This window comes from Harmonia axyridis, chromosome 2 (genome assembly GCF_914767665.1).
Source record: "Harmonia axyridis chromosome 2, icHarAxyr1.1, whole genome shotgun sequence".
In the NCBI taxonomy this organism is placed as follows: domain Eukaryota; kingdom Metazoa; phylum Arthropoda; class Insecta; order Coleoptera; family Coccinellidae; genus Harmonia; species Harmonia axyridis.
Window position 1 is genome coordinate 7,507,190 of NC_059502.1, and position 416,355 is coordinate 7,923,544.

The following is a 416,355-nucleotide window of genomic DNA, read 5'->3' on the forward strand; positions in this document are numbered from 1 at the left end:
ACGTGAAACAACCGATGACACTAGGAGAGCAAAAGTTGCCAAACCTTGGATTAAAGCAGGTAGATACAGAAAATAATAAATATTCTGCTCATTATAAATTCGACAATTAGGAAAAAAATAGGATTCCAAATATTCAAATTTGCATATTTAATCGGGAATCACTCAAATAAATATATTTCATTCAATATAATATACATTCATAACGATATAGTAAAATTGTGAATTTGAAAATGTATCACAATCCGACAACGTAATCTAACCATGTTAGGGACATATAAAAATTGCGTACATTCCTTCTATCTATGTTTATTACTCTATGGAATCATAGAATTTGAAATGATTGTAATGGTAACACTGTGCAGTATTTTTTGACATTTCTTATGTCTTGGTTTTAGTAGGTTATGACATTTAATCATGGAAAGATACTCGCTTTAAAAACGTCTCATTTGTGAATACTGACTGAAAATTTAAGAAAAATTCATGGACGATATTATTCAGTTAATTGACTCACTGCAAAGAAAATTCACCTTCAAATTTGTCTACAATACGACGAATAGTGAATCGATTAACTGAATATTTTCCTCTAAAATTTCTGTCAGTATTCACAAATGCTAGTGACTGATTTTGATAAAACCATTCAACAACTTCTAAACATTGTTGAAGCGTGTATATTTCCATGATTAAATGGCATAATCTACCGAATACAAATGACTTAAGAAATGTCAGAAAGAATACAGAGTGCTGCCACTTTGATTATTTCAAATTTTATAATTCCGTTTCAACTCTAGGGTTTTCCAATCAGAAGTTTCATTTTGAATAGTCCGCTATCTGGGTAGCTGTCACTTTTCAAGCTATCATCTTTTGACATTTGATAAGTAAAACTACGCCATTACTAAAAATGTGCAAAAATTTCGCTTTCGCAAAACTAATGCACCTTCTAGGCCGACTATAGTAAAACTGGTAGAAAATTTTGTGCTGTTGGGACAAGTGAGTAATGTTAAGACTCGAAACCGTGTGCGTTGCTTAGGAAAACCTGCAAGCCATAATTAAAACTAGACAAGACCAAGGTGTAACAAAGGTTAAGATACGTACAACCTGATGCAACGTGTATTCAATATCGGAAAAAGTTATCCATAACAGAACCTAGGTTTTGCACGCTGTCAACCAAAGATTATTAGGACATTCATTTCAAATTCTGCCATACCTGTTATAAAACTACAGCGCCCTCCATTCCGAAACAAAATTGATTTTGCATCTGTAATTTCGAAAAACCCTGTATATTGTAATTTCAGATTTGTTACACAATATCTTTATAAAGATGATAAACGATGCGCTATCTTAGACTAAACGTTAGTGTTGAAGATAAGGCTCAAGATGAAGCGCGGTAAAACCGTTTTATTCATACTATTATCCACAGTTCTCTCTTCAATATGGTGTACTTCCAACGAAATCAAGGAGTCTTGGTACCGGAACAGCCAATCGGTCGAGAATTTCAAATGCAAAGTTCCTCAAGCAAGAAGTTTCGAACTATCGGAATTGTTCGAACAGGATGACCCTTTGATTTTACATACGGAGGTAAGTTATCGATTCAATTGTATCAATTTACGAACTTAATCCGCAGAATCATAAGATCATATTGTTTTTCTTAGATCCTGCTCCCAGTGATATCATCATTGTATTTTCTAAGGAATTCAAGTTTAATACTTTTGCATTTGCTGATAATTTTGATATTGAATTCTAGGATTCTCAAAAACTGCATTAATCGGAATCCACTATCTAAGTTTGTTATTTCAATTGGAAGTAAACATGAACATATCTGTTGAAAATGCAAGACGTCATGTAGTACATTACTTGTAGAATTGAATCTGCACATATATTTGTTACCTATTTTCACTAGAAGAAGCGGAAAAAAACAATCTAATAAGTGAAAAAGGCCACAAAAATTCAATTCAAAGTGTCTCTTAAGAAAATTTATATGTAAAAAAGAGATTAAAATAAAATAATCTAATTGTCAAAAAAAAAGGTTTATATCTAACACTTAAATTCCTGCAAGTATGCTGCGTGATAGCTCCCAATGATGCTTGCGTTTCGGATTTGTTGCACACTGTTGGTAAACGTTTGTAAACGCTCGCCGCTCAGTACTTAACATGGTTTACGAATTCTTACCTCTGCATCAATTTTAAAGAGATGCAGCTTCAGATCTTTTGCAAAATACGATGTAGCGATGATCTTTCCACATTGAAAGCTGTTTCACGCTTCCGAATGGAGAGGTCGGGATAATCACGAACAGACATCGTTTATGTTCTCTTCCATTTTCAATAACCTTTGGCGCCAGGGTTCAGTTTATCTTTAGTTTAACTTTTTTCACCCATTTTCGAATGAGAAGAATGCTTGGCGCATTATTCGAGTGACGAAAACCTCGTATATTGTAGAAATGTTTGCCTACCAAACAAATATAAACTTTTTTTGAAGCACCTTTTATATGAAATATGGTCAATTATAAATAATTAATGTTTCTTGTTTTTTTCAGAATGTATATCCATCGATGACGGTTCTTCACAGATGTGAAAACTCCGGATGTTGCTCGTCAATGATGAAACATTGTGCTCCAACGCAAACAGAAATAGTCAGGTTGACATTCGGAATTGTAGAGCCTGGAGTCTCAAAGATACAATACGTTCATAAAAATGTAGTGAATCATACATCTTGTGCTTGTCTGATGAAGAACGGTTCTTAATAATTTATCATTATTATCTGAAACGTATCTTGGAATTTTAATTTCAAGAAATGGGAGAAAAATTGTGAAAAGTGTTTAATATTTTTACCTTACCCCATTTTTATTAACCTGTAAATGCGTTCTTAATAATATGAAAAACATTTTTTTCTGACAAAATCGAGTTAAACACTAAGGTGCCAAAAAAACCCAACAAGTTGATGTTTGGTAAAAGTCTCATAGTTTTCTTTTTTTTTAGCAAAATTTTCAAAGTTATTTCAGTAAACTGTGGATGAAATTATTAATTTTAACTTTATTTCGTTAAATGCTGGCTTATTAGTCACTATACAGGGTTAATCAGAAGTTTTTTGTTCAATCCTTATTTTGAAACATCCTGTTGAATAATTTCGTTGTTAATTTTTTTCAAATTGCCAATTTTCAACAAGAACCATTCCTTTGCAACCAGTGGCGACGCCAGCTTTCAAAATCAGGGGTGGCGAAGAGGGGACCGGATTTTTTTTTTGGGGGGGCCAAAGTAAAGCGAAATTAAAGTTCTGCTAATCTTTTAGCCTTAGTATGTCAAATTTTAGGGGGGGGCCCGGGGGGGAAAACCATCTTGACGAAAACTTCATTCCTTACAGTAAACAGTTGATGACAAGTTCATTTGTCTCTTTGAAATAAACTAGTTTACTTAAAAAAAATTTCGTAATTTCGCTCTTTCCCTCGAAAAAACTATAATTTATACTGGCTAAAATTAACATGAGAAAATGCATTAAAAAGATAGTGTAATTGAAATATTCTGAGGCCTTTATTTAAATCTATCTAAATCAGTCGGTAAAACATATATGTATATCAAATAAAAACTATCACACTTAATTACAAACACTGACATTTGCATTACTGGAGGTATCTTAATTAACATGAAAAAATATATGGGTACTAAACAATTTTTTTTCAATAAAAATGATTGCTTCATGCATCAATTTGTTAAAACATCGAAAAATTAACAGCTAACGGATATTTTGCTAATTTGCTTGTTCAAATTTTTCTTATCACAGATCGTTGCATCCATTCAGCTGACCATAAAAATCATTTCCAAGGGGATAAACCAGTCCTATAGATTGAAATTCGACAGTGTCTTGATGAAAGGTGTGAATCTTTCTCTGTCCATTTGATCCTGAAAGAAGTATTCAAGTTAAATGAATTTTTCGATAGTTTTCAGCCAATTTTATCATTAGACCGAGTTTTTATACTAGATTTTCTTATTGGAAAACCCTGAATTATATGCTGAAAGGTCTTAAGTTTTTCTAAGATCTTTTGAAACGAAAAAAAAGGGAAACAATGAAGTCAGAAGCTTTCACATGTATATTTTTGCTTCCATATACTCAATTCAAGAAAATAACATCACGGCTTGCAGACAATTGAGGTATTACATACTAAAGGGTGTTTTTTTAGAGCTATAGAACTTTAAATTGCAATAAAACAACATGAATTTTATTTATCCGCAAAATAATCTTGTGGAATTACATTTTAAATACGATTTCTGGTATATGACCGCCACGGCTGACACGGATGTAGTCCAATCTGGACGTCCAATTTTCGATGACTTTTTCCAACATTTGTGGCCGTATATCGGCAATAACACGGCGAACGTTGTCTTCCAAATGGTCAAGGGTTTGTGGCTTATCCGCATAGACCAATGACTTCACATAGCCCCACAGAAAGTAGACTAGCGGTGTTAAATCGCAAGATCTTGGAGGCCAATTCACAGGTCCAAAACGTGAAATTAGGCGGTCACCAAACGTGTCTTTCAATAAATCGATTGTGGCACGAGCTGTGTATCATGTTGCGCCGTCTTGTTGGAACCACAGCTCCTGGACATCATGGTTGTTCAATTCAGGAATGAAAAAGTTAGTGATCATGGCTCTATACCGATCACCATTGACTGTTACGTTCTGGCCATAATCGTTTTTGAAGAAGTACGGACCATTGATTCCACCAGCCCATAAAGCGCACCAAACAGTCAGTTTTTCTGGATGTAACGGTGTTTCGACATACACTTGAGGATTTGCTTCACTCCAAATGCGGCTGTTTTGTTTGTTGACGTAGCCATTCAACCAGAAGTGCGCTTGATCGCTAAACAAAATAAAATGGACGTAGTGCGCGATACGTTTTCCGCACAGAACCATTATTTTCGAAATAAAATTTCACTATTTGCAAGCGTTGTTCAGGCGTGAGTCTATTCATGATGAATTGCCAAACCAAAGTGAGAATAAATCACTTGACAGCTGTTAAATCGGTTGCCATCTTGAACAGTAATGCCAATTTGAAGTTATATACCTCGAAAAAAAACACCCGTTACTAACATTCGATTCTGGGGAAAGGGTTCTTCGTATGCGATTGGAATTGCAGCTTCCTGGGTAGCTCGATTGGTTAGAGCATCGGACTAGTGATACGGAGGTTGCGGGTTCGAGTCCCCATCGAGAAGGTACTTTTTTCATAGTTGAAAAATTATCTACAAGCCGTGATGTTATTTTCATATGTTAACAAACAGACGTTAGATCATTATTTTCATACTCAATTGAGTATTTTAAACACAAATCTGAACTGCAAAACTTCCTTGGCTGGAAAGTGTGAGAAGAAACAAAATGTCGTTTGTCACTTTTTTGGAACGATCTTTTTTGGACACAAATGAGCATACAAAAAAATTGGTGAATTTTTTCAACGAAAATTTCTTCCTTTCTATCTTTATGCTTCTTTGAATTATTTCAACCCTTCCAACAAAAAAGCAGAAAAACTAACTGGAAAAATCAGAATTCAGCTGTAAACAAACTGACACAAAACAAATAATGTTCTTAAAACGGTAACAAGTTGTTACCACGTCAAAAATCACGTGATTTGTAATAACTGATATACTACAAAATCTTACTTTCTCATTTTCAATGTCATCAATTTTTCTTCTATCCAACACCATATCCTTCATTTCTAACTGCGTCATATTTTCAGATGAGTCACTTCGGTAGATCCAATTCGTTTTTTTTTCCAATTTCTGAATTATTATTTCGGTTTGTCCCTCTTGTTTTGGCAAGAACACCGCGTATGATTTAGGGCTATAATTTGCTGGTATTCGGGCTTCGTTGTCGGAGAAATAACAGCGAAAACCAACTCAACCTCATCCATACTGTTAGGCAGACAACGTTTGATTCCCTTGCAACATCCAGCATGTTCACACCTGTATAGGACTGTCTTCTGGGGGTATATCGTCTGAAAAGATTCGATTTATATTAATATCAAATAAACTTTATCTGATTTCCACATTAAAATATGATGTTATTTCATTGAAAAAGCATATGTAATACTTTGTAACAATAAGCTCCGAGCCAACCAGAAAAAACACGTTTTTCCTTGAAAAAACAGTGTCTTATCAATGCACGAAACTCGCTATCCATTTTTCAAACAACAACAAATGTAGCGCCACTTAACCTTGAATATGTCATCCAAGCATAACTCTATGATCCGAAATTTTGACACGCATCTATACATCTATTAGTGATGACGTCACACACCGCCATTTTAGTTCTTCTGTCAGTGTTCGGAATCCAAACAAACAAATTTTCATTCAAATTAGTACGTTGTCGCTGAAGAAATTGGCTTATTTTGATAAATAAGATTATTTAAGGAACGATTTTACTATTAATTGATAGACAGAAGGCACGAGATTAATGCCATATACTGGCATTAATCGATTCGAAGTTCGAACTTGAAGTCAAACTAATAAACACGGCTTTTTACAAAATCTGGGGAATGATACAGGATTCAAACTTACTGATATTAACCTCGTTCCTTCTGTCTATCAATTAATACCGAAATCGTTCCTCAAATACTCTTATTTATGAAAATAAGCCAATTTCTTCAACGACACCGTACTAATTTGAATGACAATTTATTTGTTTGGATTCCCAATAGTGAAAGGAGAACCAAAAATGGCGGTGTGTGACGTCACACTAATAGAGCGTATTGAAGCTTGGTTCATAAGAACCAAGTGCTATGGCACTGTCGTCTGTGCGCCAGGCCTAAGACTTATTGAGTGACGTGGTAATTATTGGAATTAAATTTCTGACCACATTTTTTTTAAGTTAATATCTGCTGAATTCACTGGTATCAAATGAATTTATTTCGATTCAATTTTAGATTTACTTGATATGAATGGGTACATCTTTGATTTCGAAGCCCCTTCCTCACTGAAAAAAAAATCAAGAGGTGTCAGGTCAGGAGTTCTCAGTGGCCAATGTACTCGAAGTGTAGTGAGGAAATACTATTGAATTTTGGTCCCGTAGTAAAGCTGATTTCAACACCTTTTACTGATTAAACAGTTCTAAACATCAGTTTATGCATTCTTTCAAAAACTGTAGAGGTTATTATTGTTTTTGGACGAAATCAAAACGCATTTTATGTTATCAATTCATTGAGAATTTTCACCAAATCATTCATAACACTATCCTCATTCGAAAGATTTCTCATTGAACCTGAAATTATATAATGATTTTAATCTCGGCAGAGATTCAAAAATGAAGTTGACCTCAAATTAATCCTATTTTATCAGGAAAAAATATCAATACATTTAATTATCGAACATTTATCTCCTATTCAGTTCGATCTTCAACTTTCAAACGTTCGCTCTAATCAATGTTCATTAAGAAAGACAAGATGAAGAAACTCTTTTCCAGTTTCATATCATCATCTTCATTATTCAAGTGACTTGAGATCCTGTATAATAATATATAATCTGTCAGAATAAGTAATTCCGGGATCAACCATAATATTTAAAACTATTTCGATAACAAAACTCGAAAAAAAATAAAGAAAATAAAATAATACAAACTAAAACTTGAGAAAAAGAGTACATGTGTATGAATTATTTCCCTATTCCTACCCATAGAAAGGTATAAACAATCATTTTCGTATAATTCACACTTTTCCGTCAATGCTCAACCTTGAAAAATTAAGATAAACATTACCATATGGTGAAATACTTCTCAAAATGCTGAAAAATGTTACTGTTTGCTCATTATCAGATCCTGTTGTAGCAGCCATTGATGCCACAGGGTATAACCTGCCAACGTAAGCGCTGAACATATTACAAAATGGCGAATGCGCGAACGCACTACTTATGCCCCATAGTAAATAAAAGTTTCATATTAACTCAAAGTTTATTGGGGTAAATACCTAAAAATATCAGAAAACATTCAAACCACGTGAAACAACCGATGAGAGAAGGATCGGAATATTAACCCTTAGATGCCAAAGCTTGGATTTCAGCAGGTAGATACAGAGTTTCTTATTACTAAAGGGTGTTTTTTTTAGAGCTATAGAACTTTAAATTACAATAAAACAACGATGGATTATTCGATTGACATGAATTTTATTTATCCGCAAGATAATCTTGTGGCATTATATTTAAAATATGATTTCTGGCATATGACCGCCACGGCTGGCTCGGATGTAGTCCAATCTGGACGTCCAATTTTCGATGACTTTTTCCAACATTTGTGGCCGTATATCGGCAATAACACGGCGAATGTTGTCTTCCAAATGGTCAAGGGTTTGTGGCTTATCCGCATAGACCAATCACTTTACATAGCCCCACAGAAAGTAGTCTAGCGGTGTTAAATCACAAGATCTTGGAGGCCAATTCACAGGTCCAAAACGTGAAATTAGGCGGTCACCAAACGTGTCTTTCAATAAATCGATTGTGGCATGAGCTTCGTGACATGTTGCGCCGTCTTGTTGGAACCACAGCTCCTGGACATCATGGTTGTTCAATTCAGGAATGAAAAAGTTCGTAATCATGGCTCTATACCGATCACCATTGACTGTAACGTTCTGGCCATCATCATTTTTGAAGAAGTACGGACCAATGATTCCACCAGCCCATAAAGCGCACCAAACAGTCAGTTTTTCTGGATGTAACGGTGTTGAGACATACACTTGAGGATTAGTTTCACTCCAAATGCGGCAGTTTTGTTTGTTGACGTAGTCATTCAACCAGAAGTGCGCTTCATCGCTGAACAAAATTCGCTTATGAAAATCGGGAACAACGGCAATCTCATTTTGGGCCCATTCGACGAATCTACGCCTTACTTGATCATCGTTTGGCTTCAATTCTTGCACGAGTTGGATTTTGTAAGCACGCAAACCAAGATCCTTCCGCAAAATCTTCCATAAAGTGGATGGACACAGATCCAATTCCTGTGCTCGATGGCGGATAGACTCATTCGGGTCTTCCTCAATGCTACGCTCTACAGCAGCAATAGCTTCTTCTGTACGCACCGGACGGCGTCTCTGGGGATGCGAGTTATCAATAAGAGTAAACGTGGTGCGAAAACGTTTCATGGTTAATCGAATTAACTGCTCTGATGGACGATTTTGTCGACGATAAAATGGACGTAGTGCGCGATACGTATTCCGCATAGAACCATTATTTTCGAAATGAAATTGCACTATTTGCAAGCGTTGTTCAGGCGTCAGTCTATTCATGATAAATTGCCAAACCAAACTGAGAATAAATCACTTGACAGCTGTTAAATCGGTCGCCATCTTGAATAGTAATGCCAAATTAAAGTTATATACCTCGAGAAAAACACCCTTTATATCATTCATAATAATATAGAAAAATTGTGAATTTGAAATTATATCACAAATTGACAACGTCGTCTGAACATAAATTTCGTATACTCCCTCTATCTATGTTCATTACTCTATGGTTGAGACCATTATAGTACAAAATTCGAAAATTACAGACAATGTGACCAAATGTTAATAGAGCGATCTGTTTAGATAAAAATATACCTACCCCAGCAACTGTCCTTAATGTACTATTCCTTGGTAGAATTTCGTTGAGATCGAAGCTACGTGGTTGCGGGGTGCTGCAGGTGAATCTGTCCACTCTTGCGTTGTGTTCGATCCAGGGTTCCACGTTCCGTTTTGTACATATGATGGGCATGATCACTATCGAAATCAAACAGCATCCAATAGCAGAGAATCTTATCATATCGGAAATTAATACTAACTATCACAGAGACTTTGGGGTATGAACTTTGATCTGGGCCAATTTTCGACCTGAAATCAGAATAAGATCATGGCCTATTAGAAATTGTGAGATAACCAGAACAGAAAGAAAAATCCGGTACAAATGGTTTTTTATTTGTTGTTATTGAGTGCAGATTTATTATTTCATGTGCATATTCCTTATATTCCAGGATGAATAGATGAAAAAAAGGAATATATGGAAATCTCTTCAATCTAACAAGTTTAAACTGAAAAATTGTTTTTCAAAGAATATTAGATATCATATTTTACAAAACTTACAATTTTGTCTTGTACCACACATAAACTTTTCATTATAAAGGGTTTTCCATTAGGAATGATACAATTTGCAGGTTATAATGGCAACACTGTATGTTATTGTTGTTTTTGACTTTTCTTAAGTCATTTGCATTCAGCAGGTTATGTAATATATTCATGAAAAGGTACACGTTTCAACAAGGTTCAGAAATTTTTATATCAAAACTAGTGCTTATTTGTGAATACTGAGATAAATTCAAGAAGAATCCATGGATGACAGGTTTGATATAGGTACTTACTATTCGTGGTAGACAAATAATCTTTGTCAGTGAAGAAGTGGTATTTCAGGCAAATAGATAAATATTTATTTATCGATAGATGTATCAACGTGAAGGGTATGTAGACCCTTATCAAGAAAGACTCACTTGAACTTTATATATAAAAGACCATACATTTCTTAATTCATTGTTATACATTGTTTAGTTTTCCAGAAAAGCCCTTATCTTTATTTGGACTTATCTGATAGGTAATATGCTCAAAAGAGAATATCGTTTACACAAAGATTTAAAAAAAATAAATCCCCTTTAAAACCGAGTATTCAAGACACGTGCTGATGTTGAATACTATAGATAAGAGAAAAGAAACTATACAGGCAATGAGAGCAAGAGCCCAAATTCCAAAAATTATGTCACGGTATTTTTATATGAATTGATATCGTAGAGTGATTCAGAAACTTAATTTTTTTTATCAATGATCGAATTCGTGAGAAAGGTCATGGCCTCGCGATAACAGTTCTCAATAAAAATTCTCCCTACCGATTGATAAACAAAAAGTTAAAATGCTGACGCTATTCAACATTCCCCGAAAGTGAAAGTTTTGAGCGATAAGAATCATTTTGGATCTTTAAATTAATAGTGATAGAAAATGGGGTAGCTATATCACATAAATTGATCAAATAAATATCTCCATCAAAAAATCAACAAATACATTTGATATTCATCAAAATAAAAATGAAATTCAAAAATTGTTGGTCGTACTTAAATAAATACTCTAGAAACAATTTAGCCCAAAGCATAAAATGGTTCCATATAAATGGCTTTTCAATGAGAGGTTAATTTTGAGTAGCCCGCTATCTAGACAACTATCTCTTTTGAAATTTTTGAAAATAATATCAAGAAGTATCAAGCAATTTGTTTTAACCATTTTCATTGAAATAAACATATATTTATTTTATTTATTATTATTGATGTCGTCCAGTGGTTGTAAATATATCATCTAACCTCATAAATGAGCCGAAATATAAGTCGAGCAAAATTTATATTTGAGTTGGCAATAATAATTTATAAATTCTGCAAATTCTTTCACACAAATCAAAATATCAGAGTATTCTCTCGAATTTCTGGCATAATATTCACACTATGAGTTTCTTATGTGCAGAGTGTAGACTAAATGAAAATTCACCTTTCAAGAAGTGGTTTTTGAGTGATTTCAAAATAAACATCCATGAGCAATTAGTATTCAAAATACAGCTTATCAAGTTTTAAAGAAAAAGTGGAAAGTAATTAATATTTAGATAAGGTTGTTAGATCAAAGGCGTCGGTAAGCTGGATTTTACCGACGTGGCCATAATAATACAAACACATATTACACATTCTTCGGATCATTTCAAGAAAAAAAAGTCCTATAAACATGGTCCCGCAAAGGCTTTGTTTTCGAGATACAAAGTATTAAAGTTTGATTTTTTTACAATTTTTTTTCTCATAGCATCTTCCTTTCACAAGATATTCAACTTAAATTTTCCATAGATATTCCAATTTAAAGATTTCATCATGTGATACGCTAATTTTAAATGAAAATCTACAGGGTATTAATTCTTCTGGAAAAAATCTTAGAAAAATGTAAAAAAGAACTTTGGTCCAATTCTACTCTTTTTGGTTTCTTGTAGTTATGTCGTATCTGCTAACGATTTCGAGAAAAAAATTCGAAATAATTCTCTAGTTATCCTCAGGAAAATCCAAATTATTAAAAAGATCCAGTTAGTACCCTATTATGAACAAATTATTTATAAGTTTTGGTTCTTAATTACCTAACCTGTAGTGGAGATAAATTGATATAATCATCACAAAAAAGTGGGACTACATTTAACACCCTGTATCCGAAAAAAACAAAGCCTTTGCGAGCTCACGATTGAAGGACTTCTTTTTCTTTTATACAGGGTGTTTCACGTAAGCGGGTCACTGGATTTTGTGGCAAAATTAAAAAATGGCCCATCAATATGATAGTATTTTTCAAGGGCTATCCAAATATGGTATTGGAAAAACTATTGAACAGAGTCCGAATATGTAGATAAAGTAGTAGTTTTATATTTATTTCAACCTATTCCATTCAAAATCAACCTGAGGAAATTCAGATTCCATATTCATAAAATATATCTATGTTGTCTATGGTTGTATAAATATTTGATTGCCAAATTTTTGAGCTTTCATTCTCGGTCAAATCAAATTTTCTTCGGAAAAACGATTTTTCCTCAATAAATTTTCATGCTTGGGATCGATAGTTTTTCCGATAACATATTTAGATAGCCCGTGAAAAATACTATCATTTTCATGGCTCACTTTTCAATATCGCTCAAAGGATAAGCCACAAAATCCAGTGACCCGCTTACGTGAAACACCCTGTACCTCAAATTTATAAACTTTTCGTCTAGAAATCACCCAAATAATCACCCCTCCAAGTTCGCATACTCACTGAATCAATACCACGCGTACGATAAAAAAAATCTTCACAAAACCACCAACCTTACGGTCAAAGTCAGCCTGCCTCTTTAATATCGACCGGGCAAGGGGTCAAGCGTGGAAAAACGATATAACCCTCTTCTGGTCCTGGCACGGAAGCACCAAACACGAAAAAAAACCTTTCCGCTCACAAAGGAATCACTATTGTAGGCGCACAGCCTTCCCGGCAACATTATTCAAGAGATATCTTCAACGCGCTGCTTCAAAGTAAACACCCAGCCACCATTTCTTCTAGATAAAGGCGACTCTTAGAGGTTTAGGAGTCAACTGATAGGGTCTGTCGGCGTATCGCGCTCGGATTCTAGGGAAACGTTGATCCTTCGATTTCGGATCGACATTGGCGCGGCTTTTCGAAATTCGGGGTTTATTAATAGAAATACGGGGCCAGCCGAAAGATGTTGCAGGTGGTTGGAGTTTATTTCTGCTTACGACGCTACCGCTCGACAATCGGTGTGATTGGTAATTGGATTTCTCTGTTAATTTGACCAAAAAAAATAAGGAAACCGGTGACATGAAGTTTGGAACTTTTTGGATAACACCTCAGAGTAATAAACATAGATAAAGAAAGTATATGTCATTTTCAGTAAGCAAATTTTGTCCCCAACATGAACTATCAAATTTGACGTGAAGCGCGAGGAAATGAAAACATATCAGTGATACGATATTTCACTCAATTCGCGAGTTTCTCCACAAAGAACGCACTTCTTATGTCCCATAGTGAATCAACGTTTTATATCAACTCAAAATATATTGAGATGAATACTTAACTATATCAGAAATTTAGAAAACAAACTTCAAGCGCACCTAACGACGTGAAACAACCGCCGACACTAGGAGATCAAAAGTTGCCAAACCTTGGATTTCAGCAGGTAACGGGTGTTTTTTTCGAGGTATATAACTTCAAGTTGGCATTACCGACTCAACCGATTCAACAGCTGTCAAGTGATTTATTCTCAGTTTGGTTTGGCAATTCATCGTGAATAGACTCACGCCTGGACAACAATTGCAAATAGTGCAATTTTATTTCAAAATAATGGTTCTGTGCGGAATACGTATCGCGCACTACGTCCATTTTATTTTGTTTAGCGATGAAGCGCACTTCTGGTTGAATGGCTACGTCAACAAACAAAACTGCCGCATTTGGAGTGAAGCTAATCCTCAAGTGTATGTCGAAACACCGTTACATCCAGAAAAACTGACTGTTTGGTGCGCTTTATGGGCTGGTGGAATCATTGGTCCGTACTTCTTCAAAAACGATGATGGCCAGAACGTTACAGTCAATGGTGATCGGTATAGAGCCATAATTACTAACTTCTTTATTCCTGAATTGAACAACCATGATGTCCAGGAGCTGTGATTCCAACAAGACGGCGCAACATGTCACACAGCTCGTGCCACAATCGATTTATTGAAAGACCGCCTAATTTCACGTTTTGGACCTGTGAATTGGCCTCCAAGATTTTGTGATTTAACACCGCTAGACTACTTTCCGTGGGTCTATGTAAAGTCATTGGTCTATGCGGATAAGCCACAAACCCTTGACCATTTGGATGACAACATTCGCCGTGTTATTGCCGATATACGGTCACAAATGTTGGAAAAAGTCATGGAAAATTGGACGTCCAGATTGGGCTACATCCGAGCCAGTCGAGGCGGTCATATGCCAGAAATCATATTTAAAATGTAATGCCACAAGATTATCTTGCGGATAAATAAAATTCATGTCAATCGAAAAATCCATCGTTGTTTTATTGCAATTTAAAGTTCTATAGCTCTAAAAAAACACCCTTCACAATAAATTACCCACGTCAAGTAATTCCTTCCTTTGGATGGGATAAACTTTGACTGATCAGTATTTAAAGCAAATGAAGAGGCCAGAAAAGAAGCAAAAAATCATTTCATTGTCCTCGAAACCTTTATTCTTTGGTAGAAGGAAAGGTACCTACAAGAAAGAGTTTCAGGAGAAGGAAAACGCCAAAAGAGAAACCCTCTGGCGAGATCTTCCTGGCTTGAATCATTCCAAAAAGTTTATTCGAAACTTTGACACTGCGAGATCCAAGAAGTATTTGGATCTTAGCAAGATTATACTAAACCTCCTCACTGGATCCCTCACAGGGCATTGTCGCCTTAGGAAGCACCTCATGAGAATGGGTCTAGCAGAAAACGAAGAGGACAGATTCTGTGGGGAGGAGGAAGGAACTCCAGATCACCTGATGAAGGGATACCTCGCCAGCACTAGCAAAAGCGAAATTTGCTTTGGACAAGAAACTTGTAGAAGTGAAAAAGTAGCCTCATTGAAGCCAACCCAGATACTGGAGTTCATTAGAACTCTGGAACTGGAAAGCGAGATCTAGATCACGTAGACCAATGGATCCTCTTTAAATTAAATCTTAAACTGAGAGATTATACTACCAAATACTGAGCCATACTTGGTTCCACTCTCAAATTTGTTCAGAATACGACGAATAGTTGTCTATATATTCTTCTGAAATTATCAATTATCAAAAATGACTCACTTGAATTTCATGAAAGAACACATTTTTAAATTCCTTTTTACGCATTGCTTAGTTTCCCAGATATGATATACATATTTTTCGTTGCACTTATCTATATTTGACCTTATCCGAAAAAGAATGCGATCGAATAAGAATATCGTTTATGCAAATATTTAAAAATATATCAACGTCACTTATGAATCAGGAGAAAAACGTATAGATACACGCTAAATCTGTAATCACGGAATCGAATCTGTGATCACGGAAAGAATGAGTGATTATTTTCCTTTATTATTCTTGAATTTTCTATGGTTCTAATACATTGATCAGCTTTCGCTTTGTTATTTCATATAAACACTCACAATTTTCTATGCTTCCTTATCGTTTGACATAATTCCCCCTTCAAATGATAGAGCTCGAAAATAAGTAAAAAAATTCTATCTTGCGAAGAAAGCTCTCCTAATTTCTAATGGAAAACCGACGCCTGCTAAGTTACGATGTCTAGACGCTAACATTGAAGCGATGAAATATAAGTAGCAGCACACATTTTTCCCATCGATGAAATCATAGATCTGAAAATAAGTTTCAAATAAGCGGGAATCACCTAGTGTTGAAATACAGGTAACATCTGTTCTTTTCTCTCTCTCTCGGGTTTTGTGTAAACTGCGACACTCTCGGTGGCTATTTTTGAACCACATTTCACATCATCTAATCTTGGCGTTACATTGATAACGCCAACGGGGTTTTCATATGATAATTGCTAATTTATTAATGACTAATTGGATTAGATGAGAGCTGAGTTCGATCATACACGTAATTAGCATTGTTAGAATTGTTGTTCCATTAGTTTTTCTGACCATATCGGTTTATCATTTCTATTAATAAACATTTGGAGTCAAGAAAAATCAGGAAAGCATCGACGTGAATTCAGGTTCATTGGAACGCTCGATCATTTATGCGCCAATTGTGCCCTTAGAGACCACAAAGCTTTATTTAGTTAATAAGTAATAGGTAAATAGATAATAAGTTGTCTATGAGGACAATATTTGCAAATAAATGAACGAGCAATCAAAAGCTTCTGAATCTATGTTAGTGCTTAAATCATCTTTTTTCTTGAATTTCTGCCAGCTTGGAATTATTATTTTCCGCATGAAGGGTTTTCCAATAAGAGATTTCCTTTTGAAAAGCCCGCTATCTGGGCAGCTGTAACTGTCAAAGCTGTCATCTTTTGACATTTGACAAGTACAAACTAGGCCATTATTAAAGATGGAACGATACGTGCTTCAACAACCCTTTGAAATTGTTCAAATTCACAACAGAAATGGTGAAAATTTTGCAGTCACAGTTCGCAAAATTAAAGCACTCTTGGATGTCTTGAAGCACCTTCGCGGCCGGCAATAGTGAAATTGGTGGAAAATTTTGAGCTGTTGGGACAAGTTTTGTAACGATTCAACGGACCGTATATAATTTCGCCCAGCTCATGTTTGAGAAACGCCACTGATCCCCGATGTAATTTATCGAACACTATCGATTCTCATATTTGATACAGAGAGTGCGCGGAGATTGTCGTTCAATGTGGAAATTTTTCAGATTTCAGCTGAAAGAGAATTAATTAATGATTGACGACTGATTGAAAACAGGTGGAGAGTGAGTGTGATATTTTTTGGTGGCTTTACGTATGGTTGAGTACCTTAATATTAGATATTGAATATTACCTAATTATTTCTTTGAATAACAGTAATTCTATCTAACGATTTGATATCTGATAGTTTAATTTGATATTCCATTGTCTCTTTTCTTTTTTTCTCTTAACACACAGTAGTGTGTAAGGATTTTTTTTCCTTCTTTCTTTTGAGAGCCGCCAGGAAGTACATATTCCCTTTCTTGCTGTAATTAACTATAAATTTCATTCAAATTAAATAAATTTCCTTCTTATAATAACTCTCGGATCATATGTACATTTTTTTATTCTTTGTATTTAATTGTTTCTTATAACATAAGTTTTTTTCACTTTCCGGAAAGTATTCAATAATTAACTCATTTTTATATAATAGTTTATAATTTCTGTCAATTCCAAATTTCATACAATACTTTTGATACTATTTTTCCAAATTCAACCAGAACATTTTTATCTTCGATAATTGTACAAATCTAATTTCCTGAATTTTTCTCTCCACGCATGCTCAAGCAACCATTTTGATACGAAGAAGATTCCACAATTCCTGTACAAGTTTTAACCAGGCTGTACTGAATCTTCATCCTGATCAAGGTTACACAGAAACCTTCATCTAATATTTGGACGAAATACTGCAAGTGCCGTTGAGTTTCACTTCAGGCGAGCATCCACCAAATTGGAACCCGAGATTTGAATTGTTTTTCGCCACTTCGATCCAGGAGCAATATTCTGATATTAAGCAACTATCAAAATTGAGAAACAAGATCTACCAAGTGAGATATCAAAATTCATCTTTCGATAACCTATCAACTTATTCCAAATTCTGTCTGGAGACCTAATATTCGAATTGAAAGATCAGTGAAATTTTCATCATTTGTAAATGTTCTGAGTATATTTTTTTTCTCAGCCTTCAGCAATATTTTTTTTGTAAATTCTGAATTTATTTTTTTTCAGCCTTCAGCAATATATATTTTTTTAAATAGTTTTAATATATTTGTAAAATTTAATTCGTTTTATTTCTTACCACTAAGCAAGATCTCTCTTATCTATCTCCCGTTTCTCTTACTTAACTTCATTTTTATTTTATCATCTCTATTAATATATTTTTTTTTTGAGGAATTTCATTTTTATGAAATTTGGTTTACTTTAGTAAGCCTGGCGCCCAACAATTAATTAGTCAAGTTAACAAGTTCATTTGGTGCCCACACCCTCACCGTATCAACTGAGCAGCCGACAGGCATACGTGTGATTTCACATTACACAATTGGCGCCCATCGCGTGGCCCTCAAGGGGTGCGTTAGCTTGACATAATTTTTTTTCTTTTCTAAATCTTGCTGAGTGGAATTTTTTTGTTATACATTTGATCCGACAGAATTTGGTACATTGTTATTCAGTATTAATATTTTTTCGTATTCACATTTCTATACCATATTGAACGACCATCTTTCTCTTTAAATTCACTTTTCTTATTTTATATTTTCGTTTTTTTACACTAATTTCGTTACTGATTTCTATAATTTGATAAAGTATGAATCCCAATCATTTGAAGGCCTATGAATTGGTCTATGAAATTAAAATTCGCGGCGTTGAACCAACTGCCGATGTTGAAAGTAAGAGGAAAGTTTTGAGAGGGCTTTTGAGCCAAGAAAAGGCAAATCGTAGTTTTTATATCGTAACAAATCCCTATACTCATGACCAGGATGTAACTGAAATGAAAGAAACTATTAAAGATCTCAAAGATATTATTTCTAAATTCGGTGGAACTAAAGATGATCCTATCTTTCATAGAGTATCGAGTCGTTTAGCTCATTTGTCGAATCGTTTATCCATGCTTGTTGCTGAGGAGGATGCCGAAATCTTGGCAAAGAAGGAAATTCAGTATGAGGTATTAGAGTTAGAGGCAGATCTCGATTTAAAAATTTCTCCAGCTAGAACTTCTACTCCAACTGAGAAGAATGCTCCTGTCAACTATGCTAGTCCTTCAAATAGTAGGTTCGTTCCTCCCTATAAATGGAATATTTATTTCACAGGTTCTGTTAAGGATGAGTCAGTTACTTCATTCTTGGAAAAGGTGGAACTATTGAGGCAAGCTCGAGGTGTGTCCGAACAGGAGTTATTTCAGTCTGCTTGCGATCTGTTCAGAGGTTCTGCGTGGACGTGGTTTGTGAATAATAGATGCAAGTTTCAAAATTGGGGTGAATTGGTCAAGGAGTTGAAAAAAGATTTCCTTCCATACTTTTATGAAGAAGATTTGGAGCAAGAAATCAATTCCAGAACTCAAGGTTGTAATGAGCGAGTTTCTTTGTATATTTCTTCAATGGAGGGTCTTTTTAACAGGTTAACTGTCAAGCCAGATGAGGAGATCAGGGTTAGGAAAATTCGCCGAAATTTGTTGCCTTTTTATATTTCAGGTTTAGCGTTGTATAGTCCCAAGACTGTGAGTGAGTTGTCTGAACTTTGCAAGAAGTTGGAAGAGTCTCGAATATGGGCTGATCGCTATAGAGCCCCTTCGAATCATGATGCTGGCCTATTGGAACCAGATCTCAGCAGACCCTTGCCTGAATCAAACTTTTCATCCCCAAGTCACCGACAAAATTTCCAAAAAAATAATATCTCCACTAATATATCTATATTATCTAATTCTCGATGTTGGAACTGTGGTTTAACTGGTCATAATTATCCTCAATGTCGAAAACCTAGAACTGTTTTTTGTTATGGTTGTGGTCTAAAAAATACCGTTAAATCTAGGTGTAATAATTGCATTTCAAAAAACGTAAATCATGGTGGCGAAAAACTGAACGTCGTCACCAGTCGAGAAACCAAAAGTTCAGTAAATCGGCCATCAGCCAGTCACACTTCAACCCAATCGAAGGGGAGAAAAAACAGTCAAAACCAGTAGAACTTTCATCATCTCGCCCATCCTCTGTTAATATGAATCCTCTTTTCGTCATGAAACCTAACGATAACCGCCCTTATCTCAATGTCGAGGTCTTTGATCAGAAAATTCTCGCTCTCGCCGATACTGGCAGCACATCTTCTATTTTAGGTTCCGCAGGGTTTGCTCTTCTTCAAAGATATAATATTCCGATACAGTATGAGTCCCCAATTAATGTTACAACTGCTGATGGTAAACCTCAAGATTTCCTAGGGTATATTTTGGTTCCTATTTCACTTGAAGGTGTCGTGAGGCAGTTAAAAATTTTAATAATTCCATCTGTTACACATAATCTCATTTTAGGAATGGATTTCTTCAAATTGTTCGGTATTGAAGTTAGGTTTTCTGATCTTTCCTATTCTCTCGATTCCTCCGTGTGTACAATCAATGCCATTCAACCATTTTCTAAATTAACATCCTCTCAAAAAAATCATCTTCAGAATATAATAAAATGTTTCGAATATATCGCTCCTAAAGATAGGATAGGTCGTACTCCCTTAATAACTCATCATATCGACACCGGAAATGCTAAACCTATTGTCCAACGACAATATCCCTTATCTCCTGCTATGCAGACTCATTTAAATAAAGAAATCGACGAAATGTTAAAACTTAAGGTAATTCAACCTTCTCAATCTCCTTGGTGTAGCCCTTTATGGTTAGTTCCAAAACGTTCGGGGGAATATCGTGTATGTTTTGACGGTAGAAAGTTAAATGAAGTAACGGTGGATGATACGTATCCTATGCCTCTAATAGATGGTATACTTAATAAACTAAGGGATGCTAAATATCTCTCATCAATTGACTTAACGAAAGCTTTTTTCCAAATTCCGTTAGATAGATCTTCCTGTGCGAAAACCGCTTTTGCAGTGCATGGACGTGGTTTGTTTGAATTTGTCGTTTGTCCGTTTGGATTAAAGAATAGTCCAAAAGCAATGTCTCGTTTAATGGATAAGGTAATAGGACCTGATTTAGCGCCGTATTGTTTCGTTTATCTCGACGATATAATTATAGCTACTCCTACATTTGAACTCCACATCAAAGTTTTGGAGGAAGTATATCAGCGACTCAAGAATGCTAATCTTACTGTAAACTTAGATAAATGTGAATTTTGTCGTCCATCTCTTGTCTATCTCGGTTTTGTAGTTGATGAACATGGTTTACGAACTGATCCAGAAAAGGTTTCCGCGATAGTAAATTATCCAACTCCTAAAAATACCACTGAAATTAAACGTTTAATAGGTCTTGTCAGTTGGTACCGTCGTTTCATTAGGGATTTTTCATCTATTTGTTCCCCAATTTCAGATCTCTTACATGGTAGGAAGAAAGGACAACCGATAGTCTGGACTCCGGAAGCCGAAGTAGCTTTCACCGAAATAAAGTCTCGCCTAGTTTCTGCACCAGTGTTAGCCAGCCCTGATTTTTCAAAACCTTTTGTCATTCAGTGTGATGCTTCTGATACCGGCGTAGGTGCAATTTTATACCAAGAATGTGATGGCGTAGAACATCCAGTAGCTTACGCAAGTAAGACACTTACAGCTTGTCAACGTAAATATACCGTCACAGAAAAAGAACTCCTAGCAGTCATTTTTGGTATCGAAAAATTTCGAAGTTATGTAGAGGGTACGAAATTCACGATAGAAACGGATCATGCTTCTCTTGTATATCTTCATAACCTTTCAAACCCATCAGGACGTTTGACTAGATGGGCAGTAAAACTTTCTCAATTCGATTTCACTATTAAACATCGAAAAGGTTCTCTAAACGTAGTGGCCGATGCATTATCTCGTTCGGTAGCTGATATATCTGTTATTGATGTTTCTCATTTTCAACCAGATAAGTGGTATAAATCGATGGTTAAGAAAGTTCAAAAGAATCCCGAACTTTATCCTTCATTTCGTGTCGAGAATGGAATACTTTATAAGCATATTGTATCACGAAATACTATTGTCAGTAATTTGACCGATTGGAAAATTGTTGTGCCTTCAGCCAATCGACATGAAATTCTTCAATTCTATCACGATAAAGAAACTTCAGGTCATTTAGGGATATCTAAAACGCTAGCTCGAATATCTGAATTATATTACTGGCCAAAAATTAGGAAAGATGTGTATAAATATGTAAGAAAATGTCCTGTTTGTGCTGCGTGTAAAAGTTCAAACTTACCCCAAGCTGGTCACATGGGTTCTTACAAGAATATTAATTTTCCATTTCAATGTATCTCTGCTGATTTGTTGGGTCCATACCCAAGATCTAAAAATGGTAATCAATATGTCTTAGTAGTTGTCGATTGGTTCACCAAATTCGTGTTAGTACACCCCATGTCAAAGGCTACCTCTAAAAGTATTCTCAAGTTCATAGAAAATAATGTATTTCTGATTTACGGTGTACCGCAGATTTTTATTGTCGATAATGGAAGTCAATTTGTCAGTAAAGAGTTCAAGAAGTTGATGGAAACTTATCGTGTTCAGAAAATTTGGTATAATGCTAAATATCATCCCCAAGTTAATTTCACGGAAAGAGTCAACAAAGTTATTGTAACCTCGATTCGGTGTTATATTCATGAAAATCATAAAACCTGGGATTCTTCTATATTTAAAGTGGCTCAGGCCATCAGGTTGGCAAAACATGATGTCACGGGTTATTCTCCGGCTTTCCTTAATTTCGCTAGAAATATTCCCGTTACTGGAGATTTCTATGGAAAAATTTCTGATAATCCGAATAATACAATTTCTATATCTGAGAAGTCTCAACGCATTGATGATGTGCAGAAACTGCCCGAATTATTTGTAGATATTCGCAAGAAATTACATCAGGCCTATCTTAGAAATGCTCATCAATACAATTTAAGAAAACGAAAAGTAAGATTTTATGTCGGCGATAAAGTCTGGAAAAGAAATGTAACTTTGTCTTCAGCGGCTAATAATTACTCTGCGAAATTAGCTCCTAAATATTTGCCTTGCATTATTACTAGGGTTGTTTCAGATTTGGTATACGAGCTTAAGGACGTGGATGGTAACGATTTGGGTCGTTGGCACATTAAAGATCTTAAATCATCTTATGATGATGATTCGGATTCGGCTGAGGAGGAGTATTTTAGCGCAGATTCGGATAACTCATAAATATTTTCTCTATTTTTCTCTATTGCAAGTATTATGCGTGAATACATAATGAATTACTGTTGGATGGTGAAATGTTATGAAAGAATCTATCTTTGGTAGCTCCTTTATGGAAAATTTGTGCTTTCATGATGTGAACTATTCAGCAGGGATGTGTTGTGTTGATTCTGAATTACTTCGGTATTTATGATATTTGGGAATCAATGCATTTTTCATATCATTTTGATTTATGTTACATGCCTTATTTATCTTACCTATCTGTATCTCTCAAAGTTTTCCTTGCATCGTATCTTTTCATGTACTATGAATATTGAGTCTGATTTCAGTATGCTGCAACCTAAGTCAATTCCTTTGCTGTATAGCGAATTAAAAAATAGAAAAAAAAAAATATTGTAAACTTCTAAAGTTTCCAAATTTTTTTCGCCCAGTTGGGGTGGTGTGTAACGATTCAACGGACCGTATATAATTTCGCCCAGCTCATGTTTGAGAAACGCCACTGATCCCCGATGTAATTTATCGAACACTATCGATTCTCATATTTGATACAGAGAGTGCGCGGAGATTGTCGTTCAATGTGGAAATTTTTCAGATTTCAGCTGAAAGAGAATTAATTAATGATTGACGACTGATTGAAAACAGGTGGAGAGTGAGTGTGATATTTTTTGGTGGCTTTACGTATGGTTGAGTACCTTAATATTAGATATTGAATATTACCTAATTATTTCTTTGAATAACAGTAATTCTATCTAACGATTTGATATCTGATAGTTTAATTTGATATTCCATTGTCTCTTTTCTTTTTTTCTCTTAACACACAGTAGTGTGTAAGGATTTTTTTTCCTTCTTTCTTTTGAGAGCCGCCAGGAAGTACATATTCCCTTTCTTGCTGTAATTAACTATAAATTTCATTCAAATTAAATAAATTTCCTTCTTATAATAACTCTCGGATCATATGTACATTTTTTTATTCTTTGTATTTAATTGTTTCTTATAACATAAGTTTTTTTCACTTTCCGGAAAGTATTCAATAATTAACTCATTTTTATATAATAGTTTATAATTTCTGTCAATTCCAAATTTCATACAATACTTTTGATACTATTTTTCCAAATTCAACCAGAACATTTTTATCTTCGATAATTGTACAAATCTAATTTCCTGAATTTTTCTCTCCACGCATGCTCAAGCAACCATTTTGATACGAAGAAGATTCCACAATTCCTGTACAAGTTTTAACCAGGCTGTACTGAATCTTCATCCTGATCAAGGTTACACAGAAACCTTCATCTAATATTTGGACGAAATACTGCAAGTGCCGTTGAGTTTCACTTCAGGCGAGCATCCACCAAATTGGAACCCGAGATTTGAATTGTTTTTCGCCACTTCGATCCAGGAGCAATATTCTGATATTAAGCAACTATCAAAATTGAGAAACAAGATCTACCAAGTGAGATATCAAAATTCATCTTTCGATAACCTATCAACTTATTCCAAATTCTGTCTGGAGACCTAATATTCGAATTGAAAGATCAGTGAAATTTTCATCATTTGTAAATGTTCTGAGTATATTTTTTTTCTCAGCCTTCAGCAATATTTTTTTTGTAAATTCTGAATTTATTTTTTTTCAGCCTTCAGCAATATATATTTTTTTAAATAGTTTTAATATATTTGTAAAATTTAATTCGTTTTATTTCTTACCACTAAGCAAGATCTCTCTTATCTATCTCCCGTTTCTCTTACTTAACTTCATTTTTATTTTATCATCTCTATTAATATATTTTTTTTTTGAGGAATTTCATTTTTATGAAATTTGGTTTACTTTAGTAAGCCTGGCGCCCAACAATTAATTAGTCAAGTTAACAAGTTCATTTGGTGCCCACACCCTCACCGTATCAACTGAGCAGCCGACAGGCATACGTGTGATTTCACTTTACAGTTTATGATGTGAATAATCGAAAGCGTGTGCGTCCTCAAGAAGAATTGAGAATATTGCTGCTGCAGCTCTTAGTGTTTGTCTTTTCATCGTTGATGTTGGGATCTAGGAATTCCACAAACGACATTACATTGCATAAAGACTTGGATCTTAAAGCTTTAATGGCCATAATTGAAATTCATTGATATATTTTAAACAAGACGGCGCTACGTGCCACACAAGCAACGAAACAATTTTGCAAGAAACGTTTCCTAGCAGTGTTTTTTCTCGAAGAGGTGATCAAAATTGGCCACCAGGATCCTGTGATTTAACACCTTTCGACTTTTTTTAGGGTCACGTGGAAGATAAAGTCTATGCCAATGATCCATAATCGATTCAAGGCCTTAAAGATAGAATTCGTATAAGTAGTATATGAAAAATTTCATCTTTCTCAGATCTGGAAATATTTACCATTTTTTTTCCGATATTCTTCTTGGATTTCCTGTGATTCTCATAACCCTAAATATGAAATTTCGTATGATACATAAAATTGTTATTTTTCAGCTAAATGCCAAATTTCCTCTAGATCGAATGGGAAATTTTGACATTATTAAGAACACGAAGTTTCGAACACCTCTTAGACCTCAATTGTTATAGTAATATTACTCATTTTAACTCAAAAAACGCTTACAACCACCTTCTATCCAAATCATAGTATGTATATCGTGTTTATCGGTCAACAATCTAATTTCATCACCAAATGAGGATGTTGCAGAATTATCTATCATACGTTGACCGCCTTTGATGATTCGCTAAAAATAAAACGTCATCCAAGTTTTTTTTTTCACAATACCTGTCGGCAGAATGACGGTCTCTCCTTCCAATTGCTCAATGAGTGACTCAAGTGGTGTTTTTCTAGCTGGGATTTTTTTGTACAATTCGAGACGATTTCGTTTTGAAATATCGTCTACAATATCAGATGTCAATGACCTCAGTTCGTCAAGAATGACGTCAAAAAAGCTGGAAAATTATAGGGAAATATTATATCAGCATTCAATACGCAGCGTTTAGTTTTTCCTTTGGACGTATATTAGAAATTCCAGGAAAGTACTGACGTTGAGCAAGTTTTTGCGCGCTCTTTTTTTTCGCGTGCCCACCCTGTACATGATGGGCAAATTTCGATGTTTTAGCACTACAACTTTTAAACCAGAGGAGATAGAAAAAATCTGGAACCCCATTCTCGTTCTCGTTTCTGAGAAACTAACAAGAGTAGTATTCATTTTTGGCCACCTTTTTTTGTTTTTGAGTTATAAGGGACAATTACTGAAAAAATATCGAAAACAATTTATATCTCCGTTGATTTTGATAATAGAGCTCTGAAATTAAAACATTGTACTGGCACTTTTTTACGTAGAATCCAGTGGCGTGCTCGTCTTTTAAGCAGGATTATTAATTACTAATCTGTGAATAAAAATTATTTTTGTTTGAATAAGAACACTAGATTTCTGTGTCATTTTTTGGAAGCTTAATTTTTCCTGATTTCAAAAATATATAACATCGTATGATTTGTAACAATATAAATAAAGGAATGTGGTCAAAAACCTTCTTTTCATCTAAGAGTCTCAATATTTCTGCGGTTTCAACTGTTGATGAGCACAGCAAAATAGAGTTTCCTATAACAAGAGCAGTGTCCTTCCGTCAATCCCATTATTTCTATGCTTTTTACTAATTTCTACAAAATTCGAATCTAAATATATTTTATGAATTTTTTATTTCAAAATGAATTCGGAAATAACGAAAAGATCCACTTGATCGACAGTTTCAATTGAGAGAGTTGTAATGAGATATGTAGATGCATCAGAAGATTATTTTCATAAATATCCAGAATTTTTCTGTATTTTTCTGTGCTCATCAACAGTTGAAACCATAGAAATATTGAGACGCAGATAAAAAAAGGGTTTTTGGCCATTTTCTATTAATTATATTGATACAAACCATACGATGTTATATATTTTTGAAATCAGGAAAAATTAAGCTTTCAAAAAATGACACAGGAATCTAGAATTCACATTTGAACAAACATAACTTTGGTTCATAGCTTCGTAATTAAAAACCTTGTTAAAAAGACGATTCGCCATTTTTCCAATTTTCGCTTATAACTCGAAAACAGAGGGAGGTGGCCAAAAATCGAATTTTGTAGAAATTAGTAAAAAGCATAGAAATAATCAGATTGACGGAAGTACACTGCTCTTGTTATAGAAAGCTCAATTTTGCTGTACTCATCAGCAGTTGAAACCATAGAAATATTGAGACTCTTAGGTAAAAAAAGTTTTTCGACCATTTTCTGTTATTTATTTTGATACAAACCATAAGATGTTATATATTTTTGAAATCAGGAAAAATTAAGCTTTCAAAAAATGGTACAGAAATCAAGTGTTTCCATTTGAAAAAACATAACTTTGGGTCATAGCTTCGTAATTAAAAACCCTTTTGAAAATACTAGCACGCCACTGGATTCTACTTAAAAAAGTGCCTGTACAATGTTTTAATTTCAGAGCTCTATCATCAGGATTAACGAAGATATAAATGTTTTTCGATATCGCCATTTTTCCAATTTTCGCTTATAACTCGAAAACAAAAGAAGGTAGCCAAAAATGAATACTACGTTTGTTTTTTTTCTCAGAAAAAGAGACCGAGAACGGGGTATCAGATTTCGTCTATCTCCTCTGGTTCAAAAGTTGTAGTGCTAAAACATCGAAATTTGCCCACCCTGTACATGGTGGGCAAATTTCGATGTTTTAGCACTATAACTTTTGAATCAAAGGAGATAGACAAAATCTGAAACCCCATTCTTGTTCTCGTTTCTGAGAAACTAACAAGAGTAGTATTCATTTTTGGCCACCATCTTTTGTTTTTGAGTTATAAGGGACAATTATTGAAAAAATATCAAAAAAAAAATTATATCTCCGTTGATTCTGATAATAGATCTCTGAAATTAAAACATTGTACTGGCACTTTTTTACGTAGAATCCAGTGGCGTGCTCATCTTTTCAGCAGGATTTTTAATTACTAATCTGTGAATAAAAATTATTTTTGTTCAAATAAGAACATTAGATTTCTGTGTCATTTTTCGGAAGCTTAATATATATAATATAACAATATAAAACATCGTATGATTTGTAACAATATAAATAAAGGAAAATGGTCAAAAACCTTTTTTCATCTATAAGAGTCTCAATATTTCTACGGTTTCAACTGTTGATGAGCACAGCAAAATAGAGTTTCCTATAATAAGAGCAGTGTCCCTCCGTAAATCTCATTATTTCTATGCTTTTTACTGATATCTACAAAATTCGAATCTAGATACCTATATTTTATAATTTTTTTTTTTTAAAATGAATTCGGAAATTACGAAAAGATCCACTTGATCGACAGTTTCAATCGAGAGAGTTGTAATGAGATAGATGCATCAGAAGATTATTTTCATAGATATCCAAAATTTTTCTGTGCTCATCAACAGTTGAAACCATAGAAACATTGAACACTTGAATAAAAAATTTTTTTTAACCATTTTCTATTATTTCTATACGATGTTATATATTTTTGAAATCAGGAAAAATCAAGCTTTCAAAAAATAGCACATAAAACTTCTGGTATTCTCATTTGAAAAAACATAACTTTGGTTCATAGCTTCGTAATTAAAAGCCCTGTTAAAAAGACGAGCACGCCACTAAAGTCTACGTGAAAAAGTACCTGTATAATGTAATAATTTCAATACTCTATCATCAGTATTAACGGAGATATAAACTTTTTTCGATATCGCCATTTTTCCAATTTTTGCTCATAACTCTAAAACAAAAGAGTGTAGCCAAAAATGAGTAACACTCTTTTCAGTTCCTCAGAAAAAGAGAACGAAAATGAGGATCAGATTTTGTCTATCTCCTCTGGTGCAAAAGTTCTAGTGCTTAAACATCGAAATTTGCCAACCCTGTACACCCTTAACATAGAATAACAATTTTAAACTTTGTGCAAAATTTCAAGCTGATTCAAGCATCAGAATTATAGAAAATTGAAAAAAAAGTGTTATTAAAAAAAAAACTAAATATTTAAATAATCGATCCCTTTGCAACACCCGCTACTGGCTTTCACCAAAATATCAGCGAAATTCACTTCACCGTGTTCAGATCGAGAACAACATTTCCAAGAACGATCTCGCGTTGACACGGTCCATGATATATTTCGAAGATGCGTTTCCTCAGCATCCGAACAAACCGAAGAACACATCGGTGTCCCTTTATCAAGATACACCTAGCGGAAAGATAAAAACCGGCTACAACAAATGTATAAATACTTGGCAAGATGCTATCGCACGAAACGTATAAACGACAGAATGACTTCGTAATGAAAGCTTGACGCGCGGTTCGAAGATAATCCACAAGTGTCTACTAAAAATAAAGAGAAAAAAAATTTCGTTGGCGTCTCAACCAAAACGTTATGCTGTTGCCGGTATTGGCCTGTGACGAAACTTCGAATATGTTTAGCCGACTTACAGTGTTCTTATATGCGTCCGTCTCGCTTGTTATCTGCTATGCCGTGACCAGTGCCGTTTGCAGTGTTGAGCTTTATCAAAGGTCCTGTGCGCTGTCCTGCAAAGTGCCACAACCAAGGTCTCTGATGGTGGCTGATCTGGTTAACACAACCCTGAAGATCAGGCCGTATATGACTGTGTTGTACAGGTGAGTTGGTTCGCTTTCTTGAGTTCACTTGAACGTTGCTTTTTTCGTCGGTTTATCTACTGCGGTTTCATTAGCGTACCGAACGTGTTTTACATGTGTGTGTATGTGTTTTTTTGTTGTCGGTGGGAATCGACGATGTGATAACTTTGAAAAAACGTTTGTTAGTGTTTATGATTTTGTTTATATTGTGGTTTCGTTGAAATAAGTTACAAGCCGGTGCAGAGCGCTTTGCGAATACGATAATCTGCTGAATATCAACGGTTCTCAGAAATTATTCTACCTAATAAACAAAATTCTAATAATTTACCCGGATCTGATCAATTAACACATATTTTCTTCAAAATTCAGCTTTATTCCTCAATACAGTCACCTTCAAGAGTTATACAAGTATACAGGGTGTCCCAAGTTCGATATTCACTGAAAGCATCTCGAGAACAATAAGACTATATATTCAACGTTTAAGAATTCTCGAGAACAAAGCAACATACCTTTATCCTTTTGGAAAAAAGTCATTGGTGGTCCTTGAAGAATTTTCTTATAGTCTTATAGATATGCTCTCAGTAAGTATTTGGAAAACCTTCTATTCCAATGCTTCTCTAACTTTTTAAAACGTTTTTTTTTTGGAAACATTCGTGTCAGCTTTCGAAATAGGTTTCAACCTTGGCATTATTCACTTCTTCATTAGAGCTAAATTTCTTCGCCTGAAGCACCTCTTAATCATTGCTTTTCTTGTACAGAAACATAGATTTATTAAGGTACGAAACTCGTTTTCATCCATTTCTCCAACAACAACAAATGAACCTTCGAAATCTCGATCAAGACTTGACTCTTTGGCGAGTCTTTCTCGAGCCAATTTCGAAGATGCGCCCTTTCTCTGAGGATTGCTGTGTTTCGACTTATTAAGACACGAAACTCGTTTTCATCAATTTTTCCAACAACAACAAATGTAGCGTCACTTAACCTTCAACACCTCGATCAGACTTTACTCTTTGGCAAGTCTTTCTTGGACCTATTTCGGAGATGTCTCATCTCCCTGAGGTTTCATCCTGAGATGAAACACCTTATCGGAGCATGGTTATACTTCATTAATCTATGGAGCATAGTTCTGTTCTATGGTTATCGATGAATCTCGCGATGAATGAATCTGCTGACATCATTATAAAAACGCAAATATCTCGGAAACGGTTCAATTTTTTGTATTTGGATAAGAGTCCCTTTTTCATGTAATTTTCTTTGCTCCATCGAATGCTTCCATTTTTCCACCAAAAGGAATACAGTGAAAGAAGTTGTCCTAAAAAAATCAACTAAACTACGAGTAACTAAAAACTTCCTTTATAATAATAACAGATTTGTAGAAGTGTAATGAAGAAATGTATTCTAACAACATACATTTATGCACGAAATTTCAATTTGGTGGTATTCACCGTTTAGAAGTTATTAGGAGAATTTTTTTTAATTTTATCAGTTTTGAAAGGATATATCTCCTTTAATATGCATTTTGGGCCATAAGTTTATTCATCAAAGTATACCAATTTTTCAATTCCCACCAGAAAGCTCGGTACACATTTTCGACTCACCCTGTATAAGAGCTGGCCTCATATGTTTTGCTTCGAATCCTTGATGGATGCACCAGAGTTCAATATTCGATTTAAAAGTCAAACTAAAATTGGACAGATGTAAGGTCTTCATGGAAATTCATATTTTTTTAGCTATAAAAGAAATTTCGAAACCAAGAAAAATCACAGAATCGGTCAATGAATAGGCTGTAGAGAGGCTGTTCCTCATAAAACATAAGAATCGTTAGAGTAGGTATGCAGGTGCTAGGTCTAGGTCCATTTTAAAACCACAAAACCGGATCTCTTTTTACTTTTTTTTTATTCATACAAACTTTTCGAATATTCATGAAACTTCATCAGATAGCAAATATTCTCTGGTTACAAGGGAATTATTAAGGTAGGCAGTGCTTCCAATCCAACTGTATATTATAATAAATTTTATGATCTATTCAACGGTAATTTTATTGCTATAACTGTGCTGTTAGATACCTAGTGATGGTATATTGCCACATATTCATTCCAGGTTTTGCATTGAGCCAAAAAATAAAATAATTTTCAATGAGATTCATCAAATAAGTAGTTTTCTGAATATTGTTGTATTTCCATATCCATTGGAAGAGACGACTATGTATATATTTTCAGAATTCACGAATCCAGCGTGCCTCAGATAACATTTGTACTTGTGTATATTATTAATCATTATATCATAGTGAAATAAACAAGACATTTATTTAATCAGAAAGAGGTCAAACTGAAGTTTGAAGGCATTTTTGATGGTACATCTGCTAGAAAACTCGCATATTGCCGATATTTTCAAAAGAGCAGAAGAGAATAATAACGAAATTTACTTCTCATAATTAAACTGACCTGAAGTCGAGAAGTTCATGCGCCAATCGCACCATTGGACACCACATATACCTACCTATATACAGTTTACGCACGAATGAAGAGCGCTCGAAAGCTCCTGACTCCACGTCAGTGCTTTCCTCGTTTTTTTTTAGATATTCTTCTTAATTTTCTATGAATTAAATGGTCATTCTAACGAGCATTCATTTAAATTCGTGGTCAAGAGTGCTGTGGAGAAATTAGAGTTTATTTTCTGTGACTAGGAGTAGCGCTTAGCTTGTACCATATACCTTACTTTTGTTTACATAATTACTTCGAATCTGGGAAGAATATGGTACAAGCTAAGCGCTACTTGTAATCACAGAAAATCGACTCTAATTTCTCCACAGCACTCTTGACCACGAATTTTAATGAACGCTTGTTATATCCAAATGCAAATTTTCGTCTCGATCGTATCTGCAGCTTTGCAATCAACAAAAAAATTAAATTTAAAACTGCGCGCCATGTTTGCGGAACCCCTAATCAGATTTTGTTCGAACAGAATCGAATTTAAAGACGGATTCGTCATCAGTGTTGAATCTTATTGATTCGGAGAACAAGCGATCAAAAATAATATAATTTCACAAATCTAATTCCAAATACATGAAGGTCAATATGGTGACCGTTTTTTTAATCAATGTAATTCATCTATCTCATACACTACCTCTTATAGATAATTTAAGGAATGAAGAATATTTTAAATCACAGGCGGATTCTTTATTCTATTTTCAGATTCTTCACAAATTTTAATTTCAAATGGTCAAAAGGTTAATTATTGAAAATAATAAAGCGAACAGTGAAGAATATTCAAAATTAAAAAACCATTATCGAATTACAGAGCTTGAATAAACTATGTATTATATCTTTATTTAATAACACAAATATTATCCATTTCGAAAGTAAACAAAACAAGAAATATTTTCAAAAAACGAAAATTAATCAACATAATTCTATTTAAATTTGTAATTGTTTATTCATATTTTCTCGACAAATTGCTTCTATGTCTATGAATAGAAAGTTAATTCCTTTATCGTTTATAATTTTTCCATTAAATATCTAGAGGGAATTTTTAATGACTTGATATTTAGTTTCTATTTTTCAACACTTTTTTGACATAAGAGCATCTCCCAATCATGGCAACCCCAAAAATATCGATCGAATATTGTATGAAATTTTGAAACGTCTTTTTCTCATTCCAGATGTGACGAAGGGAGTGGTTGTTGTGAAAAAGGAAGGACCTGCCAAGTGAAGGATTTTGATGACCTTAAAGTTCGATTTCCAACCTTCATCAACGAAGAATATGTTCTGCGTAACTACATAATCAGAAATCATACAGAATGTTCATGCCAAAGCAGCAAAAACAACATAAAACGATAACAATGGTAGAAGAACAAGAAGAACAAAGAAATATTACTGATCAGTATTCGAAATGAGCATTTACTGGAGAGATGAAACTCAAAGCAGTGTGTCCTGTTTAGACCGTTATTTAATTGAAGTGTGATCAATCAAATAAAAATATAGAAATTGTATGATAGTATTCAGGTGGAGTAAGAACGAGAAAATTTACTTGAACTCAAATATTTATCTGATATGACAACTTTGTTTTTATAAAGGTATATTTGTGCTATTTGAAGTGGTTTGTGAAATGGAGATATATATGTTTTTTAATAAAATGCTAAAAACTGTTTTTTATTATTTATGATCGTTAATTATTTCTCAAAGCAAAATGCTCCTCAATATTTCACAACTCGCAACTTTTACAATTGGAAATCTTGTGAAATTTTCCCATTAAGTAGGTACTCCATTTTATACTTTCTATTTCTGTTTTTCAACGACTTTCAATAGTTCTCGATGAATTTAAGAAAAGATGAAACAAAGGGAAAATATGTTCTCAATTCATATTTGAATTTTCAACTTTGAAATTTTTAAGTTTATCCAAAAGCTTTTTTTGAACACCTTCTTACATACTACCTATTTTTTTCTAAAAATTTTTATTCCAATTTGGTATATTTGTTTCAACATTACTAACGATTAGATGAAGCAACAACCAACAAAGAAAAACACAAAATTATCGTCAGAAATTTATATTATATAAACAAAACTACACATACATTTATACCCTTTAATTTGAGATTCAATGTCAAAAATCAAAGGTAATCCTAACGCAACGTCAGTATGAACGTGATGACAAGTACATACTCAAATTTTTCTACTATTCACAATTATGGGGATAAATAATTAACTGAAATGAAAATGTATAACTCATTGCGTGTACGGAAAGGAATACAGACATCATAATATTTGGAATGGTCACTAGCTACAATAAATATCATCCTCTTCAAAACCTTCGGAATTGTGGTCTTCCGCCAGATCTCCTCGCCATACGGTTGAAATTTGGTGGTGGATGACCTGAAATCATAACATTAGAGAAAATTACAATTCTGAAGATAAAGCTTCCTTAGTTAATAAGATTATCGATACAATGAAAGATAGCACAATTTTCCACATGTTCAAAATCGAAATTTAAACTGTCAATCATGACAGTTGACAGATGACAAGATGATTTTACGTCTTAGTCGTGCCAGTAAAATCCTCTACACAATGCCTTTTGTTAATTATTGATAATTATTTACCCTGTAACCTGCCTGACTGATTAGGACTTCCTTGTCTAGGTCCACCCCATACAATAGGTGTTGGACCGCTCCTCTGATAGCCTCTGTTGCCCATATTTCTATTCTGTCTTCTAGCCACCGCCATGCCACGAGTATTTCTTGAGCGACCGTTTGTACTTGGCGACGCTTCAGCCTCCCTGCCTTCCTCTTCTCCTTCTTCATTGGTTGGTGGTTTTTCACCTTCTGAACTAATCTACAATTCGTAACGGATTATGAATCAGTGTCTTATAATTTAAGGGGTAAGTGGCTGGTACTCTTCTCCTCATCAAAAAGAGAGAAAAGCCTGATTAACAGCAACTGAACCAACTAACCTAACCAGTAAAACATCTATCAAGCTATTATTGCCAATCATATCGAAAAAACTTACCTCATCATCAGCTTCCATCATTTCTTCAGGTTGTTCCTCAGACGGCATACCCTCAGAAGAAGTACCGGCAACTGCCGGCGGTCCCATATCACCTGCACCTCCATCGGTTACCTGTTCAGTATCTTCAGCCTCACTGATCGTAATCGTTGGCAAATCTAGAAAAAAAACATACAGCGTATTAAACGAAAATAACCTGTGGCAAACGCTATCCAACAGGCCAGAAGAATTCTACAAATGCGGCGCCGCCGCTTCTACACCAGAGGGTCAATGTGTTTAAGTCAATGTTTGTTCGATTTTTTCGTTTAGCTTGGTTGTTCTTTTAGTACATGAATCATACTTGTGCAGTACCCGGTTCTTATAGCATTTACGAATCCTGTATAAATCTTTTAGAATATTTTGTAAGTACTATTATCATTAACCTAACCCAACTTACCGTCTGGCTGGCTACTCGGCCCAGCAGGCTGTTCGTCGACAGCAGGAATAGCCTCCTGGGGCGAAGACTGCAACGGTGTGCTGGGTACGCTGCGTCCAGTGCCTGCAACAAAAACAACATAAATATAAACAACCGAGATCCTGATTGTCGTTTCCTACTATTCTCGTCCGATCCGATCACTTCAAGGGTCTGTTCGGGGACCGCTCCAATCGAACCGGAGGTGGAGGGGGGTGCGGAGTCGCTGAAAATAAATCGGCCGCTTGGCACGTGTGGCGAGCTGACCGCCTCCCCAAAGGCGTCCGAGCGTCTTGGCACAAAGAGAGTTGGAGTGGAGGGGACTATGCTATCGTCGCCCGCCTCTTCCAGGTGCGGGAGTAGGAGGTGCGACTGTTGTGGGCGTGCCAGAGATGGTATTGGCCGGCTGCTCCTCGAGAACATGGACATTGTGGCGGAGGGGACTGACGGGGAAGCCTGGGAGATTGTGACTCCACTAGACGTAGACGTACCTTCGGAAGTGGAGAATATTATAAAATTTGGAGGGGGAGTGACGACCCTTAAGAGCATGCGTTAACCTGGATGAAGCTTTAGCGACATTTCAACAGTTAGCAAGGATTTCTTGGATGCTAGACCTAGTACGATCTTGGAGATTGATCGAGTAGGAAGATTGGTTGCAAAATTTGATATCTAGAATTATTTCTTCAATTTCAATATCCGAAGCATTCAAGATAACCTTACTACCTGTTGTAGCAATCTGATCAAGATGATATTTGAATGACAGCTATTCTAATTTTTTTCCTGGAAAATTTTTGTAGTATATTCATATTCTACAATAAATTCAAATTAATTCCTAACATTCTTTATAAATTTGGTTGAAAACCACATGAATCATATAGTTCGATATATATAGAAAATTTGGTGAATAAAATTGAAAAGAATAATATCTCCATCTCCTTGAATGGATGCTATAATTGAAAATAATTTCCAAAAAAAGTCAAAATATGTAATTTCTGGTATAGTCTTCATCGAAATTATTTCTCCTTTTTGCAACTCTGACTAAATACAGAAAATAATGAAATATAATACTTTCCTTCAATAATATCACACTCTGGCTTGAAAAAAAGCACTTTTCACATAACACTCACTCACAAAGGCACCACACTATCAAATATCAACTTTCTAAATTATTTGTTGAGCACTTGAAATACACTCATCAGAAAATTATGAACTGTTAGCTATATCACAAAAATTTTGGTCTGATCTAATTTTCCTTATGTATGCTTTGTGATGAAGAAAAAATGAAGATTTTTTCAAAACAGAGTGATATTAATTTTTATTTTCCTAACAATTTCGATATTATTTTCATTTTCCTTTCAACAAAATCAAACTTCATAGCATCTAATAATTTTATATAGTGTCTAAACGTAGAATACTTATAAAGATTATGTTGTCTGTTTTTTCATAACTAGTTCAGTGCTTGTAAATAAAATTAGTGCTTGTCTTTTTCAATCACTTGAATATATATTTTACACTATGCCATAATAACATTTATTTAATTGAGAAACACTGAACAATCATTTGAATTATGTAATGAATTTGAAAATTAGTCATAAAAATCCATTCCGAATTTGTTGAATTGAAGATTTCAATCCATTTGTATCTACTTGGGGGGCCACTATAGTCAAGGAAAAATTGCTTTGAAACCAAAAAGACAACCTCCAATTATGTAGTTTATTTGACATCACCATACAAAATTCAACTTTAAAAATTATAAATAAAGTTGCTTGATACAAGAAAATAGGAAGCTGCCTTGACTAAAGGAAGAAATTGCCTTAGACTTATCGAGAACTCATCATAAGAAATTAATTCAATATAAATATTTAAAAATGTTGAGTTTGGAATCAAGTTTGTAAATAAATTTCAATTTTATAGCCTATTTAGGCTAATATTCCATAGACACCGAACAGCACATTTACGTTGAAGTTGAGTAGATAATTTATAATAATCACGACAACATGAACATGTAGGAATATAATGTTCAGCGAATAAATAAAAAAACTTCAACAACGAAATTAAATAAGCGAATATCTACAAAACAGAAGGCTGTCTTACATAGACTTCATTATTTGAATGAAATCATCTTCAATTAAAAAAAAAAAAAATTAGAATAATTCGTTTTAACACTTTCAAATCACTAAAGGAAAATATTATATTTTCTGTATAACCAATCTTGGAAGCAAGAAGAAGCAATTTCTTTATAATGAGCCAACACCAGCGGAATAATAAATATTGGGCAGAAACTTAAAATAACATATAAAAATAAAAAATTTCAAGTTCAATCTTAAAATCTAGGAAATTTACTCCATAGATTCTAATATAATTTCCTAATGTTAAATTATCACTTCTGCGTCAAGCAATTGAAATCTTAGGACGTACCATCTGTTCCACTGCTGATTGCTTCCGATTGAGGTTGCTCAGCGTTCTCTTCCTGTGACTGACCCCCCTCGACCGCAGAGCTCTCGCTTTGGTTTGGCACCTCGCTGGAATCGTCGATTACCTCAACCTCATTTCCAGCTTCCTCTTCCTCCTCCTCGGGACAATCCGCCTCTTCATAATTATCCTGTTCCTGAAAATTATTTCAAAGAATCACACGACTGCATAAAGATTCATATTAGACATTTCTAAATGAAAATTTAATTTGTGAAAGACAAACATCGTTAGTCGTTCATTTAATCAATAGATTTATTATTATTATTATTACCGGTTAAGTTGAGGTTAGGCAATAATTATCAGTAATAATCTATGTTCAATATAATAATAAATCTATTGGTATGAACAAAATGCATGGAAACCCTACTGTGTGCAATTATTCAATTTTCTTTCAGACTTTTTCATATAGTCCACCTATACGCTCTATTAGTGTGACGTCACACACCGCCATTTTTGGTTCTCCTGTCAGTGTTCGGAATCCTAACAAATAAATTGTCATTCAAATTAGTACGGTGTCGTTAAAGGAATTGGATTATTTTCATAATTAAGAGTATTTGAGGAACGATTTCCGTATTAATTGATAGACAGAAGGAACGAGGTTAATACCAGTAAGTTTGAATCCTGTATCATTCCCCAGATTTTGTAAAAAGCCGTGTTTATTAGTTGAACTTCAAGTTCGAACTTACTGGCATTAATCTCGTGCCTTCTGTCTATCAATTAATAGTAAAATCATCCCTTAAATAATCTTATTTATCAAAATAAGCCAATTTCTTCAACGACAACGTTCTAATTTGATTGACAATTTGTTTGTTTGGATTCTGAACACTGACAGGAGAACTAAAATGGCGGTGTGTGACGTCATCACTAATAGAGCGTATTGCTTTGGTGAAAACTTGCCAGAGTTCTGTAAGGTGGCGCTCTTCAGAATTGTTCGAAATCCTGCTATATGTCTGGCGCCGTTTAAGAGTGAAATAATGATTTAAGACACTGCAAACTTTCAAAAATTAATTACAATTCCGTTTCATATCGAATTTTTAACGAAATGAATGGAATATAATGACAGTTATTGGTCTATTCGGAGTATAGAAGATTATCACGACCATATATTATTCTATAGTCAAAAGTCACGAGAGTCGAGAATGGCGAGAAATGTCAAATATAAACGCTGTATGCGCCATCTGAAATGAAACAGTCATGATCTCTCAAAATCAAGTAGGTATAAATCTGAAAAATCTCTCGTTTTGTCTGAAAGTTTTTCAGGTATAAGTTAACACACCATGATTCCTATGCATCTTAGATGGGAACTTTGTTGATCATAGAGTAAGAGATTTATTAGAAGTACTCACCATTGCTTCGATATCATAACCTTCTGTATCAGGGTCATCAGGCTCATCATCAGCGCCCTCACCTTCATCGGGACCGCCGTCTTCATCACTCTCTAGCACTATCACATTGTCGTCCTCATGGTCTCTTTGGCTACTGGTCGGTACTTGATATTCTACTTCCAAGACACTGTCACTCACTGTACCGGTTTGCTGTGAAAAAACATGTTTATCATTCTTTGCGTATTCTTGGACATTTCAGAAACCTGACTTAGGAGCAGTGAGGTCTCTGATGACTAATAACCTCCTTACTAGATATATATCAGATCTATTAGGATTATCGGCCAACAAATACCAGAAAAGCAGACACACTTATTCAATGTTAGTTAAATGAACTAACCAGAACAAAGCCGCTACAGAGAACACAAGATGTCTCACAGAAATCTAGAAGGATCAAGATAGAAAACACTGCACATAATCAAAATGAATCTGCACTGAAGAATCTAGTGGAAAAGGTAGCAGGCACCTTTAAGGAGTGAAGCGTTACTGATTCTCGACCACCTACCTGCAACCTCGACCTCTTGCACTGTTGCATGGTCTTTCCCTGATCATCTGCCTGGCACGACTCTGTGTCAGCGTCTCGTTGCCTCTTGTGACCGACCTGCGACGTGGTAACAGTGTTGCTGCTACTGCTCGTACCCTGTTCCTGGGTCGGACCTGTGCTGCTACTGCTGCTACTACTGCTGCTACCGGAAGGCGGCTCAATCCTGGGCAAGACCAGTGCAACAGCTTGCTGTTGTGGCGCGGTGTGCACCTGTGCCCCTCCCTCCTCGTCCTCAGCGTCCTGTGAGGATTGCGAGGGCGGGACTGCCACCTGTCTGGGACCTAGCATAGCCGAGCTGGCCGAACTGGTGGCTGGGACATAGTCTGTGTGCGAACTGGTAGGGCTGCTCGACAACGCCTCTATGCTATTGGAGGATCCGGTCGTGTGCACCTGCAACGTAGGGAGGAAGTATAGAGGATATCAACACAGTGGAATTAATACTAGCAATGATGTCTTTAATCTAAGACTGCTTCATTTTGAAGCTATTTGATGGCTAAATTTGGTCCATTTGCGTTACATAACGAAAAACTTATTACACAACTCAAAGGACTTGTGTAATAAGTTTTTCATTTTGTAACGCAAGTTTCTGGGTACTTTTGTTCGAAAGTTATCGTGAATATCAGACAGAATAGCATTTGAGGTCGTTGGAGACCATTCCCGACCTAAAGATCGAAAATTACAGATGTTGTGACGAAATTATAAAAAAAAAAAGAAGGGGCGTGTTACTCACCTGTTGCTGGGGCGGGACCATCACAGCGCTCGGACTCTGACTGGTCGGCAGTACCGCCACCGTCCGCAGCTGCGCGGACATGGGCCTAATGCTGGCCAGTGGAGTCTCACCTGCGTTTCTCCACGGTTGTATAGGCACAGACTGCGTCTGTGTGTTAGTAGAATGACCGGCCATTGGTTTGATGTTGGCGGTGGGCGGTTCCGTCGTCGACTTCTCGGTCGTTCCCGAACTTGTGCTCGGCTTCGAGCCTTGCTGCAGTCCCAGCTGTCTCTGTAGCTGGGTGAGCTTCTGCGTCAGCACGTCGATCTCCGCGTTCATCTTTTCCTTCTCCTGCAGGTGTTCGGCGATCATCTCGTCCTTCTCCTTCAGCAGGGCCTCTATCTTAGCCAACATTTCTCCGTTGCTGCTGTCACCGGATTTACCGGGACGATCTTGGCTCTTCAGTTCCTCCTTTAGCTCTTTGTTATGCTCGGTAAGAGTGACAATCCTGTCTTTGGCGTTCTTAAACAATTGCTTGAAACGCTCCTCCTTCTCCAGACTAGACTTGTTCACTCTCTCGATCTCGCGCTTCTGGTTCTCATTCTCCTCGGTTATCTCTTGTACCTGGATGAGTACAATGTTGATCAATAGGGATTAAAGTAAAAGAAGAAAAATATAATTCCATTCATCAAATAAACACCTACCTTCTGATTGAGCTGTTCGATCACCTCCTTATTCACCTGTTCCATTTGATTCAAACGTTCTTCCAACGCGACTTGGTGTTCATTCTTAATTTGTTCCTCCCGCTGACTAGTTTCCTGCTGCAGGCTTTCCTTCTGTTCAGCTTGCTGCTGTTTCAACGTCTCCATTTCTTTAGTCTGATCTTCGCACTGTATCTTATATTTCTTGGCTATCTTTCGTACTTGAGTAAGGTTGTTCTTCAACTCGTTGATTGTAGCATCTTTGCTTTCACCCTCTTCCTGCATCGATTTAATATCGTCAGCCTGTTTCTTGCTCTGCTCTTGGACCTGCTCCAACGTAGTATTGGTGTTGCTGATTTGGGTTCGGAGAGCGGCAACTTCCTCTTTAATCTTGTTGAGTTCCTCCGCTTGGTTGTAACTCTGAGATCTAACGTTCTTGAGCTGCTCCTCTAATTTAGCCTTGTCCTGCCTCAAAGTGTTGATATCGTCGTTCAACTTGACGATATTGGATCTTTCGATGGTCAACTGCTTAGTGAGATTATCCCTTTCGTTCTGAAGCTTCTTCCAGTCTTCGGGACTGGTCCTGTTAGATTTTTCTATCAAAATGTTTGCCCTCTGCCTCCACCTGTTGTATTCGGCTCTAAGAGACACGTTTTCAGTTTGCAAAGACTCAGACTTGACGGACAACTCGATGTTCCTCTCTTGCAATGGAGCCAACTCAGCTTCCAGCTTTTCTGTTCTTGTTCGTAGATTAGTGACTTCGGTATGTAAATTATCTCTTTCAATTCTGAGAGCTCTGTTGCTATCTGTTATGGCATTAAGAGTCTCAACTTTGCGGAGGACTTCAGCGTGTTTCGCAGCAGTGACCACAGATATTTCAGACTTTTGTCTTTCATTTTCCACAACCTATGAGAAAAATTGATAGTTTAGATTGTTTAGATATTACAGTGCCAATATAAGGTTAGGTATGCATCATGAAATCTTGACAGGTTTTCGGAGTTAGGTTAGATTTAAAAATCTTTATAATTTGAAAAAAACGAAACTTCCAACAATCTAAAGTATCATTGAGTATTTTTTTGAACCCATAATATACTAGGCCTTTTTCGTATTTGAATTGACATCTATTACTGTGGGAGGATTAACCTAATTAAAAAAAAAAAGAAAATATTCAATAAATAAGAGGTATTACAGAAAAAAGGGGAGTGGACAACCGCTAATAGGTTAAGTCTCTTCTTTAGTGTAATACTTCTTATTTATGATTTTTTTCTTTTTCTACTAAATTTCATTACTAGCTTTTAGTACTTAAAGTTTATTGCCAAATTGCCTATAAAATTGACATTTACATACCTGTTTCAATTCTTCCAGCTGCTTAGTTACCAACTCCAACTGAGATTTCAGCCTGGAATGTTCAGCCTCCAGAATTTCACTCTTGCTAACTGCAACATCCTTCTCTTGTCTCAAATACTTGATAACCTTCAGCAGTTGTTCAGACGATTTGATTTCGTCCTCTGCTAAAGATTTGTTGAACGAAGATGTTGAGTCATTCATCGACTGATTAGTAACATTGTCAGAACTGACCTGCGTTTGGAGAATGGTGAGCTGGGAATTGAGATTCTCCAATTGTGAAAGTAGGAGATTGTTTTGGGCATCCAAATCCTTGAGCCTGTTTTCAAGATCCGACTTGTCTTTGAGCAGATATTCTTCTTGCTTCAGCCAACTTTCTTTCCTTGATTCCAACTCGCTCAAAGCATTGTCGCGAGCCATCTTAACATCGTTCATTTCGTTTTGAACCTTGTTCAGGCTTTCCTTCAGTTCTGTCAGGGATTGTAGATCCGCTGAATGGAGCATAACCTCTCTGGCGTACTTGTTCTCGACGGCTTTCAAGTTTTCAATCAACGATTTACATTCAATCCTGCAATTCTCCAGTTGCTCCCTGCTGGTCTGCAGATCCAAGGATTTCACATTCAATTCTTCTTCTAACTGATTATGTTTAGCCTTGATTCCAACATTTGCCATATCCTGATCATCCATGTGGATTGACAGCTCACCTTGGAGTTCCGAACACTTCTCCTCTAATTCTTTGATGGTGTTCTTGTGCTTTTCGATTTCGGTCTTGAACTCTTCCTGTTTATCCAAAGCCACCTTCATCTGTTTCTCTGCGTCTTCTGCTATGTTGAAGTATTGATCAGAGGCATCTTTAGCACTCTTCAACTTGGCCTTCAGGGTTTCGATTTCCGATTTGCTATTCTCCAACTGTTCTTCCAGATTTCTGATTTTCTTGCCTTCACCATGGCTTTCCGGAATGGCCATGATTGACGTTTTGACCTTCTTCGAGAGATCTTCAATTTGATTGTTTTTACTAGCCAGTTCTTCCCTGAGTTCACCCAATTCTTTCCTAAGTTTATCAGCTTCAGTCTTCTCTTCTTCGCATCTCTTCACTGCGTTTTGAGTCTGAGTTTGTAAGTGATCAGCCAACTGTCTAAATCTGTCTTGTTCCTCTTGAAGGCGTCTTCTAAGCGCAGAGCATTCTCTGTGCGCCTCATCCAATCGGGCTTCTAATCTTAGTTTACCTTCCGAATCTGTTCTTTCTAAGGTAGCCTTTATCAGTTCAATATTCGACTGAATGAGATGCTGTGAGTTGAACTGTTGTTTCGTTGATTCATATTCCTTGCGAGCCCTGGATTCGGCATCTCTGAGGAGACTGTTCTCCTTTTCAAGATTTCCTATGAGAATATTTATTCGTCAAAAAATTTGAAAATTCATAAAATGTTATTGGATTTAGGTTAATATGTCTTCTCTGAAAAGTTTTGATAATTGGATGGAAACACCTAATTAATATTTTCTCAAATGAAAAATCTCATAAAAAATCAAATTCTCTAATTTTGAGAGTGATTCTTGTAGTTGGCTCCTACTTATTACATTTTGAATAATTAAACTAATGAATCACGAAAATTTATTAATATGGAATGACTATTTAAAGAGTCGACAAAGATATATCAATTTCAAGAAGTAACCTGTTATCTCATAAGTGGATAATCAAGAAAATTATTATGCCATAACATAATGCCAAAGCACCATTGTTCTGAAAAGACTAGACTTACTTTACGCTTTAACATTCATAAATCAATAATATCTTATTACTGTGAATTCAATACAATAGGTATTTTTGTTCAAATGAATCAGAGGAGTTTTATTTGTTTAATCACCTTCAAACATTCCACAAGTTTTCTAATCAGTTCGCAAATTTTCTGCATTTCAATAGGGGCTTTTTCAAAAAGACTTCTTTTTATTTCAGGCGATACAATGAATTTGAATAAATGATCCATAGTTTGTTTTGCAAATTATGAAATGGTTCTGTTGAATATACAGGGTGTTTCCTAAACATGCGGCAAAAATTCAGGGGGTTGTTCCTTGGACTATTCTAAGAATATTTTGTCCTTTGATGATTTTTGAAAAACCTATTTGTTTCGAAGATATAGGGGAAACAAAATTTCAGATAATAACATTTTATTATGAAAAATTACATGAAAAATCAACTCAACCTACAAAAACTGTTGAAAATGACCACCTCTAGCCAGCATACAAGCATCCAACAAAAAAAAATAAATAAATAAAAAATGTTAATTGCTAATACATCACAAAACGAATTCAAATGAAAACCGTGTTTAATCTGTATTTCTTTACCATCTGCACTTATCAATTTTTAGTCAAAAAACTGGCCGTTTTTAGTAATTGGAATGTTGTTAAACAAATTTAAAAATAAATTGTACCTACATAGTAAACACAGTGCGGTACGCATTTTTATTTAAACTATTATTAATTTTAAAAATATGAAAAATGTTTTTCGCCCTGTATCTTCGAAACAAAGAGGTTTTTCAAAAATCATCCAAGGACAGAACATGCTTAAAATAGTCCAAGGAACAACCCCCTGAATTTTTGCCGCATGTTTAGGAAACACCCTGTATAATTATGGAATTCCTCAAATATGGATTGGCTTGTTTAAATTCCAAATAAAAAAAAAGGTTTTCAATGAAATAAAATTATCCTGATTTTATCACGTTTTCCAATAACTAGTTGGACATTGATTGAAATTGTAGAATTCCTATCTGAATAAACTAATTGATATCCAACAGATGCAGAATACAATTTTATAAAAATATAAGAATGTAACTCATTCATTCAGACGATTATTCAAAATAATTTTTTCTACCTAAATGTTTAATAAAACTTACCCAGCATAACTTCAGCCTTTGATAATCTAGAATGTGCTTCCAGTGAATCGTCTCTCAAATAACTGACGGTTTGTTCATGTTTCAAGACGGTCTCACTGAAGATCCTATTCTGTTTCTCCAAAGCAGAAATCTGCTTCTTCAACACCTCTATATTGTTCTTCATAACCTTGAACTTCTCATCATTAACCTCAGATTGAGCAACCAGTTTACAGTTCAAGGTTGTTAGGTCTTTGTTCTCTTTCCTCAAAGTGGTTAAATGCTCCTCCAGAATCTTTTCATTAGCTAACTTCTCCTCTTTGTAACTTTCCTTCTCGGTCTTCAACTGTTCCATCTGCTTTTTAAGGTTCTCAATTTGTCCCTCCAGTTCCTTCACCGCTTTGTCATCGGAATGGTGACTGTCGCCCGAGGAATCTTTGTGTATTTTGCTGGTGTCCATACTGTCGTTAAGGTTAAGCATAATGTCTTCTCCGTTGGCTTTAACTGCTTGGGTGTACAAGTTCTTGTACATGTCTCTCTGATTCTTCAAAGTGTCCAACATCTTACACTGTTTATCTTTCTCTTCAAGCAGCTCTTGCTGTTGTTCTCTCATGTCATCTAGTCTAGATTTAAGATGGGCAAAATGTGCCGGATCAAAAGCTTCTGCTTCCTCTTGTTTTTCCGATAACTCTCTAACGAGAGTCAGCAATTTCTTGTTTTTCTGTTGAAGTTCTTGGATATCATTGAACGTCACCAATTTCTTAGTGATGATATCAGCGGAATTAAAACTATCAATGAAGTCCATGTCAGGAGAAGTTAATGATGAACCCATCCGGCACTGTTCAACCTCTTGGAGCAAATGACAAACCTGTCGACTAAGATCTGAGACGTCCTTTTGTAATCTTTCGTTCTCTCTACCAATCGAACTTTCTAACCTTCTACATTCAGCATTACTTTCTCTCAGCTGTTGTACCTCCATCAACAGCGAGTCATTGTTTAGTTTCAACTCATCATGGGCATCCATGAGTTTTGCGTAGTCATCCTTGATCTTCTTTATGAATGGACCTTTTTCTTCTATTTCTTTAACAATGCTGCTGATGTAGTGGTTCAAACGAGCATTTTCTTCTTGCAAAGTGAGTACCTTGTCTGATACCGTTACGTATTTAGAATATAATTCAGTGAATGTCATTCCTGACTTCAGGATAGAAGAGGTCGTAGCAGCAGTAGGAGATAATTCTGAAAAATGTTCGATTCTTTAGATATACTCATGAATGAAAATTGCCAATTTACCTTCCATGTCTTTTTGTAATTTGAATTGATTAGAATCATCCAAAAGTCCATTGGCCTTCTGTAATTCAGCTTTGAGGATGTTAATATATTCATTCTTCTTGTTAATGATTTCTTCATGTGCCAATTCATTTTCTTTGTGTTTTGTTTCTAATTCTCCGTATTTATTAGTTGCATTAGTCAACAAATCTTGAGTCTAAAAGTTTTATGAATTAGAAAAAAATGTTACTGAAAATAACTTCACCGATTTGTTTCACACGAAGATACACTGTGTTCCTTAATTCAAAGAAAAAATTGAAAAGAAGATTATCTAAACCTAGTGAAATTAAAAGAATTTAATCACTTTAGGACTCCAGTAATAAAAAATTGGTATCCATGTAGCAATACAATGTTCTTTATTGTACAAAATATTTTAAATAGAACATAAAAGCATTTCAAAGTAATATATACCAGTTTAAAACTACTTTTAAGCTTGATGAATATAAAGAATTATGCTTCTATGAATTAAGAAGTCGCAGATAACAATATGAACATATTTGGTTATTACTCAAAACACAAAAATATATCAAAGAAGTTCCTACCTCATCCAGCGCTTCTTTCAACCCTTCAGCATATTTCTTATTTTCTTCATACATCTGTTGATATGCATTAGCAAGTTTCGTTTTAGCTTCAACTTCTTGTAGGTAGGATTCACCAATTTTGCCTTCAGTGTCACGTTGATTAGATAGTTGTTTAACCAGTTCTTCTATTCTCTCACTTAAGTTATTGTTTAATTCAGTGAGGGATCTCACTTGTTCCACAGAAACCTCCAGTTCCTGTGTTTTTTCAGAAAGTTTAGTTTCTAATTGAATGCATCTTGATGTGTTATCACGTCTCATATTCAAAAGTTCCTCAGTTTTCGAATGTAATTCTTCCGTCAAGCTCTCCACCTGGCTTTTCAGCAAAGATCTTTCTTGTTCAATACGTTTTTCTTTATATTCAAGGGTCAATTTCATTGATTCAACTGCATCAGCTTTGGATAGTGCTTCACACTTAGTGTTAACTGCAGTCTCAAGCTGTTCCATCATTGTTTTAATTTCAGCTTGCATCCTTTCAATTTCTGCATTTCTACGTTGCAGCATTTTTAATTGTTCATCCCTTTCATCCACAGCCAAATTTCGTTGATGACGAAATTCGGCTGCTTCTTCTTCTAGCCTTCTGCATGTTGATTGAGATTTGGAAAATTCAGCATTCAAAGTTGAAATTTGTTCTTCCAAAGTTGTAATTGTGCTAGTAGCAATATCAAATCTAGTTTTAAGACTTTCATTTTCTTCAATTACTTTTTCTAATTGTTCACGAACTTCTGACAAGCTTTGTTCTGAATTAAATAAGTAACAATAAGTTTAGAGAAGCATAAACGATAATTTCAGCATAACATTAACTTACCAGCATTCAAACGATTGGTTTCCAATAAAGCTTTCGAGGTTATGAATTCTTGAACTTTCTCAGAGAAAAAGTCCTCAATTTTTTTTGCAATTTCTGTAGGAATAACAGCCCATTCTTCCCCAGTTACTAGCGGGGAAAAAACACAAACTCCTTCTGAACCCACCATGACTGTAATTTTTTATAACAATATGAAAAGTTAGAATAACACACACATTTCAGTTCACAATTAGCACTTTTTAAACAACTTAAGAACTAAATGATAACGCTTAGCTTCCACTGATCTAAGAAAAACATGCCGGGTTGTGAACTTCCACCATTGAAAACCATCAATTCGAATCAACGATTCCTCTTTTCGCTGAATAAAACAACAGAACCATAGAACTTTAAATTTTATATGTAATGGCAGATTTTTAATTTTAAAAACAGAATTTTATTCGATTGACCACAAAGATTGATAAAGAACTAATAATACAAATTAATCTTATTTACTGTACATGTTATATAAGTATATTGTTGAATAAATGATAATATAAAATTTTGCCGGTCAATTAAAAAATGATGTGTTGTGCTTAAATGAATAGAACCTAGATTATAAACAATCTCCATCAAAATGAAAACTTACAAGTAACTATATTTTCAATCATTTTTTCTCAACATAGAGATGAGGGAAAAATATTGACGGAAGCATTGTTGACATCTATTTCTGCTGTCAACTGTCATCAAATCCCATTTCTGTGCTTTTTGTTTGGAACCTTGATCTTTTTAATTTTAATTGAAAGAATTGTTTCTTATCCTTAATTCACCAATTATTTTATTTGAATGCGAATTTTAGTCAGTTATGAATTGACATTGAAAATTAAAACTAACTAAAATGGCAACTTTAGAAGATAAAATTTTAGGTGATAAATTACACAATTATTGTAGTAGCAGTGAGGATGAAGATGAATGCGAAAATTCTGATACGGAATCAGGAAAACATGTGAAAAAAACTGAAGAAACACCTTCGAATCCGCCGGAAATTGATGCCTGGGAAGGAACCTCAACCAACACAGGGCCAAAAGGTGTAATTAAAGACTGGCAAAGATATAAACAACTTGAAAATGAAAAAAGAGCTGAAGATGAAAAAGAAAAATTAGAACTGCTGAAAAAACTAACTTTGACTGTTCAATCAGCTCTGGATGAAGAAAAGGAAAAAGCAGCAGCTGAAGATCCTGAGTTAGCTGAGCTCTTAGATGATGGATTCCTTTTAGACTATCAGAAGCAAAGAATGCAAGAAATGTTTGAACAAGTGAATCATAATATAAAATTTGGTATGTTAGACATCAAATTGAAGAAAATAAAATGAACTATATGTTTGATATTTACAGGTCAAGTTACTTCTCTCTCTACAGGACAAGAATTCCTCGATGCCATTGATAAAGAACATAAGTCAGTAAAAGTTATCGTACATATTTATGAGAATGATGTTGATTCTTGTAGAGTTATGAATAACTGTCTGATAAAACTATGCAAATTGTACCCATATGTTAAATTCTGTTCCATAGTCAGTTCTAAGGCAGGAATGACGAATAAATTTAAATCTAGTGGTGTTCCAGCTCTTCTTGTTTATAAGGCAGGCAATCTTATAGGAAATTTTGTTAAACTTGCTGATGAACTTGGTAATGAATTCTTGCCAGAAGATGTACAAGATTTTCTTGTTGAGCATGGAATGCTAGAAGATAAATCTTGTAAACCTACAATTATCAGATCTCAATATGATTCAGATAGTGATTGAATTATTTATATTTATTAGAGGTATGTTAGATTTTAAAAAGTTCTATATTAATTTTCTAAGAGAAGTTCTAAATTAACAACTTATTTCTGTTGAATATCACACAAACTTATGTTGGTTTTGAAACTGTGAGTCAAATTTTTGTTTTTTTATCAAAATTTGCATTCTAGAATGCATCAATATATGTGGTAATAATTTGTTATTTCGAAATTTTTGTTGAGATGATGGAAACAAATAAAATGTTTACCAACTGTGGCTTTTTATCATTCTTTTTTCATTCAAGAAATGAGAAAAATTGAATTTAGAAAAGAATGATCACAATTTACCTTTCCTAATATTAGTGTTTTATATTGAGAGTTATTTTCTTAAGAGTTTTACTGTAATTTTTTATCTTTGGTAAAACTATCTATTGATAAAAATAGTTTAGTTATAAAAATATGCATTCTTAATTGTAAATTATAAGATACCAGTGGAGTATTAATCTTGTTAAATTAGATTTTGTTTTTATAACAATAGTATAGCAGTGTGTTTTTCAAATATGTATGTGTGTACTAATTCATAAAAATGTATGAACCTATGAGGTTTGGTATGTGAATAATACTGAATGTCACTTTAACTTAAGAAAGACTGCTCTATCAACTGCCACAACTTTTTTCTACTTCTATATGTTTAGTGTATTGAATGTAGAAATTATAATATTTTAAAAAAATGGTTTTGCCTATAGTTCTATTGGTGTAATTGAGTTTTTAGTGTTATTATATAGCAAAAACCTATGTTTCATAACAATTAGGCCATATGTTAGTTGATATGCATGATCCAAAATTTAAATGAATGTGATAAGATTATGTTGTATATTACATATAAATTCAAAAAAAATTATCATTTACTCCCTCGTGTTCGTAGCACTAGGTGTAGAAATAGTTGATGAAACTTGAAAAAAAAATTCAAATACGAAGAACAGTTTATTATTGTATTTTGATGGAACTCTTTCTTCATTCAAGTAGTAGCTAATAATGAATGGAAGTTATTTATCTCTTTATCTGTTCCATTTCGTAACCCAAAAGAAGTTGTCCGTCCGCTAAATCGTATCATAAAATAATTTTTATTCAAAGTTCAATAACTGACATTTCATCCAGGTTGGCAACAATGATTACCTTGGATCATTCAATTCTTTAGTGTTGTTTACTAGGAAAACAAAACTAGTGGGGGACTTGTATTCAATTCACCTGTCAGTTGAAATTTCCCTTTAGGTCAGTGTTGTTCTATGTTAGTGAAACTTGTTTGCAAACGCGAACAAGTATTATGTTTTAGTTGTTCCTATCGTCTATGAATTAAGTTATTAAATGTTACCAGTTTGTCCAAATAATCCAATCGAATCAACATATCGAAAAGAGCCTGACTGTAATAAATAATTTGGATCATATATTAGGTATTTAAAAAAGTCCAAAGTATTATCCAAAGAGAAGGAAGGTTTTATCGCGATAATATCGAAAATTGTACAGTACAAATATGAATGATTTATTCTCAATCTACACTATTGAATTTTGAGGAGTAAAAGCTTCCTGCAAAGAGTCAATTACATATAATGGATGTTCTATTCTGAATTGTTCTGGTAGTTTGAACATGACAACTATAGAAGGAATTAAAATCGAGACACCAAATCAAAATAAGATACTATTAGAAGAAACCTTTTATGTCCTTACCAAAAAGAATTGTGTGTTTCGTGTAAGGTTATTGAAAAAAGGTTTATCCTTGGTAAAAGAAAATGAAAGCCATTTGAAGGAGCAACTAATCCCAATAAATGATATAATTGGATGCAGATGTTTGAGGAGCAAGAAACCAGAACGTAGCTGTTCATGTCAATCATTACCGAGGTCTACCAGCCTCAAAGTTGTTGAAGAAAACTCTGTAGAATTAGATGATTCTGATGCAAGCGCCTATTTGTATATTTATGCTTATTTGTTACAAAAAGCTAAAGGAACCCCTAACAGAAGAGAGCGTACTATTATAACCCTTAGATTCAGGTCCTTTGACAAATTTGAAGACAATCACAGGGAAGCGCAAAGATGGAGGACTGCAATAAAAAAGTTGATCAATGGAGATCATGTTTCTTATTCCCAAATAATAGATTTTTCTCTCAGCCATAAATTCAAGGAGAACAAGAGACTTCTGGTATTATGCAACCCTAAAAGTGGGGCTGGCAGGGGTAAATCTATATTCCAACAGAAGATTGCGCCAATTCTACAAGAAGCAGAAATTCCGTATGATTTGCATATTACCAAATATGCAAATTTTGCTAGAGAATTTGTGAGGACATCAAATTTGTATCAGTGGTCTGGAATCATAGTGGTGAGTTTCTATTGTATTTGTTGATTTTCTTATTTTCACTCCTAATTATCAAAGACTATCTTTTAATTCACATAAAGGAAGAGCAGTATATACAAAACTGTTTAAGATACAAAGCTCTTCCTTTTTCATGTAGTATGAAATTTTTTTGAGAAAATTATCTTATTATGATATCTTACAAATTTGAAGATTTCATGAAGTAAAATACTGCTTTCAAATTTATGCAACTTGTTTAGATAATAATAGTTTCCTCTTCTATTATGCAATATTATTTGCAGCTATAATAATATTTGTGAGAAGTGAGAACATATTTACTATGTTGGGTCTATACAATTATAGATAAGAATGCAATTATATGTGAGAAAGAAATTAATAAATCATTAATACTATTCATAGCTTCCCATAGCTTGACTAATCTTTTATTCATATGTTTTTCTTTATAAAAAAAATCTACCACCTTTTTTGGCAACTAGGTTGTGCTTTCAAGAGATTAACATTAACATTGATAAATTTCTGCCTGCTTTTAGATATTTTATAGAATATTCATTGTTATTAATCTTTCAATAATTTCTCTTCCATGAATAATTAGATAATCGTATTTTTCTGCTGAAATAATTTGAATTTTATAGCACTCTTCTCGCAAATTGTGAGAGCTGAAGATATCTATAATTCTGTAAAAAAATATCTTCTCTTAGAAATTTCCCATGATAAGGAAATAACATTTTCTTATGTAAAGTTTGTAAATATTTTTGGACTAACATAGCCTTGATATTCCTCTGGTTTAGTTTTAAATCGTAGTAGTTTTCTCTATGTTCTAAGTTCCCGGTATTGCTATTTTTTACAATTGTCACGATAAACAATTAAATTTGGTCCTTGAGAGTTTTATTGGAAATAAAAGTCATAACATCTATTAATCAGCTAATGATGATGTATTTATTTAGGACCTAGTGCACATAAAGCCTAGAAAAGACGTTGAACTTATCAATTGTGCACGAAATGTTTATTGGTTGATATAAAATTGAGAAATACACTGTGTGTCACCATTAAGAGAATATGAAATTTATCCTCAAGAGAATCATATCATTTTAAAATAATTTTGAATTTATTTTGGACTACTCATCTAATTTGTGGATTGGTCGAAAATATATTATGAAATGTTCCTCTCAATTTTCAGACCTTAGGACTTTTGAGACTCTTTGTGGGTCAATAAGTCGTGAAGAATTATTCCTGTCTTAAATTTTTTCTAACTTGAAGATTTGTATCATAGTAAAAAGAATATTTATCAGAAACATTACATCATCTAGACTTCAATACCTAATGCAAGGAATATAATAATACCAGAATTATAAGTGAAAAACTGATTTTCCTTCAAACTTCAACACCTTGTATCTCGAAAACGAAGCTTGTTATGATATATGTTCATATGAACTTTTTTTCATGAAAAGAGTTGTTCTATCCGACGCAAAAGTTATTGAACTAAAATCTGGACCACCCTGTATTCGGTCAGAGGATAGTTGCGAGGATATTTGGTTATTGAAAAAAACTACATGGTAACTTTTGATTATTCTCGATTTTTCATTATTTCCGTAAATAATTTCCATGCAAGTTCAATTGTTTACGCGTATGCATCACAAAAATAATTCTCTGATAAAAAAAATGATGTCGATATAAAAGTCTCTACAAATGATATTAAGAAAACAATGCAAATAACTATAATTTTATTATTCCACGTTCCTATCGACATAATTCTTCGAACCTATTGTGTTACATTATCGGAATCGATAGCTAAAAAATAAACTAGAATTATTTCATAACGAGATACACCGATAAAACAGCTCGATATCAATCAACCAATTATTTTAATGATTATTATCAATATTCCTGATAATGTACGTACTCGCTCAAATTATATTTCGATAATACCTCTGAGTAATAAACATAGATAGAGGGAACATATGTCATTTTCAGTAAGCAAATTTTGTCCCCTACATGAACTACCAAATTTGACATGAAGCGCGCGGAAATGAAAACATATCAGTGATACGATATTTCACTCAATTCGCGAGTTTTTCCACAAAGAACGCACTTTTTATGTCCCATTATGAATCAACGTTTCATATTAACACAAAATATATTGAAATAAATACCTTAATATATCAGAAATTCAGAAAACAAACTTCAAACGCGCCAAACGACGTTAAACAACCGATGACACTAGGAGAGCAAAAGTTGGCAAACCTTGGATTTCAGCAGGTAGATACAGAAAATAATAAATATTCTGGTTATTATAAATTCGACAATTGGGAAAAATATCAGATTCCATATATTCAAATTTGCATATATCGGGAATCACTCGAATAAATAGATTTCATTGAATATAATATACATTCATAACGATATGGTAAAATTATGGATTTGAAAATATATCACAATCCGACAACGTAATCTAACCATATTGGGAACATACAAAAATTGCGTATACTCCCTCTATCTATGTTTATTACTCTATAGATAATATCCAACATTTTTGGATGGTTAGGATATAATTAAAAGGAAAGCAATGATTTCATGTTTACGACCATTATGGGCAAATGCAAATTTAAACTAAATTATTATGGGTCACTTTTCCAAATTACCTGCAGAATTTATCTAAATTCCTTTTCCAAAAATGGTTTAGTCGCTTCGTTACGTCTGCACAAAGTGACAACAGCGCCTTGTACGATAGCTTGTACAACCAATCCAATGCAAAATATGATTTGTTGATCTTTGTTTACAACGTAACATGTCCTTTTTTTAATTTTAATTATTTTTACTTTGTAGGTAATTTTGAAACTTTTAGAAATAAAAGGTTGAAATGGTAAAGCGATTACATAACAAATTCTTATTACCTAGATCCATTACTTATTCTATTGTAATTCTTTATGTGTATTTGCACACACTGCGGTTATAAACAAATCAAAGTTTTCTAGCGTTCGGTTGGAAATTCACAGATCGAATCTATTCTTGTAAATTTAACGATCGTGATCAAGATCCCATGAGATGGACTGATGATATTTACGCCCAATTAAGTGATTAAATGTCCTGTAATCTTTTTTTGCGATACTCAACGAAGCTTAACTGACGCAGAGACAGAGATCAGTATGATCTTTTACAGCATGACATAGATTCAGAACTAATTGTTGGAGAGAAATCAGGTTTAGTCGATTTGGTTGTAATTTTCATACCCCAACGACTATAAAGGGAACAGTTTGAAAATGTTTTAGTGAGAGTATACGCTCAGGGAATCATCCCTAATTTGGGTTATTGTAGCAGATGCGAATTTGAACTTAAAGCGTATAAGGGTTATTTACAGTTTGCTGCAAGGGCTAATCTAAATGAACTTCTGGAATTTGTGGTTTTAAAATTTAAATTTCTCGGCTCATATAAAAAGTTAAAAGCGTTTGATGTTTTCACAATGGGCTAATGATGCACATCTGTAGAAGAAGAACTAAATCCTTGAGAACATAGAAGCTCTATGAATTATATTAGTAATTTGATCCATGAAAAGTAATTGAATTTTTTCGTTTGCATCAAAGTAAAATAGTGATGAATACATTTATTTTCATTGTGGAAACGTAGGAGAAACTATTCAAAAATAAAAATTACGTTTTTGATAAATGCATGAAATTATGACAAAGAATGAATATTTTTAATACAAATGCAGAAGGCATTTATATTCTTCCACTAGTTCAAAATGCAAGAACGATTATGAATGAAGGAGGGATTGATCGAGCCTTCTTCACGAGAATTACACATTTCTTTCTCTAATTCATTGAATTTTTTTGAAATTAACATAAATATCATTTAATGATTTTTACATTGAAAAACGTTGGTTGGCAAAACTGCTTTCTTTATCAGAAATTTGATAGATAACAGATGAAGCCGTGACAGGAGAGTTCCGAGTACCAACATATAATAATGAAATATGGAGATATGACAGAATGAACGAATTTGCCACAGAATTAGAGAGAAATGATTTCTTAAAAATCGATGCAATGAAATGTTGACAAAAATGCATACGAAACGAGGTTTTATCGTATATCAAGTGACAAAGGTTAACATTTTGTTATCCAATTCCAATTTAGAATGATTGATTCTGAAGTAGTCGGCGGAAAAATCTTATTTTGCATGTCGCTAGTAAGGAAGTAAATTATTATTGACTTTGATTATATAAAAAAAGCGCGGCAATATTGCCTTAGCTGTGTTCAGATATTTTCTAGCTCAGGAATGGAATTAAGGTGTTATTTGTTCGATGACTTTTTTTATCAATCTACCTTGGTGGGTTTTGTGAGAAATCTTATTTTCTGAAATTATCGACTGTTCTAAAAGTGACTTTGAATTGTCTAATTGTTTTCTTTATGCTAATTTCGTATTGTTTTATGTATCAGCGAGGCTTGAAACTTGGAAACAATTAGAAATAGAAAAAAATTATAATTAAATATTATGTTTCTCAGTTACAGAAAAATCTTCACAATAAAATTCATTTCATTATGAATGATCATGTCAAAGCCTACATTGGAAAAACAATTTTTTTAACTTAAATTGCTTGAATCTTTTCACCTGATCCGAATCTGTTGAAGTGATAAATGAAGTGTTTCACTCGATGGGAGAAATCTACTATTACAGTAGGACTTATTTCAATAGTATCTATTTTTTTCTTTCTTTTGCAAGCTTTTTCCAGGAGGACAGCAAGCAAAATTTTTGCCTAAATGTCTGTAACTGAAAATGCGCTTCTGATCGAACTAAAACTCAGAAATCAGTTTCAAAATACCAGAATGAATGTTTGTATCTTTTAAAGATAAAAAAATATCGTAAAATTCCCATATCTCATCGCAAGATAAATTTGTTAAGGTTCTACCATCCATGAACATGTAGTGGGCGAAAGACACTTTATCTATATAATTCCTGAAATTATTCTAATTTTACCGCAGTACATTAAGTTGAAATAATTAAAAATAATTCTTCCGTTCAAAGATAGCAGAATTGCACTTAATGTGAAACGAATAGTTTCTTCCAGAAATAGGTAGATGTATGATTAGCTTTTATCAGCTCAATTATAAAGACCCACATTTGTATCAATAAGAATATCAACATCTCTTCTATACGACCCTGCTAACCACTTATACCAACTGATAAGAGTGAAAATAACGAAATACGGAAATATGCACTGATTAAGAATAATTTTGCAATAAACGTAAAAAAAAATGAATGCAATGCCAGGAACGCTTTGAATTTTACACATAAATTGGTTTGTTTTCTTTTCTCTTTTTTCAAATTCTTTTATTTAAAGTGAAGTTCACTACAACTTCGTTAAAGCCAAATTTCTTTCGTTGGGGCATTCTTTTGAGGTCACTAGAGGTCAGACCCTATTCTCAAGTGGCTTCAAAGAAAAATGTCTAAAGGTGTTAAATCACAAGATTCCGGTGGCCAACTGCGACACATTTTCGGCTGCATTTCCTCGGTAACTTCAAGAATTCCATCTGTAAGATCTTGAATCGATTGTGGAGCATTAATTTAGATTTTATTTTTCACATGACCCAAAAAAAGGGGAAAGTTGTTGAAATACAAAATCTTGATAACCTATTCGAAAAATAATACGGCTAGGCAGCTTTTATCGCAGAATTGCGATTCTTTCGTAGTTAGTGTGGCACGTAGCGCCGACTTGTTGAATATAAACGTTGTCTACATCGATATCTTCCAATTTCGCTTGATTTTCAAGTCAAAGAGTTGGTTAAAATATCGAGCTACTTGGCTTGATGGAGGGCTATTCAAACTGAAACCTATTATTGGAAAACACTATATTATTCTCTAAGGCCATTAGTTCTTGAATTTTTCTAACCTTCCAGACTATTGTAAAGGGTGTTTTTTTAGAGCTATAGAACTTTAAATTGCAATAAAACAACGATGGATTATTCGATTGACATGAATTTTATTTATCCGAAAGATAATCTTGTGGCATTACATTTTAAATATGATTTCTGGTATATGACCGCCACGGCTGGCTCGGATGTAGTCCAATCTGGACGTACAAATGGCCAAGGGTTTGTGGCTTATCCGCATAGACCAATGACTACATAGCCCCACAGAAAGTAGTCTAGCGGTGTTACACAAGATCTTGGAGACCAATTCACATGTCCAAAAGGTGAAATTAGGCGGTCACCAAACGTGTCTTTCAATAAATCGATTGTGGCACGAGCTGTGTGACATGTTACGCCGTCTTGTTGGAACCACAGCTCCTGGACATCATGGTTGTTCAATTCAGGAATGAAAAAGTTAGTAATCATGGCTCTATACCGATCACCATTGACTGTAACGTTCTGGCCATCATCGTTTTTGAAGAAGTACGGACCAATGATTCCACCAGCCCATAAAGCGCACCAAACAGTCAGTTTTTCTGGATGTAACGGTGTTTCGACATACACTTGAGGATTAGCTTCACTCCAAATGCGGCAGTTTTGTTTGTTGACGTAGCCATTCAACCAGAAGTGCACTTCATCGCTGAACAAAATAAAATGGATGTAGTGCGCGAAACGTATTCCGCACAGAAGCATTATTTTCGAAATAAAATTGCACTATTTACAAGCGTTTTTCAGGCGTGAGTCTATTCATGATGAATTGCCAAACCAAACTGTGAATAAATCACTTGACAGCTGTTTAATCGGTCGCCATCTTGAACAGTAATGCCAACTTAAAGTTATATACCTCGAAAAAAAACACCCTATAGAAGTTGAGGTCGTTACAATGATTTTTGGATACATATTACTGACGGACAGACACAAAACGAGCTGTAATTTTTAAATTGGCACCAAAATTTATGAACGAAACTTTCTCCATCTCCGATAGACTCGGAAGCGATTTCTTTACGTTCGGTTCAATAATAATTGATCATTCAGGTGAAATGCAAGTACGTCAAGATTCCCAGTTGGTGGTGGCATAAAAATTCGCAACGTATCGAGAATATCGAGGTCGAGACGGAAAGATGTGAGAGGAACCACGAATTTATCGATTTTTAAACGTTCAACAGGTCTGACGTTCTTACATTAGAATGCCGCAAATCTTGTAGGTGGCATCCAGAAGATGTCTGCAACGTACAGAAATGACGTCAAGAGGATTGGACCAATTTTTTTGTTCTGACGTAATGTTTGCAGGATGTTTACAAGAGGAAATGGGGTATAAATATGAGAATTATTCGTTGTTGTTGGAAAATTTCACAGATTGATCATAGGAAACAAAAAAGCATTTTAAAAATAACATAAATCAATAATAGTTATTTATAAGTGCAAGTGCAGAAGGCATTCATATTCTTCCACGAGTTCAAAATGAACGAGTGGTAGAATGAGCCTTCTGTACGAGTATTATACATTATTTTCTCTAATTCATTGCATTTTTATTGAAATCAATGAAATATTTGCATAAATATCATTTTGTGATTTTTGCATTGAAAAATGTTGGTTGGCAGAACTGATTTCTTTAAGGCAAATTGATGAATTGACAGATAAAGCCGTGGCGGAAAGTTCGGAGTACCAACATAGAATAATAAAATATAACCATGAAAACTGTGCGTTTCTGATATATTCTCGCACGATTTTGTTCTACAAGATGTGGAAGAATGAACGGAATAACCACAGAATTAGAGAAAAGTATATTCTAAAACAAGTTGTATAAAGGGCTCCCATTCCAACACGAATGCATGAGTGTTGGAAATGCCTTCTGCAACGAGTATAAGACGATATTTTCTCAATTTCAGTCAAGTTTTATGAAATATTGTCGAAATTCAATGAAAAATTCAGATTATACATCCTAGTGACTTTTGTATTGTATCTAGGCAGTTGGTGTGACTGTTACGAAAATTGACACATTTAGGAATTTGATTCGTTTGTTTTTAATTTTGAAATAATTTATAGTAACGCATTAAATTCGTGAATTATGTCTGACGAAATCGGTTTAACACCACCAGAATTAAAAGAAATTGCGAATAATGTTGCAAATCATTTCACTATATCTGAATTATATTGACAATTGAAGTGTGTTGAAATTTGCTAGGATCGGAAGACAGTGTAGACAACCACAAAACGAAAAATATAACTGAAAAAATAATGCTGTAATGAGTTCATTACAGTTCAATTTACCTGTGCAAACGAAAATTTGATCAGCAAAACATTTCTCCAATTGTATTTTGAGAAATCGAATACATTGTAATATTCGACGTGAATTATATTTAGTGTTTTTATCTGCTGAAAACTTGTACCTCTTATGTTCCTCGATAAAAATATTTTCAGAGGAATCGTCGTTGAGTTTTTCCCATTAAATGCGTAAACATAAAATTATCAAATTCTATATGTGGAAACGTAATTGGATTCAATTCTATTACCTGCATGGGAGGCCTTTGTTTAAAATAGATATCAAATTATAACTGATCTGTTGTAACTTATCCGCAAGGTCTTCTACTTCTATATAATTGTTATTGCCCTTATTAGCTTTCTAATATTCATTTCCTGAATTAGTTACATGTATTAATTACATACAAACGTTAATAAGCATAAAGGAAAGCTTTCATTATTCCAAAATCATAAATATGTTTCGTATTATTCATCAGTTTTCTATGAAAAAAAAAAAACATATATAAAAATCTGTTTTTCCATGAAAAAGGTTTACCGTTTCCATGGAAAAGTGAAGAAATCAAGTTTTCCTCGATATTTTATCAGAGGTTTTGATTATATGTTTTGTTTGGGAATTTCCTAAAAGCAACAAACTTGAATATAACAATCGGGAAATTTTACCTGCTTGAAATTTATCTCGAGTGGTATTCGACTTTTACACGAGAAAATATTATTTTTTCATCTCAAATATTATTATTTTAGAAAACAACAAATTTTGTTGTTTTAAATTTGTACATGTTGATTTTTCAATTAATCATTAGAAAAATCATTTTAGCGAGTCCCGAGTTTCGTCCCGAGATCGCTGGTGGACTCTTCAGTTAGGCAATCCAGCTATCTCTGCCTAATTCACACCCTCACACACCATCGTGGAGAGGTGACTCTGTTGCAACGCTATGACCCCTATAAATCTGCCGGGACCAAAGTATGTTTGGCCCGAAAACCCATAGCGCCATCTGGGGCAGACAGAGTCACTACAAAATTACAATTGCTATGATTTATGACCGTTTGAACAATACGCTCTATTAGTGTGACGTCATTCACCGCCATTTTTGGTTCTCCTGTCAGTGTTCGGAATCCAAACAAATAATTTGTCATTTAAATTAGTACGGTGTCGTTGAAGAAATTGGCTTATTTTCATAAATAAGAGTATTTGAGGAACGATTTCAGTATTAATTGATATACAGAAGGAACGAGGTTAAAACCAGTAAGTTTAAATCCTGTATCATTCCCCAGATTTTGTATAAAGCCGTGTTTATTAGTTGAACTTCAAGTTCGAATTTACTGGCATTAATCTCGTGCCTTCTTTCAATTAATAGTAAAATCGTTCATTAAATAATCTTATTTATCAAAATAAGCCAATTTCTTCAACGACAACGTACTAATTTGAATGACAATTTGTTTGTTTGGATTCCGAACACTGACAGGAGAACTAAAATGGCGGTGTGTGACTTCATCACTAATAGAGCGTATAGCATATGCCTATGCGCAAACCATGCGATTTATTCTGTTTATATTGCTCCGATTTATTACAATCTACGGTTTCCTCCTTCCAGGTTGGCGGAGACGGCGTCGTCTTCGAGGTGATAAACGGCCTCTTCGAGAGATGGGACTGGTCGGAGAACGTGAAGGCCATTCCGGTGGGCGTCGTCCCCGGAGGTTCTGGCAACGGGCTGGCCCGCAGCATCGCCTACCAGAGCGGCGAGCCCTACATACCCTCCACCCTGCCTTCTGCGCTGGCCGCCATCAAGTGCAAGGTGGTCCCCATGGACCTGGTGAGGGTGGAGACCACCTCCCAGATCCTGTTCTCCTTTCTGTCGGTAGGATGGGGTTTCATCTCAGACGTGGACATAGAGAGCGAGAGGCTGAGGATACTGGGCGGACAGAGGTTCAACATTTGGTCTGTGGCAAGGTGGGTATAGTATAGTTAGATCAGCAATGGAGTGAGGTCACGGATAGCGAATTCGAGATGCAAACTGTATCCACAGAAGATTTCCTTAACATTACTTAGAACAGCTAATCCCTAGAAGTTCTTCGCCAAAATACCGTTTTTTTTTTCGATAATCGGACAATGCAATCAGCAGATTCACCCATACGTCTGACATTTCCACACAACATACATAACATGCATAACTCTTACTGCTGTCGGTCATCCTTCCTGTCTCTGGATCGACATCAGCAATGCTCAATTGGATGGAGGCATGATCATTAGCGAAAATAATGCTGTTGCTTGCCGAGCATTTCCTTGGGCAGTACAAATCAACTTTTTACCCAGCGTCATGTTGCATATTGATTGTGTAATATAAACTGAAAACCAGAATATAGCAACACGAGGTGATTATCAAACGTAACCTCCAAGAGGCAACACTGATTCAATACCAGTTTTTGGTGCAAATCCATGTAAATCCTTATGGGGAAATCTAAGGTCGATTTTACCGAAGATGGTACATTTTGGATTTTGACTCCCCCTTCAAGGTAGCTTCTACAGCTATAACAACAGTTGCAGCAGCAGAAATTAAAACAAGAGCAGCAACAACAATAACAGCAATTACATCAACAGCTGCTACTTTTGTTACTGATGTAGCAGCTGCTGCAGCAACCCAGAGAACCTTGGACGGAACTTGGAAAACTTCAAAATGTACCAAATTCAGTAAAATCGACCCTAGGGCCTAGTCGACCTAGTGGCAGGTCGTATCCCAGTTCACTTAACAAATTAGTTTTCTAGTTCGTCGGTTCTTCAAGCTCATTTGTTTATTTTAGAAGAAAGGGAAATGAAAAGACAAAAAAGCTTTGCACGAACCAGTTCTTCTCTCAGTTATCTTTCTACTAAATACGATAACGACAATTAGGGGTAGAGTTGATAAAGCTTCCAAAAGTAAACTATCTTCTTCAATCTTCGACTCTACAACATATAGATACGAACGAACTCACAGGCTAACGAAAATAGTTAGTTTGCAAAGAAGCTGAGATCTGAATTCTATAAGTAACTATGTATCTCTACCGAATATAATTAACTAGAACATGACCTAACGAACAATAAAACATAACTAGTTCGCAAAGAATATAGAATCTGAATTCATCGCTGTTATTTGTAGACTATCTTGCACAACTCTACCGGATATATTCAGCTAGAATATAACCTGACTATTTCAATTACCTATTGTTCGAAACTAACTATCAAATTCTAAGAAAGAACTAGTTCGCCAAGAAGCTACGATCTGAATTCATCACTGCTAATGGTAGAGTATATTGCTCAACTCTACCGAATATAATCAGCTAAAACATAATCAACGTACTATAAAAAATAACTAGTTCGCCAAGATGATACGATCTGAATTCATCACTGCTAATGGTAGAGTATATTGCTCAACTCTACCGGATATAACCAGCTAAAACATGACAACGTTCTTAGTTAATCAGTTCCTGAACTGAGAGGCAATAAAAAAAGAATTCGTTCTCCAAGAAGCTATGTAGGATCTGAATTCGTCACTACTAATGATAGAGTTCCTAGATCAACTCTACCGGTTATAATTAGCTAAAACATGACCTAACGATTTTAGTACTCAGTTAAAGAACTCAATAACGAACTATAAAAAAGAACTTGTTCGCCAAGAAGCTAGTTACTGAATTCATCACTACTAATGGTAGAGTTTTGCTCAACCCTGTCGGATATAATAAGCTAAAACCTAACCTAACGGGCTATAAAAAAGAACTTGTTTGCCAGGAAGCTATGATCTGAAATAATCACGGTGAATTATACAGTATCTTGCTAAACTCTATCGGATATAAAAAGGTAACGATTTCAGTTACCTTTATCGCGAATAACCTAGGAACTAAATTGATCATTTTAGGGAATTATCTCTTCTCCTTACCCATCTCTGGAGAAGAGTGAAGTTTGTTCAAAATCTCATACAAATATAGAAAACCCAACAAAAACGAACCTGAAATATTCTGAATGCTCAGAGACCATCAAATCTATTTCTCCTATTCTAAAATATCCTCATACAGTGAGAAGGTATAATAGACAATTTTCGTGCTACACTCCATCACATCTAAGCAAATTACCTACAATTAGATCATAGAAATGTTAAATAGTGGCTGCAAGCACGTTTTGTTTCAATTTCAACCAAATAAACAAACAATTGAGACTAAAATGTTGGGTCCATATCCGTGTTTTCATAGTGTGTCATTAGCGTTTAGGAAACGAGAGTACAGGAAGCAGGAACGATGACTGGGATTTTAAGATTGAAGGTCACCACAATCGGGTCAAGGTCGGTAATCTTAGTTGTCGTTATGTATGCCCTACACTATACTAATCCGTTGCACATCTATTATTTTCGAATCTTGTAAAATCGTTTCTCGAATGCACCAACGGATTATTATTGTTGAAATTAATCTCTAACAATTTTCAGACCACGTCGCATAATATATGGTCATTGGAAGTTGTTAGAATATAAAAATTCTGAAGGTCATATCAATTACTAATTAGTTTTGAAAATTGACACGATAATGTTCTGGAGATAAATTTAATGATTTTTAATAATTGGTTTATAGCCGCAATACAACTTCTCAACAACTCAATTCAGCGTATATCTCACTTTTCTTGTTTGTCGATTAAAAAACAAACAACTTATTCTTTATGTATAGATTATTTCACTTTCACAGTGGACTCTGCAACACTACTCAATAAGTTCTGGGCCTAGCCAGTAAAAATACATTTTTTCTTAAAAATCCAACTTTAGCATCACTTCAGAAAACTAGCCCTACGTGACTGTTTTGCTACTAAGCTAAAATTGTCTAAGTTGTGATGTAGGGTGTGAACTAAAATATTACATTGAATAGAAAAATAACCGCAAATTTTTATACAAGAGGTTATATAATTACACTCTATTAGTGATGACGTCACACACCGCCATTTTTGGTTCTCCTGTCAGTGTTCGGAATCCAAACAAACAAATTGTCATTCAAATTAGTACGGTATCGTTGAAGAAATTGGCTTATTTTGATGAAAAAGATTATTTAAGGAACGATTTTACTACTAATTGATAGACAGAAGGAACGAGATGAATGCGAGTAAGTTCGAACTTGAAGTTCAACTAATAAACACGACTTTTTACAAAATCTGGGGAATGATACAGGATTCAAACTTACTGCTATTAACTTCGTTCCTTCTGTCTATCAATTAATACTGAAATCGTTCCCCTCAAATACTCTTATTTATGAAAACAAGCCAATTCCTTCAACGACACCGTACTAATTTGAATGACAATTTATTTGTTTGGATTCCGAACACTGACAGGAGAACCAAAAATGGCGGTGTGTGACATCACACTAATAGAGCGTATTTTCTCTTCTAAAACACTACTACCAATACCTCCTGGAGTTTGACATAGTCTAAAGAAACCACAGAACATATCCAAAAAAATTGAATAAAAAAGTTAATATGTATAGGAATTTCACAATTCTACACATTCAATAAAATTCAGTAGATTATACTTCCATCTTTCAACGCTGTTCATTTCCATTAACATCTTAGATTTTCGAAAAAAAAAGATCATTCTAGATTACGTTATCACAATGACAAAAAGAGGATTTCTCTGAAAGATATGGTGAGAAAACTTTCTCGGACCATTGACATTATTCAAGTGGTTTATTCGAGGAATATTCATAAGATTGTTTTGAGCCCAAATCAATTAAGAGGCAGCGACTGAGACTGCCTTATCGAATATTTAAATTCAATCAGCCTTGAGATACAATTAACATATTTAGTTGGGAAGATGGTGACGATGAGGTGAACAATTTTAGAAGAAGGTGTAAATTGGGATAGGCTGGTACATCATTAAAATTTAGAACTCTACTTCTTATTTATTTTCTTCATTCATTATTTTTCTAATCACTATTTCAAATATTTGTTCGTTACTTGACAATCAATGTGTCGAACTTTTTTTTTTTTTACAAAAGATCCTCTAATTTTTTAAACTGGAACTAAAAACATGAAATTATGAAGTGTAGTACCACAAGGTCCTACCCTAATGGTTTTAGGGTTATTTAGTCTCGAATATTGAAAACAATAAAAATTTTACAACGATTGCTACTAACAATAAAAAGTTGAAATTGTCATTGAGATTCAACGATTGTTTCAGACTGATCGGCCTGAGGAGTTACAGGGGAAAAATATGGTACCTACCCGCAAATACTCCAATGAACATTCCTAAAGACGTAGAACTCTCTCCTATAAACATAGGCAGTAGTCCTGACATATCTACATCCACAGATCATCATGCTACAAGGCAAAGGTTGGATTCTTGGTACAGCGCCAACTCCAGACGTACTGCCTATTTTTCGGCAAATGGTAAATAAACAATGAAGAAACTCAATACAAATATCAACAACGAAAATATGTTGTGAACCACCAATTTATTATTTTTATAATAATTGATTTCTCGAAAACTCCGTAAATTGTAAAAACACTTTTTTTCTAAAAAATTAACTTGGGTTTTTTCCAGAAAGCACCTTCCAATCGACTGCTGATCATGAAACTGGCGATTCAACTTCCAAAGAAAAACCTAGGATGTATGGTCCAGCTTCGCAGCTTCCATGCCTAACTGTGGCCCTGGAATCCCCATGGGTCTGCGTTGAAGGAAAATATTTGATGGTTCACGCCTCCTATCAGAGCCACTTGAGCGAAGACTGTCTCTTTGTACCTGATGCAAAACTAAATGACGGTAAATCTAAGTGTCATCTATGTGTGAGGCGTTACTATAAGAAAGTCAGATAAAAAGTAGAAAAGTACTGTGATGAAGCTTTTGAGCGCGATATACCTATATACAGTTATGTGCTCCCAATAGCGCATGACTAATCGGGCACTCAAAAGCTCCTGACTGAAAATTTTGCTCTGTGACATGCCATGAAAATAACGTGATACTTTATACACGATTTCATTTCATTTATCACTGTTGCTAAATTTTTCGATTAACTTTTTATACATACGAAATGTTAATGAAGACAGAGTGATAGAATCCGAGATATCGAAAATTCATAAATTTTCTGTTTCTAATAGTTGATTTGAGTTTTAGGACTAAGGGCAAAAGCAAGTAAAAACTGAAACTAAATTTTGCGGTACCTGAAGAGAATGTTAATTTTCCATAAACTACTTCACTATTTATCAATACCTCAGAGTAATAAACATAGATAGAGGGAGCATATTATGTCATTTTCAGTAAGCAAATTTTGTCCCCAACATGAACTATCAAATTTGACATGAAGCGCGCAGAAATGAAAACATATCAGTTATACGATATTTCACTCAATTCGCGAGTTTCTCCACAAAGAACGCACTTTTTTGTCCCATAATGAATCAACGATTCACTTTAATTCAAAATACATTGAAATAAATACCTCAATATATCAGAAATTCAGAAAACAAACTTCAAGCGCGCCAAACACGTGAAACATTCGATGACATTAGGAGAGCAAAAGTTGCCAAACCTTGGATTTCAGCAGGTAGATACAGAAAATAATAAATATTCTGCTTATTATAAATTCGACAATCAGGAAAAATATCGGATTCCAAATATTCAAATTCGCATATTTAATTGAGAATCACTCAAATAAATATATTTCATTCAATATAATATACATTCATAACGATACAGTAAAATTGTGGATTTGAAAATATATCACAATCCGACGACGTAATCTAACCATGTTGGGGACACGTAAAAATTGCGTATATTTCCTCTATCTATGTTTATTACTCTACGATCAATACTCATGAAATGTAAATGTTGTTCTTGAACGCCATTCACAATATAACCTCAATTAACAGAAATAACAGCGTTATGTGTTGCAGGCTTAATTTGGTTGCTCATAATCCACGCTGGAACCAAAAGGTCTCAACTGCTACAGTTCCTCCTCGGACTGAGCACAGGCGCCCATCTGAACTTCATCTCGAAGCACAGCAAGATCCAACTGCTTCCCGTCAAGGCTTTCAGGCTAGAACCGGATCCCAGCGAACAAGGATACATAACAGTCGATGGGGAACTGGTAGAGTACGGTCCGATACAGGCAGAAATATTCCCCGAACTGGGAAGGGTGATGGTTCCTTGACTGAAACATACTAAAATTCGAGGTCGATGGAAAGACACAGGTTGTGATATAATTTCGTTCAGAATTGTTCGTTGCAGCAGCATTTGAGATCTTACGAGGTAATATCGAGGTTTCAGATCGGTCGAACTTTCTGATTGCGAAGCTTTCAAAGCGTATATTGTTACAAATAAAAAGGGGAAGATGAATACAACATATCGCACAAGTAAGAATGTCTTCCTCTTCAGGTTAACCTGCGTCAGTAGTTGCACCTTCTCGGTTGGTTGGGCTTAGTTTCAATTAATTGTATTTTGCTTTCGTTTACAGCTGCAAACGACTGTTCTTAAATGCAGGTCGGAGTTTAATTGGTTCCTGATCGTTCTATTTTCAGTTAGCTTACATTCCATTCATCACTGTTACCATTTATTTTTCTACTCTTTTTTCGTTATTTAGGAGATACGTAGAAGTGCAATATTAGAACCAAATAAACGACAACATTCCAGTGATCATCACGTAAGATGCTTAGATAGTGAGAGAGTAATTTAGAATTAATTTTTAGGAAATATACACAAAGGAAGGGGTGTAAGTTGATTATACGTAAATTCATTTGCATTGTGATCATTTTATTATAGTTTTTTTTTATACAGTCGTGTCAAATATATTATTATAACATTTTTTTATGGACTATGTCTGGAAAATGTAGACTAAATAACATCACTGGTAGTAGCATGTCATCGATTTCCTCAGATGATTTTCTCAAATGGAATTGCGTACATTCGACAACAAAGTTGTCATCATCAAAAACTACAGTTTCGTAGCTAAATTACAAAAAGTGCTACTCTTACCAATAATTTCAATCTACCCCTGCTGTTCGCTACAACTTTTATACTTATTGCTCAAACATTTCGTAATAAAAATATTTCCGGTCACACAGGGTGTTTTTCCTGTGTGAGTAAGAACTTTTCAATGGTTAACCTATGTTTTTTTTTTACTTTTTTGGTATTTAAATGAAAAATAAAAGAAACTTCGTACTAACCCTCACTTCAAAAATAAATACCTTGTATTTATAATATCGATTCATAAGATGCTCAAACGAAGCTCTAGAAATTTACCCTGAACAAGTTTTTACGAAAAATACCTACTTGAGGATAACTACACAAATTTTACTGACCTTATCAGAAAAAGATATATTTTCTCCAAACTCACAAGTCGAAAATTCAATTTCAAAACTGGTTTGTTGAAATTGTAGGGAAGAAATATGAACATTTACCATTTTTCGAGAGAAGAGCTGTTATAAGAAAAATCGGTGGATTTCACTATATGAAATTTGTAGAAACTTTGTTTGGGCATATGAATTGACAATTTACAGAGTGTTCAATTTGAAATAGGAAAGTATCTACAAATTTTCAAGTACAAAATTTAGCTAGCTGGATATACTGTTCGAGAGAGTAACACATTCATAATTTTTGACAAAAAATGACAGCTCAACCTCATGTCGTTATTGAAAAAACTTGAAATTGATGCTATGCTACTCCACTCCGTGAATCCAATGATTATTGGATGGATAGTTTGTTTATTACCTTACTAATACTCTGAACAGGCTTGTGGTAAAGAGATGTAACTTTAAAATAGTTTTTAACTGCATATTTGCAAAGTTCCTTGGAATTTTTCATCCAATTAAAAATTATATTTCATCATGACATTTAACAGAGATTAAAAGAGCTATTCTAACTCTTGTTTTTTGTTTGTTTCTGAAGATTCTTTGATAATATGCTTTCTACTTCCATATAGGGCCTTCCTAATTTCAATTTTTAGTTTCCTCTTCAGTTCCTATTTGTTGTTATTCCTATATTACCTTGCCAAATTAGCCTCTTCGCTCATTTTAATAATTTGTTTCAAACATTTCTTTTATATTTTTCGGGTAGAAAAATTTTTGATTGGCTCTCTGGATAAAATTGGAACTTTCAGTTGCTCAATTTAAGTATTAAAAGAAAAGTAAACATGTCAGTACTCGTATATGAAAGAAATGGGAACATTAAAATTGTAATGTAATGGAAATTTTGAATTTACATAGCAGTATTGATAAGATTGATGTGGTTTCTTCAAATGAATTGCTTCCTTTTTATCAAACAGTTTAGTAAGTTTTTTATATAGATATTGTATTTTTTGCAATTGTTAATTCTGCCTTCTACCAGGTAGAAAGTTATTAAATCAATTTTGCTTATTGCAAATAAATATCACAATAAACTGTTAAACAAACATTGTTGAAATTTTAAATATATATCATGTAGATCCAAAACTTGGAAAAAAATCTATTTATTTATTTTCGTTGAACTGTTATAGAAATTGTGAACTGTTGATATTTTCAAAATTAAATTTTTTTTGTTTTGTAACTTTCGAAGTTGTAGATGTTACTTCAAATTTTGAAGTTTGAGACGTTATTAAATATTTCTGACTAGTAAAAATTGAAATAATTCCAAGGTTATTTCATCTTATGGATGAAAAAACTGATTGAAATCATTTGAATCCTCAATTAATTTGCATGTTGTGGACTACATTGCTCAACAAAAAATGGAAGTTCTTCCTGAAACATATGTAGCTTATTCTCAGAATATACTTGCATCAAGCTAGGCACCAAGTTACTTGTGATAAAACTGAAATTTAATTTGTATCATGCCTTGTACTGATTATAGCAAGTTAGAATGTTAATCGACATGCTCTTGTATTTTTTCGATAAAGCTTATGTAATAATTTCAATTCTTTTTGAATTGCCAGAGACGAATGTAAGATTTCATTATAAGTGCGAGGATGTGATGAATGCACCTTTCAATCATTAAAAATTTAAAATTTTATTTTGTTACTTTACTAAATCCCTTGCTCATTAGAAATAGCTTTGTACTTGAAGCTGCCTCAAAAAGTTAATTGTTCAAACTTCGTGTCTCATCGTAAGTTACTTCAAAGAATTGGATAATAATGGTTTATAATTATAATAATATAATAATCCTTACTTCGGAAATATACACAAACTTTTATATAATTTGAGTAACTACTCAGAAAAAAAATCATAGCAACAACTGATATTCTGCTGGCCTCCCCTAAAATTTGACATACTAAGGCTAAAATAATTACAAGATTAGCAGAACTATAAATTCGCTTTACTTTGGCCCTCCAAAAAGAATCCTGGCCACCCTTGTTTTTGAACGCTGGATAGCAAAGACTGCACCAGTTCATAAACAGCCTGTATATTCAATAAGAAATTAAATCTGATGGAATTTTTACGAACTAAATAGTTCAATTTCTGTTATATTAATGAAGTATTCTTCTCAGAGTATACAGCGCCATCTAATGCATTTTATGTTAACTTATTTGTACAGCTCTTCCTCAACAGGTGGCTCTAGAGCAATTACAGCTTCCTCATCTCTACTACTGGTACAGTCTACTTCCTATGGATGCCGCTAAACTCAAAATGCAGTTAACTGTATTTTTTCTGATCAAATAGGTTCAATTCTATTCTTATAGATGGCACTAACAGACACAATAGCTCCACTAGTTAGTTTTTTTTTTAATAATTAAATCTGTATATTGATTCACTACAGGTTTCAAAAGTTGGAGACCACTTTGTGCTATGTACATCCTTCGAGTACATAAATAACTATCATATTACTTCTAAAAAAATATGTAGTATCAATAACTTCAATATTATAGGAAAAAAAACTATTTTTATTTTTGTTTTCTTCTCTCTACTGTAAAATATTATTGTTGTGTAACGGTTTACCTTTAAAGGTGCATTTTGCAAGGAGATCAAATTGTAATTTTTTTTAATTTCATACACCATCTTATATAATTCAACTAATCTGAAAATTCTGGAGGCTAATCAATAAATGATCAAATTGGTAATCAATTTCACTTTCATCATTTAAAGTTAATTTCATATTTTCCAAGTTATTTATTCTTTGTTTTGCTTCCTCAGTAGGGCTTGCAGGAGCAAAATCACTACTTCCCCATTTCTTGGCAGTTTGTACTGATATCATCAAATCTATTACCTGAAAAATCCATTGGTATCAGTTAAAATCATAAACGCTTATGAAGCAATGAAATTCACAGCAAATAATTCAAAGACGAAATTGATAATAGCTATTAGTCATCTAGAATTAGAATCTTCAAAAATCTACATAATCTTCAAGTAGATTCCAATCCTATATATTATTCTATAAGTGTTTTGAAGGATTTAACATTACTGGGTAATTAATTCATCGAGGAAAAACACATCTTAGCATTAATGGATGGTGGAAGCAATTTTTTGTTTATCCAGAAACAAAATATATTGTATATTATTTGAAATAAATAAATATTTCTTACATCTTTAACTTCTGTTTTCAATTTTGTCATTTCTATATGACCCTGCAGCCAAAATCTTTGAAGGATCTGTAACTTGCTTCTAGCTAGTTGTAATGGATGTCTGCCATGCATATCTTGTGAATCTACATCTGCCCCGGCAGTTATTAGAAGTGTGATTATTGCTAAATTATGAGAACAAGCTGCTAAATGAAGAGGCGTGTTTTGTATACTATCTCGCTTGTTGGGGTCTGCTCCTGAAATAATTAAAAAATACATCAGCTGCTTCTTTAATCACAACCCCATAACTAACCGTGTTTGAGCAAAAGTTCTACTACTTCCCTGTAGCCTCTAGAAACGGCTATGTGTAATGCACTTCTCTTCAATGAATCAGTGGAATTAGCACTAACTCCAGATTCTAATAAGTTTTTAGTTTCTTCAACATTATTATTATTCACACATCTTATTAACTTCAACTCTGCCAAAATAGGTTTCAGGTGTTGCTTCAACTCTCTAGTCTTGAGAATTGGATTAGAATCAATCCTACACCTAAATTTGGCTTTAGTAATTGATCCCAATTTTCTTCTCCTTTCCTTCTCTTCATCACGCACTTCACTATCACTATGTGACATTTTCCAAATAATTTGTGCAATTTATGAATTTGAAAAGTTTCTAACTGATATTATCTTCACAATCAAACACTAAATTACACAAATAATGTATATTTGTAGAACAATATATCTTTATAGTAAGTTATTCACTTAATGTTTACTTTAGAGTAGAAAGTAAACACTTGTTACAATCAATGACAGTGGATAGACGAGTAATAATGATAACAAAGTTGACAGTTTGATATGTTGGAACTAATAAACCTAAAAAATCACATTAGATCTACCACCAGAGGGTAATCCTGCCGAATGGATACTTGACCTTGGGACCCTCGAAAGACGTGCGATTTTGTACGTCAAATGGGCAGCTACGTTGCCAGATGAAGAATTAATGAGGTATTTGAAGTATATCATAGAAAATAGAAATATTTTACGATTTCCCGCCATCGGTCGTAACCTATATATTTTGAATTCGAGTGTAACTGTCGTAACTGATACAATCAGAAATTGCAGTTTATTGTAGTGAAGTAATTTACTTGTGGAAGTGATTAGTGCGTGAAGTAACTAAGTTTCCGAGGAAAATGGGTTCTGCTGTCGAAAATACATTCAATTTGAATGAAATTGTGGACCCTTCTACAATTATGACTGCAGATGAAATTCGTAGGGAGAAAATAGAAAATTGTACTAAAACAAATTTTTTTGGGGTGTGCTAGTGTCATGCAAGCACTTAAGTGGTGTGCCAGGAGAAAATTGATCAAAAACTCATGTGACTGTGAAAGGTGCAACATTCGGATGAGTTGCACCAAAAGATCAAAACTAATAGTGGATGGCTATGTGTGGTCCTGCAAACAGTGAACGAAATTAGTGACTGTGCGAAAGAACTCATTCTTCGAAAAGAGCAAACTAAGCTTTGAGAAGATATTGGTGATGATACACGGATGGGCAGAAGAATTACCGCAAGATTATATTGCGCGACAAGGAGATATAACGGGAGATCACACCATAATTAACTGGTATAACTTCTGTCGGGAAGTGTGCGAAACCTATTTAACGAACAACTTTGTCACAATAGGTGGATTAAATGATTTTGTATGGAGAAATCAGTTCCAGAAGGATCAAATTTTCCCAGAGTTCCTAATCACTGTTGCTGCTCAATATCCAGTATAAGAGTGATGGTGACTTCTTTGAATCGACCTCATATTTAGGACTTTGTTTGGACGAACTACTTCTCGATGGTCCGAGTGCTTCCGCGAGTGTTGTGTTACCCCCCTCCTCCCTTTTAAGACTCAACTTTTTTTTTGTCGTCCCTCAAGATAGGACTTGATTTTTTAAAATAATATTGGACAGTTTTTTTCTGAGGTTCTTAGTTTCTTAGTGTAGGTTTATGAAAAATAGATTTTGCATTCTAGTGAAGTCAGATTTTTACTAAAATAATGTATGATATCACATTTGAGTAGTAGGCTACTCTCTTACGAATTCATCACTAAAATGTTTTTTTTTTTCACAGGTCCCATTGTATATCATCTCCTAGAGAAGACAGGCGGACGTTCATCCTAGATGCCAAGATGTTTATGGAAATGCACTGACAGAACTCTTCAAATAGAATACTTAAAAAATTACATTGTTGTATCAACCCAGCAAACACAAATACGTATCATAGACATAACATATATATTACAACGATCTATGTTACATAACAATGTAACATACATGCGCCTTTCTAGTACCGCTCAACGACCGCTCTATGTCCGCCTTCCGTTACATAACATGTAACAAAATTGCCATGTATCATGTACAGATCATGTAACATACATGATACATCGCTGGTATATTACATCTGTAATATTTATGGTACATCCTTTATGTATCATATACGTAGCTGTTACATTTCATGTAACATACATGATACATCGCTGGTATATTACATCTGTAATATTTATGGTACATCCTTTATGCATCATATACGTAGCTGTTACATTTCTGTATAGATGATGTACCTTACATGATACATTGAAAGATATTGCTGGTACATTACATCTGTAATATCCTTTATGTATCATTTACGTAGCTGATATATTGCTGTTATATAATAATTTACATAGATAATACGTACCTTTCATATAACATTCAGATATCTGTTATGTTACTTTTATATATCATGTTTGTAGCTGATATATATATCTCTAATATATCTCACACAGAACTGAGATATTGTTTTATATTGCATGGAGAATTTTTTACTGCGATTTTATGTAATATAAATATATACAGGCTGGCTCAGTTTTTTGTAGAATAACAGTTGTGAGAGTTTTCAGTTTTTAAGATGAAAACATAATATGAATATGGGTCGTAATTTCATCATAAGGAAGTTATATCGAGGTTGTTCAAGTTACCAAATTTATCAATAAAATCTTTAATTTTGAACAACCTGATGTCAATAACCTCCTTATGTTTTTGTGAATTTATTGACCTATAAAGTGACTATGACGCTTTCATCCTAAAAGTGAATACACCAAGTTACTCTACAAGAACTGGGCCAACCTGTATATGGTTATGTTATATTACATAATATATGTATACTCAGTAAAAAGTTCACCATGCAATATAAAAAAAATTATCCGTTCTATGTGATATAACCAAAAGAAATATATCTGCTACAAACAAGAGACATAAGAAAAATGTAATAGTTATCTGAATGTTTATATTACATATAGGTACTCAGAAGTAAATTCTCTATGCAATTCAAAAACAATACATACCTGTACAATTCTTTCTGGAGGAAAAACTAATCAAACTACAAATAAAAAATCTAAATATGCTGACACCACACAAATTATGTTTTAGTGAATTTGTTGGAATTTTTTTCAATACCTTCCAAACAAAAATATAACAAATGATACACAATACCAATTGAAACTAAAACTGCTGGTATCTAGCCAACATCAATTAATAAGAGATATATCACTTATAAATTACATGAAAAGAGATACTTATGAATGAAGGTGCATTCTAAAAATATATATTTAAACTCCATCTTTCATTTTTTGCTAGAAAAATATTTTTTAGTCAACAATATTATTATTTTGAACCTAGAAAATTCAACAAAAACCAGATTCCTACGTTTGGTATGCACCACATTTGAAATATTACAAATAATTTATGAATAGTAAAACAGGATTCAATAATTTAACAATTGGGTGTTTGTTAAATGAAAGATCATAGAATTATTGAAAATTTTTAATGTAATCAAAGTACCTACATCAACCAAAACTTATTTTTGTCTCTTGATCCTCAATGTCGCCAGCCTTATTCACTCGGCTGATATCTATCTTCTCAAAGTCTGCACATTGGATAAAAGATTGAGATGCAAAACCTAAACATATTAGAATGTTATTAAAAAATGGTATTTACAATTAAAATTCTCAGTAACGAGGTTTCCTGATTGGATAAATAACAAATTTCTTACATAATATAAAGTTATGAAAGTTTTTAATACATGAGTAAACTTCAGGAGGTGATTCCTCACTCTGAAACAGCAAAATTATTTATATCATACTAAAACATTTGATTAAACTTATCAGAATCTATTTCTCAAAAAGCATCCTTATGTGATCTGACATTGGTCATTAATAATGATGGAAGAAAAGTGTATTGTGCATATATGAAATCTAGATGTTTTAATTTCACGAATAGCAGAGAATAACATAGGTATATACATCACAAACATAAATAAAATATAGCAGAAAAATAGTCTAAGTAGTAAAAACTAGCGCACTATTCAGATAGGTACTTCTTATTTAGATGATAAAACAATTGTGGTATTACTTCAGAACTATATACACCCAAATGCAAATTACCATAAAAAGGAAAAATATCAAAATGCATATAATTTGAATGAAGAAGACAGAAACCATGCACACATTCCATTAACGATCCACAAAAACATGCAGCAAATATACCTATGCTATTAACAGGCATGCAAGTACAAGAGCAAAATGAAAGGCACATACAACAGCATTTATATATCTAAATGTAGTTACGTTGTCGAAGTATACTTATATTCACTTACCTCACATATTTTCACTATGAAACTAATCTGGAATTGGTGAAAAATCATCGAATGTTGAATATTATTATTACAGTTTTTCACTTCTTATCTCACATATTTCTACGATGAAAGTAATCCGGAATTGATGAAAAATCAAAGAATATTGAATATTATTATTATTATAGTTCATCACTTCTAACTAACAATCAAAAGTTAGAAAATGCATATCACTTTTCACTGCACTAGTCCTGGCAAAAATCTCTAAACAGTTCAACTTTAATAAAGGTTATGTATTATAAAATTACTTGTATAGATCTGAGTAATATATCATGAATATGCTATATTTACATAGCTTTTACATAATATTAGCAATGTAAAATATATATTGCGAATGTTACATATATGATATGTAACTATATTACACACTAGTAGATATCAGAGTAATATTGTTTTTAGGGATGCTGGAAGATGTATCATATACGTAACTTCAGTAATATAACAATGTTACATATATGATATATGAATAAGTCAAATAATTTCATGGATATATGAAATGTTATGTATCAGATACATTAGTTTTGAGATGTATCAGGTATATACCTCATTTCTTAGGGATGTTATGTAACGGGAAGGCGCATATAACAACATGGTTTGCTGGGAACATACTAATTGTTTTTATATACATAAAGATATGTATATATTTAGATATTGTATACATTTCCTCTGCTAATACTGAGATTTATCTACACATGCTCCATAGTTTGAAGTTAATAAATTTTTGTAATGCTCTATCTCAAAAAATGTAATTATGGATTAAGTATTTAGTGAATTGTATGGAGCGCTTGTTAGTACAAGTGAAGGTTTTCTTTGCTTAGTTCTTTCCTTCGTAAGCTCTGCGAACTAAGTAAGCAAAATATTCAAATAAATACTATGAAATAAATGTTTTTTTTTCATTTTAACAAGTTTAAAAACTCGTAGTTCTAAATTGACCTGTAGTAGTATATAATATCGAAAAACTATTCAATATCATCAACAATTTGTAACTGGTGTATATTATTATTCCTATAAAATTAAAAGAGGATCTCTTGAAGAATTTCCATAAGCTACCAAGAATAATTTTGGCCAAAATAATATTGCCATTATGCCTCCTTTGAGGTTGTAATAAAAGTACACATGACTACTTCTAAATGTCCAAAAGACAGATTGTGTAATTTTCCATACTGCACATTCTAGAATAAATTATCCTCAATGTGTACCTACTGATGATGATGACATTAAAGTTAGGGATAATGTAAAATTTCTAGGTCTTGGACTTGATAAGCACTTGAAATGGAGTGAACATATCGATCACTTAAAAAGTAGATTAAAATGTGCCTGTTATACTCTCTTCATGTTAAGGACTCAAGTTAGTCTAAATATTCTTAAGTTACAGTTGTTGTAGATTATTTAGCGAATTTCCATTCAGTTTTGTCTTTTGTTATTGTATTCTGGGGGAGTTCTTCATGTGAAGAATCTGTTTTTGTAATTCAGAAGAAAGCACTTAGAACTATGCTTAGAATGGGATAGAGGGTTTCATGTAGAGGTATTTTCAAAAAAAACAATATGCTCACTATTCATGGCTTATACAGGGTGGCCATTTGAAAACGAAACAGACGAGATTACAGACGAAATAAAGTTTTTCGATAGAAATGCTCGGACAGGTCGATTTCTGTTTCGAGGGGGACAACTTAAGATGTAGGTTACGGACGCATAGCGCTTCAACCCTTGCTGCTACAACCCCCACCCCCAATTTTTGAATAGGGAAGATGGGGTGAGTGATACCTCAATTTAAAGGTATTTTTATACTGATTTCAGCACAGTAATTGTTTTTTCATTTTATGCATTAGTTCTCGAAATATTCATGCGTTAGTTAGTTCCATGTTTCGTTTTTTATTAGCCACGGACCCGGTTTCTTGAAACTTTGACACTAATTCCAAAACATACTTCCTATTAACATGTTTATCTAAATGATACTTAGTTAAGAATATTTCGAGAACTAATGCATAAAATGAAAAAACAATTACTGTGCTGAAATCAGTATAAAAATACCTTTCAAATGAGGTATCACTCACCCCATCTTCCCTATTCAAAATTTGGGGGTGAGGATTGTAGTAGCAAGGGTTGAAGCGCTATGCGTCCGTAACCTACATCTTAAGTTGTCCCCTCGAAACAGAAATCGACCTGTCCGAGTATTTCTATCGAAAAACTTTATTTCGTCTGTAATCTCGTCTGTTTCGTTTTCAAATGGCCACCATAGTCTTAATATATTTTTGTTGAACATCACCACTATTTTGTATCATACAAAAATTTAGATAATACAAGGAGAATCTTTCCGTTTAATGTACCAGCACATACAACAAGTTTGACAGAAAAAAGTGTTCAGTATATGGCCACAAACTTGTTTAATGCATTACCACCTAAGTTGAGAGATTTTTCTAGCTTAAAGCAGTTCAAGAAGAGGTTGTATGATCTGATATTGAATTGTGAACCGTATAGTATACAGGAATTCAGGAACTTTTGTGAAAACGATTCTACTCGTATATAAGTTTTTGACTTGTTCCATATTTTATGCTATGTGTAATTCTTTGGAATCAATAAATACTACACTCCACTACAACTACAGACAACGCAAAAATCTAATAGCGTATTCGACTGGCTGCACCAGTTCGAATTAATTCGAGTTGATTATGTCATTTAGCACTGAAAAATTTCGAATTAATTCGCACTGGTGCAGCCTGTCGAATACGCTATAATAGTTGTATCCACATTCAGTTCTTTCGTACATCATGATATTTATTGTAAGTAGTAAGTACTGCCTTGCTAAGTTTCAAGAATCGCCACCGTATCGCATCGGTCTTAGTAGGAATCCCCAATTAAACTTTATTTCTATGATACTAAACGCTTTTTACAATCAGGCAACATAGCTGGCATTTTGACATATCAGATTCGAGTGTCCCAAGGTCAAGTACCCATTCGGCAGGATTACTATAGTAAATATTTGAAATTTCACAGAGAATTCCTGACTACTCTGTTATCTGTGATTCCTGATCAGATGGATTGTTTTTGCATTTAGAATACCAGATTTTTGTGTTGGAAGGATAAGCTATACAACACATATTTCAATAAGCGCTCAAAAGAATATTTTGAATTGAAATGATGATTTATTGATATGGTAGCTTCAATATCCTGATATTCCTTGAGTAGTACCTATAATACTTTTACTTAGATAATTAATGAAGATATATTCGAAATGAAAAAAAAATCACAATTTTCCAATTACATAATTAACTTTGAAGCCTTTCCAGGATAAGATTTTTCAAGGAGTCATGTCCTCGTTCATTAGCATCATAATATTTCCAGTTCTCAGCTCTTTTCAGCCAGCTTGACAATTTTGGATAAGTATTCCTATCAATAGGTACAATAATATCAGCTGTTTTAATTGATGGTATCAAACTGAAGTCTGCAATAGTAACTGAATCACATGCAATCCACTCAGATCTCTCAAGGATTTTCTCCAAAAAGTTGTAGTGAGTTTTTATTGTAGCCACTAGATTTTCTGGGATACTCGTTTTATTGTCATGGAATAGAGGATTCTGTAATGATAAATGAGCCAGAATTCAATTGTAAATTTGCTTATTTATATCAATCATTTGATAAGAACTTACTATAGCTTCACTTCTTGTCACACTAGAAATAGTATCAAAATGCATTCGCTGATGAATGACAGCTCGTTTTTTAATATCTGTTGGATAGAATGTATCATACTTTGAGTATTTTTCAACTATATAGGGCATGATAGCATGACTATCCCATAAAACAAAACCATCATCTTCCTGTAATGTTGGAACAGTGTGTTGAGGATTCATCTACAAATACACATCAATTGTGAAGGAATCCTGATCATTTTTACTTTTGATATTAAATCTGCTTTTAAGCTACTCTACCTCTAAAAATTCTGGTGTCATTTGCTCTTTTTTTCCAAGGTCAATATCTTGAATATTCAAATCCAGTCCTATAGCTTTTGCAGTCAGTAATACTGATCTGACAGGAGGACTCAGCTCGCAAGAATAAAGAATTGGAGCCATTACACCAGCCAAATATGAATCTTAAGAAAAATAAAATTAAAATGAGAAAAAAAGTTGAAATTAGATTTTAAAATAATAGCCTAGACTACACATTGTTGAAACAGATATAAAAAGTACAAAACCATGCAGAATTTTTGTTTAGTGAAATATTTATGTCTAATTGTTTTGTTTAAAGTAGCATCCTTCCAACACATAATTTGTCATATCAACAGAAGCTTATATAGAAATTATATAAAAGTCTAAAAATCTTGTACACCCGTAACTTGAATAATGAAATATATCTCAAGTATGAGTTAGTATTTAGCTTAGCACTTATTGAGAATTTCTTTATTCTCATTACCTGATATTTAAGCTCTTCAAATCGGTATTATGTAAATTTATTTTTGATCTTTCAGAAAAATGATTCAAATTGGTTAAAATATTGTGATCGATATACCTAATCATTTAATTATCTTCAATTTGTTATCTTTATTTTTCAATTTGAAGACATGTGTTTCTTTATCAAATATATTTTTTCTTTTTACATATCAAAGAATATCGATTGAAAAAGCTACCACATTACGTTTAGTCGTATTAATTTTTCCTCAAAAGGTTTGGTGAAGGCATTTTACTTTTTTGTTTGGTGGTACCTTAGAACATTAATAATCTATTCTATATTCTAAGGGTGGTATAGTATATCCAAAGTCACTTGGAGGAAGCCTTAATATTTCAATTATACAAGGGTTTTCCAAGTTTCCAGAAATTCCTTTGGAATTTATGAAAATATTGCTATCAATACTCTCAAATAAACCCCGGTATTTAGCAAATCGTCTTGGAAACAAGAATCACAGACTAATCTGTGCAAGAATCACAGATTAGTCTGTGCAAGAATGTCCCGATTAGATTGATCTTATTGGCTGAATATTTCCCCTCGTATTCCCCTTTCCACTTTGAGAGCGTTTTTGTTTACACTCATTGGCTGCATCTATCACTTCTTAATTACTTTCTAATAATTCGCATAGACCAGTGTGGTCCATAGGGGTATCATTGAAATGCATTTTTACGTAGTTTTAGTTCGTTGTGTGACTGATGCTTTTAATGATTTCGACTATGATGTTTGGCACAATTCTACGGCTTATGTAAAAAAAAGATGAATATCAAATCAATTCCTCCATTTACTTTCAAAGTCAGAATTGATATATGACGGGTTCTGAAGAAAATGATTTCGAATCCTAAATATCTTCATTCCACTGAAGGAAGAATTGATTAAAATGAGATTAACCAACAAAATTTCCATTACATTTTTCTGATTATAGCAATGTTATGACTGGTTTGAAAAATCATGTAGAATAGGCATATGATGTTGAGGCTCTTAGTACGTCAAATTAGCAGCTACGTAGCCAGATCGAAAAATTAATCAAGTATTTTATAGAAAATAGAAATATTTCACCATATCTTGGCATCAGTCGGGACAGTTTTAATAATAGGTTACTCATATCTTTGAATATTTATTCTGATTCTGAATACGACAAATTTAGGAGTTATCGAGGAAAAACTTGAACTGAGGAAATACTACCACAGACTAATCTGTAATACTACAATTTCTAACTGAGTGGAGTAGTCTATGACTTCCGGAAAACATAGAAACTAAAATCGAAATTTGGATAACTAAATTGGACATTTCAGGAAATGTCATTAATTATTCGTAATTAAAATTTTTATTGGTTTATGGATTTTCAACCATCTTAAACAATAATTTATTACAATTCAAGAAATTTCGACTTTTTAGTTTTGTTTTCTGGAAGTCATAGACTACTCCATTCAATGCGAAATTGCAGTTTTCCTTAGTTAAAGTTTTTCCTCGATAACTCTTCAAGTATAGGATTTGCTTGAGACCCCTCTCTTTTTATATATACGTAAAATTGACTGAATGAATAAAAAATATAGATTTTTCCAAAAAACTTTTCATAAGATATCTATAGGAATCTCTTCAACTTATGAACCGTTGAGCTCAAGTATTGCCATATTGCTGAAATTATCATCAACCAAGCTATCTGATAATGCAATAATATACTGGGTGTGCCGTTTGAAATAAGAAAGTAGTAATCTGTTTCCTATATAAAAGGAAATTGTTTAAATTTTCAGCACAAAATTATTATTAGTTTTCCATAAACAATAGGCCATCGCGGTGAATCGACCTGTACATTATCATTTAGCCTTCTGCTTCCACTGAGGGACATAAATTTCGCCTCACAATAACGAATAAATAAAATTCAATTCGGCAACGTAGCTGCTAATTTGACGTAGAAAATTGGATGTCATTCAAGTATCTCAAGGTCATACACCCATTCTACCCTAGTTTATCTTATCTTCAGACAGTACATTTCCGAATTCATCTCAAACATTTTCGTGCTCTTATAATTCTATGCAACGATCAGTTCATCATCGTTGATAACGTTCCTTGATAGTATATTACAGGTCGAGAATAAAGAATAATCAAATTATAACACCGTAGAATGACATATACTATCATTTTTGATGTGACAGCAAAAGCTACTCACGTCACAAATTTTCTGAAATAATCAACATCCAGAGTCCCATACATACTCAAAAATATCTATTATTTTCAATTCAAGGGTTTGAAAAGTGTACGCCTATGGTTTATGACTGTTTTGCAATTATCTCTGGCCAAGCGTTTTTATAGACTAGTTCAAGTGACTTTGGATATACTATACCCATTATACTATAATAATCATCTTTTCTACTTTTCAAAGCAATTGTTCAATCTTACCAGCCACACTGATAGTAGAAAATGTTGGAAATATTGAATAATTATGGTTAATTTATAGCATAGACATATTATATCTAATTTATAATAGCACGAGTTATAGTTATAACAAAAATAATTTAAGGTTAAATTTAACACGATCGGCCAGTTGACGTGGAAGTTAACTTTTAGCATTACACATTAGTGTCAATATTTTTATAGACTCTCCCTAGGTCCTAATTGCATAATGCATTGAAAAATGCTTCCCTCTCTCCATGGGTAAAAGTCAGTTCTTTTTGCAGTATTTTTAGACTCTTCTTTCCACAAGGCAAGAAAAGAATTTCACTAAATATTAAACTTGGGCGTACTAAACTATTTGTTTTGTTGAAAAGAACTCCATTGTATATATTAAAAAAAAAATGATGATTCGATAAAGAATTCCCTCAACTCACTTGAATGTGAACTACTTGTCCATAAATGCTCAAGTAACAGTCTATGAAACTCACTAGGTTTAGAATTATTCATTTTAAATGCGTATCGTTATATCCAATTCATTAATCGCAATATAATAAAAAAATAACCCCAGTCCCAAACAAATTTTCATATTTAATTATAGTCGACTAGGAGAAAATAAAGAAGAAACCATTCTGATTCACGATATTTAATTTTACTCAGTCTACAAATATAGAAAATATAAAACTTTACAATATAATAAAAAGCTTGTTGATCACCTTGTGTCCATGTTCTAGATATTTGGTATGTCAGAGACCCAATAATCACATAAATGGTACAGAGAAATCAACAGTGCCACTTATGTGATTATTCAGTCTCCAAGATAATGAAATTGCAGGTTGCTATTAATTTCAGATTCTATACAATCACATAAATGGCACTGATCTTAAACCTACAGTGTCATTTATGTGATTATACAGAATACAAAATTGTAGTTGATCCTAAGAAAATGTCCTGTGAAATACTTAACAATCCTAAGGTATGCAAGTACAAAGAATTACAGTCAAATCTAATAAAATAATTTAGTTATAAAAATAACTAAAAAGCTACGAATTTGAAATAACTATATAAAAAATAATTTATAAAATCAGATTTCTTTGTGAAATCAATCTAAATCTGAGTAGTAGCTTGAATAATTTGAGACTGTTTCAAATAAAACTAAGGTTTCAAAAACTACTATAAATATTCAAATATAGGCTTCCTAAAATTTGATTTTAAAAATTTAAGTGACTTGATATAAATACCGGACTAGAATGTTTAAAAAAAACTCTAGAAAAAGCATTACTTTTATTAACAAATAATAAATAGAATAAAATAGACTATTGAATAAACTAAAACCAGTACAATAACTAAAACTCATCCCATAATGATATTACATTTGGGAAGACCAAGTTTCAATGTTTTAAATACATTTTCCTTATCTTTAACATAAGGTGAAATATGCATTTCCAAATGTTCCAAATTCAAATCTTTCAAGTATAATAACCCACCATCTGTTATATCAGGACAGTTAGTAATTTTCAAATGACGTAGAGAGTCATTAAGAACCAAAAGTCCCTTCATTGCTTCATTGTCTAGAAGGTAGCATCGATCAAAGACTATTTTCCATATAAGCTGACATCCTTTGAAATTACCGAATCCATATTGGCTGATGCTAGAATCAATAGCTTCAACTTCAGCAATTTTGAACGGAAAATCTTCATCAGGCAATTTGTTGTAGTCCTTAAGGAATTCTGATGAACCCTTGAATTTTACTGATGCTCCATTTCTTAATAACCATTCGGCACATGTACGATCAGGTCCTAATTTCTCTCTTCGATCTTCATCCACAGCGTTGAATACTTTGTTTAATACGTTTTGAAAAAGATTTCGAACACATGGTACATTGTTCATATATAACTTTTTAGCAGGATTCACTACTTGTAGCAACATTTTCAATCATAAGAGGTGCGTCGTAATATCAAAAATAATTATCACGTCAAAGTTTCCCCTTTAGTAACACATGCTTCCAAATAATCAATTTTTCTTTCGAGAGTGGTCAGCTTCTCGTTCAATAAGGCCAACTTGGAACGGCAAGATAAATCGAAGGAATTCAAAAAATCAGTTATCTTCTTAATACTGACTGTGATTATTTCAATATATTCCCGATTAGCCCAATCTTGTTGAATTTGTAACTGAATAGCTTCCCGAGATCGTTGCGAACCAGCCATTTTTTTACGAACAAGGACGTTGTGACGCTGAATAACTAACTTACCGACACACCCTTACCTCACAGAAACGCCACCATAAAGAACGCTTGAATTTATTGAAGATAACGAAGTGAACTTAAATAACCAGCCCCATAGAAGATTGCTATTCTTTACATTTATGCATTGAGGACCATAGAATAATAGCAATTATTTGACTTAAAATACAATATTATTGGAATAAATATAATTATAACTTTTATCGAATAAATAAATCATTCCAATTGAAAAATATCAGATTTGATTTATTATTAGTAATTCATTGATTTTTCAAATCCAATTTTATAACTATTGCATAATAACTTTATTTCAACAATTATTGTTTAATTATTATTCAATATTTGATTGTTTTATTTTTGAAATAGTTTTTCATAAATGTTCAAAATTAATGACTTCTCTAACTTCCTTTAAATCCAAAAATCAGAAAAAGAAGAACAGAGAAAAAAATGGAGTGTTGTTAAAATTGAACGTTTACAGTTGATTAGTTGATTACTTTTTATTCGAAAACTTCGTTCGAGGTTTTAGAGATATTATGGGAGCAATAAATTTCTAGTGAATTATTTTTTAGGAAATAGTGTTTATCATTACAAGTGCATGAACATGACTGGTTGCAATAACATCGAGCAGGAATATTCTGAATTGAATAGGAAAAATGAGTGGACAGTAGTTTACAAGGTAGTTTTTGCTTTCACCAATAGGAAAAAAACCTAGCAATACTCTTTTGAATTTATATTAAAAATTATAACAAAGAGTTATGATTTTCATGAGTCATCTTTTGACAAACGGAATTTCTAGGAAATTTCATATATTTCTTCATCAAAACTAATGAAACAATGACTTATTGTGCATATTTCATATGTTGGTGTACCATTAAAGATAACAGTTAATTTTCTTTGGTTCTGAAGAAATAATTTGAAATTGCATTAATGTAATGTTGCCTCTACAGGATCACTAATAAAAATTCCCATTCTTTGACACAATTTCACATCAAAGAAAACTATAGTTTTCCAATTAATTTTTTAATGATAATATATTTAGTCATCAGTGTTTTTATTGAATATTCTTTGAAACTACTGTCCTCTGATCTACACTTTTTCAATAATTTGAAGAACTCATGGGGAATTGGAACGATATTTTACTGCATTTAATTTAATTGATGACTACTAAAACTTCCTTTGGAAAATTATCAATTTCATAATCACACTGATTTCTCAATAATGTTTATTGTCCCTTATAATTCAATATTATCATCATACTCGGAAAAATGTTAATTTATCATTTCTAGAGAAGAAAGTTGCCTGTACCTTCAGATAAAAAAATTTCAATAGCTTGAATGATGGGTTAACATTCTCTAAATTAGAACATGTTCAAATTCCTGATAAGTAATCTCAGGTGCTTACTATCTATTTGAAGTGAGTGTGAAACATCTTTTGAAGTACTGTTTGTTTGGAATTGTTCATTATTTCATACAATATCTAAAATTCATTGAAAGCAAAATTTTTAGCGCCAAATTGCATATGCACTTTATGAATTGAGGTATGAATATGAAAATTTAATTGTATATTATCTAATATAAGCCTTGCAGATTTCACTTATTTATTGTCAGAATAAAGAGGTCAGTTTTTCATGAGAAAACTATTATGGATGAAAAATCACCAATGATTATTCTATTGATGGATTTATTGAAATAATTATCTCAGTTTGATCTAATAAAGTCAAGAACAATAACCTAAATTTCTGAATTAACTATTTCAGATAATTTTATATCATACCATGTACACTCTGAAAACTTCTAGGAACTACCATCCTTTTTTACAAGGTTCATATTAGATCTAATATACAATATTTTGCTGTTGCGTACAAAATTAACAGTGCTGTACCTGAAGTGGCGATGGGATACAGTAACAAAGCCCATACAAAACACAACTGGTTCTCGTAACTCATGCCAGATCTAAGCTTCAAAGAGGTCTCACACAGGCTTAGAAGAGTCAGGATAGAAAACATTAACATATTCTAATTAGAAATGTGAACTCCATAAAGAAACTCGATTGACATAATTCAAAAATCAAAGTGAAATAAATAGTTGATTAAAAATATGTATTTGTTTGTTTTTTATTTTAGAAAATCCGGGAACAGAGCTTGAACAACAGCAGTAGTGCTTTAGAGGCTGTGAAGGGAAAAAACAAACCTCTAAATAGATATAGAGATGTCAGTCCTTATGATCATAGCAGGATAGTTCTAAAAAGAGGAAATACAGACTATATAAATGCCAACTTGATCAAAATAGATAAGGCAAATAGGAAATACATACTTACACAAGGTCCCTTACCTAGCACAGTAAGTCATTTTTGGCTTATGGTTTGGGAGCAAGAAAGCAGAGCTATCTTAATGTTGAACAAACTCATAGAAAATAAACAGGAAAAATGCTACCAGTATTGGCCAATGGATATCGGCCCGGATAATGCGCTTAATATGCCAGATGTCAATTTAAGTGTTGAATACATCGAACAACATGACTATTCTTATTATTTAACCAGACTTCTCAGGTTGACTGATCTCGTGACAGAAACTTCTAGGGATATCTTGCAGTTCCACTACACAACATGGCCCGATTTCGGAGTGCCTAGTTCACCAACTGCCTTTCTGCAGTTTTTACACAAGGTTCGGAATGAGGGAGTATTGGAATCTGATGTGGGACCAGCCATTGTTCATTGTTCGGCTGGGATCGGAAGATCTGGTACTTTTTGTTTGGTTGATAGTTGTTTAGTTCTTGTAAGTATATCATGTTTTTCGTATCCTACTCTCTGTTAACTCCAAAATTCAAAGTTTTCAAAGAACTATAACAATAATTGACATAACTTATTTATTGGCTTAGCTAAATTATTTCTATTATTTTTTTGATATTTTGACAAATAAACTAATTATAAATTATCAATATCACTGTTCAATTGATGAATTTGGCGTGATTTATTGATTCCAGATCGAAAAACATGGCTTAGAATCTGTGAATGTAAAAGAAATCCTGTTGGACATGAGGCAGTATCGAATGGGATTGATACAAACTCCTGAACAACTACGCTTCTCGTATCAAGCAATCATCGAAGGTGCTAAAAAATTAGATCCTAATGCATCTCCTACGGTAAGTTCTCCATTAAAAAAGGAAAATAAAGATGAAGTAAACTCTTGAAATGACCAATTTTTTGAAAGAATCACGAATTCAGAACAGTCTGGCTGTCCCAAATTTGAAAAGTATTTTCACCATAATGCACGATGTAAATACAGGGTGTAAATGAAATATACATTCGGAATGAACCATTATGATCTTATGGTGAATGATTTGAGATGATTTGTAGTAGTTTAAGTTGAAGGAATAATAAAGTGTTGAATATGAAAAGCTTGTTATTATATCTAAGTTGACGAAAAACATGCAAAAAAATTTCTTTTGAAAAAAGTTTTTACATTATGAGTTTTTGGTAGATATACAATCATTTGAAAGATAATTGTTTTTTGTACAATCACCACCATCATAAATAAATATTATCATTAATGAATGCTATGAACATCTTCAAAAAAATGCATGCTTATTTATGAACAGTTATTAACACACAAAGAAAGTAAAGAAGTAAATACAATAAAACTAAAACTGGTTTTATATAAAAACCTCACAGTAGCTATCACAAAAGTGAACATTTAAGTCTTGTAATAAGAAACAGAGTCTACCAACCTGATGTAAACTAAGAAGCATCGTTACGTCAGTCCTGATTTGGAAAGAAAAATGTTTGAATGTTTTTTTTGTGGCTGCGTTTCATTTACCCCTTGTATTGATGTTTTCTGTTCAGTTTTACAAAATTTAATTTAACAATCCTTTGTGTTAAAATAGTATTTTCTAAGAAGTTAGAGAATTCTCGAAAGAAGCTGACAACTGCCAAATTCGAAGTGATATTCCCCAAATACCTTTTCCACACTCCTTCAGTCACCATTCCTGTTGTACTCACTGTTTCCAATGAATCCCAGGTAATGATCAAAATTTTGATTTCACCCGTTAATCGCAATTTGTCTCTTCCAGCAACTCTCAAATCACATCGTCTCAGACAATAGTTACACCGAAAACAATATTTCCTCCTCGAGTTCTGAGGAAGACAACGATGAGCCTCCCCCTCTACCTCCTCCAAGAAGTGAGAGTTTGAACAGACCTAACAGCACTTCGCCCGTCAACCGCCCTCTTCCCAAAATACCCAACAGCGTCTCCTTGAGTGATATTAGCTATGAACAAGACAATGACAAGGATGATTCACTGCAGGAGGTACAATTTTGTTTCATGCTTAAAATAAATTGACTAACAGGCCAATTGATGAAAAGTCTCCGGTCTACTATAGTAAAACACATTTTTTTTGGCAAAATTCGATTTTATTATTCAACATGGTTGCCTTCGAGGGCGATACAGCGATTATAGCGATCTTCCAACTTTTCGATACCATTTTTGTAGTACGATTTGTCTTTCTCTTCAAAATAGGCCTCAGTTTCGTAGATTACTTCTTCATTGGCGCTCAATTTCTTTCCACCGAGCATTCTTTTGAGGTCTGAGAACAGGAAAAAGTCGCTGGGGGCCAGATCTGGCGAATACGGTGGATGCAGAAGCAATTCGTAGCAATTCATGCAATTTTGCCATTGTTTTCATTGATTTGTGACACGGCGCATTGTCTTGATCAAACAGCACTTTCTTTTTCTTCAAATGGGTCCGTTTTTTAACGATTTCATACCTTAAACGATACAATAACGCTTTATAATAATAGCTGTTGATGGTCTGGCCCTTTTGGAAGTAATCAATGAATATTATACCTTGCGCATCCCAGAATACTGATGCCATAACCTTGCGAGCTGACTGTTGTGGTTTTCCTCGCTTTGAATTCGGTTCATTGTGTGCAGTCCACTCGGCTGACTGAAATGATGGAGCCATGTTTCATCCATTGTCACATATCGACGCAAAAATTCAGGTTTCTTGCACTTAAACAGCTTCAAAAACTGCTCAGAATCATTAACATGTTGTTGCTTTTGATCGATTGTGAGCTCGCCCGGCACCCATTTTGCACAAAGCTTTCTCATGTACAAATATTCGTGAGTGATATGATTTACACGTTCAGATGATATCTTCATAATGTCTGCTATCTCGATCAACTTCACTTTACGGTCATTCAAAATTATTTTGTAAACTTTTTTGATTTATGTTGATGAGTTTTTGAACCTGTTGTTTTGTTCACCTTAAACAGAAAAAACACTTTTTTCAATATAAATTGACACTAATCCTACATTTCAAAAATAGTCATCAATATTGCATTAATTCTCTCAGCTTAAAAATCTGATTAATGAAAAAAGGTATAATGAAATTGAAAAAAAATCTTAACATCATAAAAACATGACATTTGGTGGTAAATTCATACTAAAAATGCAGGATGTTTTCATTGTTATCTATTGTTATGTGATTAATAACTTATTATAATGAATCTTTTTAGTCGTACAATCCTAGTGGACCTCTTCCTACAGTTCCTGGTGGTGATGGCAGCAGTGAAGATGAACTTATTGAAGAAGCAAAATCTGATTCCGATAATACGGAAAAATCTAGTTCCATTGATGAAAAGTAAGTTTATTGATACTGTATGGCTGACATTTAGTTAGTTTAGTTTCAATATGAATCAATGTTGGTAGTCTTGTTGTTGAAATTTTTAACTGTGTTGGTTTTATTTATTTTTATTTCATTATTCTTAATTTTTTTTCAGTCCAACATCCCTCGCCAGAGCGCGCCAACGCTTCAGGCAAGAAAAGAAGGACAAAATGGAGGCCAAAGTGCGAGAAATGAAGAGACGCCAGCAGGTCAACGAGCACTGGACTCAACTCAAGAGGTCACTGTATAAACCTTTACTCTTAGCGGGGACTTTAGCTATGGGAGGGGGCATATTGGCCTATTTCTATTTGCGTAACTAGTAAATTTCCTCTTTCTATCAATTGTTACCTTCAGTTGGTTCATCTTGTCGTTTTAGTAATTTTTTCGCATTTATATTTCTTCGTTGTTGAAATTCGAAATTCATTCCAATTGGATGCACTTGTTCTTACCGCTGATTATTGAATATTTTTCTATTAAGTGTTATTTAGACAAAAAAAAATGTTTATGGTTAGTAAGTTAGTGAGTCTGAAATTGCAGGGTTACAAAATAACCGAGGTCTGACGTCTTAGGACTATTATTCGAAATGAAGGATTGAAAGTTATCTATTGTTATGTGATTAATATTTTACATTTATTTGAAATATTAAAAAACTCTTTATAATAGGAAATTATCAAGTGAGCAAGTTCAAGAAGACTGTGAACGTATAAATTGAACTTTCTTTATTTGAAGTTTTTTCCGAGTTGCAGCAAGTTTCGGTGGCAATTTTTTTTTCAATCAGTTGATTCTGGTGTAAATATTGCCTGAATCAAGAGTTGCATACTAATAATTTCCAAGAAATGACGTTTCTCATTTCAGTATCTAGTGATATTAGAAAATGAGGTTACGGTTTTTACAGTGTTACCTCAAAAACTATCAAATTACAGGTGCTTTCTTTTAGTTTTTTCTTTCGAATGCACAAATCATGAGAACAATAAAATGTTTGAAAAACCAATGCAATCACCGAAATATGAATGGATTTTCCCTGAGAAAATTAATTTTAATATTTCATCCTGACATGTATTATAAACATGATATTAAGAATATATACATGCTAAGAAATATAAAAATAAATTCAATACAATAATGCGTACTGATGTGATCCTCATGTTCTGATTTTATTTTCTAGGAAATTTTGTGGTACACAAAATTAATTTTGAAAAGTGCATTGTTCAAATGGTATCATATTTTATTGGTATACGTGATCCGAATTTGTTGAAAAAAAAAAAATTTAGTACGTAATAGTCTAACATAAATATTAATGAAAATTATCTTTTGATAACATGAGTATAAGCTCTGAAGAAATTTACACCCAATTTTGATACAAATGAGGTTTTCTGGTATTCATATCATTGTGTATTCACAAATTCAGATTTTCGAACGCACAGTCTGATATGCTGAGGTACCATAATATTTCTTTACTTGTAGGTTAATTAAAGTATTACATGTTCATTTCTAGTAATTTTCATAGCATTTTTGTGCAGAACGCTGATGTAAGATCTTGATACTGGTGGAAAGGGTTTAAAATTAGTGGATGATTTTTTTTTACTACAATTATTGTTTTTAAATTTTTGGATTATTTCTATCCTATTGAGTAATATATCTCTTGCTGTTTCCCTTATAATGGGTAGGATCTTACGTGATAAGTCATCCCCAAAAGGTTGTCCCTAGTCAATAGTGAATGTCTTAGTTCTGGAAATATTTGTTTATTTAATATTAATTCGTAACAGATATAAATAATAATTTCCACAATTAGTAGATAGGCATGGTTAAAATTTCAAATCTTAAAAAAAACAAGTTTTTTATTTAAAAGTTTGAATTCTGCTTTATATCTTTAAACTACACGTTATTTCTTTTTCTATTCGTTTTTTGACAAAAATTCGAAAAGCTGCTTTCCACTACATTATAGGGATCTACCTAATCAGCCTTTTGCACCTTTTCTAAATGTAATTTTCTCAACTTCATCAAATCGAATCTTGAAACTGATCCCGATTAATATTTTGTAAATTATTTTGTACATTCTCTGTTTCAAAAAAAAATGATGTAGAAAAATGTATGTGCTTATAAATATTTATTTTTCAGTAATAAAATCCGATAAAAAGCAAGTAAAATTTTTTTCTGAACACGTTAACTGCGTTACATATACTTACAGACAAGAAAAGAATCAAAATAATTTTTTTTTTAACTTGTTTTTGGGAATATGTAATGTCGAGCTTATATATTATATGGGCGCAGAACCTGAGCATTCAAGTAAGTTCTACACTGTTGGAGAAATGGTTAAGATGCCATATCAGTAAGTAATACATTTTTAGAATATTGCAAGATATTGTGGGAATTTTTCTTACTAACGCAGTTAACGTGTAATGAAACAAATTGAATAATTTTCAAAATTTTTATCAATTATCAAATGAAGGCACTACATTAACATGTTCGAGAAAATTGGTTAGGTTTTATTGAATCAAGACATCGAAATAAATATTTTTCATTCAGAAATTATCCAGAATATTCACAGTATCTTGCAATCAACATGCGTATTTGTGTAGCTTTATCTGTTGAACGTAATTTTTTTTTTTCAATATTCATGTGATGCACACGAGTTTGATGTAGCTATTTTTTTGTTTGGAATTGTATTGTCTTATCATATAGAGTATGCAATTCCACAAAAGATATTATTACTGTTATCTTAGGATGGCATATTCACTTCTAAAACCAACATTTTCATTCTTCAAAACAAAAAGTTATTCTAATGTTTATAATTTTTTGCTCAGGATGAATTTTCTAATGTTAAAATATTATTTTATTACAGGCAGAAAACTTCACTTCAAGACTGACATTTAAACTTTTTTTGGAGAAGATTGGACTATGAGAGTTTTAAATTAGTTGAGGACAAATTCTGCGGACTCACTTTTTGAACAGATAACTCAAACATAAATCACTTAAAAAAGGTTACTCAAATGTATATATACATTGTATTATATATTAATCTGCAACTAAATCATCAAAACCTTTTTATACTGTATTCCACATGGTGGAAAGTTCAGTAGATTATTTACTGTCCATAAAACAATGTTAACAGCCATTTAAATGGCAAATAAATAATAAATATTTTATACTGTTACTACAATTCAGAAAGTGATCAACTATTTCTTGCTCCTTATAATTGAATATTTGCTGTTTTTAGATTCTATATAGAATATTTTTATGGATTTATTTCATGTCTATGGAGAGAGAAAATTTTATAGTTATTCTTAACTATTTTATTCCAAAACAGATTCAGGGAATCAAAACTGTTATAATCAAACTAACTAGAACATGTAAAACTTTTAAACAATTGTGGAAAATAAAATACAAATAATTTCATTACTGACTTTTCATTGAGGCATATTCTTTGGTATGATCAAGTGCTTTTTTATCAAACAACTGGCGATACAGCTTATACTCATGAGCAATCTCTGGCATTAATGGGTCATCTGGATTAGGACTTTCCATAAGCATTCTAATAGCAATTAATAATCCTTCTAAACTAGTTGTTGGTTTCCAGTTACCAGAAGGCGGCATTTGCATTAGATCTAAGCATATTCTTCCCCCATCGTCAATGTTTGGATGGTAAATTTTAGTGATAAACTTAATTGAAGGTGGAGCAAAAGGATACTGGTGCGGTATATAAATTTTCAGATGAAAAACTCCGTTATGATATGGAGTATTTTCTGGTCCTATTATCTGAGCATTCAAAATAATATGATCATCTCCTTCTTTCAAATCCTTATCGATAAAAATACCGTTAGCATCTGAACCTTTAGATAATTTCGATAATTCTTTGGAAATTCGTTGTTTATACATTTTGTGTTTTGATGAAAAACGTTTTTGAAATTTCTATGTTTGAAATACATCTACAATGTTTTAACCTTATAAAATAAAAAATTCAGAACTAGTCATTGTTGCCAGTCTAATAAAAAAATTTCAATAATTTGAGTTCAATTTATTCCAGTCAGGATTGGAACAACTCACCTAGTTGAAATAAATTCAATACAATTGTTTTCATAATAATTAGATCTTTTGCTATAGCATTATCAGTTTAACTATTGTCAGCTGTGGTAAATACAATATAACCTCAATTTCAGCGTATAAGGCATTCCAATGACCTGTCAAATATGGCGGCTGTAGGCCAATGTTTATAAACATTGTTTTGTTGTCATTGAGTTTTCATATTGTTCTGTTATAAGTTGATCTTAAAGTTGTGAGATTTTTGTTTTCGTGACTGCATCAAATGATTTTTATATTGTTTAGAGCTTATTAGTGGTATTCTCACGAAAAAATGCCTTTGACATGCCTTGTAGTTGATTGTAGAAGTCGTTTCAACAGGGATGATGTAAAATTCTTTTCAGTGCCTGCGGTTTTAAGCCACAGGTTTCTTACGGATAAAAACGAATTGTCTGAAAGGCGTAGGGCACTATGGATAGCAGCAATTAAGAGGGACGATCTTACTGAATCGAAACTAAAGAATCAGAGAGTCTGCAGTAAACATTTTTAACTTGTAAGTGATATAGTTGAAATCAACCTAAGTGGCCAAGTGTTATAATGATATTTACATTAAAAGTATTTTACACCAGTCTGAATTGCCTCTAGGAAAACCTGCTGCTTTGGAAGATGAAAATCATCCGGATTGGGTTCCATCACAGAAAATGGGGCACAAATCTCATAGGAAACAGGCTGATGTTGAGAGGAAAGGAAGATTTGATAAACAGAGGAAATTGAGCGTAAGTAATACAATCAACACGTTTATATCATTCTTTCCAAAGGAAATAAACACTTTTTTTTTTGCAGATTGAACACGCAGATATTGATGTCGAACTTAATTCAGAGGCCCCAGACCATGGTAGTAACTTCGATACTGGGGTTGCATCTCAGACGGACATTACTATGGAAGAATTAACTTTAAAATTCGACCAATTGAGTTTTGCCTCAAAAACGATAGAAAGACTTGAAAAAAAAATTGACACATCGCCATTTGGTCTCAGAGACGATCCTAGTAATGATATCAAATGGATTTACTATACAGGTTTTTCGTATACTTTTGTAGAAGGTATATTATATAAGATTATAGAAGATTATATTCCCACAACAACTATTACTGCTCTCAGTTCTTTCAATCTGTTAATATTAACTCTAATTAAGTTAAGATTAAATTTACATTTTCGAGACTTAGCCTTTCATTTTAAAATTTCCCGATCAACTGCTTCAACATATTTTGAAAAGGTCATAGATATTCTCCATAAAACATTACAGCAGTTAATAATATGGCCTGAGCCTTCAGTGGCCTCCAAAAATATACCATCTTGTTTCCAAGAAGCATTTCAAGATAAAACAACCATCATTTTAGATTGTTTTGAAGTTTTTATTGAAAAACCCGCGTCTTTAAAAACACAGATGCAATGCTGGTCACATTATAAACACCACAACACTGTAAAATTTTTAATAGGAATTACACCACAAGGTACAGTAAGCTATATTAGTAAGGCATGGGGTGGGCGTACCTCAGACAAACAAATTGTTGAGAACAGTGGTTTTTTAAATCATATCCCTGGGGATATTGTTTTAGCTGATAGGGGTTTCTTGATAAAAGAAACTTTAGGAGTTTTACAAAGTAAATTGGTTATCCCTGCCTTCCCGAAGGGTAAAAAGCAGTTACATCCTCTGGATATTGAGACTACAAGACATATAGCTCATGTAAGAATACATGTGGAAAGAACAATTGGCATGTTAAAAAATAAATTCAATATTTTTAAAGATACCATACCAATATCTATGATAAAAAAGGAAAATGACCCTGATGATTTGAATATTGGCGCCAACAGACAAACATGGCGTAGTAGGCAAACGCCATATTGGGTCACGTGATTTGGAATGCCCTATTGCAAACCTATTTCGCGGATACATTTTCGTTGAATAATGAATGTTTAATTCTCATTAATTTAAATCACTGCAATCATGAACTTTTTGAGATCTACAAGAAAACTTTTAAATCATAAGACTTTTTTGAAGGGAAGTAGATTATTTTCACTTGCCCCACAGACAGAGGCAGTTGGTAGGAAACAACCAAATATTATGAATTTTTAACTCTAATTGATAATTTTCAGAGTCTATCAATGAGAATGAGATGACAAAATTAGATGAGAATGTATTGAAACATCCCGATTACTTTCATGTTCATAATTTATTCACGGTAAAAGATTTGTTTGAAGCAAGGGTGCATTATGGACATAAAGAAGGCTCCTTGGATAATCGAATGTTACCTTATATATATGGCAGCAGATTAGGTCATATTATATTTGATTTGAACTTAACTGCAGATTATTTAAGAAGAGCTTTGAACATTGCTGCTCATATAGCATATAGGGATGGAATAATACTATTCTTTTTGAAAGGGGCCCAAAATTCCCACCTAGTTGAAAAAACCGCTTTGGAATGTGGAGAATTTGCCCATACAAGGTAAAATTGAGGAAACAAAATATTTTCTCCAATTAACTGTTGATATTATAGATTCTGGAGAGGAGGAATATTTACCAATGCAACTAAGCAATTTGGTGCAGTTACAAGATTGCCTGATTTATGTATATTTTTCAATACAATGAATGATGTTTTGGTACAACATACAGCAGTCAGAGACTCAGCTAAAATGGGAATTGCAACCATCGGAATAGTTGATTCAAATTGTAATCCAAATTTAATAACATATCCGGTACCTGGAAATGACGATACACCGAAGGCCATTCAATTATACTGTAATTTATTTAAGAAAGCCATTCAAAGAGGAAAAGATAAAAGGAAAGAACATTTGAAAATACTGGAAAATTCAAATAAAGAAAAGTAATTAAATATGTTTCCATATTTTTGAATTTTATCTCTCCAATAATTTCCAGAAATTCAGAATATCTAATTAATAGTTAACAAAAAAATTTACTAAAAAACACGAAAAGAATATCAGGTTTTGACCATTTGATGAGAGGTTTCACACTTCCATCAACAATTATAACAACAGTGGGTATTATATTAATACAAGACTTGTAAAACTCCATAATAATTTATTTCAATAAAACTTCATAGATTACATAAATATAATACATTTCTAACAATAACAATATATATTTCCCATTCATAAAGTTTTTAACCTAATATTTTTAATATAAAGATCAGTCAACGTTGTCTGTCTTGTTTCTTCGAGTAAGTCACCATATTAGTCACTGTTTGTCTTTTGTCAAATGTTTGGTAGTCATGTGTCTAAAAATTTGAGAAAATAGGTATATTACGAAAAAATAATTTTCAAATTGACCTAAAAACACATAATTCTGAAATAATAGTTATCAGTAAACAAAATATAAATATTACTTGCTCTTAGCTGCTTATTATTTTCGTATATTTGAAGGAAAAATTCTTGTAATAAGAATAATTAACAATATAACTTTTGAGAATGAATTGAATATCATTTTGCTAAAAATATTACAGCAAATAAGAGTCTAGCCAAAGATTAAAAATGATGTTAATAAAAAGTAAGAGAGAATTTGGTGAATTTTAACTCGATACCTATTTAGATGTTTTGAATAATCTTATGGCACCTCAACCAAAATTTTCCAAAAACATTTGGAAGACTCAAGATAGATACAAGAAAGTTAGTTAAAGATGAAATGTTAAAACTTAAGTACCCTTCACCCCTACTCCTTTCGTGATTTACTATAGCCCTGAAAAGAAACTTGATCAGAATGAAAGAAAACTATAGATTAACGCAATTAAGCATGCAAAGCAAACTAATGGATATGGAAGAAATGTCACCATATTAAAGCTAACAATACTTATCAAAAATTCATACATTATCGGTATACTAAAGCAGACTGGCGAATATAGAAAGATTAATTTATGAACTTTTTGTATGGAAAAAAATTCAATTCATAAATATAAAAAATCTCTGAACACAATTTTATAAATCATGAAAAATAATACCAATTTTCAACCTGAGAAATTATAATAATGTGTACTGCATTTGGTTGAAACTACCGATCTAGTTGAATTGTCTCTCATTAATAATATGAAAAACTCATTCACATTTACCGATATTAATTATATTTGGCTACGATATCACAATTCAACTAAAAAAAATCATGTTAAGTGATGTTCTGCTCCAGAAATTATTTTTGGCTTCATGATAAATTTCAGGATTGAAAGTTTTAAATAGCAAATAATTAAGCTGTTCTATAAAAAATAAAACTTAGTAAAGCAACCCAGCAGTACATTTGCATTTGAAATTTAAATGACTTGTACCTCTTGTAAGGTAAATTCTTGGGTATCCCTCAATTTGAATAATCTTTCAGGTCCCAAAGTTTTCAGAAGGCTGTAAAAAAAGTAGTATTTTGAGAAGTTAACATAAATTAAATATTTAGAATAACTCATAACTTACAAATTATATGAAACTGGAAAATAAACTGCGAAATATGTAAACAATACTATAGGAGGTAGGGCAACCCAAGATTCTCGTATTTTGTTAGCTAAAGCAACTGCGCACAGATGCCCACATCTTTCAGCAGTCATTCTTCTATCTGTTGATTGCACATTTTTGCCATATTTCTGAAAAATCACATTTGAAAACAAAAGAATGAATGAAACAAGTATAGGAAATAACTAAAAAGACAATTTTTTTCCCACCTGACCAACAGTGTTAGTGAAACTTTCAGACAAAAAGTTTGTGAATATAGGTCCTGGGCAAATTATTGAAACAGAAAGGCCTCTTCCAGTTTTTTCAGCTCTCAAAGCATTCATATAACCCTACAAAATATTCAAATATACATAATTTATTATATAAATATTTATTGATAACATACGTGAATTGCATGTTTTGTTCCATTGTAGGTAGCCGAATAAGGAACACCTACAATACCAGCGATACTTGTAACTACAGCAATATGTCCTCCTCCGACAGTATTGAAATAATTTACAGCTATCCTGGTCAAGTTAACAATTGAAAAAGTATTCAGTTCAAACATTTGACGATCCACACCCATATCAATTGTTTCAAATACAGCTCTTTGAGATCTTCCAGCATTATTCAAAAGAATATCAACTTTACCAAAATGCCTAACTGCATAGTCCCAGTTTTTTTTGTGTAAGGATAAATCAGTAACATCCATTGGTATGACAAGAATATCATTTTGGGTCAGTTGATTTTTTGAAGCTTCTATAAATTATATTAGGAGATATTAGAGTTAAAACAAAAAAATTAATAGTCGTTTCAATATTGCCTATGTTTGAAGAGCTTAAACTCACCTATACAAGCCCTTTTCACCCTTTCTAGTTCTTCTCTTCGTCTAGCTACCAGAACTAGCTTAACACTATTTTTGGCTAGTGCTATAGCTGTATGTTCTCCAATTCCACTTGAGGCTCCAGTAATAAATACAACTTTCCCTCTAAGATGTCCTGAAATTTTTCAATTTGAAAGAAATTAACAATTTTTTGTCGAAACCGATTACCTATTGGCTTTCCAAATCTATCATAAAATCCGGTTTCTAGGTCACAATCCAATAAGAGAAACACTATAATATAAACCAATATATAAATAATAATTAAATAAATAATAAAGTCAAACATTTTAATAGTGTTACTGAGAATGGAGAACGATAAATCTAAGAAGCAATATTAGAGCTCAAAGATCAATTTTAATTACACTATGTAAAGAAGGTACGTGGATATTATTCTTTCAATAATAAATCAACTTTCTGATTTGTTTACTTTACAATACATAGCTGGTTAAAGGTTGCCATATATTTCAGATTTACCTATCAAAAAATGAACCTTATCATCATTGGTGCCAACAGTTCGAAAAAAATAATATCCATGTACTTTATTCATTAATTTTCTATTTATTTAATGTGTGAAATATATAAATTTTAATACATAAAGTATATAAAGATCACATAAAGTTAATTATTTTTTTTTTCAATATATTTCGAACGAATAATATCATATTTGAGGTTGAACTTTAAAAACTGAAATGTCAAAAAATATCATCTACAAATTAGTTGGAGCTCTGTCTTATTTTTAATTTTGTTTTATTTGGATTCGAATTTGAATTATTTGAAAGGTCTCGATTTCAGAAAAAATTTGAATATACATTTCAAGGCTATTATCGATTATTCCTGTTCAGAGTTCACTTATAGATTGATAAAATACTTTCCCTTTCTTCCAATTTGATTCCAATTTCCAATTCCCCTGTGCCTGTGCATAACAAGTCTCTTAGTTTATCAATAAATTAACCAAATAATCAGAAATGGAACCCACAATAGATGATATAAATTCTCTTAGAAAATCAGTTCTTGAAAAAATCAACTCTGCTGGGGAAGATGGTATTTCAAAATACATTTTTTTCTATTTATTATTAATTAATTTTTTTTAGCTGTTCACCCTAAAGATTTACATCGATTAAAAACTGATGATAATTGGGTTCGTAGATTTCTGAAGCATAATGAAATGAATCAAAATGAAAGTATTCAAATGCTTTGGAATGTATTGGAATGGAGAAAAGAAAATTCTGTCAGTGGTAATTATTTTGAATTAAATTTCTCAAATTAGAGGTATAAGAAACCCATATAAATTGTGGTTCATAAAAGATATTGAATTGTACTTGAGTTTAAAAAGACATAAAGAATTATAATTTTTCAGATATTAGTGAAAAAAATATCAAAATGGATATTTTGATACTTGGAGGATTTTTTCCAAGGGGTACAGATATTGATGGTGCTACACTTCTGATATTTAGATGTAAAAAGTATGTGAAAAATCAGTTTGATGGTAATGATATCAGAAGATGTGTACTCTACTGGATGGAAAGATTAGAGAGGTACACACTCATACTAAATGATCTACAATTTTCTTAAATATCTGTAATTTTAGGCAAACAAATGGAAAACAAATAACTCTATTTTTTGATATGGAAAAATGTGGTCTATCAAATATGGACTTAGATTTTACCAAATATTTGATAGGTCTTTTCAAGGATTATTATCCTTATTTTTTAAATTATGTAATAGTTTTTGAAATGCCTTGGATATTAAGTGGTAAGTAATTCTGAATTCTATTCAGATAAGTAATCTGTTAAACTTCATCAGAAACTGTTATCCATAACCTGTTTATCAGTTTCTAGAGATAAGTAATTAATTGGCTATATTATTTTAGCGAAATTTGTTATCATCGTTCAGATTTTTTGTTTTATCAATGAATGATATCTTCATGAAATAAATTTGGTGAAATTTCAATTTGGAAAATCAATTCTGAAGAATTCCTTGCAATATTCATTTCAATAGTAATTATGAATGTTATTTCAAAATTCAAGTCCATGAATAATAAACTTATAAAGCATTTATTGAATTTGAGTTTAAGAGTCTAATGAATTTTTATCGATTCTTTAGAGAAGCATTGCACAGAGTCACTACAATACTTATTGTTCATGTAATTTCATTGCTTTCATTGAATTTCAGGATGAAGAACAAATTAAGATATCTCAAATCTATTATGTAGCTCCTAAACTGTAATGTTCTGCATTTCTCATCAAATCTGTCGTTTACTTTTTTGTAAATTTAATCCAGTAATTATCCTATTCCCAAAGTTAAGCATTAATATACTAAATGAATAAAAACTTGAATAAATTACTCCTTAACATTTTTATTTTTCTGTATTTAATACTATATTCTTGCAAGAAGTTCTACTTTTTGCACGCTGCCTGTATATTCAGAAATGCTGAAAATTACAACACATTCTGAAAATCCTAACCAATTTTCAACACCGGATTAGTATGAAAAAATTGAATTTTACATGGAACTATTTACAGTATGAAAAATTTTTTTCACCCCAGTGATACTTATGATCACTAAGGTTCTTCTACCATCGATAAAGTCAGAAACAAATTTTGTTAATTACTATTATTTGAGTTTATTAGAACAATAATGCTTTTTCCCCAATTACTACAATATATTCGTTCCGGACTTTTTTAACAACTGATATGGATACTTTTTGTTTAGCTGCCTTTAAAGTGATAAAAAGTTGGTTGCCTGAAAAAGCTGTGAAGAAAATTAAATTTGTATCTAGATCGGATTTGAAGGACTGGGTTCCTTTGGATCAAGCATTGGTTTGTTGGGGTGGTGAAGACAACTACTCCTTCAGTTTTGTATCAGAAAGTCCAGCTAAGGAAGAAGTAGTTAATTACAACAATAACAGGAAGGTAAGAAGAAAATATTAAAATTGAATTCATCAATCGAAATACATTTCAACAAAGATTCAGATCGATACGTTTTAAGGGGTAGAAAACTTCAGGGCTGGAACATCTATTTTAATTATTTCCAACCTTTCGTTCAAAAAAAAAATTTTGTAACACCTCCTTGAATATTTCCAAGTGCATGTTTTGAAATGGTTAGAATGCAATAATTGAATTGAAAAATTGTGTCAACTGTCTAAAGCTTTAGCTAAAATAAAAAATCGATTGCATTTATATTATTTCATTCTGATAAGCTGATTCATGAATTTCAAAGGCTAAAATCAAATTAAAATATGCAAGATTTCATCTCTATCGAATTTGTAGTTTTGAAATTATTGAAATTATTTGAAATTCGAACGTTCGTATTTACGGAACCCATAGTCGGATTTTCTCGATTAACAAGCTTAACTGCGGCATTTGATATCCGAACCTACCCTGAAATTACAAGTTTTTAGGATGTTTTCATTCGAGAGCGTTTACAGCCGGACAGACATAATTGAATTTGATCACGGATCCATAATCAGTGTACGATTTCTGTTTTATGTTTGTATATCGTCTAGTAACAAAAAAAAAAGTTTTTCTAATTTGATTCGTTGAATTTTTTGTCTTCAAAATCAATGAATCATCTTTATAATTAGATCAACGCCTCGTCAAATTTATAGTTGCCGAGAAAAGCTCTGAAGTCGGAGGAACAAATTTCTCAGTATAATATTTCCTGAGGTAATTCAGGGATAGTGAATTTTGCCCCCTGGAAATTTTTACCATGTGTAAAATCCAAAAACAGAAAAAACCTTTCAGTTTGCAACACAAAAATTTTGAACAACAATTGGTTATTAACTTATTATATAGTATTTATTATCCTAGCTCCAGAATACGATCAATGAATTTCGAAGGCAAAATATCGAGAAACCAAATTAATTTTCCAGGAATGTAATAACATATAATCATGAAATGGAAAACAACATATTAGGCCAATTGAAAAGTCCCCGGTCTGATGCACGGATGGCGGTGCTAGCATTAAATCCATATGATTTTTAGTTAGTACCAACCTTCAAACGATACGTGTCAAAATTTGACAGCAGTCCGACCATTATTTTGTGAGATATTGCGTTGTGATTGTAGCTACTTTTGTTATTTGAAAAAAGATTGAAAATAAAGAATTTCGTGTGCTGATAAATATTGCTTTTTGTATAAAATATACAGTTGAAGCAAAATCTTGGCTTGATAAATGGTTTCCGGGGTCTGCATCAGGAAAATCAACCATCACTGATTGGTATGTTAAGTTTAAAGGTGTTGAAATGAGCACCGAAGACGGCGAACGCTGTGGACGCCCAAAAGAGGCTGTCACCGACGAAAAAATCAAAAAAGTTCACAAAATAATTGTGAATTACCGTAAAGTGAAGTTGATCGAGACATTGTGAAGATATCATCTGAACGTGTACATCATATCACTCACGAATATTTGTACATGAGGAAGCTGTGTGCAAAATGGGTGCCTCGCGAGCTCTAAAATGGCCAGACCATCAGCAGCGATTATTGTATAGCGTTTTGGATCGTTTAAAGGATGAAATCGTTAAAAAACGGCCCCATTTGAAGAAAAAAATGTGCTATTTCATCAAGACAATGCGCCGTGTCACAAAATAATGACAAAATTGCATGAATTGGGCTTCGAATTGCTTCTGCATCCACCGTATTCGCCAGATCTGGCCTCCAGCGACTTTTTCCTGTTCTCAGACCTCAAAAGAATGAAAATTAGCGCCCATGAAGAAGAAGTCTCCGAAACTGAGGCCTATTTTGATGCGAAGGACAAAACGTACTACAAAAATGATATCGAAAAATTGGAAGATCGATATAATCGCTGTATCGCCCTCGAAGGCAACTATGTTGAATAATAAAATCAAATTTTGCCAAAAAAATGTGTTTTACTATGGTAGACAGGGGACTTTTCAATTGGCCTGTTATATTGCTTCAGTGATACCCAATATAATATTCTTTATTGCAAGTTATAGCGTCTATAGTTTTTGATTTATCAATTGTTGACTGTTTTCTTAAGATTACCGGCCAAACAATCCCGGGTTCGAATCTCACCGCTTCAATTTTAATCAACAGTTTTTATCGATATTTATTATTTCATTTTTTCCATACGAAAACCGTGACGTGCTCGTGAGTTCAGAATCGTCAAATTTTCGTTGGAACACCCTGTATACCGTACAGCAAATTGAGGCTGCGTCTTGGGCACTGCCATCTAGTAATCAATAATTTTGTCTCAGGTCCGTTTCGACGATGGCACACAAATGTCAGACGTAGGGAGTGCTATTACCGTTTCTGGAGAAGGTAAGTTTCACGAAACATTTATCATAACTAACGTTAAAACACGTATGTACCGTTGGCGGTATCACCTTGGACCCTCGCGTGATTTTTTTGCGCTATATCCACTCTCTCTCTCTCTTATGGTTCAGAGCTTTACAATCGAACAGTTTCCAATCGAATTTTTTTTATTAATATTCATAATACATATTACGAAAATAATTCGTACTAAATACAGAAAAAAATATGGATAGTCAACTTATTATTCATACAACACAAAGAACGGATTGTTTCTGTTAATTGCATTGCAGAGTTATTTTTCTAGGAATTGAAAACAAGATTGGAAGATAGAGATTAGAAATCTAAGGCAATAATTAATTGCAAAAAATAATCGATTGAGTGTACATTTATCTTTTCAATAATATCCAACATCTTTGTTGTTGATATTGATTTCCAGAAATACAAGATGATCACGGAACATATACAGGGTGGCCCGAAAAAAATCATACTGATTCGTATTATTCAGTAACTCCCAGTTTACAATGTTATTGTGTTGTCCCCTCAGAATCATTTTGATTAAACTACAGCTTTGATCGAGTTGAAAGTTGGCATTTAGATGTAGAATGACAATTTCAAGCTAAGTGCGAAGTTTCATGTCGATCACTTAGTGTTGTGATCTCCAAGGATACAAATGACGAGCGCTTAAAAGCTCCTGACTTCACATCATTTCTTGATTTGGAATCGGTCGAAGAAAAAAACATTTTTCCCCCAGAAATTTGTACAGTTCACGTTTTGGAATGTGTAGAATTCAAAAATCAAAATTAAAAAAATTAACATATCCGTTCCTCTAACACAACCCAATAATGTCTTTGAAAACATGCATTGCTAGGATGTTTCCAAATTTAATCTTCTTTACCAGAAAGTCCTTGGTGTTATAGTTTCAGAGTTATGAATTTTCTACAATTTTTCGGGTTCGAATCTCGCCATTGGATATTCTTTAAAATTATTTTTCGTCGATACTTTCGTTTTTTTTTCAGGAGTCAAAATATTTCGCATTGAATAAAAAAATAATAAACCATAGTGTAAATAACACAGCATATTTAATTCGTAGTGGTTTTCTTACTGTTTTCAAGCAAATCTACTTTTTTATAGAATAAGCAACTGAATGAAGTCAATCGATGAACTCAAATCCAAAATGTATAGGATTTTTTTCAAATGTCATTAATCAACAATATTTTTTCAAAAAAAAAAAAACATGGAAATTGCTGAATCTTTGATCCTTGAAAATTTTCAGATGGAGCTCTTCTCAGAGTTGTCAGTCCAGAAGGATTACTCAAGTTCAACAAAGATCTGGACAATGAATACATTTGCAACTTGGTACTGCAAAACATTTCTACCTCTGATGTATCCTATAAGGTGAGAAAAAGGAAAGAGAAGATTTTCTTCTCATTGATCCAAACTAATATTTTGAAAGTATCATGAAAGTTCCCTTCTCGTGAATGAATTTTTTTTTGTATTAAGTCCTTTATTGTGAATTTCTATGACGTTATGTAGTTTGTTCTGTATTGTATGTATTGATTTTTTCAGGTAAAAACCACTGCCCCTGAAAAATTTAGGGTGAGACCAGGTATTGGAATTTTAACACCTGGTTCAAAAGTTGCAGTTAATATTTGTCTTCTGGCAGGCTATAGGACCAGCAGCATTTCTAAAGACAAATTTCTCATTCTTAGCTCCATTGTAGACAGTGCAGAATTGACTAGCGAAGAAATCAGCAATATTTGGAAGGTAATATTTTTGACAATATTAGAAATTAGGTTGGGTTATGTTAGGTTAGGAAATTAGAAAACATAAATTTCTATCTCCTCAATCATTTCAAAATCATAACCCAACTGATTCATCTGATCTTTTTCAGACAACTTCTGCCAAGAAAGAGAACCAAATTCACCTGAGATGTGCACCGGTGGCAGAAGCAATCAAAAATGGATCTGCACCGCACATATCTTCCGAAGTCGAACCAAATTTAGGAAAAGTTACTGCCACTTTACAAGATATAAGACGAAATCAATTAGAACTCCATCAGAGCATCAAATCCATGATGTACATACAAATTTCTCTACTAATTATCGTTATAGCTGCTGTTCTGTATCTCATAACCTCAAACAATAATCAACAGCTTTCGCCTGATAGGGGAAGTGGTGCGCTATAGCTATAGCAGTTAGATTTGGCGCCAGATAAAATTGAATACAGGGTTGAACCTATAGTAGTGGTTGTGAGGAATATTATTTATGCTTTGTTATACTTATTTTGTCAGTTTGTAGACTAGTGGAACTGAATGGCGCCAGACTGACATATTGTAAATATTTCTATACTTCAAATGAGATGTTGAAGGGGATTCAAATTATAGTGTAGATAACAAAACGGTGGTAGATCAATCGTACATGTAACATTCCAGTCCTAAACATTCCTCAGACATGTGATTGAAAATTTGTAGGTGATAAAGATTATTTACTCCTTCGGTTCAATTTTATTTTCAATTTTGCCTAAACCATGTTATACATTTTTTACTATGCATTTTTTGAATATATATTTATATTGACTTTGGTTGTTGAATATTAAAATATTTTGATGTCATTGTTGAATTAATTATTTAATTATCAAAAACACTTCAAATTGACTCACAAAACATACAATTGGAAATAATTTTTATATTTAGCAGCGGAGGTCATTCCTTTCAAAATCCAAAAAAATGAGAATTTCAAAAATTCATAACTCCAAGACCATGAGGACTATAATGTCAAGGTAGAAAATTTTGTATTCACTGCTATTATAAGAATTTATATCTCAATTTCGGGCTTAGGTATAGTAAGTTTCTAAAAAATGTATGAATGTACTGAAAATATCAGGCGAATAAATTATTTTATATCGAAAGATTCCGAGGATTTATCAGTGGAAACAATACTAAAATGAAAATAAACAATTCCACATTTTAAGGTATTTGTTTAAAGACATCACGAAATTTTAATTGTTCCAATTGATATCATTTGGCAAAGAAACACCTAAAAAAATACTCATTTTGATTGCTTCATTTATCTTAAAGACAATGTTTTATTCTTCAATTATTTATTGTTGAAGAGTTTCTCAACGCTTAACACATATTCATCGTAAATATCCAGAATCTATTAAATTCTCATTAAACTTGAATTACCCTGCACCATTGAGTTCAATAATCTGGATAATTGAATCCGTGAATTGAAAGAGTAAGAGAGAAAACTCTATGGCTTAACTTACATCTAGTATGATGAATTGATTCAGTTTTCGTGTTATAAGGTTAAAAGAAGTGATCCATAAGTTAAATTTACTGATACAATCAATTCTTCGCTGGTGGAAATTCGTACAGGTTTGATGCCATTAATTAACTGCGCGGCAAAATTCAAAACAAGAACATCGCTCAATACACAACCGAACAGGATTCTGCGCAATTGGTTGGCGTCAGACTTGGCCGCCATCTCTGATTTCATTTTATAGTTGGTGATTTTAGTGATACTACGCCCTCACAGGACAATCTTGGAGTTAAGGTAAGAAACAAAATGTGACGCTCGAAATTCATATTTTACAGAATGTTCATCTATCTTTTCACTTATTTTTCGAATTTTTGACAGTTTCTTATACACTCAAAGTAATTTATATCAACGAAAAAAGGTAATATGACAATAAATTACTTGAAATATAGGAGCATTCAAAGCAGTTGAACTCGTTGATGACAGCGCCTTCAGTGATAATTCGTTGAATTTTTGTTGAAATGCCCCCTACGAACAAGTTCCTAAGTTATTTGTCAAACGTCTTGTAATTAATTTCATTAAATCCTCACATAATTATCGAAATTTATCCATTCAGTGTGCAAATTACTGCCGAAGCCGTTATAAACTGAAAAATGGCGTCTATCTCTCATTGTATAAAATTCACAAGGCTTACGTCAATGTTTATTGGCTTACTTATTCTGTTTTTCTTCAGTATTGACTTTTGCTTATGTTCTCCTTGATGGATTTTTGATAGTGTTTGTGATTTTAGCAAAATAGTGCAGGATGGCTGCACACTTTCAACCCAATGAAGTGAAATTGGAGGAACAGTCTGAGAATGTTACTGAAATTCAATCATATCTGGCTGGATTTCAAAAAGAAATTGGCTCTGATGTAACTATTCAACAAGTGTCCGGTAAGCTATTCGTGAACCGTAAATATCACAACAAATATTATAATATTCTTCATTTTCATCTAATATTTTATAAATAAGAGGTTAGGTTCTATAAATCCTTTGCTTTAGTGCTAAAAATTTATTTCATTTTCTGTTTATAACAGATGATGTGGAAGATGAAGAAGAAGGCACATATTTTGTTGACCAAGCTGGTCATTACTATTTCCAAGCTAAAGGAGACGCACAACCGGTTATGACAGTGGTTTCCACCCCTGGATTGTCTTCTAGCAATGACGATAGGGAAGAATATATTATAAATGCTGAAAATGATAAATCTGATGGAGATACAGAACATGTGAGTCTTATTTGGTGTTTGTTTTTCTTTAGATATTGATTTAATTTTTTTTTAGAAAACATCTGGTAATATATTAATTAATACTGGAGACACTTATCAAAGGGTCTCTTTAGTACCTTCTGATGATGCATCTGCAGAAATGAGTTATGTTTTAATTGTACAAGACCCATCTGATATAAAAGATGGAGAAGGGGATGGTGATCAGGATATGGCTGGTTGGTATTAGTCTCTTGTTTTTTGTTGTCCTTTAATTTGTACCAACTTGTAAATATGAGACTTCATTTCTATTTCTATATTTGTTTTTAGTGTATGACTTTGATGAAGCTGAAGAAAGTGGTGAAGTTGTTGATTCTGATATCGAAGACGACAAATCAAAAATCGTAAAAATAGTTCCACGAAAATCTCAAGTAGTTGCTCAGGCTCATATGTGCAACTATTGTAATTACACTAGTTCTAAGAGGTATCTATTATCCAGACATATGAAATCCCATTCTGAAGAAAGACCACATAAGTGTAGTGTTTGCGAAAGAGGATTTAAAACTTTAGCTTCTCTACAAAATCATGTGAATACGCACACAGGAACGAAACCACATAGTTGCAAATTCTGCTCAGCTGCTTTTACAACTTCAGGTATATTATTGTTGTGGAAATTGAGAATATCTATTTGATTAACAAGTTTCCCTTCTAGGTGAATTGGTTAGGCATGTTAGGTACCGCCACACCCACGAAAAGCCACATAAGTGTGATGAATGTGATTATGCAAGTGTTGAACTATCGAAGCTGAAAAGACATATAAGATGTCACACCGGAGAGAGACCTTATCAGGTGAGAATTTTTGATCTACCTAACTAGGTTTGTTGGCAATAGTGTTGTCTAGAACCTTTTAGAGATGTGCAGATGACTGAACAAGGTTGAAACGTTGACAATATTTTGATTAATCGTACTTTTCAGTGCCCTCATTGCACCTATGCTAGCCCAGATACATTTAAATTGAAAAGACATCTCAGAATACACACTGGAGAGAAGCCGTATGAATGTGATAGGTGTCCGGCTAAATTCACACAGTCCAACAGTTTGAAAGCGCACAAGTTGATCCATAATGGTGAGTTGTGATACTTGCATTTTGAATATACAGGGTGGCCATTTGAAAACGAAACAGACGAGATTACAGACGAAATAAAGTTTTTCGATAGAAATGCTCGGACAGGTCTATTTCTGTTTCGAGGGGGACAACTTGAGATGTAGGTTACGGACGCATAGCGCTTCAACCCTTGCTACTACAACCCTCACCCCCAAATTTTGAATAGGGAAGATGGGGAGAGTGATACCTCATTTGAAAGGTATTTTTATACTGATTTCAGCACAGTAATTGTTTTTTCATTTTATGCATTAGTTCTCGAAATATTCTTAACTAAGTATTTGAAAATGAAGTAGTGTTTTCATGGCACTTGTAGTGTTTTGTGAAAAATCGACATTTTGAGCTTCAAAAGAACCATGACTGTGGCTAACTAACGCATGAATATTTCGAGAACTAATGCATAAAATGAAAAAACAATTACTGTGCTGAAATCAGTATAAAAATACCTTTAAATTGAGGTATCACTCACCCCCTCTTCCCTATTCAAAAATTGGGGGTGAGGGTTGTAGCAGCAAGGGTTGAAGCGCTATGCGTCCGTAACCTACATCTTAAGTTGTCCCCCTCGAAACAGAAATCGACCTGTCCGAGCATTTCTATCGAAAAACTTTATTTCGTCTGTAATCTCGTCTGTTTCGTTTTCAAATGGCCACCCTGTATAATTTTATCATCTAGTTCAGTGGAGAGAACCGTAATTTTGAAAGTGTTATTTTGTGTTCAGCAAAAATGAACTTGAACAAGTGCGACTTTTCGTTAGTTCTTTTCTCATTTTTCCTCTTTTCAGTAGGAGAAAAGCCGGTATTCCAGTGTGAACTTTGTCCAGCCACATGTGGTAGGAAAACCGATCTTCGAATCCACGTTCAGAAACTACATACTTCGGATGCACCGTTGAAGTGTAAGAGATGTGGCAATTCATTCCCCGATAGGTACAGTTACAAGGTATGTGAATTTTCATTGTTTGTAGCGTTCGTATTCGTAAACGTCTTGTTCTAAAACGAACGTTTAATCATCATTCCTTTGTTTCAGTTGCATACCAAAACTCACGATGGTGAGAAATGCTACAAGTGTGACATTTGTACTTACGCTACCATTTCTGCCCGACATCTAGAATCGCATATGCTGATTCATACTGATCAAAAGCCTTTCCAGTGTGCGCATTGCGATCAGTCTTTCAGGCAGAGGCAGCTCCTCAAACGTCATGAAAACTTGTACCACAACCCAGACTATGTACCTCCAGTACCAAAGGAAAAAACACACGAATGTCCGGAGTGTTCCCGGGCTTTCCGTCATAAAGGTTAGTTATTCAGTAATATCAGTAATAGATTTTATCAGTTGGAATCGGCTAGATCACAGTATTTGAGAATCTTGAAATTAATGGTCTTAATTTTCGAAGGATTCTAAAAAATTACTCTATTTCACTTGAAACATCAAGATTTTCAATGAAACAAAAGTATGAAATAAAGCAATCTGCCATGTTTTCTGAACACCATAGACATACATGGGGTATGGTCCATATATCACCTTGGTTACTATGGTTAGTGAGTTGGTGGTCCGTATATGTCAAATTCCTCAAAAACCGATGACAGCTTCCTCAAACTTCTTTTATCTGTCACCAGAGCAACCGTACTTTTATTCTGGTTAGGTTCGGTAACCACGCCCACTCAGCGTGGTAGTTGTCATTTTAATTTTCAGATTATTGTTTATGAACATTTTCTATGACATTTAACACTCAAAAACTTTTTTATTTGAATTATGAACTAAATACGCTTCAGAGCCATTAAGAACTATTAGTTATTTACAAATTAAAAGAGATCAACCACTTATAACCTCCAAAATTCTGTCAAAAAAAAATTTGGTTGACCAATGACAAGTGTCAAGCGGTCCGTAAATACGAGGCAGGTTACCTGAAACATTGAAAACCACTAGTAATCGCTCTGAAATTCTCGGCGATATACGGACAATACCCATGGTTAAACTCTAGTCAATGTCTGACATAACCTTACTTTGTGTCGTTTTGAAATTTTATTACTACTGCTAGCGAATAGATTGATTTTTGCATTATTTGGCTGTTCTCTGTTTACTCGTAGTTTAGTGATAGTGAACCATCACCCAATATATTTTGTTGACACTCTTCGTTCAGGATAGATATAAAATCCACAATAAAAGGTTATGGCAAGGTTTATTTAATCCTTACATCAAAAACGGAAATTACGTCACCTTTCAAAATCTGTCATCTACTCTATTATCACAGTAGCATCATGAATGAACAAGCACTCAAAAACTCTTCTCGAGTTTTTTCCTAAGATGTCGATTAATTTCAGGAAACCTGATCAGGCACATGGCTGCCCACGATCCCGATCCCAGCATCCAAAAGAAACAGCTGGAGCTCAAGTTGGGTCGCCAAAAGAAGATCCAGATGATTGACGGACAACAGGTAGAGGTGATGCCTGGCATGAGTTCTGAGAACGAAGAAGAAGAGATCGATATGATGGCGGTGGAAGGCTCAGATGGACAACAATACGTTGTGTTGGAAGTGATACAACTCGGGGATGGCGATGAACAAGCCATGGTTGTGGGAGAAGGATCGGGAGAGATAGTCGGTGATAGTATTTTGCCCGATCATGGTGAGTAGTACTTTGTTATAATGACCATGAATCGATGACTTATAAAGCAATATTGTAACTTGACATCTATTGAGTAGAATAGTTGAATTGAATGTACAAATTTAAGACTCGCCCTGTATAACATAACTGGATTCGGGCCGGCCATGTTGGTGATGAATTTCAGCATTTTGTAGTTCTATTTCCAAAATTTTTTATTGCATTTTGCTTTATTGGAATCATTTGTGGATCAATTCGATCTTTAAGAAAAGCTTATTTTTTTATTGATTAATTCGATAAATTTGGACTCATTCAGGCAACTAATATGTATAAAACTGTTTTTTTTTTCAGATCTGAATGGAGAGGATGTGATAAAAGCTTTACAAACGGCCAGAAGAATTTCTAAAGGTGAAAGCGATGAGGAAGCAGAGACTGACAAGAAATTCAATCCTTCAACACAAACGGACATGATGAACTGTTTTGGTTTTGACGTAAGTGTTTGACTTTTAGCTATATTTTTTGTAACTTTCTTTGGTAACAATATTGAAACATTGATTTAATATTTTTAATTTTTTCAGGATGAAGAAGATGATGAGGAATCAGATTCCAAAGAGAGAACAATCACGTTGCTGGGTGGTGTTAACTAATTGTCGAATGTTGTTGGGAGGAAAAGTTGTAGAAGTGTTCTTGCTCTAGGTGTACATTTTGTACATATATGATAAACTTTTCCCTTTGAAAATTTATATTGTTGATTTTATTATCTTATAGTCTGAAATTGTACATATTCAAGTCAAGCATTTTACTCGATTACAGTTTTAGTGATTTTTCATATTGAAATATATTTTGATGAACGTCCATTCAAAGAGAAATAATAATTTACATCTGGATTTTTTGTGATGTAATGGGGTATTTTTGGAAAACTTAATTTTTATGATACTTCCCCCTTAATTTATTTGTTATTTATGAACCAAATTAGTTTGATGGCTATGGAAATGTTTTCAGTGCAGTTGTTTCATTTGTAATTTATATACTACAAAGATTGATTGTTTTTTCCAGTATTTATTTCAAGATTTTTCGAGGATATCCTTTTTTTTTTTTTTTTGAATATTGGTTGGTCAAATAAATCTTATTACACAGTTCACATGTTTTTTTATTTTATCCTTATATGGCAATATGAAGTGTTGTTTGGGAAATCTTTTTTTTTTAATTGGAATTCCAAAAAAAAAATTTCATAAGATTTGAAAAACGTTACTATATCTTGTTGAAGATGCATAACAAATTTAACAATGTTAGTAGCTTTGCAATCTTCAAATACTGCGATCCAATGCAAAACAATATTAATAAAGAGTAAAGGTTATTTTTTGGCTAGGAATTTTTTTAGGTGAAAGTTATTGATAGTTGATGAGATGCATAGAAAACCTGGTGTCTACTTATACCTGTAAAACTTTCAGACAAAACGGGAGATTTTTCAGATTTATACCTACTTGATTTCCAAGGATCGCGTTTTTTTCAGATGGCGCATACATCGTTTACATTTGACATTTCTCTCAATTCTCGACTCTTGTGAACCAAGGGCGTAGATCTTTTTTTTCTTAGGGGGGATAATCGAAAAAAAATTTCTGACGACAACTTTTACTCATATCTGTAATTTCAAAAAAAGAAGTTTGATAACGAAGTTTGAACCAAATTGTTCGAAATAATTTTTTTTATTACTAATTCCGTTGTTCTTACCTTATACTAGGTGTTCTCAAATTAGAGTTACGAAGGAAAATGAGAAATTACTTGGATAATTTTGAGAAAAAAAAGTTTCACGAATATGAGCCCACAAACGCTTTGCTTTCAATATACAGGTTGTTTCTAGTGTGTCGTACTTTTTGTGATGCTTATATCAGTTTATCAAATATTTATTAATACTCGCTACAGATTGGGTAAATCAATACCAAAACTTATAATTAATTCATTCATTAGAGCTTACTAGCTGGATCTTTATAATAATTTGGATTTTCCTGAGGATTACTAGAGAGATTTCTTCTCGAAATCGATAGCAGATACGACAAAACTATAACAAACCAAAAAGTGTAATACTGGACCAGAGTTTTTTCTACATTTTTCTAAACTAACAGCCATTCACCAAAATAGTTTTGGAGGAAGGAAGCAGGCATCCTTCCAAAAAAAAAGTATCACCCTGTAGTTTGCATTCAAAATTAGCATATCACATGGTGAAAACTTTAAACTGGAATATCTATGGCCAATTCAAATTTAATATCTTGTGAAGGGAAGGTTATACGAGAAAAAAACATAAACTTTAACACATGTATCTCAAAACAAAATGTTTGGGGACTCATATTATAGGACTTTTTTTCTTAAAATGATCCGGCAATCTGTCATTTTCATTTGTATCTCCAATTTAGGAATAACCGTATAATTACCCCCAGTATCCCCCTATTTCTACGCTCTTGTCGTGAACTTTGAGTATAGAACAATAATATTTTATATTGTATGGTCTGTCATTATATTCCATTCATTTGAGTAAAAATTCGATATGAACTGAATTGTAATTTATTGTGAATGTGTCTAAAATCAGTATTTCCTTTTTAAACGACGCCTAGCAGATAGCAGGAATTCGAAAATTTTTGAAGAACGCCCCTAACAGAACTCTGGTGAAGCAGAACACCAAAGTAACAGGTGGGTCTCTCAACAAGTCTGAAACAAAATCGAATCAGTAAACACACCAGGTATTCTATGCATCTTAATAGTTGACAATATTGGCGTTATTTAATAAAATTTATTTGTTTCTCATTTGTAAACGTCAGTTTCCAAAAACACAATATTAATCAAGAAAGTTTATTTTATCAAGTCACTAACTTGTAAAACTGACAGTTAACTTGCAAAATTTTTACAAGTTAGTAGTATTATTTACATTAGAAAATTTTGTTTTATCGTCATATAACGTATTTTTCCATATCTTCTACATCATTCATGTTTAAGGAGAGAATTTCGTCACATCGACAACATACCTTGGCCTTTTTTGCCGTATAACGCTCATTTTTTCGTTTCAGAAACGCTATTATCTTTTGAAATCTGCAAATGACAACTAAACGTCATATTTTTCAATGAATTTTTTAAGGAAAACAAACCTGCGAACAGGGGCATTTTCTTTCATTTCCAAGCAGCTTTTCAGCTTAGACCATTTTGCCCATAAAGTATTAGGGCTGAATCTAGCTGATAGTTGATTCAAGTAGACCAACAAAACATCTTCAGTTACCCCAATCACACTATTTTTGTTTTGCCACTTTTTGAAGTCGTCGTATTCTCGCTCGTACCTTGAAGCTGATTTTGCAGGTAATGAACTTGAAGCTACACTACTGGCTGCCTCAATAATTTCTTTTGATACATTCATTCTCGCTTTCGCCAAAACAAATGTAAAGAAAAATAAACAGACATGTTCATGACAACGCTTCCATAGCTTACATAGACTTATATAAATATATGTCTATGATAGCTTACGACATTTGAGACAAATTATTGAGATTTTTTTGGAATTTATCTAACCTTTTTACAAATGAGAAACAAATAAAATATAAAACAATACACGCAAGGTAACGGGTTTTACTGGCTCAAGGAGGTAACTGACTCGCCTGCGGCTCGTCAATTATATCCTCCGTTCGCCAGTAAAAACCCTCTTACCTTGCTAGTAATGTTATATACTATACCATATTTCCATTGAAACGATAGCGACACTTCATTTCCTTTCCTTAGAAGGGATGAAATGTTCACATTTCCAAGGAAACAACAACGCAATTTGATGCGAGCGCCATCGGAAACAATGCGGAAATCAAGTGAAGTACCGGCGATCTTCTTAAAATCCAAGAAGGCCGGTCACTTCAAAACTCGCCACTTTTTCAGGAGTGAGTGAAGTGAATTATGAAATGACAGGATAGCCTCCGACAAGACGTTTACTTTTAGTTTTTTTTTTCGACTTTACTTTCCTATGTAATTTGTTCAGAATGCCTTTCCGCGTACCGGTTAATCGAACGAAATTCCTGAAGACCGACTTCAAGGAGCCAGATGACTTGGAGAACCACAAGAGGGAGCTGCTAGCCACTAAAAAAGCTACAATATACCAGATACTGAACGAAATGGACGTATACTATGGGATGTCCGATGGTTTTAATTACAATTCTTACGGTAGATACGCAACGTCTAGAAACAAGCACATTAGGAAGCCCGTAGGACCTTTGGAACTTTATAGAACCCCACCTGCTGAGAGTATGAAATTCGGTTTTTGGATGAAAGATCCAAGTTTGAAACCGGACCAGTGGTTTCAACCGAGACAGTTCTACAAGAGATGGACTACAGATGTCGTTGAATATGTGGATACAGCGTTGAGGGTCGATAAGAGGTTCAAGCTTTGATTATCGAAATTATAATCGTGTTTTTATTCAAATTTGTGAATTGTGTTTGCTCTATTACGAATAGCAGATTAAATAATCAACTCGATCGGATTTGTAATCATAGAAATGTTGTGTATTCTTTTTCAATGCTCTTATTGAATTTCTATGGTTCTGAGCATGCGATCAGCTTGAAATTTTGCACGGAGATTGAAATTATTATTTCAGATCAACACCCAAAATCTTAACTCCATCATCAGTCTTGTTTTTCGATATTATTGGGGAATTTTTTTATATTCATCTTGAATTTTCGATGATTACCGGTTCAAAATTAAAAATTTACATTGTTTAATGGATTCGGTTCCAGGCTTTATTGTAAAAAACCGGTTATACATTAATGATTCAAATTATTGTCCACCGCTAGCAACAACTTTCTCCCATTTTCGGGCAGCGTACGAATGCCACGTTGAAAAAACTGGTCATCTTTTGGAGTGATCAACGAATCAATTCAATTTTTTTACTTCTTTATAAGACCAGAAGTGCTGGTCAGCCAGGCTGTGTGCCATTGATCGAAACAAGTGATAGTCCGAGGGAGCAACGTCTGGAGAATACGGCGGGTGGGGTAGGACTTTCCATTTCAACATTTCCAAGTATGTCTTGACCACTTTCGCAACATGGGATCGAGCATTGTCATGCTGAAAATCACTTTTTCATGTCTCTCCTTGTATTGCGGTCATTTGTCATTCAATACCCGGCTCAAACGCATTAATTGCATTCGATAACGATCGCCTGTGATTGTTTCAGTTGATTTTTAAAAACTCATAATACACTACGCCGAGCTGGTCCCACAAAATACTGAAAGCGTAAATATTCGATTTGACCATCGACGCGGAAACATGGCCGGGATATCCCCATGAATTTCCGCACTTGGAATTATCGTAACGAACCCATTTTTCGACTCCAGTCCCAATGCGATGCAGAAATCCATTCCGCCTGTGCCTTCCAAGAAGCTGTTTAAAAGCAAATAAACGCCGTTCAACATCTCTCGGCTTCAACTCGCACGGCACACAATTTCCTTGTTTCTGAATCATTACCATGACTTTCAGGCGTTTTGAAATGGCTTGTTGCGTCACTCCCAATGATCCTGCCAATTCTTGTTGCGTTTGACACGAGTCTTGATCAAGTAATGCCTCCAATTCTGCATCTTCGAAAATACCTTCTCTAATCTTCCGCCATGCTGGTCTTCGACGTCAAAATCACCGTTCTTGAAGCGTTGAAACCACTCTCGGCACGTTCTTTCACTAACAGCTGCCTCACCATAGGTATTTGAGAACATTCGATGAGCCTCAGCCGCAGATTTCTTCATATTAAAGCAGAAAATTGAAACCTCCCGCATATGACGATAATTTGGCTCGTAAGCTGACATGTTTAATCGAGAATAACTTTATGATGCAGACACAAATCGACTAATCTTTCGATGGCGTTATGTTCACAAATACTTAAGCTTATTGTATGACATCTACGATCTATTTATTTCGACTACCACTTTATTCGAGAAAAAATGTGTTTTACTGGTGAGACTCGGGATTGAATAAATGGTTAGCTGTTCTATTATTTTATTTCTCCTAATCTTGTGTGAATACTTACTAGGCGCATGAAAGAACGAACGCTTGAAAGCTCCTGAAGTTGAGTCAGTGATTCACTCGAGTTTTTTATACTAAATACAAATAGCCCTGTCTCGAAAAAATGAGTTCAAAAATATTGTGACTGTGAGACTATGCTGTCTAAAACTTCTTCCAGTTTGTATGTACCTCATTAGCCCAAACTACACAGGTTCATAAGGATTGGAATTCTTGCAACAAATGCACCAATGCAACTCTTTTCCAAAACTTGGCGCAACTCTGGCTCTTGCACTGGATTTTGACCAGCGTCTTCCACAAGCGTCCCAAGTGTTAAATAAAGACGCTGAACAGGTGTCAGACCAAGTTCACGTAGCACGATACCGTCGTTTCCGTGTAAACGACGTTGCTTCTCGCTAGGCGTCGGGATGCCACAGCGACAGTGCCGGTCCGCCAGTGACGTAGATGTCGTCGAAGTTGTAGATACGCCACCAAAACGCCAGTGAAGACGGTTCGAGAGAAAAAAAAGTGCGGTGCTGGATACGAAAACCCTCTAGTTCCATGGGACTATCTACATAGCCTGAGATCGTGCAAGGGTACACAACATGAAACTGCTCACAGGTCAGTGTCGCCAGAATTTTCCACGTTTTTAACACAGTTTTAACGAGTATAAAATACCAAGCGTAGCAGGTCAGCTCAACTGATTTTTCTGTAAAAGGCTTTGGCCGTCAGTTCAAAAGGTTATCGGTGTTATTTTTCCAGTTAATGGTGCAGGTAGAATTTAGGGGAAACGTCTAAAAATAGCCGGTTGGAATATTACGCGTCGCCAGAACAACTGAGAGAGAAATAACATTGTGCAACCTAGTTTTTTTAGACATTTCTGATCATCCTCGCCAAAACATTCGGTAAATAACATGTTAGCTTGAGATGCCGTGGAGCTCGTCGATAAAGATCCGATAGATCAGGTGCGAATTGATAGGTAACAAGGATCTAGAATTGGACCGCTGTCAATTGGTGGGCTACTGAACGTTTATAGAAGAATTCTTGCCAGGGGATTTTCTACGCTGTTCAGTCATACTTGAAATCCTCCCTAAAATTTAGTCAAACTATTCGTTAAGAAAGAAATCATAGCAATCACCCATCCAGGTAATGACCTCGCTCAACGTTAGCTTTTCAGAAGATGAAGACCACAGAATTAAAGGTCTTGTAGATATGTCTTGGAAGAAATATATGGAAGATTCGATGCTTCACATTTAAGTTTGTCTTCTATGCATAAGATTGTTTCAATATTCGTAGTAACTGGGGCCTGCAGATGTGATGATGAACTGGTAAAAATGAAAACTACAGTTGTAGAGTACTGGGGAAATGTTATTTTGACAAAATTCCTGATAGAAACAGCAATCCTTCACAATAATTGGATGATTCACAGTTCCTTTGTTCGTCATGGAAAGTTGTCTGTGAAATCTTGATTGGAAATGTTTTCAGAGTTTGTACCTATCCTAACATTATTAGGATTATTACCGACAATTACAGACATGTTATTGACTGGTCTGGAGAAATTCGTCTGTTGCTTGTATAGTAATAAGGAATACACAAATATAAATGACTTGTTTTCACGAAATGCTCCCACAGCTGCAATTTCATACTGGTGGCCCATGGTCTAACTAACTCTAAATTAAATATAAAAGCAAAACAGTGTTGGACGGGGTCAGTATCTGGATGGGAGGCCTCACTGTTTTACGTATTTGATTTTCTTGGAGAACAGTTGATTTGAATGTTCAATGCAATTTTAAGAGTATGTAAAATCATATAAATAAGGCCGCAAAAACTTCCTGCCACTTTTTCTAATTATTTTCAGTTTCTAAGCTGTGTTTTTTGAATTTTTTCTCAGTATTCCAAAATCATTTTCCCAAGATAAAATAATAGTTAGTTAGAAAAAAACGACTTTGGTACATTATTTCCAATAATATCAATATATTTCGATGATGAACCTGTAGAAAGACAAAACTTTTCCAGATTTTTGCTGAATCCAATGATTCCTGTGATCCTAATTAATAATCTCAGCTGGAGGTTTGATTTTGTTAGCGCAAGTTATAAGTGGGCCGGACTATTCTAAATTTAGATACGACACAAATAATTTCCATGGATTAAAAGCATCTTTACTCTTGGATAAATTGAAGCTGTAAACAAGATTAGTAATTAGAAGGAATTCAGATGATTTCTGTAGGTAATATCATCTTGCTTTCCGTGAGCATAATTACAGGCTTTTGGAAAAATGCCGAAAATTTTGGGATATGCAACTCCGGGGATTTTTCTATTTCACATTTTTTTGGTGAACGAATTCGTGAAATTCAAAACTTTTCTGATGCGTCCATAGAAAAAATCAAGCAGTTTTCGGGGAGTTAAATTATTGAATATTCCGTGAGTATAGTTGTATGTTAACAATTTTAAATATACTGTGCAGGTATGAAGTATGCAACCCAAGAAACAACCTAAATTTACGTATTTATGAGTTGATTCGAAACCAAGCCGTTGAATTCTTAGCGCAGACTGGCCTTATTGTCACAAAGTAGGAACAAGCATGAAAAATATGTTGCCATTATGAAATGGCAACGTTATGACATAATATATTGTGGGCTAGTTTCAACAAGATACCTACATTGTGGTATATTTATTTTATAACTGTAATCCCTTCTGTAAGAATCTTATATTTTGAAGATAATATACCTACATTGCCGAGCAATTCCTTTAGAACTACATCTATGTTGAAAGAAGATGTGCTAACTGTCTCATAAGAATCCAAAAAAAGGGTTAGGGGAGCACTCACTGATTGTTTGCCTTTATCACTATTGCTTCTCTCATGTTCAGTGCAATAATATACTTCATTTCAAGAAACAACCACTAATTCTTCACAATTATCTCATATTAATTTGACATGTCAGCTGTTACGCATTTTCAGATAATACGTTAAGAGAGGGTTCACAGAATATCTAGATATCGCTGACATTCGAGAACATAAAACTAGAAGTCCTTGCCAATTTGCTCTCAAAGCGAAAAGAATAAAATAGTGATTTCATTTGGCAGTGAATGTTCTATGAGAAGTTGTAATCTGGATATCTCTTTTCCATTCTATGATCACTTTATCACCAAGAGTGATTATAGAATTTCTTCTACCTTTTTTAGTTTTGAAAGCAATAACATTGTTTCATTAGTATAGGATCAATTTATTGGAGTTTATTAGTAGATAGGTACGTCTAGTAATCTCCAGCTATTGTTTCAGAATGCTACCGGTAGACGGATTTTAGTGAAAATTATCCCTATCCCCATTTTATCGCTGTTACATTTAGCATTACTATTTTTTTCTAGGAATATCTGCCTACGAATTACCTCCACGATTTCGAGATGAAGGATCACAGTACACATCGGTCAAGGAGACATCTACTGTCACACTTGAGGCCGAGCTTTACCATGTTTCAAAAGACACTGATATTGAATGGTACGTACATACTTTTTTATTAGTTTATTGGCTGAATAGATTTGGGGCTAATATAGATAGTACATGAAACTTTAATCCAGTGTACGGAGGGGCCACGGAAAATTTCAATGCCTTCTTCATTGAAAAGGGAAAGATTCTTGAGGTGTTTACATAAAAATGCGGTAGGGTTCTTCAGATTTTTTAGATGGTAGATTGCAAAGTAATTTATGTGAACAAATGATATTCAAAATCTCATTGATAAAAAATACGAACAAGTGTGGTATCTTATCTAAACACAAACCGTACGAACAGAAATCCAACTACTGTTATAAGATGTTGTCAAGCCAGGTTTGATAATGTCCAAAATCGAAGAAGAATAGGCACCGGACGTCGAAGAGGCACAAATGAAGCTCGAGATGTACTTTCAAGACTTATGGCTATTAGAGACCGATTTGCGAAAACTCGATCTTTGGCTGCTGAGTGGTTAGGAGAACAAGGCCATCCTGTAACTGCTCGAACTGCGCTACTTTCAAGAAATAGTGGAGCCATATATTCTACCTTACCTTAACCGGCTCGAGAATCCAATATTTCAGCAAGATAATGCCCGACCTCATGTTGCCAGAGTTAGTTTAAACTTTTTCGAAGCGATCCATATGAATCTTTTGCCATGGCCGCCCAGGTCCCCCGATCTTTCGCCCATAGAGCATGTTTGGGACGTAATGGGTAGAAGGCTTGGAAATTTATCCTAGCACCCACGGACTTTGGCGGCTCTGAGACATGAAGTACAGGTAGCTTAGGATAGTATCCCTCAAAAAGAAATAGACCATCTTATTGCATCAATGCCGAGACGTGTTGGGGAGTGTATAGATAATCGCGGTGGACAAACACATTATTAAAAAATTTGTTGAAAAAATCGTAAACCCTTCGTTTTTTTTTCTTCAAATTTTAATCAGTTAATCCTCGCTATACTATCTATGTTTTACCAAGAAAATTTTTAAAATTTAAACAGTTCCTTCTGGGTGATGCAGTTTTTTTATCAGTTAGTATATTTAGTTATCGTTATATAGTTTCTAGAGATGATTGAATAGTTGTTGAAATGGCGTTAAAGGTTACACAAAACTGTGGTTACTTCAACCTCAACTGTAACCTTCGTTTTGATGCTCTGCCTCAACACCAAAGACCAAAAACACTACTTTCTGTCTACTAAACTCAAGAAACTTTGAGGCCGACCCATAAATCTGATCTAGAATACAACAAACTCCTCCCAAAAAAAATTGGCCGAGATGCTATTGACATTGGGCCGCGGTGACAGTAAAAATTCGGTTCTCTCCGGGCCGTACGCCGTTAAAAATACCCAGGGACGCCTCCGACGGGGGTCTAGAGCGTCTCGACGTCACGATAACAAACCTCCGACGGCGATCGAGGTCCAGTCGTTGAGATGTCGAAAGAACGCGCGTTTAAAATTCGAGTTTGTGGAAATTCGAAAGTTCGACGCGTGATGCCCTGATTTCGCTGTTAGGGATTGAGGTTTCGGTAATGTCTATAGTTATTGGTTTGTTTGCACACCCTGTAAAGGGGTATGGTGGACGGGGAAGGATGAGAGAGAGCGTTAGTTTGGGGGTTACGTAAATATGTTTTTTGAAGGAAGTGGAGCAGTTGTTATTGCTTACAGTTTTTCACTTAGTGGAATAAGAACAGCAGGAAGGAAACTAAGCTCAATCTTTCAGTTTAGAAGTTTATTTTTAGACCATTAAGGCTTTAAAAGTGAAATATTGTATTTAGCTATTTCGTTGAGACAATTTTCTCTTCAAAAATCCATTCTTTTGATATCTATCTACATTTTTCAACACCAAACACATCAGCTTATAATGAGAGCCTTAAAGGAAGAACAAGAAGCAATATCATATTCCACGATCTATGATCGTATTGTTATTAATGTTTTTTTTATCTTATCCCTCGCTTTTAGTTTTCGTGTATTTGATTCTGCTAGCAATAAATTTCATTCAAATAGTAGATAAACCTTTTGAATTATTTGGGGAAACAAATAAAGCTCAATTGATATTTTTACAGATTCCTTTTCCGATAGATATGTCATGGTTCTGTGAGCTTTAACCTTTAAAGCTCATTTTGTAGATGCGGTAAAGCAATCGATTTCACTACTGAATTTCATGCATCTATTTTCGGTTCATATGTGAATAGGAGTGGCAAGTGGCAAGATTTTGGCTATTGAAAATGACTAAAACTGCATTCATAATATTTGAAAATGATTCCACTTCCTCGGCCATAAAATACGTTTTTACGATACTCTGCTTGATTTTTCTATGTTTCTGATGGCGCTATCATTATAAAAGATTGCCTACGGTCGGAGACAATGAAATTTGAGGACGATATTCGTCATGACCCTTGGACTGAGTTTACCTCTTGTAGAACCTAATTGGCTTGTTGAGACTTCAAACCAATCCTGAAAATTGTGAGTCCCTAATTTTTTCACAGTCAGACGAACAGAAATGAAGTAGACCAAAGGTAAACTCAACAAAATCTTTTGATACCATTTCCAGCTAAAATTCCACAAATCAGAGGCATTTGAGCAGGATGTTGGCGCCCTGTTACCTAAAACAAGCGCGCACAAAGAAAAATAAACCCAATTGAAAACATCGATGACATAGTGACTCACGAATGCAGTAACACGAATAAATTTAGTTTGCCATTAGCACAGTCCGAAAAATTTGGCTTAAACATAGAACCCAATATAAACAGACGCTCTCTCATATAGGTCATCTTTATGTTTTCTATTTCCGTTCACTTTGTATTCGTCCATAACCCGTTTTTGTCCTATTCCATAGCAGTTCAATCGCGCTATAATGAAAAGATCGAGATTGAGGACTTTTTGTGATAACAGTGACGTTCAAAACCAGTGATGGGTCAGAAAGTTTCGAAGTGTTGCAAGTGCTGTAGCTCCAAACACGTGAATGGTGCGAATTGCAAGGAACCAGGAAGTGATGCGTAAGTTGAAGAATCCTTATTTATAGAGGATGTTTGTTATTTCTGGTGACCGCAGACAATATCTGGTCCAGTTGTTCTGACTTTTGAAGAAGGCAGCTGTGGGGAATGTTAATGTCTTGTCTTGTGATGATTAGATGTTTCCGACATATTTATGAGTAGTATTTTTAGATCGAGGAGAGATATAGAGGCAGTTAGGTTGAATATTGCATTAGGCTAGGTTTGATTATGGACCAAAGTTTGTTCTTAATGGGACCTTTGTTCGTCAACATTTATCTTTTCTGCCAGGTTTTTTCTTGAATATATATCTCGATACCTTGGATGCAGTTATATCTATTCGATGAAATGAGTATACTGTTCTTTGTGGGCATCCCAAATCTGTTTCAGGCTTTTCATTTCTAAATTGCTAACGCTCACCCTACACTTTTTATTGTATTGAATGAAGAGCAGGTTTTATGCTATGGAAAACTGTAAGTGGACTAGTACTTACAGTTCTCCAAAAATGTAGATTCAGAAGAATATATAATAGAGAAAGTGTAGTTCATTAAGTCAATAAGCAGAGCAATGATTTATAAGTGTTTAAAAGATTCTGTTCCATCGACAACAACAGTTGAAAGCTGGTGAGCTGTCAAAAGAAAAAAATTCCCACAAAGGCTTAGCCTGTCCGTAGAATCAACTTCTCTGATATTAGAGAAGAATGATCTCAGAATCATGACGGTTAATGGAGTAATTTCAAAATTGTTGGAGATTGTGGAAATCAAGTATAAAAATGAGATAACAATGAATATTTACGTTTTAACATTCATAAGAATGACCCCAAATTCATTTTGTATTTTGGATGTATTGTCTGACGCCGTTGTTTTCTGCAAGATGATCAGGATAAAAAACAACTTGTTGATGTTCACTTTCAGGATATCTCTTCATGCACCATTGAGAAAAGACAGAACGAACACTATTTTTTAATGAATATAGTCGTCTTAGTTTCTCCAAAATCTACAATTTTCTTTTGCGTTTGTTCTAGGACAAAAGACGATGCACCATTGGTGCCCGAGAAACGAAGAAGGCTGCGGATCACAGGAAATTTGGTCCAGCTGACCTTGGACAACGTCCAGAAAGATGACGCCGGAATCTACAGGGTCCAAGCCAAGTCTCCAGCAGGAGTGGCGAGCAGGGACCTGGAGCTCAGAGTGTCGAATGCGACATCTGCTGAAGATGACGAACCACCAGCTTTCATACGTAGACTGACAGATCTTTTCGTGAAAGTTGGAACGAGGACTAGGTTTCTGGTGGAGATTCGAAGTAGTTCTGAGCTTGTGGTGAGTTTTCTTTTCTGTTAAGGTTCCGATGAATGTGAAGCGACTCTTTGCTTGCTTTTCGATTTTTGTCGAACTATAGTTCAAGACAACCTTATCAGTTTCAATCATTGATATATTCACATTAACCTGAGCTGATTGTTTTTCTTGGAATTATTTTCTTAATTCTATAGTTTTATATCGTTCACGGAAAAATTCCATGTTTCATATGAAGATTGCGTTTTCTTGCCAACTGAAAGTTACACTTACTTCAATTGAAGAACGCTCAAACAAGTTTCACACATTTCTGTTCGATAAATATTCCAAAAACCAAATTTAAAAAGAGAAAATTGTGAAATGAAAGCAGAATCCCTAACTCAGAAACTAATTGAGCTAAATCAGTATGCTACAAATATTTTATTTAGTACTAAAGGGTGTTTTTTTAGAGCTATAGAACTTTAAATTGCAATAAAACAACGATGGATTATTCGATTGACATAAATTTTATTTATCCGCAAGATAATCTTGTGGCATTACATTTTTAATATGATTTCTGGCATATGCCTGGCTCGGATGCAGTCCAATCTGGACGTCCAATTTTCGATGACTTTTTCCAACTTTTGTGCCCGTATATCGGCACTAACACGGCGAATGTTGTCTTCCAAATGGTCAAGGGTTTGTGGCTTATCCGCATAGACCAATGACTTTACATAGCCTCACAGAAAGTAGTCTAGTGGTGTTGAATCACAAGATCTTGGAGGCCAATTAATCGATTGTGGCAGGAGCTGTGTGACATGTTGCGCCGTCTTGTTGGAACCACAGCTCCTGGAAATCATGGTTGTTCAATTCAGGAATGAAAAAGTTAGTAATCATGGCTCTATACCGATCACCATTGACTGTAACGTTCTGGCAATCATCGTTTTTGAAGAAGTACGGACCAATGATTCCACCAGCCCATAAAGCGCACCAAACAGTCAGTTTTTTTGGATGTAACGGTGTTTTGACATACACTCGAGGATTAGCTTCACTTCAAATAAGGCAGTTTTTTTTGTTGACGTAGCCATTGAACCAGAAGTGCGCTTCATCGCTAAACAAAATAAAATGGACGTATTCCGCACAGAACCATTATTTTCGAAATAAAATTGCACTATTTGCAAGCGTTGTTCAGGCGTGAGTCTATTCATGATAAATTGACAAACCAAACTGAGAATAAATCACTTAACAGCTGTAAAATCGGTTGCCATCTTGAATAGTGATGCCAACTTAAAGTTATATACCTCGAAAAAAAACACCCGTTAAAATAGCATTACAAGCTTGAAATTTCATGATTGTGCGTAGTCAATTTCTATAAATACAAATTCTTCAAAATTTGAATCTTCGATTTTTGCCTTTAAAATTCATGGATCAACCTTGGAGGATCAATGCGGTACGCAAAACTGATTTTTTTTACTAAATTTCATGCGAAACTTTCATAGTTTGACGGTTGACCAACTTAATCTATAGGTACATACCAAAACAAATAAGGAAAAGGGTCCATACCGATCATAGGCAACTAGGTTGAACCTAGTTGAAATCGAAGTATCAATATCTGGCCTCTTTTCTATTCGAAAACGCTCTACCGATCTACCGTGAATGAGAGTTTGGCACGTCAACAGTACGTGGACGTAAGCCATTAACAACTGACAATGGGTTGGAACAAGATCACCTCAGCTGGCAGATATTCAAGAATTGAATCGTTAAAATATTGTAATATGTTTTGCACTAGTATTCATTGAATGATGAATAATATGTTTTCGGCTTCATGTTTTGATATAAATGACAAATGGTTTTCAGTCATTTAGATCAAGAAGTATTTTATTTGTATGCATTAGAATCTGTGAACGATGCCATATGGTAAAATGTAGGATATTCTATAGTGGAAATAGCGCAGAACATTAAGAGAATTGAAAATTTCCATGAAAACAATGGGTGGTATCGACGATGCAAAAAATTCCAAATAAAATGAGGTCTGCCTCTTCTAATTGACCTCTTCTAATGAAGCCTTCTGTTAATATTTGTTTTTTATCATTTGGGTATGAAATATTCTTACATATGGACTCAGTAGTACCTACAACAGAATGTATTCGGCTTAAAGCATATTGAGCTTTAATAGTATATGCCTGTCAGCAGTCCCACAATGATCCAAAGCTCAGCTTGTAGCAGCTGGAGAATCTTCTGGTATAAGTATAATTGACATACAAATTTTTTCAAGGTTGATTGGTACCACAACGAAGAACCCATAGAGGAGGGAGAAAGGCTAAGGAAAGTAAGCGAAGGAGGTTTTTATTGTTTGGACGTAGCTCCAGTGACTGCTCAAGATGCCGGTAGGTGGGTCTGCACCGCTAGAAACGCTTCTGGACAAGCTTCCAGCTCGAGTCATCTCAACGTACTTGGTGAGTTTCCTAACTTTCAATCTCTACTCATCTTACTACCAACCAGTCAAGAATTAAAACAGTTAGCAGTTCGCTACTTGACGTTCTATCAAAAATTATAGAGTTGCTGGAAACTATATGGTTGAATCTTCAGGTGGTTTACTTAACCTCAAATGGTGATGATCTAAGGTTGATTGTTTTCTTATTCCATGAGGTGGTACCCAACTATTGGGATCTTATCCATATTTTCCTTATATCCGATCTTCTTAGACAAAACTGCTTCTTCTTCCAGTACCAAAGACGTACAAACCACCCGAGTTCCATGAAGAACTACGTGCTCTTCTCACAGAACAGGGAACCGTTTCTCTGGAGTGCAAGGTGGTCGGAGTGCCAACCCCACTCCTCCGATGGTTCAAGGATGGACAAGAAATAAGGGCTGGTGACGTTTTTGCCCTGACTGCCAACCCGGAGGATCCCACGTCCCTTGGGACCTACATGTGCGAGGCTGTCAACTGCATGGGCAGGGCCGTTTCCAGTTCCAAGCTGCATGTGATCGGTAAGGGCGAGGAGGGGTACAAGACATCGACAGAAAGGTGAGTGTACTATTCCATGTTTTTTTAAATTATTTATTCATGGTGACCTAACTGCAGATAGGGTGTGATGTATTCAGTGATCGAATGACAGGTAGTTTTAACAAGTTGCTAGTCACTGACACCTTTTTTCAGATCAGATGCTTGTTGGGCTGTCTAGGAGCTCATTGTATTCGAATTTCGTAGTGAAGGGTGTTTTTTTTAGAGCTATAGAACTTTAAATTGCAATAAAACAATGATGGATTATTCGATTGACATTAATTTTATTTATCCGCAAGATAATCTTGTGGCATTACATTTTAAATATGATTTCTGGCATATGACCGCCATGGCTGGCTCGGATGTAGTCCAATCTGGACGTCCAATTTTCGATGACTTTTTCCAACATTTGTGGCAGTATATCGGCAATAACACGGCGAATGTTGTCTTCCAAATGGTCAAGGGTTTGTGGCTTATCCGCATAGACCAATGACTTTACATAGCCCCACAGAAAGTAGTCTAGCGGTGTTAAATCACAAGATGTTGGAGGCCAATTCGCAGGTCCAAAACGGGAAATTGGGCGGTCACCAAACGTGTCTTTCAATAAATCAATTATGGCACGAGCTGTGTGACATGTTGCGCCGTTTTATTGGAACCACAGCTCCTGGACATCATGGTTAGTCAATTCAGGAATGAAAAAGTTAGTAATCATGGCTTTACACCGATCACCATTGACTGTAACGTTCTGGCCATCATCGTTTTTGAAGAAGTACGGACCAATGATTCCACCAGCCCATAAAGCGCACCAAACAGTCAGTTTTTCTGGATGTAACGGTGTTTCGACATACACTTGAGGATTAGCTTGACTCCAAATGCGGCAGTTTTGTTTGTTGACGTAGCCATTCAACTAGAAGTGCGCTTCATCGCTAAACAAAATAAAATGGACGTAGTGCGCGATACGTATTCCGCACAGAACCATTATTTTCGAAATAAAATTGCACTATTTGCAAGCGTTGTTCAGGCGTGAGTCTATTCACGATGAATTGCCAAACCAAACTGAGAATAAATCACCTGACAGCTGTTAAATTGGTCGTTATCTTGAACAGTAATGCCAACTTAAAGATATATACCTCGAAAAAAACAGCCTATATTAACTTGAAAATTATTCATTTTTTGTTATTTTAGTGCAATTCCATCTGGACCACCCCCGATATTTACACGAGATTTAAAAGACGAATCGATCAAAATCGGCGATCCCTTATCACTATCTTCTCAAGGTGAGTACATTATTTGGGGATCCCCCAGAATTCTATTATTGCCCCTTTTCAATTTATATTCGTAGTGATGGTGCCACCGTGGCCGAAGAGTATCACGTGGTACAATTCGGAGGGTAAGATAGAGGATAAGCCTGGAGGAAGATATCATCAAAGGGCTGATGGTTTAGGAGGGTACATGATAGATGTCAAACCGACCGAAGCTGCTGATCAAGGCGAATGGAAATGCGTGGCAACAAGCGCAGACGGATCTATGTCCATATCGAGATGCGAAGTCAAAATGACGAGTGAGTGTTTAACTTAGAATTGGAAATATTTTAGGTCTCCTATTTTCTTTTTGAATCCCTCATCAAAAGAGTATGAGATAAAAGTTACTTTTTGTCGAACTAAGATACAACCACATGGATACATCAAACTAACTTAGTTTCTATAACGTAACTAAGATATTTTTTCTGATAGCCTTGTTATTGAATAGACTTGAATTCGAGCTGATTGAAAGCTGAAAATTTTGGAATATGTGAACAATTTTTTCTGTAACTCTACTATTCACAGAGTCAATATTTATCTGATGAATTATTTACTGTGCTGTGTTGGTGTTTTTATCTGATGCATAGCTAAGAAAAGAAAGATATTGATCAGAATAATAAGAGAATCTTCTCAAGTTTCAGCATAGAACGATCATTAGCATGATGCAGCTGAAAGACCTTACAACCATTTCAAATAAAGCTACCATGAAGTTTTAAGAATGTAACGTCCTTATTGGCAAAAACTGAACCTAAAATTTGTATTTTTTGGTCTGCTCCAGTTCCGAAATATTTCAAGAAGCCCCGTTTCATGGACAGCCTCAAGGCCGTCTTGACGGACGAAGGGCTGGTCTCCTTCGAATGCAAGGTTGTCGGATCTCCAACGCCTTTACTCAGGTGGTTCAAGGATGGCCAGGAATTGAAGCCTGGCGATGTATATCTCTTGACCGGTACGAACTCCCTCGGTTCCTACTGCTGCATTGCTAGAAACTGCATGGGAGAGGCTAGGAGTTCCGCAGAGCTGACGATCGAGGACATCCAGAGCCATCTGAACGACGAAGAACGAACGCAGCTGATCCTGAAGAGCCAGGCCCCAAGGATTCTTCACGGATTGAAGAGCTGCGAAGCGAAGATAAACGAACCTTTTAGATTTAGTGTGCAAGGTGAGTATTTGAAAGTGAATCTTAAATCATAGGGATCATATCTTAATATCATAGGGATATTTCAAGAACTAGCTCACAATATACAATGAGTTTCATACTTCCATTCTAATGTTTTAGTCAGTGTAACAACCCCCTTGGCGGAAGTAGCATGGTTCCGCGACGACAACACCATAGAAAACGAACCCGACAGGTACATCCCCATCAGAGAGAACCTGGGGGTGTACCACTTGGACATCGCCAGAGTGGAGTGCATCGATCAGGCGGAGTGGAAGTTTGTAGTGACCAACGAGTTTGGTCATTCAGTCACCACCTCTTTCCTTAAGGTGTTGATTCCGAAACACTTCAAGAAGCCGAGGTTCCTGGAGAACCTCCGTGCTGTCTTGTCCGAGGAGGGAGCAGTCAATTTGGAGTGTAAGGTTATTGGAGTGCCTCAGCCAGTGTTGAAGTGGTACAAGGATGGAGTGGAGCTGAAGCCTGGGGATATTCATAGGATAACTTCAGGAGAGGTGTGTCCGCTTATTTTACAGTTTTTAGTCGAAATTGATCTGGAAATTTGGTTTGTGTTAAAAACGGGCATCGAAAAATGCTATTTGAAAAATCTCGATTAGCTATCAGCCTCTCTATCTAAATTCTGTTTTGTACAGGGTGGTACTTGCTGCCTGGGAACCTACACCTGCGAAGCAAGAAACTGCATGGGTACTGTTGCATCCTCCGCTTCTTTGTTAGGCTTCGAGGAACAGCAAACCAGAGCTCAACAGCAACGTATAGAACTGGCCAGAATTCCATCATTGTCTACTATACACGAAGAGAGGACATCGCAACTCTACGACACCGCTCACGGGGACCAATCTTTGACCATCGATGACAGGGGAGAGATTTCCTTCTCCTTTGATGGCAAGGACGTATCAGTTTCCTTATACGAAACCCCTGATTTGACCGAAGAAGAGGCCATCCAGATTGTAGAGATGTACGCAGACCAGCTATCAGAGCATGTATCAGGTAGGATTTGTTTGTTTATTCGCCTTCTAGGTTCTAGGAAATCAATAAACTCCTCTACATTCTGTAATTTGTATTCCGCAACATTTATCTTCTAGAGCACAACATCGTAGAACTACCATCTTTAAGATTCGTGAAAGAAACGTCCACCTCCGGTAACCTGGTGATGGAGGCGGTGGTTGTAGACGTCTCGGATGACTACTTCACAGCAGCCGCCGAAGATGATCTCCGCACAGAGGCGGATGTCGACGAAATGATGTCGATGACGGATGAGTCCGGCAATTTGATATCATCTGTTAGATCAGAGCAACTAAAAATAGACCTCTCTTCTTACGAAGACGTTCCAAAAAGACCTCCTAGAAGATCTGATTCGCAGAAGACCAATTCGTTCCACAGTCTATCCAAGAATCTCTCGGTGCAATCTGATGGAGCTGAAGAAAGTTTGGCAGCAGCTATGGAGCTGGAAAGCGAGTCTCTTGGTGAATATGAGAGTGCAATAAGTTCTGAGAAGATCAAAGATGATAGAGCCTTCCAAGTCGCAGCCATAACCCAAGCTTCGAGTCAACCAGATAACCTAGATTCTAGAAGACCTCTCACACCACACACTACCCATGAAATAGGTTCTGATTTGAGGGTCAACAGAAGCGAAAGTGGTGAGCTCCGTTCGTCTAGAAGAAGATCTTCTCAGAGCTCAAACGATACCCACTGTGGCCAACGAAGCCTCGATTTGATTGATGATTCATTCCCAAGAGACCTACAAGGTGAAGAAGGTGATGGTTTGGTTATAGACAGGGAACTGAATGCTGCTAAATTGCAAGAATTTAAAGAAGAAGAGAAAAATTTGATAGAAGAACTAAATTTCACTCTATTAGATCTAAAACATAGTTTGAAATCGGTGGAAGAAGAAATCTACGTACAGTCGTCTCAAAAACAATCTTCGACTTCTTCCACTCAAAGTCTTGAACTTCTCAACAGCATTCTGCAACCTATAAGTGATATTCACTTAGTTTTCGAAGAGACAAGAAGACCAGATAATATGTCTACGGTGGAACTACTGGCTCCTCCTATATTTGAGCTTCAAAAAGGTTTATCTATAATGGAAAAGTGCATTGAACTGCAAGGCAAAGATCATACATTAGTCCATAAAACCTGTGCTAACATAATAGATTCAATAGGTCCACAAATACACAACACCTTAGCCTTGGTTGAAAATATAACTATGCTAGAAAAAGAATTGAATTCGACAAAAGGAAATGGTAGAATGACCCCTTCGAAAATTATTCAAGAAGTTTGCATCACTATTAAAGAAATGGTCTCTAGTTTAGACAGGGCTGAAAATATCCTACAGGGTAAAAAGGAGGCTTGGTTCCATGAGAGAATCAAGAGTGATTCAATTTCTGAGCATTCATCTAGGGATAGCGATTTGTTGGATCGTTTCTATGTTCCAGCTATTTTGATAAAGAATGCTCTGGAAGATTTGGAAAAACAAGTAGTTAATGCAGATCCTCAACGTATGTTCTCCACTATCAGACAACCAATCATCGATAAACTAACAGTTCCTCTCCAAAACCTCAAGGAAGAACTCGAACTTCTCGGAAAACAGTCTGTCAAACACAGAAACGACAAATCATTGGTGCAGGAGTTGAGATTGATAGTTTTGGAACAGTTAACATCACCAATTAGTGATCTCAAAAATGAATTTAAAAATGTTTGCGACATGGATTCAACCAAGAAAAACTCCGATGTAGATAATATATCACTTCTGGATTCTTTCGTTGCCCCCACCATGGAAATATTAACAAGTCTCGAAAAACTCAAGAGGTCTGTTGATACGTCCGAAATAACAGCAACTTCAAGAAGTCCAATTCCTGAAACATCAACATCCGAAGTAGTCAAGGATGTTTTTCATCAAGTCAGCCAAATTGTGTTCACAAACATTTCCCAATTGGTGGAAGAATTTCTGTTTAATATTGAAGCCGCCCAAAGGAATACTGACGATACTTCTCTGTTAGAAGCTCTGCGACAATTGTCTTCTCTTCAGAAGGACTTCGCCTCTTGTACTTTCAAGGTTTCTCAGGTAGAAAACGAATCATCAGTCAAGGCTTTAGAAAGTTTATTCCAACCTCTTCAAATATTGAACACTCAAATCATGGAAGTTACCTCCTCAAACGCGAGCGTCATCTTGGATGATATTATTGCTTCTTTGAGCATATTGGAGGAAAGCATCGTTGTCGAACAAGAAGATGAAGAAGTATATAAGACAATCTATTTGCTCAGGAAAAGAACCAATGAAGTCAAGGAGAACATTTGTGGATTGACTGAAAGAGGATCAATGATTGAATCATTAGCTGAAGATTGTAGTAGCGTAGTGGTAATATTAGAAGAAGGAACTGATACTGTGATAGCAGAAAATATGGTGGAGGATACACGTGAGGTTATCAATATATTAGAGAAATGTTCAGCAACTCAGCTCATCTTAGAACCTGTTATGCCTTCAATTGAAGCTTTAGATGAGATAATGCACGACGACAACTTACTAAAGAACAAGTCTGATTTAACACTTCAAGAACGGTTCGCCTTACAACGGTACGTCCAACCCTTGGAATACATAGAAGATCAGATAATCGAATCTGTGGATACAATCACGGCACAAACAAATGTAGAGCAACTAACAGAAATCAAAGTACTTCTAGAGCATTTGCAATATAATGTTGCTGTCATGCATCAGCAAATAGTTGATGAAACACACTTTTTGGAGGCAACTCCCAAACCAAGTTTCGATCACTTGAAGAAGTGCATAACAGCAGTTCAGAGTCTACCTATTATAGCAGAAACTCCAGAGACCGAAGCTATAGTTTCCCCTGCAACAAGCAGAGCAATTTTGGAGAGTGTTTACGAGTTAGAAAAATGCTTGGCAGGCTTTAGAGAGGAAACAACAGCTGATTCCGATGAGGTGATAGCTCCACAAATTATACAACAGGCTGCAGAAATTGCAGAACGTGTTCAAGAACTCAAACAGGTGTCTTTGTTTGAAGGCAGCTCTTCAGTTTTGACTCCTGAAGACATAGAGAAAATCAAAATGTTGTCGGAGCCTCTAAGAAGGTTCAGTCACAGTATCGCCACTGTCCAAGGGGTGGCAGATAGTCAAGAACAGAGGTTGCAGGTGTTTGAATTCTTATTGGAGCCCTTGGAAGATATAGACAAACTGATTAAAAACATATCGAATGAAACCATCAAGAACTATTTGATCAAGTTGGAGGATCCTCTGAGCCAAGCCTTGGAAATAATTTTTTTGGAGAAAGGTAACATGGATATAACATCGGCAGAGATAGAACCCATTGCGAAAATTGGCGAAATAGCTAACAATATGAGAGATGAGGTTATTTCGATTATAACGAGTGAAGGCTTGCCTTCAACTGAAAATATGAGGGAATTCCTACAGGATCTGGATAAGGTCACATCACAAATTCCAGATGATAGTAGTTTAAAGTATGTAAGGAATTGTATGAGACATTTTGGCAATTCTATAAGTTCTGTCCTTGATGAACTTTCCACAGTTGAACAAGAAGAAATATCAGAGTCGACCCTTTCGCTTGCACAGGAGGTGCCAGAAGAGGAGAAAATAAAAGCCGATATGGTGCAGTTTATTTCAGAAATTATTGATCTGATGAAAAGTAAAACTCCTTCATGCTCAAGAAAATGTTTACTACCAGAAACACTGCAATGTACTCTTGGTAATCGAAATTTGAATGAATTATTTAAAGATATTCCTTTGGAAATATGTTCACCCATATTGCAAAAAATGAAAAGCCTTCTGATAACCATCAATGAATATCTGGATTATGAAATTCCTTCAACTGAGAGAGTAAGATCTGAAACTCAAAGGTTCATCGATACCTTGCCTTTAGAAGGTGTAGAAGAGAAGCCTTTGATTGAACTGTCACAAATGTTCTTCTCCATAAGAAGTGTTTTGGATGAAATATTGTTACAAGAGAAGAAATTCAAAGAGATCAAACAACAATGTATAGAAAATCTATCTGCAACGATAGAAATGTTTGGAACGTTAGTTTCCACCCAGAAAATCACAGAGGGTGGAACATTCAGTTCTACGGATTTCCACAAAACGTTGTGTTCCTTAAAACCACTTGTATTTGATATGGCGGAGTTGGATCTCGCTGAAGAAAATTTGGAGTACATACAAACAATTCAAGAAGCTTTCTTGGAAATGAATCAGTTATTGGATAGTTCCTCGTCTAGAACATATATTGGTGAGAGAAAAAAAACACTGAAAATTTTCAGTATCCAAGATAATGGATCAGAAAAATTAAAGAATTTCGAGAAAACATTACAAGGTCTCATAAAATTCATTCCAAGCATTGTTGAAAATATAGACGAAATGAAGAGAGTGACATTGAGAAATGAGAAATTGCAAATAGTACACGAAAAACTGAGTCAGCTCTGTCAATCAGTTTTTCTCGATTCGTCTAGGGAAGAACTATTAGTTCAGAGTATTCAGGATACAATATCTGAAATAAAAAGTCTTCTTCACTCTCAGGATATTTTTAATCCAGACGAAGGGAAAACCTTCGAACAAATATGCAGTTATTTGAGTGGACTTTCCACTAGTAAATCACCAGAGGACATTCGGACAGTTGTTGAAAACTTCCAATCAGAAGAGCTAATTGAAAGCGATGAATACACCAAAAACATTCAAGTTCTTTTGTTGAATATGGCTGAACATTGTCATAAAAAAATCTTGGAAAGCTTTTCTGTGCAAAAAGTACACTCCGAAATTACTGAGGAAGTACCTAAAGATCAGATGTCTATCCAAGAAATTCAAAATGAACATGTTGTCGAAAGTTCTCCAGATATCATGGAAAACATGAACCAAGAATGTTTAGCTAGTGAGAAAAGAGAAGATAATATAAGTTCATTGTTCTCTGAAATAGTCCTATCAGCGAACTCTATAACAAATAGTCCATTTGTGGAACCAATATTGAAAAATGACATAAATAACATAGTTACATTCCTATCAGAAATCATTCCAAAATTAGATGATAAAAAACTAACCGAAAAAGAACTGAACTTCTTTCAGAAATCAAAAGATTTTATGAATCTCTACAGCGATTTGATAAATGAAGCGAGACAGACACAGGATATCAAAATTCTTTTCGAAACTCTCCAAGAATCAATAGTATCATCTAGTCATGAAGTTATGATACTATACGAACTCCAAGAGAAACTCTACCACGACCACGTCTCCTGTCTCAAGAAACATGAATGTTCAGAAGCCGTCAAGCTATCTTTAGAGGAATTCCGCAGAATGATAAAGAACTTCGAGCCATGCAAATTTTCTGTTCGTTCAGATTTAATCGAATTGAAAAAATCTATCACAGAGATAGAGATGAACGTATCTTTGCTGAAAACAGAAAATCCAACTTCAGAAGAAAATAAAGCGATAGATCAGTCCTTGAAGACCACTTCTGCACTGCAAGCCTACATCGAACATATAGCATCTACTGGTCAGTTAGAATCTCCAGAGAGTGTGAAAAGTTCCATCGAAGAACTAAAGGTGTCTATACTCGGTCTTGGTGAAAGCGTCGACTTGAAAACAACCCTAGAAATTTTCGAAGAAACCATTAGAAATACAGTGAATTTATTAGAAACTATCCCCGAAGAGAATTACATCAAGGTGAAGAACTGCACGATGCAAATATTGAAAGAAGCCGAGAACACGATAAATTCTTTCGATGCCTCTAAACTAACAAGGAGAAGGCGATGCATTTTAACCGAAGCTCTGAAACATCTGAATCAAGTATATAACATTCTCGGTGGATTAGTCTTTGGGGGTGAGAGTGAATGCATTTACTTTGGAAATCTTCAAGATCTAGTTAAGACCATCGTTGAACTGATAGAAAATGAAGATTTTCCACCAACTGAAAGCAGATTTGAAGTATTGGACTCCAAGGTGAAAAAATTGAAGCCTTGTCCACAGGAAGAGGATTTCTCCTCGACTTTCAACAATATGAATAGTCACATGACAGTAGTTGTGGATAGCATAAAAACCTTTATCTCATCTCTTGAAGATACGTCAGACGATATGGAGATAGCGCTTTCAGATTTGCAGGTGAAACTTAACCAATTGAGGATCTCCAACCCTTCAAGCAATAACAAACTCATGGAGGAGTTATTAAGAGAAATCCACATGAGTTTGAGCGCTCTACAATTCGTCGCTTCAAGCCTTCTAGACGATGAGAAGAAGGTTCTGAGAGTGGATGAAGTACAAATTGTTTTACAGATAACGAGAGTCATCGAAAATATGAATGAGATCATTATTTCTGCTGATTCCGAGTTGAGTTCAGATCAGATAGTTGTTTTGGAAAGTTGCGTTCTATCGCTAAAGAAGGCATCTGAAAGCATCAATAAAGAATCCTCTGGAAAGGATTTCATTGAGCCTTTACATGAAATAACTTCCAAACTAAACAAGGCATATGACAAGATCAAACGTCACCAAGAGGATATTTATCTCCAAAGGAAATATATAATAGAACAATGTTTCGTCAATATAAATGATCTACAAACAAAAGTGATGGATCTTGGTCTACAAAAAGCCCAATTGAAAGCTATTCCGAAAGATATAAGTCCAATAATCCAAAGGAGCGATATAATAGAATTGTCTTCAGAGGAATTCGAGGGTCTCAAAAAAATCACTGAAGATGTTCCAATGGTTAGCAGAATTTTGGATGAAGAGGTGAATTCAGAGAAACGTCACAAAACACTTAAGAACTTCTATACTGAATCCTTGGAAGTATTTCAGAAAATTTCATCAACTCAGTTGTCATTGAATGTGATGAATTTGTTGAAAGATATTGAGACAGAGATGGTATTGGTATTAGAAGAACTGAACGAGATGAGTTTTGACAAATCTGAAGAAGATGTTTGTGCTGTACAGTCTCCAGAACCACCAATTGGAATGAAAGAACCCGTTCTCAATCTGTTCAATGCTTTATCGGAGTTACAAAGGAGAGTCTTGAGTATTTCAAAGGTGGAGGAAGGAGATTTGGATTTATTCTCTTCATTGTATCCTCCTATTACTCAGTTGCAACTAGATCTAAGAAAAGAAGGTTCATTATTCGATGACGAAACCTCTCTTATAGTTGCTCTAAATGGAGCAGTTGCAGAGTTTATTGATCTGTCCGAAAAAAATGCATTACACTTCCAGTCATTTTCAGACTGCCTTTATAAAATGGAAAATACATTGATCAGTGCTTGTATGAAAGCAGCATTAGTCAAAGAAACTGCTTCTGGATCTCATGTAGAGGAAAATGTCATCAGAAATATCCTGCCTGCATTAGATTCTCTGGTCAAAATCGTTATCAGTCTACAGACAGAATTTAACTGTAGGATTCAACTGCGTGGAAGTTTGAATCGACTTGATGAGGATTCGTTGTTGCTGCAACAAATATTGGAAGACAATATCGAATTAAAGAAACTATCTGAGCCTCTCCAAAATATCTGCTCATTCGTAAGAGCTGAGAATACAACATTCAAATCGCAGAAATATGAATCATTTATTCCTAAAATAAAAATGTTATTATCTATTACGAATGATTTATTGATGCAAGAAAATGTCAAAAATAATCCAAACATTTTGAGTAATTTTGATCGAATGGCGTCAACCTGTAGAATACTATGTGAAAAAGCTGATTCATCGAAAATTCCAGTGAATATTTTTGAATTGAGCGCTATACTCAAAAATATATATGAAATATTAAGAGTACCCGAACAACCGGATGTCAAATCTTTAGAGAAAATAGTTGAAGAATCCCAAGAGACAGAAGTGACTTGCGTAGAAGAAGAAAAACCAACACAATCTTATGAGAAACAATTACTAACAGCTGAAATAAAGGAATCTGAAAATGAGATGAAAGTTATTGCTGACATCAAAATGATAACAGAAAATATTTCTAAACTGAATATTGAGCCTCAAACGGAAGCGCAACAAGGTGTCATGAGTCTTATCAATATTGTCAAACCACTTACTGAATTGAAAGAGGGTATTGAAATCTTCGAAAAAAGTGAAGAAACAGTAGCAGATAGTATGAAAGAAGATGTAAAGAAAAAGTTGGAAACCATGAGTGAGCCTTTGGAAAAACTGTCTTCCGTTTTGGTCATCTTGACTGATAGTGCAAGCAAACCAGAAATTAAGAATGTGGAAAAAGAAATCAAAAACGCACTGCTCAGCCTTGAAGAAACTCTGAATGTAATGAGTGTAGAACTACCTAACAAAGAAAGTATTCAACTACTTACTCAACCCATTAAGAAATTACAATGTGAAGTAAGTAATATCGAGAAAAAATTATTGACAGCGGAAATGAAGGAATCTGAAAGTAAGAAGAAAGTTGTTGCAGATATCAAACTGATAACAGATAATATTTCCAAACTGAATATTGAACCACAAGCAGAAGCGCAACAAGGTGTCATGAGTCTCATCAATATTGTCAAACCACTAACAGAATTGAAAGAGGGTATTGAAATTTTCGAAAAAAGCGAAGAAACCGTAGCAGATAGTTTGAAAGAAGATGTAAAGAAAAAGTTGGAAACCATGAGTGAGCCTTTGGAAAAACTGTCTTCCGTTTTGGTCATCTTGACTGATAGTGCAAGCAAACCAGAAATTAAGAATGTGGAAAAAGAAATTAAAAATGCACTGATAAGCCTTGAAGAAACTCTGAACGTAATGAGTGTAGAACTACCTAAGAAAGAAAGTATTCAACTACTTACTCAACCCATTAAGAAATTACAATGTGAAGTAAGTAATATCGAGAAAAAATTATTGACAGCGGAAATGAAGGAATCTGAAAGTAAGATGAAAGTTGTTGCAGATATCAAACTGATAACAGATAATATTTCCAAACTGAATATTGAACCACAAGCAGAAGCGCAACAAGGTGTCATGAGTCTCATCAATATTGTCAAACCACTAACAGAATTGAAAGAGGGTATTGAAATTTTCGAAAAAAGCGAAGAAACCGTAGCAGATAGTTTGAAAGAAGATGTAAAGAAAAAGTTGGAAACCATGAGTGAGCCTTTGGAAAAACTGTCTTCCGTGTTGGTCATCTTGACTGATAGTGCAAGCAAACCAGAAATTAAGACTGTTGAAAAAGAAATCAAAAATGCACTGCTCAGCCTTGAAGAAACTCTGAACGTAATGAGTGTAGAACTACCTAAGAAAGAAAGTATTCAACTACTTACTCAACCCATTAAGAAATTACAATGTGAAGTAAGTAATATCGAGAAAAAATTATTGACAGCGGAAATGAAGGAATCTGAAAGTAAGATGAAAGTTGTTGCAGATATCAAACTGATAACAGATAATATTTCTAAACTGAATATTGAGCCTCAAACGGAAGCGCAACAAGGTGTCATGAGTCTCATCAATATTGTCAAACCACTAACAGAATTGAAAGAGGGTATTGAAATCTTTGAAAAAAGCGAAGAAACAGTAGCAGATAGTTTGAAAGAAGATGTAAAGAAAAAGTTGGAAACCATGAGTGAGCCTTTGGAAAAACTGTCTTCCGTTTTGGTCATCTTGACTGATAGTGCAAGCAAACCAGAAATTAAGAATGTGGAAAAAGAAATTAAAAATGCACTGATAAGCCTTGAAGAAACTCTGAACGTAATGAGTGTAGAACTACCTAAGAAAGAAAGTATTCAACTACTTACTCAACCCATTAAGAAATTACAATGTGAAGTAAGTAATATCGAGAAAAAATTATTGACAGCGGAAATGAAGGAATCTGAAAGTAAGATGAAAGTTGTTGCAGATATCAAACTGATAACAGATAATATTTCTAAACTGAATATTGAGCCTCAAACGGAAGCGCAACAAGGTGTCATGAGTCTTATCAATATTGTCAAACCACTTACTGAATTGAAAGAGGGTATTGAAATTTTCGAAAAAAGTGAAGAAACCGTAGCAGATAGTTTGAAAGAAGATGTAAAGAAAAAGTTGGAAACCATGAGTGAGCCTTTGGAAAAACTGTCTTCCGTTTTGGTCATCTTGACTGATAGTGCAAGCAAACCAGAAATTAAGAATGTGGAAGAAGAAATCAAAAACGCACTGCTCAGCCTTGAAGAAACTCTGAATGTAATGAGTGTAGAACTACCTAACAAAGAAAGTATTCAACTACTTACTCAACCCATTAAGAAATTACAATGTGAAGTAAGTAATATCGAGAAAAAATTATTGACAGCGGAAATGAAGGAATCTGAAAGTAAGATGAAAGTTGTTGCAGATATCAAACTGATAACAGATAATATTTCCAAACTGAATATTGAACCACAAGCAGAAGCGCAACAAGGTGTCATGAGTCTCATCAATATTGTCAAACCACTAACAGAATTGAAAGAGGGTATTGAAATTTTCGAAAAAAGTGAAGAAACCGTAGCAGATAGTTTGAAAGAAGATGTAAAGAAAAAGTTGGAAACCATGAGTGAGCCTTTGGAAAAACTGTCTTCCGTTTTGGTCATCTTGACTGATAGTGCAAGCAAACCAGAAATTAAGAATGTTGAAAAAGAAATCAAAAATGCACTGCTCAGCCTTGAAGAAACTTTGAACGTAATGAGTGTAGCACTACCTAAGAAAGAAAGTATTCAACTACTTACTCAACCCATTAAGAAATTACAATGTGAAGTAAGTAATATCGAGAAAAAATTATTGACAGCGGAAATGAAGGAATCTGAAAGTAAGATGAAAGTTGTTGCAGATATCAAACTGATAACAGATAATATTTCCAAACTGAATATTGAACCACAAGCAGAAGCGCAACGAGGTGTCATGAGTCTCATCAATATTGTCAAACCACTAACAGAATTGAAAGAAGGTATTGAAATTTTCGAAAAAAGTGAAGAAACCGTAGCAGATAGTTTGAAAGAAGATGTAAAGAAAAAGTTGGAAACCATGAGTGAGCCTTTGGAAAAACTGTCTTCCGTTTTGGTCATCTTGACTGATAGTGCAAGCAAACCAGAAATTAAGAATGTTGAAAAAGAAATCAAAAATGCACTGCTCAGCCTTGAAGAAACTTTGAACGTAATGAGTGTAGCACTACCTAAGAAAGAAAGTATTCAACTACTTACTCAACCCATTAAGAAATTACAATGTGAAGTAAGTAATATCGAGAAAAAATTATTGACAGCGGAAATGAAGGAATCTGAAAGTAAGATGAAAGTTGTTGCAGATATCAAACTGATAACAGATAATATTTCCAAACTGAATATTGAACCACAAGCAGAAGCGCAACGAGGTGTCATGAGTCTCATCAATATTGTCAAACCACTAACAGAATTGAAAGAAGGTATTGAAATTTTCGAAAAAAGTGAAGAAACCGTAGCAGATAGTTTGAAAGAAGATGTAAAGAAAAAGTTGGAAACCATGAGTGAGCCTTTGGAAAAACTGTCTTCCGTTTTGGTCATCTTGACTGATAGTGCAAGCAAACCAGAAATTAAGAATGTTGAAAAAGAAATCAAAAATGCACTGCTCAGCCTTGAAGAAACTTTGAACGTAATGAGTGTAGCACTACCTAAGAAAGAAAGTATTCAACTACTTACTCAATCCATTAAGAAATTACAATGTGAAGTAAGTAATATCGAGAAAAAATTATTGACAGCGGAAATGGAGGAATCTGAAAGTAAGATGAAAGTTGTTGCAGATATCAAACTGATAACAGATAATATTTCTAAACTGAATATTGAACCGCAAGCAGAAGCTCAACAAGGTGTCATGAGTCTCATCAATATTGTCAAACCATTAACAGAATTGAAAGAGGTTATTGAAGTCTTCGAAAAAAGCGAAGAAACAGTAGCAGATAGTTTGAAAGAAGATGTAAAGAAAAAGTTGGAAACCATGAGTGAGCCTTTGGAAAAACTGTCTTCCGTTTTGGTCATGTTGACTGATAGTGCAAGCAAACCAGAAATTAAGAATGTTGAAAAAGAAATCAAAAATGCACTGCTCAGCCTTGAAGAAACTTTGAACGTAATGAGTGTAGCACTACCTAAGAAAGAAAGTATTCAACTACTTACTCAATCCATTAAGAAATTACAATGTGAAGTAAGTAATATCGAGAAAAAATTATTGACAGCGGAAATGAAGGAATCTGAAAGTAAGATGAAAGTTGTTGCAGATATCAAACTGATAACAGATAATATTTCTAAACTGAATATTGAACCGCAAGCAGAAGCTCAACAAGGTGTCATGAGTCTCATCAATATTGTCAAACCACTTACTGAATTGAAAGAGGGTATTGAAATTTTCGAAAAAAGTGAAGAAACCGTAGCAGATAGTTTGAAAGAAGATGTAAAGAAAAAGTTGGAAACCATGAGTGAGCCTTTGGAAAAACTGTCTTCCGTTTTGGTCATCTTGACTGATAGTGCAAGCAAACCAGAAATTAAGAATGTGGAAGAAGAAATCAAAAACGCACTGCTCAGCCTTGAAGAAACTCTGAATGTAATGAGTGTAGAACTACCTAACAAAGAAAGTATTCAACTACTTACTCAACCCATTAAGAAATTACAATGTGAAGTAAGTAATATCGAGAAAAAATTATTGACAGCGGAAATGAAGGAATCTGAAAGTAAGATGAAAGTTGTTGCAGATATCAAACTGATAACAGATAATATTTCCAAACTGAATATTGAACCACAAGCAGAAGCGCAACGAGGTGTCATGAGTCTCATCAATATTGTCAAACCACTAACAGAATTGAAAGAAGGTATTGAAATTTTCGAAAAAAGTGAAGAAACCGTAGCAGATAGTTTGAAAGAAGATGTAAAGAAAAAGTTGGAAACCATGAGTGAGCCTTTGGAAAAACTGTCTTCCGTTTTGGTCATCTTGACTGATAGTGCAAGCAAACCAGAAATTAAGAATGTTGAAAAAGAAATCAAAAATGCACTGCTCAGCCTTGAAGAAACTTTGAACGTAATGAGTGTAGCACTACCTAAGAAAGAAAGTATTCAACTACTTACTCAATCCATTAAGAAATTACAATGTGAAGTAAGTAATATCGAGAAAAAATTATTGACAGCGGAAATGGAGGAATCTGAAAGTAAGATGAAAGTTGTTGCAGATATCAAACTGATAACAGATAATATTTCTAAACTGAATATTGAACCGCAAGCAGAAGCTCAACAAGGTGTCATGAGTCTCATCAATATTGTCAAACCATTAACAGAATTGAAAGAGGTTATTGAAGTCTTCGAAAAAAGCGAAGAAACAGTAGCAGATAGTTTGAAAGAAGATGTAAAGAAAAAGTTGGAAACCATGAGTGAGCCTTTGGAAAAACTGTCTTCCGTTTTGGTCATGTTGACTGATAGTGCAAGCAAACCAGAAATTAAGAATGTTGAAAAAGAAATCAAAAATGCACTGCTCAGCCTTGAAGAAACTTTGAACGTAATGAGTGTAGCACTACCTAAGAAAGAAAGTATTCAACTACTTACTCAATCCATTAAGAAATTACAATGTGAAGTAAGTAATATCGAGAAAAAATTATTGACAGCGGAAATGAAGGAATCTGAAAGTAAGATGAAAGTTGTTGCAGATATCAAACTGATAACAGATAATATTTCTAAACTGAATATTGAACCGCAAGCAGAAGCTCAACAAGGTGTCATGAGTCTCATCAATATTGTCAAACCATTAACAGAATTGAAAGAGGTTATTGAAGTCTTCGAAAAAAGCGAAGAAACAGTAGCAGATAGTTTGAAAGAAGATGTAAAGAAAAAGTTGGAAACCATGAGTGAGCCTTTGGAAAAACTGTCTTCCGTTTTGGTCATCTTGACTGATAGTGCAAGCAAACCAGAAATTAAGAATGTTGAAAAAGAAATCAAAAATGCACTGATTAGCCTTGAAGAAACTCTGAACGTAATGAGTGTAGAACTACCCAAGAAAGAAAGTATTCAACTACTTACTCAACCCATTAAGAAATTACAATGTGAAGTAAGTAATATCGAGAAAAAATTATTGACAGCGGAAATGGAGGAATCTGAAAGTAAGATGAAAGTTGTTGCAGATATCAAACTGATAACATATAATATTTCTAAACTGAATATTGAACCGCAAACAGAAGCTCAACAAGGTGTCATGAGTCTCATCAATATTGTCAAACCACTAACAGAATTGAAGGAGGGTATTGAAATCTTCGAAAAAAGTGAAGAAACTGTAGCAGATAGTTTGAAAGAAGATGTAAAGAAAAAGTTGGAAACCATGTGTGAGCCTTTGGAAAAACTGTCTTCCGTTTTAGTCATCTTGACTGATAGTACAAGCAAACCAGAAATTAAGAATGTGAAAAAAGAAATAAAAAATGTACTGCTAAGCCTTGAAGAAACTCTGAACGTAATTAGTGTAGAACTACCGAAGAGCGAAAGTATAGATATACTTACACAACCTATAAAAAAATTACAATGTGAGGTGGGTAGCATTGAGAATCAGATATTATCAATTGAAAAGAGGAAGTCTGTAACTGTTCTGAGGCTTGTGAATGATTTGAAAGAAATTATCTTCACCATGTCTAAGGCGAACCTAACGCCTGAAATGAAATCACAAAAAAGTATCCAAGGTATCGTCAAACTAGTTGAATCTTTCGAAGATCTGAAGAATGGCCTAGAAAGATATGAAGAATCAGAAGAGCCAATGGGAATAATCACTGAAGATGCGAATAGAAAACTCGATAGTCTAATCACACCCATGGAAAAATTATCTTCAGTTCTGAAAATCATGGTTGATAATGAAAAAGAATCAGAAATTCTGAATATTGAACATGAAATTCGTAATGCTCTCCTCAGTCTCAACCAAAATTTAGAATTGGTAGAAGTAGGATTACCAAAAACTGAACACAGTGAATTCTTGGTTCAACCTATAAACAAATTGAAATGTGATATGAGGAATATTGAAGAATCTATCCGGAAAGAGGAAGCCAAAATGTTGCAAATATCTGAGATGAAACAACATGTTGCTGATCTACATTTCCTCTCCACTTCTGAAGAGAAATCGGTTCCTGGCATTTCAAAGTTATCCGAACCTCTCAAACAACTCAGAGCTGCTATGAGTATTACTGAAGATGAAGCTATGGGAACTCTGAGTGTACTCAATACTCCAATGGAAAAATTATCCGCTCTAATCATTAAAGTTGGAGATTCGTCCTTGAAACCTGACATGAAAGAAATTACTCAAAACGAGCTACAAACAGGAATATCGTCTTTGCAAGAGGCTATCTCTAGCTTAGACTCACAACGATCTGAAATAATGCAACCATTGGAAAAACTGCGATCAGAACTATCGGAATTGAAGGATTTCATGTTGATGGGACAGAAAACCAAGCAAAAGGCAGAGAAAATCATTGCTGAAATATCCCGTTTCAATCAGAATCTCGTGAGTTTCAAGTTAGAACCTTGCGCTACTCCTCTCAAAGCTGCACTCACCATAGATCGAATAATTGAGCCCTTGAATGAGTTGAAAGAAGGTATTCAAGCTTTCGAGGAAGTTGAAGACGAAAATGTTGGTGTCATCAAAGAAGAAGCATTAGAAAAGTTAGGTGTTGTTGAAACGCCACTTCAAAAATTATCTAGAGTCCTAGTCCAGATCAATTCTTGTGAAATCAAACCTGTTATTACTGAAATGACGAAACCCCAGCTACAATTAGCTTTGTCAATATTCAAAAGTGAAATTCAGAAGATTTCTATGTCTTTACCGGAATCTAAATATATTCAGTTGTTAGTTCAACCTTTGAACAAATTGCAGGGAGAAATATCCCAAATAGAAGAGCATATTGACGATAAAAAGTGTGAAATTGCTAAGCAAATAATTGCTGATATCGATTCCATAAATTCTCAAGTTGAAAATATTGACCTGAAAGATGATTCTACAATAAACGCAATTTGTAAGATCTGCAGTCCTTTGCTGGAATTGAAGATGACTATCGAAAAGGAGGAAGCCGTTGAAACAAAACTGGAAGAACTCCATTCTTCACTGCAAGAATTATCTAACAAAATAGCAGAAACCAAACTACAGAAAGATAAAGAAAAGAGTTATTGTATTGTTGAAAATCTAACGAATCTTCGCAGATCCATAGAAAGAGTCAAACTTGACGTTGCTAAGTCACAACATGGACAAGTTCTCATCAAACCGTTCGAAAACTTGCAATGTGGTGTGGCTCAAGCCGAACAACATATATTAGACCTAAAGAAGTTTGATGAATTGAAAGTTAAATTGGAAATTTTGGTAACCGTAAACCAAAATTTAGCTATGATTGAAGCGAGAGATAGTTCACTAAAGCAAAAAGGAATAATCAACATTGTGAAGATTAAACATCCTATCCTGGGTGTAATTGAATGTTTTGAAAAAAAATCGATAAATAGTAAGGAGAAAATTGAAGAAGCTACGAAAGCTTTGAATCTGGTCGAATCATCATTTAGAGAATTATCTTTCTTTCTTGAAAAAATTAACAACTCCGAGAAACAATTCGAAGATGATAATGCAATGAAGAGTAATCTCATGACTATATTGAATGAAGTTGATACAGCTATCCAATGCATCAATAATGAAGGTGCAATAAAAGAACGTCATGAAAAGTTAGCAATCTCCTTTGAAACTTTACAACAAGTAATATCTTCAATTACAAAAGATATGATTGCTGTAGACAAAAAGAAATCGGAAATAGCCCTCACAATTATAAATGAAATCGAAAAAATACAACAAAACTTAAATATAATGGATGTAGAAACGGAACCACAAAAAGCAGAATACGGAATAACGAAATTAACTGAACCTCTTATCGAACTGAAGAAAGGTATTGATGCTTTTGATACTGCTCAAGAAGAAATATCTGATGGTTTGAGAATAGAAACTTTGGACAAACTGAATACAATGAACAGTCCATTGCAAGAATTAGCAGCAGTTATAGAGGTTATAAATGAGAGAAAATCTGCTATAGATGTGAAACCTGAAATACGGAGGATTCTTTCTTGTATAGAAAAAAGTATCAATGTAATTAAGCAAGATCTTCCACCGTTGAAAGAAGCTCAATGGTTGGTGCAGCCTTTAACTCTTTTACAAGGCGAAATATCAGCTATAGAGAAAAATATATTGAAAGAGAATTTGAGACAGAGTGGTATGAAATTGAAACTCAGTTTAGATCGGTTTGAGCAAGATGTTCAAAAGATTAATGTAGCTGCCTTGTCCAAACCACAAACAGCCGTCATATCCATAAATCAGATAGAGAAACCCATAAAAGAATTCAAGGAAAATATAGAAATTTTTGAGATGCAACAAGAGATTACAGATGAACTGAAAATTGAAGTCTTAGATAAGTTAGCAGTAGTCCAAGAACCTCTACAGAAGTTGTCTGCTCTTTTGGTTTCCTTCAACAGTACTGCAATAGCTCCTGGAATCACACAAATAACACAACCTAGTATTTGTTCTTCTTTGTGTGCTATTAAAAATGAGATTCAAAGATTGACTTTAGACTTACCAAAATTCCAACAGTGCCGGATATTGAATGAACCACTTGAGAAGCTTCAAGCTCAACTGATTTCGATTGAAGAAGACGTTGAAGAAATTTACCGACTGAGAGACAAGCTATGCAGTTCAATAGAAGATTTCGAAATTAACGTCAATAACTCAAGAGAGGTACTTGACAACCAGAATTGTGGAATTCCTAAGCTCTCAGAGCCGTTTGATAACTTTAAGAACTACTTGAAAAGCACAAACGATCTTGATAAACGTACTGTAACAATTCTGAGTGGAATCAATTCTCCGTTACAAAATTTATCAGCACTAATTGCTACCGTCAAAGACATGTCTTTAACACCAGAAGTAGCTGGTATAGTAAGATCAGAAGTACACTCTGGCATAGAGAATTTGAAGGCCGTTCTAGAAGATGTTCATGAAGACTGTTCCAATAATTCAACTCTGAAAAATCTGCTGTTCAAATTACTGGAAATTGTTAAAGGTATAGAAGCTGAAATAACGAACATGGAATTGCAAACGAGAAAAAAGGCAGAGTTGATCAAATTAATCATTGATTTTACGAAAAGCGTGCCTGAAAAATCGACAGATACAGTGTTGTGTCATCTCAAAAAGGCCATACCCACCTTCAATGAACTTAGTGAAGCTTTGATGTTCGTAGAGAAGTCTGAGAAGTATAGAGAAGATGTGAAGGACACAATACATCGTAATTTGTTCGCAATGATTGAACCATTAGGAAATATATGTGCTATTCTTGTCAGCATTCGTGACACAGGCGTATCTGAAGAGAAGAAGATTTTGCTCTTGAATCTTGAAAAGAACCTTATTGAATTCAAAGACGTCATTGGTCATCTACAAACAAAAACAAGCATAGACATGTGTAGAGAGGTAAATAAAGTTCTTGGAAAATTGCACGATGATCTTAAGTCCATTCTGTCAGGGGACGAGGAAGCGCAACTTATAAATAACAACATAATATTGTTGTTGAAACAATTCATGGAAGAGATGAAAGTTTTGAAATCCAGAAGTTCTGACTTATTCCCAGTGGATAAATTAGATAAAATTTCAAACTGTAACTTGGTCTCAACTCTTGAGAGTCAGAAAAGACAATTCCCCAAAGTTGTGGTTGAGAAACTTGAAAATTTTGAACAAGTGCTAGATGAGAACGTTGTGGCTTTGGTAAAATTGTCTTCGAATATTGAAGAACCTAATTTATTCCAGAACGCCAAGGAAAATTTGTTGAAGATCCTGAAGAAATTAAGTGAAAGTAGTAAAGACGTTTCTTCTTCCTTGGAATCATCAACAGAATTAGCAGTATCTCTCTCAGAATTTTCTTCTAGGATAACTGATCTTCTCGACGTAAAGCCGGTGAAGAAATCAGTAGAAAATAAAGTCAGCACCTCTATAGCAGATCTTATTGCAAATCTCAATGATCTAAAACAAGAAACTGTTCTAATAAAAGCCTTCAAGAATGTTTGCATTACTGCACTGTTGAATCTGGAAACACCACTTATAGCATTTAAGGATAACGTAGACAAGCTCGGAACCAATTTCTTTGCTTCCTTCCAGACTTCGAAATTCGAAACTAAACTACTTTCATTTAGAACCAACATCGTAACTTTGCAATGTGTGTTAGCCAATAAAGATCTTCTGAAGAATGAAATGTATGAGCTGTCTAAAACTTTAAAATCACTTGAGAATAACTTGCGGCAGCTCCAAAAAGACCAGTTGTCGAAAAATATTGATATTAACGCAACAACTTCTTTGAGAAAACATTTGATTGTTGTAATCGAAAGTATTGATAACGAAAAATACGATCAAAAAGTGTTGAGGCAACTCATCGATACGTTCAGAGAATTAGAAACTAATATTCAGAAATTGAAAAAAATGAAAAAGAGTGATCTGAATGAAGATATCAGAAGAACTTTAGAATTGTCAGAGAATTTGAAGAACATCGATGAAAATCTTGGAGTTGCCAAGCAAGTTAGTCAAAATTCGAAAGACATCTCTGAGAAAGCTTATGAGAAACTGAAAAGTTTCCAGGAGAACTTAAGAAGTTTTAGTATACATCTAAACAATATAGAAGTGAATGTAAACACTAGCATTTACCAGAGCCTTCTTGAACAACATTCTGATGTTACAAATAATCTTAAAGCATCTCTAGATGTTCTTCTCAATTTGCACCCTGAAAATGAAACTATGGAGGTGATACTGAATGGCTTAGGCTTACTTAAAAATATTTTCAATACTTTAACAGAACAAGCGAAAGATTCTAAGAGCAAAAGAAGGAACGATATGCAAATTCTTGATGAATTCGAGAAGGCACTTTCTAATTATCAGAAGAAAATTCCGAATGTCGTATCAACCTCGAAACTGGGAGAATCTTCAGGATTAACCAAACTCTTACAACCCACCTCCATTCTTATTGAAACCTTGAGAGAACTGAGGTCTGACATTTTATCAGAATATTCTCAACAAAGAGATTGTGATGGAACGATGGTGGAAAATATGTCTAGAGAAATCAAAGGAATTGAAACATTCACAGAAAAACTTCAAGGAAAAGATATATTGGAACTGAAAATTATTCTCACAGATTTGAAGGACAACTTCAAAAATCTGAAATTGACTAGTATCGATGAAGAATTTTTCAGTCCTCTAGATTTACCTATTGATATGATGATAAGAGCCATCGATGGCATAATAAGAGTGATAAAGTCAAATGAAGAGAGCGATGAGGAATTGTCTGAAAAAGAAGTAAGTGAAGATGAGTTGGTTGAAAAAATAAAAGATCCTTCAAACGAGCCACAAGAAGTTTTGAAGACACGAAATGAAAAAGATGATGAGGAAACTCACGACGAAAGTAATGCACAAAATTCGGCAGAAAGAATCGTTGATAAAATTGACATTGAAGAAGAACAAATAGTGAAAACAACAAATGGTCGTGAAGATAAAGAAAAAACCAGCAATATTCTTGTAGAAGAAAAATTGATGAGTTCAGAAAAACAAAAATGTTTCAAAGATGAAAACGAATTGAGTAAAAATAAGGATACTAATGAGGATGAGTTGAAGTTGAAGGAAAAAGAATCAAGTACTGAGGTGCAAAAAACATCTGATGCAAGTGAAATGAAAGATGACAAAGAAAATTCTGAGTGTGAGAAGATCATAGAAAATGAAATCAATGTGATGAAAACAGAGGTTTGCGATGACAAAGGAATTAATCATGAAGATGATGAAGCATCAGAAGATAATAAAAAAATAGAATCAAAAAAAGAAGATGAAAAAAAGACATCAAAGCAAATAGTAGGAGAAGAAAAGCAATCTGAACAGACTGATAAGTTAGTAGAAATAAAGAAGAAGGACAGTGGCGTGAAGGAAATACACTCAGAGAAACAAGAAGACACTAATAAACCAGTAGAAGTCAAGGAGGAAGATATTGAAATGAAAGAGAAACACATACAGAAAGAAGCAGAAATTAATGAACGTGTAGATTTGAAAACGAAAGATAGTGAAGTGAACGAAAAACAGGTTCAAAAACAAGAAGGAACTAATGAAGGAATGGAAATAAAGAAGAAAGACAGTAAAGTGAAACAAAAAAGAAAAAATAAAAATGGAAAAGTAGAAATTAAGAAAGAAGATAGTGGAGAAGAAGACAAAAAAGTTCAAAAACAAGAAGCTATAAATGAACGAGTCGAAATAAAGGAGGCAGGCAGTGAAGTAAAAGAAAAACATATTCAAAAAGAAGAAGATACTAATGAACAAGTGGAAATGAAGGAAAAAAAGAGTGAAGTGAAACCAAAACAAGAGGATCCAAATGAAAGAGTTGGAATGAAAGAGGAAACCAGTAAAGTTACAGAAAACCTCAATCAAAAACAAGAAGATTTTAATGAACGAATGGAAATAAAGAAGGAAGTTAGTGAAGGGAACGAAAAACAGATTCAAAAACAGAAAGATACTAATGAACAAGTGGAAATAAAGGAGAAAAAGAGTGAAGTGAAACAAAAGAGAAAAGATACAAATGGAAAAGTAGAAAAAAAGAAAGGAGATAGTGGAGTAAAAGACAAAAACGTTCAAAAACAAGAAGATGTAAATGACCAAGTAGAAATAAAGAAGCCAGGTAGTGAAGTGAAAGAAAAACATAATAAAAAAGAAGAAGATACTAATGAACAAGTGAAAATGAAGGAGAAAAAGAGTGAAGTGAAACAAAAACAAGAAGAGACAGATGCAATAGATGGAATTAAAGAGGAAACCAGTACAGAAAACCTCAATCAAAAACAAGAATATATTAATGAACAAGTGGAGATAAGGAAGGAAGATAGTGAAGAGATAGAAAAACATATTAAAAAACAAGAAGATACTAATAAACAAATGGAAATAAAGGGGGAAAAGAGTGAAGTGAAACAAAAACAAGAGGATACAAATGAAAATGTAGGAATGAAAGAGGAAACCAGTAAAGTTACAGGAAACCTCAATAAAGAACAAGAAGATGCTAATGAACGAGTGGAGATAAAAGAGAAAGACAGTGAAGTGAAAGAAAAACATATCCCAAAACAAGTAGATACTAACGAACGAATAGCAATAAAAGAAGAAACTAGTGAAGTTACAGAAAACTTCAACCAAACACAAAAAGATATTGATGAACGAGTGGAGATAAAGAAGGAATACAGCGAAGAGAAAGAGAAAGACAATGAAAAACAAGAAATCATCGAGAGTAAAGACCAGGAGGTGAAGATTGAAGAAGAAATAACCAAGATGCCTGGCACATTGGAAGAGAAAAAGAAGCCAGAACCTGTACAATATGGTAAAGAAGATATTCAAGATATGGTTGATGAAACGCAAATGAAAGGAAATATTGAATCACAGATTGATGACCGAAAAGAGGAAACTAAACCAGAAGGAATCAATAAGTCCTTGGAAGTTGAGAACAGAAGAGAAGACGTAGACATTCATGAAAAGAAAGCAGATAAGTCAACTGCAGATAAAAACGAAACTTCTATCGAAACAAAAACACAGAAGAAAAGAAAATCGAAAGGCACAGTCGAAATGAAAAAAGAATGTGGAAAGGCTGAATCTGAAGATAGCACTGAAAAAACTGAGAAATTGGAAAAGGTTCAAAAAATTGTGGATCAACATAAAGACAGTGAGAGTCACGCTGAGACTATGACTGTCGATAGAAAAGATCAAGTACCAAAGATTGAGATGCAAGAGAAGACAGAAGAAATTAAAACAGACTCCATCAAGGAGAAAGTACCAGAAAAATTAATAGAGGCCAAGGTCAGTTCTACAGATGATGAAAAGAAAGTATTGAAAATTGAAGAACCTATAGGCCAACTCAATGATGAATCACATAAATCCGTGGAAAAAAGAGGTACAAATTCATTAGAAATTCGAAATGAGGACCTTAAAATTGATATCAAAACAAAATCAGATGAACCAAAGGAAAAGAAAATCGTCTCTGAGGAATTGACGAAGAATGAACAGAAGAAAGAGACAGAAAATGATAAAAAAGCTGCTGAAGAGATCGAAAAAGTACCGGATAAATCAGAAAGTGGAAGCAATATTCAGGAAACAGAACAAAAAGAGGCGCTGGGAGAAATTATAGAAAAAGAAAAGGTTGACACCGATAGTAACACTAAGAACTTAGATGAAATATTGCAAATAAAGGCAGATGAAAAGTCTGATGTCGAAAAGAAAATTAAGAGAAGGAAAGAAGGAGAAAATGCTGAAAAACAAAAGGTCAAAAAAGGTGAAAAAGTCGAGGCTGCGGATACAAATATTCCAGTTGAGGTGAAAGGAGATACAGAAATAAAAGGACCACATCTAGATAACGCTACACAAAAGATGGAATCTAAAAATGCCGAAATAGTAAAAGATATTGTGAATGGCGTACAAGAAAACCAATGGGTCGCTCAAGTTGATATTGAAGAGAACAAAAACATTGTGAGAACACATGAAAGCGATGAGACAAAGGAAATTTCGAAGGAAAAGACAAAAACCGATGAGAAAAAAGACGATGTCACACTGATTTCAACAGTATCATCTACCAAAAATAAAGAATCGATGAAAACAGATATAAAAGTGAAAGACATGAGAAAAGTTAGTAAGAGTAGAGATGCATTGTGCGAGAAGTTATTAGATGAGGTGAAACCACAAAATGGAGAGTCAAAACCTAGGAAGATAATAGGGCAGAAAACTGAACATGAACCCAGAATTAAGGATAACGTGTCTAGCAACAAAAGAAATATTCCTGAATCTGAAAACCAAACAGTACAAAATGGTAGTAGGAGTATAGAAGATAACAAAACCGAATATATAAAGAAATCAAACATGACGTTTACTGGAAGAGATAATTTTGAAATTTTACCAACTGGTCCAAAGGCTTATATGGGAGAAAGACATACGAACAGAGCTCCAATTTTTAGCACTTGCCTTTTCGATAAATCAGCTGTTGTTTCATCCAACGTCAAACTAACCTGCACCGTTTTGATGAGAGATACAAAAACCATAAGATGGTTCAAAGATGAGTCTCTCATACAGGAAAACAGCAAGTACTACATAAATTTCCAAGATGGTATAGCAGAGCTAGAGGTGAAAGGAGTTTCTATGAAGGATAGTGGTGAATACAGATGTGAAGCTACGAATGATCATGGAGCGTCAGTAACCAGAGCTTATCTGACAGTAGGCGAAGATAAGACTCATCAGAATATTAAGAACGCCATTTTCAGAGAAAGTTATAGAGCCAAAGACGACGAGTTGACTTTAGAGTGTCGGTTGAAGTGTCGCCAACCACACTATTTGAAATGGTACAAAGACAACGAGGAAATCAGCTTGGATGGACGTTATATTCTGAACTACCTTGACGATGGTATTGCCCGGTTGGTCATTACGAAACCAAACGAATCAGATGCCGGTGTTTACACTTGTACAGTGGCCGATTCTGCTTACACCGAACAACTTTCACATTCCTTGAAATTTACATCGGAAAGACCTAGACATGTCCACATTCCAAGTTTGCCAAAAGATGACGAAGCAATGCTGGTAACTCCTAGAATTCCCAGAAGTTTTTCCGAGAGAGTCATATCTGATTCTAAATTCGATTCGAGTGTTACTCAACCTATAGTAACAAGGGATTACCATCCACCATCGACCAAAAACCTCAGTTCACCAATTTTCGAAAGAAGTCTTACCGACCATATGGTACCAGCTGGAGGAGTGATGGCTCTTCAGGTTGAGATCAAAGGAGAACCAACGGAGGTTTCGTGGTTTAAGGAGGGTCAAAAATTGGTGCCATCATCTACTAGGCACCGCACCTTTGAAGAAAGAGGGGTCTATACGTTGCTCATACCAAATATTAGTGAATATGAAGCTGGTAAATACACTTGTAGAGCTGTAAACTCTAATGGAAGAACCGAGACGTCTTCTTATGTTAATGTGCTTCAACCAGGAGTTATAAGAGATGGAAAATCCGCCATGTTCTTATCCAGGCCAGAAAAGGTGCTCAACGTATGCTTGGGTGAAGATGTTTCAGTGTCTTTCAGGATAGGTGGTGACCCTAAGCCTAAAAGTGAGTACTAAGTATTTTATCTTTCATTTTATTTCTTCAACCATTGGGTTACTCGGAACTAGGCATTAGAAGGATCATCTTTCTATAATAAGTTTCCCAAACTCTGATGTTCCAAGTCTACATGTATAAACATTTTTGCCATCTGAAGAAACTAATATATTTTTTTTTTCAGTTTTCTTAATGAAGGGTTTAACCGATATCACCGACAGTTCAAGATGCTTCAAGGAAACATCAGATGATTATAACCGTTTCACGTTGAAGGCACTTACAGATAAAGACATGGGTACTTACTGCATATTGGCGAAAAATAACCATGGTTGCGATAGGGCTTTCTTTACATTAACACTGAGGAGAAGAGCTCGATCTGAGACTCCTACTAGGGATGTATCCAAAGAGATCCTCGATGGTATACCTTCTTATTTGGAAAGGAATTATCTTCAAGGTGAGTGAACCATATAAATTAGTGAATTTACTACTGTTACCGGTGGGTCTTTATGAAAATTCATTATGTCCAATTTATGATTGCTAGAAGGATAATAAGTGATAATTTGATAAATATATGTGTGCCAGAGAACATCAAAATAATCTTTAACATCTAGATATCGTATAATGTCGTGTAGGCTTTTAACCTTTTAGTTCTTAGATAGTCTGATAATGACTATCTAACTATCTTATTGATTTCAACGTTGGTACCTTTTATCTCCAATGATTTATGTTATTCGACCAATGATTTGGTTTCGCCAAGAGCAATTTGAAGTGCGTGACTCAAAATCTGTTTATAAGTTATATTTTATTGCGATTTGAGAGAACGTACGAAATTTTATTTAAGTTGGTAACTAGTTGCGTCAAGAGAATTCAAAATACTTCCAAGATTCGCACACGGACCATTTGGCAGCCAAATGTAAATTCTAAAAATATTTTCAGGCTGATTTGTCCTATTATCTGAGCTCAGTTTAGCTGTCTTCAGGTTCGACAGACAACAATGGATAACTGAGAGTGTAAACATATAAACATTAACGAGAAATGTGATGTTGACAACAGTGGCTTATCGACCGCTACAGTTGCCAAGGCGAAGGTGGGACAGAGCAAAAAAATGTCGAAATTTTTGGGAAAACGAGAGAGAGCTTCCTTCTATTCCTACTTCTCTGTAGCTTTGTATTTTAGCTTTTTGATTTAAAATCTTCTTCAATTGGGATCCGATGGAGAAGGAGAAGATCTGATGTTCGAAGAACTTAAATTGACTCTTTACTTATCGATCTGTCTGGTTGGATACTGATTGCTCATTGTGGAGAACTTATTGAACAGTCTCGAAATAATATAAAAAAATTTCCTTGTCACTTAGGCTAGCTATATACCTGAACATTTGCGGAACTCGTATAGTTTTCCATTTTTTCGATTGAAAACACATCCTGAAAAAGACGCCAACCTCTGAATGTTATACCAGAAACCAAACTGTTTCAGGAGTAGGAAAAATGTTGTAACAACAAATCATAACCGTTTACTCATGAAATCTATTTTCATGTAATTGTTTATTGCCTGACTCACTCGCGCATATGATTATTTATATTGAGCAGTTCAAGACCTCGAAATCTTTACTTTCATCGTCCCCCTATGTTATAATCATCGAGACCGATTGCTGCATTCCTGCCAAAATCTCAGGAGCACCTACAATTTGTTTGGTATTATATTTAGATCAGTCCACTTTGCGTGATACCCCAAGTCGACAGCGTCTATGGTTCCCCCTATGGGAGAGTGAGTTAGCGTGGCGATTTTTTTTTTAATTTTCGCGATGGGTGTTTTGAAGCTGGAGAGCGAACCCTTGGGTTCCGTACGCGTGGAAGTGTCGAGTTTGACGTCGCTAAGGAAGAGATGGCTGGCTAGGGGCTCGGATTTTCTGAATTATCTGGTGGAACATCAGGGTAGGATTATTATTTATATAGAAGGAAAAGTTTCGAGGTTCTGGAATTTCAGAGTTTCCCAAATCAAACTTTCCACCTGAATATTCTCTTCTGCTTTGATTCCTCATAGTTTACGGTAGCAAGATCTTTGAAATTGTATTGCTGAATTGGTTTTCCATTGATTGTCTTTGTACGTTGAGGTCATCTGTGTTATTTTCCATTCATATTTTTCTTTTCTCGTTCTCTTAATCTTCCAAGATGTACGGTAACCTTATTCAGTGATCACCAAACTTCAGTTTTCTTCCTGGAATTGAGCGAAGTTGATTGAATCATTTTCCTAAGACCATCTGAGTTAGAAATTCTGTCGACTCATGAAATACTCAGCATTTGGTGTAAGCATCAAAACTGTAAGGTATTTTGTGCCTCTCCAGGAATCAGAAGCATGGAGACAAGACGTAGAAGACGTATTCGTTACATTATCTCATTGTTAAGCATCATAACTCTAAACTTTATAGCTCTCTCATCTCATATACCTTCTTCCAGATGTTCCTGGACCAATATCAGACAAGCCCTCGGTCACGGACAGCGGCAAGAACTGGATATCTCTCTCCTGGGGCAAACCAGAACACCGGGCAGCTCCAGTCATAGCCTACAGGATAGAAGCATGGCTAAGGGGAGGAGAGGGAGCTAGATGGAAGGAGTTAGGCATCTCTCCCATCAACAGTTTCGACGCCTTCAATTTGAAACCAGGTGGGGCGTACCAGTTCAGAATCACCCCTCGTAATAGATACGGGTGGGGAGAGGCTGTGCAGAGTGACATAATCGTTGTTGGGGATGCTTCTGGGCTGCCGGAATTCACCAGGATACTGCCAGGTCAACTGAAGACGCTGTTGGGATCTACGGTGGCTTTGGAATGTGAGGTGAGTTGAGGTTATTGTATTGTTCTAAATTTATATTATTTCATGGAAAAAATTTTTATTCTGTTCATTCATACCGAAACACTTCTTTACAGCTCAAAGTTGAGTCTTCACCAACGATCAGATGGTACAAAAACTCATCGGAAATTGATGTTGATTCTGACAGCAGATTTACCATGTCCTACCACCAAAACGTATGTGTTCTGACCATATCTAGTCTCCGTAGGGATGATAGTGGCAGATTTATTTGTGAAGCCACCAACAGAGCAGGAAGAGTGTCAACATTCTGCAGGTTGTTTGTGGTAGATGACCCATCCATTTTTGCTGCCGATGAAAACCTAAAACTGTAAGTAAACTTAATATTCAATTGATATTCGTTTATGAAATGAAGAGTTAAACAATTGGTAGGGTATTTGTTGACCATCAGCTGCTTATATTGTGTTCATAGTTTGATATTGAACTTGCTTCTGTAGAAATTTTGGAGGAGTTGATAAGCACAAAGCCGTTCCACCCCAATTCACGATGAGACTTCGAGATAGGAGAGTCCAAGTATCATATCCAGTAAGACTAACCTGTCAAGTGATGGCAGCACCTTCTCCAGAGCTGGTTTGGTTGAAGGACGGCGTAAAAATAGAAGCAGATGGTGGGTTCATTGCCCCCATACTTGAATGATCTCCAATCATACGAACAATTGTATTTTCTAGGTCGATACAGTTTTTGGTCAGACGACAACTTCCAAACCCTGGAAATAGAAAAGACTGATCTCAGAGATTCGGGAGTTTACACCGTGACAGCCAAAAACGATTATGGAACCATTTCTTGCAGGTGTAACTTGGTAGTAGATCAAGGTATAAGGGCTTACATACCTCCGGAATTCAAAGGCCAACTTGAGGCATCATCAGTTGTGTTGAAAGAAGGAGAAGAGCTTCGTTTGTATGGAAAAATCGAGGCGTATCCCATTGTTGGCGTGGTTTGGTACAGAGATGGCGTGAGTTACTAATCGAGACTATTTGGTGGTGCACGTTAATCCACATCTTTTGTTTTCATTTCAGATGAGGTTGAGACCATCCAGAAAATCTGTGATGACCTTGTCATACGATGGTAGGGTAGAGTTATCTGTGGCAGATGCCGCACTCAAGGATGCTGGACTGTATTCTTGTGTTGCAACGAATGAAGTCGGTAGAGCTGAGACAAGTCTAAGGGTGGAAGTTAAGGAAAATAAGGAAGTGAAAGATGCTCAAGCTCTTGTACCACAAGATGGAAAGTTGTAAGTACATATTATATTATCTATATTTCAATACACCAGACAGTTTCTGAAATAATCAATGAAATTTGAAAAAATTCCATTCTGAAATTCAAAAATTTCAAATTGAGTTTTTTCAGAGCGTATGATTTGATGTGATCTTCAAGAATAGTATTTTTTTTTTGATCCAGGTACTCTAAGGAACCACGTTTTCTGAAAAAACCTAGATCTACGGAGGCTTATGAAGGTGATAACATCGTAATATTGTGCGAAATTATTGGAGATCCTGAACCAGAAGTGATGTGGCTGAGAGATTTTCTGCGGGTAAGTTTTCTTTGAATTGAAATGACCTAGGAACTTCCGGATTTTTTTCAAGCTTTTTCGTTTTTTTCAACCAATGTTCCACCAATGTGAAAAATGATAATGTCACTACCATGCTTCCACGCCGTCGGCCAACCGAATATTCATGGTTTTAAGGTCATGTTCAGTATTTTATGGAACCAGCTCGGCGTACTGTATCATGAGTTGTTAAAACCGACCGAAACAATTACAGGCGATCGTTATCGAAACCAATTAATGCATTTTTCACCAGACGTCGCTTCCTCGGACTATCACTTGTTTCGATCAATGGAACACGCCCTGGCTGACCAGCACTTCCAGTCTTATGAAGATATGAAAAATTGGATCGATTCGTGGATCGCTTCAAGTGATGACCAGTTTTTTCAATGTTCCAATTTCGGAAAAAACGTTGGAAGCAAAGTTGCACGCCTATGTACCTAGTATAAATTGTTATTCTTGAAATTATATCGTTCAAATTGAGATGAACAAATTCCCAGTAAGAAGATGTAAATACAACAAAATCTAAATCTCCTTTCGGTCTTCAACGTAACCTCAATCTTAGCGCAATGCACCCTCCCCCTACAGCGCGATAAAATCAAGAGGGGCATTTTTTGTCAAGACTCGTTGTAGGTGTAACGACTATCGACTAATGAGTCACGTCTTTCTGTCTTGTATCACAATTCTTGTGCACAAATCATACGTATATGGTAAAGAAACACTATCGCGCAACCGTGACGAAATCAATCGGATTCATTCCACTTGACTAGGTGCGTTATTGTCTTGATTCGATTATTTTCCAACCCATCGAATAAGACCGCTTTTCCCCGGAGGTTTTCGAAAGAAAAGAATTCCTTCGTATATTAGGCCAATTGAAAAGTCCCCGGTCTGATGCACAGATGGCGGTGCTAGTATTATGTCCATATGATTTTTAGTTAGTACCAACCTTCAAACGATACGTGTCAAAATTTGACAGCAGTCCGACTATTAGTTTGTGAGATATTGCGTTGTGAGTGTAGCTACTTTTGTTATTTTATAAAAGATGAAATAAAAGAATTTCGTGTGCTGATAAAATATTGCTTTCTGAAGGGAAAAAATACATTTGAAGCAAAATCTTGGCTTGATGAAGATTTTCCGTGGTCTGCACCAGGAAAATCAACCATCATTGATTGGTATGCTAAGTTTAAACGTGGTGAAATGATCACCGAAGACGGCGAACGCAGTGAATGCCCAAAAGAGGCTGTCACCGACGAAAAAATAAAAAAAGTTCACAAAATAATTTTGAATGACCGTAAAGTGAAGTTGATCGAGATAGTAGACATTGTGAAGATATCATCTGAACGTGTATATCATATCATTCACGAATATTTGTACATGAGAAAGCTGTGTGCAAAATTGGTGCCGCGCGAGCTGACAATCGATCAAAATCAACAACGTGTTAATGATTCTGAGCAGTGTTTGAAGCAGTTTAAGTGCAATAAACCTGAATTTTTGCGTCGATGTGTGACGATGGATGAAACTTGGCTGCATCATTTCACTCCGGAGTCCAACCGACAGTCACCTGAGTGGACTGCACACGATGAACCGAATCCAAAGCCAGGAAAAACACAACAGTCAGCTGGCAAGGTTATGGCATCAGTATTCTGGGATGCGGAAGGTATAATGTTTACTGATTACCTCCAAAAGGGCCAGACCATCAACAGCGATTGTTATATAGCGTTATTGGATCGTTTGAAGGATGAAATCGTTAAAAACGGTCCCATTTGAAGAAAAATAGGTGCTGTCCCATCAAGACAATGCCCTGTCACCAATCATTGAAACAATGGTAAAATTGCATGAATTGAGCTTCGAATTGTTTCTTTATCCACTGTATTCGCCAGATCTGGCCCCCAGTGACTTTTTCCTGTTCTCAGACTTCAAAAGAATGCTCGCTGGAAAGAAATTTAGCGCCAGTGAAGAAATAATCGGCGAAACTGAGGCCTATTTTGAGGCGAAAGACGAATCGTACTACAAAAATGGTATCGAAAGTTGGAAGATCGCTATAATCGCTGTATCGCCCTCGAAGGCAACTATGTTGAATAATAAAATCGAATTTTGACAAAAAAAGTGTGTTTTACTATGGTGGACCGGAGACTTTTCAATTGGCCTGTTAAGTTATTACGCGACTACGTTAATCGCTTGTTCGGTATCGGCAAAAATCTAGATATCCGCTAACGTTGCGCGTAATTCAATTAGGAAAACCTCGTAACTTTGCGAATTATTGCCCATGAATGTGTCAATTATTATTAGTTTACAACTGGCGTAAATAATAATATTATCATATGAATAGAGGCGGACGCGTTGGCAAAGAGACCAAAGAGAGTGGACCCGTGCGTAAGAAGAGGTATAAGTAAACAGGAAGGTATTTCCTAATTGAGGTTGAATTATCATTTATTGCGTCCAATTATTGTGGTTGGTATTGGAAAAAAAAGGGTTCGGATTGAAATTCTGTGTTTCTTTTGAGGTGCGGATAGAGTTAACGCCGCATGTTTTATATGTATAGCGGTTTGTTCTTTCTTGTTGTCTGTTGTATTAACTCAGTTTTATCCTTTATTGTTCATGGGAATTTCTAGCCAAAGGGTGTGACACTTTGCTTCTTTATCCTTCGCTCATAAATAAAAGGCCCCCTGTGAGACTTGTCATTTCGCAAAAAGATCTAATTTAGGTGAGCGCGGCCTTTCGATTGAGCCATTTTTGTCCCTACCCGAATATCAATCCTAAATATCAATCCCAATATCAATCCCGAATATCAATCCCATTTCCTGGATACCAATTGATATTATATAATATTCGATATTAAATAATATTTTTATATATACGAATATCAATCCTATTTCCCGAATATCAATCACAACCCGAATTTCATCCAAATAAGACATGTAGAACGAGTGTATTTCAAGAGAAATCGATGGATTTTTATTTCATTGTAAAGAAGGAGGTATTGCTATTAATGATCGAAAACGATATAAGTCAAATGGCCGTCACGGCTGCGGTTGCATTGCAACACCATAATATATTCCTCTCCATCAAACTTTCTAGGACTAATTCGCATATTTGAGGCTGTACCTTTGTTCTTGATAACTTGATGAATTCCATTTTTGGATCTTGTGATCATGGCCAGGAAACATTTCTTGCAAAGTTGCTTGAGTGGCACATAGCTGCGTCTTGTTGAAAATTGATGTTCGTCCATATGCTGAAGACCAGCATGGCGGTGGCAGAGAGAAGGTTTTCGAAGATGCAGAATTGAATGCATACATGATCAAGACTCGTGTCAAACGCAACAAGAATTGACAGGATCATTGGGAGTGACGCAACAAGCCATTTCAAAACGCCTGAAATTCATGGGAATTATTCAGAATCAAAGAAATTGGGTACTGTACGAGTTGAAGCCGAGAGATGTTGAAGGGCGTTTGTTGCTTTTGAACAGTTGCTTGCAGGGCAAATACGGAAGGGATTTCTGCATCGCATTGTGACTGGAGACGAAAATGGGTTCATTACGATAATACCAAACGCAGAAAATAATGGGGATATCCCGGCCATGCTTCCACGTCGACTGCCAAATCGAATTTCCAAGGTCATGTTCAGTATTTGGTGGAACCAGCTCGGCAGCCGTTATCGAACGTAATTAATTCGTTTGAGCCGAGCATTGAAAGACAAACGGCCTCTATACAACGAGATACATGATAATGTGATTTTACAGCAAGACAATGCTCGACCTCATGTTGCGAAAGTGGTCAGTCAAGACATACTTGGAAACGTTGAAATGGGAAGTCTTACCCCACTCGCCGTATTCTCCAGACGCTGCTCCCTCGGACTATCACTTTTTTGGCTAGAAAGCACTTCCGGTCTTATGAAGAAGTAAAAAATTGGATCGATTCGTGGATCGCTTTAAAAGATGATCAGTTTTTTCAACGCGGGATTCGTACGCTGCTCGAAAGATGGGAAAAAGTAGTGGCTAGCGATGCACAATACTTTGAAGCATAAACGTATTACCAGTTTTCTTAAAATAAAGCCTCAAATTTTGGATAAAATGCGGGAGCAAGGTTGTACGTCTATGTAAAAGTAATTTTTATTCATAAATTCCAGAATTTTTCGGTAAGATTTGAAAGAATGTTTGTGCTCAATAGGTGCTTCATTTCGAATTTGGCAATTTGGTATCATAGTTTCGAGACATCCTGTATGTGAAGATCTCCTCATTTTTTAGTTCCGTTAACCGTCCTCGGTACTTTTTCGTCATAGTAGTAACTCCAATTAGTGATTAATCATCACGTAAAGAAAAGTGTACCACCACCTGAATTATTTATTAATCATCCTCATCCAGACAGAGTGCGAGAATTCCCAGGTGATATCTGTCGCATTCCAGGCGTAGATCACCGGAATTAATAACTCGGAAAGGTGTAAATCGGCGGCAGCAGCGCAACAGGCCGCCTTCTGATCTCCGCGGGAGAAGTTCAACTTTAATGACCGCCGTTAAAAACTGAGAGAAAGAATTTTCAAAGATATTCAACATTCTACTCTGACCCGCGATCGAAAGGTCCGTCGAAACGAATTTTTTTTTCCGACATAATAGCAGGAATTCTATTTATGGTACCAATTATCCCTCGATATATATGGTACTTTCACCGCAAAACGTTCTCATAGCGCGCTGTGCGGACAAATGTCGCCGAATTCGTCTATTCCAGAAACTAGAAATGTCAAACGGATACGTTTTGTCCCGATTCGAGATCAAGGATGCTGAAAAAACAATGGACGGTAGAAACGCCGGCAGTTGAAGCCTTCTTTGGCAGATCGGACAGTTATTGCAGAATGCGATAAATGTTACACTATTCTCAAATATAATGGCCGTTTTGTTAAGAGCTTGAGTACTTTAAATGATAATACAAGACAGGTATATTTTCGGAATTAATTTTTTTATTATTCCATTCTGGTAGATAATTTTATGACATTTATTTTTTAAATGTCATTTTCGGCATTATATGTCCGCCGCTGCTACAATTCACATCATAAGGTAATAAACATAGATAGAGGGAGTATACGCAATTTCTACATGTCCCCAACATAGTTAGATTACATTGTCGGATTGTGATATATTTTCAAATTCACAATTTTACTATATCCTTATGAATATATATTATATTGAATGAAATATATTTATTTGAGTGACTCCCTATTGAATATACAAATTTGAATATTTGGAATCCGATATTTTTCCTAATTATCGAATTTATAATAAGCAGAATATTTATTATTTTCTGTATCTACCTGCTGAAATCCAAGGTTTGGCAACTTTTGCTCTCCTAGTGTCATAGGTTGTTTCACGTCGTTTGGCGCGTTTGAAGTTTATTTCTGAATTTTTGATATATTTAGGTATTTATTTTAATATATTTTGAGTTAATATGAAACTTTGATTCACTATGGGACATAAGAAGTGCATTCTTTGTGGAGAAACTCTCGAATACGCTCTATTAGTGATGACGTCACACACCGCCATTTTAGTTCTCCTGTCAGTGTTCGGAATCCAAACAAACAAATTGTCATTCAAATTAGTACGTTGTCGTTGAAGAAATTGGCTTATTTTGATAAATAAGATTATTTAAGGAACGATTTTACTATTAATTGATAGACAGAAGGAACGAGATTAATGCCAGTAAGTTCGAACTTGAAGTTCAACTAATAAACACGGCTTTTTACAAAATCTGGGGAATGATACAGGATTCAAACTTACTGGTATTAACCTCGTTCCTTCTGTCTATCAATTAATACTGAAATCGTTCCTCAAATACCCTTATTTATGAAAATAAGCCAATTCCTTCAACGACACCGTACTTATTTGAATGACAATTTATTTGTTTGGATTCCGAACATTGACAGAAGAAACCAAAAATGGCGGTGTATGACGTCACGCTTATAGAGCGTATTGAGTGAAATATTGTATCACTAATATATTTTCATTTTTGCACGCTTCAAATCAAATTTGATAGTTCATGTTGGGGACAAATTTTGATTACTGAAAATGACTCTCTCTACCTATGTTTATTACTCTGAGGCCAAACCTCACTCAGCAGAAATGTCAACACAACACAGTTTGACATTCACAATCATCAAAACTTCTCATGCAGCTAAAAAACACCCGTAGTAATGTATTTGGCCATCTTAAGATACATCAAAGTATTTTTCAATGTTTTCCAATTTTTATCGCTTTTTTTTGCCTTTTGAACTTGCCACGAGACGCCACTGTTCGATGGGTAAATCCCATCGATTTCATTGATACATGCGCATTCAGACAGTATTTTCTCTCTCGAGAGTTATCTTGTTTACGGACGTAAGGCACCACAAAAAAAAAAGGTAATCATAATTTCTTCAGGGTGGAACGAGTAGTAATAACCTAGAAAGAATATGATGATAATCTTTTTTTTTTATTGTGAGAATGTGGTCGTGAATGAATCGCTATCGAGATGACGTATCTCGTAACCAGATGACAAATGAATTTTTCAAATAGGAGTGTAGTTGTCTACAAGTATTAAAGCGACTAATTATGCCATATGTTGCAGAGACTTCGAGGTCTTGTCAGCGTTCCATAGAGGGTCCGATCAACCTTTGGTTAGTGTCGATCCGACGACCATCAAGTTTGGAATTGAACCGTGTTTTTTGAACGGAGTTCGATAGCAGATCGGTTTTTAGTTCTATTCGTTATCGGTCGAATATTATCGGGGATATATATTGAAAGGATATTTTGAAGTAAGTTGCACATATAAGAATTTTCATTCTATAGATCGATTCGATTTTCAATTCTATAGATCGATTCGATTTTCTATTCTATAGATCGATTCGATTTTCTATTCTATAGATCGATTCGATTTTCTATTCTATTGATCGATTCGATTTTATATTCTATAGATCGATTCGATTTTCTATTCTATGGATCGATTCGATTTTCTATTCTATAGATCGATTCGATTTTCTATTCTATTGATCGATTCGATTTTATATTCTATTGATCGATTCGATTTTATATTCTATAGATCGATTCGATTTTCTATTCTATGGATCGATTCGATTTTCTATTCTATAGATCGATTCGATTTTCCATTCTATAGATCGATTCGATTTTCTATTCTATAGATCGATTCGAGTTATTCGATGTATTTCGTTGTTTTGAAGCTCAGAGTAATAAACATAGATAGAGAGAGCATAAGTCATTTTCATTGAGCAAATTTTGTCCCCAACATGAACTATCAAATTTGGCATGAAGCGCACGGAAATGAAAACATATCAGTGTCCAGTGATACGATATTTCACTCTAATCGCGAGTTTCTCCTTTAAGAACGCACTTCTTATGTCCCATAGTGTATTAACGTTTCATATTAACCCAAAATATATTGAAATAAATACCTAAACATATCAGAAATTCAGAAAACAAACTTCAAACGCCCCAAACGACGCGACGTGAAACAACCGATGACACTAGGAGAGCAAAAGTTGCCAAACCTTGGATTTCAGCAGGTAGATACAGAAAGTAATAAATATTTTGCTCATTATAAATTCAACAATTAGAAAAATATCGGATTCCAAATATTCAAATCTGCATATTTAATCGGGAATCACTCAAATAAATAAATTCCATTCAATATTATATACATTCATAATGATATGGTAAAACTGTGGATTTGAAAATATATAACAATCCGACAACGTAATCTAACCACGTTGGGGACATGTAAAAATTGCGTATATTCCCTCTATCTTGTTTATTACTCTATGGGTTGGACACAGTAGAATCAATGAGTTTCGACATTTTACAGAATTTGGATTGTTGCCATAGAAGTTTAAAGTGACAGTGAGCAAAGTATAATTATAATTGACTAGTGAATGGTATCATATTTCTTGAGTTGAGAAAACACAGGCATAATGAAAGTATTTTTCAATAGTCGTGAAAAATTATGTTATATAAATTGAAGGTCAGGTTTGTTTATCTAACTTTCGACGTTCTCAAAGGTTTTGAAAGGTAATAGGAATTTTGAAAGATGAGTATTTATGAGGGAACTTCTTCTAGGTAAATACAAAAATACTTCTTTAAAATTTAATTCTTCATAATTTAAAAGAAATTTTCCCTAAAAGAGAACGAGAGTCACACAGCAACAAAAAAATCGTGCTAATCAAGCTTGATCAATTCTCTTTTCTATCTGATGCAGATGAAAATTGTCATTTTGATTTTGGTTCGGTTTGGTCCGCTAACCTCCCATGGTTAACCTCAATATCGATGTATCCTTTTCGGACCATTCTGCGAGATAACTCCTTTACAAAAGGAATCGTATAGAATCTATAAAAGGATCGGAAGAAAAATCCATCGTTTTTGCATCGAAAACATGGTGATCGTTTTTGAATGCCATTGTACCGAGTTCGTTCATATTTTTTTTCACCACGTACTAAATCCTTCGGACAAGTGGGTCTCAAAGCAATGAGAGAAGCATGTTAATTCAATTTCAGGGAGAGAAAATAATCTTGTTAACGTACATGAACTTGAATAAAAGTTTTTACTGAAATGATGCAGTTCTTCAAAATTTTTGGGTCAAACAGTTTCTTACCAACTCTCCCGAAACTCAGAACAATAAAATTAAATGACTTGTTCTGCATAAGTACATGGTGCTAACCTAATTTTTTACGCAATTTTGAAATGTCCCCAACATGGTTAGATTTCGTTGTCGGATTGTGATATATTTTCAAATCCACAATTTTACTTTTTTACTATATTACTATTTTACTACTTTTTTGCTCTCCTAGTGTCATCGGTTGTTTTACGTCGTTTGGCGCGCTTGAAGTTTGTTTTCTGAATTTTTTATATATTTAGGTATTTATTTCAATATATTTTGAGTTAATATGAAACCTTGATTCACTATGGGACATAAGAAGTGCCTTCTTTGTGGAGAAACTCGAGAATTGAGTGAAATATCGTATCACTGATATGTTCATGTCAAATTTAATAGTTCATGTTGGGGACAAAATTTGCTTACCGAAAATGACATATTCACCCTCTATCTATGATTATTACTCTAAGATATACTCTATACTCTCTATATATACTCTATACTCTATATATAGGTATGTGGTTTCTAATTTCGCAATTGGCGAACGAATGAGAGACGCTCAAAAGCTCCCGACTGAAATCTTTTTTTGGGCAATGCGAATAAATTGAAAAATGAGTAAAACGACGTCCTTGAAGGTCAATCCCAAATTATGAACAGAAATATTTCGAGAAAGCATTCGCAAGCATCCGCGCTCGTTCCGGTATACCGTTTTACCGAATTTAAGCCGCGATAAAAAAACACGTCGAAACTTGGGTCAATTAATGCGTTGCGGAAACGAGAGAGGACGTCCCAATTCATTAATTGGATAAGATCGTTCGTCATATATGCATTTCCATTCGGACGTCTCGCATGTTAATTCGGAACGAAAAAGTTGTCCAATCTGAATAATCCGTTCATTAGTGAAGACATAAATTGATTTTTCGTCGCGGGCCGCAGAAAACATCCAGAGGCCGTGTGCAACTCGGTAGCCGTACTCGGATTTATGGCTCCGGTACCTGTTTTTTGCGTTTGGCACGAAAATACAGCTTCTGGCACCATCGAATTGGCCGTTTCGGATTTCTTTTGGTACGTCGTGGTAGATCGTTGTTGGGTTTTTGCTGTTATGAAGGGTGTTTTTTTAGAGCTATAGAACTTTAAATTGCAATAAAACAACGATGGATTATTCGATTGACATGAATTTTATTTATCCGCAAGATAATCTTGTGGCATTACATTTTAAATATGATTTCTGGCATATGACCGCCACGGCTGGCTCGGATGTAGTCCAATCTGGACGTTCAATTTTCGATGACTTTTTCCAACATTTGTGGCCGTATATCGGCAATAACACGGCGAATGTTGTCTTCCAAATGGTCAAGGGTTTGTGGCTTATCCGCATAGACCAATGACTTTACATAACCCCACAGAAAGTAGTCTAGCGGTGTTAAATCACAATATCTTGAAGGCCAATTCACAGGTCCAAAACGTGAAATTAGGCGGTCGCCAAACGTGTCTTTCAATAAATCAATTGTGGCACGAGCTGTGTGACATGTTGCGCCGTCTTGTTGGAACCACAGCTCATGGACATCATGGTTGTTCAATTCAGGATTGAAAAAGCTAGTAATCCTGGCTCTATACCGATCACCATTGACTGTAACGTTCTGGCCATCATCGTTTTTGAAGAAGTACGGACCAATGATTCCACCAGCCCATAAAGTGCACCAAACAGTCAGTTTTTGTAACGGTGTTTCGACATACACTTGAGGATAAGCTTCACTCCAAATGCGGCAGTTTTGTTTGTTGACGTAGCCATTCAACCAGAAGTGCGCTTCATCGCTAAACAAAATAAAATGGACGTAGTGCGCGATACGTATTCCGCACAGAACCATTATTTTCGAAATAAAATTGCACTATTTGCAAGCGTTGTTCAGGCGTGAGTCTATTCATGATGAATTGCCAAACTAAACTGAGAATAAATCACTTGACAGCTGTTGAATCGGTCGCCATCTTGAACAGTAATGCCAACTTAAAGTTATATACCTCGAATAAAAAACACCTGTTATAATCATCACAAAATATTTGACAATTTTTATGAGATATGAGTATGGAAAACCAATGGCCTATTTCTGTGATTTGACTCAATTTTGGGAATACATACATTCAGTTTTTAGAATGCATACATCCTCCAAAAAGGTAGGCAATCTGCGACCCACCTTCACGTTGGCAGGTGCAACAATCATTATTGACAAACAGAAACCCCCGCATAAAGAATTCCGAGTAGTACTCACAAACGTTACCGTTAGAGCTATTTTCGAAGCAGGCCTACAAGAAATCAGCGATGCCGAGCCTACTCCGTCATCTTTTATAGATGTGGCCCCTTTTGTTCCTGCTGTTTGTCAATGACCTCATTGATGAAATCGGGATACCCATCTTGATGTTTGCGGATGACTTAAAGTTATATTTGGAGATCATTAGTGAACTGGATTGCGCCACTCTACAGCGGGCCATAGAACGTATAGCTACCTGGTGTCATCGAAACCATTTGGCTTTGAATGGCAAAAAATGTTATATTGTATCATATACTAGGAGGAAGGCAATAATTAAATATGATTATAATATAACGGGTAATGTGTTGAGTCGTCTAACGCAAATTAAAGACTTGGGTGTGATATTTGATAAGGAGTGCACATTCTTACCTCACTTGGATCATGTGGTTTCATCGGTGTGCAAGTTGTATGGTTTTATAATTCGCAGCGGTAAATCCTTTACATGCGTTGATACTTATCTGTCGTTATTTAATTCATTCATAAGAAGCAAACTGGAGTACGCCAGTATGATATGGAGACCTATTTATCAATGCCATATACATCGTTTGGAGGCGGTGCAGAGGAAGTTTTTAAAGTTCTTGGTTTGGAAACAGGATGCTGAATATCCTCCTATTGGATATGATCATGGATTACTGCTTGGTAGATTTGAATGCAAAAGTTTGGAAACTAGAAGGGGTAGGCTAGCGTTGAGTTTCATTTATAAACTTGTAAATAATGGGATAGACTGTCCAGCATTGTTGGAGAATTTACCAATACTTGTTCCACGTTTAGAGAGCAGAAACAATTTATTTTTTTATTTGAGAGCAGGAAAAACAAATTTAAGTTTAAGGTCACCAATTCACTACATGTGTAGTACTTATATTAAGATAGCTCATAGATGTGACGTTAACATTGATCCTCTGTATAAATTACTCCAAGTTTATGTAGAATTGGATAGGTAGTTCCTAGATTTAATTCTGTAATTTTTTGTTTTTTCTATGTATACCCATTTTGAGTATGACTTTGTGTTGTTGTGTTTATTATTGTAATTGAACATTTTTTTTTTCCTGTAATTGGGTTGTAAACCTGTTGGAGAATAAAGGCTTATTATTATTATATATATATATATTATTATTATGTGGCGATTCCCATTATCTGGTTTTCTGAGTCACCCGATCACAAGACGACCTTGCAAGGTTTAATGCGATAGCACGGTCGCTGAGGTTCCCCTTGTATTTCATGTAACACGAGTATTTTTAGACCGATTTCTTTATGTTGTTCTACCCGCTACCAGCGTTACACCTTAGGTGAGGTGATCACCGATGTGGCGTGGTATTGGTGTGACATTGGTGAGAGGTAAAGGGATGCTCGACAAGTTGAGTAGCTCTACTTCAGTTAAGTTCAGTTAAGAAATTATTTTCGATGAAGATGCCTGCCTACTACACCTTATCCAATTGTAATTCAGATAACGTTAAATGTAATTGAGAAAAACAAATTTAATATTGAATTTCAGAAGATCTAAATTGTAATTCAGAATTGGAAGTTGTTATCCAAAATAAGGAATTTGATTTTCAGAAAAAGAAATTTATATTCAGAAAGGATAATTTGTATTTCAGAATTGGAATATGTAATTCAGAAAATTTGCATTTGATTTCACAGCAGAACAATGTTCGACCCCATGTTTGTAAAAAGTGGTCAAAACATACTTGATAACGTTGAAATGGGAAGTCCTACCCTACTCGCCGTCTTCTCCAGACGTTGCTCCCTGAGACTATTATTTGTTTCTATTAAAAGCACACGGCCTGGCTGACCAGCACTTTTGGTTTAATGGAGAAAAATTGGATCGATTCGCGGATTGCATCAAAAGATGACCAGTTTTTTCAACACGGGATTCGTACGCTCATTTTATAGATTCTGTCATAGACCAGGGAGTTTTGATTTCAGATTTATATTCAGGATATCCCTGACTCCACACCATTACTTTTCTATTTTTTTTTGAATTGGTAGGCTTCTTTCTTAAAACTTTTCCAGAAGAACTTCAACATCTTGATTTCTTACTATAAAATATATATAAAACAAATTAAATGACGTAAAGGGTGTTTTTTTAGAGCTATAGAACTTTAAATTGCAATAAAACAACGATGGATTATTCGATTGACATGAATTTTATTTATCCGCGAGATAATCTTGTTGCATTACATTTTAAATGTGATTTCTGGCATATAACCGCCACGGCTGGCTCGGATGTAGTCCAATCTGGACGTCCAATTTTCGATTACTTTTTCCAACATTTGTGACCGTATATCGGCAATAACACGGCGAATGTTGTCTTCCAAATGGTCAAGGGTTTGTGGCTTATCCGCATAGACCAATGACTTTACATAGCCCCACAGAAAGTAGTCTAGCGGTGTTAAATCACAAGATCTTGGAGGCCAATTCACAGGTCCAAAACGTGAAATTAGGCGGTTACCAAACGTGTCTTTCAATAAATCGATTGTGGCACGAGCTGTGTGACATGTTGCGCCGACTTGTTGGAACCACAGCTCCTGGACATCATGGTTGTTCAATTCAGGAAAGAAAAAGTTAGTAATCATGGCTCTATACCGATCACCGTTGACTGTAATGTTCTGGCCATCATCGTTTTTGAAGAAGTACGGACCATTGATTCCACCAGCCCATAAAGCGCACCAAACAGTCAGTTTTTCTGGATGTTACGGTGTTTCGACATACACTTGGGGATTAGCTCCACTCCAAATGCGGCAGTTTTGTTTGTTGACGTAGCCATTCAACCAGAAGTGCGCTTCATCGCTAAACAAAATAAAATGGACGTAGTGCGCGATACGTATTCCGAACAGAACCATTATTTTCGAAATAAAATTGCACTATTTGCAAACGTTGTTCAGGCGTAAGCGTGAGTCTATTCATGATGAATTGCCAAACCAAACTGAGAATAAATCACTTAACAGCTGTTAAATCGGTCGCCATCTTGAACAATAATACCAACTTAAAGTTATATACCTCGAAAAAAAACACCCTATATATGTATGTAGTTCTAGGTACCTACTCATTCAATTGTTCGATGAATATTTTCAAGTCATCCTTTTCTCCTTTATGTTTTCCATTACATAATCGTGATTGAAATACCTCACATGTTTTCCCAAATGATAGGCCTGCATTATAAAGAAGAATTTACGATTACAGATAACGTCTTACGAATTTTACACCATGTTTTTATTATATAGTTTGTCATAAAATACATTCAAGATACGCAACAACCATATTCTATCCCCATATAAGGATGACCTGAACGATTTATCAACCAAAATCATTCGAATAACATTCTGAATACTGAATACTGAGGTTTTTCCACTCAAAATTGTGGTCGTCAAAAAGAAAGTTCATATAAGCGTATAAATTCCGAAGTAATAAGATGCAAGATCTTTCGACCTCTTTTTAACAGCTATCATAACAATGGATTAAAATCGGAATGTTGAAATACAACATGAATTGAGCCGGATCTACCACATGTTCACGTTCTTTGTTGAAAGATATGAGCTGATACACTTATTTCGAGTTTCCATTGTTTATCCTTCGATATTTCGACCGCATCAACAACATTGCGAATTTTATACAATGATTCATTATTATCTTTATATTCGTACATGAAATCAGCCTTTGAAAATTCAAGTTTTGAGAAATTTTTGTTGAAAAAGTTATGTAGGTTTGAAGGATCGGTTACCCATTCAGATAATGACCCCGCTCGGAGCTGCTCAATTTTTACATTATTCAGGGTGAAGTCAAAGTCAAAATATTATATACATTGTGGTACTGCTGTGCTACGTTTTTGTACACTGCTGAGACATTTTGTTAGTGTAATAGTTCCTCAATCAAGGAATCCTCTATAATTTCATTACATTTCGATGAACATGATTCAATTGAATTCATTTATTTTTATCAGCATCGCATAATTTAGTTATTTGAAGATATTTGCAGGAAAATGGAATAAAAATTCTGCTCAAGATAATTCTTTGTTTATGGTAATGTTATCTTATTATACACTGTGTCCGTAAAGTATGGAACAAATTCATTTTTAGCTAAATAGACCATTTTAAGAAATAATCCTGAAACACGTCGATTTTTTATTTTAATTTACCGTATTTTAAAATAATAATCTAATATACATGATGAATTACTTTCGAATTATGACCACCGTCATTATTTTCAAATGGAACACCCCCATTTTGTCTCAATTTTCCGATTACTCTAGCTGAGCTGCTTCAAAAAATGTATCACATGTTGATTCCACATGGCCGAGTGTATAAATGGAGGCTTCGCTCTATTTCTGGAAATAGACAGTGGAAGAATTATGTCTATGGCTGATAGTATTTTTGATATGAGCGGTATTTTTCTAGTAAACTCAATATTTCTCCGTTGGGAACACTGGGTAGTTGGTATTGTCGCACAACAATATGGCGACGGTGAATATGGTCAATTGGTACTGGGCGGAAAGATATACAATAATTTTGTGTGTGCTCATAAAGTAACGCGTAACATTCTTTATAAGTTAAATTAACAATATTATCAAAAATACTTATTGTCTAGCAGCAATTGGTTTCAATGTAACACCCTGTAGTATGTTACATTTTTAGATGTAGCTGTTTTCAAACATGTTTGGTACTTGGGGTCTAGCAGACAGAATATGAAAGAAATTATTTCTTATTTCTATACATTTTTAATTATCTGAAAATGTAACAAACTACAGGGTGTTAGATTCAAACAAATCCTCTAGACAATAAGTATTTTTGATAATATTGTTAATTTAACTAATGCAGAATGTTACGCGTTTCTCTAAGAGCACCAACAAAACTATTGTATTTTTGTCCATCCTGTACCAATTGGAATCAACATGTGATACATTTTTGGAATCAGCTCAGCTAAAGTAATCGGAAAATTGAGACAAAATGGGGGTGCTCCATTTTAAAAAAAAGACGGTCACGTCATTACTCGAAAGTAATTCACCCTGTATATTAGATTATTATTTTAAAATGCGGTAAATTAAAATCAAATATCGACGTGTTTCAGGATTATTTCTTAAAATGGTCTGTTTAGCTAAAAATGATTTTTTTCCATACTTTACGGACACAGTGTATAGTAATTATATAATATAAATATGTACAGGGTGGCAAATTTCGATGTTTTAGCACTACAACTAATAAGAGTAGTATTCACTTTTGGCTACCTTCTTTTGTTTTCGAGTTATAAGCGAAAATTGGAAAAATGACTATACCGAAAAAAAAAAATCTCAACTAATACTAATGATACAGCTCTTCAATTAAAACATTATAGAGACACTTTTCTACGTAGAATCCAGTGGCGTGCTCGTCTTTTGAACAGGATTTTTATTAAGACCCAAAGTAATTGAAAATCCTGATAGATTTCTGTGCCACTTTTTGAAGGCTTAATTTTAGCTGATTAAAAATTTTACCACTATGATTGACGATTTTTTATTGCCGGAATTGGAAGATATTGATGTGGACCACGTTAATCTTACAAAATATACATACAAAACAATCAAAGAAACAATCGAAATTTTGCAAGAAATGTTTTCTGGCTCTGTGATTTCTCGATGAGATGATCACATTTGGCTACCGAGTTCTCGTGATTTATCACTGGATTTAAGATGGGAAGTAATGATAAAATTAACTTATTTGATAATTTGGAGTGATTAAAAATCTTGAGACACGTGTCGCATAAATACCTCCTCTTAAGGTTTTGGAAAACAGGCGTAATTATTTACATTCAAATCTAAACATTACTTCTCGAAATGGCAGAAGGATATTAAAGTGTTTCTGAACCGACACATTCATCAATCCAGATAGGGAAAATTTATAGTCCTAGTACTTTTGAAATGAGATGACGTGTAAAACGCGCAACTATAAATCATAAATTCATTGCCGTTTATCTAGTCACCTGGTCGTTTGTCAAGATGTTGGCTTGGATAACCTCCCTTTCTTCGCGCCAATTGTTGTTCCATTGCAGAAAGTTGAATAGAAGTTATGATTTTCAAAAGGACTTTGAAGATAAGGTATAAATCTTGTTTTGTTTTTTTTTAGAGCTATAGAACTTTAAATTGCAATAAAACAACGGTGGATTATTCGATTGACATAAATTTTATTTATCCGCAAGATAATCTTGTGGCATTACATTTTAAATATGATTTCTGGCATATGACCGCCACGGCTGGCTCGGATGTAGTCCAATCTGGATGTCCAATTTTCGATGACTTTTTCCAACATTTGTGGCCGTATATCGGCAATAACACGGCGAATGTTTTCTTCCAAATGGTCAAGGGTTTGTGGCTTATCAGCATAGACCAATGACTTTACATAGCCCCACAGAAAGTAGTCTAACGGTGTTAAATCACAAGATCTTGGAGGCCAATTCACAGGTCCAAAAAGTGAAATTAGGCGGTCACCAAAGGTGTCTTTCAATAAATCGATTGTGGCACGAGCTGTGTGACATGTTGCGCCGTCTTGTTGGAACCACAGCTCCTGGACATCATGGTTGTTCAATTCAGGAATGAAAAAGTTAGTAATCATGGCTCTATACCGATAACCATTGACTGTAACGTTCTGGCCATCATCGTTTTTGAAGAAGTACGGACCAATGATTCTACCAGCCCATAAAGCGCACCAAACAGTCAGTTTTTCTGGATGTAACGGTGTTTCGACATACACTTGCGGATTAGCTTCACTCCAAATGCGGCAGTTTTGTTTGTTGACGTAGCCATTCAACCAGAAGTGCGCTTCATCGCTAACCAAAATAGAATGAACGTAGTGCGCGATACGTATTCCGCACAGAACCATTATTTTCGAAATAAAATTGCACTATTTGCGAGCGTTGTTCAGGCGTGAATCTATTTATGATGAATTGCCAAACCAAACTGAGAATAAATCACTTGACATCTGTTAAATCGATCGCTATCTTGAACAGTAATGCCAACTTAAAGTTATATACCTCGAAAAAAACATCAGTTAGATACAGAAAATAATGAATATTCTGTTTAATATGAATTCGACAATCAGGAAAAATATCAGATTCCAAATATTGAAATTTGAATATTCAATCGGGAATCACTCAAATTAATATATTTCATTCAATATAATATACATTCATAACGATATGGTAAAATTGAGGATTTGAAAATATATCACAATCCGACAACGTAATTTAACCATGTTGGGGACATGTAAAAATTGCGTATACTCCCTTTATCTATGTTTATTTTATTACTCTATGAATGGACTTTAATGGCACTGAGTCGAAGAAAAAAATCGAAAATTTCAACTCTTAAACATAATACAACATCGCTTCAATGGTGGAACACCTTGTATAAATATCATCGTAACCGCATTATTGCCAGCACAACCGATCAGAAAAAAGTCGATCAAAAGAAAAGACCAGATGTTTTCGACATCCAACCCGACGTACCCCTCAAGGTGGTGATCATAATTGACAAATTACCAACAGATGGTCCCTGTAATCATTCCCCAAAACCGCGTGAAAAAAATAATTGATTTACCTCTCGAATTCCGCCGAACAAACGGAACCCACCGTCCGCACCGCGCGTAATCCGTGGAACGCGGCCCGAAAATTATATCTGCAATAAATAAAATCCGACCGACCGTCGTCTTGCCGATCTTAACGGCGTCTGATTGCCAGGCCGAAAAAAAAAATCGGCCATTATTTCCAATTTATTCGATGGTCCAAAGTACGTAGATATCGTTTCGCATTCGCGATAATCGCAGAATGCTGCGCCCGGCTGTCTGGATGCTCCACGGGTCGAATAGCCGAATGTCGAGTTGCAAAATGGCAGTTTTTTTCCTGCGCGATACGAGATGGAAATATTACAATTTAATTTTATATCTTCGATGTACGAGGTTTCTACATCATCGGTTCGATCAGCTTATGGTCGTTGCGTTCGATGAGTTCAGGGGCAGCGAAATAATGAAAATGACATATGGAGATCGTTTTGGATATTTTTTAATTGAAAATTTATATTACTATCGCTGTGAGACTTTTTCATTCATTCTTTCTAATAATAAGCCTCCGAAAATGCTCGAATCTCCACGAATTTCTTATAGTTCACATTTTAGAATATATAGAATCCAAAAATCTGATGGGAAACATTCATCTGCCTGCCGTGCTCTGTCCAGAGCTTTTCTTGCAAACTACAGGAGCTTCATCAATGATATCCAAACATGATCAAATGTCTTGCCCTCCCTTTCAACTGTTCACTTGTTGAAATGTAACAAGACAATTTTTTGTGTGTGGAATCTTCACTATCTTATCACTTGAATGAAACAATCAATCAGCAAATGAAGTTTTTTGTTCGGGAGAATACAGGTGTATTCGAAGTTAATCAGTTTTCAACGAATAACGAGAATTGTAATATTGAGAATATTCTGTGGAAAACGCCGGGACATCAAATTTCTATGTTTGATTAGGCAATAATAGTAGCCCTACATCAAGAAACTTTGTTGAACCACCAGATTGGTCAACGTTTGAATACTCCACGGACTTCAGAAAGGCCCTTTTCCTGGAATCCGGCAGCGTTGCCCGGAGACCGGTGCCAGGTCGACTCAAAGTAACATCTGCAAGGGAATACCATTATATCACAAATTTTACTCGAAGGAATCGAACGGTATCTGCAACAGCCCTTCGAAGTCATTTTTTGAGGACCTGTAGACGGGTAGTCTTAACCAGTACCATAAGTGCAAGAAGACCTTTAAGAGTGTCTCGGCTATCACCTGGACATAGAGCTACCAGTCGGCAATGAGCAAAACACCACCAAGACTGGCTTTTGCCACAATGGCGGAACGTAGATTTTTCGGACGAGTCACGATTCGGTTTACAAAGTGCTAGTCGACGAGAAAGGGTTTAGAAAGATCCAGGCAGACTAGAGCGACTCAATTTCGCCCCAGAAATTATGGAAATATCTTAGATCTGCAAGAGTTGGTTGGGTTGGAGCCGAGTAAGGTTTCCAGAGGATCTTTAGAAGTGAATTTAACGAAAAAAAAATTGCAATCCTATAGGAGATGTAGATGAAAGATGTTTCGACGAGAAGGAGGTTGTTCATAGATCAGGTTCAGATCTATAAACAACCTCCTCCTGCAAAAATATTTCGCATTAATACGTAGCCGTCTATGGTATTGACATAACAATACAAAGCTACAGTACAACAATGGAAGTGGGATAATAGGAAAATCCTCTGGAGAAATACTCCGGAATGAATGCTTTCACCATTTTACCAAAAAACTACTGAAGCTACCACGATCGGAGCTTCGGGTAATGGTGAGACTGCTGACAGGACACCTGTAGGGAAAGAAATTTATAGAGCTTTCACCTTTTTACCAAAAAGCTACTGAAGCTATCACGATCGGAGCTTTGGATAATGGTGGGACTGCTGCATGGGTAAGTCAGCACATGAGATCTGCAGGCTGTGTAGAAAAGAGGTAGAAACAGCCGAACATATAGTGTGCAAATGTCCGGGTCTGACTGGCCTAAGAACCACTCACATGGGAAAGTCAGTTTTGGATACTCATGAAGTAATATGCCTGGAAGGGGCCTATATCCAACAATGGATGAACACAGGCTGAAGAAGAAGATGAAGTAATAGCCAAGGCTCCTAAGGATGTCGACGGTCTCGTTAACAGCATTGACGGCCTCCCTGGGTTTGTATGAATAGGAAGGGTTTAGAACAAAAGATGAGTTTTTGGTCGCAGTTCCCGGTAGTCTGAAAGAGCCGTAATGACCCCGATTCAGTAAAATAATAATATTATTATCAATTGGAAACTAATCTCTCATTAGAAACTGAAGAACTTTTCCATTTGAAAATTGAATAAAAATAAAAGTTCCTTCATGGGAGTATTGTATAATTTTATTGATTGATTTTACTATGTAGATCACGAAAATGCTTGCAGTTGGGTGATCAGTATAATATTTCAAAAATTAAAGGTAAAAATCTGATATTTTCGAGACAAAAATTGATAATATTCCCTAGGCTGCAAATTCTCCTGGACGTCCTTGAAACCTATGTATGTCTTAGATGGCAACTTGATGTTTAAAACCGTTTTCATTTGAGGGGTCTTTGACGAATTATTCAGGAGATATAATGATTTTTGGAGGGAAATTCAATTTTTTCCCAAATTTCAAGTTCCAATTTCCTCGAAACCGTGAGGTCTACGTAAAATCGGTGAGCGTTGCCAGAATTGGCGCGACCTGATTAGCCGAATTCTGATCTCACCTGAAAAATTTTTCATACCTAACCCTTAGAAAATTGAAAAAAATTAAAAGTTTCTTCATGGGAATATTGTACCTTTTTACTGATTGATTCTATTATGTAGATCACAAAAATGCTTGCAGTTTGGGCGATTAGTCCATCATTTCGTTAATTACAGGTAATAATCTGAAATTTTCAAAAAAAAAATGATAATTTCTTCGAGGCTGCCAGTTCTTCGGGATATAAGCTACGCACTTGAACCTCACTATGTTTCAGATCAGAACTCGATCTTCGAAAAACGTTTATATTCGAGGGATCTATGACAAATATTTCCGGAGATATAACGATTCTTGGATATTTGTTATTCAGGTCTAGATATTTTGTGCCATGGATGATAAACAATCGTGTTTTTCCGAATGAATTTTCAGCTCATCCGAAGAGAAATCTCCCAAGACAAATTCCAACAAAAATGCAGATCTTCCTCATCAATATCGTCAACGTCTGTCGAGAGTACCTACGCTCAATGAATTGTCGGCACAATCAAACGCAATTATCTCCGCCTGGAGACGTCGTATCTCAACGAAACGAGATATTTCATCGATGTCGAAAATCCAGGCTGACCATTCAGCCTTTTCATTCTGACTGCCATATGTTGATTTCTATTATAAAGTAATTAGGACTATTAGCCTATTTCTGGAGACTAGTTTTTTCGCCGAGATGCGAGCAACGCGTGATGTAACACATTACTGACACTGTTTTCGCGCGGAAAATTGTCCGAGTCATTGAAGGATGATGCGAACAAACCTGATCGACTGAGCGATGGTAGTAGAGATTCATGAAACGCTCCATTGTTTCCTATGATGAATGAGAAAGTAAATTTAGAGAACTCAGGTTTAGGTGTCATTCAAAAAATTCGAGTTATTTGTGATTATTCATACAAAAATTTAAAATAGCAAATATATTTCCATTATTTAGCACAACATCTCTTGATTTCTTTAAAATATCATCAAGTACAAATTATGATTCTTGCATTCATGGTTTTTTTGAACATTGGAATCTGATCTGAAACATAGGTCTCAAGGGCGTAGCCTACGTCCGAGAGAAGTTGTAGCCTCAAGAATTTCATCCATTTTTTTTTCGAAAATTTTAGATTTTTACCTATAATTTCTTAAATAACGTACTAATCGCCAAACTGCAACCATTTTCATGATCTACGTAATAGAATCAATCAGTAAAAATTTAAAATATTCCCATTAAGGACCTTCAATTTTTCTTTTAATTTTCCTAGGAAAATTGGAAAATTCTGCAAAAATTTTTCGACAAAAAATTTTCGGGTGTCCTCGATAATCATCTAATTAGGAAACATTAATTTTGACACTGCTCTCCGATTTTTCGTAGACTTACAGTTTTGAGGAAATTTGAATATCCTTCTTTTCATTTCTCTTTTCCCATTCCCCATTACACAACTCGAAAAATCTCGAACGTACAATCATCGCGACAAAATAAGAACGATCAAACCGCCTTGTCGTTCCAACCTTGGTCGATAAGTCTCGCATTTTTCCTTCTGATACACATAATTAAGGAACAAATAAGACTTTCGAGCGTCTGGCGCCTGAAAGAAACTGGTTGAAACGCATCCATTTACACGGGCTCGGGCATAATAAAATTAAGAACTAGTTGTGTAAGACATTTTCATGAGCAAACGCAACGGGCGAAACAGATGGCTCAGGTGAAAGATCATGGATGTTTACATTATGGAAATGCCTCCTTGGATAATAAATTATTTCACGCATGACCACGTCCTGTTTAAGAAAGCGTCTCGAATAATCGGCTGGTATGTTCGGGATTTAATATTAAGGTATTATTGGCCGTGCTTTGGATTATACGAATTGGTGAAAATTGATCGTATGGTTTATGTTGTTAATCGAGGAAAGTGTTGATTGAGAATGACTGCAGAGAAATTCTTTGTTTGTCCCCTTGAGCAATATGACGAGTGGTTGTGTGAGATATGTACAAAATGGGGTGTTAACAAATGAGTGCGAAAGTTATTAAGGGAAAATCCTTGTCGAAAAGTATAGGGGAATCTTTCATGAAAACAAAATTTGTCTGACCTATGCTTAAAAAGATTCACGCTTCCAAAAATGAGGAAACATTTTTTTTATTGGAGAGATGAAGGAATTCATCGAAAGAATCATCTTCAGTGATGAGGACTATTTTCACCTTGGAGACTACGTTAATAAATAGAATTTTTGGCATTTGGGGTTCGGAAAATCCAAGAAGGATTGTTGAAAATTCTCTCCATTCTTAACGTGTCACTGTTTGGAGCGGTTTTTGGGCTGATGGTAGGGATTCACGGCTTGGCTTGAGCTTGATTTGATTTCAAGTCAAACTCAAGTCAAGTAGTAGTTTTTCAATCTCAAGTCAAGTCAAGTATTTATTTATCAAGTACTTGAATCATTTCAAGCTACTTGATTTTTAGCTATTTTATTGTGTAGTGTCACATCAATGAAAAATGATGAAATGGGAAGAACCTTGCAGAGAAAAACTTTTATTTATTAAACTTATTGTATAAAAGAATCGAAATTTTTGAAATAGAAATATAAATTTAATCACTATAAATCAAACAAAATAATAAAAAATAAAGTTTTTCAATATTAAGAAACCTCCAGGCTTTGTTTGATTTCATAATTTTCCATCCAGGATCTAAAACACATGAGGCATCTTATAGATTTGTCGCCTAACCTATTGCGGGTTTTTGTAACTGTAAGAGTAGCTCTGGAAAATTGTCTTTCAATAGGAGCTGAAGATGCTGGCTTTGATAGAAAATACTTGGCCATGTTGGCCAAGTTTGAAAAGATATTTCTGAAACTACCAAAATCTACCAATAGATTTCATAGAAATATGAGAAAACTGCTAATAAAGTCACACTGGCGAATGCTTCAGTCTCTCGGCGCTCGAGGAATCCCCTTATTTAGTCAAAGAGCTCACGAGATTGCAGAAATTTATGCCGTGCGACGCGTGCATATCAAGCTCAAGTAATATCAAGTAGCTTGATATCAAGTCAAGCAATAAAAATCCAAAATCAAGTCAAGTCAAGCTCAAGTACATCATTTTTCACGAGCTTGATTTTCAAGTCAAGTAATTGGTTGAAATGTCAAGCTACTTGGCTTGATGAATCCCTAGCTGTTGTTGTGATTAGACCTTATTTATTCGAAAATGAGGCTTGTGCAACTGTAACTATGAATAGATTGCACTATCTAGCCATGATTCATGATTTTTTAATGGCCAAAATTGTAAGATTTTGATTTGGATGAAGTTTATTTTCAACAAGAGGGCGCTACGTGCCAATGAAACAATGGTCATTATGCATAAAAATTTCCTGACCGTGTTATTTTTAGAATGGGTGATCTCAATTGACCACCGAGATCTTGTGATTTGACACTTTTAGACTTTTTCTTCGAAGCAACGTGAAATATAAGATAGATGCCAATGCTTCACAATCAAAACAAAGCCTCAAAAATTGAAATCATAAAATTCTCAAGTACATGCAGCCGGAAATGTGGGAATCAAAGAAAAAAATTGAATCGAAAGTAAAAATAGCTTTCAACTTGGAAAGGAATAGCGTTTCGCCTAATATGATTTTTCACGGATAGCTGTAAATATGGGGGCAAAACAGAAACAGTCATTATTATATTTATAGTAATTCATTAATTGTCCATTGTCCTAATTCAAATTATTAAAAAATGGTCTTCCTAGAATTTGTCGTGGTTATTTTTATTATTTTATAATCGTTGAAAGCGTTAATTTTGGAACTCTCACGGAATAAAGAGAAATTCCTAATTGTACAGTTGAATTCACTACGGATTATCTTGATAATTGAACTATTCATAACTTAATTGTTGGTAATTTGCAGGAAGACTAGTTGATTAGTTCAAATACAACTCCTCTTGGATTTTTATTGATAATAATTACCAATCATTTTCATATTAGTTCAGGATCAGATACAATACTCGACAATTTTTGAGATCAGATTGATATTATTAAGAAAAATTTTTTTTATACAGGTATTCCTTATTTGGAGGTACAGGTTGTTGAAATTTGTTTTTTTTTTCAAGTTTTTTCTCATAGCAATTGCACTTTATAAGATATTCAACTGAAGTTTGGCAAATATGTTTCTATTTAGAGTGTACATCACATGATGTGCCAATTTCGATTGGCAAATCTACAGGGTGATATTTTTTCTGGAACAAACACATTCATATTTAGCGGTTAGTCAATATATCCTGGCGTTATAATAAACGTATTCTACTGTAGTTTCAAAATCATCTGCCAAACATCCTACCCACATTCCTCAAGCATTCTCACACGAAGTCACAATGATAAGCTGCAAAATAAACAATCTAAATAAACACGTACTTAAGCATAATATCCTACCTTATCTAGTTGCATTCAGTTCCGATGCATATAAATATTAATGAACAGTTCACTCATATAGCCATCCTTTACTCTCTCCATTTTTCGGTACGTGATATGTCGAAGATTTGACGATAACAAGACGCCAAGGAATCGATGAAAATCATTAATTAACCAATTTTTACGATCAAACTGGCACACGCCTTCTAATGATCGAACGTAACAGCTAGCCTGTAATGGAATTCAGTTGTTTTGAGATTTCTGTGTTATTTACTCGTCCTAATATGGCAGAAATAATTTTCCACTGCTCAGTGAGTATCTCAATGGGAGCGTACTGGATATGTTCGATTCTTGAGATAATACCGTACGAGTATTTGTTCAAGTTTCATCAAAGATGCGCGTTTTGAGTTGGGTCAATTTTGCGATCAGGAACTATGGAAATCATTGGAGAGAAGAAACTTCAATCCAACTTTCAGAAATTATTGAATTGTTGTATACAGGGTCCGCACTAAATTATATTGGATCGATAGAGAAGTGGTTTCTGGCGAAGAAACCGAACTTTCAACTAAATCGTTCGTAATTTCAACTATATAATTATCGGAATAGTTTTTGATTCAATGGAAACTATTCCAATGTCGCCGCCAGGACCGGCATATCGTACATTTTGCAGGCCAAATTGTAGGGGCCTAAAGTCAGGTAATAAAACAAGACATATTTCTTGACAGAAAATGTTAAAAAGTAAGATTCCATATGAAATTGAAAAAGGCCTGAGAGAAATAACAGAAGCCCTCTCAAAGAAAATGCATATGTCATTTTCAGTAAGCAAATTTTGTCCTCAACATGAACTATCTAATTTTACATGAAGAGCGCGGAAATGAAAACATATCAGTGATACGATATTCCACTCAATTCGCGAATTTATACACAAAGAACGCACTTCTTATGTCCCATAGTGAATCAACGATTCATATTAATTCAAAATATATTGAAATAAATACCTAAATATATCAGAAATTCAGAAAACAAACTTCAAGCGCGCCAAACGATGTGAAACACCCGATGACACTAGGAGAGCAAAAGTTGCCAAACCTTGGATTTCAGCAGATAGATACAGAAAAAAATAAATATTCTGCTTATTATAAATTCGACAATTAGGAAGAATATCAGAATGCAAATATTCAAATTTGCATATTTAATTGAGAATCACTCAATTAATATATTTCATTCAATATAATATACTTTCATAACGATATAGCAAAAATTGTGGATTTGAAAATATATCACAATCCGACAACGTAATTTAACCATGTTGGGGTCATGTAAAAATTGCGTTTACTCCCTCTATCTATGTTTATTACTCTATGCTCGATTCCTACATAGAATACGAATATACCGCATATATTTTCCCATCACAGCGTTTCAAAACATTATTACCTCGCAGCAAACATTCACGCTTATAAGGATAAGATCAGATCGATATTCTAAATTGATCAATCAATATTGCTGGATTACCATTCGACACACTGGGCGTGTTTGCCCGATACCAACAGACTGTCTGTCCATGTATTTATTTGCATTTGGTCGGCGAGATTCGACAAATGTCAATACGAGCAATACATTTCGATGGTTCATTAGTCGCTGTCAATTCTCTGTGGAAGTTTCTAGTAGACGTCGAATGGCTGTGTCAATAAAAGGATGAGATATATGCCAGCTTTATGAGAGCCCCAAGCTTAATCGATAAAGGTCAGCAATTGATATTAAATCAGTTACTGGTCGAAAAAGAAAGATTGTAGATCAGTCTTGCACACCATATGTAAAACAATTAATTACGTATTAGATTTGTTGCGCAGTGATTGATAAAGTATAGATTGACTCTTAATCATACTCGATTTAATGTATAATAATATAAGGTTGTATCCTTGGCCAACTTTTATCTAACGAACAATCACCTGGGCAGAAGAGATGGTTAATTTGCTCAGTGACATAGAAGTTTTGACATCAAGAAGAGGAAGAAAAACCTTGCCAAATTCGGCAAAAAATAAATTGAGGCAAAATACTTCTAGAATAAATGCAGAACCAAAGCAGGAAAGAGTGCATTTTCTTCGTTAAATGAATGTTTGAGAGTTGAAAGTTTTTTTCTTGTAGGGCGCATAAATCATAAAACATCAACGGAAATATAAAGCTTTTCCCAATTAGTCATTGGATTATTATAATTTCAATTATTCATTTTGACATTTCCAATCAATGTATTTAGTTTTCATCTATTTTTTCAGCCTGATTATTATCGTGACGCTCCACATTTTCATCGAGTCGACCAAGGCCACGAATATCGCTTAGAAATACCAAATGCCAAGATCGACTTCACCGGGACATATACAGTGTACGCCAAAAACTGCCATGGTGATGCCAAGGCTATCATATCACTCCAAATAAAAGTTAAAGGTAGGATCATCCGTTTGAATAATTAATCATCTTGTAATGCTTCATTTTTATCACAGAAGGAGCAAAAGTAGGCAAAACAATGGATGAGAAGAAGATCAGGTAAGTTTTTCTTTAGTAGTCCTTAGTTCTCTCCAATAATATCCTTTTCTGTAGTGAGTTCCAGACAGTGCCATCTATAAAGAGGGAACTGAAAGATATCAAATGCTGTGATGGAGATTCAGTGACCTTCGAGTGTGAGGTTGAGGGCACCCCCACTCCTGATGTTAAATGGGAAAAAGCAGGGAAAGTAAGTAGATAGTTTACACCATCAAATCACAACGCATTAGTTAATCCACACCAAATATATATGTTTCTTGCCGGCAAAGATGTCTATAAAGCGCTTTCAAAGTGTCAGTAAACTATGAGAATTCCATTCTAAGGTCGATAGTCTGCAAGATAAATTTTACTGCACTCAAGCCTACTCATTACGTTTAATAAATAATTTTATCTTTGCAGTTTGGATTATGAATAATATAGCCTATTAAAATCATCCCAGTGGCTATAGCGCATTTCTCATGAGCTTCCAGTTCTTGTTGCTCATTTAAAAGAGGAATTCTTTTGTTATGAAGCAGTTGCGTAGCTAAAACCTATACACAAGGTGGTTTGAGCATTATTAAATTTTTTGACTGTAAAAAGTGGTAGGGTAAACCTGAGATGATTGAAATTTCTTAGAATAATAGCAATATCGATAAATTTCTCACTATGTATTACTATCACGATTCAACATTTCAACAGGTTCATTATTCTATTAACGACATTGGCTATTACCAGAATAAATAGAAACATGTACCATGTACTTGGTTGTTAAGTGATATGGTTTTGTGTTAAAGATTTTTATCATTACTTTGTTCCACAAGAAAATATTAATGGTAAACGTGCTTCATCACTTTAATTGGATGTCTTAAAATGTTATAAACCTACACTTTTTTCAATGGCTTTCTTGAGTTTGGATTATTTTTTCTCTGTACAACATTTTGTTGGTATACCTCTTGTGGTCTCTGCCACTGGTATCCATAAAAGATAACAATCTATTTCTCTTTCAGCTTATACACCTTGGGGGGGATTTCAATGCGGACTTGGAAGGCACAATAGCACGTTTGTCTATCAAACAGGTTTATCCTGAAGATGAGGGCGAATATTCTTGTGTAGCATTCAATGAACTAGGAAAAGCAACAACCTCCGCATGTCTCATTGTAGATTGTAAGTATCAAACTGGATTTTTTGATGAATTTTTCATTTCCTATATCCAAATCGAAGTCTAGCTACTGTACCTTCATAGGAAGTGCACCATGGCCAGCTCACACATTTCAAAGAGATATTATAAATGATTGCAAGAGATATTGAAAAAGTTATTTGGCAGATATTACATTTCGTAGGAGTCTCTCGACTTCTACCTTAATTCCAGTCTTCAGGTCATCCAGGTTGAATATCACAATAGGCACCTACTCATTTCAAAGCGAAAATATAGACTATATTTTCTTATAACAGCGAATAAAATTCCATCCTCCTGTGTGAACATAATGAAATATCAAAAACACAAGCAAACACAATGAAGGATGCTCCTGGTAAATTTCTCATGGGCACCTCTGAATTATGAGATAAATCTCAATTTCCTGACTCACCTTTATTTAGACTCTTAATGATCTTCCCATGCCACTTCCTCATAAGGTAACCTCATCACATTTGCAAGCCAAGATTGACGTAAAAGAACAAATCAAAACCCCATGAAGCCATAAAAGGATTGATAGATATAGCTTTTACGGTATTGTTAGAATGCAACTGGCTTCAACTCTAATTTTGTTGCTTCTTGATTGTCCATTAATTTATATATCGGACTTGATGCTGAGTCGATACGGTCAGTGTAACGAACATCAATCAAGGAAAAATGCACTTCTACCGCTCAGAACTGGGTATCTCAGAAATAAGCGATTCTGAAAGTTTCAACTGCTTTTTTAGGTGTTGAAAATACAGTCTTTTTTGCTGTCAATTGCTCGTCATGGGTAATCGTAGTATCTCAATGATCAACTGGTTCTGAATAACTATCAATCGAGGACTGTTAAAGCTTTTATCGTTTCCTTATCGCCCCTGTATCATTCTGCGTCTTCGGGAATGTTGTAACATTTTGTTTTTTTTTAATCTCGCTCACCTCAGTTTGGTTCTTTGACGTCACAACAACGGTCAATAGATAAAGCAACATTCTTAATGTCTCGTTGATTGGTGATTATCTTCTAACGTCAATGCAATGATAGATTAAGCATTGACATGAAGTCGCGAGCTTTTGAGCGTAGCATCATGCGTGCGTCTATTTTATCCTTGGAGAAAACACAACTGTATACAGGGAATTTCATTGTAAACTGGGGTTGGGCAAACATAAACATATAGTCGTGTAGACGACACCTGGAGAATAATTTTTGCCCTATGACTTATACCTTGTTTTCGAAGCATAAGAGAGATACAGGGTGTGTAAATGCAGTTCTGAGCAATTTGATATTGAGTGTGGTCAGTTATGTATAACCTTTGAAGTTGGGCTTTTTGGTCTTACCAGAGTTTTTTTGAGCCTTTAATTCAGAAAAGGTGAAAAAATTCAAAATGGCAGAAAACCTGCAACGATCGATATTTTTTCTCGGCTTTTTTTTAATGAACTCAATTTTCTAAGAATTTCTGTGGAAACAATGTTTCATAAATCGAACAGAAATGTCTACATCGAAAAAAAAATTTTACCCGTAATTGTTAAAATGTTTCACGATTATATTTTTTTATACCCAACACGAACACGAAAACAGCATTGAAAAATATGAATATATTCTTATCGAACAGCCACCATATTCTCCTGATTCAGATCCGATCGACTTTTACCTCTTTAATTAAAACTTATAGCCATTGACTTTGATAGGATTCCTAATCTCTAATCATCTATAATAATCATTTTACTTTTCAGTGCCCGAGGAAAAAGAAAACATCCTCAGCCAACAACTGCACAGACCTCCAGGTCACACTCTCGAACCCAGCCCCATAACCTCACCAAGATCAACCCCTAGACGCAGCCCTTCTCCAAGGGTACGCCCAAGAGACGTTCTCATCAACACCGGACCTCACCGAAGGGTCAGAGCAACAGCACCCAAATTCTACACCATACCCCACAATCGCATCGCCGAAGAAGGTGAAACCGTGAAGTTCCAATGCGCCGTTGCCGGTTATCCAGACCCCTACACCAGCTGGGAAAAGAACGGCGTCGTCGTAACACCAAACCACAAGACCAGAATCTCGGAACTGGACGATCTGAGGGTACTGGAGCTGAAGGAGGTCACCAAGGAGGACTCCGGAACGTACAAAATCATCCTGGAGAACGAAGTTGGGAAGATAGAGGCGTCTGCGCGTTTGGACGTGGTTGTTCGTCGGAACTACCACACTTTGACTACGAGAACCAGGGCCAGAAGCTTGTCGCCTAGAGTTTCGTCTTATGGGAGGAGTCTGATAGGTTCCACTGGGCTGTTTGGGAGCCGGACAAGGCTGCAATGTGATATAAGGACAGTACCAACGCCTTATCTCAAGTGGTACCGCGACGGCGTACCTGTGGAAGAGAGCCAGAAGTACCATATGTCTTCCAGTGGTACCAAAGCGTTCTTGGACATAGCTGAAGTATCCCACCAAGATGCAGGAGTGTACCAATGCGTAGCTGCGAATGATACTGAATCCGTTGACATATGGGTGAAACTGGAGGTGATCGATTCTCTCCAACTTCTTGAAGCGCTACCGGAAGTGTTGAAGGTGGCAGAAGGACATCAGTTGAAGTTGAGCTCGAAGGTCAATGTTAGGCAGGACCTGGATGTTGTGTGGATGAAAGACGGCTGTGTTATTCCGGATTGTGATGAATTTAAACAGTTGGTTGGTGATGATGGTAGCGTGGAACTCAGGATTGACAATTGTGGGGCTGTGCATGGTGGTGATTATAGGTGCGAGGTTTACACGCCTTTTGGTGATGTTATGTCGAAGTGCAAGGTTAGGATTGAGGGTGAGTTCAATTTTTTTTTTTCGATTCACTGCTATACTTCTATATGGTTTTCTATAGTTCATGCTTATTGATAAGGATTCAGCTGTCTCTTGAATAATTTCAGAACCATTGCTTATTCACCTTTACATTATTTGTATTTGTAATTGTAATTGTCAAAAATATATATTTTTTTAAATCCTTCAAGAAATTCTGAAATATCAACATCTTCTTTTGCACTCAGTGTAGTTTTCAGCATAAAGTAATTTGACCATGATGTAGATGCCTTCAATTCCATGAACAAATGAGATTTCAAATTAAATTTTTGATAATAATCCATGAAACGTAGGTACACAATGTAATATTTATGAAAAAAAAAGGTTTTATGAATGTACGGAAAAGTGTGAGAAGTATGAAGAGAAATGAGGAGTGTACAGGGGAAGTTCTGACAGTTTCATGAACCATACACTTCATCACCAATACGTCCGCCTCAGGAGCTTAAATTATCTGACAGATATTAGGCCAATTGAAAAGTCCCCGGTCTGATGCACAGATGGCGGTGCTAGTATTAAATCCATATGATCCTTTTGATAGTTAGTACCAAACTTCAAACGATACGTGTCGAAATTTGATAGCAGTCTGACCATTAGTTTTTGAGATATTGCGTTGTGAGTGTAGCTACTTTTGTTATTTGAAAAAAGATAGAAAAAAGGAATTTCGTGTGTTGATAAATTTTGGTTTTTGAAGGGAAAAAATACAGTTGAAGCAAAATCTTGGCTTGACAAAAAGTTTCCAGGGTCTGCACCAGGAAAATCAACCAACAGATTGGTATGCTGAGTTTAAACATGGTGAAATAGGCACCGAAGATGGTGAATGCAGTGGACGCCCAAAAAGGGGTGTCACCGACGAAAAAATCAAAAAAGTTCACAAAATAGTTATGAATGACCGTAAAGTGAAGTTAATCGAGATAGCAGACATTGTGAAGATATCATCTGAAGGATTACATCATATCATTCACGAATATTTGTACATAAGAAAGCTGTGTGGAAAATGGGTGCCGCGCGAGCTCACAGTCGATCAAAAACAACAACGTGTTGATGATTCTGAGGAACGTTTGAAGCTGTTTAAGTGCAATAAACCTGAATTTTGACATCGATATGTGACAATGGATGAATCATGGCTACATCATTTCACTCCGGAGTACAATCGACAGTCAGCTGGCAAGGTTATGGCATCAGTACTCTGGGATGCGCAAGGTATAATATTCATTGATTACCTCCAAAAAGGCCAGTCCATCAACAGTGATTATTATGTAGCATTACTGGATCGTTTCATGGATGAAATCGTTGAAAAACGGCTCCATTTGAAGAAAAAAAGGTGCTGTTTCATCAAGACAATGCGCCGTGTCACAAATAAAAACAATGGCAACATTGCATGAATTGGGCTTCGAATTGCTTCTGCATCCGTCGTATTCGCCAGATCTGGCCCCCAGCGACTTTTTCCTGATCTCAAACCTCAAAAGAATGCTCGTTGGAAAGAAATTTAGCGCCAATGAAGAAGTAATCGCCGAACTGAGGCCTATTTGAAGCGAATGACAAATCGTACTACAAAAATGGTATCGAAAAGTCGGAAGATCGCTATAATCGCTGTATCGCTCTCGAAGGCAACTATGTTGAATAGTAAAATCGAATTTTGCCAAAAAAATGTGTTTTACTATGATAGACCGGAACTTTTCAATTGGCCTGGTAATAGACTTCGAGAAAGGTAGCTGTAATTTTTCAAAAAAGAATCCATCAAACAGACAATAGATCAAGTTGCAAAATCTAGGTTCTGCATATTGCTTCTCCTAATACGCAATCCCTGACAACATTTGACTTCCTCTCAAGAGGCGTTAAATTATTTCCTCTCTCGCACATCCATATCGGCATCGATCAACAATTAGAAGACGAATAATAATCATTTTTCTTCATCGTGTCGACTACATCCTAATCGTCCGATTGAACCGCTGATGACCCCCATACTCAAGCAGGTTGGCAGGAAGTGGTCCAAGAGCGCGTTAGCCAAATAACTATAATTAGCATTCGCATATCGTATATCGGTGTATAATCCGTCCACTTTATCGTCGACGTGATATTTAATTAAATTCAGTTGTTCCCCAATTGAGAAGTCAAGATCTGCGTGGGTTTAATTTATGAAATGTGCATTTTTTTATGCCATAAATCGTGGCTTGGCGCCATGCAACTGGTCAGCTTTGAGAGTGGTCGATTATCTTAAACGATACCTTGTGTCCGACCTGTATGCGTGTTTTAGCAGTGACTTTTTCTCTTATTCAGGGCTAGGGTGTAGAGTGTACAAGGTACTTATTGTTCGCGTTATTGTTGTTTATCGAGTTCCTATCGTATGAGATCACCTGAAATATTGTGGCCAGGTTTTTTTATTACCGGTCTTTCATATTTTTCGCTTTCTTGTTGGTAATAAAGATTTCTGTACAGAAAGTACCAACTTCATCAGTCAGTGTTGAAACCACAGCAAATGTTTATTGTTTTCTATACCCAACAGTCGTTTCAAAAAACAATCCAAGTTTTGCACTAATATTTTCAAAAAAATTGGCTATTCAGAAAATGATATATGAAGGGTGTTTTTTTTAGAGCTATAGAACTTCAAATTGCAATAAAACAACGATGGATTATTCGATTGACATGAATTTTATTTATCCGCAAGATAATCTCGTGGCATTACATTTTAAACATGATTTCTGGCATATGACCGCCACGGCTGGCTCGGATGTAGTCCAATCTGGACGTCCAATTTTCGATTACTTTTTCCAACATTTGTGGCCGTATATCGGCAATAACACGGCGACTGTTGTCTTCCAAATGGTCAAGGGTTTGTGGCTTATCCGCATAGACCAATGACTTTACATAGCCCCACAGGAAGTAGTCTAGCGGTGTTAAATCACAAGATCTTGGAGGCCAATTCACAGGTCCAAAACGTGAAATTAGGCGGTCACCAAACGTGTCTTTCAATAAATCGATTGTGGCACGAGCTGTGTGACATGTTGCGCCGTCTTGTTGGAACCACAGCTCCTGGATATCATGGTTGTTCAATTCAGGAATGAAAAAGTTAGTAATCATGGCTTTATACCGATCACCATTGACTGTAACGTTCTGGCCATCATCGTTTTTGAAGAAGTACAGACCAATGATTCCACCAGCCCATAAAGCGCACCAAACAGTCAGTTTTTCTGGATGTAACGGTGTTTCGACATACACTTGAGGAGTTTTGTTTGTTGACGTAGCCATTCAACCAGAAGTGCGCTTCATCGCTGAACAAAATAAAATGGACGTAGTGCGCGATACGTATTCCGCATAGAACCATTATTTTCGAAATAAAATTGCACTATTTGCAAGCGTTGTTCAGGCGTGAATCTATATATGATGAATTGCCAAACCAAACTGAGAATAAATCACTTGACAGCTATTGAATCGGTCGCCATCTTAAACAGTAATGCCAACTCAAAGTTATATACCTCGAAAAAAAAACACCCTTTAGAAGTCTAATAACTCCTTAAATCACAAATAATTAAAAATCTTCCTGATATTTAGTTTTTATGCTCATTGGGATCGAGATGATTCCAATTAATCAAAGATTATAAAAATTGGTCTAGTCTTTCAAATGTAACTAACCAGTCTTATATACTGGGTGTACCTTTGGGGATAGCGTTTTCGTGGGGATCATTAAAACACTGATGGACGACAGACGAGAACTTTATTGTGGTACAGCGTTCGGAAACATTCTTGAACAATCTACTAACTCAACTGGTCATCACCTCGTAACTTAATCCACTGAACTCTATGAATGGGGAAGTTCTATGCACAAGTACCAAGAGACCATTGTCACATTAATGCAGAGACATTTATATCGAGTATTGTGACGAAAATTTTTAGTAGACACAGACATTATGTCTAATTGCTTTCCGTCGCCACATACCTAATAAGTGCCAAAGTTTTTAGGGGGTGAATCTAAATCGAAAATCAATAGCAATTCTAAATAGAAAACTCATTCTTAGTTCACTGATAAAATAAAACGTAGTTAAAAATGCTTGAATAGGAATGAATAGGATTTATTATTTCTTCATTGCGAGAGAGAAAGAGAGGGATAGAGAAAATAATAAATCAATGTATAAAATTCACAACTTCTGTTTTCCATGCGTGATTTTCATTACGATATTGAATAGTCGATATAAAATCAGCCATTCAAACATTTATTTTTCACATAAAACACTCATTTCCTTCTGTTACGATAAACTCAAGTTTTATTTCATTCCATTAAATTTTTTATGACACTTTTGGTTTTCCATACTTGGTCGGTGCTTGTTGGAATAGAAAAACACAGATTCCAGTTTTTACTGCTTCATTCATAAAATAAGGTCAAACACATATTCAGGATGTTCTAATTCCTCACGTTTTGCGTAGTAGTTTTTCCTATCTTCTTAATAATGTTACTATAGCAGTCAATAGAACTGTAGAATTATAAATACTGAAAGTGATCTTTAAAAAATTGCAAATTTTCCACTATGGTCTATTATTCCCTAGAAGAATATCACAAATCATTAAAAGAGAAGTTAATTAACAAAATGAAAAAATTTGGAAAACACTGATGTAAAATCAGGAGATTTTGAGTGTTTTGAGTCGTTGCAGACTACGGAACTCTACTTAGCTATATAGGTGGTCTACAATTTTGGATGCTGAACATTCCAATTCCAATCTGTTTCCCCTTACATTTTCAAAAATTTATCATTGAAAATAATAAACCAAATGTAAATAGTCAATAATACTAACTTTACTATTTTAATAATTTTAATTTCACTTGCATATTTCAACAAAAGCATCTCATTTACAGATGTGAATGATCAGGTGGAATTTGTCAAGAAGCCTTCTCCTGTGATTGCAATTGAAGGTAAAAAAGCATCCTTCTGTGCAAGGATCAAACAGAAGTCTTACGAGCAAAAATATCGCATAGATTGGGAAGTGGCTGGTAGACCAGTTACAAACTCTTCTAAATTTACAGTAAGTACTTATATTACACAGATCTCTAGGCTTTGAGCCAAATATCTGTTTATGCTTCAAAATATCTGCTTGATGTAACATATCATAATCCATCAGCTTTTCAGATATTTTGATTTTATCCTCAACCTTCATGTTCAAGTAAAATCAGTAATATACAGTAGCAATATTCAGTTCTTTCGATTTGGAATTCCTTGACGAAAAAATCACGCGAATTCGAGTGCAACTTTCCTGTTACATTTGGTACTTAATAAGTATGAAGAATGAAAGTTGATCCAAATGGGAATAAATCTCTATGTACTCGACCTTTAGATGTCTGATATCTTTTAATTAGGAGCCAAGAATCCGCAAATGAATAATATAATTTCACATTCCACAAAATATTATTGTTGGAATGTGATCTCCTTGAGCATTATTTGTTTCCGGAAAAACACATGAAATTCGATTCTCTTTGATACTTTCTGATTCAAAATTCATATTCTGATAGATCAGTCCTTTAATAGCAGCTTGACTAACAGAACACCAATGTTTACTACCCGATATTCATGGTTATGAACACTTGCTGCAGTACTTGATGTCGTCTGTATGTAGATTATTACTACTTATGATCCCATATTGTTCATAGAGCCCACATCAAAAACCTCTAAGTGTAAGTTCATGATCTAAAGCAGTAGGTACAATCGTTATGAAATGACAATGAATAAATGACAAACTCATAAGATGGTACTGTGTGAGTGTACCACTTATAAATGTTCGGGCCTTGAATCTATCCTTTATGGGAAATCGATATCCACCAAATATACATTGCATTGCGATGATTGCCATAAAAGTAGTGCGTTTCTATTGATTTCATGTGGAATCTGTGGCGTATTTTGTGCAGGTGTTGAGCAGTTTCCTCTGCTAGAAGGTTGGCTGATCAGAAAAACATCGATTTGGTTGTACTTAGCCAATGGTGAGCTTTCAGGAAAGAAGGATTCTTCTTCTTCAAATGCAATTCGGTTGAACTGAAGTTTAGAGAAAAAATGAAGAATTATTATGAGAAGGCAGCTTCTTCACCCTCTATATACCTTTTTAGAGTATTCCACCATTGATGCGACTCTTTATTACGGTTAAGCGCTGAAATTTTGGAATTTTTTTCGACCGTGTCATAAGAACTACATCCTCAAAATGTTTGGAAACACACATGGTGTACCTAAAACAAAGCGTCTGCGGGCCCATGTCTACAGGACTTTTTTTCTCAAAATGATCCGCGGAATCTGTAATTTTCGTTAGTACTTCAAATTTAGGTACACCCTTTATACAAACGGAGCCTGAATAGTACGCAAAGAGAGCGCGGTAAACCACGTCCGGTAAGGCAGTATATCGATGCAGATAAAACAGAATCCTATTTCGGACTTGTTTACCGTAGATCAGGGTTTAACTCGGACATCTCGATGTTTCACGGTGCGTCATCCACATCTCGATCAACCTTGGTTTTTTACCAGAAATTTCGATATTTTTAGTTATGAATACGCGCCGAGAGGTCAGGCGACACGCTGGTCGTTCACACGAATCCCTTCGTTGAAGACATTGCTGACCGCATCCTTCGTTGAAGCAATGCCAATGCAGTTTCCTTATGAGTGTGACATTCGCCGTTCTTGGGCGTGTTATGTTTGTACACACAAATATTGTCGTGGGTGGGGAGCTTTAGCTCCGTTTTTTTTTAGATATTCCGCATAGAGTAATAAACATAGATAGAGGGAGTATACGCAATTTTGACATGTCCCCAACATGGTTAGGTTCCGTTGTCGGATTGTGATATACATATTTTCAAATCCACAATTTTACTATATCTTTATGAATTTATATTATATTGAATGAAATATATTTATTTCAGTGATTTCCGATTGAGTATGCAAATTTTAATATTTGGAATCCTATATTTTCCTAATTGTCGAATTTGTAATAAGCAGAATATTTGTTATTTTCTGTATCTACCTGCTGAAATTCAAGGTTTGGCAACTGTTGGTCTCCTAGTGTCATCGGTTGTTTCACGTCGTTTGGCGCGCTTGAAGTTTGTTTTTTGAATTTCCGAAATATTTAGGTGTTTATTTCAATATATTTTGAGTTAATATGACACGTTGCACTATGGGACATAGGGAGTGCGTTCTTTTTGGATAAACTCGCGAATTGAGTGAAATATCGTATCACTAGTATGTTTTCATTTCCGCGGGTTTCTGGTCAAATTTGATAGTTTATGTTGGGGACAAAATTTGCTTACTGAAAATGACATAATATGCTCCCTCTATCTATGTTTATTACTATAAGGGTCAGGCTAACTAGCCGGCCCATTGTTGGAACTTCGAACTTGGCTTCAGAAAAATATCAAGTATGCCAAATTTTTGGAATGGTAATTCTTCATCTTGATCGAAATTTTTAAAAATTTACAGGGTGTCCCATTTGAAAAAAAAATGTATAGGGATATCTCATGAAATATCAGTTTGAGGAAAATTCATTTAAAGCCATTAAATTCTACGTGGATTGGAAAGTTGCTATGAGACGGTTTTTACAGAAATGAAAAATATTCAACAGAAAAAAAAAATACAGCAATATTTCGAAAATGAACATTTTCGGTTAACTCCCTGTAACCATGTAACTGTGATAGCTATGGAATTTTCGCCAATAAGTTTCTTATAAAAATTGGCCTTCAGACACCGAAATCAGTTTTCCCCTATCTAGTATAGAAAGATTATAGCCAAAGTCCGAAACTTACAAGGCATATGAAAAAGAAGTATAGAAATACAACTTATCATTCAAAAGTGTCTAATTTGGCCCTCCCTATAGAATAATATTTCAATTCCATATTCATTTTAAAAAATTAGAATACGATAATTCAAAATAATTTCATAGAATATAATCGATGTATCAGAACTCTGGAAAACTATATTAGTCTTATTTTAAATACCTGAGGATGCTACTGTGACAGAAGTGCCTCATGATTGAATTTTGGCGAAAAACCTGTTAATTCAATCAAATCAATTACGGTTTTTTATTGGCCAATCCCCTTCAATAATAACAATCCTTTCCGTATCATTACTCCGTCATTATTTTTCAATCAAAAAATGTTAACCACCCTGCCCCTCACTCGTAAACTACTCGGGATCGTCAGATTGGGTGTAAATCCCAACGAATCGACTTGGGAAATTATTGGCGACGTCCAAAATCGGAATTTAAGAGCGCATAATGGGCATGCAATACCGTGCGGTGCACATAAATCTAGCCACCCATGAACGACGCAGAATTTTAGGAGATAATAATCGATAATCGATTCAAATTGATTATACGTAAATTGAATACATGTTGCCGTCGATCTGAAGGTCTTAATTTATTGGATGAGAGGCTTTACGCCGGTTTCTGGAAAGTGGCATAAATTATACAGGGAGATTTATCGTTTTCCTCCGTAAATTCTGCGAAATGTTTCTTTTTTCGCTTCGGTTCTGGAGGACACAGCGTAATGTAAGACATAACTCATGCCTCGAATGTTTCCGCACAAATTTCAACATTTTAGAAATGAAAATGTCGAGTCAGAATTAAAAAACAGTCATTTTGGAATTTTTTATTTTTCAATACATATAAGAATACAAAAATATCAAAACGTATGTCTGTCTTTATGTTAATTTGGTTATTCAATTTGTTAACTGTTTTCTCAATTTGTACATTTTTGGATATTTTAATTTTCCTTTTGTTTGGTTATTAATATTATGTCAATTTAGAATTGCACTTCAAGACAAAAAAGTATGTCTCCTAAAGATATATTATATTGTGAATGAAGGTTTTGGTACAATGTTCTCATAACCTTGATAATTACTTGTATCAAACTATTTTTTCCTCAAATGTTGATCCATAGTTCTGAATGACGAAATTTGCATACTATTCTCAATATTGTTGACGAAAATTCGATTGTACCTTAAATGCAATAACTTATTTGGTTTTGATTTACCCTTTATGATCCAGTAATAAAGATAATAATAATAGGATCACGTCTGGAATTCTTGCATCGACCAAAACATCGTAAAGATATGTAATTCCAAAAGTCCAGTCAATTCTATATTCGAATAATATCAAAACGTAATAATCATTTCCTATGTTGAGGAATTTGGACTATTTGTAAAAGTTCATCCTGTCATAAATATATATTTTTTCTGTTGGATGGTATTTCTAATCAATGCCAAATTGTATTAGTTTACTGCTTATGTCAATGTTTGATATTCTGTTCAGCAATTCAACTCGTGTAAAGTGATATGAAGTATGACATCAAAACAGGGTGTTTTCGATACTCTACTTAGGGATTAACGGTTTGGCTTGATTTTCAAGCTATTTGGCTCGAGCTTGACTTGATTTCATATCGAATCATATCAAGCTACTTGATTTTCAGCAGTTTTATTTTGTAGTGTCACATCAATAAAAAAATTATGAAATGAGCAGGAACCTTGCAAAAAACACTTATATTTATTGAACTTATTGTATAAAAGAACCGAAAATATCAACATGTTTTAAATAGAAACATAAATTAAATCACTATAAATCATAACAAAATGAAGTAATACAAAATTTCTCAATATTTAGAAACCCCCAGGCTTTGTTTGATTTTATAATTTTCCATCCAGAATCTAAGACACATGAGGCATCTTTTAAAATTGTCGCCTCACCTATTGCGGGTTCTGTAAATGTAAGAGCAGCTCTGGAAAATTGTCTTTCAACAGGAGCTGAAGATGCTGGCGTTGATAAAAAAATCCTTGGCCATTTTGGCCAAGTTTTAAAGATATTTCTGAAACTACCAAAATCTACCAATAGATTTCATAGAAATGTGAGAAAACTGCCGATAAAGTCACACTGGCGAATGCTTCAGTCTCTCGGCGCTCGAGGAATCCCCTTATTTAGTCCAAGCGCGCACGAGGTTGCAGAAATATATGCCGTGCGACGCGTGCATATCAAGCTCAAGTAATATCAAGTCAAGTCAAGCTCAAGTATGTAATTTTTCACGAGCTTGATTTTCAAGTCAAGTAGATGGTTAAAATGTCAAGCTACTTGGCTTGATGAATCCCTTACTCTACTTATCTCTTCTTGAATGTGCTGTTGAAGTTCTGAGATTCTGGTGAGGCGATCAAAACGAAATTTTGGTAGAGGCTGAATTCGGTGCAAAAATTAATAGCGCTGTCCTGAAGTGGCGATGGGACACAGTAACATAACCGTTTGTTTATAATTCATAGAAGCTCCATGTCTCTGAGATGTCTCACAGAGGCCTAAAAGAGATATCGCTCTGTCTGTATTTTTCTTTAAAAAGGCCCTAGCTTCGTCATAACAAGCATTAATCGTTAAATGTTTTCTTTTCTTTTAAATTGCACCAAAAGTTGCTCTAGTGCTTCTCCATCTGTAACATGCTCTGTACACAATCCTCTGGTCAAAAGAGTCTATATCCTTCTGGTTTGCAATGATATTTCTTTCTTTTCATTGATTCTTCTTATTGGCCCTAACCCTGTAGTTCGAAATTTTCCATATTTAGAACGTGAACGCACCGAATCCATTAGATTATTGTTTGTGTTTTGAAGGATATGTTTTGTTTTCTACTTCCCCAACAACAAATCCTCGTTTCCACACAAACAATCCTCAAATAAGTTTCGTCGTTTTCCCAATCATCCGCGTACGGGACCGTCCCATATACCGACTACGCGGCATCATGCCGCCCAACACAGCACGTCGATAAGGAAACAATCGAAAGACACAAATGTCAAATCGCACGTCAATCAGATCGATGTGACTCCAATAACAACACGGGCAGCGCTCGTTAATTTGTCGTAATTTCTTCAACTTTTACAGGTAGAGGAAGACCGTGACGTCAGCGTGCTTCAGATAGCCAGCGCCGGACGCCACGATGCTGGCCCGGTGAGGTGCCTGGTCCGTCGAAGGCGGATCGGCAGAACGATCCGACAGTCGCATTCGCGCGGCGACCAAGAGTGGACTGCTGACGACGAAGACGACGACGCGATCTTGTGTTCCTGCGACGCGGAGTTGACGGTGGTTGGCGATATATCCGAGCTTGGTGCCGACGGAGGCGTCGCGATGGAGGTGCTCGAGGGCGCGAGGAAGACGGTGGACGACGTCGAGGCGGCGGACGAGCCGGCCATGCTGCTCAGGGGGCCGCTGGATACGACGGCGCTGGTCGGAGATAGGGTGTTACTCAAGGCTACGTATATGGGCCGTCCGGATCCGACTGTCAGGTGGACTAGAGCGGTAAGTTTGTTTTTTTGTTGGTTAGATCGTGTTTTTTGAAGATTTAGGTAGTTTGCTACATTCCAAAGGATCTTATCCTTTAGAAGTTTGCCCTTTTGGGTTTAACAGTTGGTAGAACTTTCAAACACTTTTTAGATTGTGTGTAATTGTTTATTGACTATGTTTTTTGATATTTATCTATAAATCAATTGTGGTTTGTTATGGCAGCCCACAAAAAATTGTCCAGCAGTAGCAAAAACATCTCGGCTAGTTATTGTTAAAATCCAATGCGTTTGAAATCGATATTTTCAAGTTGTTACGTTGTTTACTAGATGAAAATTCATTAAAATCGAAATTAAATATCAGTTTTTCTATTTCAATTTTCAAATTACATAAACAACAATTGTTTTTCTATACAGTAGTTTCTTAAGATTTTTCATTATGAATATCAGTTATTCAAAATGTAAATATAGTGTATAGCGTAGCAATTGTTATTTACGTAATTGAAAAGTGAAAATTGAATAATTGTTATCTTATTTAGAACAAGTTGTTAGCTTGTTTCGGTTTGTAACAATAGTAACGCCGTCTTCATTCTTAAAAAATGATCTGAAAACGCTTCTCTTAAGATTTTACGTTATGAATAACAGTTATTCAAAATGTTAATATAATGTGTTGCGAAACAATTGTTATTTACGGAATTGAAAAGTGAAAATAGAATAATTGTTATCTGATTTAGAACAAGTTGTTAGCTTGTTTCGGTTGGTAGCAATGGTAACACCGTCTTCTTTGAAAAAAAAAATTGTCTAAAAATGCTACCACTACATAAACTAGCGAACTCAATGAGAGATTTGGCAACGCCTCAACTTCATGCATCGGATTTGAAAATTTCGTTAACCAAATTACCAAAGTGAATAGGTGCTTCATTTTGAAATCAAAATCAATATGAAAACTGAATCAAAAAGAGCCTTCTTGATGACCAGTTGGGGAAGCCTTTTCAATAATGTGATTTACGATATACTACCGAAATGTTAACACCGCACAAAAAGAGATGAATTTCGAAAACATTTTCAGAATTTTTCAAATTCTAGTTTGAAAAATTTTTGAAAAGCTTTTATTAATATTCTATATTTACATTTGGTGGATTGGAATATCTTTTGAAGAGTAAATGGTATTATGTAGAATTTTTCATTCAAGAATCGAGATGATGCACCATCATTATCCCTGAAGTATCATTCTCCAATCTCCTTATTAACCAGATTTATCTACACTTCACTTTTTACCTATCTTCCGATTATACATACATATTTTACACTTTACACTTAGTTTTTCATTTCGAATACTGACAATGAAGTTTATGCATTTTGTGACTTTTACTTATTTGAGTCTTGCATTTCTCACCCAGAGTTCTGACTCTAACTAACCTCTATTACAGAACTCGGGTTGGTCATGTTGGTGATATATTCTCTCATATTTTAATTTTCATTGTTTTTTGTAGATTTTTTTTGTCTTTGGAGTCTGTTGTTTAGGGTGAAGATAAATCTAACAAATCAAAGATTACCAGTCTAGCCATTGTTATGATAAGTTATAACAAAACTTTATTTTATTTCAATATAAAATTGACATCTTATTCTCCAAAAGATCGAATTTTATCTATTCTGCATAAATAAACCAAAAAACAAAGCGATCAACGTGCAGAATCGAATTTCAAAAACCAGAGTTTTTTTCTCCTTTTCTTGAAGTGGTGTCTGCTTCCAACAAATATGTTCCCTCTTAAACAAACTACGTATTGAAAACCGATAAACATAAGTCCTATATACTCTTTTAATTACCCGATCCATGATGCTCAATTGAACAATGGATGCTTTCATTATTCTCCTTAAATTAGAATCGTCAATGAAAATAACAATTTAACGTCAGATGAATAGGGAATTGAATTGTTGTTCCATCTGAACTGTTTCCAATTTACTTATACGATAACAGGTCTAAATTGACCTATCCTGTTTCCAAAGAAATTTAAGATGTCTCAATTCTACCATTTGTTCAGTTCATTGATATCAAAGGTCCTCAGATGGTACCAGGAAATTAAACATTCTGAACAGAAAAAAGGTATAACTTACCACGCCAAAACATTGGAATATGAGTTAAGTCTGGATCCAGATATTGAAAATTAAGTGACTACATTTGTTGTTGTTCGAAAAATGGATAAAAACGATAAAAAAATACTCTGTAGGCAACGCAATGTCTTGAAGAGTGTTATTCAGACTCTATCGTCTACAACAGTCATAAGGTGGTATGCTGATTTTAAACGTAATTTCCTTCAGGTGTTTCAGAAAATATCAAAAACTTCAGGAAAAATGTGTTTTCACAGAGTAGACCCGGGATAAAAATACAAATCTCCATCTGGCTTCTAGTCTGTTAATTAACAATAATATGGCCTAGCAAAAATTAATAACACACCCCTTGAAGTAGCTCATTTGAAACGAACTCTTTAAAATCTCTGTAGGGTAAAGATTTGGATAACTAGCCTGTCATTTCATAGCCAACCGAACGATTTTCTTTTCATTCTTCAATTATGTAAATGGTATAATCGTTTGAAGACAAAGCACTTTTCCATATTCATTACTCTACTTCAAATGAAAGAGACAAGAAACATTCGTCAGCTGATACTTGTATCAGCTTTCATAAACGTCCTTCAGTATGTGAATCAACATTCCTATTGATAAATGGGTAACCTAAAGAATTAATATCTGATTCCGTTCGTAGCCTAACAAAAAGGAAGATGAAGGTGATACACTTAGATAAATTTACGTATTCCAGATGAGTAGTTCCTGCACAATTCAATCTAGATTTTTATACTCAAAATACGCTGTTTTGTAGTAGCTAGGTAACAAAAAGAATGCCAGCTTTTTATTTTGTACCTATTTCTTAGCGATAATATTAATTAAATCTTTAGATTTTTTATGATAGGAAATTCTGGATTCTTCTAGTATGAATTAATTCATTGGCTAAAGTTAAAATTTTGGATGAGTGTTAGTAATAATTTTTTAATGATAATATCATTTTGATCTTAAATTCATTTGAAGTATTTGTCCACAATACGACGAATAGTGGATTATTATTCAGTTGAATAATGTCGTCCATGAATTCTTCTTAAATTTCTTTCAGTATTCACAAATGAATATCGTATATCTTTCTATGATCAAATGGCATAACCTATACTGAACATAAATGACATTTGAAATGTCAAAAGATAATGCACAGTGTTGCCATCATAACCATTGTAAATCAAATCTCTTTTTATGTCAAAGATCGACACTCATGGAAAATAATCGATTGCAACGATACAAAAACATCGAAGACTGATCCTAAATAGGCACGGAGGCTTCATTGATAGTTTTCATGATAAGAAAACACTAGCATCTAAATAACAACACCGTCGACCTCCTCAAACGCAACAGAACCTTCTAAAATCAATCATTCAACCATGTTCGAATCCACGTATACCCAAAACGGATTCACAATAGCGATCTAGAAAAAAAAATTGGCGCCACCTTCACATCTTACATAGTAAACTAGACAACCGATCGTGACTGGTTTGAAGGATGACAGACGCAAAGATTTCGAAATCCGAAGGCAACATCATCTAGGCCTTATATGGCGACCGGCAAGATTAGGAAAAGTGCCTCTGTTTACGACTGGTTGGTCTTGCGACACCTTCTCGAATTTCGCGACAAAACTCCGAGATCGTGATGGCGAATTCTGGTGTCGATTTACGACCGTTAGATGTCAGTCACTTTCGTTTCTTGTCGCCACCTACTTTTGCCCGTTCGTCGTTGTTAATTCGTGCGGAGTTGGGTTTTAATTGAGTTAATCTATTGATGTTGCCGATGCCGTTGGGCGTTGACTTGTTGCAGGTGAAGGATTGAGAGGTTTACGAGATTTACGATGGGTTTTTGTGTTCTCAGTAATTATCCGACTTCGGCCTAAGTCCAACAAGGAGCAGATCGTTGAGGAGCTCTTTAAGATTATACAATTTCATAACATTATGCATATGGTGCCAAATAGGGACGCTGACCAGTGCTCTCAACTTTGCAAGTGCTTTGAAATCACTTATATACGTCTATCATTAGTTATTTTTAGTTATACCCTGACATGACTTCGATAACAATAATAGAAATGAATATTTTTAATTGTATTAGAGTGCCAAAGGAAACTGAATGAAATAGACAAGAATAACAAGACAGATAGATGAAAATTGAAAATCTTTGATATTTTGTGTTTCAATTCAAGGTTTGTTTAGTCTGGGCTTCCGGTCACTCGTGTATTAAAACAAATGAAGAGACCAACACATTTGCCAGAAATGGAGCAAAAACTCTTTTCATTGGCCCAGAACCTTCTTATGGTATGGGTAAATGTACTTGCAAGAAAGAGTTTCAGGAGAAAGAAAAAACCGAAAGAGAAATACTCTGGTGGAATCTTCCTGGGTTGGATCATCCCATAAAGTTTCTTCGAAACTTTGATACCTCAGGAAGCACCTCATGAAAATAAATCTAGCAGAAAATGACGATTTTGCAGGGAGGATGAAGAAACTCCGGATCACCTGATAACGGAATACCTCGCCATCGCTAGCCAACGCAAATAATGGAAAAACGGGTTTTCCTTGATGACTTTCCATACCCGTGTTCGATAGTTTTTCCGATTACATATTTGGATAGCCCGTGAAAAATACTATCATATTGATTGGCCACAATTTTGCTCGAAGAATTGATCACAAAATCCAGTGACCCGCTCACGTGAACCACCTTACACCTACAAAATTTTTGTTATATCTGTTATAATCAAGAAGATCTATAATACAGAGAGCTATTTTGAGTAACCTGGAAGTACAAGATTGATATTTTTCCATATTTATCTGCGATTTCGAAACATTTACACATTTACTTACATTGTAGTGACTTTTTGCTAGTCCAGCAAAGTCACCCATAACACGTCGAAATTGTCAGTTCACTTTAGAATACTGAAGCCAAGAAACGCCGAGCGTGGTTATGACTTTAAAAACAACGTTCAATATCGATATAATACTTCGAGGAAATAAACTTTATTTCCGAGCCATTTTTCTGATAATGAACTATTTCACAACTTTATATTAACGTACCTATGCCCATTGGGAGGGCTCGCCTATGTTCACAATTTAATGGTTGAATGATATCCATATACCATAGGCTTTGTAATATTTTTTTATTCATATTGAATAATCTCGATCAATTATTTGAATTTCAGAATTGAATAAAAACCTATGTAATGAAAATGTAGGAATTTATTTATTATGGTAATCACAACATCTTGTTGTTATTACTCACTCAGAAGAACTCCATTTCATATCAATTTTCATTAATTCTATGTAATCCCAAAAATTTTAAAAACAGTAGCTCAATTTTTACATTGGATATTTCTGTGCTCACTCGGTAGGTATTGCACCGGCATATGTTAACACGATTTTCATCCGGAATCCGGTATTTCTGTTGTGTTTGACGAGGTGAGTAGTGGACCAGCGATGTTGGAAAGATTCTTATCTTACCGGTTATCCATATAAGTTTTTATTTTCTTGGCGGCTTTGGAGATTTCAGGAAGTTTGTACTTGCATAATACTGGCAAGGTCGCATTGAATTATGATCTTTTGCACCAACTGCACTGCCTCATTATCTTATTTCGTTATATTTCGAAAAAAAAAATTCAACCAAAATTTTTTTGTTCAGGGAAGCGTGAAAAAGTGTTTCTATCTGATTTATTTGTAAGCACGTATGTGGAGCTTTCTTTCTTGGACGATAGATGTAGTGTAGGGGATTTAGATTTTTTCTTCTGAAGATGGTAACATCATTGTCGAAACGTCGTTAAATTAATGTAAAGATTCCGTGGATAAGAATAGAATTACTTCAAGTTTTATAGAATACTAAGGCCAATTAAAAAATTCTATTCTTTACTCGATACTCATAAAATGCAGCATTTGAAAAACACCTATGTCCATGGTTGGGGGACATTGAGGTCTCATCCCTTGAATAAGCAGTTTACAGTTCGTTTTTTAGACGGGTAACCATCAATATATTAAACTCGTTTTTATCCATTTTTCAAACAACACCAAAAGTGCAATGTCTCGATCCAGACTTAACCCTATAAAATTTTGACACGCATCTTTTGAAGCATAGTAACGGGTGCTTTTTTCGAGGTATATAACTTTAAGTTGGCATTACTGTTCAAGATGGCGACCGATTTAACAGCTGTCAAGTGATTTATTCTCAGTTTGGTTTGGCAATTCATCATGAATAGACTCACGCCTGAACAACGCTTGTGAATAGTGCAATTTTATTTCGAAAATAATGGTTCTGTGCGGAATACGTATCGCGCACTACATCCATTTTATTTTGTTTAGCGATGAAGCGCACTTCTGGTAGAATGGCTATGTCAACAAACAAAACTGCCGCATTTGGAGTGGAGCTAATCCTCAAGTGTCGAAACACCGTTACATCCAGAAAAACTGACTGTTTGGTGCGCTTTATGGGCTGGTGGAATCATTGGTCCGTACTTCTTCAAAAACGATGATGGCCAGAACGTTACAGTCAATGGTGATCGGTATAGAGCCATGATTACTAACTTTTTCATTGCTGAATTGAACAACCATGATGTCCAGGTGCTGTGGTTCCAACAAGACGGCGCAACATGTCACACAGCTCGTGACACAATCGATTTATTGAAAGACACGTTTGTTGACCGCCTAATTTCACCTTTTGGACCTGTGAATTAGCCTCCAAGATCTTGTGATTTAACACCGCTAGACTACTTTCTGTGGGGCTATGTAAAGTCATTGGTCTATGCGGATAAGTCACAAACCCTTGACCATTTAGAAGACAACATTCGCCGTGTTATTGCCGATATACGGCCACAAATGTTGGAAAAAGTCATCGAATATTGGACTACCAGATTGGACTACATCCGAGCCAGCCGTGGCGGTCATATGCCAGAAATCATATTCAAAATGTAATGCCACAAGATTATCTTGCGGATAAATAAAATTCATGTCAATCGAATAATCCATCGTTGTTTTATTGCAATTTAAAGTTCTATAGCTCTAAAAAAAAAACCTTTACTTTGCGTCAATTTAGACCTCTGAGTGCTACTCAGAGGTCTCATAGAGATCTAGAAGCGAAGGGATAGAAAACATTGAAAAAACAATCCCCTTGACTTGTCTTTTTTTTATAGTGATTATTTCCTGGTACTTCCTTCGCGGGATGTAGTACTAATTCATTTCCATATTCTAGGAACCTCGAGCAAAACGTGTGGAATATTGATCGAAAATTTACATTTTATTGACTTTTATCTCGTTTCGTAAGAGTCGACATTACGAAACAATAGCTTACGATTAAAATTATTCATCCTCCTTGTTGCATACAGGTTTGTTTTTGATCTATCACAACCCGGATCAAATTTAGCGAAAGCATAACTTTCACCCACATATCCGGGAAGGAGCTTGAATAAATGCGAAATTGGTGAAAGTGCTCAACATTTCCAGTCGCCTATGAAAATGTTCATCCGCCAATTTTAATCGTTTTGTTTGGATTTCGTCAATCTGTGAATGGAATCAATTTGGGGTTTTGAATTCAAGGATGTTTCGTTTTTAGTTCGCAATGTGTCATCAGTTACATGATGTACAGGATTATAGAATATTTTAGAGGTATATGTGGTCTTGAAGGGCACAATTGGCGCATGAATGAACTATATCGCTTAAAAACTTCTTGGCTTCACATCACTCCTCATCTTTTCTTATAAATACAGGGTTTTCCATTAAGATATTTCAATTTGAACAGCCTACTATCTGGGCAAGTGTCACTTTTAAAGCTGTCATCTTTTGACTTTAGACCAGTTAAAATACACTTAAAATGGAACGATACAAGCGTCAAGAACAAATTGAAATTTTCAAAATTCCCCACAAAAATGGTAGCTAAACTGAAGCACTTTTTCGGCTGGCAATAGTAAAGGGTGTTTTTTAGAGCTATAGAACTTTAAATTGCAATAAAACAACGATGGATTATTCGATTGACATGAATTTTATTCATCCGTAAGATAATCTTGTGACATTAAATTTTAAATATGATTTCTGGCATATGACCGCCACGGCTGGCTCGGATGTAGTCCAATCTGGACGTCGGCAATAACACGGCGAATGTTGTCTTCCAAATGGTCAAGGGTTTGCGGCTTATCCGCATAGACCAATGACTCTACATAGCCCTACAGAAAGTAGTCTAGCGGTGTTAAATCACAAGATCTTGGAGGCCAATTCACAGGTCCAAAACGTGAAATTAGGCAGTCATCAGACGTGTCTTTCAATAAATCGATTGTGGCACGAGCTGTGTGACATGTTGCGCCGTCTTGTTGGAACCACAGCTCCTGGACATCATGGTCGTTCAATTCAGGAATGAAAAAGTTAGTATTCATGGCTCTATACCGATCACCTTTGACTGTAACGTTCTGGCCATCATCGTTTTTGAAGAAGTACTGACCAATGATTCCACCAGCCCATAAAGCGCAACAAACAGTCAGTTTTTCTGGATGTAACAGTGTTTCGACATACACTTGAGGATTAGCTTCACTCCAAATGCTGCAGTTTTGTTTGTTGATGTAGCCATTCAACTAGAAGTGCGTCGATTTTGTCGACGATAAAATGGACGTAGTGCGCGATACGTATTCCGCACAGAACCATTATTTTCGAAATGAAATTGCACTATCTGCAAGCGTTGTTCAGGCGTGAGTCTATTCATGATGAATTGCCAAACCAAACTGAGAATAAATCACTTGACAGCTGTTGAATCGGTCACCATCTTGAACAGTAATGCCAACTTAAAGTATATACCTCGAAAAAAAACACCCTTTAGAACTGGTGAAAAAGGTTGATGAGCTGTTGGGACAAGTTGAAGAATCGAAACCGTGTGCGTCGCTCAAGAAGAATTTTGCTGTTGTAGCCTGTAGTATTGAAAACCTAGGTTTATCTATTTCTTGTCGATCTTGGTCTATGATTATATATTGATGTGAACGTCGTTTTCAACAAGACGGCACTACGTGCCATACAAGCAGCGAAACAATCGCAATTTTTCAAGAGAAGTTTCCTAGTCTTGTTTTTTCTCGAATAGGAGGACACAATTGGCCACCAAGATCTTATGATCTTTGGACTTTTTTCTTTGGTGCCACGTATACTAGTTTTTTTTTATTCGAAATGAGAATTAATTTGACAACGAATTACTTGATTTTTTTTAAACATACATTTCTCTTGCAGGGCCGGGAGTTGAAGAATGACGAAAAAACAAGCATCACCATTGGTAATGGCGTGACATGTCTGCTTCTCCAGAACATCACTGCAGATGAGAGTGGAAAATACGACGTTTGTGTTGAAAATTACCATGGTTCAGATTGCAGTTTCGCTTCGGTGTCAGTAGAAGGTTAGTAAATATTTCAATAAAAAAAAAATCTGCAGTTTTAAACTTATGTCACTTCATTAAAAGTCACACGTTCCAAAGATTGAATGAACTTGACACATGAATTTCCCCATGAAACTATATTACAAATAAGTAAAAAAATAGAACCTCAATATTCAAGTGTAAAAAAAGGTACTTCACATTTTTTTTTTTTTTTGAGGCGTGTGGTGCTGAATTGCAGTGGGGCCCATTATCTTTCGTACACACCTGGTAACTCATGGGAATCACTGGACTGTCTATTTCCGTAAATGTGTATTTTCGAGGCCGATGATTCGGCATTGCAATAAATGTAACGAGTCGTTGAACAAAGTGGTCATTTCATTTCTGCGGAAACCGAATTTCTAGCGGAGAAAACGACGTTTAATTCTTTGAACCGTATGCTGGTATATCACCAAACATATCGTTGCATACGGATCGTTAAATTCTACTAAATAGCCCGAGACTTCTGCTATCGACTTCGGTTGAAAGAATGTACAGAGTTTTCCAATAAGAGGTTTCGTTTTGAATAGAGCGCTATCTGGGCTTCTGTAACTTTTGAAGCAGTCATCTTCTGACATTTGACAAGTTAAAACCACGCCATTACTAAAAATGGCGGGATACACGCTCCAACACTGCACTGAAATTGTTAAAATTCACTACAAACATGCTAAAAATTTTATAGTCACAGTTCACAAAACTAAAGCACTTTTGGGTCGTTGTAAAGCACCTTCTTGACCGGCTATTATGATACAGGTGAAAAAATTTGGGCTGCTGGGTGAAGTTAGTGATGTGAAGAGTCGAAACCGTATGCGTCCTCAAGAACAACTGTGAATATTGCTGCTGTTGCCCGTAGTGTTGACGAAATCCCAGGTTTGTCAAATACTGGTCGATCTTGAGAATTAGCTATAATTAGTGATTTTCAATTGATTTTATTGAGGTGAAAGACGGCACTATGTGCCAGACAAGCAACGAAACAATCGCAACAATTTAACCGAAATTTAACACCATCAGACTGTTTTCTTTGGGGTCACGTTGAAGATAAGAACTATACCAATGCTTCAATAAGATGGAATTCGCGAAGGACCTACAGCTGCAAATGTGCGTATTGGTCATGGAATTTTTTCTTTAAACAAAATGAAACCTCTTGTATGAAAACCTTCGTATTGAATAATATAAAGAAGACATGTGTTCCTTAAACCAAAGGATTTTTGAGTTCAATTGATTTGTGACAGACCTCGGTCAGAGCCCTGAGTCACACCAGGGTCAATATAATTTCTAACGTCAATCTTTGTTCGAGGGACCAAAAAATCGCCATTATAGGCAATATGTGCAAAACTCTGGGATAGCATGGATAAAAAAAAAATAAATCTTTTTTTTTCTCTCAGGTCCTCCTGATCCACCAAGTGGCAAGCCGAGCATCACCGCCTCGTCCGACGCCGTGACAGTGACCTGGAGCAGTTCTCCCTACGATGGGGGCAGGATAGTTACCGGTTTCGCGGTCGAGTACTGCCTAGTGGGCAGCGACATCTGGACCGAAGTGACGGAAAACTGCCATTCCCTTTCGTACACCTTCAGGGGATTGCAACCTGGAGCGCGATATGTGTTTAGGGTTAGGGCTCAAAATGTGCATGGGTACAGCAGGCCGGGACTGGAATCTGACATCTTGCAGTTAGAAGAACTGAGTGAGTATTTTTTATTGTAGTTTTTTATATTTTTTTTTATTTTTTATGATTCGTTGTAAAGTGGCAAAATATTCCAATATTGTTGGACAAAATGTTCTTGTTGCTTGTTAGTTTCGTTTGAAAATGTACGGGAACTAGCTAGTAGGTCGATTTTGAACCGTTCAGTTCGGTCACGAACTATAGTCTGTTCTAATATAAAACGGAGCAATATCAACAAGTCCGCGCATAACTAGGAGGATCTTCGAAAAGGAAGAGATAATGTCCGTCCAGAGTCGAACTAAGGAAAATTCACATACTGTTTCTACTCCATATTAATCTAAAAATAAAATACACCAAACATTTCAACACAACATATGTATTCACACATAACGTAACGGAGAGTCTTCAATTATATATTTCACGTACACTGTTGGATTATGATGATCATATTTAATTGCGAGTACGATCCTGGGCCCTGGCAGGTTGTTAAAGGACGAAGGAGGGATAGTATTTACGATTTATGAGCGTTTGACCAATAAGACTTACCCTATGCGCAATACATGGATTTACTGTGTTTATATTGCTCCGTCTTATATTTGAAGGGACTACAGTTATGGATCAGGATAGTTCTCTTGATTTGTGCTATGAGCTTCATTTTGAAATCAGTACATCGAATTGACTCGGAGTCTGGAAGATTAGGAGTCATAGGCCCAGACAGAGAGGAAGGATAAAATTGTTGAGAGTATTTCACGTATAAAACCTGTATCTAAACCTGATGTTAAAGAATAACGTTTTCATTTGCAAATAAGACATTTTTAGATGTGTTATTAATTATGGGCCGCAAGCGTTTTGATGATAGGATACGAGATGTTTAAATACCCTATTCATAAGAATATTCAGTCGGTTTTCATTCAAGCGTCACGAAATGAAAAATGGTCGATGATTTAATTGCTGGTTTCTAACCACAGTTACGATATTTATGACCAGCTTACGTACAACGAAAGAATCGTTCACTATGGCCCGTTAATTAATTAGGTTCAACATCATAATTAATTCATAACTAACAGAGTGTGAAAAACATTATCAATATACGATCGAAATCATTTTTCCGTTAAACGTTCGCACTTTAATAGAAAAAGAAAGCAGTTTTGTAACAGATCCATTATTATAACGCAATTAGCTCTGATTTTCCAAGAATAATCGTGATTATAAACTGAGTGACATAGAAAAAAGAACAGTCGGCAATGATGAATTCATTACAATTTGGCCAGGCGTTTTCAGCTAATTTAGCCAATTTTGAAGGTGTCCACTGATTAAATCGTTAGTATGACAACTCAGTGGTCCCTTCCTTGTGCACCTACCATGCCCATGAAATATCTGACATTTTTGGAAAAATATTGGATTTTTATATTATGAAGAGCGATAGCGACTAAGAAGTACTTACTCTTCCAGAAATAAGAGAGGTGGCAAAATATATTGATTGTCAGAAAATGTCGAATATTATATTCGCATATTGAGAATATAATCACTTTGCTGTCTAGGCAGAAAAAGTAATAATTTGCTAATTGATATGTGTCTACAAAATCAATATTTGCTGTCCATCGAAGAAAAATATACACTGTGTCCGTAAAGTATGGAACAAATACAGAATATGAAAGAAATTATTTCTTATCAATTAAAACAAAACATAGTCGTCTAGATTTTGTGAAATGTCTTTATTTGTTTAGTAATTCATTGGTGTTCGATGACAGTTTAGTAATACAATATTCTTGGTATTTGTGAATGTTTTAATTATTGCTTAGATTTAATTTATTATTTTTGTCCACCCTGTACCAATTGGAACCAATATGTGATACATTTTTGGAATCAGCTCAGCTAGAGTAATCGGAAAATTGAGACAAAATGGGGGTGTTACATTTAAAAAAAATGACGGTGACGTCATTACTCGAAAGTAATTCACCCTGTATATTAGATTATTATTTTAAAATACGGTAAATTAAAATAAAAAATCGACGTGTTTCAGGATTATTTCTTAAAATGGTCTGTTCAGCTGAATATTGAATTTGTTCCATACTTTACGGACACAGTGTATATTCGTCCATACCCGTACAAAAAAAAAAACAGATATCAAGGAAGCCGGTACTCGTAACGCTCCCGTTACCGTCTTACCAAACTCCAATACGCTCTATTAGTGATGACGTCACACACCGCCGTTTTTGGTTCTCCTGTCAGTGTTCGGAATCCAAACAAACAAATTGCCATTCAAATTAGTACGTTGTCGTTGAAGAAATTGGCTTATTTTGATAAATAATATTGTTTAAGGAACGATTTTACTATTAATTGATAGACAGAAGGAACGAGATTAATGCCAGTAAGTTCGAACTTGAAGTTCAATTAATAAACACGGCTTTATACAAAATCTAGGGAATGATACAGGATTAAGACTTACTGGTATTAACCTCGTTCCTTCTGTCTATCAATTAATACTGAAATCGTTCCTCAAATACTCTTATTTATGAAAATAATCAAATTCCTTCAACGACACCGTACTAATTTGAATTACAATTTGTTTGTTTGGATTCCGAACACTGACAGGAGAACCAAATATGGCGGTTGACGTCAAACTAATAGAGCGTATAGCTACAGAATTCCATAGAAACGTCCTATAGGCATATCGTTCGGCGTTTTCGGGGAGATGCCCGCGTTTTTCGACCGTTTGACCAGAGAGGAGACGCGTTCTTCTTCGTCTCATTAGTCACAGTCGCTGCGTTCGGGAAATTTCTCTCTAATGGTACCGGTTCCGAGGAGACGAAGCTAACGACGTCGGAATTCAGATTGCACGAGGGGTATCAGACGATACGGGTACTCCGGTTTTTGCCTCGAAGTCCGGTGTTTGTTTAGCGTTTGTCCGTCGATGTCCGTGTTCGTTTTTGTGCACTGATACTATACAGTGGTGTTTCGATTGTAAGGAATTTCGTGGGTTTTTCTGGTTGTGCGAGTGGAATTTTGTGTTTTATTTGTGGGGTAAGCTTTGGCGAAAAGATTTTTTTTTTTTTTTTTTTTTTTCAATTTTGAATTTCAATTTCAAATTATTCGGGATATCAATGTTAATTTTTTCGATATGAATAAGGACCTATATAAATCCTTTAACAACCGCTTTAAGAGCAAAAATTCCTGTGATTATTTCAATTTGGGGTTTAAATCTATTTTTTATGTTTTTCGGTCTCTCGAAGAGTATTACCAATGAAATCAATATTTTTCCGATCCGTCAAGATCTATATTGACGAAAACTTCGTACTTGGCCTGTCGATGAACTCTTATCTGAATTTATTGTTAATAGAAACATAACATTCTTATATGGAATCACCAGTGATTCGACGTTTTTTCTTTGTTTTATGATATTTTGTTATTGTGAAATCGCGAAATACATTGTGCTGAATGTTAGAAAACCATCATCAGGAATATTTCTTCGTCTAAAAAAACTATTTCTGCTGATTTTAAAAAATTCAAGAAATACCTAGCTAATATTTCTTATATAAGACAGTCCTCTTATATATTTATCAAAGAAATGTACTTATGATAATGAGAGATTGAATATTTTGTACTATTCTAGTCTCGATAGTACCTATATCGGAGTCATGGGTTTCTATGGGTTTTACCTTTGTGTGAGTAGTATTCCTGTTTTATTCATGGGACAGGTTGATATGAAATGAATGTTGGGTAATATTATGGGTGATTCATGGTTTTTATTGCTTGTTTCAATGATTAACGCTGTTTTAAAATAATTAATTCTGGAGTTTATAATCAAATATATTGCGGAAAATGGTTTTGAAAGGATGAATTATATTACGAATGAAAAATATAATTCTTCCAATACCTTCATCAAATTTAATTTATTTTAGGACCAAATGCCGAAATATAACTATTTCGCTCGGTGTTCAAAATATTAAAACCCATGTTGCTCAAATACATATTAATTCATATCAATTTTCCTATCAATTTCATTTTAATTGTTCTTAGTTGAATATATTATGCTGTCCATGGATAGTTATATTTTATAACTTACATTAAACTTTTTTTCTAAATGATGATTTTGGTTATCTATAACGAATCGAAGAATTTTTCTTGTTCCTTATATCTATGATTTTACTACCAAAAATTTGGTTAAATAGTTTTGCTGCACCCTGAATACCCAATATTTTTCTAATTTTTCCTGGAAGGTATGAACAACTATGCTCAATGTATCTTTGACAATCAAAACAATAATTATTATTTATAATACAATTGCCAAAGGCGTCAACATTCTTTCACGAGTTCAAAATTCAATTGAATCAACGAGTGTTAGAATGATCCTTCTGTTTCCTAATGTAAGTACTTTCATTTCATATAAAAAATTCAAAATAAGTATCAGGATCATGGAATCAAAAACCTGGGTCGCCAAAATAACTTGCAACTTAAAACTATGTACTTTTCAAATGAATTAAACATTAAGAATTGAAAAGGAAATGTTGAAAAATAGTTTGTTGGAACTGATTCTAACATTGCTCAATGTATTTTGTTGGTCAACAGCATAATTTTTCACTTTGCAAATTTGACAAAATGTAAAATTTACGTAGTATTTTGGACAATAGGCCAACACCCTGTATCTCGAAAACAAAACGTTTTTGGGCCTAAGTTTAAATGGATTTCGTTTTTGAGGAATCTTGCTCTTCAACTTGCACCTCCAATTCGTTAAACCTGTGTATACAAAAATGAAACTGGAAAAAATTCTTCCTATAAATGACAAGTAAATAATCCTTAACATTGCATCTAACATTGAAGAAACCAATATCTTGAATGAATATCCCCAATAAATAATAATTCCTGCATTTAAAAAATACCTTTAGAGTCCATGAACCTTATATTAATTAGAGTTGATTTATTTAATAAATTATGTCGGGATCCACCTCGAACACAGAGGTTTAGTTACAATCAAGGTGTCAGCGAACTTTTTCCATGATAACGTGATGAAATATACATCAATCAAAATAACTGTATATTAAAAATAAGACTCATTGGCACATATCTCTAAAATTGTTTTTATCACAAAATTCGACGATTAAAATCCTATCTTGCTTTCTCCGATACAGTTTGTTTTTATCTATAACGACTTATTATAGTCAGGTGGATTAGTTTAAGCATTGGAAATTCATCATCACCGGTAAATATAACAGATTGACCTTCGAAGAAATCGTTTTTTGTCTGACGTATGTGATTTGAAGTATGACTCATTGTTTGCATGTATTTTCGAACTAATTAGACACCTAATCACGTTCTATCCCAAATAATGATATTCACGAGGAGAACTTTCGTTATATTTCACGCTGGTTGACATAATCAAACAAATTTATTCGAGATGCATTGCGTTTGAGAACATTATCTGATTGTTATCATCTGCCAAATATTGACCGTAAGCAAACATCAACAGAATTTGAATTTCATTAAAAACACTCGCTCAGGATTTAATATAACACAATCGAGCCAATTATTGTTATTTATATAATATATAATATAACGGACGCCACTGGAGAGCCTAAAGAGTATTCAACTTCAAAACTAAACTAATTCAGTTTCTACGCATAACCTCCCTGAACTCTTAAACGAATCTTTTATATGTATAATTTCGGAAATGGAGAGTTTATCAATAGAAATACACTAGGCACCATTATTCATGATGTTGGTCATAAAAACCCTTATCTTTGAATCTCAAATACAACCTTGAAGATAGAAAAGTTATTCAGAATCACCTTGTATAATCACTTGTGAATGACATTTCGAAGAATACCAATTATATTATTTTCCAGACGAAATCTCAACCTTCGAGCCCAGGATGGTTTCGTTGGAGCCAGGACCCGAGTTCAAGGCCCGCTACGATATTTTGGAGGAACTTGGCAAAGGGAGATTCGGCGTGGTGCACAAAGTGGTCGACAAGGCAACGTCGCAGAAGCTCGCTGCCAAATTCATAAGATGCAGGACAGCCAAAGACAGGGACAAGGTCCAGGAAGAGATAGACATAATGAATCAGCTGAGGCACCAAAAGCTGCTCCAGTTGGCTGCAGCCTTCGAGAATCCCAGAGAAATGATAATGGTCATGGAATAGTAAGTGGAGATATAGCTTGATTCGATTACATTATAGGGTTAGGACGAGTTGGAAGGATTCCAAATTAACTGAATAGATTAGGTTAGGTTATTATTATAATAATTAGGTTATAAATGATTAACTTCCCCCATAACAGTTCCTCTTCGTCTTTCGTAAAACTTAAAGCTCTGTTAGTTGTGAAGCTTTGTTGAAGTCACCTGGGACCTAGAAGAAAAGAAGCCTCATCAGTTTAGATTAGAAGATATATAAGGGTTGATTGGAACGAAAACAGCTTTTTCTAATTATGACCTGTTTTTTTGTTCTTCGGAGAGATCGTCTATCTTATTTGCAAATCTGACAAGGTTGATAGAAATTTTGGCTATCATTAGTGAGGAAATAGAAATTGCTAGCCCAGAAGTGTGCTTATTAAGCTTTCTAGAACTGGATATTACAGCAGTTTGTGTTCAACTCTTTCCATGTCCAATTTGAAGGGTTGCTCTGCAATGTTTCTTTCCAAACACACCAGAGGGTTCAGGTCTAGCTGGTGTTACCCTTGATGATCTTTCTGCATCCTCTTTAAAACCACTATGCCTTGGCACCTATAGAAGAGTAATTTTGGTTACCATTAGCCAGATGTTTTATGCTATAATCTGAATATTAGTTATACCTGGGGGTCCTTTTAACGTATTTTTGAGTACACATGCAGACAGCTAGGTTTTGTGCCTGAAAGACATAGGTTTTCTGACCCAGAGACATGATGGAACCTCTTAGTAGACATTGTAAACACTCGTATTATTTTTCTTCTCTCGAACAAAATTGTTTCCAAAGAGCAGTAGCCAAAAAAGCAGATGAACAATTAGACAAGCTCCTGTCTCAATATAATTCCTATTCAAAATGATATTCTTTTTTGCAGCATTTCCGGAGGGGAGCTCTTCGAACGGGTGGTTGCCGACGATTTCACGTTAACAGAAAAAGACTGCATACTCTTCGTCAGGCAGATCTGCGAGGGTGTGGACTACATGCACAGTCAGAACATCGTGCATTTGGACCTAAAACCGGAGAATATAATGTGCCACACGAGGACCTCACACGAGATCAAGATCATCGATTTCGGGTTGGCCCAGAAGCTGGATCCCGAGAAGCCCACCAGGGTTCTGTTCGGAACCCCGGAATTTATACCGCCTGAGATTATCAACTACGAGCCTATCGGACTGAAGTCGGACGTATGGTCTATTGGTGTCATATGCTACGTGCTGTAAGTATTGTTTCTAATTTTGTCAATATACTTCTCTGTGAGAAGGTCTTCAATTATCGTTTAAACTTTATGTAACTGAAAAGTTCTCAATCGAAAATTAACAATTTCCGCATATAGAAATAGCATCTTCATCTGAATACAAAATATAAATTGTTGTATCACACCTGTTGTTTTAAAAAAATGCAATCGAATTGAAATCTTTGTTCAATGTTTCGTTTTAAATATATATTCGAAAAATACAGACAAAAAGATACATATATAATATGTATTTCTCCTTATCGCTTTTTACTGAAAGCCACGAAAACACACAAATGAATAATGTATGGAACCCAAATTAAGTGGAAAGACAATTGAAATACATCAAACGCTAACAAGGTGTATATAATTAAGATAACATTTTTTTTATTCGAATGAAAGCCGTACATCCATGCTTTCTATTTCACACAAGAAATCATCTGTTTGAATATCGTTCACACAAATTCATTCGGGGTCATCCTTCATGAGAAGAATAACTTGATTGAGGTTCAATAACATCATCTCCTTCTACTTATTTAGTCATATTTGTCGGAAGATTGACTTCATTGTGAGAGTAACTGCCTTTACGATAGGCAAGTGCGATATCCACTGAAAGGGGTGAGTCAAGTTTTTTGAGAACTATATTTACTTCGCAAATTTTGAGTTGATACAGACATATAACTATCTGGATTTTTTCTGATGACATCCAATCCAACTGGACTTAAATAGGACGCACTTGTTCTATTATTTCAGAAATTATTCACTGTGTCTAGGCTTTTGGCAACTATGGTCTTTTCCAATAGCGAGGGTACAATATGAAATTTAAAAAAATATATATTAAATATTCAGTGAGACAGATTTTGGATGACGAAGTTGGAAATAACATATTGGTGAAACTATATGTACATATTTATTTCTTTTTAACGTTTTCTACTAATAAAATTGTCACCTTACTTTTTTACATTCGTTAGTCCTCTTTTAAATTTTCAATGATTTATTTCAAGTAAGGAATGAATACATGATTATGAATTTTCGGAAAGATCTAGAACATACAAATAATTGAGAAACTCTGGAAACAGATACACATTCATTCTCTACCTTTAACCTTCAGCCATATAGCATCTCTCCATCATTCCAGATTATCAGGACTGTCACCATTCATGGGTGACAACGACGCTGAAACCTTCGCCAACATCACCAGAGCCGACTACGATTTCGACGACGAAGCCTTCAATACAGTCTCCCAGAACGCAAGAGACTTCATTTCTGCCGTTCTTGTAAACAGGATGGAGTGAGTATACATCGATCCAACATCTGAACCTTTTATTGACACCAAACTATCTTACAGAGATCGTCTATCTGCAGAACAATGCATGAAACACACCTGGTTGGACCCTGACAATCACCAAGAGACTGTTATTCTCTCTACAGACAAACTGAAGAAGTTCATCATACGCAGGAAGTGGCAGGTAGGGTTCGACTGTTTATGTTGCATGTTTTTTATCGAATTTAACGATCTGGGATGTCAAGAAACCAATTGGGAATCTCCAAGGACTCTTGGCATCCTGTGGTTTAATTTTTTGCTTGTGTGGTTTTCATCTAATCTTTGCATGGATTTTCTTTGTGTGTTTAGAAAACAGGTAACGCCATACGTGCTTTAGGAAGAATGGCAACTCTCTCAGCGAGCAGAAGGAATTCGGCTAACAATTCTACGCCCAACACTCCTAGGCCTTCACTTACAGGTGGCACTGTAAACTCGATGTTACCTAGGAATGATGGTTTTCTTGATGCCGGTTTCCATTCGCTCACTTTAGAAGATACAGTACAAGAGGTTGATCAGTCAGAGGAAGAAACAAGCTACGTTGCAGAAGAAGAAATCAGAGATATGAACCCAGAAGGCGTAAAAGTTGAAGAGGAACCTCAAACAATGAATAGCCAAGAGGTTATTGATGAAAAAGTTGACGAAACTATAACGAACGCAGACTCTAACGGAAATTACGAAATTGAAGAAAAAAATACAAAAATATACAGTGAAAATACCACAGAGGAAATAACACGTGTCATCGAAAACGAACACATCTATCCCAAAGACGAAAACTCGAACTGCAGCCCCAGGTCGGTGAAGATGAGGTCTTGCACGGAGAGGAGCGACAGCGGCATCAGCTGCTCCTCCCACCTCACCACCAGCTCTACCGCGTCCACCCCCCTCTTAGGTAAAAAAATCTCTATCGTTGAAGAGCCAGAATACAGAAGGCCTACTCTTGCAGATAGCAACGAATCGCTCAATTTGACCTCTTCGAAATTGATAACTTTGAGTTCGAAGTTCGAGAGTAGGGAGACCTTGGCGGGAAGGCCGAAAGAGGTACTCCCTAGCGAGGAGAACTTGAGGAGCGCTGTCAGGTGCAAAGCTGTCAACGTTAAGTTGGAAGATAAGATAGAGACTTTCGAGAATGGTGAGTAATGAAAGATTTTTTTATTCCTAATTCAGAATTGATCATATGAGGAAAATTTACTCTCAAAAAGCAGCCATATTCGAAATGGTAAAAAATATACGATTCAATGATGTTTGGTTACCATTTAAAACTTGTATAGAAATAATTTTATATCTGGAAGAAGTCAATTGAGAATCTTTAAGTAATTGAACAAAAAATAAAATTGATTAAATTTCATGTTAGGCATTTTGGTTAATCACCTCTCAATGAATATATTTAAATTTTAAAGATTAACAACACTGGTGATCTTGATGGAAACGCATGGTATATACTGTGAGTATATTGTGGGCTTTGCGAGTGTTTTTGTTGCAACTGCTTTCTGTGTTTTTTTTGTATTCTTACATCCACACGATTCTTGCACTACGACAAAATGCACTCATCTTGGTGCTTATATGGGGTGACCCAACTCCAATGGGGATTGTATTGTGAATAAATATGACATATACAGGAAGTTCTTGATTTGGAGGTATACATGAATACTTAAACCAAAGAGGTTCATATCATGAATTGTAAATTATCCACAGGGTCATATGTTTTGTAGTACAATGCCCTCTTCATCCTTCCAAAAAATGTTTGTGCCATGTCACCAGAAGTTTGAAAAATATGAAAAAGAGTTGTCATTCTTTTTAAAAACTTTTGGATCTATTGTAATTAAAGCGTAAATCATGAGAAGAAGAGAAGAAGCGAAAAAATTGCCACACATTGAAAATTTTCCAATGAGAAATAGGTTTTTTCATATTTCTCAAAATACCAATGGCGCACCACAATAAATTTCAACTCTAACACCATGTTTCTCGAAAATGAAGCATTAGCATTCGTACAGAAATGTTCATAAGACTTTTTTCATATCATCAAACTAATCAAACCTCTTCGTTTATACCTACAATTCAGAAACACCCTGTAAAGAAGAATAAGAAAAACATCATATGATAATTAGTCGGCATATATCATATATATGTTTCTTCTTCTGAAGAAGAAGAAGAAACAGGAAATAATCAAGGATCATTATGTTCTGTTCGATTCGAAAAATAATTCAGTCGATCATATCTCAAAATCTATTAGTGCTTTTGGCTCATTATGAATTCAACTCAGAAATTTTTTTGTTGAATTTTTTGTCCAAATAGCCAATTTTTCATACTTCTAGAAAATTATCCGGTTGCGGTAAATTCACAACATTCTCTTGCATCAATCGATTTAATTCACTAGTTGCAAAACCTTATTTATAACAAATTGTTTCTGATTCCAGGCAAATCCACCCATTCGGCAAATGGCTTGAAGAAGGTGCCAATGTACTCAACCTATACGTCAAGGACAGTAGCTAGCGCCATCAAGAAATTCGACCATCTAGATAAGACCCCACCCAAATCTCCCTCAAAACCAAGTACCACCTCCAAAGTAGAACATGAATCAGACAGCAATTCCAAGCAATCTGAAAGGATAGGAAGACTGGAAGAACCTAGAACGAGAAGCAGATCTAAATCCCCTTGTCCAAAAATCGACAAAACAAACACTATTTCTCCCAAATCACCATACGATAGGTCTAGGTTGAGGGCAACGTCTCCTCGTCCACAAACTAAAAACAGTGATAAAAATTTACCAAAAATAACGGTGGAAAAAGAGCATGTTACAGTTAACAACTCGACATCCATGCCCAATAGACTGGTAACGTCAGATGTGAAATGTGCGAACAGTAACTCAACACTAATTCCACATCAAACGGTGAGGTGTAGAAGTCCCTCGCCATCTTTATTGAGGAAAACTCAATCTTCCCTGGCCAAAGAACAAAACAACGAACGATACGTGAGCAAAATATCTAGCAGAAATGGGATGAACAGCGTTAAGAGTCCTAGCAAGAATGGCGCTTTGGTGCCAAGGATCGACAAGCCTCAAAGTGAGAAGTTTCAAAGGGTTTCTGCGTTTTGGAACGCGCCCAAATCGTAACGTAGCCTGTGACTTTATCTTAGCCTGTAGGTTTCAAAATGTATATATTTTTCTCATACCAAACTTGTGCCTTAAGAATTATAATATGTATACTTAAAAGTTGATTTTAGCTCTCTTGTGTTTGACAGTGTATTGTACCCTCTATTGTATGTTGAAGAAATATATTTATTGTTTCAAATTTTGTTGTTATTCATTGTTAGAAGACTTTTTTGTTCATAATCCAAATGGTGCCAACAGCTTGATATGTTGCCTTCTCATGAAAGAAAATAGGATACTAAATTGGCACTTTTCAACTTTTCTTCTGTATGACTTTGATGTGAATTAGGTACAGTGCGCCTCCCTTCCCTTAAAGAAATCTTGGATCCTCCACTGGTTACTTAACCCCTATTAGTTTGACACTCTTCTTGACATAAATTACACCAGGTGATTGATTTAGTCCTAAGGTATTGCATCCCCAGCTATCTGTAATTAAAGTTGAAGAGCTTCAAGTGCTTGAAGAGGATTGGCTACTTGCTTCAATCTTCCTCCAATCAGGTCCTATACATGGTCTATAGGCGAAAGGTCGGGAATCTGGGTGGCCACGATAAGATATTGAAGGAAAAAGGAAAAAAGTACGATTTCCAAGTGTATATAAATATCATAAGATATTACGTAACTGGTTAATGTTTCGGCAAAATGCCATCCACATAAGCATTGTCAAACAAAAGATTTGCACGTTATTACGTAGGAATCAAAATCGAAAGTAACCCAAGGAGAATGCACGCCATCAAGGGAGAGTAGCGATATCCCGGTTTCACCCTTGTTAGGGATCATCAGTACCGCATTACTCAACCCAAGACGACGAACAAACGAAATAGGCACCTTATTGAACGCTGGCAGATGCAAACCAGTATGATTACTGCTGCGATGCGCCACCCAGCGGACAAAAACCTAACTATTACTACTACTTTTTTCCTTTTTCCTTCATTCATTACCAAGTGTCAGCAATTTGTTTTTATTACGATAAGATATTGACGTAAATCCATTGCAATGTTGAGACAAACATTACCCTGTTGAAACATCGGGTCCTCCAGGTAGACACAGAAGTAATGAGAGGGTCATCAACATAGTACTCCATATTGTTATTATTCAGGATGCAATGATGTTTTTTCAAATGAGAGGGAGTTTCATTTCATATTTATTTTAATAAAGCATAAAAATATCACATTAATTCTTATCTACAATAACATCAGTTTTCACTTAAAATTAGTAAAAAATAATACAATAAGTTTCGAGGAACCCTTATCAGAACTTAACGATTAAGTCTATAAAGTGTTTTCCATTCATTTTAGAAAACTCTATAAATCTTAAGATTCAACTAATCTCTAATGGTATATTTTGGTACTATATAATTCGAAGTATTTTGAGCAATTAAAAATATATCAACTTCAGTAAAAATGCGTAGATAATCATGATCACAGATCCTTGTCTCTTCTCGTAAGTCTGATCCAAATACCTCCTTTACATCTCAAGGTGATGCGATAAGAGAAGATTGTTTCCTCTTTACCTGGTACCAAACTGAGTTGGTACTCTCTCATAATCGCAGAAATAGCAGCTTTCATTTCCAACATAGCGAATTTGTAACCTAAAAAAAATTATTCTAAACCATCGATATGATATTATTCGAGCAGTAAGGTAATATATGAAAATTTGGTGATTCCTCTTAATACCACAATGAAGAGTTTTTTTACCTATACAATTCCTTGGTCCTGCACTGAAAGGTATATATCCATAGGGGTGAATTTTGTGGCAATTTTCTGCAGAAAATCTATCAGGATCGTACTTTTGCGGTTCTGGATACAAATGTTCTAGTCTATGGGTGATGAAAGGTGAAATGAATATGTTTGTTCCACCAGGCAGAACATAATTTCCTAAAAACAAATTGAAATTTACTTTACTGAGAGGATCAGTGCAGAATAGTAGGTATATATATCGGGTGTCCCAAGGTGAGTGGCCTATTAGATTATTATGGAAACTATTGATGGTAAAGATTTCAAATTTTGTGGATAGATATTTGGCCATGTAAGGTACATTTTTAAAATAATTTCACATTTCCAGTGTTGCCGGATGTACGACAATTTGGCACCAACTTTGTTATTTTAAATGGGACATCCGGTATTTCTATTTTTTTTATGATACTCCATAAAATATTAAATCTATTCACTCTTACTTTTCCATCCCTATCTTTTACGGTTTTTGAGTTATTGATTATTTTTCGAAATTTCAGATCAAATTGGCGTATTACGAAAATGACTCTAGTTCGCTCAATATTTGAGATTTCAGTCAGAAATTTTGCGAGTCGTTAGATATTGATCTGATCTGTTTCACTGCGTTTGAATTATGGTCGTCAATAATACAGAACGGACCAAACAAAATCATCATTTGTCAAGTTACAAAATTGTAAAAAAGTCTATTTTTTCAAATTAGACACCTAGTATATTTTTCAATTTTTGGAATCAGTACAACACACTCTACAATTTTTCTATTCACGTCCCTATACCTATCTCAACTGGATTCCGAGTTATATGCGTTATATGTGTATATCTTTCTTGAGCCATTATTTATAGAAAAACCTCGGAACAAAACAACTGTTAGGCAATAATTGTTTATTTTGACATTTATGGATTGAACTGATTCATTGATATATCGATCTATGAACGACATAGAGAAAATAACAATACAAAAGAAATTAACGCTTATTGAATCAATGTGAAATCTAATAAACGCATATAACTCGGAATCCAATTGAGATAGGTATAGGGACGTGAATAGAAAAATTGTAAAGTGTGTTGTACTGATTCCAAAAATTGAAAAATATACTAGGTGTCTAATTTGAAAAAATTGCCTTTTTTACAATTTTGTAACTTGGCAAATGATGATTTTTTTGGTCCGTCCTGTATTATTGACGACCATAATTCAAGAGCAGTGACACAGATCAGATCAATATCTAACGACTTGCAGAATTTCTGACTTAAATCTAAAATATTGAGCGAACTAGAGTCATTTTCTTAATACGCCAATTTGATATAAAATTTCGAAAAATAATTAATAACTCAAAAACCGTTAAAGATAGGGATGGAAAAGTAAGAGTGAATAGATTTAATATTTTATGGAGTGTCATAAAAAAATAGGAATACCGGATGTTTCATTTAAAATAACAAAGTTGTTGCCAAATTGTCGTACATCCGGCAACACTGGAAATGTGAAATTATTTCAGAAATGTACCTCACATGGCCAAATATCTATCCACAAAATTTGAAATCTTTACCATCAATAGTTTCCATGATAATCTAATAGGCCACTCACCTTGGGACACCCGATATATATATATATCGAAAAATTTTGAAATCTAATATCCATACTCAGCCATGACGTCAATGAAATCTAAAGGGGCTCACCCAACCTAAGATCCTCGTTGAGTTTTCTACACACAATTGGGACACTTGGACAAAGCCTCATTGTTTCTTTGATACACTGTTCCAGATATCTCATTTCATTCAAATCGTTGGTGGTTACTAATCTAGTATCATTCTCAAAAATTCTAACTTGTTCTTCGTAAACTTTTCTCTGAATATCTTCATGTTTGGCCAGAAAATGCAACGTGAAAGCTGTTGCTGCTCCAACAGAATCTTGCCCCTAAAAAAATTGGAAGAAATCTTTTTATTACATAATTTAGTTTGGAGTATTGTTTAAATTTTCTTACTGCCAACATGAAGGTACATGTTTCGTCTATAACATCTTGCTCAGAGAAGTCCGTGTTTGCCTCAGATAAATTCATGAATATCTCCATGAGTGAGACGAATTTGATTGATGATGATATTTCTTGGTTTCTTCGACTGTACAATAGCTGAAAGATATTGAGAATATTGAGAACTCCCTCAAGATTTTAAAATGAAAAGAATATTTAATGGGCGATTATCGAAAAATTAATAATTAGTGTTTTTACCTTTTTCGTGAATTCGTGTAGGTTGGACCTTTGTTTCTGTTCCTGGTCCGCACTTTTAGTTAAATTGAAGATGAAGTCAATCAACATCCACGGTCTTGAAATCCTGTAGGGCACAATAAGTTCTCCCCTGAAAGAATATAGTACTGAAACACACTTTCTAGAATTCTGATCTTTGTAGAAGGAACTCACTTTCTGAAAGGAGAATCGTCTGACATCCTTATTCCCAAAACTGTTCCTGAAAAATGTAGACACAAGCTTTAATCATAATATATTTTTTAACAGTTCTCCGAAGAGGGAATCATAAACTACCAAAACTTGGAACTGAAGAATTCGGAGCATGAGAAATTCTCTTCTTTGTTTCTGCATGAAAAAAAAAAGGGTTTAATTACCAGAGTTAGATAGAATGATCCAATTTAGGCCAAATATGTGCCGTTTTGTTCGATAACTTATTTGAAGGTAATATCATTATGCCTCTCTCTTAGAAGCCCTTGTTCCTATTGGCAAGAAATTGAGACAGTCCCCAAGCCTCTATTGAAGCGAATTTTTCACCAGCAAAATTGTTCGCCATGGGCAGGAACAGATGGTAATCACTTGGAACCAGGTCCGGACTATAAGGTGGATGCATCAGAACCTCCTAACCAGCTCCTGGAGCTTCTGGCGAGTAACACGATATTTCTTTCCTATTAGCCAGTGCTAGTCGCTTCTGGGCGATTGCTTCCTCAGGCGGTACAATTGTGACAATACAGTTCCGACTTAACAGTTGTTCAATAGAGGAGCAGCTCATAGTACATAATTCCCTGCCAATCCCACCAAACACGCAGCAAAACCTTCTTGGCACTCAATAATAGCTTAATTACCGTTTTCGCAGGCTCACCGCGTTTCGACCACGACCGTTTTCGCTTGACGTTGTCGTTCTAATCCACTTTGCATTACCAGTCACCTACCGCTTCAAAAATGGGTCGATTTTGTTGAGATTCAGCAGCGATTTGCAGATGAAAATTCGATCCATGTTGGATGGCAGAAAACTATGGAATGTATTAATGAAACTATGGATGCTACACCGATCTCTCTGAAAAATTTTCTCCGGATTTTTTACCGTTTTTTTTATATTTTCTACATCGATTCTCTTGAGCCTCTGTGAGACCTCTTTGGAACTGAGAGCTTGAACAAGGGGTTTAGACGAACAGGTGGTGTTTTGTATAGGCTATTATTTTACTTCAGGAACAGTACTGTTTTTTTACCCAACAGCCAATGGTCCAAATATATGTTTATTCAATTGCAAAGAAGACTTTGAAGGTAAATACGAATATTCACATCTGTCATTACCATAAACTGGTGCAATTCTATTCAAAGCCTTCGGTACTATTATATTCCTCAGAAAAAATCAATATTTCTTTATTCGTGAAATATTCCAATGAATTACACACGTATATAAAGATTTTTCGCCCAAATATGAAAATAAACTTATGCAATTTTTAGATAACACGTTCTCTTGCAAAATTATCGGTCATTTTACGCACTTGTACAGTTATAAGCGATAAAATAATGCAAAATCTCATTTTTTCCGTTCGGATGATTTAAAATGTTGCAAAAACCTATCATCAAATGAATCGATGAAAGTTATTCATGTCCGAATCGCGTGCAGATTTGAAACATTTCCTATATTATCTTATTTCTAATGAGTAGCTACTACGGAGCGTGTTGAAGGTGTTTTATACATGAAAGTAATCAAAGTATATACCGGAAAAAAAATTGAGACTATTTTTCTCCGCATTACATTGAAATATTTATTTGTGCTAGAGAGTAGATTTTTTACGTCAAATATACTACTTGTTGTTCAATCCTTCGATGTATTTATGAGATATAATTGAATTTTTTCTATGTTTTGTACTTCATTCATCTGAAAATGGTTCAGAATGATTCACAATTACTTTCCTCAATATAAACTATGAGTTATTCTAATCTCCACTATTTTATTACGTAAATAACAATTGTTTTGCTATACTGTAGCAAGGGGAAAAAAACAAAATATGAAATATCTACTCACTATGAAGTGTATCCAACACCCAATCATTTATAAATGTTGTTATATTCACTTCAGTTATATCCTTGAAGTTTGTTGCTAAATCTCTGGAGGTTTCTGCAAATATCGGAATGAAATTCTCTAGCACGTTGATGTGAAAGTAAGGTTGAATCAGTTTACGATGCAGTTTCCATTTTTCACCTGAAAATCAAACTGCATTAAAAAAAATATTGAAAGTTTGATACTATTACGTTCATGAAACCGTTGAAAATGAAATGTGCTAGTTATTTTAGCTTTTATCCTCTGAAGCACATTAACTATTAGATATGTCAAAAAAAAATACCGGAAACTGTCTATTAAAATATTTATTATTCATATCTTTTTATTGTAGCAATTATATCATGTGTCATTATATTATCGCGGACGGTTATCTTTGAATATCGCTCTGCATGATAGTTCGAGTTTATGTTGATTACTTGGAAATCCGGGATTGAAAATCGATACTGGGTGAATCTAAGAACTTTTCTAGTGTATGAGGAACGGAATTAGAAATGAATCAATCATAATTCCGGGAAAATTTGACGGTGAATAGCGAGAATATCTCGGAACTGTTGAGTTTTTTTGCCGTCATCCTTTGTTATCGCAAAGCAGATGATGCATAGACATTAATGTGTAAAGAGTTCCATACACTGACAAGGTTTTCATTTCAAACTTCTTCGGATGGTGGTTTAGTGAGATTTTGGGAAATATATTTTCCTCAAACAGGCACGTACTGGTAGAGTATGAACTACACCTATGAATGCTGTAAGAAGAAAGAGAACAGTCACACTGTATGTATGAGATGTTTTAGTCATTTTCATCTGAGCTGTCTGGAAAGGAAGAAATCAGCTAAAGTAGTGGATGGAGGAAGTTGCTTATGTTCTATAGAATGCCAGAGAAGTTACAAACGTGAGGAGGAAGAGAAAGTTTTACAAGTGAAGAAACTGAAGGAGTATACCCAGAAAATTAAGAACTTGGAGGAGAACATTTTTCACATTGAAGAGGAGAACGAGATAAAGGTGAAAGAGTTGTCAGACCAAATGGATAAAATGAGTCTGTTGGGTATTGAACGGGAAAACCAAATAAGAACTCTTAGAAGGAATAGTGAAACTTTCGAAAACGAAGTTTTTCTATCGGAGAGTGAATATGAGGCGAAGATAAAGGCATTAGAGAAGAGTGAGAAAGAACTGCACGAAAAATTGCAGGCTTCTGAGAATATGGTCGCTAGTATACTGGAGGATTTGAATGCCAGCAGAGAGATTGAAAAGGAGTTAAGGGATGAGGTAAACAAATTGAAAATTACAAATCAGACCCTTGTCAGTAAAATAAAGGATTTTGATGAAGAAAATGAAAGGAATAGAGAAGATGTACAGGCCAAATCAGAGGAGATTGAAAAACTAAATGAAGACTTGAAACAATTGAAGAAAGAAGAACAAAATTTTGAGAAGGCCCCAACCCATAAAAACGATCGAGAGGAACAGGGACAATATATGTGTGAAGGAGGAATTTCGGATGAGAATTTGCTGAAACTGGAAAAAAGATTATATGGGAGATTACTATTACAGTTACGAGAGAATTTATTACCTGAAATAGAAGGTAAGAAGACAAAACCAAAGGATGTAGACGACTGCAAAAAGGCACACTCCAAAGATAAAGATGATGGTGAAAAAACACAACCCAAAAAGAAAGATGACAACAAAACAGCTCCAACTAAAAACTACGCTGATGTGATCAAAAAATCTGAGACCAGGAATGTTAACAACAAACAGGAATATATAACACCACGAATAGTTATAAATGAAGAACAGACCGTTTTATCTGAAAAAGAAGATCACCTGAGGAAGAATAAGGTTAGAGAAGATTCTTGGACAACAGTGGGAAATCAAAGGAAGAGGTCACGAAATAGGAGTGCGATAGAGGGAAATAGTGACATTGTTAATCTGCCACCAGATGCAGTTTTCACCAGTGCTGAAAAGAAAGCCTGGCTTTATGTGGGCAGAGTGAGCTTAAAGGCAACGGAGGATAACATCAAAAACTTCCTTGTCCAAAAATTTCCGAACAGGGAGTTCACAGTTAATATGTTGCCCAAAAGAGAGGATGCTGGTAGTATCGCTTTCAAGGTTTCAACCGACATCTCGTTGATCAATGAATTACAGAAACCAGAAATATGGCCTCAGGGAGTTCTCGTCAGAAGATATCAGTTTTTTCGGCAGAGAATGTCTAACTAGTATAGCTAGACAACCAGAGAAGAAAAGAGAAGAATACCCCGAAAATGAAATAACAGTAATCCATCAGAATTTACAATCGATAGGAAATTGTGTAGATGAATTGAACGAGTTCCTACAGGCCCAAAACAAGTGTACATTCCTATGCGTCACAGAACACTGGAAAACCGCAAGTCAACTTCCGATCTATAAAATTGAACACTATAACCTGGCTGCAAGTTTCTGCAGAACCTTAGAGAACAAACATGGGGGGAGTGCCATATATGCCAGAGATGGTTTATTAGGGAAAGTAAGAAAAGAAGCCACAGAGAACTCAGTAGAAAATCACATTGAGATTTCAGCCTGCGAATTTAAGATCAACAAGACAAAGATCATTGTATCAGCAGTATACAGACCACCAAGTGGAGATTTCGAGACATTCCTACAAAGACTAGAAAAACTGGTAGCACTCTTCACAAATGAGGCTAATAAAACGGTGATAATAGCGGGTGATTTCAACGTAAACTTTGTCAGCAAGGATAGCATTGAAAGATTACAAATGTGCTCAATGCTCAATTCCTATGGTGTATACCATACAATTAGCGAAAACACTCGCATAACTGAAACAGCAGCATCTTGTGTGGACAATGTTCTAGTTAACAGGTGTAGTATTTCGGGGGAAATCCTTCACTCACAGATTTCTGACCACACCGCACAAAAACTTACAGTTACTATTGGCAAGACAGAGACCAAAAAAGTAATGAGGAGAATTTTCAATCAAGAAAACATTGATACTTTTCTAAATGCCTTAGGAAGTTTAGAATGGATGGAAATTCGCGAAATAGATGAAAGAGACGTTAATGGACAATGGGAATGGTTTATGAAGTTGTATCTGGCATGTTTCAATGGATGTTTCCCACTCAAGAGGATCACACTAGGAAGCAGGCAAAGGAGAAGAATGGATCCAGAGGTGGCAGAGTGCAAAAACAGACTGGATATTCTCTATACAGTAAGTAGTGTTAATGGAATGTATAGGAATACTTATCGAGAGACTAAGAAGGAGTACAACAGGAAGCTGAAAGAAAGCAGGTCCAAACGATACCAAAGAAGATTGGTCGAATCAGATAACAAACAGAGAACCACATGGAATATAGTAAAGGATATCAGAGGGACAGTAAACACGAGAGATAAACAAGTTGATGGAGATCCCAAGACTGTGGCTGACCGTTTTAATGATTTTTTAATAACTTCAATCAGAGACCTGGTATCAACAATGAATCCACAATCCTATACAAGTAAAATCAAGAGGAACAGTATATCCATATTCCTACACCCTGCAACTCCAGAGGAGGTGATGAAGGTCGTTAAAAACCTAAAAAACAAGATGAGTGCAGGTAGTGATGAGGTCCCAACAAGGATAATGAAATTGAGTATAGAAAGCATAGTGGACATTGTGACATATATTCTGAATAATTCCTTGAAGTGTGGACTCTTCCCGGATGGTTTGAAGTTGGCCAAGATAAGACCAGTTTATAAAAAGGGTGATCAAGAAAAACTGGAAAACTATAGACCGATCAGTCTGTTGTCTTGCTTCTCAAAGATCTTTGAATCTGTTATGTGTAACCGCATAATAGATTTTTTTACTACATCCAACCTACTGAGTAAAACACAGCATGGCTACCAAAAAGGAAAATCGTGCCAGACTGCAATATTCCAATTCACACAGAACATCATTGAGGCACTGGAGAAAAGTGAAGTTGCTATGGCCCTGTTTTTTGACTTGACCAAGGCGTTTGACTGCTTGGATCATTTCATACTACTCGATAAACTTGAGAGATACGGCATTAGAGGTCCTGCTCTAGCATGGTTTGAATCATATCTGTCGGATAGGAAACAATTTGTACGGGTGGATAAAGAAGGTGAGACAGGTTTATCAGAAATCAGGACTATTAATACTGGCGTAGCACAAGGTGGAGTGGCTGGACCCTTGCTGCTCATTGTTTATCTGAATGACATTGCTGAAATCTTGGAGGAAACTGACTGTTTCAGTCTTACTAACTACTCAGATGACACGAATATCCTTATCAGACAAAAACTCTTTCCAGACCTACTTAATTCAGCTGGCAACATACTGAAACAAATGAAAGAATGGTTTAGTTCAAACAAACTATTCCTCAATGACGAGAAGACGAATGCGATGATAATCAGAACAAATCGCCCTGGTTATGCGCTACCTACGGAGATCGTATTGAACAAGGAAAAAATGAAGTTGACAAACAGCACCAAATTCTTGGGTATGACTCTTGATTGCTGTCTGAGCTGGAACTGCCACGTCGAGGAAACTATTAATAAATTGAATAGGGTGAGCTACTGCATACGTATCCTGAGGAGATATGTAGATGACATTACGATTAAAATGGTATACCATGCTAACTTCGAGTCAGTCTTCCGATATGGGATAGTTTTTTATGGAAATAGCAGAGACATCAAACAAATCTTTGTCGTGCAAAAACGGGCCATTAGAACCATGGCAGGAATAGGATACAGAGAGTCATGCAGAGGGCATTTTAGAAGAGCAAAAATCCTGACCCTGAGTGGAGTGTACATCCAGGAATGCCTGCTGTTCTTCTATAAAAATAGGGAACTTTTTAAGGAGTATGAACCCCAAAATGTTTATGAAACAAGAACAAATAATTACTCATACCCAATCCATCACCTAACGATGACGAAAAAGACTGCCCTGTATAGCTGTTTAAGGTTGTTCAACAGATTGCCAAATAAAATAAAAATAGCTGGTCCTATTAATAGGTTTAAAAAAGAGGTCCATACGTTGCTGATGGACCTTGAACCGTATACAGTGGAAGAGTATTTGTTGGGGAGACTGGCATAGCGCTCACCGATTCTTGATTTATGACATCAATTTTGTTTAATAATTTGCTTATTTATGTACTCAGGTTATTCCTCAAAATAAAGATTATTGTTATTGTTATTGTATTGTTATAGCATCTTCACAGGAAGTTCCTTCCCAAATTAAAAATCCGATTAACTTTTTTTTATATGTATTTTCAGGAATTTGATCTTAGAGAAAGGAAACAATCGGCAGGAACCAAATCGGGCGAATACGGTGGCTTTTAGATAACATTCGTCTAGTTTCGAGGTTTGACCCATTGATGACGATAAAACTGCATATTCGATCGATATGAAATTCGCATTTGAGCGCTATATATGCAGTTCTGTGGCAATTGACGCATTACTCAACAGACGCTCAAAAGCTCTTGACTTTACTCTTCTCATTTCATGATTGAATATCAGCAAATTATCTTATCGCAAGTAACAATTTCAAATTAAGAGATTAATGAGTTTTCCAATATCCCATATGGTAATGTTTTTCTCCATACTCGTAGTTTTGATTAACCTCAATCACTAAGCAATGTTGAAATTTGAAAAAATGCAGAAAACGTAAAGTGTCGTAATGCAAATTTACAATCACATTGTTAACACGTAACTATCATTAGCAAATTAAATTCTAATCATCATAGAACATTATTCTGCAGATGGAAAGACAAAAGATTGATACAATCTGCATTACCTACCATTATTTGTGATGAGACCTTCACCTATGAAATTATGCAGCAAGGAATAGAACATGTTCTTCTTGGTTAAACGACCATTACTCAACAATGTCTGCAGATGGGCTGGGTCCGTTACAAAGAAGAAGGGAACGATGGAAATCCAACACCGGAAAATTGGGCCAAACAATCTGTAAGAGTTATTGCCCAAATACTCCAATTCTGTAGAAAAGAATAACTTGAAATTTTTTTTATTTATTCTTTCCATTTAATTATGCAGCTTTGACTGTCATTACTACTTTTACATATGATCTGCAAAAATGTCTCTCAAAATTAGATTTCAAACTTCAACTTTCAAATTCTATTCATACCTCTTATAATAAATTTTGAGCCATGTATGAAAAATTATTTACTCACTTCTATTGTCTCTTACAGTCAATGCATTTCCTATGATAGGATAGGCGAAAGGTCCTGGAAGATGGAGAGCTAAAAGAACGGCTCTAAAGTAGTTCCTCAACTTCCATAAGCAATAAAGAAGAAATAGAAAATAAAACGTTGTGAGGATATATTCATGGAGTTTCAATACCATTTTCTAAAAGAAAATAGGTGAATTATAAACAAAATCATATATTCAGATGTGGATGTACTTTCACACCATAAAAACAAATTGAACAAGCCCAGGTGAAATACGAAAAAAAAAATTAAAAAAAAAAACACTACATTTTGTTTTATGGTTTACTATTTCAACCTTTAAACTCAATATGTCTTGACTTGTGGAAAAAATGTAATCAATATCAATTTGACAAAAAATAAAGAGTATGTAGCGAAGAGATTCGTACCCTGGGTCATTTTTTCAGGAATAAAATTTCATAAATTCATAATTCTCAAACTATAAGAGCTAGGACTTCACTGAGAAAAATTTTGGATTCAATGTAATTATAAAAAAGAATTCTGTTTTTTATTTCATTATTGGGAATAATAAACGATCTTCACTGCAAATTTTTCACATGAAACCTTATAAAACCCTTATGAAATAATAAAATACTGCAAAACATGTGAAAGTAAATAGTGGATTATTTTTCCGAAATCCAAAGTTAATTTTCAAAAATTCATAAATCTTATAGTTATGATAAAAATATATTGTATTCATTATCATTACACCAATACATCGATTTGAATTTCATATGGAACAACAGATTACTGTAAATGGATATAAAGAACCTAAAGGAGAAGTTAAAAGTTTAGAACCAAACGAAAAGTAACACATTCCATAATTATTCCCTCAAAGAAATCTGAAATTTTCGACTCTAAATGAAATATTAGAACATTGCGAAGGATTTAAGAATAGCTCAAAAAATTCACTGCAAAAGTGCATTTCCTACATTTGGACATGATGAAAAGGTGTTATGTTATGATGATACTGATATAGCATATTTCACAAACTCGTAATAGTTTTGGTATAAGGATATTTTGTGAATTTTATATGTAAGCATTTATGTTTTTCTCATTTTTAATTGAATGGGGAACTATAAGCCGAGAAATAAACATTTACGCACTTTCCAAAACAAAACTTTTGACAATTAAAACATGAAAAAATTTGCCCTTACCTCATCTAACTCCTCAGACAGTAGGTGAGCAGATAGTTTTTTTTTTTCACTTCAGATCTCGCAGATTCTTCGACAGTAAATCACGCAACAATATACCTGCACAAAATCAACACTTCTACCACTACGTTACCTAACATATTCTGCAGCCGTTCAGCCTTGGTTAACAGGAAAAAAATAGGAATACGAAGATTGAATCGTCTTCGGTATGAAATCAGGAAAATAACAAATCGCCAATTGAAGTTGCTAAGCACGAATATTCCTCACGTGAACAGCATTAAGTACCTTTACTGAATGGTAGCACTCATCAGACAGGCAGATGTATTCAAGAGAGAAACATCCCAAAGTGTTTCAAATCATTAGTGCCGTTTCTAGCAAAAGTACCCATATTTCTTCGGAGAATAAAAGCGACATCGCCTTCACTTTCATCAACTGCTACTTAATAAGAACATTACAACTCAACAAATACCTACTTCATTAATTTATTTTCCAGCTCATAGTAATTTCATTAGTGGAAAAATGATAGGTCACCTTTTTCAAGAGAATATTTGAAAAATATCAATGCAAATCAACGATGCAATTACATGTAAATCTTACCTTGAATAAAATTAATAACAATTTGAAATGCAGGTGGTTGTTCTTATTATTGGCTTTTGTTCGAGCAACAACTGTTGGTCAGATATAACAATGATATTGCTATTTAGGTATCCATATCTTTTGATTTTTAGAGAACTCGTTCCCCGAACATAGCCGTAAATCTTTCCATCACGTTTTCTGTATCGAATTTTGCATCAGTAATGATCTAAAAAAACTCCTTACTCAGTTTAATCCTCATTAAGAAAATTATTGAAATTTATTGTGTCTCAAAATAGATACGATGGAGTCTCAATGATTAGGAAAATAGACCTAAATAGTGAGGAATCTATTTTTTATGGGGATAAGATGAGAATAGAGTAAATTACTTGAAATACTCAATATTACACTTTGTGTATAAAATTTCTCAGAAATTAGATAAAAATAAAATGCAAAAAAAAAAGATGTTGGAATTTGAACCTGATTCTTAAATTCATCTTCCTCGTGATATTCGATTCATTCATTAAAATTACTTCAAGTGGCTTCCAGATAATCGTAAAGTAATTGGGAGATAATTGAGCTATAAAGGACTCTTAACAAAAATCGCATACTGTATACCTATTTTAATCATCCTTCAAATAACAGGTGTGTATAATTGATTGTTAAATTTCGAACGTTTTTTGAGTAAAAACTCGAATAGTCTCAATTTTGTTCAATGAATAAATATCGTGACAAGTACCACTTTTCTCTTGAATACCAAGCTTCAAAACATACGTGTAAAAATTTCAGAACACATAGTTAATTCTGAATCGATATATTGAAGGTTAGGGACGCTACATATATTGTTGTTGAAAAATGGATGAAATCGAGTTTCGTGTTTTGATAAAACACTGATTTTGAAGGAAACTAAATACTGTGCAAGTAGAGTAGCAACTAAAGCCATGCTTGATAAGTGTTATTCAGCTTCTGCCGAATCGACAACAATGTTCAAAAGGTGCTCCAAGGAAATAAATTTGTCACTAATTAAAAAGTGATTACCGTGGCTAAAACCTATTTTGAAAGTAAAACCGAATTCAGAAAAGGTGCATATATCATTTTTGAAGGTGACTCGTTGACTAATAAATTCAAATGTTTAAGAAAACATGTATTTTTTATTGGTTAGGCCTGGGACTAATTGAATGAAGTCTTCTTCTCTCAAGAACTGTGCCTTCCAAACTTGATATTGCGTGAAATAACATTTCAAAACTCAGGATTAAACATTTCTCTTTTCAAAAATTTGTAATTCGTGCTAGGGTAGGTCATCATTGAGATATAACCTTTAGCCTGCATTATAATGATAGAGAAATGATGAGTTTTCATTTCTAATAGCCATGATCATCTAACTCAGCATAGTTCAAAGAGAATAAATAGAACAATCTTCGCGAAAAGTTTGATAAAAGCCTGATTTTTCAGAATGATACTGTAATCCGTTCTCTGTGATCTATCAAGTATTTTTCAGTGAAACTTAATTCCTTTGGCGAAATAATAAATCGGTAAGTTAATCAAGTGATATTTTTCAAAAAACTTGAAAATATCTTAGGAATCTCTTATTTTCCTTTGTACTTCTAATTTGAAAATACCTAGAATAGTTTCATTAGTTTTTATATTTCAGATTTCTAATTTCCAAATTAAATATTCAGGAAATAGCTAGAAAAATCTTGTCTAAAATTTACAACGTTTCTCATATAATCCGAATATCCCTAACAATCGATAAATCATTGGGCAGAACAATCTTATATTATCTAATCCTAGCGCATATAAATATATTTTATCTCGCATAAAATTTCTTCTAGATAGAATCTGAATAAAGGGATCAACTCTTCAACAATAAAAGTGTAGTGGAGTGCCTATGACTAATCCTTTTCCATTTCAAGCCTAAACTTCTCAATTTGAATCGGTAGCTTAAAATCTTTTTTTATTATTACCTATCAAGATCTATTATCAACGATATAATTGATTTCGATCAGATATATTATTAAATGAAATAATCTTATGTTTTGTTTTTAGTTTATTGTGGACCAACTCAGCGATGGATCTTTCAATGAGATGCTGCTGCTTAGCTCTTTTACTGCTTGGTGTCATCCATTCATGTGAGTTTTCGATTTTATTAATTCGCGATAGAAATCAAGAAGACTAAAAATGATACCAAAAAAATTTGAATCTAATTTTCAATTAGCCTCCATCTTTTTATCCTTCAATGTTTTTCCATTATTACTTGTCTTTTCACTCGTGTTTTTGTTCTTTTAATGAATTTACTTGAAATCCTGATTTTATTGATTTTCGTTCATTTTGAACAGTCCCAAAACTTTTTCTATGTTTCGATACTAAATAAAATAATCTATCACTGAGACTTAATATCCCGCATTTTTTACTATAGATAAAAAAATATCTTATTTTTTTCAGACCAAGCACAAAATTGCCCAGCTCAACAAACCGACTTGTCGAACACAACTGTGTACATTGCAGATCCAGATGAATGTAGAAATTATACGATTTGCTCTTACGAAGTCAGTTATGATTCCGACAATTTGTACAAATGTACGAAACAAGAAAAAAAGCAGTGTCCTCAAGATCAATGTTTCGATAAAAAAAACAATGTCTGTGCCTACTTAGATGATGACGGTAAGTTGATATTATTATCAATTTCCCAATCTCTTAATTATTATAAAACTATATTATGCCAAAAGTATCGGAAATTGGTGAGCTGTAAAAAGCCAGTAGTCAGTGGGGTCCATACCTGAAGATTAAGATGGGGGGTTTAACAGATGGATTTGTGACAAGGAGCATTTTCTTGGTGAAAGAGAATTTTTTTCCTTTGCATTTGAGGACTTTTTTCTAAATTTCTTCACTCAAAATAACGTTATGTTATATTCACTGTGGATGGTTTTTCCTTTGTTAAAATACCCCTTAGTGCTGCTCTTGATACTTAATATAACGGTTGTTTTTTTTCGAGGTATATAGCTTTAAGTTGGCATTACTGTTCAAGATGGCGACCAATTTAACAGCTGTCAAGTGATTTATTCTCAGTTTGGTTTGGCAATTCATAATGAATAGGCTCACGCCTGAACAACGCTTGCAAATAGTGCAATTTTATTTCGAAAATAATGGTTCTGTGCGGAATACGTATCGCGCACTACGTCCATTTCATTTTGTTTAGCGATGAAGCGCACTTCTGGTTGAATGGCTACGTCAACAAACAAAACTGCCGCATTCGGAGTGAAGCTAATCCTCAAGTGTATGTCGAAACACCGTTACATCCAGAAAAACTGACTGTTTGGTACGCTTTATATGGGCTGGTGGAATAATTGGTCCGTACTTCTTCAAAAACGATGATGGCCAGAACGTTACAGTCAATGGTGATCGGTATAGAGCCATGATTATTAACTTTTTCATTCCTGAATTGAACAACCATGATGTCCAGGAGCTGTGGTTCCAACAAGACGGCGCAACATGTAACACAGCTCGTGCCACAATCGATTCATTGAAAGACACGTTTGGTGACCGCCTAATTTCACGTTTTGGACCTGTGAATTGGCCTCCAAGATCTTGTGATTTAACACCGCTAGACTACTTTCTGTGGGGCTATGTAAGTCATTGGTCTATGCGGATAAGCCACAAACCCTTGACCATTTAAGACAACATTCGCCGTGTTATTGCCGATATACGGCCACAAATGTTGGAAAAAGTCATCGAAAATTGGACGTCCAGATTGGACTACATCCGAGCCGGCCATATGCCAGAAATCATATTTAAAATGTAATGCCACAAGATTATCTTGCGGATTAATAAAATTCATGATGTCAATCGAATAATCCATCGTTGTTTTATTGGAATTTAAAGTTCTATAGCACTAAAAAAAACACCCTTTGCTCCAGTATTTGAGGAGTCCTCAACTTTTCCAACAATGTTAGTGATGCAACAGCATGAGTATCTGATGTATTTCTAAAAATTTGTTTTTTTTTTCAGATTGCAAAGGCAATGACTACCTTCCTGATTGTAATGACTGCTCGAGATATTGGCAGTGTTCAAATGGCAAAAAAGTTCACATGATTTGCCCCAACAGCTTGTGGTTTAACTACGATAAAATGGAATGTGATTATGTACGAAATTATCCTATCCAATCTGGGTGTGGAGGTAATTTTTTTTTCATTTATTTGCATATTTTTTTCTATTTCATCCTCATTTATTACTTAAGTTTGTATCATGAATTCAAACTAGAAGCTAAACAATTTTACTACGATGTTTTGTGCTTCAACAAAACACCATTCTTATAGTTAGAATCTTTTTTCGAGTGGGCATTAAAAAAACCTCAAATTCAATAAATAATTGAATTACGATAAGAGTTTAAAACTAAACATATTTTACAGATAAAAGATGCACTGAGGGACCAGATATGAAAAAATATAGAGTAAAAGACGACGATCAACTATTTGTTTGGTGTATTAATAAGATGGCTTTCTTGTATACATGTACAACATATGGTAACGATTATATCTTCGACTATGATGGACAAAAGTGTGTTCAGGTATACCTAACCTAAAAACTGTTTGGTTCAAGCGTGATATTTAATATTTTCCATTTCAGACTGCAAGAATGGATAATTCAATCGTGAAAGATAGGATTCGCCGTAAGGTAAACAACGCTGATGATGGAAATACACACCCAAATATCTGCCAGAAACCACCGCAGATGGATGACTATTGAATTCAATAATGACATGAATTGAAAAAATAATTCAAGAATAAAAAAACAACGGTACTATTTTTGAGAGTATTTATTGAACAACACAACGGATTATAAAATGCTTAATATATGTTCTATTCTTGTTATTTTTTCTTCTATCACAGCAACCTGCAACATGAAAATTAAAAATATTCAAAAAATATAATTGTTTTTTAATCATTTAGAACATTAATGTTGTTAGCAATGAACATAACTATTCACTCAATAAGTCCATGGCCTAAACAGCAAAACACGTTTTCTCTAAAAAAATAGAATGTATTCTTCAACATAATCACCCTCAAGAGTGGTGGTACATGGTAACTTTTCAATACCTTTTCTGTAGAAAGAATTGTCTTTGCTTTCGAAATAGGCTTCGACTTCGGTAAGCCATTGATTTGCTTGCACATCAGTATGGTTTCCCATCAAAAAAGAATGGTTGATCAATACAATAAACTCATTTTTATCCATTTTTTAAACAACAACAAGTGTAGCGTTACTTAACCTTCAATACCTAGATCCTGATTCAACTCTATTTTCGTGTTCTGTGCGCCAGGCTAAGGACTAATTGAAGAAGAGTTATAATGAGTATGATAGACATACCCGTTTTTCGTGTGATCTCTGACTCTCAATAGGTACTTTGATTCTATAGTTGCTATTAGAAATCATATCATTCATTTTTTGTAGTTCAGCTTCTAGTTTTTGTTTCTGTTTCTGAAATTTCGTTTGATATACCAGCAGACTCTCTCTCAGTTCTTCTGGTATACTCATATATAACGTGACATTGTTACTCAACACATCTTTGACAATTTTTTCATTTTTTTCACGATCAGACTGCTGATTTCCAATGAAAACAGGACCGCAATTGGATAAATCTTCTATCAATTGTTTGAAATTCGGATACTCTGAATTCGAAGTTACTATTTCGACTAGAAAAAAATTAATAAAAAATATTGAGAATTAATTTTTAAACCTAACCAAACATATATGACAGTTGGTAATATGACCAATATTTTAACATGGCTGCCACTACACTTTGAAAGCATCTAAAGTAAAATACCAACCTTCTGAATTATGCTTTTTGGTTACATTAAACGTTCTCCTGAGTCTTCTGATTCCCTTAACAGTCTCCAGCACGTCTTGGACTATCTCTTCCAGAGGAATATTTCTCCAGTGCACTTCCTTTGAACACAGTTCGTAAACTTCAATAAACTTGACAATTTTTAATTTCGTATCTCACCTGGGGGTAATTCAGAATCTTTTCGGTAATAAGGGGTAAACTTTGATGAAGATGTACTGTCAAATGAGGCATAAAGGGATGAAGGGCTCTCAGGCCACCCTCTAAGACGTGTATCAATGTCCAACAATGGCCAGCTGCTTCTGTACTGCTAGTATCACGAAGATTACGCTTTATGGATTCCTATTAAAAATATTAATTTCAAGAATCTAGGCTACAAATTTGGCTTCAGGAACTCATTGAAATGTGACAATTTATAAAGAGCACTTCGATTCTAATTGTTGGAGTATTGAAGGCTACTAGAGTTGGCCTAGGAATGTACTCACCCATATTCAATTAATAATTAAATTAAATGAATATAACAATACGTACCAAATAATGATCACAAAATTCATAATACAGGAAATTCTTCAGCGCCAAGGTAGCCACGTGAAAATCATGATTTTCCAAAGCGTCATTCAAAGTTGCGATAAGGTGGGAATACCGACTTAAGATCCATCTGTCCATGGAACTTAATGAACCTTCGTTCATATGCTCAGTACCCTGAGATTCTGAGACTTGCTGCACCCACATTTTGGTGAATTTGGTAGCCTGCCATATTTTGTTGCAGAAAAGTTTGTTGGTGTGACACTCTTGGACGTCGAAATTAATGAAATGGCCTAAAAAGGACATCTGGTTTAGTATCTACCATCGTATCGAGAAAGGATTTCTTTACTTTTCATGTTGTGGGAGACTAGAGTAAATCTCAAGGCATCAACACCACATTCTGGGATACCATCTGGAAACATTTTTTTCTGCTCTTTGATAGTTTTTTCTAATTCAACTTTCGACAGGGTTCCTGCCTTTTCAGAGGATTCTGCTGCATGGTTCAAGCCCTCAAATTTGGAATAAAATCATTTTAAACCTCATACAAGTATATTGTCCGATATGGACGAAGAATGTTTTAAAAGTATCACCTACCTCCAATGAGATTCCTTCAATAACGTCTTCTGGCGATATAACATTGCCAAGACTTTTCGACATTTTCCTACCTTGAGAATCGCAGATAATACCGTGAAGTAGTATCTTTTTGAAGGGTAATTGTCCAGTAACCTCCCTTCCTAACATAACCATTCTGGCTACCCAGAAGAATAATATATCGTTGCCAGTCTCCATCAAACTCAACGGATAATGTTTGGAGAAGTCAGATTCCTTAAAAACCGTTCGAATTGATTATTTCTGAATTTTTTAAGGGTTCAAGATTAGCACTCACGACATTCGGCCAACCAAATACAGAAAATGGTAAAATTGCCGAAGAGAACCAAGTGTCTAAGACGTCTTCATCTTGTTCCGCAAGAATAGACCCTTGGGGAACCCCGAAAATTTTAGAGGCTTTTCGGCATGCTGAGTCTTTGTCTGATGCAGCTACCCATTGTTTTTTATCGCCAGAATGACATATATAGGCTGGTATCCTGTGTCCCCACCACAATTGTCTAGATATACACCAGTCGCTGAGAAAGAAAATGTATACTCCTAAACAGCAAGTCGTTTTTTCTGTTTTTAAAATTTATGGATTACAAAAGTCAACATTGGATTAAACTTTTCAAATTTTTCGAGAAAATATCAGGAAAAAAGCATGAGAGGTGATATGTTATGATGTTATTGTTGTCGTTTTTTTTTGCGAGATGAAAATTTCTGATGATACGATCCTGTTGAAATTCTCATGAAAATGAACAAACTGAATTTCAATTTAGTCCAATATGTTGTTACGGAAATATTAGTTCTTTTCGATGTAATGCTTGAATTTTCTATCGATCAATAACGAGCGCTCATTTGAATTCGTGGTCAAGAGTGCTGTGGAAAAATTGCAGTGGAATTTCTGTAATTACAAGTAGCGCTTAGCATGTACCACATCACTAACATTTGATTTCATACTTCAAATCTGGGAACTATTAGCGTATTCGACTGGCACCAATGCGAATTAATTCGAATTTTTGTAGAGCTAAATGACATTAGCTCAAATTAATTTGTACTGGTGCAGCCAGTCGAATACGCTATCAATGCTACAAGCTAAGCGCTACTTGTAATAACAGAAAATCAACTCTAATTTCTGCACAGCACTCTTGACCACGAATTTAATGAACGTTCGTTATCAAATTGATCAGTTAACGGTCTAATAATCAAAAAGATTGCAGAAAGGCTAACCACAGAAGATTGAAATGACAGAACGTTCTTTCAGTCCAATCCTTGAAAACTCACCGTGAATTATGTAACCAATCGAACCATCTCTCCCTGAATTGATCAGGTTCTATGACCAAATTTCCTTCTTCCACGTCGATCAGTGCTTTTTGAGCCATTTTTTCGCACCTAATAAACCATTGAGGCCTCAAAAGAAACTCGATGACGTCACCGGATCTACTACAAATTGGAACAGACATTTTATGTTCTTTTATGTCCCTCAAGAGCTTCATGGATTCCAACTGATCAATTATGGAGTTTCTAACCTCGAATCTTGGTAAACCTTGATAATCTTCAGATATGGAGGTTACATTACCTTTTTCATCAAAAACTTGTAATAATGGTAACGAGTGACGTTTTGCCACGGAAAAATCTGCGCGATCATGAGCGGGTGTTACTTTTACAGCACCTAGAATTCACAGTCAGTTTAAAGCAATGAAATACATAAAAACACAATTATTTAGTACCTGTTCCAAATTCCTTGTCTACAGATTCATCTGCTATTATGGGGATATTGTCTCTTCTAAACGGGTGGTGAACTTTTTTCCCAATAAATCTGCTATACCTGTCATCAGTAGGATGTACAGCTATAGCAACATCGCCCAATATTGTCTCTGGTCTTGTAGTCGCCACTATTATTTCCTCATCTAAAACTTTGTACTCTGAGTATGCAGCTACTCACGGAAATATGGATTTACCTGCCTGAATCACAGAATTTGTAGGAAAAATATATCATTCTACCAAATTTCATAGGCTTTTCATAACCAGGAATATTAATGAAAGTGCTCCCTTCTATTTCAATATGATCGACTTCAATATCCGATATAGCAGACCTCAGAAAGCAGGACCAATTCACCAATGAGTCATTACGATATATTAAATTCTTTTCAAAGAGATTCACAAAAACTTCAGATACAGCCTTGGCTTGAATTGGATCCATGGTAAAAACTAGCTTATCCCAATTCAATGATAAACCTAGACGTTTCAACTGGTTCACTATAACCAAAATACATATCAACTCAGTGAAATACCTACATAAATTATATTCATTTATCATTTTGTGTTGTTTCTGGCGTCACTTAATTATACTCCTGAATCGATTCATTAAAAAACGCCTAAATAAGGAAAAAACAGAAATGATTATGTTCGGTCACAGAATATACAAAAACCTATTTCTCTATTCTGTGGTTCAGTGATCATGTTTCAAATGTCATTGTAAAGAAATATTCATTGTAGGTTATCCAGATTTCATAATTATGCAACTAGATATTTCAAAATTATCAGCAATACGAGCATAATTAAATGTAAGGCACATATAAACATTATTATAAACTGAAATTACATATTCCTAGATGTCAATTGGATCGATCATCAGAAGGTACTGCTTAGTAACAACTTTACCCATTTTAGTGGTAACTTCAATCTACGGTGACTATAACCGTACACTACTATATAAAGCGAAGAAATTAAAGGACGGGAAGAATGAGTCCATGGAAACATATAACTGAACTTAAATGGTACGCATTACCCATCACAGGAGGTATTATAGGATGGTATATAGAACAAACTGAGCATTTGAGATTCGCCCTTTTTAGAGATAAAAGTATGCTCTATGGAAGGGTTCTCAAAGAAGGAGAAAAGCCGTCTTGGCCCTGAAGTTAATAGTAAAACTTTTAAAGTTATGTAGTACTCCGTAAAAATAAATTTTCTTGTGAAATCTATAGTTTTTCTATTTCTCTTGGGATTACATACCAATTATATTTTCTTTTTTTGCTTTCCAATCCCATACTTTCTCAGAAAACTTTTCTTTTCCAATAATATATCTTGTTTTTCCTTCTTCTTTCCATAATTGCTTCTCAACTACTACTTGAGTTGCTATTCCAGCATGATCTAAACCAGGTATCCATAAGGTCTCAAAACCTTGCATTTGTTTCCTGAATTAAATAAATAGTAAACGTAAAGAAAAGTCTAAGGAAAGAATCAATTACCATCTCATTAAAATATCCTGTATGGTCCCTGTTAAGGCATGTCCTAAATGCAAATTGCCTGTTATATTAGGGGGTGGTAGTATCAAATTAAATTTTTCAGGACCTTTCGCAGAAGGTTTGAAATATTCAAGATGTAAATTTTTGTTCTCTATTTGACTGGGTACGTATGCCCTATCCAAATCTGTAAAATGGCTATGTGACTTATTGCAGAAAAACTAAAACCTTATTCAATATTTTTTCATATGAACCAGAATTCCATAAAATAGATCAAGCAGTTTCATTGATAATTACCTGGGGAACTGGAATAAAATAAAAACGACTTTCTATAAAATCCAACTTTATTTTTCATAGGATAACGGAATAATATCTTTTTACAATTTCTGCATAATTCAAACATTTCGCTAGAATTGTTTTTTGTTGATTATATTTCAATTTCTAATTTGTATTTCAAATCATAAGGTTGTGTTATGTGTTTACAAGTTCATAGAAACAGATAGTGATTAGAGGTTATATCAGATAGGCTCGCATACGAGGGGCGTTCATTAATTAAAATTCGAAAAGAAAGAAGATTGTTATAATTACTACTATTGTTATGGCCCACGATTCAGCGAATAGTTTACGAAGAGAAAGGTAAACAGATCTAAATTAAAGAGAATAATGTCGTTAATTAAGCAAGTTTATGAAAGGTTGTTTATGGTGAATACCATACTCAAGGGGGGGACAATTAAACACCCCCCCCCCAGAAGGAATATCCATTATATGTAACAACCTTATATATCACAATCTTATTATGAGTAAGTAAAATTCTTTGGAAAACTTCTTCAAAAGAAGGAAAATTTGAAATTTTTTTTTATCCCCTCCCAAGGCTTATGTCTGGGTACGCCACTGGTGAATACATTACATATATTCATTATTGTTATTCTCTTCAATTAAAATTATATTCATTCAAATTAGATGAAAACACTAGTATTTAAATGGTGTTACCTATTAACGGATTCGGCAACAATTTAGACATCCAACCTATTATACATATAATACCCACAACTAATAATACTAATAATAACTTTTCAAGGAACACAAATTTCATTATTCTAATGAGATTTCTCTTTAACGAAAAATTTATCCCAACTTGAGGATAATTTCTAATTTGTCAAACAAAAAAACTTCAAGAGAAAAAAAAAGGGGGTTTCCACGATTCGATACAAGTAATTTTATAGATATTTTTATCAGAAATAATAAATTAAAACTTATAAAGTATGTCTAACTCATTATATCATACATCATTAGAATTTTCCTTTTTTTCTATCAGGTTCGTTTTCATCCTCAATAGGTGTCAGATCTCTCTTTGGAATTGATTTTAAATTAATACTTGCAGGCAAACAAATCTCAATTTTAGAATTTGGGACACGATTCCTTTGCAAATAACATATTACACTGTATGTATTATATCCTTTATCAACCTTCAAATACCCTTCTATCAGTAGATGAGAAATAATTCTCTCAGCATGCATCTTATTAATATCAGAAGATGTTGCTAAAAGAGAGTTGACCAATTTCAAAAGTGTTAACTTTCCTTCTTTCTCATTTGCTGCTTCAATGATTCGATGCAAAGTACTACAAATGGATGTTATATCATAATATACCAATGAAGATTTTTTTTTGCAAAAATCACAGAACTTGTTGCAATTAGCTACATCCCAAACCTCTTCAAAGTGGTGAGCTATCAGAGATCTCCGACATTGACCATTCTCAAGGCAATAATTCAATACTGACAAGGCGTTAGTTTCTTCAACTTTAGATGATGCCATGCCTAAAATTCTCAAATAATCGCTCAGAGCAAACATCAATAAACAATCTGATTTTTTTCCATCTCTTCCTGCCCTTCCACTTTCTTGATATAAACCTTCCATACTTTTTGGCATTGAATAATGAATCACAAATCGAACATCAGGCTTGTCAATTCCCATACCAAATGCTATAGTTGCAACAATTGCTTGGTATTTATTTTCCAGCCATCTTTCATGAATTTTCTTTTTTTGATTTGGATCAAGTTGTGCATGATAATTCATAACTTGAAGGCCTTTATTTCGTAAGTATTTAGCAATTTCTTCAGTTTCTTTAATTGTTGTTGTGTAAATAATACCTGACTGATTTATATAATTTGATTTCAATAAGTTTTCTAATATATTAAGAGATTCATTTTTATCACTTGGTTTTTGAATTACTTTGTAATACAAGTTAGGTCTATTGAAAGGAGCAGTTATCACAGTCGAGTCTTTCATATCTAACATTTTTTGAACATCGATTAGAATCTTCATTGTTGCAGTTGCAGTTAGTCCAATGAAAGGTACATCTGGGAACATGGCTTTCAGTAAACCTGAAATATAATCACTTTTGATTATCAGCCAACAATAATTGTGGGTATGGAACTATTTAAATTCAGATAACAATAACAATAATAACAATAACAAATCTTTATTAATCCCTTCGACATTACAAAAAGAATATATAGGACAGGTCAAAATGAGATAAGTTCCCAGTAAAAAGAAAAACAAAAACAACCGATCAAAATAAATGTGATTAACTAGTTCTATAAATAAGCCAAAAAAATTTATGCAAAATGGCCATCTGCAAAGTATTCCGCTATATTATAATAAGATTTTTCAATCAATATGCGTTTTATAGTTTTTTTGAATTTCAATTCATTCAATCTCTTGATTTCATCTGGTAAATTATTGAAAACTTTTATGCCCTTATAAGATGGGGAAAGTTCAAATTTCGTTGTCCTATGTTGAGGTAAACACAATGTTTCAAAGTTTCTCGTACAATAATTATGATAGTTCGACAGTCCAATAAAATTTCCAATGTTACGTTTTATAAACAACAGACATTTGTAAATATAAATACAAGGGACCGTCAAAATGTTATGTTTGATAAAGAGCGGTCTACAGGAGGAAAGTTGGCTGATATTGAAGATCAATCGCATTATCCTTTTTTGTGCTAAAAATATCCTATTTACGTCAACTGAAGCACCCCATAACAAGATGTTGAATTGCAAATGACTGTATACCAAACTGTAGTACACATCTAAAATTGACTTGGATGGTAAACAAGCTTTTAATTTATTTATAGCATAATAGGATGCATTCAGCTTTTTACTCAATACTTCACACCATCTCAAAGTACTGTCGAGATGGACACCCAAAAACTTAACTTTTTCCGAAGAAGAAATTTTCACGTCTCCCAACTGGAGGGTCAATGGAACAGTGTCTCTGATTCCGAAAGAAATGATCTTAGTTTTTTCCACATTGACAATGAGCGCATTAGCACTACACCAGTCCATGAAGCTCCTTATCAGTATGCTGCAGCAAGAAAGGAGTTCATTATTATTTGTAGATGCAATGGCGATAGATGTATCATCGGCAAATAAAATCAGTTTTAAAAATTCATAAGAATTAAGATGTTCAGGTAAATCATTAACGAACAATATGAACAGAAGAGGCCCTAATACCGATCCTTGAGGGACACCAATATTGATACTAAATTTGCTCGAATATGAGTCGCCCACTCTGACGACCATTGATCTCTCCACCAGGAAGCTATGCAACCACTCCAAGAAGATTCCTCTGAAACCCAAGTTATATAACTTATCCATTATAAATGGTATGGATAAACAATCGAATGCACGCGATAGGTCGAAAAACAGACCAGCGACACATAGCCCATCATCCAACCACTTATAGGTACTTTCGACAAATGAAACAGCAGCCGTCTCAGTTGAGCAACCGGCTCTGAATCCATGTTGACAACTTGTGATAATATTAAACTTATCTAAATAATCTACCATACGCTTCAATACCAATTTATACTAAAAACAATTGTCATAAAGCCCTATAAATTACCTACACAACTATTTCCACATAAGCAACAATAAAAATTGGTTCTCATTACTTTTTTCTAAAGAAATCATTCCAACTAATTGATGATAAATCTTCATTAATATTTTGATATGAATCTAATAAAGGTATCAAATGTTATACCCAAAAATTGGTAATCCTTTCTAAAATCATGTCCCCATGTTGAACAACAATGTACTTCATCTATTGCAATTCGATCCAAATTTTCAGCCTTGTAACATTTTTGCAAATTACTCATGAATTTTTTACTCTTCTCCAACCATTCAGGTGTTACATATAGAAGCTTCAACCCATGCTCTTTCTTTGTCATGTAATTATGTATCTTTTTTTTATGTTCATTGGAAGAAGAACTGTTAATGGTATCAGATTTAATTCCAAACCTCTTCAGTGCTATAAGTTGATCTTCAATCAAAGAAATCAATGGTGAAATTACTAAAGTCATGCCTTTATCAACTACAGCTGGCAGTTGATAGATTAAACTTTTTCCTCCACCAGTGGGCATTAATAACAAAACATCTTTTTTATCTAAAGTGGCATTTATAGCAGCCAGTTGTTTGCTTCGGAAACTATCAAATTTGAAAGTATTTTTGAGGATTTGTTTTATGTCCTTCGACCATGGAAATTCTTGGGTTATCCAATCTTCTGAATTTCGACAACTCTTAATTCTTTCATGATCATATTGAGACTGCAAATCGTCTCTCTTGCTTTGGAGAATTTTAAGTTTGTTAGCAAGTACCACTTGTTTTTGTTTTATTTCATAGATTTCTTGTTCAATTACAAATATTTCCTGCTTAATTTTATCGTCTGCCATTATTATGTGATGTTATTATTATTATTACTTATTCCCAATAATTCTTTGTAAGCTTTTTTCAAAGAAGGTTAGGTTGGGAATACTTGTTTGTTTATAAAGTCACTATAGTTGTTTACAGTTTGCAGCGCCCTCAACGGTAGTTGGCTTCGCCAATAAAAAAACTAAGGTCATAATCAAAAAACAAAATTTTAAACAAATGAGTCTTTCAATTGTAAATATTCTGTGATATAACCAAATTATAACTAATATTATTTGAAGACTTTGATTTTTGAATTAGTTCTGTAATTTAATTTTGTATATATTATCGGTGATATTAATTCAATTAACAATGCCTAAGATTAAAAGTAAAAGAAAATCTGGAATACGATCGAAATATGCTGGAAATGAAGACAATAGTGTAGAAACCAAAGAGGAAAGTAATCTAGCCAAGTTGTTATTGCATGAATTAAAAAAAGGTGATACACACGCAATAAAAGCTATATTATGTGTTGATGAAGAGAAAATTGTGGAATCTTTATGGAAACTGCGGAATAATATAGTAGAAGAATTATTGGAAAAATTGGTAACCTTCATGCAGAAAAACAGATTATTGTAAGTATTACCCATGATCAGATTTGTATATCCACTAATTACATATTTTGTATAATATAATTTTAGAAAAGATGCAGCTTCGTTATGGATACAACAACTTTTAAAAACAAATGCCACACATTTGATGAATAAACCCAACATAGGAGATATGTTGACTCCGTTAACAATAGTTTTACAAGAACATATTGATTTCCAAAAATTATTAAAAGGCGTTCAAGGCAATATTAATTACATTTTGAATCATACCAATAGAAAAAAAAGTGATGAAGTAGATGAAGAAATTATTTCAAATGAAGGTAAGAAGTTTGCATTAAAAATTTGTACTTAGTACTTTAACATTTCTTGAAACCTACAAATAATGTGACTATGGTTCGATCTTTATAACAAATGCATAGAAAAATAACATGGACAATGTTAAAAGGTTGTGTACCTATTTATTTTATTTCTCATGTGTTTGTTTTATATGATAAGCTACAGTTATGACAGAACATCTGTTGAAGGGATTATTTAGTGTTTTGATTTAAACATTACTTTACTTGCATAGGTAATTTTATATCTATATAAGGAGCTTGCCATGGCTAGTCATTCTGCTACAAGCGACTCAGGAGTTTCTTTCCTATGTTAGATTAGGTGCTTCTTGAGGTAGGCAGGCTGAAAGGAAGTGTAGTATGTTTTTAGATCTTGCCATATTAAAATTCTGAAGGAAATTTTTGACGTGATCCATCCCTGGAAGATTCCAACAAAGTATTTCTCCTTCTGTTCTGTTTCCTCCTCTTGAAACTCTTTTTATTTAAGTTGCATAATATGTATTTTAAACAAAACTTTCTTTCAGATTCAGATGATAACTCAATTGAACAATTCAATATGCATTCTCCAGAAAGTTACTCCAGTGATGATCTAAAAGATGACCTCAGTGATGATTTACAAGATGACAACAGTGAAGATGTAAAAGATGGCTCCAGTGAAGAAGAATAAAACTAAATAATGTTGAATTTTTGTTTTCTATTATGAAGCGGACAACGTTTCTATTTAAAACAATATTGTGATAGACTAGTTTTTCGAAGCCGATTTGCTTCCTATGTGAAATATTTTGTTAAAATGTACATCCATATGAAATTAGAATATATTTCAACCGAACTTTTGATATTATTTTTATTTGAAGGTATAACTGATGTAATTAATTAACTATGGTAAATGTAGGTAAATTGCTTTGAAATAGATTGGAAGCAGTACATTATTTTGAATCTCCCGTACAGTAAAAAAATGTGTGATGATTATCATGTTTACAAGAGTTGTTAAAGTTTCGGTTGAGATGATGAAAGCGCATAAAACTTTTAATAAATATTTACCAAAGTGAAATAAAACAAATCCAAATATTCTTATTCTATAAAAAGAATATTTGGATTTGTTGTATTTTTTGTTATGTAAATTCACCAAGTGCCAAAGAACTTCTGATAAAACAGAAAATATATAAGATTGAGATGTTTAAACAAGTTTTGTTTGTCTATTGTGAATATTTGTTGAATTTGTTTTATACTTACTTGTGTCCGTTGCTTTTATTGAATTTTTTGACAAGCCATGTAAGTGTTGACAGCAACTATTTCTCATGTATTTTTTATTCACTTGATAAATCAATAATCAAATGTTTCACAGAATCAAAAAAATTGAATTTCTACTTAATATCTTCAACTTATACTGAAATTATTAATATACGAAATGAAGTACACACAATAATGCTGGATGTTTATTGAAAGAAGAGTCAAAGAATAGTTCATCATTTTATTAAATAAATATACTCAACTGGTAAATAAAATCACAATATGCTGATGATAAACTCAAAACACTTGTCAACCATAATTATAATTATTTAATTGATATTAAAATTATGTACAGAAGCAAATAAAACTAAGCAATCAAATAATTATCTTACTCAATCATTGTTAAAACTGGACAACACTGACAAACTGATGGAGAAAAATGAATTTGATGGTAATTATTTTATTATTTCTGTCGATATAAACTTCCCGAATTGAGTAAAAATTTTAAATTTCTTTAAATCATTGATTACATAATCGTAAAAAATAAGATACGAGGAAATTTCATTCCCGGCCATATAAGAGAATTGAAACTAACAAAAAAATCATAATGTATTATTGCAATGGACTGTAATCAGTGCTTTACGAAATAAAATTTTAACTTTTTCATAAATAGTTCATTCAAGACCTAGTAGAATAAAAGCTGTTAGTTGAAAATTTGATCATTTCTAAAACTTGCGGTATTTTCTACTTTGAGCAGTTATTATCAATCCATGATTGGATCATTCAGAGGTAATCATTTCTAAGAAATACTTTAGAAGATGTTATAATTTTTTCCTTTTTCATTATTTACTTACTATTGATGAAAACCTGTAAGCATAATACTTGTGATTTTACTCAATGGCAGTGAAATAATTACTAAGTTTTAATGATTAAGTAAAAATTCCAAATCATTTTATGACAGAAGCTGTTTGGTCCGAATTATTCACAAAAGAAGAAATGTTTTCTGTTTTACACTGCTTTTGGACAAAGGTATGAAATATTTAAATAGTTCGACTGTGAAAATGATTACAGAAATAATTAAAGGTGCCTGTTAATTGTTTTTTTTTTCACTTATTTGAAAATAGCATTTCGGAGATTTCATTCAAGTGAAATAAATAGAAATATGAAAAATAATCTCAATCACATAAAGCTTGCCTCTTGTTGCTATTAAAACTTTTGTATCACCTTGCTTCCATACATACATTGCACAGAATGACAATATTGATGCTAAAGATATAACATTTCATTCACAGCATAATCGGGACAATTTCCAGATCACATATTCCACTCAGTCATATAAATAAGTGATTTTTCCTAACCATCAAGACGTTCCACCATTCTAACCATGAGTTGCTTGTATTTCAGACAATTGTTGATGGCTATTTCGGCAAGTTCTTTGACAGGTAAGGGAGGTGCGGGGTGATTAATTATTTCCCTCAGCAGTTCCAAACCTCCTTCTTTCTCCAACAGTTCACAGTACTTGCCAGCTGAAAAAAAATGGATCACATACAATTATGTACATCATTATTTCACTCAGAAAGCGAGTTTCGCAGAACTTATATTGTCGTTAATATCATAAAGCAATTGGTTTCTGTTTGATAGACTATTTGACAAATTTTTTGATTAAGGCCAATTGAAAAGTCCACACGGTACCATTGTAAAACACATTTGTTTGGCAAAATTCGATTTTATTATTCAACATAGTTGCCTTCGAGGGCAATACAGCGATCTTCCAACTTTTCAATACCATATTTGTAGTAAGATTTGTCTTTCGCTTCAAAAAAGGCCTTAGTTTCGGCGATTATTGGCGCTAAATTTCTTTCCAGTGAGCATTCTCTTGAGGTCTGAGAACAGGAAAAAGTAGCTGGGGGCCAGATCTAGCGAATACGATGGATGATGCCATAACCTTGCCAGCTGACTGTTGTGTTTTTCCTCACTTTGGATTCGGTGCATCGTGTGCAGTCCACTCAGCTGACTGTTGATTGGACTCCGAAGTGAAATGATGGAGCCATGTTTCATCCATTGTCACATATTGACGCAAAAATGCAGGTTTATTGAACTTAAACAGCTTCAAACACTGCTCAGAATCATTAACACGTTGTTGCTTTTGATCGATTGTTAGCTCGCGTGGCACCCATTTTGCACACAGGTACTCATGTACAAATATTCGAGAATGATATGATGTACACGTTCAGATGATATCTTCACAATGTCTGCTATCTCGATCAACTTCTCTTTACGGTCATTCGAAATTATTTTGTGAACTTTTTTGATTTTTTCATTGGTGACAGACTCTTTTGGGCCTTCACTGCGTTCGCCGTCTTCGGTGCTCATTTCACCACGTTTAAACTTAGCATACCAATCATAGTTGATTTTCCTGGTGCAGACCCCGGAAACTCTTCATCAAGTCAAGATTTTGCTTTGGACCGGACACTTTTCTATTGGGCTAATACGTATATTGACCACATAAACATTGGATATTTTCAATTCGCAAGAATATTTCTCAAAAAAAATTGCATTTGTAAGAGTAGAATTCAGTCAAAATAACTAATGTTACTATCCAGACGGAAAAGAGTATTTTTTTGGTCTTGAGCAAACCAAACAGATGTCTTACGATTTTTGAAAGCATTTTACGAAGAACTACTTACGATACACTTGAGTCAAATTGGCCAGGGCCCATATCGCCCAATTCTGACATTCCGGAGTATCATAAGTCCTGACCAAAGAAAGTATCGGTTCGAATGATCTGTAATTGATGTTCCTAGGAGAATGAATATCCCATCTACCAATAGCTAGAACCATTTTGGCGAGAACTATGTTTCTAGATGGCTGGGCAACAGTCCAAACCTACAAGAATATTGATTTTAGAATGAAAACTCTAAAAAAAAAATAGAGACTTACCTCAGGACCATCTGAAGCAATATGGGAGATCACGCCAGCTGCATTGTAGCTGACCTCTATTCCATCACTTCTGGAATCTAATAGATTAGAAAACACTGACAGATATTCAGGAGTTACAAGATAATGTCTCAGTGATTGTACTTCGGCAACATTACCCAGGAGTCCCATCATGTTTCTTAGCAGTTCTCCTTTGTGCGGGAATTTCTAGAAAGGAAATTTGAAAATATAGTCAAATAACTCTGTCAAAAAAGTATATACTAACTTTCTGATAAGTATTCTAAGCTCGCAATGGTATATTCTAAAACAAGTTGCAGAATGGGCTCTTATTCCAACACGAATGCGAAATTCGAAAACGAGCGAGTTTTCGAACGCATGAGTGTTGGAATTGCCTTCTGCAACAAGTATTAAACGATATTTTCTCAATTTCAGTCGAGTTTTTTAAAATATTGTCGAAATTCAACGAAAAATTCAGATTATACATCCTAGTGACTTTTGTATAGTATCTTGGCAGTTGGTATGACTGTTACAAAAATTGACAGATTACATAATATGAATTGAAATTGTATGTTTCGAGTTTTGAAATAATTTAGAATTACGCATTAAATTCGTGAATTATGACTGACGAAATCCATTCAACACCACCAGAATTAAGACAAATTGAGAATGATGTTGAAAATCATTTCAATATATCCAAATTATATTATATTGACCATTGACATCAGTTGGAATTTGATAGAATAGTCTGTGTTGACAACCACAAAACGAAAAATATAACTGAAAACAATGCTGTAATGAGTTCATTACAGCACTGTAATGAACTCATTACAGCACTGTTTTTAGTACTGTAATGAACTCATAACGATACTGAAATAGAGAAAATCATAATAATCGAAAGAACTGTCAACATCATTTTATTGATGTGACATCGAAATGGGGTAGTTTCTGAATGAAGCGAAGTAAATACAAAAGTTGAATCAGAGTCTGTAATTGGTTCTAAAAAAAACATCCACAGAAATTTACTTACTTGAAGGCACAACAGGAAGTATTCCATACCATTCTTTTCGAGAAATTTTTGACAGTTGCAAGGGGTTTCATCTGTAACATTCCACATGGTAGACCATGCTACTTCCAGGACATCATCACATAAGCCCCTCTCAAGTCTGTCAGATATCAGAGAAATCATTTTCTGCAACGATAAAAAATATTAACTATTATTGCGCACATGTCACAAAGTTTCGACAATGAGGAGAAATCTACTTACACTAATAACTCCCAATTCTCCAAGCTTCATTTTTTGTCTACCATCAACTTGACAAGCTAGGGAATTGAGTAAATATATCCCTATTCTTTGAACAAAACCTTCCTGCTGAACTCCATTCACCAAATGTAATAAAATATCGACCAGCCTGTCATATTCAAACAGCTGTAACAAGACACAAATAAAGTGATAATGGCATTTTTATTTCGAAATAATTTCAAATTTACTTGAAATGAATAGCAGTTTTTTATTCTAGAACGTCAAAAGAAAATTCAGAAAAAACTTACTACATCACTAGGTATTTTGAACTGGCAAAGTGTGAGACAGCCATTTCTCATCATAGTCTCATCGTTAATGTGGGCGGCCATACCATTCAATAAAGTTGTTATTATTCTCTTCTTTGCTCTAACAGTCTTTGACAATTCCTCTGCCATGGTACTTTTCACTATGTAGAATAATGTTGCACTATAAAATATTAATAACGATGAATAAATATAAATTTGAAACTGAGTTTGCCTCTTTACCTTCCTGAAATCTGAATATGTCTTTCTGAGACATGTCTATTCATAGCTTCAAGAACTATGTTCAAAGCTTGACCAATGAATTCGCAACTTTCATATCGGAAAAGGTGAAAAAGATCATTGAGAACTTTCTGTAGCATTTCGGGTCGTTCCAAGTATGCTAAAGCAGAGATCAGAATTTGTTCTTCATTGGCATTTCCAGCAATCTAGAAGAAATTATGAATTTGAAAGAATTTTAGGGAAAATTAAATATACCTTCAAGTAATATTTCTATTTGGGGGTCTGCAGAATACTAAACAAGCGGAATTTCAAAGAATTCTCAATACATAAGAGAAAGTAATTTTGTAGAATTTATTTGTATCAATATTAAGTTTTACACAAAATTTACAAACAAAAATAAACCTTTGAATTAGAAATCAGGAACTTATCAAATGAAGTTGTGTTAGTGTGTGATCAAATTTCCTAAGCTCCAAATGCTACTTACAAATAATAAAATAAAATGAAGCATGAAAACTATGAATTTATATCTTAATATAATGGAGCAATGTTTACAATCCCATGAAAAGTGTTCTTCAAAATTTTTTAGGCGTTTTTGTATTGCTAGTTTTTATTTTTCAACTTACCAATTTGGCAGGTATATCGTGTCTCAAGCAGGCATCGTGACCTGTCTCATATAGTCCCAAAAATTCAAAGGGATTATTTGCTCTGTGAACTAACCCAGGGATATCAGATGGAAAAGTTGCAACTCCCTCTATTCTCACTGTGGCAACTCCTCTGCCAGCAAGATTGGTCCCGGAAATATCCAATGAAGTGAGGAAAGGCAAGCACTCTACAATTGTTGCTAGGATTTCATTAGGTCTTGAATACTTTCCAAGCTCTTCATTACATTGGGAAATATCCAGATGACGAAGATTGGTCAATGCACAAACTGCTGTAATCTTTTCTTCCATATTTTCAATATTATATAATACTAAGGAAGTTAAATTCGTCAGATGTATACTGTATTCAAAGGTGCCAATATTGCTGCAACTAGATAGATCCAAATGGGTCAAGCTATTCATAGGGGCTAACAGTAACACAAAGAAGTATTCTTGTAGGTATCTCATATTCCTGAAAATCAACCTTCGTAATGCTGGGGTATGAAAAATATATGAGGTATATCCTGCATCTTCAATTTTCGACTTCGGCCCAAATAGTCTTTCTGGAAACAATTTAGTATTAGATCCTAGGGAAAGGGACAAAAGACTTGACCCATATTCTGATAAATAATCAATACTTCTTCTTGTTATATATGGACAATTGGTTATATCTAATTCTACTAATCTATGGGCAAGCAAAACTTCAAGATCTGCATCAGTCAAATTTTCTCCTTTAAGTTTTGCTCTTTTCAGTCTAGTACATACTCTGTCCCGAAAAACATTTATAAATTCTGAATTCACACTACAATTAATACTTGATCTCAAGCTGAGTAGTCTTTCACATAATTCTACAGGTAACGCAATGCCTTTTCTCAGTTCCAATTTGCCAGTAAAAGGATTTTTCACTGCTATTACCCCAACATTATTACTTATGTATTCAAAGCATGAATTTAGCAATGTTTGAGGTGTATTTAGATTACAAAACGAGCAGAATACATCAGGGATTGAGTCCAAATGGCGACACTTTTCTTCTTCCAGCATCTAGAACATTTCAAAATTGAATATTATAAGGGGAACATATTTTGATTTTATCATACCATAGTTATTAGGTAAATAAGTAATTAACATCACACTCTACTTCTTTTGTTATGAATTTTTTTTTCAGTAGCAAAAAGTAGTCAACAATTTATGGTCTGATCTTAATCGAAATTATAAGGAAAAATTTTACTTCAACTTTATTGTGGAATTCACTTAACTGTCATATTTTTATTTTATTGTGAGGAGAATTTAGACAGATGAACTCTTGTCAGAAGTGACAGATTTCGATGACTAAATAGTTGTCTTTATTTTTTCTGAATAACATTCGTAAAAAAAAAATTGATGGAAATATCTATCAGAGTTCACACAATTGGGGTATCAGAAAAGTTATTCCATAATTATTCAGTATTTGAGATTTTGAGAATGTCATTGGATTGAATTGTGCAGTTTTTCAGAAAAAAAGAACCCTATGATTATAAAGCGTCATCTATTTGAATATATCAGAACTAGTATATATTTCAGTAGCTGACTTATAGATGGTGCTTTATAATAAAAGAAAACTTCATCTTCATCGCCAGTTAGTTTGGTTAGCTTGAGATAGATGGCCCATCAATTGGAATTTTACTGACATTGAAATCTTACCATATGGAACGCACTCCTTCTTGACATTTGGAGGTAAAATTCCCCTCCATATTCGTTACGTCAACAAATGAATACGCCAAATTGTCAGATGTAACATTAGTCGATTGAAGTGGAAGTAGAAGAACATTTCGGTTCTAATTCTCGTTTTATAAAAGTCAAAACAAGGTTTTGGTTCGCCGGTTGTTATTTTAAAATTTTAATATCTTATTTCTCCATAACAAACGTGAAGTTGGAGAAGATAATCCGTATTTCATGTTCGATAAATCCCTGCTCATTTTTCAATGATGAGAATTGCCCTTCAGCTTTGATACTTGTGTAAAAGAATCAGTGACAGTTTTAGTGGAGGTATTATAGTGTTCAAGGTTGTTAATCTGCAAACAAAAAAATAGCAACAATGACCGGTAGGATGGCAGGACAGACGATAAACGATCGCCTTCTAGCTGCTAAACACAGTATAGCAGGACAGGGGCTGGCTAAATCTGTTTGCAAGGCAACAACAGAAGAAATGATAGGGCCCAAAAAGAAGCATTTAGATTGTAAGTACTTAATGATATAATTGATTTGCATTTCGTAATTAATATTATATTAATTAATCATCATTAATTGATAACCACAGCGCGGCTCTTTATGTGGTCATCTCTTGATTTTATACTAGCCAAAAAAAATTATCCCTTTCATTTCTAGTTTACCCAGAATTTTTTGTTTGTTTATTAGAACTTCTCTTAGTTTCATAATTTGTGTTTTTCATTGTAGTCCTTATTTCGTGATTCCATATTACAAAAAATCTCCACAAAATCTTTTAATTCGAATATTACATCTGGCTCATTTCAAATCAGTGTCATAACTTGACACGAATGTAGCTATTCCAAAATCTGCATGTGTTTAGAAGAAACTCAAATTAGAGAAGGTGTGAGACGGTTTCCGTTGTCATCTAGATTTATTCAAAAAATATCAGGTAGTAATCAAGGAAGAACAATAATTGAATCCAAAATTTGGTACATAAGATTGAGGACAATCACACAGGTAGCTTTGCTAGTAGAGTGGTAGATAGTGAGAGTGTTATGTTGAAAGTATTATAGTGTCTTACATAATATGCACTCAAAATGAACTCTATGAAAACAAAATGTTCGTTAATTACTGCAACAGGAATAGTTATACGCCAATACAAGAATTGCAAGTAGATAAAATTTGCCAAGGAAGTTTGATAATGCAAATCATGTTATATATATGCAAACAGTTTGGTATAGAGGGTGAAGTTATGTCTAGAAGATGAAGGGAGAAAAATAGATGCTAGCGATAGCAGTTATGTGGATGTGGAGATAGGAAAAACTGATAGAAGAAAAAATAAAGGGAGTCATAATGAGAAGGTGACTAAAGCTTATTGGTTATGGATAAAATCTGCAGTTTTGGTGGAAAAACTGCAGAAGAAGATTCTGGGTAAGTCCAGACAACCACCATCGCGGTTCTGTCTTGTCCTACTATCAACAGATGATATGAAAATCGTGGGAAATGGCTGAATTATTAGGACGCCGCCTTCGCCGAGAGATTGACGATCTGGGTACACGCTTTATTGTCGGAATTTTGCGGGAGTACCTCAACAGTCTCCGGCTGAGTCACGGGTTGACCCATTCATGGGTATGTTCACCTCGAGACCGCGCGCGGTTAGCTCTTGCCATAGGTCTAACTCGACGAGTATTTCACGTATGTTAGCTTAGCAGGACGGTGTCGGAGTCTTCTTTCTATCCGGCCGGTGTCTTTGTCTATGCGGCGTGGACTGGAGACGGCCGAAGAATTTTGGACGCGTTCAAGGTGACAGCCTCGAAAAGTGGACCTGGCCTGTCGGGATTTCTAGTTTTCGTGTAATATCGGAATCTACGTTGATCACGACGGCAGGAAGGGTTTTGATTATTTTTTTTTTTGAGCGCTCGTCCGTCCGTAAACATGATGATTCTCTGACGGAACAAGCTTGAAGCTTTAAATTTTCGGGATAGTATCAGATCTCGAATGCATTTCGTAGAATGACCCTGTCCGTCTCGTTAAATTGAAATATTAAAGTTTCAGCCTTGAGAAAAGCCACGAGTTCATTAGAATCGTTTTTAAGTAGGTGATAAAAATTTGTTTAGAACTGGGTTTTATTGGGAGAGCGAAGAATTGCTCTCCGCAATTTAAAAATTAAATTAGCTAGTGTCATGCAATTTTTTTAAAAATGTTGAATCTGCGCTTATTTTGAATTTCTGGATGGGCGAAAAGTGACATTTACTATCAAGCTGAAGCGGTGAACTTCAAATTTTAGGCTAACGTTTGAAATAGCAGTATTCGGGATTACATCTTCTTTTTCAACCCGAGATCAGGACTACTGTCAGAGTAATAAACATAGATAGAGGGAGCATATGTCATTTTCAGTAAGCAAATTTTGTCCCCAACATGAACTATCAAGTTTGACATGATGCGCGCGGAAATGGAAACATATCAGTGATACGATATTTCACTCAATTCGCGAGTTTCTCAACAAAGAACGCACTTCTTATGTCCCATAGTGAATCAACGTTTCATATTAATTCAAAATATATTGAGATGAATACCTAAATATATCGGAAATTCAGAAAACAAACTTCAAGCGCGCCAAAGGACTTGAAACAACGGATGACACTAGGAGAGCAATAGTTGCCAAACCTTGGATTTGAGCAGGTAGATACAGAAAATAATAAATATTCTGCTTATTATAAATTCGACAATTAGGAAAAATATCGGATTCCAAATATTCAAATTTAAATATTTAATTGAGAATCACCCAAATAAATATATTTCATTCAGTATAATATACATTCATAACGATATCTTAAAATTGTGGATTTGAAAATATATCACAATCCGACAACGTAATCTAACCATGTTAGGGAGATGTAAAAATTGCGTATACTCCCTCTATCTATGTTTAATACTCTATGGGACTACATAACAAATTCATTTTTCGAAAGTAACAGGGGTAAAATAACCCTCAGAGAGTTTACATTTTTTCGATTTCTTTAAATGCCTATACTTTTTGAAATACATAACATTGTCGTTGTAATAATTATCGTAGTTTTCATCAACTAACATAACTATTAACTCTAAAGAGCAACATTTAGATGCGAAAATTTTCCAAAAGAAAAATCGTTATCGTCAAGTTTGACATTTGAATTGAATATATCCTTTTATGAATAATTATATGTTCACTAATGACCAAAACGTGACTTCTCAACCAATAATGAAAAAATTCAAGGGAAAAGCAGGGATTGGGGTCGGAAGCGTTTGAGCGCTCGTCATTTATGCTCATATTGCGCCCTTGGAGATGATCCTCCCGATATTCGAGTGTTATGTTGAACTTTTGAAACTAATTCTTTCAATCTCCTGGTGGAACATTCCGAACAGAATTTCTCATAAGCCTCCGTGTCATTATTTTACGATTAACTAATAATTTTCAATTGGTATTTTTCGAGTTATTAGAAAAACAAAATTTGCAGATTTCTGCTATCTTCATGACGTGTGTGGCTGCCCTTATTCTTGTTATTCCGATCCAGCAACCGTTGTAGTTCGAAAAAAAATACCATTGGCGATTGAAATCGACAACGGACGGACGGCGAGCGAAATTAGACTATTATCTTCTATCTGGATCTTTCCATCGCAGGTGATTGCGTTGCCGTGACGATACAAGAGCCAAAGCAAACACAGGCAATGGTTTGGATGTTGGCATCCGGTTTAAACAGGGTAGAGTTGGAGTGTGTACTTATCGTACTTCCCAGGATTACATTCGAGCAGAGATTTTCAATTTCAATGCTTTTGCAGCATCTGTACCGAAAAGTCTATCGAATGCAAAGTCAAATGATGTATGTTTACATCTTTTGTACGGTATAGAATCGATGTAATTTGTTTCAATGACAATTTAACTTCTAGGAAGCAATTATTTTAGATGCTCGTTTAGACGCTTTCGACACAATATCTGTAATTTTCGATTTTTGAGCAGATATTGTAAGGTTTGACTCACTGATGACTTTCGAACGGAAGGAATTAAAATCTTAGAATTTACAGGGTAGGCTCGGATTTCGAAAGTTGCTGTTAAGTTGGTTAAAGGGCAAACAGACAGACATACAGACAGACACATTAAAGAAAAGTTGTTAAAAATGCATTTTGCTATGAGTGGAAATGTTGAAGTCAAATACCAAAAATTTAAGGATGTACGAGTATTTTATCCTTAAAGTGATTACATTGCTTCACTTACTTTTACGAGCGTTCGGTTCATTGGGAAGGACCGAGTTCTTCTAAGAGCAAGGTCAAGAGTTCAATCCCCGTCCAGGGAGACATTTTCTGGTTACGGGAGACCGTCTAACCATTTGCTGTTGGGTAAAATATTAAGAGTGTCTGAAGTGGTGATGGCAAACAATAACAAAACTGGTTCTCCCTAACATGTACAACATCTTCTTATAGGTCTCACAAAGGCCTAGGAGAGCCGGAATAGAAAAAACATAGAACACCTTCTGTAAGCCCAGAAGTAGGAATTCATCAAGCCAAGTAGCTTGACATTTTAACCAACTACTTGACTTGAAAATCTAGCTCATGAAAAATTAAATCTCGAATTAAATAATTTAGTTTGATTTTTTATCAACGCCAACATCTTGAGCTCCTGTTGAAAGACAATTTTCCAGAGCTTCTCTTACAATTACAAAAACCCGCGATAGGTTAGGCGACAAATCTATAAGATGTCTTAGATCCTGGATAGAATATTATGAAATCAAACAGAACCTGGAGATTTCTCAATATTGAGAAACTTTATTTTTTTTATTAAATTTGATTTTGTTATGATTTAATTTATGTTTCTATTTCAAAAAAGTTGATATTTTCCGTTTTTTTTACAATAAATTTAATAAATAAAAGTGTTTTTGCAAGGTTCCTTCTCATTTCATCATTTTTCATTGATGTGACTCTGCACAATAAAACTGCTAAAAATCGAGTAGCTTGATATGATTCAACTACTTGATATATAAATATTTGACTTGACTTGAGATTGGAAAACTACTCAAGCTCAAGTCAAGTAGCTTGAAAATCAAGCCAAGCCGTGAATCCCTACTCAGAAGCAAAAATATTAGATTTTAATGGATTTATTGAACATTGTTGATCTGTAGGTTTCTTAGGGAATAACTCCGACCTCCAATCGAATTTCTGACTCCACGAAGTTAGTATTTTACTCAAGCTTTCATGAATAAGGGATGTATTCTCTACTTTCACCGGATGATTTAGTCCTGTGATTCAACGTTGTGTGCGGAATATTGACCTGACCTTGAATTTTTCGTGACCGGTTACAGGCCAGTGACAGAATTGTTAGGTGAGAATTTGTCGGATATTTCCGGTTTTTCAACGAACTAGATTTCCCAAATTAATGAGATGTCTCTTTGATAAATGGAGGTTGTAATTTTCAACAAATTCAACAAGTTTGGTACTTCGAGCAAGAAGAAACAACGTTTTGGTCCTTCGAGCCGGATAAAATCATACATGCTTTCACATTGTTGTCGGTTATTTTCTCTATTTGGGGAGTTGTGATCTTCCCGAAATTCGGCTTGAACCTTTCGAGAGATTATTTTACACGTACTTACTAAATTTCAAGCTAGTCCGATCTGTTGTTACTGATATATTGGGTAATTTTTTTCTGTATTGTGTTCGAATTTTCTATGATGTTGATGGACACGAAATTTTCACAAAGTTTAAGTTTATTATCTTATATTCCAATAGAAATAAACCAATTCAAAATGATTATAATGGCAACTTTTAACATTTCCTATGTCATTTGTGTTCAGTAAATTATGTCATTTAATTCTGGAAAGATATACGTTTTAACAACTTTGAAAATTATCGATTTTTTTATCAAAATCAGTGCTCATTCGCGAATATTGTAAAATTGCAAGTCTGTTTATGGCTAAATAAATAAATATTGCGAAAAATTTAAGAAGAATTCACAGATTCTGTGGATCGACTCACTATTCTTCCATTTCAATCAATATGTTGGGTGCCTAGTCATTTTGACGTCTGCAACTTATGATTATTACTTTGTCAAACTGCCCGTATCCATGGAAACATCGTTGCAAACACCAAAGTTGTTAGACCAACCATAATTTAAAGACAGCTGGTGCTTTTCACGACAATACCAGCTGTTTTTTGTTTGTAATTGATCAGATATAGTGAAAATTTCGATACGATTGAAATGGTCAGTACAATGCAACGCAATCGATTTAAAACCTCTTTGAATCAGCTTTCTCACGATCCACATTCGGAGTCAACTTCCAGCAGTGGGAAAACTTCGTGTTCGATCCTGGCGAACTAGCAAGGCCGACTCGAGAAGGTTGTTTGGATGCGGGGTTGCCAAGTTCAAAAAAATATTTCACCCAGAATCTGTATGAAGGTTGCCAGATCTTGCAGTAAAAAAATGGTAATCATTGGGGTATAGCGATGAGAATTGACGGTTTGAGGGATACCTTCTTCATTTTCAAAGAAGTACAAGCCACTCACTCCAAACAGTTACTTTTTTTTTTGGATGTAACGATCTGTCAGCAGTTACATGAAGATTTTCATTGTTCAATGTTCGACAATTTTGCTTGTTCACATAGCCGAGTGAAAAATTGTCATCCAAACATTGTTGTTCAAACACCCAATCGTTGTCCAAACACCCTATGTTCTACGTTTTCCACGGACAACAGGCTCTAGTTCTTGTGTCAACCAAACTTTATAGGATGGAGATGCAAATCCATATGCCAAATACCCCATAGCGTGACGTAAGGGAGGCTCCAATATTGTGCGCACAGAGCCATGTATAAATTTGGATCTTCTTCAACACTTTCACTTACAGTCTATAGCAGTAATAATTTGGGTTGAGTGTGGATTTCGGCGATGTTCGTTGTCGGATTGTGATATATTTTTAAATCCACAATTTTACCATATCTATCGTTATGGATGTATATTTATTTGAGTGATTCTCAATTAAATGTGCAAATTTGAATATTTGGAATCCGATATTTTTCCTAATTGTCGAATTTATAATAAGCAGAATATTTTTTATTTTCTGTATCTACCTGCTGAAATCCAAGGTTTGGCAACTTTTACTCTCCTAGTGTCATCGGTTGTTTCACGTCGTTTGACGCGCTTGAAGTTTGTTTTCTGAATTTCTGATATATTTAGGTATTCATTTCAATATACGTTGAGTTAATATGAAACGTTGATTCACTATGGGACATAAGGAGTGCGTTCTTCGAGGAGAAACTTGCGAATTGAGTGAGATATCGTATCACTGATATGTTTTCATTTCCGCGCGCTTGTTAAATTTCATAGTTCATGTTGGGGACAAAATTTGCTCAATGAAAGTGACATATGCTCACTCTATCTATGTTTATTACTCTGAGGAAAGACCCATTTCTGATTTTCACCAGATTTTGATTGTTTTTATGAACCCAAACGACATTGAGTTTCCCGACCTGGCAACACTGTGTGGTTGTATCGCAACAAGTGCCCGCATGTCATCCTGGCTAATCGAGCGAGCGACATACGAGCCGCGAGTTGCCTCGTTCGTGGTGACTCAGACGCGACAAGCTGCCTGATAAAAGTTCCAAAGACTACGTCAATGTTCTCCGAAACGGTTCGCCCACACATCCTGTTGTCCTTTAAAACAGCTGATAAGAGAAGCAGGAGACTGTCGGATGACGGTGCGATACAATCTTTAGTGATATTGAAAGTGTTACACACTGTTGAAGATACCTCCGAAAGTTTTTACTTTCGGAGTATCATCAGTATCAGAAGCAGACTCTGAGAATACTATGTAGTGTCAGCAGGAGATACCGCTGTAGATAATAATTCCCTAAAGAATTGATACAAGAGCTCTCAAACGAAAGGTTATATGTGAGAAAACGATTAAAAAAATAAACAGTTTGTCGAAAAAATTTTTATTACATAGGCGTACAACTTTGCTTCCGCCTTTTTTGCCCGAACTTCGTGTCTTTATTGTAAAAAACTCATTTACATTTATGATCCAAAGTATTGTCCATCGCTGGCCACTACTTTTTTCCCATCTTTCGAGCAGCGTACGAATCCCGCATTGAAAAAACTGGTCATCTTTTGAAGCGATCCACGAATCGATCCAATTTATTTACTTCTCCATAAGACCGGAAATGCTAGTCAGCCAAGGCCGTGTGTCATTGATCGAAACAAGTGATAGTCCGAGGGAGCAACGTCTGGAAAATAAGGCGGGTGGGGTAGGACTTCCCATTTCAACGTTTCCAAGTATGTCTTGACCACTTCCGCAACATGGGGTCGAACATTGTCATGGTGTAAAACCACTTTATCATGTCTCTCGTTGTATTGCGTCCATTTGTCTTTCAATGCTCGGCTCAAACGCATTAATTGCGTTCGATAACGATAGCCTGTGATTGTGTCAGTCGGTTTTAGCAACTCATAAATACTACGCCGAACTGGTCCCGCCAAATACTGAGCATAACCTTGAAACCGTAAATATTCGGTTTGGCCGTCGACGTAAAAGCATGGGCGGGATATCCCCATGATTTTTTACGCTTGGGATTATCGTAATGAAATCATTTCTCGTCTCCATTCACATTGCGGTGCCGAAATCCATTCCGTCTTTGCCTCACAAGCAGCTGTTCACAAGCAAACAAACGCCGTTCAACATCTCTCGGCTTTAACTCGTACGACACCCAATTTCCTTGTTTCTGAATCATTCTCATGACTTTCAGGCGTTTTAAAATGGCTTATTGTGTCACTTCCAATGATCCTGCCAATTCTTGTTGCGTTTGACACGAGTCTTGATCCAGTAATTCCTCCAATTCTGCATCTTCGAAAACTTTCTCTCTTCTACCGCCATGCTGGTCTTCAACGTCAAAATCACCGTTCTTTCACTAATAGCGGCCTCACCTTAGGTATTTGAGAGCAAGTCGGGATCAGCACGAACAGACAGATTAACCCGTTTCACGTTCTCATTAACCTGGATGAAGTACGTACCTACCGCACATCGTTTCAGACCATTCAATTGAGAATTTTCAGTTCCCGATTATTATACCTACTTTTGTTTTATTTTGCGGACCGCTCTTCTTTTTAATGACTTGTCATATTCTATCAGAAAATAATGAAATAAAATGTAAAATTTGCAGGATCGTAACGAGCGCTTCTTCATCTATACCATCATTGCCATTATCTTACGTCCCCGTCCTCAACCTTCATAACCGCTATCGTCGACAAAATTAGAACCGCTCATTATTTCTCGATTTGCATGGCGGAGGTCGACGTCAGTCGCGCAATCGATTCAACGCCTGGCAAAAAAAAATAGGAAGCCGATTTGAATGCAGGTTCCGGTAACCATGAATCACGAGTTATGACCGATCTAGCGGATTCTGCAAAACTCCGGCAGTATGGGGAATTCCCTCTTTGGAGGAAAATTGAGTACATATTTGTTATGGAATATCGTTAAAATGTCACATTTTAAACATATATTTTTCACGTATTTTTTGCATCATTTGGCAACATCGACGGCAGATTACATAGATAGAATTGGAAATCAAATCTATTGACTAGGCCACTAAAGATAGCCCTCGTTCAGATAAGAGTAAAGGGTTGACCAATAAAAGGTTTCATTTTGATATAAAAACAAACGGATATATTTCAAGAGCAATCAATGGATTTTCATTTCATTGTAAAGAGGAAGGTATGCCGTTAACGATGAAAAACAATATCAGCCATCTATGTTCATCTATGCCAAAGTGACATTTTGACTGTCATTATGACATTAAGTCTGTCATTGTGACATTAGGTTAGGTTAGGTTAGTTTTACCATTTTATTAACGTTTCTCACAAAAATTCTTACCCACCCAGCACTCCTGTTCACTCCCTATCCCTTTCAAAAAAATCTGCATGAATGCTATAGTTTGTCATCATTGAAAACCATCAAGAATCATTTAAGAATGCTCATTTTCAATGGAAACAAATAAAAAAATGAAAATTATTCCCTATCATTCTAAAAGTCTAAAGGTGTTAAATCACAAGATCTCGGTGGACAACTGTGATCACCTCTTCGAGTATTAACACGGCCAGGAAACTTTTCTTCGCAAAACTACGGTCTCCAAGGGTACAATTGGCGTACGAATGAACGAATTTTGAGAGCGCGTTGACCGAAAAGATAGCTCTGTCATTTTATTACAATATCTGTATTATTTCTATATCACATTGTAGATAATTTTAAACGATTCGTTTATATTTTTGCCCGCGATTCACATAAATAAATGAACGAAAAGTATTAATTATTATCTTCTGACTATATTCAATTACACTCCTCCAACATAATAGCCATTGTTTCATAATTTTCCTAATGATTCAGTAAATGTTTTGGAAAATGGTAGCAACAAATATCGTTCAATTATTGAATAGCACAAAAGCGAGCATTACAATTGTTATTTATTCTTTCCGATAAGGTATCATTCGATTAATTATCTGAGTATGTGTGGGCGAGTATTTCTATCATAGCTCGTTGTTTATTAATTGGAAGACTCGAAGAATAATTAAGAATACTAGGTATCTTTTTTTTTGCGTCAATTGTGCTGCTTTCTGCTGAAGTGTGAATTCTCCTGTTGCTACGATTCGTTGGACCTTGTCAATTTCTTCTATTGATAAGATTTTTCATCTTGGAAAACCGGTCGCAGGGAAAGTTTTATAAACTTGGAGATTTGTTAATTATAATTTTTTTTGGTGATTGCTAATTAAGAAGTTTTCCTAAAAGAACGGCTGCAAAGTTTAGACAGATGCTCATTATTTTTTTCATCCCATGGAAAACGTCAATTCATAAAAAATTCTATCATAAAGTGATACAAAAGGGAGAAAGCATTGACGAGAAGTCAAGAGTTTTTGAGCGCTCGTCATTCTTGGGACAATACGCTCTATTATAGTGATGACGTCACACACCGACATTTTAGTTCTCCTGTCAGTGTTCGGAATCCAAACAAACAAATTGTCATTCAAATTATAGTACGGTGTCGTTGAAGGAATTGGCTTATTTTCATAAATAAGAGTATTTGAGGAACGATTTCAGTATTAATTGATAGAAAGAAGGAACGAGGTTAATACCAGTAAGTTTGAATCCTGTATCATTCCCCAGATTTTGTATCAAGGCGTGTTTATTAGTTGAACTTCAAGTTCTAACTTACTGGCATTAATCTCGCGCCTTCTGTCTATCAATTAATAGTAAAATCGTACCTTAAATAATCTTATTTATCAAAATAAGCCAATTTCTTCAACGACAACGTACTAATTTGAATGACAATTTGTTTGTTTGGATTCCGAACACTGACAGGAGAACCAAAAATGGCGGTGTGTGACGTCATCACTAATAGAGCGTATTATGAGCTCTCAAAAGCACGAAAACTTTCGAAAGAAGTCACCTAGTGACTTGGTTCTACACCTTTTTATATATTTAAAATATGTTGCTGAAATTACATTTACATTGAAACATCGCTGAACTTAAGGTACCTATAGGTATAAGATATCCTTATAAGATTCCACATGTGGATGATAAGCGTTGTTAGGCGTGATCAATATCTGGATGGAAGACAGTTAAGTTCCGCATATCTATCTTATCTAAATCTCGGATTTTTTCGGACATTCTATTTGTCTAGCGCTTCATCATAGACTTCCCAATAAGTTCCCTGACGTAGTGACTGGATTGACAGTGACGATCGTTAAGACGTTTAGAGATTTCAATTGAACAAAATTAAAATTGTTCTACGGGCACATGTACTCGATGTGTGTGACGGCCAACGTGATTTGACACCAATTGAAGCACCCAAACGTAGTTCCGTGGCGCTACTAGGACAATTAGGTCCTTAGCATTGAAACAATTTGTTTTATTTATGTTGATTTGCAGTTTTTAATCTTGACCTGTTTTACGCACGTTAGTACCTGCCAAGGAGCAGCAGTCTGGATGCTTTGGGAACTCTAGTAACACATTTGCTTGATTTATTTTAATAACAAACCATTTCCATTGTGTTCTCCCGATCGAATAATTTCTGTGTCCAATTTCATTCAAATTTTCGATACACAATATATTTCTAATTACAATCGACGATAAAATTGAAATTCATCATTCCTGATAAGAGTTATTTAATATAAGAAACATCAAAATACCTATAAAAAATATGAACTGATTTTGAATACTTACTTTATTGAAAGAGGAAGAAGCAGTCTATGGTTATGATGCTACTTCTGTGATCAAAATCAGTACTACATCTTCAGGTTGATATAATGTCTCACAATTTCAGTTTATGAATTCGTTGAACTTTCTTAGCTGTCGGGAAAAAATTAAAAAAAAAAACAAAAATTCCAAAACGTACGTTGCTATTTTTTTGTATTGAAGTTTTGAGAATGTTATGTTTCTTTTCGGTTTTATCATTGAATCAATGAAGTTCAGACAAGTAACTAAATATCTAAGTATGTATAATATACTGAGTTTTCCAAAAAGAGGTTTCAATTTGAAGAGCCGCTATCTGAGCAGCTGTTACTTTTAAAGCTGTCATCTTATGACATTTGTCAAATGAAAACTATGCCATTACTAAAATTGAACGCTTCAACTACTTGTTAACAATTGTTTAAATTGACGACAACAGTTCAGAATTTCTGCAAAATTTTCCTATAACCATAATAAATAAGTTGATTGATCCATCAAACAATTTTCTTCAATTGATACTTCACGTTCAGAGCTTCCATATTTTTTCAGAAAAGCGCAATATTTTCCTAACACTACCTTCTCCTCTATTTTTATCTGACTCGGAAGCAAAACATACTAAAAAAAAACTGCCGACGCGCGGTATCAGAGGAATGCTCCACGGCTAAAAATAAAATCGTAAACACATAATTAATTTTCATTAATAATAGAGCACGTTTGTTTCGATTCAGTTAGATTTGTGGCGGCGAAGTTTTGGAACAAATCAACAAATGTTTTGTTTTTTGTAGTTTAGTGGGGCAAGAGCACTCACTGATTGACAGTTGTTTGATTTCCATGGAGAAGTGATTTGTAGAAATAATGCCGTTTCAGAATACGTTTGCTATTAATTGAAAAGTCCCCGGTCTACCATAGTAAAACACATTTTTTTTGGAAAATTCGATTTTATTATTCAACATAGTTGCCTTCGAAGGCGTACAGCGGTTATAGCGATCTTCCAACTTTTCGATACCATTTTTGTAGTACAATTTGTCTTTCACTTAAAAATAGGCCTCAGTTTTCGATTACTTCTTCTTTCCGCGAGCATTCTTTTCAGGTCTGAGAACAAGAAAAAGTCGCTGGGGGCCAGATCTGGCGAATAAGGTGAATGCAGAAGCAATTCGAAGCCCAATTCAAACAATTTTGCCATTGTTTTCATTGATTTGTGACTAGGCGCATTGTCTTGATGAAACAGCACTTTTTTTTTCAAATGGGGCGCTTTTCAATGATTTCATCCTTTAAACGATCCAATATATATCCAATATATACTTATATATTCAATATATAATAATCGCTGTTGATGGTCTGGCCCTTTTGGAGGTAACCAATGAATATTATACCTTGCGCATCCCAGAATACTGATGCCATAACCTTGCCAGCTGACTGTTGTGTTTCTCCTCGCTTTGGATTAGGTTTATCGTGTGCAGTTCACTCAGCTGACCGTCGATTGGACTCCGGAGTGAAATGATGGAGCCATGTTTCATTCAAAATTAGTTTGTGAACTTTTTGATTTTTTTCGTCGGTGACACCCTTTTTTCGGCGTTCACTGCGTTCGCCGTCTTCGGTGCTCATTTCACCACGTTTAAACTTAGCATACCAATCAATGATGCTTGATTTTCCTGGTGCAGACCCCGGAAACTCTTTATCAAGCCAAGATTTTGCTTCAACTGTATTTTTTCCCTTCAAAAAGCAATATTTTATCAGCACACGAAATTCTTTTTTTCCATCTTTTTTCAAATAACAGAAGTGGCTACACTCACAACGCAATATCTCACAAACAAATGATAAGACTGCTGTCAAATTTTGACACGTATCGTTTGAAGGTTGGTACTAACTAAAAACCAAATGGATTTAATACTAGCACCGCCATCTCCATCTGAGAGAAAAGACATCAATCATAATAACCAAATTATCTCAAATTTCTACAAACGACCATATCGTATTCACTCCGTCAAAACTATATCGACGGAAACCCAATACCATTAATCTAGCCACCTCATTAGCCAGACTCGACGCCGTGCGTGCAACGGAGGAGAAAATCCATTCGATGAACCAAAACGTCGCTTTGAAGGGGATTCATGCTTTTAGAATTAATCAAACGAAGAAAATTGCAACTGCAATACGGATAATAGGTTTCTTTCCATATTGTGATGGATGCAATCTATATTTAATACTTTCTAAAGGCGATCGGCAGAGATTGGAAGATATTCAATTATCGGTAAATCCATAGAGGTATTCGAGAGCATCGCTAACTATCCTTTTCTTCATGTTGAAGCAGAAAATTAAAACCTCGTACAAGGGAATAGAATTTGGCACGTGATCTGACATTTGCAATCGGTAATTAGTTTATATTGCCGATTCGAATCCACTGATATTTCTGTGGCGTTTCGATTTCAATCATATGAGATTACTGTATGACATTTATACGATTTATTTCTACCACTGCTTTTGTACCACGGCGGAAGTATACACTGTGTCCGTAAAGTATGGAACAAATTCATTTTTAGCTAAACAGACCATTTTAAGATATAATCCTGAAACACGTCGATTTTTTATTTTTACCGTATTTTAAAATATTAAATCTAATATACAGGGTAAATTACTTTCGAGTTATGACGTCACCGTCATTTTTCTTTAAAGGAACACCCCCATTTTGTCTCAATTTTTCGATTACTCTAGCTGAGCTGATTCCAAAAATGTATCACATATTGATTCCAATTGGTACAGGATGGACAAAGATAGTTTAGTGTGTGCTCATAAAGTGACGCGTAACATTCTTTGTTATTTAAATTAACAATATTATCACAAATATTTATTGTCTAGCGGCAATTGGTTTGAATGTAACACCCTGCAGTTTGTTACATTTTTAGATTAATAAAAATGAGCTGTTTCCAAACATGTTTGGTACTTGTGGTCTAGCAGACAGAATATGAAAGAAATTATTTCTTATTTTTATACATAAATCTAAAAATGTAACAAACTACAGGGTGTTACATTCAAACAAATTGCCGCTAGACAATATTTATTTTTGTTAATTTAACTAATAAAGAATGTTACGCGTTACTTTATGAGCACACACAAAACTATTGTATTTTTGTCCACCCTGAATAACCAATTGGAATCAACAAGTGATACATTTTTGGAATTAGTTCAGCTAGAGTAATCGGAAAATTGGGACAAAATGGGGGTGTTCCATTCAAAAATGACGGTGACGTCATTACTCCAATATAATTCACCCTGTATATTAGATTATTATTTTAAAATATGATAAATTGAAATAAAAGATCGACGTGTTTCAGGATTATTTCTTAAAATGGTCTGTTTAGCTGAAAATGAATTTGTTCCATACTTTACGGACACACTGTATATTCATTAGGATTGAAAACTTTTTGACTAATTTCGACTTGGTCATATTTGCCAACGGAAATTGCTGATTTGTGGTAGTTTTTTGTCATCGTTGCAGTAGTAGTTGTATCTTTCACAAAACTTTTTATTATGGCGATTGTTACGATCAGAGATATTGATATGAAGATTACATGTTATTGGCAGTGGTTTTGATAAGAATTAATGTCAAAATCGATGACGAAATTCTTGTTTTTACTACAAGGACTATTGCGACATTGTTCAAGCTGCACCGACCATATAAAAGTACCACAAAATCGGGTTTGTAATATGAGGCAACGTTCACACACGACATTTACCGAAAACGGTAACACCATACTCACCTTTCGATGAACAATTATTCAATTTTGTTTAGTCGGCAGATTGTCAGTGGTTCATTCCTTATAACTCCTTTGGTATTTCCCAACATCAAAAGTGATGAATATTAGGTTTCATATAAGTATATTCTGTCAGAAGGTAGTGCAATTTGATCGTTCAAAAATCCTGATTCAAAAATTTTTATTGGCAAAGTTGGTACATCTTTCCTCTACACCTAATCACATTCTCGAAGTTTGACTGTTATCTGTGATTTAGTTTGGCTCTATTGTCCCATTTTGACCGTCCATCTTCAGTGTGATTTTTCTTGAATTTTTGCTAAAGATGTTTTTCATCGATTTAACACCGTATTCACCTGATATGGTTCCGGCTGTTCAAAAAAAAAAAAAAAAAACGAAGTAGTAGAGCCTGTAATCATCACAAATTGGGTGGAGTCCCATGGTGACCTTGAACGAATTTGCATAATGTTTGTTTTCATTTAAAATTTTCAAGTGGGAAATGCTCACCTGAATTGCCGTGTACTTTTCAAAATGTGTGAATTCCCTCAAAAAATTTACTCTGGTAATTCCCATAGTAAATTGATACTTATTTACATTTAATAACAATTAACAACATTAGTGAGGAATCAAATGAACACGCTACACTTTGTGAGCTCCTCCCAACTAGGAATTCATCAAGTCAAGTAGCTTGACATTTTAACCAACTACTTGACTTGAAAATCATGCTCGTAAAAAATTACATACTTGAGCTTGACTTGACTAGATTTTAGATATTTATTGCTTGACTTGATACCAAAAGACTTGATATTACTTAAACTTGATATGCACGCGTCGCACGGCATATACACTGCGCAAAAAAATTAACGCACATTCTGGAAATGTCAAATTTATTCTACAACTGAAGGTGTTCTCAATGATAATTATTCTTATCAGAATTATGCATGCATATCTTATCCACTTTCAACGTTTTTCTTCAATACAGAATATCGAATTTTCTAGTACTTTTTGATATAAGCGGCAACACCGCAGCGCTGAAAATATTTTCGATCGACAGAGCAGTGGTTCCTACCCAAAAAATCAAATTTTCAAAAACCTACCTTCCCTTCTCCGTAAAACTCCAGGGTACAATCGATCGTGGCCCACCCTGTATACATCGCTCAAATGAGTTCGCGTGAGCGGTGTCTTCATTTTTCATCAGAAGACGATTTCGCAAAATCATCTAAATAATTTCTCAACGCCCTCCAGATCGTTCAAGGACCCTTCACCTCCGCCATTGGGATGACTAATGGAGAATAGTGAGAAAATTGACCCTGTAACCTCGGTGTGGAAAAAAAAGTCGACTGCAATTAAGTCCAATGATGCAGATTAGAGACGTTGCGTTTTCCTCGGCAAAAACGAGCTATAATGATATCAAACAATTAATGCAATAATGCTTTGTTTATTTTAAATCGTATAAGAGAGTCGCACGTCCTCGCTCATTTCAGAATTAATTTAATAATTTCATGGGTAATTGGATGAGTAACATAACAGGTATAGTGAGGTGGACGAGAATAAATGAGATATGTAAGAGAATTTCATGATATCTATGTCGTTCGATTCGAAACGACCAGGCAGCAGCCTAATGGAAAAATTGTCACCGGTTAGTTTTTGTATTTTGTAAAGGGTGTTTTTTTTAGAGCTATAGAACTTTAAACTGCAATAAAACAACGATGGATTATTCGATTGACATGAATTTCATTTATCCGCAAGATAATCTTGTGGCATTACATTTTAAATATGATTTCTGGCATATGACCGCCACGGCTGGCTCGGATGTAGTCCAATCTGGACGTCCAATTTTCGATGACTTTTTCCAACATTTGTGGCCGTATATCGGCAATAACACGGCGAATGTTGTCTTCCAAATGGTCAAGGGTTTGTGGCTTATCCGCATAGACCAATGACTTTACATAGTCCCACAGAAAGTAGTCAAGCGGTGTTAAATCACAAGATCTTGGAGGCCAATTCACAGATCCAAAACGTGAAATTAGGCGGTCACCAAACGTGTCTTTCAATAAATCGATTGTGGCACGAGCTGTGTGACATGTTGCGCCGTCTTGTTGGAACCACAGGTCCTGGACATCATGGTTGTTCAATTCAGGAATGAAAAAGTTAGTAATCATGGCTCTATACCGATCACCATTGACTGTAACGTTCTGGTCATCATCGTTTTTGAAGAAGTACGGACCAATGATTCCACCAGCCCATAAAGCGCACCAAACAGTCAGTTTTCTGGATGTAACGGTGTTTCGACATACACTTGAGGATTAGCTTCACTACAAAGGCGGCACTTTTGTTTGTTGACTTAGCCATTCAACCAGAAGTGCGCTTCATCGCTAAACAAAATAAAATGGACGTAGTGCGCGATACGTATTATATTATATTATAATAAATCATTTGACAGCTGTTAAATCGGTCGTCATATTGAACAGTAATGCCAACTAAAAGTTATATACTTCGAAAAAAACACCCTTTAGATTATGTAGAAAGGATATTGGTCTCACTCAATCATATGACTTGATTTCGAGATACAGGGTGTCGAAGTTGGAAAATGGCATTTCTATAAAGTGACATTTTTCGTAGGAAAAAATCTCAGTGAGCATTGAATTTGAGACTCCCTGTGAAATATATTTCATTTTACAATGACAAAATAACAATAAGTAAACGTCAACGTGTCTATTACTGATACTCTGTAAGAAATGTTCATGGTAGAGAACATGGTTGAGAACTTTTATAATAAAACGGTCACCCCTCTTAATATATTACAATATACATTACGATAATCCCAAGCGAAGAAAATAATGGGGATATCCCGGTCATGCTTCCACGTCGACGGCCAAAACGAATATTCACGATTCCAAGGTCCTGCTCAGTATTTGGTGGGACCAGCTCGGCATAGTGTAGAATGAGTTGTTAAAACCGACTGAAACAATCGCAGGCGATCGTTGTCGAACCCAATTGATGCTTTTGAGCCGAGCATTGAAAGACAAACGGCCGCAATACAACGAGAGACATGATAAAGTGATTTTACAGCGTGACAATGCTCGATCCTATGTTGCGAAAGTGTTCAAGACATACTTGGAAACGTTGAAATGGGAAGTTCTACCCCACCCGCCGTATTTTCCAGACGTTGTTCCCTCGGGCTGACCAGCACTTCCGGTCTTATGGAGAAGTTAAAAATTGGATCGATTCTTAGATCGCTTCAAAAGATGACCAGTTTTTCCAACGCGGGATTCGTACTCTGCTCAAAAGATGGGAGAAAGTAAAGGCAAACGATAGACAATACTTTAAGTCATAAATGTATAACCAGTTTTTTGCATTAAAGACTCGAATTTCAGAAAAAAAAACGGAGGAAGCAAAGTTATACGCCTGAAACGATTGAATATATTTTTTTGGCGAACAAACAATTATATTTTTATGAATTGAGAATACGATTTTTACACAATTAAAATAAAGACTTAAAACACATGTGGTGGAACAAGATGGTAAATCAGAGGTTTGAGATTGATTCACTCATTCTAAAAAGAGATGGGATCTCCAAAACGCCGAGGGAAGAGGAGACAATGGAGGCAGATCACGACAATGTCACGAGGTATAAACCCTCCTTAATGTAAAATTTTATCTCAATCTGTTATGCAGTTTCGAAATTAACAAAAAAAAACACAATTTCAGTACACATAAGTAGCATGCAAAAACATAATCCCACAGAATCACCAATAACAATAAATAGTAGCACGTCTGACGAGTCGCCTCTGTTCCCACGACTTGTCACCGAAAATAACGATCTCAAAAACGTATTTAAATGTATTTGCAAGTGGAGGATAAAAATGGTAAATTAGAGGTACGTTTGGGATTGCTTCACTCATCATAAAAAGTGGCGCGATCTCGAAAACGCTGAGAGGAGAAGAGAAGTTAAACTTTGGTATATCATCTCGATCTAATAAGCAGTTTCGAAATTGACAAAAAAAAACTTAATTTCAGTTTACGGAAGGAGCACTCAAAAACAGAATCCCACAGAATCACCAATAACAATACATAGTAACAAGTCTGACGAGTCGCCCCTGTTCCCACGACTTGTCACCGAAAATAAAGATCTCGAAATGAATACAATCCATCACGATCTCATATACAATCTCAGCCGCCTATCGCCTCATAAAATCTCCAAACGAACATCTCTCTGCAGCAATAGAAAGGAACCCGACGATCTTTTCATTTTTACATCATCTCGAAATCCATTCGCGCGATTGTATCATCCGAAACGTAACCGAGTGTATTTTCGCATAATCCGTCTCTCAGTCGACGATCCGAATCGCGTAAAACAATCCGAAATGTGGGATTCCGACAATGCCGCGCGCGATTTCTGGGTCGTGCATCTGCAACGCCTGCATATTTTTGCATTGTTTATCGGGTCGTCGGGGCCGCGTTTACGTAATAGACGGCTAACGAGAGCGGCGGGGGACTTTCTATTTCGTTGGCGTGTGTGTGTGTATTATGCCACGTGCGTTCGGACGCGAGAAAACGAAAGCGGGGAGGCTAGGAAGACGTCGCGCGTGTGCTCGAAACCCAGAAACGGGATCTCGTCGCGTCTAGTCGAACGGACGATGCATCTGGACCGTTCTGGCGACGGGGAGTTGGCTCGCAGTTGCCTTGGAGAACTGGTTCTTTTATATGAGGGAACTTGAGGAACTTCAGTTGGTTTGGAGCTTATGAAGTCTACGATTCCATTGTGGAATTCCTTAGGTTTCCACTAAACGGATAATCTCTCAATTCAGCTCACAGTTCTCACTTTGCGAACTATTTCCTCTTTATAGTTCGTTAGTTCCCGAATGGATTGAAATCATAGCCATAGTAACGATACTATTTTTTTATACAGTTCCCCAGGATTTGGACATAATTGAATGTCTCTAAGTCGTGACTAAACAGAGGGAACTCTCAATTCAGCTTACAGTTCTCAGTTCTCCATTCACGAACTATTTCCTCTCTGTAGTTCGTTAGTTCCCGAGATAATTGATAGCCATAAGTATATGATTATGGAAACAATACTTTTATACAGTTTCTCAGGATTTAGACAGAATTGAATGTCTCCAAGTCGTGACCAAACATAGAGAACTCTCAATTCAGCTTGCAGTTCTCACTTCGCGAACTATTTCTCTTCTATAGTTCATTAGTTCCCGAATTGATTGAAGGCCATAGCTATAGAAATAATACAATTTTTTACGCAGTTCCCTAGGATTTGGACAGAATTAAACGTCCCCAAGTTGTGACCAAACAGAGAGAACTCTCAATTCAGCTTACAGTTCTCACTTCGCGAACTATTTCTTCCCTATAGTTCTTTAGTTCCCGAGATAATTGATAGCCATAGCTATATGATTATGGAAACAATACTTTTATACACTTCCTTAGGATTTAGACAGAATTGAATGTCTCCAAGTAGCGACTAAACAGAGAGAACTCTCAATTCAGCTTGCAGTTCTCACTTCGCGAACTATTTCTTTTCTATAGTTCTTCAGTTCCCGAGATAATTAATAGCCATAGCTATAGAAACAATACTTTTATACAGTTCCTCAGAATTTTGACAGAATTGAATGTCTTCAAGTCAAGCTTGCAGTTCTCACTTCCGGAACTATTTCTCCTCTATAGTTCTTTAGTTCCCGAAATAATTGAAGGCCATAGCTATAGAAAAAATACAATTTTTTATGCAGTTCCCCAGTATTCAAGATATTATCGAAATACTTCTTACATTTCTTCAACTCGAGGTTATTGCGAACGGTTGAACCAATATATTGAGTTAAGTATTTGGTGAAATGACTAATTCAATGATTCATTGATAATATGAACGGACAAATCGTGTTACAAGAGTCAAGATTGAAATGAATTTCAAAGCAGAAATCCAAACATTGAAAGATTGAAATATTTTTCGTTGCCTAAGTCTAAATGTCAGGCTTCAAAAATGCCTTCTACTTCTTCGTCTCTTCCACGTTGGAGAGTTCCATTTGCTCTCTTCCTCAATTATAAATTTCGAAATATCGCTCGTTGAAATCTCGAACAGGACGCCTATTCATTAAATTTGAGAACGTATATATACACCACAGAATAGCTCGATGTCTCAATGATTGTTAACTGCCATGACCTCGATCTATGCTGGCCGATCCATATTACGTTTTCGGAATCTGAATTATCGTTGCCACGTTATCGAATGGAAAACGATATTCACTAATTGGGGGTGGCTGAAGATACTGTCAATGTTATTCATTGTTATCGTAGAATAACTGTAACATCGCCCACTGTTTCGGTGTTTTGTTCGACGTTGCAGAAGCACATCACGAGACCTTATCGGGCGGAGATTAAAACAGTTTGGGATTTCATATGGATTTCAAACTGATCATATTATCAGAACCATAGAAAATTTATGAAGAGAATGTTGGAAAATAAATACTCAATATTTCCGTGATAATAGATTCGACTGAGTTGTTATTTGACGTGTATAAAGGGTGTTTTTTAGAGCTATATAACTTTAAATTGCAATAAAACAACGATGGATTATTCGATTGACATGGATTTTATTTATCCGCAAGATAATCTTGTGGCATTACATTTTGAATATGATTTCTGGCATATGACCGCCACGGCTGGCTCGGATGTAGTCCAATCTGGACGTCTAATTTTCGATGACTTTTTCCAACATTTGTGGCCTTATATCGGCAATAACACGGAGAATGTTGTCTTCCAAATGGTCAAGGGTTTGTGGCTTATCCGCATAGACCAATGACTTTACATAGCCCCACAGAAAGTAGTCTAGCGGTGTTAAATCACAAGATCTTGGAGGCCAATTCACAGATCCAAAACGTGAAATTAGGCGGTCACGAAACGTGTCTTTCAATAAATCGATGCAAAGTTAGAACTATGATAGTTGAAGAAATGATTCTTTCTGGAATATGTGTTTATTGTCCGACGAACGAGAAGAAATAATTTGAGATGACTGAGCTACTTAGAGAGATTTTTCTTTGTACTTTTCGCTTCCAAAAATTGTTCTAACAGAAAAATGACATTGTGTTGAAAGTAGGTACTATAATTATATTTTTTCATGGCATGTCAGTTTGAGGATTCATTGAGTATAGTTATTTATAATACAAGTGCAGATGGCATTGATATTCTTCCACGCGTTCAAAATTCAAAAACGAGCCACGAAGTGGCAAGTTTTGGAATGAACGAGTGGTAGAATGAGCCTTCTGTACGAGTATTATACATTAGTTTCTCTAATTCATTGCATTTTCATTGAAATTAATGAAATATTTCCATAAATATAATTTAGTGATTTTTGCATTGAAAAATGTTGGTTGGCAGAACTGATTTCTTTAAGGCAATTTGATGAATTGACAGATAAAGCCGTGGCGGAAAGTTCGGAGTGCCAACATAGAATAATAAAATATAACCATGAAAACTGTGCGTTTCTGACATATTCTCGCACGATTTTGTTCTACAAGATGTTGAAGAATGAACGGAATAACCACAGAATTAGAGAAATTATATTTCAATATTTCATAATCATTTTCGCGCTAATTCTTCAATGCGCCAAGTATACTCTTGATGGCCATATACCACCAACAGCTCCAGACTTCAAGTCAATGGTTGCCTTATATTTTTTTTGTGACACACAATAATCGATGTCTGTGACTCCTTCAAAATCGTCAAATGCTGAATAACTCAGCGTTCATTTCAAAACTAATAATAAGTTTATGTATTCAAGAAAAAGAGGATCATTTAAAGCACCTGTTGGCATTTCGAACAATTATATTCCAAAGCTCGAACAAATACGTTAATATTCAACTGTCAATTACTTGGAAGGGGTATACAGGTGAAACACTTCGACGATAATTTTTTTAATATTCTTAAATGAAGTGTCAAACTGAGCGAAACGAGAACGATTGGTCCATTCTGGTATTTTCTACATTGATTGATGGAAGTTTTGATGAATGAATTTAAAAACTGCGATATCCTGTACGATAAAAAAGCAAATTATTCAATAATCAGTATCGTCTAGACCAGACTACTGTATATTAGTAGTGTGAGGTACAACCAAGATCGTCTTACACAATATGATTCTCCTAATATGATGCGAAATATTAAAAAGAAAAACGTTTTCTTCAAAATTCCTTAGCCTCTGTTCTCAATATAATAAATGCTCTTCTATGCATACTTGTCCTACATCTGTCAGTACTGACGTCCTTAAAATGGGCCAAGAAATGTCAGGATAGTGCTATAAACTAACCTCTTTAGTTTATCAGTACAATTAGTTGCCCGAATGTAGCAAAACCACAAACGTAGATTTACCTTGAGCAAATCAGATATTCATTTCTATATGTTCAAGTTGTTAAGATGGAGGTTTACATAAAAAAGCCTAATTCGTGTTATTTTGATGGTGCGTTAAAAACGATATTTCGACAAATTTTTAATAATTACCGTTTTTGTTTCAGATTTAGTACACTGTACGAACGAACCAAACATATCAGTGCCACAATTAGCCAATCTGCTCATCGAGAGGTCTCAAAACACTAATTGGGTGGTAGTTTACAAAGCCCTGGTTACTGTCCATCATATGATGTGTTATGGAAATGAAGTAAGTAATATGTAGTTAATGTGTGTTATTTACGGATATGTGTGAAAACCTTGGCTGTTTGCGCTGATTAGATTTCGTTTCGCTTTTTCCTGTGGAAAAATTTAATCGCTGTCGTAAGTATTTTTCATACCTCACCATAGAGGACGCTACATTCTTTTGAACCTAATCTTCTACGACGTTTGAAGGAGTCGATCAGATGGGATATCTTTGTCGATTGGAATTTTTGTGTTTTAGTATTTTCCAGAAGAAATTTAACGTCAATGAATGAAAATACAGGGTGTTCCTGAATTGGAGGTGAAAAGGAAAATGAGATTCCTTGGATGATTTTAAGAAAAAAAGTCCTATAAACATGGACCCACAACCGCTTTGTTTTTGAGCTGCTGGGTGTTTCTTGTAGTCGAATTTTTTGTGATAATTATACCAGTTTGTCGAATCTTTATTGATCTTCGCTACACAAAACTTAGTTTCCTGAGGATTTCTAGAGATTTGTTTGAATTTTTTTTTCGAAATCGGTATCTGATACGACAAAACTACATGAAACCAAAAAGTGTATTTTGGAAGTTACCTCTTACATTTCTCTAAACTACCAATAAAAATTAGCATATCACGTGATAAACACTTGGAAATATTGGAATATCTATGCCAAATTATGAAGGGTCGGTACTAGAGTAAAAACATGATAAACATCAAACTTTAACACTCTGTATTTCGAAAATGGAGTACTTTTTTTCTTAAAATGATCCGAGGAATCATTTCCGTTAGTACCTCTATTATGGAAACACCCTGTATATCGTCACCAGAATGAATTTGATTTGTGAAAATTCTCATAATGAAGTGTAAGGAAAATATACAGCAATAACAGTTCAAAATTTTTCTGATATCGACATCAGGGTGTCCTTTTGCAGTCGAATTTGCAATCTCAATCTACAAAATTTAATGTTGATGGCGTCATCAGAACCATAAAAAATGTTAGCAACAATTTGAAATTTGATACATGTTCATGAAATTTCTCCTAATTCAATTTTGTATGTGTTACTTGCAATAAAATTGATATGTCGAGGATCAGTGTCATATGAGTTATGTATATTTCGAAAATGATTTCTGAAATGAAGATTCCTATATATTTTTTTTTATTTTCAGAGGTTCACACAATTCCTGGCATCGAGCAACAGTACCTTTCAACTGAGCAATTTTTTAGATAAGAGCGGAGTTCAAGGTAAATGTTGCCGCTAGTTTAGAATTGTTTACAGAAAATGAGCAATTCTACAACGCCTTTCCTTCTGAATCATCCGATAAGATTATTCTTAAATCCGTTTCTTTTCGAGGAAATTCAACCCTACAGTTTATACAGAAATTCCTAGAATTCGGGAAAATATAGATTATTGGATTTTTTGCTTCGAAGATTTTTTATAGAAGGTATATCATCAAGGATGTGTGATTCGAAACTATACAGGGTGCTCCTAAATTGGAGGCACAAAATGAGAGATTCCAGTGGCCCACTAGAAAAATGTTCTTGAAAAATATCAAAAATATCACCCTGTTAATTTTCGATCGAAATTGGCGGTGCACGTGAAGAAAATTGGAGTATCTATGACAAATTTCAGTGAAGTGCGGATGCTATGAGAAAAAAAACTTCAACACCCTCTATCTAGAAAACAAGAGCGATTGTGGACACGTGTTTTTATAGGAGTTTTTTCTTGAAATTAGCCGAGGAAGCCCTCATTTTCGCTTCAATTTAGGAACAGCCTGTTTACGTATGAATAATATATGTTCCGAATAACAAGATAAACGCGAAAAAAATTGAAAATTAAAAAATATGAAGACTAGAGTGGTCGATTTCAAATTCGATTTGACGTACATGAGCACCATCTAGGAAGGAGTAGCAATACTTTTAAAAAAATGCATGCAAAGCTACATCTTTCGGAAGTTATGTGAACTAGGTACCTAAAAAAGAACAGGGGCGGATTGGATCAGAATTTGTTAGGTATTCACTAAATTAATTAAAATCAATAAAATTCAGTGAAAGTAATGATATTGATCACTACAAAATCAAAAAGCAACTTCGATTTGACTGAAAATCCAGAATGAGTATTTTGACTGAATTAGACAATAAGAACAATAATTGATGATCGGAACAATTGAATAGGTAACATAAGTTACACAGTTACGTATACATGCTCGACATAAATGGATAGATCTTGATATAAAGGTGGATTAATAACCATAACGTTGAATTTATAGCATTTTTTCACTCGTAAAATGCTGTGTATTTTTGGTAGCACGCAACGTATAGTTGTAAACGTAAGCGATAATCTAACTACGTACTTGATATCGGTATCGAAGCCAGAGTTGACTGCTTTTTACGTTCGATTTGACGATATTCGATAGAAATACACCACTCACGCCCGAGATATGATACATTTATAGGCCGTATCCTTGTTTATAGGACAACTAAATTCTGAGTTTTACGCTTGCCGATGAACATAAACCTAGAAAGTTTTTACTTTATTTTCACACGTTTTTGATGTACCTACTAAATCGCTTCAATATTTGCGGTGATCAATTTTTCAAGGAAAATCGATTCAGGTTTGTCCACCGTTCAGAGTTTTCCTAAAAATCTAAATAAATTACAGAGGGCGTTGCAACTTACCACAGTAAAACCCTACTAGTGTTAGGGAAATCTTAAAACTATATAAACCTTCACAATATTATATTTCCTGATATATTCTTATTTATCAGCGTCGAAATACAATTTAATAAACGAAAATAAATATACAGGGTGTTTCCTAAACATGCGGCAAAAATTCAGGGGGTTGTTCCTTGGACTATTCTAAGAATATTTTGTCCTTTGATGATTTTTGAAAAACCTATTTGTTTCGAAGATATAGGGGAAACAAAATTTCAGATAATAACATTTTATTATGAAAAATTACATGAAAATTCAACTCAACCTACAAAAACTGTTGAAAATGACCACCTCTAGCCAGCATACAAGCATCCAATCTTCTCCTCATTGACTGCCGAACCCTTTCAAAAACACCAGGATCATTTCTTATTAAGTTACACCCAGCAATGATACCATCTGCACTTATCAATTTTTAGTCAAAAAACTGGCCGTTTTTAGTAATTGGAATGTTGTTAAACAAATTTAAAAATAAATTGTACCTACTTAGTAAACACAGTGCGGTACGCATTTTTATTCAAACTATTATTAATTTTGAAAATATGAAAAATGTTGTTCGCCCTGTATCTTCGAAACAAAGAGGTTTTTCAAAAATCATCCAAGGACAAAACATGCTTAAAATAGTCCAAGGAACAACCCCCTGAATTTTTGCCGCATGTTTAGGAAACACCCTGTATAATGAAAATAAAACCAAAATTACAATTCATAAAAACAAGAAGACCAATGTACCTTCCAGAATGTTCGTACTTCCTATAATTTTTTTCTCATGAGGAGGACATATCTAAATAGCTCTTGTCAGCACAAGTTATGTCACATACATTCAGTAAACAGTGCTGACATCTATCAAATGACTCTTAATATCATACAATGGATAAGATTCTACGTCATTGAGGTATTTGAATGTAAAAGAAATTGCTCTGATAATGAGTAACTCACTCTAAAATTTGATGCTCATTACAAAATACTACATATGGTCCAACAAAATAACAATTATTGCAACATATTCACTTACATATAAGGAAAACTAATGAGAAGTATTATTATGTATCCCCAAATATATTTCGAATGAACTAATAGAAATGTTTTTCCAAAAAGGTAGCCAAGGACATAAAAATGGTGAGTTGTGAATGCAGAATATGGGATTTTGCTCGTAGGAGAGTTTATTTCACCATAATTCGTTTTATTCCATTATTTAAATTTAACTGCATGGTTTTCTGACATTAGTTTCGATAATTTAGAGATGGTGATATGATAAATTTCACTCATTTCTAGTGTTCCTTCAGAGGTAGTGTAGGGTTTGCAAATAGTGATGATACAATAAAAAAATCAATTTTCAGTGGGACGCAATTTTTTTTTATTTGGGAGAATACATTATGTCATTATGTATGAAGAATCACATCATTCAAATGACCAGCATGACTGCCGTATGGCAAGTTGCACCGTCTTGTTGAAACCACATATCCTCCAGATCATTCTCAACAATCACAGGAAAAAAATCATTGTTCTGTATCTTTCTCCATTGTTACTCTTCGACCATTTTATTTAAAGAAATATGGACAAATCAACTGAATACAAATGACATAAGAAATACCAAAAAATATTACACAGTGTTGCCATTATAACCATTTTATATTGAATCATTGCTGTTGAAAAACCCGTTATTTAGAGAATATTTTCAAAAAGCACCATATGTTCATTGCCATTGATTCCTTTCTTGAAGTAATACAACTATTATCGAAGTAGTTATTTTTGAGTTAGTTATTTTACACATTTGCAATATTGAGTAGCAACACTTTTTAATGAGCGTTTGACGCAGGTTTCTACAACAAAGTTGTCATAACTATAAAATAAGCTGCAGGTTATTAACTGTAGTTATAGTGAATTAGTTATTTGTTTACCTGTTATTTCTCATGATGACGACTTTGTTGTCGAAACGAAATCGAAATGCTTGTTGAAAATATCTTGGACAAGACAGAGGTTATTTTAGGTTTCGAGTATAGCATCGAACTCGAAATGCTTGTTGAAAATATCTTGGACAAGACAGAGGTTATTTTAGCTTCACATTTAACAATTCCATCCATTCTCTAGCCCTGAAGAAACAGGTGTTGTTTCTTTCAAAGCGATTAATAATGATGTTTCGTGCCTCAGGCAAAAGCACCCCTTTCTTCCCTTCCTTCACCCTTGTTTCAGTTCCGCTTGGTCGATCCTTCCCTTGTATTTTTTTTTTGCGTTTGCAACGGTTCGGTTTCCGTGTTTTGAATTATTCATTTTATAGATTTGCATGCTGGGAAACGAAGAACCGCTATTGTTTCTCTTGATATATTTTGTTTTTTTTTTACAGGATACGACATGTCTCCCTTCATAAGACGGTATGCGAAGTATTTGAACGAGAAGGCCATATCGTACAGGACAGTGGCGTTCGATTTCTGTAAAATAAAGAGAGGGTAAGTTGGAACTCACAAAAAGGAAAATATCCTAAACAAATATCGAATCTGAGCTTTCGATAGTTTCTCATACTCCACGTGGGAATACAGGAAATTCAAAAATGATATGATAGTTGTCAATACCTAATCGATGTTGTAAAGGGTGTTTTATTTTTAAAGCTATAGAACTTTAAATTGTAATAAAACAACGATGGATTATTCGATTGACATGAATTTTATTTATCCGCAAGATAATCTTGTGGCATTACATTTTAAATATGATTTCTGGCATATGACTGCCACGGCTGGCTCGAATGTAGTCCAAACTGGACGTCCAATTTTCGATGACTTTTTCCAACATTTGTGGCCGTATATCGGCAATAACACGGCTAATGTTGTCTTCCAAATGGTCAAGGGTTTGTGGCTCATCCGCATACACCAATGACTTTACATAGCCACATAGAAAGTAGCCTAGCGGTGTTAAATCACAACATCTTGAAGGCCAATTCACAGGTCCAAAACGTGAAATTAGGCGGTCACCAAACGTGTTTTTCAATAAATCGATTGTGGCACGAGCTGTGTGACATGTTGCGCCGTCTTGTTGGAACCACAGCTCCTGGACATCATGGTTGTTCAATTCAGAAATGGAAAAGTTAGTAATCATGGCTCTATATCGATCACCATTGACTGTGACGTTCTGGCCATCATCGTCTTTGAAGAAGTACGGGCCAATGATTCCACCAGCCTATAAAGCGCACCAAACGGACGTAGTGCGCGATAAGTATTCCGCACAGAACCATTATTTTCGAAATAAAATTGCACTATTTGCAAGCGTTGTTCAGGCGTGAGTCTATTCATGATGAATTGCCAAACCAAACTGAGAATAAATCACTTGACAGCTGTTAAATCGGTCGCCATCTTGAACAGTAATGCCAACTTAAAGTTATATACCTCGAAAAAAAACACCCGTTACAAGATCTTTTTAAGACAAATTTTAGACATTTTCGAAAATTGAAATGCTGTTCAATAATTTTTTCAATGAGTATAATTTCATTGGCGAACGACAGTATATCAATGTTAATTCATGTCCTATCGTAGCAACAGTGATTCGAAGAAAATCCTGAATGAACCGCCTATTGTCTTTCTGATCACGTTCAATTTGTCATCCGATAAGCCTTGAACATGAAAATGAATAGATACAACAAACAGTACGTTGAGATTTACAAAATGAAAAATCCTATGACCCGAATTGTATAAATAATGGATGAAGCTGAAATTGCCTTTGAGAAATCCTTGATTTCGATCCATAAATCTGTTTTGTCACCTGATCGATTTCATTGAGTAGGAGATAGCATGAACTGATTCTGAGAAAGACAAGAATCAAGGAACACTGGAAATAGCTGTGTTGCAACACAGATCAACACACGTTTCGTTGATCGATGGTTTAACACGTGATTGCTGGGTATAGGATCGAAATTGTCAAGTTCGTTCTATTATTTATGGGTTAAATGAAACTTAAATATACCATACTTGAAATGAAGTGAAGCTGAACACAGAATTATTGATCCTGAAAATCACCTTATGAAAACTTATAAAATTTACCATTAACTAAGGCCATCGGGTTCTCATAACTATTTTATTTTTAACTGCTAGTTCTCAGAAAACTCATGAAATGTTCTTCCAATGGCACCATGCTTCCTCTTAGAAATCGTCCCTCCATAGTACGTTATTTTCGGTCTTGTAACATTTCCCGATGAGAAGTGGCATGTGCAATGGGAACCGAATATTCAAAAGAACTAAAAAAGCTGAGAAACATCTTTCTCCCAACCCGAATACCCATTCCAAATTTCATTAAAGTTGGACTAGCTAATCACGAAATATTGAGGTCTCAGTAATTTTATGTTTGCGCATGATAAAAACCCACTCTGGAAAAATTGAAATTAGTGTGGAACCATTTAGGACCCCAAACAAGATATCCATACGAAATTTCATTGAAATCCATTAAGAATATCTTCTATCTTGACTCTCCTAGGCCACTGTGGGACCTCTTAAAAGCTTAGAACAGAATTGTAGATGTTAAGGGTTTGCAGAGAGACATATACAAAGCTTCTTCTAACTTTAGTAGACTCGAAGGCAAAATAATTTAAAATTTATAATAATAAAATAATGAGTACCGACTTCAGCCTTCGGTTATTTTCAAAGAATCACTCTGTATATTGTTATTGATTCAACCGGGATATGTTTCCCACCTATCACAAGTAATCTCCTAACTGAAGATTCCATGCATTATCTACTTGGATGATACTTTCTCTCAATTTTTTTTATTTGCTACAGGAAAGAAGATGGCATGTTGAGAACGATGAACACCGACAAGCTCTTGAAAACACTACCGGTACTACAGAATCAGTTGGACGTACTCCTTGAATTCGAATGTTCTTCGAACGATCTTACGAACGGCATCATTAATATGTGCTTCATGCTGCTCTTCAAAGATCTCATCAGGCTCTTTGCAGGTTACAACGACGGTATCATCAATTTGTTAGGTGAGTATAGTTCAATCGCTCTCAAGACAGACTTAGGTGCTTTAAAAATTATTGCTCGGTTATAAGCTCGATTACATATTGGACAAAATACCAAACGTTGAATTAATTCCAGAAAAATTCTTCGATATGAACAAGAAGCAATGTAAGGAGGCTCTAGACATATACAAAAAATTCCTGGTTAGAATGGATAGGGTCTCGGAATTCCTAAAAGTTGCCGAGGTGAGTATCAATTCTATCTTTGTCACTAAGCAACTTACTGATCCATACTTGCCTTTTAGAACGTCGGAATAGATAAAGGCAACATTCCCGATCTCACCAAAGCCCCCAGCAGCCTGCTCGAAGCCCTGGAGCAGCACTTGTCGCAGATCGAGGGCAAGAAGAGCTCGTCATCGGCCGTCACCTCTCAATCGACCAGCAACCAACAGAAAAATGTGAAATCCGGAGTCAACGCCCTTTCCTCGACCAGTAGCGCTTTTGGCACGGTGGCCAATAGCAAGTTCGAAAGTCTCTCCAACGGCATCGATGAAAATCTGAAGCTGCAAGCGCTGGCCGAAGAAGAAGCTGCTATGAACCAGTTCAAGGTGATTAAGGCCCCTTTTATGTACACAACCTAGTATACCTTGAAGGTGCAACCCAGCAAATCAAAGTTGATTTGAAATTAGGGCTATTCAACAAACAATCCCCTGTTTCAGTCGAAGGTTTCCTCGCCAACTTCAAGCGGCAACCCCTTCATGAGTAACTCCTCCTCTTCTGTCAGCACACCGAGCGCAGCCGCCTTGGACCTATTCTCTTCCGAGCCCGCCATCATACATTCGCATGCGCAGTCTAAGCCCTCCGACGACCTACTACAACTGTCCAATCCGTTCATGGACGCTTTTCAAACACCCCAACAACAACCAACCATCATGGCCAGCGCTAATTTCGGTGCTGCCAACAATAATGCATGGGTACCGAATGGTAATGACAATTTCGCTTATTAAATAGAATCCTATTTCATTCTACAGATGGCGCTTTATCTAGGTGGTTTTTCTTTCCAGGTCAAACTTTGGTCACTAATGGCTCCTTTGTATCAGACACCAACTTTGCTTCGGTTTTCGGAAGTGCTGAACCAAAAAGTAAGTATTTATTCGACCGAAAACGTCTATAGCACTACCAGTCGATAGCCTCGCACACAAAATATGCACATTTCACCATGGCATGTTTTATCGATGTGTGTACACTGAGTTGACATCTTCACCCAGAGGCTATAATTGTTTGAATGTTTTTTTTTTATGTCTGATTGTAACATACAGTGGAAAATTTCTATATGGTACATCCGTAGAGGAAGAGGTGGATCCGATTTGAATATTTTCAAGTGTTTTTTATCACATAATTTATAACCTAGAGAGCTGGAAGTTTGCATGACATTTATCGCATTAGATCATTTTCTCTTGTAAAACTAACAGGGCTTAATCCTTCAAGTGAAACGACAATTTTTGCAAAAAATTATTATCGACCAAACTTGGCAAGGAATTGAAAAGCAATTATTTTAAATTCTCCATCATCATCTCCTGTATAATTTGTAGAAAGACTGGAGAGTAGAGTATTTGAGTTTGGGATGTGAAAATTTTGTTTGATAATTGATGTTATTTGGAAAGGTTTCACTGGAAGGATCTCAACCTCACTCATGTCTAATACTACCCTTTTCTCCCACAAGCTGCCGAAGAAACTAGCGCAAGTTCAAGCTCGTACAATCCATTCTTAGTGGAAGATTCAGAACCTCCTCTCTTAGATATCGATTCACCGACCAGTAAAAAACCAATACACACTGTACTAAGTTATTTTCAAAAAGAGGTAGAGCCGATAAACTGCACAACTGACAATATAAAACAAGACGGCTGACCAATCGGGATACACCCGAAGAAAATACTGCTGGGTGCCTATCCTTATATCAGCGACAATAACCAAGCAATGTCTGTGTTCATTGTAGTTGGATTAGTTTATGTTATACGGTGTTTTCGTCTTAGACGTAGCGACCATAAAGGTGATACATTGCTCATTAGTTTTAGTGTATGTGGTGTCTGTAAATGAAGAGATGAGGCTGGGATTGCATTCGGGGTTTGAATGCATCTCCAAGGTTAGAACTGAGGGTAATAATTAATTTCATCAGTTTGTACACAAAAGTGAAAGGTTATTTTTAGATTGAGTCGCTTTTATTATTGAAAATTAGCGATTTTAAGTGCATTATATCTTCCCTAATTACTAATTAAGTTGTTTTAATGATGAACAGAGGGGATATGTCTACCTAATGCATTATTTCTTGTAACATTCATTATTTATTTTATTTATAGTTGTGTAATGTTTTGTTATTTGTGGTTTCTTTTTCTATTCCATATAATTTATATGATATGCAATACTGAAGATTTCTTCAATCCGCTTTGAAATTTTCTCTATACCTAATTTTTGACTTCTGAAAAAGAGTTTTTGCGGTGTTGTTCTTCTAATCGCTCAATCATCATAAAGACGAATTTACTGTTACCTCTATTTTGAAAGTTTGAGAAAAAGTATTATATTACTGCTGAAGCTTGTTACTATTTATATAACCTAATATTTTCTTGAGTGAAATATCCATGTGATTATCATCCCCTGTAGTCTACAGACTTTAGCTTCTTCGTTTTAGCTTTGAAACTTTTCCCAACAAACCTCATATTTAGTTTTATCTTTGTGACTTCTTCACAGTGTTTTGGTTGAAAAAGATGCATATATCACCTTAAAAGACTCATTTATTCATTTACAGACAGTTTTTTTTTGCATATCTGTGATTATATTTTTCAGTAGCATTTGATCATTTGTAGAAGTAGAATTTCATAGCTGTATAAAGCGAATACAAAAATTGGGTGTAAGCATGTTGAGTTAACTTTTACTTTTCTCAATTGAAATGGATCGTTTTTTCAATTAAATTAATAAAAAAGTCAAATTACCTCAGTTGCAGGATTTTAGATGATGGTTTCAGATTGGCGAACTTTCAACGTACTACGAAAATCTATTTTGTTTATTTATTCTTCTTCATGAAAATGCTTTTCTGATGAAAGGGTAATTCTCAATCAAAGAAATCTTGTTTTTGTTTGTTCACTTGCGTCTGTTATACCGAATATTTTATGTATGAACATAAAACTTAATTGAAGTATTTTCGATCTGAGTGGTTTAAGGAATTATTTACCGAATTTTGCAATGCAATTCTTGAAGGGTTATCTGAGAATTCGATATTTATTTCCACCTATTCTAAATTGAATTTTGTAACCTCTAATTTCATTTCCAATCTATGTTTTTTCAAAATTGAATCAATGGTCGAAAATACTTCATTTGATGAAGCATTCAAGGCATGCGCCGAACTTTTTGTGCCTCAGCTAGAATAAACGGCTTATACTGCACCACCTTCCTGACTTTCGAACTTGCAGATAATTTCGATGGATTGGGCGGAGTACTACAACCAATGTCTGCAGGAAATGGTATGAATTCTTTCAATAACAACATGAACAGTCCATCACCCATCAACAACAATGCGAAAAACCAGTTCAACACGAATGGCAACAATAATTCTGATGGTGGAAAATTGGTATCGGGTGATCTAGAATCCAGCCTGGCATCTCTGGCTGAAAATCTAACTATCAATCCTAGAGTGCAACCTGTGAAGTGAGTTTTTCTTCAAAAAGCCTATAATTTTGGACTTGTTGTAAGGCTAGAACCCCCTCTAGCATAATTTTAGAATATTTATAAAAGCAAAAATGCTGAATTGGGCCAATAAGGTCAACTTGGAATTGGAGAAAGCTTCATTTTTATTCTTTTTGTAGAGGTGTACAATGGAACTCTCCAAAGGGTGGTTCAAAGACTGGAAATAACTGGACTCCTCAACCTATGTCTGCTACTACTGGTGCAGGCTACAAACCGATGAACCAATCGATGACTAGCCCCACTTTCAGTGCTTCGACTTTACAACCTCCTGTATTTCCTACAATGCCAGCAGTTCAGCCAGTGATGGTAAGAATGCCAAACTGAATTATTAAATTGATATATACCAAGATCTTCCTATTAATATTTCATAGGATCATTGCAATTTTTGGTTATGTACATTCTCACGCACAAACCTTATGTTTTTTTGAGATTTTTGTGTGGTTATTCCCAAGTTGAAATCGTTTTATTACAGTATATTTAAGTCCATTTTCTAGAGATAAAAAGTAGTTCAGTTCAATCAATTTGTTTGTATTATAAAACAGACTAAAGCAAAACTCGCTTTGAGGTTAGGTAAGGCTGAGAAATAAATGATGTGTCAGATAATTTAGACCAGAAAGTAGAATACTTACTTCAGACATGCCAATTTTAATTTAATTAGGTTCCATAACTGTCACAATCTTATTTGAGATCTGCTGTAGATTAAACCTACTTTTAGATGTTAACCTCAATTTTTTTCGCATTGAAGGTGATGCGTCCTATGGTGGGTAACCCAGTGATGATGCCCCAAATGACACCCATGTCGCCGAATGCAAACCAGATGGCGCAACAGCAGTCCTTGTTGTTTCACTGAATTCCATACAGAAAAGTATTTTATGCCATAATATATTGATACTATTGTATTTTGTATATAGATATTTCGGAATTTACAATTTTGAAACAATCAAGGGTACAATAATGACTGTAGTTTAAGTTGTATCGTATACTGATTTAGGAAAATGCTTGAAAAGAGCCAGCATGTTGTTTTCTTAAACACTTGGGTTTGATTGAAGATAGTCGTTCAGTGTGTAACTGTCTATTGTGATTATTGTGTTGAAAAAGCATTTGTTAGATGTAATTTATAAAAAGTAATACAGTGTGGAGGTTAGCTGGTCTAATGACTGACAATAAGAAAAAATGTGATAAAGTGTTGAACAGCATGGTTGGAAAATTGTTGAGTTTCAAAATTTTAAAACCGTAGAACTTGAAAGGAATTATATAAAATTATACTTATCGTAATTTAATGTTTCGTTATGTATTAATAAATTTGAAATTAAGAGATTGAAATCAACGAATTCAAGAGGCTCTAAATAGGTTTGTTGGCTCACATATTAACCACTGATCTCTTCAATTCGAACCCGAACATTCCCAGACAGTTTTATTGTGTAAGTTCTCAGGTTGCCAATGGTTCCGAAACATTTTCAAGCATTTATCCCTAATACTAAAACATATATTTTGTACATATCTGTTGAAAATCAATTGTGATTTTTGTCATATCTCTGATATTTTTATAATGAAGGTGTAACTTGGAAATGAATCTTTTCAACTCAACTGATGATCAAAGGAAAAATTATAAAAGTAATTCAGTTTGTGAAAGAGGCCAAAAGAATTTTGAGATTATTTTATTGGAGCGGGCGTTCATCACAGTTGAACTTTATTTAATATTACTTGAAGAAATGAAATCTGATACTTAGTTTCAGAAATTGCTCATTATCAACTTATCAATTTTAGTTTCAGCAGTGATGGCCCGGTTAATTGAAGATTACTCAAAACGGTGCAATATATGTATCGATGTCAATCTAAAGGACATATATACAATTATTTAGCAAAATATTTTTATATTTATTTTTAATTATTATGCTCAGTTGCATTGTTCAATTTTTGTTTAAAATAGGAATTGATTGAAAAGAAATGATCACCGAAAACTGTTCTATGAAATAACACATTCATGTATTGATGTCTTTCAATATATAGCTAGGCTATATACATATATATATGTCATTCTAGAAGTATGTCTAGAAAAAAAACTCTTAAAAATTTAAAGATTGAATATATGATGTCGCCTCACCCTGTACATGTACCAAGACAATAATTGTGGTCCATTCAAAACTAACCAATGTTAAATATACATATCTATTCACTATTTTCTTTAATGAATTGCTCATCAAAATGTTTCATTGATTTTGGCTTGTGTGGTATGTAAAATAATATTTGGCTGTGTACTTCAATATATTTTTACTCGTTTTCTTTTGAAATTTGAGAGTAACTAAGGATGTGTAGTTATAATTTTTCACTTTTGGTGAGCAGTTTTTCGACTACGTGGTTTCTGGATGTATTTGTTGCACAATTTCTTTTACAGCACGAGTGTTTTCCAACATTTTTGACAGTGCAAGTTCACGATAAGAGATGTATTAATTACTGTTTATGGATAATTTTATTTGTGTAATTGCCTCTTCGTTTTTGCTTCTTATGGAGACAAGTCTGTTAGTTAATGTATAAAATAAATTATGTGAATCTATTGAGTTTTTTCTTTGCTTTCATTCCGTATTATGAAGTACTAGCTTCTCTCCTCTGCTCTGCAATGGTGGTGTAATTCAATAAATTAAAAAGAATAATTTTCAATTCAATCAAGTACTTTCTGTCAGGCAACCCAAAATACATCCTAGGAAGTGTCAAATTATACTTTCTTTAGTTTGAAGGATATTGGCCAAATTTTGGTTGATTTCCAAATCGTTTCCTATGGCGGTTTCATAGAAATATTTGATATGGTCAATTTTTTGATATAGCGCCACCTACAGAAGGAGAGAAAATATAAAAATATGTACACAACCATATAAACAATGTTTTACTGAAAAACATAACACTTGTGGAAACATCTGATGCGGAAAATAGTTTTAGAATGCTGATTTTTCGCACAAGAAGCAATAAGAAACTTGAAAATATAAAAAATCAGTATAAGCTTCTAGAACACCAACTGAAATTATATAAATCTTTAGACAATAACATGGTATAAAAGAGAGATGTGGGAGTTTTGTGAAAATTATGCACAAATCAAAGGAAGCTGTTCAGAGATTTTAGCGAAATTAGGTCAAAATAAAGAAAGCCCAGTATTGGGAATTATGTATCATAATCGAATTGCTGCTGAAATTTAGACTGTGTATATTAGAGGTAGGACAACCGAATCTTTCTTTGTCATAACGGTATAAGAATCTTCTATTATTATAGTGATTTTTGTTATTTATTGGAATTTTTGAAAAACAAATATTCTAGTGCTAATTTTCACAAATTTAGCATATAAGGTGAATCATTTTTATTATAGACTACAAATCACTAAATTTGCAAAAAAAACGGTGAGTTCTGAATGGTTTATATGTTGTTAAAACCCAGTATCAGTCGTTTATCTATATCCAAGTTTGGAAATTCGAAAGATCTGTGCTAGCTTCGTTACTTTCCAAAAAAAGCGGCATTTTTCCACTTTTTGGGATTTTACACTATATCTTTTGAACCATGCGTTTCTTCTGGAAACATGTTATAAACTTTATTGAAGAAGAGTGAATTTTTCCAATTCAAGATTAGAATCAATTCTGCAGGTACAATAATTACCTAGATACAGCTATCCAAAAAATGGATGAATTGTTCGAAGAAGGGCCCTCCAGTACTGAGTGGACCCGTAGATCCTTAGGCCCCGAAATGACCTTAATCCGGCACTGGTAACTTCAGTTCCACAATTTTACACGGAAAACCGCCCACCTGAAAAAAAGAATGAATTTTAGGTTCCCTCTCTCAACCGGAAATATTCAAACTGTTTCCGTCGAGAGGAAAACTGAAATTAGACTTCCGAGAGTTTCCCTTGATCGAATCAGGAATTTCCACGGAAAACAACATTCAACCACCACTCCCTTTTGTTGCCGAATCCTCGAAAGTCCCAAGGACTTTCCTCTACAAGTCATTTTCCGAGCGGTGAACATAACAATCGCACCCTGATCTTTACCTGGGGGCGGTTTTCCGTTTCTGTGCTCGAAGAACACAATGTTGAACTCTTAGAGTATCATGAAACGAAATTCTCAATCGAATTTATACGTCGAAATATTTTTTTCGTCTCAGAGTGCTCTTGTCTATATAATATAAAAAGAGTTTTCCACATTTACCAACCTCAATTTTTATTTCTTTTTCAGTTTCCTTGTAGAAATATTAACGGCATTGAGACCAGCTTATTAGCTATGAGATAACAATTTTTTACTTATGGAAATTGGTACAAAACAGTCATTTCAGTTGCATGAATCAAGAAATTTCGATACCCAATATCTCTGTAAATAATCTTGTTATACATCTTAATATATTTTGGAAAGAAGTCCAAAAGTTTGATACCTTTCAAATTAAATTCAATTTATTCATCAAAATTTGTTTTGTAAACTTGAAGAATACAATACAATAAATTTCGCAGAAGTATTTAGCCTAAGCAAGCCTGCATACGAAACATTGTAAAAACTGAAAGAATTGAATATAATTTAACTTTCTCCTGCTCTGAATCCCATATCCACTATCAAAAAAAGGAAATCAACATTTGTCCTATAAAACTGCTCTAAGTTTAGACCAATTCAGAATATCTAATGTGCGAATTCAGCTTTTTTCCAAGTTTTTCACTTCCCAAATTAAATGTCTACTTTATTTCACTAATTAGTACAAAATTTATGTCCGAATAATTAAATAGACTTCTCTGTGTTTTCTGTTAAATTTTTGATCTACAATATTTCTATTTCGAACCTGTCTTTTCAATCAATCATGCTATTTTTTCTATTTCCAATTTGATACAAAAAGATCGCATTGTGGTAAATATCAAGATACACCTTCATGTTAGCAGTATAGTAGCATCGCTCAGGAGCCGAACATCGACCATCGACAAAGGCTGGATTGAAAAAAACCTCAATGTTTGGGTGTCATACGTTCTGAAGCAAAAAAAAACCACACGCCCAAATTTACATCTGCGAATCTCAATCTGTGAAAATTGGACGTGCCAATAAGGACAAGAGCTTCTATTGAAGAGGCATTATGAAGTTGGATTCGGTTTTGCTACAAGTTATCAGAAGGCAGCATATTTGACTTAAATTGGATGGCATATTATTTGATGGCTAACAGACAATTGTTTAATTACGAAAAAAGTACATCCTCGAGCGGGACTCGTCCCTGCAACCTCCGGATCTCTAGTCCAGGGCTCCACCACTAAGCCATCGAGGAAGTTCAAAGTTCCAACCGCATACGAGGAACCGCTTCTCCCGGAATTATGCTATTATAATTAATTTCAGACATTAACCAATTGAAACACAATACTGTATTTCAAGAGCTCCAAACGTCAAATGTTTGCCATTCTCAATTTTTTTCTATATACATTTCTCCCCGTACAGTAACGGAAAATGGCTCCCTGCAGATAGAAACCGGGGAATTTCTCCGTTTCCTCCAGGAAACGCCTTATGAGGGTGGATGATGTATTTAATATGTAGTCGAGCTGGCGGGATTGCTCTTCCGATGGCGCGTTTTATTTAATATCGCTTCCGAAGGAACCGGCAAGATATTAACGTTTCTTTCGCCGGGGACGAATTTGTAGAAATTGCGGCGGCTTGTTTCTTTTTATGTCCTAGTCGTTTTGACGACGTTCCCGATGATTTGGCGTTGCCATGGGGCCTTTGTTATTGAATATTTTTTATGCTCGACGACGTACGGTTTAAGGTTCGACAAGTTTGGAGTGTCGGCAGCTTGAAATATATTTATTTGAGAGGAGTTTGTACCGTTCCAACGGTTCCTTGAAAAATATGAACGCTTTATTTTGCACTAGAGATCATCGATTTATATCAGGTTTTTACTATTATTAGACCAATTAAAAAGTCCCCGGCCTGATACACAGATGGCGGTGCTTGTATTAAATCCATATTATTTTAGGTTAGTACCAACCTTCAAACGATACGTGTCAAAATTTCATGGCAGTCCGACCATTAGTTTGTGAGATGTTGCGTTGTGAGTGTAGCTACGTTTGTTATTTGAAAAAAGATTGAAAAAAAAGAATTTCTTGTGCTGGTAAAATATTGCTTTTTGAACCTACAGTTGAAGCAAAATAGCTTGATGTAGAGTTTCCGGGGTCTGCACCAGAAAAATCAACCATCATTGATTGGTATGCTAAGTTTAAACGTGGTGGAATGAGCACCGAAGACGGCGAACGCAGTGGACGCCCAAAAGAGGCTTTCACCGACGAAAAAATAAAAAAAGGCCACAAAATAATTTTGAATTACCGTGAAGTGAAGTTTATCGAGATAGCACACATTGTGAAGATATCATCTGAACGTGTACATCAAATCATTTACCAATATTTGTACATGAGGAAGCTGTATGCAAAATGGGTGCCGCGCGAGCTCATAATCGATCAAAAGCAACAACGTGTTAATGATTCTGAGCAGTGTTTGAAGATGTTTAAGTGCATTAACCTGAATTTTTGCGTCGATATGTGACAATGGATGAAACATGGCTCCATCATTCCACTCCGGAGTCCAATCGACAGTCAGCTGAGTGGATTGCACACGATGAACCGAAGGTTATGGCATCAGTATTCTGGGATACGTATGGAATAATCTTCATCGATTACCTCCAAAAGGGCCAGACCATCAACAGCGATTATTATCTATCGTTATTGGATCGTTCAAAGGATGGAATCGTTGAAAAACGGCCCCATTAGGAAAAAATAGATGATGTTTCATCAAGACATACGTCGTGTCACAAATCAATAAAAATAATGGCAAAATTGCATGAATTGGGCTTCGAATTGCTTCTGCATCCACTGTATTCGCCAGATCTGGCCCCCAGCGACTTTTTCCTGTTCTCAGACGTCAAAAGAATGCTCGCTGCAAAGTAATTAAGCGCCAATGAAGAAGTAATGGCCGAAACTGAGGCCAATTTTGAAGCGAAAGACAAATCATACTACAAAAATGGCATCTAAAAGTTGGAAGATCGCTATCATCGCTGTATCGCTGTCGAAAGCAACTATGTTGAATAATAAAATCGAATTTTGCCAAAAAATGTGTTTGACTATGGTAGACCGGGGACTTTTCAATTGGCCTGTTACCTACTTCTGAATTCCATTTCTGGAAAAACAATTTTTCTAAGATCTAAACTGGAGTCGAAACTTCAATCATTTCAGAATAATTTTCATTCAATTTGCCTCGTCTGGGGATATGAAACTTCTTAATGAAGTAATCTGATTTATTCCGAAATTCCATAAAACTTTTGAAGTTCCATCAATAAGCTTATTGATCTCGAATGATTGAAACCAATTACGTTACAAAATGGCGAATGCAGAAGAGACTTATAGTTGGCTGAGTTACTTCGTGCAGTGATTATTAAGCAGATATTCACTAAAATCTGTTATTTTCTCTTCGTTTCCGTTCATTATCATTTACCATTCTTATTCACTTTCAAAATACCAATACGTATATGCTTGAGAAATTCATGATACAAAATGGCGAAGGAGCTGTACTATTTCCTTTGTTTTTTTTGGTCTTGTTAATCCACTGAATCTGAGGACATAAAAACAATTCACAGAAATTTTTGCAACCGATATGCTAACTCGTTCAAAAAAATGCCTAAAATGAATTATACCGGGTTTTTCAATAAGAGGTTTGATTTTGAACAGCTCGCTATTTGGCAGCTGATACATTTGAAGTTGTTATCTTTTGACATTTGACAAGTGAAAACTACGTCATTTTTAATAATGAAACGGTATACGCTTCAACAATGCTTTGAAATTGTTAAAAATCACTAAAAAATGGTAAAAATTTTGCAGTGATAGTTTGCAAAACCAAAGCACTTTTGGGTCGTCATGAAGCACCTTCTCAGCGGCAATAGTGGAATAATACATGAGAAATGTTTACGTCACAAATTGAATGAGAAAATCAAAAATGATTATTTTGAAATATACCAGTGGCGTATCATTTTTTTCTTTCCAAAAATTAAGAGCAATGAATAAACTTTAACAACTTTTATCTCGGAAAACAAAGCATTTGCGAACTGTAGTTATATGGCAACATCTCATTATTTTATCATGTAGAATCTCCCCCTGAAGTTACGTTTTTACTAACACCCTGTATTCAGAGTCGATATCATAAAATCTCGTGTATAAAACCAAAAAGCACAGCTCCCTAAATATACGAGATCGACCTCCATCAAACCTAATTAATAATTTACAAAAAAATCAGCAGTCCCCCCTGCACCATTAAAACCCACAGGGAACTCCAAATCCCCCTCTAATCCCCTCCCCACCCCCCAAAATCGACACACTACCCCAAATAATCCCCCGCCAACAATCCCCAAAAAAAATTCCAACGTGAATAAAACACGAGGAAATACATCCGCATCTCCCTATATAGCAGAGGGACCGCCATAACCCATAAACCGATCGCGTCTTCGTTCTTTATGGCACCACCGCCGTCTTTCGGCCGTCCGACGAGCCCTGCGCCCTTGCAGCCACGTCCCCCAATCGATATAACAGTCTGACACAAGTCTAAATTACACACACACAGAGAACTTCACCCAATAACCGTGGCGGCCATAACAATCCATTTTCCAGTGTGAAAACCCGGAACCTTTCCCTGAAGTGGTCACACCGGCTCCGAAACGTCGCGAATTCATCGGGCTATGCCCCGCCACCCCCCCGGATTCCGGTATTTTCGAAAGGTACACCCCCCGGTCGTGTTTATCCCTAATTAAATCGTGTAGGGGGTGGGAGACTGTTGTGAGATGTTCCCGCGGGTTTGACTGACGCTGTTGCGACTTTTAGGTTAGGGATTTGAGGTTAGGTGTGTGTGTATGTGTGCTCCGGACTCGTAGTATAGTGGAGGTTGAATGGACTTGGAATAAGGTTAATGTCTGTTGTGGTAGAGGTTCATTGACACTGTTTATGTGATGCTGTGGTTCTAAGGGTAAGGATACCACTTTAAGGTGAGTTATTTATCTGTTTGCGATGGTCGTAATGATTAGATAGTGGTTAGGTTAGGTTTTCGATCCTGATGACGTTGTAGGCGAGTGGACGAAACGTTATCGGTTTTGAGATTTGGCAGGGAATTATGTAGGTTAGTCTGGAGTTGATATGAGAGTTTGGAAGCTTTCCAGCGAGCTCTGTTACATCCTTAAAACCAAATGTAGTCTAGAAAGGATTTCAACATAGTAATCTTAGTGGTTTTTATTCATACTGTTGATACCAGTACTCTTCGTACGACAGCTTTGGCCTTGGTTTTTTCTGCTGTTGCATAATGTTCTCCTGTTTGGTTTAACAGTACTCATGTCATAAAATTGATGTACAGCTCAACGCTGCTATGAGAATGATCAGTGGATTTATTACATCCAAACCTTTACATTGGACATCACAGATACTTCCGCCTCATATTCATAGACATGTTGCATTCAAGGAATCTTGGGATAAGTTTCATTTTTATCCGAACTTATTTCCAATTGTATCATACCTCCCAGTTACTAGAACTGCCATATTGAAGTCACACAAACCTTTATGGATTAATACTTCCCTTCAATCTGATGAAAGGGACAAGGAAGTTTGGCGTTTGTTTGGAGTTCTTGTAATGTATTCAACAGAAGTCTATTCGTTGATGCTTCGGAGGAAGATCTAGATTTCAATCTTTCTAGGATAATTTGGTGTACTTTAAATCGACTTAGAACTGGTCATGGTCGTTGGAATAGTTCATTTGGAATTCTATTAAAAGCCCACTGTGCGATTGTGGTGTAGCAGAAACCCTTGAGCACTTGGTGAATAGTTGTTCAGTTCATAAATTTTTTGGTGGTTTCCTACCTGTATCTCTTCCTCCCTCTATCTTTTCCATCAAAATCAATCTGAGGACCTCATATTTTTCTCATCTCATACTATGTCCTAAGTAAAAAACCTCTCGTGGCTTTATAGTCTGCAACAATTCTCCCTGGTTCCAGCCCTTGTTAGCACTTCTTCCTTTGACACATGGTCAGCCCAAGAAATTCGAAGTAGTCTTAGAACGCGATTCATTGACCTCACCTTGAGTGACCATGTTTCCGCTTCAACGTTATTTTAAGTCACATATAAAATTTCATCATGTGAAGTATCAAGTTCAAAGCAATCTCTCTCTTTGAAATTTGACAAATGCCGTTCTTGCCATTGCTGATCTAATCTTCACTTCCACATCACTACCTAGTCTGTCATGTATTGTGCAGCCAAGTGCACCTTTCCAAGGTCACACCATCTACCAATACTTGGTTGTATTGTTGTCTTCTTTTTATCAAGAACTTCGTTTTGTATTTATTGATCTTTAAACCAGATTATTTTCCCACTCTGTCGATGTTATCGAGAAGTTCTTGTAGACTTTCTAATTTTTCTGAAAGTCTGACAGTGTCGTCCATTGTTTATAGGTTCCCAGGAGAAAAACTCAGGCGCACAATACTAAATAACTTTTTTCTCAATCTAATATTATGTCATGACCTAGTCCTTGACCTATTCAATTATTTACTAGGATATTTAGGATGTACCTTCAAAACAATGACCTTAAAGGAATCTGCTTTCAGTTGAACCCGCTCGTATCTCAACCCTTATCGATTTTTCCGGTGACCTATTAACGGACGAACCAGAATACCATGCTAAATTTATCTCTTTCATCCCCATGGTTCCAGATTCCCCCGAAACATTCCCTGACCGAAGGCCATCTTCTAAAGGGTGTTTTTTTTTAGAGCTATAGAACTTTAAATTGCAATAAAACAACGTTGGATTATTCAATTGACATGAATTTTATTTATCCCCAAGATAATCTTGTGGCATTACATTTTAAATATGATTTCTGGCATATGACCGCCACAGCTAGCTCGGATGTAGTCCAATCTGGACGTCAAATTTTCGATGACTTTTTCCAACATTTGTGGCCGTATATCGGCAATAACAACGGCGAATTTTGTCTTTCAAATGGTCAAGGGTTTGTGGCTTATCCGCATAGACCAATGACTTCACATAGCCCCACAGAAAGTAGTCTAGCGGTGTTAAATCACAAGATCTTGAAGGCCAATTCACAGGTCCAAAACGTGAAATTAGGCGGTCACCAAACGTGTCTTTCAATAAATCGATTGTGGCACGAGCTGTGAGACATGTTGTGCCGTCTTGTTGGAACCACAGCTCCTGGACATCAATGTTGTTCAATTCAGGAATGAAAAAGTTAGTAATCATGGCTCTATACCGATCACCATTGACTGTAACGTTCTGGCCATCATCGTTTTTGAAGATGTACTGACCAATGATTCCACCAGCGCACCAAACAGTCAGGTTTTCTGGATGTAACGGTGTTTCGACAAACACTTGAGGTTTAGCTTCACTCCAAATGCGGAAGTTTTGTTTGTTGACGTAGGAATTCAACCAGAAGTGCGCCTCATCGCTAAACAAAATAAAATGGACGTAGTGCGCGATACGTATTCCGCGCAGAACCATTATTTTCGAAATAAAATTGCACTATTTGCAAGCGTTGTTCTGGCGTGAGTCTATTCATGATGAATTGCCAATCGAAACTGAGAATAAATCACTTGTCAGCTGTTAAATCGGTCGCCATCTTGAACAGTGATGCCAACTTAAAGTTATATACCTCGAAAAAAAACACCCGTTAGAACTTCCCAAAAACGCCAGCAGAGGCAGCGGTAACCTCTTGAACTGCTGCCCTCCATCCGTCTCGTCTACATGTCCCAGATTTTCGACCGAATAAGGCATCTCGTAAATCTTTACGATATCCGATAAAACTAATCGATCTCGCTCGAAAATTACAACTTTCATCGCTGCGTACGTAAAAGCGATAAATATTTCCAAATTGGTCGGCGATGGGACCGAATTAACATTCTGCTTCCGCAAAAGTGGTCCCTTCGAGCCGGATTGCTTGTAAGTAGCGTCAAAGTGGCCGAAATTACGAGGTGTTCCGCTGAAAGAGATCCGGGCGAGAATTAAGTTTGGTCACCTGTTCCGATCACCGTACGGAATGTTGGGAATGTCGAGAAAGACGGTTGGTGGGCCTGGTTTGCAATTTGTCTGGTGTCTGAGTGGAGTGAGAATAAGGTTTTTGAAGTGGATTTGCTTATTATGATCTGTTTATTCAGGTTAGGTTCATTTGCGTTACTTGAACGGTGTTTTGCCGTAATTAGAGAAAAAATTCACATATGATCGTTAAAAACTGAGGGAAGCATTCACGTGAGGTTAGAAGATTTTGGGCGCTCGTTCTTCGTGCACCAATTGCACCCTTGAAGACAATGGAACTGTATCGGGTATCCCAAATTTGTTGTCTATTGAAGGGATCTCAGAATTCATTTGAGCTTGAGAAAATGAATGGCACACAGATTTCTGAGAGGATAATTTTGGTGGAAACCGTAACCTTATAAATTCAACTGTTTTCAAGCTATTAGAGAAAATTGGAATATGACGTGAAATGAAAAGTTCTCATAACTTTTTCAATAGTGGTGCTACAAATATGAAATAAAAATACCTTTTTCAGTAGAATCCATTGATGTGATCATTCGTTTTTCATTGCAATTAGTTTTGAAGTTATAATACAAAATTTGTTTTTTTTTAAACCATAAAAATTTCTATAATGAATAAAATCTTTATTTTCCTTTACAAAAATATATAACATGATATATAAATTTCTCACCAAACTCTTAAAATCGTCACAAATTTCAGTTTTACACGGCAATTTAACGAAATGCCTATCTTTGATAATCTGTGAATTCAGATAATTAAAATATTCGGTGGCCACCAAGGTCTCCGGAGTTAACACTGTTAGATTTTTTCAACATTTTCAAATTAATAAATATGTTCTTCAAATGTGATCATAGGAAAAATTCTAATGGTGTTAAATCCGGAGACTGATAAAATTCGATGTGAGTCATAAGGAATTCTTAGCTTTAAGGTTGTTGATTTTTCTTCTGACGTTCCATCGTTCTCTTTGTTAATAGAAAAGACAACAAGTTAAATGTAAGTAACTTACCTCTTGAAAAATTGGCTTCACCGGCTTTTCCAAGTTTCAACCTTCTTAGTTTCAATAATACCTAAAACCTAACCTAACCTTAGTTTCAATAATAATTTAGTTTGTTCTTTAAGGTTCTCCAAGAGAGACATTTTTTAGCACCCTAATGAAGCAGCCAAATGTTACCATCGAAATTTAGATGTACCTAACCAATAAATTGAATTGAATGGCATAATTTCTTGCCTAGTACCCAACTAAAGATTGTTAGTTTAAAATTTATGGCAATACTCCTTTAGATATATACTAGTAAACTAAAAATTCAAAAAGTCTTCGTCCAGTATTCGTATTAGTTCCTCATTCTTTCCAAATCTTCCACTTTTGATTTTCCAAAGACAATTCCCAACTATTTAACATTGCAGCCATAAAATCAACCTCCAAACTCAGTTGGCGCGACCCCAAACAAACACCTCCAGGACTTGACGACAAATTTCAGACATCCCCATTTCCACCCCCCTTCTGTTAGAACCAGCCGACCGTCACGTCGTTATTCATACCTCCAACTCCAATTCCCGAAGAGGAGGCAGATGCACCTCCCCCCGCCCCCACCAAAATCATGTACAAACAAAACATCGCGCAAACAAAGCCGAGAGTAAACGAGGATGGTTTCATAATGGCTAATGTTATGTTTATGCCGCGGGATGGCGTCTCTTATCTGGTCCAAATCTCATTGGATGGCATGGCAGAACGTGCGTTAGTCCTAAGGGGTCACCTTAAGGATCAGTTCAGGGACTGTTCGTTTTCGATACGTTGGCTGTCACGTCGGATTATACGCCACTAGGTCTTGTCATTTCAGTGTTAGGAAAATTGATCTTCATTCCTTCTCTTCGATAATGGACTAGTTTTCATTTTTTTGTTAAGGATTAATTCTAAAAATTCAAGTGAAATGAAAGAAAACTGTGGAAGAATCATTGAAATATCTCTAGAAATGAAAAAGTTATGGGACTTTGAAGTTGCGCTGGGAAGAATAATTTCATAGTACGTGTAAGTGGCGTGACGTCACACACTAGACGATTGGTATTCGCAGAGTGCTTACGAATTCATTGGTGTACAATCACTTGTGCCGTTCGTGTCGTGTTTTGTTCGTTACACGATGGCTGATGGCTTTTTTCTCTTTTTACTTTTTACTCCTCAGATAAATATGTTTTGCCATTGATAGACTTCAACAACCAGTACTCAACTACAAACTGTTTATGAAACGTTTTTTAAATAAATCATCGTTATTAGATGAACCATGATGAAGCAAACTCAAATGTAGATACTTACTTGAAAAGTTTAACTCCTTTTATTTCAGCACTGACATAAGATGGATTTGAAGAAAAAAACTCCATCACTGCGAATATATTTATTTTAGGCAAATTGTCACTTTGTCCTTTCACGAAGCCTTCTTCCATTATGGTGACATAAAAACAAAACTCGAGTTAAAACTACACTGTACAACTACAAATGGCGCGAGAGCCTTAGCGCGGCTAAGTATTTAAACGTAATTTATGGTGTAGCGATCACAGGCAAGTGGCGTGACGTCACAGACGAGTCGGAGACAAAAGACGTTCCGCGCTAAAATACGTAAATTTAAATAATCTATTTCTCAGTCATTTATTGATGGATTTTCACTGATTTATCAGTTTTGCTCTATATTTTAATTCTATCGTGTCAAATATAGTATTATCAACATCACTAATCTAGTCCATTACAGTTTATTAGGCAATTTGTATCTGAATTGAAAACTATCTTGTCGTCCCAAATACTTTGCAGTTCATAAGGGCTTGGTGTTACTATGAACGTTCTGAGTAATACCACTGCCACTTGGCATTATGGAGACATTTCTTCTCTGATAATCTTAGCTACTACGCTGGCCTCCTATACCTACACATTTGTAATCCTCTTATCCCTAACCTATTCAAGAATGGCTCTCGATAAGACGATCAATAAAAACCAGATTCTCTTCAGACGCCAAAGAGCTAGAAAATCCGTTCAGTAGTTTCGAGCATCAGCTTTAACATACAGAAAGACCTTCACTGGAGGGTACTCAATAACTTCCCAAAATTTTACTACGATCGGTTGGTTGGTGTATTAATACTGAAAGGACAAACATACATGCTTAGTCCACCTCTCATAAAACTGAAACCCCTGCAAGAATAAGTATCTCTCAAAGAAACGACGTTCTCCAAGCCTCCCCAAAAACGAAGAACAATAAAAACCAGATCCTCTTGAGCAGCATCGTTGTCTTTTCCACCCGAGCCTTGTCCCAGCATATACGATCCCTGCATCTGCAAGGGGGGCGTGTCAAGAACCTGAATTATCTTCCAAGAAGGCCCCAGTTCCTCTACGATACACAGTTCCGGTTGTTTTAACGGTCATTAGGATGTCACAAGCAGGAAGAGGCCGTAATTCGATCCGACGAAGTTTGGCCCGGTTGGCGTTCCGCCGCGCCGTAAAGTATGGCCGAGTTGGTCTGTTCCTCGCGCGAAAGTTATGGCGACCCTTGAACGATTCGCGACGGGGTTTAACCTTCAACATGTAGATGGAGCATCGATCAAGCCGGGTAAGGAGAAGCAAGAATGATGAGGGGGTGGGATAGCCTAAGAAATGGGAGGATTTTTTTCAGATGGAATTGGATACTCCATTTACGGTTTTACGATAACAGTCTTTTAACTCTGTGGCTTTGTCGTTATGGAGAACTGTTTGGTTTTCATTAGGCTTTTGGAGCTTTTTCCATATTTGTCTTTCTACTGGGGAATATAGTATATATTCTTTTGAGATAGATCAATACAAAAAAATTATTAACTTCAAACAACAAAGCATGTGTGGGTGTAATCTCAGTATTAGCAGAGTAGCAGAGGAAATGTAAACGAATGTAAACGAGGCATTATAGATTGATAGAAGAAAACAGATAAAAACTCCCCGTATAGGTGTAGTGATTGGTTTGTGTATTTGTTTATAGAATAAGCTGACATGTTTATATTGAAGGGCTTCTTCTTCATCCAAACAAAATCTTTTTCATTCTTTCTCTTCACCAACGTTTGACGACTTCATAATAAAATCTGAAAACAAAAAAGAAAAGAACCATAAAGGAATGATAAATGTTAGTTTCCATTATATTGATTGAAAGTTAGCGACCCAATCTAAAAAAGAATCTGAAACTGAATGGATATCTTGGAAACCACCATGAAATTCAGAAATTGGACAAGTATTCACAAAATAATCAATGGTTTCTTTTCTACTACACCACACTCACATAGTGGGCTTTCAATAAAATGCCATTTGGCGAGCATACTATTGCAACGACCATCACCAGACCTAAGTCGATTAAAAATTCACCAGATTTTAACCTAGAACTTTCTCTGAAGGATCAATGATTATACTTTTGTTGAAGACATCACAAGAACTCCATTCCGAACGCCACTATCCTTGTCACTTTCATTAGATTGAAGGAAAGTATTAATCCATAAAGGTTGCAGTTCAGGTAGAAATGAAATTTTTCCCAAGATTTCTTGACTGCCACCAGTCTACAAATATGAGGCGGAAGTATATGTGATAGCACTGGTAACCAATGTAAAGGTGTAGATCTAATAGTTCCACTGATAATTCTCATAGAAACGTTAAGCTGTGCATAAATTTTATGAACATGAGCACTATTGATTCAATTAAGACTATTTATTGGTATTACACTAAAAAAATAGGGTGTGCCATTTGGAATAAGCCCAATACTAACGTTTGGATAAGGTATCAATGAATCTCTCATTTTGAACACTCAGTAAGGTTCTCAATGATTATCAAAAAGTCAGTACTACCCTCCTTTCTCCTAGTATTCATTTTCAAAATATCATTCAAATGAATTCATTCGAAGTTATTAGGGTTTTTCAAAGACTCTTCAATTTTTGAAAAATCGAAATATCTCAGGAACGGTAAGTTCTAAGCATATAAAATTTGGGTTGATTTATATCATGCAATCGGAAAATTCAATGAAAAATAAGGTGTTCCATCCAAAAAATAAATGTTACTTCTTTCAAACTTTTTTGACACTTCATGTGTATTTCCAAATAATTTGAGAATGTGAATAGTTCTAATGGAGTCCAATGACACAATATCGAAAAAAAGATCGAAAATTTCAGCGCTTAACCATAAAAGAGCGTCGGGTCAGTGGTAGAACACCCTGTATATCTATACAGCTTGTAGTTATAACACTCCGTATATAACTTTTCTAAATAGATCCAACTTTCAAAAGCATTGTTCATTCTACCTGATAAGCCTCAAATTGCCTTGATCTCATCTCATAAAAATTAATGGCAATAAATAAACCAGAATTCCTCACCACGTGACGGATATATACAATACCAATCGAAATAAAAAAAGTTCAATTTATTTGATTGGCGCAATCAAACGTTTCACTGACGCCAATAGCGTCGTATAAGAGAGAAAAAAAAAGGCCAACGTCCATCGATCTAGTCCCCGTTGTTTTACATGAAAAGTCGTTTAATGTTTACGATATCGTAAAATTTAAATATAGCATTTATAGCTCCGGTGCGTCATAGTTTCGATCAAAGTATTGTCTGTGATTAATTGTCCTAATTCTGTGCGTAGGAAGTTCATTTGGGGATATTGAAGACAGGATTTTCTATGGACTTCAAAGGGATTCCAAGGTTACAATTCTTTTCTGATTTTTATTAGCTATTATGATTTGATAAATTGCAATGGTTGGCTCGAGGACTATGAGGACTTTAATATGAAGAGGTGAGGACTGCACCAGCGACAAGTTCTCTTCCAGTCATTTTTATGTCTACTTACACGGAGTGCAGAATGAGAGTTGGACAATTAGATGCTGCCTTTCTAAAACCATGACCAATTCTTCTTCTTTAGTCTGCTGAAGGATTTCCAAGGAGATCGTTCACCATATTGGCAAATCTTGATATGTCCATGAGAAGCTTGATTATCATTTTATGGGGATTTGGAACTGACTCTCCTACAGATGTGTTTCTTAAGATAGCTACTCATTTAATTTGTACAGGATCTATTCAGCTGCTTCCTTGATTGATTTGCAGAATTTGTAATATTCATCTGACGACAGGTCAATTAGGTTCAGCATAGATGACAGTTCTTTTCAATTTGGGTTTATAAAAGGTTTTTTTTTTAGAGTTATAGAACTTTAAATTGCAATTAAACAACGATGGATTATCCGATTGACATGAATTTTATTTATCTGCAAGATAATCTTGTGGCATTACATTTCAAATATGATTTTTGGCATATCACCGCCACGGCTGGCTCGGATGTAGTCCAATATGGACGTCCAATTTTCGATGATTTTTTCCAACATTTGTGGCCGTATATCGGCAATAACACGGCGAATGTTGTCTTCCAAATGGTCAAGGGTTTGTGGCTTATCCGCATAGACCAATGACTTTACATAGCCCCACAGAAAGTGGTCTAGCGGTGTTAAATCACAAGATCTTGAAGGCCAATTCAAAGGTCCAAAACGTGAAATTAGGCGGTCACCAAACGTGTCTTTCAATAAATCGATTGCGGCACGAGCTGTGTGACATGTTGCGCCGTCTTGTTGGAACCACAGCTCCTGGACATCATGGTTGTTCAATTCAGGAATGAAAAAGTAAGTAATCATGGCTCTATACCGATCACCATTGACTGTAACGTTCTGGTCATCATCGTTTCTGAAGAAGTACGGACCAATGATTCCACCAGCCCATAAAGCGCACCAAACAGTCAGTTTTTTTGGATGTAACGGTGTTTCGACATACTCTTGAGGATTAGCTTCACTCCAAATGGGGCAGTTTTGTTTGTTGACGTAGCCATTCAACCAGAAGTGCGCTTCATCGCTAAACAAAATAAAATGGACGTAGTGCGCGATACGTATTCCGCACAGAACCATTATTTTCGAAATAAAATTGCACTACTTGCAAGTGTTGTTCAGGCGTGAGTCTATTCATGATGAATTGCCAAACCAAACTGAGAATAAATCACTTGAAAGCTGTTAAATCGGAAGCCATCTTGAACAGTAATGCCAACTTAAAGTTATATTCCTCGAAAAAAAACACCCGTTATTTCAAGTTGTACCGTTCTTCCTAAAGATGCGTAACCCACAACGCCATCTCTTGGGCTAGCAAAGAGTCACAACATACCAAACACCGTTAAAGTGATTTTTGGACAAAAAACAGACACAAAACCAAAGTTGTGGACTTAAAATACCTTTCGAAAGCTATAATTTCGAATTTGGAGACCAAGAAATAGTAACAGAGCTCTCCTACCTCTAGAGGACTCAAAAGCAGAACGTTTGAACAATGAAACGAAATAGTTAGATTCAAACGAAAATTCAGAACATAACATGCACTTCTCTAATCTATCCATCAGTTTCTAGGTTATCGATGCGGTATCGACAAACACACATTCGAAACCCCCTCCTCTCAACAACAACCACAATCGGTTACCGATTAGCGTGTTCGAAATGCTATCGATGGATTTAATAAAACAGTTCGGATGTTCGCGGTTCCAGTTCCACTTTATCATCCGGCCACCGTAGAACCGTAGAGCGTGTATGGAAATAAGGGTGGGGGGGAGTTTGGTGGAGGCTGCGAACGGGCGGGACATTTAAATTTCGAAATCCATCTTGTGTGTCACGTAGGTTTACGAACGACGTGGGTCGTATATTTACGGGAAAATACGCATTATTGGCGGCATAACTTTCGGGGCTTATAATGGCACGTTATCCGTAGGGAAATGCCAGGTGGGCGGCGTTGCCGGATCTACGGATTTTCCGGAGGTTTTTCCGGTGGTCGGGGGGGGGATTTGGTTGGTTTTACGAATGGAGTCATACCGTGTTTCGTTTTTAGTTATTGGATTCTGTGTTTTATTATTTATAGGGAGAATTTTGTATTACGTAATGGTGATATGGAAATATTTTTCGATTTGTAGTCAGGGATTAGTTCATATAATACTGGATTATTAACTAATGTGAAATATGCTTGGGAATAACCAAAATAGTTTGTTGAAATGAATATGTATTTATTTTGTTTGTTCGTACTCCAGTTTCGATTGAATGATTTGTAATTGTTATGTACAACACTGTCTTTTTTCCGAGAAAATTGTTTGAAATTAACAGAGCTCCATTGGAAAAAAGCCTTTTGAATTTTTTACTGATAGTGATACTGATGCAATAAACTTTTTGATTTTTTCATCGGTGACAGCCTCTTTTGGACGTCCACTGCGTTCGCTGTCTTCGGTGCTCATTTCACCACGTTTAAACCTAGCATACCAATCAATGATGGTTGAACTTCCTGGTGCAGATCCCGGAAACTGTTCACCAAGCTAAGATTTTGTTTCAACTGTATTTTTTTCCTTCAAAAGCAATATTTGATCAGCACACGAAATTCTTTTTTTCCATCTTTTCTCAAATAACAAAACTGCTACACTTGCAACGCAATATCTCACAAACTAATAGTCGGACTGCTGTCAAATTTTGACACGTATCGTTTGAAGGTTGGTCCAACTAAAAATCCTATAGATTTGATACAAGGACCGCCATCTGTGCATCAGACCGGGGACTTTTCAATTAGCCTCATACGTCAATTTTTGTACTTTACCACTAATGGAAAAATTTGAAAAATTACTTTTTGTATTTTTTTTATGAAGCTCTGTTGATTTCAGTAATGAAACATTTTTCTCCAAAAAAAAAACAGTGGTGCAGGTTTTTAATAGGAAAAGGATCATCGCACCCCTATATCTACGCCACTGGATAATCACCTAATATGAAATATAACATTATCTAGACTTCAATACCTGAAAATTAAAACAATGAAAGTAATAATAAAGTTTTAAGTGAAAAACTGATTTTTTTTCAAATTTTAACACCCTGTATCTCGAAAACGAAGCTTGTTAGGATATCTGTTTACAGAAAAATCTTTTTTTTTTTTTCATGAAAATAGTTGTTCTATCCAACGCCAAAGTTATCGAAATAAAATATGGCCCACCCTGTATATTCAACCGCGGTAGGTACAAGTACATCCAACGCGTAATGTCCAAAATAAGACGACGCACCTTAAACTTTTCAATTGGTTATTTGATCTATTGATCTTTTCCACCGTTCGCCTCGTCTAAAATGACCAATTTGTCCTTTGTTGGCTTAGAATTCGTTGTGACAAGGTCGGAAAAAGTAGGATTAACGATGAATAAACATCGTCTATCCCAAAAATACTTGTATTAGACGTAGATATTTCAAATTTAAGACTTTGCGATGTTTTAGTCACAGTAAATATTGATCGAGAGATAAGGAGATTTTTGTTTGATTTGGAAGATTGTGTTTTCAGGTGACTATTCTGATTGTATTATATTCGGCCTTGTACACGGGACACCTTTATTTTAGAGGTAAATTGCATTGAACACCGAAATATTTTTGTTGAGATATCTAAAGCTGAATAGCAAACTGACGTTAGATGGACCTACATGAAATAGGATAAGGAAATGGCCTTAAAACTATCTTTAAACAGTTCTAGTTACAAATACTGACTTACGTTCAAATGGCGGAAAGGTACCTGCAGCAAACGTTTCATTTGATTTTAATCTTCTCTCGGGAACTCTAAAAGCTCAATAACTGCAGAATTGAGAGGCCCTGAAGGAGGCCGTTCAGAACTTTGTAAAGGAAACTCATGTCATTTATTTTTCTGCGATTTTCCAAACTAAGCATTAGAACCTAGATTGAGCTCCAGAATAATCATGTTTTTTAATGAGGAAATTATTTTGGTATGACAAGTATTTGAGGATTTTTTTTTGTTTGGGTTCCAAGTTTAAGAGGCCATTTTAGTTCATTCAGAGCGAAGAAGTCATTAGGTTAATCCCAAGCGTAGAAAATCATGGGTATATCCCGGCAATGCTTCCACGTCGACGGCCAAACCGAATATTCACAGTTCAACGTCATGCTCACTATTTGGTGGGACCAGCTCGGCGTAGTGTATTATGACTTTTTAGAACCGACTGAAACAATCACAGGCAAACGTAATTAATGTGTTTGAGCCGAGAATTGAAAGACAAACGGCCGAAATACAACAGGAGACATAATAAAGTGATTTGATAGCATGACAATGCTCGACCCCACTTGCCGTATTCTCCAGACTTTGCCCTCTCGGTCTATCACTTGTACACGGCCTGACTGACCAGCACTTCCGGTCTTACGAAGAAGTAAAAAAATTGGATCGATTCGTGGATCGCTTCAAGAGATGACTAGTTTTTTCAATGTGGGATTTGTAAGCTGCCCGCAAGGTGGGAGGAAGTAGTTTTTTGAAATAAAAACCTTGAATTTCGGAAAAAAACGTCGGAAGCAAAGTTGTACGCCTCTGTATATAAGGATAGTAAGCTTTTATTAGCCCTCAACAGTTCACCATGACGAAGAGTGAATCCAGGCAATTTTATTCAATGATGAAATATTGTTATCATTATTTTGAATGAGAATTGGTATCCAAAATCATTCCCAAATTAAAAATCCTCTCAACCTTTCGTCAAAGAATTTAATTCATGGTAACACAAATTTAAAGAACTTTGCATTCCTCGTAAATGAAATTATTCAGATTGGGATATAGAAAATTCTCTCTGGAATGCTGAGAGAACTATCTAAATCTAAATCGTCATGAAGTAAAGCAAAATCCTAAACACACTCAATCTTTTGAAATATTCTGAGGTGGCCGCATTTACTCAAAAATCAGCGGTACGCAAACAGGAAGAGAAATTATTAAAATATATTCTGAAGAGTAAGGGACCCAGGTGGGAACCCTGAGGAACACCCGACGTGTCATAAAGTTTCTGGACTATCTTCATGCCAATTACTGCAAAGTCCGATCGCAACTTGTTGACCCCACCGGGAAAACTCGGAAAAACCGACTTTCCCGCCCGATCCGGCAACGCCGCGTCGCTCCCACGCAACCGCGCTGTCTGCCCGGAGGATCCGTCGCTACGTTGGGGCGTCCGGCACTTCGCTACGACCGACGGCGGGCGAGAGAGAGTGCTTCGCGTGTGTTTTACGGAATCCGAACGCGCGATTCGCTGATACGAAGATCTGTACCATTCCCGGAGTCTGCGGCCGTTTTAGGGTGAAAAGTGGGTGATCAGGTGTTGTTGGTGGGTTCGAGATCTGTGAATCTAGGGTCCAGTTGTAGCCTCGTTGGATTCTCACATGTTTTTGGAGGGATAGGAACCGGCTTTTCGGAAACATGCGGAAATTTAGTGGTGAGTGGAGAAATTTCGGGTTTTTTAGGATTTTTTGGGAGATCGTGAAAATTTGGATTTTGGGGTTGGAAGTTGGGAGTTGAAGGAAAAAACGAGAAAATTTGTGATTAAGGTGCAAGGAAGAGAAGTGCGCTAATAAAGAGTGATAAAAAAATATTTCCAATCTGGAAAATCGCACCTCCAATTCAAATTATCTCCAGAACTATGGCAGTCAGAGAAAAACTGATGATACGTTTTCGACTTCTTTTTTCAAGAAACGAAAGAAAATAGAAACTACATGTCAATTTTTCTTTTCATTTTTTAAATATGAAAGAAAATTCGATTTTTCCATTTTCATCAAACCTTCATAACTTCCACATTTTTAATGCTATCGGTGTGAAATAAAGAAATTATTAAAGTGAAACTTTACATTGAATATTGTGATTATGTTGAAAAAATTAGCTTCGCATAAGCCTTTGAATTATAAAGCAAAATTTTGGAAAATTTGATGGAAACTTATTATTTCCACTTTGTATTACAACTTAAAAACTTATGATGAAATGATTTTTTCAGCATCAACATCAGATTCTTTGGAAAATTTCACGTAAACAATGCTTTTGTTTCACAACGATAGCGTCAAAAAGGTGGAAGTTATGATAATTTAATGAAAATGGAAAAATCCAATTTTCGTTTATATCTTGAAAATGGAAAAACATATCGACATGATGCTTTCAGAATGTTTAGTTTCTCGAAAACTTTACGGAGATCCCATTTAATGAAAATTAATAACGGTTTCTCCTGCCTAACGTTTCTAAGTTCTCGAGAAAACAACGGTGAACCTAAAAATGAAATTGACTTGACATTATTCAATCGTGACAATCACTGACACACAAAATGAACTTAAATCTTCAAAGCGTCTTGGAGAAGTTATAGTTCCCGAAATATCTTCGGCAATAATGATTATAAATTTTTGATGTTATTGTGTAAAATTTAAGAGCATATAAAAGTTCCATCCATAGTTTTGTTAATAGAAAGGTAACAAATCTAATATTTGACAATTGGGGGGTGAATGTTCTTCTTTGACTATCAGTTACAGTCTTTCCGTTCAGAATCTTCATTTTTCATTTGAGAGTTTTTTCGAAATTCTAGTTATTATGCGTGAATAGTCTTTTTTTTCAAAACTAGGTTATTGGAATAACTCATTGCAGAACTAGAGAATTAAAAATAAGTGAAGGTCAAAGATTGACTGCTTACCTGTTGAATATAATTATTGAGATGAGCAAATAAATGATAGTTCACCTTGCAAGTTATGGTATTTCGCCATACATTCATAATTGTATTATATGTTCTTGAATTCGAGGAAATAAACCATTTCTCTGAACCTCGAGTGTATCCGGGTTACCTACAAGAAAAAAAAATAAAAATTTCATCTGAATCAATATCTCCATAGTAAAACAAAAACGGTTGTAAAGTGAACAGCCTTTATACAGTTGTTAATCTAGGAAATGACTATTCTGTTCAATACAACATTCGAACGCCCTTCAAGATCAGTCTATAAAAAGTAAACAAACATTCAATACACTTTCACAATTCAACCGCTACAATGAATTTTTTTATCGAGGTTTCAATTCACCATAACTAACCGATATGATTCATATGATGACCAGAATAAAATAAATATCACCTGTTTTTTAGTACGTTTATACTCACCTTAGACTTGTCAGTATTGGGAATAAGAATACTATTCGGCTTTGAATTCTGAATATTATTTTTTCAATTATCGAAGTTTGTTATTCTATGATACAAACGAATGAGATTCAATATTCTAGTAAATCATCACCTGTAGTAAGTTCTTACAGAGATGCATAGAATATTCATTTGAATCATGGATAATACATATAACTGGGGTTTTTCGTTTGATTTTCCTTAATACTTTGCGAATCATTTTGTTTCATTGACTATTTATTTAACTGTATTCGAGAATATCATGACAGCTCTATGAATCCATCTATCTATGATAATAGAAAACTAGTGACATAGAAAATGATTTTATTGAACTTGTCATAATATGTTCAAGATTCAACATCATATATAAAATATAATTCGTGTCGTGTACCTATCGTGATTGTTGAAAATCGTAAGTAATATCCATTTATCTAGTGAGATTTGCCTCTACCATACTTTCTAATCGTCAAAAATTCGTTACATAATCACAATTAATTATGTCTATTCAGTTCTGTCCACCAATGAGATAATATGGTTATGACATTTCGATGCGAATATTTAATCACCTTTCTTATCGACTCTGCAAAGTCGTTCGGTGTTGTCGAACTTGTATAGCTCTCCCAACTCGGGGGACATTTAAATTTTAAATTCGAAATCGACAGTTCCAGCGTTTGGTTTGACGTAATTGATTTGTTTCATTCGTCAGGATCCTTTTAATTTCAATCAGAATATTTCATTACGCTTTTGTAGAAAGAGAAGAGAGAAAAAACATGTTTTAGATTTAACCTCGGATTTAACCAAATTTGATTGAATAAGTAGTTAGGTCCAGTATAGGAAACATGATAAGACTGAAATTTGCTTCATCATTTCGTCTGTATTTTTAGAATTATGAGCTGGAAATGGTCTCGAATTGAGTTAAATGACTAATTTTTCCTCAAATTCGATTCTGTTTTCCGGTCAGCCGTATAAACTATAATTTTCGAACGGAAGGATCTAGAAAGAATAGTTGAAGAATATCTTCTTTCGGCCATAACTTCAGAACACCTGAAACTATCGCTTTGCGACCTTCAGGTTTTTTCATGCAAATTTGATGGAATTTCTGTTTCTGTTGAGAAAATCCTATCATCTTAAATTTTCCTAGTACGGATCTGATTTACTCGATTTCAGAAATATTGAAGGAAGGTGATAGTAAAGGCCGACAAAACTTGAAAAATTGAAATTATTCGGTGGATTTCTTGAAGAGTTATTGAACAAAAAAAATGTCACTCATGAGAGAATGTTTATTGATCACGCTGTATGACCGTGCAAAGCAAAGATTTAGAATTTTTAGAATGAATTGATTCTTTGTGGTTCCGAAAACGGAAAAAAATCATAATGTTCACGTACAGGGTGATCCAATATTCACGAAAATAGGAAAAGTCTGAAATTTTCCTAGTCCGGGTCTGATTTACTCGAATTCAGAAATATTGAAGGAAGGCGATAGGAAAGGGTGACAAAACTTCAAAATTTGAAATTATTCGGTTTATTAGTTAAAGAGTTATTCAACAGTGAAATTTCACTCATAAGATGAACATCACCCTGTATATCCCCAACGAAGGCACTCAGGCTATTGAAACATCTTGATACGGGTCCTCCATGATGACCTTAATTTATGGTATTCGTTTGTCGCATTCTTCCCGGGACACCCTGTATAGTTCCATTTAGGCACACCGTCTTTCCTGAGGACCCATTTTAACCCAGTTCTTACATAATGCATTCAAAGGGGAGCAGCTTATTCCGTAGTAATGTCCCTGTAATTTTGACCCAAACCATCGACAAAGAACATTATTACATCACTAATGCATGTCGCTAGGACAGGAACCAAAATGGGACTGTACCTCCAGTGATATATGGCAAAGATCGTTTGTAATTTGCCACTGTCGGTTTATGAGGGGGTCATTATCGAAATACAAGTGTATAGTGTTGTTGATTTACGCATCTGATGGATCGAATAGATTAACCATAAAAACGTGGATTCGGCCATGAACGGTAATCGTAAGAATTGAGCTAGGCGTGCTGTTATTCGAACAGTTTGTGTTTATTGGTTCCATCGAGAAACGTTCGATAAAAGCTTTCAACTTTATTTGAAGATTTTTGCTATTTTTGGATATATTAACACAGAGTTGAACAGCCCTCTTAATGGTTATAACTTCTGCATAACGATCATAAGATCAAAATAGAAATTGGTTTTTATCATCGAATACAATCATATTCACGGAAATATTCGGATGAACAGGATTTTTTTGTGAATTTAGAATGACCTCATTGAGTAATAATAATAATGAAACAGAATTCCACGAATCTCACTATTTGAAAAGTTTTATTATTCATTGGTTCTAATTCAATTGTTGAGGAAAACGTTTTAGGTACATAGGTTTACAACTTTGCTTTCGCCGTTTGTTTACTTACTTCGAGACATTGTGAAAAACTGGTTATACATTTATGATTTATTTTTACATGGTTTTGATTTCGATTGTTGCTATAGGAAATTTTCCAACCTACTCAAATTCAATTCATGCAGAAAGAAAAAATGTTTTAATGAAAAATAACGACGTTGCCACGTTTTTGTAAAACGCAGAAAAATCTGTAATATTGAGAACTTCTTGGAATTTACCTAACTTTTTTTCCCAATAGTCTTTGACGTATACTTCCGATTCGGCTCGGTCGAAAATATACAGGCTGTTCAAAATCCATAAAAAGATGTTATTTTTGGTTATATCTCGCTAATGGAATGGAATCGAATGAAATGATTTTCGGAATATAGTTTTTTATTTAAGTGATGAATCTTTTCCGAACATAAAATTCCATCAAAGTCCGGTCAACTCCAGGATGTCCGCTATACTAGGCGAGAAAAAAAAATCGAATATGAGAAAATGGTGAAGGCAAAAAGTGTTTTTTTGACCTCAGGAATCTTCGGTTGAAATATATGTGTAAGTCAAAGACTCATCCTGTATATTGTCGTTTATTGGTCCTCTGGATCGCAGTGCAGTCAGTGCGCCTTTGGTGTGAATAGGCATTTTATCTACTTCATATGTCTTTTCACACCGACGGTACACTGCCTGCTCTCTACTTCACCACAAAAAAAACATTATGAGTGTCCGATTTATAAACTTTGAGATGATCAGATAAGCCAAGACAGTTCGACTAGTGAATCCAATCCCGCACCAAAATATCAATCCCGCAAATCCGCGGGATAAAAATTATCAATCCAGCGGATATGCAAGAATGCGGGATTGTTAACAATATACAGGGTGTTTCCTAAACATGCGGCAAAAATTCAGGGGGTTGTTCCTTGGACTATTTTAAGCATGTTTTGTCCTTGGATGATTTTTGAAAAACCTCTTTGTTTCGAAGATACAGGGCGAACAACATTTTTCATATTTTTAAAATTAATAAGAGTTTAAATAAAAATGCGTACCGCACTGTGTTTACTAAGTAGGTACAATTTATTTTTAAATTTGTTTAACAACATTCCAATTACTAAAAACGGCCAAAACCCCTTAGATTATTTCCTATGGGGCCATCTAAAATCATTAGTTTATACCACTCCAGTAGAAAATGTGGAAGACTTGCGAAATCGGATCATTGCTGGGTGTAACTTAATAAGAAATGATCCTGGTGTTTTTGAAAGGGTTCGGCAGTCAATGAGGAGAAGATTGGATGCTTGTATGCTGGCTGGAGGTGGTCATTTTCAACAGTTTTCGTAGGTTGAGTTGAATTTTCATGTAATTTTTCATAATAAAATGTTATTATCTGAAATTTTGTTTCCCCTATATCTTCGAAACAAATAGGTTTTTCAAAAATCATCAAAGGACAAAATATTCTTAGAATAGTCCAAGGAACAACCCCCTGAATTTTTGCCGCATGTTTAGGAAACACCCTGTATACACTCTTTGTACTCAACCTATTAAACATGCTCATAAAAAGGTCTTATGCTATTAAAAACATACTATAGTATAAAAGTGTTTCTTTCATGGCAAAATTCATGGAATTTAGAATGACTTTATTGAGTTATAAAAAAGAAACAGAATTCCACGAATCTCACTATTTGAAAAGTTTTATTATTCATCAATTGTAATTCAGTTGTTGAGGAAAACGTTTAAGGTACAACTTTTTACTTACAACTTTGCTTTCGCCGTTTTCGAGGCTTTATTGTGAAAAACTGGTTATGCATTTATGATTCAAAGTATTATCCATCTCTGGCCACTAGATTCTCCCATCATTCGGCCAGCGTATGAATCCCATGTTGAAAAAACTCGTCATATTTTGAAGCGATCCACGGATCGATCCAATTGTTTATTTCTTCATAAGTCCGGAAGTGCTGGTCAGCAAGGCCGTGTGCCATCGATCGAACCAAGTGATAGTCCGAGGGATCAACGTACGGAAAATACGGTGGATGGGGAAGGACTTCCCTCTTCAACTTTTCCAAGTATGTCTTGACCACTTTCGCAACATGAGGTCGAGCATTGTCCTGCTGTAAAATCACTTTATCATGTCTCTCGTTTTATTGCAGCCGTTTGCAATGCTCGGCTCAAATGCATTGATTGTGTTCGAAAAAGATCGACTGTGATTGTTTCAGTCGGTTTTAACAACTCATAATACGCTACGCCGAGCTGCTCCCCCCAAATACTGAGCATGACCTTGGAACCTTGAATATTCGGTTTGGCCGTCAATGTAGAAGCATGGCCGGGATATCCCCATGATATTCTACGCTTGGATTATCGTAATGAACCCATTTTTCGTCTCCAATAATAATGCGATGCAGAAATCCCTTATATCTATGTTTTGCAAGCAGCTGTTTACAAGCAAACAAACGCCGTTTAACATATATCGGCTTCAACTCGTACGGCGCCCAATTTCCTTGTTTCTGAAACATTGCCATGACTTTCAGGCGGTTTGAAATGGCTTGTTGCGTCACTCGCAATGATCCTGCCAATTCTTGTTGCGTTTGACACGAGTCTTAATCAAGTAATGCCTCCAATTCTGCATTTTCGAGAACCTTTTCTCTTCCACCTGGTCTTCGACGTCTAAATCACTGTTCTTGAAGCGGTGAAACCACTCTCGGCACGTCCTTTCACTAATAGCGACCTTACCATAAGTATTTGAGAGCATTCGATGAGCCTCAGCCGCAGATCTTCATATTAGAGCAGCAAATTGAAATCTGCCGCAAATTACGAGAATTAATTAATTAATCGAGAATAACTTTATGATGCAGACACAAATCGACTTCTATTTCGATGGCGTTATGTTTAAAAATACCTAATCTTATTGTATGACATCTACGATCAATTTACATCGACTACCACTTACCGCTCGAGCCATCTATTGCAAAACGGCGGAAGCAAAGTTGTACACCAATAAAATAATACATTAATTCATTTCTAACAAACTACCATCATGTAGACTGAATCCATTAAAAAACCGATTTTAATTTCTATACGTGCTACATTACATAAAGTAAAGTGATAATATTAAGTACAAGTATATATAATTCCTCACTTCTAAAAAAGTCAAAGATTTCCTATTGGAATTAATGAATTCAATTTCAACAGGAAGATAAATTATGAGACCAACAGTCAATACCAATGAATAAAGAATATAAAATTAAATTTTCCATTTTATCGTTGCCTGGCGGTTGGCAACATCATTAGTCATCACCTGAAACATAAAAATTATATGTACTGGAATAGCATTAACATTCAAGTAACAATAAATTAATGAGAAGAAAGACCACAGTTGAATAATAACGAGGTAGACATTTTTTTTTCGTATCCTGAAATAGAGGTGATCATGCGAGGCGCAGCCTTGGATCGATTAATGCTGCATTGAAATTGAGGAATATTGATTCTGCATTAAATCAGCGATTTCTATATGGGGCATGGGACTTGGAGTTGTCGCAATTGAAGGAAAGGGAGACGCTTAATGGATTTGGAAAGGTCGAAGAGGTCAAATACCTGTTTTTCGTATCTAACGGGTGTTTTCTTTTTTTGAGGTATATAACTTTAAGTTGGCATTACTGTTCAAGATGGCGACCGATTTAACAGCTGTCAAGTGATTTATTCTCAGTTTGGTTTGGTAATTCATCATGAATAGACTCACGCCTGAACAACGCTTGCAAATAGTGCAATTTCATTTCGAAAATAATGGTTCTGTGCGGAATACGTATCGCGTACTACGTCCATTTTATTTTGTTAAGCGATGAAGCGCACTTCTGGTTGAATGGCTACGTCAACAAACAAAACTGCCGCTTTTGGAGTGTCACACAGCTCGTGCCACAATCGATTTATTGAAAGACACGTTTAGTGACGGCCCAATTTCACATTTTGGACCTGTGAATTGGCCTTCAAGATCTTGTGATTTAACACCGCTAGACAACTTTCTGTGGGGCTATGTAAAGTCATTGGTCTATGCGGATAAGCCACAAACCCTTGACCATTTGGAAGACAACATTCGCCGTGTTATTGCCGATATACGGCCACAAATGTTGGAAAAAGTCATCGAAAATTGGATGTCCAGATTGGACTACATCCGAGCCAGCCGTGGCGGTCATATGCCAGAAATCATATTTAAAATGTAATGCCAGAAGATTATCTTGCAGATAAATAAAATTCATGTCAATCGAATAATCCATCGTTGTTTTATTGCAATTTAAAGTTCTATAGCTCTAAAAAAAACACCCTTTAGCAACGAAGCAGATACTCAGGTAAAAATGAAGAACGCACAATCAGGATCTGAATCATGGCAAGCCCAATCGTGTTCGCGATCGATAGCGTCGAAATTCAATCTGAATTCACTTCGACGACGGAAGGCGTCTCGACGTCGATTTTACGGCGGTTTTCCGAAGTTTCGACGCGGGATTTGTTAGTAGACGGCGAGGGTTCCGCAAATTTTAGAGGTTTTATACTCGGAGGATGAGTTTGGCAATAAGTTTGAATCGCCGTTTTGGGAAAGTGCTTTTTCCGAGTTACGCCAATGGTTTTTGATGTTTGGTTCGGTAGGGTTTTAGGTGGATGCTGTCGAATCAGGTGGGGGTAATCTGAAGATGGAATTCCATGAATTTTTAAGGTCCAGAAGCAAGGAAAAAGATCTTCTAAAATATTCAACAGATTATCATCGAATTATATAATCCTCATAGTTCTGTGGTTATAGAATTTTGTGTAATTAATTGGGTATTCAAAAGAGATAACTGTGTAACAGCTTACATAGATCATTTATCGCTCAACAGATGACACTCTACGGTTCCATGTCCTACAGTGACTTGATAAAACACAGTGGCGACACGAGTGTTCTCATTTTTGATTGGCTGTCAGTTTGTTTAGCCAAAAAATGGCGTTTTTTTGTTCACATTATCCTTTTCCTGATTTTTTGCGGGGTGGGGGGGCTGGTTAGTCAAAATGTATGCGGACCACTTTAGTGAGGAAGTGAGAAATGTTCACGGTATAGAAATGTACTTGTTATAAAGGGTGTTTTTTTAGAGCTATAGAACTTTAAATTGCAATAAAACAACGATGGATTATTCGATTGATATGAATTTTATTTATCCGCAAGGTAATCTTGTGGCATTACATTTCAAATATGATTTCTGGCATATGACCGCCACGGCTGGCTCGGATGTAGTCCAATCTGGACGTCCAATTTTCGATGACTTTTTCCAACATTTGTGGCCGTATATCGGCAATAACACGGCGAATGTTGTCTTCCAAATGGTCAAGGGTTTGTGGATTATCCGCATAGACCAATGACTTTACATAGCCCCACAGAAAGTAGTCTAGCGGTGTTAAATCACAAGATCTTGGAGGCCAACTCACAGGTCCAAAACGTGAAATTAGGCGGTCACCAAACGTGTCTTTCAATAAACATGAAATGATACATCGTTACAATGATATCCAATTTTTGTCGACAATTTTATTACTTTGGGAAAGTTCACTTTCCCTCAAGAAATTATACTATATCATCAGGAGTATTCGATTTTATTTTTTATTAATATTTCTCTCTCCTTCTTGAATTCACAAAAAAAAATGGTTCCATGTTTGAATTTCACAGGAATTACTATTCAGCATTCAGCGAATGTTGAAATGCTCATATCCGGGTAAAACATGAATATTATTATTATTATTATGGATAAATGTGATGCGAATTATTACTCAACATTCGTTAATATCATGAAATTATATCCTCCGTAAAATCATTATTGGCATTTTCAAGATGTTGATGATATCATTTTCTGGTTTTCTCGTTGAACTCAAATTTAATAATTTGCATATAAAAAATCCTCCTATTCTATGCGAAAATGAAAGATCAGATAGCGGTTTTTAACAATTAGCGATATCCTTGCTGATTTTATATAACTTGGAATATATTATTCCCCATTTAATTTGGAATGCATACTTGCAAAGTGGGTTTTCAAGAACCAAGGTAGCAGAGTAATGATACTTCGTTGAACTGATGGTTAGATAACATTCTAGAGAAATGGAAAGTGTACTGAATTCCAACTAATTCATGTGGTTCAACCAGATAACATCGGAGATGTCTCCATAGAAACGACCTTGTTTGAATATTGCGAGAAATTGCACGTGTAACATGCAAATCACGAATGTTTACTTTATTCAGGTGAAAAAATTTGGATATTTCATATACGACACCCAAAAAAGCTGAGAATTATTGTCAGGTTTTGATTGAGATTGGGCGACGTGGCGATTTATTTTTATTGTGTTTTTTCTTCCTCATTCTTCGCCATTATTTCCCAAGATGTCGAGAATTATTGTGAAACCAGTTCTTGAATAATTCAGACATAATGCAACCGGAGTAATAGGGCAAACATTTCATTCAACAATACAATGAACGTTTCTAGAAATGATAGTAATTGAAGACGTTTGTTTACGTCATTTTTATACCTGTTTGGTAAGTTACGAGGTCGATTAGCTCGTTAGGAAAACGTCTAAGACTATATGAACTTAACGATGAAAAAACGTATAGGTATAAATATCAATGAAACTCTATCTTAATCAACTGGTTTTATAATTCGTAGTAGGCTACTATATCGAAAATGTTCGCTGATGATGACCAGTTTTTTTCTACTGTCTCTAATTGGAAGAAAAAGATTGTTTGTGTCGGCTAACTCTAATTAGAAGTTTTGGGGCATCGTAATGAATATCTAGAACAGGTGCTGGATTGGCTGGGAACGGAAATGGTAGTTTTTTTAGAGGTTTTATATCCGAGAGAATGCGAATTCGAAGGAGAATACTCTGATGACGTGGAAATTATTTTTGTGGAATAATACTGTTGCATATTCATTGAAGAAGTGATTACACAATAATTTTGCTCTAGTGTAACAATTTAATTGATGATTAAAATTAAATTGTAGTGGAAACAGAGTTTGTAGAATTGTAAAGCAGAGAGATCAGAAAATAGGAATCTAGGATAGAATAGGAATGATAGGATATCATTCCAGAGAATTATTTATGAATCGAGATGCGTGACAAACAAGAGAGTAACATTTTGAGGTAATATAGGGTGTTTTTTCGAGGTATATAACTTTGAGTTGGCATTACTGTTCAAGATGGCGACCGATTTGACAGATGTCAAATGACTTATTCTCAGTTTGGTTTGGCAATTCATCATGAATAGACTCACGCCTGAACAACGCTTGCAAATAGTGCAATTTTATATAGAAAATAATGGTTCTGTGCGGAATACGTATCGCGACGAAGCGCACTTCTGGTTGAATGGCTACGTCAACAAACAAAACTGCCGCATTTGGTGTGAAGCTAATCCTCAAGTGTATGTCGAAACACTGTTACATCCAGAAAAACTGACTGTTTGGTGCGTTTTATGGGCTGGTGGAATCATTGGTCCGTACTTCTTCAAAAACGATGATGGCCAGAACGTTACAGTCAATGGTGATCGGTATAGAGCCATGATTACTAACTTTTTCATTCCTGAATTGAACAACCATGATGTCCAGGAGCTGTGGTTCCAACAAGACGGCGCAACATGTCACACAGCTCGTGCCACAATCTATTTATTGAAAGACATGTTTGGTGACCGCCTAATTTCACGTTTCGGACCTGTGAATTGGCTTCCAAGATCTTGTGATTTAACACCGCTAGAATACTTTCTGTGGGGCTATGTAAAGTCATTGGTCTATGCGGATAAGCCACAAACCCTTGACCATTTGGAAGACAACATTCGCCATGTTATTGCCGATATACGACCACAAATGTTGGAAAAAGTCATCGAAAATTGGAGGTCCATATTGGACTACATCCGAGCCAGCCGTGGCGGTCATATGCCAAAAATCATATTTAAAATGTAATGCCACAAGATTATCTTGCGGATAAATAAAATTCATGTCAATCGAATAATCCATCGTTGTTTTATTGCAATTTAAAGTTCTATAGCTCTAGAAAAAACACCCTTCATTTACAATGTAGCATGTTATAACACCCTGTATAGCACGTGAAAATAACTCAATTTTTTTCAATCAGGAAGAGTTACGCAGAGTTTCGAGGGTTCAGTATCTGGATGGTAGACCTCATTGATGGCTGTGATTTTATCGAATTTTCGAATATGTAGCTCCCGTAGTTTAGCTCTGGAAAGTACCCAATACGTTCAACTCTATACGAAGGCGTGAAGAACCTACAATTCCCCTGTCTCTTTACCCCCCCGAAAATCTCTTCACGTCTCAATCTTCCGCAAACATCGATTTGCGATGAAATCAGCGAGAATTCTCCCCCCCCTCCCGAATTCCCAAATATTTATACTAAATCGGTGCCTGTGCTTGTATCTCCTACGTATTCGTATTCAAAATTCTAGACGAACAAACTCTTACATAGCGAGGAGGCAGGTTCGGCCTTCCTAATTCTAATTGGATTTGCAAATACCCAGTCGTTCGGCGAGCCAATATTGATTTTAAAATTTAGCGCTTTTATGCGTCTCGCATAGCTGCGCTCGTTTGTCCTTGTATATAGGGAGCGGAAAAAAAAACGATACCGAGATCAACGGGATAAAACGATATTCGAACATCTCATTCGGGGACATATGGTTAACAAAGTTATCCAAATATATTCGATTTGGAAAATATGTGAATTTGTTTCATTATAAAATACGCTAACAGGATGGACCACTTGAGTGGATTAAAGTATTCTGTTCCCAAAGTTTAGTCCATAAATGACATCCAAACATGACCCATATAATTACATGAAATACCTCGTGAAATACACACATCGTCAAAAGACTTGCTCCCCCTATCAACTCTCAACTTGTTGAATGTAACATGACAATTTTTTGTGTGAGGAATCTTCACTATCTCATCACTTAAAAACAATAAATCAGCAAAAAATGTTTCTTGTTCGGGAAAATACATGTGTATTTGAAGTTAATCAGTTTTCAGCGAATAACGAGTGTTGTAATATTGAAAATATTTCGTGGAAAATGCCGGGACATCCAATTGCTCAGTTTTACTGGGCAAGAATAGTAGCCCTACATCAAAAAGCTTTGTCGAACCACCAGATTGAGCAACGTTTGAATATTCTTTGGAATAAGGTGCATATTGGCCTTTTTCATGGAAACTGGCAGCATTGCCCGAAGACCGGTGCCTGGTCGACAAACATCTGCAATGGAAGACTATATTACAAATTTTCCTTGAAGGAATCGAACGGTATCTGTAACAGCCCTTCATTTTTTTGGACCTATAGACGAGTAGTCTCAACCAGTACCATAAGGAAACTGTTGCATTCCTCAAATTTAATGGCAAGAAGACCTTTAAGTGTACCTCTGCTATCACCTGCTCACAGAGCTATCCATCGGCAATGGGTAGAACACCACCATGACTGGCTTTTACACAATAACGCAGAATGACCAGACATGAATCCAATTGCGCTTGTATGGGATTACTTAAGGGGAGCAATATCTAATCGACAAAATCCACCTCCAACTTTTCAGGAATTGGGTTTAGCCCGAGGTGAAGCCCTTCAGGAAGAATGGACGAAATGCCTGAAAATTTCATAAGTGACTTGATTCGTGGGATGCCTAGCCGTATTGGGCAGTTGATTGAAAGGAAAGGTGGTAATACGAACTATTGAATTTGGATTCGGTTAACTATAATTCATCAAAAATAAATAATTGATAAATTTAGATTTTTTTCTCATTTTTTCTATTTTGTCTCATCCTGCATAAAGCAAAGAGTATTGAACAAATATTTCGTATCAAATATATTGCAGTTGAAATAGAGGAAAATATTCATCTTATTTCCAGGACATAGATTGTTTATTTCTTGAGTAACCTAGGGGAAACGATGTGTGATTAATATGTTCTTAATGAAATGAAAGGGAATCATCAAACACCTTTCCTTGCTTACCTTGTTTACCTAGCTTTTCCTACAATCTCCTCTGAATATTTGAATTAGAATTCAAAGTTACTTCACAATTCACCCCGGCCAAAAAAAAATCTCTAAACTACTTCCTCAATGTCACCCACCTCTACACATCTCCCCCTAAATCGCATTAATTCCCTTCTCCCTGAAAAATTGCTTTTTTTGTCCTCTCTCCCGTTGCAGATGTGACGTCCGCCGAATAAGATCTCCTTTGTGGGAGGATTCAGTTACCAAGTTCCCGCTAAATTGATTCGCATAATTTAATTAAACGCCACCAAAGGGACTCCAAGTAGTATTACCATGTCCCGGAATCTGCAGAATCTGAGTCCCCTTTGATTATTTTCGATTCCGCCTTCTTCTTCTGAAGCGGCGAAGATGAAAGACGTATATAACGTCTCCGACACAACCGAGTGGGGAAAATTGTAACAGGGAAATTTTCACTCGTTTTCTGTTTAGGCGAATCGGTATGTTCTCAGCTATCGAATTCGAGACTTTTGGTTCGTTTATTTCGTGTTGCAATTTTCCTTAGAGATGTTGCTGTAGTCTGGAAGTTCTGGGATTGAAGAAGTTCGATCGTAATTCAATTTCGATTGAATGTGCTTCGGCAATACTTATGGCAGGATAAAGGGGGATAAGTTCTTATGAGGAACAATCATCCTCACTTTACAGTGTAGTAAAAATCGCAAATCGATCCTATGGCTTAATGATAATGGGACAAGCTAGCAGAACAATGTTGAAAAATTATTAATTTGTTTTATCGGAATCTGTGCTCATTTCCGAAAAATACTGAAAGAACTTCAGAAAGAATTCATGGACGACATTACTCAGGCACCAATTATGGCTATCTGTTGTATCATGTAGAAAGAATTCACGTCTACAATCCGACGGATAGTGAGTCGATTATAAAGGGTGTTTTTTTTTAGAGCTATAGAACTTTAAATTGCTATGAAACAACGGTGGATTATTCGATTGATATGAATTTTATTTATCCGCAAGATAATCTTGTGGCATTACGTTTTGAATATGATTTCTGGCATATGACCGCCACGGCTGGCTCGGATGTAGTCCAATATAGACGTCAAATTTTCGATGACTTTTTTCAACATTTGTGGCCGTATATCGGCAATAACACGGCGAATGTTGTCTTCCAAATGGTTAAGGGTTTGTGGCTTATCCGCATAGACCAATGACTTTACATAGCCCCACAGAAAGTAGTCTAGCGGTTTTAAATCACAAGATCTTGGAGGCCAATTCACAGGTCCAAAACGTGTCTTTCAATAAATCGATTGTGGCACGAGCTGTGTGACAATTTGCGCCTTCTTGTTGGAACCACGCTTCCTGGACATCATGGTTGTTCAATTCAGGAATGAAAAAGTTAGTAATCATAGCTCTATACTGATCACCCTTGACTGTAACGTTCTGGCCATCATCGTTTTTGAAGAAGTACGGACCAATGATTCCACCAGCCCATAAAGCGCACCAAACAGTCAGTTTTTCTGGATGTAACGGTGTTTCGACATACACTTGAGGATTAGCTACACTCCAAATGCGGCAGTTTTGTTTGTTGACGTAGCCATTCAACCAGAAGTGCGCTTCATCGCTAAACAAAATGAAATAAACGTAGTGTGAGATACGTATTCCGCACAGAACCATTATTTTCGAAATAAAATTGCACTCTTTGCAAGAGTTGTTCAGGCGTGAGTCTATTCATGATGAATTGCCAAACCAAACTGAGAATGAATCACTTGACAACTGTTAAATCGGTCGCCATCTTGAACAGAAATGCCAACTTAAAGTTATATACCTCGGAAAAAAACACCCATTATGAATAATGCCGCCCATGCAATTCTTCTCAAGTTCATCTCAGTATTTTCAAATGGGCACAGATTTTGATAAGACAATTCAACAGTTTTTAAACCTTAAACTAACCTAACCAATCTACTGAACACAAATGACATAAGAAACGTCAAAAAATAATACACAGTGTTGCCATTACAACAATTTCAAATTGTATGATTCCTAATGGAAACCACAATATAAATACTGAAGACAAAGAATTCAGTTATCAGTAAATTATTCACAACATACTACCAACCGAACCGGCAAATATCGATATCCGTACCTATCGCTTATATTTTCCAAAATGCAGCCACGTCCGTGTTATTCAATGTAGTCCTTTTATTTGGCAACACCGTAATTCATCAGAATTTCGCCTTTTATTCGATTCCGCAACATTGTTATTCCCTTCTGTAAATTTTCAACATGAAAATTTCATATCGGGCCATTCGTTAGTGCACTTTATGAGCGATGTTGCGCTGGCAGCTGCTGACTTTATAGTCCAGACGTGTACGTATGTTCCAGAATCGACGGAAGTTGGGCCGACGTCATGTCGTAAAACGTTTGTTTCGGACACGTTTCCTATCTGCAAGAACAACGAGCAATGATGCAACAATAAAGTCGAATATCGCAGTATGTTTTCTGAAGAAAATCAACTCCGGTCTTCGAATTAAAACGTTATTATAAAAGTTAATTGAATCCACTTCAGAAAGGTTTTTCTGAAGTACACAACATTGTGTCTTTTCCCTTCACAATAATAAGAATACGCATAACGTTTAATATGAAATATCAATAAATTCATAACATTGTGTACATTTTATGATACAAAGGGTGTTTTTTTTAGAGCTATAGAACTTTAAATTGCAATAAAACAACGATGGATTATTCGATTGACATAAATTTTATTTATCCGCAAGATAATCTTGTGGCATTACATTTCAAATATGATTTCTGGCATATGACCGCCACGGCTGGCTCGGATGTAGTCCAATCTGGACGTCCAATTTTCGATGACTTTTTCCAACATTTGTGGCCGTATATCGGCAATAACACGGCGAATGTTGTCTTCAAATGGGCAAGGGTTTGTGACTTATCCGCATAGACCAATGACTTTACATGGCCCCACAGAAAGTAGTCTAGCGGTGTTAAATCACAAGATCTTGGAGGTCAATTCACAAAACGTGAAGTTAGGCGGTCACCAAACGTGTCTTTCAATAAATCGATTGTGGCACGAGTTGTGTGACATGTTGGAAACCACAGCTCATGGACATCATGGTTATTCAATTCAGGAATAAAAAGTTAGTAATCATTGCTCTATACCGATCACCATTGACTGTAACGTTCTGGCCATCATCGTTTTTGAAGAAGTACGGACCAATGATTACACCAGCCCATAAAGCGCACCAAACAGTCAGTTTTTTTTGGATGTAACGGTGTTTCGACATACACTTGAGGATTAGCTTCACTCCAAATGCGGCAGTTTTGTTTGTTGACGTAGCCATTCAACCAGAAGTGCGCTTCATCGCTAAACAAAATAAAATGGACGTAGTGCGCGATACGTATTCCGCACAGAACCATTATTTTCTAAATAAAATTGCACTATTTGCATGCGTTGTTCAGGCGTGAGTCTATTCATGATGAATTGCCAAATCCAACTGAGAATAAATCACTTGACAGATGTTAAATCGGTCGCCATCTTGAACAGTAATGCCAACTTAAAGATATATACCTCGAAAAAAAACACCCGTTATATGAACAAGGGACAAGGGAGTGACATTTTGAGGTATAATTTTCAATCAATAGTCCCGGCTTAACTAGTGAATATAATATAGAGTTATAAAACTTAAAGTTATATACCTCGAAAAAAACGTTATTTGGTTCATTTTTGTCTTGGAAATGTATTCCAAGATTCAAATAAATGACCATCTTTGATGACAATTTCATTCCCTATGAAATCGTTTCCTTAACAATCGATTCGTTTATCGTTGTTTTGTAATGGATAGTACAATGGATAGTAGATAATCAGATATTCGAGACACAATCAAATTTGGTAAATGCAGCTGGAAATGTCATTTTGAATTTGTGACCGAATGAATCCAAGGAGCCCAAACAGTCCCAAACAGTGTAACCAAATCACAGTCTACTGACGCCAAATCGAAAATATAAGCTCAGAATTCGACGAACAATAACAATGTCCAAAGTCCAAGGTTTTCAAAATGCAAAACCAGAAATATCTGGAAGGAACCCATGCAAGATCAACAATCTTACACTTCAATATCGATAAAGCGTTTGATAGACCTTATACGACGGTATAACCTCAAATCACAATCAGAGAGATAACCCTATACCGGAAATATCAGCTACCACAAAGCAGTCCCCAAACAATCACAATATCTGGAAACCACCGTTCGCCTACCTCCCAAGATCCTCATCAATCCAGTCTTTGTGCAATCACCGCTGACTACAAAAACTAACCCAAACCGCGCCATCTACGTTCTCGTATCACCGCGCGACATAATAGTAGTCATTCTACCGGATTCTATGAATATTTCATGAAACAGGTAACCCTCCAGAGTCTTGATCGGAGAAAGAGACAGAGGGAGGGGGAGCCCCTGGATTAAATACGCACAGCCCCGAGGTAAAAACTTATTAATTGGGCATATTCTGGCTAAATTCCGAACCCCCACCGCCCTTTGCAATTACCTTAATAAATTCTACTACGTGAAATTTCATCTGAGAGGAATGAGATTATGGAAAGTGGAGGGCCTCGAGCTCTGGATCCCCCTCTTCATTGAATTTTTCGCCGGAATTATAACTCCGGGCGTTCGCGATACACAAAGCAGGAGTGCCAATCGCGGGACGCCGTTAGGGTCCTTACTTTTCCGTCTGGGTGGGTCTTGGATCTCTTGGATCTTCGGAGAATCGAGTGGATCTTATATATCCGTTACATGAGATTATTTTAAAAGGAGCATTTTCTTTATGGCGGTTTATTTATACCCTTCACTCGCAGGCCTAACCAGTAAAAATGCATTTTTCCTTAAAAATTCAACTCTATTCGTCAACATACTCATCTTCAATAAAGCATTGAGCACACATATCATAGATTCTAAGATGGTTTTGGAGTGCCGAATAAAACTCAACGAAATAGGCAAGAATAACAAGGTCTTTTTAGTTTGAGTTCCCGATCTCTCGGAAATTGAAGAAAATGAAGAGGCAAACACACTTGCCAGAAAAGGAGCACAAACTCCTTTCATTGGCCCGGAACCTTTCTGTGATATAGGCAAATGAACCTACAAGAAAAAGTTTTACAAGTAGAAAAAAACTGAAAGAAACTCTGGCAGAACCTTCCTGGGTTGGATCATTTCAAACAGTTTTTCGAAGATCTAAGAAGTATCTGCATCTTAGCTACACCAGAATTCGCTACACCTCTTCACTAGATTCCTTAGAGGCCATTGCTGCCTTGGAAAGACATAAGATAGTGAAGATTCCACACACACAAAATTGTCATGTTACTTTCAACAAGTTGAGAGTTGATAGGGGCCAAGACTTTTAACGATGTGTGTATATGGTTCCAGCTTTTTTCAAGCACACATTTGATTGACTTGACAGTAACCTGGTGAAAATCAATTCAATTTATGATAAATACAAGTTATTCTAATTTCCACCATTTTGGAATCGAACTATTGATTTGATGCGGCTGTATTATACACTTCGTTGAATTTCCCCAAAGGTACGATTCTAGCATGATCAATTTTCCCATGGAATAATTCAGAAGGACGTCCAGTATTGCCAACCAAACGAAAACCCTTCGCTGGCCGCTTCGCGCATCTCCTCTGGCGGATTGATCTTTAACGGGCTCTCACAAAGGCTATAATCAGTTCAGCACACACGGCGACATTATCTCTCTCTGCCTATATTTATGGAAGTTATTCGTCCTTTCGTTAACGTCATCCGTCAAGTCTTAAACTGGATACATTTGCATATTGCGAAACTCCGACTGGCTCGTTATCATCGCGAGATAAGGCCAGGGTCGTTCGAATGCTAAATGTCGCACATTTGTATTATCTAACTAGTGGGTGGATATTTACACGATAGTGGAATATCTTTCGGAGTGGCTGAATGAAAATGCGGAGCGTTTGAAGATTGTTTCACGCCAGGGCGAGGGTTCCGCTCCTACCGGATGAGTTGTAGGGGGATGGCGTCAAAGATGGGTTGAATAGATGCGAGATTTCTATGGAGTTGATGCTGTGGATGTGGGGTTTTCAGAGAATCTTTCAAAAGGATGGATGCCAATTTCCGTTAAAGCCTCCGGAAGTGATTCATGATTATCTATTCATAAACACATGAAAATAGTTACGGTGGTTATCGAAAGTAACTTTTGTATGACACAAAAGACTGCTATATTGCATACGGTTGGTTTTCCACTCTCCATGGTTCAGCTTGTAGCCTTTCACCTGTGTTTTCGAAAGCTTATAGCCAAAGTTGACCCAGCACTGTCTTCAGCGAGGGTACTCTTAGCCGGAGTCCCACAAGGATCTCTTCTGGGCACGTTGTTATTCATATTATATGTATAAAACTTGCAGAAAACCCCCATGGGACTTTATGCTGACGATACCGTCATTCTTGCAAGGTTTTGTCCCAAAATGGCAACGAAATTGCGTAGAACACAAAGGACTGTTAGATAAATTGCTTACGATTGGTTTGCCACTCTCCATGGTTCAACCTGTATCGTCTTACCTGTTTTCTCGCAAGTTTAGAGCCAAAGTTGATGCAGTACTGTCCTAAGAGAGGGTGCACTCAGCCGGAGTTCCACAAGGATCTCTTCTGCCATCAATATTGTTTACATTATATGCATCAGGCATGCAGAAAACCTCCATGGCACTTCATGCCGACATTCCTGTCAGTTTGTGGTGTCCCAAAAAGACAATGAAGTACCTGCAAGAAACCACCTCCAACATAGTTCACTAGATGGAGAGTTGAAGTGAACCCTAAGATAAGCGAGGCTGTTAACTCCAGCCAGAAAAAGAAACATCCTCAGGTACATATCGTAATACTCGGAAGGGTAATCGAATGGAAAAACGAGGTCAAGTATCTGGGAGTGATACACGACAAGCTCACTTGGAAACAACACGTCCTATCAGCTGAGACTTCTTTAGTTTTTTTAAATCTTCTAGTTGTAGCTTCATTAAACCGCGTGCTTTAGCAACATTTATCGCTTTAAGATTGTTCACTTCCAATTCCTTTTCCAATTTCCTTTTTTTTTTTCATGAACTGATTATTTTTATTTGTGATTTTTTTAGTTTTTCCAGTTTATAGAAATTGCTTATATCTCACTCTCTAAGACATTTCCGCCTGAAAAACAGCAGGCAGAGGAAACTGTGGTTGAGAATATTCGAAAGACTAGACATATATGCTTATCTTTAGCTCTACATAACTGAGGCTGAGGAACAATCCTAAAAATCTTGGGTCTTGTTTAAGTTTATTCTTCAAAGTTATTGCTGAGGTGACAGTTTACCTTCGGGAAACAACTTCGTAATTATATATTAACAAGTTCAAAATTCACCCAAAACTTTCCACAACTTGTCACGAAACAAGGATCACCACATCAAAATAAAACCACTACGACATTGTCTGCCCTCAATTCTTCCATCAAAACAGAGCACACAAAAGAATCGAGGACAAAGTCGACCCTTTCAACCTCCGCCAAAAAAAAAAAAAACCAAACCACAAAAAAAAATCGATCCTCTTACCCTTCAGTACGTCCCTGTCCCGTCTTCTATGATTCCCCATCACGATTGTTATCCGTTGCGGCACGGCGATCTTATTTTCTGGCCTTAGCATAATTGCACGGGTATCTCGGACCGATCTCGTTCCATTATTTCTATTTACAAAAGGAGACCTGCTCATCTTCTGTCGTTAGGATTCTATTAGCCGGATCCCGAGCTCAGAAGCTGCCCCGCCTCTTGCGGCTAACTGGTCAGCTTTGGGTTTCCACAGAGGAAACAGTATAGTCGGATTTTACGAGTTCTTACGAGGGAAGAAGTTCTGCTCGGATCAGTTATTGAGGGATTTCTCATTTCTCGGATTTCGACAGGTCTATGATCTGCGTGGAATGGTAGCTTGTACAGATGGGATTTCGTTTCCATCAATAGTTTTTCCTTCAGATTATATCGAAGTCCAGAGACCATCCATATATGTTACATGCTGACGAACCGAGTGACAAAACAAAAGGACAAATCATGAACTATGTAGAGAAGACTATAAAAATATATATACAAACCAATGAAAGACTGTAACATGGAAAAAGAACCACCAAAGGAAAGAAGACTTCTTAGCCTTTTGGACAGCAGCTTCAACCCCTACCAGCAAGGAATACTACTACCTCGAAGAAGATCGAGATCATCTACTGGATGTTGATCTCAGTAAATCATTTGATTGTGTAAGGCAGGAGATGTGATAGGCTCAGCTTGAGCCTAATGGTGTGAGGGGTTTCTAAGGATTATTGGGTCCTACCTGATGGACAGGATCTAGGTAGTAGAATGGAAGAGTATCCTGTCTCGAGAGAAGAAGATTACTCTGAGAGTTCCTCAGGGTTCAATCCTGGGTCTCCTTTCATTATTGATGACTTGCATCCCTGATACTAGAACGATTCTCTATGCTGATGATGTTTTTGAGCAGGGATTCCTCAGCTAATCTCTTCTGAAAATTGGTTTAGTATAGCATGAAGCTGAACACTGAGAGAACACAGAGAATGAAATTCAGAACTGACTACTCAAATTAAAAATATGCTCTACCTTTTTGGTATAACATTTGACGAAATATTGAACTGAGATACCCATACAAGATTCTTGAAGACAATATTATCGACTGGAGTCTTTCATTCTCAACACTATCTTTAGAAGTATAAATAGTTGATCATTCGCTTTCCATTTTCGAGGTTTTCACAGGTTAATATTTCATCGTTCAATCGTCTAAATTTACTTTCTGTCTACATCTCCACCAAAGTTTTTTTTTAACTTGCCATGTGTTTGCACAATGTCCCCAGGATTTGAATATTTAATTGCTCCGAAAGTTCGTTAATTGGATACGATTTTTAATTGGTTTTAATTTATAATCGACCGACGGACTGCTCCAAGACAAAGTAAAGAATAAGACCTTGTTCGTTTGCAGTGAACATTATGAAACCAAGGGTAGTATTCAGGAGATTCGTTGGAGGTGGAATAGATAATTAAGTGGATTCCAGGGTGGTATTAAAAAATAATGTGCGATCCTTGGTATTGCTTAAATGATGTGGTTACAATAGACAGCCGTTGAATTCCTATAAAAGGTGTCATTAGTTAGAATGTCAATTGAAAATGTCAGGTCGTGCACTACGTATAAGTCATTTGTCAAGCAGTTATTCTTATAATTTTTGTATTTGAATTGCTGGGAAAGGTATTGACGAGGAATGCTATTGAAATGAATGAACAAATTTCAACTAACATAATAAATTCTTTGGAAGTCACAGCTTGATGCTTCAAGCCAACATAGATGGATCTTGCCAGTGAAGTAAAGATCTAATTTTCCATGGCTTCAACTGCATTTAGAGCATTTTGGAAGTTTTCTGATTGTATAAGTCATCGAAAGTATAAAAAGCAATCAATAGTTGTTCTTAGGCATTATTTCTTGAGATCTACTCTGTCATGTTTGATGAGTTGGCCTTATTGTTCGTTTTCCTTGAAGGTTCTGCACAAGAATTTTGATCACTTTTTTTTTGTTGGAGATGGTGACTAGAGCCCTTGTGTGGATATCTATCTGTGTGGCAAGGATTTTTGTAAGCATTGTGTTTAAGCCTAACTTCCAGGTTTCTTGTTACCAAAATATCCCAAATGACCGAGCGCTATCTCTTTCGATTTCTACTGTGAACTAAATTTTTGGGTGTCTACTCTTCAGACGACTGAAGAAAGCTTTCAGATATTCCCCATCGTCAGACAGATGATGAGGTTTTCAACCACATTTCCCAGCCAATTGAGAGCTTTTTGCTGAGCTGTTCGTTTGGCATCCTTCTAGAATTTTGTATGAGCAATTTTGCGACTTCTGAAGCTCAGGGGTTATCCATCACAGAAAATTGTATTTGGGAAATATGGACAAATTCAATATTACATGAAATTATGGAGATGAATCACACTTTTGATGGCACAGAATGGAGATCCTATGCTTGAATATTCTTGTCGGTTAACTAAATCGAACTCTCTTGCTTTGTGCTTCAGCCCATTTCGAGCTTCATTCCTAATTCACATGCAGCTGAAAGATGGCTATCAATTAACCCATAATTCAATATCTCGATTTTTCCACTGCCTCAATTGTGTGCATGTCCAATCGCGGAATAATACAAGAAGTTCCAAGATGAAAGCACGTGTAGCCCCATTCTTAAAATCCAAGTACTTTATGCACTATTGTTGCGGTGGATAGGCACAATGCCCATTTCTTATAGCGGCATCTGTGGATGGTGCGTGTAGGCTAAGCAGCTGAGATACGACGTACTTGAGTCGTAGATTCAGACATGCCTATTATGCGGTAATAAATCCTGGTTTTCTGAGAAGGCTTCTATTGGCCGGATTGATTCACGACTGTGAGGTGCGTGCCTCGAAGAGGGGGGAATTTCACTCTACCAGCTGATTGTGGAATAGGAGGCATTTAGTATGGATCGAAATGAGGAATGGTATGAACTTTGGGAGGATGGTGTAGCTTTTAACGTGAGTTTGTTAGGGATTTGGTCCGTGAAGTTGTAGGACATGCACCTTATGGAAGGTCAAATGAGTTTACTTGCTGAAGGTGATCTAATATAAATATCACAATTATGATATAATTGTGTAGAAAACTTTTTGTTCTAGAGTTACAATTGCAATTGACAGAATATTAAAACCAACCGAAAGAAAAATACATTATTAAAACTGTATTTTTGTATTTTTATTATGATTTTTCTCCATCAGTGTCTTATTTTCCAAAAAAACATACAGAATATACAAACTCACAACTAGTATATTCATTTCACTAACTTCTCTTACTCTTCTGTGAAATGGGTAGTCAAATCGACATTTACATTTTCCAAGACAAAAGGTATATATCAAAAAGTGAAGGTTTTGGCACAATGATGTTATATTTTTGATATTCATGAAGTTGGGATACATACCTATACCTGGATTTCGTTGATGTAACTTCTAATTTCAGACATCAATATTTTGGTGTTGGTCGATATGTAACAATCGGGAAAGAAATCTTCTACATAGTGCACCAAATTCTCACTTACTGAAACGTGAAGCTTCACCATAAGAATCCCCATTTCCATCAGCCAAAACAAAACGCGAGACTGTATAAAAACCACCACGACATTCTCATGCCATTCTTGCCGAGACAGTAAATCTAAAAGACCCTGTGAGAGGTTTCATTACTGTCCTGTTTCTCCTTCTCGTCGACATTAAACGTTGGAATGAAAACCTACAATCTGTAATATGTAGATGGGAATTCAAATTAATCGCGGAAGATCCAGAGGGGGCAGTGTACCATTCGGCTGTTTATACACTCTAAACGGGAGCATCGTCTCTGTGAAAAAACCCCATTCAACGAGATTGAATTCAATTACTGAGTTTAATTAAGGAGATTTTCGCTGCCGAAGTACGTCGTTTAGGCGTTCTTGCGAAACAGTTCCAGGGGACGTCGGAGATGCTGTCGAGAGAAAGTTGAAGGAGAGGATGATTCCGAAAAAAAAGAAGAATTGTGTGGTTATTTGTTTTGGAGAGAGTACTCGTGAATTATTTTCATTACACAGGTCAACAAAAAAAAAATGTTTTTGTGGTGCGTGGGATTTTAGAGCTGATTTGAACTATCTTTGGGACGCTCAATCTGTACATGCTTTTCGTTTTTCTCTTTTTTAGACACATATACTTATCTACGAATGTGGATTTCATTCAGTATATTCATTTATGAGAGTTCTAAAATTATTAATTATATACTCATTAATGCAGATACAATGATTTTATTGTCTGTAATTGAGTAAATTCCAGGTAAATCTATAAATAATGGAACCATTTCCTATAAGGTACTTGAACTGACCCTTTTAATCCCCTAACTCGGTTAAGTAAGTGAAAAAATTACACTTCCTCCGTTACGTATAAAATTGGGCTTAATGAAGCAATTTGTGGAGGCTCTTGATAAGAATGGGTCATGTTCTGCATATATAGGGGTAAATACGCATCAGTTGACCACAGAAAAACTCAAGGCAGGGATATTTGACGGACCACAAAAAAGACTATAAATCAAGGATCCTGCCTTCATGAATTCAATGAATCAAGTTGAACGAGTAGGTTGGACATCGTTTTTTTCGAGGCATAACATAAAGCTATGTTGAAATGGTTAACAAGATGATTAATACTTTCGAATCCTTTGGGTGCAATATGAGTATTAAAATACACCATTCACACAGCCACTTAGATCGTTTTCCAGAAAATTTAAGAGACATGAGCGAGGAACAGGTGAAAGATTTCATCAAGATATTAGAGTTATGGAGGACCGCTACCAAGGAAGATGGGAAATGCCCATGATGGCAAATTACTGCTGGAGTTTAAAAAGGGACAGTTTAAAAAAACATTCAAGAATGTCGCTGAAAAGAAGCTTTCGAAATGTTGAGTGACTATTTGATTTTTTCAATTTTTGTTTGTTTGTAAGTACGACATAATATTGTATTTTGTATAGCTAAAATAAAAATTTCGTATCTACTTTTGTTTACTACACTTACATATTTGAGTTGAAATATGTAACTCATATTTCTCTTAAATTGTATATCTTAAAAATTTGAGTTCCTAGGTAAAAATGAATACGTTATTTGAATTCAGGACATCAAATTGATATAGATTCAGCTCAAAAAAACTCGAAACCAAAACAACTGTTCCCCTGTGATGTGGAAGAAGTTATCGGAACTCTTTTCCTAGGATTTCAACTCGTTGCCCTATGTTTTCCTATATACAGTGCCGACAACGAATTATATCATATAGGTACATTTCTATGTAACTTTTTTTGAGGGGGGAGTATGGTAGTTTTCCCTAGCCTCAAATTTGTTTGTCTCTTTTGGATGAAAATTCGAAATTGATAACAAAATAACGTATGTAGGTATCAGAAGATTCGTCACAAATTTCAATTGCGGAATAAAAAAATAAAAAAAAAATATGTCGTGTCGGCTCATAATTTTATTAACATTCAGTCAGGAAATCGATTGCTTCGCAATGTCTTATGAATGCTGATATCTAAGAATCTATCCATTAGTTTTCGTGTTTGCCATGATTTGATCCATGAGGTGAGTTTATATCAGCAAAAATAATACAATTTTTTTGATCTGATAAAACTGCAAGAGTTTCGGGTTTATTCAATCGGTTTTTGAGTGCAGTTAGAAGACGATTCGACTCAACACGGGCGTTTTCATCCCCTGCAACTTCAGATAAGAATGGTGGAATTGTGGGTATTATAAGCTGGGGCGCGGTGAATCGAATCCATGCCGTGCCCGGTGGAGTGGAAGTGATAAGAAATGGAGAAAATACACCGTGTGATTCTTGTTTGGGAAGATTGAAAAGGGGGAAAATCGAATGAGGAATTTCGCAGTTTAAAATTTATACGCGTTACTTCATCCGTGAGGTTATGTGAGATATTGCCCGGTGGGGTGAACGAACCCGGGATTTTCGGCTACAGCTTAGGCGAAGAGGGGGGGGAGAAATTTTCAGCTATGAAAGATATAGGTACAGGATGGCTCACATTAAACAAGCCGGGCAGAATAATTCTAGAAGTATGAGGTTTTCCGGAAGTTTCATGTGAATAACACTTTACTCAATAAATACCTAGTCATATTCAAAAATTCTCATTCTAGTCAAATTTATAAACCTTTTATTCTATGGTCATAGGCATATCATTCATATTTATTTATTTATACACTCTTTATTCTAGTCATGTTTTCCTTATAAACTGTGTTTGTGAATTTGTTAGCCGATATGTCCATATATAGTATCTTTGATTGAAATCTACATATCTTTTTACAAGGCTAATGACCGTAAGTAGTCGATACCATCAACAACAAAAAAAAGTACCTAACCAGTAAAAACATATCGTTTTTCCCTAAAAATTCAACTTTATTTGTCAACATATAAACATCGTCACCTTCAAGAGTGATACAAAGGGAGTTCTCCAACGGTTCTCTAACGTTTCGATAACTTTTCTGTAGAACAATTCGTCTTTGCTTTCATTAGAACCTCAGAGTAATAAACTTAGATAGAGGGAGAATATGTCACTTACATTAAGCAAATTTTGTTCCCAACATGAACTATCAAATATGACATGAAGCGCGGTTAAACGAAAACATATCAGTGATACGATATTTCACTGAATTCGCGAGTTTCTTCACAAAGCACCTTTTATGTCCCATAGTGAATCAACGTTCCATATTAACTCAAAATATATTAAAATAAATACCTAAATATATCAGAAATTCAGAAAACAAACTTCAAGTGCGCCAAACGGCGTAAAACAACCGATGACTCTAGGAGAGCAAAAGTTGCCAAACTTTGGATTTCAGCAGGTACATACAGATAATACTAAATATTTTGCTTATTATAAATTCGACAATTAGGAAAACTATCGGTTTTCAAATACTCAAATTTGCATATTTAATCGGGAAATACTCAAATAAATATATTTTATTCAATATAATATACATTCATAACGATATAGTCAAATTGTGGATTTGAAAATATATCACAATCCGATAACGAAATCTAACCATGTTGGGCACATGTAAAAATTGCGTATACTCCCCCACCTATGTTTATTACTCTATGATAAGAGCTAAATTTCTTTCCCTTGAGCATTTTTCTGAGGTCTGCAAACTGCCAGGAAACACTGGGGGCCAAACCTGGAGAATCACCATTTGATATCCTCTCCAGGGGCGAAGTGTAGAAAAGAGTGCTCAGCTTCCAATTCTCAATGTTTGCCATCCTAATTTTTCATATTTTGATTCAAGTTAATAATGCCCCGATATACTTTCACTTGAAAAATATACTGACCCATATAATGAAGCTCCATCAAGAAAAGTTGCAATGTTGCCACTTGTACCTAAATTTCCGGATTTTACAAGACTTTCCAAGACTTTCTGCTGGTGATACGAAACCGTTCCGACTCTACCATATTGAAATTTCACCAGGACTCGACGTCGCCTAATCGATCGGCGGCGGACGTCTCGTTGCGGCGGCGAACGCCGAATATCAAAGGAGTGTTTATGGGTCCCGAAAAGGTCGCCTGGCGTGGATCCCTCTAGGACGTGGTCTTGGGGATCGCAGACGGCGGGTGAAGCGACCTATTCATAAGGTCCTGGAAGTGCCATACGGACGAGCTGGATTCTGAATGCATTACGGGATGATCCCGTAACTCATGAATATTCCCGCGATAAACAAGAAGGTCCTCCAGTCTGGATACCGAAAATTGGGGATGTCATAGTGATGAACTGGCAATCTCGGGGTTTGAGATGAATTTATGGAGTGGGGATTTCATCTGGACTTGGAGGTTATTGGCTGGGCTTGAAGGATGGTGGGACTTTGATGTACTTTTCGACATCATTAGAATCGAAAGGTTCAAGTTCTCATCATTTTGAGCTTGATAGGTTGATAAATTTTTATAGTCTGAGAAGCTATGGAGGTCAGACTTATGTCATAGCATCAAAGCTTAAAATTTCTGTATGCATTGTCCCAAATAGGGTCGAGTAGAAATGGCCATTGAAAAATTTAGGTGAATTGCATAAAATTATGACCCAACTACGTCATAAGTATTTGAGCTTAGATTTACTTGGACTGCTAGAAAAATATGTCAGCACAGTTGACCGACACTTAGTGAAAACTTCCCTCCAGACAATGTCAAAGTTTCTCTTTATGTGTCAGCGCAAACATTTTTATACACACTAGAGTCATTCTGATTATGAAGGTATTGACTATACTAGTTCAATCGAATTCAACTCAATTCCATACATTTTTCAAACAGAAGATAATGTGGCAACTGAATTACAACACCAAGAAATTTGGCAAAAAATTGAATTTCCATCCAAAAATCGTTATATCTCCTAAATTATTCGTCGCAGACCCCTCAAATAAAACGTTTTTCAAACATCAAGTTCCGATCTGAAACATACTGAGATTTCAAGGTCGTAGCTCACGTCTAGGAGAAGTTGCAGCCTCGGGAATATTATCGTTTTTTTCCTCGAAAATTTCAGATTTTTACCTATAATTTCTGAAATAATTTACTGAGTTTTGAGGGAATTTGAACTCGAAATTTGGGAAAAAATTGAATTTGCCTCCAAAAATTGTTATATCTCCCGAATTATTCGTCAAAGACCCCTCAAATTACAATGTTTCTTGAACATCGGGTTCTGATCTCAAACATAGTGAAGTTTCAAGGGCGTAGCTTACGTCCAGGAGTAGTTGCAGCCTCAGGAATTTCATCCATTTTTTTTCGAAAATTCAAGATTTTCACCTATAATTTCTGAAAAAATTGATTTTCCATCCAAAAATCGTTATATCTCTCGAATTATTCATCACAGACCCCTCATATACAAAGTTTTTAAAACATCGGGTTTTGATCTGAAATATAGTGATGTTTCAAGGGCGTAGCTTACGTCCAGGACAGGTTGCAATCTCAGGAATTTCATCCATTTTTTTTTCGAAAATTTCAGATTGTTACCTATAATATCTGAAAAAAGTACAAATCCCCAAACTGCAAGCATTTTCGTGATCTACATAGTCGAATTGAGTGAAATATCCTATCACTGATATGTTTTTATTTCCGTGCGCTTAATGTCAAATTTGATAGTTTATGTTGGGGAGAAAATTTGCTCAATGAAAATGACATATGTTCCCTCTCTCTATCTCTATTACTCTGAGCTACTCGCACATAAAGATGAACTTCATCCAATATTGGTGAATAATGTTCAAAGAGCATTGACAATTCATTTCCAAATATGTATAAATGGAGAATATTATTGTAATATCGTCTCCAAAACTGACAGTCATTTTAGTCTTTCGAAAATTTTCTGATTCGTTTTTTTTTTTACAGGTAAGCAAATCCTGAAGTACTTTCAACATTTAATGGCACTTCTGCTGACCAGTGAGTATTATTTTCATTATAAATCTCCCGGATCAACAAGTCTATCATATATTCATATTACTCCCATATCTAGAAAATATTTCGCTTTGAGCGATAAACCTGCCCACATTTTCGATAGTGTATGCAAATCTTTAACGGACGCCATAATAAAATCTAGCGAACGCAGTTCTTACGTTGGCTAACGTTTCCCAATTGATATGAAAAAAAGCCATCCAGCGATAAACCAGAATGAGAATCTGATTCTCTTATCTTTAATAGAGAAATGAAACCACGAGTTCGGTAATAAATGGTAACGCAATCGATTTTATGGACGCAATGGCGCAAATATAGTAAACCTAGATACCCTGATCGGGATCAATAAACGGTTTCTCAATTCTGAGCGCCAGTTTTTATGCTAATATTATATTGTTAAAGTTGCGTCTGTTTTTGTTGTTGCCAGGTAATCGAATTCATGGTAGATGCGAAGGACGTTGAAAAACGTTGAATTACCTGGCGAAGGACTGGATGCTGATTGAATGATGCATCACCTGTAGCGGATGTGAGGTCGAATTTGGAATTCTAAATTTCTTGGTAGTCGTTCTTTATTTTAAGAATGAGACGGAAAGATGAATGAATTGTTTTTTCTTGAGGTGAGATAATGATTCGAGGAAACTATTTTATAGACTCTTTGTGCAATAGCGCAACTATAATTCATTTATATAATAATAATAATAATAATATAGTTTATTCTGAAATAGATACAGTATAAACGCAATTTTAAATTATGGGATTTTTTTATTGACATTCTAGTGAAAAGCTTTGATATTTCAAAACATTGCCTTTCGACATATTCTTTGATGTATTTAACTCAAACTCAATAATAATTTTCTTATAAATTTCCAAATCAAATTCAATTTCACGAATATTTCAATTAATTTTCATAAAATCCTAGAATAACGATCTTCGAGTTTTCGAATAGACGTTGTTCGCTATGAACTTACAACAATATGTGTTGAGGAAGTGTAATATGTCAATAGTTAAACTATCTTTCAATTTTCATCAAATTGACTGTACCACTTCACCCAAGTTCTTGGCATAACCTAAAAAAATGAAGTAAAGGGTGTTTTTTTTGAGCTATAGAACTTTAAATTGCAATAAAACAACGATGGATTATTCGATTGACATGAATTTTATTTATCCGCAAGATAATCTTGTGGCATTATATTTTAAATATGATTTCTGGCATATGACCTTCACGGCAGGCTCGGATGTAGTCCAATCTGGACGTCCAATTTTCGATGACTTTTTCCAACATTTGTGGCCGTATATCGGCAATAACACGGCGAATGTTGTCTTCCAAATGGTCAAGGGTTTGTGGCTTATCCGCATAGACCAATGACTTTACATAGCCCCACAGAAAGTAGTCTAGCGGTGTTAAATCACAAGATCTTGGAGGCCAATTCACAGGTCCGAAACGTGAAATTAGGCGGTCACCAAACGTGTCTTTCAATAAATCGATTGTGGCACGAGCTGTGTGACATGTTGCGCCATCTTGTTGGAACCACAGCTCCTGGACATCATGGTTGTTCTATTCAGGAATGAAAAAGTTAGTAATCATGGCTCTATACCGATCACCATTGACTGTAACGTTCTGGCCATCATCGTTTTTGAAGAAGTACGGACCAATGATTCCACCAGCCCATAAAGCGAACCAAACAGTCAGTTTTTCTGGATGTAACGGTGTTTCGACATACACTTGAGGATTAACTTTACTCCAAATGCGGCAGTTTTGTTTGTTGACGTAGCCATTCCACCAGAAGTGCGCTTCATCGCTGAACAAAATAAAATGGTCGTAGTGCGCGATACGTCTTCCGCACAGAACCATTATTTTCGAAATAAAATTGCACTATTTGCAAGCGTTGTTCAGGCGTGAGTCTATTCATGATGAATTGCCAAACTGAACTGAGAATAAATGACTTGACAGCTGTTAAATCGGTCGCCATCTTGAACAGTATTGCCAACTTAAAAAACCTCAAAAAAAAACACCCGTTAGTATCAAAGGAGATTATTGTGGAATAACGTGTGAAACAAGGTTTTGAGAGAAAATTTCAAATGGATCTCTCCAAACGAACATCGCAACACTGGACAAGTTGCCTTCTCTTCAGTTCGCTCGACGTACCGAAAGAAGCGAAGTTATTATTATTATCATTTTTTCGTGAAGCGAGTTAAAACAAAAAAGGAATCCCATTGTCTCATGCGAGCGCACTCCCACCTAACCTCATTCGTAAAAGCGTTGTAGGCGTTCAATTTTCATAAGTTTTGATGTGCTCCATGTACGCCACACAGCTGAAGGCGGCTCGTTGTTTACAGCCAGTGCATGCATGCCATACCGGTGGAAAACCCGTAAAATCTGACATGTTTTGACTGGTGATTTAGTGGCTTTATACTTCAATGTTGAAGGCGAACGGTGGATGGAGTCTAGATGGATGGCCGCCAACTGGGCAAGGCGGAATTCGTCGGGTTGTGGGTGGTTTGGGTGATCCTGTCAAATTTGGGTTGTTTACAGTGGGAAAGTCCATTTTTCTCGAAGTGGAATCGATCATACGGAAAATAATAATAATAACAAGCGCACAGTCAAAATACCACGCCATTCATTTCAAGATATTTTTATCGATGATTTGTGAGCAGACGATATCAAACAATGGAAAATTCTCCACAATTATGGCTGTTACACAATTATATTGAACAATAATTTAATTATTTTCAGCATATTCTCATATATACAATTGCCAAACTTAATAACAAACAACCAAACAAAATATTTCATTTCCACAAATGAATTATTTAATTGAAAAAAAAAAGTTAAAAAATGAAATAAAATATTATACCTAATTCGACTCCTAAGCCATCTAAGATGACAAAATCCGAAGTGTCTCGGTCATTTTTGGAAAAACTCATATCTAAGGAAATATTTGATACTCTAGTATCAAATTATACTCTTTCGAAACTACCTTCATAAAATCTTAAAATTTGTGGTTCTCAATTTCAAATTGTAATGGTTAATGGTTCAGTGCACCAGCTGACAACAGTGCTAAGTAGAATGAAACAACCTTATCTGCTATTCATAAAAAATAAGTTATCCAATATCAGTACAATGTATCGAGTTGACATAATTTATCATAACAAGATAATGAAATTATGTGAACTGAATATTCATGTAACTTATGAATGAAACATTTGTTCTGAAAATAACACTGCTAATTTCGCACATATCATGTCCTAAAGGTAGCGTCTGTCTGAGGCAACCTACAGACTACATGTCTCGTGCAAGTGATTACACATATGAATATCTTGAGAATTAGTCAGATTCTTGACATTATAGTTGTCCACTTCAATCAGAAAATAGTAGAGATGCCTAATAAAAAAAAAACGAAACCATCGCATAAAAAGTTGCTTTGATTTGCATTTTTTATGACAGAGAATAAACAGAGCGTAAAAGAATGAATCAGCGGTATAGAAAGAAGAAGTTTTCTTTTGGGATGAAGAAAATACTTCACCTCCGATATGAATATTTCTACAAGTAAAATGCTGGCGACTACTTTCTCCCATTTTTCGGACATAGTTCGAATCCCGCGTTGAAAAAACTAGTCCTATTTTGAAGCGGTCCACGAATCTGTCCAATTTTTTACTTCTTCATCAGACCGTGTGCCATTGATCGAAAAAAGTGATAGTCTGAGTGAGCTCCGCCATGCTGATCTTCGACGTCAAAATCACCTTTCTTGAAGCGTTAAAACAGCTCATTTTTAGAAGAGAAGGACGAAAAAGCGATGAACCACAACCATTGACAGATTATTTTCCACTTTATGTGATTAACAGTCAAGAAACCTCTATCAAATTCCAGATTGTTTGCTGTTGAACAAAATTGAACAACTTCTACCCAAGATGCATAATTCATTGGACAAGCGGCAAATATGCCTTCTCTTCTCTCTATAATAAGCCCTCGTCGAGTTGTAAAATAAGCGTTGCAACGTGTCGAACGAAACATTGTAGTAGCGGGTAACTCAAGAAGACTCGCTGCATATATATCCAGCGAGAACGATAAAAGAGATGCATCTCGTATTTCGGCATTGGTGAAACCAACGTTTTATGTTTCAAGTTGAAAAGATGAGAGCCGAATTCGACGCGGTGAAATGTGTTATTAACTTTGAACCGTTGACGAATTGTTGCCACGGATATAACGTGCCAGATAACACGTCATTTCACAAAGGAAGAAGAACTGTGTTCACATTTGTTGGGTTTCTTTGTGATTCGGTTGTATTCGATGAGCTGGTATGAATATGTTTTCGTTTGGTGAATTGAGAATAATCGACTGCAGGATGAGAGGCTGTTTTTTCGCCAAGAGAAATAATGAATCAAAATGGTTGAGCATCACCTGCATTTGCAGTTGATAGGTCTGATATAACGTTCTTAGATTACTTTTGAATCGACTTTTCTGAAAGTTGAAAGTTGCTTTTTTTATCGGACTTGGTAGAGCTTGAAGAATTTATGAGTTTGTCTTCAAAAGATGTCGAGATTACAAATATAATTGTGACTCTTCCAGATACAAAAACTCACAGTAAATAGTATATTGTGCAACAAGTGGGGAAAGTCCAACTTTTCTCGCGAGTGTGAAAGTTTGTGGCACGAGCCTGAAAGGCGAGTGCCGCAAACACACGAGCGAGAAAAGGACTTTCTCCACATGTTGCACACTCTACTTTTCCTACAACTGCACAAATTCCAATAATTCAAGTAATGGACTTGATTCAAATCGAAATGGCCTTCGTTGACAGTATGTGCTAATTTATTGCGTTTGTATAGAAACACTCAAGAGCCCAATTTCATTGGTCTACCAAGCGAGGTGTGGGCAAAATGCCGTGTGGAATAATATTTCTCACAGTGTGAGCAATACATAGTTTTGAAGTTGAGTATGCTATGAAGAATACGCTACTTTCCATAGCAGTTGTAGGAAATGAAATTTTTCAGTTATACCTAATAGTGACATTGATCCTGTGATATTTGAAAAATATTCTTTCTTGTGACCATCTTCTGTTACACAGAGAAAACTTTTTCATCCTTCAGAAACCTGGGAAAATAGCTGGATATCTAAATTTCAAAAATCCAAGCTTGTACAAGAACCATCGTTCGAGATGTTCATCAGCAACATTTCTTGTCAACGCTGGTGGAGATATCTTAAATCTGTAAGGACTGGCTAGATGGGAGTAAGGGATATTTAGAAGAAAATCTAACCAAAAAATTCCAATTATTCAGAAGATCTAGATGGGAGATATTTGTATAAGAAATTTGTCAAATACAAGTGTATTGAAACCAGATCAGTTTCAGTCATCACATGATTTGCAGAATCACATGGAGAGTGCTAGTTGCAGCTTAGAAGTCATGGGTGCTGAATCATCTTGAATCAGTAGCAATGAAGCAAAAGAATACCTGGCAATGAATAAAGAAGAAAGAAGGATTTGAGCTATAATTTGTAGATGATTATTGGTATTTTTTTAGGCACGAATAATTAGTATCTTCATCTTAAATCTGCTAAAAACATCGTAGAAATTCCAACTGAATTATTGAATCAAAGATTAAATTTGATTGTGAATTCAGTGGACTCATTCACATGTTCACGTGAATCAGCCCCAGGGTAATCCTTACATCTGCTTGCCCGGCGTCCAAAATTAGGAACATGCTCAGACCCAACAGCCGGCTTCTCTGCACCTTGACAAACTAACAAGCCACGTGTTTTGGGGGAACCACCTGCTGAAACAACGGGGCATTTGCTGCAATAAATAAACAACGCTTTTGGTTGTTACAACGGTGCGTTTGCGAAACATTTGTCTGATTTACCGTTCGTTATTCAGGAGGTATGGGGAAGAGAAGAACAACTCTGTAAATTCAATAGAATTGTTCATTCTTTTGTTGAAGTTTTGTTTCTTTTGGCTCCTGGGTCAATTCGTAGTGATCGAATAAATGGAATGATCATTGAGATGAAAATATCTCAGTCTTGGGATATTGACAAGTTGAAGATATTGAAAACAGACCCCTGAGTGTTTCCTTTTTTTCAATTGCTGTCAAATAATTGAAGGTTATTAATTCGTGAATAACATGGAATCATTTGAATCAAAAATCGAAATATTAAGAAATATTAATTGAAAAGAAATTGAAACAAAAATCTACGAATATTTCATTGTTAATAATAATTATTCCGCCAACACTGTGGTTTCTTCAGAAACCCATTACTGATTGGCCAGTGGTGTAACTCAAGAATTTTATTTGATCAACACTCAGGATAGTTTTGGGGGTTTTTGTTTGGAATTCTGAAATCCAGGACATCTCATGTGAAAACAATAAATTTCCGTATAAGTCATGTTCTCTATCCCTGAATACAAGTATATAGACGAATCCTATATTTAATGTGCGCACCAGACCAAAACCCAAACATCTGTTCCATATTCTCGAATCGCAAGGAACAAGCACAACTTTATTACCCTCTCCCCTTCATTACTTCAGCAATCCTCTGGAATGCGTTATGTGTGCAACAACAAATTGGCAGGTACGGCTGACGATAACTTAATGGACCAAAACAGACGTGATAAAAAGAGTATCATACCTACCCACGTCTGCAGGTTCGAGAACAATGAGGGACCTCCTTTGATTGATGCATATAAAACAGGTTCTGGACTTTCGTGTTGCAACCCTGTATTTAATTGTAGCTTTCGTCGTGAATGCTCGATGGATAACACGGTGTGTGGAGCGGAGTATGAGGGACTGCTGAAATATGAAATGTTGTTGATTGTATCTTTGGTTTTCGCCGGCTGCCAACGTTGTTATTATCATTGTGAAAGATTGCTCTGAAGTAGTTATGAAAACAAATAGTGTTTACCTATTTGAAAGTGCTTATGTCTTTGCACTATGAGGATGAATTGGTACAGGGGAGGACCGTATCAACTTTAGAGAGCTCTTCGGGACTTCTCCCTATAATTAGTTATTGTACATAACAACAGAGAGTCAAGTCACCTGAATGATTTGGAATTATATATCATAAGTTCTTTACTGACCTGCCATAAAACCTCTCGTTGGGCACAATAAAAGGAATCTGCAATTGATATTTGAGCAAGCATCGAAAAATTCGATGAACTAACAAAAATATCATCAATGGACCTGAACCTGTAGGCTTGAAGAGCACACTATAGAGTAGCATTTCAACAATGAAAACTCATTGAGAGAAGATTCATTTAGGAAAATAGATGATCTGAGGTAAGCTTCAAAATATTGTGGAACGGCTGACGGTTTCAGTAATTTATGAAGGGTGTTTTTTTTTAGAGCTATAGAACTTTAAATTGCAATAAAACAACGACGGATTATTCGATTGACATGAATTTTATTTATCCGCAAGATAATCTTGTGGCTTTACATTTTAAATATGATTTCTGGCATATGACTGCCACGGCTGGCTCGGATGTAGTCCAATCTGGACTACATCCATGGAATTTTCGATGACTTCTTCCAACATTTGTGGCCGCATATCGGCAATAACACGGCGAATGTTGTCTTCCAAATGGTCAAGGGTTTGTGGCTTATCCGCATAGACTAATGACTTTACATAGCCCCACAGAAAGTAGTCCAGCGGTGTTTAATCACAAGATTATGGAGGCCAATTCACAGGTCCAAAACGTGAATTATGCGGTCACCAAACGTCCAAACGTGTCTTTCAATAAATCGATTCTGGCACGAGCTGTGTGACATGTTGCGCCGTCTTGTCGGAACCACAGCTCCTGGACATCATGGTTGTTCAATTCAGGAATGAAAAAGTTAGTAATCATGGCTCTATACCGATCACCATTGACTGTAACATTCTGGCCATCATCGTTTTTGAAGAAGTACGGACCAATGATTCCACCAGCCCATAAAGCGCACCAATCAGTCAGTTTTTCTGGATGTAACAGTGTTTCGACATACACTTGAGGATTAGCTTCACTCCAAATGCTGCAGTTTCGTTTGTTGTCGTAGCCATTCAACCAGAAGTGCGCTTCATCGCTAATCAAAATAAAATGGACGTAGTGCGCTATACGTATACCGCACAGAACCATTATTTTCGAAATGAAATTGCACTATTTTTAAGCGTTGTTCAGGCGTGAGTCTATTCATGATGAATTGCCAAACCAAACTGAGAATAAATCACTTGACAGCTGTTAAATCGGTCGCCATCTTGAACAGTAATGCCAACTTAAAGTTATATACCTCGAAAAAAAACACCCGTTATTAGCACGGGCCTCTCAGAAAATGGACGAAAAAAGCTGAACACAAACTGTGCAAATATCCAGGATTGGCCAGTCTAAAAACACAACTTCGGATCAAACCAATACTAACTCCTCACCAATTGATAGTCAAGGTTCTCATGGACACTCTGAGATGTTTCAAAATGGTAGATGATTGGGAATTTTTGAGTAGAATATTAAACTGGTTACAGTTCTGGAAGATTGGATTTTAGCCAATAGATCTCTACATCTAATTTACTTCGTTCCAGATATCCGTTTTCAAGTTTTTTCGAGTAAAGCAATCATTCCATCTAATATCCAGAGGGGCCCAAAACTTTCCCTCTAAATGTCACCAGCAGTTCATTCCAGTTCGGAACACACCCAAAGAAAAAACCGCAAAAGAATAACTACCCTAATCATGTCTTCAAAATTACATCATCCCCAAGCCACAACCCTCGGCGATCACGAAAACATCAAAGATAATACCGCCGCACCCCCGGTCCCAGCATCCGATCCGGTAATCTCCGATTCCAGGGTCGTCCCGGCGTCGCGACGTCGTGGTCCGTCCCACGCGGACGTCTAATTCCTCAAATAGGGCCGGTATCGACGGGGGTAATCTTCTGTTTGTCATGTAAGCCGGTCTGCGGTCGGATTGGTCGATTGCTCGGTAAATAGATACATCTGGTCCCTTTTATTAGGACCCTAAGACGTCTGATGGACCTCCTGATGTGGATACGCGGGAGAATATTAGGTTTATCCGGATCATTTCGGAACTTTTCTCGACATAAAACCCGATATGACAGGAATTTTCGGTTGAGAAACAGATGATCAAACCTAACGATTCATCAATTCGCGTCCTAATTCATGTGAGCCGAACTGTGAGTTCTTCAATTAGCGGTAAGATCAAAGGAAGGTCAAATTAAGTCAATGTTGATGGCTGACTTCACTGTTAGAATCATTGGTAAGGCTGATCTTTGGTCTTTGCCTTCAGCTTTCACACCTTTGTAATGTACAGAATGGCGATTGGCAGTTGATCGATCGGAAATATATTCCTAGCGGTGTTGTTCTTTCGAGTATTGCGTAGTGTAAGGCGCCATCTTGCAGGCTTGCAAAGAGATACCGCAAAAATTTCTGCTTCTTCTGTCCATTCCCTTCCAGTGTCATCTGCTAATGCGTTACTAGTTTTTCCAGTCAAATTTTCCGATAGGGTACCAGGTTTCTATTTCTAGAGTAACCAAGAGTTATTGCAGCAAAGTCTCAATTTGGTCGAATTTGTTGTCACTGAAATATCGACTACATTTTTCGATATTCTTCTTGTATTTTCTCTGGTTTTGGTAACGCAATCAACATTAAATCTTGAAGAAGCTTCAACTTGTTAAACTTCATATAAAAATGAAAAATTTCATTTAGATTGAATCAGTCTATATTTCCGGAATCTCTAGATGAATTTTGGCTATTAAAAAACTCCTAGATCTGGAACAACCTTAGGAATTTCAAGTTTCTGGGTTGTTTTGTTAGAAAGCTATCGTGATCACGGTCAGCTGGGCGATACCACATAATACTAGTTGTCATCATGACTAAATGATCGATCTGTTCGGTGAAAGACTTCAGGCTTCAATGAATGTAAATCATGTCCTTCTTGAGGAATTTTTTTGCCAATTGAATTCAAATTTTTTTATCGCTCAAAATAGACGTTTCTCCCGAGGTTTGTCCTATCTGTCAACGTGTCGTGCAACATAGGAATACCAACGGAAACCTTCGTAAGCTTCAACTAAAACTAGCGTTATGTCGTATTGCAAGGCTGTCTAACAAAACGGACTACACTTCATCATTTCCGAGAAAAATAAGCGAGAACAATTCCCCATCGCCGAACGTCAAACACACCTCGACATATCGGCACAGGCGACATCGACATATCGTGCACGGCACGTCAACGATACGTCAAACGTCGTCTTTCCGCTGTGTCGTTCCGTCACTTGGATAGCCCCCTGTGGTGTTGCCGTTTCTGTCGTTTCATCAGGAGATCTACTGTTTTTGAATGCAACCTACATTTCTGGGTTATTGAGCGCTTGTTTCAAAGAAACAGTGGGATATTGTTTTGTCCAAATGTGTTTATTATTTTTACATGCTTTTGTCATTTTCTCAGGAAGATTGTTGAAAAAAGTGATGAGTCACATTGTGATGAAGTATCACATAATTCTTTGTTTCATAGCACGTCAGTTTAATCTATAAATCGAAGGTGAAAAGACCAGACTTGAATGTATCGTTGAAGAAACCTGAAACACAATGTGTATGCTCTGTTTTTTGTTATTTGAAAAGTTGATTATTATATGGCATTAAGGAACTACAGAGTAGGTTCGCAAATTGGAAGTGTGATATCTAACACCACATGTATTAAAGGAACCACAAATTCACACTTCAATTCTCAACAAATATAAATAACAAGGTGAACACAGCTGACAAAATCAGCTTATAGTGATAGTGGCAGCTAAGTTCACGTTGTCAGTTAAATCTAAGAAATCGAAAGTGAAAAGGCCAGACTTAAATGTATCGTTGAAAAAACCTGATCACGATGCGTATGCTCCGTTTTGCTTGTTATTCGAAAAGTTGATTATCGTATGGCATTAAGGAACTTTAGAGTTGGTGGTTGTTAGATTAGATGATAAATTTAAAGTGCAACATTCCGTGAAAACCACATGTAATAGAGAAGCCACAAATTCATATTTGAATTCCCAACAGATATAACTAACAACGTGAACACAGCTGACAAAATCAGCTTATAGTGATAGTGGTACCTAACTTCACGTTGTCAGTTAAATCTAGAAATCGAAAGTGAAAATGCCAGAATTAAATGTATCGTTGAAAAAACCTGATCACAATGGATATGCTCCGTTTTGCTTGTTATTCGAAAAGTTGATTATCATATGGCATCAAGGAACTATAGAGTTGGTGGTTGTTAGTTTAGATGATAAATTCAAAGTGTGACATTCCGTGAAAATGCCTCATTATCCTCTGAAAGAAAAAGACCTATTATAACAACGTGTCGACCTAATTGGTAGATTCATTACCTATACGTATTCCAAGACGTAAAATGGAAAAAGCTGACAAAATCAGCTTAAAGAGATAGTGGTAGCTAAATTCACGTTGTCAGTTAAATCTTAGAAATCGAAAGTGAGAAGGCATCGTTGAAAAAACATGATCACAATGCTTATGCACCGTTTTGCTTGTTATTCGAAAGGTTGATTATCGTATGGCATTAAGGAACCATAGAGATGGTGGTTGTTAGTTTGGATTATATAATTTGAAGGGTGACATTCCGTGAAAATGCCTCATAATCATCTGAAAGAGAAATACCCATTATAACAACGTGTCGACCTAATTGGTAGATTCATTACCTATACGTATTCCAAGACGTAAAATGGAAATAATAATTTGACACCACTTGTAATAGAGCAGCCACAAATTCATATTCGAATTCTCAACAAATATAACTAACAACGTGAACCCATCAGCTGCCATATCAGCTTATAGTGATAGTGGTAGCTAAGTTCACGTTGCCAGTTAAATCTAGAAATCGAAAGTGAAAAGGCCAGACTTAAATGTATCGTTGAAAACACCTGATCACAATGTGTTTTGCTTGTTATTCGAAAAGTTGGTAATCGTATGGCATCAAGGAACTATAGAGTTGGTTAAGATGATACATTTAAAGTGTGACATTCCGTGAAAATGCCTCATTATCCTCTGAAAGAGAAAGACCCATTATAACAACGTGTCGACCTAATTGGTAGATTCATTACCTATACGTATTCCGAGACGTAAAATGGAAATTATTGAAATAATGTTCTCAAGCCCTGGTATTTCAATCCGATTATCGTCTATGAACTCGAGCAAATCTTATTAAAATGCTTCCCGGACACTCCAAGGATATCTCCGTCGGTTTTTTCGCCGTTTTCACCTCGGAACGGACCCGTTGACCGTTCGGGCAAGAAGCTCGTTAGGCCCGGATCGATTGTATTCAAATCGGCCGAACACATAATCAATAATTGGCGATTGTTCGCGACAAGCCATTACTCCGATCTCGCGCTTCGTTTTTTCGGCTGCCGTTCGGCTCGGGTTCGCCTCTTTACTTTCCCTCCTTCCCTCTCCCCTCTCGTCTAGTTATCATGTTATTTTCAGACAAATAATGAGATGAATTTATTATGCGACAGCGCTGATTTACGACCTACGGTAGTGCGGTTTGCGTAATTCCTAACGTGGGCGTTTTTCGCGCCCGCGGGTCGGGTGACAGTCGACTTTCGGTGTTGCCACGTCGGCATTTTTGGCGGGAGGAAGAGGATTTTCGAAAAAGGATGTTGCGTGATATAATAGAATCCAATGAATTTTGGTTTTACATATTGAAGGCCGTTTTTGAAATACTTAAATAGCATTATCTTATTTCTCGAATTCAATTTAATAAAATTGATTTAAAATGTGTTAATTCTTATCGACTAGCACGTGACTGTGAACGCCAATCAGGGCAATTTGACGTCATAGCACTGAAACGTTTAAAACATAGACAAACTAATTTTATCTAGAACTAGTTTATCTATGGTTTAGAACGTCAGATAATATAATCAAACCGACTTGACTGTCAATATCAGCTGATATCTGTTCAGTTTGACAGACGTTAGCACGTGGTGACCATAAGTAAAGTAGTTAGTTTGTCTATGATGTGACTCTATTATGCAGTGACGTAACCATAATACCGTGATGGAATGGAGCGTTCCGGCGGGAATTTTTAAAACTTTTTTTATTTACGTATTTGTTATTGCTACTTTCTTTTTTTCCATGAAAATATTTTTTTCGTGTTTATATAGGGCTTATCTATAAAATAAAAGAAATTTCAAAATATAGGCAACACCTTATTATGTCGAACAATCTCATTATGAGTGAGCAAAATTCCTTGGAAAACTTCTTCGAAGGAAGGAAAATTTGCAAATTTTTTTTCTTAATCCCCCCCTCTAAGGATTATATCTGGGTACGCCACTGCCAACGATCATCCAGTAACTCCCATTTCCGTTAATCGTTAACGTTTGGTATGGACGGTCACGTGACACCGTAACCACATCATTAGATTCGGGAATCGATCTGTCACAGCCACAAAAATGGCACGTAGTTCGTTCGAAAAACTGTGTAAGCCGCGAAACCAGAAAGCGCGAGATAGAACGAGAGGGAGAGAGAGAAGAGATCCCGAAGAATAGGTTGCACAAAAAATGACCGATGCAGCAAATATATGGATGAAGTGCGGTTTTCCCTGAAAACTATACGTGCCTGTCCGACTTTCCACTTCGTTAAGTGCGGCTCTTGTGAGATGCGAGTGCCCTGTGCGGTCACTATGTTTATGTGCGCTCTTCGGGTAGAGGAACCGCAGGGCATGAGAACGATATTCGGAAGTACTATTTACTTTTCATTTTGACTAATTAGGTTTTTGTTATTTTAATGTAGTCCAATTAGCTTTTACATAGCTTTCATTCACGTTATTTCAGAATTAATAATTTTTTTGTTCAACCCTGTGTTTCTTTCATTTTTATTTTTTTCATTGAATTCAAACTTCGAAATAGTACGATAGCCTACGACAGGAAAGTAACTTCAGGAAAAGTTATTTGTTTTATTGGGCAGCAAAGTAGTAGATTGACTGCTGCGGCTGCTAGGAATTCAGCTAAAGCTATGGCTTCCTCGTACAGTACAGTATCCGTCGACCGCCGCGTTTCGACGTCTTCATCTAACCAATCGGAGTTCTAGCAATCGTGTAGCTGGGTGGAGCTACGAGATTGCTAGATTAGCGATTGGTTAGATAAAGTCGTCTGAACCTCGAAGTTCGACGGAGACTTTCTGCGTAACCGTACCTTAAGGTCATCTACTTTGCATCAGAGTTGAACTAAATACTGAGCATGACCTTGGAACTGTGAATATTCGGTTTAGCCGTAGAAGTGGAAGCATGGGCGAGATAAACTCATTATTTGCTTCGCTTGGGATTATCATAATGAACCCATTTTTCGTCTCCAGTCACTATGCGATGCAGAAATCCCTTTCGTCTTCGCCTTGCACGCAGCTATTCACAAGCAAACAAACGCCGTTCAACATATCTCGGCTTCAACTCGGCACCCAATTTCCTTGTTTTTGAATCATTCACATGACTCTCGGGCGTTTTGAAATGGCTTGTAGCGTTACTCCCAATGATCTTGCCAAATCTTGTTGCGTTTGATATCAGTCTTGATCAAGTAATACCTCCAATGCTGCATCTTCTATAACATTCTCTCTTTCAACGCCATGCTGGTCATCGACGTCAAAATCACCGTTCTTGAATCGTTGAAACCAATCTCGGTACGTTCTTTCACTAATAGCGGCCTCACCATTGGTATTTGGGAGCATTCTATGAGTCTCAGCAGGACATTTTTTCATATTGAAGCAGAAAAAAAAAAACCTCCCGCAAATGACGAGAATTCGTATCGTAAGCTGACATGTTCAATCGAGAATAACTTCAGGATGCAGACACAAATCGACTAATATTTCGATGGCGTTTTGTTAACAAATACCTTAGCTTATTGTATGACATCTACGATCTATTATATTATATATTATATACGGCGGAAGCAACGTTGTACGCCTACTTCACTCTAATTGTTTTAAATATCGAACTCTAAACGTAAACGTAGTCAATGATCATAACGAGTCGATTTTCACAAACGTCACATTTCTCTCGATGGTCATGAATAATAGGGCGACCGGAGTGCTTCCTGGTTACCTAGGAATTGTGAAATTATGCTAATTTCTCCTCTTTTGTCCGTAAGATCATTATATACGTTATGCACGAATTGTGGAGACTTTCTCGGGTTTCTTTTGTTTTCCCTTCGGATGATGATTTGTTAGCGGTTTTACAACAGGAGGCTTTGTTACGGACGAGTTCGTAATTGATTGGGGTTTTATGAAAGATGCGGTTTAACTTTGCGGTTGTTGTGGGAAAATAAGAAGAGCCCAGTTGCTAAGGAAGCTGAAGGCGGGGAACCGTATACTGCTTTTTGACTCGAAAGAAAGTTGAACGATTCTCAGGATTTTTTTTTTCATTTCCAGTGATACGAAGATTTTGAAAATTTGGATTAAATTATAATTATTATTGCGCACTTGAAAACATAACTGTGTATAGGTATCTGTGGTCTCTAATGGCGTAATAAGAGTATGAATAAACAAGCGCCAAAAGCTCATCATTTGATGTAATAATTAAATCGAAATTTTCACCATTTTTGTATCGAAAACAATATTGATAACAGCAAATTTTCAAATTCGATTTTCTAGAATGTGTTGCATCCGATCGAAGAAACAGGGGAGTATTTTTTTTTCAGTATAAAACATCGGATTTTTGAAATTGTAAAATATTGCAGTACGAAAAAATTACTTTTTCTACTCCCCCTGAAGAAAATAAAGAAATTATTACGAGTAGGCAACTGTGATTGCCTAGTTAACCACTGTGCTACGTAAAAAAAGTACGATCAACAACCAATACGGTAACATCTGTAAAGTAAATCGCAAGGCGAATAACCAATAAGATAAAACCTTTAGTAGTTGTCACGGTTTAAGGTGACTATGATGACCTCAGAGTAATGAACATAGATAGAGGGAGCATATCTCATTTTCAGTAGGCAAATTTTGTCCCCAACATGAACTATCAAATTTGGCATGAGCGAGCAGAAATGAAAACATATCAGTGATACGATATTCCACTAAATTCGCGAGTTTCTCCACAAAGAACGCACTTCTTATATCTCAGAGTGAATCAACGTTTCATATTTACTCAAAATATATCGAAACAAATATCTGAATATATCAGAAATTCAGAAAACAAACTTCAAGCGCGCCAAACGACGTGAAACAACGGATGACACTAGGAGAGCAAAAGTTGCAAAACCTGGGATTTCAGCAGGTAGATACAGAAAATAATAAATATTCTGGTTATTATAAATTCGACAATTGGGATAAAATATCAGATTCCAGATATTCAAATTTGCATTTTAATCGGGAATCACTCGAATAAATATATTTCATTGAATATAATGTACATTTATAACGATATGGTAAAATTATGGATTTGAAAATATATCACAATCCGACAAGGTACTCTTACCATGTTGAGGACATTTAAACATTGCGTATACTCCCTCTATCTATGTTTATTACTCTATGATGTTGACGAATAAAATGCACTATAAAAAATTGGACTTTTACTGGTTAGGTCCTAACAAGAGTCATTTTTTTGAGGGAAACATTTTTCGAAATAAATTATTTGAACTTCGCTAATACGCAGAATGCGATGGAGAATTATCGAGCTCTAATTTATCATGTTGAATCAAGTTGTAAGATGATAGTTTCACTGTTCACCATCCCGAAACACAACCTGTACAAAAGTCGACGATCTTAAAGCCGACTATACCCTTCCCCTCCGACTCCTTATGCCCACTTTCCGGGTCCTGTGTGTGCACGTCTTTAACGGTAATTGATACATTATCGATGTGGTATCTGCCTCTCCATGTCCCATTAATTAATTTTATTGGATGCGTTTTTTAGTCGCGCGCACGACCGCCAGAGGGCGTTACCGTCGCCGTCGTCGCGGGCAATTACTCACGGCACCCGGTCGGGCGGAGGTCACATCCTGATGAATGTATCGGCAAGGCGGAAACTTTTTTTTTTTCAATAATAAAACGACGTCTATAAATCAATGACAAGATTAATTGGGTTTTTTTTTCGAAGCGCCGACCGAAACGGCGTCAGTGTGTGTGTGCGGGTTAGCCTGCCTGGATTGGGGAGGGGGTGAAAAATGGGAAGGGAGAATGCGGTTTTTTTTTTTTTTGGGTGAAAGTTTGAAGGAGAAATATTTATTACGGATGTCTTTTTTGCGTTACATTTGTACAATAGAGTGATAAACGTAGATAGAGGAAGTATACGCAATTTTTACATGTCCCCAACATGGTTAGATTACGTTGTCGGATTGTGATATATTTTCAAATCAACAATTTTACTATATGTTTATGAAAGTATACTATATTGAATTAAATATATTTATTTTAGTGATTCCAGATTGAATATGCAAATTTGAATAGATGGAATCCGATATTTTTCCTAATTGTCCAATTTATAATAAGCAGAATATTTATTATTTTCTGTATCTACCTACTGAAATCCAAGGTTTGGCAACTTTTGCTCTCCTAGTGTCATCGGTTGTTTCACGTCGTTTGGCGCGCTTAAAGTTTGTTTTCTGAATTCCTGATATATTTAGGTATTTATTCAAATATATTTGGAGTTTATAAGAAAAGTTGATTCACTATGGGACATAAGAAGTGCGTTCTTTGTGGAGAAACTCGCGAATTGAGTGAAATATCGTATCTCTGATATGTTTTCATTTCCGAGCGCTTCATGTCAAATTTGTTGGTTCATGTTGAGGACAAAATTGCTTGCTGAAAATGACATATAATAAAAAAGTTTTATTCGTTTCTGTAATACAATCTTTGCCTTTTATACTCTGAAAATGATAGTTCGCATGTGAGAACCTCTTGCGCCCCTAGGGTCTACAGTAGCCGATTCTTTCATCAAAATTTCAATCACATTCAGCGTAGTTGCGGCTCTATCTCACCGATAACTCTAAGAATTTCTGCTTTCAATGTTCCATTATTTCATTGAATATCCTTGTGGACATGGCCTCAGAGTAAGAAGTCTTGGTTGTTAAATCACAGGATCTTAAAGTCCAATTCAAGTGTAAATGACTCTGTCTGGAAACTTTGCATTCATTTAGATACAATTTGGTTTGGATAAGAACGAATTTCGTATCAATAGACAATGTTTCTTGTCACGAATCGTAAAAGTTGTGGTCAAAATGAACGAATTGCTCTTCCAACTGCTCCAGATCTGCTTCTCAGGGGATTCCTTACATTCTGCAGAGTTCAGAAAAAAACCCCAAAGAAAGAAATTTGGCTCTTATGAAGTCAAAGACGAATTTCATTGAAATCGTTAAAGATTAGTAGAAGTTGACGTTGTAATAAGAATTTTCGGACCTACAAATCGACAGGTTCATGAAACCAAAGTTGTTTATAAAAGGATAAAGCACATTTTGAGGATCAGAGATTTTCCTCATCCCGAAAATAATCACGAAGCTCTGTTATCCTCCTGGTTTCAGGTGAAGTTTGGCAAAGCTGCAAAAACCTTTTCACCCATCTACAGATGAACCATCGAAACAGTCCGATCCACCGACACACCGTCGCGAAGAATCAATTAATGGTCCTCCGAACACGGATCGTAGTCCCTCTATCGGCGAAACCGGCGAACATAAATCGTGAGGAATTCGGACGTATCGAGGCGTCGCGAGTCGGAGGAAACGACGACGACGACGAAGGTGGTGTAGAGGGGTAAAAGTTCCCGGCGTCGAGATTTTTAATTAAATTCAGATTAAAAATAAATTACGGGAACGTTCTTCTCCTACGGCCCGGCCGAATCTTGATCTCGCGCGCCAGGACCTTAATGTGACCGGGTCACGCGACTTTCGCCCACTATTACGGAACCCTCGCCGTCGGGTGTTACATGTCGATGCAGCAGAAGAGCGAGGAGACGGAATTGAAACAGTTTCGGACACTGATTCGGGAGATTCGAACCGCGGCCGAAGAGGATAGATGTGTCGACAGGCAGCGTTCAATATCCGGCTCGAAGGACCAGTATTTATCTTGGGGAGCGATGTTTTTTTGCGCTGACCGCATATTCGAAGTGCGGAGGGTTGTTTTTATCGGATTTTGTGGGTTCGATTATGTTAGTAACTCTCAGAAAGTGAGTTTTTTCGCTGGAAGATTCTGCGTGATAACATGAAGTAAAAAAGAAATAACATAAAATAGAATTTTCTAAAAAAAGTATTATAACCACAGTAGTACGTATATTATAGTTTCATAGTCATGAATTAGCAAAAATACATGGCCAGAATCCGATTCTAATATTTTTTCCATATAAAAGAGATAATCGAAGATTAGGTTTCTGGCTTATCATCGTTAATTTTTCTGCATTAGTTACCCGCTCAGAGTAATGAACATAGATAGAGGGAGCATATGTCATTTTCAGTATGCGCATTTTGTCCCCAACATGAACTATGAATTTGATTTGAAGTGCGCGAAAATGAAAACATATCAGTGATACTATATTTCATTCAATTCGCAAGTTTTTCCACGCACGCACTTCTTATGTCCCTTAGTGAATCAAAGTTTCATATTAACTCAAAATATATTGAAATAAATACCTAAATATATCTGAAATTCAGAAAACAAACTTCAAGCGCGCCAAACGACGTGAAACAACCGATGACTCTAGGAGAGCAAAATTTGCCAAACATTGAAAGTCAGCAGGTAGATACAGAAAATAATAAATATTCTGCTCATTATAAATTCGACAATCAGGAAAAATATCGGATTTCAAATATTCAAATTCGCATATTTAATCGGGAATCACTCAAATAAAAAACCGAAAAAAAATTGTTATGGTGGTATAGATTATGATTAATTAATTGCTAATAACATCTATTTCATGAAGCATTTGGTAATAATTCAATTGATGCAGGTACCATGAATCATCTTATATAATATGCACTGTTTAGTGTCTCGAACAATTCCTTTAATTGATTCTTAGAAATAACAAAATAAAAACGAAAGGATGAACAAGGAAATTAGCCACGGGAACAACTCGCAGTGTGGGTGTCGAAACCACTGATTCTTCGACCTATACGCGTACCCATTAAAACGATCTAATAAGTTCTGGCGTCGACGTGTGGCCCCACTTTTACAATGCCGATCTCGAGATCGCAATGCAGCCATTCGTTCGTGCATAAATCCTCATTACTGTTACTTTTGATTAGTTGATTACATCTTTATTTCGTAAGCATTCTAGTCGACTTGGGCGTGCTTGAAAATTCACAAGCCTTAAAGGATTTTTAGGGAATCCTCGAGTGTGCCTTTCACCTATGTGTGTTCTTGAAGGTTCGACCCGGGGCTCATGTGTTTGAATGACCCTTTCTAATTATAGGCTCAAATTGAGGAAATGAAGTGCAACAGGCACTTAATGCAGCATTAAAGCTGGAAAGATTGTCGAATGCGGACGAAATAGGTAACCTATTGTAATTGGTAATACACTCGGTGTCGTGAAAATGCCAAAACACAAAAAAGTTTAGACACAGAATGAACGAACGTATAATCTATCATAAGTCTGTCCAGATGATACCAGAGAACGTTTAAAATCGATCTTAATTACACATCATTGTTTTCCCAGTGCAATGGAGCTGTGATTATACTTATTACAGCATTCCTCTTATGAAAGGAATAATCAAGGCAAATTAGTGTTTTATATTGTGATTGTGATATCAGTCAAGTACGAGCCTTGTTTATTTTTAAAGTTCTGGAATTTGGACCGGAAATTCTTCATGATATTCGTAGAAGTGATTGGTTTGAAGCTTTGCATTATTGTGAATATAGATTCTTCGTTTTTTTATTTTCGGCTAGTATATAGACTTGCTTCCGCCGTTTTGCAAAAGATGGCTGTACCGGTAAGTGGTAGTCGAAATAAATAGATCGTAGATGTCATACAATAAGCTCAGGTATTCGTAAACATAACGCCATCGAAATATTAGTCTGTTTGTGACTGCATCATAAAGTTATTCTCGATTAAACATGTCAGCTTTCGAGTTAAATTCTCGTTATTTGCGGACGGTTTTAATTTTCTGCTTTAAAATGAAGAAATCTGCATCTGAGGCTCATCGAATGCTCTCAAATACCTATAGTGAGACCGCTATTGGTGAAAGAACGTGCCGATTGTGGTTTCAAGGCTTCAGTAACGGTTCCATGGTCATGCTCAGTATTTGGTGGGACCAGCTCGGCGTAGTGTATTATAAGTTGTTAAAACCGACTGAAACAATCACAGGCGATCGTTATCGATTGCAATTAATGCGTTTGGCCGAGCATTGAAAGACAAATGGTCGCAATACAACGAGAGACATGATTAAGTGATTTTACAGCATGACAATGCTCGACCCCATGTTTCGAAAGTGGTTAAGATATACTTGGAAACGTTGAAATGGGAAGTCCTATCCAACTTGCCTTAGTATTCAGACTTTGCTCTCTCGGACTACGACGTGGATCGCTTCAAAATATAACCAGATCTTTCAACGCGGGATTCGTACACTGCCCAAAAGATGGGAGAAAGTGGTGGCCAGCGATGGACTATACTTTGAATCATAAATGTATCAACATTTTTTTTGCAATAAAGCCACGAATTTCGGAAAAAAACGGCAGAAGCAAAGCTGTACGCCTAAGGACCATATGACTTCCATATGTCACCTATCGATCTATCTTAAATGTGTTATCAGAACCAAATTACAAATATTGCATTTTATTGATACAGGTTTTTGAAGACGTCAGTGGCCACGCTAGAGGCGGGGCTTAAAATCTGTTGGCCCCCATATAATTTGACATACTAAGGGCCATTTGCCTAAACGTTGATTAAAATTTAAACATTGATTAATTTCTGATTTCTCTTGAGGAATCATAGAGTAATCAACGTTTAAATTTTTAATCAATGTTTAGGCAAATGGTGCAACTGGCCCTGAGGCTAAAATGATTACAATATCAGCAGAACTTTAATTTATATTTACTTTGGCTACCCCAAAAAAGAATTCGGCCTGCCCCTTGGCCACCCCTGTTTTTAAAAGCTGGCGTAACCACTGGAAGACGTGTTCGTAAAAACACATCTAAAAACATGATACGACACCTGTCCGCTAAGCTGTTCAGAATCGCGACATTAGCTAAACTAAAGGCACAATTTGCGTTCACACACACGAATCCGCAATGCGTGCGCCATTTCTTACGGAAAAAATCATCGTTTCGACGATCATCGAAGAATGCGCGAGACAGCTCTCTCCGAAATTGGAAACGCGTTCTCGCCGAAGAACGCCGCTCTTACATTTTTGGCATCTGCTGATCGGCACGGAATGCAGCGCGATAGATATATGTCCCTTTTTGGAAGATCGGCTCGCGGCGGTCGTACGTTTATAAGGACGCGTCGGAATAAACTAGGAGTAACAGTCCGCCGTCCAATTTTCCGATTTACATTACATTTCACGAGACGCTGTAGATGGTACCGACGGTGCGGTGGCACGTAGGCGTCTATACCGCGATGGTAAATGAGAGAGGCTGATTTAATTTGCTTTAGGTTTAACAAATCACATTCTTGCGTGTGGAATTTGGTTAGTTTAGTAGCTCAGAGGTAGAGGATCGGATTAGTGATTCGAAGGTTGCGGGTTCGAGTCCCGCTCGAGGAATTACTTTTTTCGGTATTAAAACATTTTCTGTAGCCATGATATTCTTTCTTTGTAATTAATTAACAGATTTATCTTTATGATAAATTTGGCAAAGACGCTGTAGATGGTACCAACAATGTGGCAGGTAGGCATCTGTATAGCGATGGTAAAGAAGACTGGCTGATTTAATTTGCTTGTGGTTAAATATATCACACTCTTGCGTGTGGAATTTCATCTAAGTTCAAAGCCGTTTCATTTCGAAACACCTTTCCAAGGGTGACGGAACTCCATTCGGACATAGAATGATCAAAATTAGAGGAGGGTATTGGCATAGAGGTGTATAGGCTCGAATCCTCCTTGTAAGCAAATGTCCTTGCTTTCTGTAGGTCTGCTGAGAGTGCTCAAGAGTGTTTCTGAGGAAATCGCAAAGAAAAGCACATATTGTACCAGAGCATGCTGAGGAACTTGATATAATATTTCCAAATCTTTCCACAGACCTGAGCGTGCTTATAACTGAGAACATTCGGCTAGAGGCCTCAGGGCCTCGAACAAGAAGTTTAACTTACAAAGAGGGCATCAAATGTAATGCCCGCTGGACCATCTATCCCTCAGAAAGTAAATATATAGGATAGTAATCCATAATGGGAACTAAATAAGATCTCTGCAGGAATATGTTTGATAGGCAAAAAGATTCGTGGAATTTTCTTGGTCTTAAATAAATGATGTGGCTAGCTTCGAGTGATTTGAGAACAGCTGATGCGACACTTCTACATCTTCATCCTCGTTTTCCAGACCATAGTCCTGTTTTGTAGCAATGCCTCGACCTCATTTTTGGGAGGCTGAATTCCATCTTGCGTATCATCGATGGTCTGCCTGGAAGTTTCTTTTTGCTCGGTACACATTTCTTGTCAATTTTGGCTAACCTATCCTCAGCCTTCCTGTCTACATGATCTCTTCAGCCTCACCTTCTACCTCAAACCCATCTGACAACATGTTCCACTTTGCAGCGTTGCCTTATCTCTGATCTCGCCCGCAGTCTGGAACTGATCTTCCCAAAAAAAATACACTTTTGTTCGAACCAGTTGCAAACCCTCACGATGTCATAGTCAACGGTAGAAATTCTTGGGAATTGCTATGTAGAGTATAAACTGATCAAAGATCTGAAAGATTGCATTCCAGCAAACCAACTCTACATTGTTATCCAACGTCATTACAAAACGTAGTTTTCATCAACAGAAATTAAAGAGCGCTAAGTAAACCAAAAATATTAGGAATATGAAGGCCAACTTTGGTATCTCATTACCTAGAAAATGTTTCTCCGAACTGCCACCTTCGTGATCATCAAATCAAATAAAAAGCTCTTTAAAAGAGTTTAAATCGTAGTTCAGTAAACCATTTCGACTCAACCTTTCTTATCTGACAACTTCATATTAGAAAATTATATCCACTGTTCAGCAATATCATAACCAACCGTGAACATACGAATAGCAACAGCAGAGCTATCGATAGTAGGAATATTGATGGATCCATAATATTGAGTTCACATTTTATTATGCAAATGACCGATTTGATTCAACTGAAATTTTCCATTGAATTCCATGAATTCTCAAGGTAGAAACGTACATTGAATTAGACAATTAGAGGTAATTACGTTAGACTTTTTGAAGTATTGAATGAGATCGAGCAGATAAAATTGAAAGATCGTGCAGATTTGGGAGATGTTTGGGAAATAGTTCAATTTCGAGCCGTCGAATTTCTGTTATCTATCATTCTGATCTATTTATTTCGTGAATATGGGTCTTACTTGAAGGTTATTGAATGGGGAACGTAAATTAAGGTGAAATAAAATCAAATATGATTGCAAAAGATGTTTTCGTACCTTCCATAGCGAAGTCGTGATATATTATAATTGAAGTAACTTAAAATTGAAGAATTTTTTGGAAGGTTATTTGGAATATATTATAGTCAGGAGTTTCTCAATTAGTTTAATCGTAGATTCTAATTTGAGATGGATTAGGACGTGAATTGAATGTTTTTTTCATAAAGATAGTGTACATGACCTTATTTCCCTGATTTTGTGCACTATTTCATTAGCCACTGGACAACACTGGACTCCTGGCAAATCCATTCTGAACATGTCACAAATATCAAGACAGAAAGTGTTATTCTGCTGCTTTGGCTTGAATAAAAAGTCATCGTAGGAAAAACTATGACAATTCCTTTGTTTATTTTTGATAATATTTAGAACCTGTAGTAATAATAATTTTTTTGCAGGTGAGTTCACCAGTTCAAATCCATCCAAGGTGATGATTTTATCCATTCTCAAACCAGTTCAAATCTTGTCAGATGTTATCTGCAGACATCGCAGCATGATAAGGTAGGTTTTTTGATACCGAAAGAAGTAATTCTTTGAACGGGACTCGAACCGCAACATCCGAATCATTAGTCCAGCGCTCTACCTCTGAGCTACCGAGGAAGATGAATTCCAACCTCAGCATCAAATATTAGTAGAATGTACACCTCACGAACAACATAGTTCGCAAGGGTATTCGGAAAGTCAAGGTTAGAAAGGAACCTTCACTGTAAGTGATCATCGATCGATCTATGTAGTTCATAAGGTCTGCATACTATGAATTTTTGATACTGGGAGAAGGTTTTCCTTTCAAGAGGTTGGAATTTTCAATTTCCTTGGTTGCTCAGAGGTAGAGTGCTGGACTAGTGATTCGGACGTTGCGGGTTCGAGTCCCGCTCGAGGAATCGTGAAATGTCTTACGCTACGTCTCAATATGCGTCTAACTTGAGCGTAACGAAACCTATCACACTGAATGCACAGCCGGATCACCGGAAGTACCCTGCCAATGATTGTGTATTCATCATCAACATTATAACAGATGTCAAACAACTAGAATACCTTCCGGGGCTAGCTGGGCTCGTCCATAACCGTCGATAATCGCGCCACGAACGTCCAGAAGTCGAGACAACATAAGTCTACATGTCCGGAACGTACCTATCCGAACGTTTTCGAAATAACGACACACTCGACGTTGTCTGTCGTTGCGGGAGAACGACAGCGCGCGATGATAACCGTGATTTACACGATTCGTCTGACGGGGTCGCGAACGTCGTGACGGCCAGATGTAAACAAGGCGCATGCATCACTGAATCATGGTCGGCACGCTCGAACACACGTCGATTAGAGGAGCCTCATCTCCTATGCCCGTCTTGACATCGAGTCGGGAACATGGAACACGACCGCGGAAGTCTAGGACTTTGGAGGAGAGAGGGGGGTGGTGTTTTTCGTAAGGCGAGATCTTGGGAAGTTGCTCGTGGTTTGGTCTCTGGTGAAATCGTCGAAAATCTCGGTTTCTGTGACCTTGGGTATGTAGATGAAGCTGGAACAGGATGTACCTAATTTGGATGTGATCTTGAACGTAGATGCCCGATGTAAGGGAAACATACTGTGTATATATGTTCAATTATCTGAAGTTTCTAATGTATGAAATAATACTATCATCCAGAATGCAGAGTTTATTATAACAAGCACAGTTGAACTCACTATACAGGACCTAAGTCAAATTGATACAAGTGAAGGCTGGATCAAAAGTGTCTTAGTTAGAGCGCCAGTAACTTGGTACCTGCTCTGTAGATTGGGTTCGATCATAGAAAGTGTTTATGATTGACTTTAATCTGGCAGTTCTAGTATGTGGGAGGTAAGATACAATTGAAAATGAGTCCATAATGAACCAGCTGCGAAGCGTATTTCTGGGCAGCTCTAACGTTGTCAAATTTGCGGTAGATATTTATCGAGCAGATTATATGTAGACCGAAAGATGAAAGTTGTCGAAATTCTGCAAGAGTGCACTTTAGTCGAGCGAGGCGCTTTGGTCTACACTTCGCATAAACACACAGCCAAAAGTTTTAACACCTCATTCTTGATGTTGATTTGCTTTTTCAGAAATCTTCTCGGTCTCTCTCATTCTCAGTCTGTGTGGAATGGTTGGTTCCTTAAGAATCACGCGATAATCATTGCAACAGTTTATTTTCGGTCACTTGTGTCTTCTTGGCATGGATTTAGGCTACTTAGCCCCATGCTGCTGATCCATATGTTAGTTGTAGTATTGCAATTGACTTGATCTTTTTAGTTTCGTATTTTGGTTCATTTGGCTCTTTTGTCCTAAAATAGGTTAAGTCTTCTCATTGTTGAGTCTGTTTTATCCACTGCGTATTGTATATGGTGTATCCATGTGAGTCTATTCTAGAGTTACAGCTTATACTTCACTTCATTTTATCTCTTCTCCATCTATCCTTAGATTTGTATTGATCATTAGTCCTTTATATGTAGGATAATAGCCAGCCCTTTGCCCGTTTATTTGAATTTTCGAATCAATGAATCATTCGTTTATATCTTCTAGTGCTTCTTACAGCCTTTTCTATATAACGTCTGCTCGTCGATATCTCACTGCTATTTTCGTATCATCTGCATATAGAGCTAACTGATTTTTTGGGTTTTCAGGAATTCAGCTCGTGACAGCTGACCTTCTTGCTGTTGGACGGCAAAAATTACGCAAATCTTGTTGCTCCAAAGGGTCTCTTTGATTCTAAGTTCCAACTATGGTTTTAGTAGATTCCTCACAAAACATAGGAACTTGATGAATCCAATCCCTGTTATTTATCTAATCCTAATCGACCACCGCTTAGAAACTTCTCACGCACCAGAAGTAAATCGTGTCTGTCAGTCCGAGCAGCGTTTTGACGGATTGCGTAACCGATAATCGCAACGATGCCCCCGGTAATAATAAGATATCGTTTTATACTCGTGACGAAATTCAAAGGCGGTTCGTTACCAGGTCTCCTCGCAGAAGGAGGAAGAAAAAATCGGCCGCCTCCGGGCGTATCATTCTGGCGGAATTGGAACGAAACCCGAAGTGGTATTTCGTTGTGCCCCACAGCCCCACAGTCTCTCTCGCTCGATTACCAGAGCGGCAATTAGCCCGAGAAAGAAACCTGTCGCGACGCCCCCTGTCGGGGGATCAACGCAAACATCGAAAAGAACGCTGTAACAACGCGGCCGTTTAGGGAAATATCATAATTAACGTCGTAATTATGGTCGAACGGACTTTGTATAATGATACAACAATAAATGATTGTCACTCGCAGGCGTTTTACTTACGTAACGCAGTGCGCGGAGGCGTTGTAAATCGCGGATCGAACGTGGTGCCCTCTGTTATTGCGATCTCGGTCGGTCACAATGGGCAATTAGTTCAGGAGTTGTTTGAACGTTGAGGTTGATCCTTTCGGAATGCTTTGAGAATGATATCATTCATAGATTATATTTTTTTTCAGTGGAACAATTGTTCGTTTCACTTTCATTTCGAGAAACGCTGCAATTTATAACTCAACAAGAAAAACATGAACTATCAAATTTGACAAGAAACGCGTGGAAATGAAAACTTATCAGTGATACGATATTTCACATAATTCGCAAGTTTCTGCACAAAGAACGCACTTCTTCTGATTCATAGTGAATCAAAGGTTCATATCAACTCAAAATATATTGAAATGAATACCTAAATATATCAGAAATTCAGAAAACAAACTTCAAGCGCACCAAACGACGTGAAACAACCAATGACAGTAGAAGAGCAAAAGTTGCCAAACCTTGGATTTCAGCAGGTAGATACAGAAAATAATGAATATTTTGCTTATTAAAAATTCGACAATTGAGAAAATATCTGATTCCAAATATTCAAATTTGCATATTTAATCGGGAATCTCTCAAATAAATATACTTCATTCAATATAATATACATTCATAATGATATAGTAAAATTGTGGGTTTTAAAATATATCACAATCCGACGACGTAATCTAACCATGTTGTGGACATGTAAAAATTGCGTTTACTTCCTCTATCTATGTTTATTACTCTATGGCTTGGACATTCGGGTGGTCATTTGACTGCTTGAATATGTCATTCCTCTCCTAAATACAAAATTGCCACTCGATCGCATCTGCAATTTTGAAGTCCCTGCTCGGGCGCCATTTTGTAACGCCGTTTGCGTCGCGACTCGCCTCTGCTAATGTCATTCAGCACCTTGCAATATTATCTCGAGCGCCAGCCAATTTTAGGGAGAAATTGACAAACCTTACCAGGGTAGCTTAGTGAAGACAGGATTCGGTGTCACCTAGGATGGTAGCGGTGACCAAGTAACAAAAACCCAAAAGAATTAATAAGATTTCTATAAGTTCGAAATTATTTAGTAGATTTCGTTGATCAACTGATTCACTAGATATATGAACCTATTCTGAAATAATGGAAGTAATGAATACGTACCTTTAAATGAAAGGTAAAAGAGTCGAAGTTTGAAATATTTGTTTAACAAGTTAATTCAGTCGAAAAAAGATTGATTGTTTGGGTACAGAGACTATAGGAAATCAACAGTACCACTTTGCTAAATGAAATTCTTTATTTAAGTTGTAAATGATGATTTGCATATCTATTTCTCAGAAGAGTAAGAAAGAAGAACACAAAAATTTTGGAACTTACGTTTGTCTTTATGTTGATGTAGTTATTATCATCAGCCGTTTATTTAACTGCATAGTTCTGCATAATTTGTTTTTCTCTTGGTTGGTTTTATATTTTTATTAGTTGGAATTGTATTTCTTTACAAGAAAATAAAGGTTTATCAAGGAGATATATAAGACAGTAAAGCTTTAGCATAATTATGTCATAATCATATTAGATTGCCTCCATCAAGTAGACTCCTTTGACCTTTACCTTAGTAAAAGTCGGACCTAAATCACAGATCTACCTAGCCCATAGATCCTATCTTCTTTTTCAAACCTTCCTCATTCTCATTACGTTTCGTCCACTGGATTCTATTCGTGTCTACCGACCACTAAAAAAATTCCGCAGTAGACTAAATTACAATTTTCACCGTGCAGGCAGATTATCGTAAAATTTTCTGACGGTGATTACCGAAAGCTTCAGAATTCTAACGGCGCATTCGAGATTCTCATTTTCGCCCGAGTATCCACCTTAATTGCTTCCCGCGCACAGACCTATCTTATCCGTAATCTCTGCGAGGAGCAAAATGTTAACGAATGCAAATTAATTACTATTGTTATTAACTTATCCTTGGTGTTAATCTACATGCATCATTACTGGGATGAAATTCATTAAACTGCCTGGAGTGCGGAATTTTTTTCTTCCAGTCTGTCTGTATTGTGTGGGAAAATCGTCGAGACCTCCGAGCAGTTTGGAAAGGAAGGATAGTGATTTCTTTCGAAGGACATCGAGAAAATTATCGATCTTATTGGCGATCGATATCTTAATTGGTCGAAGATACGTATCACCTATATAAAACGAGTAATTTTATTCGATTTTTTTGATCGGTTGGTGGTTTCGTAAGTAACGGAATGGCCAATTTTGTATTGAAAAAAGTTGCGTATTTAATACAAAGGTCAATTATATGTTTCCTTAATCTCAAGGAATGTCAGACCAGATGTTTCGTTATATCGTGGCTTCTCCAGGTGAATTGCGAATAGTTAGAATGTGTTCTTTGGAATATGACTGAAGGATTTCAGAGAAGTTTTTTGTATTTGTTCATATACACTCACGTCCAAAAAAAAGCAACAAGTTTATATTTGTTAAAATTTCATTCAACGTCACTCGTAAATAATACTCCAATTTATTTGATTATGATATGTATTGAATATATATTAATATCATATACTTTGCGAGTTCATATATTATTCCAGTTAAATTTCGATCCTCAGAACATATTGTATTTTATTAGCGCATTCACCATTTTGCAACCTCAATAAAAATTTTAAAACAGAGTTCCAAACCGAATAATTTTGAAAATTTAACATAAATCAACAATACCATACTTTTATTCTGGAACGTCAAGGTATAAAATCTCCAATAGGTATCGTTTGAAATGAAAAAACGATCTAACCAATCATGTAGTGGAACATATCCCTGAAAATTTGAAACTATGAATGATTTTACTTTGTCCGGTGAATTGCTTTACTTCATGGACAAACTGATAAATGTTATGGGGTGACCATTCTGTGAAAATTGCTTGCGTATCGGCTGAAATAAAATTATAGGAGCTCAAATTGGTTCACTTCAATTTTTTCACATTTTAATTCTGAATTAATTATTATTTCATATTAAACGGAACTTAATAAGTTTAAAAAACACTTTAAATAATGTGTCCCTGAAGTAAAACGATTCAAATTTTCTTGGGCGAAAAACGTGCGCTGGATAGAGTAAATCATGATTCATTCAGAAATTAAAAAGAATTTCAAGTTTTTTAATAGAGGAGAAGCAGTGTCGTCGCAAATAAACGAAAACAAAAATAAATCTTTTTTTAATTTTCAAGAAAAATCGTTATCGTGGGAGAATTATCTATACAGGGTGTTTCATCATAAACTGGACAAACATATATATTCGTGTAGAGGACATCGGGAGAATCATTTTTGCCTTATACAATATATCCCGTTTTCGACGTATAAGCGAGATACAGGGTGTTAAACGTCAATTTTGAGCAATATTTTTATGGCTGTGGTCAGTTTTGTATAACACTCAAAGAAACGGTTTTTGGTCAAATCTCAGTATTTTTGGGTCCTCTATTCAGAAAAGTTGATGAAATCCGAAAAAAGAATTACAAAATGGCGGAAAACCTGCAACGTTCCTAATTTTTTTTTCCGGTGGTCAAATTGAATTTTAGTTTCTGAATGAACACAATTTTCTAAGAATTTCTGTGCAAAAATTTTTTCAAAAATCGAACACAAATTTTTTTTTACATGTCTACAGCGATAAAAAAATTTCACCCGAAATGGATGAAATTTTGTACAATTGTACTCCTTCAATTATCAATCACGAATATGAAAACAGAATTGTAAAATATTGAACGGTTTCGTTACTACAGCCATTCAAATGTTTCGTTCAAACCTCCAAAAAAAATTTAGAATGGCTTCTTAGAGTCAAAATTATTAAATTATTGCTATTTCCAAAAATTCCGGATGCTAAAATGTATTTATACAAAAAAAATTCGGTGAAACTTAGTTGGGAGTCGAACCCTCGATTCCAACGTAAGTATTAATGAAGAAATTAAGACAGTTTTAAGGATAATAATATTCGTTGCTAAGCAACGGAAGTTCGTAGCTCATAGAATTCTACTGGTTATTTGAATTTCACTGAATATAATTTCGCAAGTATCGTGACACGAATTTGTTTGGAAACGAAAAGGAAATATTCTCTTTTGGAAAAAAATGATATTGTGAAGGCTTATTATGAAGCGAATTGCTCAGGCAGAAAAGCATGGGAAATTTACTCCCGCAGATTTCCAAGCAGAAATTTGCCAAACTTCAAAACTTTTTATGAAACAGTACGCAAATTACGTGAAGAAGGAAGTTTGCACCGGAAAAAGAAGGAAACAATAAGAACAAACGATGATCGCATCCTTAATTTAGTAGGAGATAACCCAATGATTTCAACAAGAACTCTTTCGAACCACCCTCCAGTGAATAAAAGTAAAACTACTGTTTGGAGAGTACTCAAAAGGAACAGCTTCCATCCGTTCCATTTCCAACTTTGCCAAACTTTAGAAGACGGTGATTTTCATAGAAGAAAAGAATTCTGTCAGTTTATTTTGAGAAGAGTACGTGGAAATAGGGATTTTCTCCATCAAATTTTATTTACGGATGAAGCTATGATACTTTTCATAGGGATGGTTTCTTCAACAGAAAAAAATAATATTTTATGGCATAGAGAAAATCCGCATGCTACGATATCAAAAAATAGCCAGAAGAGGTTTTCATGTTTGGGCGGGAATAAAAAATAAATTCATTATCGGACCATACATTCTTCCTCAAACATTGACTGGAAACGGCTATTATCACTTCCTGACGGAGATTCTGCCAGATCTTCTTGAAGATTTTCCGCTGAGTAAGATTATATTCAGTGAAATTCAAATAACCAGTAGAATTCTATGAGCTACGAACTTCCGTTACTTAGCAACGAATATCAGAACTGTCTTAATTTCTTCATTAATACTTACGTTGGAATCGAGGGTTCGACTCCCAACTAAGTTTCACCGAATTTTTTTTGTATAAATACATTTTAGCATCCGGAATTTTTGGAAATAGCAATAATTCAATAATTTTGACTCTAAGAAGCCATTCTAAATTTTTTTTGGAGGTTTGAACGAAACATTTGAATGGCTGTAGTAACGAAACCGTTTAATATTTTACAATTCTGTTTTCATATTCGTGATTGATAATTGAAGGAGTACAATTGTACAAAATTTCATCCATTTCGGGTGAAATTTTTTTATCGCTGTAGACATGTAAAAAAAAATTTGTGTTCGATTTTTGAAAAAATTTTTGCACAGAAATTCTTAGAAAATTGTGTTCATTCAGAAACTAAAATTCAATTTGACCACCGGAAAAAAAAATTAGGAACGTTGCAGGTTTTCCGCCATTTTGTAATTCTTTTTTCGGATTTCATCAACTTTTCTGAATAGAGGACCCAAAAATACTGAGATTTGACCAAAAACCGTTTCTTTGAGTGTTATACAAAACTGACAACAGCCATAAGAATATTGCTCAAAATTGACGTTTAACACCCTGTATCTCGCTTATGCGTCGAAAAAGGGATATATTGTATAAGGCAAAAATTAGTCTCCCGATGTCCTCTACACGAATATATATGTTTGTCCAGTTTATGATGAAACACCCTGTATAATAACTCGCTTGGTGGCTTCAGGAACACAAAAAAATACCCCTCAGACCCATACGAACGCACACATGACCATGAAAATTTCAAAAAATTTGCTTCATTCCCAAAGAAATGCGAAACTAGAGAATAAATTTGTCATGTAGAACACTAAGAGTATGTATTAATACTAGTTAGCTAGGTAGGACTACTAGCTAAGACCGACTAGATCGATCTACCGTAAAGATCTGTTCACTTACCAGTATATACTAATAAGGTGAATACTGTAATTGCATACAGAAAAATTTTCAATCCCGGAAAAAGTACCTCCTCGAGCAGGACTCGAACCCGTCACCTCCGAATAACTAATTCAGAGCCACCGAAGTAGTTGAAAGTTTCAACCTGACAAATCAAGCCGAATAATAATTCGAAAATAATGCCACTACACATGCTATTCACCTTTTATTTAATTTACAGACGCTAAAATTCATTATTTTCGGAGTATATACTAATACAACTGTCACTAATATAGTGGGTCACACTTCGACGAAATAATGAGACAAGTAACCTCTGGTTGCCCTGCGATATAATTCTCAGACCATGTTCAAGTTGGCAGCTGAAAAATCAGGTGAAAGTGAGCATAATTCCAATCCTGTTTGCCGAAAAGAACAACTTCCAATGTGAGCTAACCACTGCATATAAAGACGCATTTACCGGATTTCTGTGTCGACCTTATCTCGTCAGTTGTTGGACATCGGGTGACGAGGTAATGTGGCAATTCAGCAGGTACAATAAGGAAATCGCGCCTATAATTGCGATCATCTGACCGTGAAACGACAATTCTCACCTTATTTAAACGGACTCCGAACGATCGGTGAAGTACGCGATTTGTGTATTTACGACGCATCTCGAGCTTCTCTGGAATTTCGAGAATCGTTGTGAACGTTATGGGTTGGAAGAACTTTATATACTCTAAAATGAACGTTAGATTAGATGTAATTGAATTGCTTGGTCATTGCTTCAATAAGCCAATTGAAAAGTCCCCGGTCTACCATAGTGAAACACATTTTTTGGCAGAATTCGATTTTAAAGGGTGTTTTTTTCGAGGTATATAACTTTGAGTTGGCATTACTGTTCAAGATGGCGACCGATTTAACAGCTGTCAAGTGATCTATTCTCAGTTTGGTTTGGCAATTCATGAAACGATCATCAAGTAAGACGTAGATTCGTCGAACGGGTCCAAAATGAGATTGCCGTTGTTCCCGATTTTCATAAGCGAATTTTGTTTAGCGATGAAGCGCACTTCTGGTTGAATGGCTACGTCAACAAACAGAACTGCCGCATTTGGAGTGAAGCTAATCCTCGAGTGTATGTCGAAACATCGTTACATCCAGAAAAACTGACGGTTTGGTGCGCTTTATGGGCTGGTGGAATCATTGGTCCGTACTTCTTCAAAAACGATGATGGCCAGAACGTTACAGTCAATGGTGATCGGTATAGAGCCATGATTACTAACTTTTTCATTCCTGAATTGAACAACCATGATGTCCAGGAGCTGTGGTTCCAACAAGACGGCGCAACATGTCACACAGCTCGTGCCACAATCGATTTATTAAAAGACACGCTTGGTGACCGCCTAATTTCACGTTTTGGACCTGTGAATTGGCCTCCAAGATTTTGTGATTTAACACCGCTGGACTACTTTCTGTGGGGCTATGTAAAATCATTGGTCTATGCGGATAAACCACAAACCCTTGACCATTTGGAAGACAACATTCGCCGTGTTATTGCCGATATACGGCCACAAATGTTGGAAAAAGTAATCGAAAATTGGACGTCCAGATTGGATTGTAGCTCTAAAAAAAACTCCTCTACAAATTGTCCACCATCATAATTTCGGGTTCCGCAAAACTTCTAATTCCGATCATTTCAAACTCAAATCAACCAAAACTTCGTAATCACAGACCGAAATCCTCGACCCCATAGAAATATCGCGCTCTTCTCTTCTGAAAAATGAAATCGTTAAGGATGCTGAGCCGGCTCCACATCCTCGAAAATGGGAAGTTTCACGCAATCGGTGCACATTATATTTCTTCGTTTCCGCTCGAATAACCTGAGTCGGAGCCGCAGTAACCAGCCGAACAGGGGAACTGGAGTTTTAATCAAGAAACTGTCACAATTTAGCATTATGTATGATAACGAAGCATCCGTCTCAGGACACCTCAGCACTATCATTTATTCAGAGGGCGAGGGTGAATCCTAGATTGGGGGCGGTGAACCAGCCCGGTGGAATTCCGGCACATAGGCAGAGGAGGTGGGGTGGCTCCTTGAAGGAGATTCATAGAAATAGTTTTACCACAAACTTCAATATTTTCATTAACAGAAGACATTTTTTTACTCCAATATTCTCTTTATTCTATCATTTTTATGTCGTTTCTGTTGCTTACTACGTTCGGTCGTTTATTCACGAAAGGTTTCACTTTTTCTTTTTCTTAGTAGTTAGTAGGTTGAGATTTAGACTTAAAACTCCTGGCAAAACCCTCAGATGTGATGCCAGCGCTTGGACAAAAATTCCTCCAGGATCTCTAGATCCCTGGGAAACCGAGACACCAGCTGTCCACAGAGTGTCTCGAAAGAAACCTCAAAGGGATGCATATTTACATCACTAGATGCCAGGCCATGCTTAGGTCCCTGGAATCATATAGCCAAAGGTTTCTACTGACATGGGAGTGCCGTAATACCATAAACTAACTGGCCAGAGGCAATAGAATAACTCTATTATGGGTACCGGGGCATTCTGGTATTGAAGGATGAAAAAGCCGATGAACTTGCAAAAAGGGCATCAAGGGTTGACACCTGTTCAACAAAAAGAGGGAAAATAGGAAAACCTTCTCCAGGTCTTGCTCAGGCAAATAAATTTGTGGTGCTTTCAACAACCTATACCATGAAGCTTCTGAAGCTACCAATAGCTGAGCTTCGGGTAATGGTGGGTTTACTGACAGGACACCGTCGGTGCGAATACTTTTTGTACCGCATGGAGAAGTTAACAGATGAGATCTGCGATCAAATTTCCTCGCCTCAGTTTTTTGCTAGTGCCTCTATGGATAATAAGGATTCAGAAACTACCCCTCAGAGCTAGCTGGCCACCTTCTGTCAAAGAAATTAGTTTGATTATTAGATTTATTATTCTCTTCTGAATTTTGTGTAATTTGAGTTGCTTTCGTTTTCCCGTAAATCATTATTTAATGGGAAAAACTCAAATTATCAGAAAATTGGAATTTCCTTCCATTCATATATTTTTTCAATATAATTCTTGGAGATTCTCTCTAGGACCTACCTATTGATCGAAAGTTCCACAACAACGCCAATTACCCTCCCAAGTTTCGAACAAATAGTTGCTCCCATTGAAATGTCATTCCACATTCTACCTCTGTCAAGATTCGCCCCTTTCATCTCCAACTACTCCATCTCAATCATTTCAGGAATTTGTGTAAAACACGGACGTACAAAAGTTCCGTCAACTCCGCCTCTGGATACGAACGATCGCCACCCCCGTCTTTGGTGACAGAGAGGAGAAGGTCTCTCGTCAAGACCCCAAACCTTCCCGATATTAAAATTTCACCCTGCTCGTATTTTATCTTGTTGCCTGGATTAGACGGGTAATGCGAGTCTCTCCGTGTATATTAACGAATTTGTCGGGGGGTGATGTCACCGGAATGTTCCGCATATTTCCGGGTAATTTGGGGAAAATTGAATACGTAGTCGAATTTTTAATCGTGACGGACTATAAGAAGGGTCCACAGAAGGCCGCCTGAGTAACTCCAGATGAATAAAGAAGTGAAATGTTGCAAAGTTTGGAGTGAAAATAGTCAGTATTTTTCCATATGCAACAAGAAATTTGTTTCATAATTGAAATCCAATAGAATTAAGAGAATATAGTTAATAAAAAATGCAGATCAACAGATTCAGCACAATCCGGTCAGATCAATCTTAGATTTTTCCATTAGTATGTGGCCACAAAAAGCAATTAGACATAATGTCTGTGTCTAGCCGAAATTGTCGTCTCGATACTTAATATAAATGTACCTGAATTAGTGTAACAATGGTCTTTCATGGTACTTGTGCATACAACTTTCTCATTCATAGGGTTCTCAGAAAGATACAACAGAGAATATCTTTCTCTTACCCTAATTAATGTGCAGGTTCAATGATACCATTGCGCAGGTATACAACTAATAGGAAAAGGAAGAAGAAATTCACGGTGTGCAATATGATTGTATGTTTGTAACCCAGGTATAAAACTGGGGAAGGAGAGTTTAGAGAGTAAGTTAGGAGGTGATGGCTAGTTGAGTTAGTAGAGTGTTCAAGGATGTTTCCAACTGCTGTACCACCATAAAGTCCTCGTCTGTCGTCCATCAGTGTTTCAATAATCCAAAAATATATTTAATGTAAATGAATCAGGGCTGCTCATCTATTATCATTCCCCAACTCGTTCAGGTGGTCCCTATTTCACCTGAACGTTGTACCATTTATTACCAGACACTTTAATTTGTTATTTCATAGACGTCACTTCTTTTTAATCTAGCAGCCAGAGTGACTTCTAGGCATCAAACTGACATTTTTCGACGTTTACGATAAAATAAGGTTTGTGAACCACGGACAATCATATGACATTGTTAATTAATTTCTATTTAGTACTCAACAAAATCAATTGATCAGCCACCGTATTTTCCTGATATATCCTTGATCGACTTTTTTCCCTAAACTCAAATGACCATTTCTAGTCACTCGCATCGAAACTATAGAAGACATCAAAGAGAATTTGATACTAACGCAATTCAGGCTAAACCAATTCTACAACACCATTCCACTTTCACACCTCTGCCCAACCGTCAATGAGCAAGACGAACCGAGCCCGATGCCGATTGTGGCGACCTCTAGAGCATCCATCACTGCGCCCACCTGAGAAAAATGCGGAAATTCAATTAGGCCTAATGCTTGCCAGATATACGCCCGACATTCCGCTGGACCTAAAAACCGAAGGGTATAACACGTACGAACGACCGCCTTTTCGCTTCCACCAGCAGCCCGGAGAGGAGTTATAATTATTTATACACGATGTTCGGGCTTCATTAACGGAGCACAAGCGTCTATTTGTTTCCGGTGGCCTCTCCGCGTGCCATTACTCAAAAGTGGAGTGAATATATAGATAGATTGATGATTATCGGGAGAGGAGGGCGGAGGGGGTTTGAGGTTGATGGCGTGTTATTTATGGACGTGGCGGTTTGATGGTTGTGTGTGGAGTTCGATAAAATTGGCGCTCTGTTCGGTACTATGTTCTTAATGGGGTGTGTGTTTGCAGAAAATGAATGTGCGGCAATAGAGGAGTTGAGTTATATACGCACTGAGGTGACATCAGAAGGTTTTGTGAGCTTGTTAAACTAATGTTCTACATTAGAACTTCACTTTGATGATTTTGAATCCCTGAGACTGCAGCAGTTTGATTCAACTATCTATTTCACTCCAAGGATAATATTTTGATTGACTGAACAGAGAAATGTTAAATTATCTAAAGTTTCTAATGAAGGAAATAATGCTATCACTCAGGATGCAGAGTTTATTATAACAAACACAGTTGAACTAACTTACTATACAGGATCTAAGTCGAAGTGATACCAGTGAGGGCCATTTCGAAAGTGCGTGGTACCTTGGTACCTGCCCTGAAGATTGGGTTCGATCATAGAGATTCATGCGCGTGATTGATTCTGACAATTATTGCCTCAGCATGATGTGCTTAGGATTTTATGGTCTCAGTACAACATGGGCTTAGTATCAAATTAAGAATTGCTAACATATATACATTTTTATAGTTAAACCTAAGGATCTATGAAGAAATTTAGATCTGGAGACATCGGAGGTTCGTACCAATTCCTGGATTAGACCCTCAACGCCGTTTCGACAGCAATATCGTTATCTTCAGACACCAAAAGTAGCTGAGGAAACGACTCAAAGTATCAGTGAAATAAAACTGCCCTGACTGCCTTCATTGTTGTACAGATTGTTGTGAAGCCAAATATTTCCTAGCTTTGTCTTCTTTATTTGGGGACAAGAGAAATGTAGAGAGTTTTTACAATTCTGAGATCAATTCAACATAATAAAATGAATAAATTTTGAAGATGGTAAAACCCATAGAGTAATAAACATTGATAGAGGAAGTATATGCAATTTTTACATGTCCCCCAACATGGTAAGATTACGTTGTCGGATTGTGATATATTTTCAAATCCACAATTTTACTAAATCGTTATGAATGTATATTATATTGAATGGAACATATTTATATGAGTGATTCCCGATTGAATATGCAAATTTGAATATTTGGAATCCGATATTTTTCCTAATCGTCGAATTTATAATAAGCAGAATTATTTTCTGTTTCTACCTGTTGAGATCCAAGGTTTGGCAACTTTTGCTCTCCTAATGTCATCGGTTGTTTCACGTCGGTTAGCGCACTTGAAGTTTGTTTCCTGAATTTCTGATATATTTCAATAAATATGGAGTTAATATGACGTTGATTCACTATGGAACATGAGTGGAGAAACTCGCGAATTGAGTGACATAACGTAGGACAGATATGTTTTCATTTTCGCGCGCTTCATGTCAAATTTGATGATTCATGTTGGGGACAAAATTTGCTAACTGAAATTGACATATGCTGTCTCTTTCTATGTTTATTAGTCTGAGGTAACATCCTATACGAAATAGCGCGAAAACGAAGACTTCGTGGGTGTCATTATCAGCTTTCACGTATAAGGTCCGAGAGAAAACCAGTAAAATTTTATAACTTTGTAACAATTCCTGCAATACTGCAATTAATCCACTTTTCGAGTAGGTAATTCTCTTACCTAATTATTCAAGTTCATTTTCACTGTCTTGAATTCCACAAATTATATTCGCTAGTGAAGAGCTCGATGTGAAATTGCCTGCGTATCCTCCCAAGGCCGACTACAAAATCGGTAATAATGGGAATTATTCCAGGTAAAAATAATATTCTTATAAATACAGCGTGAATGTTGTGCAATTTGAGAGGGCCTTTAATATTATTTACAGCACGATCTGTGAAATCTTTAATTCTCGTATTATGCTGAAATTATCATCTTGAAAGCTGAAGGTTGTCAAGGTAGTTATAATCCATAAAAATGGAAGACGACATAAACGATTTTGATATTTTATCTCTAATTTTGATCGTGACAGTTAAAACCGAAGCAGATACTGCAAAATCTCCTAGTTGTAGGTAATTCCGACTCAAAACAGTTATTTTCAAATTCGTTGTTTTTCTGTTCTTGAGTAAACAAAATTTGGACGAAGCCAACGTTTCGTCTGTATAATTTATCAAGGCAACAGACAAAACGAACAAAATATGTAGTAGTAAAATCTGATTTCAATCCATGAATGGTTATATCTCCTGAAATATTCGTCACAGACCCCTGTAATTTGAAAATGTGAAGATCGAGTTCTGATCTGAAACATAGTGAGGTTTCAAGGGCATAGCTCACGTCCAGGAGAAGATCCAGCCACGGAAATATTATCAATTTTTTTCTCGAAAATTTCTAATTTTTACGTATAATTTCTGAAATAATGTACTGATCACCCGACTGCAAGCATTTTTGTGATCTACGAAGTAGAATCAATCAATAAAATGATACAATATTCTCATGAAATAACTCTTATTTCTTTTCAATTTTCTAAGGGTGTCGTATGGAAAATTTTACGAAAATTTTTCGACAAAAATTTTTCCAGGTGAGATCGAAATTCGGCTAATCAGGGATCGTCAATTCTGGCACCATTCACCGATTTTGAGTAGACCTCACAGTTTTGAGGAAATTCGAACTCGAAATTTGGGAAATCCATCCAAAAATCGTTATATCTCCTAAATTATTCCTCACAGACTTCTCAAATAGAAACGTTTTTTGAACATCGAGTTCTGATCTGAACATAGTGAGGTTTCAAGGGTATAGCTTACGTCCAGGAGAAGTTGCAATCTCGGGAATTTCATCCAGTTTTTTTTTCGAAAATTTCAGATTCTGACCTATAATTTCTGAAATAATGTACTGATCGCCAAACTGAAAGCATTTTAGTGATCTACATAGTCGAATCAATCGATGAAATGATACACTAGTCCCATGAAGGAATTTTTAATTTTTTTTCAATTTTGTGAGGGTTGGAGGTAAAATTTTCCGACAAAAAATTTTTAGGCGAGTTCGAAATTCGGCAGATTGGGAACAGTCAATTCCAATACTACCCACCGATTTTTCGTAGAACTCACATTTTAAGATAATTTGAACTCGAAATTTCGGAAAAATCGGTAAAAATCCAATTTCTATCCATGGATGGTTATATCTCCTGAAATATTCGTCACAGACTTTCGGAATAAGAAGGTTTTTTAAAGATCGTGCTTTGATCTGAAACATAGTGATATTTCAAGAGCGTAGTTCACCGCTTGTAGAGGTGGCAGCCTCGAGAAAATACCAAGTCCAAGTTTGGAAAATTTGACAAAAACTGCGTTCAAACCCAGCAGCATCTACTAGTACGCTCCGCATATCCACATAGTTGCAAGATCTTCATAATGAGCATATCAACATTCACCAGGGAATGATGAAATAGTTTTAACTCAAATTGTCTAATTTTTTTCAACGAGTTAATGGGTTTTGCAGGTGATGTGACTGACTTTGACTCGTTTGACTGATCGATATAGCCTTACGGTTTGTTCTGTTATAGTTATTTTCTAACCGATTCGAATTTTATGGATATTGCTGTTTAATTCGAAGGTTGAACTAGACTTTTATTATGATACTAAAACATGCCATGATCCTTCAGAATTCGTGTCTTTTCTTTGTCAGCAATTTCTGCCAGACCCTCATCTACTCGAAAATTTTCCCAGGACCGCCCTGCGCACCGGACACGACTTCCATAAATACCCGGTTGACTCCATGAGAAACTGGAGCGAGATCAGTTCGTGTGCTCTGCTGCAAACGTCATCCAACTCCAGGGTGACCCTAAGGTCCGTCTCGTGACTCCGCCAGTCCGCGATGGCCAAATTACACATAGTTAATCGAACAGATTGGAATTAATGAATCATATGCACGTTTCTCTACTCTCGGGATGCATGAATAGAAGAGCGTCGTCCTGGCGTGATACTTTTCAGATATGGTCTTCTAGCTCGCCAGTCTACGTCGTTGTTGGTGCTCTTGTTGTTGTTGTCGGAGCTTGGAGCAAATTGCCTCGGTTTGGACTTGCTAAGTAGGCGGGTGGCAGTTCGTTTGTTTGTCTCGTTCCGGGTTGCAGACTGCAATGATAATTAATTAGTATTTCGTTTGTGTGCCGAATGTTTGTTTGTCCTTAGTTTTGAGGAGGAAATGAGGAAAGCGCTGATGTGAATGTATGTAGTTCAAATTCGTATTCATGAAGTTTTTAACGAAATATCGCATGTAGAAGTAAAGTCGAAACTTCTTCGACCGTGAAAACATATAATGAATTTTTCAAAACAATGTCATTTAAATAACTGAAAAACTAATAAATGAATGCTTGGATGATTCCATTTTTCACATTTTATTTATGGCGATTATAATTCGGCAGCAAATCGTGGAAGAACATTCTGCAATGGAATTTGTCTATTTAGGATAAAATTTTATATGTATGCTGTGACTTCTTGCATTGAACTCGACATTTTATAACAAAAGTTTTCTTCTTGTATCTTCCAGCACTTGTCATTTCTTCGATCCTTTTCCTAAATAACCGAAAAAATTAGAATGCATCCATCAGAAAAACTAGACACTAGATACTGGGTTGAGTCCCAAAAATTTGTAATTTGACGAGAAGTTCTCGAGCCAAATGCTGTCTCGAGATTGCTGGTGGACTCATCAGTTGGGCTATTCCGCAATCTCTGCCCAAAACACTCCCTCTGACACCATCGTGGAGAGGTGACTCTACAGTCTACACATATTCAGGAATTCTTTATAAACCCGCCGATGCCTCGCTAGAGAGTGACGCGATGTCACGAAGTCAGTAATTTAACCAAAAACCCTTGAGAACATTACAATCTAGCTCTACCTACTCTGGCTCTACATGGGCTTGACGAAGAGGTGGTACCACCAGTGCCATATCACTTTTTTTTCGTCACCAACAAGCTTCAATGACGAATCCTTCTACAGAAAAGGTATTGAGAAGTGAGAAAATCGTTGAAGTGCATGTATCATTCTTGAAGGTAACTATGTTTACGAGTAGTTCAAAATTGTGAGAAAAAAATGTGTTTTTACTGGTAAGTCCTAAGACTTTAGTGTTATATGCATTTTTTAAGAGAGACCTTAGATGTAATTTGAAAGCAATATAACAATTTCTAAACCCTGAAAAGATGTTCTACTTTAAAATATGACTGAGGAAATATGTAAACCTAGTTCCATTTCCTTCTGGTGGAAGTGATGGATTCAAACCTTCATGAGTCATAAACATATTACCTCAGAGTAATAATCTTAGATAGAGGGAGCATATGTCAGTTTCAGTGAGCAAATTTTGTCCCCAACATGAACTATCCATTTTGACATGAAGCGCGCGGAAATGGAAACCAATCAATGATACGAAATTTCACTCAATTTGCAAGTTTCTCTACAAAGAACGCGCTTCTTATGTCCTATAGTGAATTAACGTTTCATATTAACTCAAAATATATTGAAATAAATACCTGAATATATCAGAAATTCAGAAAACAAACTTCAAGCGCGCCAAACAACGTGAAACAACCGATGACACTACTCACTAGGGGAGCAAAATTTGCCAAACCTTGCATTTCAGCAGGTGGATGCAGAAAATAATAAATATTCTGCTTATTATAACTTCGACAATGAGGAAAATATCGGATGCCAAATATTCAAATTTGCATATTCAATCGGGAATCACTCAAATAAATATATTTCATTCAATATAATATACATTCATAACGATATAATAAAATTGTGGATTTGAAAATATATCACAATCCGACAACGTAATCTAACCATATTGGGGACATGTGAAAATTGCGTATACTCCCTCTATCTATGTTTACTACTCTATGGTCTCGACGCATCTCAACAACTGAAACGTCCAATATCCCGAGCGAAGAAGTTATTATATCTCCCAACGAATCAGTGGCGAATTCGATCCAGCATCCAGATAGATAATGATCGGACAGCATAAATCTGCATCGTGTAGATTAGATTTAGATCCGGTACGTAACGCGTGTAATCGCCTATTTAGAAAGTTGAACACGACAGGCGCCAGCATTGTTTGTGATCATTAGCGGTCGATGGCATTCGTCGTCTATATGCAACGAGAAAACGGTCCATACTCCGGCTCAGATTAACCCAATTGCGTCGTCCGCTGAGCGTGCTGCATGATTAGACTATCTACTGGGCTTAGATTGGCTTTAATTTCATGCTGCGATTGTGCTCTGGTTTTTTTTTCGGGAGGAAATAGTTCAAAGTTAATGGTTATGAGTTTCGTTTATGAATCTATCGAAGTCGCTGCGGAACCAATTGTTCAATTATGGGGTTTTGAGTTTGAATTGCTCTGTTTCTTGTTGACGTATTGGCAGCTGTGGATGGTAGGCCAGCTGTCATTACTGGAAGTATTCTTGTAGGAGCACGAAGACTTCGCGTACATGTTATATTCCTCTTCTTGGCGTCTATTTTCAAAGTCTGAAGACTCTGTGTTGCACTAACTATCAATAAAATAGAGATATATCATTGGAGAGAACGATAAAAGGATTGACTTTGTACTTGCCTATTTGACGTTGTGCTAAACGTTTGTGTTGAAGCCGAGAGCTTTTTATTTACAAGCTCTATTTGTATATGCAATAAAACTGACTGTAAAGGTCTCAGGGTAGGTCACCCTGACTTTCTTCATGCTATGATCCTTTATACTTTTGATCCTTGACCTTGAGGTAGGCCAAAAAAGACCAATCATTACTTTTGTGTAGTAGAAGTAGGTGCTCTCTTAATATCATTCTTGTGAACTAATGAAATAAGAAATATTCTAATAAGGACATTTCTGTGGTAAAGGGAAATGCACCTACAAGAAAGAGAAACACTCTGGTGGAATCTTACTGGTTTGGATCATTCCAAAAAGTGTCTTCCAAACATTGACACTGAGGGATCCAAGAAATATCTGGATCTTAGCAAGAATATACTACTTCTCCCTGGATTGCTCACATTGCATTGTCGCTTCAGGAAACACCTCATGAGAATGGGTTTAGCAGAGAATGATGAGTGGAGATTCTGTGAGGAGGAGGAAGAAACTCCGATTCACCGGGTGACGAAATGCCTCGCCATCACTAACCAACGGAAAATCTGCTTTGGACAAGAAACTTGTAGAAGTAAGGAATTAGCTTCCTTGAAACCATCCCAGATACTGGAGTACATTAGAGCTCTGGAACTGGGAGCCGAGCTGTTGATCATGTTATGGAGAGAATAGCTCTGATGGGGTGCACAATAACCTTAAGAAATTAATCTTTATTTCTTCCTAATAAGGAGGCTTCGTTAATGAGCAGAATTGTAACATTTAGGCTTCAGAAAATTCAAGAATGATTCTTCGAACTCAATTTCATTCTTCAAGTGTCACTGTTTGGGTTTTTGGTCAGGAGCTGTGATTGGACATTATTCATTCGAAAATGAGGCAAGTGCAACTGTAAGAGTGAATGTATTCCGCTACCGAGCTAAGATTAAAGAGTTTACATGGCAGAAATTGACAGGTATTGATGTGGACAACGTTTATTTCCAACAAAACAAGTTGCTACGTGCCACACAAGCAACAAAACAATCGCAATTTTTCTGTCCGTGTTATTTCTCGAAGAGGGGAGAACAGGCCACCGAGATTTTGCGATTTGATAACTTCAGACTTTTTTCTTTGGGGCCACGTGAAAGATGAGTCTATGCCAATTGATTGAAGACCCTCAAGAAAGATGGAATTTTGTGAAGTTATTTGAGACATCCTTGAACCAGTCGGATATAGTTATCAAGTTGGGCCATAATTTTCCAAATATGCACTCGGTATTTAATTATTTCCTGTTTTACCAGTTCAAATTCATTAATGATTCCATAGGAATCTCTGCTCTTTAAAACAGCTGGATGAGCATTTTTCAAAAAAGATACCCTATAAAACTTGGAGTTACTTAAGCAGAATGATTCGCAAACCCTCATCAATTTCTTCGTGTTGACACTCATGAATCAGACTGAGCATCCGTTTCTTCGACTCCAAACCAGTTTCGTGAATCGATTCCGAGAGTGTATCAATGAATTTAGTATAAATCATCGTCGGACATTCTTCATTGCACCGAAAACGACGTAGTTATGATTTCAAAATATTTAATACCATCGGTATTCACTACACGTCCATAACTCAAAACCCTCCCAACTTGAAGTGATCGATGTTGGGTCGTTTCTTCTTACGACACGGCTCGAATGGTAATCTATGGGTTTATTCTGAATTATAAATGTTAGATATTATTTTTAATGGTTTCTGATATGTATGATCCTTCAACTTTAGTAGCGGGAATGGTGTTATGGATACTGCGTAAGATATCTAAGGATGGCCATTTTACCAGTGAAAAATGATGATCCTAGGAATTGAACATACAGTAGGTATACTTATCTTAGCTGTAATATGACGTCACGAATGGCGAATCCGAGATGCCTACTGTAAGAACCTTGAAAACCAGGCAATTTCTAAAGTTTGTGTTGTAGACTGTTTGCTATTTCTCCGATGTATTTATTCTGGTGGTGCGTATATAGGGTGAGTCAAAAATGTGTAACGAGCTTTGTGGGGGTGATAGTACATTGAAAAATAAGTATATTTTGATGAATAAACTTATGGCCCAAAAAGCATATTAAGGGATATATATCCTTCCAAAGTTGATAAAATTAAAAGAATTTCTCCGCATAATTTCTAAAAAATCTCACCTGATTGAAAGTTCGTGCATAAATGAATGTTATCCGAATTAATTTTTTTATTATATTTCCAAATTTCTGATATTGTTATGAAGGGTGTTTTTAGAGGCTGATTCTCGATTTTTTCTGGAACAACTTCCAAGGTTATCGATGAATCTAGCGATGAATGAATCTGCTGAAAACATGTGACTACGAAAACTCAAATATGTCAAAAACGGTTAATTTTTTTTTGTATTTGGATAAGAGTATCTTATTCATAGAATTTTCTTCGCTCCATCGAATGCATGAATGAATCCATGACTCACCCTCTAAAAACACCCTTCATAACAATATTAGAAATGTAGAAGTGTATTAAAAAAATGTATTTTGAAAACTTACATTTATGCACGAAATTTTAAATGCAGTTGCAGGCTTAACTTCAGGAGGAAACTAACTAAACCACTACACAACTCTGTTGAGAAATTCTTTTGCATAACCTATAATTTATACAACTAACTCCAGCAAGAACTATGCGTTCTTGTTGCAATGAGAGAAAACTGAGGAAATGGAGGCACTAGAGAAGAAGTCAATCAATTCATTTGTACACAGTGACAGCTGCCCAGATAATGGGATACTAAAAATGAAACGTCTTATTGGGAAACCCATCAACAGGTGATCTTTTGTATTGAAGTTGATGAAACAGCGATCAAATGAAAATTCCATGAACAAGAGTGCGCCAACTACAGCTACCAAGGCCACTCCACATTCCTCCAATTCACCCCTCGACCCAACCACAACCGAACGCAATAAACCAACAGACATAACCTCTCTAAATCAACAACAACAACAACGGAAAGATCGTTACTCCACAGCTTCCTGGAAATCGGCAACTTAAACCGTTCGGCGGCAAGGTCGACTCTGCGACCTGTTGCTCCGTACGACATCTCGCGACCAAGTCACGTAAACCAGTAAATACAATTAAGACTCTCGACTTTTCGACGTGCCCGAGTTTTTCAGACGGGCCGATACACGATACAGCGTCTCGGACGATCGTTATTGGAAATAGCCCCCTATTCGTCTTCTTTTTTTGTTGCGCGCCTCGCGCCGCTTCCGAAGAAGCACCGACGTGTCGTCTTGAATGGAATTCCGCGGTCGAAGGACCAGTGATTAGTGAATGAACGATGCGATGATGCTCGGATTTCTGGGGATTTTTTGCGTCGTCGGTGCGGTTCTTCCAGCTGGAGGGTACGACGGGAGGTCTTTGGATCGAGGTGACGTCAAGGTGCGGGTAGTCCAAGGCCGACTACTGCACTTGTTGCGATGCAGCGGGTCGAGCGTAGGCGCGATTTGGCGTAATGGGAGGCAGATTGGAAGATGGAACCTCCGGCGAAATCTTCTATATAGGGTGAGGTGCAAATGAAAATGGCGTAATCCTCGGATCAAAAGGAATGCGTCGATTCAATTGACGTTTCGGATTTTACTGGCTGAATTTTGGAAATTTGTAATTTTGAGACCTAGAAGTTTTGTTTATAGATGTGACTTTGGTTATTATGTTTCTGCCTGACTTTGCACTGCTAGGTTCAGATTGATTTGACCTGAAGATGGCCATGTGAATGGTCGGAAGCTCGGCTAAATTTGATAAAAAGAACTTAAATAGAATCCTTAAGCGACTTTCTATAAGATAAATAATTCCTTTTGTTCAGTTACAAAGTCGATATTTCTTTCCTTACAACTTATATGATTGGTTTCTACCAAGGAATACGTGATTCTTTTGGCTATGGTCCAGTTAACGACATGAAGAATCCTCGGATCATTTTGAAGTAAATAAGTCCTAAAAAAAATGCAAACGCTCTGTTTGCGTGTTAAGGATTGATTTTTTTTCTGAATAGCATCTTTCCTCCACAAGATATTCAACGCAAATTTGGCATATATATATTTCAAGTTAAAGATTTCATAATGTGATATGCTAATTTTAAAGACAATTCTACATATTCCATCAATCATTATTTCTGGAACAGTGCCCGCTTCTTTCCTCCAAAATTTTTTTTTGGTGAACCACTAGTGCTTTAGAAAAATGTAAAAAGAAACATTGGCCCAGTACTAAAATTTTTGGTAGGTATTGATAGGACGCCTTCACATTGTTAATACATGTCCACATAAAAGACCCTATTTAAATTTTCGAGAAGTATTCATTCCCTTAAACTTTCGCATTCATTTGATAACTCCCAATTACAATTTATTTAAATTTTTATGAAATCAATATTCCATATGAATGCTGATAAACATGAATATAGTAGATGAAAATAAAATCCAATACAATCGAAACCAATTCTTATTAGTAATATACAGGGTGATTCAACAATGTTTACCGGGCTTTCTGGGGTCACGTATTCGAAGATGAGGATGGTGCAACTGTTTTGGTGATTGGATTGCTCTACTGAGCTTTGATTATTGATTTTGTATTGTCGGAATTGGAAATTATTGATGAGACGAAGTTTATTTTCAATAGGACTACGCAACGTGCCACAAAAGTAACGAAATTATCGTTATTCTTCAAGAAAAGTTTCCTGGACTGGCCTTATCGAAAATCAGTTGACTATTTTCTTTGGGGTCATATGTCATAAGTCAATGACGTATGAGGAAACAATTAAGAACAGAGAACAACTTGTGGCACGATAAACGAAGCATGTAGAGATTGCAGAGAGATAGGAATTAATCACAATGTAATTCGAAAATCAGTTCCAAATTTGACCAGAAGCTTCTTCAAACCTTAAGATGACATACTAAAATAGTGATTACTGAGCGTCAAAGCTGTAGCAACCAATTCACCATCCTTCTACAAATACCCAAACATATCAAAAATCGATACGACGACCCCTTGACAATCCACCCACACCCAAACCTTCCTCCCTCCTTCCATCTTGAACCAGAACAAAGCGGCATCGGCACACACAAAGACCGCCATCCTCAACAAGACCACTCGTATGACGTCGTTGTAGCCGTCGCGACGCGGGCCAGTTGCCTCGACGACCGAGACGTTCAGCGCACAAAGGAAGAAGATCCATCTCGTACTTTACGAGTCGGTTGGGTTTTCTCGAGAGGATCTTCGCTCGTATATCTGCCAGCCGACCGGACCACCCGTGGGTTCTGGGCTTTTCATCTGCGATAAGCGATGCCGGTGCCTTATTTCAGTCCGTTCCCGGTGCTTGTATACAGGGTGGTTCGAATGCGGAGTCTAGTGATGGAATTCATGGAATTACATCAGACTATAGTGACTTAATTAAACATAGTGGCGACAATTCGTTCAAATTGAGCCTAAAATGGCGAATGAGGACACAACGGGTGTTTTTTTCGAGGTGTTCAAGATGGCGACCGATTTAACAGCTGTCAAGTGATTTATTCTTAGTTTGGTTTGGCAATTCATCATGGATAGACTCACGCCTGAACAACGCTTGAAAATAGTGAAATTTTATTTCTAAAATGATGGTTCTGTGCGGAATACGTATCGCGCACTACGTCTGTTTTATTCTGTTTAGCAATGAAGCGCACTTCTGGTTGAATGGCTACGCCAACAAACAAAACTGCGGCATTTGGAGTAAAGCTAATCCTCAAGTATATGTCGAAACACCATTACATCCAGAAAAACTGACTGTTTGGTGCGCTTTATGGGCTGGTGGAATCATTGGTCCGTACTTCTTCAAAAACGATGATGGCCAGAACGTTACAATCAATGGTGATCGGTATAGAGCCATGATTACTAAATTTTTTCATTCCTGAATTGAACAACCATGATGTCCAGGAGCTGTGGTTCCAACAAGACGGCGCAACATGTCACACAGCTCGTGCCACAATCGATTTATTGAAAGACACGTTTGGTGACCACCTAATTTCACGTTTTGGACCTGTGAATTGGCCTCCAAGATCTTGTGATTTAACACCGCTAGACTACTTTATGTGGGGCTATGTTAAATCATTGGTCTATGCGGATAAGCCAAAAACCCTTGACCATTTGGAAGACAACATTCGCCGTGTTATTGCCGATATACGGCCACAAATGTTGAAAAAAGTCATCGAAAATTGGACGTCCACATTGGACTACATCCGAGCCAGCCGTGGCTGTCATATGCCAGAAATCATATTTAAAATGTAATGCCACAAGATTATCTTGCGGATAAATATAATTCAATGTCAATCGAATAATCCATCGTTGTTTAATTGTAATTTAAAGTTCTATAGCTCTAAAAAAACAGCCTTTAAAACTTAAGAATACAATTGACTGAACTGAACTGACACACGTCAAAATCATAAGTATTGGTCCTGAGAGTATTTGATTGTAGATAGAAAGAATTTATTTAACTGAAGAATACCACAGTGACTGAATAAAATGTGCTTCACATTTTGAATAAATCCCAAAAATCAGGTAAATGGAGATGCAAAGAAAAAGCCGCCATATTTAGGCTCAGCCAATCAAAAACGAGAACACACTTGTCGCCACTGTGGTTTATCAAGTCACAGTACATCAGATCACTTAGAGAAGAATAGAGGAAATGTTTTCGGGCTCTCTTATCGAGAAATTGAAGAAACTGAAGAACGCATGTCGATATTTACTTTCATTTTTGAGAAATGAACGAAAATAGGAAATTTCCCAATTTTATCAAACCATCATAATAAATTCCACATTTTTGATGATATGATTTTCAAACACCAACATTATTTCTTCTTCTTTGTTTTACGTTAAGACTAGAGTTGCATATGTTTGACTTGAATGTTTGAAATTGACTTGAAATTAAGTCAAACTCAAGTCAACTGACAACGGACAGTGAACTCGATGCACATTGTCGCCAAACTTCAGGTAGATACTTTTGAAATTAAGACTTTAAGCGTGTTCACCACGAAATACCCGCAAAATACAAACGCAGAGAATTTTTCTATTGATCCTGAATCTGAATCCTGAAATGGATTGCTGTTTGATAAATTCTTGAATTTTTAGGAGAATTTAATTTTTGTACAATAACGATCTCTATTAATTATCAATGAAATGAACAATTTCAAAGGTTCATGATTGCGAACAATAAATCAAAACCAATTCATTAAAATAGAGTGAAGATTTCTTCCACGTACTTCCCTCTACGTCAGATTTATTCTGCACGAAGTGGATAACTATCCACGGTCTTTTATAATTGTACACCTCGTTCATAAGCTATGGGTACTCGTGGTTATTAATCAGGAATATCGAACGTCGAAAGTTAAACATAATATTTATTCGTTCATGACAGCCTAAGATGAATTACGACGCGTGTAATTTTTCGTATGAGCCTCTTAGGTGGGCGTCCCTAACGAGGACCGAGTTACGAAACGGATCAAAGCAAATTATTCAAATACTTCAAGTAGTCAAAACTCATCGGGCGAATCATTTATTCGATAGCGCCGAGAACGGTATCGATAATGAGTTGGAAAATTGGGCAAGCGGGTCAAACAAATATTATGGAGAAATTCTTAGGAATTAGGAGGTATACAGAGTGTTTGGCTCGTTCGAAGAAAAAAAAGTTCCTATGGGTCTGCAGTTGATTTGTTTCTGACATAAAGGGTGTTGAAATTCAAAATAAAAAACATTTACATTTGAAAAGTATACTACCTGGCAAAGAAACTGCAACACCCAGAAGAAGCTGTGTAAATTTTTTTGGTAGAACATAGATAGTATAGCAAGAATTAAGCGATTGAATTTGGAGAAAAAAATCGTGAAGGTTTTTTCATGTGAACAATTTTTGTTACTTAAATATTGTAGTCGTTTTTGCAAGTGTTTTAAATTTTACTACAAACCAGCTGTTCGAGGAGATCCAATGCCGACGTTTAGTTGTGGTTTAAATGCCTAAAGCACGTGTATGCGGAATTTATCTCCAAGCTAAGTGAATTTGAAAGAGGTCGAATTATTGGTTTACGGGAGTCAGGGTTGTCATTTCAAGAAATCGCTAAACGTACAACCAGAAATCCAATTACATACTATTATGAGATGTTGTCAAGCGTGGTTTGATGAAGCCCAAAATCGAAGATGATTAGGCATCGGACGTCGAAGAGGCACAAATGAAGTTCAAGATCGACGTCTAAGACTTATGGCCATTAGAGACCGATTTGCGACAACTCTATATTTGGCTGATGAGTGGTTAGAACCTGTAACTGTCTTAACGATTTACCGCCGGATAAGGTCTTTTGGACTTCAGCCTTATCGACCCCATTGTGTGTTACCTCTGACGGTTGAGCATCCCCGGTAATGATTACAGTGGTGCAGAGAACGTCAACATTGGAATGTGGAATGGCATCAGATCGTGTTTTCTGATGAATCTCGATTCACCTTGGGTGCACATGATGGCCGAAGAAAGGCTACACGACGTTGGAGAGAAGGACGTGAAGGTGTTATAGTATGGGGTATTATCGCACCTGCAAGAAGGTCACCTTTAGTCCTTATTCGAGGTAACATGACAGCGCTGCGTTACCTTCAAGAAATAGTGGAGCCATATGTTCTACCTTACCTTAACCGGCTCGAGAATCCAATATTTCAACAAGATAATGCCCGACCTCATCTTGCCAGAGTTAGTTTGAACTTGTTCGAAGCGACCCATGTGAATATTTTGCCATGGTCGCCCAGATCTCCCGATATTTCGCCCATAGAACATGTTTGGGACATCATGGGACAAATTCATCCCAGCCCCTACAGACTTTGGCGGCTCTGAGACATGAAGTACAGATAGCTTGGGATAGTATCCCTCAAGAAGAAATAGACCATCTTATTACATCAATGCCGAGACGTGTTGGAGAGTGTATAGATTATCAAGGTTGACAAATACATTATTAACAGATATATTAAAAAGAATTGTGAACCCGTTCGTTTTTTTCTTCAAATTTCAATCATTCACTCCTTATTATACTATCTATGTTTACTAAATATAATTTAAAATTTAAACAACTACTTCTGGGTGTAGGAGATTTTTTGTTAGTTAATATAATTCCTTTTCCATTTGCTGATTTTAGTCGTCTCTTATTACATCCACCTTATCGAACATTACTGTTATTGTAGCATTTACAAAACTTGAAGGAAATATGTCCTAGGTTTGTGTACGGAGAACCTATTCATAGATTTGTGTTGGATGCGTTTGGGCAACCTGATCCAGAAGCAGTCAAGTCTCTGTATTTCCTGTACATGTTGTGTATAGTTTGTATAACTGAAATTTGTCAAATTATACATCCTTATAGTTGATGTTTGTGCATATAAAGAATAAAATGAGCCCTGATACGGAGCCCTGGGGTACTCCCCGCGAAAATATCAAAAGCGACAGTTGAACTAATAAACAAAGGTCAATGAAATCAAGACAAGACCCTCCATACCCGCCATACAACATGCGAAATCTTGTTAGGCCCTGCCCCAAAAAAGTTAATCGCGTTCTGTCGTGAGAACGCGCCCGAAATTCCGGCGGGCCGAGTCTTCTCCTTTTTATGGCGCATAAATTTCGGAAAACAGGGCTACGGCGCGCATAAAACGGCACTAAACAATAATTAAACATATAAATTAGGCAAATTATCGGTCCGAGCTTTCGATGCGGCCATCGCGAGGATGTATACGTGTTAATATACGACGCAAGGGCAATTAAGTTTCCGATATCGTTCTTGCGCTCGTCGCTCATCTCGGATGAAGCAATTTTTCATCGCTTTCTCGAAACGAGCTCGCCTCGTTCCGAAAAGGGAAATGTTAAAACTGTAAATTGATGTGAAGTAAAACTGTTGAGCGTATTACTTCATAAGAGAACCTAATTTGGAGGTAGGGATTCACGACTTGTCTTGATTTTCAAGCTGAAGGGTGTTTTTTTTTGAGCTATAGAACTTTAAATTGCAATAAAACAACGATGGATTATTCGATTGACATGAATTTTATTTATCCGCAAGATAATCTTGTGGCATTACATTTTAAATATGATTTCTGGCATATGACCGCCACGGCTGGCTCGGATGTAGTCCAATCTGGACGTCCAATTTTCGATTACTTTTTCCAACATTTGTGGCCGTATATCGGCAATAACACGGCGAATGTTGTCTTCCAAATGGTCAAGGGTTTGTAGCTTATCCGCATAGACAAATGATTTTACATAGTCCCACAGAAAGTAGTCTAGCGGTGTTAAATCACAAGATCTTGGAGGCCAATTCACAGGTCCAAAACGTGAAATTAGGCGGTCACCAAACGTGTCTTTCAATAAATCGATTGTGGCACGAGCTGTGCCACAAGTTGCGCCGTCTTGTTGGAACCACAGCTCCTGGACATCATGGTTGTTCAATTCAGAAATGAAAAAGTTAGTAATCATGGTTCTATACCGATCACCATTGACTGTAACGTTCTGGCCATCATCGTTTTTGAAGAAGTACGGACCAATGATTCCACCAGCCCATAAAGCGCACCAAACAGTCAGTTTTTCTGGATGTAACGGTGTTTCGACATACACTTGAGGATTAGCTTCACTCCAAATGCGGCAGTTTTGTTTGTTGACGTAGCCATTCAACCAGAAGTGCGCTTCATCGCTAAACAAAATAAAATGTACGTAATGCGCGATACGTATTCCGTACAGAACCATTATTTTCGAAATGAAATTGCACTATTTGCAAGCGTCGTTCAAGCGTGAGTCTATTAATGATGAATTGCCAAACTAAACTGGGAATAAATCATTTGACAGCTGTTAAATCGGTCGCCATCTTTGAACAGTAATGCCAACTTAAAGTTATATACCTCGAAAAAAAACACCTGTTAGTTAGTCAACTTATTTGACTTCATGAATCACTAATTCAAAGTGAAAAACTGAAAATTTCGAGTCGAAACACCATCTCGAACACTTCCATAGGTGCCTTGCACCTTCCTCACATGCACATGTCCCCATCCACGCTCTCGCTGACCGATACCGATACAAACCGGCCCTCGCGACACCGCAATCTTATATTCAACACT

At 35.6% G+C, this 416,355-nt stretch overlaps 21 protein-coding genes and 3 long non-coding RNA genes across 46 annotated transcripts; 14 read left to right on the top strand and 10 right to left on the bottom strand.

Annotated features, from left to right (window-relative positions):
• The first annotated feature begins 1,328 nt into the window (after window positions 1–1,328).
• LOC123672156 lies at window positions 1,329–2,808 on the top strand. Its single transcript, XM_045606154.1, has 2 exons — window positions 1,329–1,575; window positions 2,531–2,808. Exons 1-2 carry the CDS (start codon window positions 1,375–1,377, stop codon window positions 2,735–2,737), a joined length of 408 nt encoding a protein of 135 aa, XP_045462110.1. The 5' UTR covers window positions 1,329–1,374; the 3' UTR covers window positions 2,738–2,808.
• Window positions 2,809–3,499: 691 nt separating this feature from the next.
• Window positions 3,500–29,673, bottom strand: LOC123672157. Its single transcript, XR_006746224.1, has 4 exons — window positions 29,539–29,673; window positions 9,567–9,832; window positions 5,643–5,977; window positions 3,500–3,890 (listed from the first exon to the last, which is right to left on the bottom strand). It is a non-coding gene; the product is annotated as an uncharacterized LOC123672157 (long non-coding RNA).
• LOC123672155 lies at window positions 29,167–33,850 on the top strand. The gene is made up of 2 exons (XM_045606153.1): window positions 29,167–29,724; window positions 33,365–33,850. The coding sequence occupies exons 1-2, from the start codon at window positions 29,483–29,485 to the stop codon at window positions 33,540–33,542; spliced, it is 420 nt and encodes a 139-aa protein (XP_045462109.1). The 5' UTR covers window positions 29,167–29,482; the 3' UTR covers window positions 33,543–33,850.
• A 383-nt stretch (window positions 33,851–34,233) lies between these two features.
• Window positions 34,234–48,715, bottom strand: LOC123674059 (nucleoprotein TPR). Of its 3 annotated transcripts, none has more exons than XM_045608894.1 (15): window positions 48,381–48,715; window positions 47,537–48,312; window positions 46,959–47,151; window positions 45,693–46,904; window positions 42,808–44,183; window positions 41,464–42,366; window positions 40,781–41,383; window positions 40,012–40,440; window positions 39,471–39,659; window positions 38,071–38,260; window positions 35,796–36,143; window positions 35,638–35,739; window positions 35,205–35,359; window positions 34,811–35,030; window positions 34,234–34,574 (listed from the first exon to the last, which is right to left on the bottom strand). In XM_045608894.1, the coding sequence occupies exons 1-15, from the start codon at window positions 48,544–48,546 to the stop codon at window positions 34,504–34,506; spliced, it is 6,933 nt and encodes a 2,310-aa protein (XP_045464850.1). In that variant the 5' UTR covers window positions 48,547–48,715; the 3' UTR covers window positions 34,234–34,503. The 3 variants fall into 3 exon arrangements, with proteins under 3 accessions (XP_045464850.1, XP_045464848.1, XP_045464851.1); XM_045608892.1 differs by having other exon boundaries at window positions 34,799–35,030; window positions 48,381–48,714; XM_045608895.1 differs by lacking the exon at window positions 35,796–36,143 and having other exon boundaries at window positions 34,799–35,030.
• Window positions 48,716–49,097: 382 nt separating this feature from the next.
• LOC123673996 (phosducin-like protein) lies at window positions 49,098–50,402 on the top strand. The gene is made up of 2 exons (XM_045608796.1): window positions 49,098–49,690; window positions 49,748–50,402. The coding sequence occupies exons 1-2, from the start codon at window positions 49,252–49,254 to the stop codon at window positions 50,152–50,154; spliced, it is 846 nt and encodes a 281-aa protein (XP_045464752.1). The 5' UTR covers window positions 49,098–49,251; the 3' UTR covers window positions 50,155–50,402.
• Window positions 50,403–51,363: 961 nt separating this feature from the next.
• Window positions 51,364–71,629, top strand: LOC123673994 (sphingosine kinase 2-like). The gene is made up of 5 exons (XM_045608795.1): window positions 51,364–52,500; window positions 62,249–62,604; window positions 66,836–67,044; window positions 67,199–67,417; window positions 68,545–71,629. Exons 1-5 carry the CDS (start codon window positions 51,775–51,777, stop codon window positions 68,799–68,801), a joined length of 1,767 nt encoding a protein of 588 aa, XP_045464751.1. The 5' UTR covers window positions 51,364–51,774; the 3' UTR covers window positions 68,802–71,629.
• Window positions 71,630–72,578: 949 nt separating this feature from the next.
• Window positions 72,579–73,939, bottom strand: LOC123673997 (ankyrin repeat domain-containing protein 54-like). The gene is made up of 3 exons (XM_045608797.1): window positions 73,426–73,939; window positions 73,137–73,369; window positions 72,579–72,820 (listed from the first exon to the last, which is right to left on the bottom strand). The coding sequence occupies exons 1-3, from the start codon at window positions 73,742–73,744 to the stop codon at window positions 72,623–72,625; spliced, it is 750 nt and encodes a 249-aa protein (XP_045464753.1). The 5' UTR covers window positions 73,745–73,939; the 3' UTR covers window positions 72,579–72,622.
• Window positions 73,940–80,948: 7,009 nt separating this feature from the next.
• LOC123673145 (glutathione S-transferase 1-like) lies at window positions 80,949–85,178 on the bottom strand. 4 transcript variants are annotated; one of them, XM_045607591.1, is made up of 4 exons: window positions 85,091–85,178; window positions 81,752–81,912; window positions 81,473–81,673; window positions 80,949–81,400 (listed from the first exon to the last, which is right to left on the bottom strand). In XM_045607591.1, the coding sequence occupies exons 1-4, from the start codon at window positions 85,161–85,163 to the stop codon at window positions 81,092–81,094; spliced, it is 744 nt and encodes a 247-aa protein (XP_045463547.1). In that variant the 5' UTR covers window positions 85,164–85,178; the 3' UTR covers window positions 80,949–81,091. The 4 variants fall into 4 exon arrangements, with proteins under 4 accessions (XP_045463547.1, XP_045463548.1, XP_045463549.1 ...); XM_045607592.1 differs by lacking the exon at window positions 85,091–85,178 and adding an exon at window positions 83,322–83,455; XM_045607593.1 differs by lacking the exon at window positions 85,091–85,178 and adding an exon at window positions 82,233–82,427.
• Window positions 85,179–85,925: 747 nt separating this feature from the next.
• LOC123673146 (ATP synthase subunit s, mitochondrial-like) lies at window positions 85,926–86,935 on the bottom strand. Its single transcript, XM_045607595.1, has one exon. It carries the CDS (start codon window positions 86,580–86,582, stop codon window positions 86,007–86,009), a length of 576 nt encoding a protein of 191 aa, XP_045463551.1. The 5' UTR covers window positions 86,583–86,935; the 3' UTR covers window positions 85,926–86,006.
• A 402-nt stretch (window positions 86,936–87,337) lies between these two features.
• Window positions 87,338–95,951, top strand: LOC123673140 (tyrosine-protein phosphatase non-receptor type 61F). Of its 2 annotated transcripts, XM_045607583.1 has the most exons (7): window positions 87,346–87,571; window positions 89,018–89,668; window positions 89,877–90,035; window positions 90,963–91,199; window positions 92,407–92,531; window positions 92,671–92,793; window positions 95,398–95,951. In XM_045607583.1, the coding sequence occupies exons 1-7, from the start codon at window positions 87,491–87,493 to the stop codon at window positions 95,420–95,422; spliced, it is 1,401 nt and encodes a 466-aa protein (XP_045463539.1). In that variant the 5' UTR covers window positions 87,346–87,490; the 3' UTR covers window positions 95,423–95,951. The 2 variants fall into 2 exon arrangements, with proteins under 2 accessions (XP_045463538.1, XP_045463539.1); XM_045607582.1 differs by lacking the exon at window positions 95,398–95,951 and having other exon boundaries at window positions 87,338–87,571; window positions 92,671–94,472.
• On the bottom strand, window positions 95,952–96,431 carry LOC123672127 (ubiquitin-conjugating enzyme E2 T-like). Its single transcript, XM_045606117.1, has one exon. It carries the CDS (start codon window positions 96,429–96,431, stop codon window positions 95,952–95,954), a length of 480 nt encoding a protein of 159 aa, XP_045462073.1.
• A 142-nt stretch (window positions 96,432–96,573) lies between these two features.
• Window positions 96,574–99,479, top strand: LOC123673144 (28S ribosomal protein S2, mitochondrial). The gene is made up of 4 exons (XM_045607590.1): window positions 96,574–96,714; window positions 98,502–98,676; window positions 98,729–99,080; window positions 99,132–99,479. The coding sequence occupies exons 2-4, from the start codon at window positions 98,580–98,582 to the stop codon at window positions 99,460–99,462; spliced, it is 780 nt and encodes a 259-aa protein (XP_045463546.1). The 5' UTR covers window positions 96,574–96,714; window positions 98,502–98,579; the 3' UTR covers window positions 99,463–99,479.
• On the top strand, window positions 96,715–98,489 carry LOC123672128. Its single transcript, XM_045606118.1, has 3 exons — window positions 96,715–97,125; window positions 97,218–97,348; window positions 97,416–98,489. Exons 2-3 carry the CDS (start codon window positions 97,274–97,276, stop codon window positions 98,487–98,489), a joined length of 1,149 nt encoding a protein of 382 aa, XP_045462074.1. The 5' UTR covers window positions 96,715–97,125; window positions 97,218–97,273.
• A 177-nt stretch (window positions 99,480–99,656) lies between the features above and the next one.
• Window positions 99,657–102,500, bottom strand: LOC123673143 (dehydrogenase/reductase SDR family member 7). Of its 5 annotated transcripts, none has more exons than XM_045607585.1 (8): window positions 102,413–102,500; window positions 102,107–102,169; window positions 101,904–102,053; window positions 101,462–101,814; window positions 101,286–101,405; window positions 101,041–101,207; window positions 100,905–100,974; window positions 99,657–99,869 (listed from the first exon to the last, which is right to left on the bottom strand). In XM_045607585.1, the coding sequence occupies exons 1-8, from the start codon at window positions 102,483–102,485 to the stop codon at window positions 99,786–99,788; spliced, it is 1,080 nt and encodes a 359-aa protein (XP_045463541.1). In that variant the 5' UTR covers window positions 102,486–102,500; the 3' UTR covers window positions 99,657–99,785. The 5 variants fall into 5 exon arrangements, with proteins under 5 accessions (XP_045463541.1, XP_045463543.1, XP_045463544.1 ...); XM_045607587.1 differs by having other exon boundaries at window positions 99,657–100,327; XM_045607588.1 differs by having other exon boundaries at window positions 99,657–100,974.
• Window positions 102,501–102,634: 134 nt separating this feature from the next.
• LOC123673142 (motile sperm domain-containing protein 2-like) lies at window positions 102,635–109,821 on the top strand. Its single transcript, XM_045607584.1, has 9 exons — window positions 102,635–102,979; window positions 103,030–103,173; window positions 103,296–103,473; window positions 103,527–103,690; window positions 104,651–104,850; window positions 107,154–107,217; window positions 108,485–108,606; window positions 108,778–108,975; window positions 109,103–109,821. The coding sequence occupies exons 1-9, from the start codon at window positions 102,904–102,906 to the stop codon at window positions 109,394–109,396; spliced, it is 1,440 nt and encodes a 479-aa protein (XP_045463540.1). The 5' UTR covers window positions 102,635–102,903; the 3' UTR covers window positions 109,397–109,821.
• A 693-nt stretch (window positions 109,822–110,514) lies between these two features.
• On the top strand, window positions 110,515–116,610 carry LOC123673139 (transcriptional repressor CTCF-like). Of its 4 annotated transcripts, none has more exons than XM_045607579.1 (12): window positions 110,515–110,765; window positions 111,259–111,402; window positions 111,546–111,736; window positions 111,792–111,951; window positions 112,043–112,366; window positions 112,425–112,561; window positions 112,688–112,838; window positions 113,656–113,810; window positions 113,898–114,165; window positions 115,193–115,495; window positions 115,823–115,962; window positions 116,050–116,610. In XM_045607579.1, the coding sequence occupies exons 2-12, from the start codon at window positions 111,273–111,275 to the stop codon at window positions 116,116–116,118; spliced, it is 2,028 nt and encodes a 675-aa protein (XP_045463535.1). In that variant the 5' UTR covers window positions 110,515–110,765; window positions 111,259–111,272; the 3' UTR covers window positions 116,119–116,610. The 4 variants fall into 4 exon arrangements, with proteins under 4 accessions (XP_045463535.1, XP_045463536.1, XP_045463534.1 ...); XM_045607580.1 differs by having other exon boundaries at window positions 110,760–110,888; window positions 111,257–111,402; XM_045607578.1 differs by lacking the exon at window positions 110,515–110,765 and having other exon boundaries at window positions 110,974–111,402.
• A 5,219-nt stretch (window positions 116,611–121,829) lies between these two features.
• Window positions 121,830–231,702, top strand: LOC123672799. 5 transcript variants are annotated; one of them, XM_045607092.1, is made up of 34 exons: window positions 121,953–122,102; window positions 124,848–124,977; window positions 128,978–129,272; window positions 131,500–131,680; window positions 131,952–132,252; window positions 133,414–133,505; window positions 133,571–133,789; window positions 134,308–134,688; window positions 134,806–135,194; window positions 135,333–135,687; window positions 135,783–160,760; window positions 160,933–161,202; window positions 163,202–163,578; window positions 163,671–163,921; window positions 164,049–164,218; window positions 164,280–164,563; window positions 164,628–164,842; window positions 165,010–165,142; window positions 193,032–193,200; window positions 193,257–193,299; window positions 193,354–193,486; window positions 194,283–194,439; window positions 196,178–197,251; window positions 202,130–202,296; window positions 208,150–208,563; window positions 217,865–218,027; window positions 219,428–219,724; window positions 225,547–225,841; window positions 226,735–227,076; window positions 228,230–228,382; window positions 228,440–228,560; window positions 228,725–229,544; window positions 229,813–229,856; window positions 230,830–231,063. In XM_045607092.1, exons 1-33 carry the CDS (start codon window positions 122,087–122,089, stop codon window positions 229,815–229,817), a joined length of 33,390 nt encoding a protein of 11,129 aa, XP_045463048.1. In that variant the 5' UTR covers window positions 121,953–122,086; the 3' UTR covers window positions 229,818–229,856; window positions 230,830–231,063. The 5 variants fall into 5 exon arrangements, with proteins under 5 accessions (XP_045463045.1, XP_045463049.1, XP_045463048.1 ...); XM_045607090.1 differs by lacking the exon at window positions 229,813–229,856 and having other exon boundaries at window positions 121,954–122,102; window positions 228,725–229,304; window positions 229,359–229,544; window positions 230,830–231,702; XM_045607089.1 differs by lacking the exon at window positions 229,813–229,856 and having other exon boundaries at window positions 121,830–122,102; window positions 230,830–231,702.
• Window positions 231,703–232,684: 982 nt separating this feature from the next.
• On the bottom strand, window positions 232,685–245,733 carry LOC123672800 (probable cytochrome P450 4aa1). Of its 2 annotated transcripts, none has more exons than XM_045607095.1 (10): window positions 245,546–245,733; window positions 243,762–243,936; window positions 243,369–243,566; window positions 237,557–237,733; window positions 235,699–235,744; window positions 235,510–235,636; window positions 235,267–235,410; window positions 234,962–235,199; window positions 233,255–233,434; window positions 232,685–233,148 (listed from the first exon to the last, which is right to left on the bottom strand). In XM_045607095.1, the coding sequence occupies exons 2-10, from the start codon at window positions 243,931–243,933 to the stop codon at window positions 232,979–232,981; spliced, it is 1,452 nt and encodes a 483-aa protein (XP_045463051.1). In that variant the 5' UTR covers window positions 243,934–243,936; window positions 245,546–245,733; the 3' UTR covers window positions 232,685–232,978. The 2 variants fall into 2 exon arrangements, with proteins under 2 accessions (XP_045463051.1, XP_045463050.1); XM_045607094.1 differs by lacking the exon at window positions 245,546–245,733 and adding an exon at window positions 244,952–245,514.
• A 1,150-nt stretch (window positions 245,734–246,883) lies between these two features.
• LOC123673987 (protein PIF-like) lies at window positions 246,884–250,445 on the top strand. 2 transcript variants are annotated; one of them, XM_045608785.1, is made up of 6 exons: window positions 246,884–247,053; window positions 247,568–247,650; window positions 247,964–248,182; window positions 249,527–249,694; window positions 249,928–250,085; window positions 250,145–250,445. In XM_045608785.1, exons 2-6 carry the CDS (start codon window positions 247,590–247,592, stop codon window positions 250,262–250,264), a joined length of 726 nt encoding a protein of 241 aa, XP_045464741.1. In that variant the 5' UTR covers window positions 246,884–247,053; window positions 247,568–247,589; the 3' UTR covers window positions 250,265–250,445. The 2 variants fall into 2 exon arrangements, with proteins under 2 accessions (XP_045464741.1, XP_045464742.1); XM_045608786.1 differs by lacking the exon at window positions 246,884–247,053 and adding an exon at window positions 247,356–247,457.
• Window positions 250,154–269,191, bottom strand: LOC123672132. Its single transcript, XM_045606122.1, has 24 exons — window positions 269,033–269,191; window positions 267,921–268,976; window positions 267,301–267,503; window positions 267,064–267,241; window positions 266,780–266,941; window positions 266,543–266,704; window positions 265,519–265,722; window positions 265,266–265,464; window positions 263,934–264,104; window positions 259,873–260,442; window positions 257,495–258,098; window positions 256,013–256,140; window positions 255,722–255,902; window positions 255,486–255,667; window positions 254,436–254,729; window positions 254,201–254,380; window positions 253,755–254,142; window positions 252,769–253,006; window positions 252,477–252,707; window positions 252,232–252,391; window positions 251,889–252,175; window positions 251,520–251,699; window positions 251,344–251,461; window positions 250,154–251,208 (listed from the first exon to the last, which is right to left on the bottom strand). The coding sequence occupies exons 1-24, from the start codon at window positions 269,033–269,035 to the stop codon at window positions 250,859–250,861; spliced, it is 6,429 nt and encodes a 2,142-aa protein (XP_045462078.1). The 5' UTR covers window positions 269,036–269,191; the 3' UTR covers window positions 250,154–250,858.
• Window positions 254,737–255,454, top strand: LOC123673990. Its single transcript, XR_006746568.1, has 2 exons — window positions 254,737–255,037; window positions 255,144–255,454. It is a non-coding gene; the product is annotated as an uncharacterized LOC123673990 (long non-coding RNA).
• On the top strand, window positions 260,663–262,182 carry LOC123673988. The gene is made up of 3 exons (XM_045608787.1): window positions 260,663–261,040; window positions 261,107–261,336; window positions 261,873–262,182. Exons 1-3 carry the CDS (start codon window positions 260,778–260,780, stop codon window positions 262,013–262,015), a joined length of 636 nt encoding a protein of 211 aa, XP_045464743.1. The 5' UTR covers window positions 260,663–260,777; the 3' UTR covers window positions 262,016–262,182.
• On the bottom strand, window positions 261,448–262,735 carry LOC123673989. The gene is made up of 2 exons (XR_006746567.1): window positions 262,582–262,735; window positions 261,448–261,691 (listed from the first exon to the last, which is right to left on the bottom strand). It is a non-coding gene; the product is annotated as an uncharacterized LOC123673989 (long non-coding RNA).
• Window positions 269,192–269,680: 489 nt separating the features above from the next.
• Window positions 269,681–308,172, top strand: LOC123672108 (phosphatidylinositol-binding clathrin assembly protein LAP-like). Of its 4 annotated transcripts, none has more exons than XM_045606096.1 (13): window positions 269,686–270,151; window positions 294,116–294,258; window positions 295,399–295,474; window positions 298,037–298,057; window positions 299,283–299,385; window positions 301,699–301,907; window positions 302,020–302,126; window positions 302,186–302,488; window positions 302,600–302,864; window positions 302,945–303,022; window positions 305,345–305,579; window positions 305,738–305,924; window positions 306,364–308,172. In XM_045606096.1, exons 1-13 carry the CDS (start codon window positions 270,010–270,012, stop codon window positions 306,466–306,468), a joined length of 1,974 nt encoding a protein of 657 aa, XP_045462052.1. In that variant the 5' UTR covers window positions 269,686–270,009; the 3' UTR covers window positions 306,469–308,172. The 4 variants fall into 4 exon arrangements, with proteins under 4 accessions (XP_045462055.1, XP_045462052.1, XP_045462053.1 ...); XM_045606098.1 differs by lacking the exon at window positions 269,686–270,151 and adding an exon at window positions 293,892–294,060; XM_045606097.1 differs by lacking the exon at window positions 298,037–298,057 and having other exon boundaries at window positions 269,687–270,151.
• The last annotated feature ends 108,183 nt before the right edge of the window (window positions 308,173–416,355 follow it).

Coding starts and splice junctions, on each gene's coding strand:
- LOC123672156 (XM_045606154.1), top strand. CDS start 1,375: ATGAAGCGCGGTAAAACCGTTTTATTCATACTATTATCCACAGTTCTC. Junction 1,576..2,530: donor CTTTGATTTTACATACGGAG/GTAAGTTATCGA, acceptor TGTTTTTTTCAG/AATGTATATCCATCGATGAC.
- LOC123672132 (XM_045606122.1), bottom strand. Junction 267,242..267,300: donor CATATTCAGATTTCAGGAAG/GTAAAGAGGCAA, acceptor AATATTTTATAG/TGCAACATTATTCTACATAG. Junction 252,176..252,231: donor AGTCTCCCACAACATGAAAA/GTAAAGAAATCC, acceptor TGTCCTTTTTAG/GCCATTTCATTAATTTCGAC.
- LOC123673139 (XM_045607579.1), top strand. CDS start 111,273: ATGGCTGCACACTTTCAACCCAATGAAGTGAAATTGGAGGAACAGTCT. Junction 112,367..112,424: donor AGCTGCTTTTACAACTTCAG/GTATATTATTGT, acceptor TTTCCCTTCTAG/GTGAATTGGTTAGGCATGTT. Junction 112,562..112,687: donor CCGGAGAGAGACCTTATCAG/GTGAGAATTTTT, acceptor CGTACTTTTCAG/TGCCCTCATTGCACCTATGC.
- LOC123673994 (XM_045608795.1), top strand. CDS start 51,775: ATGACAACTATAGAAGGAATTAAAATCGAGACACCAAATCAAAATAAG. Junction 52,501..62,248: donor AGTGGTCTGGAATCATAGTG/GTGAGTTTCTAT, acceptor TCCTCCTTCCAG/GTTGGCGGAGACGGCGTCGT. Junction 67,045..67,198: donor TGCCTATTTTTCGGCAAATG/GTAAATAAACAA, acceptor GGTTTTTTCCAG/AAAGCACCTTCCAATCGACT.
- LOC123673988 (XM_045608787.1), top strand. CDS start 260,778: ATGCCTAAGATTAAAAGTAAAAGAAAATCTGGAATACGATCGAAATAT. Junction 261,041..261,106: donor ATGCAGAAAAACAGATTATT/GTAAGTATTACC, acceptor ATATAATTTTAG/AAAAGATGCAGCTTCGTTAT. Junction 261,337..261,872: donor AGAAATTATTTCAAATGAAG/GTAAGAAGTTTG, acceptor ACTTTCTTTCAG/ATTCAGATGATAACTCAATT.
- LOC123673997 (XM_045608797.1), bottom strand. CDS start 73,744: ATGTCACATAGTGATAGTGAAGTGCGTGATGAAGAGAAGGAAAGGAGA. Junction 73,370..73,425: donor AGAACTTTTGCTCAAACACG/GTTAGTTATGGG, acceptor TAATTATTTCAG/GAGCAGACCCCAACAAGCGA. Junction 72,821..73,136: donor TGAAAACAGAAGTTAAAGAT/GTAAGAAATATT, acceptor TGGATTTTTCAG/GTAATAGATTTGATGATATC.
- LOC123673145 (XM_045607591.1), bottom strand. CDS start 85,163: ATGAATAATTCTAAACCTAGTGAGTTTCATAGACTGTTACTTGAGCAT. Junction 81,674..81,751: donor TGACACCAGAATTTTTAGAG/GTAGAGTAGCTT, acceptor GTGTATTTGTAG/ATGAATCCTCAACACACTGT. Junction 81,401..81,472: donor TGACAAGAAGTGAAGCTATA/GTAAGTTCTTAT, acceptor TTATCATTACAG/AATCCTCTATTCCATGACAA.
- LOC123673140 (XM_045607582.1), top strand. CDS start 87,491: ATGAACATGACTGGTTGCAATAACATCGAGCAGGAATATTCTGAATTG. Junction 91,200..92,406: donor AGGATGATTCACTGCAGGAG/GTACAATTTTGT, acceptor GAATCTTTTTAG/TCGTACAATCCTAGTGGACC. Junction 92,532..92,670: donor TCTAGTTCCATTGATGAAAA/GTAAGTTTATTG, acceptor ATTTTTTTTCAG/TCCAACATCCCTCGCCAGAG.
- LOC123672127 (XM_045606117.1), bottom strand. CDS start 96,431: ATGTATAAACAACGAATTTCCAAAGAATTATCGAAATTATCTAAAGGT.
- LOC123673143 (XM_045607585.1), bottom strand. CDS start 102,485: ATGAATAAAGTACATGGATATTATTTTTTTCGAACTGTTGGCACCAAT. Junction 102,054..102,106: donor TAGATTTGGAAAGCCAATAG/GTAATCGGTTTC, acceptor GAAAAATTTCAG/GACATCTTAGAGGGAAAGTT. Junction 101,815..101,903: donor GGTGAAAAGGGCTTGTATAG/GTGAGTTTAAGC, acceptor TATAATTTATAG/AAGCTTCAAAAAATCAACTG.
- LOC123673142 (XM_045607584.1), top strand. CDS start 102,904: ATGGAACCCACAATAGATGATATAAATTCTCTTAGAAAATCAGTTCTT. Junction 107,218..108,484: donor TATTACCGTTTCTGGAGAAG/GTAAGTTTCACG, acceptor GAAAATTTTCAG/ATGGAGCTCTTCTCAGAGTT. Junction 108,607..108,777: donor CCTCTGATGTATCCTATAAG/GTGAGAAAAAGG, acceptor TGATTTTTTCAG/GTAAAAACCACTGCCCCTGA.
- LOC123672108 (XM_045606096.1), top strand. CDS start 270,010: ATGACCGGTAGGATGGCAGGACAGACGATAAACGATCGCCTTCTAGCT. Junction 295,475..298,036: donor AGATAAGAGCGGAGTTCAAG/GTAAATGTTGCC, acceptor TTTTCCAAAAAG/GTAGCCAAGGACATAAAAAT. Junction 302,865..302,944: donor TAATGCATGGGTACCGAATG/GTAATGACAATT, acceptor TTTTCTTTCCAG/GTCAAACTTTGGTCACTAAT.
- LOC123672155 (XM_045606153.1), top strand. CDS start 29,483: ATGCTGTTGCCGGTATTGGCCTGTGACGAAACTTCGAATATGTTTAGC. Junction 29,725..33,364: donor TATATGACTGTGTTGTACAG/GTGAGTTGGTTC, acceptor TTCTCATTCCAG/ATGTGACGAAGGGAGTGGTT.
- LOC123672800 (XM_045607095.1), bottom strand. CDS start 243,933: ATGGTATTGAAACTCCATGAATATATCCTCACAACGTTTTATTTTCTA. Junction 243,567..243,761: donor GACTGTAAGAGACAATAGAA/GTGAGTAAATAA, acceptor TCTTTTCTACAG/AATTGGAGTATTTGGGCAAT. Junction 235,637..235,698: donor GACGATTCTCCTTTCAGAAA/GTGAGTTCCTTC, acceptor ATATTCTTTCAG/GGGAGAACTTATTGTGCCCT.
- LOC123673996 (XM_045608796.1), top strand. CDS start 49,252: ATGGCAACTTTAGAAGATAAAATTTTAGGTGATAAATTACACAATTAT. Junction 49,691..49,747: donor GAATCATAATATAAAATTTG/GTATGTTAGACA, acceptor TGATATTTACAG/GTCAAGTTACTTCTCTCTCT.
- LOC123673146 (XM_045607595.1), bottom strand. CDS start 86,582: ATGTTGCTACAAGTAGTGAATCCTGCTAAAAAGTTATATATGAACAAT.
- LOC123674059 (XM_045608892.1), bottom strand. CDS start 48,546: ATGGTGGGTTCAGAAGGAGTTTGTGTTTTTTCCCCGCTAGTAACTGGG. Junction 41,384..41,463: donor TCGAACAGCTCAATCAGAAG/GTAGGTGTTTAT, acceptor GTACTCATCCAG/GTACAAGAGATAACCGAGGA. Junction 36,144..38,070: donor AATCAGCAGTGGAACAGATG/GTACGTCCTAAG, acceptor CCACTTCCGAAG/GTACGTCTACGTCTAGTGGA.
- LOC123672799 (XM_045607089.1), top strand. Junction 132,253..133,413: donor TACAAGACATCGACAGAAAG/GTGAGTGTACTA, acceptor TTGTTATTTTAG/TGCAATTCCATCTGGACCAC. Junction 225,842..226,734: donor ATGATAATGGTCATGGAATA/GTAAGTGGAGAT, acceptor TCTTTTTTGCAG/CATTTCCGGAGGGGAGCTCT.
- LOC123673987 (XM_045608785.1), top strand. CDS start 247,590: ATGGATCTTTCAATGAGATGCTGCTGCTTAGCTCTTTTACTGCTTGGT. Junction 247,651..247,963: donor GCTTGGTGTCATCCATTCAT/GTGAGTTTTCGA, acceptor TATTTTTTTCAG/ACCAAGCACAAAATTGCCCA. Junction 250,086..250,144: donor ATGGACAAAAGTGTGTTCAG/GTATACCTAACC, acceptor TTTCCATTTCAG/ACTGCAAGAATGGATAATTC.
- LOC123672128 (XM_045606118.1), top strand. CDS start 97,274: ATGGGGCACAAATCTCATAGGAAACAGGCTGATGTTGAGAGGAAAGGA. Junction 97,349..97,415: donor ATAAACAGAGGAAATTGAGC/GTAAGTAATACA, acceptor TTTTTTTTGCAG/ATTGAACACGCAGATATTGA.
- LOC123673144 (XM_045607590.1), top strand. CDS start 98,580: ATGAACTTTTTGAGATCTACAAGAAAACTTTTAAATCATAAGACTTTT. Junction 98,677..98,728: donor CCCACAGACAGAGGCAGTTG/GTAGGAAACAAC, acceptor GATAATTTTCAG/AGTCTATCAATGAGAATGAG. Junction 99,081..99,131: donor GGAGAATTTGCCCATACAAG/GTAAAATTGAGG, acceptor TTGATATTATAG/ATTCTGGAGAGGAGGAATAT.